This window comes from Nyctibius grandis, chromosome 26, assembly GCF_013368605.1.
Source record: "Nyctibius grandis isolate bNycGra1 chromosome 26, bNycGra1.pri, whole genome shotgun sequence".
Lineage (NCBI taxonomy): Eukaryota > Metazoa > Chordata > Aves > Nyctibiiformes > Nyctibiidae > Nyctibius > Nyctibius grandis.
Genome location: NC_090683.1, coordinates 488,177 through 1,051,773, shown reverse-complemented (window position 1 = coordinate 1,051,773; position 563,597 = coordinate 488,177). Strand labels below are relative to the sequence as shown.

Genomic DNA, 563,597 nt, shown 5'->3' with positions numbered 1-563,597 from the left:
ATTCCGACCAGGGGGGTGATCTACATGCCCTCTGGAGGTCCCTTCTCACTTGCATTCTGACTGTGATCCCCCACCACCCCGGCCCTCCCTGACCCCTGCACGCCCATGGGCACATCTGTCCTCACACGCCCTTTGCAACAACAAGACTTTATGGCATTATGCTCTGAGTGCAGAGGCAGCTGAAGGGAGGCTCTCAGCCTCCTCACTCCCACCCACTGCAAATCCCTGGCTGCTGTTTGCAGCCCCTGAGCTGGGACACAGCTCTGGGAAGATGCTCCATCTGCTGGCTCAAGGCCCTGCAGCTGTCCCAGGCTGCAGCGGGCACTGTGCAGGCTGCTTCTGGCTGGGGAGTCCTTGCTGGAGGCCGGGGAGAGTCCAGGTGCCAGGAGACAACCTTGTGCCCGTGCAGAGCCACCGGGCAGTGTGAGGCCGGGCGAGAGCCCGAGCGGCGCGGCGCAGGGCTGAGCCCCGGGGCGGAGCTGTCGGGATGCGGCGGAGAGGAGAGGAGGCGGCGGAGAGGAGAGGAGGCGGCGCGGGCGGAGCAGAGAGCCGGGGCTGGCGGGGGGCAGCGAGGCGCGGGCGGCGGAGCGGCGGGATGCGGCGGTGCCGGGGCGCAGGGCTGGCGGGGCTGGCCGCGGTGCTGCTGGGTGCGCGGGGCTGGCGGGGGTGCGTGGGGGCCGGCACGGAGGCTGCGTGCCTCCGGCCCTCCTGCTCCTTCTCGAACTTTATTCCACCTCTGTCGTCCTTTCTGCAGGCATCCCTTCTACCCTCAGTGCCGTCATTCCCTCCCACCTTGCCTGTCTCACTCTGTTACTCCATTTCTTTATCCATTCATCCATCCATCCGTACCTCCCAGCCAATCTCCTTTCCCCCTCCCGTCTCTTCTTCTTCACTCTGACTGCCCTTCCAAACATCCCTCATACATTCTTCTCTCCAACCAACCACTCTCAGAGAAATTGTCACTCCGTATTTGTCCTCAGAACATATCCCTGTTATCTGTGAACTGTCTTCTTCCCTCTCCTGCTGCACGACATTTTCTGCTGAAGCAAAGTGATTCTTCTTTGTCTCCTCGGCAGTGGCTGCGGGCAGAGCCCAGGTGCAGCAGGAACCATTAGCAGAGACCACCGAGGGCACCGGCATCACCATCAACTGCTCACACCCCAACATACAGATCGGCGAGGTCATCTCCTGGTACCGTCAGCTCCCGGGCCGAGGCCCCGCATTCATCGCACTCGCTCTTAGAGGGTCCAAAGAAGTGGCGGAGCCGTCGGGGCGGCTGTCGGTGGCGGCAGACCGCCGCTCCAGCGCCCTGTGGCTCGGCCGGCCCCGGCGCGGGGACGCGGCGGTGTATTACTGCGCCCTGGGAGACACGGGGAGAGGAGCCGGGGCTGCGGCCGGGCACGAACCGCCGCGGGCGGGGCCGGGCGTGTGTGTGGGCGGCGGGGGCACAGCGCCGGCCGGGCCCGCCAGGGGGCGCTGCCGCTCCGCCCGCCGGGGCCGCCTCGCCCCGCCCGGCCCCGCCCGGCCCCGCCCGGCCCCGCGCCCCGGGCCGCTTCCCCCGCTCCACCGGCACCGGCCCCGCCGAGGCCCCGCAGCCCCCGCACCCCGCAGCCCCGGGAGCTGCCCCCGACGCGGAGCCGGAGCCGCCCACCGGCCACAAACCTTCTCCCGCCGCTCAGCCCCGCTCCCCCCCGCGCTCCCCCCGGGACGCAGACAGAAATCCCCGCGACACGGGCCACAGCGGGACAGGAATGGCGAGCGGAGCGGTGTCGGTGTCCGGCGGTGCCCGGCAAGGAGCGGTTGCAGCTGGTGCTAAAAGAAGCCGTTGCTTTGGAAGCACAACCAGAAGCGGTTTCTTGCTGCTGTAAACAGGCTCAGATACACAATTACACACTGCATCCTCCAGCTCCACACGCCGCTTCTGCCGTGCTCCTGTTGGTGTTGGAAACGCATCCTGTAGAGCCAGCAGTTCTACCTCAGCACCAACAGGAGAGGGAGATCCTGATTGTCACAGACGCCTTCAAGTGCGTCGCACAGGGGCTAGTGATTGGGACATGGAGCTTGTTGCACAAAACTCCTCTTAACCTCAGACTGAGAGCCTTTGGTGTTGAAGTCCAGGAGATAGGAGAGAACCCTGAGCTGGGCACTTGTTGAAAGACACATCTGAGACTCCTCAGGAGTGAGCCACAGAGAGATCTGCTGAGTTGCCATATGGGGCTGAAGGTGTGAGGTGAGTGAGAGCTGGAAAGAGGCATCTGGGTGTTATAGACGCTCGTGATAAATCGGGAAAGCCAATCTATATTAATAATAAGAAATTTTATTAACATGAATTTAGCAAGCGATAAATGAGCAAAGACACCGCTGGGGGACTGGGGGAGTAACAGCTCTGCCAACGGCTCGCTCCGAATCTTAGGAGAAACATCAATTTATTAGATAAAGCATACATATTCATTAATATGGGTTGGGTTATTATAATTCACAATCGTGGTAGGCTGGCCCCAAGGAAAATACACTATACAGCCAGAGCTGTAAATCACAGCAATTAAGGCACAGGCCCCAGAGTTGTAAACCACAGCAATTAAGGCACAGCGGGGGTGTTGTTTTTGGTTTTTTTTTTGGTTCCCAAGGCTCAGTCATCCATTTGTCTTCTGGCGCCTCCTTCTCTATGCATTTGCCATTTGTCAGTTGTGTTGCAGTAAAACCTTTACATCTACGTGCGATTTCATGAACAAAGTTAACCCGTCTATTACATGGGCATGGGGTCCTGGGCCCAGCCAGTCCCCAGTGAGGTCTGTGTGGCTGCAGGAGCTGACACAGCTGTGGAAGTCCATGTTCACAGGCTTCAGAGGCAGAGAGGAAAGGCTCAGCCCTCTTCCCTGCCTCAGCGGGGGACTCTTGTGGCAGCTCTAGTTGTATTCCAAGGGAACTCCTGGCAGGTTTGCAGTCATTGGAGAGAAAAGGCCAACGCACTGTCCCTGAGTTCTGCCATGACCTCTACTGAACGAGAGGACCCTGAAGGCCTTGTGAGAGCAGGGTTATGAATGGGGGCTGCTGTGCTAACAACCTGCTTCCTGCAGTCCCTGCCAACTGTGTGAGCAAAGGGCCCTGGGTGAGAAGTGGCAGAGGAGCCCTGCTCCAGGCAGCAGACAGCAGAAGACATTAAAACCAAGTAGCCCTTTTGCTTGCCTGGGTATTGGAGTTCTGGGCCCAGGGTGGGCCAAGCAGCTGGAGGTGGTGGGTAATGTGGGTAGGTGAAGGGACACAGAGGGACTGCCTGTGCAGCAGAGCTGTGTTGCCATGTTCTCTCCCTGCCAGAGTGAGGGAATGTGTCTGTCCCTGTGCGGCTGGTTTCTGCAGCAGATGCTCCTTACAGAGATGTTTCTCTTCAGATTCCTCCTCTATGGCCAGAGGTGAAGGGAGAGAGTGTGTGACAGCTGGGTCCAGGCACTTCAGTGTGTGCCTGGTCCTCTCCCCATGCAGACAATCCCAGGGACAGGGTGGACATGGGTGGGTGCAGGGCTGCCTTCTCCATCTCCTGCAGAGCTGGGTGCAGACCTGTGCAGCTGGCTAGGTGGTTGGTGTCAGGAGAAGTTCCCAAGGGATGCCTGTCCCTTTGGTGGACAGCACTGAAACCCTGAGTCTGTTATCTCTCTGAAGAGCCTTCTTGTGGTAGAGGCTGGGGGACAGCCCCAAAGAGGCCTGCCTGGAGCAGCAGGGAGAGAGTTTTGCTCCACCCTCTGGGCTGTGCTTTGGAGGCCGCTTTGATGTGGCAGAGGCAGAAGAAGAGGTGAAGTTGCAAGCACCAAGTCCCTCATGCTGGCAGGTCCCTGGGCACCCCATGAAGGAAGAGCGTGACATGGTCCTGATTTTCCTGGCAGCACTGGTGGGACTGGCAGACTTTGGTAAGATGCAACTTTCAGGTTGGTGAGAATGAGGCAAGAGTTTGCAGAGCTGGTGGTGGAAGGGAGGAGGAAACATAAGTCCTGAGTCCCTGTGGGACCTGGGAGTGTTTCTGTAGGGAGAGCAGGGGCTGTGATGTGTACAGCAAATGATGCCAGAGATGTCAGGAATAATGGGCATCAAAGGAGGAATAAGACCTCACCTTACATTTACACATACGGAACATTCCTGAATGTGCTGCTAATACATATGAAGGCTGAAAGAGAGAAAGATGCTATGGAACAAAGTGTTGCACCATATAGGAACTATTCTCATTTTTGGGACAAACAGAGAAGGCTGACTTGATGCAAGAAGAGCTGCAATGCCATACAAGGACAGGGCAAGGGCAGAGGATGTGATGTGTCCTATGGAGGAATTGTTCTAGCATGAAGAAGTGGTCAGAGGTGGGAGAGGAACAGCTCATGTCTTCTGCTGCTGAAGGAGACCCCCCTACTGTTAACATAGCTCAGAGGCAGATACGGAGAGAATCAGTGGCCTGAAAGACCAGTGAGTATGGCTGAAAAGCGGGATGATCTGGGGGAGTGAGGAGTGGAAAGAACCTGCAGAAAGAAGTGTGCAGGGAAAACCAGCTTTTCACAGGCTTGGAAAAGCTGATGAATTGATAGACGGACAGGTACACAGGCAGGTAAATCTGAAAGTCTTTTCTGGCTTTACAGGTCATGCCCAAAAGGACTCTGTGCTCCAGTTCCCAGCAGAAACGACCATCCAGGTGGGACACAGCACAACTCTGCACTGCAATTTCTCCACCAGTGATTCCAATCCCTACATCTTCTGGTACCAGCAGCGCCAGACCCAGTCCCCTCAGATGCTGTTCTGGGTGAGCAAGTACAAAGCTCGTGTGGATTCAGGCAGGTTCTCCTCCGTGCTGTCCGTGGAGACCTCCCAGGTGCTTCTGCATGTGAGAGATGCCGAGCTCCAGGACAGCGCTGCCTATTTCTGTGCGCTGAGCCCACACTGGTGCCCACAGCTTGCAGCACTGCACAGAAATGTGGGGGTGCTCTGAGAAGCAGTTCCCTCCCTGCCACTGCTTGCATGTAGCTCTGAGCTCAGCCTGCCCAGCAGCAGCACCTGTGGGCTGTGGTGGGGCTGGGCCTCTGCCTCCCCAGCCTGTGCTGCTGTGAAGCACATGCCAGTGTGACACTTACAGCTGTGTCTAGATCCAGAGTGTTTGATGATGGAAAGGGTCCAAGAAACCTGACTTGGAGGCTACACCATAAAGAAGCCAAACGAGTCTTGTAAATGCCAACTGCTTAAACTCACTGGTACACTGGAGTGAGTACTGAGGGCAAGTAACCTGTCAGCTCGTCTTCTTGTTCCCTTTCCCTGTGCCTCCACTGATGGCCACAGCTGCAGAATGAAGCTTGTGGTAGGAGGCACAACTGCCCTTATGGTTTTGCCACGTGGCCATAGTAGCCCAAGGAGGGAGGAGCCCTCCCTTGTCCTGCATGTGGGCATCAGCAAGTGAAACAGACCCATCAGCCAGACACTGGGCAAGATTCTCTGCTCAAACCTTTTCTGTACTCATCCACTGCCAGAGAATGGTCCCACTCATTCTCATGTCCCTTCTCATTCTCAGGGAACTCACCAGTGCTCAGCTGGAAGGAACCCCTATGGCCCTGAGTCCTTGCTGATTTCTCTGTCCAACAGCTGGTAATCACATCTCGGTGATCTTGTTTCCTCCCGTAGGCAACAGGAATGGTTCTGGGGACCTGTTCTCAGGCAACCCCACCCCAGCACTGCATGTGGAAGCTCAGCTGGAGGGTGCTGGCTTTCCAGCTGGATCCCACCCTGTGCATTGGGGTCTGTTGCTCATGAAGCACCATCCAGTTCACCTGAGAAAGCCTGGAGTGCTTGATTGTTGTCCTGCTGCTGTCCCAGGATGGCCTGCCTGTCACAAGTGATGTGGGTCTGCTCTGCCAGCGCTGGTGGAGGCTTTGCATGCCCCTATTTATCTCAGTGGGCTCTAGACAGTGTTGATGGGGAATTGATGGCAGCCCTCAGTGTCCTGCACTCCACTGTGTCTAGGGTCCCTTGGGAATTTCAGGTCCTGCTTTTGGTTGCTCTCCAGGGCTGCAGAGGGCTGCAACGCTGCCCAGGCACAATTCTCCCCCCAACGCAATGAGTGACAAACAGTGGTGGCTACCTGAGGACGGATCCAGGCTCAGGCTCTTTCTCCAGCCTCAGTGGGCTGTCCCAGGGGTTTTCCCAAATGGCCTTGAGAAAGAGAGCACAGCTGACAAGTGTGGGTATCAGAAGAATCACCTCCAGATGCATCACTGTTTCCAGAAGGGATTCTCCAGTGCTGCAGCCCCAAAAAGTAAAAGAAAAAACATCCTGCAGTGTTAGAATCTCCCACCTGACCTTAAGTGATCTCCTCAAGGGTCTGGGGCCAGCCCCTGCCCTTGCAAAGGGAGTGGTGCCACAGTGACACACTCATGTGGCAGCAGAAGGGTGTGTGTCTGGGACAAGCCAGACTCCCCTCAGGCTACAGACACTGAGGCTGGGACATCAGAAGTGATGTAGCAGTGAACCTGTCTCTAGACTCACTTTAAGGCAAATACCCTCTCTTCAAAAGGCAGAGAAATGCAGAAGCAACATTAATTTACAGAGCAGCTGAAAGAATAGTTTGGCTACCCTGTGAATATTCACGCATTCTTTTTATCTGTTTCCCAGTTATAATTGCTGTGCTGGCCTATTTCTTCCTGTGTTTTGCATGTAGGTGCAGGTGGTGTAATTGCCTGTGGTGAGAGGGAGCTGCCTGCAGCCTCCTCTGTTAACCTTGAGCTGGCTGCAGCCAAGGTTCCGATATGCAAAAGAGATTCTGCACAGAATAATACAAGAGTAAGGACAAGGTATGTGGTTAACCTGGGAAGGAATTAGTAGTGAAGGGGCTGCAGGGATGGCTTCTGTGAGAAGACTCCAGAAGCTGCCCCCATGTTGGACAGAGCCAGTAACAGCCAGCTCCAAGAGGGACCTGCTGCTGGCCAAAGCTGAGCCAATCAGCAACGTTGGTAGTGCCTCTGTGATAACATATTTAAGAAAGGGTGATAGGCGGTGTGCAGAATCCAGGAGAGAAGAGTGAGAAAAGGAGAGAAAAATAACTCTGCAGACACCAAGGTGAGTGAAGCAGGAGGGGGAGGAGGTGCTGCAGGCACCTGGCAGCCAGACAAGGTCAACCCACCACAGACAGACAAAGCAAAGAGAGCAAGCACAGAACAGCAGTGATGTTATGGCTGGAAGCAGCAGACGTGTCCTGTCCCCCTATTCACATGCCCAATAAAACAGTGGTGGTGCAGAGATGGCTAAACAGGCCCGTGCCCTGTGTGTTGGAGAAGACAAGGAGGAGCTTTGGTGTGGCTGGAGGGCAGGGGGAGTCCAGCCCTTCATGCTTGTTGCTGCATGGCATGCAGTGAGGGGAAGCAGTCATGTGGGGCTCCACATACTCGTTCTGCATGAGATAAACCAAAGGAATGATTTTCATGGGCAGCTTGGAAGTGGGGGTGTCTCCTCTAGTACCCTGAATACAGCCATTAGCTCTGCATGCTCACTGCTGTCCCACCCATCTTGCTGAGCTGGAGGAAAGGTTGCAGCCTCCCACCACCTCCCTCCCTTAACATATCTGGCAGGTCTAGGTCTGTGAAGTAGGCACAGTGTGGCTTCTCAGGGCTGGGATGTTAGTGTGGTGGGGCTTTCTGAGCCCAGGCAGTGCTTGACAGCTCCACGTGAGGGTTGGTCACGTCCGTCAAGCCTATTTGGTGTGTTTTTCCTGCACTGATTTTGTGGGGACATGGCTTTGCCTGCAGGGAATATACCATTCCCATTTGGCAGCTGTTCTTTCTACAGACTCATTCCCCAGCTCTGCTCTCGTGTAGTGTCTGCAACATTTCCCCAGTGCCTCCTCAACATCCTGCTGGGTAGGTGCAGTCAGCAGGTTGTCACCAGCGTAAGGGGACAGCTCACACCTTGGGGACAGGCTGCACTCCTCCCAGTGCTGGGTCACAGTCCCCTGGGAAGGCAGGGGGCTGTGCCCGTACCCCTCAGGCAGCACAGCAGACGCACATCAGGGACAGCCGTGCCCAAAGGCCAGGAACCTACAGTCCTACACCAGGACCCAGCCGCTTTCTTTACAGGCCAGCCAGGGTTCTTGAAAGGCAAATGTGTCCGCTGGAACAAGCCCAGCTTCTAACAACATTTTACTACTTGCAGAGGTGTCAGCGTGCCCTGGGGCAGCCAGTCCTGCTCTGAGGCAACAGTCCTGGAGAGAGGGACGTGCACAATGTGGGGGGCACAATCCTCCCCACTGAGAGCTGAGCAGATATGGAAGGAATATTTCCCCCCCTGGATATTAAAAGACTTTCCTGCTAACGGCTCATGGCCTGTGTTATGTGTTGGGGTACTCTCGAGGCCCACCCCAAGCACTCCTACAAGCAGAACATAAGGGCTGTGTTCATTCCCACCCGTGCCCATCCCTGTTCCCGTGCTGAAGAGGGACCATCCCTTCCCTGGGCTTGTTTGCAGAGAAGGGGGGATGCCACCCCCTGTGCCCCCTGCCCCATGGCCCCACCCCAACATTTCCTGCCCAGACCCCTTTGAGATGCTGCGCCTGCATCTCACGTGAGGCTGATGCTTCAACTCCAAACATCCCCATGTCCACTTCAAGCACAGTAGTAACAACCAAACACAGCACAAGTTTTCCTTGCCTTTTCCTTGCCCTACCCTGTGTTTCTTGAAACACGTTAATACTTCAGGTGGGCTGGGACATTCAGCTAGTTCCTCCTCATTTTCCCAATTCACCAGGAAAACCACCTAGGCAAATTGCCTTGTGACGGCCCCCGTGGCTGTGTGCAGGCCCAGTCAGGCATTCGGTCTGTCTCTTCTTCACTATCCTCTCTCTACAAAGGCATTTCCCACTGAGACCTGCTGACTACAACAAATGTTTTGCACTGGGAGCAACTGGTTTGTTTTGACCCCCATCAGAAAGACACCCAGACTCTGTAAAGTATGATTTAAAATGCCTTTTCTTAGACTAAACTAAGACTATGAAGCAAGAGAAGGCAGTAGAGATGATCCTACATCCTTCAGATGCTAGGAGCCCTATGCTATGTCCTGTCAAATGGGCAGTTCCAATCAGGGCACAGGACGCCACAAAGATCTTGTCCATGAAAGGGTCACCTCATTTTGGTCAGTCAAGTTTTAGAGGATTTTCATAGAATCAAACAGCTCTGTTCATCATTTCTGCTGTCAAACAGAAAGAATGTTCACATGAGAACCTCTTCCTGCACTTCTAGATCCAGGCAAGTGCACCCAGGTAGTGCAATCACTGGCATCGAGCAGGAGCTGCCTACAGGCTCATCGGTTACAATCGAGTGGCTGAGTTTGTCCTCTGGCCAAGGGATCTGTGCAGCACAACACGGGCCTGAAGGCCAAGCTCTGCATGTAGCACAGCACAGCAGAGGCCAGGGCCTCCTCAGCTTACATGGATCACTAACTCCTTGATGTATGTTGATCTTTGGGTGAGGGTGATGGCACCCTGCCCGTTGTTTCCTTCATGTGGACAAATACCATCTCCTGAACCTGCTCAGAGCAGCTTTCACATCCTTGTAAATCAAGGGGTTGAGCAGGGGAGTAAGAACGATGTCAAGAACAGTCACTGCTCTGCCTAGTGACCCTTTTGAGGGGGCTCCCATGTAGGTGAAGACACCTGGGCCATAGAAACAGGCCACAGCAGTGAACTGGGAAGCACAGGCTGAGACAGCTCAGTGCCTGCCTTTCGCAAAGCGGAGCCACAGCATGATTTGAATCACCATTAAGAAACAAACCATCCTCAGGTCACAATGCCCTTAGGTTGTAGTGTAAAACGGTCAGGGATCCTGTGCCCCTTTCTACCTTTCCAAGATCTTCTCAGTTATGCAGCAAAACTAGAGGTCATGTCAAGAGCCAGTAGCAGTGCTCTGACAGTGCTTTGGCAAAAGGGCTTACTCGTCTGTCAGAAGAAATGCCATCCCTCCCTCTACTGCAAGGACAATTGCAGATGCTGTCATCATTGTGAAGGACCTGCGGTACCTTCTGCGTATTACAAGATTTAATACAGTAGGGTTAGGAAGTCCAACTGTGCTGCTGTTGATGATGATCATTAAGAATATGACAAGGGAAAAATTATTTCAGACAGGCAAGTGAAATGCCCTTATAAAGCTTTTGGCCTTCAGTCATTCTGAGCTATGCTTCATGAGCCATAATTCCCTCTTGACGCAGGACATGGGTGTGGGCATTTCCATCCTTTCACTTGTACAATTTTGTCAAGACATCTGAATTTTCATGTAGGAAATAGGATATATGAGACTGTAGTAGCTGCCAGGAGACATTTCCACCAATCAGAAGGGATGAGATTTACATGTAAAAATATCCTCTTCCCCCGGAGTTTCAGCCAGTTCCTGAGCACAAGCTCTCTGGAGGGAACAATGAAGCAGTCAAGAGCTCTGTGCTTGCTTGCAGCTCTCTTGGGAAGTGCACCCAGGACCCTTGTCCTTGCTGATCCTCATGTTCTCCTGCATGCCCTGTGTCAGAGCACTTTGATCTCCCTCAGAAATACACTGTTTCACTCTCCCCATTTCTGTGCCGACTGCCCTCAGCTCTCACGTGCTCAGCTCCAATTTCCAGCCTCGACGCATTCAGCAGCATGGGAGACTTTTCCCTGCCACTCCTGCCCATGCGTGCTGGCCATGGCCCCTAGATTGGGTGTTGGAGGGGAGAGGAAGCTGGAGCAGCAGCTATGGGCCATCCCAAGGGCTGTTCCCTGCATTACCACTCTTGCCATTCTGCAAAGCAAAGAACCTTCTGGAGTCCCAGACTGATCCCCTGACACCCCAGCACAGCTTCAGCCATAGCAAGAGGAACACCCTTCCTCAAGAGCTCATGGGGCTGCTGAGCCCTCAGGGTCTCCTGCCTTTCTGGGCAATTGTGAGCAGAGACACAACAAGGCAAGGCCTGATGGTCACTTGAAGAAGAGCAGCCAGGAATGACTGCCTCATCTGCAAGGGATGGTGCCCAAAACAGGAGCCAGTGCAGGGTGTCTCAAACTCCCATTTCTCTGTGAATTGAGCAAGTTCTCCTTGTGCCCTCACCCCCTTCCACCCTTCTCCTTTGGCATCTTGGGGAATGTTCACAGAGGGAAGGACCACGTGTAGGTCGGGCTCAAATGAAGCAGAACTTTAATGAATTAAAAGAGGGAAACAAAGTCACTCCAAGTGGAGGCCAGCAGTGCAGGAATCCCAGAGGCAGCCAAGAGTCTGCAGTCCTTGGCTCAGAGAAGTTCCTGCATGATGTTTGTGTGGCTGCCTCATAGAGGGAGAAGAGGCAGATGGTCCCCACCAGGCTGGCCTTGGGGGAACCTTGTTGCCAAGGGGAACCGAAGCAAACAAAGAAAAGGGAAAGAAAGGCAAAGCCATTCAGCTATGCTGAAAACACATCCAGAATCTTGATCCTTTGCCCAGCACCATGTTCTGAGTTCCTCGAGGTGTCTCCCTGGGGCTTTCCCAGCACGTTTTTCAGGGGAGGTACCTTCTGCCATAGTAGCGGCTGGAAATGCCAGAGAGGTCACAGCACCCAGAGTTGATGGGCACTCCATCACAGCTGAGGATGCGGCCAACAGCAGCAGAGGTGGAGGAGCCCACAACAGTGTTCTGTGGGAAGGAGCTGAGGATGGGGCCAGGCAGGGTCACCACCACAGGGGAGGGCTCGATGACAACAGTGGAGTTCTGGCACTGCCTGACACAGGGCTCATTGCAGCTGTTGGCCAGTGGGGTCGGGCCGCAGGGCCGGCATGGCAGGCACTGGTCGTAGCAGGACATGGCTCAAGGGTGGAGGTGAACCTGGGAGAGAAGCAGGGAGGAAACAGAGCACAAGGGTAAGTGAGGAGCAGCCTGGTTACCCTGTCACAAAGGAGCCAAGAGCCCTACTGATTGGGCAGATGGAGGCTCTGCCAGGACACACACCATTGTCATCACCCATTAAAGAGCAGCCTGGCCCAGAGAGACCCTCTCTTAATTCATAAACCAAAAGCCCTCTCAGCCACATCCCAGCCTCTCTCTAAGCAGACCTTCTCACCGCTTCTCTGTCCTGTGTCAAGATGCTCCAAGACCCAGCACAAGACACAGCCAGTATCACCTCAGAAGGCCATCAGGGAGATAAGTGACTTTGGAAGAGAAGGAGACGGGGCTTCACACTCACCTGGTTCCCAACGAGAAGGAGGCAAGAGAAGGGGATGAGAGAGCAGAGACTTGGGCTGCCTTTTATACCTCCCTTCATGGCCGCAGGACCAGAGGCACCCTTTGCAGAGGTAACAATTTTCTGACAAGCTCATCTTGAATGCAAACCATCACAGCTAATGATATGGGCCGTGCTTTTCTTTCCAACACTGCTGCCTTTTCATTTCCAGGTTTGGGCCATGCCCATTCCCCAATGAAGGCTTCTTCTGAACACTGGGATGAAAGGCCCCAGGATTTCCAGGACAGGAATGCAGCAGTGCTGGCAGAAGACTCAGCTCAAGTGCTGGACGTGATCAGAGCAGGCAAGTGACATCAGCCTGGGTCACTATTTGGGGCTGTTTGAAGTGTTGTTCTCAGGAAGAAGCTCCAGCAATCCTCAGCTGGACACCATGGGCTGCTGTGCATGAGGATGTGCCATGTTCTTCTCTTTCCCTCCCTCCTCAGCTCACCCCTATGGTCACTTGTTGTTGCCTCCCCAGGTGTATGCGTTGTGCTCCTAGGTTTTGACTCCATCCTGCCTAACACTGCCCAGTCCCCAGGAGAGCTCAGCAGAGTCCATGGTCTGTTGTGTTCCTATGTGTGTTCTTGTCTCGTGTGTACTTGTAAGCAGCCAGGTTTGTGTGGATGCACGTGCGAGCACAGATTTGTGTATAATTCCATGCCAGTGTGCATGAGCCTCTCTCTCGGTGTCCTTGTGTGTCCCTCATCGGGGGGAATGTGCTGCTCATGGCAGGGACACTCTCCACTGCTCTCTCCATGAGCACCACAGAGCAGCAAATTCCCAGGGTCAGAAGGAGCCTGAGTGCAGCTGAGTGGTCACGGCACCAGCCTCCTAGAGATCTTTCCAGGGAAGAGGCACTGAAATGCAGCTCCTGCCTCCTGAGACCTCCTATTCCTGCCCCTCCAGGAAAGCCAAAGAACTGAGGACTCCTTTGGACTTGAGCCCACAAGGACCTTCATGCCCCACTGTTGAACCTCAGTCTGAGTGTCCAGCAACTGCCTCTGGGAGGAAAGGTCCACTGGAATCGAGACCGCATCCACCCTCCACAGCCTGCTGCTCTCCTGCAGTCATGTCCAGAACAGACCCTCTTTCTGACAAGGGCTGTGCACAGTGGGTAAATGCCATTTGCCCTCCGGAAGCTCTGTCTGCCTGGGCTCAGGTCCAGTTTGGAGACAGTGCAGCTGTCGAGGGCTTTACCCCTTCCCTTTAGTGACCTCAGGGAGATCAGTGCCAGGGAGCTGTGCTGGGAGAGCTCAGCCAGGGCTGGTTCCCCTCTCTGTGGAGCTGCTTCTGAGCTGAGGCTCTAGTGTAGCCGAGGGCCAAGCTCATTGCTTTCTCATGAGGTGATGGGCACTGTGGAGAAGGGAAGGGCAGGGGAGGTGTGCACCTAGAATTTAGCAAGACCTTTGACAGCCTCTATTGTACTTCCTTTATGACCAAATCAGTGATAAATGGGTTCAGTGATAAGGTGGGTGGAAAATTGTCTGGACTACCAGGCTAAGAGAGTTGTGATCTTGGTGCAAAGCCCAGATGGCTGATACTTATTAGTGGGGTCTAGCAGTAGGGATCAGCAGCAGGACCAACACTGTTTAATGTTTTCATGAAGGCCATGAGCAGGTGGAAGTGGGGAACTGCCAGCAAGTCTGTGGATAACACCCAGCGAGGGGAATGGGCCATTAACTCTGTCAGACACGGCTCCTGTTCAGAGGACCTGGACAGGCTGACTGGCACCTCATGAAGGTCAGAAAGAGCAAGGGCAAGGTTTTGCATGTGATGGAGGAACCAGCCCATGCAGTCATGCAGGCTGGGGACTGACTGCCTAGGAAGCAGATCCACAGAAAAGGATGTGGGGTTTTAGGAGACACCCAGCTGAACATGGGACCAGAGTGTGCCCTTGCAGCAAACAGGATGAAAGCCATCCTGAGCTGTGTTAGTCAAAGCATTACCAGCAGGTCCAGGAAAGTGACCCTGCCCCTCTGGCCCACTATGGGACCACGTCTGGAGTACTGTGTCCAGGTTGGGGCTCCCTGCTCCAAGAAGAATATCGACATAGTGAAGTGCATTCAACAAAGGCCACCAAGCCTATTAGGGGGCTGACAAACATGACACGTTAGGAGAGTCTGAGAGAACTGGGCCTGCTCGTCTTGGAAAAGAGATGTCTCAGGGGAGACCTTCTTGCTTTCTACAACTACTTAATCAGAGAAGACAGAGTGGACTTTGGTCCACCTAAGAGCTAGTCGCTTCTTGGAGTAGAGGCAATGGAAGGCAGCCGAGACATGGAGGAATCTGATGAAGCAATAGGCTAACAGAAATAAGGAGAGCTGGAATGGGTTTCCCAGGGAGGTTGTGCAATCTCCATCCTGGGAGGTGTTCAAGGCTGGACTGAATGTGATCTTGAGCAACGTGATCTAATGGGATCTCTTCGGGATGGGGGTTAATGCTCACACCCCTTTGCCACCACACAACTTTATGGCATTATGCTCTGAGTGCAGAGGCAGCTGAAGGGAGGCTCTCAGCCTCCTCACTCCCACCCACTGCAAATCCCTGGCTGCTGTTTGCAGCCCCTGAGCTGGGACACAGCTCTGGGAAGATGCTCCATCTGCTGGCTCAAGGCCCTGCAGCTGTCCCAGGCTGCAGCGGGCACTGTGCAGGCTTCTTCTGGCTGGGGAGTCCTTGCTGGAGGCCGGGGAGAGTCCAGGTGCCAGGAGACAACCTTGTGCCCGTGCAGAGCCACCGGGCAGTGTGAGGCCGGGCGAGAGCCCGAGCGGCGGCGGCGCAGGGCTGAGCCCCGGGGCGGAGCTGTCGGGATGCGGCGGAGAGGAGCGGAGGCGGCGGAGAGGAGAGGAGGCGGCGCGGGCGGAGCAGAGAGCCGGGGCTGGCGGGGGGCAGCGAGGCGCGGGCGGCGGAGCGGCGGGATGCGGCGGTGCCGGGGCGCAGGGTTGGCGGGGCTGGCCGCGGTGCTGCTGGGTGCGCGGGGGCCGGGACAGGGGCTGCGAGGGGCCGGGGCTGAGTCTGGGGCGCCCCTGCACGTGTCTCGGGGCTGTCGTCCCCTCGGGCTTCTTCACGGACCTCTGGCCCCGAACCATCCTCCCGTCCATTCCTCCCTCTGCTCCATCCCACATTCCCTCAGAAAACCCATCGCTCTGTTCTTTGTCCAGCCCTCCCTGTTTCCTTCCTTTCCTCTCTGTCTTTCCGTATAACTTATGCAGTCATTCTTTCTCCCTTGCTACTTTCTTTCTTTCCTTATCCCTCTTGTATTCTTCATGACTCCACCCTTCCGCCCATCCTTCATGCATTCATCTCTCCACCGACTATTAATGCACACGTCTGCTAGTGAACATGTTAACACCCTCTGGAAACTCTTCTCCTCATAATCTCTGTATGTTCCTCACTGCTTCTGCGGGATTTGTTCTGGGAAACAGCAGCGGCAGAAAGAATTTTTGAGGTTTTTTTCTTCTTTGTCTCCTCAGCAGTGGCTGCAGGCAGAGCCCAGGTGCAGCAGGAACCGTCAGCAGAGACCACCGAGGGCACCGGCATCACCATCAACTGCTCACACCCCAACATACAGTTCACTGACTTCATCCACTGGTACCGTCAGCTCCCGGGCCGAGGCCCCGCATTCATCGCACTGGCTCTTAAAGGGTCCAAAGAGGTGGCGGAGCCGTCGGGGCGGCTGTCGGTGGCGGCAGACCGCCGCTCCAGCGCCCTGTGGCTCGGCCGGCCCCGGCGCGGGGACGCGGCGGTGTATTACTGCGCCCTGCGAGACACGGGGAGAGGAGCCGGGGCTGCGGCCGGGCACGAACCGCCGCGGGCGGGGCCGGGCGTGTGTGTGGGCGGCGGGGGCACAGCGCCGGCCGGGCCCGCCAGGGGGCGCTGCCGCTCCGCCCGCCGGGGCCGCCTCGCCCCGCCCGGCCCCGCCCGGCCCCGCGCCCCGGGCCGCTTCCCCCGCTCCACCGGCACCGGCATCGGACCCATCAAGGCCCCGCACCCGCTGCCACCCGCATTCTTGATCCTTCCCTTTCCTTCTCTCGGCGCCTTCCCCCAAACATCTCGTGTCTTCATAACCCCAAAGCACTTTCTCACTGCATGTGCCGTAAGGAGTCTGATCTCCCTGGAGGCAGAAACACCCCAGCGTTTATAAGTTGATCTCCTCACCCTTCTGGGACGTGTCATCCCCAGACAAGGGATCGCTCATAATACCCTAAGGGTTAGTGAGAAGATTGTGACAAAGAGGGTTGTGCTGGATGGATGTCCTCCCGCTAAAGAGAAGCCGTCTGTCTGCCTCTGGTAGGGGTGTTTACAGCAGATGCTGTTCAAAGAGACATTTTCCTTGAAGAGCTTCATCCATGGCATGGAGAAGGGAGGTCTATGCACCCTCTGTGCACACGTGTCTTGTTGTATTAAGTCTGATTTGCAAAGCAAAGAGCTGGCCCTGGAAAGCATCTGTGCTGGAACCTGACACAAGCAGCCACAGTGGAGTGATGTCAGCTCAGTAGGCCATGACAGCAGCTGTTGGCACTGTGGCCTGAGGTGACAAAGAAACCTGAGTCTCTGTCCTTGGAGAAAAATGTCTCTGTGAGGTACTGGAAGGTGGATGAGAAGCCCCATTCCCACATGGGTGGGTAAGAAATCTCTGGTTTGGATCCCACCTGGAGGTGTTGTTCAGGTCTGTCCTCATGCTCAGCTGTACACAAACATCTGTGAGGGTGGATTCAGGATCCTGAAACAAACAGAGGACATCTTGGGAGGGCAAACAATAAATATGTTGGAATATGGGCATGTAAAAAAACTCCTTCCAGAATGAAGTTATGTGACCTGAGTGCTTTTTTATCTGAAACTCGTTTGTCTTTTGGCCAGTTTGCCCTTTTTCTTCTTTTTTGTAACACTTTGTGCTTCCTCGAAAGTGAATGCCATGGCTTAGCATTGCTGCAGGTGTTGCAGGGAGACACTTCAAAGACTGAGCTCAACATGGGGTTTCCCCCAGAGCCCTGACTCAAGAGACTCATTTTTTTTCTGTGGACAGGAGCCTTTCAGCACCTTGAGGAACTCACACACCTGAGCAAGTTCTGCAGAGGCCACTGTCAGGGCATGTGGGAGGTGAGAGCAGCTGTTCACTAAGGCTGTCAGATCAAGTCCCTTTTCCTTTCAAAGGGAAGAGGAAGTAGAAAGGAAAGTGATAAACAAAGCACACAATGACACTAATCTCTAAGGAAATGATAAGGAAGACAAGGAGGGAGACCAGAGCTCTTCAGCCTCTGATTGATGGGCCATTAGGAAAGTATTGTTGTGGCTCTAAAGTGGGCCAGGCTGAGCTTTGTAAGTGACAAGAGGCACATGAGGATTACGGGTGTTTGAGGGGGGTCTTGTGGGACAAGGCAACACTTCTTAAGGAATGCTTAGGGGAAGGGTCAAAGGTGGGGGGAAAGAGGGGACTGAGGAGGAGCAAGGGGAGGCACCAGAGAGGAGGAAGGTTAAAAGGAGGTACCTGCAGCTAAGCAGGGGGCTGGTCAGCACACTTGTGGGGATGAGCCCTGTGCCTGATCACCACAGCCTTCTTATTAAACCCTTTCTTAACCATCCTTCTGTGTATCTTCACTCCCTTTCCCATGTGTGAGGGCTGCAAGGTCTGAGTGCCAGTAACTGGAGAGACTGGTGTGAAAGAGAGGTCTGGGTGCCAGTAACTGGGCAAACAATGGCCACAGGGATTGTAGGCCTGGGTGCCAGCAACTGGATGGACCTGGGGCTGTGTGCAGCAAGGGCTAAGTGCCAGCAGCTGGAGAAGAGTCTTATGGTCACAAGACCTGTTGGTGTCTGTGGCAGCACCTGAAGTGACTGGGGTGTAAGCAAGGTCTGGATGGCAGCAAGTGGAGAGGGAAGAACATGTCACAGGGCTCATACGTCTCCCTGTCAGCAACTGGAGGGATCACATTGCACGTGTATGTGTGAGAGGTCAAAGGACCAGTGACTGCAGGGACCTCAGTGTGTTTTTCCCTCAGTGAACTGAACCCAATGTACATGGGTGTGTATGTGGCATTTGGTAGCATATTCAAGCTGGCCTAGGTGGTGAGTGGGAGGAAAAGCTGCATCTGAAGTGTGAGGCAGAGGTGGGTAAGGGAGCCCAAGGCCAGCACATGGCTATTAGACAGGCTGATATTACCAAGCTGTGGTAATATTTGAGGGATCTGCACTTGTGAGGGTGATTGTGAGAGGAGTGGGTGATTGCATGCATCTGTTTGCTGGAGAAAGTCAGTCTGGCCTAGTTAGAGAGAAGGAGGAGACCCAGTGCTGGGTAAGAGGGTGCAGGCTCCAGGCAGGGCTGTTAGGTGGGCTGAGGGCCTGTGACAATATCTGAGCGATGCATGAATATGGGTGTGCTTGTGAGTCCTGAGGGTGAGGGGGTGTGTGTAATCATGAAGTGAAAGGCCACTTCAATGACGAAGAGACCAGAGCATCTCTGATATGGTGACAGGCTGAGAAAACTGGGACTGTTCAGCACAGAGAAAAGAAGTCTCAGGGGAAATCTCATCCCTATGTACAAATACCTGAGGGAGGCTGTGAAGAAGGTGGAGCCAGGCTCTTCTCCATGGTGTCCAGTGACAGGACAAGAGGCATTTGGCACAAACTGAAACAAAGAGGGCTCTGTCTGAACACCCAGAAACCCTCTTTCACTGTGAGGGTGAGGGAGCACTGGCACAGGATGTCCAGAGACATTGTGGAGTCTCCATCCTTGGAGGTACTCAAAATCCATCTGGACATGGTCCTTTGTAACCAGTTTTAGGTCAGACTTCCTGAGGGGGGATTTGGACCCTATGACCTCCAGAAGTCCCTTCCAAATTTATCAGTTCTTTGTTTTGAAGAGGGAGATTTTTTGATGCTTCCAACACCTGACTGGAGCATGAAAAGCGAGATGAAGCCAAACTCTTTTTGAGCACAGCAATACAATGAAAGGCAATGGACACAGTCTGGAACAGGGAAAATTCCTACTACAAATTTGGAACTGTACTTTTTTTAACGATGAGGATGGAGCACAGGTGTAGATAGATCCCAGTAAGAATGGGACTCAGGCTCCACAGTGTGTTGCTTAAAATACCATTAATTGGAGATAAGCCAAGAAGGTGAAAGGGGATAGCATGGGTGATGTTATGCCCCTTCAGATGCTGGGAACCCTGCGTTATGGAGCATGAGGTGGAGCTCGAGCTGGGATTTAACACATAGTGCAAATCCTGCCCATACTGCGATTCACTGGCATTGTCGTCTTTCAAATTTTCATGGTATTTTTCTTAGAAATAAAATACACCACTGCTGTTCTCTACTGTTGAGCAAAAGGACATTTATATGACAGCACGGTGCTTCACTCCTAGATGAAGATAAGGACATGCACATTGAAACGTTGCCAAACTTACCAAGTGATATACACAGCTCAGCACAGCTCAGCACAGGTTTGTGCCTCCTCAGGTCAGGTTAACCTAACAATAATGAACAGTTTGTTACCTCTGCCATGATGGTGCATGGGATCACTCTGGAGTTAGTGTGGAAAGGGCATGGGAGTAGGAGTTCCCCACCTGCAGCACCCCCACCCCTTCACATGCCCTTTCAACTCTGGGGTGCAGGGCTACCCTAGCCCCACCGCTGCCAGGGCAGCACTCCAATGGGTGCCCCATGAGCTCCCAGAGCCCCAGGCCCCCTCATTGTGGAAACACTCCCCATTGGCTGGGGGAGCCACAGGTGTTGCTGCTGGAGGAGGGAGAAACCCAGAAGGAGCATTTCACACACAGGAAGAACAGATCATTTCTTTGCTTCCCCAACAGAGTCACTTCCAGCAGCTCTGTTATCTTGCAGCTGGGAGGCCGTTTTCTGACTCACTCAGCAAACAGACAGGCTGGTCTCGACATGCACCTCGGATATCTCATCCTCACTGCTTTCCTGGGGCAACTGCTGGGTAAGTCCTGGCTTTCTGTAAACACATACTACTACTTCTCCCAAGGAAACCCTTGCCAAACTTATCAGGCTCATGCAGAGAACTACTCTTACAGGAAATCTCCGGAAATATCAGCTCACACTTTAATTTTGCACCAGTTCTCTCAAGATGCTCTTGCTTTTGGAAATGGAAAGAGAAGAGAGATGAGTCAGACCCTTTCTCCTGCTTTCCTCTCTCCTTCAATCCATCTCTCTCTGCCTCTCTCTTCTCATCCACCTGCTGTCACCACAGCAGTTCTCAGCTCTCTCTGCACTCCAACATTTCTCCCTTCCAATGCAAATTAGCAGATCTTGTCAGAGCTGCCCCAGGGACTATAAAGCTCTCATCCCACTCCCATTAATAGGGTGTCTCATTCTGCCTCCTGGCTGGCGCATACCTGCCTCGGTTTCCAGTTTTCTCCTGGTTGTTGACACAGCCAGGGATCCCCCTTTCTACCCTTCAGCTCAGCATGACAGAATCACAGAATTACAGAATGGTTACGGTTGGAAGGGACATCTGGAGATCACCTCCATGGACGCCACAACATGCTGGCAGGGTGCTGGTCCCAGCACACAAAGGTCAGGCATGACAGGCTGTTCCCTGGTTGTCTGGGCTGTGGGAGAAGGAGCAGGGAGGAGGAGCAGGGACACAGCACAGCTCTCCTCAGGGTCCATGCTGGGCTGAGAGCTCTGAGCTTCTGCCAAACCTACTCTCCACCTGGCTGTCCCCCGGGCTCAAGATTTTCCTGCAGGACAAGGGACAGGGAGCCTTCTCTACCTGGGTTTTGCATCCACTTCTGGTTTGCTTCCAGAAGATTTTCCCTGCCAAGCTGCTGACCTTCACTTTCTTCCAGGCACCATGGGGCAAACCACCATCACCCAGCAAGAAGGACAAGTCACAGTGAAGCAGGGAGACACCTTCCAAACAACCTGCACATACCAGACCTCTAACTTTTATGGCTTGCTCTGGTACGAGCAGAAGAAAGACCAAGCCCCACAGCTTCTCTCATATCAGGCAGCATCTGGCCCCAAGCACAGCGGCCGTCTCACCACCTTGCTGAACACCACAAGGAAATACAGCCTGCTGCAGCTGGAGGGAGTCGAGGTCTCTGACAGTGCCTTGTACCTCTGTGCTGTGCGTGACACCGTGGTGCAGGGAGCTTCCTTGGCTGTGCAGTAAGGCAGGGGAGGGAGGGGATGTGTCTGTACAAGGCTGAGCTTGGGGAAGGGGCCCTCAGCCTCTCAGCTCTCCCCTGGCAGCGCTGCTTCCCCTGTGCACCCAGGGATCTGCAGGCCAAGATCCTCTTTCTGACAGGGGCCAGTGTCCATGTCTGTGCAGACAGCTGACCCTGACCCTAGGGCAGAGCCTGCTGGGAACCAGGATGCCAGGGGCTTGCTCTCAGCCCCTCAGACCCAGTGTTAGGACATTCCTGCAAGCCATTGACTGATTAGGTACCTCAAGCACCTGCCACCCCCTCCCAGAGGCCCCTAGAGCACATTCTGACAGAGAATTGTGGCCTTGTTTGCTCTCTTCAATAAGTAAAGAATTCAACTGGATTTGAGTCAAGCCATCAGGTTATCTCGAGATGTTCCGCCAGTCTAAGTGCAATGTCTGTGCCCGAGGGGCAGAGCAAACCACACAGAACATCCCTGACTGCCAAAGGCCCAAATCTCTCCATGTTTGTAACCAATAAGCAAAGAAGCCAACTTATAAATGGAGCCTTGCAAGCCCCTGGGTTCCTTGCAGTTTCCTTAGGGGAGATAGAGGGGTCTGTGATCGTCTGCAGCTCACATACAGGGAGGCTGCTGTAGGGGAAGTTTTATGTTACTCCTTGAGGCGAATTAAACACGTTTGTGCTTAAATAATTAAAATATAATTAATGAACAATGCACTGGGCAGAATCCTATTGCCATGAGTGTTTCTACAAGGGATTTGCAAAGATGCATCACAAGCAGATTCCTTATACGCACTTGCATCAGCACCGATCCTGTGAGCAGTTGCATGGGGCACCTTTCCCTGGCCATGGATCCATCCCTCAATCCAGCTCTCCTGCCCAAAGACACCTCCTGAGCAGTCCCATCCCAGGATGGCTGCAAGACAATGCTGGGGCTGTTTCTTATCTCATCACCAAGGGAAACTTTAATCCCTTACAGAGAATCCTTCTGTCTCTGGCATCCCTGCTTCCAGCAACTTTAACCCCTTGTGTAGTTGGGTCTTCTTGCCCTCCATGACAGATCATTCCTTGGTCACAAATTACCATTGCTGAGCAGTTAATATTTGAATTTCCCCTTCACTGCAAATGCTGACGCTGAGCATGAGAAATGAGGCTGTGCTCATGAAGCTTCCTCCCTCTCACAATCTGGATTCTGTGCAGTCTTTCGGTCTCCCCAGGCTTGAGGAAACTCTCCTATCCGTGATGTCATGTTTCCAGTTCATTCCAGACATCAGTTTATGCAGACAGGGTCTTAACTTTTCTCATAGCCCACTACATGAAGGTGCAATCTTCTTATTGTCAGTGATGTAAACATGCAGGGAAAGCTCTGCTGTCTGCTAAAGTACAAGCTGCACATACCTGAGCCACTGCATTTACATATTAGCGATTTGTTCATCTTGACCACTATTAAGAACAAGAGGCACATCCATCTTCCCCAACAGCAACTGGGTTTGTCTTGTTTCAAGACAGAGACACCTTAAAACTTGTCCCATTATGTAACTTCCCTCTTAAACTTCAACCGTGGCAGCTGATGTAAAGAGCTGCTGTACCTTTTCCTTCTCCTACCTGCATGACTAATGATAAAACAAATGCATGCAAAGAAAAGCTCGACCCAGGCAGCTCCCAGCATGGGGCATCCATGGGCCCTCTTCCCCCTGTGCTCTCTGGGGCCACAGCCCCAGCCTCATATCAGCAGGTGTCTCATCCACCTCACCGGCAGAAACAGAGAATGCACGGCAATCTCCCTGGTGGTCTTTGTGATCTCCTTCAGGGAGACCTGGGGGTCTGGAACCAGCCTTCGCAGCTCCTATGCAAGAAGCAGTGCCACAGCAGAGGATTGCGTGTCTGCTACCTGTCCAGCTTCCTGCAGGCTGCAGATGCTGAGGTCTGCACGCAGAAATGAGGTTGAACTAATGAAGTTGCTCCCAGGTTTATTTATAGGTAAATACATTCTCTTCAAAAGCCAGAAAAAAAAGCAAAACCCTAAATAGCAGCTGAGAGGAAAAGGAGATTTTGTATCAGTGTCTCATTTCACATGTCTGTGTTGAACTACTTGCCTCTCCTCTCAGTAGCTTTTCCTTCGTCCCCTCTTGGGCTTTGCTTGTGAGGAGCTTGAAGATGTGTGGGGACAGAGAGTTGGCAGAGTTTCTGTTGCCAAACTAACCCTTGAGCAAGGCCTTGGGCTGAGGCATTTCAGCAAGCCCAGCAGCTTCCTGCAGCAGTTCAGTATGTCCCCTTCCACAGAGGGAGGACACTCTCCAACTCCTCTGTGGGTAGAAGCAGTAATTTGGAAAGCTTCTGGCCACCGTTGGGACACATAAGCAGCAGCCCCAGCCTCTCTTCCAGCTCTGCCTCTCTCCTGCTTCCCTCTAGCCTCTGCACAGGGAATTGTGCTAGCCTTCAAGGGCGTCTTCTGCCAAGCTACATCCCAGCAGAGCTCCATGCAGACTGGGAGGAAAATCCATCCCCAAGAGGAGGCTGCGAGCCTGTCACTGGCCTGCTGCTGTCCCCAGGCTGCTCACTCGAGGACACCGCTGATGCGGCTCCCCAACCACACGACATGCTCAGGAGGGCATTTCTAGAGAGAGACAAAGCAAGGCAGGCCGCTGGCTCTGGAGCAGCCTTCCTCAGTTCCCAGGAACTGTGCCTTACAAGGACCCACAGCACTGCGTCCAACACTCCCCGTACTCTGCAAACAGCGAAGAATCCCCTTTTGCCTCCACTCTGATCACCCTGGACTAACACTTTGCTCACTGAACTCTTGCAAGAGTGTCTGCAGAGGCAAGGACAACACAGAGAAAGAGTCTGGGATGCAGCAGAACTTTCATGACACAAAGGTTGAAAGTCACTCCAAGCGGAGTGCCACTGTGAAGAGAGCACCAGGGACAGTTGAGATCTGTTGCCCTTTGGCTGTAGCAGAGTTCCTGTGGGGCATCCCTCGACTTGCACTGAGGAGGGAGGGGTGCTGTAATTTCCCCCCAGGCTGTTCTGTGTGGACCAAAGGGGATCAGAAGCCAACAAGGAGAGGAGAGGGAAAGGAGACAGCAGAAGGAGAGAAAGGCAAATACAGACCACGCTTTCAGGCTGATGCCGTCCAGGCAGGGAGAGACAGAGATGCTCAATCTCTCTGAAAGAGAATGACCAGGAGCTCTATCCTCCCTTCACTCACACGTCAGCACACATAAAAGCATATGAGCGTTGACACCCAGTTACAGAGCAACCCCTGTGCATGCACACACATTTACCCCTGAGACTTGTCATCAAAGAAGTGTTCACACGTGTTTATGTGCATTTGCGCGCTCACACTTGCATGTAGATAAATATGCAGGTTTGTGTACAAACACAGGTATATACATGTGCTCCTCTGCACACACATATGCCCACACACATACACACACATGCACACTGACACCACACACACTTCCTTGGTCACCTGCTGTCCTGCTTTTCGCTGGGATAGAGCTAACTTTCTTCTTAGTAGCTCTGCTAGTGCTATGGTTTGGATTTAGTATGGTATTTGGTCCGAGAAGAATGTTGATAATATCCTGATGGTTTTAGTTGTTACTAAGAAATCAAGGACTCTTCAGCTTCCCATGCTTTGCTAGCGTGCAGGTGCACAAGAAGCTGGGAGGGAGCACAGCCAGAGCAATGGATCCAAGCTGGCCAATGGAATAGTCCATATCATGCAATGTCATAGTATATAGATGAGGGCTGGCCAGAAAGCTCACTCTGTCTTCCGGGATTGCGGTTTCAGGATTTATCTCCTCAGGGATTACTAGCCAGGGATGGGCTGGGCATTGGTCAGCAAGTGATGAGCATTTGCACGGTGCATCACTTGTTAATATATAGTTATTTATTATTATTATCTTAATTTAATTTAATTTAAATTATTAAACCCACAAGTCTCTTTACCTTTACCTTTCTGATTCTCTCCCCCATTCTCCAGGGGGGCGGGGGAGAGTGAGCGAGTGACTCTGTGGTATTTAGCTGACTGCCAGGTTACACCTACGACATCTGCAAAAATGTGTGTGTACACAAGCACATTCACAGACACACACACATATGCACTTGTTCACACACACACACACACTGGCAGACACTCACTCTCACATGTGCATTTGCAAATGAACATACAAATGCAAACACACAGGCACAAATATGCCCACAGGCACAGACAGAGGCACATGCACACGAGGAAGCACAGCCTCTCCCCATACTCTGAGAACCAAGACTCTACCAGCCAGTTCTCTGCCTCTGTGCCCCTGACAACTTTAGGCAAGTCTGCGTGTGAGAGACAAAGCCAAAGCTAGAGACAATCCCTATTGCTGCACCTCCAGGTCTCCTCCGCTTTACAATTCAAAATAATCCCAGTTTTACAAGCTCTGGCCCAGCCCTGGTGATCGCTGTAGGGCAGTTGTGGAAGTCTGGGACCTGTTCCAGCTTCAGTGCAGGGAGAGATGCTGCCCTGACATGCTCACATGGCAGCAAAGGGTTGTCTGTCTGGGGTGAGACAGATGGCCTGCAAATGCTGAGGCTGGGGCACGAGAAAGGAAGCTGGCCTGATGCAGTTGCCTTGAGATAAATACCCTCTCTTCAAAAGCCAAACTAATATTAATGAGGAGGTGGTATCAGGAGGAGATTTCACTGCCTGAGCCAAGCCCTGGCATCTGTCACTTAACCTGGCTCATTAGAGATCATGGAGCTGCACTGCTGAGAAATCTGTCTCCTCCTCTGCCTTTAGCACTGGGGCAGTCTCCAGAGCCACAGCAGTGGTGGCAGGAGGCTGTGGCCAGCACTGCACAGGCACCATGAGGACAAATCTCGTGCCCTGAGAGCCTCCCAGCAGGGCTGGCATTTTCCCAGGGTCCTCACCTGGCCTGGAAATCTCTTATTCAGGTCCCCCCAACTGTGACCTGCCTCCCTCGGAAGGAGTCCAGCTCCTAGGTGTGCTCTGCAAATCCAGCATCAGGAAGTAAGGTACCAGTCAGATGGGTTTGTTAGAAATCTTCTCAGCAAGCAGCTGCAGCATTGCTCAGGCTAAATCAGCTGCTGCCACTGTTAGCCCCTGGGCAGCCAGAAGAGAAGTGTACCATGTGTGTGAAAACACACCTGTGTCAGGATTGTCCATTGCTGGCTGATGAGCTTGGCAGGTGCTGCTCTGGTGGACCATTACCCCTTGTCCTGTCACTACAGGCCCTGGTAAAAAGTATTTCTCCACCTTTCTTATGAGCCGCCTTTATATATTGAAAGAGCACAATGAGGTCTCCCTGGAGCCTTGTCTTCAGTGTCTCTGGCTGAACAACCCCAACCCAAATCTCTCAGCCTTTCTTCATAAGAGGGATGTTCCAGTCCTTGGATCATTGCCGTGGCCATCCCCTGGAGGGCCCACTTTGACAGGTTCCATGTCTTTCTTTATTGGGGACCCCAGAACTGGGTGCAATACTCCAGGGGGAGTCTCATCAGAGTGGAGTAGAGGGAGAGAATCACCTCCCTCGACCTGCTGGCCACGCATCTTTTGATGTAGCTCAGGGTGTAGCTCAGGCTTTCTGGTCGGTGTGTGCACATTGTTTACTCATGTCCAGTTTTTTTGTCCACGAGTATTCCCAGGTCTGTCTCTGCAGGGCTGCTCTCAATCAATTCATCCCGCAAGCTGTATTGATACTGGGGATTGCCCCAGGCAGGTGCACCCACCTTGGTCTTGTTGAACTGCATCAGGTTCCTATGGTCCCACTCCTCAAGCCTCTCAAGGTCCCTCTGGATGGCATCCCTTCCCTCAAGAGTACCAACTGCACCTCTCAGCTTGGTGTCATCTGCAAACTTGCTGAGACTGCACTCAGCCCTGCTGTCTATGTTATTAATGAAGATATCAAATGCTATTGGTCCCAGTACAAACAGGACAATGGGTAAGGGCTTTAAACTGGAAGAGGACAGATTTAGGTTGGACATGAGGCATTTTTTGTAAGGGTGGTGAGACAGTGGAATGCGTTGCCCAGAGCAATCGTGGGTTCCCCATCATTGGAAGTGTTCAAGGTCAGGTTGGATGGGGCTTTGGGCAACCTGATCTAGTGAGACATGGACTAGATGATCTTTCAAGGTCCCTTCCAAGCCAAACCGTTCTAAGATTCTACGACAGCCCCGGCCATGCCCGCCGGGGGACGCTGCTGCTCTACTCGCCAGGGTCACCTTGCCCTACCCAGCCCCGCCCGGCCACCGGACCAGGACGGTTCCCTGCCGCCAGGCATGGTCATCAGCATCAGCACTGCCATCGGCATCAGGTATCGGCATCAGAATCAGCATCGGGCTCCTTCCAAGCTCCTCCATCTTTTCCCCCCACGGGATCTCTTCTGGTACTCGGAAGCCATCCCGCAGAGTCAGGAGTTTGAGCTCAACACACACATGAGAAAATGATGTAGAGGTGACTGAAACCTTCAGGCTTTCTCCATAGCTTCCAGATCTATGCTACTAGGCTGTTGTGGAGGATTTCCCTCTACAACAAATGTAGAACCTTTTGGTGTGCACGTGAAGTCCCAGAGATAGGACGAAAACTTGGACACGCCTTGTAAAGACACTTTTGGGGCTCCAGGGTTGCCAAAGTCATGTCTCAGAGGCAGTCAGAAGGAGAATTGCTGGATTGCCTAAGGGGTTGAAAGTCTGAGGTTTGCTGAAGGCAAAAGCTGTCCACTGACCAGAGAGTTTTTTTGTCCAGCTGGTCCCCAGGGAAGCCCGCATGGCTGTAGTAGATCACTCAAGTGTTCAAAGTCCAATTTCTTGGGCTCCAGAAGCACAGAGGGAAACCTAATTTCTGCAACAGCAGAGGCCCTTGTCTTTGAACCAGCAAAGGATCCCTTCTCCAGGCATTCCTGGGATGGGCTTCCAACAGGCCAGACAGCCTGATTGCCTCAATGGTGGTGTCTTGGAGCTCAGGGCATCACAAGCAGCCAGGGGTTCTGAATGCGGGTACAGTACTTGAAGGGATGGATGGAGCCTGTCTGTAAAGCAGAGGGTAACATCATGCTGTGGGTTGTGGTTAGGCTGGGTCTGTGGCTCCCTAGCCTCTGTGCCAGTGAGCAAAGCTGTTGGGACATACATGGGTGTGACTTTTTCAGCCACACCCAGGCCCAGGGACTTGGGACACAGGAGTGGGAACTCAGCAGAAAAATCCTACCTACTTGTCTTGCTCTTATGCTTCCCTCAGCACCCACCAATGGTTACTGTTGGAGACAACAGCTATTGGCAGGAGACATGATTGCTCCTGTGATTTATTTTCCGGCCAAATTAGCCCAAAGAGGGAAAATCCCTTTCTTGCCTTGAAGCTAGGGATTGGCTGAACCTTGAGCCGGCAATATCAGACTGTTCAGATACATGGATCAGCCTTTGGTAGCTTATAGAAAGTGAGGCAGAGAATGAGCTCGAGGAGAAAGCTGATGAAGTGATAGATGGATACGGAGACAGGCAAAGCTGAAATACCTTTCTGGCTTTACAGATCACGTGCAGAAGGAATTTGTGCTCTATTTCACACCACAAGCAACTATCCAGGTAGAACTCAACAAACTGGGATTTTTCTCCCAAGACCTGAGTCAAGACCAACCAGTTCCTCTGGGGACAGACACCTTTCAGCTTCTTGATGTAGTTTGGACCATGCTGTGGACAGAGGTTATAGGACAGACAACTGGGAAGGCAGGGGATGCCTGGTGGCCAATGGCTGAAGGTGAGTCAGCAGTGTGTCCTTGTGGCAAAGCAGACCTACTGCACTCTGAGATGTCTTAGCAAAAGTGCTGCCAACAGACCCAGGAAAGAGATCCTTCTCCTCTATTTGGCACTCATGAGACCATGCCTGGGGCCCTGTGTTCAGTTTGGGGCTCCTTGGTGTGTAGGAAAGGGACTGACATGTGGGAGCGAGTCCAGCAGAAGCCCCCAAGGCAGTCAGGGAGCTTGAGGACATGATGCACTAAGAAAGCCTGAGGGAACGGGGCCTTAGGAAAGAAGGCTCAAGGGTGTTCTTCTGGGTGTCTACAACTACATGCTCCGACGATGTGGGAAAGATGGATCCAGGCTCTTCTCAAGGTGCTCAGTGGAAGGACAAGAGGCAACAAACACAATTTGGAACCTGGAAAATTCTGTTTAGATATCAGAAACTCTTTATTTTTAAATGTTTGCTGACCTGAAAACTCTCAAGTACTGGCATGCATTGTCCACAGATGCTGTGCAAGCTCTGGCCTTGGAAATTTTCAAGACTTGACCGGGTGCAGCCCTAACCAGCCCTGACCAACCTGTATTATGCTACGGAAGGAGTAAAAATAGTTCGGTTGTTTGTTTCTTAAAGGCTAGAAGTAAGGAGAGGACAACTACAAATCCAACTGGTTTTGAAGAAACTGAAAATGGAAGGGTTATGGTCAAGTGGAAAGGCAGTTTGTTGTTTTTTTGTTGTTTGGGTTTTTTTCCCATAACGAGCCTTTCAGAAGCTGATTTATAAGATCGAACGGGCAGTGTGTCAGGAAGCTTCATGTATTGGTTCCTCAGATACCTTCTTTTGGCTAGAGGGAGAAAGTCCACAATGCCTGGAGGGGCTGAGTGGGACACTTGATGTCTGCAGGGTTTCAGGGTGTGCTGAGGTGAGCTTGGGACTAGACACCATGCAGGAGCCAGGAGAGGCCAACCCAGCCAAGGTCATAAGGCTGATGAAAGAGGAGGATCCACAAGGCATCAAGGAAGGAGAGATTCCCAAGATGCTGAGCAGGACAATATGGCACAGAGGTTGATCACCAGGTGCAGATCCTGGTGAACCTTATATCCCTCTCTTCTTGGAATGGCAGAAGGTGTTGGCTGCAGGAGTAACAAGTGTCACTGCTGGAGGAGAGAAGACCACAGCAGAGGCATTTCAGGTGTGTTAAGAACAAGCATTTTCTCCTCCCCATTTCATTCTTTGTTCCCCTTGCAGAGTCATTTCCGGCAGCTCTGCTCTCTCAGGGCTCTTGGTGGCAACCTGTGGGTTTTCTGAGTCTCTCTCACACGTGCAGGAGGATCGGTCTCAGCATGCACCTCGGGTATCTCATCCTCGCTGCCTTCCTGAGGCAACCACTGGGTAAGCATTGCCTTTGACTGATGGCACGATTCCTCTTCTTCCCAGGAGATCCTCACCCCTCCACAGTTCACTGCAGGGAGCTGCTCTTGAATTAGGGGCAAATGTTGGGAAACATCAGATCACAAGCGTGTTTCTGCACCTGTTTTCTCAAGATGCTGCTACTGCTGGGAAGCAAAAGATGAGACCAAGAAGAAACACCTCCTCTCCTGATCATCTTAGACCCCTTGCCTTCCTTTTCTCTTGCCAACCGTCCACCTCTCTCTGCCTCTCTCTTCTGACCTGTCTGGGCCCAGTGTTTCACAGACACATCATTGCAGAAGCTCTTCTCTGTCTCGACAGTACAGATTTTCTGACCTTGCAACAGAAATGTACAGGACTTTTGAAAGCTGATGCAGGGGCATGGAGGGTCCCTCATTGCACTCACATTCTTAGGGTGTCCCAGTCTCTCTCCCGGCTGGCACATATCGTGCAGCATGCCCTGGCTACCCGTTCCTCCCGCATGTCCACAATGCCAGGGCTTCCTTTTCCCTCCCTTGATCTTGGAGCCTTCCGAGAGGACAGGGAATGGGGAGCAGAATGAAGCATCTTTGCAGCAGTTCCCAGGTCCCTCACCCTGCTGGAGGTGTCCCGGAGCCAGCACAGGAGGGCCAGGCTCTACACCCTTTTCCCTGGAGACTTCAAGCAGCACGAGAGTGGGGACTGAAGACCTGGGCAAAAGCACAGCTCTCCTCTGGGGTATCCCTGTGGGAGGTAATTGGCATTACTGTGCTGTGGGATCCACGCTGAGCTGAGGTCTCAGACCTCCTGCCCAAAGACACTCACTGCCTTGCTCTTCCCATCGATGTGGTTCTTGCTACAGATCAAGGCACAGGGAGCCTTCTCCTGCGACACTTTGCATCCCCTCTTCTTTTGCATGTCAGAGCCTTTCCCTGCACAGCCGCTGACCCTCACTTTCTTCCAGGCACCATGGGGCAGACCACCATCACCCAGAAAGATGGAGAAGTCACAGTGAAGCAGAGAGACACCTTCCAAACAACATGCACGTACCAGGTCTCTGGCTTTGACGCCTTGCTCTGGTACCAGCAGAAGAAAGACCAAGCCCCACAGCTTCTCTCGTATCAGGCAGTAGCTGGCCCCAAGCACAGCGGCCGTCTCACCACCTTGCTGAACACCACAAGGAAATACAGCCTGCTGCAGCTGGAGGGAGTCGAGGTCTCTGACAGTGCCTTGTACCTCTGTGCTGTGCGTGACACCGTGGTGCAGGGAGCTTCCTTGGCTGTACAACACGTCAGGGGAGGGAGGGGATGTGCCTGTACAAGGCTGAGCTTGGGGAAAGGGGCTCTCAGCTCTCCCCTGATTCTGCTACTTCCCGTGTGCACCCAGGGATCTGCAGGCTGAGAGTCTTTTCCAGGAGAGGAGAGTGGCAGTGGCTTGAGGGGAAGAAGAATGTGGTGAAAGGGCCTCAGCTTCCCTTGTTTTCATCATGGGCTATGTGGTTATTCTGACCAATTGCTCTGGTGACCTGATGAGCAATGCAGGGGTCTGGGTCTGCTGGTGCAATGGTTCCTTGTTGCTGCTTTTTGCTTTCTTGATTTCGCTGCTGCACATTGCTGCTTCAGGCTTTCCTGTGGGCCTGACTCTTACAGTACCTGCTCTGCAATATGTCCCTCAGAGGTCAGAGTTCAAAGCAAGATGAAAAACATCAATAACATGCCATCTGGCAGTGTTCCTTCCTGGAATTACATGATTACAACAAATTTGGAAAATACTCAGACCTACTCTGTGAACCCTCCAGTTGCTACATGGCCGTGTGCTGGGATGTGGAGGACCTGCTCTCCCCAGTGCACTCTGCCTGTCCTTGGAGCCCTCCTCATTCCCTGCCTCATGGACTTCCCCCAGCCCTGCCTCATTTCTTCTGCAGTGGGACCAGGCTGTACACCTTTATCCAGAGCACAATGGGGGAGCAGACCACCAGGCAGAGGTGGGCAACAGGCCCTGCCAGGAGAAGAGCCAGCTTTGGGGAAAGCTGCTTCATGCCTGAGGGAAGGCCAGGCACGACAGAGCAGCTATGGGGGCTTGGGCACTGGCTGCTGTCCTCGTGGCTCCCTGTGTGGTGGGAGGTGGGAGGGTGGGAGAGACATGAGGGTCCCGGTATGTGGGCTGGCCGGCCTGATTTCTACATCAACCTGTGAGTCACCTTAGCCCTGCACATCTGTGTAACCACTGGGCTGTGCAGGGAACTGTTCAGGGGGTGGAAGGTGGAGAGATGACCTGCCCTTGCTATCCTTGTCTTTGGATGCAGGCCATGCTCTCTCATCCTGGAGATACGTAGGAGAATGAGGAGGAAAAGGTGATGAAAAGTCCACTTGTTCCCTCACCTTGCCCCCTGCCACCCAAGGCAATGCCTTTCTTCCTTGACAAGTCAAGACAATGTCTACCAAGACAAGGATTATGTGGAGGCAGAGGCTGGGATGCAGAAAACTTTAATGACTCTGAGGTGGGAAATGAGTTCACCTGTAGAGGAGACAGCCAAGGCTGGGAGAGCAGCACCAGGTGCAGAAAGTTTGTGGCCATCACCCACAGTACAGATTCCACAGGGCATCCATTTGCCTGCCCCACAGAAGGAGAGGGGTCACAGATGCTGCAGGTGAGCCCTTTTGGCACAGAACAACAGAAGACAAGAAAGAGATGGAAGAGAGAGTAAGGCAGGGAAGTTAGACTTTGGCCATGGTTTCAGAGAGCCCCAGATGCCCTCCTTGGGAAGGACACCACTGGATGCTCAGCCTCTGAAATCAATGTCCAGGAGCTCTGTCCTCAGTCCAGCATCATCTTTTGGGTTCCTGGGGATCGTTGTCCGGGCTGTCACCAGTGGCTTTAGCAGGGGGGGCACCTTCTGCCACAGTAGCGGTTGCCAAAGCAGGAGAGGTCACAGCACCCGGAGTCGATGGGCACTCCATCACAGCTGAGGATGCTGCCAACAGCAGCAGAGGTGGAAGATCCCACAATGGTGTTCTGTGGGAAGGAGCTGAGGATGGGGCCAGGTAGGCCCACCACCACAGGGGAGGGCTGGATGATGACAGTGGAGTTCTGGCACTGCCTGACACAGGGCTCGTTGCAGCTGTTGGCCAGCGGGGTCGGGCCGCAGGGCTGGCATGGCCGGCACTGGTCGTAGCAGGACATGTCTCTGGGCTGCAGGTGCACCTGGGAGAGAGGGTAGGGAGAGATCAGAGCACAGGGATATGTGAAGAGTAGCCCACCACAAGTCTGTCACCCTGCCATGAGTTTTTCAAAGGCACTTTCTGAGCCAGGAGGTAGAGAGTGGGCAGGAAGGCAAAGGCTTTCTAGGCTTCATCCTGACACAGTACTGCAAAGTGTTGCCAGGCCCAAGGAGGCTGCTGTCTAGCTCTTAGAAGAAAAGCCCCCTCAGCCATATTCCAGACACTTCCTGAGTCAGACCTTCACCCTTCTTCCCCCTCTCAAGCAGCACCAAGACCCAGCACAGGATGGAGGAGCACACATCTGCATGACCAGGAAAAGGATGTGAGGAAAGGTCTTCAGACCCACCTGGTTCTCAAGGAGAAGGCGGTGAGAGAAGGGGATGAGAGAACGAGGATTTGAGCTGGCTTTTATGGTGGCCCTGACCTGCCCCAGGCCCAGACGTAGCTTCTGCGGAAGTGACAATTTTCTAAGGTGCTCATGATGAACGGAAAACATCTCAGGTAATGATACGGGCTGGGTGGTTGTTTCCCTGATGCCTCCTTTTCATTTCCTGGCTTATTCCATACCCATTCCCTCACTGAGGCTTCCTCTTAGTGCTGGGATTGAGAGGCCCCAGGATTTGTGGTGCAGGAATGCGTCAGTGCCTGTAGAAGACTCATCTTCTACAGTGCCGGATGGGTGTAGTGTAGGCGAGGGATGTTGGCCTGGGGCACATTGGTGGGTTTTCCTGTGGCCACGTTGACAGGAAGGGGCCCTACAATCCTTGGCTGGCTACTCAAGGGCTTCCTTGCGTGAGGACATGCCATGTCTTTCTCTCCCTCTCCCTCCCAACAGGGTCGCTCCAATGATATCTGGTAGGGGGCAGGTGGGCTGCACTGCTGGGTTTCAGAGACTCTTAATCTTTTACCCATGAAACTAAGCAGCCTTCCCCAAGCCTTGGATATTGAGGGCTGCAAAGCTTATTTCCCTCATTTTTTAAACTGCTCAAAATCAAAATTATGTGGGTCGTCTTCTACCACCGGCATATTATGGGGTGGACAGCATGATGCCTGAAGAGATAAATCCCTTCTTGACATGGCACACAGATAATCAGGGGAATCACAGATAGAATCACAGAATCATAGAATGTTAGGGGTTGGAAGGGACCTCTTGAGATCATCAAGTCCAACCCCCCTGCCAGAGCAGGACCAATCTAGGGCAGGTTACACAGGAACGCATCCAGACGGTCTTGAAAGTCTCCAGAGAAGGAGACTCTACAACCTCTCTGGGAAGCCTGTTCCAGTGCTCTTTAACCCGTACAGTAAAGAAGTTCTTTCTCATGTTGAGGTTGAACTTTCTGTGCTCTAGCTTGCATCCATTGTCCCTTGTCCTATTGCAGGGCACAAGTGAAAAGAGGTTGCGCCTTACCTCTTGACACCCAGCCTTCATACATTTATACACATTAATCAGATCCCTTCTCGGGTTTCTCTTCTCCAGACTCAAAAGCCCCAGGTCTCTCAACCTCTCCTCATAAGGCAGGTGTTCCAGTCCCTTAATCATGTTCATAGCCCTCGACTGGACTCTCTCCATTAGATCTCTGTCCCTCTTGAACTGGGGAGCCCAGAATTGAACGCAATAGTCCAGGTGAGGTCTCACCAGGGTAGAGTAGAGCGGGAGGAGGACCTCCCTTGATGTGCTGGACACACTCTTCTTAATGCACCCAAGGATACCATTGGCCTTCTTGGCCACAAGGGCACATTACTGTCCCATAGATAACTTGTTGTCCACCAGGACTCCAAGGTCCTTCTCCACGGAAGACTTTTGCCTTGCCAAACCTCTCAGTTGCCACTGCCTACAGGATGAAAAAGAGATGTCCCAGGGGAGATCTTCTTGCTTTCTACAACTACTTAATCAGAGGAGACAGAAGATGGATGTACAATCTGGTCCAGCTGACAGGGAGTCACTTCTTGGAGTAGAGGCAATGGAAGGCAGCCGAGACATGGAGGAATCTGATGAAGCAATAGGCTAACAGGAATAAGGAGAGCTGGAATGGGTTTCCCAGGAAGCTTGTGCAATCTCCATGCTGGGAGGTGTTCAAGGCTGGACTGAATGTGATCTTGAGCAACGTGATCTCATGGGATCTGTTCTGAGTGGGGGTTAATGCTCACACCCCTTTGCCACCACACAACTTTATGGCATTATGCTCTGAGTGCAGAGGCAGCTGAAGAGAGGCTCTCAGCCTCCTCACTCCCACCCACTGCAAATCCCTGGCTGCTGTTTGCAGCCCCTGAGCTGGGACACAGCTGTGGGAAGATGCTCCATCTGCTGGCTCAAGGCCCTGCAGCTGTCCCAGGCTGCAGCGGGCACTGTGCAGGCTTCTTCTGGCTGGGGAGTCCTTGCTGGAGGCCGGGGAGAGTCCAGGTGCCAGGAGACAACCTTGTGCCCGTGCAGAGCCACCGGGCAGTGTGAGGCCGGGCGAGAGCCCGAGCGGCGGCGGCGCAGGGCTGAGCCCCGGGGCGGAGCTGTCGGGATGCGGCGGAGAGGAGAGGAGGCGGCGGAGAGGAGGCGGCGCGGGCGGAGCAGAGAGCCGGGGCTGGCGGGGGGCAGCGAGGCGCGGGCGGCGGAGCGGCGGGATGCGGCGGTGCCGGGGCGCAGGGCTGGCGGGGCTGGCCGCGGTGCTGCTGGGTGCGCGGGGCTGGCGGGGGTGCGTGGGGGCCGAGGGGCTGTGCCCGGGCTCTTCCCCAGGGAGCCCAGGGCCAAGTCTACCCTCTCCTTCTTCAACATGTCTTTCTCCCCCTCCCTGCCTCTCTGCCATCTCTCAGACCCCTTTCCAAACCCTCTGACTCCTCTCTTCCTATTCTCCCTATTTCTCCACCATCTCTGTCGGTACGAGCCTGCTTTTCCATGGAACCTCTCCTTCCCCTGTGCATTCAGCAGTTCTTATTGCCCTGGATATTACCCTCTGTCCTTCACTGTAACAACCCCTCTCCCTGTCTACTCTTCATCTCTTCATCCACCCTGTCACCCACCCATCTTTTGACCCATCTCTCCGTGCATCTATCATCCCCAGTCCCTCTTCCTACTCTCTAAGACCTCTCTCTCATCTCTCCCTCTGCTTCCTTCGTGTCTGTAGGCACAAGTATTTTTTCCTGCACTGCACCAGACATCCACTCTTCCCCTGGTGCATTCAGCATTTATTCTTCTGAATTCAGCCCTCCATTCTTCACTGTTACCACACCCAACTCTCTTGTCCCCTCTCCCTCTCTCCATTCATCCATCCATGCACCTGACTTTCATTCTGTCTTTGCATGCACCGATTTCAAATTCCCTCCCATACTTCTCCCCTTGCTCCACACATCCACACCAAGATCACTCTCCTTCCCTGTCAATGGGCACATGTCCCCATCTGTTCCAGTCTGGCTCTGTCTCACTGCCTCTGTTCCTAACTGTTTCTCTGAAAAAAAAGGGCCATCAGAGCTGGGTGACCTTTGACAGTCTTTCGCCTTTTCTTCTCCTTTTTACTACTGGCTCTATCTCACTGCCACTCTTTCTAACGATTTCTCTGGGAAAAGAGACATCAGATACGGGTGACCTTGATGATTTTTGGTCTTTTCTTCTCCTTTCTCGGCAGTGGCTGCAGGCAGAGCCCAGGTGCAGCAGGAAACGTCAGCAGAGACCACCGAGGGCACCGGCATCACCATCAACTGCTCACACCCCAACATACGGACCGGCGAGGTCATCCACTGGTACCGTCAGCTCCCGGGCCGAGGCCCCGCATTCATCGCACTCGCTCTTAAAGGGTCCAAAGAGGTGGCGGAGCCGTCGGGGCGGCTGTCGGTGGCGGCAGACCGCCGCTCCAGCGCCCTGTGGCTCGGCCGGCCCCGGCGCGGGGACGCGGCGGTGTATTACTGCGCCCTGGGAGACACGGGGAGAGGAGCCGGGGCTGCGGCCGGGCACGAACCGCCGCGGGCGGGGCCGGGCGTGTGTGTGGGCGGCGGGGGCACAGCGCCGGCCGGGCCCGCCAGGGGGCGCTGCCGCTCCGCCCGCCGGGGCCGCCTCGCCCCGCCCGGCCCCGCCCGGCCCCGGCCCCGCGTCCCGGGCCGCTTCCCCCGCTCCACCGGCACCGGCATCGGACGCATCAAGGCCCCGCACCCGCTGCCACCCGCATTCTTGATCCTTCCCTTTCCTTCTCTCGGCGCCTTCCCCCAAACATCTCGTGTCTTCATAACCCCAAAGCACTTTCTCACTGCATGTGCCGTAAGGAGTCTGATCTCCCTGGAGGCAGAAACACCCCAGCGTTTATAAGTTGATCTCCTCACCCTTCTGGGACGTGTCATCCCCAGACAAGGGATCGCTCATAATACCCTAAGGGTTAGTGAGAAGATTGTGACAAAGAGGGTTGTGCTGGATGGATGTCCTCCCGCTAAAGAGAAGCCGTCTGTCTGCCTCTGGTAGGGGTGTTTACAGCAGATGCTGTTCAAACAGACATTTTCCTTGAAGAGCTTCATCCATGGCCTGGGAGAAGGGAGGTCTATGCACCCTCTGTGCACATGTGCCTTGTTGTATTAAGTCTGATTTGCAAAGCAAAGAGCTGGCCCTGGAAAGCATCTGTGCTGGAACCTGACACAAGCAGCCACAGTGGAGTGATGTCAGCTCAGTAGGCCATGACAGCAGCTGTTGGCACTGTGGCCTGAGGTGACAAAGAAACCTGAGTCTCTGTCCTTGGAGAAAAAAGTCTCTGTGAGGTACTGGAAGGTGGATGAGAAGCCCCATTCCCACCTGGGTGGGTAAGAAATCTGTGGTTTGGATCCCACCTGGAGGTGTTGTTCAGGTCTGTCCTCATGCTCAGCTGTACACAAACATCTGTGAGGGTGGATTCAGGATCCTGAAACAAACAGAGGACATCTTGGGAGGGCAAACAATAAATATGTTGGAATATGGGCATGTAAAAAAACTCCTTCCAGAATGAAGTTATGTGACCTGAGTGCTTTTTTATCTGAAACTCGTTTGTCTTTTGGCCAATTTTCCCTTTTTCTTCTTTTTTGTAACACTTTGTGCTTCCTCGAAAGTGAATGCCATGGCTTAGCATTGCTGCAGGGGTTGCAGGGAGACACTTCAAAGACTGAGCTCAACATGGGGTTTCCCCCAAAGCCCTGACTCAAGAGACTCATTTTTTTTCTGTGGACAGGAGCCTTTCAGCACCTTGAGGAACTCACACACCTGAGCAAGTTCTGCAGAGGCCACTGCCAGGGCATGTGGGAGGTGAGAGCAGCTGGTTCACTAAGGCTGTCAGATCAAGTCCCTTTTCCTTTCAAAGGGAAGAGGAAGTAGAAAGGAAAGTGATAAACAAAGCACACAATGACACTAATCTCTAAGGAAATGATAAGGAAGACAAGGAGGGAGACCAGAGCTCTTCAGCCTCTGATTGATGGGCCATTAGGAAAGTATTGTTGTGGCTCTAAAGTGGGCCAGGCTGAGCTTTGTAAGTGACAAGAGGCACATGAGGATTACGGGTGTTTGAGGGGGGGTCTTGTGGGACAAGGCAACACTTCTTAAGGAATGCTTAGGGGAAGGGTCAAAGGTGGGGGGAAAGAGGGGACTGAGGAGGAGCAAGGGGAGGCACCAGAGAGGAGGAAGGTTAAAAGGAGGTACCTGCAGCTAAGCAGGGGGCTGGTCAGCACACTTGTGGGGATGAGCCCTGTGCCTGATCACCACAGCCTTCTTATTAAACCCTTTCTTAACCATCCTTCTGTGTATCTTCACTCCCTTTCCCATGTGTGAGGGCTGCAAGGTCTGAGTGCCAGTAACTGGAGAGACTGGTGTGAAAGAGAGGTCTGTGTGCCAGTAACTGGGCAAACAATGGCCACAGGGATTGTAGGCCTGGGTGCCAGCAACTGGATGGACCTGGGGGTGTGTGCAGCAAGGGCTAAGTGCCAGCAGCTGGAGAAGAGTCTTATGGTCACAAGACCTGTTGGTGTCTGTGGCAGCACCTGAAGTCACTGGGGTGTAAGCAAGGTCTGGATGGCAGCAAGTGGAGAGGGAAGAACGTGTCACAGGGCTCATACGTCTCCCTGTCAGCAACTGGAGGGATCACATTGCACGTGTATGTGTGAGAGGTCAAAGGACCAGTGACTGCAGGGACCTCAGTGTGTTTTTCCCTCAGTGAACTGAACCCAATGTGCATGGGTGTGTATGTGGCATTTGGTAGCATATTCAAGCTGGCCTAGGTGGTGAGTGGGAGGAAAATCTGCATCTGAAGTGTGAGGCAGAGGTGGGTAAGGGAGCCCAAGGCCAGCACATGGCTATTAGACAGGCTGATATTACCAAGCTGTGGTAATATTTGAGGGATCTGCACTTGTGAGGGTGATTGTGAGAGGAGTGGGTGATTGCATGCATCTGTTTGCTGGAGAAAGTCAGTCTGGCCTAGCTAGAGAGAAGGAGGAGACCCAGTGCTGGGTAAGAGGGTGCAGGCTCCAGGCAGGGCTGTTAGGTGGGCTGAGGGCCTGTGACAATATCTGAGCGATGCATGAATATGGGTGTTCTTGTGAGTCCTGAGGGTGAGGGGGTGTGTGTAATCATGAAGTGAAAGGCCACTTCAATGACAAAGAGACCAGAGCATCTCTGATATGGTGACAGGCTGAGAAAACTGGGACTGTTCAGCACAGAGAAAAGAAGTCTCAGGGGAAATCTCATCCCTATGTACAAATACCTGAGGGAGGCTGTGAAGAAGGTGGAGCCAGGCTCTTCTCCATGGTGTCCAGTGACAGGACAAGAGGCATTTGGCACAAACTGAAACAAAGAGGGCTCTGTCTGAACACCCAGAAACCCTCTTTCACTGTGAGGGTGAGGGAGTACTGGCACAGGGTGTCCAGAGATGTTGTGGAGTCTCCATCCTTGGAGGTACTCAAAATCCGTCTGGACATGGTCCTTTGCAACCAGCTTTAGGTCAGACTTCCTGAGGGGGGATTTGGACCCTATGACCTCCAGAGGTCCCTTCCAAATTTATCAGTTCTTTGTTTCTGTAACACAAGACATGAAGACACACGAAGAGAACTGGCCTTCTTCAAACTTCAAAAGAGAAGCTGAAGAGGGAGATTTTTGGTGCTTCTAACGCTTGACTGGAGCATGAAGAGCGAGATGGAGCCAAACTGTTTTTGAGCACAGCAATACAATGAAAGGCAATGGACACAGTCTGGAACAGGAAAAACTCCTACTACAAATTTGGAACTGTATTTTTTTTGACGATGAGGATGGAGCACAGGTGTAGATAGATCCCAGTAAGAATGGGACTCAGGCTCCACAGAGTGTTGCTTAAAATAGCATTAATTGGAGATAAGCCAAGAAGGTGAAAGGGGATAGCATGGGTGATGTTATGCCCCTTCAGATGCTGGGAACCCTGCGTTATGGAGCATGAGGTGGAGCTCGAGCTGGGATTTAACACATAGTGCAAATCCTGCCCATACTGCGATTCACTGGCATTGTCGTCTTTCAAATTTTCATGGTATTTTTCTTAGAAATAAAATACACCACTGCTGTTCTCTACTGTTGAGCAAAAGGACATTTATATGACAGCACGGTGCTTCACTCCTAGATGAAGATAAGGACATGCACATTGAAACGTTGCCAAACTTACAAAGTGATATACACAGCTCAGCTCAGCACAGGTTTGTGCCTCCTCAGGTCAGGTTAATGTTACCTCTGCCATTATGGTGCATGGGATCACTCTGGAGTTAGTGTGGAAAGGGCGTGGGAGTAGGAGTTCCCCACCTGCAGCACCCCCACCCCTTCACATGCCCTTTCAACTCTGGGGTGCAGGGCTACCCTAGCCCCACCGCTGCCAGGGCAGCACTCCAATGGGTGCCCCATGAGCTCCCAGAGCCCCAGGCCCCCTCATTGTGGAAACGCTCCCCATTGGCTGGGGGAGCCACAGGTGTTGCTGCTGGAGGAGGGAGAAACCCAGAAGGAGCATTTCAGGCACAGGAAGAACAGATCATTTCTTTGCTTCCCCCACAGAGTCATTTCCAGCAGCTCTGTTATCTTGCAGCTGGGAGGCTGTTTTCTGACTCTCTCACTCAGCAAACAGACAGGTTGGTCTCGACATGCAACTGGGATATCTCATCCTCACTGCTTTCCTGGGGCAACTGCTGGGTAAGTCCTGGCTTTCTGTAAACACATACTACTTCTTCTCCTAAGGAAACCCTTGCCAAACTTATCAGGTTCATGCAGAGAACTACTCTTACAGGAGATCTCTGGAAATATCAGCTCACACTTTAATTTTGCACCAGTTCTCTCAAGATGCTCTTGCTTTTGGAAATGGAAAGAGAGATGAGTCAGACCCTTTCTCCTGCTTTCCTCTCTCCTTCAATCCATCTCTCTCTGCCTCTCTCTTCTCATCCACCTGCTGTCACCACAGCAGTTCTCAGCTCTCTCTGCACTCCAACATTTCTCCCTTTCCAATGCAAATTAGCAGATCTTGTCAGAGCTGCCCCAGGGACTATAAAGCTCTCATCCCACTCCCATTAATAGGGTGTCCCATTCTGCCTCCTGGCTGGCGCATACCTGCTGTGGCTTCCAGTTTTCTCCTGGTTGTCAGCATAGACAGGGATCCCTCTTTCTACTCTTCAGCTCAGCATTGCATATAGTCAGGGAGCCAGGAGCCCTCAGACATGGCAGGGATGGGGAAACAGGATTAATCTTTTTGCCATAGCTCCATGGACGCCAAAACATGCTGGCAGGGTGCTGGTCCCAGCACACAAAGGTCAGGCATGACAGGCTGTTCCCTCGTTGTCTGGGCTGTAGGAGAAGCAGCAGGGAGGAGGAGCAGGGACACAGCACAGCTCTCCTCAGGGTCCATGCTGGGCTGAGAACTCCAAGCTCCTGCCCAAAACAGCTCTCAACCTGGCTGTACCAAGGATTTTCCTGCAGGACAAGGGACAGGGAGCCTTCTCTACCTGGGTTTTGAATCCGCTGCTGGTTTGCTTCCCAGAGCCCTTCCCTGCAGAGCTGCTGACCTTCACTTTCTTCCAGGCACCATGGGGCAAACCACCGTCACCCAGAAGGAAGGACAAGTCACAGTGAAGCAGAGAGACACCTTCCAAACAACATGCACATACCAGACCTCCTACTTTCAAGGTTTACTCTGGTACCAGCAGAAGAAAGGCCAAGCCCCACAGCTTCTCTCATATCAGGCAGTAGCTGGCCCCAAGCACAGCGGCCGTCTCACCACCTTGCTGAACACCACAGGGAAATACAGCCTGCTGCAGCTGGAGGAAGTCGAGGTCTCTGACAGTGCCTTGTACCTCTGTGCTGTGCAAGACACCGTGGTGCAGGGAGCTTCCTTGGCTGAGCAACAAGGCAGGGGAGGGAGGGGATGTGCCTGTACAAGGCTGAGCTTGGGGAAAGGGGCTCTCAGCTCTCCCCTGACACTGCTACTTCCCCTGTACACCCAGGGATCTGCAGGCTGAGAGTCTTTTCCAGGAGAGGAGAGTGGCTGTGGCTTGAGGGGAAGAAGAATGTGGTGAAAGGGCCTCAGGTTCCCTTGTTTTCATCATGGGTTATGTGGTTATTCTTACCAATTGCTCTGGTGACCTGATGAGCAATGCAGGGTTCTGGGACTGCTGGTGCAATGGTTCCTTGTTGCTGCTTTTTGCTTTCGTCATTTAGCTGCTGCACGTTGCTTCTTCGGGTATTCCTGCAGGCCTGTCTGTTAGAGTACCTGCTCCGGGATGTTTTTCTCAGAGGTCAGAGTTCAAAGTAAGATGAAAAACATGAATAACATGCCATCTGGCAGTGCTCCTTCCTGGAATTACACAATTACAACAAATTTGGAAAATACTCAGACCTACTCTGTGAACCCTCCAGTTACTGCATGGCTGTGTGCTGGGATGTGGAGGACCTGCTCTCCCCCAGTGCACTCTGCCTGTCCTTGGAGCCCTCCTCATGCCCTACCTCACGGGCTTCCCCCAGCCCTGCCTCATTTCTTCTGCAGTGGGAGCAGGCTGTACAACTCTATCCAGAGCACAATGGGGGAGCAGACCACCAGGCAGAGGTGGGCAACAGGCCCTGCCAGGAGAAGAGCCGGCTTTGGGGAAAGCTGCTTCATGCCTGAGGGAAGGCCAGGCATGACAGAGCAGCTATGGGGGCTTGGGCACTGGCTGCTGTCCTTGTGGGTCCCTGTCTGGTGGGAGGTGGGGGTGTGTGAGAGACATGAGGGTCCCGGTATGTGGGCTGGCCGGCCTGATTTCTACATCAGCCTGTGAGTCACCTTAGCCCTGCAAATCTGTGTAACCACTGGGCTGTGCAGGGAGCTGTTTGGGGCTGGAGGGTGTATAGGGTATATAGGTTCTGCAGAATTCCATTCTGCACCATCTTGTCATCTGTTGACCTCTCAGAGCCTGCAGCAGTGCTGGGCTCCTCACTGGGGAATAGCAGCACTATGCTCCATATCTGCAGGACATGCTCTGAGGCCAAGGAGTCATATCTGAACAGAGATGGCAGAATGCAGGGCCTGATCTCCACTGGCTGTGGAGGAACTGAGTTTGTCTTCCTCAGCTCCAAGAGACAGAGACTGCAAGGGACCCATTGCCTTGTCTCTCACCCTTCTCTTCCTCTGGGAATGATGAAAAGTACACTTGCATCCTGACCTTCTCCCCACACCTCCCAAGGCAGTGCCTTTCACCGTGGAAACATGAGACAATGTCCACCAAGAAAAGAAATATGTGGAGGCAGAGGCTGTGATGCAGAAAATTTAAAGACTCTTAGGTGGGAAACAAGTTCACTTGTCGAGGAGGCTGTTGGTTCAAGGAGAGCAAGAGCAGCTGCTGAAAGTCTGTGCCCATTGCCCACAGTGGAGATCTCACAGGGCATCCATGTGACTGCCCCACAGAGGGAGAGGGGTCAGCAAATGCCCCATGTTGGTTCTGAGGGTCTTAAGGACCAGAAGAACAGAAGACAAGAAAGAGATGGAAGAGAGAGAAAGGCAGGGAAGTTAGACTTTGGCCATGTTTTCAGAGAGCCCCATCTGCCCTCCTTTGAAAGAGCAGCCCTGGACGTTCAGCTTCTCTGAAATCAATGGCCGGAACCTTTGTTCTCAGTTTAGCATAAGCTTCTGGGCTCCAGGTGGTCCTTGTCCAGGCTGTCACCAATGGCTTCAGCAGGGGGGGCACCTTCTGCCACAGTAGCGGCTGGAAATGCCAGAGAGGTCACAGCACCCAGAGTTGATGGGCACTCCATCACAGCTGAGGATGCTGCCAACAGCAGCAGAGGTGGAGGATCCCACAACAGTGTTCTGTGGGAAGGAGCTGAGGATGGGGCCAGGCAGGGCCACCAGTACGGGAGGAGGTTCAATGACAACGGTGGAGTTCTCTAAGGTGCTCATGATGAATGAAAACATCCCAGGTAATGACATGGGCTGGGTGGTTGTTTTCCCCGATGACGCCTTTTCATTTCCTGGCTTATGCTATACCCTTTCCTCACAGAGGCTTCTTCTGAGTGCTGGGATTGAGAGGCCCCAGGATATTCAGGGCAGGAATGTGACAGTGCCAGCAGAAGACTCATCTCAAGTGCTGGATGAGTGTAGTACAGGCAACTGTTGTTGTCTTGGGGCACACTGGTGGGGTTGCCTATGGCTGTGTTGACAGGAAGGGTCCCAGCTGCTCCCAGCCCTGCAATCCTTGGCTTGTCACCCAAGGGCTTCCCTGTGTGAGGACGTGACACGTCTTTCTTTTGTCCCCCCACTCCCTCCCAACTTGCTCCAATGATCACTTGTGATCAGCTTCCCAGGCAGCTGGGCTGCACTGCTGGGTTTCAATTCTCTTCCTCCTAAACCTGCCATCTGGAGAAATTTGTTGACCTCTTTTGGCATGTTCCTGGCAGGGGATTACAGGGATCACAAGGGCCCTAATGCAAACTGGTTTTCTGAACGTGATGGGCCCATGAACACATCTCCCATGATGACAGAAGAGGACCACTTGGAAGGCACTTCGCAGTTACTGCAATCCCTCACAGTGCAAGAGGTGATTGAACACAATGAGGTTGTCTCCCTGCAGAGGCTGCCTGCTGCACTCCCAAGTCCTGAAGGAGCATTTGAGAGTCCATTTTGGTCCCCCCCCTCAATTGCAGCAGGAGTTGAAGAAGGCAGAAGTCCACCCCACAACTTCCATGGAGCACGTTAGGCAGTGGGACTGGCTGATCCAGAGATTTGGAGCTAGACCAATTTATTAAGTTCCATCAGACATCACTCACTACATGAAGCTTATGGCAAATTTGTTTGGGGCATAGAGCAAATTTGTCATCATTTGCACCAGCTGTTTGAACCTGGTGATTATGCTCAGCTCCATCTTGAAGCTGTCAGCACGCATGACTATTCTCCTGCTCTCCTGTTCTCATGTGAACACTGTGACATTCTTAGACTGGGTCAGAAGTCTCCAACAGAGTAAGAGTGCGCTGTGTTTTGATCAGACTTTCCACCTGGCTGTCATTATTGTGAAAACTTTTGGGTGTGGGGTACGCAGAACCTGCAGTCCATCCCCCATTCCAAAATCAGAGACAAAACCCAGTGCTATTTCATTGGTCTAAATAGCAGCAACAAATCCTCTCTGTTTTGCTGGGAGTCTCACAGCACTTCCAGCTGCAAGAGACCTGTCAGGTACAGAATTGTTATGCAGAACAGAAGAGCTACAAGACAAACTGGAGTGGTCTGTGCACAGGAAGGTCATGCCGAGGGATACCGCCCTGTTTGCGGACACGTAAATACATGCACCACCCTCCTGGTGGAGCGGAAAAAGGACTGGGGGCAGTTTTAAACCAAGTGACAGCCTCAGATATTCCAAGACCTGTTTCCTCCTTTTACATCTTTATTATGGTGCTAAGGAAGTCAGGAAGGTGTTTGGATTGACAAACTCTGAGAGCTCTGTCATACATCCTATAACCATGGCCATAGCTGTAAATTTTATTGATGTCTCTGCTTGTCTCGTGACTGTACATTTAACCTGGGGACAAGAAAAAGGTGCCCCAGTTTCTGGCTGTTGTGTAGGTCTGGGGAATGCTTACAGAGGTGCAAGGCTACGCCTGTTAAAAAAGAAGTTGATTGTTTGTCTATGATGTTCTGTGAGAAGTTTAAGGCCTAGGCAGAAAAACAGCGTGAATGTAAAGCTGGAAGTGTGGGATGTGCTATAAACAGATCCGTAGTGTAAACCAGCACAAGTGTTTCACACCTGTGAAGAAAAATCCAGAAGAAGGGCAGGGCTATGTTATCTAGGACAGGGAGTGTGTGCAGGGAACTGGGACACATGGCCCAAATTCCATTTTTCCTATGGAGTTAACATCAAGTGGATTTCTGTCTGTGCAGTTTGCTGATAGTATTCCCTGACCAGATCCTCTTCCGACACAGATACATCTCCATGTTGCAGACTTTCCCCCTGCTCTCAGGGACGTAGGATTGTGAAGGCTGATCTTGCTAGTAAAGACTGAGGCAAAGAAGGCATGCAGCACCTAAGCCTTTTCAATATCTCCTGTGTCCTTATACAAGTCCTCCTTGTTGCCATTGACATCCCTCACCAGGTTCAGTTCCAGTTGGGCTTTGACTTTCCTAACCTCATCCCTGCATGCTCGGACAGTTTCTCTGTATTCCTCCCAGGTTACCCATCCTTACTTCCTCCCTCTGTGTGCTTCCTGCTTGTGTTCTGGTTTTGCCAGGAGCTCCTTGTTCATTCATGTAGGCCTCCTGGAATGCTTGCCTGACTTCCTCCCCATTGGGATGGACAGCTCTTGAGCTTGGAGGAGGTGATCCTTGAATATTAAGCAGCTTTCTTGAGCCCCTCTTGCCTTCAAGGCCGTGTCCCTGGGGACTTTTAGAGGAAGACCTTTAAGGAGACTGAAGAATACTCTCCTGAAGTCTTGGGTTTTGAGCTTACTATTAACCCTCCTCTTTCCTCTCAGGATCCTGAACTCCACCATCTCATTGTGACTGCAGCCCAAGCTGTCTTTGGTCTTCACATCCCCAATAAGCCCTTCCTGCTTGGTGCATATGATGTCCAGCAGAACACCTGTCCTCGTTGGATCCTCTATCACTTTTGTGATGAAGTTGTCATTCATGCACTCCTGGAACCTCCTGGCTTGCTTACGTCCTGCTGTGTTGTCCCTCCAGCAGATACTGGGCTGGTTGAAGTCCCCTATGAGGACCAGGGCCTGTGAAAGTGAGGCTGCTCCTATCTGCCTGTAGAAGGCCTCATCTGCTGGTTGTTCCTGGTCAGGTGGCCTATAGTAGACACCCACTATACTGTCTTCTACACCCACTACCTGTCTTCTCCTTAACCCTTACCTGGGTGAGAGCTTGTAACCTCTCACTTGGCTCATCTTCCATCCCCAGGCAGAACTCCATGCACTCCAACTGCTCGCTCACAAAAAAGACAGCTCCCAGTTCCTGTGTTCCCAGCCTCCATCATGATATGCCAGTCATGGGAGCCATCCCACCCTGTCTCTGTGATCCCAATGCGATTGTAGGCCTGCAACTATACACAGATCTCAGTCTGTAATAATACTGATAGACCTTGGGCTGCCTGGTGCTCTGAGTTGGAGGACCACGACTGTGGGAACAGTGAATTTCCATTTGTGGACACTGAAATTGGAAGGGATTCAGTTGTATCAGCTGAATGTTCCTAAGTCCCTGGGGCCAGATGGGATTCATGCCAGAGTACTGAAACAGCTGGTGGATGTTAGGGAAGGACCCCTCTAGATCATCTACCAAAGGTCTTGGGAGTCTGGGGAGGGCCCTGCTGACTGGAAGCTACCCAATGTTGTTCCAATTTACAAGAAGGGTGCGAGGGAAGACCCAGGAAACTACAGACCTGTTAAACTAGCCTCTCTCCGTGGAAAAGTTATGGAGAAGATCATATTGAGTGCTACTGAAAGACATTTAATGAAGAATGCAACCATCAGGCACAGTCAACATGGGTTCACAAAGGGAAAAAGCTGTTGAACTAATCAGGCATCCTTCTATGATAGGGTCACCTGCCCAGTGAATGAAGGGCAGACAGTGAATGTAGTTTTTCTGGATTTTAGTCAGGCTTTTGATAGTGTCCCTCACAGCATCCTTCTGGACAAGTTGTCCAATTGTGAGATGAGCAGGAACACGGTGCAGTGGGTGATGAACTGGGTGAATGACGTGGCTCAAAGGGCTGTGGTTAATGGGCCTGCAACCGGCTGGCAACTGGTCACCAGTGGTGTTCCTCAGGGCTCAATTCTAGGGCTGGCTCTGCTCAGTACCTTTATCAATGATCTGGATGCAGGAGTTGAATGCACCATTAGCAAGTTTGCTGATGATACTGTTGGGGGATATTGTTGCAGCTAACAGAAAGAATCAAGAGCTAAAGTCAACAAGCTCTCCAAGCAAGGCCACAGGCCTATCTCCTGTGTGCTTCCCACAGAGCCTCTGCAAGACTTAGCACCTGCAAGGCCACAGACCAATCTCCTGTGTGCTTCCCACGGAGCCTCTGCACACTTGACAGTAAACATCACTGTGAACAGTGCTGGACTTGGCACCTGCAGGACCATGTTACAACACAGGGGGATGGTGAAAGGACTGACCAGTGGGAGGTTGCAGGGGGGGCGTGTGGACAGCGTGTGGCAGAAGCGGGGCGACCAATCGGGTTTTGCATGGACAGTGCCTGGCTGCATGTACGGAAGCAAATATGTTATAAAAAGGGGTTTTTTTTTGTAATAAATGGCTTAGGCTTATGCTTGATTCACATTGGATCGTGTGCTGAGTCCTTTTCTCCATGATACCGTCATGGCATTTGGACAAGGCCCTTAATACCATGGTTTAACTTTTGGTCAGCCCTCAATTAGTCAGGCAGTGGGACTAGGTGATCATTGTCAGTCCCTTCCATCTGTAAATATTCTTTTCTTTGCCCTTGTATTCTACTCTAACCTTCACATTGTTGAGAAGTTGAACTTACTTACCTTAATACTAGGGGTAGACCCAGCCTGCTGCTCCACGGCATTCAGGGTCTGGGCTCATCAAGCTGCCAGAGAAAATGTTGTGTGTCTCCCTTTCACCTGCTCTGGTGCTGCACAGCCAGCTCCCGTGCAACTGCTTGTCAATTAATGAATGCCAACGGCTTCCTGTCTGTTATGCCTGAGAATATTCTGTGCTGTTACACTTGCTGGCACCTGCTGTATCAGGAAGTGCTCTGGAAATATCACACTATCAAATTGGTGGAGGACTTGAGTTTTGCTCTTCTGCTCATTACAGGGCTTTTGTTGAAGCAGGGATGGACTATGTGAAAAAAATGTATCTGGTGCCTGCAAATCAGCTGGAGCAGCTCTGGGTGCTCCCATTACCCAGGGAAGACATGAAGGCTGATACAATCTGCTCTTTGCATGCTGAAGAAACCAGACTTGGTTGCCTACTCCAAGGCTAAGGGGTGTACAGCCACTCTTCAAAAGTACTTATCCCACGATAGGCACAGCGATCAGAAAAGGGGGAAAATAACTCCTGTTTTCCCAGTGGAAAACAAAACAAAGGTGGAAAAGCCCCGGGAGACTCCTGAGGACTCCAGTCCTGTTATAGGGCTCTGGTGAGAATGAACAAGAGAGCTGGTCCATCTCAGACTTCTCTCTTAGACAGGAGCTAATTCTACCCCAGAAGCATCTATTAATTATTGACATAACCCAGTCAACAGATGCGTAGGAGGTCTCAGTACCAGGGTCAGAGTTGGTGCTGGGGCCCAGGCCAAGACCAGACTCAAGAGAGTCTCAGTCAAGAGGTGAAGGCAACTGCTGTGGACTGCCTCGGAGACTGGCCAGGCCAGACACAGGCACAGACAGGGCAGATCTGGGGCAGGCCTGTGCTAGTTCTGAGCTCTCACAGAGACCCTGGACCAGGGACTAAGCCTGAGCTGGGACCCATGATTGCACTGGGTCTAGGTGGGCTTGGTCCTGATGCTCATTGTCCCTGTGTTACTGCCTGACTCCTCACTGACTCCCAGAGAACCTGGCCTGGGGAGAGGTGCCCTAGTCCTCAGCCCATGCAGGAATCACTCTGTCCTGCATCCTTGTCCTGTGATGCTGGCGGTGTGTGGGGTCTGTGTGAGGGCAAAGCCTGCACCATAGGGAGCAGTGTCACAGCAAGGCAAGGATGGATGGCCATTGGCTGTGGAGTAACTAGAGTTGTCTTCCTCATCTTCAAGAGGCAGTGCCTGAAAGAGGTCTCTCTGCAGTGTGTCCCATCCTCCAATGCCTCTAGCAGTGATGAAGGATCCCCTGTGCCCCCACCTAATTCCCCTCCAAAGCAATGGATTTCTCCCTCAGCAGTCAGTGTGCAGATGAATGACAACCTAAGGGACACAGGCGGGTTGCAGCAAATTTTTAATGAGTCTAAAGAGAGAAATGAGGTCACTCCAAGTAGAGGCCCCCAGTGCAGGGAGGAGCAGGAGCAGCCAAGAATGTGTTTCCCATTTCCTGTGGCAGAGTTCCCACAGGGCATCTGTTGAGCTGCCCGGCAAAGGGAGACAGGCTAGCAGGTGCCTCCAGGCTGGTTTGTGGGGTCCTCACAGCGGGCGTTGAGGGGAGCACAGGACAGCAAAGAAAAGAGAGAAAAAGGGTGAGTGAAAGAGAGAAAAGGGAGACATTTGTTATGTGTTCAGAGAGCCCAGGTTGGCCACTTCCAGTCTGTCTTTACAGGGCAAACCAGGGATGACCAGCTAGTCTGAAAACAATGGCATGAAGTTAGATCCTCTGTCCAACAGCGTGTTCTGACTTCCTGGGGATCCTTGTCTGAGGCCATTGCCAGCATCTTTAGCAGGGGGGGCATCTTCTGCCACAGTAGCGGCTGGAAATGCAGGAGAGGTCACAGCACCCAGAGTTGATGGGCACTCCATCACAGCTGAGGATGCTGCCAACAGCAGCAGAGGTGGAAGATCCCACAATGGTGTTCTGTGGGAAGGAGCTGAGGATGGGGCCAGGCAAGGTCACCACCACAGGAGAGGGCTGGATGATGACGGTGGAGTTCTGGCACTGCCTGACACAGGGCTCATTGCAGCTGTTGGCCAGCGGGGTCGGGCCACAGGGCTGGCATGGAAAGCATGGCCGGCACTGGTCGTAGCAGGACATGTCTTGGGTCTGGAGGTGCACCTTGGACAGAGGGCATGGAGGAAGTAAGACATGAGAATGCACGAGGAGCAACTTGTCACCACACCATGGGGAGCCAAAGAATATGCAGGGCCGGGAGCTGGAGGCTGTGCAGAGATGTATGAGGGCTTCTTGGCCTCATTCTACCAGGGCCTCAAAAGAGCCACCAGTTGTTCTATGGCTACTTGGTAGCCCCCAAGTCCAGAAGCCGCCTCAGTACAGTCCCAGCTTCCCTCCATTTCTAACCTTCTCCTTACTTCCCTCTCCCATGACAAGCAGCCCCAAGATCTGGCATAGAAGAGAGCTGGTATCAGCTGAGAGGTCCATTGAAGTGAGACCTCTTTTTCAGGAACGCGATGAAGGAGAAGGGTTTTCAGACTCACCTGACTCCCAAGGAGAAGGAGGCAAGAGAAGTGGATGAGAGAGCGAGGAGCTGGGCTGCCTTTTATTGTGGACCTTTACTGCCCCAGGCTGCCAGAGGCACCCCTTGTAGAGGTGATTATTTTCTGACAAGCTCATCTTGAATGCAAAACATCCCGGCTAATGCTGGGCTGTGTTCTGGCTTCCTCAACTGCTGTCTTTTCATTTCCTGCTTTGTGCCAGGCACATTCCCCAGTGAAGGCATCTTTTGCGTGAGAGGATGAGAGGCCCAAGCATTTCCAGAGCAAAACACGTCAGCGTGAGCAGAGGACTCATCTCATGTGCTGGAAGATTCCAGTAGAGGACTCTCAGGATAGACTAAAGAGCTGGCTTAGAAAACACACGTACACACACAAATCTAGACCTCTTGTTATCTAGAGTTAATTGAGAAGACTCAAGACACCCAAAGAGGAGCTGTCTACACTGTCCAGGGTCACCTCACAGGTCTTGGACTTGGTAGAGTCTGCAAGTTCTGTTTCCAAGGATTCGGAGCGGCTGAGGGAACACTGACCCGTGCTTGGTGAGAGCAGGAGATGCAGCTGATGAGAGTAAAGTGCCCAGCTTGAGCCCATTCACCCACACAAAAGCCCTCTCCCTGCTCTCTGTCTGTCCCTGAGTGCTGTGGACATGGATATGAGCTTTAGCCGTGGGATGAAGGTGCTTGTAGGCTTTGGTGGGACAGTCTGTGGGTTCATTTCTGATCGCATGATGAAGCAGGCCATGCACACGTGACCAGGTAGGCAGGTCCTGCTATGAGCTTATGCTAGCTGGGGAGTTCAGAGACCATGACTGGTCAATTGCAGGATCAATGTCTCCAGAAAGATGGTTTGTCCCATTTAACATGTCCATCTGCTTCAAGATGGGATAAGTCCTGTGTGTGAGCTGATGTCTCTTCACTGACTGTGGGAAGAGTCTGTAGAGTCTGTCAGAGTGGGTCCAGAGGAGGGCCAGGAGAATGATCAGAGGGATGGAACACATCTCCTATGAAGAAAGACTGATAGAGGTGGGATTGTTCAGCCTGGAGAGGAGAAGGGTCTGGGAACACCTTCTTGCAGCCTTCCAATACTTAAAGGAGGCTTATAAGAAAGAGAGAGGAAGATGTTTTATGATGGCCTGTAGTGAAAGGACAAGAGGCAACGGCTTTAAACTGGAAGATGGTAGCTTTAGATTGGACATGAGGAAGAAATTTTTACGAGAGTGGTGAGACACTGGAAGACGTTGCCCAGACACATTGTAGATGTCCCATCACTGCAAGTGTTCAAGGCCGTGTTCGATGGGGTTTTGAGACACCTGATGTAGTGACAGATGTCCCTGCCTGTGGCAGGAGATCATTAGACTAGATGGTCTTTCAAAGCCCCTTCCAACCCTAACCATTCCATGATTCTATGATTCTATGAATGATGCTGGTAACAAAGAAGGCTCTGTGAGGTCCTTCCCTCCAGGGCAGTGAGTTTGGGCTGAAAGGACCTCTACACAAGGGTGTATTTGGAATCTGAGTTGGTCCCCCAGGGCTGGAAGGACATATGCCCTGAAGGGATCTTCATCCATTTCAATCACAACCCCTTCATTACCTGTATTTACTAAGACTGAGATGCAAAGCATGACATAGAGGTCAGAAGAGAATATTTTCCCTTGAGAGCTCTTTTGGGTAGTGTGCATGGCAGGAGTTGGGTGCAGCTTTGGCTTCTGTTCCCACAGGAGCCTCTTGGTAAAAGAGGAGTACTGGTCAGGGATGGAATGTGTTTGGCAAGGTGAGGCAAGAGTGTCTGTGCAAACACCTGCTAAACCGGGAAGGAGGAGTTTAAAGTAGGTATGAAGGGAGAGGTGTACCATAGACTGAAGAGCAGGGATGTCACAAGGGGTAGAAGAGGTATGCATGGGGGACAGGATGGCAGGGGAGGCTCTCACGCTTTCCCTGTGGCACAGGAGATGCTGTAGTTACGTGTCTGCTACACACCTGCTCAAGAAGCAAAGACAGGTGTAGCCTTCTTCAGGCAGTTGGGGAAAGCCTCACAGTCACAGGCCCTGGTGCTCATGGGTGACTTTTACCAGCTCAGTATCTGTTGCAGGAGGAAAATGGCTGAGCACAAGAAAAACAGGACATGTCTGGGGCCTATGGAAGACATATTTTTGATGCAGGCAATCCATGAAGGGACTAGGGGAGTGTCTCTGTTAGACCTGCCACTCACAAATGAGGAAGAACTGTTGGATGATGTAGAGTTCAAGGGCAGCCTTGCCTGCAGTGACCAGGAGACTGTGGAGTTCATGTTCCTCAGAGGACTGACCAAGACTTCAGAAGAGCACATCTGAGTCTCATCAGGGACCTACTTGCTTGACAGGATGCCATGGGAAATTGCTCTGGGTTGCAGAGGGTGCATGGAGAGCTGTCTAACCTTCAAGGACAGACTCCTCAGAGCACAAGGATGGTCACCTGCAATGTGCAGAAAGGTGAGTCAAGAAAAGTCAAAGCACAGCTGGAGTGGAAACTTGAGAGGGGAGTGTGAAGGGAATCAGGAAAGGTATCTCCGAGCCCATTGGCAGCAAAAGGAAGGCTGACTAGAGCTGGGCTCATTGCTCAATGAGGAAGAGGACCTGGTGACAATTGACAGGGAAATGGCTGATGCCCTCGCTGCCTGTTTCTCCTCAGTTTTTACTGGTATGGCTTCTCCTCAGGCCTACCACATCCCTGAGCCTCCCTGCAGGCTCTCTGGGAATGAAGCAGCACCCACAGTACAAGAAGAAAGAACTCAGGAGCTCTTACTACCATTTGGAAATACACAACTCCATGGGATCTCTTGGGATACATCCAAGAGCGTTCAAGGAGCCAGCTGGACAGGCTCTACTCAGTTCCTTGAAGGAAGATGGAGTAAATCCTCTCAGAAGCCTTTTCTAAACTCATGAAAGGCAAGAAGGAGGTTGGGAGCAGCTCATGTGAGTTTACTGAGGGCAAATCATGCCTCACCAGCCTCATTGCTTTCTATGAGGAAGGGAGTGGCACTGTGGGGAAGGGCGCTGGCTGTGATGTACCTTGATTTTAGCAAGACGTTTGACATCCCCTCATGGGTGCACACACACAGAGCTATACACACTCACAGGCATGCACACACAGAGATATGTGTCATATGTGTGCACTTACAAAGAGGTGTGTGCACACACAACGCCAAAGGATCCCATGTGCAGATGGTGGTAGAACCACTCCTCCATACCAACGTGTAAGCACAGATATTCAAACACACATGCTTACACATGTGCATGCTCCTGCACGCATGTATTTGCATGCAGATATACATGCATGGTCATGTGCAGAGATGTACACACATAGAACAACGTATGCACACACATCTATGCCCACACACTTATATGCAGACCAATGTCACACCTGTCCATGCTCGCCTGCACGAAGGCACATGCATGTGATGAAACACATACACACCCATGAACAGGCGTGACCAAACACACTTGCGCACAACATTTGTGCACACTCATGCTTGCATGTGTAGTACCTCAGGGACACACGGACACACGTGTGTGCAAATGCACCCACGAGTACAGCCAGAGGAACATGCGTGTGAACATGAACATGCACACACACCACTGCAAATCAGGACGCCCAGTGCCAACTCTCAGGCTCTCAGGATGACTCTAGGCAAGTCCTTCAGACCCCACAGTTAAGCCAATGAATGAGGTACAATCAGCTTTAGTGAGTTCAAGAGGTTGACAGTGGTTCAGTCAACTGTTTTCTCACTAGAAGAGAGAGAGAAACCACAGCGGAGTCAAAGCTGCCATGGCCTTTCCAGACATTGAGCCTCTCTGTGTCCCAAGTCTGTGGGTCATGGATAACACAAAAACTCGAGAAGATCCATATTGCTGCAGCCACAAAGAATTCCCACATTACAACTGAGAAAGCTCCTCCAGCCTTAGATGCTTCCAGCTGTCCTTAGTGATCTCCTTAAGGGAGATGTGGGGGAGCAGGACCAGCCCCACCTCTGCAAAGGGAGTGGTGCCCCACTGATGTATTCACAGACCAGGAGAGCGTGGTGTGCCTGGAACAAGCCAGACTCCCCGCAAACTGCAAAAACGGAGGCTGGGGCACCAGAAATTACACTGACTGATCCCGGTAAGGAAGGCACTCAGCCTCTTCAAAGCATTGCTTTAAACGCCGTTTATTAGTGCTAGGAGTGGAAAGAAAGAGAGGATATTATAGGTGATCTTGCATCTCTTCAGATACTTGGAACCGTGAGCTGATCTACATCATCTGCTCTCACAGAATGAGAAAATCACAGAATGTTTGAGGTTGGAAGGGACCTCTGGAGGTCACCTGGTCCAATCCCCCTGCTCAAGCAGGGCCACCTAAAGCCAGTTGCCCAGGACTGTGTCGAGGGGGTTTTTGAACATCTCTAAAGAGGGAAACTCAGCAAACTCCCTGGGCAACCCATGCCAGTGCTCAGTCACTCCCACAGCACACTGAAAAATGTTGCCCCCTCGCCAGGGCGCAGGACACTGTACTGATCCCATCCACAGAAGGGTTAGCTCATCTTGATCAGTCGAGCTTTAAAGCATTTTCTTCAAAGGAAACAGCTTTAGTCATCATTTCAACTACCAAACGCTACAGCCCTGCCAGCTGTTTATTGCACATGAACAAATACCAGTAGCTTTCACATCCTTGTTTCTTAGGGTTTACATCAAGGGGTTCAGCAGGCAAGAGCGGTGTAAAGAACAGCCACCACTCTGTCTAGTGACCCTTGTGAGGTCACTTCCCATGTAGGTGAAAGACACACAGGTCATAGAAACAGGCCAGAGCAGTGAAATGGGAAGCAGAGGTTGAGACAGCTCAGTGCCTGCCTTCTGCACAGCAGAGCCACAGGATGGCACCCACTCTGTACCTGTAAGAAGTGAAGATCAAGAGGAAGCAGTCCAGGGTCACATCCCCAATATTGAACATGATCACAGCCTCGTTGGCAGATGTGCCAGCACAAGCCATGGCCAGGACAGCTGGCAGATCAGCGAAGAAGTGGCAGATGTGCCTGGGCCCACAGTAAACCAACAGGGAGGTGATTATTTTATGCAGAGCAGGAGGCAGGAAACAGGCCGGCCATGTCCCTGCCACCAGCCAGACACATACAGCCTGACGCATGATGGTCCCATAACACAGAAGATTGCAGGTAGCCAAACAGTGGCTATAGGGCATGGGAGTGCAGAGGAAACATTGGTCCCTGCCCAGGAGCTGGGAGGAGTAAAGCTGGGCCATGCAGCTGTGCAATGAGATGGGTAAGTCCCCTGGTGTGAGGAAGCCCTCCAGCATATTTGGAAGGAAGACACTGGAGAAGAGATTCTGAAGTTTCTGGCCTTCTGTCATTCTGTGATATCCTTCATTAGCCAAAATTCCCTCTTGGTGGAGGACATTGGTGTGGGGATTTCAAGCTCTCTTGGGAAGTGCACCAAGTACCCTCATCCATGCTGATCTTCACGTTCTCCTGCATGCTCTGTATCAGAGCACTTTGATCTCCCTCAGAAATACACCGTTTCAGCAGACTGCCCTCAGCTCCAACATGCTTAGCTCCAATTTCCAGCCTCAACGCGTTCAGCAGCATGGGCAACTCTTCCCTGCTACTTCTACCCATGCCAGCTGGCCATGGCCCCTAGACTAGGTGATGGAGGGGAGAGGAAGGTGGAGCAGCAGCTACAGGCCATCCCAAGGGCTGTTCCTTGCATTACCACTCTTTCAATTCTGCAAAGCAAAGCATCTTCTGGAGCCCCACACCCACTCCCTGCCACCCCAGCACAGCTTCAGCCATAGCAAGAGGAAACACCATTGCTCAAGAGCTCATGGGGCTGCTGAGCCCTCAGGGCCACCTGCCTTTCTGGGTCTTTGTGGGCAGAGACACAGCAAGACAAGGCCTGACGGTCACTGGCAGCAAAGGAGCCAGGGATGACTTCCTCATCTGCAAGGGATGGTGCCCGAAAGAGGTGCTACTGCAGGGTGTAAAAACCTCCCAATCCTCTGTGAATGGAGCAGGGCCTCCTTGTGCCCTCACCCCTTCCACCCCAGAGCAACACCTTTCTCCTTTGGCATCTTGGAGAGTGTTCACAGAGGGAAGGATGACATGGAGGCCAGGCTTGAATGCAGCTGAACTTTAATGAGTCAAAAGAGGGAAACAAAGTCACTCCAAGTGGAAGGCAGGAATGCAGGGAGCCCCAGAGAAAGCCAAGAGTCCTTGGCCTTGGAGAAGTTCCTGCATGCTGTCTGGCTGGCTGCCTCATAGAGGGAGGGAGAGAAATCCCCCCAAGGTGGCCTTGGTAGGACCTTGCTGCTAGGGGCAAACAAAGCAAATAAAGCAAATGGAGACAAAAGCAAGAATAGTCAGCTCTGCTGAAAACAAAATCCAGATTGATCCTTTGCCCAGCACCATGTTCTGAGTTGCTCAGGGTGTCGCCCTCGGGCTTTCCCAGCATCTTTAGCAAGGGAGGCACCTCCTGCCACAGTAGCGGCTGGAAATGCCAGAGACGTCACAGCACCCAGAGTTGATGGGCACTCCATCACAGCTGAGGATGCGGCCAACAGCAGCAGATGTGGAGGAGCCTACAACAGTGTTCTGTGGGAAGGAGCTGAGGATGGGGCCAGGCAGAGTCACCACCACAGCTGGAGGCTCGATGACAACGGTGGAGTTCTGGCACTGCCTGACACAGGGCTCATTGCAGCTGTTGGCCAGTGGGGTCGGGCCGCAGGGCCGGCATGGCAGGCACTGGTCGTAGCAGGACATGGCTCAAGGGTGGAGGTGAACCTGGGAGAGAAGCAGGGAGGAAACAGAGCACAAGGGTAAGTGAGGAGCAGCCTGGTTACCCTGTCACAAAGGAGCCAAGAGCCCTACTGATTTGGCAGATGGAGGTTTGGCCAGGACACACACCATTGTCATCACCCTATAAAGAGCAGCCTGGCTCAGAGAGACCCTCTCTTAATTCATAAACCAAAAGCCCTCTCAGCCACATCCCAGCCTCTCTCTAAGCAGACCTTCTCACTGCTTCTCTCTCCTGTGGCAAGATGCTCCAAGACCCACCACAGGACATAGTCAATATCACCTGAGATGTCCACCGAGTAGAGACCCCACTTTGAAAGGGCAAAAGAAGGGGCTTCAGACTCACCTGGTTCCCAACAAGAAGAAGGCAAGAGAAGGGGATGAGAGAGCAGGGACTGGGGCTGGCTTTTATACTTCCCCTTCATTGCCACAGGACCAGAGGCACCCTTTGCAGAGCTAAAAATTTTCTGACAAGCTCATCTTGAATGCAAACCATCACAGCTAATGATATGGGCCGTGCTTTTCTTTCCAACACTGCTGCCTTTTCATTTCCAGGTTTGGGCCATGCCCATTCCCCAATGAAGGCTTCTTCTGAACACTGGGATGAAAACCCAGGACTTCCAGAGCAGGAATGCAGCAGTGCTGGCAGAAGACTCAGCTCGAGTGCTGGATGGGTCCAGAGCAGGCAAGTGACATCAGCCTGGGTCACTTTTTGGGGCTGTTTGAAGTGTTGTTCTCAGGAAGAAGCTCCAGCAATAATCAGCTGGACACCATGGGCTGCTGTGCATGAGGACACGCCATGTTCTTCTCTTTCCCTCCCTCCTCAGCTCACCCCTATGGTCACTTGTTGTTGCCTCCCCAGGTGTATGCGTTGTGCTCTTAGGTTTTGACTCCATCCTGCCTAACACTGCCCAGTCCCCAGGAGAGCTCAGCAGAGTCCATGGTCTGTTGTGTTCCTATGTGTGTTCTTGTCTCGTGTGTACTTGTAAGCAGCCAGGTTTGTGTGGATGCACGTGCGAGCACAAATTTGTGTCTAATTCCATGCCAGTGTGCATGAGCCTCTCTCTGGGTGTCCTTGTGTGTCCCTCATCAGGGGGGAATGTGCTGCTCATGGCAGGGACACTCTCCACTGCTCTCTCCATGAGCAGAGGGCCAACCTCATTGCTTTCTCACGAGGTAATGGGCACTGTGGAGAAGGGACAGGCAGGGGAGGTGTGCACCTAGAATTTAGCAAGAGCTTTGACAGCCTCTCCCATACTTCCTTTATAACCAAATCAGTGACAAATGGGTTCAGTGATAAGGTGGGTGGAAAATTGTCTGGACTACCAGGCTCAGACAGTTGTGATCTGGGCAAAGCCCAGATGTCTGACACTTATTAGTGGGGTCTAGCAGTAGGGATCAGCAGTAGGACCAACACTGTTTAATGTTTTCACGAATGCCATGAGCAGTGGGAAGTGAGGAACTGCCAGCAAGTCTGTGGATAACACCCAGCGAGGGGAACGGGCTGTAAGTGTCGGACATGGCTTATGTTCAGAGGACCTGGACAGGCTGATTGGAACCTCATGAAGGTCAAAAAGAGCAAGGGCAAGGTTTTGCATGCGATGGAGCAACCAGCCCATGCAGTCATGCAGGCTGCAGGCTGGCTGCCTAGGAAGCAGATGCACAGAAAAGTGTGTGTGGCTTTAGGAGACACCCAGCTGAACATGGGACCAGAGTGTGAACCAATGGCATCCTGAGCTGTGTTAGTCAAAGTGTTGCCAGCAGGTCTGGGAAAGTGACCCTGTCCCTCTGGCCCATTATGAGAACACTTGTGGAGTACTGTGTTCAGGTTGGGGCTCTCTGGTCCAAGAAGAACGTCAACATACTGAAGTGTGTTCAAAAAAGGCCACCAAGACTATTAGGCGGCTGTCAAACATGACATGCGAGGAGAGTCTGAGAGAACTGGGCCTGCCCATCTTGGAGAAGAGATGTCCCAGGGGAGAGCTTCTTGCTTTCTACAACTACTTAATCAAAGGAGACAGAGAAGATGGACAGGGACGCTGGTCCAGCTGAGAGGGAGTCGCTTCTTGGAGTAGAGGCGATGGAAGGCAGCTGAGACATGGAGGAATCTGATGAAGCAATAGGCTAACAGAAATAAGGAGAGCTGGAATGGGTTTCCCAGGGAGCTTGTGCAATCTCCATTGTGGGAGGTGTTCAAGGCTGGACTGAGTGTGATCTTGAGCAACGTGATCTAATGGGATCTGTTGTGAGTGGGGGTTAATGCTCAGAACCCTTTGCCACCACACAACTTTTGTTTGCAAACAAGAGGTCCAGTGGGGCAGCTTCCCTAGTTGACTCATTCACCAGCTGTGTCAGGAAGTTGTCTTCCACACACTCTAGGAACTTCTGAGACTGTTTCCTCTCTGCTGTATTGTATTTCCAGCAGACATCTGGTAACTTGAAGTCCCCCACGAGAACAAGGGTTACTGATCACGAGACTCCTCCCAGCTGCTTATAGAATATTTCATCTACCTCTTCATCCTGGTTGAGTGGTCTATAGCAGACTCCCACCATGATATCTGCCTTGTTGGCCTTCCCTCTGATCCTCACCCATAAACACTCAAGCCTATCGTCACCATCCTCAAGCTCTAGACTGTCAAACACACCCTAAAAATGAGAAGGTGGTGAAAGAGTCTCAGGTTCCCTTGCTTTCTCCATGGGTTATGTGGTTATTTGGCCCAGTGCCTCTGGTGAGGGGGCAGGCAATGCAGGAGGTTGGGTCTCTTTATGCAATGGTTCCTTGTTGCTCCTCTTTACTTTCTGGATTTTCCTGCAGCACATTGCTGCTTCAGGCTTTCCTGTGGGCCTGACTCTTACAGTACCTGCTCTGCAATATGTCCCTCAGAGGTCAGAGTTCAAAGTAAGATGAAAACCATAAATAACATGCCATTTGGCAGTGTTCCTTCCTGGAATTACATGATTACAACAATTTTGGAAAATACTCAGACCTACTCTGTGAACCCTCCAGTTGCTGCATGGCCGTGTGCTGGGATGTGGAGGACCTGCTCTCCCCAGAGCACTCTGCCTGTCCTTGGAGCCCTCCTCATGCCCTACCTCATGGACTTCCCCCAGCCCTGCCTCATTTCTTCTGCAGTGGGACCAGGCAGTACAACTCTATCCAGAGCACAATGGGGGAGCAGACCACCAGGCAGAGGTGGGCAACAGGCCCTGCCAGGAGAAGAGCCGGCTTTGGGGAAAGCTGATTCATGCCTGGGGGAAGGCCAGGCATGACAGAGCAGCTATGGGGGCTTGGGCACTGGCTGCTGTCCTTGTGGCTCCCTGTCTGGTGGGAGGTGGGGGTGTGTGAGAGACATGAGGGTCCCAGTATGTGGGCTGGCCGGCCTGAGTTCTACATCAACCTGTGAGTCACCTTAGCCCTGCACATCTGTGTAACCACCGGGCTGTGCAGGGAACTGTTTGGGGGGTGGAAGGTGGAGAGATGAGCTGCCCTTGCTATCCTTGTCTTTGGATGCAGGCCATGCTCTCTCATCCTGGAGATACGTAGGAGAATGAGGAGGAAAAGGTGATGAAAAGTCCACTTGTTCCCTCACCTTGCCCCCTGCCACCCAAGGCAATGCCTTTCTTCCTTGACAACTCAAAACAATGTCTACCAAGACAAGGATTATGTGGAGGCAGAGGCTGGGATGCAGAAAACTTTAATGACTCTGAGGTGGGAAATGAGTTCACCTGTAGGGGAGGCAGCCAAGGCTGGGAGAGCAGCACCAGGTGGGTTCCTGGGGATCGTTGTCCGGGCTGTCACCAGTGGCTTTAGCAGGGGGGGCACCTTCTGCCACAGTAGCGGCTGGAAATGCAGGAGAGGTCACAGCACCCAGAGTTGATGGGCACTCCATCACAGCTGAGGATGCTGCCAACAGCAGCAGAGGTGGAAGATCCCACAATGGTGTTCTGTGGGAAGGAGCTGAGGATGGGGCCAGGGAGGGCCACCACCACAGGGGAGGGCTGGATGATGACGGTGGAGTTCTGGCACTGCCTGACACAGGGCTCGTTGCAGCTGTTGGCCAGCGGGGTCGGGCCGCAGGGCTGGCATGGCAGGCACTGGTCGTAGCAGGACATGTCTCTGAGCTGCAGGTGCACCTGGGAGAGAGGGTTGGGAGGAATCAGAGCACAGGGATATGTGAAGAGTAGCCCACCACAAGTCTGTCACCCTGCCATGAGTTTTTCAAAGGCACTTTCTGAGCCAGGAGGTAGAGAGTGGGCAGGGAGGCAAAAGGGTTTCTAGGCTTCATCCTGACACAGTACTGCAAAGTGTTGCCAGGCCCAAGGAGGCTGCTGTCTAGCTCTTAGAAGAAAAGCCCCCTCAGCCATTTCCAGACACTTCCTGAGTCAGACCTTCACCCTTCTTCCCCCTCTCAAGCAGCACCAAGACCCAGCACAGGATGGAGGAGCACACATCTGCATGACCAGGAAAAGGATGTGAGGAAAGGTCTTCAGACTCACCTGGTTCTCAAGGAGAAGGCAGTGAGAGAAGTGGATGAGAGAACGAGGATTTGAGCTGGCTTTTATGGTGGCCCTGACCTGCCCCAGGCCCAGACGTAGCTTCTGCAGAAGTGACAATTTTCTAAGGTGCTCATGATGAACGGAAAACATCTCAGGTAATGACACGGGCTGGGTGGTTGTTTCCCTGATGCCTCCTTTTCATTTCCTGGCTTATTCCATACCCATTCCCTCACTGAGGCTTCTTCTTAGTGCTGGGATTGAGAGGCCCCAGGATTTGTGGTGCAGGAATGAGTCAGTGCCTGTAGAAGACTCATCTCAAGTGCCTGATGGGTGTAGTGTAGGCAAGGGATGTTGGCCTGGGGCACATTGGTGGGTTTTCCTGTGGCCACGTTGACAGGAAGGGGCCCTACAATTCTTGGCTGGCCACGCAAGTGCTTCCTTGCGTGAGGACATGCCATGTCTTTCTCTCCCTCTCCCTCCCAACAGGGTCGCTCCAACGATCACTGGTAGGGGGCAGGTGGGCTGCACTGCTGGGTTTCAGAGACTCTTAATCTTTTACCTATGAAACTGAGCAGCCTTCCCCAAGCTTTGGATATTGAGGGCTGCAAATGTTATTTCCCTCATTTTCTAAACTGTTCAAAATCAAAATTATGTGGGTCGTCTCCTACCACCGGCATATTATGGGTCGGACAGCATGATGCCTGAAGAGAAAAATCCCTTCTTGACATGGCACACAGATAATCAGGGGAATCATAGAATCATAGAATCATAGAATGTTAGGGGTTGGAAGGGACCTCTGGAGATCATCAAGTCCAACCCCCCTGCCAGAGCAGGACCAATCTAGGGCAGGTTACACAGGAACGCATCCAGACGGTCTTGAAAGTCTCCAGAGAAGGAGACTCCACAACCTCTGTGGGGAGCCTGTTCCAGTGCTCTTTAACCCATAGAGTAAAGAAGTTCTTCCTCATGTTGAGGTTGAACTTTCTGTGCTCTAGCTTGCATCCATTGCCCCTTGTCCTATTGCAGGGCACAAGTGAAAAGAGGTTGTGCCTTTCCTCTTGACACCCAGCCTTCATACATTTATACACATTAATCAGATCCCTTCTCAGGCTTCTCTGCTCCAGACTCAAAAGCCCCAGGTCTCTCAACCTTTCCTCATAAGGCAGGTGTTCCAGTCCCTTAATCATCCTCATAGCCTTCGATTGGACTCTCTCCAATAGACCTCTGTCCCTCTTGAACTCGGGGGGGGATTCTAAACCCCAGAATTGAACGCAATACTCCAGGTGAGGTCTCACCAGGGTAGAGTAGAGGGGGAGGAGGACCTCCCTCGATCTGCTGGATACACTCTTCTTAATGCACCCAAGGATGCCATTGGCCTTCTTGGCCACAAGGGAACATTGCTGTCCCATAGATAACTTGTTGTCCACCAGGACTCCAAGGTCCTTCTCCACAGAAGGCTTTTGCCTTGCCAAACCCCTCAGTTGCCATTGCCTACAGGATGGAAAAGAGATGTGTCAGGGGAGACCTTCTTGCTTTCTGCAACTACTTAATCAGAGGAGACAGAAGATGGATGTACAATCTGGTCCAGCTGACAGGGAGTCACTTCTTGGAGTAGAGGCAATGGAAGGCAGCTGAGACATGGAGGAATCTGATGAAGCAATAGGCTAACAGGAATAAGGAGGGCTGGAATGGGTTTCCCAGGGAGCTTGTGCAATCTCCATTGTGGGAGGTGTTCAAGGCTGGACTGAATGTGATCTTGAGCAACCTGATCTAATGGGATCTGTTCTGAGTGGGGGTTAATGCTCACACCCCTGTGCCACCACACAACTTTATGGCATTATGCTCTGAGTGCAGAGGCAGCTGAAGGGAGGCTCTCAGCCTCCTCACTCCCACCCACTGCAAATCCCTGGCTGCTGTTTGCAGCCCCTGAGCTGGGACACAGCTCTGGGAAGATGCTCCATCTCGTGGCTCAAGGCCCTGCAGCTGTCCCAGGCTGCAGCGGGCACTGTGCAGGCTTCTTCTGGCTGGGGAGTCCTTGCTGGAGGCCGGGGAGAGTCCAGGTGCCAGGAGACAACCTTGTGCCCGTGCAGAGCCACCGGGCAGTGTGAGGCCGGGCGAGAGCCCGAGCGGCGGCGGCGCAGGGCTGAGCCCCGGGGCGGAGCTGTCGGGATGCGGCGGAGAGGAGCGGAGGCGGCGGAGAGGAGGCGGCGCGGGCGGAGCAGAGAGCCGGGGCTGGCGGGGGGCAGCGAGGCGCGGGCGGCGGAGCGGCGGGATGCGGCGGTGCCGGGGCGCAGGGCTGGCGGGGCTGGCCGCGGTGCTGCTGGGTGCGCGGGGCTGGCGGGGGTGCGTGGGGGCTGGCACGGGGGCTGCGTGCCTCTGGCCCTGCTGCTCCTTCTCGAAATTCATTCCACCTCTGTCCTCCCTTCTGCAGGCATCCCTTCTACCCTCAGTGCCGTCATTCCCTCCCAGCTTGCCTGTCTCACTCTGTTACTCCATTTCTTTATCCATCCATCCATCCATTCCTCCTAGACAATCTCTTTCCCCCCTCCCGTCTCTTCTTCTTCATTTCCAAACATCCCTCATACATTCTTCTCTCCAACCAACCACTCTCAGAGAAATTGCCTCTCCGTATTTGTCCTCAGAACATGTCCCCATCATCTGTGAACTGTCTTCTTCCCTCTCCTGCTGCAAGACATTTTCTGCTGAAGCAAAGTGATTCTTCTTTGTCTTCTCGGCAGTGGCTGCGGGCAGAGCCCAGGTGCAGCAGGAACCGTCGGCAGAGACCACCGAGGGCACCGGCATCACCATCAACTGCTCACACCCCAACCTAAATTCCTACGACTACATCCACTGGTACCGTCAGCTCCCGGGCCGAGGACCCGCATTCATCGCACTGGCTCTTAAAGGGTCCAAAGAGGTGGCGGAGCCGTCGGGGCGGCTGTCGGTGGCGGCAGACCGCCGCTCCAGCGCCCTGTGGCTCGGCCGGCCCCGGCGCGGGGACGCGGCGGTGTATTACTGCGCCCTGGGAGACACGGGGAGAGGAGCCGGGGCTGCGGCCGGGCACGAACCGCCGCGGGCGGGGCCGGGCGTGTGTGTCGGCGGCGGGGGCACAGCGCCGGCCGGGCCCGCCAGGGGGCGCTGCCGCTCCGCCCGCCGGGGCCGCCTCGCCCCGCCCGGCCCCGCCCGGCCCCGCGCCCCGGGCCGCTTCCCCCGCTCCACCGGCACCGGCCCCGCCGAGGCCCCGCAGCCCCCGCACCCCGCAGCCCCGGGAGCTCCCCCGACGCGGAGCCGGAGCCGCCCACCGGCCACAAACCTTCTCCCGCCGCTCAGCCCCGCTCCCCCCCGCGCTTCCCCCGGGACGCAGACAGAAATCCCCGCGACACGGGCCACAGCGGGACAGGAATGGCGAGCGGAGCGGTGTCGGTGTCCGGCGGTGCCCGGCAAGGAGCGGTTGCAGCCGCCGGCCCCGCGGGCTCCCGGCGAGGAGCAGCGCCTTTGTGCTGTGCCCGGGGAGGCGGGCAGCAGAGATCCTCCTGCCCACGGGCAGCCGGGCAGCCCTCGCTCCTGCCGCAGGGACCCGCCGCTGCTCACATGCAACACCCGGCGCCTCTTCTCGGGCTTCTGACTTTCCCCACCAGGACAGCCCAGGAACCCTGAGCAGGTGCTTTCCTCTGCCCTGTACACACAGGGAGTCGGTGCTGAGTTGCTAAGGCAAAACTTGACTTCGAAAAGCACAGCCAGAAGGGGTTTCACATGTTGTTGTTTTGTAAAAGCACAGATATACAATTTAAAACTGCATCCTCCAGCTACAGGCTTTCAGGGAGCTTTCACAATGTTGTTGCTAGTCTTACAAAGTCATTTCATGGAGTCAGGAGTTCAAGCTCCACACCGACAGGAGAAGGGGAAGTCAGGGTCACAGGCACCTTCCAGCGCTCCCCGCAGTGGCTCAGTGTTGAGACCACGAGATTGTTTGACAGGATTCAGAACCTTTAGAGTTGAGGCCCAGGAGACAGGGGAAAAGCCTGGACAGGGCTCACTGACCACAGCCTCAAGGGATGCCAGGTTCCGACTTGATGAGTGAGTTAGAAACAGATTTGCTGAGTTGCCCTCAGGGGCTGGAGGTCTGAGGTGAGTGAGAGCTGTCAGGAAGCCTCTGGGAAGAGACTCCAGTCTCCATCCAGTCTATGGGGAACCTTGTGTGGCTCGAGTAGCTGACACAGCTGTCCAAAGCCCATGGTCAGAGGCTCCTGAGGCACAGGGTGAAGGATCAGCCCTGCTCCCTGTCCCAGCAGGACTTCATAACTGCGTTTCCAGCGACCTACTGGCAGGTGGACAAACAAGGCAGAGCAACAGGCACGGCCAGGCCAGCACACAGATCAGTCACATGTTCACATGGGATTGGGTGCTCTCATTCCTGCCTTCATCTGTCTTCCCATGCTTGCTCCAGGGTAAACTGCCTGGATCCTTCCCTTTCCTTGTCTCTGCTCCTTCTCTAAACATCCCATGTCTTGTACAATCCCAAAATGCTTTTGCACTACATGCCATAATGATACACTTATATTCAGAAACACCGCTGAGTTTATAAGGTGCTCCTCTCTTCTCACCCTTCTGGTGGGTGTTATTCCCAGACAAGGGGCTGCATGAGGACACCTGAAGGGATGGGGATAGGGTGTTGGCAAAGAGGATTGTGCGTCCTCCTGTCAGAGAGAAGCAGTGTGTCTGACTCTGGGTGGGATGTTTACCGCAAGTGCTGTTCCCAGAGACATTTGAGAAGGGAGAGAAAACTGCTGTGGGGAGAGGGAGCCAGATGCCTGCCTCTAGCTGTTCCTGGTTCTACCTCTTTTCAGACACTTCCAAGGGACAAGGAGCACATGAGTGCCTGCAACGGGGCCTGTCCCCATCCTGAGTGAGGATGGAGGCTCTCTTCCCTGGCTGGGCACTGGATGGCAGGAGAATTCACCATGAACACTCGTCCCTTGGTGGGCACTTGTTGGCATTGCTGGGATCTCCAGGAGGAGCAAGGAGCTTTAATTGCTCTCTCCACAAAGTCTCCTCGTGGCAGAGGTGTGGAGTCCCAAGGATGAGAAGATTCATTTCTTTTTTCCCTCCCATCAGCTATTTACACACATCATAAGATCCCCCCTCCCAAGCCTTCTCCTCCCCAGGCAGAACACTGCCAGCCCTCTCAGGCTGTCCTCATAGGAAAGATGCTCCAGTCCCCTCACCATTTTGCTGGGCTCACTCCAATATCTTTCTTGTCCTGGGGAGCCCAGAACTGGACCCAGCACTTTGGAGGTGACCTCATCAGCATAGAGTAGAGAGGAAGGATCAGGTCCCTTTTCCAGCTGGCAACGCTCTCCCTGCTACAGCCCAGGATGCTCTTGGCCTTCCTTGCCATGAGGGTGCATTGCCACAGCAGACTCAGGAACACCTCTGACCTGCTGAAACTGAGTGGGACACAGCAGTGAGTATTCAGGAGAAGCATCACAGCTGCTTGTTCAGCTAACTTTGCCCTCAGCATTCACCAATGACCACTGTCAAAGAAGAGGTGTCTTGGTAGGAGATATGACTGCTCCTGTGGTTTAACCTCCTTGCCAAAAAAAAATTGCAGAGGGAAAACATCCTCCTAACCCTGCATCTGGGGATCAGTGAAAGCCTCAACATGTGAAGAAGACTCATCAGCCAGATGCTGGACAAGATTCTGTGTTCAACCCCTTGAGCTGTCCCCTTGCTTTTCATGTCTCTCCACTAGCTCCGTGGACTCACCAGGTCTTGGCTGGGAGGAGTCCTTGTGTCCCTGTGGGTTCTCTGCCCAACAGAAAACTGCTGAGGACTGCATATCTGGGATGTGCATTTCTGGAATCTAGTTTGTCCCTCTGTTCATGTCTCTTGTTATGCTTTGGAAAGCAGGGCGCTGCCCCTGGAGAGCATCCATGAAGGAAGCTGTCAAAAGCAGCCGTGGTGGCATGGTGAGAATGGTTTGGATTTGAAGTGACCTTAAACATCACGTAGTTCCAACCCCCCTGCCATCAGCAGGGACAGCTTCCACTAGACCAAGTTGCTCAAGGCTCCATCCAACCTGGCCTTAAACACTTCCAGGGAGGGAGCATCCACAACTTCTCTGGGCAACCTGTTCCAGTGTCTCACCACCCTCACAGGAAATATTTTCTTCCTAATATATAATCTGAACCTACTTTTAGTTTCAAACTGTTACCCCTCATCATACCACTACAGGCCCTTGTAAGAAGTCCGTTTCCAGCTTTCTTGTAGGCCCCCTTCAGGTACTGGAAGGCTGCTATAAGGTCTCCCCAGAGCCTTCTCTTCTCCAGGCTGAGCAAGCCCAGCTCTCTCAGTCTTTCTTCATAGGAGAGGTTCTGCATCCCTCTGATCATCTTCGTGGCCTCCTCTGGACTCGCTCCAACAGCTCCGTGTCCTTCTTCTGTTGGGGGCCCCAGCTGCAGGGGGGGTCTCACGAGAGCAGAGTAGAGGGTCAGAATCCCCTCCCTCCACCTACTGGTCACGCTTCTTTGGATGCAGCCCAGGAGATACGGTTGGCTTTCTGGGCTGAAAGCCACATTACCGACTCATGTTCAGCTTCTCATCAACCATCTCTTGATTTCTACTGTTCAGCAAAAGGACATTTAGATGACAGCACAGTTCTTCAGTCCTAGATCAATACAAGTACGTGCTCATGGCAACATTGCCAAGTTTGCCACGTGGAATATACAGCTCAGCACAGCACAGGTTTGTGCCTCCTCAGGTCAGGTTAATGTTACCTCTGCCATGACTGGTGCATGGGATCACTCTGGAGTTAGTGTGGAAAGGGTGTGGGAGTAGGAGTCCCCCACCTGCAGCACCCCCACCCCTTCACATGCCCTTTCAACTCTGGGGTGCAGGGCTACCCTAGCCCCACTGCTGCCAGTGCAGTGCTCCAATGGGTGCCCCATGAGCTCCCAGAGCCCCAGGCCCCCTCATTGTGGAAACGCTCCCCATTGGCTGGGGGAGCCACAGGTGTTGCTGCTGGAGGAGGGAGAAACCCAGAAGGAGCATTTCACACACAGGAAGAACAGATCATTTCTCTTCTCTGCTTCTTCCTTTGCTCCCCCCACAGAGTTGTTTCTGGCAGCTCTGTTATCTTGCAGCTGGGAGGCCGTTTTCTGACTCTCACTCAACAAACAGACAGGCTGGTCTCGACATGCACCTGGGATATCTCATCCTCACTGCTTTCCTGGGGCAACTGCTGGGTAAGTCCTGGCATTCTGTAAACACATACTACTACTTCTCCCAAGGAAACCCTTGCCAAACTTATCAGGCTCATGCAGAGAACTACTCTTACAGGAAATCTCCGGAAATATCAGCTCACACTTTAATTTTGCACCAGTTCTCTCAAGATGCTCTTGCTTTTGGAAATGGAAAGAGAAGAGAGATGAGTCAGACCCTTTCTCCTGCTTTCCTCTCTCCTTCAATCCATCTCTCTCTGCCTCTCTCTTCTCATCCACCTGCTGTCACCACAGCAGTTCTCAGCTGTCTCTGCACTCCAACATTTCTCCCTTCCAATGCAAATTAGCAGATCTTGTCAGAGCTGCCCCAGGGACTATAAAGCTCTCATCCCACTCCCATTAATAGGGTGTCCCATTCTGCCTCCTGGCTGGCGCATACCTGCCTCGGTTTCCAGTTTTCTCCTGGTTGTTGACACAGCCAGGGATCCCCCTTTCTACCCTTCAGCTCAGCATTACAGAATCACAGAATTACAGAATGGTTACAGTTGGAAGGGACATCTGGAGATCACCTCCATGGACGCCACAACATGCTGGCAGGGTGCTGGTCCCAGCACACAAAGGTCAGGCATGACAGGCTGTTCCCTGGTTGTCTGTGCTGTTGGAGAAGGAGCAGGGAGGAGGAGCAGGGACACAGCACAGTTCTCCTCAGGGTCCATGCTGGGCTGAGAGCTCTGAGCTTCTGCCAAACCTACTCTCCACCTGGCTGTCCCTAGGGCTCAAGATTTTCCTGCAGGACAAGGGACAGGGAGCCTTCTCTACCTGGGTTTTGCATCCACTTCTGCTTTGCTTCCCAGAGCCCTTCCCTGCCAAGCTGCTGACCTTCACTTTCTTCCAGGCACCATGGGGCAAACCACCGTCACCCAGCAAGAAGGACAAGTCACAGTGAAGCAGAGAGGCACCTTCCAAACAACCTGCACATACCAGACCTCTAACTTTTATGGCTTGCTCTGGTACGAGCAGAAGAAAGGCCAAGCCCCACAGCTTCTCTCATATCAGGCAGTAGCTGGCCCCAAGCACAGCGGCCGTCTCACCACCTTGCTGAACACCACAGGGAAATACAGCCTGCTGCAGCTGGAGGAAGTCGAGGTCTCTGACAGTGCCTTGTACCTCTGTGCTGTGCAAGACACCGTGGTGCAGGGAGCTTCCTTGGCTGTGCAGCAAGGCAGGGGAGGGAGGGGATGTGTCTGTACAAGGCTGAGCTTGGGGAAGGGGCCCTCAGCCCCTCAGCTCTCCCCTGGCAGCGCTGCTTCCCCTGTGCACCCAGGGATCTGCAGGCCAAGATCCTCTTTCTGACAAGGGCCAGTGTCCATGTCTGTGCAGACGGCTGACCCTGACCCTAGGGCAGAGCCTGCTGGGAACCAGGATGCCAGGGGCTTGCTCTCAGCCCCTCAGACTCAGTGTTAGGACATTCCTGCAAGCCATTGACTGATTAGGTACCTCAAGCACCTGCCACCCCCTCCCAGAGGCCCCTAGAGCACATTCTGACAGAGATTTGTGGCCTTGTTTGCTCTCTTCAATAAGTAAAGAATTCAACTGGATTTGAGTCAAGCCATCAGGTTATCTCGAGATGTTCCACCAGTCTAAGTGCAAAGTCTGTGCCCGAGGGGCAGAGCAAACCACACAGAACAGCCCTGACTGCCAAAGGCCCAAGAGCTCTCCATGTTTGTAACCAATAAGCAAAGAAGCCAACTTATAAATGGAGCCTTGCAAGCCCCTGGGTTCCTTGCAGTTTCCTTAGGGGCGATAGAGGGGTCTGTGATCATCTGCAGCTCACATACAGGGAGTAGTATCGTGGTGACGAGCTCCCACAGCAGCAGGGGACTGTGCGCCTCGGACAAGCCAGACTAGCAGCAGGATGCTGTAGGGGAAATTTTATGTTACTCCTTGAGGCGAATTAAACACGTTTGTGCTTAAATAATTAAAATATAATTAATGAACAATGCACTGGGCAGAATCCTATTGCCATGAGTGTTTCTACAAGGGATTTGCAAAGATGCATCACAAGCAGATTCCTTATACGCACTTGCATTAGCACCAGTCCTGTGAGTGGTTGCATGGGGCACCTTTCCCTGGCCATGGATCCATCCCTCAATCCAGCTCTCCTGCCCAAAGATACCTCCTGAGCAGTCCCATTCCAGGATGGCTGCAAGACAATGCTGGGGCTGTTTCTTATCTCATCACCAAGGGAAACTTTAATCCCTTACAGAGAATCCTTCTGTCTCTGGCATCCCTGCTTCCAGCCACTTTAACCCCTTGTGAAATTAGGCCTTCTTGCCCTCCACGACAGATCATTCCTTGGTCACAAATTACCATTGCTGAGCAGTTAATATTTGAATTTCCCCTTCTCTGCAAATGCTGACGCTGGGCATGAGAAATGAGGCTGTGCTCATGAAGCTTCCTCCCTCTCACAATCTGGATTCTGTGTGGTGTTTTGGTCTCCTCAGGCTTGAGGAAACTCTCCTATCCGTGATGTCATGTTTCCAGTTCATTCCAGACATCAGTTTATGCAGACAGGGTCTTAACTCTTCTCATAGCCCACTACATGAAGGTGCAATCTTCTTATTGTCAGTGATGTAAACATGCAGGGAAAGCTCTGCTGTCTGCTAAAGTACAAGCTGCACATACGTGAGCCACTGCATTTACATATTAGCGATTTGTTCATCTTGACCAGTTAAGAACAGGAGGCACATCCATCCTCCCCAACAGCAACTGGGTTTGTCTTGTTTCAAGACAGAGACACCTTAAAACTTGTCCCATTATGTAACTTCCCTCTTAAACTTCAACCGTGGCAGCTGATGTAAAGAGCTGCTGTACCTTTTCCTTCTCCTACCTGCATGACTAATGATAAAACAAATGCATGCAAAGAAAAGCTCGACCAGGCAGCTCCCTGCATGGGGCATCCATGGGCCCTCTTCCCCCTGTGCTCTCTGGGGCCACAGCCCCAGCCTCATATCAGCAGGTGTCTCATCCACCTCACCGGCAGAAACAGAGAATGCACGGCAATCTCCCTGGTGGTCTTTGTGATCTCCTTCAGGGAGACCTGGGGGTCTGGAACCAGCCTTCGCAGCTCCTATGCAAGAAGCAGTGCCACAGCAGAGGATTGCGTGTCTGCTACCTGTCCAGCTTCCTGCAGGCTGCAGATGCTGAGGTCTGCACACAGAAATGAGATTAAACATGTCTGTTTAATGAATGAAGTTGCTCCCAGGTTTATTTGCAGGTAAATGCATTGTCTTCAAAAGCCAACACCCCCACCCTCCCCCAAATAGCAGCTGAGAGGAAAAGGAGATTTCATATCAGCGTATCAGAGTTTCATTTCACATGTCTGTGTTGAACTACTTGCCTCCCCTCTCAGCAGTTTTTCCTCCCTCCCCTCTTGGGCTTTGCTTGTGAGGAGTTTGGAGATGTGCAGGGTCACATGGTTGGTGGAGTCTTTGCTGCCAAACCAACCCTTGAGCAAGGCCTTGGGCTGAGACATTTCAGTGGGCCCAACACTTTCTTGCAGCAATTCAGTAGTCCCCTTCCAGAGAGGGAGGACCCTCTCCAACACCTCTGTGGGTAAAAACAGTAATTTGGAAAGCTTCTGGCCACCCCTGGGACACAGAGGCAGCAGTCCCAGCCTCTCTTCCAGCTATGCCTCTCTCCTGCTTCCCTCTAGCCTCTGCATTTGTGGAAATTGTGCTGGCCTTCAAGGGCGTCTTCTGCTGAGGTGCCTCCAGTACAGCCCCATACAGACTGGGAGGAACATCCATCCACAAGAGCTGTGGGGCTGATGAGGTTGCCAGCTTCCCACGGGCCTACAGCTGTGGTGTAGGTTACTCACTCGAGGACACCACTGATGAGGCTCCCCAACCACAGGAAATGCTCAAGAGAGCATTTCTAGGGAGAGACAAAGCAAGGCAGGCCACTGGCTCTGGAGCAGCCTTCCTCAGCTTCTAGGATCAGTGCTGGAAAGGGGCCCATGGCACAGTGTCCCACCCTCCCCTTCCTCTGGGAAAGGGGAAGGGTCCCCTTTTACCTCCACTCTGATCATTCTAGACCAACAGCTTGCTCAGTGAGCGCATGAGACAATGTCCACAGAGGGAAGGACAACACAAAGAAACAGACTGGGAGAGGGAAAGGAGAGAGCAGAAGGAGGCAGAGGCAGATGTGGGCCATGCTTTCAGGCTATTCCCTTCTGGTCCTACTTTACAAGGAGAGCCTGTGATGCTCAATCTCTCTGAAAAAAGAATGTCCAGGAGCTCCATCCTCCCTCCATGGTTTACTTCTGGGTTCCTGGAGGCACTTGTCTGGGCTGTCACCAGTGGCTTTATCAGGGGAGGTACCTTCTGCCACAGTAGTGGCTGGAAGTGCCAGAGAGGCCACAGCACCCCGAGGTGATGGGCACTCCATCAGAGCTGAGGATGCTGCCAACAGCAGTGGAGGCAGAGGATTGCACAATGGTGTTCTGCAGGAAGGAGCTGAGGATGGGGCCAGGCAGGGTCACCACCACTGCAGGGGGTTTAATGGCACTGGTTGTAGCAGGACATGTCTCAATGTTGGAGGTGCAACTGGGGGAGAAGCAGAGTATGGGGATGGGTGAGGAAGCAGCCTTGCACCCCACAACAAAGAAGACAAGCTACCTTCTGGGTGGCCAGGGGAGGCTGTGCAGAGAGACACTAGGTCTTCTTCCACTTGGACCCAAGGGCTCTTAAAAGAGCAGTGATGCCTAGAGACGTTTCTGCCAAATCTGTAGCGCAGAAGCCACCTCAGCCAATCCCTTACATCTCTCTAAGCCAAACACTCTTCCCATTTCAATGTCCCATAAGAAGGAGCTCCAAGCCCAACAGTACAGCAGAGTGGATATCAGCTGAGATGGCCATTGAGGCAAGACCTCATCCTGGAGCAGGAGGAGAAGAGCAAGTGAGGAGTTATCCTTGCTTTCATCAGAGTTCTGCACTTGCCAAAGTCTACAGGCACCCTTTGTGGAGGTAATATTCTTCTGACACGCTCAACCCTTAATCAAAATGTCCCAGCTAATGACGTAGGCTGTGTTTTGATTTTCCTCAGTGCTACCTTTTCATTTTAACCTTTTTAGTGTGCCCATTCATTAATGGAGTGCTGGGATGATGAGCCCAAGGATTTCCAGGACTGAAATGCACCAGTGCAGGCAGCAGATGCAGACCAAAAGCCAGAGGGTCCTTGTGCAGGCAGTTAATGTAAGGCTGTGGCACTCTGGTGGAGTGTTTTGTGTCCCTGTTTGCAGGGAGGGGCTTGGCTTCTTGCAGTCCTGCAGTCCTCAGCCCCACACCCCCAGGTTCCCATCCATGCAGATATCACACCCTTCTCTCTCCCTCCCTCCTTTCCTTCCTCCCTACCTCTTCCTCCCTGGAGACTGATGACTCCATTTCTCCCCACACCTCCTTCACCTTGCAAAGGTCTCAGACATTGTCTTTCGGCTGCAGAGAGGCACCTGGAGGGAGACTCTCATCCTCTCCTTTCCTATCCCCAGGAAGTTAGTGGACACTCTCTCCAGCCCTTGAGCTCTGCGACTGGGATGCCTCCCACCTCCAGGTGCCATGGCTGCTCAGTTCTCCCAGGCTAGGGATGTAGCTGTACAGACTTAGTCTTGCTGGCAGCTCTCCAGATGGGCTTCCACTTTCTCCTACTCTGCTGACAGAGAGGTTTTAGCCTTTTGCCACCTCTCCTTCTTTTGCTTTTGTCTCCTGGGCTGGGCTGAAAGAAGGGAAGCCTCCATTTCCCAAGTGTCAGCACTCCTGCTCTCTAGCAAACATGACTGCAAGTACAGGGGCTGCTTCCCAGATAACATCTAGCAGGGGTGGTGCAGCAGTGCCGGACAAACCTGGACATTCAGGCAACATGCCCCCGTGGGACGTCTGAGACAGCCCAAAGTTTCACTGCAGGTTTCATTTGGACTCTTGTTCTCATTTTGGTCTCACTTGTTGAAATCACAAGTGAATGGAAGGAACTGCACAGCCACATACATGCAGATGCATGTGAAAAAAATGCTCACATCCACACACACAGGGTGCACACACGTGTCCATCCCTAGGGTCACACAGGTGTGTGCAGTCACAAGCATGCATGTACACAAATGCACATAGGCCCTTGTATACATGTAGCAGTGGAAGCACACACACGTGCCTGCACAAACACAAACATTTGATCACATGTGAGCACACATGAAAACACGTGTGCATGCACACCTAGTTACACAGGAACCCCTGCGGACGCACACACATTCACCCTCCAGGACATGTCATCACATAAATGTTCACATGTGCTTATATGCACTTGCACACTCACACTTGCATGTAGATAGATATGCAAGTTCATGTACAAACACAGATATATATGTGCTCGTCTACACACGCATGCCATACACATGCGCACTGACAACACGTGTACTTACTTGCTCACCTGCAAATATGTGCATGTGCACAAACACCTGCACAGACACACACACAAGTGCACTTGCTCACACACACACACACACGCAGACACTCTCACATGTGCATTTGCAAATGAACATACAAATGCAAACACACAGGCACAAATATGCCCACAGGCACAGACAGATGCACATGCACATGAGGAAGCACAGCCTCTCCCCATACTCTGAGAACCAAGACTCTACCAGCCAGTTCTCTGCCTCTGTGCCCCTGACAACTTTAGGCAAGTCTGCGTGTGAGAGACAAAGCCAAAGCTAGAGACAATCCCTGTTGCTGCACCTCCAGGTCTCCTCCGCTTTACAATTCAAAATAATCCCAGTTTTACAAGCTCTGGCCCAGCCCTGGTGATCGCTGTAGGGCAGTTGTGGAAGTCTGGGACCTGTTCCAGCTTCAGTGCAGGGAGAGATGCTGCCCTGACATGCTCACATGGCAGCAAAGGGTTGTCTGTCTGGGGTGAGACAGATGGCCTGCAAATGCTGAGGCTGGGGCACGAGAAAGGAAGCTGGCCTGATGCAGTTGCCTTGAGATAAATACCCTCTCTTCAAAAGCCAAACTAATATTAATGAGGAGGTGGTATCAGGAGGAGATTTCACTGCCTGAGCCAAGCCCTGGCATCTCTCACTTAACCTGGCTCATTAGAGATCATGGAGCTGCACTGCTGAGAAATCTGTCTCCTCCTCTGCCTTTAGCACTGGGGCAGTCTCCAGAGCCACAGCAGTGGTGGCAGGAGGCTGTGGCCAGCACTGCACAGGCACCATGAGGACAAATCTCGTGCCCTGAGAGCCTCCCAGCAGGGCTGGCATTTTCCCAGGGTCCTCACCTGGCCTGGAAATCTCTTATTCAGGTCCCCCCAACTGTGACCTGCCTCCCTTGGAAGGAGTCCAGCTCCTAGGTGTGCTCTGCAAATCCAGCATCAGGAAGTAAGGTACCAGTCAGATGGGTTTGTTAGAAATCTTCTCAGCAAGCAGCTGCAGCATTGCTCAGGCTAAATCAGCTGCTGCCACTGTTAGCCCCTGGGCAGCCAGAAGAGAAGTGTACCATGTGTGTGAAAACACACCTGTGTCAGGATTGTCCATTGCTGGCTGATGAGCTTGGCAGGTGCTGCTCTGGTGGACCATTACCCCTTGTCCTGTCACTACAGGCCCTGGTAAAAAGTATTTCTCCACCTTTCTTATGAGCCGCCTTTATATATTGAAAGAGCACAATGAGGTCTCCCTGGAGCCTTGTCTTCAGTGTCTCTGGCTGAACAACCCCAACCCAAATCTCTCAGCCTTTCTTCATAAGAGGGATGTTCCAGTCCTTGGATCATTGCCATGGCCATCCCCTGGAGGGCCCACTTTGACAGGTTCCATGTCTTTCTTTATTGGGGACCCCAGAACTGGGTGCAATACTCCAGGTGGAGTCTCATCAGAGTGGAGTAGAGGGAGAGAATCACCTCCCTCGACCTGCTGGCCACGCATCTTTTGATGTAGCTCAGGCTTTCTGGTCGGTGTGTGCACATTGTTTACTCATGTCCAGTTTTTTTGTCCACGAGTATTCCCAGGTCTGTCTCTGCAGGGCTGCTCTCAATCAATTCATCCCGCAAGCTGTATTGATACTGGGGATTGCCCCAGGCAGGTGCACCCACCTTGGTCTTGTTGAACTGCATCAGGTTCCTATGGGCCCACTCCTCAAGCCTCTCAAGGTCCCTCTGGATGGCATCCCTTCCCTCAAGAGTACCAACTGCACCTCTCAGCTTGGTGTCATCTGCAAACTTGCTGAGACTGCACTCAGCCCTGCTGTCTATGTTATTAATGAAGATATCAAATGCTATTGGTCCCAGTACAAACAGGACAATGGGTAAGGGCTTTAAACTGGAAGAGGACAGATTTAGGTTGGACATGAGGCATTTTTTGTAAGGGTGGTGAGACAGTGGAATGCGTTGCCCAGAGCAATCGTGGGTTCCCCATCATTGGAAGTGTTCAAGGTCAGGTTGGATGGGGCTTTGGGCAACCTGATCTAGTGAGACATGGACTAGATGATCTTTCAAGGTCCCTTCCAAGCCAAACCATTCTAAGAGTCTACGACAGCCCCGGCCATGCCCGCCGGGGGACGCTGCTGCTCTACTCGCCAGGGTCACCTTGCCCTACCCAGCCCCGCCCGGCCACCGGACCAGGACGGTTCCCTGCCGCCAGGCATGGTCATCAGCATCAGCACTGCCATCGGCATCAGGTATCGGCATCGGAATCAGCATCGGGCTCCTTCCAAGCTCCTCCATCTTTTCCCCCCAGGGGATCTCTTCTGGTACTCGGAAGCCATCCCGCAGAGTCAGGAGTTTGAGCTCAACACACACATGAGAAAATGATGTAGAGGTGACTGAAACCTTCAGGCTTTCTCCATAGCTTCCAGATCTATGCTACTAGGCTGTTGTGGAGGATTTCCCTCTACAACAAATGTAGAACCTTTTGGTGTGCACGTGAAGTCCCAGAGATAGGACGAAAACTTGGACACGCCTTGTAAAGACACTTTTGGGGCTCCAGGGTTGCCAAAGTCATGTCTCAGAGGCAGTCAGAAGGAGAATTGCTGGATTGCCTAAGGGGTTGAAAGTCTGAGGTTTGCTGAAGGCAAAAGCTGTCCACTGACCAGAGAGTTTTTTTGTCCAGCTGGTCCCCAGGGAAGCCCGCATGGCTGTAGTAGATCACTCAAGTGTTCAAAGTCCACTTTCTTGGGCTCCAGAAGCACAGAGGGAAACCTAATTTCTGCAACAGCAGAGCCCCTTGTCTTTGAACCAGCAAAGGATCCCTTCTCCAGGCATTCCTGGGATGGGCTTCCAACAGGCCAGACAGCCTGATTGCCTCAATGGTGGTGTCTTGGAGCTCAGGGCATCACAAGCAGCCAGGGGTTCTGAATGCGGGTACAGTACTTGAAGGGATGGATGGAGCCTGTCTGTAAAGCAGAGGGTAACATCATGCTGTGGGTTGTGGTTAGGCTGGGTCTGTGCCTCCCTAGCCTGTGTGCCGGTGAGGAAAGCTGTTGGGACATACATGGGTGTGACTTTTTCAGCCACACCCAGGCCCAGGGACTTGGGACACAGGAGTGGGTACTCAGCAGAAAAATCCTACCTACTTGTCTTGCTCTTATGCTTCCCTCAGCACCCACCAATGGTTACTGTTGGAGACAACAGCTATTGGCAGGAGACATGATTGCTCCTGTGATTTATTTTCCGGCCAAATTAGCCCAAAGAGGGAAAATCCCTTTCTTGCCTTGAAGCTAGGGATTGGCTGAACCTTGAGCCGGCAATATCAGACTGTTCAGATACATGGATCAGCCTTTGGTAGCTTATAGAAAGTGAGGCAGAGAATGAGCTCGAGGAGAAAGCTGATGAAGTGATAGATAGATACGGAGACAGGCAAAGCTGAAATACCTTTCTGGCTTTACAGATCACGTGCAGAAGGAATTTGTGCTCTATTTCACACCACAAGCAACTATCCAGGTAGAACTCAACAAACTGGGATTTTTCTCCCAAGACCTGAGTCAAGACCAACCAGTTCCTCTGGGGACAGACACCTTTCAGCTTCTTGATGTAGTTTGGACCATGCTGTGGACAGAGGTTATAGGACAGACAACTGGGAAGGCAGGGGATGCCTGGTGGCCAATGGCTGAAGGTGAGTCAGCAGTGTGTCCTTGTGGCAAAGCAGACCTACTGCACTCTGAGATGTCTTAGCAAAAGTGCTGCCAACAGACCCAGGAAAGAGATCCTTCTCCTCTATTTGGCACTCATGAGACCATGCCTGGGGCCCTGTGTTCAGTTTGGGGCTCCTTGGTGTGTAGGAAAGGGACTGACATGTGGGAGCGAGTCCAGCAGAAGCCCCCAAGGCAGTCAGGGAGCTTGAGGACATGATGCACTAAGAGAGCCTGAGGGAACGGGGCCTTAGGAAAGAAGGCTCAAGGGTGTTCTTCTGGGTGTCTACAACTACATGCTCCGACGATGTGGGAAAGATGGATCCAGGCTCTTCTCAAGGTGCTCAGTGGAAGGACAAGAGGCAACAAACACAATTTGGAACCTGGAAAATTCTGTTTAGATATCAGAAACTCTTTATTTTTAAATGTTTGCTGACCTGAAAACTCTCAAGTACTGGAATGCATTGTCCACAGATGCTGTGCAAGCTCTGGCCTTGGAAATTTTCAAGACTTGACCGGGCGCAGCCCTAACCAGCCCTGACCAACCTGTATTATGCTACGGAAGGAGTAAAAATAGTTCGGTTGTTTGTTTCTTAAAGGCTAGAAGTAAGGAGAGGACAACTACAAATCCAACTGGTTTTGAAGAAACTGAAAATGGAAGGGTTATGGTCAAGTGGAAAGGCTGTTTGTTGTTTTTTTGTTGTTTGGTTTTTTTTCCCATAACGAGCCTTTCAGAAGCTGATTTATAAGATTGAACGGGCAGTGTGTCAGGAAGATTCATGTATTGGTTCCTCAGATACCTTCTTTTGGCTAGAGGGAGAAAGTCCACAATGCCTGGAGGGGCTGAGTGGGACACTTGATGTCTGCAGGGTTTCAGGGTGTGCTGAGGTGAGCTTGGGATTGGACACCATGCAGGAGCCAGGAGAGGCCAACCCAGCCAAGGTCATAAGGCTGATGAAAGAGGAGGATCCACAAGGCATCAAGGAAGGAGAGATTCCCAAGATGCTGAGCAGGACAATATGGCACAGAGGTTGATCACCAGGTGCAGATCCTGGTGAACCTTATATCCCTCTCATCTTGGAATGGCAGAAGGTGTTGGCTGCAGGAGTAACAAGTGTCACTGCTGGAGGAGAGAAGACCACAGCAGAGGCATTTCAGGTGTGTTAAGAACAAGCATTTTCTCCTCCCCATTTCATTCTTTGTTCCCCTTGCAGAGTCATTTCCGGCAGCTCTGCTCTCTCAGGGCTCTTGGTGGCAACCTGTGGGTTTTCTGAGTCTCTCTCACACGTGCAGGAGGATCGGTCTCAGCATGCACCTCGGGTATCTCATCCTCGCTGCCTTCCTGAGGCAACCACTGGGTAAGCATTGCCTTTGACTGATGGCACGATTCCTCTTCTTCCCAGGAGATCCTCACCCCTCCACAGTTCACTGCAGGGAGCTGCTCTTGAATTAGGGGCAAATGTTGGGAAACATCAGATCACAAGCGTGTTTCTGCACCTGTTTTCTCAAGATGCTCTTACTGCTGGGAAGCAAAAGATGAGACCAAGAAGAAACACCTCCTCTCCTGATCATCTTAGACCCCTTGCCTTCCTTTTCTCTTGCCAACCGTCCACCTCTCTCTGCCTCTCTCTTCTGACCTGTCTGGGCCCAGTGTTTCACAGACACATCATTGCAGAAGCTCTTCTCTGTCTCGACAGTACAGATTTTCTGACCTTGCAACAGAAATGTACAGGACTTTTGAAAGCTGATGCAGGGGCATGGAGGGTCCCTCATTGCACTCACATTCTTAGGGTGTCCCAGTCTCTCTCCCGGCTGGCACATATCGTGCAGCATGCCCTGGCTACCCGTTCCTCCTGCATGTCCACAATGCCAGGGCTTCCTTTTCCCTCCCTTGATCTTGGAGGCTTCCGAGAGGACAGGGAATGGGGAGCAGGATGAAGCATCTTTGCAGCAGTTCCTAGGTCCCTCACCCTGCTGGAGGTGTCCCGGAGCCAGCACAGGAGGGCCAGGCTCTACACCCTTTTCCCTGGAGACTTCAAGCAGCACGAGAGTGGGGACTGAAGACCTGGGCAAAAGCACAGCTCTCCTCTGGGGTATCCCTGTGGGAGGTAATTGGCATTACTGTGCTGTGGGATCCATGCTGAGCTGAGGTCTCAGACCTCCTGCCCAAAGACACTCACTGCCTTGCTCTTCCCATCGATGTGGCTCTTGCTACAGATCAAGGCACAGGGAGCCTTCTCCTGCGACACTTTGCATCCCCTCTTCTTTTGCATGTCAGAGCCTTTCCCTGCACAGCCGCTGACCCTCACTTTCTTCCAGGCACCATGGGGCAGACCACCATCACCCAGAAAGATGGAGAAGTCACAGTGAAGCAGAGAGGCACCTTCCAAACAACATGCACGTACCAGGTCTCTGGCTTTGACGCCTTGCTCTGGTACCAGCAGAAGAAAGACCAAGCCCCACAGCTTCTCTCGTATCAGGCAGTAGCTGGCCCCAAGCACAGCGGCCGTCTCACCACCTTGCTGAACACCACAAGGAAATACAGCCTGCTGCAGCTGGAGGGAGTCGAGGTCTCTGACAGTGCCTTGTACCTCTGTGCTGTGCGTGACACCGTGGTGCAGGGAGCTTCCTTGGCTGTACAACAAGGCAGGGGAGGGAGGGGATGTGCCTGTGCAAGGCTGAGCTTGGGGAAAGGGGCTCTCAGCTCTCCCCTGATTCTGCTACTTCCCCTGTACACCCAGGGATCTGCAGGCTGAGAGTCTTTTCCAGGAGAGGAGAGTGGCAGTGGCTTGAGGGGAAGAAGAATGTGGTGAAAGGTCCTCAGCTTCCCTTGTTTTCATCATGGGCTGTGTGTTTATTCTGACCAATTGCTCTGGTGAACTGATGAGCAATGCAGGAGGCTGGGTCTGCTGGTGCAATGGTTCCTTGTTGCTGCATTTTGCTTTCTTGATTTCGCTGCTGCACATTGCTGCTTCAGGCTTTCCTGTGGGCCTGACTCTTAGAGTACCTGCTCTGCAATATGTCCCTCAGAGGTCAGAGTTCAAAGTAAGACGAAAAACATCAATAACATGCCATCTGGCAGTGTTCCTTCCTGGAATTACATGATTACAACAATTTTGGAAAATACTCAGACCTACTCTGTGAACCCTCCAGTTACTGCATGGCCGTGTGCTGGGATCTGGAGGACCTGCTCTCCCCCAGGCATGACAGAGCAGCTATGGGGGCTTGGGCACTGGCTGCTGTCCTTGTGGGTCCCTGTCTGGTGGGAGGTGGGGGTGTGTGAGAGACATGAGGGTCCCGGTGTGTGGGCTGGCCGGCCTGATTTCTACATCAACCTGTGAGTCACCTTAGCCCTGCACATCTGTGTAACCACTGGGCTGTGCAGGGAACTGTTCAGGGGGTGGAAGGTGGAGAGATGACCTGCCCTTGCTATCCTTGTCTCTGTGTGCAGGCCATGCTCTCTCATCCTGGAGATACGTAGGAGAATGAGGAGGAAAAGGTGATGAAAAGTCCACTTGTTCCCTCACCTTGCCCCCTGCCACCCAAGGCAATGCCTTTCTTCCTTGACAACTCAAGACAATGTCTACCAAGACAAGGATTATGTGGAGGCAGAGGCTGGGATGCAGAAAACTTTAATGACTCTGAGGTGGGAAATGAGTTCACCTGTAGAGGAGACAGCCAAGGCTGGGAGAGCAGCACCAGGTGCAGAAAGTTTGTGCCCATCACCCACAGTACAGATTCAACAGGGCATCCATCTGCCTGCCCCACAGAGGGAGAGGGGTCACAGATGCTGCAGGTGAGCCCTTATGGCACAGAACAACAGAAGACAAGAAAGAGATGGAAGAGAGAGTAAGGCAGGGAAGTTAGACTTTGGCCATGGTTTCAGAGAGCCCCAGATGCCCTCCTTGGGAAGGGCAGCACTGGATGCTCAGCCTCTGAAATCAATGTCCAGGAGCTCTGTCCTCAGTCCAGCATCATCTTTTGGGTTCCTGGGGATCGTTGTCCGGGCTGTCACCAGTGGCTTTAGCAGGGGGGGCACCTTCTGCCACAGTAGCGGCTGGAAATGCAGGAGAGGTCACAGCACCCGGAGTCGATGGGCACTCCATCACAGCTGAGGATGCTGCCAACAGCAGCAGAGGTGGAAGATCCCACAATGGTGTTCTGTGGGAAGGAGCTGAGGATGGGGCCAGGGAGGGCCACCACCACAGGGGAGGGCTGGATGACGACGGTGGAGTTCTGGCACTGCCTGACACAGGGCTCGTTGCAGCTGTTGGCCAGCGGGGTCGGGCCGCAGGGCTGGCATGGCTGGCACTGGTCGTAGCAGGACATGTCTCTGAGCTGCAGGTGCACCTGGGAGAGAGGGCAGGGAGAGATCAGAGCACAGGGATATGTGAAGAGTAGCCCACCACAAGTCTGTCACCCTGCCATGAGTTTTTCAAAGGCACCTCCTGAGCCAGGAGGTAGAGAGTGGGCAGGGAGGCAAAAGGGTTTCTAGGCTTCATCCTGACACAGTACTGCAAAGTGTTGCCAGGCCCAAGGAGGCTGCTGTCTAGCTCTTAGAAGAAAAGCCCCCTCAGCCATATTCCAGACACTTCCTGAGTCAGACCTTCACCCTTCTTCCCCCTCTCAAGCAGCACCAAGACCCAGCACAGGATGGAGGAGCACACATCTGCATGACCAGGAAAAGGATGTGAGGAAAGGTCTTCAGACCCACCTGGTTCTCAAGGAGAAGGCGGTGAGAGAAGGGGATGAGAGAACGAGGATTTGAGCTGGCTTTTATGGTGGCCCTGACCTGCCCCAGGCCCAGACGTAGCTTCTGCGGAAGTGACAATTTTCTAAGGTGCTCACGATGAACGGAAAACATCTCAGGTAATGACACGGGCTGGGTGGTTGTTTCCCTGATGCCTCCTTTTCATTTCCTGGCTAATTCCATACCCATTCCCTCACCGAGGCTTCTTCTTAGTGCTGGGATTGAGAGGCCCCAGGATTTCTGGGGCAAGAATGCGTCAGTGCCTGTAGAAGACTCATCTCAAGTGCCTGATGGGTGTAGTGTAGGCAAGGGATGTTGGCCTGGGGCACATTGGTGGGTTTTCCTGTGGCCACGTTGACAGGAAGGGGCCCTACAATCCTTGGCTGGCTACTCAAGGGCTTCCTTGCGTGAGGACATGCCATGTCTTTCTCTTGCTTTCCCTCTCCCTCCCAACAGGGTCGCTCCAGTGATATCTGGTAGGGGGCAGGTGGGCTGCACTGCTGGGTTTCAGAGACTCTTAATCTTCTACCCATGAAACTAAGCAGCCTTCCCCAAGCTTTGGATATTGAGGGCTGCAAAGCTTATTTCCCTCATTTTTTAAACTGCTCAAAATCAAAATTATGTGGGTCGTCTCCTACCATCAGCATATTATGGGGTGGACAGCATGATGCCTGAAGAGAAAAATCCCTTCTTGACATGGCACACAGATAATCAGGGGAATCACAGATAGAATCACAGAATCATAGAATGTTAGGGGTTGGAAGGGACCTCTGGAGATCATCAAGTCCAACCCCCCTGCCAGAGCAGGACCAATCTAGGGCAGGTTACACAGGAACGCATCCAGACGGTCTTGAAAGTCTCCAGAGAAGGAGACTCTACAACCTCTCTGGGAAGCCTGTTCCAGTGCTCTTTAACCCGTACAGTAAAGAAGTTCTTCCTCATGTTGAGGTTGAACTTTCTGTGCTCTAGCTTGCATCCATTGTCCCTTGTCCTATTGCAGGGCACAAGTGAAAAGAGGTTGCGCCTTACCTCTTGACACCCAGCCTTCATACATTTATAGACATTAATCAGATCCCTTCTCGGGTTTCTCTTCTCCAGACTCAAAAGCCCCAGGTCTCTCAACCTTTCCTCATAAAGCAGGTGTTCCAGTCCCTTAATCATGCTCATAGCCCTCGACTGGACTCTCTCCAGTAGATCTCTGTCCCTCTTGAAATGGAGAGCCCAGAACTGAGCGCAATAGTCCAGGTGAGGTCTCACCAGGGTAGAGTAGAGGGGGAGGAGGACCTCCCTTGATCTGCTGGATACACTCTTCTTAATGCACCCAAGGATACCATTGGCCTTCTTGGCCACAAGGGCACATTGCTGTCCCATAGATAACTTGTTGTCCACCAGGACTCCAAGGTCCTTCTCCACGGAAGACTTTTTCCTTGCCAAACCCCTCAGTTGCCATTGCTTACAGGATGAAAAAGAGATGTGTCAGGGGAGATCTTCTTGCTTTCTACAAATGCCTAATCAGAGGAGACAGAAGATGGACGTACAATCCGGTCCAGCTGAGAGGGAGTCACTTCTTGGAGTAGAGGCAATGGAAGGCAGCTGAGACATGGCGAAATCTGATGAAGCAATAGGCTAACAGAAATAAGGAGAGCTGGAATGGGTTTCCCAGGGAGGTTGTGCAATCTCCATCCTGGAGAGGATGGACTGAATGTGATCTTGAGCAATGTGATCTAATGAGATCTGTTCTGAGTGGGGGTTAATGCTCACACCCCTGTGACACCACACAACTTTATGGCATTATGCTCTGAGTGCAGAGGCAGCTGAAGGGAGGCTCTCAGCCTCCTCACTCCCACCCACTGCAAATCCCTGGCTGCTGTTTGCAGCCCCTGAGCTGGGACACAGCTCTGGGAAGATGCTCCATCTGCTGGCTCAAGGCCCTGCAGCTGTCCCAGGCTGCAGCGGGCACTGTGCAGGCTTCTTCTGGCTGGGGAGTCCTTGCTGGAGGCCGGGGAGAGTCCAGGTGCCAGGAGACAACCTCGTGCCCGTGCAGAGCCACCGGGCAGTGTGAGGCCGGGCGAGAGCCCGAGCGGCGGCGGCGCAGGGCTGAGCCCCGGGGCGGAGCTGTCGGGATGCGGCGGAGAGGAGCGGAGGCGGCGGAGAGGAGGCGGCGCGGGCGGAGCAGAGAGCCGGGGCTGGCGGGGGGCAGCGAGGCGCGGGCGGCGGAGCGGCGGGATGCGGCGGTGCCGGGGCGCAGGGCTGGCGGGGCTGGCCGCGGTGCTGCTGGGTGCGCGGGGCTGGCGGGGGTGCGTGGGGGCCGAGGGGCTGTGCCCGGGCTCTTCCCCAGGGAGCCCAGCGCCAGCTCTTCCCTCTCCTTCTTCAACGTGTCTTTCCCCCTCCCTGCCTCTCTGCCATCTCTCAGACCCCTTTCCAAACCCTCTGACTCCTCTCTTCCTATTCTCCCTATTTCTCCACCATCTCTGTCGGTACGAGCCTGCTTTTCCATGGAACCTCTCCTTCCCCTGTGCATTCAGCAGTTCTTATTGCCCTGGATATAGCCCTCTGTCCTTCACTGTAACAACCCCTCTCCCTGTCTACTCTTCATCTCTTCATCCACCCTGTCACCCACCCATCTTTTGACCCATCTCTCCGTGCATCTATCATCCCCAGTCCCTCTTCCTACTCTCTAAGACCTCTCTCTCATCTCTCCCTCTGCTTCCTTCGTGTCTGTAGGCACAAGTATTTTTTCCTGCACTGCACCAGACATCCACTCTTCCCCTGGTGCATTCAGCATTTATTCTTCTGAATTCAGCCCTCCATTCTTCACTGTTAACACACCCAACTCTCTTGTCCCCTCTCCCTCTCTCCATTCATCCATCCATGCACCTGACTTTCATTCTGTCTTTGCGTGGACACACATCCACACCAAGATCACTCTCCTTCCCTGTCAATGGGCACATGTCCCCATCTGTTCCAGTCTGGCTCTGTCTCACTGCCTCTGTTCCTAACTGTTTCTCTGAAAAAAAAGGGCCATCAGAGCTGGGTGACCTTTGACAGTCTTTCGCCTTTCCTTCTTCTTTTTACTACTGGCTCTATCTCACTGCCACTCTTTCTAACGATTTCTCTGGGAAAAGAGACATCAGATACGGGTGACCTTGATGATTTTTGGTCTTTTCTTCTCCTTTCTCAGCAGTGGCTGCAGGCAGAGCCCAGGTGCAGCAGGAACCGTCAGCAGAGACCACCGAGGGCACCGGCATCACCATCAACTGCTCACACCCCAACATAAATTCTTACGACTACATCCACTGGTACCGTCAGCTCCCGGGCCGAGGCCCCGCATTCATCGCGTTCGGTCACAAAGGGTCCAAAGAGGTGGCGGAGCCGTCGGGGCGGCTGTCGGTGGCGGCAGACCGCCGCTCCAGCGCCCTGTGGCTCGGCCGGCCCCGGCGCGGGGACGCGGCGGTGTATTACTGCGCCCTGGGAGACACGGGGAGAGGAGCCGGGGCTGCGGCCGGGCACGAACCGCCGCGGGCGGGGCCGGGCGTGTGTGTCGGCGGCGGGGGCACAGCGCCGGCCGGGCCCGCCAGGGGGCGCTGCCGCTCCGCCCGCCGGGGCCGCCTCGCCCCGCCCGGCCCCGCCGAGGCCCCGCAGCCCCGGGAGCTCCCCCCGACGCGGAGCCGGAGCCGCCCACCGGCCACAAATCTTCTCCCGCCGCTCAGCCCCGCTGCCCCCCGCGCTCCCCCCGGGCCGCAGACAGAAATCCCCGCGACACGGGCCACAGCGGGACAGGAATGGCGAGCGGAGCGGTGTCGGTGTCCGGCGGTGCCCGGCAAGGAGCGGTTGCAGCCGCCGGCCCCGCGGGCTCCCGGCGAGGAGCAGCGCCTTTGTGCTGTGCCCGGGGAGGCGGGCAGCAGAGATCCTCCTGCCCACGGGCAGCCGGGCAGCCCTCGCTCCTGCCGCAGGGACCGGCCATTGCTGCCGCCCAACGGGCAGGGGCTGGGCATCTCCTGCACCCCACTGACATCGCCAGGCCCTGGTAGAACACAAAGACCCAACTGATTCGGTGCTAATAGAAGCCGTTGCTTTGAAACCACAACCAGAAGCGGTTTCTTGCTGGTGTAAACAGGCTCAGATACACAATTACACACTGCATCCTCCAGCTCCACACGCCGCTTCTGCCGTGCTCCTGTTGGTGTTGGAAACGCATCCTGTAGAGCCAGCAGTTCTACCTCAGCACCAACATGAGAGGGAGATCCTGATTGTCACAGACGCCTTCAAGTGTTTCCCACAGTGGCTGGTGTTTGGGACATGGAGCTTGTTGCACAAAACTCCCCTTAACCTCAGACTGAGAGCCTTTGGTGTTGAAGTCCAGGAGATAGGAGAGAGCCTTGAGCTGGGCACTTGTTGAAAGACACATCTGAGACTCCTCAGGAGTGAGCCACAAAGAGATCTGCTAAGTTGCTGTATGGGGCTGAAGGTGTGAGGTGAGTGAGAGGTGGAAAGAGGCCTGTGGGCATGGGGTCCTAGGCCCAGCCAGTCCCCCGTGGGGCCTGTGTGGCTACAGGAGCTTGTGCCCAGGGTGCCACAAGCAGCTGGAGGTGGTGGGTAATGTGGGTAGGTGAAGGGACACAGAGGGACTGCCTGTGCAGAAGAGCTGTGTTGCCATGTCCTCTCCCTGCCAGAGTGAGGGAATGTGTCTGTCCCTGTGCAGCTGGTTTCTGCAGCAGATGCTCCTTACAGAGATGTTTCTCTTCAGATTCCTCCTCTATGGCCAGAGGTGAAGGGAGAGAGTGTGTGACAGCTGGGTCCAGGCACTTCAGTGTGTGCCTGGTCCTCTCCCCATGCAGACAGTCCCAGGGACAGGGTGGACATGGGTGGGTGCAGGGCTGCCTTCTCCATCTCCTGCAGAGCTGGGTGCAGACCTGTGCAGCTGGCTAGGTGGTTGGTGTCAGGAGAAGTTCCCAAGGGATGCCTGTCCCTTTGATGGACAGCACTGAAACCCTGAGTCTGTTATCTCTCTGAAGAGCCTTCTTGTGGTAGAGGCTGGGGGACAGACCCAAAGAGGCCTGCCTGGAGCAGCAGGGAGAGGGTTTTGCTCCACCCTCTGGGCTGTGCCTTGGAGGCCGCTTTGATGTGGCAGAGGCAGAAGAAGAGGTGAAGTTGCAAGTACCAGGTCCCTTATGCTGGCAGGTCCCTGGGCACCCCATGAAGGAAGAGCGTGACATGGTCCTGATTTTCCTGGCAGCACTGGTGGGACTGGCAGAATTTGGTGAGATGCAACTTTCAGGTTGGTGAGAATGAGGCAAGAGTTTGCAGAGCTGGTGGTGGAAGGGAGGAGGAAACAGAAGTCCTGAGTCCCTGGAGAACCTGGGAGTGTTTCTGTAGGGAGAGCAGGGGCTGTGATGGGTACAGCAAATGATGCCAGAGATGTCAGGAATAATGGACATCAAAGGAGGAATAAGACCTCACCTTACATTTACACATACGGAATATTCCTGAATGAGCTGCTAATGCATATGAAGCCTGAAAGACAGAAAGATGCTGGGGAACGGAGTGATGCACCATATAGGAGCTTCTCTCCTAGATGTGTTGGGTACAAGACTACCAATCTCTGTAGGGCTGGTCGTAAACCTTGGGGGACAAACAGAGAAGGCTGACTTGATGCAAGAAGAGCTGAAATGCCATGCAAGGACAGGGCAAGGGCAGAGGATGTGGTGTGTCATATGGAGGAACTGTTCTAGCATGAAGAAGTGGTCAGAGGTGGGAGAGGAACAGCTCATGTCTTCTGCTGCTGAAGGAGACCCCCCTACAGTTAACATAGCTCAGAGGCAGATACGGAGAGAACCAGTGGCCTGAAAGACCAGTGAGTATGGCTGAAAAGTGGGATGATCTGGGGGAGTGAGGAGTGGAAAGAACCTGCCGAAAGAAGTGTGCAGGGAAAAACAGCTTTTCACAGGCTTGGAAAAGCTGATGAATTGATAGACGAACAGGTACACAGGCAGGCAATGCTGAAAGTCTTTTCTGGCTTTACAGGTCACGCCCAAAAGGACTCTGTGCTCCAGTTCCCAGCAGAAACGACCACCCAGGTGGGACACAGCACAACTCTGCGCTGCAATTTCTCCACCAGTGATTCCAATCCCTATATCTTCTGGTACCAGCAGCTCTCAAACCAGTCCCCTCAGATGCTGTTCTGGGTGAGCAAGTACAAAGCTCGTGTGGATTCAGGCAGGTTCTCCTCCGTGCTGTCTGTGGAGACCTCCCAGGTGCTTCTGCATGTGAGAGATGCCGAGCTCCAGGACAGCGCTGCCTGTTTCTGTGCACTGAGCCCACACTGGTGCCCACAGCTTGCAGCACTGCACAGAAATGTGGGGGTGCTCTGAGAAGCAGTTCCCTCCCTGCCACTGCTTGCATGTAGCTCTGAGCTCAGCCTGCCCAGCAGCAACACCTGTGGGCTGTGGTGGGGCTGGGCCTCTGCCTCCCCAGCCTGTGCTGCTGTGAAGCACCTGCCAGTGTGACACTTACAGCTGTGTCTAGATCCAGAGTGTTTGATGATGGAAAGGGTCCAAGAAACCTGACTTGGAGGCTACACCATAAACAAGCTTTGTCACATGGCCATAGTAGCCCAAGGAGGGAAGAGCCCCTCCTTGCCCTGCATCTGGGCATCAGCAAGTGCAAAGGACCCATTAGCCAGACACTGGGCAAGATTCTCTGTTCAAACCCTTCCTGTGCTCATCCACTGCCAGAGAGTGCTCTGCTTGCATGCCCCTATTTATCTCAGCAGGCTCTAGGCAGCATTTATGGGGGACGGATGGCAGCCCTCAGTGTCCTGCACTCCACTGTGTCTTCGGTCCCTTGGACATTTCAGGTCCTGCTTTTGGTTGCTCTCTAGGGCTGCAGAGGTCTTCATCACTCCACAGACACAATTCTCCTCACAACACAAGGAATGACAGGCAATGATGGCTACCTGAGGATGGATCGAGGCTCAGGCTCTTTCTCCAGCCTCAGTGGGCTGTCCCAGGGGTTTTCCCACATGTCACTAAGAGAGAGAGCACAGCTGACAAGGGTAGGCATCAGGAGAATCACCTCCAAAAGCACCACTGCTTCCAGAAGGGATTCTCCAGTGCTGCAGCCCCCCAAGGAATTCCCATATTATAAATAAAAAGAAAAAAATTCCTGCAGCATCAGAACCTCCCACCTGACCTTAGTGATCTCTTCAAAGGTCTGGGGACAGCCCCTGCCCTTGCAAAGGGAGCGGTGCCACAGTGACACACTCATGGGGCAGCAGAAGGGTGTGTGTCTGGGACAAGCCAGACTCCCCTCAGGCTACAGACACTGAGGCTGGGACATCAGAAGTGATGTAGCAGTGAACCTGTCTCTAGACTCACTTTAAGGCAAATACCCTCTCTTCAAAAGGCAGAGAAATGCAGAAGCAACATTAATTTACAGAGCAGCTGAAAGAATAGTTTGGCTGCCCTGTGAATATTCATGCATTCTTTTTATTTTTTTCCCAGTTATAATTGCTGTGCTGGCCTATTTCTTCTTGTGTTTTGCATGCAGGTGCAGGTGGTGTAATTGCCTGTGGTGAGAGGGAGCTGCCTGCAGCCTCCTCTGTTAACCTTGAGCTGGCTGCAGCCAAGGTTCCGATATGCAAAAGAGATTCTGCACAGAATAATACAAGAGTAAGGACAAGGTATGTGGTTAACCTGGGAAGGAATTGGTAGTGAAGGGGCTGCAGGGATGGCTTCTGTGAGAAGACTCCAGAAGCTGCCCCTATGTCGGACAGAGCCAGTAACAGCCAGCTCCAAGAGGGACCCACTGCTGGCCAAAGCTGAGCCAATCAGCAACGTTGGTAGTGCCTCTGTGATAACATATTTAAGAAAGGGTGATAGGTGGTGTGCAGAATCCAGGAGAGAAGAGTGAGAAAAGGAGAGAGAAATAACTCTGCAGACACCAAGGTGAGTGAAGCAGGAGGGGGAGGAGGTGCTGCAGGCACCTGGCAGCCAGACAAGGTCAACCCACCACAGACAGACAAAGCAAAGAGAGCAAGCACAGAACAGCAGTGATGTTATGGCTGGAAGCAGCAGATGTGTCCTGTCCCCCTATTCACATGCCCGATAAAACAGTGGTGGTGCAGAGATGGCTAAACAGTCCCGTGCCCTGTGTGTTGGAGAAGACAAGGAGGAGCTTTGGTGTGGCTGGAGGGCAGGGGGAGTCCAGCCCTTCATGCTTGTTGCTGCATGGCATGCAGTGAGGGGAAGCAGTCATGTTGGGCTCCACATACTGGTTCTTCATGAGATAAAACAAAGGAATGATTTTCATGGACCACTTGCAAGTGGGGGTGTGTCCTCCAATATCACAGAATATCACAGAATCAACTAGGTTGGAAGAGCCCTCTGGGATCATTGAGTCCAACCATTGCCGTGACACCACCATGTCAACTAGACCATGGTACTAAGTGCCATATTCAGTCTTTTCTTAAACACATCCAGAGATGGTGACTCCACCACCTCCCTGGGCAGCCCATTCCAATGTCTAATGACCCTTTCCGAAAAGAAATGCTTCCTAATGTCCAACCTGAACCTACCCTGGCAAAACTTGAGGCTGTGTCCTCTTGTCCTATCACTAGTTGCCCGGGAGAAGAGGCCGACTCCCACTCCACTACAACCTCCCTTCAGGTAGTTGTAGACTGCAATAAGGTCACCTCTGAGCCTCCTCTTCTCCAGGCTAAACAACCCCAGCTCCCTCAGCCGTTCCTCATAGGTCAGACCCTCCAGACCCTTCACCAGCTTGGTCGCCCTCCTCTGGACTCGCTCCAACACCTCAACACCTTTCTTGAAGTGCGTGGCCCAGAACTGGACACAGCATTCAAGGCGCGGCCTCACCAGTGCCGCGTACAGAGGGACGATCACTTCTCTAGACCAGCTGGCTACACTATTCCTAATAGAGGCCAGGATGCCATTGGCCTTCTTGACCACCTGGGCACACTGCTGGCTCATGTTTAGCCGGCTGTCGATCAGCACCCCCAGGTCTCTTTCCACCGGGCCGCTTTCTAACCACTCTTCCCCCAGCCTGTAGCGCTGCAGGGGGTTGTTGTGGCCGAAGCGTAAGACCCGGCACTTGTTCTTGTTGAACCTCATGCCGTTGGTCTTGGCCCATCTATCTAACCTGTCCAGATCTCTCTGTAGGACCTTCCTACCCTCCAGCAGATCGACACTCCCATCCAGCTTGGTGTCATCTGCAAATTTACTGAGGGTGCACTCAATCCCTACGTCTAGATCATCTATAAAGATATTGAACAGCACTGGCCCCAGAACTGAGCCCTGGGGAACACCGCTAGTGACCGGCCGCCAGTTGGACTTTGCCCCATTCACCACCGCTCTCTGGGCTCGGCCATCCAGATAGTTTTTAACCCATTGAAGAGTCCACCCCAAGCACTCTTAGAAGCAGAACATAAGGGCTGCGTTCATTCCCACCCGTGCCCGTCCATGTCCCCATCCCTGTCCCCGTGCTGAAGAGGGAACATCCCTTCCCTGGGCTTGTTTGCAGAGAAGCGGGGATGCCACCCCCTGTGCCCCTGCCCCATGGCCCCACCCCACCATTTCCTGCCCAGACCCCTTTGAGCTGCTGTGCCTGCATCTCACGTGGGGCCACTGCTTCATCTCCAAACATCCCCATGTCCACTTCAAGCACAGTAGTAACAACCAAACACAGCACAAGTTTCCCTTGCCTTTTCCTTGCCCTACCCTGTGTTTCTTGAATCACGTTAATACTTCAGGTGGGCTGGGTTTTTGACCCCCATAAGAAAGGCACCAGACTCTATAAAGTATCATTTAAAATGCCATTTCTTAGACTAGACTAAGACTACGAAGGAAGAGAAGGCAGTAGAGATGATCCTACATCCTTCAGGTGCTAGGAGCCCTATGCTATGTCCTGTCAAATGGGCGGCTCCAATCAGGACACAGGACGCCACAAAGATCCTGTCCATGAAAGGGTCACCCCATTTTAGTCAGTCAAGTTTTAGAGGATTTTCATAAAATCAAACATCTCTATTCATCATTTCTGCTGTCAAACACAAAGGAAGTTCACATGAGAACCTCTTCCTGCACTTCTAGATCCAGGCACGTGCACCCAGGTAGTGCAATCACTGGCACCGAGCAGGAGCTGCCTACAGGCTCATCGGTTACAATCGAGTGGCTGAGTTTGTCCTCTGGCCAAGGGATCTGTGCAGCACAACACGGGCCTGAAGGCCAAGCTCTGCATGTAGCACAGCACAGCAGAGGCCAGGGCCTCCTCAGTTTACATGGATCACTAACTCCTTGATGTACAATGATGTTTGGGTGAGGGTGACAGCACAGAGACACAACAAGGCAAGGCCTGATGGTCACTTGCAGCAAAGCAGCCAGGGATGACTGCCTCAGATCCAAGGGACGGTGCCCAAAACATGAGCCATTGCAGGGTGTCTCAAACTCCCATTTCTCTTTGAACTGAGCAAGTTCTCCTTGTGCCCTCACCCCCTTCCACCCTTCTCCTTTGGCATCTTGGGGAGTGTTCACAGAGGGAAGGACCACATGGAGGCGAGGCTCAAATGAAGCAGAACTTTAATGAATTAAAAGAGGGAAACAAAGTCACTCCAAGTGGAGGCCAGCAGTGCAGCCTCCCCCACAGGAAGCCAAGTGCCTGCAGTCCTTGGCTCAGAAGAAGTTCCTGCATGATGTTTGCCTGTCTGCCTCATAGAGGGAGAAGAGACAGATGCTCCCCACCAGGCTGGCCTTGGGGGAACCTTGTTGCCAAGGGGAACCGAAGCAAAAAAAGAAAAGGGAAAGAAAGGCAAAGCCATTCAGCTATGCTGAAAACACATCCAGAATCTTGATCCTTTGACCAGCACCATGTTCTGAGTTCCATGAGATGTCTCCCTGGGGGTTTGCCAGCATGTTTTTCAGGGGAGGTACCTTCTGCCATAGTAGCGGCTGGAAATGCCAGAGAGGTCACAGCACCCAGAGTTGATGGGCACTCCATCACAGCTGAGGATGCGGCCAACAGTAGCAGATGTGGAGGAGCCTACAACAGTGTTCTGTGGGAAGGAGCTGAGGATGGGGCCAGGCAGAGTCACCACCACAGGAGAGGGCTCGATGACAACAGTGGAGTTCTGGCACTGCCTGACACAGGGCTCATTGCAGCTGTTGGCCAGTGGGGTCGGGCCGCAGGGCCGGCATGGCAGGCACTGGTCGTAGCAGGACATGGCTCAAGGGTGGAGGTGAACCTGGGAGAGAAGCAGGGAGGAAACAGAGCACAAGGGTAAGTGAGGAGCAGCCTGGTTACCCTGTCACAAAGAAGCCAAGAGCCCTACTGATTTGGCAGATGGAGGTTTGGCCAGGACACACACCATTGTCATCACCCTATAAAGAGCAGTCCTGACCCAGAGAGACCCTCTCTTAATTCATAAACCAAAAGCCCTCTCAGCCACATCCCAGCCTCTCTCTAAGCAGACCTTGTCACCGCTTCTCTCTCCTGTGACAAGATGCTCCAAGACTAGCACAAGACAGAGCCAGTATCACCTGAGAAGTCCATCATGGAGAGATCTCACTTTGGAAGAGAAGGAGATGGGGCTTCACACTCACCCGGTTCCCAACGAGAAGGAGGCAAGAGAAGTGGATGAGAGAGCAGCGACTTGGGCTGCCTTTTATACCTCCCTTCATTGCCGCAGGACCAGGGACACCCTTTGCAGACCTCACAATTTTCTGACAAGCTCATCTCGAATGCAAACCATCACAGCTAATGATATGGGCCGTGCTTTTCTTTCCAACACTGCTGCCTTTTCATTTCCAGGTTTGGGCCATGCCCATTCCCCAATGAAGGCTTCTTCTGAACACTGGGATGAAAGGCCCCAGGATTTCCAGGGCAGGAATGAAGCAGTGCTGGCAGAAGACTGAGAGCAGGCAAGTGACATCAGCCTGGATAGCTTTTTGGGGCTGTTTGAAGTTTAATTATCAGGAAGAAGCTCCAGCAATCCTCAGCTGAACACCATGGGCTGCTGTGCATAAGGACACGCCATGTTCTTCTCTTTCCCTCCCTCCTCAGCTCACCCCTATGGTCACTTGTTGTTGCCTCCCCAGGTGTATGCGTTGTGCTTCTTGGTTTTGACTCCATCCTGCCTAACACTGCCCAGTCCCCAGGAGAGCTCAGCAGAGTCCATGGTCTGTTGTGTTCCTATGTGTGTTCTTGTCTCGTGTGTACTTGTAAGCAGCCAGGTTTGTGTGGATGCACGTGCGAGCACAAATTTGTGTCTAATTCCATGCCAGTGTGCATGAGCCTCTCTCTGGGTGTCCCTCATCGGGGGGAATGTGCTGTCCATGGCAGGGACACTCTCCACTGCGCTCTCCATGAGTCGAGTGCCAACCTCATTGCTTCGTCATGAGGTAATGGGCACTGTGGAGAAGGGACAGGCAGGGGAGGTGTGCACCTAGAATTTAGCAAGAGCTTTGACAGCCTCTCCCATACTTCCTTTATAACCAAATCAGTGACAAATGGGTTCAGTGATAAGGTGGGTGGAAAATTGTCTGGACTACCAGGCTCAGACAGTTGTGATCTGGGCAAAGCCCAGATAGCTGTCACTTTTTAGTAGGGTATAATAGTAAGGATCAGTAGTAGGACCAACACTGTTTATTTTTTTCACGAATGCCATGAACAGTGGGAAGTGGGGATCTGCCAGCAAGTCTGTGGGTAACACCCAGCGAGGGGAACGGGCTGTAAGTGTCGGACATGGCTTATGTTCAAAGGACCTGGAGAGGCTGACTGGAACCTCACGAAGTCAAAAAGGGCAAAAGCAATGTTTTGCATGCGATGGAGCAACCAGCCCATACAGTCATGCAGGCTGCAGGCTGTCTGCCTAGGAAGCAGATCCACACAAAAGGGTGTGTGGCTTTAGGAGACACACAGCTGAACATGGGACAAGAGTGTGCCCTTGCAGCAAACAGGACCAAAGGCATCCTGAGCTGTGTTAGTCAAAGTGTTGCCAGCAGGTCTGGAAAGTGACCCTGTCCCTCTGGCCCATTATGAGAACACTTGTGGAGTACTGTGTTCAGGTTGGGGCTCCCTGGTCCAAGAAAAATATCAACATACTGAAGTGTGTTCAAAGAAGGCCACCAAGGTGGATAGGGGGCTGTCAAACATGACATGCGAGGAGACTCTGAGAGAACTGGGCCTGCCCATCTTGGAGAAGAGATGTCCCAGGGGAGAGCTTCTTGCTTTCTACAACTACTTAATCAGAGGAGACAGAGAAGATGGACAGGGACGCTGGTCCAGCTGAGAGGGAGTCACTTCTTGGAGTAGAGGCAATGGAAGGCAGCTGAGACATGGAGGAATCTGATGAAGCAATAGGCTAACAGAAATAAGGAGAGCTGGAATGGGTTTCCCAGGGAGCTTGTGCAATCTCCATTGTGGGAGGTGTTGAAGGCTGGACTGAGTGTGATCTTGAGCAACGTGATCTAATGGGATCTGTTGTGAGTGGGGGTTAATGCTCAGAACCCTTTGCCACCACACAACTTTTGTTTGCAAACAAGAGGTCCAGCGGGACAGCTTCCCTAGTTGACTCATTCACCAGCTGTGTCAGGAAGTTGTCTTCCACACACTTCAGGAAATTCCAAGACTGTTTCCTCTCTGCTGTATTGTATTTCCAGCAGACATCTGGTAACTTGAAGTCCCCCACGAGAACAAGGGCTACTGATCACGAGACTCCTCCCAGCTGCTTATAGAATATTTCATCTACCTCTTCATCCTGGTTGAGTGGTCTATAGCAGACTCCCACCATGATATCTGCCTTGTTGGCCTTCCCTCTGATCCTCACCCATAAACAATCAACCCTATCATCACCATCCTCAAGCTCTAGACTGTCAAACACACCCTAAAAATGAGAAGGTGGTGAAAGAGTCTCAGGTTCCCTTGCTTTCTCCATGGGTTATGTGGTTATTTGGCCCATTGCCTCTGGAGAGGGGGCAGGCAATGCAGGAGGTTGGGTCTCTTTATGCAGTGGTTCCTTGTTGCTCCTCTTTACTTTCTGGATTGTCCTGCAGCACATTGCTGCTTCAGGCTTTCCTGTGGGCCTGACTCTTACAGTACCTGCTCTGCAATATGTCCCTCAGAGGTCAGAGTTCAAAGTAAGATGAAAAACATCAACAACATGCCATTTGGCAGTGTTCCTTCCTGGAATTACATGATTACAACAAATTTGGAAAATACTCAGACCTACTCTGTGAACCCTCCAGTTACTGCATGGCCGTGTGCTGGGATGTGGAGGACCTGCTCTCCCCAGTGCACTCTGTCTGTCCTTGGAGCCCTCCTCATGCCCTACCTCACGGGCTTCCCCCAGCCCTGCCTCATTTCTTCTGCAGTGGGACCAGGCTGTACAACTCTATCCAGAGCACAATGGGGGAGCAGACCACAAGGCAGAGGTGAGCAACAGGCCCTGCCAGGAGAAGAGCCGGCTTTGGGGAAAGCTGCTTCATGCCTGGGGGAAGGCCAGGCATGACAGAGAAGCTATGGGGGCTTGGGCACTGGCTGCTGTCCTTGTGGCTCCCTGTCTGGTGGTATGTGGGGGTGTGTGAGAGACATGAGGGTCCCGGTATGTGGGCTCGCCGGCCTGTTTTCTACATCAACCTGTGAGTCACCTTAGCCCTGCACATCTGTGTAACCACCGGGCTGTGCAGGGAACTGTTTAGGGGTTGGAAGGTGGAGAGATGAGCTGTCCTTGCTATCCTTGTCTCTGTGTGCAGGCCATGCTCTCTCATCCTGGAGATACGTAGGAGAATGAGGAGGAAAAGGTGATGAAAAGTCCACTTGTTCCCTCACCTTGCCCCCTGCCACCCAAGGCAATGCCTTTCTTCCTTGACAACTCAAGACAATGTCTACCAAGACAAGGATCATGTGGAGGCAGAGGCTGGGATGCAGAAAACTTTAATGACTCTGAGGTGGGAAATGAGTTCACCTGTAGGGGAGGCAGCCAAGGCTGGGAGAGCAGCACCAGGTGCAGAAAGTTTGTGCCCATCACCCACAGTAGAGATTCAACAGGGCATCCATCTGCCTGCCCCACAGAGGGAGAGGGGTCATAGATGCTGCAGATGAGCCCTGGGGGTCTTATGGCACAGAACAACAGAAGACAAGAAAGAAATGGGAGAGAGAGTAAGGCAGGGAAGTTAGACTTTGGCCATGGTTTCAGAGAGCCCCAGATGCCCTGCTTGGGAAGGACACCACTGGATGCTCAGCCTCTCTGAAATCAATGTCCAGGAGCTCTGTCCTCAGTCCAGCATCATCTTTTGGGTTCCTGGGGATCGTTGTCCGGGCTGTCACCAGTGGCTTTAGCAGGGGGGGCACCTTCTGCCACAGTAGCGTCTGGAAATGCAGGAGAGGTCACAGCACCCAGAGTCGATGGGCACTCCATCACAGCTGAGGATGCTGCCAACAGCAGCAGAGGTGGAAGATCCCACAATGGTGTTCTGTGGGAAGGAGCTGAGGATGGGGCCAGGCAGAGTCACCACCACAGGGGAGGGCTGGATGACAACAGTGGAGTTCTGGCACTGCCTGACACAGGGCTCATTGCAGCTGTTGGCCAGCGGGGTCGGGCCGCAGGGCTGGCATGGCTGGCACTGGTCGTAGCAGGACATGTCTCTGAGCTGCAGGTGCACCTGGGAGAGAGGGTTGGGAGGAATCAGAGCACAGGGATATGTGAAGAGTAGCCCACCACAAGTCTGTCACCCTGCCATGAGTTTTTCAAAGGCACCTCCTGAGCCAGGAGGTAGAGAGTGGGCAGGGAGGCAAAAGGGTTTCTAGGCTTCATCCTGACACAGTACTGCAAAGTGTTGCCAGGCCCAAGGAGGCTGCTGTCTAGCTCTTAGAAGAAAAGCCCCCTCAGCCGTATTCTGGACACTTCCTGAGTCAGACCTTCACCCTTCTTCCCCCTCTCAAGCAGCACCAAGACCCAGCACAGGATGGAGGAGCACACATCTGCATGACCAGGAAAAGGATGTGAGGAAAGGTCTTCAGACCCACCTGGTTCTCAAGGAGAAGGCGGTGAGAGAAGGGGATGAGAGAACGAGGATTTGAACTGGCTTTTATGGTGGCCCTGACCTGCCCCAGGCCCAGACGTAGCTTCTGCGGAAGTGACAATTTTCTAAGGTGCTCATGATGAACGGAAAACATCTCAGGTAATGACACGGGCTGGGTGGTTGTTTCCCTGATGCCTCCTTTTCATTTCCTGGCTTATACCATACCCATTCCCTCACCGAGGCTTCTTCTTAGTGCTGGGATTGAGAGGCCCCAGGATTTCTGGGGCAAGAATGCGTCAGTGCCTGTAGAAGACTCATCTCAAGTGCTGGATGGGTGTAGTGTAGGCAAGGGATGTTGGCCTGGGGCACATTGGTGGGTTTTCCTGTGGCCACGTTGACAGCAAGGGGCCCTACAATCCTTGGCTGGCTACTCAAGGGCTTCCTTGCGTGAGGACATGCCATGTCTTTCTCTTGCTCTCCCTCTCCCTCCCAACAGGGTCGCTCCAACGATCACTGGTAGGTGGCAGGTGGGCTGCACTGCTGGGTTTCAGAGACTCTTAATCTTTTACCCATGAAACTAAGCAGCCTTCCCCAAGCTTTGGATATTGAGGGCTGCAAACGTTATTTCCCTCATTTTTTAAACTCTACTCAAAATCAAAATTATGTGGGTCGTCTCCTACCACCGGCATATTACAGGGTGGACAGTATGATGCCTGAAGAGAAAAATCCCTTCTTGACATGGCACACAGATAATCAGGGGAAGACTTTTGCCTTGTCAAACCCCTGAGTTACCATTCCTACAGGATGTAAAAATTTGGAGGGGTGTCTCCACTTTGCTTAAGTATTGCCTACCTGATCCTCTCCCTGCAAGAATACATCTCCCTTGCTCTAGACTTCCTCCGTGCTCATTCAGCAGTGGGACCACTTTACCCCTAGCCTTCCTTTTGTCACCTCTTCTTACAGAAGCCCTGCATGTTGCCATTGACATCTGTTGCCACACTCAGTTCCCATTGGGCTTTGGCTTTCCTAACCTCATGCCTGTGTGCTTGGACAGTGTCTCTGTATTCCTTCCAGTTAACTCATCTTTACTTCCACCTTCTGTATGCTTCCTGCTTGTGTTTTGGTTTTGCCAGGAGCTCCTTCTTCATTCATGTAGGCGTTCTGGCATGCTTGCCTGACTTCCTCCTCATTGGGATGGACTGCTCTTGAGCTTGGAGGAGGTTGTCCTTGAATATCACCCAGGTTTCTTGGACCCCTCTTGCATCTAGGGCCATATCCAGGTGGGTGTTCGAAGCATATCTTTAAAGAGCCTGAAGTATACTCTACTGAAGTCCTGGGTTTTGAGCTTGTTTTTAGCTCTCCTCTCTCCTCTCAGGGTCCTGAAGCCCACCATCTCATTGTCACTGCAGCCAAGGCTGCCTTTGATCTTCACAGCCCCAACAAGCCCTTCCTGCTTGGTGCATATGATGTCCAGCAGAACACCTGTCCTTGTTGGCTCTTCTATCACTTGTGTGATGAAGTTGTCATTCATGCACTCCAGAAAACTCCTGGCTTGCTTATATCATGTTATGCTGTCCCTCCAGCAGATACCACGGTGCTTGCAGCTCTTCCAAAAGAGTCTGTATCCCTTCACTGCAATACTCCAGACTGTAGGTAGATTAGGGTACGGCGACCAGAAAATCTCGGGCTGTAACGGAAGGTAGGCGTGGCGAAAGGAGCAGGATGTGTCATTATCGTGCGAGTTCGTACGGGACAAGACGACTATATAAGGCTGTTGCGCAGTTAAATAAACACCATTTGTTGCATCCTCACATAGGTGTCAGTGCTCAATGGCCCTGGGGTGCGGATAGCCTCAGGCCAGCCAGCAACCGAACGGAGCTTGCTGCAGACAAGCGGCAACACAGACACGGGAGCCATCCCACCCCTCCTGAGCAGATACTGAGCTGCAAACAGGGTCTCATAGTCGTAGCACCTAAAACCCTGTTGACAACTCCAGTTCCACAGCTAATTATTGACCTGCATTATCAATGCCCTCTTCCTCACACCCTTTCCACTCACCAGCAGTTTTGAGGACAATACCACCTGTGACCCCATGCCCTTGACCACTGCCCACAGACCACTGTAATCACCTTTGATAGTGTCCAGGGTTCCACTAGCAGTATCATTTGTGCCCAGAAGGAATAACAGGGAGCCAAGCGAGCTTTGGCAATCCCTCCACAACTTCCTGGATCTGGGGCCCTGGCAGGCAACAAACCTCTCTAGTTGATAGGCCAGGTTGGCAGATTGGTGCCTCTGTCCCCTGCAGCAGAGTCACCCATAAGTCACCACTTTAACCTGATGGTCTTGCATGGTTTAGGGTCAGGTGGACCAGATCCTTGGCTTCAAGGCACATCTGGCTCCTCTTTAACTTTGAGGACAGTGAACCTCTTTTATAGTTGTAAGCCCTTAGGTGGGGCAGCAGCCTTCCGCTTGGTGCCAGAACTCACCAGTTTCCATCCTGGGATTGATCGCTGGGAATCTGCTTTTGAGGGTGTGGGAATCCATGGGTAGTTTTTAAGAACCACCTTTTAAAAGCACAGAGGCAGGCAATTCCATTGTGTCATAAGTTAAGCGAGCAGGGCAGAAGACCAGCTTGGCTGAACAGGGAACTCGTTGTGGAACTCAAGAGGAAAAAGAAGTTGTATGATCTCTGGAAAGAAGGTCAGGATTTGCAGCAAGATTACAGACCTGTGCGTCTCATATGCAGGTGTTGTCGCTTGTCTGCGGCAAGCTCCATTCGGTTGCTGGCTGGCCTGAGGCTATTCGCACCCCAGGGCTATTGAACACTGACACCAATGTGAGGATGCAACAAATGGCGTTTATTTAACTGCGCAACAGCCTTATATAGTCGTCTTGTCCCGTACGAACTTGCACGATACTTGCACATCCTGCTCCTTTCGCTATGCCTACCTTCCGTTACAGCCCGAGATTTTCCGGTCGCCGTACCCTAATCTACCTACATTTCCCCCTCCCCATGCTTCAAGTCATGCAAAGTAAAGCGTATCGCTGATTCTGTTTAAAGGTAACACAGATCAGGCCTTTTAGAGCCTACTCTGAGGCCTACTCTTGCTAAACCGTTGCTAAACCATCCAGTATCAATTTCCCCCTTTGGAAGTAGTTAGATTTATTATCTCACTACTTCCATATACTATTCTCAATGATTGTCTTAACAGAACCCACGCAGATCCCTATGATAACTATAATCACAACTACATAAACTATTCCCTCTAATAATGTGGCTAACCATCCTTTTAGAGACAATCCACCGTACTCCTGCGCCTGTAGAGACAGAAGCATAACCTCGACCTATTAGTAATAGTTCCCCTGGTCCTAACCCCTCGTTAGTACCTGGTTCCCTATACCACACTTTGCCTTTGTTTTGCACATAGCTTGCTCCCTGTCGAACTGCCTCCCAATGTATTACAATTGGGGGTCGCTCCTTATCTCCTGCTAAAGTTAAATGGTTGAGTCCATAAACAGCTTTTGCAAGTCTTTCAGAAGGTTCAGTCACCTCTCCCCCTTTTTGTTTTTGCAGAAGCTGTTTCAATGTACTATGAGCACGTTCCACAATCGCCTGACCCGTAGGCAAATGAGGAATCCCGGTGACATGTGTAATACCCCATAGTTGACAAAATTGACGAAAAATCTATGAACAGTATGCTGGTCCATTATCAGTCTTAAGTTGTTGTGGAACCCCAAGACTTGTAAAGCAAGCAAGTAAATGTCGTTTGACATGACGACCTGTTTCCCCAGTTTGTGCTGTTGCCCATATTATATGTGAAAACGTATCAACAGATACATGAACATATTTGAGCCTTCCAAATTCTGCAATGTGAGTAACATCCATTTGCCACAGTTGCAACGCACTCAATCCTCGAGGATTTACACCTATTCCAATTCCCATGCCAATTTTCTGACAACTAGGACAAGCACTAACTAATTCACGTGCTTGTGTCATGGTGAGGTGAAATTGTTTTGCTAACGTTTTCGCTGATTGATGAAAGAATTGATGGGATAGGTGTATTTGTTCAAATAAATTTGGTGATATTTGCGTATAGAACACAAGTGTGTCTGCTTTATTATTTCCAGTGCTCAAACCTTGATCAAATTGATGACTACGAATGTGGGTAACAAAATAAGGTACCTCTCTGAGGTTTATTGCTTGATGCAACTGTAGCAAAATGGTGTAAAATCGCGTATTTCTTATTGGTCATATAAAAGCTCTTTCAATTCGATTTACAATGCCTGCTGCATAAAGATAGTCTGTTACAATATTGACAGGTAAATCCTTCCATTTTACAAAAACCTGATATATCGCAAAAAATTCAAGTGTCTGCAATGAGTCCTCAGTAAATTCCTGAGAATTTACAATGTTTCCATTGTCCATCCTCTTGCCAGGTAATAACTGCTGAATGTGATCGCTTTCCTGCATCAGTAAAAACAGCCAGTCCAGTCACAGGTATCTCTGATCTGATAGGTTTTTCTTCCCAATCCTGTTTGCAAATAAACTGTAGCTTTTTATCTTTTGGCAAATGTGTTAACAATTGTCCAGTAAAGTCCTATAAGGCCATTTGAAAAAGAGTTGACTGATTTGTTAACCACTGTAGATATTCCTTTCTGATAGGTAAATAGATAGGATCCGAGTCTAGTCCGGTAATGTCTGTAATCCTTTTATGCACTTTGACAAGCAATTGTGCTATTGCTTCCACTCTGGTACAAATTGTTGTTTTAGGATGAAAAACCAAAGAGTCCACTCGAGCATTGCCTTCTGCAATAAACCCAGGTAAATTAGTATGATTTCTTACATGTAAAACATAAAACAATGCAGTTCGGATTTGAATTTCTTGCCACAGAGCTCGCAGCAATTCAAAAACACACTGATTACATATATGCTCTATAACAGATCTATCCAATTGCTTTATAATGCCAGCTACGTATGCTGAATCAACAATCAAATTAAAGGGAATGGGAAAATTCTGAAATATTTTTAATACAGCTCGTAATTCTACCACCTGAGGTGAACCCTTTTGTTGTACTACCATAGATTCCCACTTGCCGTCAGAATACCAGACAAGGCCCGCCTTGCCTGTGTTCCCAGATCCATCCGTAAAAATGGTAGTTCCATCCACAGGAGTGTCTGCGCACCACACTCCTGTGGCAATTGGAAGTTCCACACTCAATTTTATAACAGGATGGGAGGGTAAGTGGTAAACAACCTGTCCCGAGAAATTCTCCATAGCTGTTTGCAAAGCAAAGCTATTAGCCATACACCACTCAAAATATTGAGCTGCAATAGGAACGGTTAGTGATGCAGGGATCTCTGGCCACAAGCTCCCGACATCGCATCCGTCCTTTGATGAATAATCTGTGCCAATAGCTCTGTAACGAATCTGATCATTCTGAATTCCATTGACCAATTATTGCATACGGAATTTGCCTATCAAACAAAGTGATAATTTGTATTTCCTGATTCAAATCAATACGATGTATAAATTTGGAATGTAGCCTGCTTCCTATTTCTGTAATCAGTTGCTGTACCTCTGAAGTAGTGTGTCGTGGTGCTGTTAAAGTTGTGTCCCCTGCTAACAATTGGAATAGAGGCTGCAATTGTGACGACGTAAGCCCCAAGTACGGCCGCAGCCATAACTTGAGCCTTATGTTCCACAGTACCCACTTTTGCACATGCCTTTATCATAGCATTCAAATCTGTTTTTCCAGGTAAAGCTTCAATGATCTTTTGACAATCAGCATTAGCATTATCCCTGTTTGCCACAGGTCCAAGGGTTGGCAGCCGCACAGGTTAACCCCGCTTGGAAACACCAGTCCTGCGCTCCCTGCGGTTCGGGCTACGAGTTAACTGCTTAGGCCTGGAACTGGTTGGGAAGATTCATTTGTCTCAGCATGCAGTTCCCCCCCCGCGTTCTTTCTCCAGTTTCCCTGTATTCTGCAGCTGGTTGTTATCAGCTGACTTTGAGCATTATACTGAGACCTGCACAGCTTCACAAAATGCCCCAGCTTCCCACAGCAATGACACATCAAAACAGAGTTCTCTCTCCCACTCAGCTTCAACTTCTTAAGGCAGTTTTTCTTAAAGTGACCTTCCTGTTCGCATGTATAACAACGATGAACTACCTTAATTGCCGCCGCAAAAGTTTTTGCTAAATACTCCATCTGAAATGTGGTGGTTCCTACTTTCTCACAAGCATCCATTAGCTCAGTTAAGGTGGCATTACGATTTGCCATCCCTGCAACAACTTTTCTGCAGTCCTCACCTGTGTTGTCTTTCACTAACTATAGTGGTAATGCTTCTTTTACAATTTTCCAATCTAACAGTTGCCAAATATTTCCTCCCTCAGGACCCGCATCCACAATCACCGGATATGCTTGTGGAATTATAACTCCTTCTAATAACGCATCTCGAATGATCCCTTTCCATTTCACTCCTCCCTCACCTCCCCCCCCTTCCCCTGTATACGCGGGCGGACGCTGACCCTCTCCCTCACCTCCCACATTACCAGATGGATGCAAACCTCCCCCCCCGCCCTGATCTAAAGGTGGAGTAGGGAGTTGTAAAGGAGGTTGAGGTGGCCCTAATACGTGTCCCGAACACAGAGGGGGTTTTGGGGGAGACATAGTCACGTGTCCCGAGGCGTTGGCTGAACGATGCTGCTGCAATTCCGTCTTTAATTCTTCCAGTCGTCTACCAAGCTCTGTCATGTCAAGTTCGTGTCCATTTCGTGATGGTAACGGTCCTTTAAGTCCTTGTGACTCTGGTACTGCTGACTCCGTAAATGGCGAATCCGGTAAAGGTGGGTACAAAGCATGTTTACCCTCCTTCTTGTCCTCCTGCTCAGCCTCATCCGTAGAGAGATCAATGAGAGGAGGGGGTTTCGGAGGGGGTTTCTGCCAAGTCTCCTGTTCAGCATCTGAATCAATTAGTTCAAATCAAGTTCGTGTTTTAGGGCGCACTACCGGTTCTAATGGATCTGTATCTATTTTTCTCGCTCCCCGCTCCTCAGCTTTTTTCGGAGCCGTCCGTACCCACGATGATAAAGTAGCTGCCACCGGTACAGCCACCGGGGCCGTGGGAGGTGTTGGTCCCGCAAACAGTGAGGGGGTAGTAGGCGCCTGTGGTCCTAAAGCCATAAAAGCTGTATGTGTGACTTCTCTCTCTGCTTTTATTCCTTTTAACGCTTCGCTAACCAGCCTCCATGTAGCAGACAATTTAAAGGCTTCCTTATCACCACTTGACACCGCGTTCCAGAGAGAGTCACCAATCTTCTCCCATAAAGGCACTTCAAAGACATCATTAAAGGTTGTAAAATGTCCTTTATCTTTTGCCCAAAACAGTAACTGCTTTAACGCAGCTTCGTCATATTTAATTCCTCTCTCAGAGAGTATATGTTGGAGGAGTTTCACCACTGTCACTTCTGTCTTGGTCAGGGTAGACCCCATGTAAACACGTCCGAGCCGCATCCCATGTCGCCCAGTCCTCCCGCGCAGCCCGTAGCAGCCACAAGATAACTCCCCATGTTTTTAATTCTTTGGCAGAACCCGCTGCCATAGCTCGCTCAGCGAGCTTCATCGAGCACCGCTCCCATGTATTCGGCTGTAAACAATCAGCCGGTCCTGCCACCGCCCCCCCCTTTAACGAGACGGTCCACACACTGGGCTACGTCTTTTGATTTCACAGAAATCTTAAATTCCCCGCCCAGTAACGAAATCACCTTTATCAAGGTTTCCATGGCTCGCGAACCCACTCCGACCGCCCGCGGTCCGCCAGCCCAGCAATCACGTCGGGGTCACCATTTGTTGCCGCTTGTCTGCGGCAAGCTCCGTTCGGTTGCTGGCTGGCCTGAGGCTATTCGCACCCCAGGGCCATTGAGCACTGACACCAATGTGAGGATGCAACAAATGGCGTTTATTTAACTGCGCAACAGCCTTATATAGTCGTCTTGTCCCGTACGAACTCGCACTATACTTGCACTTCCTGCTCCTTTTGCCACGCCTACCTTCCGTTACAGCCCGAGATTTTCCGGTCGCCGTACCCTAATCTACCTACAGCAGGGAGAAGACAAGGCAGGCCAAAGCCCTATTAGAGTTGAAATGGACCAGCATTGTGTCAGAGAACAAGAACGGCTTTTTTAAGTGTGTTCTAAAGTGGAGGTCTAAAGGAAACATTGGACTGATACTTGTTGAAGATGGTCACCTGAGTAATAGGGATGAAGAAAAAGCGGAGGCATTCAATGCTTTTTTTGCCTCAATGTTTAATAATACTGATAGACCTTGGGCTGCCTGGTGCTCTGAGTCAGAAGACCACGACTGTGGGAACAGTGAATTTCCATTTGTGGACACTGAAATTGGAAGGGACCTGTTGTATCAGCTGAATGTTCATAAGTCCCTGGGGCCAGATGGGATTCATGCCAGAGTACTGAAACAGCTGGTGGATGTTAGGGAAGGATGCCTCTAGATCATCTACCAAAGGTCTTGGGACTCTGGGGAGGGCCCTGCTAACTGGAAGCTACCCAATGTTGTTCCAATTCACAAGAAGGGTGCGAGGGAAGACCCAGGAAACTACAGACCTGTTAGTCTAACCTCAGTCCATGGAAAGTTATGGAGAAGATCATATTGAGTGCTACTGAAAGACATTTAAAGAAGAATGCAACCATCAGGCACAGTCAACTTGTGTTCACAAAGGGGAAGTCCTGTTGAACTAATCAGGTATCCTTCTATGATAGGGTCACCTGCCTAGTGGGTGAAGGGAAGGCGATGAATGTAGTTTTTCTGGATTTTAGTCAGGCTTTTGATAGTGTCCCTCACACCATCCTTCTGGACAAGTTGTCCAACTGTTAGATGAGCAGGTACATGGTGTACTGGGTGAAGAACTGGCTGAATGACAGGGCTCAAAGGGCTGAAGTGAATGGGGATACATCTGGCTGGCGACCAGTCACCAGCGGTGTTCCTCAGGGCTCAATCCTAGGGCCAGTTCTGTTCAGTATGTTTATCAATGATCTGGATGCAGGAGTTGAATGCACCATGAGCAAGTTTGCTGATGATGCCAAACTGGGAGGAGCTGTTGAGTGTCCTGAGGGAAAAGAGTCCTTGCAGAGGGATCTAGATAAATTGGAGCACTGGGCAATCATTAGTGGTATGAAACTGAACAATTCCAAATGCCAAATTTTGCACCTGGAATGGAGTAACGCTGAACACAAGTGTAAATTGGGAGAGGAGTGGCTTGAGAGCAGTCCTGCAGAAAGGGATCTGTGGGGTGCTGGTTGACAGCAGGCTCAAGAGGAGTCAGCAGCGTGCCCTGGCAGCCAAGAGGGCAAACCGCATCCTGGGCTGTATCAAACACAGCATAACGAGCTGGTCAAGAGAGGTGATTATCCTGTTGTATTCAGCATTGATGCGGCCTCACCTTGAGTACTGTGTGTAGTTCTGGGCCCCACAGTTTAAAAAGGGCATTAAGGTACTTGAAAGTGTGCAGAGGACGGCAACAAAGCTGGTGAAAGGAATGTCCTTGAGGAGTGGGTGAGAACTTTGGCTTTGTCTAGTTTGGAGAAAAGAGGCTGAGGGGTGACCTCATTACTCCCTACAGCTTCCTGAGGAGGGGGAGAGGGAGGCACTGACCTCTTCTCCCTGGGATCCGGTCATAGGTTGTGTGGGAATGGTTCAAAGCTGTGTCAAGGGAGGTTCAAACTTGACATTAAGAAACATTTCTTTAACAAGGAAGTGGTCAAACACTGGAACAGGCTTCCTAGAAAGGTGGTTGATGCCCCATGCCTGTTGGTGTTTCAGAGGCATTTGGACAATACCCTTAATACCATGGTTTAAATTTTGTTCAGCCCTGAAGTGGTCAGGCAGTGGGACCAGATAATAGTTATAGGTCCCTTCCAACTATAACATTCTTTATCCTATTCTATTCTATTCTATTCTATTCTATTCTATTCTATCTTATCCTTCACCTTGCCCAGAGGCTGTACTTACCTCAATACTACTGGCAGACACTGCTTGCTTCTCCACTGCATTTTCGATCTGGGGCTCATCAAGCTGCCTGAGAAATTCCTGTCCATCTCCCTTTCACCTGCTCTGATGCTATGCAGACTGCTCATATGCAACTACTTGCCAGCTGACGAATGTCGACCGCTTCCTGTCTGTTATGTCTGAGAATATTTTGTGCTGTTACACTTCCTGGCACCTGCTGTATCAGGAAGTGCTCTGGAAATATGACTCGATCAAATTGGTGGAGGACTTGAGTTTTGCTCTTCTGCTTATTACAGGGCTTTTGTTAAAGCACGGATGGACGATGTGGAAAAAATGGCTATGGGTGCTGCCATTACCCGTGGAAGACACGAGAGCTGACAGAGTCTACTTGTTGGGTGCTGAAATGAGGGACATTCTCCAGAAACAGATTTGGTGGCCTATGAGAAAGCTAAGGGGTGTACAGTCGTTCTTCAAAAGTACTTATCCCACAAGAAGCAGAGAGAGCAGAAAAGGAGGAAAATAACTCCTTTTTTTCCAGTGAAAAACAAGACAGAGGTGGAAAAGCCGTGGGAGACCCCTGAGGACTCCAGCCCTGTTGTTCAGGAAGCGCCTGATAATGTGCATCCACGGTATGGGAAGAATGCGCAAGTTCTCCTAGGTAAAGTAGGGCAGCACAAGCATATTTCTTCTTGGGAAAACCAGGCAAGTTTTGTGTACAAAGGAGATGGCATGAAGAGGTCCAGCCTGCTTGATTTAGTCCAATGTGTCCTTCAGACTTGTGGCCCATTTGAGAAGACCTGAAGGCAGCAATGTTTTTATGAAAGCCATGGCTGCGATGAATATCTTGTCTTCTGTCATGGGTCATACAACATCCAGGGGCTCTGGGAACAACTAAAAGTGACTGAGGAGGGCCAAGAAGCACCACACACAACACCTAGGAAGAGGAAGATCCCTACAACCCAGTGGGGCACCTTGTAAAATTTACTGTTGAAACAAAAATATTCATAGAATCATGGAATCATAAGATAGGTTAGGTTGGAAAGGACCTTTAAAAGGTCATCTAGTCCAACCTCCCCCCACCATGGGGGGTTTCTATTCATGCAATCTTTAACCTTTGATGCCTGTGGTGTCCACTTAAAAAACATGTTTGGGTGGGGTTGGGTGTGCTGAGCTTCAAGAGCACACACTCAGCCTTGCAGTTGGGTTGTAAGTTTTAGTTACAGAATACATTTATTAAAATTGGTGCAAGAGAGAGTGATCTGGGTCTCAGAAACATATTTTGAGTAGCTGTGGCCATGAGGAAAGCTTCATCTTCATATTTTAAAAAACACATCAGTATCTGATCATTTTGTACTAGATTGTGAGAATACAGTTTTAAAATCTGTTCAGAAGGTAATCCCTTGTTATGGTGATGTAGGAAGAAGACACAGTGGTATCCGCAGGCCATGGAGGTGGGGATATTGCAGTTGTTGCTTCCTCTGGAAAGCATTATCCATAACATTGTGATTTAAAAAGGCCATGATGCTTTCAGGAAAGAGAGTGCTCTCTGGAGGGAAACCACATGAGTCAAAACATTCTGTGTGATTCTGATGTGCCAAGAAAAGTGCTAGCCGGTGCTCTCCAGGCTGGTTATGTGGGTGCATATTCGCCACCACACTCACTGATCTCAGGGAAACATGGGCCCTGGGGAGCTCGGATAAGCACCTAGAAATGTTTCCCTGGTATAGGGCTGTGCTGAGAAAAAAACAAGAGAACTGGTCCATCTCAGACTTCTATCTTAGAGAGGAGATAACTATACCCTAGAAGCATCTATTGATTATTGCTGTAATCTAGGCAACAGATGTATAGGAGGTCTCAGTGCCAGGGTCAGAGCTGGTGCTGGGGCCCAGGCCAAGGCCAGATTCAGGAGAGGATGAGGTGAAGGCTCTATCCAGAAACTGCCATGGATTACCTAGCAGCCTGGCCAGGCCAGGAGGACAACAGTAGCCCAGGCGGCACACAGGCACAGATAGGGCGGATCTGGGACAGGCCTGTGCTAGTTCTGAGCTCTCACAGAGACCCTGGGCCAGGGGCTAAGCCAGAGCTGGGACCCATGATTGCATGGGTCTAGGTGGGCTTGGTCTTGATGCTCATTGTCCCTGTGTTACTGCCTGACTCAGCACTGACTCCCAGAGAACCTGGCCTAGGGAGAGGTGCCCCTAGTCCTCAGCCCATGCAGGAGTCACTCTGTACTCCATCCTGGTCCTGTGGTGCTGGCGGTGTGTGGAATGTGCGTGAGGGCAAAGCCCCACACCACAGGCTCCCAGAGTCTGCAGCTGTGGGATGAACTTGACCTGTGTGTGGGGAGCAGCAGAGCCGCACAGCGCACAAAGGCCACTTCAGCCTCAGGGCTCTGGAATGCTGAAGGAGCTTGGTGCCTGGGGGAAGGCACTCCAACCTGTGCTCTGTGGTTGGGCTGGTGCATACCCTGTACAATTCAGGGACAACTCACGGATCCTGCTGAGTGCAGAATGAAATTCCACTGTCACTGCCATGTCACCACAAAGCCAGGAGCATCTTCTCTCACACAGCACCTTCCTGGACCAGAACTGGGTTGTGGCACTTGTGGGGCCATAGAGTTCCTGGGGCTCAGGAAAGCTGTGCTTGAGGAAGACAAGGCAGCACAGAGCAGTGTTGTGTGTTTGGGCACTAGTCACTGTCCTGGGCCTGCCTTCACCCAAGGGGGTGTTGGGTTCACAGGGACAGGGAACTCCTATGTGTGGCCTGCTGCAGCTGATACCAATACTAACTTGTGAACACCTCAGCCAACAGGTTGGCAACAGGTGGGCCATGCCAAGTGCTGCACTGAAGGGTGATAGGGCTGCACGGGGAAGATGTCCCTGCTGCCCATGCCCAGGCATGCTGGTCTTGGCCCCTAGATCAGGTTATTGAGGGAAGAGGCAGGTGGAGTAGGGACTATGGGCCGTCCCCAAGGCTATTTACCCATTCCCAACTCCAACCATCCTTTGGCAACGTCTTCTTGCAAACCTCCTTGCCCAGCACAGCTCCACCCAAAGCAAGAGGAACACTCTTTCCCCAGAATCTGCGGGACTCCTGACCTCCTCAGGGCCTCCCACTTCCCACATTTCCTCTCTGAAGGACAGCAGTTGTCAGGATTCCTGTTCACGTGATGTGCTCCAGGGTCAAGCAGAGTTGCAGCAAGGCAAGGACTGATGGCCATTGGCTGTGGAGTAACTAGAGTTGTCTTCCTCATCTTCAAGAGGCAGTGCCTGAAAGAGGTCTCTCTGCAGTGTGTCAAACCCTCCAACGCCTCTAGCAGTGATGAAGGATCCCCTGTGCCCCCACCTTATTCCCCTCCAAAGCAATGGATTTCTCCCTCAGCAGTCAGTGTGCAGATGAATGACAACCTAAGGGACACAGGCGGGTTGCAGCAAATTTTTAATGAGTCTAAAGAGAGAAATGAGGTCACTCCAAGTAGAGGCCCCCAGTGCAGGGAGGAGCAGGAGCAGCCAAGAATGTGTTTCCCATTTCCTGTGGCAGAGTTCCCACAGGGCATCTGTTGAGCTGCCCGGCAAAGGGAGACAGGCTAGCAGGTGCCTCCAGGCTGGTTTGTGGGGTCCTCACAGCGGGCGTTGAGGGGAGCACAGGACAGCAAAGAAAAGAGAGAAAAAGGGTGAGTGGAAGAGAGGAAAGGGAGACATTGGCCATGTTTTCATAGAGCGCAGATTGGCCTCTTCCAGAGTGCCCTTACAGGGCAAACCAGGGATGACCAGCTAGTCTGAAAACAATGGCATGAAGTTAGATCCTCTGTCCAACAGCATGTTCTGAGTTCCTGGGGATCCTTGTCTGAGGCCATTGCCAGCATCTTTAGCAGGGGGGGCATCTTCTGCCACAGTAGCGGCTGGAAATGCAGGAGAGGTCACAGCACCCAGAGTTGATGGGCACTCCATCACAGCTGAGGATGCTGCCAACAGCAGCAGAAGTGGAGGATCCCACAACAGTGTTCTGTGGGAAGGAGCTGAGGATGGGGCCGGGCAGGGTCACCACCACAGGAGAGGGCTGGATGACGACGGTGGAGTTCTGGCACTGCCTGACACAGGGCTCATTGCAGCTGTTGGCCAGCGGGGTCGGGCCGCAGGGCTGGCATGGAAAGCATGGCCGGCACTGCTTGTAGCAAGACATGTCTTGGGGCCTGAGGTGCACCTGGGAGAGAGGGCATGGAGGAAGAAAACATGGGAATGAGTAAGGAGCAGCCTGTCACCACAGCATGAGGGAGCCAAAGAACATTCACGGCCATGAGGTGGAGGCTGTGCAGAGGTGTATGAGGGCTTCTTGGCCTCATCCTTCCAGAGCCCAAAAGAGCCACCAGCTGTTCTATGGCTACTTCGTAGCCCCCAAGTCCAGAAGCCACCTCAGTACAGTCCCAGCTTCCCTCAATGTCTAACCTTCTTCCCACTTCCCTCTTGAGTGACATCTGGCCCCATGACCTGGCATAGAAAAAAGCTGGTGTCAGCTGAGAGGTCCATTGAAGTGAGACCTCCTCTTTGAGAAAGCAGAGAAGGAGAAGGGGCTTCAAACTCACCTGACTCCCAAGGAGAAGGAGGCAAGAGAAGTGGATGGGAGAGCGAGGAGCTGGGCTGGCTTTTATCATGGACCTTTACTGCTCCAGGCTGCTAGAGTCATCCCTTGTAGAGGTGATTATTTTCTGACAAGCTCATCTTGAATGCAAAACATCCCGGCTAATGCTGGGCTGTGTTCTGGCTTCCTCAATTGCTGTCTTTTCATTTCCTGCTTTATGCCAGGCACATTCCCCAGTGAAGGCATCTTTTGCATGAGAGGATGAGAGGCCCAAGCATTTCCGGAGCAAAACACATCAGCATGGGCAGAGGACTCATCTCACATGCTGGAAGAGTCCAGTAGAAGACACTCAAGATAGACTAAAGAGCTGGCTCAGACAACACACAGACACACACACCCCACACACCTCCCCTAAACCTTTAGTCATCTAGAGTTATTTGAGAAGACTCAAGATAACCAAAGAGGAGTTGTCTACACTGTCCAGGGCCACCACACAAGTCGTGGACTTGACAGGAACATCTGCTGCAAGTTCTGTTTCCAAGGATTCAGCATGGCTGAGGGAACACTGACCTATGCTTGGTGAGAGCAGGAGGTGCAGCTGATGACAGCAGCTCATTCATCACAGCTTGAGCTCATTCATCCACACAAAAGCCCTTTCCCTGCTCTCTGTCTGTCCCTGAGTACCGTGGACACAGATATGGGCTTTAGCCATGGGATTGAGGTGCTTGTAGGCTCTGGTGGGACAGCCTGTGGGTTCTCCTCTGATCATATGGTGAAGCAAGCCATGCACACGTGACCATGTAGGCAGGCCCTGCTGTGAGCTTATGCTAGCTGGGGGGTTCAGAGGCCAGGATCGGTCAGTTGCAGGAACAGTGTGTCCAGAAAGATGATTCATCCACTTCACCATGCACATCTGCTTTGGGATGGGATAAGTCCTGTGTGTGAGCTGATGTCTCTTCACTGACTGTGGGAAGAGTGTGTGGAGTCTGTTAGAGTGGGTACAGAGACGGTGACTGAAATTATAGGGGGGTTGGAACATGTCTCCTATGAAGAAAGAGTGATAGAGGTGCGGTTGTTCAGCCTGGAGAGGAGAAGGCCCTGGACAGACCTTCTTGCAGCCTTTCCATACTTAAAGGGGACTTATAAGAAAGTGAAGGAGAGAGATTTGACCAGGACCTGTAGTGAGAGGACAAGGGGTGATGGCTTCAAACTGAAAGAGGGTAGATTTAGATTGCTATAAGGAAAAAATTCTTTACGATGAGAGTGATGAGACACTGGAAGAGGTTGCTCAGATATGTTGTGGATGCCCCATCATTGGAAGTGCTCAAGGTCAGGTTAGATGGGACTTTGAGCAACCTGATGTAGTGAGAGGTGTCCTTTCCCATGGCAGGAGGGGTTGCACTAGATATTCTTTCAAGGTTGCTTCCAACACAAACCATTCTATGATTCTATTATTCTATGAATTATGTTGGTAATAAAGATGGTTCTGTGAGGTCCTTCCTTCCACAGCAGTGAGTTTGGGCTGAAAGAGCCAAAGGATGTCTTTGGAATCTGAGTTGGTCCCCCGGGGCTGGAAGGGATCTTCATCCATTTTACTCACAACCTCTTCACTACCTGTATTTACTAAGACTGAGATGCAAAGCATGACACAGAAGTCAGAAGAGGATCCTTCTCCCTTGAGAGCTCGTTTGGGCACTGTGCATGGCAGGAGCAGGGTGAGGTAGCACTCAGCAGCTTTGGCTTCTGTCCCCATGGGACCTTCTTGGAAGAGTGAGGAGTACTGGTCAGGGATGGAATGTGTTTGGCAAGGTGAGGCAAGAGTGTCTTTGCAAATACCTGCTAAACCGGGAAGGAGGAGTTTAAAGTAGGTATGGAGGGGGAGGTCTACCATAGATTGAAGAGCAGGGATGTCACAAGGGGTAGAAGAGGTATGCATGGGGGACAGGATGGCAGGGGAGGCTCTCACACTTCCCCTGTGGCACAAGTGGTGGTGAAGTTACATGTCTGCTGCACACCTCCTGCTCAAGAACTGAAGGCAGATGAAGCCTTCTTCAGACAGCTGGGGAAAGCCTCACAGTCACAGGCCCTGGTACTCATGGGTGACTTTTACCGTCTCAGTATCTGTTGCAGGAGGAAAATGGCTGGGCACAAGAAAAACAAGACATGTCTGGGGCCTATGGAAGACAAACTTTTGATGCAGGCAATCCATGAAGGGACTAGGGGAGAGGCTGTGTTGGTCCTGCTACTCACAAATGAGGAAGAACTGTTGGATGATGTAGAGTTCAAGGGCAGCCTTGCCTGCAGTGACCAGGAGACTACAGAGCTTAAGACCCTCAGAAAACTAACCAAGACAAACAGGACGACTACTGCCCTAGACTTCAGAAGAGCACATCTGAGTCTCATCAGGGACCTACCTGCTTGGCAGGATGCCATGGGAAACTGCCCTGGAGCACAGAAGGTGCATGGAGAGCTATCCAACCTTCAAGGACAGACTCCTCAGAGCACAAGGATGGTCCTCTGCAATGTGCAGAAAGGTGAGTCAGGAAAAGAAAAATCACAGCTGGAGTGGAAACTTGAGAGGGGGGTGAAGGGAATCAGGAAAAGTATCTCTGATCCTATTGGCAGCAAAAGGAAGGCTAGGTAGATCTGGGCTCTTTGTTGGGTGAGGAAGGCCATCTAGTGACAAATGGCAGGGAAAAGGCTGATGCACTCGCTGCCTATTTCTCCTCAGTTTTTACTGGTATGGGTTCTCCTCAGGCCTACCACATCCCTGAGCCTCCCTGCAGGCTCTCTGGGAATGCAGCAGCACCCACAGAACAAGAAGAAAGAGCTAAAGCACTCTTACTACCATTTGGACATACACAAGTTCAAGAAATCAACTTGGATGCATCCAAGGGTGTTCAAGGAGCTGACTGCACAGTCTCTACTCAGTCTCTGGAAGGAAGACAACAAATCCTCTCGGAAGCCTTTTCTAAACTCATGAAAGGCAAGGAGATGGCTGGGAGCAGCTGACATGAGATTACTGAGAGCAAATCATGCCTGACCAACCTCATTGCTTTCTATGAGGAGGTGACTGGCACTGTGGGGAAGGGGAGGGGCACTGACTGTGGTGGACCTTGACTGTAGCAAGACCTTCGACATACCTTCATGGGTGCACACACATGCACACCTATACGCACACAGAGGTACGCACACTCACAGGCATGCACACAGACATATGTGTGCTGTTGGCAAATTTTTATTGTACCCCTAGAGTCAAATTAAACACATGTTTTTGCTTAGATATAAAAAAAAAGAAACCCACTAAATGATCAATGAATTGGACAGAGTGCAACCACCATAGGAGTATTTCTATAAGGAATCTGCAAAGTTGCTCCAGGAGGTGATCCCTTATGTACGCTGGCACCAGCACCAATCCTGTGAGCAGTTGCATGTGGCATCTCAGCATGGCATTGGGTCTAGCCACCAGCACTAGCTTTGCTGCCCAAAGGTGGCCACTGAGCATTCACATTCCAGGATTGCTACAAGACAAAGCTGTTGCTGTTTCTTATCTCATCACCAAGGGAAACTGCACTCTCTTACAGGGACTCCTTCTGTCTCTGACATTCCTCCTGACAGACACTTTAACCCCTTCTGCATTTGGTTCTTCTTGCCCTCCATGGCAGATCCCACCTTGGTCACAAATTACCACTGCTGAGCAGGTACAATTTGAACTTCCCCTTCAGTGCACACACAAATTCACACACATGGACACAACCAAACACGTGAGTTTACATGCACCCAAAGAGCAGCTCATAAGTGTGCACTTATCAAGAGGTGTGTACAAGAGCAAATGCAAGGTCCTACACGTGGGTTGGGGCAAACCCAAGCACAAATGCAGGCTGGGCAGAGAAGGGATTGAGAGCAGACCTGGGGAGAAGGACTTGGGAGTGATGGTTGGTGAGAAGCTCAACATGAGCTGGCAATGTGTGCTTGCAGCACAGAAAGCCAACTGTATCCTGGACTCCATCGAAAGCAGCATGACCAGCAGGTCAAGGGAGGTGATTCTCCCTCTCTGCTCTCATGAGACCCCACCCAGAGTACCGCATCCAGCTCTGGGACCCCCAACAGAAGAAGGACATGGAGCTGTTGGAACGAGTCCAGAGGAGGCCACGAAAATGATCAGAGGGCTGGAGCATCTCTCTTATGAAGACAGGCTGAGAGGGTTGGGGCTGTTCAGCCTGAAGAAGAGAAGGCTCTGGGGACACCTTCTAGCAGCCTTGCAGTACCTGAAGGGGACCTGCAGTAAAGCTGGAGAGGGACTTTTTACAAGGGCAAGTAGTGATAGGATGAGGGATGATGGTTTTAAACAGAAAGAAGGGAGATTTAGATTAGATACTAGGAAGAAATTCTTTCCTGTGAGGGTGGTGAGACACTGGACTGGGTTGCCCAGAGAAGTTGTGGATGCTCCCTCCCTGGCAGTGTTCAAGGCCAGGTTGGATGGGGCTTGGAGCAGCCTGGTCTAGTGGAAGATGTCCCTGTCCATGGCACGGGGGGTTGGAACTAGATGAGCCTTAAGGTCCCTTACAACCCAAACCATTCTATGATTCTATGAAACATCTTTCCAGAGAAACCCATGTCCATACCAACATGCACAGCCACCCCCCCATACCAGCATGTACATACAGATTTGTAAAGACAAATGCTGACACACATGCATGGTCCTGTACGCATGCACTTGCATACAGATATACGTGCATGCTCCTCTACACAGATGTACACACATAGGAGCACACATCTGCACACACTTATGCCCACATGATTACGTATATGCAGACCAGTCACACACATTCACGCTCTCCTGCATGAAGGCATGCGTGTGCTAAAACACATGGACACAATTGCCCAAACACACACACAGAGAATATTTGTGCACACCCATGTTTCCATGTGCTTTACCACAGGCACACACATGTACATGTGAATGGACACATGAACGCAGCCAGATGAACGTGTACATGAGCATGATCATGTATACACACCACTGAGAGCCAGAACTCCCGATACCAGCTCCCAGCCCCTCTAGGCAAGTTCTTCAGACCCTACAGTCATGGCAATGAATCAGTCACTGGCCAGCCCCATCAGCTTTAGTGAACTCAAGGGTTTGGCAGTGGTTCAATAAGCTCTTTTCTCACTGTAAGACAGAGACAAACCACAGTGGAGTCAAAGCTGTCATGGCCTTTCCAGACATTGAGCCTCTCCACATCTCAAGTCTGTGTGTGAAGGGTAATATAAAAACTAGAGAACATCTGCATTGTCACAGCCCCGCAAAAAAATTCCCCTATTACAAGGAAAAGGAAAACAATCCTGCAGCTCCTGCCTGATCTTGTTGATCTCCTCAAGGGTCTGGGGCCAGCCCCTGCCCTTGCAAAGGGAGCGGTGCCACAGTGACACACTCATGGGGCAGCAGAAGGGTGTGTGTCTGGGACAAGCCAGACTCCCCTCAGGCTACAGACACTGAGGCTGGGACATCAGAAGTGATGTAGCAGTGAACCTGTCTCTAGACTCACTTTAAGGCAAATACCCTCTCTTCAAAAGGCAGAGAAATGCAGAAGCAACATTAATTTACAGAGCAGCTGAAAGAATAGTTTGGCTGCCCTGTGAATATTCACGCATTCTTTTTATTTATTTCCCAGTTATAATTGCTGTGCTGGCCTATTTCTTCTTGTGTTTTGCATGCAGGTGCAGGTGGTGTAATTGCCTGTGGTGAGAGGGAGCTGCCTGCAGCCTCCTCTGTTAACCTTGAGCTGGCTGCAGCCAAGGTTCCGATATGCAAAAGAGATTCTGCACAGAATAATACAAGAGTAAGGACAAGGTATGTGGTTAACCTGGGAAGGAATTGGTAGTGAAGGGGCTGCAGGGATGGCTTCTGTGAGAAGACTCCAGAAGCTGCCCCTATGTCGGACAGAGCCAGTAACAGCCAGCTCCAAGAGGGACCTGCTGCTGGCCAAAGCTGAGCCAATCAGCAGCATTGGTAGTGCCTCTGTGATAACATATTTAAGAAAGGGTGATAGCCGGTGTGCAGAATCCAGGAGAGAAGAGTGAGAAAAGGAGAAATAACTCTGCAGACACCAAGGTGAGTGAAGCAGGAGGGGGAGGAGGTGTTCCAGATATTGGAGCAGATATTCCCCTGCAGCCATGGAGAAGACAATGGTGATGCAGCTTGTTCCCTTGCAGCTCGTGAAGGTCCACGATGGAGCAGACATACACCCTGCAGCCCATGAAGGACCTCATGCCACAGTAGGTGGAGATGCTCTGAAGGAAGCTGCAGCCCACAGAGAACTCACACTGGAGCAGGCTCCTGAGAGACACTGTGGCCCATGGAGAGCAGCCTAAGCTGGAGCAGGTTTTCTAGCAGGAGCTGTGGTCATGTGGAGGACTCACAGTGGAGCAGTCCATTCCTGAAGGACTGCAGCCCATGGAAAGGACCTATGCTGGAGGAGTTCATGAAGAACTGTGGGAAAGACCCCACACTGAAGCAGGGGAAAAGCATGAACAGGAAGGAGCAGTAGAGAAAATATATTATGAACTGACTGCAATCCCTACTCCCGGTCCCTTTGTGCTACTCGGATGTAGGAGGTAGAGAAGTTGGGAGTGAAGCTGAGCCCAAGAAGAAAAGAGCGCTGGGGGGAAGGCTGCTCCAGTCAGGATACAACATTCCATGCAGATCCTGCCCATGAAAGGGTTACCCCGCTTTGATCAGTCAAGATTTTAGAGGATTTTCTTAAAATCAAACGGCTCTGTTCATCACTTCTGCTGTCAAACACAAAGGATGTTCACATGAGAACCTCTTCCTGCACTTCTAGATCCAGGCACGTGCACCCAGGTAGTGCAGTCACTGGCACCGAGCAGGAGCTGCCTACAGGCTCATAAGTTACAATCGAGTGGCTGAGTTTGTCCTCTGGCCAAGGGATCTGTGCAGCACAACACGGGCCTGAAGGCCAAGCTCTGCATGTAGCACAGCACAGCAGAGGCCAGGGCCTCCTCAGCTTACATGGATCACTAACTCCTTGATATATGTTGATCTTTGGGTGAGGGTGACGGCACCCTGCCCGTTGTTTCCTTCATGTGGACAAATACCATCTCCTGAACCTGCTCAGAGCAGCTTTCACATCCTTGTAAATCAAGGGGTTGAGCAGGGGAGTAAGAACGATGTCAAGAACAGTCACTGCTCTGCCTAGTGACCCTTTTGAGGGGGCTCCCATGTAGGTGAAGACACCTGGGCCATAGAAACAGGCCACAGCAGTGAACTGGGAAGCACAGGCTGAGACAGCTCAGTGCCTGCCTTCTGCAAAGCAGAGCCACATCATGATTTGAATCACCATTAAGAAACAAACCATCCTCTGGTCACAATGCCCTTAGGTTGTAGTGTAAAACGGGCAGGGATCCTGTGCCCCTTTCTACCTTTCCAAGATCTCCTCAGTTGAGCAGCCAAACTAGAGGTCATGCCAAGAGCCAGTAGCAGTGCTCTGACAGTGCTTTGGCAAAAGGGCTTACTTGTCTGTCAGAAGAAATGCCATCCCTCCCTCTACTGCAAGGACAATTGCAGATGCTGTCATCATTGTGAAGGACCTGCGGTACCTTCTGCGTATTATTACAAGATTTAATGCTGTAGGGTTAGGAAGTCCAACTGTGCTGCTGTTGATGATGATCATTACGAATATGACAAGGGAAAATTATTTCAGACAGGCAAGTGAAATGCCCTTATAAAGCTTTTGGCCTTCAGTCATTCTGAGCTATGCTTCATGAGCCATAATTCCCTCTCGATGCAGGACATGGGTGTGGGGATTTCCATCCTTTCACTTGTACAATTTTGTCAAGACATCTGAATTTTCATGCAGGAAATAGGATATGAGACTGTAGTAGCTGCCAAGAGACATTTCCACCGATCAGAAGGGATGAGATTTACATGTAAAAATATCCTCTTCCCCCGGAGTTTCAGCCAGTTCCTGAGCACAAGCTCTCTGGAGGGAACAATGAAGCAGTCAAGAGCTCTGTGCTCGCTTGCAGCTCTCTTGGGAAGTGCACCCAGGACCCTTGTCCTTGCTGATCCTCATGTTCTCCTGCATGCCCTGTGTCAGAGCACTTTGATCTCCCTCAGAAATACACTGTTTCACTCTCCCCATTTCTGTGCCGACTGCCCTCAGCTCTCACATGCTCAGCTCCAATTTCCAGCCTCGACACATTCAGCAGCATGGGAGACTTTTCCCTGCCACTCCTGCCCGTGCCTGCTGGCCATGGCCCCTAGATTGGGTGTTGGAGGGGAGAGGAAGGTGGAGCAGCAGCTACAGGCCATCCCAGGGGCTGTTCCCTGCATTACCACTCTTGCCATTCTGCAATGAAAAGCACCTTCTGGAGCCCCAGACCCATCCCCTGTCACCCCAACACGGCCTCAGCCATAGCAAGAGGAACACCCTTCCTCAAGAGCTCATGGGGCTGCTGAGCCCTCAGGGTCTCCTGCTTTCTGGCCATTTGTGAGCAGGGACACAACATGGTCACTTCCAGCAAAGCAGCCAGGGATGCTGCCTCAGCTCCAAGGGATGGTGCCCAAAACAAGAGCCAGTGCAGGGTGTCTCAAACTCCCATTTCTCTGTGAATTGAGAGAGGTCTCCTTGTGCCCTCACCCCCTTCCACCCTTCTCCTCTGGCATCTTGGGGAGTGTTCACAGAGAGAAGGACCACATGGAGGCGAGGCTCAAATGAAGCAGAACTTTAATGAAATAAAAGAGGGAAACAAAGTCACTCCAAGTGGAGGCCAGCAGTGCAGGAATCCCCAGAGGCAGCCAAGAGTCTGCAGTCCTTGGCTCAGAAGAAGTTGCTGCATGATGTTTGTGTGGCTGCCTCCTAGAGGGAGAAGAGGCAGATGGTCCCCACCAGGCTGGCCTTGGGGGAACCTTGTTGCCACAGGGGACCGAAGCAAACAATGAAAAGGGAAAGAAAGGCAAAGCCATTCAGCTATGCTGAAAACACATCCAGAATCTTGATCCTTTGACCAGCACCATGTTCTGAGTTCCTCATGGTGTCTTCCTGGCGCTTTCCCAGCATGTTTTTCAGGGAAGGTACCTTCAGCCATAGTAGCGGCTGGAAATGCCAGAGAGGTCACAGCACCCAGAGTTGATGGGCACTCCATCACAGCTGAGGATGCGGCCAACAGCTGCAGAGGTGGAGGAGCCCACAACAGTGTTCTGTGGGAAGGAGCTGAGGATGGGGCCAGGCAGGGTCACCACCACAGGAGAGGGCTCGATGACAACGGTGGAGTTCTGGCACTGCCTGACACAGGGCTCATTGCAGCTGTTGGCCAGTGGGGTCGGGCCACAGGGCCGGCATGGCAGGCACTGGTTGTAGCAGGACATGGCTCAAGGGTGGAGGTACACCTGGGAGAGAAGCAGGGAGGAAAAAGAGCACAAGGGTGTGTGAGGAGCAGCCTGGTTACCCTGTCACAAAGGAGCCAAGAGCCCTACTGATTTGACAGATGGAGGCTCTGCCAGGACACACACCATTGTCATCACCCATTAAAGAGCAGTCCGACCCAGAGAGACCCTCTCTTAATTCATGAACCAAAAGCCCTCTCAGCCACATCCCAGCCTCTCTCTAAGCAGACCTTGTCACCGCTTCTCTCTCCTGTGGCAAGATGCTCCAAGACCCAGTACAAGACAGAGCCAGTATCACCTCAGAAGGCCATCATGAAGGGATCTCACTTTGGAAGAGAAGGAGATGGGGCTTCACACTCACCTGGTTCCCAATGAGAAGGAGCCTCTCTCTGGGTGTCCTTGTGTGTCCCTCATCAGGGGGGAATGTGCTGCTCATGGCAGGGACACTTTCCACTGCTCTCTCCATGAGCACCACAAAACAGCAAATTCCCCGGGTCAGAAGGAGCCTGAGTGCAGCTGAGTGGTCACGGCACCAGCCTCCTAGAGATCTTTCCAGGGAAGAGGCACTGAAATGCAGCTCCTCCCTCCTGAGACCTCCTATTCCTGCCCCTCCAGGAAAGCCAAAGAACTGAGGACTCCTTTGGACTTGAGCCCACAAGGACCTTCATGCCCCACACTGGAATCTCAGTCTGAGTGTCCAGCAACTGCCTCTGGGAGGAAAGGTACACTGGAATCGAGACCGCATCCACCCTCCACAGCCTGCTGCTCTCCTGCAGTCATGCCCAGAACAGACCCTCTTTCTGACAAGGGCTGTGCACAGAGGGTAAATGCCATTTGCCCTCCGGAAGCTCTGTCTGCCTGGGCTTAGGTCCAGCTTGGAGACAGTGCAGCTGTCGAGGGCTTTACCCCTTCCCTTTAGTGACCTCAGGGAGATCAGTGCCAGGGAGCTGTGCTGGGAGAGCTCAGCCAGGGCTGGTTCCCCGCTCTGTGGAGCTGCTTCTGAGCTGAGGCTCTAGTGTAGCCGAGGGCCAAGCTCATTGCTTCCTCATGAGGTGATGGGCACTGTGGAGAAGGGAAGGGCAGGGGAGGTGTGCACCTAGAATTTAGCAAGACCTTTGACAGCTTCTCAAATACTTCCTTTATGACCAAATCAGTGATAAATGGGTTCAGTGATAAGGTGGGTGGAAAATTGTCTGGACTACCAGGCTCAGAGAGTTGTGATCTTGGTTCAAAGCCCAGATGGCTGACACTTATTAGTGGGGTCTAGCAGTAGGGATCAGCAGTAGGACCAACACTGTTTAATGTTTTCATGAAGGCCATGAGCAGGTGGAAGTGAGGAACTACCAGCAAGTCTGTAGATAACACCCAGCGAGGGGAATGGGCCGTTAACTGTCAGACACGGCTCCTGTTCAGAGGACCTGGACAGGCTGACTGGAACCTCATGAAGGTCAAAAAGAGTAAGGGCAAGGTTTTGCATGTGACGGAGGAACCAACCTTGCAGCTGGCAAGGCTGAGGACTGACTGCCTAGGAATCAGATCCACAGAAAAGGATGTGGGGTTTTAGGAGACACACAGCTGAACATGGGACCAGAGTGTGCCCTTGCAGCAAACAGGATGAAAGCCATCCTGAGCTGTGTTAGTCAAAGCATTACCAGCAGGTCCAGGAAAGTGACCCTGCCCCTCTGGCCCACTATGGGACCACGTCTGGAGTACTGTGTCCAGGTTGGGGCTCCCTGGTCCAAGAAGAATTTCGACATAGTGAAGTGCATTCAACAAAGGCCACCAAGCCTATTAGGGGGCTGATAAACATGAAGTGTGAGGAGAGTGTGAGAGAACTGGGCCTGCTCGTCTTAGAGAAGAGATGTCTCAGAGGAGACCTTCTTGCTTTCTACAAGTGCCTAATCAGAGGAGACAGAAGATGGACGTACAATCTGGTCCAGCTGAGAGGGAGTCACTTCTTGAAGCAGAGGCAATGGAAGGCAGCTGAAACATGGAGGAATCTGATGAAGCAATAGGCTAACAGAAATAAGGAGAGCTGGAATGGGTTTCCCAGGGAGCTTGTGCAATCTCCATTGTGGGAGGTGTTGAAGGCTGGACTGAGTGTGATCTTGAGCAACGTGATCTAATGGGATCTGTTGTGAGTGGGGGTTAATGCTCACACCCCTTTGCCACCACACAACTTTATGGCATTATGCTCTGAGTGCAGAGGCAGCTGAAGGGAGGCTCTCAGCCTCCTCACTCCCACCCACTGCAAATCCCTGGCTGCTGTTTGCAGCCCCTGAGCTGGGACACAGCTCTGGGAAGATGCTCCATCTGCTGGCTCAAGGCCCTGCAGCTGTCCCAGGCTGCAGCGGGCACTGTGCAGGCTTCTTCTGGCTGGGGAGTCCTTGCTGGAGGCCGGGGAGAGTCCAGGTGCCAGGAGACAACCTCGTGCCCGTGCAGAGCCACCGGGCAGTGTGAGGCCGGGCGAGAGCCCGAGCGGCGGCGGCGCAGGGCTGAGCCCCGGGGCGGAGCTGTCGGGATGCGGCGGAGAGGAGCGGAGGCGGCGGAGAGGAGGCGGCGCGGGCGGAGCAGAGAGCCGGGGCTGGCGGGGGGCAGCGAGGCGCGGGCGGCGGAGCGGCGGGATGCGGCGGTGCCGGGGCGCAGGGCTGGCGGGGCTGGCCGCGGTGCTGCTGGGTGCGCGGGGCTGGCGGGGGTGCGTGGGGGCTGGCACGGGGGCTGCGAGGGGTCGGGGCTGAGCCTGGGGGGGCCCTGCACGTGTCTCGGGGCTGCCGTCCCCTCGGGCTTCTTCACGGACCTCTGGCCCCGAACCATCCTCCCGTCCATTCCTCCCTCTGCTCCATCCCACATTCCCTCAGAAAACCCATCGCTCTGTTCTTTGTCCAGCCCTCCCTGTTTCCTTCCTTTCCTCTCTGTCTTTCCGTATAACTTATGCAGTCATTCTTTCTCCCTTGCTACATTCTTTATTTCCTTATCCCACTTTTTTCTTCATGACTCCACCCTTCCACCCATCCTTCATGCATTCATCTCTCCACCGACTATTAATGGACACGTCTGCTAGTGAACGTGTTAACACCCTCTGGAAACTCTTCTGCTCATAATCTCTGTATGTTCCTCAGTGCTTCTGCGGGATTTGTTCTGGGAAACAGCAGCGGCAGAAAGAATTTTTGAGGTTTTTTTTCTTCTTTGTCTTCTCGGCAGTGGCTGCGGGCAGAGCCCAGGTGCAGCAGGAACCGTCGGCAGAGACCACCGAGGGCACCGGCATCACCATCAACTGCTCACACCCCAACCTACAGATCAGCGACTACATCTCCTGGTACCGTCAGCTCCCGGGACGAGGCCCCGCATTCATCGCGTTCGGTCACAAAGGGTCCAAAGAGGTGGCGGAGCCGTCGGGGCGGCTGTCGGTGGCGGCAGACCGCCGCTCCAGCGCCCTGTGGCTCGGCCGGCCCCGGCGCGGGGACGCGGCGGTGTATTACTGCGCCCTGGGAGACACGGGGAGAGGAGCCGGGGCTGCGGCCGGGCACGAACCGCCGCGGGCGGGGCCGGACGTGTGTGTCGGCGGCGGGGGCACAGCGCCGGCCGGGCCCGCCAGGGGGCGCTGCCGCTCCGCCCGCCGGGGCCGCCTCGCCCCGCCCGGCCCCGCCCGGCCCCGCGCCCCGGGCCGCTTCCCCCGCTCCACCGGCACCGGCCCCGACGAGGCCCCGCAGCCCCCGCACCCCGCAGCCCCGGGAGCTGCCCCCGACGCGGCGCCGGAGCCGCCCACCGGCCACAAACCTTCTCCCGCCGCTCAGCCCCGCTCCCCCCCGCGCTCCCCCCGGGCCGCAGACAGAAATCCCCGCGACACGGGCCACAGCGGGACAGGAATGGCGAGCGGAGCGGTGTCGGTGTCCGGCGGTGCCCGGCAAGGAGCGGTTGCAGCCGCCGGCCCCGCGGGCTCCCGGCGAGGAGCAGCGCCTTTGTGCTGTGCCCGGGGAGGCGGGCAGCAGAGATCCTCCTGCCCACGGGCAGCCGGGCAGCCCTCGCTCCTGCCGCAGGGACCGGCCATTGCTGCCGCCCAACGGGCAGGGGCTGGGCATCTCCTGCACCCCACTGACATCGCCAGGCCCTGGTAGAACAGAGACCCAACTGATTCGGTGCTAATAGAAGCCGTTGCTTTGAAAGCACAACCAGAAGCGGTTTCTTGCTGGTGTAAACAGGCTCAGATACACAATTACACACTGAGTCCTCCAGCTCCACACGCCGCTTCTGCCGTGCTCCTGTTGGTGTTGGAAACGCATCCTGTAGAGCCAGCAGTTCTACCTCAGCACCAACATGAGAGGGAGATCCTGATTGTCACAGACGCCTTCAAGTGTTTCCCACAGTGGCTGGTGTTTGGGACATGGAGCTTGTTGCACAAAACTCCCCTTAACCTCAGACTGAGAGCCTTTGGTGTTGAAGTCCAGGAGACAGGAGAGAGCCTTGAGCTGGGCACTTGTTGAAAGACGCATCTGAGACTCCTCAGGAGTGAGCCACAAAGAGATCTGCTAAGTTGCCGTATGGGTCTGAAGGTATGAGGTGAGAGCTGGAAGGGGGCATCTTGGCGTGGGGTCCTGGGCCCAGCCAGTCCCCAGTGGGGCCTGTGTGGCTGCAGGAGCTGACACAACTGTGAAAGTCCATGTTCACAGGCTTCAGAGGCAGAGAGGAAAGGCTCAGCCCTCTTCCCTGCCTCAGCTGGGGACTCTTATGGCAGCTCTAGTTGTATTCCAAGGGAATGTCCTGGCAGGTTTGCAGTCACTGAAGAGCAATGGCCAACCTACTGTCCTTCTGCCATGACCTCAACTGAACAAGAGGACCCTGAAGGCCTTGTGGGAGGAGGGTTATGAATGGGGGCTGCTGTGCTAACAACCTGCTTCCTGCAGTCCCTGCCAACTGTGAGAGCAAAGGGCCCTGGGTGTGAAGTGGCAGAGGAGCCCTGCTCCAGGCAGCAGACAGCAGAAGACATTAAAACCAAGTAGCCCTTTTGCTTGCCTGGGTATTGGGGTTCTGGGCCCAGGGTGGCACAAGCAGCTGGAGGTGGTGGGTAATGTGAGTAGGTGAAGGGACACAGAGGGACTGCCTGTGCAGCAGAGAGCTGTGTTGCCATGTCCTCTCCCTGCCAGAGTGAGGGAATGTGTCTGTCCCTGTGCAGCTGGTTTCTGCAGCAGATGCTCCTTACAGAGACGTTTCTCTTCAGATTCCTCCTCTATGGCCAGAGGTGAAGGGAGAGAGTGTGTGACAGCTGGGTCCAGGCACTTCAGTGTGTGCCTGGTCCTCTCCCCATGCAGACAGTCCCAGGGACAGGGTGGACATGGGTGGGTGCAGCGCTGCCTTCTCCATCTCCTGCAGAGCTGGGTGCAGACCTGTGCAGCTGGCTAGGTGGTTGGTGTCAGGAGAAGTTCCCAAGGGATGCCTGTCCCTTTGATGGACAGTACTGAAACCCTGAGTCTGTTATCTCTCTGAAGAGCCTTCTTGTGGTAGAGGCTGGGGGACAGACCCAAAGAGGCCTGCCTGGAGCAGCAGGGAGAGAGTTTTGCTCCACCCTCTGGGCTGTGCTTTGGAGGCCGCTTTGATGTGGCAGAGGCAGAAGAAGAGGTGAAGTTGCAAGCATCAAGTCCCTCATGCTGGCAGGTCCCTGGGCACCCCATGAAGGAAGAGCGTGACATGGTCCTGATTTTTCTGGCAGCACTGGTGGGACTGGCAGAATTTGGTGAGATGAAACTTTCAGGTTGGGGAGAATGAGGCAAGAGTTTGCAGAGCTGGTGGTGGAAGGGAGGAGGAGGGGCGAGTCCTGAGTCCCTGGGGGACCTGGGAGTGTTTCTGTAGGGAGAGCAGGGGCTGTGATGGGTGCAGCAAATGATGTCGGAGATGTCAGGAATAATGGACATCAAAGGAGGAATAAGGCCTCACCTTACATTTACACATACGGAATATTCCTGAATGAGCTGCTAATGCATATGAAGCCTGAAACACAGAAAGATGCTATGGAACAAAGTGTTGCACCATATAGAGCTTCTCTCCTAGATGTGTTGGGTACAACACTACCAGTCTCTGTAGGGCTGGTCATAAACCTTGTGGGACAAACAGAGAAGGCTGACTTGATGCAAGAAGAGCTGAAATGCCATGCAAGGACAGGGCAAGGGCAGAGGATGTGGTGTGTCATATGGAGGAACTGTTCTAGCATGAAGAAGTGGTCAGAGGTGGGAGAGGAACAGCTCATGTCTTCTGCTGTTGAAGGAGACCCCCCTACAGTTAACATAGCTCAGAGGCAGATACGGAGAGAATCAGTGGCCTGAAAGACCAGTGAGTATGGCTGAAAAGTGGGATGATCTGGGGGAGTGAGGAGTGGAAAGAACCTGCAGAAAGAAGTGTGCAGGGAAAAACAGCTTTTCACAGGCTTGGAAAAGCTGATGAATTCATAGACGGACAGGTACACAGGCAGGCAAAGCTGAAAGTCTTTTCTGGCTTTACAGGTCATGCCCAAAAGGACTCTGTGCTCCAGTTCCCAGCAGAAACGACCACCCAGGTGGGACACAGCACAACTCTGCGCTGCAATTTCTCCACCAGCTATTCCATGTCCTACATCTTCTGGTACCAGCAGCGCCAGACACAGTCCCCTCAAATGCTACTGAGGGTGGACAAATGGAAACCTCAAGTGGATTCAGGCAGGTTCTCCTCCGTGCTGTCTGTGGAGACCTCCCAGGTGCTTCTGCATGTAAGAGATGCCGAGCTCCAGGACAGTGCTGCCTATTTCTGTGCACTGAGCCCACACTGGTGCCCACAGCTTGCAGCACTGCACAGAAATGTGGGGGTGCTCTGAGAAGCAGTTCCCTCCCTGCCACTGCTTGCATGTAGCTCTGAGCTCAGCCTGCCCAGCAGCAGCACCTGTGGGCTGTGGTGGGGCTGGGCCTCTGCCTCCCCAGCCTGTGCTGCTGTGAAGCACCTGCCAGTGTGACACTTACAGCTGTGTCTAGATCCAGAGTGTTTGATGATGGAAAGGGTCCAAGAAACCTGACTTGGAGGCTACACCATAAAGAAGCCAAACGAGGCTTGGAAATGCCCACTGCTTAAACTCACTGGTACACCGGAGTGAGTACTGAAGAAAAGTAACCTGTCAGCTCGTCTTCTTGTTCCCTTTCCCTGTGCCTCCACTGATGGTCACAGCTGGAGAACGAAGCTTGTGGTAGGAGGCACAATTGCCCTTATGGTTTTGCCACGTGGCCATAGTAGCCCAAGGAGGGAAGAGCCCTTCCTTGTCCTGCATGTGGGCATCAGCACGAGAAAAAGACCCATCAGCCAGACACTGGGCGAGATTCTCTGCTCAAATTCTTCCTGTACTTATCCACTGCCAGAGAATGGTCCCACTCTTTTTCATGTGTTTTCTCCTTCTCAGGAAAATCACCAGTGCTCGGCTGGGAGGAACCCCTATGGCCCTGAGTCCATGCTGGTTTCTCTGTCCAACAGCTGGTAATCACATCTCAGTGATCTTGTTTCCTCCCTTAGGCAACAGGAATGGTTCTGGGGACCTGTTCTCAGGCAACCCCACCACAGCACTGGATCTGGAAGCTCAGCTGGAGGGTGCTGACTTTCCAGCTGGATCCCACCCTGTGCTTTGGGGTCTGTTGCTCATGAAGCACCATCCAGTTCACCTGAGAAAGCCTAGAGTGCTTGATTGTTGTCCTGCTGCTGTCCCAGGATGGCCTGCCTCTTGCAAGTGACGTGGGTCTGCTCTGCCAGCGCTGGTGGAGTCTTTGCACGCCCCTATTTATCTCAGCGGGCTCTAGGCAGCGTTGATGGGGAACTGATGGCAGCCCTCAGTGTCCTGCACTCCACTGTGTCTAGGGTCCCTTGGGCATTTCATGTCCTGCTTTTGGTTGCTCTGCAGGGCTGCAGAGGGCTTCAACACTGCCCAGGCACAATTCTCCCCACATCACAAGGAATGACAAGCAGTGGTGGCTACCTGAGGACGGATCCAGGCTCAGGCTCTTTCTCCAGCCTCAGTGGGCTGTCCCAGGGGTTTTCCCAAATGGCCTTGAGAAAGAGAGCACAGCTGACAAGGGTGGGCATCAGGAGGAACACCACTGCTTCCAGAAGAGACTCTCCATTGCTGAAGCCCCAAAAAGAGTTCCCATATTATGAGTAAAAAGAAATAAAATCCTGCAGCAACAGAAGCTCCCACCTGACCTCATTGATCTCAAGGGACTGGGGCCAGCTCCTGCCCTTGCAAAGGGAGCGGTGCCACAGTGACACACTCATGGGGCAGCAGAAGGGTGTGTGTCTGGGACAAGCCAGACTCCCCTCAGGCTACAGACACTGAGGCTGGGACATCAGAAGTGATGTAGCAGTGAACCTGTCTCTAGACTCACTTTAAGGCAAATACCCTCTCTTCAAAAGGCAGAGAAATGCAGAAGCAACATTAATTTACAGAGCAGCTGAAAGAATAGTTTGGCTGCCCTGTGAATATTCATACATTCTTTTTATTTATTTCCCAGTTATAATTGCTGTGCTGGCCTGTTTCTTCTTGTGTTTTGCATGCAGGTGCAGGTGGTGTAATTGCCTGTGGTGAGAGGGAGCTGCCTGCAGCCTCCTCTGTTAACCTTGAGCTGGCTGCAGCCAAGGTTCCGATATGCAAAAGAGATTCTGCACAGAATAATACAAGAGTAAGGACAAGGTATGTGGTTAACCTGGGAAGGAATTGGTAGTGAAGGGGCTGCAGGGATGGCTTCTGTGAGAAGACTCCAGAAGCTGCCCCCATGTCAGACAGTAACAACCAGCTCCAAGATGGACCCACTGCTGGCCAAAGCTGAGCCAATCAGCAGCATTGGTAGTGCCTCTGTGATAACATATTTAAGGAAGGGTGATAGGCGGTGTGCAGAATCCAGGAGAGAAGAGTGAGAGAAAGTGAGAGAAATAACTCTGCAGACACCAAGGTGAGTGAAGCAGGAGGGGGAGGAGGTGCTGCAGGCACCTGGCAGCCAGACAATGTCAACCCACCACAGACAGACAAAGCAAAGAGAGCAAGCACAGAACAGCAGTGATGTTATGGCTGGAAGCAGCAGACGTGTCCTGTCCCCCTATTCACATGCCCGATAAAACAGTGGTGGTGCAGAGATGGCTAAACAGGCCCATGCCCTGTGTGTTGCAGAACACAAGGAGGAGCTTTGGTGTGGCTGGAGGGCAGGGGGAGTCCAGCCCTTCATGCTTGTTGCTGCATGGCATGCAGTGAGGGGAAGCAGTCATGTTGGGCTCCACATACTCTTTCTGCATGAGATAAAACAAAGGAATGATTTTCATGGGCAACTTGGAAGTGGGGGTGTCTCCTCTAGTACCCTGAATACAGCCATTAGCTCTGCATGCTCACTGCTGTCCCACCCATCTTGCTGAGCTGGAGGAAAGGTTGCAGCCTCCCACCACCTCCCTCCCTTAACATATCTGGCAGGTCTAGGTCTGTGAAGTAGGCACAGAGTGGCTGCTCAGCGCTGGGATGTTAGTGTGGTGGGGCTTTCTGAGCCCAGACACTGCTTGACAGCTCCAGGTGAGGGTTCGTTGTGTCCGTCAAGCCTATTTGGGCTGTTTTTCTACACTGATTTTGTGGGGACATGGCTTTGCCTGCATGGAAATATATCATTCCCATTTGGCAGCTGTTCTTTCTACAGACTCATTTCCCAGCTGTGGTCTCGTGTAGTCTCCCCAACATTTCCCCAGTGCCTCCTCAACATCCTGCTGGGTAGGTGCAGTCAGCAGGTTGTCACCAGCGTAAGGGGACAGCTCACACCTTGGGGACAGGCTGCACTCCTCCCAGTGCTGGGTCACAGTCCCCTGGGAAGGCAGGGGGCTGTGCCCATACCCCTCAGGCAGCACAGCAGACGCACATCAGGGACAGCCGTGCCCAAAGGCCAGGAACCTACAGTCCTACAGCAGGACCCAGCCGCTTTCTTTACAGGCCAACCTGGGTTCTTGAAAGGCAAATGTGTCCGCTGGAACAAGCCCAGCTTCTAACAACATTTTACTACTTGCAGAGGCGTCAGCGTGCCCTGGGGCAGCCAGTCCTGCTCTGAGGCAACAGTCCTGGAGAGAGGGACGTGCATAATGTGGGGGGCACAATCCTCCCCACTGAGAGCTGAGCAGACATGGAAGGAATAGTTCCCCCCCCCTGGATATTAAAAGACTTTCCTGCTAATGGCTCATGGCCTGTGTTATGTATTGGTGTACTCTCGAAGCCCACCCCAAGCACTCCTACAAGCAGAACATAAGGGCTGTGTTCATTCCCACCCGTGCCCGTCCCTGTCCCCATCCCTGTCCCCGTGCTGAAGAGGGAACATCCCTTCCCTGGGCTTGTTTGCAGAGAAGGGGGGATGCCACCCCCTGTGCCCCTGCCCCATGGCCCCACCCCACCATTTCCTGCCCAGACCCCTTTGAGCTGCTGCGCCTGCGTCTCACATGGGGCCACTGCTTCATCTCCAAACATCCCCATGTCCACTTCAAGCACAGTAGTAACAACCAAACACAGCATGAGTTTTCCTTGCCTTTTCCTTGCCCTACCCTGTGTTTCTTGAAACACGTTAATACTTCAGGTGGGCTGGGTTTTTGACCCCCATAAGAAAGGCACCAGACTCTGTAAAGTATCATTTAAAATGACATTTCTTAGACTAGACTAAGACTATGAAGGAAGAGAAGGCAGTAGAGATGATCCTACATTCTTCAGATGCTAGGAGCCCCATGCTATGTCCTGTCAAATGGGCGGCTCCAATAAGGGCACAGGATGCCACAAAGATCCTGTCCATGAAAGGGTCACCCCATTTTGGTCAGTCAAATTTTTAGAGGATTTTCATAGAACAAAACAGCTCTATTCATCACTTCTGCCATTAAACACGAAGGAAGTTCACATGAGAACTTCTTCCTGCACTTCTAGATCCAGGCAAGTGCACCCAGGTAGTGCAATCACTGGCACCGAGCAGGAGCTGCCTACAGGCTCATCGGTTACAATCGAGTGGCTGAGTTTGTCCTCTGGCCAAGGGATCTGTACAGCACAACACGGGCCTGAAGGCCAAGCTCTGCATGTAGCACAGCACAGCAGAGGCCAGGGCCTCCTCAGCTTACATGGATCACTAACTCCTTGATGTACAATGATGTTTGGGTGAGGGTGATGGCACCCTGCTCATTGTTTCCTTCATGTGGACAAATACCATCTCCTGAACCTGCTCAGAGCAGCTTTCACATCCTTGTAAATCAAGGGGTAGAGCAGGGGAGTAAGAACGATGTCAAGAACAGTCACTGCTCTGCCTAGTGACCCTTTTGAGGGGGCTCCCATGTAGGTGAAGACACCTGGGCCATAGAAACAGGCCACAGCAGTGAACTGGGAAGCACAGGCTGAGACAGCTCAGTGCCTGCCTTTCGCAAAGCGGAGCCACAGCATGATTTGAATCACCATTAAGAAACAAACCATCCTCAGGTCACAATGCCCTTAGGTTGTAGTGTAAAACGGGCAGGGATCCTGTGCCCCTTTCTACCTTTCCAAGATTGCCTCAGCTGAGCAGCCAAACTAGAGGTCATGTCAAGAGCCAGGAGCAGTGCTCTGACAGTGCTTTGGCAAAAGGGCTTATTTGACTGTCAGAAGAAATGCCATCCCTCCCTCTACTGCAAGGACAATTGCAGATGCTGTCATCATTGTGAAGGACCTGCGGTACCTTCTGCGTATTACAAGATTTAATAGAGTAGGGTTAGGAAGTCCAACTGTGCTGCTGTTGATGATGATAATTAACAATATGACAAGGGAAAAATTATTTCAGACAGGCAAGTGAAATGCCCTTATAAAGCTTTTGGCCTTCAGTCATTCTGAGCTATGCTTCATGAGCCATAATTCCCTCTCGATGCAGGACATGGGTGTGGGGATTTCCATCCTTTCACTTGTACAATTTTGTCAAGACATCTGAATTTTCATGCAGGAAATAGGATATGAGACTGTAGTAGCTGCCAAGAGACATTTCCACCAATCAGAAGGGATGAGATTTACATGTAAAAATATCCTCTTCCCCCGGAGTTTCAGCCAGTTCCTGAGCACAAGCTCTCTGGAGGGAACAATGAAGCAGTCAAGAGCTCGTGCTCGCTTGCAGCTCTCTTGGGAAGTGCACCCAGGACCCTTGTCCTTGCTGATCCTCATGTTCTCCTGCATGCCCTGTGTCAGAGCACTTTGATCTCCCTCAGAAATACACTGTTTCACTCTCCCCATTTCTGTGCCGACTGCCCTCAGCTCTCACGTGCTCAGCTCCAATTTCCAGCCTCGACGCATTCAGCAGCATGGGAGACTTTTCCCTGCCACTCCTGCCCGCGCCTGCTGGCCATGGGCCCTAGATTGGGTGGTTGAGGGGAGAGGAAGGTGGAGCCACCCCAAGGGTTGTTCCCTGCATTACCACTCTTGCCACCCCAACACTGCTTCAGCCATAGCAAGAGGAACATCCTTCCTCAAGAGCTCATGGGGCTGCTGAGCCCTCAGGGTCTCCTGCCTTTCTGGGCATTTGTGAGCAGAGACACAACAAGGCAAGGCCTGATGGTCACTTGCAGCAAAGCAGCCAGGGATGACTGCCTCAGCTCCAAGGGATGGTGCCCAAACCAGGAGCCACTGCAGGGTCTTTCAAACTCCCATTTCTCTGTGAATTGAGCAAGTTCTCCTTGTGTCCTCACCCCCTTCCACCCTTCTCCTCTGGCATCTTGGGGAGTGTTCACAGAGAGAAGGACCACATGGAGGCCAGGCTCAAATGAAGCAGAACTTTAATGAAATAAAAGAGGGAAACAAAGTCACTCCAAGTGGAGGCCAGCAGTGCAGGAATCCCCAGAGGCAGCCAAGAATCCGCAGTCCTTGACTCAGAAGAAGTTGCTGCATGATGTTTGTGTGGCTGCCTCCTAGAGGGAGAAGAGGCAGATGGTCCCCACCAGGCTGGCCTTGGGGGAACCTTGTTGCCAAGGGGAACTGAAGCAAAAAAAGAAAAGGGAAAGAAAGGCAAAGCCATTCAGCTATGCTGAAAACACATCCAGAATCTTGATCCTTTGCCCAGCACCATGTTCTGAGTTCCTCGTGGTGTTTCCCTGGGGCTTTCCCAGCATGTTTTTCAGGGAAGGTACCTTCTGCCATAGTAGCGGCTGGAAATGCCAGAGAGGTCACAGCACCCAGAGTTGATGGGCACTCCATCACAGCTGAGGATGCGGCCAACAGCTGCAGAGGTGGAGGAGCCCACAACAGTGTTCTGTGGGAAGGAGCTGAGGATGGGGCCAGGCAGAGTCACCACCACAGGAGAGGGCTCGATGACAACGGTGGAGTTCTGGCACTGCCTGACACAGGGCTCGTTGCAGCTGTTGGCCAGTGGGGTCGGGCCACAGGGCCGGCATGGCAGGCACTGGTCGTAGCAGGACATGGCTCAAGGGTGGAGGTGAACCTGGGAGAGAAGCAGGGAGGAAACAGAGCACAAGGGTGTGAGGAGCAGCCTGGTTACCCTGTCACAAAGGAGCCAAGAGCCCTACTGATTTGGCAGATGGAGGCTCTGCCAGGACACACACCATTGTCATCACCCTATAAAGAGCAGCCTGTCCTAGAGAGACCCTCTCTTAATTCATAAACCAAAAGCCCTCTCAGCCACATCCCAGCCGCTCTCTAAGCAGACCTTCTCACCGCGTCTCTCTACCGTGGCAAGATGCTCCAAGACCCAGCACAAGACAGAGCCAGTATCACCTCAGAAGGCCATCATGGAGAGATCTCACTTTGGAAGAGGTGGAGACGGGGCTTCACACTCACCTGGTTCCCAATGAGAAGGAGGCAAGAGAAAGGGATGAGAGAGCAGGGACTGGGGCTGCCTTTTATACCTCCCCTTCATGGCCGCAGGACCAGAGTCACCCTTTGCAGAGGTAGCAATTTTCTGACAAGCTCATCTCGAATGCAAACCATCACAGCTAATGATATGGGCCATGCTTTTCTTTCCAACACTGCTGCCTTTTCATTTCCAGGTTTGGGCCATGCCCATTCCCCAAAGAAGGCTTCTTCTGAACACTGGGATGAAAGGCCCCAGGATTTCCAGGGCAGGAATGCAGCAGTGCTGGCAGAAGACTCAGCTCAAGCGCTGGACGTGACCAGAGCAGGCAAGTGACATCAGCCTGGGTCACTTTTTGGGGCTGTTTGAAGTGTTGTTCTCAGGAAGAAGCTCCAGCAATCCTCAGCTGGATGTCATGGGCTACTGTGCATTAGGACGTGCCATGTTCTTCCCTTTCCCACCCTCCTCAGCTCACCCCTATGGTCACTTGTTGTTGCCTCCCCAGGTGTATGCGTTGTGCTCCTAGGTTTTGACTCCATCCTGCCTAACACTGCCCAGTCCCCACGAGAGCTCAGCAGAGTCCATGGTCTGTTGTGTTCCTATGTGTGTTCTTGTCTCGTGTGTACTTGTAAGCAGCCAGGTTTGTGTGGATGCACGTGCGAGCACAGATTTGTGTATAATTCCATGCCAGTGTGCATGAGCCTCTGTGTGTGTGTCCCTCATCGGGGGGAATGTGCTGCTCATGGCAGGGACACTCTCCACTGCTCTCTCTCTGAGCACCACAGAGCAGCAAATTCCCCAGGTCAGAAGGAGCCTGAGTGCAGCTGAGTGGTCACGGCACCAGCCTCCTAGAGATCTTTCCAGGGAAGAGGCACTGAAATGCAGCTCCTGCCTCCTGAGACCTCCTATTCCTGCCCCTCCAGGAAAGCCAAAGAACTGATGACTCCTTTGGACTTGAGCCCACAAGGACCTTCATGCCCCACACTGGAATATCAGTCTGAGTGTCCAGCAACTGCCTCTGGGAGGAAAGGTACACTGGAATCGAGACCGCATCCACCCTCCACAGCCTGCTGCTCTCCTGCAGTCATGCCCAGAACAGACCCTCTTTCTGACAAGGGCTGTGCACAGAGGGTAAATGCCATTTGCCCTCCGGAAGGTCTGTCTGCCTGGGCTCAGGTCCAGCTTAGAGACAGTGCAGCTGTCGAGGGCTTTACCCCTTCCCTTTAGTGACCTCAGGGAGATCAGTGCCACGGAGCTGTGCTGGGAGAGCTCAGCCAGGGCTGGTTCCCCGCTCTGTGGAGCTGCTTCTGAGCTGAGGCTCTAGTGTAGCCGAGGGCCAAGCTCATTGCTTTCTCATGAGGTGATGGGCACTGTGGAGAAGGGAAGGGCAGGGGAGGTGTGCACCTAGAACTTAGCAAGACCTTTCACAGCCTCTATTGTACTTCCTTTATGACCAAATCAGTGATAAATGGGTTCAGTGATAAGGTGGGTGGAAAATTGTCTGGACTACCAGGCTCAGAGAGTTGTGATCTTGGTTCAAAGCCCAGATGAATAACACTTATTAGTGGGGTCTAGCAGTAGGGATTAGCAGTAGGACCAACACTGTTTAATGTTTTCATGAAGGCCATGAGCAGTGGGAAGTGGGGATCTGCCAGCAAGTCTGTGGATAACACCCAGCGAGGGGAAGGGGCCGTTAACTCTGTCAGACACGGCTCCTGTTCAGAGGACCTGGACAGGCTGACTGGAACCTCATGAAGGTCAAAAAGAGTAAGGGCAAGGTTTTGCATGTGATGGAGCAACCAGCCCATGCAGTCATGTGGGCTGGGGGCTGGCTCCCTAAGGAGGTGCACAGAAAAGTGTGTGCATCTCTGGTCCAGCTGACAGGGAGTCACTTCTTGGAGTAGAGGCAATGGATGACAGCTGAGACATGGAGGAATTTGATGAAGCAACAGACTAACAGAAATAAGGAGAGCTGGAATGGGTTTCCCAGGGAGCTTGTGCAATCTCCATGCTGGGAGGTGTTAAAGGTGGCACAAAATGTGACCTTGAGCAAATGGGATCTCTTATGAGTGGAGGGTTCATATCAATGCCCTCTGGAGGTTCCTTCTAAACTACATTCTGACTCTGTGATTCCCCACCACCCCGGCCCTCCCTGACCCCTGCACGCCCGTGGGCACATCTGTCCTCACACTGCCTTTGCAACAACAAGACTTTATGGCATTATGCTCTGAGTGCAGAGGCAGCTGAAGGGAGGCTCTCAGCCTCCTCACTCCCACCCACTGCAAATCCCTGGCTGCTGTTTGCAGCCCCTGAGCTGGGACACAGCTCTGGGAAGATGCTCCATCTCGTGGCTCAAGGCCCTGCAGCTGTCCCAGGCTGCAGCGGGCACTGTGCAGGCTTCTTCTGGCTGGGGAGTCCTTGCTGGAGGCCGGGGAGAGTCCAGGTGCCAGGAGACAACCTTGTGCCCGTGCAGAGCCACCGGGCAGTGTGAGGCCGGGCGAGAGCCCGAGCGGCGGCGGCGCAGGGCTGAGCCCCGGGGCGGAGCTGTCGGGATGCGGCGGAGAGGAGCGGAGGCGGCGGAGAGGAGGCGGCGCGGGCGGAGCAGAGAGCCGGGGCTGGCGGGGGGCAGCGAGGCGCGGGCGGCGGAGCGGCGGGATGCGGCGGTGCCGGGGCGCAGGGCTGGCGGGGCTGGCCGCGGTGCTGCTGGGTGCGCGGGGCTGGCGGGGGTGCCCGGGGGCCGGGCCGGGGCTGCGAGGGGTCGGGGCTGAGCCTGGGTGGGCCCTGCACGTGTCTCGGGGCTGCCGTCCCCTCGGGCTTCTTCACGGACCTCTGGCCCCGAACCATCCTCCCGTCCATTCCTCCCTCTGCTCCATCCCACATTCCCTCAGAAAACCCATCGCTCTGTTCTTTGTCCAGCCCTCCCTGTTTCCTTCCTTTCTTCTCTGTCTTTCCATATAACTTATGCAGTCATTCTTTCTCCCTTGCTACATTCTTTCTTTCCTTATCCCACTTTTTTCTTCATGGCTCCACCCTTCCACCCATCCTTCATGCATTCATCTCTCCATCGACTATTAATGGACACGTCTGCTAGTGAACATGTTAACACCCTCTGGAAACTCTTCTCCTCATAATCTCTGTATGTTCCTCACTGCTTCTGCGGGATTTCTTCTGGGAAACAGCAGCGGCAGAAAGTATTTTTGAGGGTTTTTCTTCTTTGTCTCCTCGGCAGTGGCTGCAGGCAGAGCCCAGGTGCAGCAGGAACCGTCGGCAGAGACCACGGAGGGCACCGGCATCAGCATCAACTGCTCACACCCCAACGTTCAGGGGAACATGAATGTCCAGTGGTATCGTCAGCTTCCAGACCAGGCACCGCGTCACATTGTAACAGGTTTCACTGGAGATAAAGCAGTGCCGGATCCGTCGGGGCGGCTGTCGGTGGCGGCAGACCGCCGCTCCAGCGCCCTGTGGCTCGGCCGGCCCCGGCGCGGGGACGCGGCGGTGTATTACTGCGCCCTGGGAGACACGGAGAGAGGAACCGGGGCTGCGGCCGGGCACGAACCGCCGCGGGCGGGGCCGGGCGTGTGTGTGGGCGGCGGGGGCGCAGCGCCGGCCGGGCCCGCCAGGGGGCGCTGCCGCTCCGCCCGCCGGGGCCGCCTCGCCCCGCCCGGCCCCGCCCGGCCCCGCGCCCCGGGCCGCTTCCCCCGCTCCACCGGCACCGGCCCCGCCGAGGCCCCGCAGCCCCCGCACCCCGCAGCCCCGGGAGCTGCCCCCGACGCGGCGCCGGAGCCGCCCACCGGCCACAAACCTTCTCCCGCCGCTCAGCCCCGCTCCCCCCCGCGCTCCCCCCGGGCCGCAGACAGAAATCCCCGCGACACGGGCCACAGCGGGACAGGAATGGCGAGCGGAGCGGTGTCGGTGTCCGGCGGTGCCCGGCAAGGAGCGGTTGCAGCCGCCGGCCCCGCGGGCTCCCGGCGAGGAGCAGCGCCTTTGTGCTGTGCCCGGGGAGGCGGGCAGCAGAGATCCTCCTGCCCACGGGCAGCCGGGCAGCCCTCGCTCCTGCCGCAGGGACCCGCCGCTGCTCACATGCAACACCCGGCGCCTCTTCTCGGGCTTCTGACTTTCCCCACCAGGACAGCCCAGGAACCCTGAGCAGGTGCTTTCCTCTGCCCTGTACACACAGGGAGTCGGTGCTGAGTTGCTAAGGCAAAACTTGACTTAGGAAAGCACAGCCAGAAGGGGTTTCACATGTTGTTGTTTTGTAAAAGCACAGATATACAATTTAAAACTGCATCCTCCAGCTACAGGCTTTCAGGGAGCTTTCAAAATGTTCCTGCTAATGTTATAAAGTCATCACAGAATCACAGAATGGTTGAGGTTGGAAGGGACCTCTGGAGATCATCCAGTCCAACCCCCTGTCAAAGCAGGTTCCCCTAGAGCACCTTGCACAGAGTTGCATCCAGGTGGGTTTTGAGTATCTCCAGAGAACGAGACTCTCCACCCTCCCTGGGCAGCCTGTTCTTGTGCTCTGTTACCCTCAAAGTACAAAAAGTTTTTCCTCATTTTCAGATGGAACTTCCCGTGTTTCCTTTTGTGCCTGTTGCCCCTTGTCCTGTCACTGGGCACCACTGAGAAGAGTCTGGCCCCATCCTCTTGACCCCTGCCCCTAAGTCCTTATCTTTCTTGAACTGTAGGGCCCAGAACTGGACACAGTACTCCAGATGTGGCCTCACTAGGGCAGGGTAGAGGGGGACCATAACCTCCCTTGACCTGCTGGCCACACTCTTCCTAATGCACCCCAGGATACCATTGGTTTTCTTGGCCACAAGGGCACACTGTTGGCTCATGGTGAACTTGTTGTGTACCAGAATTCCCAGGTCCTTCTCCACAGAGCTGCTTTCCAGTAGGTCAACCCTCAGCCTGTACTGGTGGATGGGGTTGTTCCTCCCTAGGTGCAGGACCCTACACTTGCCTTTGTTGAACTTCATTAACTTCCTCTCCATCCAACTCTCTCTCCTGTCCAGGTCTCACTGAACGGCAGCACAGCTTTCTGGTGTATCGGCCACTTCTCCCAGTGTTGTGTCATCAGCAAACTTGCTGGGTGTACACCCTGTCCCTTCATCCAGGTCACTGATGAATAAGTTAAACAGAACTGGACCCAGTACTGACCCCTGGGGAACACCGCTAGCTACAGGCCTTCAACTACACTCCACACCACTGATCACAACCCTCTGCCATACAGCCAGTTCTCAATCCACCAAAGTGGATCTCAATCACATGGAGTCAGGAGTTCAAGCTCCACATCAACAGGGGAAGGGGAAGTCAAGGTCACAGGTACATTCAAGCGCTCCCCACAGTGGCACAGTGTTGAGACCACAAGCTTGTTTGATGGGATTCAGAACTTTGGAGTTGAGGCCCCAGAGACAGTGTAAAAGCTTGGACTGGGATCACTGACCACAGCCTCAAGGGATGCCAGGTTCCTACTTGATGAGTGTCTAAGGGGCTGGAGGTCTGAGGTGAGTGAGAGCTGTCAGGAAGCCTCTGGGAAGACATTGCGGGCTCCAGCCAGTCCCTGGGGAACCCTGTGTGGCTCCAGTAGCTGACACAGCTGTCCAACACCCACGGTCAGAGGCTTTGGAGGCACAGGGTGAAGGATAAGCCCTAAGCCCTGTCCCAGCTGGACTTCATAACTGTGTTTCCAGCGAACTAATGGCAGGTGGACAAACAAGGCAGAGCAACAGGCACGGCCGGGTCAGCACACAGATCAGTCACATGTTCACATGGGATCAGCTCCTCTTGTTCCTGCCTCCATCTGTCTTCCCATGCTTGCTCCAGGACAAACTGCCTTGATCCTTCCCTTTCCTTGTCTCTGCTCCTTCCCCTAATCATCCCATGTCTTGCACAATCTCAAAATACTTTCTCACTGCATCTCATAATGAGTCCTATACCCTTGTACGCAGAAACACCTCTGAGTTTATAGGATGATCCTCTTTTTTCACCCTTTTGGGAGTTGTCATCTGCAGACAAGGCATCAGTTGTAATGCCTGAACAGTTAGTGAGAAGATTTTTGTAAACAGGGCTGTTTTCGATGTCCTCCTGCCAGAGAGAAGCAACGTGTCTGACTCTGGGTGGGATGTTTACAGCAAGTGCTGTTCCCAGAGACGTTTCCTTTGAAGGGCCTCATCTGTCATCTGGGGAGAAGGAAGAGAAAACTGCTCTGGGGAGAAGGAGTCATACTCCTGCTTCCTGGTGCCTTTGGCTGTTCCTGGTTCTACCTCCTTTCAGACACGACTGAGGGACAAGGACCACATAAGTGGCTCCAAAGGAGCCTGTCTCCAATTCCATGAGAGGTGGGTGCAGGCCCCTGTCTCTGACTGGGCATTGGATGGCAGAAGTTCACCATGGACACTGCTCCCTTGCTGGGGGCTGATTGGACTGGTTGTGATCTCCAAGAGAAACAAAAAGCAGGAAATCAGCCTGCAGCCTCCTATTGCCTGACAGCAAACTGCTTGATCTCTACCTTCAGGCTCCTACCTGAATTTTCAGGTGCCCCAGGCCCCTTTGGCAATGTGACCTGGAGATGAGAGGCAACGCTTCTACACTAGGGTATGTCTGCCTGAGAGGATGCTCAAGCACCTTCTGACTTGGAGGGCTGTCAGAAGCCCAACTGTGGCCTGACTGCCCGAACATGAACCTTCCAATGCTGAAAAATGTCCCTCTGGCCCTTGAAAATCTGGAACATGGTAAGGGTCGCAGTCTGGTTTCTTTCCTTGGGCTGAGCACTTTAACAACTATAATTTATCTCTCTACAGACCCTCCTCGTGTCAGAGGTGTGAAGTCCCAAGGATGCCTGACTGAGAAGACTCTCTTCTTCATTCCCTCACATCAGCTATTTACACACATCACCAAGATCAGCCCCCACCTCCTGAGCCTTCTCTTCCCCAGGCTGAACACTGCCAGCCCTCTCAGCCTGTCCTCACAGGGTAGATGCTCCAGTCCCTGCACCATTTTGCTGGGCTTGTTCCGACATCTTTCTTGTCCTGGGGAGCCCAGAACAGGTTCCAACACTTCAGACGTGGCCTCAGCAGCAGTGAGTAGAGGGGAAGGATCACGTCCCTTGTCCTGCTAACATCGCTCTTCCTACTGCAGCCCAGGATGCTGTCGGCCTTCCTTGCCACGAGGGTGCATTGCCACAGCAGACTCAGGAACACCTCTGACCTGCTGAAACTGGGTGGGACACAGCAGTGAGTATTCAGGAGAAGTATTGCAGATGCTTGTCCAGCTCTTACACTTTCCTCAGCATCCACCAGTGACCACTGTTGGCGAAGGGAGCTCTTGGTAAGAGATACAACGGCTCCTGTGGTTTAACCTCCTTGCCAAAGAAGCCCAAGGAAGGAAAATGTCCTCCTAGCTCTGCATGTGGTGATCAGTGAAAGCCTCAACATGTGAGCAACACCCATCAGCCAGACACTGGACAAAATTCCATGTTCAACCCCTGAGCTGTCCCCTTGCTTTTCATATATCTCCTCCAGCTCTGGGCACTCACCAGTGCTTTGCTGGGGGGAGCCCCTGTGGGTTCTCTGCCCAAAAGAATCCTGCTGATGGCTGCAGTTTTGGGATCTTTTTTGCCTCTGTGTACACATCTCTTATTACGCTAAGTCCGTTTTGGAAAGCAAAGAGCTGGCCCTGGAGGGCATCTGTGGGGGAAGCTGACAAAAACAGCCATGGTGGCAGGTCAACATAGTCTAGTTACTGGAGTGATGTCAGTTCAGTAGGCCATGACAGCAGCTGTTGTCAGTGAGGCCTTCTGAGGTGACAAAGAAAGCTGAGTCTCTGTCCCTGGAGAAAAATGTCTCTGTGAGGTACTGGAAGGTGGATGAGAAGCCCCATCCCCACCTGGTTGAGTAAGAAATCTCTGGTTCGGATCCCACCTGGAGGTATAATTCAGGTCTATCCTCATGCTCATCTGTACACAAACATTTGTGAGGTGGATTCAGGATCTTGCAGGAAATGCAGGACATCTTGGGAGGGCAAAAAATAAATACGTTGGAATATGAAGGCACAAACTAACTCCTTCCAGAATGACATTTCAAGCAACCTGAGTGCTTTTTTACACTCACCTTACATCTGAAACTTGTTGGTCTTTTGGCCAATCTTCCCCTTTTCTTTCATGTATGTAACTTCTCACGCATCCTGAAGATGACTGCCACAGCTTAGCATTGCTGCAGATGTTGCAGCATCTTCAAAGTGTGAGCTCAACATGGGTTTTCCCCCCAGAGCCTTGACTCAAGAGTCTCGGTTTTCTCTGGGGACAGGATCCTTTCAGCATCTTAAGGAACTCGCTCACCTGAGGAACAGAGGTCACTGTAAAGGCATGTGGAAGGTGAGAGCAGCTGGTTCACTAAGGCTGTCAGATCAAGTCCTTTTTCCTTTCAAAGGGAAGAAGTAAAGGGGAAAGTGATAAACAAAGCACACAATGACACTAATCTCTAAGGAAGTGATAAGGGAGACAAGGAGGGAGACCAGAGCTCTTCAGCCTCTAATTGATGGGCCATTGGGAAACTGCAAGTGTAGCTTTGAAGTGGGTCAGGCTGAGCTTTGTAAGTGACAAGAAGTGACAAGAGGAACATGAGGATTATGGATGTTTGAGGGGAGGCCTGCGGGACAAGGCAGCACTTCTTAAGGAATGCTTAGGGGAAGGGTCAAAGGTGAGGGGAAAGGAGGGAGTGGGGAGGAGCAAGGGGAAGCAATAGAGAGGAGGAAGCTAAAAAGGAGCCAGCTGCATCTAAGCAGGGGCTGGTCAGTGCACTTGTTGGGATGCACCCTGCACCTGATCACTACAGTTCCCCCTGCCTTCTTATTACACCCTTTCTTAACCATCCTTTTGTGTATCTTCACTCCTTTTCCCATGTGTGAGTGCCAGTAACTGGAGAGACTGGTGTGAAAGAGGTGTTAAGGGAGAAACTGCTCCCCAAGTATTTGCACACCATTCAAGGAGTCACACATACACCACCTGATACTTTAACTGCTAGGACCAGAGTCCCTTCACAACCGGCAGCTTCAATGAGATTGGGCCCTTCCTCTTCCTTCAGGCTCAACCCTAGGTTTCCCATAGCAGAGTCTCAGGCATCGAACCTTATATATAAAAAAATTAATTTATTCAGATGGTACAGTGGAAAAACATCTCAAGCTGGGTACCTCTGGAGAGGGACCGCGGACAAAGAGATCCCTGGGCAATTCTATCCTTATACACCTGCCCCTCACATGTCTTTCACGTGCCTTTTTGGTCCAATAGTGATTTCTGGTCTGGGGTATCTTAACACCTTATTGGATTCTTTCTCTGTCTGAAGGCAGGCTGCTAACTGTTCTTATCTTGGCAAGTTGCAGCTTCTGCTGAACTTGAACAGTTGTAGCCTCCTTATCTTCTGTTTTGTGCTTCTTGTGCACCTGCTTACTGGCAGAGCATGGGAAACTAAAAAGTCCTAAACTTAGAATAAACATTACTTAGCAAGAACTAAAACGTCACTGTGTTATCAACATTATTCTCATACTAAATCCAAAACACAGCACTGTACCGGCTACTAGGAAAATTACTAAGAATATTAACTCTATTCCAGCTGAAAGCATACCTAGGTGAAATTCCAGAGCTTGCAGCAAAAGGCTTCAGCAAATTTAGCTACTAATACTAAGCAAGGCTATTAATCCTAGCAATTCTTAACAGCGAGATCTGGGTGCCAGTAACTGGGCAAACAATGGCCATAGGGATTGTAGGCCTGGATGGCAGCAACTGGATGGACCTGGGAGTGTGTGTGGCAAAGTCTAAGTGCCAGCAGCTGGAGAACAGGCCTCTGGTCACAAGACCTGTTGGTCTCTGTGCCAGCACCTGAGGTGACTGGGGTGTAAGCAAGGTCTGGATGGCAGCAAGTGGAGAGGGAAGAACATGTCACAGGGCTCATACATCTCCCTGTCAGCAACTGGAGGGACCACATTGCACGTGTATGTGTGAGAGGTCAAAGGACCAGTGACTGCTCTTCTCCATGGTGTCCAGTGACAGGACAAGAGGCACTTGGCATAAACTGAAAAAAAGGAGGTTCTGTCTGAACATCAGGAAGCCCTTTTTCACTGTGAAGGTGAGGGAGCACTGGCACAGGGTGCCCAGAGAGGTTGTGGAGTCTCCATCCTTGGAGGTTCTCAAAATCCCTCTGGACATGATCCTTTGCAATCAGCTCTAACTCACTCTTCCTGAGACAGAGTTTGGACCCTATGACCTCCAGAGGTCCCTTCCAGATTTACCCATCCTGTGTTTCTGTACACAAGACATGAGGAGAGTTTGAGAGAAGTGATCTTCTTCAGCCGTCAAGAGAAGCTTGAGAGAGAGCTTTTTGATGCTTCTAACACATGAGTGGAGCATGAAGAGTCAGATGGAATGCTCTTCTTGAGCACAGGTGAAGGACACATTCTGGAACAGGGGAAATTCCTGTTAAAAATTTGGAATTGTGGTGTTTTTTTAACAATAAGGGTGGAGCATGGGTGTAGATAGATCCCAGATAGATCAAGAATGGGGCTTTGGCTCCATGGAGTGTTGCTTAAAATACCATTAACTGCAGATAAGACAAGAAGATGAAAGGGGATAGCACGGGCAACGTTATGTCCCTACAGGTGCTGGGAACCCTGCCTTATGGAGCATGAGGTGGAGCTCGAGTTGTTGCTTAGCACGTAGTTCAAATCCTGCTCACACTGAGATTCACTGGCATTGTCATCTTTTAAGTTTTCATGGGATTTTTCTTAGAAATAAAATAAACCACTCCTAATTTCTACTGCTGAGCAAAAGGACATTTATATGAAAACAGAGTGCTTCACTCTTAGATCAAGACAAGGACGTGTTTGTGGCAACGTTGCCAAGTTTGCCAACTGATGTACACAGTTCAGCACAGCACAGGTCTGTGACTACTCAGGTCAGGTTAATTTAATGATAATGAACTGTTTGTTACCTCTGCCATGACGGTGCATGGGATCACTCTGGAGTTAGTGTGGAAAGGGCATGGGAGTAGGGCACCCCACCTGCAGCACCCCCACCCCTTCACATGCCCTTTCAGCTCTGGGGTGCAGGGCTACCCTAGCCCCACTCCTTACAGTGCAGCACTCCAATGGGTGCCCCATGTGCTCCCTGGGAGCAGAGGGTGACCCCCCGATCCCTCATGCTGACCCTTTTCCCTAGAGTAGGAGTAGGTTGTCCTTGTCATCTCTGCATTTGTGTCATCTAACAGCAGTGGTGGAGCCAGGTTTCTCTCTCACACTGTGAGTTATCACACCAGAACAGGACACAACCAGAGACTCTGGGCTGCTGCAATAGCAGATGAACATCCCCAGTTCATCTGCTGTTTCTGGGGATTTGGAAGAGAGGAGTTTTTCCCACACAGCTGAGGAAAGAAAGGGGAGAAGTGACAGAAACAGAAGAGATTTGTTCCCAGGAGAAATAGCAGTTTCCCCAGTGAGCTCAGGACCCCAGAGAAGATATGATACCTCAGTGGGGAACAAACTGATGACTCTCAAATGCCCCAGCGGTGGATGTACAGAAGAGCAGATGATTCTACCTGGGGAGGCGAGGACACCACTGCACACTGACCGGGAGCAGCCTCTTCCCAAGACTGGGGTAATCAGGGCCCTTCATTGTGCAAATGTTGAAAATGCCGTTGGCTGAGGGAGCCACAGGTGTTGCTGCTGGAGGAGGGAGAAACCCAGAAGGAGCATTTCAGGCACAGGAAGAACAGATCATTCTTCCTTTGCTCCCCCAACAGAATCGTTTCCGGCAGCTCTGTTATCTTGCAGCTGGGAGGCCGGTTTCTGACTCTCTCACTCAGCAAACAGACAGGCTGGTCTTGGCATGCACCTGGGATATCTCATCCTCACTGCTTTCCTGGGGCAACTGCTGGGTAAGTCCTGGCTTTCTATAAACACATATTTCTTCCCCCCCAGGAAACCCTTTCCAGTCTTATCAGGTCCATGCAGGGAAATACCCTTGAATAGCAGGAAAGTGCTGGGAAATGTCAGCTAATACTTACAGTTTTGAACGTGTTCTCTCAAGCAGCTCTTACTTTTTGAAAGGAAAAGAGGAGAGAACAGATACCTCAGACCCCTTCTCCTGCTTTTCTCTCCCCTTTGATCCATTTCTTTCTGCCTCTCTCTTCTTATCCACCTGCTGTCACCATAGGAGATCTCAGTTGTCTCTGTACTCCCACATTTCTCTCTTTCTACCACAAATTAGCAGACCCTGTCAAAGCTATTACAGGGACTTTAAAAGTCTCATCCCACTGACATTAATAGGGTGCCCCAGGCTGTGCCCTTCTGGCTGACACATACCTGCCATGGCTTCCAGTTTTCTTCTGGTTGTCAACACAGCCAGGGCTCCCTGTTTCCAAGCTTAGCTTTGCAGGTACTCAGGGAGATAGGAGCCCTCAGAGATGACAGGGATAGGGAAGCAGGATTAATCTTTTTGCTGTAGCTCCACGGGCCCCTCAGCCTGCTGAGGAGTGCTGGTCCCACCACACAAAGCTCAGGCATAACAGGCTGTTCCCTGGTCCTCTGGGCATTAGGAGCAGGAGCAGGGAGGAGGAGCAGGGACACAGCACAGCTCTCCTCAGGGTCCACACTGGGCTGACAGCTCCAAGTTCCTGCCCAAAATCACTCTCTATCTGACTGTCTGCAGGTCTCAGGATTTTCCTCTAGGGACAGGGAGCCTTCTCAACTAGGGTTTTGCATCCACTTCGGTTTTGCTTCCCATAGCCTTTCCCTGACAAGCTGCTCACCTTCACTTTCTTCCAGGTGCCATGGGGCAAACCACCGTCACCCAGCAAGAAGGACAAGTCACAGTGAAGCAGAAAGACATCTTCCAAACCACCTGCACCTACCAAATCTCCATCTTTTATACCTTGTTTTGGTACAAGCAGAAGAAAGACCAAGCCCCACATCTTCTCTCATATCAGGCAGTAGCTGGTCCCAAGCACAGCGGCCGTCTCACCACCTTGCTGAACACCACAGGGAAATACAGCCTGCTGCAGCTGGAGGGAGTCGAGGTCTCTGACAGTGCCTTGTACCTCTGTGCTGTGCGTGACACTGTGGTGCAGGGAGCTTCCTTGGCTGTGCAACAAGGGGATGTGTCTGTGCAAGGCTGAGCTCGGATGAAGGGGGCCTCAGGTGTCCCCTGGCAGTGCTGCTTCCCCTGCACTCCAAGATCCTCTTCCAGGAGGAGCCAGTGTCTGTGGCTTGAGAGGAAGGAGAAGGTGCTGAAAGAGTCTCAGGTTCCCTTGTTTTCACCATGGGTTATGTGGTTATTCTGACCAATGGCTTTGGAGAGGTAATGGGCAATGAAGGAGGTTGGGACCACTTGTACAATGGTTCCTTGCTGCTGCTCTTTGCTTTATGGTCTTTTCTACTGCACATTGTTTCTTCAGGTATTCCTGCAGGCCTGTCTCTTAGAGTACCTGCTCTGGGACGTGTCCCCCAGAGGTCAGAGTTCAAAGTAAGGTGAAAAACATAAATAACACGCCATGTCACAACGCTCCTTCTTGAATTACATGATTCCAACAATTTTGGAAAATACTCAGAACTACTTTGTGAACCCTCCAGTTGCTGCGTGACTGTGTTCTGGGATCTGGAGGACCTGCTCTCCCCAGTGCACTCTACCCATGCTTGGAGCCCTTTTCATGCCCTACCTCATGGGCTTCCGCCAGTCCTGCCTCATTTCTTCTGCAGTGGGACCAGGCTGTACAACTCTATTCAAGATCTCAGTGGGAGAGCAGACCACAAGGTAGAGGTGGGCAACAGGCCCTGCCAAGAGAAGAGCTGGCCTTGGGGAAAGCTGCCTCATGCCTGGGGGAAGGCCAGTCATGTCTGGTGGGAGGTAGGGGTGTATGAGAGTCTGTTTTGAAGGCTTTTTCTCACGCCATCATCACTCCTGCAACCTTTGAGGCCGTCTTCTGACTGAGCTTCTTTTCCCAGCACAGGACTATCCAAAGCAGAAGGAATTCTCTTCTTCACAGGCTTGTGAGCTGCTGACCTCTCAGAGCCTCCAGCAGCACTGGGCTCCACACTAGGGGATAGCAGTGGTCAACTCCCCATCTGCAGGACATGCTCTGAGGCCAAGAGTCCATATCTGAGCAGAGATACCAGAATACAGGGCTTGATTGACACTGGTGCTCCAAGGAACAGTGACTAGAAGGGCCCCACTGCCCTGTGTCCCACCCTCCCATTCCTCTTCCACTTGTTCCTTCACCTTACCCCCCACCACCCAAGGCAATGCCTTTCTTCCTTGACAACTTGAGACAATGTCCACCAATAAAAGGATTATGTGGAGGCAGAGGCTGGGATGCAGAAAACTTTAAGGACTTTTAGGTGGGAAACTTCTAGAGGAGGCTGCCAATGTAGGGAGAGCAACAGCAGCTGCCAAAAGTAGTCTGTGCCCTTTTCCTACAGTGAAGATCCCTCAGGGCATCCATCTCCCTGCCCCATAGAAGGAGAGAGACCAACAGATGCCCCAGGTTGTCTCTGGGGGACTTGCAGCACAGAATAACAGAAGACAAGAAAGAGATGGAAGAGAGAGTAAGGCAGGGAAGTTAGACTTTGGCCCTGTTTTCAGAGAGCCTCAGCTGCCGTCCTTTGGAAGAGCAGCACTGGATGTTCAGCCTGTTTGAAATTGATGGCCAGGAGCTCTGTCCTCATTTCAGCATGAGCTTTTTGTCCAGGGCAGTACTTGTCCAGGCTGTCACCTGTAGATTTAGCATGGGGAGCACCTTCTGCCACCGTAGCAGCTGGAAATGCCAGAGAGGTCACAGCACCCAGAGTCGATGGGCACTCCATCACAGCTGAGGATGCTGCCAACAGCAGCAGAGGTGGAGGAGCCCACAACAGTGTTCTGTGGGAAGGAGCTGAGGATGGGGCCAGGTGGGGTCACCACCACAGGAGGGGGCTAGATGACGGTGGAGTTCTGGCACTGCCTGACACAGGGCTCATTGCAGCTATTGGCCAGTGAGGTTGGGCCACAGGGCTGGCATGGCAGGCACTGGTCGTAGCAGGACATGTCTTGGGTCTGGAGGTGCATGTGGAAGAGAGGACAGGGAGGAAGAAAAACATGGGGATGCATGAGGAGCAGCCTGTCACCACATCATTGGGGAGCCAAAGAACATGCACGGACAGGAGGTGGAGGCTGTACAGAGATGTATGAGGGCTTATTGGCCTCGTCCTGCCAGGGCCCAAAAAGAGCCACCAGCTCCTACGCGTCTACTGCCTAGCCAATAGCCCAGAAGCCACCTCAGTAGTGTCCCAGCTTCCCTCCATGTCTAACCTTCTTCCCACTTCCCTCTCCCATGACAAGCAGCCCCAAGATCTGGCATAGAACAAAGCCAGTGTCAGCTGAGAGGTCCATTGAGGTGAGACCTCCTTTTCAAGAAAGCAGAGAAGGCGAAGGGGCTGAAGACTCACCTAGTTCCCACAGAGGAGGCAAGAGAAGTGGATGAGGGATTGAGGAGCTGGGCTGGCTTTTAACATGGAGCTTTGCTGCCCCAGGCTGCCAGAAGCACCCCTTGTAGAGGTGATTATTTTCTGACAAGACCATCTTGAACACAAAACATCCCGGCTAATGCTGGGATGTGTTTTGGTTTCCTCAATTGCTGTCTTTTTATTTCCTGCTTTATGCCAGGCACATTCCCCAGTGAAGGAGACTTTTGTGTGACAGGATGAGAGGCCCAAGCATTTCCAGAGTAAACCATGTCAGCGTGGGCAGAGAACTATGCTCGTATGCTGGAAGACTCAAGTAAATGATGTCAGTGTGGGTTGCACCTTTGAGTCTTTTTATGGTTCTGTTGACAAGAAGTGGCCCATCTCCTGGGTTTGACCCTATTCCACCTAACACTGCTCCCAGGAAAATTCTGCTGGCCTGTTTTGCCTCCTCCTGTTCTGCACAGGGATGGAGTCATGGGGAGAGATGTTGTGCAGGCTCCTTTCCACATCTCAGAAAGAAAAGCCTGACAACAAATGGCATAATAAAATGTCTGGTTTTCTCAGGTAGAATAGAAAGAGGAATATAGATTAAAAGTAAACCTAACATCCCTTCAGATGGTGGGAACCCTGGCTTCGTGTAGCATTTTACATACCCAGGTGGATTCTCCCAAGACATGCTGCTCAGATCTCATCCAGAAAGAGCTTCTAGTTCACTCCCATGCTGTGGTGCCTTTTACTTTGTGTAGTAAAAAAAAATTGTACATCTGCTCCTTACACACTGGAAGGTTATTTGTGCCATAACACCCACCAGCGTGCTGCACTGGCTGGCACAGGGCTCGCCAGCAGATTCCCTTGCAGCAGCTACTCATGCTAATATATGGGCTTCTCAAGCCTTTAGTGCAAAGCCAAATAGAGCAGATGTCTTGCCCGAGATCACTGACCTCTCAAATACTATGTCTTCCGCAAGGCTCCCAATACACCTCCCCTCTCTCTGCAAGTCTCACTGGGTACCCAGACAACACCATTATCATGTTTAGGTCCTTGTCCTTCCCCAGAATGCTCCCCAGAAACCCTGCTATGACTGTCCTCAGGATTTCCCTAGTTGAGTGCACAGTTGGTTATATTTATGCATGTGCTTTCTTGTTTGCACTTGTCTGTATGATGGATTTGTGCAAGTGTTTGTCAGTGCAGATTTTTGCATGATTATACACTGGTGTGCATGAACATGTGCATGTTTGTGTGACCTTATGTGTCACTCATGATGAGGGAATTTGCCCATCACGGCAGGGCACTCTCCACTACTCTGTCCATGAGCTCCACAGAGCAGCCAGAGCCAGAAGGAGCCTGAGTGCAGCTGAACAGCAACAGAACTAACCTGACAGAGAACTGCCCACAACACAGGCACTGAAATGTAACCTCCTGTATCTTCAGTCGTCCTTTTCCTGCCCCTGGAAAACTCACATTCCACTGCTGCTGATTTCAGGCCTCAACGAGGATAGTTTGACACCAGTTTAGATTCTTAGTTTAATTCAGTATGACAGTATTTAGAGTGCCTCAGAATAGCTGGAAGTCACCTCTCTGTTCATCATCAGCCCAAGACACAGCTGTTGTCCCAAGTGCTAGAGAGTACAAAAGGATGGGGTTTGCTATATGTGCTCCTTCCTTGAGGCAAGGACATATTACTGGTTCATTGTCAACCTGGTGTCCAGCAGGATCACCCAGATCATTTTCTGCAAATCTGCTTTCCAGCTGGGTGGCCCCCAGCACATACTGGTGCATGGAGTTGTTCCTCCCAGGTGCAGAACTTTGCTCTTTGTGTTCAAAGGGGGAAGCATGGGTGCCTTGTTGCCCTCCCACAGGTGCTGCACCAAACCAGCTCCTTCCCATTGTGGGTCTCAAGGTGTTCACATCAGTTGGGTAGTCTGTCGCAGTCACCTGCACCATCACCTCTTTGCACCGAAATCCCTCCTTTTTCTGGTACTGGTCATCCAGGAGCAGTGAGCCCAGGTACCTCCTGGGCACTGCTAGGTCCTCCAAGAGTGGTGGCTGCTTTGTACAGGGCACATCCATCACCTGGGCAGATTTCAGCTGAGGGTCTATGATTTACAGGGCCAGCCTCACCTTGCAGCCATGGCTGAGAGAGTGTATTACTGCAGAATTAGTTACACAACAGTGAAGGCTCCTTCTCCAGTGTATGCAAAGTACCCACCAAAATGAGAAACACAGCAAAGCTGTGGCTTTGCCAGGAGTCTGGAAAGAGAGAAAGGTGCTGCCCAGGAGAAGTTGTTCCCAGTGCCGGAGCTGTTACATGGTGCCTCTCTGCTCACTGGCTCCAAACACCAGGTGTAGAGAGGCTATTTAATTGAGCTGCCAAGAGTGCCTTGTTCTGTAGTGTGCTGTGAGTCTCCCAAGGGACAGGGATTCTGGAGCGGGGAAAAATGATCTTCACCATGGCTGTGCCAGCATGCGTCCTGCTAATCCAGTCAGGTGGGTGTATTCGTGCACTTCCTATTGTCTCCCACAGTTTTTAGTAGGCTACACGGAGGTCTGGGCTGACAAGATGAATAGGTCAGGGAGAAATGCAGAGGGGTGATGGAAGTAGATATCTGAACTTTCCTTTTTTTTGGAAAAACAGAAAAGTTTGGGGCAAACTCGGATATAAACACAGAGCAAGTGAAAGAAGGAAGCAAGCTGCTCCGCAGACACATTTCTGCCTGTGTAGCAGGTCTTGTTGGAGGCGACTCCCAGAAGCAATTATTCTCTGAAGTACTCACCCCAGAGTAACGAAGGAACTGGCAAATGAACTTGTCAAACCACTCTCTATTATCTACCAGCAGTCCTGGTTAACTGGAGAAGTTCCAGCTGACTGGAAATTAGCAAATGTAACTGTTCGCAGGTTAGCCGAGACACTCAGCATTCCTCACTTCCTCACACAGAAACCAGCACTCCTCAAGGAAATGATCAACACCCCTGGACATAACCTCCAGTTGCAGCATCAGTTCCTACCCACCCTTGGTTCTTCCGGTAGCTGACACTGCAGAACCCAGTGCTGCTAGGGTGACAACGTCCTGCTCAAGGTCTTGACCCAGCTATGGGTAGAGCCAGGGGATCCATGCCTCTGCTTTGCTCCTGACCAACCCTAGCCCTCGACACAGCTACTTAATGGACCACAGACCCTCATCTTGCTCCTCTTTGCACAGCAGCCGAGCAGGAAAGCAGCTTTTACCTTAAAGCCTCAGCACTGGGCAGGGTATCCTTCTCTGTGCTGCGTATGGTTAAATGATGACATTCTCCCACATCCCTCTCAGCATAAAGTCAACTTCTTTGGAAAAAAACTAATAAAGAGAAAAGCTAAAGAATGTAATAAGACTAAAAAATACCTAATCAACCAATAGCGTTGCAGCCCATGGGGCAAGAGGCTTTACGTATTAATAAATGGTACCCCCTAACAGTGCCCTGAGATCATCAAATAATGATTATTGATAAAGATGAAGATGAGTAAGAAGATGAGACGACGGGGTTCCCCCAGAGTTGTGCTCACAGTTTGGTAGCACTGGGGATCCAAAGACAATTTGGTCTGGGCAGCCCAGAGCCCAGGCAGGACTCAGCTTGGCCTGTTCTCCTCATAGAACAGGACAGGAAGCCTCCTGCAGCCACATAGGTCCTGTTTCCCACAACAGGTTTTCCCACCAGGACAATCATAACTGCAGTAAATTGGGGATCACCACACTGGATCTGAAGGACACCTTCTTGTATCCTGCCAAGAATGACATGAAAAGACACCCGAGGGTGCCTTGGCAATTCCAACTACTTTACCACCTCTCAGGTTTTCGGTTCAGGGTTGGCACAGACCAGACCAGTGTCAAGGGAGTAACAGGGCTATGACAGGAGCATAGAGTGGGGTGAAGGTGGGGCAGGCAGGGGACACAAGGGTACAGGCAAGGCAAATGTGGGGAAAGGGGAGGGCAGCTAGGATGGAGCAGTTCTGGCTATGTGGTCTTCCATGTTCATGGGATTATTTCCTATCCCAGGAAGAATGACAAGGAGACTTGGTTCCTGAGGGCCTGAGCAGGTCCTGCTGCAGCCCCAGCACCTCCCTATCAGCATATCTCACTGCCCACCTATGCTGTTGCCTCAACGTGGAAGGCACAGCAGACATAAATGATGTCAGTGGTCACACCAAGGACAGCCATACAGCTCAGCAGGAAACAGGGGCAAGAAGATGTGGGAAGGATAATCCTGGGGCTTACAGGGCTGGAGTGGCCGTGGGGAAGGGGGAGTTCTGCGGTGTGGAAAAGAGATGTGTGGGGAAAGACGACAAGAGTGTGGGGGTGGTTTCGCACTGTGTGTCTTGGTGCCCGCGGGCAGGGGCCGGGAGTGAGGGCAGGGCGGGCTGGGGGTGCGGGGCACGGGGAGGGTCGTGCGAGGGGACGCTGCGGGCCGACAGCCCGTCCCTGGCGCTGGGCCGGGCCGGGCTGGGCTGGGCTGGGGCTGGGTCCGGCCCCAGCTGCGCCTGGCCGAGGCGCCGACCCCGTTCCGCAGGGCTCGGCAGGGCGACAAGCCGGGACAGCGCCGGAGCCGCGCCGGCAGCCACGGGCCAGGAGCCTTGGTGTGCCGGGGCGCCGCGCTCCTCCTGTGGCCGAGGCCCTGCCCCGCGTCCCTCCCCGCGCCCGCCCTTCTCCTGCCGCCAAGGGGCCGCGGCACCGGGGGGCCGGGCCGGGCCGGGCCGGGGCGGGCGGGGCGGGTGTGCTGGGGGCGGGCAGAGGCGTGGGCGCTGCCCCGGCGAGGGGCCGAGGCGGCGGGGCGGGCAGGAGCGGGCCCGAGCGCGGCTCCGCTCGGCTCGTGTGCGGCTCCCGCCGGGCGGTGCGGGCCCGGCCGGCCCCGGCGCGGCAGGGCACGATGGCGGGCGGGCTGGGGCCGTGGCTGCTGGCCTTGTCCTTGGCCGCGGGGCCGGCAGGTGAGAGGCGGGCGGGGAGGGCAGCGAGGCCGGGGCTGGGCCCGGGGCTGGGGCTGCCCGCGGGCGGCCCTGCCCGTGCCGGGGCCCCGGGGCTGCGGCTGCTGCCGCGCCGGGCGCGCTGTCGCCTGTCGCTCGCCTTCGTTATCGGGGAAGGGGGGAGCGGGGGGGGACAGGGAGAGGGAGGAGGAGAGGGAGATGGAGATGGAGGGAGAGGGGGAGGCAGAGAGGGTCGTAGAGACGGAGCCGGAGAGGCAGAGAAGAGGGGGAGAGGGAGAGCGGGAGAGGACGGGGCGAGGGAGGGGGAGGCTTTGGGCGAGCGGGTCGGGGCCGGGGTGCCGGGAGCAGGCGCGGCTGAGCCCCGAGGAGGGCAGGCGGGGCATTGGCCCGGGCGCGGGGCTTTGCCGGGAGAGAGGGGGGCGGCGGCTGTGGCTGTGTCGGGGCGGGGGGCGCCGGGGCGGCGGGTGACCGTGGCCGGGCCGTGGGCGCGCCCTGCCCGGCTGCCTGCGCTCTCCGTCCGCAGGGGTGTGGGCGCAGCCGAGGCTGGTGGAGGCCGGCGGAGGGCTGCGAGCGCCCGGGGACTCCGTGCTCCTCTCCTGCCGCGGGGCCGGCTTCGACTTCGACCGTTATGAAGTTCTGTGGTACCGTCAGGCACCCGGTGGCAGACTCGAGTGGGTGTCCTACATCAGCAGTTACAGTGCTAGTACAAAGCAGTACGTGACAGCAGTGGAGGGTCAAGGCACAGTGTCCCGGGACAACTCCCTGTCAGAGTCATCTCTGTCCCTGCGTGCCCTGCACCCCCGGGACTCTGCTCGCTACTTCTGTGCTGTTGCCACGGCGACAGGAAATCCAGCTGAGCTTTAACACAAACCTGCTGGGGCCCAGCACAGGGTGCGAGAGCTGTGGGGCAGGTGTATGCTGGGGCAGCTCAGGACCGTTCCCAGGGAGAGAGTGGCCATCACTGTGCATCGCCTTTCAGCAAGAACTTCTTTTCCTGCGCTGCCCCTTTCCTTCTCCTTAGCCGCAAAAGCAGTGCTTTATTATGCGAGGATGTTCAGCGTATTCCTTGTCACTCAACAAGCCTGGACACTCTGCCTGCCTGCAGCCACCCTCTGCCTTCCCTTGGTCCCCTTCTCCCTGGGGCACCAAAAAAGCTTGGGATTTAGCATCATCATTTCCTGCGTCTATGAACTGCTTGTGGCCATATATGTGTGCCAGTCAGAACAAAGTGGTGAGCAGGGTACTTGGAGACCTTGCGATGCACTTACAGCTCCAACACCTCCTATATTTATGTGGCCTGGTATTGGCAGTGTCCTGGTGGACCCCTGCAGTACTTGGTGCAGAGCAAGGGCCGGGGAGGCTCCTAGAGCCACACAGCCCCTTTTGTCCACCAGAGGTTTTCCTGGCAGGCTGACAAGAGCTCTGGGCCCCTGATCATCACTGGGCTGGAGCTGGGGGACAGTGCGCTCTATTACTGCGCCGTGCAGGGACCACAGCGAGAGTCACTTGGGGCATGCCTGATCAACACCAGCTTCCTCCTCTCCTGCTCTCCCCTCCTGCATGTTCACGGGGGTCATAGACCATGTCAGGGGTGAGTCAGTGAATGGGCTGTGGCTGGGGTCAGAGAGAGACAGGTCTCTGTGGCTGGGTGCTGTCAGTGGTCCAGTGATGTGGGAAACCTGAGCAGAGCAGATGTATGGGCAGATAGGAACTGGGGACAGGTGAGCAGAGGCTGCTCTGGCCATGTGAGATCACGTGTGCTCAGGGTCATTGCCCATCCCAGCTAAATGGATGGGGTGTTACAGGAATGTGAGGGTGCCCCAAAGAAGAAATTAGCATGCTCTTACAAGCTGGATTTTCACAGAATGGTTGAGGTTGGAAGGGCCCTCCAGATGTGATCTGGTGCAATGCCCCTGCTCAAGCAGGGCCACCTAGCGCCAGTTGCCCAGTGCCATGTCTGGACAGTTTTGAATATCTCCAACATGGAGACTCCACAAGCTGCCTGGGCAACCTGCACCAGTGCTCAGTCATTTTCACACTGTGACGTTCAGAGGGACCCATCTCTGTTTTTGTGCCCATTGCCCCCTGTCCTGTCTGTGGCAAACACTGAGAAGAGCCTGGCCCAGTCTTCTTTGCACCTTCTCTTCAGGTATTTCTCTACATTTATGAGATCCTCCATGGGCCTTCGTTTCTCCAGGGTAAACTGCCCCAGCTCTCTCAACCTTTTTTTCAGGAGAGCTGCTCCAGTCCCTTCGTCATCTTTGTGTCCCTTTGCCAGATTCTCCCAAGTATGTCAGCCTGACCTATTGCTGCCTGTTCACCCTTGTCTCACGAGGTTGAAGGTGTCCTTTCTCAGGTGCAGAGAGGCCACAGGCCCCACGGTAGGGAAGGTCTCAGTCTCACACGCTCACCTGCCATATCTCTGGTGTACCCATCAGCGACAGCAGCTACGCTTGGGACTGGATCCATCAGACTCCTGGCAGAGAGCTGCAGCATATGGTGTTGCAGTGTCCTTTCATGGAACTGCAGCAGATTCCTTCTGTTGCCACTGTTGGCATGCTTGCAGTAGAAGACTGTGAAGGGAAGTGTGGTTGAAGGTCTGAGACCATTTATGGTCCAAGAGGACCTATTGTGGGAACTTCAGTGGCTGTATGGTGAAGTGCAGGTTATTACACATTGCCAGGGCTCCTGTCCAACATGGCCCCATTTTTCCTCCATGGCTTGGTTGTAGAGCTCTGGGATCACGGAGATGCAGTGTGGTAGCCTACAGGAGTACTGTAGTGGATGGAGCCAGGCTGTTTAGGAAAGACAGATCAGCAACGGTGACACTGTGGTGTGTGGCTACTAGAGTTCACGTGATCAGGAAGAAGAAGTAGAGAAGGTGTAGTGGGTTGACCTTGGCTGGACACCATGTGCCCACCAGGCCACTCTATCAGTCCCCCCGCCTCAAATGGACATGGGAAAAAATTTCAATGAAAGGCTCATGGGCCAAGATAAGGAACAGGAGATGAGCCAGCAATTATTGTCACAGGCAAAACAGACTCAGCTTGGGGATATTAATGTAATGTATTGCCAATGAAATCAGAGTAGCATAATGAGAAATAAGAACAAATCTAAAAACACCTTCCCCTGACTTCTTGCTCTTTCGGATGGACTACTCTTGAGCTCAGCACTGGAGAGACTGTGGACTGCTGCATCCACTCCTGGGTTCCCCAGCAAAGGAAAGACTATGAAGGGTCGTGAAGATGAGGAAGGGAGCATCTGACATACAAGGAGAGGCTGAGAGAGTGAGGTTGATTTAGTGTAGAGAAGAAAATGCTATTGGGGATTTGTCACTGTGTGTAAGTACCTGAGGCTGTGTAGTCTCCATTCTTGGAGATACTCAAAACTGAACAGGACAAGGTTGTGTGCAGCCTACTGTCCCTTACCCTGCTAGGCAGCTAAGCCCTACACAGCTGCTTGATTTGTCACCCACAGTAGGATGGGGGAAACAATCAGAAGGGTAAAAGTGAGCAGACTTGTGTATTGAGATGGAGTTTAATAAGCAAAGCAAAAGCTGCACGCACAAACCCAGCAAAATAATAAATTCATTCTCTACTGCCTGTCAGCAAGCCATTTCCAGGAAAGCAGGCCTTCATCATGCATAACGGTTACTTGGGAAATACAAACGTCACAACTCCCAGTATCTCCCTTTCCTCCTTCTTTCCCCCACATTTTATTGCTTCTCATGACATCACGTGGCATGGAATATCCCTTTGGCCAGTTCTGGTGAGCTGTACAGCTGGTACAGCAGAAGATTGCAAACAGAGAAGGCCTTGGCACTGCATAAGCACTGTTCAGCAATAGCTAAAACCTCAGTGTGTTATCAACATGGTTTTGGGCAAAAAACTTTGCAGCTGCCCATACAGGCTGCTATGAAGAAAATTAACTCCATCCTAGCTGCACCCGGTACACCTACTCAACACCAGTTGACCCTGCTTGGAGCAGGAGGGTTAAAGTCTTTTCCAGACGTCCATTACAGCCTCAACATCCTGTGAGCAGAACTGGCTCCTCTTCTGCTCCTTTTTCTAACGGCCCTTCTGGGGAGCCTGAAAGGACAGCATCAGGCCTGATGGCAGGCAGAAATTTTAAGAGGCAGCTTTGGGGTCTGGAAATGGTTTGGGAGTACTCTTGCGTCCTTGTGCTTCTGACTGGAGGGAAGAATTCTAGTCCTTCCTCCTGACCTCATGCGCTGCCAACATGCCACCATGTACCCCCAGCAATCCTCCAGCGGTGGCCTCTGGGTGTGATTGAATTCCCTCCTTTCCCCTCTGCCCAGGAGCCCTGGCTCCAGCAACAAGCTGTGGCCAGCAGTAGGTCCCTCAGGCTCCAGGGAGCAGCCAGTCAACTGGTCAAATGGGGATGCATGTTATTCCCCATCCTTCCATAGCCAGGCTCTGGGTTTGTGTACGTGGTTGTACAACCCTGTCACTTGTGCGTGTACGTGTGTCTGCAGCTTTACAGAACAACACAGCATAGGATCTAGCAGAAGGCCACACACCATAAAAACAGGAGATGCCAGAAATACAACAAACGTAAGCACGCTGAATAGCTCTCCTGACTGCTCTGGGTGCTACTTTTTAACTGCCTGTATTACTTTTGTATCACTTCCATATTTCTCTCTTGTTCCAGCTTGGAAACATGTAGCCAAAAGAGGGGAGTCAGTTTTCCTCAACACTCCTGTAAAAAAACGCTGTTTCTGGAATTCATCAGGGGAGAACCTGTGAAAGGGAAGATGCTAACTGCAGTATGAGTTGCTTAGAAGAATGAAGAGTACCTGAGACTATGAGCTTTTACCTCAGGGTTGATGTGACCTGAAGACCCAATCGAACCCGCCTCATCCGGACTCAGAATAGCCCACACCAACAACAAAACAGTAGAAGATTCAGCCCTCGGTGGAACCAGGCATATAACCTTGGCCAGAACTGCAATCACCCAGAATAAAGGCCAAAGCCCCCCACCTACCCAAGACATGGGTTTAGAAGAACAAAGATTAATACAGCACTGACCATTTATCAGTACCACCTGCATGGGACAAGTGTGTACTGATCCTGCATAGGACAAGTACATACCGATTATGCGAGTACCCCTCACTGACAAGCCGCATATGTGAATCCTGCTTTCCTCTCTGTCAGGGTCCTTCTCTGCATTAGGCGGGGGTAGGGCTATGCGCACAGCTAAAGTGTAAAAGAATGAATTCCCTTGGTAATTCTGTGCTCAGGGTCCTTGCCTCCCTCCTTGGATGGCAAAGAACTGACATTCCATAGCCAAGTCTGAGCTTCAGTTTTCCCCTTTGCCCTGGCACATGTCACCTGCCAAACCGTGAATGTGCGTGTGAGTCTTTCAGAGCACCACAGGAAGGCTGAGGTTGGAAGGCATCTCAGAAGGTCACCTAGTCCAAGAACCCTGCTCCAGCCATACCACCTACAGCCAGTTACCCAGGACCATCTCCAGACAGCTTGTGAATACCTCCAAGCACAGAGACTCCACAGCCTCTCTGGGGCAACCTGTGCCAGTGCTTGGTCACCCTGACAGTGAAAAAGTGTCACGTTAGGCTGCACATTGCCTCTTGATCTGTCACTGAGCACCACTGAAAAAAGCTTGGCCCTGCCTTCTCTGCACCCTCCTTCGTATGTTTCTCAACATTGATAAGATTCCCCCTGAGCCTTCTCTTCTCCGGGCTAAACAGTCCCAGGTCTCTCAGCCTTTTGACACGCAAGACATGCTCCAGTACATGAACAAGTTCTTGGCCTTCACTGGTCTCTCCCTGTATGATCAAGTCTCTCTTGTACTGGGGAGCCAAGAAGCAGAGCCAGTACTCCAGGTGTGACCTCAGTAGTGCTGAGAAGATGCGAAGGATCACCTCCCTGTCCTGCTGGCAACATTCCCCTTGGTGCAGCCCAGGAGACCATTAGCAAGTTGTTGTCCACCAGAGACCTTGGGTGCTTTTCTGAGAATGTCATTTCCATCAGACTGGCCCCCAGCCTGCCCTGGTGCCTGGGGTTGTTCCTCCCCAGCTGCAGGACTTTGCTCTTGCCCTTGTTGGACTGCATGAGGTTCGTGCCAGCGCACTTCTGCAGGCTGTCGAGGTCCCTCTGGATGGCAGCACAGCCCTCTGTGTGTCTTGGTGCCCGCGGGCAGGGGCCGGGAGTGAGGGCAGGGCGGGCTGGGGGTGCGGGGCACGGGGAGGGTCGTGCGAGGGGACGCTGCGGGCCGACAGCCCGTCCCTGGCGCTGGGGCCGGGGCCGGGGCTGGGGCTGGGTCCGGCCCCAGCTGCGCCTGGCCGAGGCGCCGACCCCGTTCCGCAGGGCTCGGCAGGGCGACAAGCCGGGACAGCGCCGGAGCCGCGCCGGCAGCCACGGGCCAGGAGCCTTGGTGTGCCGGGGCGCCGCGCTCCTCCTGTGGCCGAGGCCCTGCCCCGCGTCCCTCCCCGCGCCCGCCCTTCTCCTGCCGCCAAGGGGCCGCGGCACCGGGGGGCCGGGCCGGGCCGGGGCGGGGCGGGTGTGCTGGGGGCGGGCAGAGGCGTGGGCGCTGCCCCGGCGAGGGGCCGAGGCGGCGGGGCGGGCAGGAGCGGGCCCGAGCGCGGCTCCGCTCGGCTCGTGTGCGGCTCCCGCCGGGCGGTGCGGGCCCGGCCGGCCCCGGCGCGGCAGGGCACGATGGCGGGCGGGCTGGGGCCGTGGCTGCTGGCCTTGTCCTTGGCCGCGGCGCCGGCAGGTGAGAGGCGGGCGGGGAGGGCAGCGAGGCCGGGGCTGGGCCCGGGGCTGGGGCTGCCCGCGGGCGGCCCTGCCCGTGCCGGGGCCCCGGGGCTGCGGCTGCTGCCGCGCCGGGCGCGCTGTCGCCTGTCGCTCGCCTTCGTTATCGGGGAAGGGGGGAGCGGGGGGGGACAGGGAGAGGGAGAGGGAGGAGGAGAGGGAGAGAAGAGGGGGAGAGGGAGAGCGGGAGAGGACGGGGCGAGGGAGGGGGAGGCTTTGGGTGAGCGGGTCGGGGCCGGGGTGCCGGGAGCAGGCGCGGCTGAGCCCCGAGGAGGGCAGGCGGGGCATTGGCCCGGGCGCGGGGCTTTGCCGGGAGAGAGGGGGGCGGCGGCTGTGGCTGTGTCGGGGCGGGGGGCGCCGGGGCGGCGGGTGACCGTGGCCGGGCCGTGGGCGCGCCCTGCCCGGCTGCCTGCGCTCTCCGTCCGCAGGGGTGTGGGCGCAGCCGAGGCTGGTGGAGGCCGGCGGAGGGCTGCGAGCGCCCGGGGACTCCGTGCTCCTCTCCTGCCGCGGGGCCGGCTTCGTCTTCGGGGATTATTTCATTCGGTGGTACCGTCAGGCACCCGATGGCAGACTCGAGTGGGTGTCCGTTATCACCAACTACGAGGGTGGGACAAAGAAGTACGGGGCAGCAGTGGAGGGTCGAGCCACGGTGTCCCGGGACAACTCCCTGTCAGAGTCATCTCTGTCCCTGCGTGCCCTGCACCCCCGGGACTCTGCTCGCTACTTCTGTGCAGTTCGCACGGCGACAGGAAATCCAGCTGAGCTTTAACACAAACCTCCTGCCAGGGTCTCAGCTCTGGGCCTCGAAGATGGAAGGTAGGTGTGTCCCATAGATGTTCAGGGTTGCTCCCAGAGAGTCATGTAGTGATAGCATGCAGTTTCATTCTGAGAGGGGCGAGATACATTTTTCCTTTCCCCAAATAATTTCTCCCCCTTCCATTTGCCTTCTTCCCATTTCTCAACCCAAATCTCACTCCTCTCACACCCAAAAAATATTTCAATTTTAGAAACAAGTTTTACTACTTCCATCGTTTCCCTGTAGTACAGGTACCCAGTCATGGCCCGACTGGTGAGGTGTGTGAATAGCCCTGCTGTGCTTTTGGGCATGGCTCAGGCTGACTCAGTCCAGCCCATGAGTTTTACTCCCTGAGGTGCGAGCAGAGGAAATGGGGAATGTACACAAGAGGGTCATTTGCTCTCCCAGCACTGAGACTGTAATGGGAGCAACAGCTTGTGAGCGTGTTTGCAGCTGCTGGTTCCTGGAGATCAGAAGCAGAAGCTCGGGGAAGTGGTAGAGAAGGTGAAGCAATTACTTGAGCTATTCCTGCCTGTTTGTCCTTGTCTCCCGGTGTTGCACATGCGTGTTCTCAGTTGCAGGACAGAGGCCTCAGGCCCCGTGGTAGGGAAGGTCTCAGAGACTCACGCTCACCTGCCACATCTCTGCTGTACCCATCAGTGACAGCAGCTACTCTTAGGACTGGACCCATCAGAGTCCTGGCAGAGAGCTGCAGCATACAGTGTTGCAGTATCCGTTCATGGGACTGCAGCACATTGCTTCAGCCTTCGAGACCCAAGTCACCAGCTCTGCAGACCCCTTCAGGAACCAGCTGTCGCTGGAAGTGCTCTCACCATTAGCTGCAGGCATGGCCACCTATTTCTGCAGCAGCAGAGAGCTGGAAAAGGGCACAGTGCCTGAAACACAGGCAGGGCCAGGGCAGAACTGGACGTGGAGGGTTTAATTCCATCCTGTTTTTTTGTGGTTGGCTTCAAGGCAAGTCTCTTGCCAGACTTACCAGGTCTAGTCTGGTATGGCTTTTCCCAGAAATAGGAACAGAGGTGCAGCAGCAGCAGCAGAGTGTCCCACAAGCACACACAAAACCATGAACATGTTGTTAACCTTCTTCCTTCCTTGTCAGTTTCCCCGAAAGGCAGAAAGCGACAGGGAAAGAGGTTTGCCTAGGAGCAAACACAGCGAGCACTGAAGAACCAAACTTTGAACATGGAAAGCCAGAGCTGAATTGAGTTTTGAAGCCTCATGTTGTTTAGGGAGCCCCGGAGTAGTGCAAGAGCAGGAGCTGAGCTGCATAGCATCTTTTCCTCTGGACATGATGAATAGTTAAGATGGGTGACTCTGCGTCAAGGCTAAGCAGGTGTCCCATGCTGTGGTCGTAGGGGGAGCTCTGGGTTCCTGCTGAGTAGGAAGAGCATGGAGAAAAGTGTGTTCCTGCTCTGCTGAGCATCGCCAGCAGCCTGGTCCGTGCTGAGTCCTGTACACATAAATTTTAGGAGTTGAACTGTAAGTCTTGATCCTGCACATCTACCCCAAAGCTTCAGTGCTAAGCATATCTTGGATCTTACCTGCCCAGAGCCCTGTAGGTCCTTTGATTCTTGGGGCATCTGGGAAGGCTTTGACAGGAAGAGGCAGCAGGAGAAGTGTCAGCACGAGGAGTGAGTGGAGAAGTAGGATGTCGGGCCAGAGCTGTTGCCGCTTGTCTGCGGCAAGCTCCGTTCGGTTGCTGGCTGGCCTGAGGCTATCCGCACCCCAGGGCCATTGAGCACTGACACCAATGTGAGGATGCAACAAATGGCGTTTATTTAACTGCGCAACAGCCTTATATAGTTGTCTTGTCCCGTACGAACTTGCATGATACTTGCACATCCTGCTCCTTTCGCCACGCCTACCTTCCGTTACAGCCCAAGATTTTCCGATAGCCGTACCCTAATGTACCTACATTTCCCCCTCCCCATGCTTCAAGTCATGCAAAGTAAAGCGTATCGCTGATTCTGGAGCCTTGCGTCAAAGCGTAAGCGTAGCTGGCGGATACAACATCCCGAGCCCAGGTTCTCCAGTAAGATTCCCCTGCAACTCCTGAGATGCAAAGCAAAAGCAAGCTAATCATGAGCGCATTGTTCAAAGCTTTTGTTTCACTCAGCAACGGTCGCTGTTCCTCATCTTTCTTGGCGCCCCGCCGCTTTACCAGACTCTCTGTACTGTCATGACTCCTCACGTCTGAAGGTCGAGGCTGGTGCTGTTTCGGCTTCCCCCACAGGTACTCCTGCAAAACATAAAGCTCGGACAGCGTACATATTACTTCGGGTTAGGATCTTGTTTTAAATCAGGGCGCAAACAGCGTGTAGGGACCCACTGTATAACATCATCCCGTTTGATGGCGGCATACCCCCTCCCGTGGTGTAGCAGCTCCCAACCTGTTTCCCACTCCGCTGTCCCAGGGAACCGAACCTTGACTGGGGGGCCCACTTCTGGCACCCCTGGACCCCAATGTCGCCCAATTGGGGCACGCTCTTGGTCTCCCCGGGCAAAATGATTTAAAGAATAAAGAGGGCGATGTAAAATGTGAGATTGGTAGTTGACAGGAGTTACGTCTGGGAATCCTTCCCCCTCCCCAAGAATCTTAATTCTGTGTTTTAGCGTCTGATTAGCACGCTCTACAATGGCCTGCCCGGTAGAATTATACGGAATGCCGTGTTTGAGCGTGATACCCCACCGCTGACACCACTGACGTGTGGTATGAGCAATAAAACAGGGGCCATTATCAGTTTTGATCTCGACAGGTAGGCCTAGCCAAGCGATTGCAAGATTCCAATGTAGCTGAATGGAGCGTGCTGTTTGTTTCCGATGCGGGGTGGCCACAATCATCATACTGTAAGTGTCCACGCGCCTCTATATTAGTTCTGATTGGCTTATGCTTAAAAGCTATATCTTGCAGGTGCAGCATTCTTTCTTATTTTTCAACTTCCCCCATATCTTGTTGGTCTCATAGCCAAGGCCCTTGTTCTGTATTATGATTAGCTAGTTCATCACCACCCCATTACCACCCACTGAACATGCCTGGACATAGCTCGTTCAGTAGCTCGTTCCCACCATTGTCCCGTGGGAACCCCACAATTCCCCCTTTTTGTTTTTGAACGAGCTATGTCCTATCTCGTCCTTTTTGTTTTTGTTTCTTACTCAAACCCGGTTCCCTGTGTCTCACAGAGCCCAGTCAGAGAATCCCAGCCTTGATTACCCATAAATCCTGCTCTCTGTTGTTGTGCCAAAAAGGCTGTATTGACCATTCGTTGCACAGTTTTCTGCAAACATGCAAACAAACAGGGTAACACAAGTAGGATAATGCCTATTATAAACATTCCCATAAGCAGACTCTATCTACAAAACATGCAGTTTACTTCAGAACATACTGTTATTCTCTATTATTCTAGCTGAAAGGAAAATTACTGACAGGAAAGCTGATTCTGTTTAAAGGTAACACAGATCAGGCCTTTTAGAGCCTACTCTGAGGCCTACTCTTGCTAAACCATTGCTAAACCATCCGGTATCAATTTCCCCTTTTGGAAGTAGTTAGATTTATTATCTCACTACTTCCATATACTCTACTCAATGATTGTCTCAGCACAACCCATGCAGATCCCTATGATAACTATAATCACAACTACATAAACTATTCCCTCTAATAATGTGGCTAACCATCCTTTTAGAGACAATCCACCGTACTCCTGCGCCTGTAGAGACAGAAGCATAACCTCGACCCATTAGTAATAGTTCCCCTGGTCCTAACCACTCGTTAGTACCTGGTTCCCTATACCACACTTTGCCTTTGTTTTTCACATAGCTTGCTCCCTGTCAAACTGCCTCCCAATGTATTACAATTGGGGGTCGCTCCTTATCTCCTGCTAAAGTTAAATGGTTAAGTACATAAACAGCTTTTGCAAGTCTCTCAGAAGGTTCAGTCACCTCTCCCCCTTTTTGTTTTTGCAGAAGCTGTTTCAATGTACTATGAGCACGTTCCACAATCGCCTGACCTGTAGGCGAATGAGGAATCCTGGTGACATGTGTAATACCCCATAGTTGACAAAATTGACGAAAAATCTGTGAACAGTATGCTGGTCCATTATCAGTATTAAGTTGTTGTTTTAGGATGAAAAGGTGGAAAAACCCATTCTATGATTTGCTGTTTAATGTCCGGTACCTGCACAGTCATTGCAGTAGAATTTGTAAGGTCAGAAACCAAAGAGTCCACTCGAGCATTGCCTTCTGCAATAAACCCAGGCAAATTAGTATGATTTCTTACATATAAAACATAAAACAATGCTGTTCGGATTTGAATTTCTTGTCACAAAGCTCGCAGCAATTCAAAAACACACTGATTACATATATGCTCTATAACAGATCTATCCAATTGCTTTATAATGCCAGCTACATATGCTGAATCAGTAATCAAATTAAAGGGAATGGGAAAATTCTGAAATATTTCTAATACAGCTCGTAATTCTACCACCTGAGGTGAACCCTTTTGTTGTACTACCATAGATTCCCACTTGCCATCAGAATACCAGACAAGGCCCGCCTTGCCTGTTTTCCCAGATCCATCCATAAAAATGGTAATTCCATCCACAGGAGTGTCTGCGCACCACACTCCTGTGGCAATTGGAAGTTCCACACTCAATTTTATAACAGGATGGGAGGGCAAGTGGTAAACAACCTGTCCCGATAAATTCTCCATAGCTGTTTGCAAAGCAAAGCTATTAGCCATACACCACTCAAAATATTGAGCTGCAATAGGAACGGTTAGTGATGCAGGGATCTCTGGCCACAAGCTCCCGACATCGCATCCGTCCTTTGATGATAATCTGTGCCAATAGCTCTGTAACGAATCTGATCATTCTGAATTCCATTGACCAATTATTGCATACGGAATTTGCCTATCAAACAAAGTGATAATTTGTATTTCCTGATTCAAATCAATACGATGTACAAATTTGGAATGTAGCCTGCTTTCTATTTCTGTAATCAGTTGCTGTACCTCTGAAGTAGTGTGTCGTGGTGCTGTTAAAGTTGTGTCCCCTGCTAACAATTGGAATAGAGGCTGCAATTGTGACAACGTAAGCCCCAAGTACGGCCGCAGCCATAACTTGAGCCTTATGTTCCACAGTACCCACTTTTGCACATGCCTTTATCATAGCATTCAAATCTGTTTTTTCAGGTAAAGCTTCAATGATCTTTTGACAATCAGCATTAGCATTATCCCTGTTTGCCACAGGTCCAAGGCTTGGCAGCCGCACAGGTTAACCCTGCGTGGAAACACCAGTCCTGCGCTCCCTGCAGTTTGGGCTGCGAGTTGACTGCTTAGGCCTGGAACTGGTTGGGAAGATTCATTTGTGTCAGCATACACTTCCCCCCCCACGTTCTTTCTCCAGTTTCCCTGCACTCTGCAGCTGGTTGTTATCAGCTGACCTTGAGCATTATACTGAGACCTGCACAGCTTCACAAAATGCCCCAGCTTCCCACAGCAATGATACATCAAAACAGAGTTCTCTCTCCCACTCAGCTTCAACTTCTTAAGGCAGTTTTTCTTAAAGTAACCTTCCTGTTCGCATGTATAACAACGATGAACTACCTTAATTGCCGCCGCAAAAGTTTTTGCTAAATACTCCATCTCAAATGTGGTGGTTCCTACCTTCCTGCAAGCATCCATTAGCTCAGTTAAGGTGGGGTCATGATTTGCCATCCCCGCAACAACCCCTCTGCAGTCCTCACCTGTGTTGTCCCTCGCCAACTATAGTGGCAATGCTTCTCCCACAACCCTCCAGTCCAACAGTTGCCAAATATTTCCTCCCTCAGGACCCGCACCCACAATCACCGGATATGCTTGTGGAATTATAACTCCTTCTAATAACGCATCACGAATAATTCCTTTCCATTTCACTCCTCCCTCACCTCCCCCCCCTTCCCCTGTATACGCGGGCGGACGCTGACCCTCTCCCTCACCTCCCACATTACCAGATGGACGCAAACCTGCCCCCCCGCCCTGATCTAAAGGTGGAGTAGGGATTTGCAAAGGAGGTTGAGGTGGCCCTAATACTTGTCCCAAACACAGAGGGGGGTTTTGGGGGAGACATAGTCACGTGTCCCAAGGCGTTGGCTGAACGATGCTGCTGCAATTCCGTCTTTAATTCTTCCAGTCGTCTACCAAGCTCTGTCATGTCAAGTTCGTGTCCATTTCGTGATGGTAACAGTCCTTTAAGTCCTTGTGACTCTGGTACTGCTGACTCCGTAAACAACGAATCCGGTAAAGGTGGATACGAAGCATGTTTACCCTCCTTCTTGTCCTCCTGCTCAGCCTCATCCGTAGAGAGATCAATGAGAGGGAGGGGGTTTCGGCCAAGTCTCCTGTTCAGCGTCTGAATCAATTAGTTCAAATCGAGTTCGTGTTTTAGGACGCACTATCGGTTCTGATGGATCTGTATCTATTTCGCTCACTCCCCGCTCCTCAGCTTTTTTCGGAGCCGTCCGTACCCACGGTGATAAAGGAGCTGCCACCGGTACAGCCACCGGGGCCGTGGGAGGTTTTGATCCCGCAAACCGTGAGTGGGTAGTAGACGTCTGCGGTCCTAAAGCCATAAAAGCTGAATGTGTGACTTCTCTCTCTGCTTTTATTCCTTTTAACGCTTCGCTAACCAGCTTCCATGTAGCAGACAATTTAAAGGCTTCCTTATCACCACTTGACACTGCATTCCAGAGAGAGTCACCAATCTTCTCCCATAAAGGCACTTCAAAGACATCATTAAAGGTAGTAAAATGTCCTTTATCTTTTGCCCAGAACAGTAACTGCTTTAACGCAGCTTCATCGTATTTAATTCCTCTCTCAGAGAGTATATGTTGGAGGAGTTTCACCACTGCCACTTCTGTCTTGGTCAGGGTAGACCCCATGTAAACACGTCCGAGCCGCATCCCATGTCGCCCAGTCCTCCCGCGCAGCCCGTAGCAGCCACAAGATAACTCCCCATGTTTTTAATTCTTTGGCAGAACCCGCTGCCATAGCTCGCTCAGCGAGCTGCATCGAGCACCGCTCCCAGGTATTCGGCTGTAAACAATCAGCCGGTCCTGCCACCGCCCCCCCCTTTAACGAGACGGTCCACACACTGGGCTACGTCTTTCGATTTCACAGAAATCTTAAATTCCCCGCCCAGTAACGAAATCACCTTTATCAAGGTTTCCATGGTTCGCGAACCCACTCCGACCGCCTGCGGTCCGCCAGCCCAGAAATCACGTCGGGGTCACCATTTGTTGCCGCTTGTCTGCGGCAAGCTCCATTCGGTTGCTGGCTGGCCTGAGGCTATTCGCACCCCAGGGCCATTGAACACTGACACCAATGTGAGGATGCAACAAATGGCGTTTATTTAACTGCGCAACAGCCTTATATAGTTGTCTTGTCCCGTATGAACTCGCACGATACTTGCACTTCCTGCTCCTTTCGCCACGCCTACCTTCCGTTACAGCCCGAGATTTTCCAGTCGCCGTACCCTAATCTACCTACACCTACTTTTGTCTCTGTCAGGGTCCTCCTATGCTTTAGGCGAGGGCACAGCTATGCGCACTGCTAAAATATAAAAGAATGAATTCCCTTGGTAATTCTATGCTCAAGGTCCTTGCCTCCGTCCCCAGGTGGCGAAGAACTGACTTTCCATAGCCAAGTCTGATCTTCAGTTTTCCCCTTTGCCCTGGCACATGTCACCTGCAAAACCGTGAATGCGCCTGTGAGTCGTTCACAGAATCACAGGAAGGTTGAGGTTTGAAAGCACCTCAGGAGGTCATCTGGTCCATCTCACCTGCTCAAGGCAGGCCACCTACAGCCAGTTGCCCAGGACCATCTCCAGACAGCTTGTGAATACCTCCAAGCATGGAGATTCCACAACCTCTCTGGGCAACCTGTGCCTGTGCTCGGTCACCGTGACAATTAAATGTCTTTCCTGATATTCAGAAAGATCCCTCTGTGTTTCTGTTTGTGCCCATTGCCTCTTGACCTGTCACTGAGCACCACTGAATGGAGTCTGGCCCTGTCTTCTCCGAACCCTTCTTCAGATGTCAAGATTGGAAGCAGCCTGAGCTGCAGCGATCATACACTCGTGGAGTTCGCAGTCCTGAGGGATATGGGACAGCAAAGAGTCAAGTCAGGACCCTGAATTTTAGGAAAGCAAACTTCCAGCTGATCAGAGAGTTAGCCAATGAGACCCCCAAGAAAACTGTCCTTAGGGACAAGGGAGCAGGAGAGAGCTGGCAGATCTTTAAGGCTGCTTTCCATAGAGCATAAGAGCTCTTGATACCCCTTTGTAAGCAATCAGGAAAGGAAGGCAAGAGACCAGCATGGCTGAGTCAAGACCTCCTGGTCAAACTAAAGGGCAAGAAGGAAATGCACAGGCAGTGGAAGCAGGGACAGGTGTCCTAGGAAGAATAGAGAGATGTTGCTCATTTGTGTAGGGACGGATTCAGGAAGGCCAAGGCACAGCTGGAGGTGAACTTTGCAAGGGATGCAAAGAATATTAAGAAGAGCTTCTGTAGGTATGTCAGTCAGTAAAGGAAGGTCAAAGAAAGTGTACCCTCCTTGATGAACATGACAGGCAAACTGGTATCAATGGCCAAGGATAAGTCTGAGGTACTCAACACCTTCTTTGCCTCAGTCTTCACTGGCAATCTCTCTTCCCACAGCTCTCAAGTGGATGGATCTCAAGGCAGGGACTGGGGGAGCAAAGCCCCTCCACCTGCAAGAGAAGATCAGGTTTGAGAGCACCTGAGGAACCTGAATGTACATAGGTCTATGGGACCTGATGAGATGCATCCCAGAGTCCTGAGGGAATTGGCTGATGTAGTTGCCAAGCCACTCTCCATGATATTTGAAAAGTCACAGCAGTCAGGTGAAGTCCCTGGTAACTGCAAAAAGAGAAACATTGCACCCCTGTGTAAAAAGGAGGACCCTGGGAACCACCGACATGTCAGCCTTACCTCTTAACCTAGGAATATTATGGAACAGATCCTCCTAGAAGCTATGTTCAGGCACATGAAGGACAGGGAGGTGATTTGAGACAGCCAGCATGGCTTCATCAAGGGCAAGTCTTGCCTGACCAACCTAGTGACCTTCTATGATGGCGTGACTACATCAGTGGACAAGGGAAGAGCTACTGATGTGTCCCCATTTAGCCTGCACCCAGGGCTAAACAATAACCAGTTGTTCTAGCACCCAAGACCCTTCCCCAGCTGAGAAAGGTAATTGAGAAAAGGAGGGAGACCCATGGGTTGAAATTTAAATAGATTTAATGAAATATGGAAACCAGTATCAATACTAATACAAAAGACACAAAGTTATGCTCAGCCCATAGAGTGGTGCCAAGTTCCTCCAGAGATCAAGACCATTGAGAAGAGAGGAGAAAGAGAAGAAAAGAAAGCAGAGCAAAGAGCCCCATATCCCCCCCAAGCTTTCCCATTTATAGTGAACATGATGTTAATGTTATAGAATACACCTGTGGACCAGCCTGGCTCAGCTGCCCTGGATTTAACTACTAATGTCCTAGATCACCATACCAAAGCTGGCCACAAACTGAAAAAAAATGTAAAAGAAAATTGATTCTATAAATTTTATACCTGCAAAACCAGGACACAATGTCACCTGTCTGTACTTCCCTAAGGCCTTTGACACAGTCCCCCACAACATCCTTGTCTGTAAATTGGAGAGATATGGATATGATAGATAGAATATTCCGTGGAGAAGGAACTGGCTGGAAGAACAAGGTCAGACTGGACAGGGCTCTGAGCAAGCTGATCTAGTTGAAGATGCCCCAGCCTATGGCAGGAGGGTTGGACTAGACGACCGTTAAAGTTCCCTTCCAACCTAAATGATTGTATGATTCTAAAATTCTATATGTTGACGAGACACCCCCTCCGAGCCTTCTCTTCCCAGTGTAAACAGTCCCAGCTCCCTCAGCCTTTCCTCATGGAAGAGATGCTCCATTCCATAATCATCTTTGTGGCCCTTCACTGGCCTCTGTCCAATATATCCAGCTATTTCTTGCCCTGGGGAGCCAAGATGTGTGACCTCACCAGTGCTGAGCAGAGGGGAAGGATCACCTCCCTGACCTGCTGGCAACACTGCTCCTGGTGCAGCCCAGATACCATTAGCCCTCTTTGCTGCCACACTACATTGCTGGCTCATGGTCGAGTTGTTGTCCACCAGAGACCTTGGGTGCTTTCCTCTGAAGGTGATTTGCATCTGAGTGGCCCCCAGCCTGCCCTGGTGCCTGGGGTTGTTCCTCCCCAGCTGCAGGACTTTGCTCTTGCCCTTGTTGGACTGCATGAGGTTCGTGCCAGCGCACTTCTGCAGGCTGTCGAGGTCCCTCTGGATGGCAGCACAGCCCTCTGTGTGTCTTGGTGCCCGCGGGCAGGGGCCGGGAGTGAGGGCAGGGCGGGCTGGGGGTGCGGGGCACGGGGAGGGTCGTGCGAGGGGACGCTGCGGGCCGACAGCCCGTCCCTGGCGCTGGGGCCGGGGCCGGGGCTGGGGCTGGGTCCGGCCCCAGCTGCGCCTGGCCGAGGCGCCGACCCCGTTCCGCAGGGCTCGGCAGGGCGACAAGCCGGGACAGCGCCGGAGCCGCGCCGGCAGCCACGGGCCAGGAGCCTTGGTGTGCCGGGGCGCCGCGCTCCTCCTGTGGCCGAGGCCCTGCCCCGCGTCCCTCCCCGCGCCCGCCCTTCTCCTGCCGCCAAGGGGCCGTGGCACCGGGGGGCCGGGCCGGGGCGGGGCGGGTGCGCTGGGGGCGGGCAGAGGCGTGGGCGCTGCCCCGGCGAGGGGCCGAGGCGGCGGGGCGGGCAGGAGCGGGCCCGAGCGCGGCTCCGCTCGGCTCGTGTGCGGCTCCCGCCGGGCGGTGCGGGCCCGGCCGGCCCCGGCGCGGCAGGGCACGATGGCGGGCGGGCTGGGGCCGTGGCTGCTGGCCTTGTCCTTGGCCGCGGGGCCGGCAGGTGAGAGGCGGGCGGGGAGGGCAGCGAGGCCGGGGCTGGGCCCGGGGCTGGGGCTGCCCGCGGGCGGCCCTGCCCGTGCCGGGGCCCCGGGGCTGCGGCTGCTGCCGCGCCGGGCGCGCTGTCGCCTGTCGCTCGCCTTCGTTATCGGGGAAGGGGGGAGCGGGGGGGGACAGGGAGAGGGAGGAGGAGAGGGAGAAGGAGGAGGGTGATGGAGGGAGAGATGGGGGGAGAGAGGGTCGGCGAGATGGAGCCGGAGAGGCAGAGAAGAGGGGGAGAGGGAGAGCGGGAGAGGACGGGGCGAGGGAGGGGGAGGCTTTGGGCGAGCGGGTCGGGGCCGGGGTGCCGGGAGCAGGCGCGGCTGAGCCCCGAGGAGGGCAGGCGGGGCATTGGCCCGGGCGCGGGGCTTTGCCGGGAGAGAGGGGGGCGGCGGCTGTGGCTGTGTCGGGGCGGGGGGCGCCGGGGCGGCGGGTGACCGTGGCCGGGCCGTGGGCGCGCCCTGCCCGGCTGCCTGCGCTCTCCGTCCGCAGGGGTGTGGGCGCAGCCGAGGCTGGTGGAGGCCGGCGGAGGGCTGCGAGCGCCCGGGGACTCCGTGCTCCTCTCCTGCCGCGGGGCCGGCTTCGTCTTCGTCAGGTACTGGATGTGGTGGTACCGTCAGGCACCCGGTGGCAGACCCGAGTGGGTGTCCTACATCAGCCCTGATTCCTCACACATTCTATACGGGCAGTCAGTGGAGGGTCGAGCCACGGTGTCCCGGGACAATTCCCGGTCCGAGTCATCTCTGTCCCTGCATGTCCTGAACCCCTGGGACTCTGCTCGCTACTTCTGTGCAGTTCACACGGCGACAGGAAATCCAGCTGAGCTTTAACACAAACCTGCTGAGCCCAGCACAGGGTGCAAGATCTGTTGGGCAGCTGGGTGCTGCGGTGTGGGTGAGATAGGGCTCAGGGCTGTTCCCAGGAACTGAGGGGCCATCACTGTGCACTGCAGGTGTTCCTGTCCTTTCCTGCAAAATGAAGGATATGTAATTGATCCCCTACTAAAATAGAATATGATTGTGATAAGCGGTATAAAAACAGAGCAAAACCTGACATAATCTTGTCCCCACTCCTTCTCCCCGCTTCCCAGGTTCAACTTCAAACCTGACTCATCTACCTCCTCTCTCCATGTGGCACAGGGACAATGGGGAATGGAGTGTGGGGTCAGTTCATAGCTGTTGATGCCTACTCTTCCTTCCTGCCTCCCATGGTCTGCAGACCTTCACAAACATCTCCAGGGTGGTTCCTTCCCAAGAACTGCAGTCCTTCAGGATAAACCTGCTCCAGTGTGGGCTCTCCATAGTCCCCAGTTCCTGTCACGGTCTTCTCATGTGCTCTGCACAGGATCCCTTCACTGGCTACAGGAAAATACCTGTTCTACCATGGTCTCTTCCACAGGTTGCAGGGCAATCTCTGCTGTGGCACCTGGAGCACCTTCTCCCACTCCTCCTTCACTGAACTTGGTGTCTGCAGGGTTGTTTCTCACACTTTCTTTCCTCACTTCTCCCACAGCTGCACCCTCTTTTGACTTCTCTTCAATATCTTGCTCTGTAGGTGTTACCAGCTTTGCTGATGGGCTCAGCTTTGTCCTGCAGGCGGTCTGATGCCAAGCTGGCTGGAACTGGCTGTGTGTGGCATGGAGCAGTCCCTGGCTTCTTCCCATGGAGGCCACCACTCCACTACAGCCCCCTGCTACCAAATCTTTGCAATGGACAGCTAATACATGGGTGTCACAGACCATCTCAGTGCTGAGTGAATGAGTGGGCTGTGCCTGGGGAACAGATTGTGGACTGCTCATGGCCAGGTGGTATCACAGGTCCAGAAACCTGAGCAGAGCAGGTCTGTGAGCAGAGAGGAGCTGGGGAGAGGTGAGCAGGAGATGCTGTGGCCATGTGGGATTTTGCGTGCACGGGGTCATGGCCTGTCGCAGCTAGCGTGGATGGGGTGGTGGAGCTGAGTGTTGAGCTGCAGGTGGTGCCAGAGGTGCTGGTAACACTCCTCGTGGTGCCACCCAGGATACAAGTGGCCACCTTTGCAGCTCTGGAGGGATAACCTTCTGGGTGCCAGATGCTTACCCAGCCACTCTCTGACTCCCCTTCCTCAATGAGACGGGGAGAAAATAAAGATTTGTGAGTCAAAATAAAGACAGGTAGATTGCTTAACAACCACAGGTAAAACAGACTTGGGAAAAATTAACGTATTGCCACTCAAAAGTAGAGGAGGAAAATGAGAAACAATGTCAAAATTCAGAACACCTTCCCAGGTTCAACTTCACCCCTTCGTTCCTGATTCTTCTGCCTCCTCCACACCCCAAACAGTGCAGGGAGATGGAGAAGGGGGGTTGGTGTCAGTAGCAGAGGGCTACAAAGATGGTTAGAGGACTGGAGCATCTCTCTTATGAGGAAAGGCTGTGGGAGCTGGGTCTGTTTAGCCTGGAGGAGAGAAGTCTGAGAAGGGTTCTTATCAATACTTACAAATAGCTTCGGGGCAGGTGTCAAGAGGATGGGGCCAGGCTCTTCTCAGTGGTACCTAGTGACAAGACAAGGGGCAATGGGCACAAACTGAAACATGGGAAGTTCCATCTGAATATGAGGAAAAACATTTTTACTTTGAGGGTGACAGAGCACAAGAACAGGCTGCCCAGGGAGGGTGGGGAGTCTCCTCTGGAGATACTCAAAACCTGCCTGGATGTGACCCTGTGCAACGTGCTCTGGGTGAAGCTGCTTTAGCAGGGGCTTGGACTAGATGATCTCCAGAGGTGCCTTCCAACCCCAAGCATTCTGTGATAACGCTTCATCTCTACCACTCATTCCTTCTCAGCCTTTTCCCCTGCTCTGGTGTGGGGTCCCTCCCATGGCGTACAGTCCTTCATGAATTGCTCCAGTGTGGAGCCTGTCCCCAGAGTGCATTCCTTCAGGAATAGACTGCTCCGGCCTGGACCCCCCCATGGGTCCCAGTTCCTTCCTGAAAACCTGCTTCTGCCTGGGCTCTCCATGAGCACCAGCTTCCCTCAGGGCACATCTAACTGCTGTGGCATGGGGTCCTGCATGGGCTTGCAGTGTGGCTCTGACATAGGCCTCCATGGGCTGCAGCAGGACAAGCTGTTTCACCATGGTCTTCTCCACAGGCTGCAGGTGAATCTCTCCTCCAGCACCTGGAGCATCTCCTCCCCCTCTGTCTTCACTGCCCTTGGTGTCTGCAGGGGGTTTTATCTCACAGGTTTTCTTACTTTTCTCTCTCACAGCTGCTGTGCAGCATTTTTACCTTGTTGTAAATATGTTATCACAGAGGCACCACTAGTTTAGCTGATTGGCTCAGCTTTGGCCAGTGGTGTGGTCCTGTGGAGCTCGCTGGATTTGGCCATGTCTGACACAGGGACAGCCCTGATCTCCTCGCACAGAGGCTGCCCATGCAGCCTGTCCCGCATCCAAAACTTGCCACATAAACCCAATATAGACAACAAGGTCACATTGCTGGCTCATGTTCAACAGGGTGTCCAGAAGGCGCCTTCAGGCTTTAGGGCCTTTCCATCTGGATGGCGCCCAGCCCATACTGGTGTGTGGGGTTGTTCCTCCCCAGGTGCAGGACTTTGCACTTTCCCTTGTGTTTTGGGTTAACCCCCAGAGGCAGCCAAGCACCGTACAGCCGCTCACTCACCGCCTCCTCGGCAGGATGGGGGACAGAATTGGAAACACCCAAGAGAGAAAACTCATAGGTTAAGATCAAGAAAGTGTAATAGGTGACGAAAATGGTGTGTGAGTAGCGGAGGAACAACACGCAGACAACTCATTATGAGTGATAAAGCATGCGTCACTTTATTAGCCCAGACAGCATCTATTTATACAGTGGATTTTAATTATGCCTACTAGTCAACTATTGATTGGCTGAAGCTCTACAAGTTACTTTTGCATATCCCTCCTACTTGCGGTTAGCCAGCTGTGCTTCTTTCTCAGTCTCACGGCTCTCACTCCCCCTTTAGTTAGTTGTTTACGATCCCTGTCAAGGTCTCAGTATCCTTGCCGTTCTGCTATCATCAGCATGAACTGCAGTTTCGGCCAGGGCCTGAAGCCTAGTCTTGCTCGCCTCAGAATCTGCTCTGCTCGTACAGTTGTTCCAATGAGCCATGACCTTTGTCATGCAGCCAATCCCCAACAATTCCCCCTTTTTCTTTTTGTACGAGCAGGGCTTGATTCATTATGCGATCTAAACCCTTACGAAGGCAAGAGAATAAGCAAGAGAATAGCATGATTATTACAAGTATTACAATAATAACAAGTATAATACTTTGGAGCAAGCTTTTTAGCCATCCGGATAGCCCAAGCCAATTTGTCAGACTTTCGAGACCAAAAAATCCTTTATCCTCCCTAATACGGTCAGTATGATCCATCAGCCTTTTTATTTGTTTATGGATGGATTGGGATTGATCTTCGAGGTCCATGCAACAGAGCCCTTCAAAGTCCTCACAGCCATGACCATGGGCCAAAAGTAAGAAGTCTATGGCCATACGATTTTGTAGTACAGCATGTTGTGTACGTGAGAGATCATTAGCCATTTCTCCCAATATTCTACTAGTCATATTTGCTTGTTTCACTACCCAACAAGAAAGTGCCTCCAGGTTTTTATGGGCCCGGGCTGCTGCGAGTGCTGGGATGAATAGGGAGGAAAAGAATACCTCCCATTTGCTCCACAACTTTACCTCATCATCACAGGTATTGTCAAGTTGTTGTGTGAGGTCCCTTCTCCATCTGGTTGGCTGTCCTCTTTTTGGATGATGATGGGGTAAAGCTAGGCTTAATTGGCCAATTGTGCATGGACCCCCAGTAGGTTAGGAAGGAATACCATTCCAAGCTCTATCGCCACAAATGAGAAACAACCCGGGTGGTAGATGTCTTGGATATGTGGTACCTGGGTTGGGATCGGTTTTATCTCTTGTTACCTGGTTACACCATCTTGCCCAATCGGATTCCTTTCCTGTTGGGTAGACAGGGGTTTCTATGGTAGCATAGCATTGTAAATCATGTCCTTCATTGCAAGGTCTTTTAGAGGCATTTAGGAAAAAAACAAAAGGAAGCATTTAGTGAATCTATAAGTTCAATTTCTTGAGGCTCTGGACCTATGGGAAGACAATCATCCCAGAAATCATATTGTCCGAGCCACCGACTCATGTTTTTTGCTTGTGCATGGTAATAGCTGGTTCTACTTCTGTTTGATCCTGGTCTCCAAAGTTTCTCATAATCTAGCAATGTCTTATTTAACATGTCCCAATCAGAGTCGTTTAACGGTACCCCAACCAGACAAGTAATAAAGGGGACGCTGGGGGATGCTAAGCTAGCACAAAAAGTGGTGGTACTAAGCTCTCTACTTAGGGTTACCCAGACATTTTGCTTAGGATCAAAAGCAGTCCTTGGGATAAAACAGTTTGTTAACATTATCATGTTCATTAATATGATCACACCAACGTAGCAACTAATCCATTTGTTCCGCCGTTGAAGAAGCGGTCTGATGGCGGCCTGGTGTGGAAGGCTGATCGTTGTTGACGGCAGGAGCAGCCTTGGTCCATCACGATGGTACCCATTGTGGTCCTGTGGGAGTGATGACACACATATATCCTTTGCCAATGTATCTAACTTCCGCAGGCCCTTTCCATTCCCCTGTGCTTAAGTCTCTATAATAAACTTGCATTTGCATTGAGGTTTGTTTAGTATTGCCCGAATGTAACCTTATAGGTGGGGATTCTTCATCCCCAAATATACACAGAAAATTCATGACAAACAATGTCTTGGAAACTCTTTCTTGAACACCTTTGATCTCTTGAAATTTGTATAAATATCTTTTTAACGTTTGATTTGCCCTTTCAACAATGGCCTGTCCTGTTGGTGAATGGGGAATACCCGTGAAATGCGTAACTCCCCACCTCTGACAGAACTTTCTAATTTTTTCACTAGTGTAAGCAGGTCCATTGTCTGTTTTTAACTTCTCAGGAACCCCCATTACAGCAAGACAGCTTGTCAAATGACGCATTACATGGAGGGCCTTTTCCCCTGCTTGCGGGGTGGCCCACACAAACCTACCAAAGGTATCTATTGTTACATGTACATATTTGAGCCGACCAAATTCTGCAATGTGAGTAACGTCAATTTGCCACAGTTGCAACGCACTCAATCCTCGAGGATTTACCCCTATTCCAATTCCCATGCCAATTTTCTGACAACTAGGACAAGCACTAACTAATTCACGTGCTTGTGCCATGGTGAGGTGAAATTGTTTCGCTAACATTTTCGCCGATTGATGAAAGAACTGATGGGATAGGTGTATTTGTTCAAATAAATTTGGTGATACTTGCGTACAGGACACAAGTGTGTCTGCTTTATTATTTCCAATGCTCAAATCTTGATCAAATTGATGACTACAAATGTGGGTGACAAAATAAGGTATCTCTCTGAGGTTTATTGCTTGATGCAACTGTAGCAAAATGGTGTAAAGTCGCATATTTCTTATTGGTCGTATAAAAGCTCTTTCAATTCAATTTACAATGCCTGCTGCATAAAGAGAGTCTGTTACAATATTTACAGGCAGATCCTTCCATTTTACAAAAAAATGATATATCGCAAAAAATTCAAGTGTCTGCAATGAGTCCTCAGTAAATTCCTGAGAATTTACAATGTTTCCATTGTCCATCCTTTTGTCAGGTAATAACTGCTGAATGTGATCGCTTTCCTGCATCAGTAAAAACAGCCAGTCCAGTCACAGGTATCTCTGATCTGATAGGTTTCTCTTCCCAATCCTGTTTGCAAATAAACTGTAGCTTTTTATCTTTTGGCAAATGTGTCAACAATTGTCCAGTAAAGTCCCGTAAGGTCATTTGAAAAAGAGCTGACCGATCCGCCAACCACTGTAGATATTCCTTTCTGATAGGTAAATAGATAGCATCTGAGTCTAGTCCGGTAATGTCTGTAATTCTTTTATGCACTTTGACAAGCAATTGTGCTATTGCTTCCACTCTGGTACAAATTGTTGTTTTAGGATGAAAAACCAAAAAGAGTCCACTCGAGCGTTGCCTTCTGCAATAAACCCAGGCAAATTAGTATGATTTCTTACATGTAAAACATAAAACAATGCAGTTCAGATTTGAATTTCTTGCCACAAAGCTCGCAGCAATTCAAAACCACACTGATTATGTGTGTGCTCTATAACAGATCTAACCAATTGCTTTATAATGCCAGCTACATATGCTGAATCAGTAATCAAATTAAAGGGAATGGGAAAATTCTGAAATATTTTTAATACAGCTCGTAATTCTACCACCTGAGGTGAACCCTTTTGTTGTACTACCATAGATTCCCACTTACCATCAGAATACCAGACAAGGCCTGCCTTGCCTGTGTTCCCAGATCCATCCATAAAAATGGTAATTCCATCCACAGGAGTGTCTGCGCATCACACTCCTGTGGCAATTGGAAGTTCCACACTCAATTTTATAACAGGATGGGAGGGCAAGTGGTAAACAACCTGTCCCGAGAAATTCTCCATAGCTGTTTGCAAAGCAAAGCTATTAGCCATACACCACTCAAAATATTGAACTGCAATAGGAACGGTTAGTGATGGAGGGATCTCTGGCCACAAGCTCCCGACATCGCATCCGACCTTTGATGATAATCTGTGCCAATAGCTCTGTAACGAATCTGATCATTCTGAATTCCATTGACCAATTATTGCATACGGAATTTGCCTATCAAACAAAGTGATAATTTGTATTTCCTGATTCAAATCAATACGATGTACAAATTTGGAACGTAGCCTGCTTTCTATTTCTGTAATCAGTTGCTGTATCTCTGAAGTAGTGTGTCGTGGCGCTGTTAAAGTTGTGTCCCCTGTTAATAATTGGAATAGAGGCTGCAATTGTGACGACGTAAGCCCCAAGTACGGCCGCAGCCATAACTTGAGCCTTATGTTCCACAGTACCCACTTTTGCACATGCCTTTATCATAGCATTCAAATCTGTTTTTCCAGGTAAAGCTTCAATGATCTTTTGACAATCAGCATTAGCATTATCCCTGTTTGCCACAGGTCCAAGGCTTGGCAGCCGCACAGGTTAACCCTGCGTGGAAACACCAGTCCTGCGCTCCCTGCGGTTCGGGCTGCGAGTTAACTGCATAGGCCTGGAACTGGTTGGGAAGATTCATTTGTCTCAGCACGCAGTTCCCCCCCCGCGTTCTTTCTCCAGTTTCCCTGCATTCTGCAGCTGGTTGTTATCAGCTGACCTTGAGCATTATACTGAGACCTGCACAACTTCACAAAATGCCCCAGCTTCCCACAGCAATGACACATCAAAACAGAGTTATCTCTCCCACTCAGCTTCAACCTCTTAAGGCAGTTTTTCTTAAAGTGACCTTCCTGTTCGCATGTATAACAACGATGAACTACCTTAATTGCCGCCGCAAAAGTTTTTGCTAAATACTCCATCTCAAATGTGGTGGTTCCTACTTTCTCACAAGCATCCATTGGCTCAGTTAAGGTGGCATTACTATTTGCCATCCCTGCAACAACTTTTCTGCAGTCCTCACCTGTGTTGTCTTTCGCTAACTATAGTGGTAATGCTTCTTTTACAATTTTCCAATCTAACAGTTGCCAAATATTTCTCCCCTCAGGACCCGCACCCACAATCACCGGATATGCTTGTGGAATTATAACTCCTTCTAATAACGCATCTCGAATGATCCCTTTCCATTTCACTCCTCCCTCACCTCCCCCCCCCCTTCCCCTGTATACGCGGGCGGACGCTGACCCTCTCCCTCACCTCCCACATTACCAGATGGATGCAAACCTCCCCCCCGCCCTGATCTAAAGGTGGAGTAGGGAGTTGTAAAGGAGGTTGAGGTGGCCCTAATACTTGTCCCGAACACAGAGGGGGGTTTTGGGGGAGACATAGTCACGTGTCCCGAGGCGTTGGCTGAACGATGCTGCTGCAATTCCGTCTTTAATTCTTCCAGTCGTCTACCAAGCTCTGTCATGTCAAGTTCGTGTCCATTTTGTGATGGTAACAGTCCTTTAAGTCCTTGTGACTCTGGTACTGCTGACTCCGTAAATGGCGAATCCGGTAAAGGTGGGTACAAAGCATGTTTACCCTCCTTCTTGTCCTCCTGCTCAGCCTCATCCGTAGAGAGATCAATGAGAGGGAGGGGGTTTCGGAGGGGGTTTCTGCCAAGTCTCCTGTTCAGCGTCTGAATCAATTAGTTCAAATCGAGCTCGTGTTTTAGGGCGCACTACCGGTTCTGATGGATCTGTATCTATTTTACTCGCTCCCCGCTCCTCAGCTTTTTTCGGAGCCGTCCGTACCCACGGTGATAAAGGAGCTGCCACCGGTACAGCCACCGGGGTCGTGGGAGGTTTTGGTCCCACAAGATATCACCGAATTTTCGCCATTCCTCTACTTCAAACACTGAGTCGGGTTGTTGAAAACAGCCTTTAACAGCCTTAACATAGGCAACTATTCCTGACAATTGTTTGATACAATCTACTCCCCGCTTTTCTAAAAAGCGCTGCAATAATTCTTGGGCTACCTCGAAATCCATATTGCCAGCGATCTCTCCGTGCTCCTTGGTTAAGGCACTCGTGCTCCTTGGTTAAGGCACTCCATTGTAGGACAAATCGTTGGTGCAGCCTTCCCGGCAGCCCTCACAGACGGCGAACCCCTTTTGGACGGTTCAGGCTCCGCTGGTCGACACGCTGCGCCGGTCAGCGTTGAGTCGATCTTGGCCCCCCGGTCGCTGCTACCGGTGCTTCTCTGTGTCCGCTACTCCCGTTCATTCCATTTCAGGCCCCTGTTCGGTGGCCATTGCGAGTCGCGGAGGAACAACACGCAGACAACTCATTATGAGTGATAAAGCATGCGTCACTTTATTAGCCCAGACAGCATCTATTTATACAGTGGATTTTAATTATGCCTACTAGTCAACTATTGATTGGCTGAAGCTCTACAAGTTACTTTTGCATATCCCTCCTACTTGCGGTTAGCCAGCTGTGCTTCTTTCTCAGTCTCACGGCTCTCACTCCCCCTTTAGTTAGTTGTTTACGATCCCTGTCAAGGTCTCAGTATCCTTGCCGTTCTGCTATCATCAGCATGAACTGCAGTTTCGGCCAGGGCCTGAAGCCTAGTCTTGCTCGCCTCAGAATCTGCTCTGCTCGTACAGTTGTTCCAATGAGCCATGACCTTTGTCATACAGCCAATCCCCAACAACGGTGCATGCACGAGCCAAGCAAAATAAGGAATTCATTCCCTACTTCCCACTGACAGGCAGCTGTTTAGCCATTTCCAGGGAAACAGGCCTTTCTCACGCATAATGGTTACTTGGGAAGACAAATGCCATAACTCCAAACATTCCCCTTCCCTCCTTCTTCCCCTGAGTTTTATTGCTGAGTATCATGTCCTATGGTACGGAATATTCCTTTAGTGAGCTGTGATCAGCTGTCCTGCCGTGTACCCTCTCAGCACCTTGTGCACCCCCAGCCTAGCCACTGTTGTGGCACCATACAAACCAGAAAAGGCCTGGATGATGTGTAGGCACCGTTCAGCAAGAGATTAAACATCCCTGTGCCATCGACACTGTTTTACTCACAAATTCAAAGCACAACACCATGCAAGCTGCTATGAAGAAAACGAACTCCATCCCAGCGATAACCAGTACCCCTTGTAGAACTGCCTGGGTTTCCCATCAGCCCATTTCTCCAGCCTGCCGAGGTCCCTCTGGGTGGCAGCACAACCCTCTGGTGTAGCAGCCCCTCCTCCCCAAAAGAACTTTGCTGGGCTTCCTCTTTATTCCATCCTCCAGATCATGGATGAAGGTGTTAAAGAGGACTGGACCCAGTATTGACCCCTGAGGTGCAGTGCTAGATGCTGGCCTCCAACTAGACTTCATGCCACTGGTCACCACACTCAAGGACCGTCCGTGTGTCCACTATTCAGTCCAGCTCACTGTCTGCTCATTCAGATGAGACTTCGTTAGCTTCTCTCTGAGGATCTTGTGTTAGAGGAGAGTGTTAAAAGCCTTCCTGATATCAAGGTAGACAATATGCACTGTTCTCTTCCCTATAAAACCAGCCATTTCATGACAGAAATTGTTTATCAGTTGGTCAAGCACAAGTTCCATTTGGTGAATCCTGCTGACATTCCTGGGAGGGAATATTAGGAGTTGAGGGCAGGGAGGGGGACAGGTAGCTCTGCAGTGTGGAGAGGAGTAGCATGGCACAGGCGGGTATGAGTGGGGGGTTGTTTCCACTCCCTTGCACATATCATTCGCAAGGCCGTGAGTGTGCCTGTGAGTCCTTTGCAGAACCACAGAGGGGTTGAAGTTGGAAGGTACCTAAGGAGGTCATCTGGTCCATCCTGTGTGCTTAAGCAGCCGAGTTCCCAAGACCATGTCCAGACTGTTTTCAAATATCTGCAAGCAAGGAGACTCTGCAAACTCTCTGGGCAACCTGTGCCAGTCCTTGGTCAGAAACAGAGTGTAAATGTGCTTCCTGATGTTCAGCAGAAGCATCCTGTGTTTCTATTTGTGTGCATTGACTCTTGACCTGTCACTGAGCACCACTGAAAAGAGCCTGGCCCCGTCTTCTTTGGACTCTCTCTTCACTTGTTTCTGTACATTGACGAGGCGACCACTGAGCCTTCCCTTCTCCAGGGTAAAGAGTCTTCGACCGTAGCTGCCTTTCGTCATGTGCAGCACAGCCCTCTGTGTGTCTTGGTGCCCGCGGGCAGGGGCCGGGAGTGAGGGCAGGGCGGGCTGGGGGTGCGGGGCACGGGGAGGGTCGTGCGAGGGGACGCTGCGGGCCGACAGCCCGTCCCTGGCGCTGGGGCCGGGGCCGGGGCCGGGGCTGGGGCTGGGGCTGGGTCCGGCCCCAGCTGCGCCTGGCCGAGGCGCCGACCCCGTTCCGCAGGGCTCGGCAGGGCGACAAGCCGGGACAGCGCCGGAGCCGCGCCGGCAGCCACGGGCCAGGAGCCTTGGTGTGCCGGGGCGCCGCGCTCCTCCTGTGGCCGAGGCCCTGCCCCGCGTCCCTCCCCGCGCCCGCCCTTCTCCTGCCGCCAAGGGGCCGCGGCACCGGGGGGCCGGGCCGGGCCGGGCCGGGGCGGGTGTGCTGGGGGCGGGCAGAGGCGTGGGCGCTGCCCCGGCGAGGGGCCGAGGCGGCGGGGCGGGCAGGAGCGGGCCCGAGCGCGGCTCCGCTCGGCTCGTGTGCGGCTCCCGCCGGGCGGTGCGGGCCCGGCCGGCCCCGGCGCGGCAGGGCACGATGGCGGGCGGGCTGGGGCCGTGGCTGCTGGCCTTGTCCTTGGCCGCGGGGCCGGCAGGTGAGAGGCGGGCGGGGAGGGCAGCGAGGCCGGGGCTGGGCCCGGGGCTGGGGCTGCCCGCGGGCGGCCCTGCCCGTGCCGGGGCCCCGGGGCTGCGGCTGCTGCCGCGCCGGGCGCGCTGTCGCCTGTCGCTCGCCTTCGTTATCGGGGAAGGAGGGAGCGGGGGGGGGGACAGGGAGAGGGAGGAGGAGAGGGAGGGAGAGGGGGAGGCAGAGGGGGTCGGCGAGATGGAGCCGGAGAGGCAGAGAAGAGGGGAGAGGGAGAGCGGGAGAGGACGGGGCGAGGGAGGGGGAGGCTTTGGGCGAGCGGGTCGGGGCCGGGGTGCCGGGAGCAGGCGCGGCTGAGCCCCGAGGAGGGCAGGCGGGGCATTGGCCCGGGCGCGGGGCTTTGCCGGGAGAGAGGGGGGCGGCGGCTGTGGCTGTGTCGGGGCGGGGGGCGCCGGGGCGGCGGGTGACCGTGGCCGGGCCGTGGGCGCGCCCTGCCCGGCTGCCTGCGCTCTCCGTCCGCAGGGGTGTGGGCGCAGCCGAGGCTGGTGGAGGCCGGCGGAGGGCTGCGAGCGCCCGGGGACTCCGTGCTCCTCTCCTGCCGCGGGGCCGGCTTCGACTTTGACAGTCTCGGGATTCGGTGGTACCGTCAGGCACCCGGTGGCAGACCCGAGTGGGTGTCCTACATCAGCCCTGATTCCTTACGCATTCAATTCGGGCAGTCGGTGGAGGGTCGAGCCACGGTGTCCCGGGACAATTCCCGGTCCGAGTCATCTCTGTCCCTGCGTGCCCTGCACCCCCGGGACTCTGCTCGCTACTTCTGTGCTGTTCGCACAGGGACAGGAAATCCAGCTGAGCTTTAACACAAACCTGCTGGGCCCAGCACAAGTTGCCCGAGTTTTTCTGGGGTAGCTCAGGACACTTCCCAGTGAGAGAGGGGCCATAACTTCACACCACAGATGGTCCTGGCCTTTCTGCCGGAGCTCCTTTCCTTCCACTGCCAATTGCCATCTCCTGAGTCCCAAATGCAGGGTTTTATTCTGTGTAGGTGTTCCAATGTGTTTCACCCAAGCAGCCTGGCCACTCTGCCTGCCTGCAGCCCCTCTCTTCCTTCCCTTGGTCCCCTTCTTCCCTGGGGGAACCAATAAAGTTTGGGCTTTGGCTAAAACAATGTCTCGTGGGCAATTTCCTTGCGCCAGTGACAGCAAATCAGTGGGGGAACAGCCTCGGTTTTGTTTTAGGTGCATTTCAGGGTGATGAGATCCAAGCAACGAGGTCTGCAGTGTGGTGGCGAGCCGGGAATACTGGGACCTTGCGATGCACTTACAGCTCCAACGCCTCCTATATTTACATGGCCTGGTATCGGCAGCGTCATGGTGAACCCCTGCAGTACTTGGTGCAGAGCAAGGGCCGGGGAGGCTCCTACAGCCACACAGCCCCTTTTGCCCGCCAGAGATTTTCCTGCCGGGCTGACAAGAGCTCTGGGACCCTGATCATCACTGGGCTGGAGCTGGGGGACAGTGCGCTCTATTACTGCGCCCTGAAGGGACCACAGTGAGAGACACTTGGGGCATGCCTGAACAACATCAGCTTCCTCCCCTCCTGCTCTCTTCTCCTGGATGTTCGTGGGGGTCCCAGCCCATGTCAGGGGCGAGTCAGTGTGTGGGCTGTGGCTGGGGTCAGAGAGAGGCCAGTCTCATCTTGGCTGGGTGCTTTCAGTCATCGAGATTTATGGGAAACCTGAGCGTTTGTGTGTGAGTGGAGAAGAGCTGGGAAGAGGTGAGCAGGAGCTGCTCTGACCATGTGTAACACCCTGTGCATGCTGTTGTGGAAGACCCTCAGCCTGCAAAGAGCTGTGCTTTACTTGGGGAGCATAAGATTTGCTTGGGAACACTGCACTGAGAATAGTGTTTGCTTGCTTCTAAGATAAAGGAGCCGAGACCCGTTCACAGGGCTTTTTGAGGCATGAAAGAAGTAACCATGTGTTGAAGGTCAGCTCTGAACACAGAGCTGAAAACAGGGAATGGTTGTTGATGTTTTGAGTCCAGAACACTGGCTCTTCCCAGGATGGGTGATGAGTGCTTAGCGTGTGAATGTTGATGTTATCTTGAACTGCCTAGTCTGGCTCCTCATTGTAGCAGTTAAATAGGGTAGTAGCATAACAATAAAAAGCCTTAGGCCTTTCGGCTTCAGGCCCTTGCATCCTCTGTGGGGTTCCCACGGGACAATGGTGGGAACGAGGTACTGAACGAGCTATGTCCAGGCATGTCCAGGGGGTGGTAATGGGGTGGTAATGAACTAGCCAATCATAATAAAGAACAAGGACTTTGGCTATGAGAAAAATAAGATATGGGGAAGTTGAAAAATAAGAAAGAATGCTGCACCTGCAAGATATAACTTTTTAGCATAAACCAATCAGAACTAATATAGAGGCGTGTGAACAAAGCATACTAACCAATCATAATAGAAATGACATGTACACAGAGTGTGTACAAAACCAGAATAGTATAAATGTACCCTCAGATACGTAAATAAACGAGATCTGCTTAACGATCATATTGATCTGCGTGCATTTACTCCGTGCCCTCTCAACAAGTGGCGCCCGAACAGGGACTTTCCCCCGGAGCAGGGGCCTTCGGCCGGAGACTGCGGAGAAGCAGCGGACAACGGCACGAAAGGAAAGGGTGAGAGGAAGCCAGCTGTAGAGTGCTGCCCCGGCACTGGATTTTCGCACTGGCAGGAACGGATGCGGTAAGCCTGAGTGTTGCTAGCAAAGGAAAACCTGGGTAGGGCTTCCCAGGCAGCTGGGGGAGGAATGGGGTCTACCCTGACCAAGACAGAAGTGGCAGTGGTGAAACTCCTCCAACATATACTCTCTGAGAGAGGAATTAAATATGACGAAGCTGCGTTAAAGCAGTTACTCCTTTGGGCAAAAGACAAAGGACATTTTACAACCTTTAATGATGTCTTTGAAGTGCCTTTATGGGAGAAGATTGGTGACTCTCTCTGGAATGCGGTGTCAAGTGGTGATAAGGAAGCCTTTAAATTGTCTGCTACATGGAAGCTGGTTAGTGAAGCGTTAAAGGGAATAAAAGAGAGAGAAGTCACACATTCAGCTTTTATGGCTTTAGGACTGCAGACGTCTACTACCCCCTCACTGTTTGCGGGACCAACACCTCCCACGGCCCCGGTGGCTGTACCGGTGGCAGCTCCTTTATCACCGTGGGTACGGACGGCTCCGAAAAAAGCTGAGGAGCGGGGAGCGAGTAAAATAGATACAGATCCATCAGAACCGATAGTGCGCCCTAAAACACGAGCTCGATTTGAACTAATTGATTCAGACGCTGAACAGGAGACTTGGCAGAAACCCCCTCCGAAACCCCCTCCTCTCATTGATCTCTCTACGGATGAGGCTGAGCAGGAGGACAAGAAGGAGGGTAAACATGCTTTGTACCCACCTTTACCGGATTCGCCATTTACGGAGTCAGCAGTACCAGAGTCACAAGGACTTAAAGGACCGTTACCATCACGAAATGGACACGAACTTGACATGACAGAGCTTGGTAGACGACTGGAAGAATTAAAGACGGAATTGCAGCAGCATCGTTCAGCCAACGCCTCGGGACACGTGACTATGTCTCCCCCAAAACCCCCCTCTGTGTTCGGGACAAGTATTAGGGCCACCTCAACCTCCTTTGCAAATCCCTACTCCACCTTTAGATCAGGGCGGGGGGGAGGTTTGCGTCCATCTGGTAATGTGGGAGGTGAGGGAGAGGGTCAGCGTCCGCCCGCGTATACAGGGGAAGCGGGGGGGGGAAGTGAAATGGAAAGGGATCATTTGAGATGTGTTATTAGGAGTTATAATTCCACAAGCATATCCGGTGATTGTGGGTGCGGGTCCTGAGGGAAGAAATATTTGGCAACCCTTAGATTGGAAAATTGTAAAAGAAGCATTGTTACTATAGTTGGCGAGGGACAACACAGGTGAGGACTGCAGAGGGGTTGTTGCAGGGATGGCAAATCGTAACCCCACCTTAACTGAGCCAATGGATGCTTGTGAGAAAGTAGGAACCACCACATTTCAGAAGGAGCATTTAGCAAAAACTTTTGCAGCGGCAATTAAGGTAGTTCATCGTTGTTATACATGCGAACAGGAAGGTCACTTTAAGAAAAACTGCCTTAAGAAGTTGAAGCTGAGTGGGAGAGATAACTGTTTTGATGTGTCATTGCTGTGGGAAGCTAGGGCAGTTTGTGAAGCTGTGCAGGTCTCAGTATAATGCTCAAGGTCAGCTGATAACAACCAGCTGCAGATTGCAGGGCGGGGGAACCGTATGCTGACACAAATGAATCTTCCCAACCAGTTCCAGGCCTATGCAGTTAACTCGCAGCCCAAACCGCAGGGAGCGCAGGACTGGTGTTTCCACACGGGGTTAACCTGTGCGGCTGCCAAGCCTTGGACCTGTGGCAAACAGGGATAATGCTAATGCTGATTGTCAAAAGATCATTGAAGCTTTACCTGGAAAAACAGATTTGAATGCTATGATAAAGGCATGTGCAAAAGTGGGTACTGTGGAACATAAGGCTCAAGTTATGGCTGCGGCCGTACTTGGGGCTTACGTCGTCACAATTGCAGCCTATATTCCAATTGTTAGCAGGGGACACAACTTTAACAGCGCAGAGGTACAGCAACTGCTTACAGAAATAGAAAGCAGGCTACATTCCAAATTTGTACATCGTATTGATTTGAATCAGGAAATACAAATTATCACTTTGTTTGATAGGCAAATTCCGTATGCAATAATTGGTCAATGGAATTCAGAATGATCAAATTCGTTACATGTATTGGAATGGTTGTTTCTACCTTTAAGAACAAAGAAAACTGTTCCCCTGATTGCAGAGCTATTGGCACAGATTATCATCAAAGGTCGGATGCGATGTCGGGAGCTTGTGGCCAGAGATCCCTCCATCACTAACCGTTCCTATTGCAGCTCAATATTTTGAGTGGTGTATGGCTAATAGCTTTGCTTTGCAAACAGCCATGGAGAATTTCTCGGGACAGGTTGTTTACCACTTGCCCTCCCATCCTGTTATAAAATTGAGTGTGGAACTTCCAGTTGCCACAGGAGTGTTGTGCGCAGACACTCCTGTGGATGGAACTACCATTTTTACGGATGGATCTGGGAACACAGGCAAGGCGGGCCTTGTCTGGTATTCTGATGGCAAGTGGGAATCTATGGTAGTACAACAAAAGGGTTCACCTCAGGTGGTAGAATTACGAGCTGTATTAAAAATATTTCAGAATTTTCCCATTCCCTTTAATTTGATTGCTGATTCAGCATATGTAGCTGGCATTATAAAGCAATTGGATAGATCTGTTATAGAGCATATATGAAATCAGTGTGTTTTTGAATTGCTGCGAGCTTTGTGGCAAGAAATTCAAATCCGAACTGCATTGTTTTATGTTTTACATGTAAGAAATCATACTAATTTGCCTGGGTTTATTGCAGAAGGCAATGCTCGAGTGGACTCTTTTTGGTTTTTCATCCTAAAACAACAATTTGTACCAGAGTGGAAGCAATAGCACAATTGCTTATCAAAGTACATAAAAGGATTACAGACATTACCGGACTAGACTCAGATGCTATCTATTTATCTATCAAGAAGGAATATCTACAGTGGTTAACAAATCAGTCAACTATTTTCCAAATAGCCTTACAGGACTTTACTGGACAATTGTTAACACATTTACCAAAAGATAAAAAGCTACAGTTTATTTGCAAACAGGATTGGGAAGAAAAACCTATCAGATCAGAGATACCTGTGACTGGACTGGCTGTTTTTACTGATGCAGGAAAGCGATCACATTCAGCAGTTATTACCTGGCAAGAGGATGGACAATGGAAACATTGCAAATTCTCAGGACAAACTGAGGATTCATTGCAGACACTTGAACTTTTTGCAATATACCAGGTCTTTATAAAATGGAAGGACTTACCTGTAAATATTGTAACAGACTCTCTTTATGCAGCAGGCATTGTAAATCGAATTGAAAGAGCTTTTATACGACCAGTGAAGAATATGCAACTTTACACCATTTTGCTGCAGTTGCATCAGGCAATAAACCTCAGAGAGGTACCTTATTTTGTTACTCACATTCGTAGTCATCAATTTGATCAAGGTTTGAGCATTGGCAATAATAAAGCAGACACACTTGTGTCCTATACGCAAATATCACCAAATTTATTTGAACAAGCTCGCCTATCCCATCAATTCTTTCATCAATCAGCGAAAATGTTAGCGAAACAATTTCACCTCACCATGGCACAAGCACGTGAATTAGTTAGTGCTTGTCCTAATTGTCAGAAAATTGGCATGGGAATTGGAATAGGGATAAATCCTCGAGGACTGAGTGCGTTACAACTGTGGTAAATGGACGTTACTCACATTGCAGAATTTGGAAGGCTCAAATATGTTCATGTATCTGTTGATACGTTTTCACATGTAATATGGGCAACAGCACAGACTGGGGAAACAGGTCGTCATGTCAAACGACGTTTACTTGCTTGCTTTGCAAGTCTTGGGGTTCCACAACAACTTAAGACTGATAATGGACCAGCATATTGTTCACAGATTTTTCGTCAATTTTGTCAACTATGGGGTATTACACTTGTCACTGGGATTCCTCATTCGCCTACGGGTCAGGCGATTGTGGAACGTGCTCATAGTACATTGAAACAGCTTCTGCAAAAACAAAAAGGGGGAGAGGAGACTGAACCTTCCGAGAGACTTGCAAAAGCTGTTTATGTACTCAATCATCTAACTTTAGCAGGAGATAAGGAGCGACCCCCAATTGTAATACATTGGGAGGCAGATCGACAGGGAGCAAGCTATGTGCAAAACAAAGGCAAAGTGTGGTATAGGGAACCAGGTACTAACGAGTGGTTAGGACCAGGGGAACTATTACTAATGGGTCGAGGTTATGCTTCTGTCTCTACAGGCACAGGAGTATGATGGTTTCCAATCAAATGTATTAAACCATATGTGGAGGTGGAATCCAGATCCGGAGATCTGACAGAGTAGCAGAAGACAGCAGGGCAATCAGGGATGCAGCAGGAAATAATTGGCTCAAGAAAATCCTTCAAGAATTAGGTGGATTGTCTCTAAAAAGATGGTTAGCCACATTATTAGAGGGAATAGTTTATATAGTTGTGATTATAATTATCATAGGGATCTGCGTGGGTTGTGTTGAGGCAATCATTGAGAATAGTATATGGAAGTAGTGAGATAATAAATCTAACTACTTCCAAAGGGGGAAATTGATACCGGATGGTTTAGCAACGGTTTAGCAAGAGTAGGCCTCAGAGTAGGCTCTAAAAGGCCTGATCTGTGTTACCTTTATACAGAATCAGCTTTCCTGTCAGTAACTTTCCTTTCAGCTAGAATAATAGAGAATAACAGTATGTTCTGAAGTAAACTGCATGTTTTGTAGATAGAGTCTGCTTATGGGAATGTTTCTAATAGGCATTATCCTACTTGTGTTACCCTGTTTGTTTGCATGTTTGCAGAGAACTGTACAAAGAATGGTCAATACAGCCTTTTTGGCACAACAACAGAGAGCAGGATTTATGGGTAACCAAGGCTGGGATTCTCTGACCGGGCTCTGCGAGACGCAGGGAACCAGGTTGAAGTAAGAAACAAAGACAAAAAGGACGAGATAGGACATAGCTCGTTCAAAAATAAAAAGGGGGATTTGTGGGGTTCCCACGGGACAATGGTGGGAACGAGCTACTGAACGAGCTATGTCCAGGCATGTTCAGGGGGTGGTAATGGGGTGGTAATGAACTAGCCAATCATAATAAAGAACAAGGACTTTGGCTATGAGAAAAATAAGATATGGGGAAGTTGAAAAATAAGAAAGAATGCTGCACCTGCAAGATATAGCTTTTTAGCATAAACCAATCAGAACTAATATAGAGGCGTGTGAACAAAGCATACTAACCAATCATAATAGAAATGACATGTACACAGAGTGTGTACAAAACCAGAATAGTATAAATGTACCCTCAGATACGTAAATAAACGAGATCTGCTTAACGATCATATTTATCTGCGTGCATTTACTCCGTGCCCTCTCAACAATCCTTGATCTCAGAGTCTGTGCCTTCCTTGCCGCCCGCTGCAAATGGCGCCCGAACAAGGTTGAAGATTAACGAAGAAGCGGCGGCGACTCTGATCGATCAATTGTCAGGGGCTAGCGCGCGCCAGGACCGGAGAGTCCCCAGGACCTGAGAGTGAGTCCCCAGGACCGAAGAGTCCCCAGGACCGGAGAGTCCCCAGGATCAGTGAGTTCCGCGATCGCAATAAACATGGGACAGGCTAGTTCCCAAGAGCATAAGCTCTACACTGAGGTATTACAGTGTATATTACGTGAACAGGGCTATAAGGTCCAATTAGCGAAACTGGTGCAGTTATTAGTGTGGATCAAAGACAACTGTACCTGTTTCCCTGTATCAGGGACTTACGATGCAAAGATTTGGGCGAAAGTGGGAGTAGAAATACAAAAACGGAACACGTTGCAGTCTGATATTCTAAAGGATTTAGAAGCAACGATGAGGGTTGTTTTTACAGCACTCTCTGCACTCCAGCCTGTAGAGGAGTATTTGCAATCTCTGGCATCCCCTCCTATTAACACCTTAGTGGATGTGAAGGAGCAACAGGAGCCTATATATGAAACAGTCTCCGGAGAATCAGACGATCCTTACGATCTTGATTTCACAGACCCAGACATACAGTCCAATTTATACCCACCATTAACATCGGTAAAAGAAACGGCTGCAGCCGTCCCTTCGGTGCGGGGGGTCTCGCAGCCGGCAGCAGCAGCGGCAGCGGTTACGGCCAGAGCACAGTTAACACCAACAGCTCCTCCGTATCCTGCGTCTGCCGAGCCACCTATTGGCTTTGCTGAAAAGGCACCAGAGTCTCGTGTAACGAAATACAAAACACTGGCAGAAAATTGTAGAGAGGAAGCTGCTCGTAAAGGAGATTTTGCCATGCTGACGGCGATGCCGGTAATCTGTCGCCGAAATCATTCTCCTGAGTATCACTACCTTAGTTATGAAATGATTAAGGAAGTACGGGCCGCGGTGAGAGACTATGGTTTGCACAGTAACTATACTTCAAATTTGGTAACAGTCATTGGGGAATCCTATACTATGACTCCACATGATTGGAAGTCACTTTTGCGGATGATTTTAACACCTGCACAGTATTCAGTGTGGCAGAGTACCAGGAGGCTGCTTCTGCAGACACTTTGGAAAATAGGCAAGAATATTTGGGAATTAATCAGTATGCGACACCAGAGGTACAGGCACGGCTACCTCGTCAGCGTTTACAACAGATCTCTGCATTGGCTTTAAAGTGCCTGAAACGCGTTCCAGAGGCAGGGAAATGCCAGCCCTCTTTTGCGGCAGTCAGGCAAGGAGCTCAAGAACCCTATGTTACATTTATTGATCATTTACAAACAGCGTTGAGCAGGCAGATTGATGATGAAAATACAGTAGAAACGCTGTTATTACAATTGGCTTATGAAAATGCAAATGCAGATTGTGAAAGAATTTTGGGCCCTCTAAAAAACTCTTACAAAAGTATAGCAGAATTTATTAAAGCCTGTCAGAATGTGTGTTCTGAAGAGCATAAAGCTACTTTACTTGCAAGTGCCTTGGCTCAGCAACTTGTTGTGGGACGAGCAGAAATGAAATGTTTTGAGTGTAATCAAATGGGGCATATTAAAAAGAACTGCCCAAAGCCGACAGTAAAGAAAAAAGATGAGCAGAAAGGATGGTTCTCCCACAGGGCATGATGAACAGTCCCACAATTTGTCAGTTAGTGGTCTCTGCTGCAATAGAGCCGACTCGAAGTATTTTTAAACAGTCTCTTATTTACCATTATATGGATGACATTCTCATTGCAGCTTTGACACAGACAGAACTGATGAAAACTGTAAATCATCTAAAAGACTCTTTACAACAATTTGGGCTTCATATTTCCCCAGAAAAAATACAGACAGAACCGCCCTGGAAGTATTTGGGATGGGTACTGTTTACCAGACCCTTACGACCACAAAAACTTCGTTTGGTAAACAACATCTCTACATTAAATGATTTGCAGCAACTACTAGGGACAATTAATTGGATTTGTCTTGTGCTGGGTATTTCTTCTGAAGAGTTGAGTACCCTGTTTAACACCTTGAAGGGGGATTCAGATTTAACTTCGCCTCGAATCCTTTCTGACAAAGCAAAACAGGAATTGGCATTGGTAATTCAAAAACTTACAACTTCTCAAGCAGGACGTATAATCTTACATTTGCCTCTTCTATTTTTTGTGATTCACACGAAATTCCAGCCTTATGGGCTATTTGCTCAATTGACAGAATCACAGCAATTAGTTAGCCTGGAATGGATTTTCTTATCACACACCTTTACAAAAACAATTACGACTCCTTTGGAGATGGTCATTATGGTGATTCAGAAAGGACGGTTCAGGATACAGCAGCTGACGGGTCGAGACCCTGACATTATTTACCTACCCTTTCATAAGGAAACGCACATTACTCTGATGAGGGACAGCCTTGAATTTCAGGCTGCTCTGGCTGATTACTTGAATGATATCGATTTTACTTTGCCACAGAATAAAATCTTGCAAGCCTTACCTTCCCTCTGCTTACAACCACAGAGAGTGATGGTGCCTCACCCTATACCAAATGCAAAAACGGCTTTTACAGACGGCTCAGGTAAAACAAAGGCGGCCGTAGTGGCCTGGAAAGAAAAGGCACAATGGCAACACACATCAATTACTGTGGAAGCGTCCACTCAGATTGTTGAATTGTCTGCAATACATTTAGCTCTGACATTGTTTGCAAGCGAACCTATTAATATTGTATCAGATTCACTATATGCTGTTGGCGCTATTAACCGCTTAGAAGCTGCATTTATCAAAGCAATTAGCAATCAAGGGCTGTATAAACTTTTCCTTGCTATTGCAACTCTGCTTCAGCAACGACAGCATCCTTGCTTTATTGTTCATATTAGGTCTCACACTCGCTTGCCAGGACCTCTGGCAGAAGGGAATGCAGTAGCTGATAAGTACACTGTTTTGCCCATAACATCATCCTCCCTTACTCAACGATTTCAACATGCACAATTATCTCACTCCTTTTTCCATCAAAATGCTCGCAGTTTACAGAAAGAATTTGCTCTGACAAAAACGCAGGCTCGTGATATTATTCAGGCATGTAACGATTGTCAACTATATAATACTGCAACTTATCATGATGGTGTAAATGTCAGGGGACTGAAGGCTAATGAAATTTGGCAAACAGATGTTACACATTATCCACCTTTTGGCAGGCAAAAGTATGTTCATGTTACTGTGGATACCTTTTCTGGTTATGTTGTTTCTTCTGCAGCTACAGGGGAACGGACTCAGGATGTTAAGAAACATTGGACAAGGTGCTTTGCACTTATGGGCCTCCCTAAACAAATAAAAACAGACAATGGACCCGCCTATGTATCTCGAGCAGCGGCCTTATTCCTACAACAGTGGGGTGTGTCTCACGTTACAGGTATCCCGCACACCCCCACCGGACAAGCCATAATTGAACGGACACATCAAAACTTGAAACACATGTTGCAAAAACAAAAAAGGGGGAGTGTAGCCACAGCTCCTCAAGAACAATTAGATATGGCTGTGTTCATTTTAAATTTTCTAAATCGGTCATCTTCTCGATTAGATACCACGGCAGTGGAACGACATTTTCAGGCTAAAGTTCCCTTTACACAAAATCCTAAGGTTTGGTATAAAGATCTGCCAGGCCCAACTGATTGGCGTGGACCAGTAGAATTGTTGACATGGGGGAGGGGATATGCTTGTGTTTTACTCCCAACAGGTCCTCGTTGGCTACCTGCGAGATGCGTGAAGCCATACCATGAGCTGGAGAAACCACAACCAGAACCCGATACCAGAAATGCAGACGCTGAAAGCACAGGGACCACGCAAGCGATGTAGAACAGTCAACCTGACACCCAGCATTACTTGGGGAATGCTGAAATGACTGGATGAGTACGCAAGTAGCATGCTGCGAGGGGTCTTGGGTGGTCTCTGGTGGTCGTGGTCCCCCCATAGTTGTGCTGTCTGCTGTGTGACTTCGCTTCCGCGCGGGCGTGGTTAGGGCCTTTCTGTTGGCACATGCAGGTGGCTCTGAGGAGAAGATACTGTTTTGATTCTCACAGCAGTTATCTCTTCTAGAGCGTGTGAATCAAGTAAATTTGGACACTACAGGGATGTTGTTCACAGTCTTGTTTATCTTTGACCTTTCTTCGTAATTAGTGATGCTACAGCATTGTTGTATAGATATCTATGTTTATTCCTTTTTCTATATGTATTTATTGCATGCCTCTGTATATTGCTCTGCTCTACACCCCGCAAGCCAAATGTGCACGTCCAGCTTTGCACTCCCCAGGAGAAGCAGTCTCTTGAGCGAGGGGGTAGAATGTGGGAATATAACGGAAGATGGGCGAGGAGGATTGTAAACACACTCAAGTGACTTGCACCTGGGGTGTCAAAAAACACGTATATCATACTACTAACTGTTATTTAGTCTTGTGTGCTGGACAAGTAGAGCATCTGCATTCAGATAACATAGGCCTGTGATAAGGCTCAGGGGCACCTGATGGTTTATGCCTGGGATTCCTGCCCTGCTGTGGGGGGGATCGGGGCGCAGTGGAGGGCTGCCGCCTGCCAGAGATCCCTGGTGTGCAGGCGAGGGCGGCGGGCCCGGAATCTCTCTCGCTCTCTCTATAGCAGGAACTGAACTCCGCGGTGCCTGCGTCCCTGCTTGTGTGCCTTTACCCCGGGTGCTGCTTCAGAGATCTCTCGGTTTGCAAGTTCTTCACTTTACCTGGTCTGCAATCAGAGGACTCTGAAAAGCCGAAGCCCACATCATGACCACCCTTGTCATCAAATAAACAAAAAAGGGGGAAATGTGGAAGACCCTCAGCATGCAAAGAGCTGTGCTTTACTTGGGGAGCATAAGATTTGCTTGGGAACACTGCACTGAGAATAGTTTTTGCTTGCTTCTGAGATAAAGGAGCCGAGACCAGTTCACAGGGCTCTTTGAGGCATGTAACAAGTAAACATGTGTTGAAGGTCAGTTCTGAACACAGAGCTGAAAACAGGAATGGTTGTTGATGTTTTGAGCCCAGGACACTGTGGCTCTTCCCAGGATGGGTGATGAGTGCTTAGCGTGTGAATGTTGATGTTATCTTGAACTGCCTAGTCTGGCTCCTGCATTGTAGCAGTTAAATAGAGTAGTAGCATAACAATAAAAAGCCTTAGGCCTTTCGGCTTCAGGCCCTTGCATCCTCGATCTCAGAGTCTGTGCCTTCTTTGCGGCCCGCCGCAGAGATATGGATATGATGGATAGAATATTCTGTGGAGAAGGAACTGGCTGGAAGAACAAGGTCAGACTGGACAGGGCTCTGAGCAAGCTGATCTAGTTGAAGATGCCCCAGTCTATGGCAGGAGGGTTGGACTAGACGACTGTTAAAGTTCCCTTCCAACCTAAATGATTGTATGATTCTAAAATTCTATATGTTGACGAGACACCCCCTCTGAGCCTTCTCTTCCCAGCGTGAACAGTCCCAGCTCCCTCAGCCTTTCCTCATGGAAGAGATGCTCCATTCCATAATCATCTTTGTGGCCCTTCACTGGCCTCTGTCCAATATATCCAGCTATTTCTTGCCCTGGGGAGCCAAGAAGTGAAGCCACTCCACCAGGTGTGACCTCACCAGTGCTGAGCAGAGGGGAAGGATCACCTCCCTGACCTGCTGGCAACACTGCTCCTGGGGCAGCCCAGATACCATTAGCCCTCTTTGCTGCAACACTACTTTGCTGGCTCATGGTCGAGTTGTTGTCCACCAGAGCCCTTGGGTGCTTTCCTCGGAAGGTGATTTGCATCTGAGTGGCCCCCAGCCTGCCCTGGTGCCTGGGGTTGTTCCTCCCCAGCTGCAGGACTTTGCTCTTGCCCTTGTTGAACTGCATGAGGTTCGTGCCAGCGCACTTCTGCAGGCTGTCGAGGTCCCTCTGGATGGCAGCACAGCCCTCTGTGTGTCTTGGTGCCCGCGGGCAGGGGCCGGGAGTGAGGGCAGGGCGGGCTGGGGGTGCGGGGCACGGGGAGGGTCGTGCGAGGGGACGCTGCGGGCCGACAGCCCGTCCCTGGCGCTGGGGCCGGGGCCGGGGCTGGGGCTGGGTCCGGCCCCAGCTGCGCCTGGCCGAGGCGCCGACCCCGTTCCGCAGGGCTCGGCAGGGCGACAAGCCGGGACAGCGCCGGAGCCGCGCCGGCAGCCACGGGCCAGGAGCCTTGGTGTGCCGGGGCGCCGCGCTCCTCCTGTGGCCGAGGCCCTGCCCCGCGTCCCTCCCCGCGCCCGCCCTTCTCCTGCCGCCAAGGGGCCGCGGCACCGGGGGGCCCGGCCGGGCCGGGGCGGGGCGGGTGTGCTGGGGGCGGGCAGAGGCGTGGGCGCTGCCCCGGCGAGGGGCCGAGGCGGCGGGGCGGGCAGGAGCGGGCCCGAGCGCGGCTCCGCTCGGCTCGTGTGCGGCTCCCGCCGGGCGGTGCGGGCCCGGCCGGCCCCGGCGCGGCAGGGCACGATGGCGGGCGGGCTGGGGCCGTGGCTGCTGGCCTTGTCCTTGGCCGCGGGGCCGGCAGGTGAGAGGCGGGCGGGGAGGGCAGCGAGGCCGGGGCTGGGCCCGGGGCTGGGGCTGCCCGCGGGCGGCCCTGCCCGTGCCGGGGCCCCGGGGCTGCGGCTGCTGCCGCGCCGGGCGCGCTGTCGCCTGTCGCTCGCCTTCGTTATCGGGGAAGGGGGGAGCGGGGGGGGACAGGGAGAGGGAGAGGAAGGAGGAGAGGGAGAAGGAGGAGGGTGATGGAGGGAGAGATGGGGGGAGAGAGGGTCGGCGAGATGGAGCCGGAGAGGGAGAGCGGGAGAGGACGGGGCGAGGGAGGGGGAGGCTTTGGGCGAGCGGGTCGGGGCCGGGGTGCCGGGAGCAGGCGCGGCTGAGCCCCGAGGAGGGCAGGCGGGGCATTGGCCCGGGCGCGGGGCTTTGCCGGGAGAGAGGGGGGCGGCGGCTGTGGCTGTGTCGGGGCGGGGGGCGCCGGGGCGGCGGGTGACCGTGGCCGGGCCGTGGGCGCGCCCTGCCCGGCTGCCTGCGCTCTCCGTCCGCAGGGGTGTGGGCGCAGCCGAGGCTGGTGGAGGCCGGCGGAGGGCTGCGAGCGCCCGGGGACTCCGTGCTCCTCTCCTGCCGCGGGGCCGGCTTCGACTTCGACCGTTATTCGATTCGGTGGTACCGTCAGGCACCCGGTGGCAGACCCGAGAGGGTGTCCCTTATCAGTTATGATTCCTCACGCATTCTATACGGGCAGTCAGTGGAGGGTCGAGCCACGGTGTCCCGGGACAATTCCCGGTCCGAGTCATCTCTGTCCCTGCGTGCCCTGCACCCCCGGGACTCTGCTCGCTACTTCTGTGCAGTTCGCACGGCGACAGGAAATCCAGCTGAGCTTTAACACAAACCTGCTGGGCCCAGCACAGGGTGCAAGAGCTGTGGGGCAGGTGAGTGCTGCGGTGTGGGTGAGATAGGGCTCAGGGCTGTTCCCAGGAACTGAGGGGCCATCACTGCACTGCAGGTGTTCCTGGCCTTTCCTGCAAAATGAAGGAAATGTAATTGATCCCCTACTAAAATAAAATATGATTGTGATAAGCGGTATAAAACCAGAGCAAAACCTGACATAATCTTGTCCCCACTCCTTCTCCCCGCTTCCCAGGTTCAACTTCAAACCTGACTCATCTACCTCCTCTCTCCATGTGGCACAGGGACAATGGGGAATGGGGTGTGGGGTCAGTTCATAGCTGTTGATGCCTACTCTTCCTTCCTGCCTCCCATGGTCTGCAGACCTTCACAAACATCTCCAGGGTGGTTCCTTCCCAAGAACTGCAGTCCTTCAGGATAAACCTGCTCCAGTGTGGGCTCTCCATAGTCCCCAATTCCTGTCACGGTCTTCTCATGTGCTCTCCACAGGATCCCTTCACTGGCTACAGGAAAATACCTGTTCTACCATGGTCTCTTCCCCAGGTTGCAGGGCAATCTCTGCTGTGGCACCTGGAGCACCTCCTCCCACTCCTCCTTCACTGAACTTGGTGTCTGCAGGGTTGTTTCTCACACTTTCTTTCCTCACTTCTCCCACAGCCGCACCCTCTTTTGACTTCTCTTCAATATCTTGCTCTGTAGGTGTTACCAGCTTTGCTGATGGGCTCAGCTTTGCCCTGCAGGTGATCTGATGCCAAGCTGGCTGGAACTGGCTGTGTGTGGCATGGAGCGGTCCCTGGCTTCTTCCCACAGAGGCCACCACTCCACTACAGCCCCCTGCTACCAAATCTTTGCAATGGACAGCTAATACATGGGTGTCACAGACCATCTCAGTGCTGAGTGAATGAGTGGGCTGTGCCTGGGGAACAGATTGTGGACTGCTCATGGCCAGGTGGTATCACAGGTCCAGAAACCTGAGCAGAGCAGGTCTGTGAGCAGAGAGGAGCTGGGGAGAGGTGAGCAGGAGATGCTGTGGCCATGTGGGATTTTGCGTGCACGGGGTCATGGCCTGTTGCAGCTAGCGTGGATGGGGTGGTGGAGCTGAGTGTTGAGCTGGAGGTGGTGCCAGAGTTGCTGGTAACACTCCTCGTGGTGCCACCCAGGATACAAGTGGCCACCTTTGCAGCTCTGGAGGGATAACCTTCTGGGTGCCAGATGCTTACCAAGCCACTCTCTGACTCCCCTTCCTCAATGAGACGGGGAGAAAATAAAGATTTGTGAGTCAAAATAAAGACAGGTAGATTGCTTAACAACCACAGGTAAAACAGACTTGGGAAAAATTAACGTATTGCGGCTCAAAAATAGAGGAGGAAAATGAGAAACAATGTCAAAATTCAGAACACCTTCCCAGGTTCAACTTCACCCTTTCGTTCCTGATTCTTCTGCCTCCTCCACACCCCAAACAGTGCAGGGAGATGGAGAAGGGGGGTTGGTGTCAGTAGCAGAGGGCTACAAAGATGGTTAGAGGACTGGAGCATCTCTCTTATGAGGAAAGGCTGTGGGAGCTGGGTCTGTTTAGCCTGGAGAAGAGAAGACTGAGAAGGGATCTTATCAATACTTACAAATACCTTCGGAGCAGGTGTCAAGAGGATGGGGCCAGGCTCTTCTCAGTGGTACCTAGTGACAAGACAAGGGGCAATGGGCACAATCTGAAACATGGGAAGTTCCATCTGAATATGAGGGAAAAACATTTTTACTTTGAGGGTGCCAGAGTCCTGGCACAGGCTGCCCAGGGAGGGTGGGGAGTCTCCTTCTCTGGAGATACTCAAAACCTGCCTGGATGTGACCCTGTGCAATGTGCTCTGGGTGAACCAGCTTTGGCAGGGGCTTGGACTAGATGATCTCCAGAGGTGCCTTCCAACCCCAAGCATTCTGTGATAACGCTTCATCTCTACCACTCATTCCTTCTCAGCCTTTTCCCGTGCTCTGGTGTGGGGTCCCTCCCATGGCGTACAGTCCTTCATGAATTGCTCCAGTGTGGGGCCTGTCCCCAGAGTGCATTCCTTCAGGAATAGACTGCTCCGGCCTGGACCCCCCCATGGGTCCCAGTTCGTTCCTGAAAACCTGCTTCTGCCTGGGCTCTCCATGAGCACCAGCTTCCCTCAGGGCACATCTAACTGCTGTGGCATGGGGTCCTGCATGGGTTTGCAGTGTGGCTCTGACAGAGGCCTCCATGGGCTGCAGCAGGACAAGCTGTTTCACCATTGTCTTCTCCACAGGCTGCAGGTGAATCTCTCCTCCAGCACCTGGAGCATCTCCTCCCCCTCTGTCTTCATTGCCCTTGGTGTCTGCAGGGGGTTTTATCTCACAGGTTTTCTTACTTTTCTCTCTCACAGCTGCTGTGCAGCATTTTTACCTTGTTGTAAATATGTTATCACAGAGGCACCACTAGTTTAGCTGATTGGCTCAGCTTTGGCCAGTGGTGTGGTCCTGTGGAGCTCGCTGGATTTGGCCATGTCTGACACAGGGACAGCCCTGATCTCCTTGCACAGAGGCTGCCCATGCAGCCTGTCCTGCATCCAAACCTTGCCACATAAACCCAATATAGACAACAAGGTCACATTGCTGGCTCATGTTCAACAGGGCGTCCAGAAGGAGCCTTCAGGCTTTAGGGCCTTTCCATCTGGATGGCGCCCAGCCCATACTGGTGTGTGGGGTTGTTCCTCCCCAGGTGCAGGACTTTGCACTTTCCCTTGTGTTTTGGGTTAACCCCCAGAGGCAGCCGAGCACCGTACAGCCGCTCACTCGCCGCCTCCTCGGCAGGATGGGGGACAGAATTGGAAGCACCCAAGAGAGAAAACTCATAGGTTAAGATCAAGAAAGTGTAATAGGTGACGAAAAAGGTGCATGCACGAGCCAAGCAAAATAAGGAATTCATTCCCTACTTCCCACTGACAGGCAGGTGTTTAGCCATTTCCAGGAAAACAGGCCTTTCTCACGCATAACGGTTACTTGGGAAGACAAATGCCATAACTCCAAACGTTCCCCTTCCCTCCTTCTTCCCCTGAGTTTTATTGCTGAGTATCATGTCCTATGGTACGGAATATTCCTTTGGTACGTTGTGATCAGCTGTCCTGCCGTGTACCCTCTCAGCACCTTGTGCACCCCCAGCCTAGCCACTGTTGTGGCACCATACAAACCAGAAAAGGCCTTGATGATGTGTAGGCACCTTTCAGCAAGAGGTTAAACATCCCTGTGCCATCGACACTTTTTTACTCACAAATTCAAAGCACAACACCATGCAAGTTACTATGAAGAAAATGAACTCCATCCCAGCGATAACCAGTACCCCTTGTAGAACTGCCTGGGTTTCCCATCAGCCCATTTCTCCAGCCTGCTGAGGTCCCTCTGGGTGGCAGCACAACCCTCTGGTGTAGCAGCCCCTCCTCCCCAAAAGAACTTTGCTGGGCTTCCTCTTTATTCCATCCTCCAGATCATGGATGAAGGTGTTAAAGAGGACTGGACCCAGTATTGACCCCTGCGGTACGTTGCTAGATGCTGGCCTCCAACTAGACTTGATGCCACTGGTCACCACACTCGAGGACCGTCCATGTGTCCACTATTCAGTCCAGCTCACTGTCTGCTCATTCAGACGAGACTTCGTTAGCTTCTCTCTGAGGATCTTGTGTTAAGAGGATAGTGATGAAAGCCTTCCTGAAGTCAAGGTAGACAATATGCACTGTTCTCTTCCCTATAAAACCAGACATTTCATGACAGAAATTGGTTATCAAGTTGGTCAAGCATAAGTTCCATTTGGTGAATCCTCCTGATATTCCTGGGAGGGAATATTAGGAGTTGAGGGCAGGGAGGGGGACAGGTAGCTCTGCAGTGTGGAGAGGAGTAGCATGGCACAGGCGGGTATGAGTGGGGGGTTGTTTCCACTCCCTTGCACATATCATTCGCAAGGTCGTGAGTGTGCCTGTGAGTCCTTTGCAGAACCACAGAGAGGTTGAAGGTGGAAGGTACCTAAGGAGGTCATCTGGTCCATCCTGCCTGCTTAAGCAGCCGAGTTCCCAAGACCATGTCCAGACTGTTTTCAAATATCTGCAAGCAAGGAGACTCTGCAAACTCTCTGGGTAGCCTGTGCCAGTCCTTGGTCAGAAACAGAGTGTAAATGTGCTTCCTGATGTTCAGCAGAAGCATCCTGTGTTTCTATTTGTGTGCATTGACTCTTGACCTGTCACTGAGCACCACTGAAAAGAGCCTGGCCCCGTCTTCTTTGGACTCTCTCTTCACTTGTTTCTGTACATTGACGAGGCGACCACTGAGCCTTCCCTTCTCCAGGGTAAAGAGTCTTCGACCGTAGCTGCCTTTCTTCATGTGCAGCACAGCCCTCTGTGTGTCTTGGTGCCCGCGGGCAGGGGCCGGGAGTGAGGGCAGGGCGGGCTGGGGGTGCGGGGCACGGGGAGGGTCGTGCGAGGGGACGCTGCGGGCCGACAGCCCGTCCCTGGCGCTGGGGTCGGGGCCGGGGCTGGGGCTGGGTCCGGCCCCAGCTGCGCCTGGCCGAGGCGCCGACCCCGTTCCGCAGGGCTCGGCAGGGCGACAAGCCGGGACAGCGCCGGAGCCGCGCCGGCAGCCACGGGCCAGGAGCCTTGGTGTGCCGGGGCGCCGCGCTCCTCCTGTGGCCGAGGCCCTGCCCCGCGTCCCTCCCCGCGCCCGCCCTTCTCCTGCCGCCAAGGGGCCGCGGCACCGGGGGGGCCGGGCCGGGCCGGGGGGCGGGGCGGGTGTGCTGGGGGCGGGCAGAGGCGTGGGCGCTGCCCCGGCGAGGGGCCGAGGCGGCGGGGCGGGCAGGAGCGGGCCCGAGCGCGGCTCCGCTCGGCTCGTGTGCGGCTCCCGCCGGGCGGTGCGGGCCCGGCCGGCCCCGGCGCGGCAGGGCACGATGGCGGGCGGGCTGGGGCCGTGGCTGCTGGCCTTGTCCTTGGCCGCGGGGCCGGCAGGTGAGAGGCGGGCGGGGAGGGCAGCGAGGCCGGGGCTGGGCCCGGGGCTGGGGCTGCCCGCGGGCGGCCCTGCCCGTGCCGGGGCCCCGGGGCTGCGGCTGCTGCCGCGCCGGGCGCGCTGTCGCCTGTCGCTCGCCTTCGTTATCGGGGAAGGGGGGAGCGGGGGGGGACAGGGAGATGGAGGAGGAGAGGGAGAAGGAGGAGGGTGATGGAGGGAGAGAGGGTCGGCGAGATGGAGCCGGAGAGGGAGAGTGGGAGAGGACGGGGCGAGGGAGGGGGAGGCTTTGGGCGAGCGGGTCGGGGCCGGGGTGCCGGGAGCAGGCGCGGCTGAGCCCCGAGGAGGGCAGGCGGGGCATTGGCCCGGGCGCGGGGCTTTGCCGGGAGAGAGGGGGGCGGCGGCTGTGGCTGTGTCGGGGCGGGGGGCGCCGGGGCGGCGGGTGACCGTGGCCGGGCCGTGGGCGCGCCCTGCCCGGCTGCCTGCGCTCTCCGTCCGCAGGGGTGTGGGCGCAGCCGAGGCTGGTGGAGGCCGGCGGAGGGCTGCGAGCGCCCGGGGACTCCGTGCTCCTCTCCTGCCGCGGGGCCGGCTTCGACTTCGACCGTTATTCGATTTGGTGGTACCGTCAGGCACCCGGTGGCAGACTCGAGTGGGTGTCCCTTATCAACCATGATTCCTCACGCATTCAATTCGGGCAGTCAGTGGAGGGTCGAGCCACGGTGTCCCGGGACAACTCCCTGTCAGAGTCATCTCTGTCCCTGCGTGCCCTGCACCCCCGGGACTCTGCTCGCTACTTCTGTGCAGTTCGCACGGCGACAGGAAATCCATCTGAGCTTTAACACAAACCTCCTGCCAGGGTCTCAGCTCTGGGCCTCGAAGATGGAAGGGAGGTGTGTCCCATAGATGTTCAAGGTTGCTCCCAGGGACTCATGTAGTGACAGCATGCAGTTTCATTCTGAGAGGGGCGAGATACATTTTTCCTTTCCCCAAATAATTTCTCCCCCTTCCATTTGCCTTCTTCCCATTTCTCAACCCAAATCTCACTCCTCTCACACCCAGAAAATATTTCAATTTTAAAAACAAGTTTTACTACTTCCATCGTTTCCCTGTAGTACAGGTACCCAGTCATGACCCGACTGGTGAGGTGTGTGAATAGCCCTGCTGTGCTTTTGGGCATGGCTCAGGCTGACTCAGTCCAGCCCATGAGTTTTACTCCCTGAGGTGCGAGCAGAGGAAATGGGGAATGTACACAAGAGGGTCATTTGCTCTCCCAGCACCGAGACTGTAATGGAAGCAACAGCTTGTGAGCATGTTTGCAGCTGCTGGTTCCTGGAGATCACAAGCAGAAGCTCGGGGAAGTGGTAGAGAAGGTGAAGCAATTACTTGAGCTGTTCCTGCCTGTTTGTCCTTGTCTCCCAGTGTTGCACATGCGTGTTCTCAGTTGCAGGACAGAGGCCTCAGGCCCCGTGGTAGGGAAGGTCTCAGAGTCTCACGCTCACCTGCCACATCTAGTGGCAGGCAAGTCTATGGCCGTGGCAAAAGGCGAGTGCCCTCCTTGCCTACCTTGCCTCCACAGGTGCCTCTGAGCAATAGATATGAAGCCCTAGTGGAATACAGCCGGTCCAATGGGGATGTGGTGGAGAGGCAACCTATATCAGAGGTCCCACCACAGTCAGAAAAACCTGACAGGCGTATAGCTACCTCCTCCACAAGGAAGAAGAGAAGAGTTTTAGTGGTTGGAGACTCCTTCCTAAAGGGATCTGAGGGCCCAATATGCAGAGCTGACCCCCATCACAGGGAGGTCTGCAGCCTGCCTGGAGCCTGAATCAGGGATATCACCAGGAAACTCCCCAACCTGGTGAAGGCCACAGACTACTACCCCCTGCTGATCTTCCAGACAGGTGGGGAAGAAGCTGCATCCCGTAGTCTGAGGGGGATGAAGAAAGACTACAAGGCCCTAGGACGGTTGGTGAAAGAGTCTGGGGCACAAGTTGTTTTCTCATCCCTCCTTCCATTTTCAGGTGATGACATGGGATGGAATAGTAGGATTCTCTCTATTAATGCCTGGCTACGAGACTGGTGCTACAGGCAGGGCTTTGGGTTCTTTGATAATGGCTGGTTTTATAAGACACCAGGCGTGACCGTAATACATGGGAAAGGTTTATGTCGTAGGGGCAAAAGGGTTCTGGGACAGGAATTAGCAGGGCTCATTCAGAGAGCTTTAAACTAGATTCGAAGGGGGATGGGGTAGTAGCTGGGCTTGCACCACTGGGGCAACGCTCTAGTGTTGAGGTAGACCAGGAGGCCCCCCATCCCCCTGGGGTGAAATCGGTGTGCTCAGCTCGCTCCCTGAAATGCCTGTACACCAATGCACGCAGCATGGGGAATAAACAGGAGGAGTTGGAAATCCGTGTTCGGTCGGGGGGCTATGATCTAGTGGCAATCACAGAGACTTGGTGGGACGCCTCGCATGACTGGAATGTGGTCATGGATGGCTATGTCCTGTTCAGGAAAGACAGGCCAGTAAGGAGAGGTGGTGGAGTTGCTCTTTATGTGAGTGAGCAGCTAGAATGTATTGAGTTCTGTCCAGGGGTGGATCAGGAGCGAGTTGAGAGTTTGTGGGTGCGAATTAAGGGGCAGGCTGGCAGGGGTGATACTGTTGTGGGTGTCTATTACAGGCCACTGGATCAGGATGAGGAGGGTGATGAGGCCTTCTACAGGCAGCTGAGAGCAGTCTCGCAATTACAGGGCCTGGTTGTTGTGGGGGATTTCAACTACCCTGATATTTGCTGGGAGGCCTACTCAGCCAGCCATCCTCAGTCCAGGAGGTTCCTCCAGTGCATTGATGATAACTTTCTGATGCAAATGGTGGATGAGCCAACTAGGAGAGGAGCGCTGCTGGATCTTATCCTTACTAACAAGGAGGGTCTGGTTGAAGAGGTGAAGGTTGAGGGCAGCCTTGGTTGTAGCGACCATGATATGGTAGAGTTCAGGATCTCATGTGGCAGGACCAGAATAGCTAGCAGAATCGCAACCCTGGACTTCAGGAGGGCCAACTTTGGCCTTTTCAAGCAATTGCTAGGGGAAATCCCATGGGACAGGGTACTAGAAGGTAAGGGGGCCCAAGACAGTTGGTTAGCATTCAAGGACTGCTTCTTCCGAGCTCAAGATCAGAGCATCCCAGCAGGTAGGAAGTCAAGGAAGGGTACCAGGAGACCTGCATGGTTAAACAGGGAACTGCTGGGCAAACTCAAGTGGAAGAAGAGAGTGTCCAGATCATGGAAGGAGGGGCTGGCCACTTGGGAGGAATATAAGTCTGTTGTCAGAGGATGTAGGGAGGCAACTAGGAAAGCTAAGGCCTCCTTGGAATTAAACCTTGCAAGAGAGGTCAAGGACAACAGAAAGGGCTTCTTCAAATACATTGCAGGTAAAGCCAACACTAGAGGCAATGGAGGCCCACTGATGAATGAGGTGGGGGCCCTGGAGACAGAGGATAAAAAGAAGGCGGAGTTACTGAATGCCTTCTTTGCCTCTGTCTATACTGCTGGAGGCTGTCCTGAGGAGCCCCGGACCCCTGAGGCCCCAGAAGAAGTCAGGATAGAGGAGGAATCTGTCTTGGTAGATGAGGGCTGGGTCAGGGACCAATTAAGCAATCTGGACGTCCATAAATCCATGGGCCCTGATGGGATGCACCCGCGGGTGCTGAGGGAGCTGGCGGAAGTCATTGCTAGGCCACTCTCCATCATCTTTGCTAAGTCGTGGGCAACGGGAGAGGTGCCTGAGGACTGGAGGAAAGCGAATGTCACTCCAGTCTTCAAAAAGGGCAAGAAGGAGGACCCGGGTAACTATAGACCGGTCAGCCTCACCTCCATCCCCGGAAAGGTGATGGAACAACTTGACCTTGGTGCTGTCTCTACGCACATCAAGGATAGGGGGATCATTAGGGACACTCAGCATGGCTTCACCAAGGGGAAGTCATGCCTAACCAACTTGATAGCCTTTTATGAGGACGTAACCCGGTGGATAGATGATGGTAAAGCTGTGCATGTGGTCTCTCTCGATTTCAGTAAAGCGTTTGACACGGTCTCCCACAGCATCCTCGCAGCTAAACTGAGGAAGTGTGGTCTGGATGATCGGGTAGTGAGGTGGATTGTGAACTGGCTGAAGGAAAGAAGCCAGAGAGTGGTGGTCAATGGGACTGAGTCCAGTTGGAGGCCTGTGTCTAGCGGAGTCCCTCAAGGGTCGGTACTGGGACCAGTACTATTCAATATATTCATTAATGACTTGGATGAGGGAATAGAGTGCACTGTCAGCAAGTTCGCTGATGACACAAAACTGGGAGGAGTGGCTGACACAACGGAAGGCTGCGCAGCCATTCAGAGAGACCTGGACAGGCTGGAGAGTTGGGCGGGGAGAAATTTAATGAAATATAAGAAGGGCAAGTGTAGAGTCCTGCATCTGGGCAAGAACAACCCCATGTACCAGTACAAGTTGGGGACAGACCTGTTGGAGACCAGCGCAGGGGAAAGGGACCTGGGGGTCCTAGTGGACAACAGGATGACCATGAGCCAGCAATGTGCCCTTGTGGCCAAGAAGGCCAATGGCATCCTGAGGTGTATTAGAAGGGGTGTGGTTAGCAGGTCGAGAGAGGTTCTCCTCCCCCTCTACTCTGCCCTGGTGAGGCCGCATCTGGAATATTGTGTCCAGTTCTGGGCCCCTCAGTTCAAGAAGGACAGGGAACTGCTAGAGAGAGTCCAGCGCAGAGCCACGAAGATGATTAAGGGAGTGGAACATCTCCCTTATGAGGAGAGTCTGAGGGAGCTGGGTCTCTTTAGCTTAGAGAAGAGGAGACTGAGGGGTGACCTCATTAATGTTTATAAATATGTAAAGGGCAAGTGTCATGAGGATGGAGCCAGGCTCTTCTCAGTGACATCCCTTGACAGGACAAGGGGCAATGGGTGCAAGCTGGAACGCAGGAGGTTCCACATAAATGTGAGGAAAAACTTCTTTACGGTGAGGGTGACCGAACACTGGCACAGGCTGCCCAGAGAGGTTGTGGAGTCTCCTTCTCTGGAGACATTCAAAACCCGCCTGGACGCGTTCCTGTGTGATATGGTCTAGGCAATCCTGCTCCGGCAGGGGGATTGGACTAGATGATCTTTCGAGGTCCCTTCCAATCCCTAACATTCTGTGATTCTGTGATTCTGTGATTCTGTGATTCTGTGATCTCTGTTGTACCCATCAGTGACAGCAGCTACGCTTGGGACTGGATCCATCAGACTCCCAGCAGAGAGCTGCAGCATACAGTGTTGCAGTATCCTTTCATGGGACTGCAGCACATTGCTTCAGCCTTCGAGACCCGAGTCACCAGCTGTGCAGACCCCCTTCAGGAACCAGCTGTCGCTGGAAGTGCTCTCACCATTAGCTGCAGGCATGGCCACCTATTTCTGCAGCACCAGAGAGCTGGAAAAGGGCACAGTGCCTGAAACACAGGCAGGGCTGGGGCAGAACTGGACGTGGAGGGTTTAATTCCATCCTGTTTTTTTGTGGTTGGCTTCAAGGCAAGTCTCTTGCCAGACTTACCAGGTCTAGTCTGGTATGGCTTTTCCCAGAAACAGGAACAGAGGTGCAGCAGCAGAGTGTCCCACAAGCACACACAAAACCATGAACATGTTGTTAACCTTTTTCCTTCCTTCTCAGTTTCCCCCAAAGGCAGAAAGCGACAGGGAAAGAGGTTTGCCTAGGAGCAAACACAGCGAGCACTGAAGAACCAAACTTTGAACATGGAAAGCCAGAGCTGAATTGAGTTTTGAAGCCTCATGTTGTTTAGGGAGCCCCGGAGTAGTGCAAGAGCAGGAGCTGAGCTGCATAGCATCTTTTCCTCTGGACATGATGAATAGTTAAGATGGGTGACTCTGCGTCAAGGCTAAGCAGGTGTCCCATGCTGTGGTCGTAGGGGGAGCTCTGGGTTCCTGCTGAGTAGGAAGAGCATGGAGAAAAGTGTGTTCCTGCTCTGCTGAGCAGCCTGGTCTGTGCTGAGTCCTGTACACATAAATTTTAGGAGTTGAACAGTAAGTCTTGAACCTGCACATCTACCCCAAAGCTTCAGTGCTAAGCATATCTTGGATCTTGCCTGCCCGGAGCCCTGTAGGTCCTTTGATTCTTGGGGCATCTGGCAAGGCTTTGACAGGAAGAGGCAGCTGGAGAAGTGTCAGCATGAGGAGTGAGTGGAGAAGTAGGTTGTTGGGCCAGAGTGGAGGGAGCAGGCTATGGAACATGTCTCCTGAGGGGTGCCCTGTCCAAGCAGAGCTGAGCTCGGGGACTCTCATGTGGCAGCAGCACAGAAGCACTGGGACAGGGGCCCCCTGGCAGGACAACCTGCCACCCCCCAGGGCCAGCTCCAAGTTCCCAGCAGAAAGACCCCACTGACTATACATCTGTACCACCTACACAGGACAAGCAAATACTGATCCTGCACAGGGCTAGTACATCTCAATTATGCGAGCAGTAATCACTGATCAGCCACATCTAGGAACCCTACTTTGATCTCTACCAGGGTCCTCCTAAGCGTTAGGCTGGGGTAGGGCTGTGCGCACTGCTAAAATATAGAAGAATGAATTCCCTTGGTAATTCTGTGCTCAGGGTCCTTGCTCCCTCCTTGGATGGCAAAGAACTGACATTCCATAGCCAAGTCTGAGCTTCAGTTTTCCCCTTTGCCCTGGCACATGTCACCTGCCAAACCGTGAATGTGCCTGTGAGTCTTTCAGAGCACCACAGGAAGGTTGAGGTTGGAAAGCACCTCAGGAGGTCATCTGGTCCATCTCACCTGCTCAAGCCAGGCCACCTAGAGCCAGTTGCCCAGGACCATCTCCAGACAGCTTGTGAATACCTCCACACATGGAGACTCCACAGCCTCTCTGTGTAACCTGTGCCAGTGCTTGGTCGCCCTAACAATGAAAAAGTGTTTCCTGATGTTCAGAAGGATCCCTCAGTGTTTCACTTTAATTGCATTGCCTCTTGACCTGTCAGGAAGGGGTCAGGAAGGCCAAGGCCCAGCTGGAGCTGAACTTGGCAAGGGGCACAAAGAATAGTAAGAACAACTTCTGTAGGTATGTCAGCCAGAAAAGGAAGGTCAAGGAAAGTGTATGCCCCGAAGGAACTCAGCTGGCAAACTGGTAACAACGGAGGAGGGGAAGGCTGAGGTACTCAACAACTTCTTTGCCTCAGTCTTCACTGGCAATCTCTCTTCCCACAGCTCTCAAGTGGATAGACGTCAAGGCAGGGACTGAGGGAGCAAAGTCCCTCCCCCTGTAAGGTAAGATCAGGTTCAAGACCACCTGAGGAACATGAACATACATAAGTCTATGTGACCTGATGCAATGCATCCCAGAGTCCTGAGGGAAACTGGCTGATGTAGTTGCCAAGGCACTGTCCATGATATTTGAAAAGTCATCGCAGTCAGGTGAAGTCCCTGGTGACTGGAAAAAAGGGAAATATTGCACCCGTTTTAAAAAAGGGTAGAAAGGAGGACCCCGGGAACCACTGATGTGTCCGCCTCACCTCTGTGCCTGGGAATATTATGGAACAGATCTTTTCAGAATCCATGTTCCAGCACATGGAGGACAGGGAGGTGATTCGAGACAGCCATCATGGCGTGACCAAGGGCAAGTCTTGCCTGACCAACCTAGTGTCCTTCTATGATGGAGTGACTACATCATTGGACAAGGGAAGAGCTATGGATGTCATCTGTCTGGAATTCTGTAAGGCCTTTGACCCGGTCCCACAACATCCTTCTCTGTAAATTGAAGAGTTATGGATTTGATGGATAGACTATTCATTGGATAAGGAACTGGCTGGATGGTCACATCCCGAGAGTAGTGGTTGATGGCTCAATGTCTGGATGGAGATCAATGACAAGTGGTGTCCTTCAGGGGTCCGTATTGGGCCAGTACTGTTTAATATCTTCATCAGTGACATAGACAGTGGGATCGAGTGCACCCTCATTGAATCTGCAGATGTCAGCAAGCTGAGTGGTGTGGTTGACACACCTGAGGAACAGGATGCCATCCAGAGGGACCTGGAGAAGCCTGAGAAGTTTACCTATGCTTACCTCAGGACGTTCTACATGGCCAGGTGTAAGGTCCTGCACCTGGGTTGGGGCAACTCCTGGTATCTATACAAGCTGGGGGATGAAGGGATTGAGAGCAGCCCTGCAGAGAAGGACTTGGGGGTACTGGTAGATGAAAAGCTGGACATGAGCCGGCAATGTGCGCTTGCAGCCCAGAAACCCAACCTGGTCTGCGTCCAAAGAACCATAGCCAGCAGGTTGAGGGAAGAGATTGTGCCCCTCTACTGCGCTCTGGTGAGATCTCACCTGGAGTCCTGTGTCCAGCTCTGGAGTCCTCAGAACAGGAAAGACACAGGCCTGCTTGAGCAGGTGCAGAGTGCCACAAAATTCATCAGAGGGATGGAACATCTCTTCTATAAGGAAAGGCTGAAAGAGTTGGTGGTGTTTAGCCCGGAAAAGAGAAAGCTCTGCGGAGACCTTATTGCGGCCGTTCAATATATAAAAGGAGCTTACATGAAAGATGGGGACAGACTTTTTAATAGGGCTGTAGTGACAGGAGAGAGGGTAATGGTTGTAAGTAAAAGAGGGCAGATTCAGACTAGAGAGACAGAAGAAATTTTTTACAATGAGGGTGGTGAAACACTGGAACAGGTTGCCCAGAGACATTGTAGATGTCTCGTTTCTGGAAACGTTTAAGATCAGACTGGACAGGGCTCTGAGCAAGCTGATCTAGTTGAAGATGCCCCAGCTCATTGCAGGAGGGTTGTACTAGATGACCTTTAAAGCTTCCTTCCAACCCAAATGAGTCTATCATTCTAAAATTCTACAAGTTTCTATACATTGATGAGACAATCCCTGTGAGCCTGTAGTTCTGCACGGCAAACAGTTACAGTTCCCTCAGCCTTTCCTCATGTAAGAACTGCTCCATCCCACAATCATCTTTGTGGCCCTTCACTGGCCTCTGTCCAATATATCCAGCTATTTCTTGTCCTGGGGAGCCAGGAAGTGAAGCCACTCCACCAGGTGTGACCTCACCAGTGCTGAGCAGAGGGGAAGGATCACCTCCCTGTCCTGCTGGCAACACTGCTCCTGCTGCAGCCCAGGAGAGCATTAGCAAGTTGTTGTCCACCAGAGCATTTGGGTGCTTTTCTGAGAATGTCATTTCCATCTGACTGGCCCCAGCCTGCCCTGGTGCCTGGGGTTGTTCCTCCCCAGCTGCAGGACTTTGCTCTTGCCCTTGTTGGACTGCATGAGGTTCGTGCCAGCGCACTTCTGCAGGCTGTCGAGGTCCCTCTGGATGGCAGCACAGCCCTCTGTGTGTCTTGGTGCCCGCGGGCAGGGGCCGGGAGCGAGGGCAGGGCGGGCTGGGGGTGCGGGGCACGGGGAGGGTCGTGCGAGGGGACGCTGCGGGCCGACAGCCCGTCCCTGGCGCTGGGGCCGGGGCTGGGGCTGGATCCGGCCCCAGCTGCGCCTGGCCGAGGCGCCGACCCCGTTCCGCAGGGCTCGGCAGGGCGACAAGCCGGGACAGCGCCGGAGCCGCGCCGGCAGCCACGGGCCAGGAGCCTCGGTGTGCCGGGGCGCCGCGCTCCTCCTGTGGCCGAGGCCCTGCCCCGCGTCCCTCCCTGCGCCCGCCCTTCTCCTGCCGCCAAGGGGCCGCGGCACCGGGGGGCCGGGGCGGGGCGGGGCGGGTGTGCTGGGGGTGGGCAGAGGCGTGGGCGCTGCCCCGGCGAGGGGCCGAGGCGGCGGGGCGGGCAGGAGCGGGCCCGAGCGCGGCTCCGCTCGGCTCGTGTGCGGCTCCCGCCGGGCGGTGCGGGCCCGGCCGGCCCCGGCGCGGCAGGGCACGATGGCGGGCGGGCTGGGGCCGTGGCTGCTGGCCTTGTCCTTGGCCGCGGGGCCGGCAGGTGAGAGGCGGGCGGGGAGGGCAGCGAGGCCGGGGCTGGGCCCGGGGCTGGGGCTGCCCGCGGGCGGCCCTGCCCGTGCCGGGGCCCCGGGGCTGCGGCTGCTGCCGCGCCGGGCGCGCTGTCGCCTGTCGCTCGCCTTCGTTATCGGGGAAGGGGGGAGCGGGGGGGGACAGGGAGAGGGAGAGGAAGGAGGAGAGGGAGAAGGAGGGAGAGGGGGAGGCAGAGAGGGTCGGCGAGATGGAGCCGGAGAGGCAGAGAAGAGGGGGAGAGGGAGAGCGGGAGAGGACGGGGCGAGGGAGGGGGAGGCTTTGGGTGAGCGGGTCGGGGCCGGGGTGCGGGAGCAGGCGCGGCTGAGCCCCGAGGAGGGCAGGCGGGGCATTGGCCCGGGCGCGGGGCTTTGCCGGGAGAGAGGGGGGCGGCGGCTGTGGCTGTGTCGGGGCGGGGGGCGCCGGGGCGGCGGGTGACCGTGGCCGGGCCGTGGGCGCGCCCTGCCCGGCTGCCTGCGCTCTCCGTCCGCAGGGGTGTGGGCGCAGCCGAGGCTGGTGGAGGCCGGCGGAGGGCTGCGAGCGCCCGGGGACTCCGTGCTCCTCTCCTGCCGCGGGGCCAGCTTCGACTTCAACGGTTTCGCGATTTGGTGGTACCGTCAGGCACCCGGTGGCAGACTCGAGTGGGTGTCCTTTATCAGCGATAATTCCTTATTCTTTCAATTCGGGCAGTCAGTGGAGGGTCGAGCCACGGTGTCCCGGGACAATTCCCGGTCCGAGTCATCTCTGTCCCTGCGTGCCCTGCACGCCCGGGACTCTGCTCGCTACTTCTGTGCAGTTCGCACAGGGACAGGAAATCCAGCTGAGCTTTAACACAAACCTTCTGGGGCCCAGCACAGGGTGCAAGAGCTGTGGAGCAGGTGAGTGCTGGGGCAGCTCAGGACTGTTCCCAGGCAAACAGGGGACATCCCTGTGGACCGCCTTTCAGCAGGAGCTTCTTTCCCTGCACTGCCCCTTTCCTCCTCCTGAGTCCCAAAAGCAGTGCTTCAATTTGCGTGCATGTTCAGTGTGTTCCTTTTCACTCAACCAGCCTGGACACTCTGCCTTCCTTTGGACCACTTCTTCCCTGGGGCACCAAAAAAGCTTGGGATTTAGCAACATCATTGCCAGTGTGCCATCATTTCTGTGTGCCAGTCAGAACAAAGTGGTGAGCAGGGAATACCGGGACCTTGCGATGCACTTACAGCTCCAACGCCTCCTATATTTACGTGGCCTGGTATTGGCAGTGTGCTGGTGGACCCCTGCAGTACTTGGTGCAGAGCAAGGGCCGGGGAGGCTCCTACAGCCACACAGCCCCTTTTGCCCGCCAGAGATTTTCCTGCCAGGCTGACAAGAGCTCTGGGACCCTGATCATCACTGGGCTGGAGCTGGCGGACAGTGCCATCACTGCATCCAGCTGGGACCACAGCGAGAGACACTTGGGGCATGCCTGATCAACATCAGCTTCCTCCCCTCCTGCTCTCCCCTCCTGCATGTTCACGGGGGTCCCAGCCCATGTCAGGGGCGATTCAGTGAGTGGGCTGTGGCTGGAGTCAGAGAGAGAGGGGGTCTCATTGTGGCTGGGTGCTGTCAGTGGTCCAGAGATGTGGGAAACCTGAGCAGAGCACATGTGTGGGCATATAGGAACTGGGCAGAAGTGAGCAGGAGCTGCTCTGGCCATGTGGAATCACGTGTGCATGAGGTCATTGCCTGTCCCAGCTAAATGGATGTGGTGGTGGAGGAATATGAGCGTGCCCTGAAGGAGAACTTAGCGTGCTCTTACAAGCCTGATTTTCACCAAACAACTCAGGTTGGAAGGGCCCTTCAGATGTGATCTTGTGCAACGCCCCTGCTCAAGCAGGGCCAGCTAGAGCCAGTTGCCCAGTGCCATGTCCAGACAGCTTTTGACTATCCTCAGTCATGGAGACTCTACAAGCTTCCTGGGCAACCTGCACCACTGCTTGCTCACCCTCACACTGAGAAAGTGTTTTGTGACGTTCAGAGGGACCCTCCTGTGTTTTTCTTTGTGCCCATTGCCCCCTGTCCTGTCTGTGGCAAACACTGAGAAGAGCCTGGCCCAGTCGACTTTGGACCTTCTCTTCAGGTATTTCTGTACATTTCTGAGATCCTCCGCGAGACTTCGTTTCTCCAGGGTAAGCTGCCCCAGCTCTCACAGCCTTTTTTTTCAGGAGAGCTGCTCCAGTCCCTTCGTCATCTTTGTGTCCCTTTCCTGGATTCTCCCAAGTATGTCAGCCTGAGCTATTGCTGCCTGTTCATCCTTGTCTCGCGGTGTTGCACGTGCCCATTCCCAGGTGCAGACAGAGGCCTCAGGCCCTGCGGTAGGGAAGGTTATTCTGGGAGTTATGGAAAAACATTTGAGAGACAATGAGTCATTGGTCATAGACAGCCCAGGTTCGTGGGGGGAAAGTCCTTAAGAGTTATAGGCTTAAAGAGTTATAGTAAATGGGGCCACACGTGGGGTTCCCCAGGGCTCAATTTTAGAGTGAGTGCTCTTTAATGTATTTATATGTGATCTGGATGCAGGAATTGAATGTACATGAAGTAAGTTTGCCGATGATGCTAAACTAGGAAGAGCTGTGGACTCCCTCGAGGGTAAAGAGGCCTTGCAGAGAGATCTGGATAGACAAGAGAGCTGGGCAGTCACCAACCATATGAAATGTAACATGAGCAAGTGCCGGATTCTCCACCTGGGACAGGGTGATCCTGGATATATGTAGAAATTGGGGAACAAGAGGCTGGAGAGGAGCCTTGCAGAAAGAGATGTGGGGGTTTGGGTTGATGGCAAGTTGAATGGGAGTCAACAGTGTGCCCTGGTAGATGAAAGGGCCAACCGTGTCCTGGGTTGCATCAGGCAGGGCATAGCTAGCCAGTCAAGGGAGGTGATTGTCCCACCCTACACTGCACTGGTGCAGCCCCACCTCAAATGCTGTGTGCAGTTTTGGACATCTCAATAGAAGAAGGACATTGAATTACTGGAGTGTGTTTAGAGGATGGCGACAAATCCATATTGGCCTCGAGGGCAAGACTTGTTAGGAGTGGGTGAGGTCGCTTGGTTTGTTCAGCATGGAGAAGAGAAGGCTGAAGGGTGACCTCATCGCACTCTACAGCTTCCTCAAGGAGGGCAGCGGAGAGTGAGGTGCTGATCTCCTTCCTCTGGTGACCAGCAACAGGACACAAGGAAATGGAATGAAGCTGTATCAGGGGAAGTTCAGACTGGACATTAGGAAAAGGTTCTTCACTGAGAGGGTGTTTGGTCACTGGAACAGGCTCCCCAGGGAAGCGGCCAGGGCACCAAGGGTGCCAGGGTTTAAGGAGCATCTGGACGATGCTCTGTGTCATATGGTTTAGTTTTAGGCAGTTGGACTCAGTGGTTCTTATGGTCCGTTCCAGCTTGAGATGTTCTATGGTTCTACAATTCTAATGGTTCTATTATTCTATTAATGGTACTATTCTCTGAATATGTAATGGTTCTGTTGTGGTCACACAAGGTCACTGTGTGTGATATGAGTGAAGTCCTGCTATGTTTAGACGAACATTACTATCACAGAGTCACAGAATCACAGAATGTTAGGGATTGGAAGGGACCTCGAAAGATCATCTAGTCCAATCCCCCTGCCGGAGCAGGATTGCCTAGACCATATCACACAGGAACGCGTCCAGGCGGGTTTTGAATGTCTCCAGAGAAGGAGACTCCACAACCTCTCTGGGCAGCCTGTTCCAGTGTTCGGTCACCCTCACCGTAAAGAAGTTTTTCCTCATATTTATGTGGAACCTCCTGTGTTCCAGCTTGCACCCATTGCCCCTTGTCCTGTCAAGGGATGTCACTGAGAAGAGCCTGGCTCCATCCTCATGACACTTGCTCTTTACATATTTAAAAACATTAATGAGGTCACCCCTCAGTCTCCTCTTCTCCAAGCTAAAGAGACCCAGCTCCCTCAGCCTCTCCTCATAAGGGAGATGTTCCACTCCCTTAATCATCTTTGTGGCCCTGCGCTGGACTCTCTCTAGCAGTTCCCTGTCCTTCTTGAACTGAGGGGCCCAGAACTGGACACAATATTCCAGATGCGGCCTCACCAGGGCAGAGTAGAGGGGGAGGAGAACCTGTCTTGACCTGCTAACCACACCCCTTCTAATACACCCCAGGATGCCATTGGCCTTCTTGGCCACAAGGGCACACTGCTGGCTCATGGTCATCCTGTTGTCCGCTAGGACCCCCAGGTCCCTTTCCCCTGCGCTGGTCTCCAACAGGTCTGTCCCCAACTTGTACTGGTACATGGGGTTGTTCTTGCCCAGATGCAGGACTCTACACTTGCCCTTGTTATATTTCATTAAATTTCTCCCCGCCCAACTCTCCAGCCTGTCCAGGTCTCTCTGAATGGCTGTGCAGCCTTCCGTTGTGTCAGCCACTCCTCCCAGTTTTGTGTCATCAGCGAACTTGCTGACAGTGCACTCTATTCCCTCATCCAAGTCATTAATGAATATATTGAATAGTACTGGTCCCAGTACCGACCCTTGAGGGACTGCGCTAGACACAGGCCTCCAACTGGACTCAGTCCCATTGACCACCACTCTCTGGCTTCTTTCCTTCAGCCAGTTCACAATCCACCTCACTACCCGATCATCCAGACCACACTTCCTCAGTTTAGCTGCAAGGATGCTGTGGGAGACAGTGTCAAACGCTTTACTGAAATCGAGATAGACCACATGCACAGCTTTACCATCATCTATCCACCGGGTTACGTCCTCATAAAAGGCTATCAAGTTGGTTAGGCATGACTTCCCCTTGGTGAAGCCATGCTGAGTGTCCCTAATGATCCCCCTATCCTTGATGTGCCTAGAGACAGCACCAAGGACAAGTTGTTCCATCACCTTTCCGGGGATGGAGGTGAGGCTGACCGGTCTATAGTTACCCGGGTCCTCCTTCTTGCCCTTTTTGAAGACTGGAGTGACATTCGCTTTCCTCCAGTCCTCAGGCACCTCTCCCGTTGCCCACGACTTAGCAAAGATGATGGAGAGTGGCCTAGCAATGACTTCCGCCAGCTCCCTCAGCACCCGCGGGTGCATCCCATCAGGGCCCATGGATTTATGGACGTCCAGATTGCTTAATTGGTCCCTGACCCAGCCCTCATCTACCAAGACAGATTCCTCCTCTATCCTGACTTCTTCTGGGGCCTCAGGGGTCCGGGGCTCCTCAGGACAGCCTCCAACAGTACAGACAGAGGCAAAGAAGGCATTCAGTAACTCCGCCTTCTTTTTATCCTCTGTCTCCAGGGCCCCCACCTCATTCATCAGTGGGCCTCCATTGCCTCTAGTGTTGGCTTTACCTGCAATGTATTTGAAGAAGCCCTTTCTGTTGTCCTTGACCTCTCTTGCAAGGTTTAATTCCAAGGAGGCCTTAGCTTTCCTAATTGCCTCCCTACATCCTCTGACAACAGACTTATATTCCTCCCAAGTGGCCAGCCCCTCCTTCCATGATCTGTACACATGAGGTTCATGGACTGTTGGTAGACTCCAAGAGCAGTTTTGGCACTTTGTGGGATGTTGCTTCATCCTGTGGGGCTTTTAAGGTCCATGTCTGCTAATGTGCAGAGGGCAAAAGAGGCTCAGGGTATGCATGGGATTTTCATGGTGGTTTGTGGGAAAACACTCATACAGCCACAGCGCATTCCCGACATTGTTTAATGTTAACAGTGTAAGTAGATGTAGAGGGGTCTAGTTGTGGAATAATTAATGCACGTGCCCAAAGTATTCATGATAGTGTCACCTGGAGGACAATTGCTCACCCATACTGTGTGTCCATGGAACCTTGTCAGTCCCTTGGACTCCCAGTATTGCAGTTGTGCTGGCTGAAAGCCTTGGGCTAGCAGGGCATGGCCTCCAGATGTGGCTGGTATTTTCCAAATCCTGGAGAGAAGGGGCAGTTGTGACATGCACAACTTCGCCATTCTTGTTTCATAGCAGCCAGTTGCATACTTTGATGTCAGGAGGCTGTGTACTATTATTTAGTGCCAGCCCAGCATCGTGTGGTCTACCCACTGGTCATTGCTGCTATGGCAGCCGTTTGCAGTCTGACAGCTGCAGGTGCCAATGTGTGGATCTGCTTTGCCATCAGGGAACTTACCAGCTGTGAGCGAGCTTTCAGAATTTGACTGTCCAGAGGGACAGTCCCTAGAAGGTTCCCCTTCCAGTCGTAGCACTCCAGACACTTCTTACTTCATGCAGTGCTTGCATACTCCGAGTGAACTGCTAGGTGTAATTCTTAACTGTTTGGAGTGTATGGGGAATTAAGGCAAGGTACTCTGCAATCACAAGTAGGGTGATATTCAGTTCCTTTCCAAGGACTTTCCTGTGTGAACTGGGCAGCCATAGCATGATCAGGCACTACAGGAGGCGTACAAGTAGTCTGATTCTGGGGACTACGTGGACTCTCCCGTACCTACTGCTATGCTGTGTCATCAGTCAGATCTCTCTCTGCTGAGCAGTGACACAGGAGTGTCCCATCCTTCTCCCATGTCCAGTTTCAGGCTCTCCTTCTAGGCTGCGTGAGAGGGGAAAGAATAACAACAGTTCAATTAGCCAGCTGATGCAGCAACATAACAGTTACCCAGCACCTGGAGCTGTAGAAAGAGAAGAACATGCATCAGGGCTGAGACCACATGTGCGAGGGGAAGGATCACCTCTCTTGGCATGCTGGCAACTCTTTGGCTAATGCAGCCCAAGACACCATTAGCCTTCTTTGCCACAAGGACACATTGCTGGCTTATGGCCAACTTGGTGTCTGCCACAACCTTGAGGCCTTTTTCTGCAAAGCTGCTTTCCAGCTGGGTGACCATAGCCTGTCCTGGTGCTTAGGGTTGTTCTTCTCCAGGTGCAGCAATTTGCCTTACTGCTCGTTGAGCTCTATGAGGTGACTGGCAGCCCATTTTCTAGCCTGTGGATGTCCCTGTGGATGGCAGCACAACCCCCTGCTGTACTAGCCACTCCTCCCAGGCTGGTGTCATCTGTACATTTGCTGAGGGCACACTCTGTCCAAGCCTCCAGATCATTAATGATGGTGTTGAACAGGGCTGGAGCCAGTACTGACCCCTGGGGTACACTGCTAGTTGCTGGTCTCCAATTAGATTTTGTGCCACTGATCACCACCATCTAGTGCCAGGCATTCAGACAGATTTGATCCACCTCACAGCCTGCTCATCCAGCCCAGACTTCATCAGCTTCTCTAGGAGGATGTTAAGTGACACAGTGTTGAAAGCGCTCCTGAAGTAAAAGTAACCAATATCTACTGCTCTTTCCTCATCTAAAAAACCAATCATTTCCTTACAGAAGATTATCCTCTTGCTCAAGCATGACTAGCCCCTTGTTAATCCCGATGACATTCTTGTCCTTCAAGTTCCTGGAAATGGTTTCCAGGAATAGTTGCTCCATCACCTTCCCATGGCTCCAGGTGAGCTTGAGCAGTCTGTAGTTCCCTGGTTGAGAATAGAGAAGTGTTTTATGTACATCCCAGGAAAGGTGGAAGGAAGTTACAAAATCTTACATCTGTTCTGATGCTGGGAACCCCATGCTGATGCAGCATCAGGTGAGCCACCGCTCATGGCACGTTGCATGGCACATTGCATGGATCCCCCACCCGAGTGATGTTTGCCACTATTGTTGTCTTCAGAGACTGCGGAAATCTCGTACAAGTACAGTCTTGTAGAGGGAAAGCATGTTGCTTCATCTGAAAAGAAAGCCAAAGCTATTCCAATGCCGTCATTGCTGCTGCCAGGTGGTCGATGCCTTCAGGCTCTTCTGTTATAATTAGCTGGCTAAGTTCTTCCTTGTTGTGGGTTAACCCTGGCAGACCGCTAAGCCCCACAAGCTGCTCAGTCACTAGCTCCTCAGCAGCATGGGGGTTGAGGATTGGACAGACAGAAGTGAGAAAACCCATGGATTGACATAAGGGTATTTTAATGGGTGCAGTAAAGCTGCATGTTCAAGCCAAGCAGAATAAGGAATTAATTTACCACTTCCTGTGGGCTGGAAGGTGTTTAGCCCTTTCCAAGAAACTAGGCCTTCATCACACTGAATGCTTATCAGGGAGGACAAACACTGTAAATCTCAACACCTCCCCCCTTCCTTCTTCTTTTCGCCAGCTTTTATTGGTAATTATGATGCCCTATGGTATGGAATATCCCTTCAGTTATTTTGGGTCGGCTGTCCTGGCAGTGTTCCCTTCCAGCTTCTTGCCCACCCCCACTCTACTTGCTTCCTGAAGCCAGAAGGGTCCCAGCTGCACCTGGACAAGGTGCTGACCCCCTTCCTCAGGGCTCGGCTCCTCATGGTGTGCTGTGGACCTCCATGGACTGCAGAGGAACAATCTGCGTCACCATGATCTTCACCACAGGCTGCAGGGGAATCTCTGCTCTGGAGCCTGGAGCCCATCCTCCTTCTCCTGCCTCACTGACAGTCAGCATGTGTTTGTGAACTGGAAATCGTTCTTAACCAAATTTAAAGCCTTCTAGAATACGACGATGGGTCTTGGTGGACGTAGTGCATTCTGAATGTAGGTACTCTTTCAGCACTGACTTCTCTGGAAACATTGTAGACAAAGCTATTTATTATGGACTAGGTAAGTGATCAGTGACATGGACTGTGAAGGGGTACATGTTCTTTGCTCCAGCCTTTCCCCCTTGACTCTGGGACCTGGGATTCCAGAAGGTTTTGCTAGGACAGGCTGAGGCGAATAAGGCATTCAGTACCTCGCCCTTTTCCACAGGTCCCCACCCCATTCAGCAGTGGGGCCTGCATTTTCCCTAGCCTTGTTTATCCATGCAGGCCTCCTGGCATTTTTACGTGACTCCTTGCTCCTTGGTATGGACTGATCTTGAGCTCAGCACTGGAGAGACTGGGGACTACTGCATCCACTCGTTGGCTCGACAGCACACGGAACACACGGACATAGCTGAGCCAATGCAGTGAATGGCCATGAAGATAAGGAAGGGAGCATCTGACATACAAGGAGAGGCTGAGAGAACAGGGCTGGTTTAGTGTAGAGAAGAAAATGCTATGGGGGGATTTGCCACTGTGTGTAAGTACCTGAGGCTGTGTAGTCTCCATTCTTGGAGATTTTCAAAACTGAACAAGACAAGGTTGTGGGCAGCCTAGCATTCCTTACCCCAGTAGGCAGCTAAGCCCCACACAGCTGCTCGCTTAGTCATCCACAGTGGATGGGGGAGAGAATCGGGAGGGTAAAAGTGAGCAGACTTGTGTGTTGAGATAAAGAGAGTTGAATAAGCAAAGCAAAAGCTGCATGCACAAACCCAGCATAATAATACATTCATTCTCTACTTCCCGTCGGCAGGCTGATGTTTAGCCATTTCCAGGAAAGCAGGCCTTCATCATGGATAACAGTCACTTGGGAAAGACAAACGCCATAACCCCCAATATCCCCCTTTCCTCCTTCTTTCCCGCACCTTTCATTGCTGCACAGGACGTCATGCTGTATGGAAGATCCCTTTGGCGGGTTGTGGTGAGCTGTAGAGCTGGTGCGTAACATGAGAAACAGAGATGGCCTTGACGTTGTGTAAGCACTGTTCAGCAATAGCTAAAAAATCCATGTGTTACCAACATGGCTTTGGGCAAAAAACATTGCAGCTGCCCATACAGACTGCTGGTGCTGGGGCTGGGGCTGGGGCTGGGGCTGGGGCTGGGTCCGGCCCCAGCTGCGCCTGGCCGAGGCGCCGACCCCGTTCCGCAGGGCTCGGCAGGGCGACAAGCCGGGACAGCGCCGGAGCCGCGCCGGCAGCCACGGGCCAGGAGCCTTGGTGTGCCGGGGCGCCGCGCTCCTCCTGTGGCCGAGGCCCTGCCCCGCGTCCCTCCCCGCGCCCGCCCTTCTCCTGCCGCCAAGGGGCCGCGGCACCGGGGGGCCGGGCCGGGGCGGGGCGGGTGTGCTGGGGGCGGGCAGAGGCGTGGGCGCTGCCCCGGCGAGGGGCCGAGGCGGCGGGGCGGGCAGGAGCGGGCCCGAGCGCGGCTCCGCTCGGCTCGTGTGCGGCTCCCGCCGGGCGGTGCGGGCCCGGCCGGCCCCGTCGCGGCAGGGCACGATGGCGGGCGGGCTGGGGCCGTGGCTGCTGGCCTTGTCCTTGGCCGCGGGGCCGGCAGGTGAGAGGCGGGCGGGGAGGGCAGCGAGGCCGGGGCTGGGCCCGGGGCTGGGGCTGCCCGCGGGCGGCCCTGCCCGTGCCGGGGCCCCGGGGCTGCGGCTGCTGCCGCGCCGGGCGCGCTGTCGCCTGTCGCTCGCCTTCGTTATCGGGGAAGGGGGGAGCGGGGGGGGACAGGGAGAGGGAGGAGGAGAGGGAGAGGAGATGGAGGGAGGCAGAGAGGGTCGGCGAGATGGAGCCGGAGAGGCAGAGAAGAGGGGGAGAGGGAGAGCGGGAGAGGACGGGGCGAGGGAGGGGGAGGCTTTGGGTGAGCGGGTCGGGGCCGGGGTGCCGGGAGCAGGCGCGGCTGAGCCCCGAGGAGGGCAGGCGGGGCATTGGCCCGGGCGCGGGGCTTTGCCGGGAGAGAGGGGGGCGGCGGCTGTGGCTGTGTCGGGGCGGGGGGCGCCGGGGCGGCGGGTGACCGTGGCCGGGCCGTGGGCGCGCCCTGCCCGGCTGCCTGCGCTCTCCGTCCGCAGGGGTGTGGGCGCAGCCGAGGCTGGTGGAGGCCGGCGGAGGGCTGCGAGCGCCCGGGGACTCCGTGCTCCTCTCCTGCCGCGGGGCCGGCTTCGACGGTTACGCGATTTGGTGGTACCGTCAGGCACCCGGTGGCAGACTCGAGTGGGTGTCCCTCATCACCAACTACGAGGTTAAGACAAAGTACGGGGCAGCAGTGGAGGGTCGAGCCACAGTGTCTCGGGACAACTCCCTGTCAGAGTCATCTCTGTCCCTGCGTGCCCTGCACCCCCGGGACTCTGCTCGCTACTTCTGTGCCGTTCTCACGGAGGCAGGAAATCCATCTGAGCTTTAACACAAACCTCCTGCCAGGGTCTCAGCTCTGGGCCTCGGAGATGGAAGGGAGGTGTGTCCCATAGATGTTCAGGGTTGCTCCCAGGGACTCATGTAGTGACAGCATGCAGTTTCATTCTGAGAGGGACGAGATACATTTTTCTATCCCCAAATAAGTTCTCCCCCTTCCGTTTGCCTTCTTCCCATTTCTCAATCCAAACCTCACTCCTCTCACACATGAAAAATATTTCAACTGTAGAAACAAGTTTTACTACTTCCATCGTTTCCCTGTAGTACAGGTACCCAGTCATGACCCGACTGGTGAGGTGTGTGAATAGCCCTGCTGTGCTTTTGGGCATGGCTCAGGCTGACTCAGTCCAGCCCATGAGTTTTACTCCCTGAGGTGCGAGCAGAGGAAATGGGGAATGTACACAAGAGGTCATTTGCTCTCCCAGCACTGAGACTGTAATGGGAGCAACAGCTTGTGAGCGTGTGTGTTTGCAGCTGCTGGATCCCAGAGATCACAAGCAGAAGCCCGGGGAAGTGGTAGAGAAGGTGAAGCAATTACTTGAGCTGTTCCTGCCTGTTTGTCCTTGTCTCCCGGTGTTGCACATGCGTGTTCTCAGTTGCAGGACAGAGGCCTCAGGCCCCGTGGTAGGGAAGGTCTCAGAGTCTCACGCTCACCTGCCACATCTCTGCTGTACCCATCAGTGACAGCAGCTACTCTTGGGACTGGACCCATCAGAGTCCTGGCAGAGAGCTGCAGCATACAGTGTTGCAGTATCCGTTCATGGGACTGCAGCACATTGCTTCAGCCTTCGAGACCCGAGTCACCAGCTCTGCAGACCCCTTCAGGAACCAGCTGTCGCTGGAAGTGCTCTCACCATCAGCTGCAGGCATGGCCACCTATTTCTGCAGCAGCAGAGAGCTGGAAAAGGGCACAGTGCCTGAAACACAGGCAGGGCTGGGGTAGAACTGGACGTGGAGGGTTTAATTCCATCCTGTTTTTTTGTGGTTGGCTTCAAGGCAAGTCTCTTGCCAGACTTATCAGGTCTAGTCTGGTATGGCTTTTCCCAGAAACAGGAACAGAGGTGCAGCAGCAGAGTGTCCCACAAGCACACACAAAACCACGAACATGTTGTTAACCTTTTTCCTTCCTTCTCAGTTTCCCCGAAAGGCAGAAAGCGACAGGGAAAGAGGTTTGCCTAAGAGCAAACACAGCGAGCACTGAAGAACCAAACTTTGGACATGGAAAGCCAGAGCTGAATTGAGTTTTGAAGCCTCATGTTGTTTAGCGAGCCCTGGAGTAGTGCAAGAGCAGGAGCTGAGCTGCAAAGCATCTTTTCCTCTGGACATGATGAATAGTTAAGATGGGTGACACTGCGTCAAGGCTAAGCAGGTGTCCCATGCTGTGGTCGTAGGGGGAGCTCTGGGTTCCTGCTGAGTAGGAAGAGCATGGAGAAAAGTGTGTTCCTGCTCTGCTGAGCATCGCCAACAGCCTGGTCCGTGCTGAGTCCTGTACACATAAATTTTAGGAGTTGAACTGTAAGTCTTGAACCTGCACATCTACCCCAAAGCTTCAGTGCTAAGCATATCTTGGATCTTGCCTGCCCGGAGCCCTGTAGGTCCTTTGATTCTTGGGGCATCTGGCAAGGCTTTGACAGGAAGAGGCAGCTGGAGAAGTGTCAGCATGAGGAGTGAGTGGAGAAGTAGGTTGTTGGGCCGGAGTGGAGGGAGCAGGCTATGGAACATGTCTCCTGAGGGGTGCCCTGTCCAAGCAGAGCTGAGCTCGGGGACTCTCATGTGGCAGCAGCACAGAAGCACTGGGACAGGGGCCCCCTGGCAGGACAACCTGCCACCCCCCAGGGCCAGCTCCAAGTTCCCAGCAGAAAGACCCCACTGACTATACATCTGTACCACCTACACAGGACAAGCAGATACTGATCCTGCACAGGGCTAGTACATCTCAATTATGCGAGCAGTAGTCACTGATCAGCTACATCTAGGAACCCTGCTTTGAACTCTATCAGGGTCCTCCTAAGCGTTAGGCGGGGGTAGGGCTGTGCGCACTGCTAAAATATAGAAGAATGAATTCCCTTGGTAATTCTATGCTGAGCGTCCTTGCTCCCTCCTTGGATGGCAAAGAACTGACATTCCATAGCCAAGTCTGAGCTTCAGTTTTCCCCTTTGCCCTGGCACATGTCACCTGCCAAACCGTGAATGTGCCTGTGAGTCTTTTAGAGCACCACAGGAAGGTTGAGGTTGGAAAGCATCTCAGGAGGTCATCTTGTCCAAGAACCCTGCTCAAGCCAGGCCGCCTAGAGCCAGTTACCCAGGACCATCTCCAGACAGCTTGTGAATACCTCCAAGCATAGAGACTCCACAGCCTCTCTGGGGCAACCTGTGCCTGTGCTTGGTCACCCTAAGAATGAAAAAGTGTTTCCTGATGTTCAGAAGGATCCCTCAGTGTTTCACTTTAATTGCATTGCCTCTTGACCTGTCAGGAAGGGGTCAGGAAGGCCAAGGCCCAGCTGGAGCTGAACTTGGCAAGGGGCACAAAGAATAGTAAGAACAACTTCTGTAGGTATGTCAGCCAGAAAAGGAAGGTCAAGGAAAGTGTATGCCCCGAAGGAACTCAGCTGGCAAACTGGTAACAACGGAGGAGGGGAAGGCTGAGGTACTCAACAACTTCTTTGCCTCAGTCTTCACTGGCAATCTCTCTTCCCACAGCTCTCAAGTGGATAGACATCAAGGCAGGGACTGAGGGAGCAAAGTCCCTCCCCCTGTAAGGTAAGATCAGTTACAAGACCACCTGAGGAACATGAACATACATAAGTCTATGGGACCTGATGCAATGCATCCCAGAGTCCTGAGGGAAACTGGCTGATGTAGTTGCCAAGGCACTGTCCATGATATTTGAAAAGTCATCGCAGTCAGGTGAAGTCCCTGGTGACTGCAAAAAGGGAAATATTGCACCCGTTTTAAAAAAGGGTAGAAAGGAGGACCCCGGGAACCACTGATGTGTCCGCCTCACCTCTGTGCCTGGGAATATTATGGAACAGATCTTTTCAGAATCCATGTTCCAGCACATGGAGGACAGGGAGGTGATTCGAGACAGCCATCATGGCGTGACCAAGGGCAAGTCTTGCCTGACCAACCTAGTGTCCTTCTATGATGGAGTGACTACATCATTGGACAAGGGAAGAGCTACAGATGTCATCTGTCTGGAATTCTGTAAGGCCTTTGACACAGTCCCACAACATCCTTCTCTGTAAATTGGAGAGCTATGGATTTGATGGATAGACTATTCATTGGATAAGGAACTGGCTGGATGGTCACATCCCGAGAGTAGTGGTTGATGGCTCAATGTCTGGATGGAGATCAGTGACAAGTAGTGTCCTTCAGGGGTCCGTATTGGACCAGTACTGTTTAATATCTTCATCAGTGACATAGACAGTGGGATCGAGTGCACCCTCATTGAATCTGCAGATGTCAGCAAGCTGAGTGGTGTGGTTGACACACCTGAGGAACAGGATGCCATCCAGAGGGACCTGGAGAAGCCTGAGAAGTTTACCTATGCTTACTTCAGGACATTCTACAAGGCCAAGTGTAAGGTCCTGCACCTGGGTTGGGGCAACTCCTGGTATCAATACAGGGTGGGGGATGAAGGGATTGAGAGCAGCCCTGCAGAGAAGGACTTGGGGGTACTGGTAGATGAAAAGCTGGACATGAGCCGGCAATGTGCGCTTGCAGCCCAGAAACCCAACCTGGTCTGCGTCCAAAGAACCATAGCCAGCAGGTTGAGGGAAGAGATTGTGCCCCTCTACTGCACTCTGGTGAGATCTCACCTGGAGTCCTGTGTCCAGCTCTGGAGTCCTCAGGACAGGAAAGACACAGGCCTGCTTGAGCAGGTGCAGAGTGCCACAAAATTCATCAGAGGGATGGAACATCTCTTCTATAAGGAAAGGCTGAGAGAGTTGGTGGTGTTTATCCTGGAAAAGAGAAAGCTCTGGGGAGACCTTATTGCGGCCATTCAATATATAAAAGGAGCTTACATGAAAGATGGGGACAGACTTTCTAATAGGGCCTGTAGCAACAGGACAGGGGGTAATTGTTGTAAGTAAAAGAGAGTAATTCAGACTAGAGAGATGGAAGAAATTTTTTACAATGAGGGTGGTGAAACACTGGAACAGGTTGCCCAGAGACATTGTAGATGTCTTGTTTCTGGAAACGTTTAAGATCAGGCTGGACAGGGCTCTGAGCAAGCTGATCTAGTTGAAGATGCCCCAGCTCATTGCAAGAGGGTTGGACTAGACGACCTTTAAATATTCCTTCCAACTCAAATGATTATATGGTTCTAAAATTCTACATGTTTCTATACATTGATGAGACAATCCCTGTGAGCCTTTTCTTCTGCATGGCAAACAGTTACAGTTCCCTCAGCCTTTCCTCATGTAAGAACTGCTCCATCCCATAATCATCTTTGTGGCCCTTCACTGGCCTCTGTCCAATATATCCATCTCTGTCTTGTCCTGGGGAGCCAAGAAGTGAAGCCACTCCACCAGGTGTGACCTCACCAGTGCTGAGCAGAGGGGAAGGATCACCTCCCTGACCTGCTGGCAACACTGCTCCTGGGGCAGCCCAGATACCATTAGCCCTCTTTGCTGCAACACTACATTGCTGGCTCATGGTCAGGTTGTTGTCCATCAGAGATCTCGGGTGCTTTCCTTGGAAGGTGATTTGCATTTGACTTACCCCCAGCCTGCCCTGGTGCCTGGGGTTGTTCCTCCCCAGCTGCAGGACTTTGCTCTTGCCCTTGTTGGACTGCATGAGGTTCGTGCCAGCGCACTTCTGCAGGCTGTCGAGGTCCCTCTGGATGGCAGCACAGCCGTCTGTGTGTCTTGGTGCCCGCGGGCAGGGGCCGGGAGTGAGGGCAGGGCGGGCTGGGGGTGCGGGGCACGGGGAGGGTCGTGCGAGGGGACGCTGCGGGCCGACAGCCCGTCCCTGGCGCTGGGCGGGCCGGGCGGGCTGGGGCTGGGTCCGGCCCCAGCTGCGCCTGGCCGAGGCGCCGACCCCGTTCCGCAGGGCTCGGCAGGGCGACAAGCCGGGACAGCGCCGGAGTCCGCGCCGGCAGCCACGGGCCAGGAGCCTTGGTGTGCCGGGGCGCCGCGCTCCTCCTGTGGCCGAGGCCCTGCCCCGCGTCCCTCCCCGCGCCCGCCCTTCTCCTGCCGCCAAGGGGCCGCGGCACCGGGGGGCCGGGCCGGGGCGGGGCGGGGCGGGGCGGGTGTGCTGGGGGCGGGCAGAGGCGTGGGCGCTGCCCCGGCGAGGGGCCGAGGCGGCGGGGCGGGCAGGAGCGGGCCCGAGCGCGGCTCCGCTCGGCTCGTGTGCGGCTCCCGCCGGGCGGTGCGGGCCCGGCCGGCCCCGGCGCGGCAGGGCACGATGGCGGGCGGGCTGGGGCCGTGGCTGCTGGCCTTGTCCTTGGCCGCGGGGCCGGCAGGTGAGAGGCGGGCGGGGAGGGCAGCGAGGCCGGGGCTGGGCCCGGGGCTGGGGCTGCCCGCGGGCGGCCCTGCCCGTGCCGGGGCCCCGGGGCTGCGGCTGCTGCCGCGCCGGGCGCGCTGTCGCCTGTCGCTCGCCTTCGTTATCGGGGAAGGGGGGAGCGGGGGGGGACAGGGAGAGGGAGAGGGAGGAGGAGAGGGAGAAGGAGGGAGAGGGGGAGGCAGAGAGGGTCGGCGAGATGGAGCCGGAGAGGCAGAGAAGAGGGGGAGAGGGAGAGCGGGAGAGGACGGGGCGAGGGAGGGGGAGGCTTTGGGCGAGCGGGTCGGGGCCGGGGTGCCGGGAGCAGGCGCGGCTGAGCCCCGAGGAGGGCAGGCGGGGCATTGGCCCGGGCGCGGGGCTTTGCCGGGAGAGAGGGGGGCGGCGGCTGTGGCTGTGTCGGGGCGGGGGGCGCCGGGGCGGCGGGTGACCGTGGCCGGGCCGTGGGCGCGCCCTGCCCGGCTGCCTGCGCTCTCCGTCCGCAGGGGTGTGGGCGCAGCCGAGGCTGGTGGAGGTCGGCGGAGGGCTGCGAGCGCCCGGGGACTCCGTGCTCCTCTCCTGCCGCGGGGCCGGCTTCGTCTTCGTCAGGTACTGGATTTGGTGGTACCGTCAGGCACCCGGTGGCAGACCCGAGTGGGTGTCCTACATCAGCGATGATTCCTCGCTCATTCAATTTGGGCAGTCAGTGGAGGGTCAAGGCACAGTGTCCCGGGACAATTCCCGGTCCGAGTCATCTCTGTCCCTGCGTGCCCTGCACCCCTGGGACTCTGCTCGCCCAGGAACTGAGGCGCCATCACTGTGCACTGCAGGTGTTCCTGGCCTTTCCTGCAAAGTGAAGGAAATGTAATTGATCCCCTAGTAAAATAGAATATGATTGTGATAAGCAGTATAAAACCAGAGCAAAACCTGACATAATCTTGTCCCCACTCCTTCTCCCCGCTTCCCAGGTTCAACTTCAAACCTGACTCATCTACCTCCTCTCTCCATGTGGCACAGGGACAATGGGGAATGGGGTGTGGGGTCAGTTCATAGCTGTTGATGTCTACTCTTCCTTCCTGCCTCCCATGGTCTGCAGACCTTCACAAACATCTCCAGGGTGGTTCCTTCCCAAGAACTGCAGTCCTTCAGGATACACCTGCTCCAGTGTGGGCTCTCCATAGTCCCCAGTTCCTGTCACGGTCTTCTCATGTGCTCTCCACAGGATCCCTTCACTGGCTACAGGAAAATACCTGTTCTACCATGGTCTCTTCCACAGGTTGCAGGGCAATCTCTGCTGTGGCACCTGGAGCACCTCCTCCCACTCCTCCTTCACTGAACTTGGTGTCTGCAGGGTTGTTTCTCACACTTTCTTTCCTCACTTCTCCCACAGCTGCACCCTCTTTTGACTTCTCTTCAATATCTTGCTCTGTAGGGGTTACCAGCTTTGCTGATGGGCTCAGCTTTGCCCTGAAGGTGATCTGATGCCAAGCTGGCTGGAACTGGCTGTGTGTGGCATGGAGCAGTCCCTGGCTTCTTCCCACAGAGGCCACCACTCCACTACAGCCCCCTGCTACCAAATCTTTGCAATGGACAGCTAATACATGGGTGTCACAGACCATCTCAGTGCTGAGTGAATGAGTGGGCTGTGCCTGGGGAACAGATTGTGGACTGCTCATGGCCAGGTGGTGTCACAGGTCCAGAAACCTGAGCAGAGCAGGTCTGTGAGCAGAGAGGAGCTGGGGAGAGGTGAGCAGGAGATGCTGTGGCCATGTGGGATTTTGCATGCACGGGGTCATGGCCTGTTGCAGCTAGCGTGGACGGGGTGGTGGAGCTGAGTGTTGAGCTGGAGGTGGTGCCAGAGGTGCTGATAACACTCCTCGTGGTGCCACCCAGGATACAAGTGGCCACCTTTGCAACTCTAGAGGGATAACCTTCTGGGTGCCAGATGCTTACCCAGCCCCTCTCTGACTCCCCTTCCTCAATGAGACAGGGAGAAAATAAAGATTTGTGAGTCAAAATAAAGACAGGTAGATTGCTTAACAACCACAGGTAAAACAGACTTGGGAAAAATTACCATATTGCCACTCAAAAATAGAGGAGGAAAATGAGAAACAATGTCAAAATTAAGAACACCTTCCCAGGTTCAACTTCACCCCTTTATTCCTGATTCTTCTGCCTCCTCCACACCCCAAACAGTGCAGGGAGATGGAGAAGGGGGGTTGGTGTCAGTAGTAGAGGGCTACAAAGATGGTTAGAGGACTGGAGCATCTCTCTTATGAGGAAAGGCTGTGGGAGCTGGGTCTGTTTAGCCTGGAGAAGAGAAGTCTGAGAAGGGATCTCATCAATACTTATAAATAGCTTCGGGGCAGGTGTCAAGAGGATGGGGCCAGGCTCTTCTCAGTGGTACCCAGTGACAGGACAAGGGGCAATGGGCACAATCTGAAACATGGGAAGTTCCATCTGAATATGAGGAAAAACTTCTTCACTGTGAGGGTGAAGGAGCACTAGAACAGGCTGCCCAGTGAGGGTGGGGAGTCTCCCTCTGTGGAGATACTCAAAACCCACCTGGATGTGACCCTGTGCAACGTGCTCTGGGTGAAGCTGCTTTAGCAGGGGCTTGGACTAGATGATCTCCAGAGGTGCCTTCCAACCCCAAGCATTCTGTGATAACGCTTCATCTCTACCACTCATTCCTTCTCAGCCTTTTCCCGTGCTCTGGTGTGGGGTCCCTCCCATGGCGTACAGTCCTTCATGAATTGCTCCAGTGTGGGGCCTGTCCCCAGAGTGCATTCCTTCAGGAATAGACTGCTCCGGCCTGGACCCCCCCATGGGTCCCAGTTCCTTCCTGAAAACCTGCTTCTGCCTGGGCTCTCCATGAGCACCAGCTTCCTTCAGGGCACATCTAACTGCTGTGGCATGTGGTCCTGCATGGGCTTGCAGTGTGGCTCTGACATAGGCCTCCATGGGCTGCAGCAGGACAAGCTGTTTCACCATTGTCTTCTCCACAGGCTGCAGGTGAATCTCTCCTCCAGCACCTGGAGCATCTCCTCCCCCTCTGTCTTCACTGCCCTTGGTGTCTGCAGGGGGTTTTATCTCACAGGTTTTCTTTTCTCTCTCACAGCTGCTGTGCAGCATTTTTTACCTTGTTGTAAATATGTTATCACAGAGGCACCACTAGTTTAGCTGATTGGCTCAGCTTTGGCCAGTGGTGTGGTCCTCTGGAGCTGTCTGGATTTGGCCATGTCTGACACAGGGACAGCCCTGATCTCCTCGCACAGAGGCTGCCCATGCAGCCTGTCCCGCATCCAAAAGTTGCCACATAAACCCAACGTAGACACAAGGTCACATTGCGGGCTCATGTTGAACAGGGTGTCCAGAAGGTGCCTTCAGGCTTTAGGGCCTTTCCATCCGGATGGCCCCCAGCCCATACTGATGTGTGTGGGGTTGTTCCTCCCCAGGTGCAGGACTTTGCACTTTCCCTTGTGTTTTGGGTTAACCCCCAGAGGCAGCCGAGCACCGTACAGCCGCTCACTCACCGCCTCCTCGGCAGGATGGGGGACGGAATTGGAAACATCCAAGAGAGAAAACTCACAAGTTAAGATCAAGAAAGTGTAACAGGTGAAGAAAACGGTGCATGCACGAGCCAAGCAAAATAAGGAATTCATTCCCTACTTCCCACTGACAGGCAGGTGTTTAGCCATTTCCAGGAAAACAGGCCTTTCTCACGCATAACGGTTACTTGGGAAGACAAATGCCATAACTCCAAACGTTCCCCTTCCCTCCTTCTTCCCCTGAGTTTTATTGCTGAGTATGATGTCCTATGGTACGGAATATTCCTTTGGTACGTTGTGATCAGCTGTCCTGCTGTGTACCCTCTCAGCACCTTGTGCACCCCCAGCCTAGCCACTGTTGGGGCACCATACAAACCAGAAAAGACCTTGATGATGTGTAGGCACCGTTCAGCAAGAGGTTAAACATCCCTGTGCCATCGACACTGTTTTACTCACAAATTCAAAGCACAACACCATGCAAGCTGCTATGAAGAAAATGAACTCCATCCCAGCGATAACCAGTACCCCTTGCAGAACTGCCTGGGTTTCCCATCAGCCCATTTCTCCAGCCTGCCGAGGTCCCTCTGGGTGGCAGCACAACCCTCTGGTGTAGCAGCCCCTCCTCCCCAAAAGAACTTTGCTGGGCTTCCTCTTTATTCCATCCTCCAGATCATGGATGAAGGTGTTAAAGAGGACTGGACCCAGTATTGACCCCTGAGGTGCAGTGCTAGATGCTGGCCTCCAACTAGACTTCATGCCACTGGTCACCACACTCAAGGACCGTCCGTGTGTCCACTATTCAGTCCAGCTCACTGTCTGCTCATTCAGACGAGACTTCGTTAGCTTCTCTCTGAGGATCTTGTGTTAGAGTGTTGAAAGCCTTCCTGAAGTCAAGGTAGACAATATGCACTGTTCTCTTCTCTATAAAACCAGCCATTTCATGACAGAAATTGCTTATCAGTTGGTCAAGCATAAGTTCCATTTGGTGAATCCTGCTGACATTCCTGGGAGGGAATATTAGGAGTTGAGGGCAGGGAGGGGGACAGGTAGCTCTGCAGTGTGGAGAGGAGTAGCATGGCACAGGCGGGTATGAGTGGGGGGTTGTTTCCACACCCTTGCACATATCACTCGCAAGGGTGTGAGTGTGCCTGTGAGTCCTTTGCAGAACCACAGAGAGGTTGAAGGTGGAAGGTACCTAAGGAGGTCATCTGGTCCATCCTGCCTGCTTAAGCAGCCGAGTTCCCAAGACCATGTCCAGACTGTTTTCAAATATCTGCAAGCAAGGAGACTCTGCAAACTCTCTGGGCAGTCTGTGCCAGTCCTTGGTCAGAAACAGAGTGTAAATGTGCTTCCTGATGTTCAGCAGAAGCATCCTGTGTTTCTATTTGTGTGCATTGACTCTTGACCTGTCACTGAGCACCACTGAAAAGAGCCTGGCCCCATCTTCTTTGGACTCTCTCTTCACTTGTTTCTGTACATTGACGAGGCGACCACTGAGACTTCCCTTCTCCAGGGTAAAGAGTCTTCGACCGTAGCTGCCTTTCTTCATGTGCAGCACAGCCCTCTGTGTGTCTTGGTGCCCGCGGGCAGGGGCCGGGAGTGAGGGCAGGGCGGGCTGGGGGTGCGGGGCACGGGGAGGGTCGTGCGAGGGGACGCTGCGGGCCGACAGCCCGTCCCTGGCGCTGGGGCCGGGGCCGGGGCTGGGGCTGGGTCCGGCCCCAGCTGCGCCTGGCCGAGGCGCCGACCCCGTTCCGCAGGGCTCGGCAGGGCGACAAGCCGGGACAGCGCCGGAGTCGCGCCGGCAGCCACGGGCCAGGAGCCTTGGTGTGCCGGGGCGCCGCGCTCCTCCTGTGGCCGAGGCCCTGCCCCGCGTCCCTCCCCGCGCCCGCCCTTCTCCTGCCGCCAAGGGGCCGCGGCACCGGGGGGCCGGGCCGGGCCGGGGCGGGGCGGGTGTGCTGGGGGCGGGCAGAGGCGTGGGCGCTGCCCCGGCGAGGGGCCGAGGCGGCGGGGTGGGCAGGAGCGGGCCCGAGCGCGGCTCCGCTCGGCTCGTGTGCGGCTCCCGCCGGGCGGTGCGGGCCCGGCCGGCCCCGGCGCGGCAGGGCACGATGGCGGGCGGGCTGGGGCCGTGGCTGCTGGCCTTGTCCTTGGCCGCGGGGCCGGCAGGTGAGAGGCGGGCGGGGAGGGCAGCGAGGCCGGGGCTGGGCCCGGGGCTGGGGCTGCCCGCGGGCGGCCCTGCCCGTGCCGGGGCCCCGGGGCTGCGGCTGCTGCCGCGCCGGGCGCGCTGTCGCCTGTCGCTCGCCTTCGTTATCGGGGAAGGGGGGAGCGGGGGGGGACAGGGAGAGGGAGAGGGAGGAGGAGAGGGAGAGGGTGATGGAGGGAGAGGGGGAGGGAGAGAGGGTCGGCGAGATGGAGCCGGAGAGGCAGAGAAGAGGGGGAGAGGGAGAGCGGGAGAGGACGGGGCGAGGGAGGGGGAGGCTTTGGGTGAGCGGGTCGGGGCCGGGGTGCCGGGAGCAGGCGCGGCTGAGCCCCGAGGAGGGCAGGCGGGGCATTGGCCCGGGCGCGGGGCTTTGCCGGGAGAGAGGGGGGCGGCGGCTGTGGCTGTGTCGGGGCGGGGGGCGCCGGGGCGGCGGGTGACCGTGGCCGGGCCGTGGGCGCGCCCTGCCCGGCTGCCTGCGCTCTCCGTCCGCAGGGGTGTGGGCGCAGCCGAGGCTGGTGGAGGCCGGCGGAGGGCTGCGAGCGCCCGGGGACTCCGTGCTCCTCTCCTGCCGCGGGGCCGGCTTCGACGTCGAGGGTTACAGCGTTCGGTGGTACCGTCAGGCACCCGGTGGCAGACTCGAGTGGGTGTCCTTCATGGGCGGATTGTCGGGTAGTAGAAGGGACTACGGGGCAACAGTGGAGGGTCGAGCCACGGTGTCCCAGGACAACTCCCTGTCAGAGTCATCTCTGTCCCTGCGTGCCCTGCACCCCCGGGACTCTGCTCGCTACTTCTGTGCCGTTCTCACGGAGGCAGGAAATCCAGTTGAGCTTTAACACAAACCTCCTGCCAGGGTCCCAGCTCTGGGCCTCAGAACTGGAAGGGAGGTGTGTCCCATAGATGTTCAAGGTTCCTTCCTGGGACTCATGTAGTGACAGCACGCCCTTTGATTGTGACAGGGACGTGATACCTTTTTGTTTCCCCAAATGATCTCTAACTGTTCTGCTTGCCTTCTTCCCATGTCTCAAGGGAAACCTCACTCCTCTCACACTCCAAAGCTGCTTCAACTTCAGAAACGAGTTTTGCAGTTTGCATCATTTCCCTGTAGGGCAGGTACCCAGCTATGGCCCGACTGGTGAGGTGTTTGAATAGCCCTGCTGTGCTGTGAATAGCCCTGGGCATGGCTCAGGTTGACTCAGTCCAGCCCATGAGTTTTACTCCTTGGGAAGGAAGTAGAGGAAATGGGGAGAGTACAGAGGGTCATTTGGGAGGTGACTGGGTGAATGGCCCATGGTAGGGAAGGTCTCAGAGTCTCACGCTCACCTACCACATCTCTGCTATACCCATCAGTGACAGCAGCTACGCTTGGGACTGGATCCATCAGAGTCCTGGCAGAGAACTGCAGCATACGGTGTTGCAGTATCCTTTCATGGGACTCCAGCACATTGCGTCATCCTTCCAGACCTGAGTCACCAGCTTTGCAGACCCCTCCAGGAACCAGCTGGAACATGGAAAGCCAGAACTGAATTGAGTTTTGAAACCTCATGTTGTTTAGGGAGCCCCAGAGTAGTGCCACAGCAGAAGCTGAGCTTCTTTTCCTCTGGACATGGTTAATACTCTCTTGGCTTTGTGGTTAGGGTTGGCTCTATGTGCATGTATGCTCATGGGTGTACAGTGAGGGACAACATGGATTTTTGTAGGGGAACCCCAACAAGGAGGATTTGGAGGGTGCCCTGCACCAGAACAAAACTCCAGCACTCCATGGGCTTGGGGCTGTAGGGAAGCCCATATGTCCAACCATGCTGGGGTAGCTCCAAATGTCCCAGTGCACCTTAGGCCTCCATGGCCCTGCATCTCCTGCTTTTCCCTGCTTCTTTTCCCAGCCTCAAGCCTCCAGTTTCAATGGGTAACTCTACCCTCTGCAATTGCCCTTCCCACCCCTGTCCTGGGGATCCCCTCCCCAGGGGTCCATGTTGGAGCACCCATGAAAAGAGAGGGGAGAGGAAGGATTCAGACAGTCTGTGGAGGGGCAGTGTGGGCATCCACTGTGGAGTGAGCACCCCAAAATGGTGGTACCTGTCAAGACGGGTGATACTGTGTAAGGGCTCAGTAGGTGTCCCATGCTGTGGTTGTAGGGGGAGCTCTGTGTTCCTGCTGAGTAGGATGAGCATGGAGAAATGTGTGTTCCTGCTCTGCTGAGCTTCGCCAACAGCCTGGTCCCTGCTGAATCCTGTGCACATGAGGTCTGAGGGATGAGCTGTGGGGCTTGAACATGCACATCTGCCACAGAGCTTCAGCGTCAAGGACACCCCAAATCTCACCTATCCTTTGCTGCCTTTGCTGCTTGGGGGTCTGGGAGGGTTTTGACAGGAAGAGGTAGAGGGAGAAGTGTCAGCATGGGGGAGCGAGTAGGGTGCTGGTCCAGAGTGGAGAGAACAGTGGGAGAAGCACTTCTGCCTACGAGTGCCCTGTCCAAGAGGAGCTGGTCTCAGGGTGCTTCCAGCTGGTAGGAGCAGCTCAGCAGCACCAAGGTCCAGTGGGCCAGTGGGAGGACAACCTGCCACCCCCAGGGCCAGCTCCAGAGTCCCAGCAGCACCCTGCAGTCCTTCCTCAGAGGAAGGCTGAGGGTGACTCTAGAGCAACACGTCTCCTTTTGCCCACCAGAGGTTTTCCTGCCAAATGAGCCCTCTGGTATTGCACCTGAGAGACACCCAGGAGTGTGCCAACAGCTTCAACTTCTTCTGCTCCTTCAGCCCCCACTTCTCACCTTCACTGTTGTCATACTGTGAGGGAGAGACTAGGAGGGGTAGGACTGAGTGCAGTCACAGCTGCACAGGCAGGGAAGATGTGGGCAGAGCTGTTCTGCAGGCAGAGAGAAGCTGGAGAGAGGCGAGACAGAGGGGGCCTGGCCATGTGTCCTGCCATGTGCATGGGATTATTGCCCGTTGCAGGTAAGTGAACAGAAAGGGTGATGCGCCTGAGCCCCGGGAACGGAGCATGCCCCTGTGCTCTGCACAGCTCTGTGGAGCTGTGCTGACCGCTTGCAGCCTGACCTATCCCCTGCCTCTACCACCCCACCCATCCCTGTGGAGTGCGGTGTGAACACCCTTCCTCCACCTCTAACCATGAGTTAGGCATCTTCATCCAGCCGCCTCCTCTGCAGTGTGGGGACATGCAGGGCACCTACCTGCTACCTCTCCATCTTTGGGCCTAATGCTTTGCACTTGGGCTGGACACTCTGCTCATGGGGCACTGCAACCCACCTTGCAAAGAGCAGGTTGAGGATGGCAGCTTAGGGCCCAAGTGCCGCTTGCCTGTGAAAGATCCTTTTCCCTCCTGTGCTCATTCAGAGCAGTTTCAGGGAGATGAGAGTCGGTTCCTCGCCATCCCAGCTTGACAAAGACAGATTTGCCTCCCATGGTGCAAAAACTCCTTACTTCAAATGGGAAAAACAGAAAAAGTTCCCTGTCAGACAGGGAAAATGAGGGAGTGAAAGGTGATGTTTCCCTCCTTGTGAGCCCTGATTCCTGGTACTAGGTCTATTCCTCTGCCCATCTTGGTCAGCTGGATTCAAAGAGAATGATTTACTCCTCCTGCTGGTCCAGAACCATTGCAATGCACTCACCAGCATTGTCCTGACCTTTGCTAAATCTTGGCATGACCTTGGCTTGTTCTTCCTCTCTGCAGCAGTCACTGGCCAGGTGACCTCGGAGCAACACATCAGGGAAGTGGCTGTGCGAGATGACAATGGAGTCACCTTCCAGCGCTGCATGAGTGGAGACAGTTTGAGCAGGTACTTCATGTTCTGGTACCAGCAGGGGCCATGCAACACTCTGGACTGGATTTACATGGAGAGTGATGCGTATGGAGAAGGTTTCCAGGATGGCTTGAGGGGATCAGTGGAGAGCTCCCAGAAGAGATTCACACTGCAGATTCAGGCAGTAAAGTAAGGGGATGAAGCAGTGGCTAATCTCACCCTGGAGCAGCTCTGCAGCAGAGTCGACCAAGAACCGATTGATAGAAAATACAGACTTCTCCATTTCTTTCTAGCAGCTCCTAACCAGAGGTTAGCATGTTAACAGGTGGCAGAAACAGACTGTTGGTGTGCTTGCAGTACAAAGCTATGAAGGAAGGTGTGGTTGAAGGTCTGAGACCGCTTATGGTCCAAGAGGATCTATTGTGGGAACTTCAGAGGCAGTATGGTGAAGTGCAGGTTATTGCACATTGCCAGGGCTCCTGTCCAACATGGTCCAGTTTTTCCTCCGTGGCTTGGTTGTAGAGCTCTGGGATCATGGAGATGCAGTGTGGTAGCCTACAGGAGTACTGTAGTGGATGGAGCCAGGCTGTTTAGGAAAGACAGATCAGCAAGGGTGACATTGTGGTGTGTGGTTACTAGAGATCACCTGATCAGGAAGAAGTAGAGAAGGTGTGGTGGGTTGACCTTGGCTGGCCACCAGGTGCCCACCGAGCCAACCTCCTCAACTGTACAGGGGAAGAAATACGCTGAAAGGGTCGTGGGTTAAGGACAGGAAGATGACCCAGCAATTACTGTCACAGGCCAAACAGGCTTGACTTTCAGTTATTAATTTAATGTATTACCAGTGAAATCAAAGTAGGATAATGAGAAATAAGAACAAATCTAAAAACACCTTCCCTTGACTACTTGCTCGATGGGATGGACTACTCTTGAGTTCTGCACTGGAGAGACTGGACTACTGCGTCCACTCCTGTGCTCCCGAGCACAGGAAAGGCATGGACATACCAGAACAAATGCAATGAAGGGCTATGAGGATGAGGAATGGAGCATCTGACGTACAAGGAGAGGCTGAGAGAACAGGGTTTGTTTAGCGTAGAGAAGAAAACGCTATGGGGGGATTTGTCACTGCGTTTAAATACATGAGGCTGTGTAGTCTCCATTCTTGCAGATACTCAAAACTGAACAGGACAAGGTTGTGAGCAACCTGCTGTCCCTTACCCCAGTAGGCAGCTAAGACCCACACAGCTGCCTGATTTGTCACCCAGAGTGGGATGGGGGAAAGAATCAGAAGGGTAAAAGTGAGCAGACTTGTGTGTTGTGGTAAAGAGAGTTGAATAAGTAAAGCAAAACCTGCACACACAAACCCAGCAAAATAATAACTTCATTCTCTACTGCCCATCAGCAGGCTGATGTTTAGCCATTTCCAGGAAAGCAGGCCTTCATCACGCATAATGGTTACTTGGGAAAGACAAATGCCATAACTCCCAGTATCTCCCTTTCCTCCTTCTTTCCTCCACCTTTCATTGCTGCACAGGACATCATGCCGTATAGAATATCCCTTTGGCCAGTTGTGGTGAGCTGTACAGCTGGTACAGCTGAAGATTGCAAACAGAGAAGGCCTTGGCACTGCATAAGCACTGTTCAGCAATAGCTAAAACCTCGGTGTGTTATCAACATGGTTTTGGGCAAAAAACATTGCAGCTGCCCATACAGGCTGCTATGAAGAAAATTAACTCCGTCCCAGCTGCACCCGGTACACCTACTCAACACCAGTTGACCCTGCTTGGAGCAGGAGGGTTAAAGTAGACCTTTTCCAGAGGTGTGTTGCAGCCTCCACATTCTGTGAGCAGAACTGGCTCCTCTTCTGCTCCTTTTTCTAATGGCCCTTCTGGGGAGCCTGAAAGGACAGCATCAGGCCTGATGGCAGGCAGAAATTTTAAGAAGCAGCTTTGGGGTCTGGAAATGGTTTGGGAGTACTCTTGCGTCCTTGTGCTTCTGACTGGAGGGAAGAATTCTAGTCCTTCCTCCTGACCTCATACGCTGCCAACATGCCACCATGTACCCCCTGCCAACATGCCACCATGTATCCCCAGCAATCCTCCAGCAGTGGCCTCTGGGTGTGATTGAATTCCCTCCCTTCCCCTCTGCCCAGGAGCCCTGGCTCCAGCAACAAGCTGTGGCCAGCAGTAGGCCCCTCAGGCTCCAGGGAGCAGCCAGACAACTGGTCAAATGGGGATGCATGTTATTCCCCATCCTTCCAAAACCAGGCTCTGGGTCTGTGTACGTGGTTGTACAACCCTGTCACTTGTGCGTATACGTGTGTCTGCAACTTTACAGAACAACACAGCATAGGATCTAGCAGAAGACCACACACCATAAAAACAGGAGATGCCAGAAATACAACAAACGTAACCAGCTGAATAGCTCTCCTCACTGCTCTGGGTGCTACTTTTTAACTGCCTGTATTACTTTTGTATCACTTCCATATTTCTCTCTTGTGTTCCACCTTGGAAACATGTAGCCAAAAGAGGGGAGTCAGTTTTTCTCACACTCCTGTAAAAAAAAGCTGTTTCTGGAATTCATCAGGGGAGAACCTGTGAAAGGGAAGATGCTAACTGCAGTATGAGTTGCTTAGAAGAATGAACAGTGCCTGAGACTATGAGCTTTTACCTCAGGGTTGATGTGACCTGAAGACCCAATCGAACCCACCTCATCCTGACTCAGAACAGCCCACACCAACAACAAAACAGTAGAAGATTCATCCCTCGGTGGAACCAGGCATATAACCTTGGCCAGAACTGCAATCACCCAGAATAAAGGATAAAGCCCCCCAGCTGCCCAGGAGATGGGTTTAGAAGAACAAAGATTAATACACCACTGATCTGTACTACCTGCACGGGACAAGTGTGTACTGATCCTGCATAGGACAAGTACACATTGATTATGCGAGTAACACTCACTGACAAGCCGCATATGTGAATCCTGCTTTCCTCTCTGTCAGGGTCCTTCTCTGCATTAGGCGGGGGTAGGGCTATGCGCACAGCTAAAGTGTAAAAGAATGAATTCCCTTGGTAATTCTGTGCTCAGGGTCCTTGCCTCCCTCCTTGGATGGCAAAGAACTGACATTCCATAGCCAAGTCTGAGCTTCAGTTTTCCCCTTTGCCCTGGCACGTGTCACCTGCCAAACCGTGAATGTGCGTGTGAGTCTTTCAGAGCACCACAGGAAGGCTGAGGTTGGAAGGCATCTCAGAAGGTCACCTAGTCCAAGAACCCTGCTCCAGCCATACCACCTACAGCCAGTTACCCAGGACCATCTCCAGACAGCTTGTGAATACCTCCAAGCACAGAGACTCCACAGCCTCTCTGGGGCAACCTGTGCCAGTGCTTGGTCACCCTGACAGTGAAAAAGTGTCATGTTAGGCTGCACATTGCCTCTTGATCTGTCACTGAGCACCACTGAAAAAAGCTTGGCCCTGCCTTCTCTGCACCCTCCTTCGTATGTTTCTCAACATTGATAAGATTCCCCCTGAGCCTTCTCTTCTCCGGGCTAAACAGTCCCAGGTCTCTCAGCCTTTTGACACGCAAGACATGCTCCAGTACATGAACAAGTTCTTGGCCTTCACTGGTCTCTCCCTGTATGATCAAGTCTCTCTTGTACTGGGGAGCCAAGAAGGAGAGCCAGTACTCCAGGTTTGACCTCAGTAGTGCTGAGAAGATGCGAAGGATCACCTCCCTGTCCTGCTGGCAACATTCCCCTTGGTGCAGCCCCGGAGACCATTCGCAAGTTGTTGTCCACCAGAGACCTTGGGTGCTTTTCTGAGAATGTCATTTCCATCAGACTGGCCCCCAGCTTGCCCTGGTGCCTGGGGTTGTTCCTCCCCAGCTGCAGGACTTTGCTCTTGCCCTTGTTGGACTGCATGAGGTTCGTGCCAGCGCACTTCTGCAGGCTGTCGAGGTCCCTCTGGATGGCAGCACAGCCCTCTGTGTGTCTTGGTGCCCGCGGGCAGGGGCCGGGAGTGAGGGCAGGGCGGGCTGGGGGTGCGGGGCACGGGGAGGGTCGTGCGAGGGGACGCTGCGGGCCGACAGCCCGTCCCTGGCGCTGGGGCCGGGGCCGGGGCTGGGGCTGGGGCTGGGTCCGGCCCCAGCTGCGCCTGGCCGAGGCGCCGACCCCGTTCCGCAGGGCTCGGCAGGGCGACAAGCCGGGACAGCGCCGGAGCCGCGCCGGCAGCCACGGGCCAGGAGCCTTGGTGTGCCGGGGCGCCGCGCTCCTCCTGTGGCCGAGGCCCTGCCCCGCGTCCCTCCCCGCGCCCGCCCTTCTCCTGCCGCCAAGGGGCCGCGGCACCGGGGGGCCGGGCCGGGCCGGGCCGGGCCGGGCCGGGCCGGGGCGGGGCGGGGCGGGTGTGCTGGGGGCGGGCAGAGGCGTGGGCGCTGCCCCGGCGAGGGGCCGAGGCGGCGGGGCGGGCAGGAGCGGGCCCGAGCGCGGCTCCGCTCGGCTCGTGTGCGGCTCCCGCCGGGCGGTGCGGGCCCGGCCGGCCCCGGCGCGGCAGGGCACGATGGCGGGCGGGCTGGGGCCGTGGCTGCTGGCCTTGTCCTTGGCCGCGGGGCCGGCAGGTGAGAGGCGGGCGGGGAGGGCAGCGAGGCCGGGGCTGGGCCCGGGGCTGGGGCTGCCCGCGGGCGGCCCTGCCCGTGCCGGGGCCCCGGGGCTGCGGCTGCTGCCGCGCCGGGCGCGCTGTCGCCTGTCGCTCGCCTTCGTTATCGGGGAAGGAGGGAGCGGGGGGGGACAGGGAGAGGGAGAGGGAGGAGGAGAGGGAGATGGAGGGGGAGGGAGAGGGAGAGGGAGATGGAGGGAGAGGGGGAGGCAGAGAGGGTCGGCGAGATGGAGCCGGAGAGGCAGAGAAGAGGGGGAGAGGGAGAGCGGGAGAGGACGGGGCGAGGGAGGGGGAGGCTTTGGGTGAGCGGGTCGGGGCCGGGGTGCCGGGAGCAGGCGCGGCTGAGCCCCGAGGAGGGCAGGCGGGGCATTGGCCCGGGCGCGGGGCTTTGCCGGGAGAGAGGGGGGCGGCGGCTGTGGCTGTGTCGGGGCGGGGGGCGCCGGGGCGGCGGGTGACCGTGGCCGGGCCGTGGGCGCGCCCTGCCCGGCTGCCTGCGCTCTCCGTCCGCAGGGGTGTGGGCGCAGCCGAGGCTGGTGGAGGCCGGCGGAGGGCTGCGAGCGCCCGGGGACTCCGTGCTCCTCTCCTGCCGCGGGGCCGGCTTCGACTTTGACATTTACTGGATTTGGTGGTACCGTCAGGCACCCGGTGGCAGACCCGAGTGGGTGTCCTACATCAGCGATGATTCCTCACGCATTCTATACGGGCAGTCAGTGGAGGGTCGAGCCACGGTGTCCCGGGACAATTCCCGGTCCGAGTCATCTCTGTCCCTGCGTGCCCTGCACCCCCGGGACTCTGCTCGCTACTTCTGTGCAGTTCACACGGCGACAGGAAATCCAGCTGAGCTTTAACACAAACCTGCTGGGGCCCAGCACAGGGTGCAAGAGCTGTGGGGCAGGTGTATGCTGGGGCAGCTCAGGACCGTTCCCAGGGAGAGAGTGGCCATCACTGTGCATCGCCTTTCAGCAAGAGCTTCTTTTCCTGCGCTGCCCCTTTCCTTCTCCTTAGCCGCAAAAGCAGTGCTTTATTATGCGAGGATGTTCAGCGTATTCCTTGTCACTCAACAAGCCTGGACACTCTGCCTGCCTGCAGCCACCCTCTGCCTTCCCTTGGTCCCCTTCTCCCTGGGGCACCAAAATACTTGGGATTTAGCATCATCATTTCCTGCGTCTATGAACTGCTTGTGGCCATATATGTGTGCCAGTCAGAACAAAGTGGTGAGCAGGGTACTTGGAGACCTTGCGATGCACTTACAGCTCCAACACCTCCTATATTTATGTGGCCTGGTATTGGCAGTGTCCTGGTGGACCCCTGCAGTACTTGGTGCACCAGAGCTTTTCCTGGCAGGCTGACAAGAGCTCTGGGCCCCTGATCATCACTGGGCTGGAGCTGGCGGACAGTGCGCTCTATTCCTGCGCCGTGCAGGGACCACAGCGAGAGTCACTTGGGGCATGCCTGATCAACACCAGCTTCCTCCTCTCCTGCTCTCCCCTCCTGCATGTTCACGGGGGTCATAGACCATGTCAGGGGCGAGTCAGTGAATGGGCTGTGGCTGGGGTCAGAGAGAGGGGGTCTCATTGTGGCTGGGTGCTGTCAGTGGTCCAGTGATGTGGGAAACCTGAGCAGAGCAGATGTGTCAGCAGAGAGGAGCTGGGGACAGGTGAGCGGAGGCTGCTCTGGCCATGTGAGACCATGTGTGCTCAGGGTCATTGCCCATCCCAGCTAAATGGATGGGGTGTTACAGGAATGTGAGGGTGCCCCAAAGAAGAAATTAGCATGCTCTTACAAGCTGGATTTTCACAGAATGGTTGAGGTTGGAAGGGCCCTCCAGATGTGATCTGGTGCAATGCCCCTGCTCAAGCAGGGCCACCTAGCGCCAGTTGCCCAGTGCCATGTCTGGACAGTTTTGAATATGTCCAACATGGAGACTCCACAAGCTGCCTGGGCAACCTGCACCAGTGCTCAGTCATTTTCACACTGTGACGTTCAGAGGGACCCATCTCTGTTTTTGTGCCCATTGCCCCCTGTCCTGTCTGTGGCAAACGCTGAGAAGAGCCTGGCCCAGTCTTCTTTGCACCTTCTCTTCAGGTATTTCTCTACATTTATGAGATCCTTCATGGGCCTTCGTTTCTCCAGGGTAAACTGCCCCAGCTCTCTCAGCCTTTTTTTCAGGAAAGCTGCTCCAGTCCCTTCGTCATCTTTGTGTCCCTTTGCCAGATTCTCCCAAGTATGTCAGCCTGAGCTATTGCTGCCTGTTCACCCCTGTCTCATGAGGTTGAAGGTGTCCTTTCTCAGGTATAGACAGAGGCCACAGGCCCCACGGTAGGGAAGGTCTCAGTCTCACACGCTCACCTGCCATATCTCTGGTGTACCCATCAGCGACAGCAGCTACGCTTGGGACTGGATCCGTCAGACTCCTGGCAGAGAGCTGCAGCATATGGTGTTGCAGTGTCCTTTCATGGGACTGCAGCACATTCCTTCTGTTGCCACTGTTGGCACACTTACGGTAGAAGACTGTGAAGAGAAGTGTGGTTGAAGGTCTGAGACCATTTATGGTCCAAGAGGATCTATTGTGGGAACTTCAGTGGCTGTATGGTGAAGTGCAGGGTATTGTACATTGCCAGGGCTCCTGTCCAACATGGGCCAGTTTTTCCTCCATGGCTTGGTTGTAGAGCTCTGGGATCGTGGAGATGCAGTGTGGTAGCCTACAGGAGTACGGTAGTGGATGGAGCCAGGCTGTTTAGGAAAGACAGATCAGCAACGGTGACATTGTGGATGGCTACTAGAGACCACCCTATCAGGAAGAAGTAGAGAAGGTGTGGTGGCTTGAACTTGGCTGGACACCATGTGCCCACCAGGCCACTCTATCAGTCCCCCCGCCTCAAATGGACATGGGAAAAAATTACAATGAAAGGCTCATGGGCCAAGATAAGGGACAGGGAGATGAGCCAGCAATTATTGTCACAGGCAAAACAGACTCAGCTTGGGGATATTAATGTAATGTATTGCCAATGAAATCAGAGTAGCATAATGAGAAATAAGAACAAATCTAAAAACACCTTCCCGTGAGTCCTTGCTCGTTGGGATGGACTACTCTTGAGCTCAGCACTGGAGAGACTGTGGACTGCTGCGTCCAGTTCTGAGCTCCCCAGCAAAGGAAAGACTATGAAGGGTCGTGAAGATGAGGAAGGGAGCATCTGACATACAAGGAGAGGCTGAGAGAGTGAGGTTGATTTAGTGTAGAGAAGAAAATGCTATTGGGGATTTGTCACTGTGTGTAAGTACCTGAGGCTGTGTAGTCTCCATTCTTGGAGATAGTCAAAACTGAACAGGACAAGGTTGTGTGCAGCCTACTGTCCCTTACCCTGCTAGGCAGCTAAGACCCACACAGCTGCTTGATTTGTCACCCACAGTAGGATGGGGGAAACAATCAGAAGGGTAAAAGTGAGCAGACTTGTGTGTTGAGATGGAGTTTAATAAGCAAAGCAAAAGCTGCACGCACAAAGCAAGCAAAAAGGTACAGCTGAATACTGCAAACAGAGAAGGCCTTGGAGCTGTGCAAGCACTGTTCAGCAATAGCTAAAACCTCGGTGTGTTATCAACATGGTTTTGGGCAAAAAACATTGCAGCTGCCCATACAGGCTGCTATGAAGAAAATTAACTCCGTCCCAGCTGCACCCAGTACACCTACTCAACACCAGTTGACCCTGCTTGGAGCAGGAGGGTTAAAGTAGACCTTTTTCAGAGGTCTTTTGCAGCCTCAACATCCTGTGAGCAGAACTGGCTCCTCTTCTGCTCCTTTTTCTAATGGCCCTTCTGGGGAGCCTGAAAGGACAGCATCAGGCCTGATGGCCAGGCAGAACTTTTAAGAGGCAGCTTTGGGGTCTGGAAATGGTTTGGGAGTACTCTTGCGTCCTTATACTTCTGACTGGAGGGAAGAATTCTAGTCCTTCCTCCTGACCTCATGCGCTGCCAACATGCCACCATGTACCCCCAGCAATCCTCCAGCAGTGGCCTCTGGGTGTGATTGAATTCCCTCCCTTCCCCTCTGCCCAGGAGCCCTGGCTCCAGCAACAAGCTGTGGCCAGCAGTAGGTCCCTCAGGCTCCAGGGAGCAGCCAGTCAACTGGTCAAATGGGGATGCATGTTATTCCCCATCCTTCCATAGCCAGGCTCTGGGTTTGTGTACGTGGTTGTACAACCCTGTCACTTGTGCGTGTACGTGTGTCTGCAGCTTTACAGAACAACACAGCATAGGATCTAGCAGAAGACCACACACCATAAAAACAGGAGATGCCAGAAATACAACAAACATAAGCACGCTGAATAGCTCTCCTCACTGCTCTGGGTGCTACTTTTTAACTGCCTGTATTACTTTTGTATCACTTCCATATTTCTCTCTTGTTCCAGCTTGGAAACATGTAGCCAAAAGAGGGGAGTCAGTTTTCCTCAACACTCCTGTAAAAAAAACGCTGTTTCTGGAATTCATCAGGGGAGAACCTGTGAAAGGGAAGATGCTAACTGCAGTATGAGTTGCTTAGAAGAATGAAGAGTACCTGAGACTATGAGCTTTTACCTCAGGGTTGATGTGACCTGAAGACCCAATCGAACCCGCCTCATCCGGACTCAGAACAGCCCACACCAACAACAAAACAGTAGAAGATTCAGCCCTCGGTGGAACCAGGCATATAACCTTGGCCAGAACTGCAATCACCCAGAATAAAGGATAAAGCCCCCCAGCTGCCCAGGAGATGGGTTTAGAAGAACAAAGATTAATACACCACTGATCTGTACCACCTGCACGGGACAAGTGTGTACTGATCCTGCACAGGACAAGTACACATTGATTATGCGAGTAACACTCACTGATAAGCCACATATGTAAACCCTGCTTTCCTCTCTGTCAGGGTCCTCCTCTGCATTAGGCGGGGGTAGGGCTATGCGCACAGCTAAAGTGTAAAAGAATGAATTCCCTTGGTAATTCTGTGCTCAGGGTCCTTGCCTCCCTCCTTGGATGGCAAAGAACTGACATTCCATAGCCAAGTCTGAGCTTCAGTTTTCCCCTTTGCCCTGGCACATGTCACCTGCCAAACCGTGAATGTGCGTGTGAGTCTTTCAGAGCACCACAGGAAGGCTGAGGTTGGAAGGCATCTCAGAAGGTCACCTAGTCCAAGAACCCTGCTCCAGCCATACCACCTACAGCCAGTTACCCAGGACCATCTCCAGACAGCTTGTGAATACCTCCAAGCACAGAGACTCCACAGCCTCTCTGGGGCAACCTGTGCCAGTGCTTGGTCACCCTGGCAGTGAAAAAGTGTCCCATTAGGCTGCACATTGCCTCTTGATCTGTCACTGAGCAGCACAGAAAAAAGCTTGGCCCTGCCTTCTCTGTACCCTCCTTCGTATGTTTCTCTGCATTGATGAGATTCCCCCTGAGCCTTCTCTTCTCCAGGCTAAAGACTCCCAGGTCTCTCAGCCTTTCCTCACGTAAGACATGCTCCAGTACATGAACAAGTTCTTGGCCTTCACTGGTCTCTCCCTGTATGATCAAGTCTCTCTCGTACTGGGGAGCCAAGAAGGAGAGCCAGTACTCCAGACTTGATTGACCTCAGTAGCGCTGAGAAGATGCGAAGGATCACCTCCCTGTCCTGCTGCCAGCATTCCTCTTGGTGCAGCCCAGGAGACCATTAGCAAGTTGTTGTCCACCAGAGACCTTGGGTGCTTTTCTGAGAATGTCATTTCCATCAGACTGGCCCCCAGCCTGCCCTGGTGCCTGGGGTTGTTCCTCCCCAGCTGCAGGACTTTGCTCTTGCCCTTGTTGGACTGCATGAGGTTCGTGCCAGCGCACTTCTGCAGGCTGTCGAGGTCCCTCTGGATGGCAGCACAGCCCTCTGTGTGTCTTGGTGCCCGCGGGCAGGGGCCGGGAGTGAGGGCAGGGCGGGCTGGGGGTGCGGGGCACGGGGAGGGTCGTGCGAGGGGACGCTGCGGGCCGACAGCCCGTCCCTGGCGCTGGGGCCGGGGCTGGGGCTGGGTCCGGCCCCAGCTGCGCCTGGCCGAGGCGCCGACCCCGTTCCGCAGGGCTCGGCAGGGCGACAAGCCGGGACAGCGCCGGAGCCGCGCCGGCAGCCACGGGCCAGGAGCCTTGGTGTGCCGGGGCGCCGCGCTCCTCCTGTGCCCGAGGCCCTGCCCCGCGTCCCTCCCCGCGCCCGCCCTTCTCCTGCCGCCAAGGGGCCGCGGCACCGGGGGGCCGGGCCGGGCCGGGCCGGGGCGGGTGTGCTGGGGGCGGGCAGAGGCGTGGGCGCTGCCCCGGCGAGGGGCCGAGGCGGCGGGGCGGGCAGGAGCGGGCCCGAGCGCGGCTCCGCTCGGCTCGTGTGCGGCTCCCGCCGGGCGGTGCGGGCCCGGCCGGCCCCGGCGCGGCAGGGCACGATGGCGGGCGGGCTGGGGCCGTGGCTGCTGGCCTTGTCCTTGGCCGCGGCGCCGGCAGGTGAGAGGCGGGCGGGGAGGGCAGCGAGGCCGGGGCTGGGCCCGGGGCTGGGGCTGCCCGCGGGCGGCCCTGCCCGTGCCGGGGCCCCGGGGCTGCGGCTGCTGCCGCGCCGGGCGCGCTGTCGCCTGTCGCTCGCCTTCGTTATCGGGGAAGGGGGGAGCGGGGGGGGACAGGGAGAGGGAGAGGGAGGAGGAGAAGGAGAGGGAGAGGGGGAGGGAGATGAAGGAGGAGGGAGAGGGAGGGAGAGAGGGAGGGAGAGGGGGAGGCAGAGAGGGTCGGCGAGATGGAGCCGGAGAGGCAGAGAAGAGGGGGAGAGGGAGAGCGGGAGAGGACGGGGCGAGGGAGGGGGAGGCTTTGGGCGAGCGGGTCGGGGCCGGGGTGCCGGGAGCAGGCGCGGCTGAGCCCCGAGGAGGGCAGGCGGGGCATTGGCCCGGGCGCGGGGCTTTGCCGGGAGAGAGGGGGGCGGCGGCTGTGGCTGTGTCGGGGCGGGGGGCGCCGGGGCGGCGGGTGACCGTGGCCGGGCCGTGGGCGCGCCCTGCCCGGCTGCCTGCGCTCTCCGTCCGCAGGGGTGTGGGCGCAGCCGAGGCTGGTGGAGGCCGGCGGAGGGCTGCGAGCGCCCGGGGACTCCGTGCTCCTCTCCTGCCGCGGGGCCAGCTTCGACTTCGACGGTTACGCGATTTGGTGGTACCGTCAGGCACCCGGTGGCAGACTCGAGTGGGTGTCCCTCATCAACAGCTACGAGGGTAGGACAGAGAAGTACGGGGCAGCAGTGGAGGGTCGAGCCACGGTGTCCTGGGACAACTCCCTGTCAGAGTCATCTCTGTCCCTGCGTGCCCTGCACCTCCGGGACTCCGCTCGCTACTTCTGTGCCGTTCTCACGGAGGCAGGAAATCCATCTGAGCTTTAACACAAACCTCCTGCCAGGGTCTCAGCTCTGGACCTCGGAGATGGAAGGGAGGTATGTCCTATAGATGTTCAGGGTTACTCCCAGGGACTCATGTAGTGACAGAATACAGTTTCATTCTGAGAGGGACGAGATACATTTTTCTATCCCCAAATAAGTTCTCCGCCTTCCGTTTGCCTTCTTCCCATTTCTCAATCCAAACGTCACTCCTCTCACACACGAGAAATATTTCAACTGTAGAAACAAGTTTTACTACTTCCATTGTTTCCCTGTAGTACAGGTACCCAGTCATGACCCGACTGGTGAGGTGTGTGAATAGCCCTGCTGTGCTTTTGGGCATGGCTCAGGTTGACTCAGTCCAGCTCATGAGTTTTACTCCCTGAGGTGCGAGCAGAGGAAATGGGGAATGTACACAAGAGGTCATTTGCTCTCCCAGCACTGAGACTGTAATGGGAGCAACAGCTTGTGAGCATGTTTGCAGCTGCTGGATCCCAGAGATCACAAGCAGTAGCTCGGGGAAGTGGTAGAGAAGGTGAAGCAATTACTTGAGCTGTTCCTGCCTGTTTGTCCTTGTCTCCCAGTGTTGCAGGTGCCCGTTCTCAGTTGCAGAAGAACTTTAATTTATTACCATTTAAAATAGAGTTGAATGGTGAGAATGAAAAAAAACCCCAACCCTATAGACACCTTCCTTCCTGTCTTTCCTCCTTCTTCCCAGGCTCCACTTCCCTCCTTCATTCCCTTTCTCTCCCCAGGAAGCACAGGGGACAATTGGAAAGGGAGTTTGAGGTCAGTTCATAACATTTCACCTGCATTGCTCCAGCTGGATGCACATAACTCTGTGGGGCCCACTGGGATTCATCCCAGGGTACTGAGAGAGCTGGCCAATATTATGACAGGACCTCTCTCCATTATTTTTCAGTGGTCTTGGGAGTCTGGAGAGGTCCCAGAAAACTGGAAGCTGGCAATGGTTGTCCCCATTTTCAAGAAAGGAAGAAGGAAGATCTTGGTAATTAGAAGCCTGTCAGTGTCACTTCCGTTCCTGGTAATGTTATGGAGAAGGTTATTCTGGGAGTTATTGAAAAACATTTGAGAGACAATGAGTCATTGGTCATAGCCAGCCCAGGTTCGTGGGGGGAAAGTCCTTAAGAGTTATAGGCTTAAAGAGTTATAGTAAATGGGGTGACACCCCCACCCATGGGGTTCCCCAGGGCTCAATTTTAGAGTGAGTGCTCTTTAATGTATTTATATGTGATCTGGATGCAGGAATTGAATGTACATGAAGTAAGTTTGCCGATGATGCTAAACTAGGAAGATCTGTGGACTCCCTCGAGGGTAAAGAGGCCATGCCGAGAGATCTGGATAGACAAGAGAGCTGGGCAGTCACCAACCATATGAAATGTAACACGAGCAAGTGCCGGATTCTCCACCTGGGACAGGGTGATCCTGGATATATGTAGAAATTGGGGAACAAGAGGCTGGAGAGGAGCCTTGCAGAAAGAGATGTGGGGGTTTGGGTTGATGGCAAGTTGAATGGGAGTCAACAGTGTGCCCTGGTAGACAAAAGGGCCAACCGTGTCCTGGGTTGCATCAGGCAGGGCATAGCTAGCCAGTCAAGGGAGGTGATTGTCCCACCCTACACTGCACTGGTGCAGCCCCACCTCAAATGCTGTGTGCAGTTTTGGACATCTCAATAGAAGAAGGACATTGAATTACTGGAGTGTGTTTAGAGGATGGCGACCAATCCATATTGGCCTCGAGGGCAAGACTTGTTAGGAGTGGGTGAGGTCGCTTGGTTTGCTCAGCATGGAGAAGAGAAGGCTGAAGGGTGACCTCATCGCAGTCTACAGCTTGCTCAAGGAGGGCAGCGGAGAGGGAGGTGCTGATCTCCTTCCTCTGGTGACCAGCAACAGGACACAAGGAAATGGAATGAAGCTGTATCAGGGGAAGTTCAGACTGGACATTAGGAAAAGGTTCTTCACTGAGAGTGTGTTTGGTCACTGGAACAGGTTCCCCAGGGAAGCGGCCAGGGCACCAAGGGTGCCAGGGTTCAAGGAGCATCTGGACGATGCTCTGTGTCATATGGTTTAGTTTTAGGCAGTTGGACTCAGTGATTCTTATGGTCCGTTCCAGCTTGAGATGTTTTATGGTTCTACAATTCTAATGGTTCTATTATTCTATTAATGGTACTATTCTCTGAATATGTAATGGTTCTGTTGTGGTCACACAAGGTCACTGTGTGTGATATGTGTGAAGTCCTGCTATGTTTAGATGAACATTACTATGAGGTTCATGGACTGCTGGTAGACTCGAAGAGCAGTTTTGGCACTTTGTGGGATGTTGCTTCATCCTGTGGGGCTTTTAAGGTCCATGTCTGCTAATGTGCAGAGGGCAAAAGAGGCTCAGGGTGTGCATGGGATTTCCATGGCGGTTTGTGGGAAAACACCCATACAGCCACAGTGCATTCCCGACATTGTTTAATGTTAACAGTGTAAGTAGATGTAGAGGGGTCTAGTTGTGGAATAATTAATGCACGTGCCCAAAGTATTCATGATAGTGTCACCTGGAGGACAATTGCTCACCCATACTGTGTGTCCATGGAACCTTGTCAGTCCCTTGGACTCCCAGTATTGCAGTTGTGCTGGCTGAAAGCCTTGGGCTAGCAGGGCATGGCCTCCAGATGTGGCTGGTATTTTCCAAATCCTGGAGAGAAGGGGCAGTTGTGACTTTCACAACTTGGCCATTCTTGTTTCATAGCAGCCAGTGCATACTTTGATGTCAGGAGGCTGTGTACTATTATTTAGTGCCAGCCCAGCATCGTGTGGTCTACCCACTGGTCATTGCTGCTATGGCAGCCGTTTGCAGTCTGACAGCTGCAGGTGCCAATGTGTGGATCTGCTTTGCCATCAGGGAACTTACCAGCTGTGAGCGAGCTTTCAGAATTTGACTGTCCAGAGGGACAGTCCCTAGAAGGTTCCCCTTCCAGTCGTAGCACTCCAGACACTTCTTACTTCATGCAGTGCTTGCATACTCCGAGTGAACTGCTAGGTGTAATTCTTAACTGTTTGGAGTGTATGGGGAATTAAGGCAAGGTACTCTGCAATCACAAGTAGGGTGATATTCAGTTCCTTTCCAAGGACTTTCCTGTGTGAACTGGGCAGCCATAGCATGATCAGGCACTACAGGAGGTGTACAAGTAGTCTGATTCTGGGGACTATGTGGACTCTCCCGTACCTACTGCTATGCTGTGTCATCAGTCAGATCTCTCTCTGCTGAGCAGTGACACAGGAGTGTCCCATCCTTCTCCCATGTCCAGTTTCAGGCTCTCCTTCTAGGCCGAGCGAGAGGGGAAAGAATAACAACAGTTCAATTAGCCAGCTGATGCAGCAACATAACAGTTACCCAGCACCTGGAGCTGTAGAAAGAGAAGAACATGCATCAGGGCTGAGACCACACGTGCGAGGGGAAGGATCACCTCTCTTGGCATGCTGGCAACTCTTTGGCTAATGCAGCCCAAGACACCATTAGCCTTCTTTGCCACAAGGACACATTGCTGGCTTATGGCCAACTTGGTGTCTGCCACAACCTTGAGGCCTTTTTCTGCAAAGCTGCTTTCCAGCTGGGTGACCATAGCCTGTCCTGGTGCTTAGGGTTGTTCTTCTCCGGGTGCAGCAATTTGCCTTACTGCTTGTTGAGCTCTGTGAGGTTCCTGGCAGCCCATTTTCTAGCCCGTGGATGTCCCTGTGGATGGCAGCACAACCCCCTGCTGTACTAGCCACTCCTCCCAGGCTGGTGTCATCTGTACATTTGCTGAGGGCACACTCTGTCCAAGCCTCCAGATCATTAATGATGGTGTTGAACAGGGCTGGAGCCAGTACTGACCCCTGGGGTACACTGCTAGTTGCTGGTCTCCAATTAGATTTTGTGCCACTGATCACCACCATCTAGTGCCAGGCATTCAGACAGATTTGATCCACCTCACAGCCTGCTCATCCAGCCCAGACTTCATCAGCTTCTCTAGGAGGATGTTAAGTGACAGTGTTGAAAGCGCTCCTGAAGTAAAAGTAACCAATATCTACTGCTCTTTCCTCATCTAAAAAAACAATCATTTCCTTACAGAAGATTATCCTCTTGCTCAAGCATGACTAGCCCCTTGTTAATCCCGATGACATTCTTGTCCTTCAAGTTCCTGGAAATGGTTTCCAGGAATAGTTGCTCCATCACCTTCTCATGGCTCCAGGTGAGCTTGAGCAGTCTGTAGTTCCCTGGTTGAGAATAGAGAAGTGTTTTATATACATCCCAGGAAAGGTGGAAGGAAGTTACAAAATCTTACATCTGTTCTGATGCTGGGAACCCCATGCTGATGCAGCATCAGGTGAGCCACCACTCATGGCACGTTGCATGGCACATTGCACGGATCCCCCACCCGAGTGATGTTTGCCACTATTGTTGTCTTCAGAGACTGCGGAAATCTCGTACAAGTACAGTCTTGTAGAGGGAAAGCATGTTGCTTCATCTGAAAAGAAAGCCAAAGCTATTCCAATGCCGTCATTGCTGCTGCCAGGTGGTCGATGCCTTCAGGCTCTTCTGTTATAATTAGCTGGCTAAGTTCTTCCTTGTTGTGGGTTAACCCTGGCAGACCGCTAAGCCCCACAAGCTGCTCAGTCACTAGCTCCTCAGCAGCATGGGGGTTGAGGATTGGACAGACAGAAGTGAGAAAACCCATGGATTGACATAAGGGTATTTTAATGGGTGCAGTAAAGCTGCATGTTCAAGCCAAGCAGAATAAGGAATTAATTTACCACTTCCTGTGGGCTGGAAGGTGTTTAGCCCTTTCCAAGAAACTAGGGCTTCATCACACTGAATGCTTATCAGGGAGGACAAACACTGTAAATCTCAACACCTCCCCCCTTCCTTCTTCTTTTCGCCAGCTTTTATTGGTAATTATGATGCCCTATGGTATGGAATATCCCTTCAGTTATTTTGGGTCGGCTGTCCTGGCAGTGTTCCCTTCCAGCTTCTTGCCCACCCCCACTCTACTTGCTTCCTGAAGCCAGAAGGGTCCCAGCTGCACCTGGACAAGGTGCTGACCCCCTTCCTCAGGGCTCGGCTCCTCATGGTGTGCTGTGGACCTCCATGGACTGCAGAGGAACAATCTGCGTCACCATGATCTTCACCACAGGCTGCAGGGGAATCTCTGCTCTGGAGCCTGGAGCCCATCCTCCTTCTCCTCCCTCACTGACAGTCAGCATGTGTTTGTGAACTGGAAATCGTTCTTAACCAAATTTAAAGCCTTCTAGAATACGACGATGGGTCTTGGTGGACGTAGTGCATTCTGAATGTAGGTACTCTTTCAGCACTGACTTCTCTGGAAACATTGTAGACAAAGCTATTTATTATGGACTAGGTAAGTGATCAGTGACATGGACTGTGAAGGGGTACATGTTCTTTGCTCCAGCCTTTCCCCCTTGACTCTGGGACCTGGGATTCCAGAAGGTTTTGCTAGGACAGGCTGAGGCGAATAAGGCATTCAGTACCTCACCCTTTTCCACAGGTCCCCACCCCATTCAGCAGTGGGGCCTGCATTTTCCCTAGCCTTGTTTATCCATGCAGGCCTCCTGGCCTTTTTATGTGACTCCTTGCTCCTTGGTATGGACTGATCTTGAGCTCAGCACTGGAGAGACTGGGGACTACTGCATCCACTCGTTGGCTCGACAGCACACGGAACACACGGACATAGCTGAGCCAATGCAGTGAATGGCCATGAAGATAAGGAAGGGAGCATCTGACATACGAGGAGAGGCTGAGAGAACAGGGCTGGTTTAGTGTAGAGAAGAAAATGCTATGGGGGGATTTGCCACTGTGTGTAAGTACCTGAGGCTGTGTAGTCTCCATTCTTGGAGATTTTCAAAACTGAACAAAACAAGGTTGTGGGCAGCCTAGCATTCCTTACCCCAGTAGGCAGCTAAGCCCTACACAGCTGCTCGCTTAGTCATCCACAGTGGATGGGGGAGAGAATCGGGAGGGTAAAAGTGAGCAGACTTGTGTGTTGAGATAAAGAGAGTTGAATAAGCAAAGCAAAAGCTGCATGCACAAACCCAGCATAATAATACATTCATTCTCTACTTCCCATCGGCAGGCTGATGTTTAGCCATTTCCAGGAAAGCAGGCCTTCATCACGGATAACAGTCACTTGGGAAAGACAAACGCCATAACCCCCAATATCCCCCTTTCCTCCTTCTTTCCCGCACCTTTCATTGCTGCACAGGACGTCATGCTGTATGGAAGATCCCTTTGGCTGGTTGTGGTGAGCTGTAGAGCTGGTGCGTAACATGAGAAACAGAGATGGCCTTGACGTTGTGTAAGCACTGTTCAGCAATAGCTAAAAAATCCATGTGTTACCAACATGGCTTTGGGCAAAAAACATTGCAGCTGCCCATACAGACTGCTGGTGCTGGGGCTGGGGCCGGGGCTGGGGCTGGTGCTGGGTCCGGGGCTGGGGCTGGGTCCGGCCCCAGCTGCGCCTGGCCGAGGCGCCGACCCCGTTCCGCAGGGCTCGGCAGGGAGACAAGCCGGGACAGCGCCGGAGCCGCGCCGGCAGCCACGGGCCAGGAGCCTTGGTGTGCCGGGGCGCCGCGCTCCTCCTGTGGCCGAGGCCCTGCCCCGCGTCCCTCCCCGCGCCCGCCCTTCTCCTGCCGCCAAGGGGCCGCGGCACCGGGGGGCCGGGCCGGGCCGGGCCGGGGCGGGGCGGGGCGGGTGTGCTGGGGGTGGGCAGAGGCGTGGGCGCTGCCCCGGCGAGGGGCCGAGGCGGCGGGGCGGGCAGGAGCGGGCCCGAGCGCGGCTCCGCTCGGCTCGTGTGCGGCTCCCGCCGGGCGGTGCGGGCCCGGCCGGCCCCGGCGCGGCAGGGCACGATGGCGGGCGGGCTGGGGCCGTGGCTGCTGGCCTTGTCCTTGGCCGCGGGGCCGGCAGGTGAGAGGCGGGCGGGGAGGGCAGCGAGGCCGGGGCTGGGCCCGGGGCTGGGGCTGCCCGCGGGCGGCCCTGCCCGTGCCGGGGCCCCGGGGCTGCGGCTGCTGCCGCGCCGGGCGCGCTGTCGCCTGTCGCTCGCCTTCGTTATCGGGGAAGGGGGGAGCGGGGGGGGACAGGGAGAGGGAGAGGGAGGAGGAGAGGGGGAGGCAGAGAGGGTCGGCGAGATGGAGCCGGAGAGGCAGAGAAGAGGGGGAGAGGGAGAGCGGGAGAGGACGGGGCGAGGGAGGGGGAGGCTTTGGGCGAGCGGGTCGGGGCCGGGGTGCCGGGAGCAGGCGCGGCTGAGCCCCGAGGAGGGCAGGCGGGGCATTGGCCCGGGCGCGGGGCTTTGCCGGGAGAGAGGGGGGCGGCGGCTGTGGCTGTGTCGGGGCGGGGGGCGCCGGGGCGGCGGGTGACCGTGGCCGGGCCGTGGGCGCGCCCTGCCCGGCTGCCTGCGCTCTCCGTCCGCAGGGGTGTGGGCGCAGCCGAGGCTGGTGGAGGCCGGCGGAGGGCTGCGAGCGCCCGGGGACTCCGTGCTCCTCTCCTGCCGCGGGGCCGGCTTCGACTTTGACAGTCTCGGGATTCGGTGGTACCGTCAGACACCCGGTGGCAGACCCGAGTGGGTGTCCTACATCAGCCCTGATTCCTTACGCATTCAATTCGGGCAGTCGGTGGAGGGTCGAGCCACGGTGTCCCGGGACAATTCCCGGTCCGAGTCATCTCTGTCCCTGCGTGCCCTGCACCCCCGGGACTCTGCTCGCTACTTCTGTGCTGTTCGCACAGGGACAGGAAATCCAGCTGAGCTTTAACACAAACCTGCTGGGGCCCAGCACAAGTTGCCCGAGTTTTTCTGGGGTAGCTCAGGACACTTCCCAGTGAGAGAGGGGCCATAACTTCACACCACAGATGGTCCTGGCCTTTCTGCCGGAGCTCCTTTCCTTCCACTGCCAATTGCCATCTCCTGAGTCCCAAATGCAGGGTTTTATTCTGTGTAGGTGTTCCAATGTGTTTCACCCAAGCAGCCTGGCCACTCTGCCTGCCTGCAGCCCCTCTCTTCCTTCCCTTGGTCCCCTTCTTCCCTGGGGGAACCAATAAAGTTTGGGCTTTGGCTAAAACAATGTCTCGTGGGCAATTTCCTTGCGCCAGTGACAGCAAATCAGTGGGGGAACAGCCTCGGTTTTGTTTTAGGTGCATTTCAGGGTGATGAGATCCAAGCAACGAGGTCTGCAGTGTGGTGGCGAGCCGGGAATACTGGGACCTTGCGATGCACTTACAGCTCCAACGCCTCCTATATTTACGTGGCCTGGTATCGGCAGCGTCATGGTGAACCCCTGCAGTACTTGGTGCAGAGCAAGGGCCGGGGAGGCTCCTACAGCCACACAGCCCCTTTTGCCCGCCAGAGATTTTCCTGCCGGGCTGACAAGAGCTCTGGGACCCTGATCATCACTGGGCTGGAGCTGGGGGACAGTGCGCTCTATTACTGCGCCCTGCAGGGACCACAGTGAGAGACACTTGGGGCATGCCTGAACAACATCATCTTCCTCCCCTCCTGCTCTCTTCTCCTGGATGTTCGCGGGGGTCCCAGCCCATGTCAGGGGCGAGTCAGTGTGTGGGCTGTGGCTGGGGTCAGAGAGAGGCCAGTCTCATCTTGGCTGGGTGCTTTCAGTCATCGAGATTTATGGGAAACCTGAGCGTTTGTGTGTGAGTGGAGAAGAGCTGGGAAGAGGTGAGCAGGAGCTGCTCTGACCATGTGTAACACCCTGTGCATGCTGTTGTGGAAGACCCTCAGCCTGCAAAGAGCTGTGCTTTACTTGGGGAGCATAAGATTTGCTTGGGAACACTGCACTGAGAATAGTGTTTGCTTGCTTCTAAGATAAAGGAGCCGAGACCAGTTCAGAGGGCTTTTTGAGGCATGAAAGAAGTAACATGTGTTGAAGGTCAGCTCTGAACACAGAGCTGAAAACAGGGAATGGTTGTTGATGTTTTGAGCCCAGGACACTGTGGCTCTTCCCAGGATGGGTGATGAGTGCTTAGCGTGTGAATGTTGATGTTATCTTGAACTGCCTAGTCTGGCTCCTGCATTGTAGCAGTTAAATAGGGTAGTAGCATAACAATAAAAAGCCTTAGGCCTTTCGGCTTCAGGCCCTTGCATCCTCGATCTCAGAGTCTGTGCCTTCCTTGCCGCCCGCCGCATGCTGTGATTGCCCATCCTTGCTAATGAGACAGTGTTAGAGCAGGAGTGTGAGGTTTCCCCACAAAAACTTAGCACATGCTATCATGACTTTCATGCATTGTATAAATTGAGGTGATGATCCTTCCCCTCTACTCACAGACTGATAGAACGACTGAGGTTGGAAGGGACCTCTAGACGTCATTTGGCATAACCCTTCTTCTCAAGCAGGGCCACCTAGAGCCAGTTGCCAAGGACCATGTCCAGACATCTTCTGAATACCTCCAAGCATGGAGACTCCGCAGCGTCTCTGGGCAACTGTACCAGTCCTTGGTAGCTCTCACAGTAAGAAAGTGTTTCCTGAGGTTCAGATGGAGCCTACTCTCCTTCAGCTTGTTCCCATTGCCTCTTGTTGTGTCCCTGGGCACCACTGAGATGAGCCTGGCCCTGTCTTCTTTGCACCCTGCCTTCAGCTATTTCCATATATTGATGAGGTGCCACTGCAACCTTCTCTTCTCCAGGCTATACGTTCCCAGCTCTCTCAGCCTTTCCTAATGTGAGAGGTGCTCTAGACCCTTAATCATCTTTGTGGCCTTGCACTGGACTCTCCCCAGTATATCCCTCTCTCTCTTGTGCTGGGGAGTCCAGAACTGGAAGCAGTACTCCAGGTGTGACCTCACCAGTGCTGAGGAGACAGGAAGGATCACCTGCCTCAACCTGCTGGCAATATTTTGTCTAATGCAGCCCAGAATACCATCAGCGTTCCTTGCCCCAAGGACACATTGCTGGCTCATGGCCAGCTTGGTGTCTACCACAACCCCAAGATCATTGTAGAAAGCTGCTTTCCAGCTGGGTGAGTGTAGCCTGTCCTGGTGCCCGGCATTGTTCCTCTCCAGGTGCAGGACTTTCACGTCCCCTTGCTGAATTGCATGAGCTTTGTGTCAGCCCATTTCTCCAGCCTGTTGAGGTCCATCTGGATGGCAGCACAACCCTCTGCTGTATCAGCCACTCCTCCCAGGTTGGTGTGACGTGCACCTTTGCTGAGGGCACACTCTGTACAAGCCTCCAGATCATTAATGAAGATGTTGAACAGGACTGGAGCCAGCATTGACCCCTGGGATGCACTGCCAGTTTCTGCCCTCCAACTAGACTTTATGCCACTGATCACCACCATCTGGTCCCAGCCATTCAGACAGTTCTTGATACACCTCATGGTCTCATCCAGCCCAGACTTCAGTTTCTCTCTGAGGATAGAGACAGTGTTGAAAGTGTGCCTGAAGTCAAAGTAGACAGTATCCACTGCTCTCTCCTCGTCTACAAAGCCAGTTATTTCATTACAGAAGTTTTTCATTTTGGTCTTGTGTGACTTCTCCTAGGTGAATACTGATGACATTCTTGTTCTTCATGTGCCTGGAAATGCTGTTCAGGACCAGTTGCTTCCCAGGGCTCAGGGTGAAGCTGAGCAGCCTGTAGTCCCCTGGTTGAGAACAGAGAAGTATTGTATGGACATCCCAGGAAAGGTGGAAGGAAATTATAAAATCTGACATCTGTTCTGACGCTGGGAACCCCACGCTGCTGCAGCACCTCGCGAGCCACCACTCAGCACATGGCACAGATTGCGAAACCTGGCGATGTTTGCTCCTGTCATAGTCTTCAGAGAGTTGACAGGAATCTCTTAGACATAGTGTGTTGTGGAAGAAACACCTGTTGCTTCATTTGAAGAGAAGGCCAAGGCTATTCCAATGCCATCATTGCTGCTGCCAGGTGGTTGCTGCCTCCAGGCTCTTCTGTTATGACCTGCTGGCTAAATTCTTCCTTGTGGTGGATTAACCCTGGCAGGCAGGTAAGCACCACACAGTTGCTGAATCACAAGCCCCTCAAGAGGATGGGGGTGAGAATGAGAAGGGCAAAAGCAAGAAAAGTCATGGGTTGAGATAGAGACAGTTTAACAGGTTAAGAAAAAGCTGTGCAAGCCTGTTACGACCTGGTCGCAACTAGTTCATAAATCCCTTGGAGTAAATTAAGGTGAAATGACACCAAATAACTGGTATGAAATTAAGAACAATTTATTAATACAGGGAAAGTTGCATGGTTGTAAGTGTCTTGGGTTTCTAAAGGCATTGAGAAAAGAGAGAAAAGGAAAAGGGAAAAGAGAAAGAGAATAGAGACTATGAGAGAGGGAAAGAGAGATCACCACCCTTGGATCCAGCGATGTAAGTTGTCTGTAGATTTGGTAAGTTGCTTGCAGAGTTGCTCCTCCGGTAAATCGCTTGCAGGATCGGTCCTCAGGTGGCAGGCGGGCGGGAGCGCGCACCAGCATCCCAAATGAGAAGGTCTAAATACTTTAGGTCATTTGCATGCGAGATAGGAGAGGGTGGTAACATCCCTCTTGTCTCCCCCCCTCTGCTCGCTTCCCATGCTAAGTGGGACGCCTGCGCTTTGTAGTCTTAGATTGTTCTCGAAATGAGTCGGTGGTCCCCCAAGGGGTGTCTGGTGGTCGTGATCCCCTAGTTGTGGTGTCCGCTGTATGACCCCGCTTCTGCACAAGCGTGGTTGAGGCCTTGCAAAGTTGTTGCACATGTAGGCTGGTCCCAAGGAAAAGATACCATCCGGCCTCCGCAGGACTTATCTCTTCCTCCAGCCAGAGTTGTAAATCACCACAATTAAGGCACAGCAGGGGTATTGTTCTGTTCCCAAGGCCCTTATCTCTTGCCAGACATGCAGGCCTCTGTAGTACACATACCCTCCTCCAGCCAGAGCTGTCAAACAAGTTGTTTAAGACATACAAACTCTGTCCCTCACAAAGCCTAGCAGCACAAGGAATTCATTTCCTATTCCCCAATGACACCCCGGTTTTTAGCCCTTTCCAGGAAAGCAGGGCTTCATCACACATAGTGGTTACCTGGGAAGACAAATGCCATAGCTCCAAATGCCCTCCCCTCTTCCTTCTTCTTTACTGCAGCTTTATTGCTGAGCAAGACGCATGTGCTACAGAATATCCCTTTGGTCAGTTGGGATCAGTTGTCCTGGCTGTGTCCCCTCTCAGCTTCTTGCCCACACGCCAGCGTACTTGCTGGCCTGGTAATGTGAGAACCACAGTTTAATTGAGAGGGTGTGTAGTCCTGTAGATTTGAGAGATCCGAACATATCGTGCCATGCCGCTGCAGCGTGGACTTATCCATGGGCCACAGTCCATTAAGGGGAGAATGTGGTTTGACACGGCCCTAAACACAGACCGCAGTTCCTTCAGGGGTGTACCTGTTCTGGGATGGCCTTATCCACAGGTCACAGTCGCTGCCACTCAAGCTCACAGTGGAGTTCCAGCAGGTCCAGTACGTCAGCACAGGAACAGCAGCAATGCCCTCACCATCTGCCAGCTTGGGCATGTAGCCATTGCTGTTGGCAAAATGGGCACAGCAGAGTGAGATGATGAGCACTACAGCAAACAGGAAAAGCAAAACGCAGCCACTGGAGCCTGCGAATTCACAGCTAAACAGCTGGAGGGCTATAAATTTGGTCTAGCACACTGCACTCAAACTAGGTGTTACATTGAACTGCTGGTGCCCTGTGTTGAGCACGAAAAAGGACTGCTGTGGGTTAAGCCTTGGCGGCAGCTAAGCCCCACACAGCTTCTCTCTCACAGCCCCCTTGGCAGGATGGGGAGAGAATGAGAAGGGCAGAGAGAAGGGAACATGTGGGTCGAGACAGAGACAGTGTAATAGGTGAAGCAAAGAGCGTGTGTGTAAGACACGGGCCAGGAGCCTTGGTGTGCCGGGGCGCCGCGCTCCTCCTGTGCCCGAGGCCCTGCCCCGCGTCCCTCCCCGCGCCCGCCCTTCTCCTGCCGCCAAGGGGCCGCGGCACCGGGGAGCCGGGCCGGGGCGGGGCGGGTGTGCTGGGGGCGGGCAGAGGCGTGGGCGCTGCCCCGGCGAGGGGCCGAGGCGGCGGGGCGGGCAGGAGCGGGCCCGAGCGCGGCTCCGCTCGGCTCGTGTGCGGCTCCCGCCGGGCGGTGCGGGCCCGGCCGGGCCCGAGCGCGGCAGGGCACGATGGCGGGCGGGCTGGGGCCGTGGCTGCTGGCCTTGTCCTTGGCCGCGGCGCCGGCAGGTGAGAGGCGGGCGGGGAGGGCAGCGAGGCCGGGGCTGGGCCCGGGGCTGGGGCTGCCCGCGGGCGGCCCTGCCCGTGCCGGGGCCCCGGGGCTGCGGCTGCTGCCGCGCCGGGCGCGCTGTCGCCTGTCGCTCGCCTTCGTTATCGGGGAAGGAGGGAGCGGGGGGGGACAGGGAGAGGGAGGAGGAGAGGGAGAAGGAGGGAGAGGGGGAGGCAGAGAGGGTCGGCGAGATGGAGCCGGAGAGGCAGAGAAGAGGGGGAGAGGGAGAGCGGGAGAGGACGGGGCGAGGGAGGGGGAGGCTTTGGGTGAGCGGGTCGGGGCCGGGGTGCCGGGAGCAGGCGCGGCTGAGCCCCGAGGAGGGCAGGCGGGGCATTGGCCCGGGCGCGGGGCTTTGCCGGGAGAGAGGGGGGCGGCGGCTGTGGCTGTGTCGGGGCGGGGGGCGCCGGGGCGGCGGGTGACCGTGGCCGGGCCGTGGGCGCGCCCTGCCCGGCTGCCTGCGCTCTCCGTCCGCAGGGGTGTGGGCGCAGCCGAGGCTGGTGGAGGCCGGCGGAGGGCTGCGAGCGCCCGGGGACTCCGTGCTCCTCTCCTGCCGCGGGGCCGGCTTCGACTTCGACGGTTACGCGATTTGGTGGTACCGTCAGACACCCGGTGGCAGACTCGAGTGGGTGTCCCTTATCACCAACTACGAGGGTAGGACAAAGGATTACGCAGCAGCAGTGGAGGGTCGAGCCACGGTGTCCCGGGACAACTCCCTGTCAGAGTCATCTCTGTCCCTGCGTGCCCTGCACCCCCGGGACTCTGCTCGCTACTTCTGTGCCGTTCTCACGGAGGCAGGAAATCCATCTGAGCTTTAACACAAACCTCCTGCCAGGGTCTCAGCTCTGGGCCTCGGAGATGGAAGGGAGGTGTGTCCCATAGATGTTCAGGGTTGCTCCCAGGGACTCATGTAGTGACAGCATGCAGTTTCATTCTGAGAGGGACGAGATACATTTTTCTATCCCCAAATAAGTTCTCCCCCTTCCGTTTGCCTTCTTCCCATTTCTCAATCCAAACCTCACTCCTCTCACACATGAAAAATATTTCAACTGTAGAAACAACTTTTACTACTTCCATCGTTTCCTTGTAGTACAGGTACCCAGTCATGACCCGACTGGTGAGGTGTGTGAATAGCCCTGCTGTGCTTTTGGGCATGGCTCAGGCTGACTCAGTCCAGCCCATGAGTTTTACTCCCTGAGGTGCGAGCAGAAGAAATGGGGAATGTACACAAGAGGGTCATTTGATCTCCCAGCACCGAGACTGTAATGGGAGCAAGAGCTTGTGAGCGTGTGTGTTTGCAGCTGCTGGATCCCAGAGATCACAAGCAGAAGCCCGGGGAAGTGGTAGAGAAGGTGAAGCAATTACTTGAGCTGTTCCTGCCTGTTTGTCCTTGTCTCCCGGTGTTGCACATGCGTGTTCTCAGTTGCAGGACAGAGGCCTCAGGCCCCGTGGTAGGGAAGGTCTCAGGGCCTCACGCTCACCTGCCACATCTCTGCTGTACCCATCAGTGACAGCAGCTACTCTTGGGACTGGACCCATCAGAGTCCTGGCAGAGAGCTGCAGCATACAGTGTTGCAGTATCCGTTCATGGGACTGCAGCACATTGCTTCAGCCTTCGAGACCCGAGTCACCAGCTCTGCAGACCCCTTCAGGAACCAGCTGTCACTGGAAGTGCTCTCACCATCAGCTGCAGACATGGCCACCTATTTCTGCAGCACCAGAGAGCTGGAAAAGGGCACAGTGCTTGAAACACAGGCAGGGCTGGGGTAGAACTGGACGTGGAGGGTTTAATTCCATCCTGTGTTTTTGTGGTTGGCTTCAAGGCAAGTCTCTTGCCAGACTTATCAGGTCTAGTCTGGTATGGCTTTTCCCAGAAACAGGAACAGAAGTGCAGCAGCAGAGTGTCCCACAAGCACACACAAAACCACGAACATGTTGTTAACCTTTTTCCTTCCTTCTCAGTTTCCCCGAAAGGCAGAAAGCGACAGGGAAAGAGGTTTGCCTAAGAGCAAACACAGCGAGCACTGAAGAACCAAACTTTGGACATGGAAAGCCAGAGCTGAATTGAGTTTTGAAGCCTCATGTTGTTTAGCGAGCCCTGGAGTAGTGCAAGAGCAGGAGCTGAGCTGCAAAGCATCTTTTCCTCTGGACATGATGAATAGTTAAGATGGGTGACACTGCGTCAAGGCTAAGCAGGTGTCCCATGCTGTGGTCGTAGGGGGAGCTCTGGGTTCCTGCTGAGTAGGAAGAGCATGGAGAAAAGTGTGTTCCTGCTCTGCTGAGCATCGCCAGCAGCCTGGTCTGTGCTGAGTCCTGTACACATAAATTTTAGGAGTTGAACTGTAAGTCTTGAACCTGCACATCTACCCCAAAGCTTCAGTGCTAAGCATATCTTGGATCTTGCCTGCCCAGAGCCCTGTAGGTCCTTTGATTCTTGGGGCATCTGGCAAGGCTTTGACAGGAAGAGGCAGCTGGAGAAGTGTCAGCATGAGGAGTGAGTGGAGAAGTAGGTTGTTGGGCCGGAGCGGAGGGAGCAGGCTATGGAACATGTCTCCTGAGGGGTGCCCTGTCCAAGCAGAGCTGAGCTCGGGGACTCTCATGTGGCAGCAGCACAGAAGCACTGGGACAGGGGCCCCCTGGCAGGACAACCTGCCACCCCCCAGGGCCAGCTCCAAGTTCCCAGCAGAAAGACCCCACTGACTATACATCTGTACCACCTACAGAGGTCAAGCAGATACTGATCCTGCACAGGGCTAGTACATCTCAATTATGCGAGCAGTAGTCACTGATCAGCTACATCTAGGAACCCTGCTTTGAACTCTATCAGGGTCCTCCTAAGCGTTAGGCGGGGGTAGGGCTGTGCGCACTGCTAAAATATAGAAGAATGAATTCCCTTGGTAATTCTATGCTGAGCGTCCTTGCTCCCTCCTTGGATGGCAAAGAACTGACATTCCATAGCCAAGTCTGAGCTTCAGTTTTCCCCTTTGCCCTGGCACATGTCACCTGCCAAACCGTGAATGTGCCTGTGAGTCTTTTAGAGCACCACAGGAAGGTTGAGGTTGGAAAGCATCTCAGGAGGTCATCTTGTCCAAGAACCCTGCTCAAGCCAGGCCGCCTAGAGCCAGTTACCCAGGACCATCTCCAGACAGCTTGTGAATACCTCCAAGCATAGAGACTCCACAGCCTCTCTGGGGCAACCTGTGCCTGTGCTTGGTCACCCTAAGAATGAAAAAGTGTTTCCTGATGTTCAGAAGGATCCCTCAGTGTTTCACTTTAATTGCATTGCCTCTTGACTTGTCAGGAAGGGGTCAGGAAGGCCAAGGCCCAGCTGGAGCTGAACTTGGCAAGGGGCACAAAGAATAGTAAGAGCAACTTCTGTAGGTATGTCAGCCAGAAAAGGAAGGTCAAGGAAAGTGTATGCCCCGAAGGAACTCCCCTGGCAAACTGGTAACAACGGAGGAGGGGAAGGCTGAGGTACTCAACAACTTCTTTGCCTCAGTCTTCACTGACAATCTCTCTTCCCACAGCTTTCAAGTGGATAGACATCAAGGCAGGGACTGAGGGAGCAAAGTCTCTCCCCCTGTAAGGTAAGATCAGTTACAAGAGCACCTGAGGAACATGAACATACATAAGTCTATGGGACCTGATGCAATGCATCCCAGAGTCCTGAGGGAAACTGGCTGATGTAGTTGCCAAGGCACTGTCCATGATATTTGAAAAGTCATCGCAGTCAGGTGAAGTCCCTGGTGACTGGAAAAAAGGGAAATATTGCACCCGTTTTAAAAAAGGGTAGAAAGGAGGACCGAGGGAACCACTGATGTGTCCGCCTCACCTCTGTACCTGGGAATATTATGGAACAGATCTTTTCAGAATCCATGTTCCAGCACATGGAGGACAGGGAGGTGATTCGAGACAGCCATCATGGCTTCACCAAGGGCAAGTCTTGCCTGACCAACCTAGTGTCCTTCTATGATGGAGTGACTACATCAGTGGACAAGGGAAGAGCTACAGATGTCATCTGTCTGGAATTCTGTAAGGCCTTTGACACGGTCCCACAACATCCTTCTCTGTAAATTGGAGAGCTATGGATTTGATGGATAGACTATTCATTGGATAAGGAACTGGCTGGATGGTCACATCCCGAGAGTAGTGGTTGATGGCTCAATGTCTGGATGGAGATCAGTGACAAGTAGTGTCCTTCAGGGGTCCGTATTGGACCAGTACTGTTTAATATCTTCATCAGTGACATAGACAGTGGGATCGAGTGCACCCTCATTGAATCTGCAGATGTCAGCAAGCTGAGTGGTGTGGTTGACACACCTGAGGAACAGGATGCCATCCAGAGGGACCTGGAGAAGCCTGAGAAGTTTACCTATGCTTACTTCAGGACATTCTACAAGGCCAAGTGTAAGGTCCTGCACCTGGGTTGGGGCAACTCCTGGTATCAATACAGGCTGGGGGATGAAGGGATTGAGAGCAGCCCTGCAGAGAAGGACTTGGGGGTACTGGTAGATGAAAAGCTGGACATGAGCCGGCAATGTGCGCTTGCAGCCCAGAAACCCAACCTGGTCTGCGTCCAAAGAACCATAGCCAGCAGGTTGAGGGAAGAGATTGTGCCCCTCTACTGCACTCTGGTGAGATCTCACCTGGAGTCCTGTGTCCAGCTCTGGAGTCCTCAGGACAGGAAAGACACAGGCCTGCTTGAGCAGGTGCAGAGTGCCACAAAATTCATCAGAGGGATGGAACATCTCTTCTATAAGGAAAGGCTGAGAGAGTTGGTGGTGTTTATCCTGGAAAAGAGAAAGCTCTGGGGAGACCTTATTGCGGCCGTTCAATATATAAAAGGAGCTTACATGAAAGATGGGGACAGACTTTCTAATAGGGCCTGTAGCAACAGGACAGGGGGTAATTGTTGTAAGTAAAAGAGAGTAATTCAGACTAGAGAGATGGAAGAAATTTTTTACAATGAGGGTGGTGAAACACTGGAACAGGTTGCCCAGAGACATTGTAGATGTCTTGTTTCTGGAAACGTTTAAGATCAGGCTGGACAGGGCTCTGAGCAAGCTGATCTAGTTGAAGATGCCCCAGCTCATTGCAAGAGGGTTGGACTAGACGACCTTTAAATATTCCTTCCAACTCAAATGATTATATGGTTCTAAAATTCTACATGTTTCTATACATTGATGAGACAATCCCTGTGAGCCTTTTCTTCTGCATGGGAAACAGTTACAGTTCCCTCAGCCTTTCCTCATGTAAGAACTGCTCCATCCCATAATCATCTTTGTGGCCCTTCACTGGCCTCTGTGCAATATATCCATCTCTGTCTTGTCCTGGGGAGCCAAGAAGTGAAGCCACTCCACCAGGTGTGACCTCACCAGTGCTGAGCAGAGGGGAAGGATCACCTCCCTGACCTGCTGGCAACACTGCTCCTGGGGCAGCCCAGATACCATTAGCCCTCTTTGCTGCAACACTACATTGCTGGCTCATGGTCAGGTTGTTGTCCATCAGAGATCTCGGGTGCTTTCCTCGGAAGGTGATTTGCATCTGAGTGGCCCCCAGCCTGCCCTGGTGCCTGGGGTTGTTCCTCCCCAGCTGCAGGACTTTGCTCTTGCCCTTGTTGGACTGCATGAGGTTCGTGTCAGCGCACTTCTGCAGGCTGTCGAGGTCCCTCTGGATGGCAGCACAGCCCTCTGTGTGTCTTGGTGCCCGCGGGCAGGGGCCGGGAGTGAGGGCAGGGCGGGCTGGGGGAAGTGTGTCCCATAGATGTTCAGGGTTGCTCCCAGAGAGTCATGTAGTGACAGCACACAGTTTCATTCTGACAGGGACGTGATACCTTTTCCTGTCCCCAAATAAGTTCTCCCCCTTCCGTTTGCCTTCTTCCCATGTCTCACGCCAATCCTCACTCCTCTCACACTCCAAAACTGCTTCAACTTTAGAAACAAGTTTTGCTGTTTGCATCATTTCCCTGTAGGGCAGTTACCCAGTCATGGCCCAACTGGTGAGGTGTGTGAATAGCCCTCCTGTGCTTTTGGGCATGGCTCAGGTCAACTCAGTCCAGCCCAAGAGTTTTGCTCCCTGGGGACTGAGAAGAGGATATGGGGAAAGTGCAGAGGGTCATTTGGGAGCACACTGGAGAAAGGCTGTCTGTGCTTCTCTCCCAGCTCTGAGACTGTAATGGGAGCAACAGCTTGTGAGCATGTGTGTTTGCAGCTGCGGGATCCCAGAGATCACAAGCAGAAGCCCAGCAACATGGTGGAGTAGATGAAGCAATGGCTTGAGCTGTTCCTGCCTGTTTGTCCTTATGTCCTGGGGTTGCAGGTACCCTTTGTCACATACAGCCAGAGGGCTCTGGCCCTGCGGTAGGGAAGGTCTCAGAGTCTCTCACGCTCACCTGCCACATCTCTGCTGTACCCATCAGTGACAGCAGCTACACTTGGGACTGGATCCATCAGACTCCTGGCAGAGAGCTGCAGCATACAGTGTTGCAGTATCCTTTCATGGGACTGCAGCACATTCCTTCATCCTTCGAGACCCAAGTCACCAGCTCTGCAGACCCCTCGAGGAACCAGCTGTTGCTGGAAGTGCTCTCACCGTCAGCTGCAGACATGGCCACCTATTTCTGCAGCACCAGAGAGCTGGAAAAGGGCACAGTGCTTGAAACACAGGCAGGACTGGGGCAGAACTTGAAGGAGGGACTTTCATCCATCAAGGTCTTTTGTGCCTGGCTGCAAGATGGCTTCTCTGGAATAGTCTGGTCCGGCTTTTCCCAGAAACAGGCACAGAGGTGCTTCAGCAGCAGCAGCAGGGTCTCTCACAAGAACACATAAAACCTATGAACATGTTGTTAACCTTCTTCCTTCCTTCTCAGTCCCTACATAAGGCAGAAAGTGACAGAGAAAGAGTTTTGTTTAAGAAGCAGCTCAACAAGCACTGGAGAACTAAAATTTGAACATGGAAATCCAGAGTTGAATTGAGTTTTGAAACCTCAGTTTGTTTAGGGAGCCCCAGAGTAGTGCTACAGCAGGAGCTGAGTTTCAGACTGTCTTTTCCCCTGAACATGATGAATACTCTCTTTGCTTTGTGGTTAGTGTTGGCTCCATGTGCATGTATGCTCATGGCTGTACAGTGAGGGACAGCATGGATTTTTGTTGGGGCCCCCAACAAGGAGGATATGGAGGGTGCCCTGCACCAGAACATTCCAGCGCTCCATGTTTTTTGGGGGCCATAGGGAACCCAGTATGTCCTACCACGTAGGATCTAGCTAGCCCCAAGTGTCCCAGTGCACCTTAGGCCTCCTTGGCCCTGCATTCTCCTGCTTCTTTTCCCAGCCTCAAGCCTCCAGTTTCAATAGGTTCCTCTATGCTCTCCAAGTTTCTTTCCCATGCCTCTCCTCTGGATATCCACCCCAAGGGGCCATGTTGAAGCACCCATGTAAAGAGAGGGGAGGGGAAGGATTCAGACAGTCTGTGGAGGGGCAGCGTGGACGTCCACTGTGGAGTGGGCAATGCTCCCGAAAATGGTGGTACCTGTCAAGATGGTGACACTGTGTCAGGGCTCAGTAGGTGTCCCATCCTGTGGCTGCAAAGATCCTAGGGAGGGCTCTGGGTTTCTGCTGAGTAGGATGAGAACAGAGAAAGGAGTGTTCCTGCTTTGCTGAGCAGCCCCAACAGCCTGGTTCCTGCTGAGTCCTGTGCACATAAATTTTAGAGGGTGAGCTGTAACACTTGAACCTGCACATCTACCCCAAAGGTTCAGTGCTAAGCATATCCTGGATCTCACCTGCCCAGAGCCCTGTAGGTCCTTTGCTGCTTGGCGGGGCTGGGAGTCCCTTGCCAAGGAAGAAGCATCTGGAGAAGTGTCAACATGAGGGAGCAAGTGGAGGAGTAGGATGCTGGGCCAGAGTGGAGGGAGCAGGGTGAGGAGCACATCTGTCTAGAGGTGCCCTGTCCAAGTAGAGCTGGGCTCAGTGGGGTCCCATCCAGAAGCAGCAGCTCAGCAGCACCAAGGGATTTGGAGCCACTGGCTGGACAACCTGCCACCCCCAGGGCCAGCTCCAGAGTCCCAGCAGCACCCTGCAGTCCTTCCTCAGAGGAAGGCTGAGGGTGACTCTAGAGCAACACGTCTCCTTTTGCCCACCAGAGGTTTTCCTGCCAAATGAGCCCTCTGGTATTGCACCCTGCAGGGTGAGAGACACCTGGGAGTGCATCAACACCTTCAACTTCTCCTGCTCCTTCAGCCCTCACATCTTGCCTTCACTGTTGTCATACAGTGAGGGAGGGAGTAGGACTGAGTACAGTCACAGAGGCACAGACAGGTAGGATGCAGGCAGAGCTGTTCTGCAGGCAGAGAGAAGCTGGAGAGAGGTGAGACAGAGGGGGCCTGGCCATGTGGACTGCCATGTGCGTGGGGTTATTGCCCATTGCAGGTAAGTGAAAGGAAGGGGTGATGCTCCCCCAGTCCCCAGAACTGAGCATGCCCCTGTGCTCTGCAAGGCTCTGTGGAGCTGGGCTGACCGCTTGCAGCCTGACCTGCCCATGCCTCAACGTCTCCACCCATCCCTGTGGAGCACAATGGAAACAGCCTTACTCCTCTCCCAGCCGTGAGTCAGGTATCTATCTCCATCCAGCCTGCCTCCTCTGCAGTGTGGGGATATGCAGGGCACCTGCCTGCTGCACTCACATCTTGGGGCCTAATGCTTTGCACTTGGACCGGCATTCTGGTCATGGGGTAATGCATCTTGCAAAGAGCAGCTTGAGGATGGCAGTGTAGGGCCCAGTTGCCACTTGCCTGTGAGAGGTCCTTGTCCCTCCTCTCCTCATTCAGAGCAGTTTCAGGGAGATGAGAATGGGTTCCAGCTTGGCAAAGACAAAGGGATTTGTCCCCAATGGTGCAAAACCTTCCTGCTTCACATGGGAAAAATCAGATAAAGTTCCCTGTCAGACAGGGGAAAGGAGGGAGGGAAACATGGTGCCTCCCTCCTCATGAGCCCTGATTCCTGGTACCAGCTCTATTCCTCTGCCCATCTTGGTCAGATGGGTTCAAAGAGAATGATTTAGTCCTCCTGCTAATCCAGTGCCATTGCAATGCCCCCACCAACTTTACCCTGACCTTCACCGAATCTTGGAATGACCATGGCTTGTTCTCGCTTACTGCAGCAGACACTGGCCAGGTGGCTTTGGAACAACATGTCAGGGAACTGGCTGTGCGAGACGGAGATGGAGTCACCTTCCAGTGCAGCATGAGTGGAGACCGTATGAACAGATACTCCATGTTCTGTTACCGGCAGGGATGACGTGACACTCTGGACGGGAAGGTGGTGCCTACAGAGAAGGTTTCCAGGATGGCTTTAAGGGGTCAGTGGAGAGCTCCCAGAACAGATTCCCACTGCAGCTCTAGCCAGCAAAGCAAGGGAATGAAGCAGGGTATTGCTGTGGTTCTGGGCTCACCCTGGAGCAGCTCTGCAGCAGGGTGGACCGAAAACCGACTGATAGGGAATACAGACTTCTCGGCATTTCTTTCTAGCAGCTGCTAACCAGAGGTTGGTGTCATGCAATGGCAGGTGCAGGAAACAGACCTTTGGCATGCTTGCAGTAAAGGGTGGCGAAGGGAGGTGCGGTTGAATGACTGAGAGCATTTATGATCCAATAGGAGCTTTCACACCTGCGCAAGGTGTGCTCTGGTGGAGTCACACAGGCAGCAGGTGGAGGAGCTGCAGAAGGAAGTTAGCAGGCTGTGTTGAATTATGGTGGGTGAACAGGAAATAGAGTATTATTTGAGACTTTGGAAGATGAAATACTAGACCCCCATGGCACTGACATCCAAGGACTCCAGTGTGAACTTGAGTTGACAGACTGTGACCTGTGGATGAGTTCATGCAGGAGCAGGCCACCCTGAAGCATCTGTGGCTGTCGATAAGTCCATGCCAGAACATTTCTCTTTCCTTGTAAGAGAGCCACTCCAGTCCTCTGATCATCTTTGTAGCCCTCCGCTGGACTGTCTCCAGTAGTTCCTTGGCTTTCTTGAGCTGGAGGGCTCAGAACTGCACACAGAACTCCAGATGTGGCCCCACTAGGGCAGTGTAGAGGGGAAGGATAACTTCCCTTGACCTGCTGGCCACAGTCTTCCTAATGCACCCAGGATACCATTGGCCTTCATGGCCACAAGGGCATATTGTTGGCTCATGGTGAACTTCTTGTCCACCAGAACTCCCAGGTCTTTCTCCACAGAGCTGCTTTCCAGCAAGTCAGCCCCCAGCCTGTACTGGTAAATGGTGTTATTCCTCCTAGGTGCAGGACCCTAAACTTGTCTTTGTTGAACTTCATTAGGTTCCTCTCTTCCCAGCTCTCTAGCCTGTCCAGGTCTCGCTGGAGCAGATATATCTTTGAAGGCATTGTGGCCCATGGAGAAGGCCATGCTGGAACAGGTGCACCTCAAAGTAACTGTGGCTGTGGATAAGCCTATGCTGCAGCAGATATACCCCTGAAGAGGCCGTGGCTTGTAGATAAGGCTCCACTTGGAGCAGGTACACCCCTAAGGGACTGCAGTCTGTCGGTAAGTCCAAGCCAGAGCAGGGGCAAGGGGAGGAGTTCATCACAATGTCAAACCCTGTGGTCTGGTCCAAAAGGACCAGGGGTGGAGATTGTAATGGAAATACCTTTAATTTGTTGTAACACATTAATTGAGTTGAATGTTATAGGAATTACTGTAGCAGGAACCATCTGAACCAATGGAGGACAAGCTTTACAAGAAGCAGTGCAAGTGCAGCAGTGACCCAACCTGAGCTGGCTTTGGTGCCAAATAACTCCATGCAACACACCACCTCTCCTGTCCTGAGTGACCACCATAACAGATGGAGTCTAAAGTAATGGACTAAATTAACTCAATGGGCATTTTGTGGTCATTTGTGGACATTTCATGGACATTTTAAAGGGGTGGTCCATAGGCTAAGGTAATGTTATCTGTGTATTATATCAAAGGATGGTAAGGTTAGTGGTGGTTAATGGGGTTGTATTGGCTTCTGTGGGACCTGAGCATGACGTAAGTGGTATGGAATAAGGAGTGGAGAATGAGCTGGTTTTGGCTGGGATAGGGTTAATTTTCTTTGTAGTAGCTAGTATGGGGCTATGTTTTGGATTTGTGCTGGAAACAATGTTGATAATAGAGGGATGTTTTAGTTATTGCTTCGCAGTGCTTACACAGTGTCAAGGCCTTTTCTGCTTCTCACACCACCCCACCACTGAGTAAGCTGGGGGTGCCCAAGAAGCTGGGAGGAGACACAGCTAGGACAGCTGGCCTCAACTGATGAAAGGGGTATTCTATACCATATGACATTATGCTCAGCAGCAAAAAGCTGGGGGAAAAAGGAAGTGGAGGACATTTGGAGTTATGGCATTTTGTCTTCCCAAGTAACCATTACATGTGATGGAGCCCTGCTTTCCTGAAGATGGCTGAACACTTGCCTGCTGATGGGAAGTAGTGAATGAATTCCTTATTTTGCTCTGCTTGTGTGTGTGGTTTTTGCTTTACCTCTTAAACTGTCTTTACCTCAACCCATGAGTTTTCTCACTTCTACCCTTGCGATTCTATCCCCTATCCCTGAGTGAGCGGCTGTGTGGTGCTTAGCTGCTGGCTGGGTTTAAACCACGATAGCTTTGCCTGACATCATGCAGTACGGAATACTACTTTTCCCAGTTGTAGTCGACTGTGTAGTTGGTGGGGCAATATGAGAAACAGAGAAGGCCTTGATGCTGTATAAGCACTGTTCATCAATAGCTAAAACATAGTTTTGGTCACAAAACATAGCAGATGGCCATACAGGCTGCTATGAAGAAAGTTAGCTCCATACCCTACACCTACTCTAGTTGATGATGCTTGGAGCAGGAGGGTTAAAACAGACCTTTTCCAGAAGTCCATAAGCTTCAACTCTTCTACCATCCTGTGAGCAAAACTGACTCCTCTCGTGCTCCCCTTTCTAACGTTCTTTCTGGGGAGCCTGAAAGGACAACATCAGGCCTGATGGCCAACCAGAGCTTTTAAGAGGTAGCTTTGGGGTCTGGAGATGCTTTGGGAGTAGTCTTGCATCCTTGGGTTTCTGATTCTAGAGGACCTCTGGTCTTTCCTCCTGATCTCATGCACTGCCAACATGCCGCCATGTATCCCCTGCCATCCTCCAGCAGTGGCCTTTGGGTCGCTGTGAGTGGGAAAGGGAGAGCCTCTACCAGTCATTTACTGATTTAATTCCTTCCCCTCTCCTCCACTGTCTCCAGGAACCCTGGCTCCAGCAACAAGCTGTGGCCAGCAGTAGGCCTCTCAGGCTCCAAGAAGTCAACAGGTCAAATGGGAATGAGTTCCACATCCTTCCAAAGCCATGCTCTTTGTTTGTGTAAGTAGTTGTGCAATCTCATCGCATAAGAATGTACCTGTGTCTGAAATTTACAGAAGAATACGTCATAAGACCTAATAAAGGACCATGCACCATAAATACAGCAGATCCCAAAAATACAGCAACCAACCGTGCTGAATAGCTTTCCTGTTCCTCTGTGTGCTGCGTTTTTACCCACCCATATTACAAACTTCGGGCGTTATCAGTCCTGGAGGCAGACACTGTCTGCAAACATGCAGTTAGTTTCAGAAAGTGCAGTTACTTAGAGGAGACTTAGCTGAAAGCAAAAATCACTGAAAGGAAAATCGGCCTGGTTTAGGCCAAACCAGGACAGGAGCCTAGAACTGGAGTCAGTGCTCTAGTTGTGGCCTCGCTGGTGCTGAGTAGAGGGGAAGGATTATTCCTTTGACCAGCTGACAACACTCCTCCTAATGGAGCCCGGGAAACCATTAGTCTTCTCTTCCACAAAGGCACATGCCGGCTAACTCCATGTCCACCAGAACCCTCAGGCTGTTTCCTGAACTGTTGCTTCCCAGCCAGAAATCCTCCAGCCTATATTGGTGTGTGGAATTTTTCCTCCTGAGGTGTAGGTCTCTGCATTAGAAAGCAAAGCCACTTTCCAGCCAGTCTGCCTTCCTTTATCCCATAGTCAAGTTCTGAGTTGTTTGTTTCTTTTTGTGTGCTTCTCTGCCACCTCTGAGACTGTAATGGGAGCAATAGCTTGTGAGCATGTGTGTTTGCAGCTGCTGGATCCCAGAGATCACAAGCAGAAGCCCGGGGAAGTGGTAGAGAAGGTGAAGCAATTACTTGAGCTGTTCCTGCCTGTTTGTCCTTTTCTCCCAGTGTTGCATGTGCCCGTTCTCAGTTGCAGGACAGAGGCCTCAGGCCCCGTGGTAGGGAAGGTCTCAGAGTCTCACGCTCACCTGCCACATCTCTGCTGTACCCATCAGTGACAGCAGCTACGCTTGGGACTGGATCCATCAGACTCCCAGCAGAGAGCTGCAGCATACGGTATTGCAGTATCCTTTCATGGGACTGCAGCACATTGCTTCATCGTTCGAGACCCGAGTCACCAGCTCTGCAGACCCCTCCAGGAACCAGCTGATTGACTGAAATGACACTAATCATTGTGAATAAACACACATGTTCTTATTCTGAGGACTGAGCATTCATTTCTGTATTTGGAAGTGTAGATTTTCATGGAAGTGTATTTGCATATATGTCTCCATATGAAAAATGCATCCGTATGCTTGTGTGCATGCATACATTGCACAAGAGCTAGAGATACATGGGAGGTCAGTTATCCCCCAACTCTGCCCTGATTACCACATTTGGCTCTATGGCATAATCACTGCAGTGAATTAATCTAAGAGCCATTCAACAGCAGACTGCCTGTCAGACCAATGTTAGCTGTCTTGCAAAGACTGTAAGTACAAAGCAAATGCTACTTTATTTCTACTGTCACAACCCTCCTTTCTTGCAGGTTTCAGCAGCTCAGGAACTTCCCCAAGCAGATATTACAGATCTCTTTTTAAACCACTACTTTTAACTGTTCTCTCCATAGTGAAAGTTGTGACTTACTGTTTGGTCTTAAATACCTAGTTTCCTAAGATCAGCTATAGTGTCTCCAGGGAATCCATGACCAGTAACATTTCTGTCTTCGTAGAAGGGTTGAATGGGATGGTTCTGGCCACTGAAGAACACAATGCCCACCACATCTTTTAAGAGAAAAGTCACCTTCTTGACAGATGTATCCCAGCACCACCTCTCCTTGCCAATAAAAGCCATGGACACAGCCTCTTATAAATGTGTGATGAAATCAGGTGGATATGCTAGAAGCTAGGCTCAGAGTAAGCTGTTCCCACAAAAAAGGAAATTGTGTTAAAGTACAAATGGAGATTTTTCAGGGATGAAGAAAAATTATACTGGAAGGGCTAGGATAGTTTCCTCTGGAAAGACACAGTGTAGACCATTCAGCAAGGGCTGAAGGAATTCAACCAACCATGCATGCACAGACCACCTGCTAGTTCCCCTCTAAAATGTATCTTCATCTGCCTAGGACACTTTTCTAGAGGAAACTGGGACGCCCTCTCCTCTGGTTTCCTCTGAAACAGACCTCAAGGAGAGGTCTGCAGTATCACCTCGTGGAACACAGAGAAGTCTAAACGTGCTCTCTAATATCTCACTGGCAGTATTGGAGCGCCTCCTGCAATTTTTTGGAGGGAATGCACTAAGACAGAGAAGAAAAACAAAAGACAGAACTCAACTTTTAAACGGAACAAATCCAAGCGTGTGGCTTGCGGGAGGCTGTGAAGACAGGTGTGTTTCTGTGGCCAGCCAAATGGAAAAAAAAGCCTGTTTAACTGCATCTGAGATCTGGGTGACAAGCAGGGTGCGGTCTCACTGCTCTGGGAAGACGTGGCAGCAAGCGAAGGGTGTGGGAGAGGCACCTGCATGTACCCAGGCCTGTGGCAGAAGGTATTTAGAGCTTGTTCTCTTTGTCCTGCCAACAGTTCAAGAGACTGAAAGTCATCCGCCGACTTGACAACTTTCCTGGAGGAGTGAGGCAATAAGGAGGAGAAAACAATTTGACACGATAAAGGGAACAGCAGATGAACATGCCTATGTTAACAATGGAAAATAAAGCAGCACTGGTATTAAAAATGGTGATGAAAAATGAGAAATACACCTTTGTACTTGGTAACAACAATAATGCAAATAAACGTATTGAGTAATACAGCATGGAACAAGGCAGAGTTGTTTACAGGATGAAACGATACTTTTGTGTCTTAGAAATGAATTTGAGGATTCAGAAACTGTTCCACAATTCCAGGTAATCATTAATCAAAATCATTACAGTAAGATAAAAATCAAATTAAAAGCCAACTTTAGTCAACCATAACTAAATGTTCCTCACCTTCAGCTAAAAGCACATATAAATAAATCAAAAGTCCAAAGCATAGCCAACTCGATGGTCAAATAATCTAGTACACAAGATCAAAGAAACTGAGAAAAAAAAATGGTGCAAATAATTAGAAAAAAATGCCAAGACCCTTATAAAAATTGCATTCAAACAAGAAATATTAAAAAATCAAATACCTGAGTAAATAAGCAACTTAAGCACATCAAGACAAACAGAGTCCATTAAACACCATCAGCTAAACAAAAATAATTTTTGAACAATTCATAAACATGGACTCATTTTCTATTTGACATGAAAATAGGCTTTGAGAACATAAATACTTGAAGGTCCAGAAAGAGTTAGAAAATGTAGAATGGAACTAAACTGAAAATTAATGAGACTGGGCAGCTGGTCCCCAGATATTCTTTAAAATATTTCACCCTAACTCTCTTGATGTTTGTTAAAAGACAAACCTGTAATGGGTACTTTAATTGAGAACAGCTCTAACAACTCAAAAGGAACAATATTGCTTTTTGACAACTATAGGCAATATTTTAGTGAGAGATTAATAATACCTTATCTGCCAAAAATCCAATGTGATAATATTGTTTTTAGTGTATAGCAACCTCTCTGGAACAGTATTAGATTGTTCAGAAGTAGAACAGTATAGAGGAAGAGGAAAATAGAATCCAGCTATTCAAAGGACATGAAAGAGGAAACGTCATCTGGCACTGAAAAAAACCAGATGTTTTTGTAGAACTGTCTACCACTGTGGGAACTACGTACCACAGTGACTGAGAAAGACTGAACCACCGTGCACAAATTGTCTCGCTCACTAACTTCTCTTGAAGGTGGAAACATGGTGCCCTGCATAGTCCCTTTTTCCTCAGACAACTCTATGCACACACTCAAATTCGATTCCCAGAATGACTCAGACAGAAGGAAGATCTCTCTATGCAAGGCCACTTTCCCCAACATTCAACATCAGATCTTGGATCTTGCAAGGGATGTCATTTTAGACATCTGACCATCATCTCAAGTTGAGCAAGTGGGGATTAACTGACTGTATTTTAGATATTTCTGTTTAAGCTTAGCATTATGTTCTTCTCTTTGTCTCAGAGCACAGAGGAGGTAAGATTTGTTCACACTTTATTGGTAAGAACAAAGTTCTTTTTAGCTTCATATCCAACAGTGGCCAGCAGCAGATGCATGAAGAACAGGAGCAGGAGACTAGAAAGGATACTTCCCACTAGTAATCTCCCAGTTACTAGACATTAGAACAAGGACTTTGTATCACATATGGTTCCTTTGGATTCACCTGGGAATTCTGAAGGTTGGACTTACCTGTAAAGACTGAGTCAAAGAAGGCACCAAGTGCCTCAGCTTTTTCAGGATCTTTGGTCTCCAGATCCCCTACCCCAGTCACTAGTGGGCCCACATTTTCCCTGGTCCTTCTTTGGCTGATAATGTACCTCTAGAACCCTTTTTGTTGCGCTTCAGGTCTCTTGCCAGATTAAATTCCAGATGCACTTTGACTTCCCTAACCCAATCCTTTCATGATTGGACAGGGTCTCTATAACGCTCCCAGATCATCTTCCCCTGCTTCCACCTCTTGCACATTTCCTTTTTATTTATGAGTTTATTCAAGAGCCACTTGTTCATCATTTTGGCCTCCTGCCACCTTTGCTTAACTTACTGCTTTGTCAAGATGAACCATTCTTGAGCTTGAAGGAGGTGATCTCTGAAAATCAAGCAGCTCTCCTAGACTCCTCCTCTGTCCAGGACCATAACCCATGGGATTCTTCCAAGCAGATCCCTGAAGAGCCTAAATTCTTCTCTCCTGAAATCCAAGGCTGCAGTCCTGCTCTTTGCATTGCTCCCTCCTCTCTGAATCCTGAGCTCAAACACTGCATCACCACTGAAGCCAAGGCTGCCCATGACGTTCACATCCACCACCAATGCTTCCTCATTTGCTAGTAGGAGGTCCAGATCCTCAACCACTTGTGTCAGGAAGTTTTCATCAGTACACTCCAGAAAACTGCCTGAATGCTTGTGCCCTGCTGTGCTGTCCCACCGGCAGACATTTGGCATGGTTCATGCCTGGTTTCATGAGGACCAGAGCTAGAGGACATTAGGCTTCTTCCAGTTGTCTGAAGAAGGCCTTATCTACTTCTTCTTTGTGATCAGGTGATCTCTAGTAGTCACCCACCACAATGTCACCCATGCTGATCCACCCTCTAATGCTGACCCATGCACTGGCTCACTGTACATCCCAAAGCAGAGCTCCATGCATTCCAGCTGCTCTCTGACAGAAAGTGCTATTGCCCCTCCTCACTTTCCCAGCCTGTCTTTCCTAAGCAGCCTGGCTCCATCCACTACAGTACTTATTTAAACTACTTCACTGCACGTCCATGTTCCCATAGCTTTGCAACCAGGCCGTGGAGGAAAAAATGGGCCATGCTGGAGAAGAGCCCAGGCAATGTGCACTAACCTGCACTTCACCATGCATTTCAGTTCTTGGGTCATGTGAGCTACCCCACCACATCTCTCTGTTGTGGATGAGATCACAGCCCTGCAACTACTAGCAAAGCTATGATTTCTCTTGTTCCCCATATTCCATGTGTTTGTGCACATGCACTTTAAAGAGTCACCCAGTCGTGCTGATTTCCCAGAAACCATATAAAGGCTTTCTTTTTCCCATAGGTTCATCTTTATTTATGTACACACACTTGAAGCTCACTGCTTTCAGGCCCCCTTTTTTTCTTACTATGAGGTCTGCCTGTTCATATCATTCCTCATATATCTTGTACCAATCCTTCCCACCACTTTCTCACTTGATTATTGATCATCCGCTTTCTCTCCTGTTGTTCCTAGGTCAAAGCTCTTCTTATCAGGTCAGCCAGCCTATTGGCAAAAATGTTTTTGTCCCATTTAGTCAGGTGGATCCTATCTTTTCCAAACAGTTCTCAATCCTCAAAAAGAGTCCCGTGGTCACAGAAACCAAGTCCCTTTTGCCAATGCCAGGTGTGCAACCAACTGTGATCAGCGGGATCCATCCACTCGTCCTTCTCACTGCCCTCCTCCTCACCAGCAGGATCAGAGAAACCCACTTGGGCCCATATGCCCTTGACAATCACCCCCAGAGTCTGCTTGCTACTTTCCAGGACTCCCCTGGCAGTATCATTGATACTCACATGGAAGAGCAAGCAGGGGTTAGTAGTCTGTAGGTGTAATAAGTTTTGCAAATCTTTTAACAATGTCCCCAATCCAAGTCCTTGGCAAGGAGTAAACCTACCTAGACAGGTCCAGCTGTCAGAGGGGGCTTCTGTTCCCTGCAGCAGGGAGCCGTCCACTACTAACACTCACCACTTTTGCTATTGTTCCTATGTGTCTCATCGTCAATGGTCTCAGACATCTTGTTTGACAGAGCTTCCAGCCCCTGGTTTGCTATGACAGCACTGAATCTATTCTGTAGTTGCAAATCTTCAGGTGAAGTAGGAGCCTTCCTCTTGGTGTCAGAAGTCACAAGCCCTCAGCATTCATCATCATGGGAATCTCCATTTCCCTTCTTGATGGGCACAGACTCAACCTGCCTTTCCTTTGTTATGAAAGAGAGGAGTGGGCTTTAGAAGTTGCAGGGTCTCAGAGATTGAGTCCATCTCTTGCCATCAAGGTCCAGATAGCGCTAATGATGCAGAAATTGATCATCATGAAGGATTTGATCAATCTGCAACAATTCCTTTACTCTTTAATAGCCACTTCCATGGGTACTGTGCCTCTGCCTAAGAAAGAACAATCATTTTGCCTACTTTCTCATCTTACCTAAAACAGTGTAAAGACTTCCTAAGGCACCAAATGACCCCCAGGCACTGACTCTAAGAGCCCAGATCAGGCACATTCCTCATTCTCCTGAGCATTGAAACCAAATTCAAGGTGGAAAAGTAGACAGCTTCCTGTAGCACAGAAGGATTTTCACAAATGTTTTCAAATAGCACTAAAAGCACTGATTTGTTTTTTTTTCCCAGCTTTCTATCCAGCTTAACTCCATGAGACTTTTCAGAGTTGTCATGTAATCCCAAAGTTTTGACCTATAATTCAACATTTTTGGTCTTATTTTAGATCATTCTTTGAAAGCCTTATCATGTTTCTTCATGTGGTATGTTGGGACAGAAACCACTTGAGAAGTCATGTGACTGCCTGTATAATCCAAAAGTCTGTGTAGTGAAAAGGAAGAGACAGTTTTTGTAATGGACTATATCACTGTGTTGGGGGACTGGAGTACCACAATGATAGAAACAACATAGGGCCCTGTACAAAAACCCAAAGATAGAAAAAAGGCAGTATATTTTGGAGAAGAAAGGATATGGGTGACTGAAATGATTAAGGAGAAAAATGCAACATTCTTTTCATATTTCTATTTATCCTGGAAATATAGAGATCACAGGGTTTCTAAAAGATGGAAGAAAGGGAAAACCTGGAAATTCTATATTCAATCAAGCTATATGAAATCATTGAACTATTAAATTATTGTTTTTTCCCTTTCCAGTTTTGGAAGAAAACGTGGCTCTGGATACCCTCATGGGATTGCACACATGGATAATTAGGACAAATATCTGGCTTTTAATCTCCTCTTTCTACAACGCTTTTGAATACTATGAGGAAAGAGTTCTTTATTGGACTAAGTATTAGCAGTGTGAGGACAGATAAGCTTATATTTGGAAGTGGGACCACTCTCACAGTTGAACCAAGTAAGTACCATTATTTTACTTCTAAAAATTATGTTAAAATTAAGGACAAAGGAATCTAATGGTTTGGGTTCACTGTAAGAATTTTCTGCTGCAATAATCCCTAGAGTGCACTCTCTCCAGTCAGAGTTTCAAGCTGAATCCTCGGGTTGTATCTGCTTAGGAAGGCTGTAGAGGAACAACTGGGCTACTTCTTTATATCGGTGTTGCTCCATGATCCCCAAACACCTGCTGTGCACTACTTGACTTTAGCATCTTATAATTTATTCCCAGTCTGGATAGCACTCTGGCCCAAATTTACTGTGATCCTCCAGTGGATTTTCTCTGCCTCATTTTGAACAGGAATACACAGCTCAGTGAAGAGCTGACAGTGGAGAGAAGTTTTGAGACAGATCTTTAGCCCTCTGGTATGAGAAGTTATTTTTTGACACTAGCACCACACTCACAGTGTCACCAGTTAAGTAATTACACTGGCATGGAGACAGAGGAGGAAGGAGGTTAAATATCCTTGGGATTTAATTTTCACAGCTGCCTCATATCCAAGACCACTTTGAATGAATCAAAATTTGCTACCAAGTTGCCTAGGCTTTGAAAATGCAGATGTGGTGAGTAGGGATTATAACAAGCCTTAGTTCTTCCTATCTTTACTTGGAATTTCATGATGTACAAAAAAGGTGGATGTCACCCCAAGTTTTTCTGTGGGAGTGTGAATGTTGGGGCAGCAGGGAAGTTTGTTAGGTTGATCTTTGTTATCGTAAACGTCCAGGTGCATACCTTCAGACTTGTTATGATGCTTTTGGAGATCTGCATATCTTTAAAGTGCTACGAAAATATCCCATGTAATTTTACATACCTAAAACATCCTGCTCTCATTCCAAAAGGGCATGAGGCTGCCCTAGGTGCTGCCTAATACTGTTCAGGTCTGTAGGATATCTTGCATGCAAATAAATGTCTGTTTTGGAACAATTTAAGTCCACCCCCAATTCCAAAGAGACAAAGGGATATCATTCTGAAGAAAGATCTGTTCTTTCCAATCAGCGAATCCTCAGTTGTAAATGTAGCACCAGAGGAAACTGCCAGATTCCATTATTTCAACATCAGTCAACACTGATTTGAAGATATTTGTCAAAAAAAAAAAGAGGTAAAATATCCCATAGCGAATACTAGAACTTGGCAAGAAAAAACAAGCAACAAAACACAGTCTAAGAGCTGGCAGGTGGAAGACTGAGCAATGGTATTGCCATTTCAAACATTTACAGAAATCGTAGTATGATACTCTTGTTTCTCATATAAAGTGTCTTATGTTTTTTTAAAAAAGTTTAGCATGTTGTTTCTTCTGCTGACAAGAAAATATTTGTTTCTAATGCTGATTGGAAAGGTACATGTGGCTCATTGACTGCAATAAGGTATTATTGGTTTAAGGAAAATTTTACATTACATTACTCAAATTTCTAAAACTTGTTCACTGGGTTTCTCACAATTTGGGTTAGAAAACAATTCATTTGGCAAAAGAAAGGTATTAGCCTTGTCTTCTTCTCTGCCCTGAAACACTTTAAATCATTCTTTTTCTGTTTTTCCTGCCTGTCTATCCTCTCTGACATCCTGATGCAAAACTACATGAAACTTCAGCTGAGTGAAGCTTCCATGTTGTTCAATGATTTCTCTTCTTCTAGCTAAGGATAAGATGATATTTTCAAAGATGCACAAAGGCTTTAGGACTATGTTTGACAGTAAAAGATAAGAGGCCTTCAGCATCCAAGTCACTTAGTGTCTGTTGAAATACTTGATAAGTTGAAGCCAAAAGTTTCAGAATTTGCACAACCTGACCCTTTTGTTGCGAAATTTGGATTTCTTTGGGAGAAACTAATATGCATTTTAAGATGCTTAGAACAGATGTACTTTACTACCTGAATCTTTTGAGAATCCTCAAACACAAAATGGTGTCGAAAACATGCATTAGTAGTTACTATAGGATATTTAAGGTATATTCTCCTCTTGAGGGCTCAGTTAAGGACAGATAAGTTTTTTGTTTTGGTTTGTTGGCATTTTTTTCTAGATAAAACTTTCATTAAGAAAACTAAGCCCCATAACATTATGGAATATATAGCTCTTCCCAAGACTTTGTAAGATTAAAGCAAAAAAGAAGTACAACTTTGTGTGCTAATAAAGTGCTACTGCCAGAATGTAATATAAAAATCCCTCCCAAAAGCAAGCAGTGGTAGGAACTCATGGCTTTATTTTCAGGTAATGCAAAATAGTGGGACTCAGTTGAGGCTTCTGGGATCTCATAAAGAAATAATTCTGCTTTATTAACTACAATTGCACAGTGTACATGTGTTCTTGCTGAGGATCTTACCCAGTGAGTTATGCCAGAGAAGCAGTTTGCTAGTATACTGGCTGTTTGGAAATACTGAAGATCAGAACACATGAAAAGCCTTTAAAGATCTTCTCAGATAACAAAGAATGCACAGGACTAACAGGCTCTGGCAAAACCGTGTTACAGCACCTGGAAAGGAAACGTATGTAGGAGGAACAGCAAAATGAGCCTTTTTTGATTTATGGGTTTTAACTGTGTGTGACTGCTCCGCTCATCTTTGGGAAGGGGACTCAACTGACCGTGGAGCCAAGTAGGTGTTCTTTATGCTTTAACCTCTTCTGAGTTGTTATTTTTTGGGATTTTAACTTTTTTCCCTTTTCTTCCTGCTAAAATTCAGGCAGACACTTCCCCATGCTTTAAAGTCACTAACTAAACTTTAGGCTTTCTCTGCATAACCTTTTGATGTGCAATTAGACAAAATAAGTATAAAAAAAACATGCTGATTGCACTTCTTGTGAGTTGCCAAAGTATTTGGGCTCCACAAGGGCAAGTCCTGCCTGCTATCATGCTGAATTTCTTTGGGACCTAAGATCTATCCACTTACTGAGGCATCCAAATGAGCTTTTCATAGTAATCGTTAGGTTTCAAAGCCATGCTTGGACAGTCTGAAGGGAACTAAGTTCCTGTGGAGGTTACATTTAAGTTCCTAAGAATTTCTATTCTGTCAAAGTTAGAAAGACAACACTGAGGGGAGAGAAGGATAATATACAAAAGCATTAAATGAAATATTATGCAATATGTCTGTACTAGTTTAATCTTACTAAATTGTTCAGAATTTGAGTTAAACTGAATAGGACAAATGAAGTCGATGAATGTTTGATTCCTGTTTAGTATCTGTTTGCCGTAGGTGTTGACAAGCATGGAGTTGTGCCTGTTTTATTAGTAGAGCCAACCCATGAAGTTATGGTAGAGCACTGCTTGGCTTTCACCTCAGTTCCTCAGTATTGGGTTGTGGATGAAAAAGAGTAAAATCAGAGCCCCTTGAACAGAACTTGAAAAAGTGCCCTGTGATGAACAAAATGTTAGACCTGACGGATCTCTTGACCAGACTGCAAGGCAGATGCCATGCAAAATTCAAGGCCTAATGCACCTTTCTTTAGCAAAGAGACCCATCAGGATGCTCCTGTCAAATTGGACATGTAAATCTTTTTTGATATGTCTTATAGCCTTTACTAAGCTGAGCCCTTTTTTGCAAGGAAGCACACTAGATAATTCCTTTCAGTTTCATGCTTTTATTATAATTCATGTTGCTAATCTTGTTCTGACACTGGTATGTGGAATCACCTGAGGGCAAAGATATTTTGTTTTTAAAAAATCATTCTATCATAATGATTTGTTGGCTACTAAATTATTTTGAGACCAACTGTTTCCTGAAAAGACATCCTCTTCAAGTTTAAGCAATCTTGCTTAATTGTATGTCTTACAAGAAATACTCAGAGAAGGTTGCTGCTATATAGTTGAAATTCAGGCTTTTGCAGTTGACAAGCCTTTGTCATTCATGTATGTTTCTTGGAATTGGGAATTCAAATTAAAATTATTTCAAAACAGAAAAAATACATCTGAAAGTTTCAGAGCAACTCTTCTGAAAGATGCATGAGAGAGAAAGGATACCAAATCCTGTGAAAACTTGTCAGCATCTTTTAGGTTCTTTCAAAACTCCAGTTCTAGGGCACGTTTTTCATGCCTTGATGTTTGTTGGTATCTTGACCCTAAAGAACTACCACTGAAGGTTATTACACTAATCTAACGAAGATTGTAAGAAGATTTGTCCATGGACATAAAGTTCATAGGCTTCAGAGTGTTCTTCCCTTCAAATCAGTTTATTATACAAATTCTGCATTATAGTTCTAACTGCTCCTGGAGTGGTGGGACTAACAATATGGCACAGCACATGGATGAGAAAGCTCACACTTTTTGGAATAGGCACAAGATTTTTTGTTGAACCAAGTACCAATCCTATTCTCTTTTCATTGTCTCCAGACTGGCTTGGAATGTCTTACACCATGTGCAATATCTAGTGGGGAAAACTTCCCCCACAATTGAAAGTTCTTGACCTTATCAGAAACTCCTGGAGAAGTGGAGATACACAATTCACAGAGTTCTGATTTCTTCTCTCCTACTTTCCCATCTTAGAGACACAAATCCTTCTTGCATCTGAGCATTTGTTATTGAAAAGAACAACCTTGTCCCCCACTCCAGCAGCAGTATTTCATTTCTGCAAGTAATGTCATTCATTGGCATAACCTTGCACAACAGCGAAGCAACAAACTGACTTCTCTTTGCTCTACTTCTCTTGCTATGGTTAGAGCTTCTAGCCACATCAGAAGAAGATTTGGGGGAGGGGACGGGGAGTAAAGAAAAAACAGTTATTCCCTCATGTCTCATGAATATGCAAGACAGTCCTTGATAGAAGTGTTATTTTTAGGAATTAAATTGTTGAGAAAGCAGAATAATTTGACTCTTGGAGTGGCATGCATAAAAGTTCTCATTTGCAGGTCCCTTACTTGTAAAATAAAGAATTCACATATAGGCATGAGCTTTGGCAAAAAGAAGCTTAGAATCCTGTGGAATTAAAGAATCACAGAATCACAGCTTTTATAGCTGAAGAACAGTTTTTATAGCTCCTATAAAAACCTACTCTCATACACCCTTTCTGTCTTTGATCTGATCTTTTGGAAGCAGTAGCAAGAAATAATGACAGAAGAGGCAGTTAGTCACTGATAATGCTAGGAATTAGTCACAGCTGGAGTATACATGAACTTTAGGTGACTTAGCACTCAGGCAAGCTTGCAATAAAATCAAATCATGCCCAAACACTGCTTTTCTTTTTTTTACAGACAATCAAAACAGTTCTGTCCCAGAAGTCATTGTGATGAAATCAAAGAAACTGGAAGAAGATGCCAGCATTGGGAAAGCAGCTTGTTTGGCAAGGAATTTCTATACGAAGAACATCACCTTGGAGATGTCCTCTGATGAGGTTGTATACGACCAGAGTACATCCATTTTGACATCAGAGGGGTTGTACAGTACTATTAAGGTGCTCAATGTGACAAAAGGCACAGAGGTGACCTGCACGGCCAAATTCGACGGCAAAAGTATTACAGCCAACACAACATTGCCAGGTACAATTTTGTGATACAGCTGTGACTTATTTCTGGCAGCAGTGTTTTCTAGCATTTGCTATTTCTCCTGCTATTAAGCATTGCCCTGGGTAACCAGCAGAAATGGGAAAGACATCTGGTACTTAAGCAGGGAGAGATGGAAGATATTTAAAGGTATCTAAAGTAAATGGTCTTAATTGTTTAACAACTTGGAGTTACTTTTTTTTTGGGAAAAAAAAAGACACTATCTTTTTTTAAAATGTACATTTACTTATGACTAAATACTTCACCACATAGCAGCAAACCTCCTGGAGCACAGCCTGAAATAGCCTTTCTAAAAACAACAAAATTTAAAATGGTGGTGGTTTTTTTTTTCCTAAACCACTTTTTATATTTTGAGGGATTGTTTTGATCATCATGAAGCTCATTCAAATAGTAAAAACAACACAACTCAGGTATTCTTTTGTTTCCTGCAATTGCATGGAGAAATTTTCTCCTCAAATTAATGTTAGAATTCATGACCGATCATGTGAGCCTAAGATATGCCCACATGTTCCTACGGAAAGGGTCATACAAACATTTTGTTTAATACTTTTTAAAATTTGGACATAGTTTATAATGCCTTTTCTTTATCATGCTACAGAAAAGGAAGCTAAAGAACGAGTAACACGGAAGGTTTGCAACACTGCAGACAGCTCTGCACAAGGTAAGTTACCTAAATAGATTGTGAAATTACATTACTATGTTGGGGATAAATGCATGGAAATATATTTTCTCAGGGGTAGACGAATCAGAATACAGCATATTTCTCAAACACAACCTGCTTTTTCAAGGCAGCTAATTTAGTAACAGACAAGCAACAGGAAGCAGAATCCAATCTAGACAGAGGTCCTCCTCCCCTGTCGTTGCCATGTTTCTCTATCATCTTTTCCTTTGCTGCTGTTTCTTTCCCTGAAACTATTACCCATGTTTTATTCCATTTTCTGCCAATATCACAATATCCAAATCTAGACTATGATCTCTTCCATCTTTTCTCATCTATGCAGATACCAAAGTGGAGAAAGCGAACATGCTCTCTATGGCTGTTTTGGGTTTGAGAGTCCTGCTGGCAAAAAGTATCGCCTTCAATACACTCATGAGTATAAAGTTGTTTCTTTTCTGAGGTAAGGAAGCACATAGCTTGATCTGTAGAAATACTGGAAGCACATGCCAAGAATGACCGTCTGTCTTTGTGTACTTCTCCAACCCCACAATCGATGATACCTGTTCATCTGCTTCTGCTTCCTTTAAATAACTCTTGTAGGTTTCTGGGGAAAAAAACCTCAACAACAACAACCCCCCAAAAACAACCCCAAAAAAGAACCACCACCCCTTCCTTCCAAACCACAAAGAAAACAGCCCCTTTCTGTATCCAAAGCTCAGTTCTTGCTGGCTTGTCCCAAATTTTGTATGCAGCAAACTTGCTTTGCCAGAGCAACTCAAGTATTACCAGAAGTGCCTAAGAGATATCTCATTGACTACTTCAAATGGCAGAGCATAAAGCCTGGAGAAAAATCAAGACAAATAAGGAGTCAAAAGCAAGGCTCCCAAAACAGAAACATATGAAGTAGTGGGAGGAAAGAGGGGTGGGGAGGATTTTTACATTAAGGTATCCAAAGAGCCACAAAATATCATCCAGCCTAAGTTTTGTGAATCTACTTGTCTTGATCTGACAGCTATCAAACAGTGGCACATAGGCCCAGTTGCATTAAATGTCATTTAAAATACACTTTGCTCTTCCAGAGAGGGGGGGAAGCAAGGCAACAGCAATCTGAAGAGCAGCAGAAGAGAGCGTGCACCAGCAGCACGACGGGTTGAACAGCCAACGTCAAATCTGCTGACAATAACCATCCGGAACACAACACAGCACCTTCCCCTTAAGATATTTTATACTGTTGAATCCTGCCTAGCTAGTTTATTTAGTTTTAAGAGTTGTAACTGCTTTTGCTATTTCTTTTTCTCTGTGAACTGAGGAGAGTGTATTTTTCCTTATCCCCCTGCTAAGTAGAAATTGATCTCCCCACTCTTCTAGCCTTTGCATAAAAGCATCTAACCTGCTTCAATAGTTTTGCAAAATCCAAACCCCAATACAGATATACGACCCTTTTAAAACTCCTTTTACAGGTGCAATGCAACATTGTTGTCTGTAGAACTGACGTATTACTGCTGAGCGAATTCAGACACAATAGATGCTATTTGTAGCTTTAATGTTTTTTAGATAGCTTTAATAGCAATAATTTTCTAGTGCAGATGAGAAGACCTGTGTTTGATCTGAAGCAATTCATTTCAACCAGATAATGTTCAACCAGAGAAGCATTTCTTTATTAAACCTGTATTTCTTCTGCAAAGTGTATGGCACATGCATTTTAGGCTACTGTAGTAGTGACCAAAATAAAGTTTTACTAAGCCAAAATGCTGTGTTTTGTTCTGTGCTTTTTCTTCTGAATTTGGGATGGAGATTGCTGAAATCCAACTGTCCTAATGATCAGTGAGATTAGAAATACAGCTTGGATAACCTAGATTTCCTGTTGGATGAATTTGTGTTTTCTAGACTTTATACAGGGGAGTGAAGATTCTCTTTGGCACATGAAAAAGCCTTAGTAGGGCCATGAATTCTAGACTTAGGGGATTTGAATGACGTCTGGTCTTTCAGATCACTTTGAAGAGACCCCAGCAAGATATTTTGCATCATAGCAAAAAGAGGCACATGTCTAAGGAGAAATCAGTTAAGAGACAGCTTGATATGAGCATAAGGAAGGAAAATACACATATCAGAAGAGAAGAAAACATGCTCTTTTTTCCACTCACTGATACTGGGAAGAGGACAACAGGAAATAATGTATGGAGGTTTGATGGAGTGATAATTTCCATAGCAACTTGGTCATTAGTCAAAAAGACCCCAACACACACATTCCCCAACTCATCTTTCTCTCACAGGCAACAGGCAGGATGCTGTGGTTAGCATTTATGACTAAGTTACACCATGCAATATTAACTCCCCCTTGTTTTGAAAAACAAGTTAACCACATCCTGAAGGGGAAATAAGTTTTTTCACATACTGACTGAGTTATTGCTGGCTTCAAGACAGCCTCTACAGAGTGCATAGTAAGGACCGTTTAATTAAGCTTTATCAGGTTAATCCCTCAGACCCTGCAGACACCTAGAGGAAGACCCCTATGCAGAAGTGAAATTTGCATGGTAAATCCAAAAACAGTAAAATGCTTATTTAGTGCATTCTACCACCACAATGTAAATCGGGAGGAGCTGTTCACTAGTATTCTTATCCTGATTTTCTGATGACACTCTGAACCTTTTTATTTTGCACTCCACACTTTTTCCCAATCTCTCAGGCAAGACTCAGACTGGGAGTACCATTTCTGTGTCTCTGCGCAAATCGAGGAATGACATTTTCCTGAGTAGTCCTTGGTTGTGCCTGAGAGCTTTGGTAGAATTAAAATCCTGCAACACTGCACAAGCAAAAAGAGGGATCTACAAATGTGTGACTACTGAGGAGTAGCATTGACTCATACAGAAATTTATCAGCCAGATAAAGACATCAGTCTCTATTATTTCAAACAGCCATCCACATTGGTGTAGGACATCAGAGCCCTCATTTTCATCACGAAGAGATTCATGACCTGAGTGATACCTCCATGGTCAAGTTTTTCAGACTTCCCTGTACACCACTGGGAAACCAGTCTGTGTGGCAACATCTATGCCCTCACTAACCCTCTAAAATGTCAGTCACCCAAGTCTCTGTTATCTATGTCTCAGTCAAAAAAAGAGAAACTTGTGTCTTTGAGAAGATAGTTTGAAGTCTTCAGCTTTGTGGATCATGACAAGGAGGGAATACTCATCCATCAGTCTCTTACCACGGTATATTACTCACCCACATTGAGCAGAATTAGTCCCCATTGGAGTGTACTAGCCTGGTGGCCAGGCCTGTGGCTCCCTTAAGACTTTATTTCAGGTCGGAGTATGTGAAATAAGAGGTTTGTGTCACAGCTGGCCAAAATAATGTTTCTGAGACATGATGCCAAGAATGGATACTGAAGACAGCCCAGGCATCTTCATACTGTAGCCAAACTGGGTGCAGTCAGTTTTGCTCACTTTATCTGTAGAAAACTACTTTGTTGGCTGTCTGAATGCCTTCTGGAAGGAAAGGATTACCTTCCTGTGGCAAGAAGCAACCTATGCTGGCTTAGACTAACTGGGGATAAGAGAGGAAGAGGGAACAAACTGCATAAATACACCCTGGGAGAGAAGACATGTATCTGTACCCAGTGAGGAATTTTGGCATCTAGGCAGCTCAGCTGATGTCTAGAGAAGGGAGGTTAATGGGAAAGTCAATACCATAATAGACAAGATCCAGCTCGAAGAAGTAGATACATGTGCAGAGACAGAATCCCCTTCCAGCTCTTAAACTTCTAGACAGATTGTGCTGGATTTTTCATCAGAACTATTTCCCCTGTCAGGAGCTATCTAGGTCTAAATATTTTATTTTGAGTTAGGAAAGAGCCTGTAGCCTCTCTGTCCTATTTTCTGTCATTGTGACTTCCTGATTGTCTCCCACTAGCAGTGGCTTTTCACTTTACAGTTGCAAATCTACAATTTTGAGACAAAGCAGAACACACAACTTAAGAAAACAGGAGAATATCACTGTTTGCAGATGAAAATCCGTAACAGGGAGCTTTTGTACAGTCCAATATTAAGATTGTGTTGGTGTGGCTAATTCCACAGAAGAGGGCAGAGTCTGCGGCTCTCCCAGCTGATATGAGCTAAGGGAAAGTTTTCGTAGAGAAATTGTAAAATATCCTCTGTTAAAATCAGCACCTGGGATTTAGAATTAACTCTAAATAGGAAAAAAACCATTTTCCTCTAAGAGATCTGATGATACTAGAATAACTGAGGATGATGATAAGCAGAACGCTTTAGTACAAAACATTTCAATAGTACTATCCATGTTTTCCTACAGGTTTAATTATGTCCATATTTGATTGTGTTCAGACAGCCTTTGAATATCACAGTCAAAGAAAACACAGTCAAATAAAGCACAACAAAATAAGTAAGTAATGAGATACTTAACAAAAGATGAACAGTATAGGACTTGAGAAGACAGTGATAGCAGTAACACTTAGCACAAGGGCTTGAATACTTTTCTTTGCCATCTCTCAGAATGAGAGATGGAGAAGAACTGAACCTCAAACATTTTCAGTATTGCTGGTGTGAGGCAGGTTGTAGAGAGTTGAAACCCACAGCTCATGAGTGAAGTCCATTCCAAGCAAGTCCAGGGCAGATGTTGCAGATAGTCAGCAGAAACTCATCTAATGTGGCAATTCAAGCTTTCAGAGCCTGAACACAATCCAAAATTTCTTGAAGACAGTGTCAGGCGAGCAATGGTTTATTAGACAGACAAATAGGTGGGGTACCTTTGAAGCATATAAAAATATTCAGGCTTCAAGGCCTCTTGGCATGATTACAAAAAGCAGTACTGCTACTTCTACACCAAGGGCACTATATTACACCATATCACCTCTGTTATCCATCAACTTCATTTTCTCATGGATGTGCATATGGGAAAATAAGATCTGTCCAGTTTAGGGCTAGTAGTTATTCAAAGGTAGAAATGAGCATTTTTATAGCACAGAAAATTATTCTAAAATCACTAGTAATGGCTGTGCTTTGACCTTTCCCTCCTGTCCATCTGTTTACACTGGTTTTGTTTAAGGCAGTACTCTTCAAACTTAAGTCTGGCCTAGGGTTAAGAAACAGTTCCCAACACTGTTGTTATTTTCAGAATAAGAACAGCCTCCAGAGATCCATTGACCCAAAGCAGAAGCTTGCTTTTAAGTCCGCCCAAACAGTATTCTCTCTCCACCCAGTGTCAGAGCCTGGAAACAACTGATGTGAACATCTGTCTCCATATGCAAGTGCATATATCCAAGCTGCAGAGTCTGTGGACTTCTGTGTTTCTTTCCTTGACATTAATGCTCATGGCTCTTTGCAATGATGCATTCCTCTCCATTCTCACCTCTGGTCCTAAGGATCTATCAAGTAGGTCTGGGTCATGCTAAGTCACACAACAAATGCACCTGCCTCGTGGGGCTATGAAATTTTCGTCTTTGTAGGTAAAGGTCATACGTTGTATCAGACTAGGGGTCTGAATGCCTTGAAGTTGTTCATTGTGAGTATCTCCTCACCTCTTCTGTGCAATCGCTGCTGTGTTGTGGGTTTTTTTGTTTGTTTGTTTTAAGTTTCTGATTCACACCCTTTCTCCTTTTAATACAGACCTACGAAACTCAAATTGTAAAAGAAGATGTTCATCTGATACATATCACTCAAAAGCATGCCCATAACCCCTAAAGCTATAATTGAAGTCTACTAGAAGTTATAGACAGTTGTCGCAGTGAAAATGACAAAGTGCATGGCTCTAGATAAGGTTAAAAGTACTTGGGAAGGATCCCATTAATAGATCATCAAAAATGATCGCCCAAGCAATGAGAATCAACAAGGCAAGTCCTTCACTAGTGAAATTCTGCAAGATTTGCTCAGAATGACTGCTCAAAGGTGTCTTCCGTCCTTCTCTGGCATGTGTCAGCAAGGGATTTTAGCTTCCCCTCCCTGTTACATTGCTTTATGAAACCTTCTGCCTGCCACCTGCAGAAAAAGTTGCAGCTTTTTTTCTCTAGCGAAGAGTACGAAAAAGTCTGATGTTCACGTGCTTATCATTCTTATCCAAAGCAAGCTGATTGCCTGCGCTTCTCCCTCTGCCTCCTACTTTCCAATACCAAGAGACAGGACGGCACTTTTAGAAAACAGCTGAAATTTCAGAATAGAAATTCCCCAGGAGTCCAAATCAGATGCAAAGAGAAGCCATAACAGATGAATCACAGCATCTCTGAGGGACTGTGCCCTGCCCTGTGCAGGACTGCCGCAGATGTCTAGAGTGACACAGAAGACATACAGAGCCTGTATCTAGATTGTCATCTTGGAAGACGACTCACCTGAAGAATATTCTTCCTTCTGTGTACCTTGTTGATCCTAGATGTTCAACCATAAGATGTGAAAAGGAGTGAAGGGCTTAAAATGCCCTCGAGGTCTGGTATAATGGGGCAGCTAAAGTTCTTGGTAGCTTTTAAGTTCAAGATCCTTTCCATCCTCAGGGAGTCAGTGCAAAAACTTTTTAGAGTACTTGGCCCAACATGTTGAATAATTCAGCTCTTTTCTTTAAAGGATTCCAACAAGCAAGTCAGATGGTTCAGGAGGAAGAGCATATAATGCACCCTTCCCTACTAAATATGTGGAAGAATATATGACTTTCTTTACTAACACAAAGTTTTATTGCTTTAGTTTTCCCAAGTATTTCTGAGTCTTACTACATCTGCTGCAATACAATCCCATTTTGAATAAAGAGCTTAAGGAACCAATTTCACCATCAGCACTTTTATTTACACAGAATGGCACTATTTACAATACTTAATCAAATGATGTCATATATGAGAGCTTTCTGTAAATTTAAGCCATTTGGTTGCAGGTTTCAAATGGTTGTACAGGCTTGTATTGTATTTTTTTATTATATTTCAAGGACTCTCATTTTTGTCTAGACATCATCATGGTCATTTCTCTGTTAGATTTATTTTAACAGCAGAATAACTTCTATAGCCTAGCTGTTCAGAAAACTACTTTGCTTTTCTGTGGAAGAGTTCATTAAAACGATGATGATGTCTAGATTTCAAGTGAAAATCTAAACTATTTTGCTAACTCCTGAAAATCTCTTCACCTGGATGCTACTTAAAGAGAATATCATGTTTTAGATAAGAAGAGCTGTTTTACATTCCTTTCCCAATAGTACTTCAAGTACTGTTCAATTTTGTCAACATTAGGAAATTTTAGAGTTATGTTTCTGCTTGGTATAATTTTATGGCTGTTCTACTCTATTTTAATTCTTTTTTTTGCATTGTTTTCTTGTTTTAAGGACACACATGGTAGGCTTAGCCATCATTTTACCCATTGGTAGTCCTTACCTCACATCCTGGGTCAGGAAGGCTTCAGATCTTTTTGAACTGTATGAAGCATTAAATCCCTGTTGCTAACAATGTCTTATCCCAGTTTAAGTCTGCAATTCTTTTCTGACTGCTGCAGAGCCTCATGGGCATTCTCTGGCAAAAGTTTACAGCTCATTCTATGTAAAAGTTACACCTTCACTTTTCTATTGGGCATCTGCTGCTTGTCATTTTGATAGCTTCTCCTACAAGTTGCAAATGCTTCTAAGCAGCCAGTTGTCTTTAACTGCATGCTATAGGCAGGATGGGAATGCAGAGAAGTTCACAGAGCCCAATATCACTCAGAAGGTGCAACATGTGCATTTCTACTGACTAATGATACCTGCAATCATTCAGATACAAGAGCTTCACTCATCACTGATAGAAAGCAGATCTCTGCCTGATAAAAGTAAGGTGTTGCATGCCATGCACTTTTACAGACTCTTCTGGTTTTAAAGAGGGTGAAACTACTGTAGCAACCAGGAACTTTGAGACCTGACTGTCAAAAGATTGCACCTCCAAACGCCTTCTCAGTCCTTTTGCTGCCAGCATGTCATAGCACAGTATGTATTGTGGCTTCTCACTATAAAAGGACACACGCCACCCACAATGAGAACTTAAATAAAACCTTTTAAGTACTTTCAGGCAAATGTTAGAATCACAGAATCGTTTTGGTTGGAAAGGACCTTTAAGATCATCAAATCCACTGTTAACCTAACACTACCAACCCCACCACTAACCCATGTCCCTCAGCACCACACCTACTGTCCTTTAAATACCTCCAGGGATGGTGACTCCACCACTGCCCTGGACAGCCTGTTCCACTGCTTGATACCCCTTTCCATGAAGAAATTTTTCCTGCTATCCAATCTAAACCTCTCCTGGTGCAACTTGAGGCTGTTTCCTCTTGTCTTATCACTTGTTCACCTCGAGCTTAATCTTATTTCCCCTTGGTGGGCCTCACAGATAGAGTATGCTAACACCTGTGTGTCCCTTCTTGCTGAGCAAGTCAAAATGGTGATAGCTCTCTCCTGTGGCAGAAAAGTTTAAAAGCACCCCAAGTGAATAAACATCTTTCCAAAAGGGTAAATGGAAAAGTGTCATGAAGAACAAGGAATACTGAATAGCAGGGAGAATATTTTGCATTTTCTTTCACATTTTTATTTATATATGTGGAGAGGAGTGTTTAGGCTTCCAGCCTATACATTTCTTACTTCTGCAGAAATGTATGGGAATGCCCCAAGCAAGATTAAACAGTTCTAAGGTTTCAGTGCCCAGCCCCCCCACAATACACAAAGGATGGCAAAGCTTCATAGCCAGAAAGGCTCTGGCAGCCCAAGGCAGGACTCCCAGTCTCGTTCCTTTAGTGTCTTGGCTTTCCCAGAGCCAGTCAGAACGTCTCAGGAAAGAAGAAGTTCAGGGACAGTATCAGCATCTCTGTATGTAGCCTGCCAAAGAAAAGTGCTTAGACCAGCCTCAAATAACACACAGGATTTTGTATCCTCTGGCCAACTGTTACAACACAAACAAACATTTAGTCCAATCATATGTTAAAAAAAAGAAAAGGAACAGCTCTCCAAACCCATTTCCAACTCAGTCCCATGAACATGCACATATCAAAGCCTCAGTCTTACCCTTGCAGAAAACCTTGTTTCTTACTCTTTTTCATGTGATGTCCCACTTTCTTCTAGGGCTAGAATACCTCCTCACCTTCAAATCTTTAAGTTGCTTATGTGCATAGCACATCAACCTGACTTGGGGTTTATTTAGTACTTTCTTGCCAAAGGAGAGTAGGGAAGTTTGCTGTAAATTGCTTTTAAAATGAGTCTGGATGTAATGTGGCTAATGATGTTTTTTTTTTTTACTACTGTAAAACCCATCTGGGTGTAAGATCTATGTCTGTGATTATTATTGCATGTGCTGCTATCCTCTTGTGCAAGGGTTGCATTTGGAATGAAGAGCATGCATATACTTAAAAGGGCACTCAAAGCAAAACCCAGAATTTCTAGGAGTTTTAACTTGGCAAAAGTAATTAAAATACATGAAAATGAGGTGAAAAATACCAATTGTTTATTTAAATCAAATTCCATCAGTGTATTCTTTTCAATTTAAACTTTATAATTGAGATGGTAAACCAGACTTTATTTCGTTTTCTGGTCATACAAACTTTTATAGATATTTTAAGAAGATAAACTGATCATCCTCGTGTTATTACTTTAAAAAAATACCAAACTGCATGAAAATGGTAAATATTAAATAGCTTTTTGGACAGCTGAATCCTTCTGTTGTCTTATACAGCATTAAAAATACAGTATAAGAAAGATATTCCTACATTCTGCTGGGCATAGTCTGACCTGTCTGTTCTGTTTCCCCAAAATACTAAAAAGTTCCTGATAAAATCAGATATGTTGATGTAAACTGAATTTCTTTCCTTGATCTCTCCTGCTACCTGCTGGTCAAAGTGTTTATTGTTCTCACAACATTTTTGATTTGATGAAATCCAGTAAATAGGTCAAATGGGAAAAAAAAACAAACACCCAAACCCCATAATAAGTGTTGTCTCTGCACATGCCACAAATTAAACCTCTTTGCTCTTTGTTTGCGTTCTTGCCTTGCCAGCAGGTGCAGACAAAAACCCTTGCTATGTGATATATAGGCTTTAGAAAGTCCAGTACCAGAAGTGCACAGGTGAAAGAAGATTAATAGCTGAACTAAGATTCAAAGAAGATTTATTCAAAGATACAAGCTAAAACAGTTGTGGAGTTGTAAGTAATTTTTAACAGAAGAAATGTAGTAAAATGTAGGGAACACTTGCAGCACTGCTTTTGAAATTCATCAGTATTTCTAAGGGAGCTTTAAACTCTTATTTAAGAAACTCAGTTTCTTAATGTCCTAGGCTGGAGGAAAGTTGTCTTGCTGGGATTAAGGGATGTGTTTGTGCCCTTAAAAGCTATTATGTCTAGAGCAGGCTAAGGTCTTCCAAAAGTATAGATGTCTTGCTAAACAAGGAGGAAGTCTGAAACAGCAAGGAGTGCAGTACAAAATTTCTGGCTACAGGCAATGAAGAGGCTGGTAAGAAGATGGATGAATACAAGTGCCGAACTGTCTGGTGCCCGACAAGAAATTGTAGGGCAAGTTGTTGCATCTAGGAAGGCTACAGATGAGATGTACTCAAGAGCTGTGTTCTTCTGGTGAGGCTCTCTGCTCCTTTGAACTGAGAGGTTTTCTGCAGAGGGCTTTCTTACTGTGGAAGGACCAAGCCACGTCAGTTCCACCAAGTCCAGTCAGTTCCAACAGTCCAAGGACCTGGCTGTTTCTGGAAAGAGGTAAGTTTTTTTGCTGTTGGCTAGGAATTTTGCATGCCACAAACCTGTGTGTATAATACTTCTTTAATTTCATCAAACTGGGATGCCATGCATTGGAATCCTTCTCTTCATTAGGTATACTGCAGTCATAATAATGACTGTACTGAGTGTGCTCTTGAACAGACATAATCAGGTTTAGTGGTGCAGTCAATCAAGGGGAGGGTGGATGTTAAAGGGACTGGCCTTAGAGATGGTCACTTCCTATAAGACTCAGGTAAAATGACTTATCCTTTGGTGTCCACTGTATGTGAAACAGGAGAGAGAAATTAAATTCCTTAAAACTTCTTATGTACCGAAATGCTGCAGGGACTCGGAGAGGATGGAATGACTTAAACAGAAAAACAGACTTGGTCTGTTCTTGCTTTTAGTTCTGTTCCATTTATATATTTTTATAGTACCGTCAATGAGAGAGATTCCATTTATTATACAAGTTTGTGTGTTTGGAACTCTGGGTGAGATGTTTAAAACTGTTGAGTGATTTGATCTGCTGCTTTTCACCCTGTAATGAACTGGGCAGATTTTGCTCCCCACATCTCAGCCAGCTTTTAGGTGAAAATCTTTGACTTTAGTAGGGATTGCACAAAAAGCAGCTTGCAAATCTGATTTTGTACATAAATCATTTTTGCGTGGGCAGACACAAAGGTTTCCCACCACTAAACTTATAATTTGAACAATAGGAATTTCTTCCTCCCTCCCTTGCTTCCTCTCTCACTCCCTTCTTTACTTCCTTCCCTCCTTCCTTTCCTCCTTCCTCACTATGTTGTATAGTACTTCTGGAACACGAGAATGGCACTCAAAGAAAAATTCCAAATCCAAATTGTGTCTCACACATAAAAATTGATCTGGACATGGTAAGAAAGGAATTTTGTGAAGTGGTGTTGCACTGCGATGCTAGGAGCTGGAAGGGAACTTACTGCTGCACAGGAACCACATAAACTCTTCAATTCAACCACTGTAACTCTGAGTAAAAACATAATTCCTGCTGTGCTTGCTACCCAAGGAAAAAATCAGATCAACTGCTGTTTCTAAATTTTTTATACTTTCATTTGCTGCAAGTAAATGTGCTTGAGACTGCTTGACTGGAATGGAACTGATTGGCTAAGCTATTCTGGAAGAGATGCCCAGAATTTTTTTCAGCTGATCCTGAATACCCATTCAAAATGTTTTTCTTCTCTATGCAGTGTGACACAGAAAGAAAGATTGCGTTCACGAGAAAAATAAAAGTTTTAGAATAAATGTTCTTTTTGCTGTAAAGAAAATCTGCACATATTCAGTTATTTTAGAAGAGTTACTGTGAAATTATTTATTTCATCACAATTATGTCTGTTACCTTTTCTCAGCAGGCAAAGGCATGGCTGTTTTTTGAGATGCTGTTCATTTTAATGGATTTTTCATTGGATATTTAATCCCTATGTATAATTGTCAAGTTGCTTTAAAATAAAAATTATCAATACTTCTATGTTTAAGAACAGTTAAAATTCATAATGGAATAGTTAAAATCCATAATGTGCAATGAAAGCATCTTAAATTTCAGGAGAGGATGGAAGTCTTTTTTGTAAAGGGCTGAGCTGCTGTGGGCATAACGATTGAGACATTCGTATTTGTGCGTGGAATCCATCTAACAGTGCATGCAGGTAAGATGCTCATTTTTAGCTAGAGAAATATGAGGATGATATTTCCAAGACCCTCCCTCCCATTTAAAATTCCCAAACATGAAAAAATTCACAGGAGCACAAATCACTTCCCTGCCAACTATAGCAGCCAGTTCTGTGGAGATAATGAGTAAAATCATGCTTAGAGAAGGTTCTTTCAAAGCTGTTGTCTAATACAGCGATGAAGCAGCTTCCCAGAGGTGACATTCAAAACAGAAAGTGCAGCCAGGTAAGAAAGATTCGGAAAAAAACACTGCAAACAGATGGATATGCACAAAAATAGATCATATTATTTCCCGTGCATTTAAATGAACTTAAATTAAAATAATATTAAATTCGCCAGCTGTGTGTATTACTTTTCAAGACCAGTACCAACTGAGATCCTTGCTACTAAATCATGTGTTTTCATTTTGATGTCACTCTGTAAATTCGGGCCTGCTTTCTAACTGCACAAACTGATTGTGATTGCCAGTCCAGTCTGAGATTAGACAGGGTTTGAAAGCTACTGCCTGTCTATAGACAGAAACACAGTGCAGGGTAGTTGTACTCTGGGGAAGGATTTGAAGTTATATTTGACAAAGGAAAAATTTGGATTAAAATCCTACAATGCTGCTGTTCTGTACATCAGCAATTTGAAAAATCTAGAACTAGTGCATGAGATTAAAAAATAGAGAGATGCTCAAGTCCGCTCTGGTTTTGGGTTTTTTTTTGTTTCTTTTTTTAACTCGAATGAGTTTTTTCAAAACTTTCTATACTAGTAAAAACACTTGTGGCAAATACCAACTTAGATTTTGTCAAGGGGGTATGTCTGACATTAAACCCCACTCAGAGTAAGAATTTCTGACCAGTTTTTTCCCTGTTTCTATTTTTTTGCCTAAAAGATAAGTTATTTCTTCTTAAATATGAGAAATATGAGTAACTCTATAAGCTCAGTTATGTAAATCCATCTTTTCTAGCATACCCATCTTAAAGATAACTCTACAGATATCTATATATTGTAGTGTAGAAACACTAATAGAGTTCTTATGTACTTCAGGGTTTTTTATCCTTATTTATTATATCTGACATTTTTATTTTCTTCTTGGATATCTTATAAAATTAGTTCCTGCAAAATCCCTGAAAACTATTACTTAAAAACATGATTTTTACTGAGAGTCATAAGTTCTAGGCCACTGTTTCTGACAGCACTGTTTGTAAAATACTTTGGGTGTTAATAATGCAAACATTATTTAGAATGAAATGAGAATAAAGTACTCAAACCCCAGTAAAGTAAATGCTAATGTTGTAAGAGAAGTGACTGACTTTTGCGAGCAAATAAAAGGAGCTCACAGGGGAGATCTCTAGAGGGTTTATGTTAGCTTTTCTTTAGCAACACAAAGAGGTTATTGGCTATATTTTTCAGTAGAAAATCACAATGAATAAGAAAGATCATTGAGTGCTAGGTAATGGCCTTCACCTGTAATTTACAACCCCAGCTACTTGAAAGCTTTGCACTTAACTCAGAGCAAGGTCAAAGAACAGAAATCTGTCCTCAGTGCTCTATCATGAGGTGAGTCTACCTGTCTAAATTAACTATTCATGAGTTAAGCAGAATTATATTGAGAGCTGAATCTTGAGAAACTATAGTTAGAGAAGTGTACCCAGTCAAGAAGGATGACTCCAGTGAAGCCAAATAAGGCTTGTCATTTATCCTAGCTGAGAAGAGCACTCAATAGTTTTGTGATGGGACACAGCCCCATAACTTAACGTAAAGTTCTCAGCTACTGGGTAGTACTGGTGTAGCCAACTGAAAGCGAGTCTTTCAGAAGGGGATATGTCTGAAATTCAGTGCAAGTAGGTCTCAAAGCAGAAAAGGTTATTTGCGAAAATGTATGCAATATCTCAAAGTATATCATTTTAGAAATCTCTCTGCACTATAATACTAGCCCTTGAGTAATTTGGAGGACGCCATTAGAAACCACAAAATGCAAGCAAAATGATGCCTAGGGACAGGATGAGAAGCAATGGGCACAAACTGAAATACAGGAGGCTGTATCTGAAAATTAGAAAACGCTTTATCACTGTGAGGGTGACCAAGCACTGGCACAGGCTGCCCAGAGAGGTTGTGAGGTCTCCCTTGTTAAAAAGCTGTCTAGATATGTTCCTGGGCAACTGGCTCTAGCGGGGCGGGGAAAGGCATTAGCCTTGTAGGGTGTTACAAGTTCTTGTAAAGCTGTTAGCTAGTGTGTGAACAAGGATAACTGGATAATAACACTTGGGACTGGAACTAGGCTGAAAGTAAATCCCGGTAAGAACAGACGATACAGAGGTAGGGGTGGATGTGAAAGGCCATTCTAACAGTTAAAAAGTGAGGTCTTGAAAAGAATGAGACTGAGGGTGAAAGGTCAGTTTCCCTCAGCAAAAACTTAACTATTTTGGAACAGATCAAGCTCCTTCGGCCAACACCTAATAGAGACAATATGTTACCGACAACAGTACTTTCTTTCGCAAAATGTCTGTCTTTAAGAGCATGCTCAATTACTGTAATTAAACCCTGTAAGGGCATGATTCTATAGAATCAGTGCAGATTTGCTTCAGCTTCTCTGTTCTACTGATGAAGAGAAAAGCTGTAGAAGGGAACCATAAAAAGATTTTGTAATGGTTTCCTTTCACTTCCATAACCTTTCCTAGTGTCTAGGAGAGCTGAATTCGCATTCAGGGATGGGACAGGTTTGAATAAATCCTACTGTTTACCTAGAGTCAGCTGTTCTGAATTCATGATGAAAAGAGGAAACCCCATTGTTGTGGGGATCATACAGCTGTCCATATATCAGGAGTGGACCTGTGATAAATGACTGCTTCTGTGCCTGTGGAAAAGGGGTTTTGGTCTACAGGGTGGAGACACCATGTGCAGAATCTGGCTTGGAGGTCAACCAGTCTGGAATCTAAGCCACTTAATTAGAATTATTATTAAGACACAGCTGTATAGGAAAGGAAAAATTGTAGACCAAACTTTGGTCAAAGAGTAATGCTTTCAAGATATTAAGCAGAAATATTTACTATAGGATTGCAATAAGCCTCTGGTGGTTTTGAAGACACCTTAGCAAAATTGATGAAGTTTGGGAGTAGATTTGTAGTATCCCACAACTAACAAAGGAGAATTTTAGACCATCTCCTGGAACCTTCTTTAGTATTGAATAGTTAAACTAGTGTATCAGGTGCAAGCTGGCTGTTTTGTAAATTTTTTCATGGTCGCACAGCATTGAACAGTTCGTATCAAGACACATATTTGGAAGTGGATATATTTGCATGTGCTTTCAAGTAAGTCTAAATGGGGGAAAAACATCTCCATGAAGTCTGTTGGTTTACAGCTAAACTAGACAAACAGGATCAAATCTGTATTTGTTCTCAGTAATTCAGCAGCTCTGATCCAGTATCCTGCTAATTCAAAGTGAACACTTAAGACTGCTTTTATCATACTTTAGTGTTTTAATTCTCAACATCACTATAGCAGACTGTACAGCTCTATAGAGTACCCATCATAGTAGAAAATTATGTGATTTTTCTAGTTTTACAGTGATTTCTAGGTTGAGATCTTGGAAGTAATACTCTGAATTTGCCTTAAAGAACAGGGCATGTTTTGCACCAGGCTGAAACAGGTAATTATCCTTGCTTAAGTTGTGAGAACTCATCAAGTTTTAAGTTCAGAATTTTGTAAAACTTCTTAGGTTTTTGTAAAGTTTCTTACAGTCGTGATACATCAGTGTTGAGAAAATAATCTTTGGTCAAGGAACAGCTTAAGAATAAACTCAAGTAAGTCTGAAGAGCACTTAAGAACCTCATCATTCCAGAGTAACTAGTGAGCAGCAGTATCAGGTTACCTGCAATTGGGTGGCTTCCACAGGTTTTTAAATCTGAGTTCTGAGTGGCATTTTGAGGTGGTTTGCTAATAACTTCCATGGCAGTGGGAATGCTAGAAGTGGCAATGCACTTAGGTTTGGGACAAGGACTCTTCGGAAGGTAAATCCAAGTGAGTATAATGGAAGAAGAAAAAAATCACGTTGGAATAAAGAATTATCTGAGTATATTCCACTGTTACGCTTGCATGTAAGTTTTCAAGCTTACTGATGTGTAGCTAGTCATGTGCAGACAAGAAAGAAATAATACTGAATTTTGGGGCTGCTATGCCCGTTTCTAGGAATCTCTGTGCATCTCTTGGCATGAAAATAGAGGCAGAAAGCGGGACTGAGTTGCTCTGTAGAGTGTCTGTCTATAATTTTATTTATACAGGAAGATTATGGAAGTGTTTATGGGTTGGTTTGTTTTTTTTTCCCCAAAACTGAGAATGTGAGAACAGAGGCAAATTCATATCTTAGAGAGGAATAAATCCTTAAGGCTTGGTCATCACTTTGGTGCTGTTTGGGGATGGGGGGCATTTGCAAAAAAAAAACCAAAATGAAGAAATATTGTTGTTGTGTTTAGGCTGTATTGGATGAGAAGTTTAGAGAGTTTTGATGTGAGTTGCCTCAGTGTTGCAGGCTGGTGTAAGCTGGGGTAAGATAAGCAGTAACTGATGTGGACGGAGGAAGAGCTATAGAAAATTTTCCACTCCTGGCTTGCTTTTTCTTATCCATCTTAATGTTTACAGTTAATTATTCTGACTTCTACAGTTGCTGTTATCATAGAGGGATGCAACTACAATCTGCTCTGTGATATATATGAGCTGGGCTGGTAAGATAGGATCCCACAGCAGTGGTATTCACAGTAGCGAATTGTCATGAGAATTTTTACTAGGATTTTGATCTAGGAAGCTTGAGAAGAAACACCCCAGGAGATCTATGTATATACATAGATCTATGTATATACATTGGAGTCTCCTTCTCTGGAGACATTCAAAACCCGCCTGGACGCGTTCCTGTGTGATATGGTCTAGGTAATCCTGCTCCGGCAGGGGGATTGGACTAGATGATCTTTCGAGGTCCCTTCCAATCCCTAACATTCTGTGATTCTGTGATTCTGTGATACATCAAAGTTAAAAAACTCCTTTGAGTCAAAAGCTACTGCTAGCATTTTTGGTAAAGCTCTTTGTCACAGTGGAACTCCAGAGCTGCCAATGAAAAGCTCACTTTTGGAAAGGGGACAAGGCTGTCTGTTCATCCAAGTAAGTGCCAGAAAAAAACATCTCGTAAGCTGAGCTTGATGATATTGTGATGAGCTTTGATATTTAGGGGTTTAAAGGTAATTTTTTTCCCTAATGAGGAACTTTCCAACTATTTGTGTTTCCACAGTTAGTGGATGTGTCACATTTCAGATAAAGAATAAGCGAATGTTCATTTTGAAGTTGTCAGACTTGTCAGTCCTGGTTTACTACCTTTAATACAAAGAATTCAAGGTCAAATCTGCTAGCCCAAGGTGATTTTCTTCTATCTTCATCATTTTTTTTTGAGTTTTTTTTTTTTTTAGAGTTAATCTCTTCAAGATGAGAACTGTGCTTGAAAAATGCCTGTGTTTTTCTACTGATTATAGAGGCACACTAGGACATCTGTACTAAGTGTAGATAACTCAGATATGTAGGATATGTTTCTGGTCTGTCTCAAGACATTTAATTTCCTTGAACATGTAGTCCAGAGTCTCAGTTTCTTTGCACCATGTGAAGGCTAAAAAAAAAAAAAGACTTTTCAAATAAAGGTTTTTACTAGTTTCACAGTTAGAAGTTGAAAGACCATTTAATAAGTAGGGAGAAAGTCTGTCACGGATCAAAACTTTCCATGGCCAGGATTTTGTAAAGCAGTGCTGTGGTGTAACTTTGGAGGTGGCATTCAAGAGCTTAAATTTGGAAGAGGAATGCACCTAAAAGTAAAGCCACATAAACCGAAAAGAAATGTGAAAGGCTTTAGAAAAGAAGTGCCTATGTTTATGAGGACTGCATGCATAGAGATGTGGGCCACAGATGTCCAGTACTAGTTCCCCTTAGAGTTTAACTGATGATTTAGGTCATTGTTTTATTCTGAGATTCCAGAATGGAAATGGAGAATGTCATGTGAGTACTTACATTTCAATATTCCAAGAAATTTGCCTTTTAGTTTACGTATAACTTAGGTTTTACAAGGACTGGAATATCAAAGGTTGTTAAGATTAATGTGCTTTCTTGGGGCTCCTGATCACTGAAATCTGTTGAAGAAAAATATTTTTGGGTGTCTTTAGCTTCCAACAATTATTTCTCTTAGAGTTCTGGCAATCAGCTTTTTCAGTTTTCCGAAAATATCAATATGCACGGATTTTTGTCCCAAGGCAGACAATCAGATCTTCGATAGGAGCAGGTAAGTACTTAGCGTTTTCTAGAGTTACCTACTTTCATTTATTTCCAGATGACTTCCAAAAGTCAGGCAAAAAGCAGGTTTCATCTCAGCTATAGTAGCACAGTAGTTTGGATGAGTGAGACAATTCCTGCCTGTGTGATTGGATATGACACAATCCTTAAACAGAAGTAGAAGCAATTTGCTGCAGCATGTTTTGTCAATGTTCACAGGGAGCAACTACCTCTGGATTTTAAGTCAGAGCTGATCATACGTTGGCCAGCAAATGAGATACCAGTAGAAACTAAGTTAATTAAAGCTTTTGTTACTGCATATACCATTGTTTTGAGTTCTCCCTGCAACTGGTAATTCACCTTCAGGAATGGAAATAAACTGATGGTAAAACCAGGTATTTTTTCCTAGTGAAAAAATGCATTGTAAATATTTTTATGGTTGAAAGTAGATGCACAGATAAGATGGAGTGATAATTACTCCTTGGTGAAAGAAATCAGTCTCCAATTTAAAGTGGAAAGAAAAGAAAGGGACATATACTTCTACAAGAAATATGTTATTATTGTTATTTATATCTAAAAAAATTATATATAACAGGTTGAGGGTAATGTCTTTAGTTAAGCTATGAGTCTCAATTGCATTTAGAGAATTAACTTCTCTTCTAGGAGAGGAGGAGTTAAGAAGGCAAATACATCTCTCTGGATGGTTGTTGTAAAGCACTTGCTGGCTGTGTGAATACAGGAAACTTTAGGAAATTAACATTTGGACAAGGAACAAGAATTGTTGTAATACCAAGTAAGTGAGAAGTGAAGAATTTCATACATAAACATTAACAACTTAACTTCTGTTTCCAAGGTTCAGCTTCTTATATCAGCCCAATTTTACTAATTACGCTTTCATGTGCTTTTTTTTTAAAGTATTTAATTTGTTTGAAGGTTTAGGAAATCTTGTCTCTGTTCTAGTGAGTATCCACAAGACTGAAAAATCTTCCAATATTGATTTTTCTTATGCCAACACCATAGCCTTCCCAAATGTACTGTCTTATGAGGTCAGTGGTGTGGAATGGTTCAAAGTTTTTTATTCTTTTAAAATTAATATGTTGGCAAAATAATGGTTATAGAGAAATGTTGCAATGCTAAATACTGTCCTCTTTTTGTATCCGCGCTTCATCTGGAATATCTTAAATGAAAAAAATAGTGAAATGTAAAAATTGATTGCTTTTAAGACCCAAAATATATACTGATGTGCATGGTGAAGTATTAATTGAGGCCATTTGTGATAAGATTTGGTTTAAAAAAATTTCAACCATCAAAAGTAAATTTCTGTCGATACAGTTATCAGCACAGCAAGACACTTTGCTTCGTACTGGCTCCTAAAGGTTTTGGAAAGGCAATGAATTTGGCAATCACCACTCTATCATTCAGTGGTGATTGGGAATCTGTTAAATTCTTCCTGTAATGGTTTATGTAAAGCATCTTGTCACAGTGTGATCAGTGGTTATGAAAAGTTCACTTTTGGTGGAGGAACTCACCTGTTTGTGCTTCCAAGTAAGTCTTCCAGTAAAAATAGTGATCTCAGACCATAGTGTTTCAGCACATCCCAGATCCAAAGAGAGTCCACTCCCGTGTTCTCAGCAGAGCTGAATGTAGAAATGTTCTTGTGATTTGGTCGTAGAGATCTTCTCCCAGAGCATGTGCACAATGGGCAGCCGTATAAATCAGACAGGCTAACTTCAAATTTCTGTTAAATTCTGTTCTGCCCTTGCAATTTCAATGAGGTACTTTTATAAAGGAGTTTGTATTCAAGCCCTTCAGCAACAAGTTTTCATTTCCAAGCTAATATCTGATACAGTGCATAGATTTTTTACAGGCTATGAGACAATTGGTTACCAATAGCCTACCTATTTTGAGACTCTAGCAATGCTAGTTCAAAACTGCTGCATTGTCCATGCAAGCTAAGCAATTAAGAAGGTTGATAAGTATTCTTCTGGAAGCTGGTCAAAGGCCAGGAGGCCTAGATGCAGTAGCATAAGGTGATCAAATTTACTGAAGGACATGAAAATACAGTTTGAAGGGCCAGTTTCACTTGCTCTGAATTAAAGCAAAACATACCTGAAGTTTTCCAAAGCTATTTTGGAAACGTATCCAGCTCAAGTCATTGGTCCATAATGACAATCTGTAGAGTGTCATTCTTCTACTGTCATGACATTCTCAAATACTGCAGGAATCTTACACTCAGTTTCCTGCCTGTGTTAAGTAGAGGTCAGGCTAAATAATGTTAGTAAGTCCTGATTCTTGATTTATAATCAGAATTGTATTTCTGTCAGAGTTTGCCTTAGACTTACAGGTGAGAAATTGTGGTTCTGCTGAATTCTGTGACAAGCATTTCTCTTTTCCAAAGGGCAGAAAATACTAGGGGCGGGGGGGAATGCTGGCAATGAAAAGTGGTATGTAGAAAATAATAGGAGGAAACTCAAGGTTTTCTAGTAAGTGGGCACCACAATGTGTGGGTTAATTCAGCTACAGACTTGACTTGATGCAGATCCTATTCAAAATGCAGTGAGTGATTTATGCCCCGGTGAGGTGCGAAAAGGAGAACTGCATGGGGTTGCATTAATGACATCTTCATTGCTGTATTTCTAAAACCCTTACATAATGAAGTCATTGACTTAAATATATGTGGGACCACACAGCATATGCAATAAATAGCTGAAATGTGCATATCCATCACAGAAGTTCATTAGGAGCATAGTTAATAATTTGACTGCAAGGACAAGTTCTCTTTCTCTCTCTCTCCCCCTTACATTTTTGTCTGCATATAAGATCTGAACTCTTAATGAGGAACAAAGAGTGAAGGCTTGTAGTGAGGGTGTAAAAATTTTCCTGTCCAGAGAGCTTATAGGATGGAAACATTTTTAATGAGATTTCAAATATATGCCTAGATTTTCTTTGCCAGGTTGGGAAAGTCTGAGATGGGGTCATCTTGGCTCATTCCTGTCCAGAAATCATCGCAGATCAGACGTTTCCTTGTTTTGTGTACTACTGCAGAACACAAAAGGTTTTTGCAAAGGAATTAGATGATGTGTGAATTCAGGAACCAGAAATGATAAGTTGCAGTTTGGCAAAGGAACAAGGCTCAACGTTAAACCAAGTAAGTGTATGATCTGAACAAAAGTATCTTGAGAAGTACTAGGGAACATGATGCTTGGAATTGGTAGTACTTAATGATCCTGGGAAGGGAATCTCCTTCCATATCTACTGCTTCTAGGGCTGAAATGAAAGTGTGGCTGGAACATTTATTGTAAAGGTAGCAGCAAGAAAAAGTCTGTTTTTTTTTGAAAGGTGTGATAGTAATACCTTTTTGAAAAGAATCTGTTATTTGAGAGGAGTCCTTCTTACAGTAATTACAGTGGAAAGTTTCTACTCATACAAAGGGAGCAAGGACTAGATTCCCAGGAAAATGAAAACAGTGTAAATCAGCATGGAATGCCGGAGCGCTGTGACAAATCTTTCCCCAAATTACTGAATTGTCTCATTTCTCAAGCTGCTTGAGCTTCATAGTATTCCTTGGTAAAAAGAGCCATTGAAGAGTGTGTAAAATAATGGATTTTCCTTGTGCTTTTCACATTTGTTCCTTTTGAACAGTACCTCAAGGGCTACCTATGTGTGGAATTACATGAGAAAGAAACAGAGAGAGGAGGAGATGATGGCTCTTCAGAGACTCAGGAAGTCTCTGCCCTAGAAAAAAAAAAGTTATTTAATATGTTTTAACAGAGACAGAAGAGTCTGTGAAAGTTCTCCTGTGAAATACTGGACCAGGTATCCCATCCTGACTGCTCAGTTACATCTTCCCCTGCAAAACTATTCAGGACGGGGGAGTGAAGTGCTTCTGGTAATGTTTCTCTCTCTTTACCAAGGCACAGCTTTGAAAATAAATGTTAACTGTATGATTTCTGTACAGACAGTCTTAGTTTATTCCTGGCTATGCCAAAGTGTGCCATGTTCAGGGTGCTTCATCTTTCTTGACCTGTAAAAAGTATTGACATGAAACCTGCTAGGAGAGACAGAAGAGATAACCCAGCCTTCCTTTTGTGGGGATATCTAACAGACATTTTGTACACATAGTTTTATTTCGATGACCAGAGTCTCCTGCCATGTAACCTGAAATGTGCAGGAGAGCATAAGGGTTTTTTTGTAAGGGGTCTTTTGACAGTGTGTATTCAGGAAATACAGCCAGACTCATCTTAGGAAGAGGAACTAGGCTGCTGATAAAGCTCAGTAAGTATCTCTTCACCCATATGGTTAGGAAAGACAGAGTGCTTTAGGTCTTTTGTCAGATCTTCCTTAAAATACAGATGGAAGAGCTGCTTTAAAATAGGAAGGAAAGAGGGCATGAGGAAGAAGAGCACATTCTAAACAATTCACTTTTAACTTCTCTGTCATGTTGATGTGAGTGGAACAGATCAGGAATTGCTATTGTTCTGCTAAAATCAGTGAGTGACTTTTGTGTTGTGCGAGCACCGTGTTAGTGAAGAGGAACCCTACAGGGGAATATTTTTGAGGTTAGTGTTCGTGAATAAGTTTTGCTTACTCAAAAGATTAGGTGAAACTGGCTTCTGGGTGTTAGGTTTGGATCCCTTACTGCCAACTGAATAAACAAGGAAAATCAGGACTTGAAATTGTTTTTCTCTGGGAGCTTATATCTGTTCATTCTTTCTTGGCTTCTTTCTCTTATGGGTCTGGTCCTTTGCTTAGCTTCTGAGATTGACTAGCTGGCTGATCTGTCTAAACTCCTTCTTTAGACCATGAGAAGTTTTAGAAGCAGCTATGTTAGTTTTTTTTTAAAATGGTGGAAATGTCATCCCACTTCAATATGTCTAACAGTGTGTTCTGGCTTTTAAAGGCTGAGGCTTCTCTCCTTTACAGTTTTTGTATAGAGGCTTATTACTGTGGGAAATCTGAGTCTTCCTGGAAACTCACCTTTGGGATAGGCACAAAACTAATTATGAAATCAGGTACATCTTAAAACAAATAGTTGTTTAGCATTATAAAAGCAAGGCTGACATTCTCCTGTCCTCCTAACTATAGCAAAAATTTTTCTACTTAAAAACTGTCCAAGGAACTTCAACTGCATTTTGCTAACAGGGTAATGGGCTTGATTTTCTACTTCATGCATTTCAAAATTGTTTCTATCTGCATTTCTATGGAAAGATCAGAGGCATGCAACTAGAAAGACATCCTAACTTGAGTCAAAGGCATGTGACAAGGGAGACATCTGTTTTCCCCCTTGATCTCTTTTGAAAAATGCATATACTTGTCTGGACCAAAAGTTGTGTGTGGTTTTTGTTAGTGGATGTGTCACTGTGCAAAAGCAGCATCCAACTGGAAAATCACCTTTGGAAGTGGGACACAACTGGTGGTGAAACCAGGTAGGTAGAAACCCTGAAGTAAAGATAGGAAAGCCTAATTCCCTTTTCTGTGAAACAGCCATTAAAATTACATTGTTCTTTCCTTCTGTGGACAATTGAAGGTCAAGGTTGACCTTGCATCAGGGAAAAAAAGTCATTATAAAGCTAAACAGCTATTTTGAGGATGGTGAGACACTGGAACAGGTTGCCCAGAGAAGTTGTGGCTGCCCCCTCACTGGCCGTGTTTAAGGACAGGTTGGATGAGGCTTTGAGCAACCCGGTCTAGAAGAAAGGTGTCCCTCCCTGTGGCAGGGGGGTTGGAACTAGATGATCTTTAAGGTCCCTTCCAACACAAACCAGTCTGTGATTCTGTGATTCTATGATTGGAGGACTGAACTCTCCTGTATGCGCCACTGAGAGTTAAATGCTTTATTTAATTTGTAAATGTTCAAAATGAGTTTAATGCAGGTTCTGGAGCAATGACTATAGCAATAATTTTGTGGGCAGCCTCTATTGATGTCATTTGTCTTCATGAGAGGACACAGAGAGAGCGTCCATCCCAATGGACTGTATGCCAGAAAAAATAACCAAATAACTCGGTTATAGCTTTCTACACCTGGAGGAGAGAGGAGTCCTACCCCAAATACTCCTTTTCTTCACTACTACATGTTCCCAGAAATCTCCCAGACCTGCATGGACATTCACTGTCCTTTTATTTCCATTGCCCAGAACCTTGTCCTCATTAATTCTCAGAAGCTGCAGTGCTTGTCTTTGCTGGGAAAACTGTCTTAACTTTTGCTCTACTGCTTCTGCTTCTGGCTACAGACAGGTTTCCATCCAGGTTTTCACACCTTGACAAAAAAAAGCTGGGTTGTCTTGAAAAGAGATCTGAACAATCAGGGCAATGTTTTTTGGGGAATTGAGAAAGGTAGTTTGAAGATTTGCACTATGTGTAGGAAGGTCCAGGGGGGATCTCTGCTTTTAGTGTTGATCTAATGCTGAAAGAGGAATTTTGCTGTTAATCCCTGCAGCATTTCCTCGAAAGAATGAAGGACAAAACTTGCAGTCAGTGGTCATGTCTGTCAAAACTGAAAGAGACCATCAACTAGGAAAATCTTTAAAGAAAATCTAAGTTAAAGTTGCCAAGGAATTTGCTTGGCTAGACTAAGATAAAAGAAATGCCGAGCAGGAGCTAATAAGTGACTGGAGGAAAAAAAAAGGTTTTTATTTTGAAGACAAATGCTGTGTAAATAGCTATGGAAACAAATTCACCTTTGGAAGTAGAATGCAACTAAGAGTAAAACCATTTTAAAACATTTGTACAAAAAAAGAAAGATACAAAAAAAAATCACACTAGTGGTATATTGCATGAGTTGAAGAAAGGTCTACTATGTCCTCAATTATTCAACGCTGTGAGGAATCTACTACCTTCCTTTCACATAAGCAGTGTGAGGTCCTGAATCCACTTGCTCAGGGACAGATATTTTGTGCCATAGCCATGCGAGCACAGGTTGTCTTTCTCTCTAAGGATGTGGATGAGCTTGTGTTCTTGTTGAGGTGAAAACCACTGTGTGAACTATGACAAGCTCACACTTGGCAAAGGAACACGACTTCAGGTTTTGCCTAGTAAGTGCCACCACTTTCTTGTAGTCTCCTTCCATGTGGGGCAAAGCTACCCACAGCACAGCAAGCTTTCCAGGGCTTGTGGGTCTTCAGCTGTGGGGTTGCACGCTGCATGCTTCCCTCCAAGACAGGCTTTGACTCAGGGCAGAAGCAACAGTCCACCCAAATGGGGTTTGTATCCACAGGTCCAATGGTGGTCTTGATATCACAGACAGACTGGTAGGGGTCTTCAGTTCAGGACATAGATGACTCTCAGTGACATTCAGCATTGCCTAGTTGGGTTGCAGATGCCCAGCTTTGCCAAGTGGTTGGGAAGGCTTTTGTTGAGAGAGGAAGTACTGTGTGACCATGGAAAGTGGTGCGTATAAACCTGTCTTTGGTTCTGGAACAAGACTTGCTGTTAGGCCATGTAAGTCCAACACTGCTCCTATGCTTTCTGTTTTCTTTGAGGCCTTTCGTGGAGTTATTTGAGAGCAGCAGCGTGGCTGGGTGTTTGGTCATTTACGTGTGAGTATACATAGTGATGGACTTGCCTTTAGGGGAACGTGCCCGCTGGATCCAGAACAACCCTTCTTGGTCTCAGTTTGCCTGGGATGGACAAAGTGGCCACATGCCTGCTCCCAAATGTCCCAGCTGCCCTGTGGGGAGGCTGTCCTATGCCAATGCATCCCAGTGGGGTTTGTGCTGCAGTGGGAAGCACTGTCACCCTTCTACTGCCCCTTCTTGCCTAGGCATGGCTGGGCAAAGGATTGGGGAGAGGTTCTGCTTCTGAAATAGCTTGATGGACTTTTTGTTATGGAAGGAAATGCTGTGTGATTACGACTCCAGCTACGGAGGTCCCAGTCCCAGTGAATGCCTGCTGTTTTCCAAGCAGCCTGAGAAAGTCATCCCCAAGCTTTTTTCTTTCCCTCCTCTCAGTGTTGCAGTTCCCAAGGTAAATAAGAGCCCCTGTGGAAGGGGCTCGTCCCTCTCCTCATGAAAGGAGACCAGAGGAGATGAGAGACCAGAGTGAGCCTTAGGTTCTTGTAAGAGTGTATAGCATTGTGTGAATACCGACAGAGTAAATGTCCAGTTTGGTCCAGGGACGAAGCTACGAGTTCTGCCAAGTATGTTTTCTTCTCTTGCTTTTCCAATTCATGCTGTCTCCTCTTGCTGCATTCCCACTTTTAGGCAGCTTCCCAAGCCTTGGCATGGCTGGGCAAATGCTTGGGGAGGTGCTGCTTCTGAAACGGCTTGCTGGACTTTTTGTTATGGAAGGAAATGCTGTGTGCATATGGCTCCAACTATGGCAAGCAGACCTTTGGCTCAGGGACCAGACTGTCCATCCAACCCAGTGAGTGTGCAGATTTCCTGTGTGTCGTTGAGTGTAAACCGTAGTGCCCTGTAGACATAATTGTTGTATCTGGGTCATACTACAGGTGGGAAGTATATCACGGGTATCATGGGCGCTCTTTCATTTAATGCAGAGAATGTAAGGCTTCAGGGGAATCTCTGAGATAGTGGACAAGTAAAAAACCTCCCACTTGGAAGAGCAACTCTACCTGAAACATGGTCTTGGGAACAGATTTCCCAATGTTCTGGGTAGCAGCACTGCCTTTGAGCCTCTTGCATCAGAGCGCTTTGCAATAGCTTTTTGTACAGGGTCATTTGCAGGGCTTACAGGGACATTTTTGTAATTAAATGTGTCAGAATGTGTATGGTGCAGAGAAAGTCACTTTTGGAAAGGGAGCTGTGCTTTCAGTTGCAGTCTGTAAGTAGCCAATTGCACTGGAAACTGGAACTGCTTCATTTTTCTCTTCTTCCTTATTGTTTAGCTGGGCAAAGTTTGGGAACTGAATAACAAAACAGAGGCATCCCTCATCATCCTCCACATTCCTCCATGTCAAGGCTCCCATTATTCCTGTCTTTAAACAGTTGCTTCTGTGGCATTGAGATGGTCCCTGACGAGTTGTCTCACACGAGCCTTTGAAACGCACAGACACCCAAACCTGATCTATTGCCATGGGTTCTCTGCACATAAGCAGGATTTTCAGGCACATGGTCACCCTGGTTCTGGGAAAGCCGTTCCAAGGTTGGGAGTTGTCACTCATGGGTCTTACAGCTTAGGAGAGGCAAAGGGAAACACTTCTCTGGCAAGTGCAAGTGAGCTGGGGAATAGATTTTCCCTCGTTCCAGGTAATGACACTGGAGTCGAGCCTGTTGTGTCAGGGAGCTTTGCTGTGGCCTGAATGCAGGCGCTTTGTGTTTGAGATTATGTAGGGCTGACAGAGACGTTTTTGTAATGACGTGTGTCAGAGTGTAAATGCTGCAGGCAAAGTCACTTTTGGAAAGGGAACGGTGCTTTCAGTGATACCAGGTAAGCAGCAACTTGTCCTGGAAACTGGAATTGCTTCATTTTTGCCTTGCTCTCAGTTGTTTTGCGGGGAACATTTTTGAAATTCGAACTGTGGAGTTGTCCGGGTGTCCCTAGGACTTGGTTTTCCTGCGTGTCTTATTGTCTTGTGCCCTCTGTGGTACGTTACACTTCTTTGCATGCCTGTTCCTGTTCCTCCCTTCACTCTGAGTGTACATGGATGTGTGTGACATAGAGCACTGACACTCCACACAGCTTTGGCCACCTGGTCCCATTCATACTGAAGTTGTTCCAATGGTCCTTTGGCTCTCCTGTGTCACTGTGTCCCAGCGGGGTTTGTGTTGCAGTGGGAAGCAGTGTGTGAGCAATGGTGCTTACCACAAAGGCACCTTTGGGAGTGGGACAAGGCTCCTTGTGACACCCAGTGAGTGATGCTGACCAAGGCAGGAGAGCCTGATGCTTTGAAAGCTGAGCTCCAGGGAAAATGCACCACCAGACTGGCTTTCTCTCACCTTGTCAGAGTTTTCCCACTCTAACAGCAACCCAGGGGACAGCCTAGAGGCACTATAGGGACAGGAGGAGGAGTTTGGGGGGTGCCCCTTAGTTCTGGCCCCAGCCCAGCCTCATCCCACACAGGCAGACTGTCAAATTCCACTCCTGCCCAGGATTCTTCTGCCTTGTGTCACCCTTCTGCTGCCCCTTCTAGCCTTGGCATGGCTGGGCAAGGCTTGGGAAGAAGTGCCGCTTCTGAAGTGGCTTCTTGGACTTTTTGTTATGGGAGGAAATGCTGTGTGAGTATGGCTCCAGCTATGGCAAGCAGACCTTTGGCTCAGGGACCAGACTGTCCATCCAGCCCAGTGAGTGTGCAGCTTTCCTGTGTGTCCTTTGTCAAAAGTCCTTGAGTGTCCACCAGAGCAGCTTGTAGACATAGTGGTTCTATCTGGGGCACATATGAGAGGGGAAGGAGGACATAGGCGATACGTTCTAGAGTAACTGGCATGAGAGCTGATAGGTTTTGCTGGGCTGTGAGGGACTGCGTGATCGGAGCGAACTACAAACTGATGCTGGGGACAGGGACACACGTGGTTGTCAAGCCCAGTGAGTACAACTGCTGCCCAGCTGGGGGTATTTCTTGTGCTTTGTTACCCCGATCCTCCCTTTCCAACTCCCTGAGCACTTACCTTTGTCTGAACTGAGCAGGGTCGTTCCTGACTCTGACAGAGCCCGGGATGACCAGGGACTTTCCTGAGCTGGGCTCTCCTGGGCCCTTCTTTTACTCAGCAAGAGCATCGGGCCTAGTCTGGCAGTGGAGTGCTCTAGTGGACGGTGGTTTACTGCAGCGTACAGCGTTTCTGGATGTCTGCTGAAACTTTTTGGCTTCTGGGGAACAAAGCTGAGAGCTCTGGCTCCTAAGAGCCACGGTTGCCTTTCTCACTAAGGAAGTGGATGAGCTTGTGTTCTTGTTGAGATGAAAATCACTGTGTGAACTACGCCAAGTTCACACTTGGCAAAGGAACACGACTTCTCGTTTTGCCTAGTAAGTGCCACCACTTTCTTGTGGTCTCCTTCCATACATGGCAAAGCTACCCTCTGCCCAACAGGCTGTAAGCTTTCCAGCATCTCTCTTCCTGGGCTTGTGGCTCTTCGTCTGTGGGGTTACATGCTGCCTGCTTCCCTCCAGGACAGGCTTTGGCTTAAGGCAGAAGCAACAGTCCTCCCAAAAGGGGTTTGTTTCCACAGGTCCAACAGTGCTCTTGATCTCACAGACAGATTGGGGGGGTCTTCACTTCAGGATGTAGCTGACTTGGAGTGAGAGTCAGCACTGTCTAGTGGAGTAGATGGCCAGCTTTGACAAGAGGTTTGGAAGGTTTTTGTAGAGAGGGGAAATGCTGTGTGACCACGGGAGCTGGTGCATATAAACCTGTCTTCGGCTCTGGAACGGGACTCACTGTTCGGCCATGTAAGTCCAACACTGCTCCTATGCTTTCTGTTTCATTTGAGGCCTTTCTTGGGGGGTTTGAGAGCAGCAGTGTAGCTGGGTGTTTGGTCATTTACATGTGACCATATGTAGCGATGTGGCCACATGCCTGCTCACAAACGTCTCAGCTGCTTTGTGGGGAGGCCACTGGATCCCAGTGGGGTTTGTGCTGCATTGGGAAGCACTGTCACCCTTCTGCTGTCCTTTCTAGCCTTGTCATGGCTGGGCAAAGACTTGGGGAGAGGTGCTGCTTCTGAAATGGCTTGCTGGAATTTTTGTTATGGAAGGAAATGTTGTGTGATTATGGCACTGGCTACGACAAGGTGACCTTTGGCTCCGGGACCAGACTGTCCATCCAACCTAGTGAGTGTGTAGCTTTCCTATGTGTCCTTTGTCCAAAGTCCTTGAGTGTCCACCAGAGCGCCCTGTTGGTGTACCCTTTAAGTCCATGTCACCTTTCATAGGGCAAGGAGAATATAGGTACTATTTCAAGGTGCTCTCGTGCTTGAAAGTTTCCATGTGGAGGATTTCTGCTATTTAGAGAAACGTGCTATGGTTACGGCATTCCAGAGTGCTGTTATTACATCAGCGAGCAGAAAGAGAAGCATAGTTTAGGGCAGACGGACAGATTGACGGGGACAGTTCCTGAGTATAGCCCTGGAAGGCCACGGAGAATATGCAAAGGCGGCTTCAGTTCCGTACCTTACCTTGAGATTTTCAGGTAACTTGGGCAAGGCTCAGATTGTGCTTGGTACAAATGTTTCCTGATAGTGATGTCAAATAGCTCTAGGTATGCAGATTGTTTTTCTGAGCATAACCAGAGAGAGAAAAGCTGGGGATCATTACGATACTTGATTTCAGCCTGGATAAGGTGTGGATAGTGAAAGAAGGAACCTAATGTGGGTGAGCAGACAGGCAGAAGTGGAAGGACCCTCAAAGAAGTCAAGCAAGTGAAATTGCCCACCACTGACCCACCCTGCAGGGTGTAAGTGAAGAGGCTGCCAGTACAGCCCCACTGGTGGAGATGTCGCCAGCTGGGAGCTAGCCCTCTGGGTTTCTGTAAAGTACTCTGCTGTTGTGACAACAGCCTCAAATACACCTTTGGCTCAGGGACACAACTCACCATCTGGCCAAGTAAGTGGGTTAATGCCTGAGTGTTGCAATGTCACCCTACAATTATGTCCTAAGGCTGTACTGTGGCTCGACAAGAAAAGGAATTGGTGAGTTGAAATGCATTGTGCTTAGTTAAATACTGTAATGGTTCTTGCATTGGAAAAAAATCCACCTGTAGATGGAAATCTGGACTGATAGAAAGATTGATTTCTTCAGTTACTCTGACCTTAGACCATGTTCATGTTGTTCCCATCTTTTTTTGCCATTCCAGCACAACAAGGCTCACGTCTGCAAACCACTTTGCAGGCCATATTGTGCCAGGTTTGACTGTAAAGTCAATAGAATCATTTTTCTTCTAATGAGGATCTTAAGCAGCTTCTGTACTAAGGGGCCATTTGCATAGTTAAAGTACTGTACTGAATCTCCATAACCACCCCTATACATGCTCTTAGCCAGAAAAGTGAGGTTTTTTGAAGTTCAGCATTCATTGTATCAGAAAATCACAGAGGTTGGAAGGGACGTTTGGAGATCATCTAGTCCAAACTCCTTGCTCAAAGCAGTGTCAACTGAAAGAAGTTGCTCAGGACTTTGTCCAGTTGGATTTTAAACACCTCCAAGGATATTCCTTCTGAACTAAGTGATTCTGTGACTCTGTGGGCTAAGGTAAATTCTCATGGTTTTGATGGAAAAGCTTTGAAAAAATGCCCACATTATCAATCATGTCTAAGGTGAGAGGAAAAAAAAAGAAGATTCTGTGCAGTCTTTTTTCTGAGCTGCCTGATGTGTACCTGAAACCTTAAATGAGGGGCAAGCAAGGTTGGAATTTGTGAAAAACAATGTCTATGAACACATTTTTTTCTGAGCAAAGAAACAGTGATCACTGGCTCCAGATTCATACTTGAGAGGAGCTAAGGCTGTTTTTCAAATGAAGATGCTAAGCAGAGTGTGCATGCATGTTTTGATTACCTTCTGGATTTAGAATTGTCCATAGGAGAAGCTGAGCAATTGGCAAGATTCGCTGTTGTGATAGTGAATGTGTCATTGAAAGAAGACAGAAATACAGTTGTCTTCTTCACTTATCTTGATAGTTGGACGGTTACCTTTGTACTGTAAGTCAGTGCCTGATTGTGCTAGCTCTGGCTAAATACTGTCTGAGCTCTTGATCTGGTGGGGAATGCTGCATCACAGGCAAAATGACAACCAAACAATGACGAATAATAGAGTCCTTAATCATGAAAATCCTCTGTAAATGAAGAGTTCACTCAGCCGGTGCCTGTGAAAATTGACCTGATAGGAGAAGATTAGTGGATTTCCACCCCTCGTGTTTTTTTCAAAATACCAGTGTTAGTAGCCATTTGCATTTACTTAGGAAAACTGGGGACAAAATGATCATTGTCTTGGAGATTGAGAAGGTAAAGAATGTTTTGGCTTGGAAAGAAATTTTTTTTTTTTAATAAGCTCTGCATCATAGTGTGAATTATTGGTCAGTAAATAAGTACCTCTTTGGCAAAGGAACAAAATGGTCAGTAAAACCCCAGTAAGTATTCAGGCCATTGCATGGGAAAACGATGAAGGTGGGGCTGAGGAACTGGTATAATTCCATTAGTTACTGAAAAATATAGTTCCTTATAAGGGCATGTTTTGAAAATGCATCTGAATACTTCTCAGGGATTCAGTGACCCAGCAGAAACATATTTTCTTGGCTTTCTACTTGGGATTCAGTTTGCCACAGCCCTTGTTAATAGCCAGGTAATCATCATGCTATAATGAAAGTACTGAATGCTCTTCAGCAATCAGATATCAGACAATGAGGAAAGAAAGCAGGCTTAGTGGGAAGAGACTCAGTCTGGGAAACCACCTGCAATGACTAATTGTAGGCACCACATTTTGGACATAACAACACAAGCTACATAAAGTGATCCCTACTAACTAAGGAGTAGATTCTTTCAGTCTCTGATACATGAGATGACAGTAATCAAATCTAGTTATTCCCATGAATTTGAACATGGAAAAAGGCATTTGGCAAAAAGAGGCTAGAGGAGATCCATGGAAACCTGTATGGGTATTTATAGCTTCTCTCAGACACAGATCCATGACTGAATGTATCCAAGGTCTCCAGCACCCACTGAGGTGGCTGAATGAAGAGGCCCATTTTGTAAAGACCTGTCACACGGTGCTAGTAGTGAAGGATGGCAAAAACTCACATGGGGGAGTGGAACCAAACTTCTCGTTGCCCCAGGTGAGCTGTCTCTTCTCTGAATCAAGGTGGAATCAAAATAGACGATACTGTACTCTAGCTTCAAAAACAAGAGTGTAGTGGCTCTGTGGAGCAATTTGGCATGGTTTCAGTATTCCCTGGAAAGAAGTGTTAGACTTTCTATTTAACCAATGCTCACTAGAAATGCACCCATCCTGGGGAAAGAAGCAAGTGAAAAGAGAAAACAAGTGAAATACAAGAAGAGAGATGTGAAAAACGTCTAATCGTCTTTAGTGAGTGGTGCAGGTTTTGATTTGTCAAGAATGGAGGTGGAAAGGGAATTGCCTTGTGGCTCTTCCTGGTGGTATTAATGAGACTGTAGTGTGGGGAAGAATAATAAGAAATGGACATGGAGGTAAGATGTAATGCATTGCAAGTGTGTGCATGGGGAAACCAAATTATTCCCTTGAGGAAAGTTATTCAGGTGGATTGGGGTGGAAAGGAGTGTACAAAGGTTTTTGCTATGGCAAACAACACAGTGTCTATGAATACCTACCAACTTACACTTGGACGTGGAACCAGGCTCGTGGTAAAACCAAGTAAGATTTCTGAGATTTGAAACATTGAGTTGTTCAGTGGAAAAATTCGATCCACCTAAAATAAAGTAAATGTTTGCTAAGAGAGTAGCAAAATGCAGTTCAGAAGCAGGCTGTTGCCAAAAAGTAAGAACAGTGATCTCTTGGTTACTATAGTATCTGCTGGATATTGTAGAAGAGGAGAGGTGGTCTGCAGAGCGGTGATGTAAATTACACAAGCTGTAGAGCTTTTCTGTGAGAGAACCCTTAAAAACTGGCAACTTCCGTAGGTGCATGCAACTTATTTTCACACTGTGAGTAGTTTCACGCTTGCAACATTGTCTAAGTAAGTTTTGCGTCATCATTTCCCTTCCAGAAGTGTTAGCAAACTCCTATTTGGAGTAGGAACTGACCTTCTTTCTCCAGGTATGTGAACTTTGCAAGTTAGGTAAACACCCAACTATAGGTTAGGTACACTCAGGTTTGAAAAATAGTCGCAGAAAACTGTATAGTCTATTTCTTCCCTTCATCTGGGATAAAATTATGAGTAAGAAAATTGGTCCTTAACTACAAACAAAGGGGGAATTCCTGATAGCTGCCTGGATTTGAAGATATACAATGCAACAATACTGAAGGAAGTTTAAAAATATTAATTCTTTCCTCCTTTGAAAATTGTGAGTATATACTCACACCTAAGAAACTTTCCTGAGCATTTGAATCAGAAACACCAAGTAAAATTTTTCACTACTTCAGTAATTAAATCTCAAGTAAATTTTCAGACAGAATTGTAGACTCTTGAGGAGATTTTTGGCTTTCATAAAAGAAAAAATAGCTAAGAAAAGCAAAGTGCTCTTAGAAGACTGTCAAAACAACTTTTTTTTCCCCATTGGAACAGTGTGAAAGGAATTGTAAATACTTCACCTGTGGCTTAGATGTTATCTCTGCTTTCTCAGAAATCAAATCCCATTTTCTCTTTGGGATGGAGAGAAAACTGAATTGCGGTCTAGGTTTTGCAGAAAGAATGAGACAGAGGTGTCACTGATGCTGGGATTCTGTTTGCTCCTTAACTAATGATTGAACCATGATCTCATTCTCCATTTAATCTACAAGCTCTTCAGGGACACGGGTCTTTTATGAGTTGACTTTAAGGTAGGATGCTGGGCTTGACAGTAGCCAGTGAGTGAGGTTTTGTTGCACTGCGCCCCGATCTTATTTTTTGTGTATATGCATCTTTCCAGTTATGTATGTCTTGGTTTACAGGGATTCCATCATGTTAAGTCAGTTTTTATCATGCAAAACTAGTTAGTTGTGCAAATTGGGAGGATGTGTTTGGACACTCTTGGCTAAACTAGCCAGGTTTGTCTCCACCTGGTTTCTTATTGTGGTTTGGTTGTGGGGTTTTTTTTGGTGGGGTATTTGTTGTTAGTTTTGTTTTTCCATTTACTAGCTCAGATGCAAACATCTGTGAATGCATGGCTTGAATTCAGGTTCTGATCTTTCATGGAGTTTGTGCTTTTTTTTCTTTTGCACAGCAAACCAAGACCAAGCCATTTGACACTCTGTCCTCAAAAGTCCTGGTGCCAGTGAATGACTAGTATTTTCCAAGCAGCCTGAGAAGGCAATCCCTGAGTTTTATCTTTCCCTCCTCTCAGTGTTGCAGCTCCCAAGGCAAATGCCATCGCCTGTGCAAGGGGCTCGACCCTCTCCTCACAAAAGGAGACCAGAGGGAATGAGAGTCAGGATGAGCTCACTGAGAGTTGGGTTCTTGTAAGAGTGTATAGCACTGTGTGAACACCAACACAGGAAAACTACAGTTTGGTCCAGGGACGAAGCTACATGTTCTGCCAAGTATGTTTTCTTCTCCTGCTTCTCCACTTCATGCTGTCTCATCTTGCTGCATTCCTACTTTTAAGCAGCTTAAGATCATAAAGAGAAGTCAGAGGCACAGGCGAAAGAGACAGAGGATTTGTTTTTCCCTAGGCTTGGCACAGTTGAGTAAATGCTTGGGGAGGTGCTGCTTCTGAAATGGCTTGCTGAACTTTTTGTTATGGAAGGAAATACTGTGTGCATATGGCTCCAACTATGGCAAGCAGATCTTTGGCTCAGGGACCAGACTGTCAGTCCAACCTAGTAAGTGTGCAGCTTGCCGTTGGTCTTCCTTATGTCTCTCTTTTCATAGGGGTGTTTTTATATTCATCCATTTATTTTACCTTTGCACATGTGAAATGCCTTCTCTCCCAACATAGGCTCAGAGAATGCCTTCTGCACAGTCTTTAATGAGGCTGTGACTGAGGAAACCTCAACTTGAGGTCTCTATGATTTTTGGAAAAGTGTCACCTATGTCTTACTGGGGAGGTCATTGTCAGCTGCACTAATGGCTTGCTTGCTATGTGGAGACAAGAGTGTGCAATGGCTTTTGCTGCTGTGAGTGCTGGTGGGAACAGGTGCCCCTTTGGAGCTGGGACAAAGCTAAGCCTGAAGCCTTGTGAGTACTATCAAAGCTACTTTTTAGCCCTGCAGGGCAATGTAGAAATGGCCAAGGTTATAATGTCAGGGTGTAAATTTGGGGAATCCTTCCTGTGAGCACAGACAACCCTGTGCCCTCTCTCTGGGAATGGAAAAGCTGTGAGCTGCTGTGGGAGGAGGGGGGTAGAAGGTTTGTCTTTGGGAAGGGGAGAAAATTCTTCACAAAGGCATGTATGTGCCATGAGGAAGAGCAGCAGTATGTTAGCCTGGTGTGTGTGGAAGGATGCTGTCGTAGCTCAGGAATAGGTGATTTCCCTTGTCTTTCACCCTTTTTTCCACGCTCTGCCTAGAAAGACAAATGTCAGCCTCTTCTGCAGGTGATGGTGTTTCCTTTCTGCTAGCTGCGGGGTTGTTGTAAAGCTGGCCATGGCTGTGGCAATTTGCTGGGGCAGGTCTTGGCAAGCTCACCTTTGGGCACGGAAGCAGACTTTCTGTGAAACCCAGTAAGTAGCTCTGTGTTAGCTGGCTTTCCGTGTGCCCTGAAGGAGCATCTTGTTTTCCCTCCTTGATCTCTGTGGGAAATCTTGTACTGTTTTCTGCAGTTCTGCGGGTTTTGTTAGTGGATGTGTCACTGAGTGATTTCAGCATCCACCTGGAAAGTGGCCTTTGGGGGCAGGATACAACTGATGGTGAAGCCTGGTAGGTAGAAACCCAGCCTGAAGGAGTAAGGATAGGAAAATCGCATCCCTTACTTGGAAAAGAACCCAGCTGAGTTGTGTTAGAAACCGTCTGCACGGGGATGATGTTTGCTTGTGTGTGTGAGATACAGAGCCAGAAACAAGAAAGAGTTTTTGAAGGTGTGCAGGAGGGTCCAGGGGAAGATCTCTGCTTTTAGGGCCAGTCTCTTCGGGATGAGAGAGGAGTTGTGATCATAATACTGCATATTTTCTCTACATGGGACAAGGATGCGCTCAGGGGTCATCTCTGTCACAGATGAAAGGGATGGCCAGCTGCGACTGCTGTAAAGAAGTGCCCAGCCGGCAATGCAAAGCTTTGGAAGGAATAAGCTAGTGCAGGGCAGACGTGACTTACGGGGTTTTTGTTGTGAAGGCAAACACTGTGTGACTGATTATGGCAACCAAGTCATCTTTGGAGGTGGAACTCAGCTAAGGATAAATCCCAGTAAGTTTTAAAGCCTCTTCCAGCTCCACGTGGTGGAACAGTTTTGTGGTCATGAGCTAGTGTAACTGAAGTGGAGGGAGAGTGGTTCAATCTGTGGGGCTTTTCGCTCTGCTTTCTCTGGTAGCAGCAGAGACCTTGATTCAACAAGGCTGTGAATTTACTTCTTCACCTTTCTCCTGACAGCCCCTGCTCTCTGCCTTTCACATAAGCAGACCAGGGGCCTGAGTCCTCTTGCTCAGGGATAGATATTTTGTGCCAAGGTGATCCATACCTGTGAAAATTGGGGTGGGCTGCTGATGGCTCTGTGTAGCACAGCCTGGGTGGTTGTCCTTTGCTCTGATGAAGAAATGACAAATTAATAATACTCATGTTTGCACCAGAATCCCAGTTGTAATCCCTCCTGTAGATGAGATTCCCAAGAGATTTCTTATCAAAGTTACAGTTATTCCTGGCTTCAAATGCTTGGTGTTGGTGGGAAGGAGCAGATCTCCTGGCAATTATCTGTAGAGAAACTGGCACGAGAGTTATGGTTTTTGCTGGGGTGTGAAGGGCTGTGTGAATACAGGGAACTACAAAATGATGCTGGGGTCAGGGACACGCTTGGTTGTGAAGCCCAGTGAGTACAACTGCTGCCCAGCTTGGGGTATTTCTTGTGCTTTGTTATCCCAATCCTCCCTTTCCAAATCCCTGAGCACTTACCTTTATCTGATTGGCTCAGGCTTGTTCCAGGCCCAGTGGGCAGAAGGCTGTCTGGCATCTCTCGGCTTGGGCTTGTGGCTCTTCAGCTGTGGGGTTACATGCCACCTGCTTTCCTCCAGGATAGGCTTTGGCTCAGGAGAAGCAGCAGTCCTCACAAATGGGTTTTGTACTCATAGGTCCAATGGTGATCCTGCCAGGTTGGTCCAAAACAACCATTCTTGGTCTCAGTTGGACTGGGATAGACAAAGTGGCCACACGCCTGCTCCCTAATATCCCTGCTGGCTCATGGGGAAGCTGTCCCCATGCGAATGCATCCCAGAGGGGATGTGCTGCAGTGGGAAGCACCATCACCCTTCTGCTGCCCCTCCTAGCCTAGGCATGGATGGGCAAAGGCTTGGGGAGAGGTGCTGCTTCTGAAGTGGCTTGCTGGAATTTTTGTTATGGAAGGAAATGTGTGAATACAACTCCGGCTATAAGAAGCTGACCTTTGGCTCAGGGACCAGACTGTCCATCCAACCCAGTGAGTGTGCAGCTTGCCAGTGGTCTTCCATGAGTCTCTCTTGAAATAGGGGTGTTTTTATATTCATCCTTTTATGTCACCTTTGCACACCTGAAATGCCTTTTCTCCCATCAGAGGCTCCAAGAATGCCTTCAATGTAGTGTTTAATGAGGCTGTGGTTGGACAGAGTAAACCTCAATGCGAGGTCTGCATGATTTTTGGAAAAAACTCACCTGTGCCTGAGTGTTGTAATCTCACCCAGCAATTTTATCTTACGGCTGTGCTCCAGCAACAGCACAGGACAAGCAGACAGGAGAGGAAAAGTTAACAGAACTCTCAGGGAAATCTTATGTTGTTGCTAAACTATAAAACTGATGACAAGAGTGTGCTTTTTTCTTTTGCACTGCAGACCAAGACCAAGCCATTTTGGCACTCTGTTCTGCAAAGACCCAGTGCCAGTGAATGTCTGCTATTTTCTAAGCAGCCTGAGAAAGTCATCCCTGAGCTTTATTCTTTCCCTCCTCTCAGTGCTGCAGTTCCCAAGGCAAATGCCATCTCCTGTGCAAGGGGCTCGTCCCTCTCCTCACAAAATGAGACCTGAAGGAATGAGAGTCAGGCTGAGCCTTGGGTTCTTGTTGGGGTGTGTAGCACTGTGTGATCAACAATGCAGAAAATCTCCGGTTTGGTCCAGGGACGAAGCTACATGTTCTGCCAAGTATGTTTTCTTCTCCTGCTTCTCCAATTTATGCTGCATTTCCGCTTTTTGGCAACTTAAGATCAAAAAGAGAAGTCAGAGGCACGGGAGAAAGACACGGATGGTTTTTTTTTCCGTAGCCTTGGCATGTCTGGGCAAAGGCTTGGGGAGAGGTGCTGCTTCTGAAGTGGCTTGCTGGAATTTTTGTTATGGAAGGAAATGTTGTGTGATATTGGCTCTGGCTACAACAAGCTGACCTTTGGATCAGGGAAAAGACTGTCTGTCCAGCCCAGTGAGTGTGCAGCTTTCCTGTGTGTCCTTTGTCCAAAGTCCTTGAGTGCCCATCATAGTGCCCTGTAGATTTACCCTTCGAGTCCGTGTCACCTTTCATAGGGGAAGGAGAATATAGGTACTATTTCAAGCTGCTCTTGTGTTTGAAAGTATTTCCAGGTGGAAGATTTCTGCTGTTTAGAGAAACGTGCTATGGTCATGGCACTCCAGAGTGCTGTTATTACATCAGTGAGCAGAAATAGAAGTGTAGTTTAGGACAGACGGACAGATTGACGAGAACAGTGCCTGAGTATAGCCCTGGAAGGCCATTGGGGATATGTAAAGGGGCCTCTGTTCTTTTAATTACCTTGAGACTTTCAGGTAATTTGGGTAAGGCTCAGACTGTGCTTGGTGCAAATGTTTCCTGATAGTGATGTCAAATAGCTCTAGACACGTAGATTGTTTTTCTGAAAATAACTAGAGAGAGAAAAGCTGGGGATCATTACGATACTTGATTTCAGCCTGGCCAAGGTGTGGATAGTGAAAGAAGGAACCTGATGTGGGTGAGCAGACAGGCAGAAGTGGAAGGACCCTCAAAGAAGTCAAGCAAGTGAAATTGCCCACCACTGACCCACTCTGTAGAAATGAAGCAGTTTTCCACTTTAGAGTCAGCATTCCACTTGTCCAGGGTGTAAGTGAAGAGGCTGCCAGTACAGCCCCACTGGTGGAGGTGTCACCAGCTGGGAGCTAACCCTCTGGGTTTGTGTAAAGTGCTCTGCTGTTGTGACAACAGCCTCAAATACACCTTTGGCTCAGGGACACAACTCACCATCTGGCCAAGTAAGTGGGTTAATGCCTGAGTGTTGCAATGTCACCCGACAATTATGTCTTAAGGCTGTGCTCCAGCAACAGCACAGGACAAGAACACAGGAGAGGAAAATTAAACAGAACTCTGAGGGAAAGCTTATGTTGTTGATAAACTAGAAAACTGATGACAAGAGTGTGCTTTTTTTCTTTTGCACTGCAGACCAAGACCAAGCCATTTTGGCACTCTGTCCTGAAAGACCCAGTGCCAGTGAATGGCTGCTATTTTCCAAGCAGCCTGAGAAAGTCATCCCTGAGTTTTTACCTTCCCTCCTCTTGGTGTTGCAGTTCCTAAGGCAAATGTCTCTTGTGCAAGGGGCTCATTCCTCTCCTCACAAAAGGAGACCAGAGGAGGTGAGAATCAGCCTGAGTCTTGGCTTCTTGTAAGTGTGTATAGCACTGTGTGAACAGTAACACAGGAAAAACCCAGCTTGGGCCAGGGATGAAACTACACGTTCTGCCAAGTATGTTTTCTTCTCCTCATTCTCCACTTCATGCTGTCTCCTCTTGCTGCGTTTCCACTTTTAGACAGCTTAAGGCCAAAAAGAGAAGTCAGAGGCACAGGAGAAAGACACGGAGGATTTGTTTTTCCGTAGCCTTGGCATGTCTGGGCAAAGGCTTGGGGAGAGGTGCTGCTTCTAAATTTGCTTACTAGACTTTTTGTTATGGAAGGAAACGCTGTGTTATATTGGCTCTGGCTACGACAAGCTGACCTTTGGCTCAGGGACCAGACTGTCCATCCAGCCCAGTGAGTGCGCAGCTTGCCATTGCTCTTCCATGTTTCCCTTGCAACAGACGTTTTTTTATATTCATCCTTTTGATTTACCTTTCCACACCTAAAATGTCTTCTCTCCCATCACAGGGTCTGATAATGCCTTCAGCACAGTCTTTAATGAGGTTGTGGCTGGACAGAGCAAACCTCAACTTGAGGTCTCTATGATTTTTGGAAAAATTCAGCTGCGCCTGACTGGGAAGGTGCCTGTCAGCCCCACTAATGGCGTCCTTGCTATGGGGAGATGAGACTGTGTGTGTTCTTGCTTTTGTTGCTGTGAGTGCTGGTGGGAACAGGTGCCCCTTTGGAGCTGGGACAAAGCTAAGCCTGAAGCCTTGTGAGTACTGTCAAAGCAACTTTTTAGCCCTGTAGGGCAATGCAGAAATGGCCAAGGCAATAATGTCAGGGTATAAATTTTGGGAATCCTTCCTGTGAGCACAGACAACCCTGTGCCCTCTCTCTGGGAATGGAAAAGCTGTGAGCTGCTGTGGGAGGAGGGAGGGCTGGGTAGAAGGTTTGGCTCAGGGACCAGACTGTCCGTCCAACCCAGTGAGTGTGCAGCTTGCCATTGGTCTTCCATGTGTCTCTCTTGGAATAGGGGTGTTTTTATATTCATCCTTTTATGTCACCTTTGCATACCTGAAATGCCTTCTCTCCCATCACAGGCTCCAAGAATGCCTTCAGTGCAGTCTTTAATGAGGCTGTGGTTGGACAGAGTAAACCTCAGCGTGAGGTCTGCATGATTTTTGGAAAAATGTCACCTGTGCCTGAGTGTTGTAATCTCACCCAGCAATTTTGTCTTAAGGCTGTGCTCCAGCAACAGCACAGGACAAGCAGATAGGAGAGAAACTGTAAACAGAACTCTCAGGGAAATCTTGTTGCTAAACTATAAAACTGATGACAAGAGTGTGCCTTTTTTTTTTGCACTGCAGACCAAGACCAAGCCATTTTAGCACTCTGTTCTGCCAAGTCCCAGTGCCAGTGAACGTCTGCTATTTTCCAAGCAGCTTGAGAAAGTCACCCCTGAGCTTTTTTCTTTCCCTTCTCTTGGTGTTGCCAAGGCAAATGCCATCTCCTGTCCAAGGGGCTTGTCCCTCTCCTCACAAAAAGGAGACTGGAGGGAGTGAGAGTCAGTCTGAGATTTAGGTTCTTGTAGGAGTGTATAGCATTGTGTGAATAGCAACAGAGGAAATATCCAGTTTGGTCCAGGGACGAACCTACATGTTTTTCCAAGTAAGTTTTCTTGTCCTGCTTCTCCACTTTATGCTGTCTCCTCTTGCTGCATCCCCACTGGTGCAGGTGAAAGACATGGAGGATTCGTTTTTCCCTAGTGTTATGGATGGGACAAGGCTTGCAGAGAGGTGCTGCTTCTAAAGTTGCTTGCTAGAGTTTTTGTTATGGAAGCAAATGCTGTGTGATATTGGCTCCAGCTACAACAAGCTGTCCTTTGGCTCAGGGACCAGACTGTCTGTCCAACCCTGTAAGTAAGCCGCTTGCCATTGGTCTTCCGTATGTCTCTCTTGTAATAGGGGTGCTTTTATATTCATCTTTCTTCTTAACTTTGCACACCTGAAATGCCTTCTCTCCCATCACAGGCTCCAAGAATGCCTTCAGTGCAGCCTTTAATGAGGCTGTGGTTGGACATAGTAAACCCCAACACGAGGTCTGCATGATTTTTGGAAAAATGTCACCTGTGCCTGAGTGTTGTAATCTCACCCAAGAATTTTATCTTACGGCTGTGCTCTAGCAACAGCACAGGACAAGCAGACAGGAGAAGAAAAGTTAACAGAACTCTCAGGGAAATCTTATGTTGTTGCTAAACCAGAAAAACTGATGACAAGAGTGTGCCTTTTTTCTTTTGCACTGCAGAGCAAGACCAAGCCATTTTGGCACTCTGTTCTGCCAAGTCCCAGTGCCAGTGAATGTCTGCTATTTTCCAAGCAGCCTGAGAAAGTCATCCCCAAGCTTTTTTCTTTCCCTTCTCTCAGTGTTGCAGTTCCCAAGGTAAATAAGAGCCCCTGTGGAAGGGACTCCTGTCTCTCCTCACAAAAGGAGACCAGAGGAGGTGAGAGACCAGAGTGAGCCTCGGGTTCTTGTAAGAGTGTATAGCATTGTGTGAATACCGACAGAGTAAACGTCCAGTTTGGTCCAGGGACGAAGTTACGAGTTCTGCCAAGTATGTTTTCTTCTCTTGCTTTTCCAATTCATGCTGTCTCCTCTTGCTGCATTCCCACTTTTAGGCAGCTTCCCAAGCCTTGGCATGGCTGGGCAAATGCTTCGGGAGCTGCTGCTTCTGAAACGGCTTGCTGGACTTTTCGTTATGGAAGGAAATGCTGTGTGCATATGGCTCCAACTATGGCAAGCAGACCTTTGGCTCAGGGACCAGACTGTCCATCCAACCCAGTGAGTGTGCAGATTTCCTGTGTGTCCTTTGTCCAAAGTCGTTGAGTGTAAACCGTAGTGCCCTGTAGACATAATTGTTGTATCTGGGTGATACTACAGGTGGGAAGGATATCATGGGTACTATGGGTGCTCTTTCATTTAATGCAGAGAATGTAAGGCTTCAGGGGAATCCCTGAGATAGTGGACAAGTAAAAAACCTCCCTCTTGTATGAGCAACTCTACCTGAAACATGGTCTTTGGAACAAATTTCCCAATGTTCTGGGTAGCAGCACTGCCTTTGAGCCTCTTGCATCAGAGTGCTTTGCAATCGCTTTTTGTACAGGGTCATTTGCAGGGCTTACAGGGACATTTTTGTAATTAAATGTGTCAGAATGTGTATGGTGCAGAGAAAGTCACTTTTGGAAAGGGAGCTGTGCTTTCAGTTGCAGCCTGTAAGTAGCCAATTGCACGGGAAACTGGATTTGCTTCATTTTTCTCTTCTTCCTTATTGTTTAGCTGGGCAAAGTTTGGGAACTGAATAGCAAAACAGAGGAATCCCTTGTCTTCTTCCACATTCCTCCATGTCAAGGCTCCCATTATTCCTGTCTTTAAACAGTTGCTTCTATGGCATTGAGGTGGTCCCGGACTGGTCGTCTCACATGAGCCTTTGAAACGCACAGACACCCAAACCTGATCGATTGCCATGGGTTCCCCTCACATGAGCAGGATTTTCAGGCACATGGTCACCCTGGTTCTGGGAAAGACTTTCCAAGGTTGGGAGTTGTCGCTCATGGATCTTACAGCTTAGGAGAGGCAAAGGGAAACACTTCTCTGGCAAGTGCAAGTGAGCTGGGGAATAGACTTTCCCTCGTTCCAGGTAATGACACTGGAGTCGAGCCTGTTGTGTCAGGGAGCTTTGCTGTGGCCTGAATGCAGGCGCTTTGTGTTTGAGATTATGTAGGGCTGACAGAGACGTTTTTGTAATGACGTGTGTCAGAGTGTGAATATTGCAAACAAAGTCACTTTTGGAAAGGGAACGGTGCTTTCAGTGATACCAGGTAAGCAGCAACTTGTCCTGGAAACTGGAATTGCTTCATTTTTGCCTTGCTCTCAGTTGTTTTGCGGGGAACATTTTTGAAATTCGAACTGTGGAGTTGTCCGGGTGTCCCTAGGACTTGGTTTTCCTGCGTGTCTCATTGTCTTGTGCCCTGTGTGGTACGTTACACTTCTTTGCATGCCTGTTCCTGTTCCTCCCTTCACTCTGAGTGTACATGGATGTGTGTGTCATAGAGCACTGACACTCCAGACAGCTTTGGCCACCTGCTCCCATCCATAATGAAGTTGTTCCAATGGTCCTTTGGCTCTCCTGTGTCACTGTGTCCCAGCGGGGTTTGTGTTGCAGTGGGAAGCAGTGTGTGAGCAATGGTGCTTACCACAAAGGCACATTTGGGAGTGGGACAAGGCTCCTTGTGACACCCAGTGAGTGATGCTGACCAAGGCAGGAGAGCCTGATGCTTTGAAAGCTGAGCTCCAGGGAAAATGCACCACCAGACTGGCTTTCTCTCACCTTGTCAGAGTTTTCCCACTCTAACAGTAACCCAGGGGAGAGCCTGGAGGCACTACGGGGACAGGAGGAGGAGTTTGGGGGGTGCCCCTTAGTTCTGGCCCCAGCCCAGCCTCATCCCACACAGGCAGACTGTCAAATTCCACTCCTGCCCAGAATTCTCCGGCCTTGTGTCACCCTTCTGCTGCCCCTTCTAGCCTTGGCATGGCTGGGCAAAGGCTTGGGGAGAGTTGGCGCTTCTGAAGTGGCTTGTTGGGCTTTTTGTTATGGGAGGAAATGCTGTGTGAGTATGGCTCCAGCTATGGCAAGCAGACCTTTGGCTCAGGGACCAGACTGTCCGTCCAGCCCAGTGAGTGTGCAACTTTCCTGTGTGTCCTTTGTCAAAAGTCCTTGAGTGTCCACCAGAGCAGCTTGTAGACATGTTGATTCTATTCGGGACACATATGAGAGGGGAAGGAGGACATAGGCGATATGTTCTAGAGTAACTGGCATGAGAGCTGTGTGAATGTAGGGAACTACAGACTGATGCTGGGGACAGGGACACACGTGGTTGTCAAGCCCAGTGAGAACAACTGCTGCCCAGCTGGGGGTATTTCTTGCGCTTTGTTACCCCGATCCTCCCTTTCCAACTCCCTGAGCACTTACCTTTATCTGATCTGAGCAGGCTCGTTCCTGACTCTGACAGAGCCCAGGATGACCACAGACTTTCCCGAGCTGGGCTCTCCTGTGCCCTTCTTTCCCAATCTACCCTTCTTTTACTCAGCAAGAGGATCAGGCCCAGTCTGGCAGAAGAGTGTGCCAGTGGATGGTGGTTTACTGCAGCGTTCAGCGTTTCTAGATGTCTGCTGAAATTTTTCTGCTTCTGGGGAACAAAGCTGGGAGCTTGGGCTCCCGAGAGCCAGGGTGGCCTTTCTCACTAAGGACGTGGATGAGCTTGTGTTCTTGTTGAGGTGAAAACCACTGTGTGAACTACGCCAAGTTCACACTTGGCAAAGGAACACGACTTCTCGTTTTGCCTAGTAAGTGCCACCACTTTCTTGTGGTCTCCTTCCATACATAGCAAAGCTACCCACTGCCCAACGAGTTTTCCAGCATCTCTCTTCCTGGGCTTGTGGCTCTTCGTCTGTGGGGTTACATGCTGCCTGCTTCCCTCCAGGACAGGCTTTGGCTTAAGGCAGAAGCAACAGTCTTCCCAAAAGGGGTTTGTTTCCACAGGTCCAACAGTGCTCTTGATCTCACAGACAGTTTGGGGGGGGTCTTCACTTCAGGATGTAGCTGACTTGGAGTGAGAGTCAGCACTGTCTAGTTGAGTTGATGGCGCCCAGCTTTGACAAGAAGTTTGGAAGGTTTTTGTAGAGAGAGGAAATGCTGTGTGACCACGGGAGCTGGTGCATATAAACCTGTCTTCGGCTCTGGAACGGGACTCACTGTTCGGCCATGTAAGTCCAACACTGCTCCTATGCTTTCTGTTTTGTTTGAGGCCTTTCTTGGGGGTTTGAGAGCAGCAGTGTAGCTGGGTGTTTGGTCATTTACGTGTGACCATATGTAGTGATGTGGCCACATGCCTGCTCCCAAATGTCTCAGGTGCTCTGTGGGGAGGCCACTGGATCCCAGTGGGGTTTGTGCTGCATTGGGAAGCACTGTCACCCTTCTGCTGCCCTTTCTAGCCTTGTCATGGCTGGGCAAAGACTTGGGGAGAGGTGCTGCTTCTCAAATGGCTTGCTGGACTTTTTGTTATGGAAGGAAATGATGTGTGATTATGGCACTGGCCTCAGCAAGGTGACCTTTGGCTCCGGGACCAGACTGTCCATCCAACCTAGTGAGTGTGTAGCTTTCCTATGTGTCCTTTGTCCAAAGTCCTTGAGTGTCCACCAGAGCGCCCTGTAGGTGTACCCTTTGAGTCCGTGTCACCTTTCATAGGGCAAGGAGAATATAGGTACTATTTCAAGGTGCTCTCATGCTTGAAAGTTTCCAGGTGGAGGATTTCTGCTATTTAGAGAAACGTGCTATGGTTACGGCATTCCAGAGCGCTGATATTCCATCAGCGAGAAGAAAGAGAAGCATAGTTTAGGACAGACGGACGGATTGGCGAGGACACTTCCTGAGTATAGCCCTGGAAGGCCACGGAGAATATGCAAAGGCGGCTTCAGTTCCGTACCTTACCTTGAGATTTTCAGGTAACTTGGGCAAGGCTCAGATTGTGCTTGGTACAAATATTTCCTGATAGTGATGTCAAATAGCTCTAGACACGTAGATTGTTTTTCTGAGCATAACCAGAGAGAGAAAAGCTGGGGATCATTACGATACTTACTTTCAGCCTGGATAAGGTGTGGATAGTGAAAGAAGGAACCTAATGTGGGTGAGCAGACAGCCAGAAGTGGAAGGACCCTCAAAGAAGTCAAGCAAGTGAAATTGCCCACCACTGACCCACCCTGCAGGGTGTAAGTGAAGAGGCTGCCAGTATAGCCTCACTGGTGGAGGTGTCGCCAGCTGGGAGCTAGCCCTCTGGGTTTCTGTAAAGTGCTCTGCTGTTGTGACAACAGCCGCAAATTCACCTTTGGCTCAGGGACACAACTCACCATCTGGCCAAGTAAGTGGGTTAATGCCTGAGTGTTGCAATGTCACCCTACAATTATGTCCTAAGGCTGTACTTTGGCTCGACAAGAAAAGGAATTGGTGAGTTGAAATGCATTGTGCTTAGTTAAATACTGTAATGGTTCTTGCATTGGAAAAAAATCCACCTGTAGATGGAAATCTGGACTGATAGAAAGATTGATTTCTTCAGTTACTCTGACCTTAGACCATGTTCATGTTGTTCCCATCTTTTTTTGCCATTCCAGCACAACAAGGCTCACGTCTGCAAACCACTTTGCAGGCCATATTGTGCCAGGTTTGATTGTAAAGTCAATAGAATCATTTTTCTTCTAATGAGGATCTTAAGCAGCTTCTGTACTAAGGGGCCATTTGCATAGTTAAAGTACTGTACTGAATCTCCATAACCACCCCTATACATGCTCTTAGCCAGCAAAGTGAGGTTTTTTGAAGTTCAGCATTCATTGTATCAGAAAATCACAGAGGTTGGAAGGGACGTTTGGAGATCATCTAGTCCAAACTCCTTGCTCAAAGCAGTGTCAACTGAAAGAAGTTGCTCAGGACTTTGTCCAGTTGGATTTTAAACACCTCCAAGGATATTCCTTCTGAACTAAGTGATTCTGTGACTCTGGGGGCTAAGGTAAATTCTCATGGTTTTGATGGAAAAGCCTTGAAAAAATGCCCACATTATCAATCATGTCTAAGGTGAGAGGAAAAAAAAAGAAGATTCTGTGCAGTCTTTTTTCTGAGTTGCCTGATGCGTACCTGAAACCTTAAATGAGGGGTAAGCAAGGCTGGAATTTGTGAAAAACAATGTCTATGAACACATTTTTTTCTGAGCAAAGAAACAGTGATCACTGGCTCCAGATTCATACTTGAGAGGAGCTAAGGCTGTTTTTCAAATGAAGATGCTAAGCAGAGTGTGCATGCATGTTTTGATTACCTTCTGGATTTAGAATTGTCCATAGGAGAAGCTGAGCAATTGGCAAGATTCGCTGTTGTGATAGTGAACGTGTCATTGAAAGAAGACAGAAATACAGTTGTCTTCTTCACTTATCTTGATAGTTGGACGGTTACCTTTGTACTGTAAGTCAGTGCCTGATTGTGCTAGAACTGGCTAAATACTGTCTGAGCTCTTGATCTGGTGGGGAATGCTGCATCACAGGCAAAATGACAACCAAACAATGACGAATAATAGAGTCCTTAATCATGAAAATCCTCTGTAAAAGAAGAGTTCACTCAGCCGGTGCCTGTGAAAATTGACCTGATAGGAGAAGATTAGTGGATTTCCACCCCTCGTGTTTTTTTCAAAATACCAGTGTTAGTAGCCATTTGCATTTACTTAGGAAAACTGGGGACAAAATGATCATTGTCTTGGAGACTGAGAAGGTAAAGAATATTTTGGCTTGAAAAGAAAATTTATTTTTTTTTAATAAGCTCTGCATCATAGTGTGAATTATTGGTCAGTAAATAAGTACATCTTTGGCAAAGGAACAAAATGGTCAGTAAAACCCCAGTAAGTATTCAGGCCATTGCATGGGAAAACGATGAAGGTGGGGCTGAGGAACTGGTATAATTCCATTAGTTACTGAAAAATATAGCCCCTTATAAGGGCATGTTTTGCAAATGCATCTGAATACTTCTCAGGGATTCAGTGACCCAGCAGAAACATATTTTCTTGGCTTTCTACTTGGGATTCAGTTTGCCACAGCTCTTGTTAATAGCCAGGTAATCATCATGCTATAATGAAAGTACTGAATGCTCTTCAGCAATCAGATATCAGACAATGAGGAAAGAAAGCAGGCTTAGTGGGAAGAGACTCAGTCTGGGAAACCACCTGCAATGACTAATTGTAGGCACCACATTTTGGACATAACAACACAAGCTACATAAAGTGATCCCTACTAACTAAGGAGTAGATTCTTTCAGTCTCTGATACATGAGATGACAGTAATCAAATCTAGTTATTCCCATGAATTTGAACATGGAAAAAGGCATTTGGCAAAAAGAGGCTAGAGGAGATCCATGGAAACCTGTATGGGTATTTATAGCTTCTCTCAGACACAGATCCATGACTGAATGTATACAAGGTCTCCAGCACCCATTGAGGTGGCTGAATGAAGAGGCCCATTTTGTAAAGACCTGTCACACGGTGCTAGTAGTGAAGGATGGGGAAAACTCACATGGGGGAGTGGAACCAAACTTCTCGTTGCCCCAGGTGAGCTGTCTCTTCTCTGAATCAAGGTGAACTCAATATAGAAGATACTGTACTCTAGCTTCAAAAACAAGAGTGTAGTGACTCTGTGGAGCAATTTGGGATGGTTTTAGTATTCCCTGGAAAGAAGTGTTAGACTTTCTATTTAACCAATGCTCACTAGAAATGCACCCATCCTGGGGAAAGGAAGCAAGTGAAAAGAGAAAACAAGTGAAATACAAGAAGAGAGATGTGAAAAACGTCTAATGGTTTTTAGTGAGTGGTGCAGGTTTTGATTTGTCAAGGATGGAGGTGGAAAGGGAATTGCCTTGTGGCTCTTCCTGGTGGTATTAATGAGACTGTATTGTGGGGAAGAATAATAAGAAATGGACATGGAGGTAAGATGTAATGCATTGCAAGTGTGTGCATGGGGAAACCAAATTATTCCCTTGAGGAAAGTTATTCAGGTGGATTGGGGTGGAAAGGAGTGTACAAAGGTTTTTGCTATGGCAAACAACACAGTGTCTATGAATACCTACCAACTTACACTTGGACGTGGAACCAGGCTCGTGGTAAAACCAAGTAAGATTTCTGAGATTTGAAACATTGAGTTGTTCAGTGGAAAAATTCGATCCACCTAAAATAAAGTAAATGTTTGCTAAGAGAGTAGCAAAATGCAGTTCAGAAGCAGGCTGTTGCCAAAAAGTAAGAACAGTGATCTCTTGGTTACTATAGTATCTGCTGGATATTGTAGAAGAGGAGAGGTGGTCTGCAGAGCGGTGATGTAAATTACACAAGCTGTAGAGCTTTTCTGTGAGAGAACCCTTAAAAACTGGCAACTTCCGTAGGTGCATGCAACTTATTTTCACACTGTGAGTAGTTTCACGCTTGCAACATTGTCTAAGTAAGCTTTGTGTCATCATTTCCCTTCCAGAAGTGTTAGCAAACTCCTATTTGGAGTAGGAACTGACCTTCTTTCTCCAGGTATGTGAACTTTGCAAGTTAGGTAAACACCCAACTATAGGTTAGGTACACTCAGGTTTGAAAAATATTCGCAGAAAACTGTGTAGTCTATTCCTTCCCTTCATCTGGAATAAAATTATGAGTAAGAAAATTGGTCCTTAACTACAAACAAAGGGGTATTTCCTGATAGCTGCCTGGATTTGAAGATATACAATGCAACAATACTGAAGGAAGTTTAAAAATATTAATTCTTTCCTCCTTTGAAGATTGTGAGTATATGCTCACACCTAAGAAACTTTCCTGAGCATTTGAATCAGAAACACCAAGTAAAATTTTTCACTACTTCAGTAATTAAATCTCAAGAAATTTTTCAGACAGAATTGTAGACTCTTGAGGAGAATTTTGACTTTCATAAAAGAAAAAATAGCTAAGAAAAGCAAAGTGCTCTTAGAAGACTGCCAAAACAACTTTTTTTTTCCCATTGGAACAGTGTGGAAGGAATTGTAAATACTTCACCTGTGGCTGAGATGATAACTTTGCTTTCTCAGAAATCAAATCCCATTTTCTCTTTGGGATGGAGAGAAAACTGAATTGCAGTCTAGGTTTTGCAGAAAGAATGAGACAGAGGTGTCACTGGTGCTGGGATTCTGTTTGCTCCTTAACTAATGATTGAACCATGATCTCATTCTCCATTTAATCTACAAGCTCTCAGCGACAGGGGTCTTTTATGGGTTGACTTTAAGGTAGGATGCTGGGCTTGACAGTAGCCAGTAAGTGAGGTTTTGTTGCACTGTGCCCCGATCTCCATTTTTGTGTATATGCATCTTTCCAGTTATGTATGTCTTGGTTTACAGGGCTTCCATCATGCTAAGCCAGTTTTTATCATGCAAAACTAGTTAGTTGTGCAAATTGGGAAGATGTGTTTGGACACTCTTGGCTAAACTAGCCAGGTTTGTCTCCACCTGGTTTCTTATTGTGGTTTGGTTGTGGGTTTTTTTTGGTGGGGTATTTGTTGTTGGGGTTTTTTTTCCATTTACTAGCTCAGATGCAAACTTCTGCGAATGCATGGCTTGAATTCAGGTTCTGATCTTTCATGGAGTTTGTGCTTTTTTTCTTTTGCACAGCAAACCAAGACCAAGCCATTTGACACTCTGTCCTCAAAAGTCCTGGTGCCAGTGAATGACTAGTATTTTCCAAGCAGCCTGAGAAGGCAATCCCTGAGTTTTATCTTTCCCTCCTCTCAGTGTTGCAGCTCCCAAGGCAAATGCCATCGCCTGTGCAAGGGTCTCGACCCTCTCCTCACAAAAGGAGACCAGAGGGAATGAGAGTTAGGATGAGCTCACTGAGAGTTGGGTTCTTGTAAGAGTGTATAGCATTGTGTGAACACCAACACAGGAAAACTCCAGTTTGGGCCAGGGACGAAGCTACATGTTCTGCCAAGTATGTTTTCTTCTCCTGCTTCTCCACTTCATGCTGTCTCATCTTGCTGCATTCCCACTTTTAAGCAGCTTAAGATCATAAAGAGAAGTCAGAGGCACAGGAGAAAGAGACAGAGGATTTGGTTTTCCCTAGGCTTGGCACAGCTGAGCAAATGCTTGGGGAGGTAATGCTTCTGGACTTTTTGTTATGGAAGGAAATGCTATGTGCATATGGCTCCAACTATGGCAAGCAGACCTTTGGCTCAGGGACCAGACTGTCAGTCCAACCCAGTGAGAGTGCAGCTTGCTATTGGTCTTCCTTATGTCTCTCTTTTCATAGGGGTGTTTTTATATTCATCCATTTATTTTACCTTTGCACATGTGAAATGCCTTCTCTCCCAACATAGGCTCAGAGAATGCCTTCTGCACAGTCTTTAATGAGGCTGTGACTGAGGAAACCTCAACTTGAGGTCTGCATGATTTTTGGAAAAGTGTCACCTATGTCTTACTGGGAAGGTACCTGTCCGCCACGCTAATGGCTTGCTTGCTATGGGGAGACGAGAGTGTGTAATGGCTTTTGCTGCTGTGAGTGCTGGTGGGAACACGTGCCCCTTTGGAGCTGGGACAAAGCTAACCCTGAAGCCTTGTGAGTACTATCAAAGCTACTTTTTAGCCCTGCAGGGCAATGCAGAAATGGCCAAGGCTATAATGTCAGGGTGTAAATTTGGGGAATCCTTCCTGTGAGCACAGACAACCCTGTGCCCTCTCTCTGGGAATGGAAATGCTGTGAGCTGCTGTGGGAGGAATGGGGGCTGGGTAGAAGGTTTGTCTTTGGGAAGGGGAGAAAATTCTTCACAAAGGCATGTATGTGCCATGAGGAAGAGCAGCGGTATGTTAGCCTGGTGTGTGTGGAAGGATGCTGTCGTAGCTCAGGAATAGGTGATTTTCCTTGTCTTTCACCCTTTTTCCACGCTCTGCCTAGAAAGACAAATGTCAGCCTCTTCTGCAGGTGATGGTGTTTCCTTTCTGCTAGCTGCGGGGTTGTTGTAAAGCTGGCCATGGCTGTGGCAATTTGCTGGGGCAGGTCTTGGCAAGCTCACCTTTGGGCACGGAAGCAGACTTTCTGTGAAACCCAGTAAGTAGCTCTGTGTTAGCTGGCTTTCCGTGTGCCCTGAAGGAGCATCTTGTTTTCCCTCCTTGATCTCTGTGGGAAATCTTGTACTGTTTTCTGCAGTTCTGCGGGTTTTGTTAGTGGATGTGTCACTGAGTGATTTCAGCATCCACCTGGAAAGTGGCCTTTGGGGGCAGGATACAGCTGATGGTGAAGCCTGGTAGGTAGAAACCCAGCCTGAAGGAGTAAGGATAGGAAAATCGCATCCCTTACTTGGAAAAGAACCCAGCTGAGTTGTGTTAGAAACCGTCTGCACGGGGATGATGTTTGCTTGTGTGTGTGAGACACAGAGCCAGAAACAAGAAAGAGTTTTTGAAGGTGTGCAGGAGGGTCCAGGGGAAGATCTCTGCTTTTAGGGCCAGTCTCTTCGGGATGAGAGAGGAGTTGTGATCATAATACTGCATATTTTCTCTACATGGGACAAGGATGCACTCAGGGGTCATCTCTGTCACAGATGAAAGGGATGGCCAGCTGCGACTGCTGTAAAGAAGTGCCCAGCCAGCAATGCAAAGCTTTGGAAGGAATAAGCTAGTGCAGGGCAGACGTGACTTACGGGGTTTTTGTTGTGAAGGCAAACACTGTGTGACTGATTATGGCAACCAAGTCATCTTTGGAGGTGGAACTCAGCTAAGGATAAATCCCAGTAAGTTTTAAAGCCTTTTCCAGCTCCACGTGGTGGAACAGTTTTGTGGTCATGAGCTAGTGTAACTGAAGTGGAGGGAGAGTGGTTCAATCTGTGGGGCTTTTCGCTCTGCTTTCTCTGGTAGCAGCAGAGACCTTGATTCAACAAGGCTGTGAATTTACTTCTTCACCTTTCTCCTGACAGCCCCTGCTCTCTGCCTTTCACATAAGCAGACCAGGGGCCTGAGTCCTCTTGCTCAGGGATAGATATTTTGTGCCAAGGTGATCCATACCTGTGAAAACTGGGGTGGGCTGCTGATGGCTCTGTGTAGCACAGCCCTGGGTGGTTGTCCTTTGCTCTGATGAAGAAAGGACGAATTAATAATACTCATGTTTGCACCAGAATCCCAGTTGTAATCCCTCCTGTAGATGAGATTCCCAAGAGATTTCTTATCTAAGCTACAGTTATTCCTGGCTTCAAATGCTTGGTGTTGGTGGGAAGGAGCAGATCTCCCGGTGATTATCTGTAGAGAAACTGGCACGAGAGTTATGGTTTTTGCTGGGGCGTGAAGGGCTGTGTGAACACAGGAAACTACAAAATGACGCTGGGGTCAGGGACACGCTTGGTTGTGAAGCCCAGTGAGTACAACTGCTGCCCAGCTTGGGGTATTTCTTGTGCTTTGTTATCCCAATCCTCCCTTTCCAAATCCCTGAGCACTTACCTTTATCTGATTGGCTCAGGCTTGTTCCAGGCCCAGTGGGCAGAAGGCTGTCTGGCATCTCTCGGCTTGGGCTTGTGGCTCTTCAGCTGTGGGGTTACATGCCACCTGCTTTCCTCCAGGATAGGCTTTGGCTCAGGAGAAGCAGCAGTCCTCACAAATGGGTTTTGTACTCATAGGTCCAATGGTGATCCTGCCAGGTTGGTCCAAAACAACCGTTCTTGGTCTCAGTTGGACTGGGATAGACAAAATGGCCACACACCTGCTCCCTAATATCCCTGCTGGCTCATGGGGAAGCTGTCCTATGCGAATGCATCCCAGAGGGGATGGCGCTGCAGTGGGAAGCACCATCACCCTTCTGCTGCCCCTCTTAGCCTAGGCATGGATGGGCAAAGGCTTGGGTAGAAGTGCTGCTTCTGAAATGGCTTGCTGGAATTTTTGTTATGGAAGGAAATGTGTGAATACAACTCCGGCTACAAGAAGCTGACCTTTGGCTCAGGGACCAGACTGTCCATCCAACCCAGTGAGTGTGCAGCTTGCCAGTGGTCTTCCATGAGTCTCTCTTGAAATAGGGGTGTTTTTATATACATCCTTTTATGGCACCTTTGAATACCTGAAATGCCTTCTCTCCCATCACAGGCTCCAAGAATGCCTTCAGTGCAGTCTTTAATGAGGCTGTGGTTGGACAGAGTAAACCTCAACGCGAGGTCTGCATGATTTTTGGAAAAGTATCACCTGTGCCTGAGTGTTGTAATCTCACCCAGCAATTTTGTCTTAAGGCTGTGCTCCAGCAACAGCACAGGAAAAGCAGATAGGAGAGGAAAAGTTAACAGAACTCTCAGGGAAATCTTATGTTGTTGATAAACCTGAAAAACTGATGACAAGAGTGTGCCTTTTTTCTTTTGCACTGCAGAGCAAGACCAAGCCATTTTGGCACTCTGTTATGCAAAGCCCCAGTGCCAGTGAATGCCTGCTATTTTCCAAGCAGCTTGAGAAAGTCATCCCTGAACTTTTTTCTTTCCCTCCTCTCGGTGTTGCCAAGGAAAATGCCATCTTCTGTCCAAGGGTCTTGTACCTCTCCTCACAAAAAGGAGACTGGAGGGAGTGAAAGTCAGTCTGAGGTTTGGGTTCTTGTAGGAGTGTATAGCATTGTGTGACCATGAACACAGGAAATCTCCAGTTTGGTCCAGGGACGAAGCTAAATGTTTTTCCAAGTAAGTTTTCTTCTCCTGCTTCTCCACTTTATGCTATCTCCTCTTGCTGCATCCCCACTGGTGCAGGTGAAAGACATGGAGGATTCGTTTTTCCCTAGTGTTGGCATGGATGGGAAAAGGCTTGCAGAGAGGCACTGCTTCTAAAGTTGCTTGCTAGAGTTTTTGTTATGGAAGCAAATGCTGTGTGATATTGGCTCCAGCTACAACAAGCTGTCCTTTGGCTCAGGGACCAGACTGTCTGTCCAACCCTGTAAGAAAACCGGTTGCCATTGGTCTTCCGTATGTCTCTCTTGTAATATGGGTGCTTTTATATTCATCTTTCTTCTTAACTTTGCATACCTGAAATGCCTTCTCTCCCATCACAGGCTCCAAGAATGCCTTCAGTGCAGTCTTTAATTAGGCTTTGGTTGGACAGAGTAAATCGCAACGTGAAGTTTGCATGATTTTTGGAAAAATGTCACCTGTGCCTGAGAGTTGTAATCTCACCCGAGAATTTTATCTTACGGCTGTGCTCCAGCAACAGCACAGGACAAGCAGATAGGAGAGGAAAAGTTAACAGAACTCTCAGGGAAATCTTATGTTGTTGCTAAACTAGAAAACTGATGACAAGAGTGTGCCTTTTTTCTTTTGCACTGCAGAGCAAGACCAAGCCATTTTGGCACTCTGTTCTGCCAAGTCCCAGTGCCAGTGAATGTCTGCTATTTTCCAAGCAGCCTGAGAAAGTCATCCCCGAGCTTTTTTCTTTCCTTCCGCTCAGTGTTGCAGTTCCCAAGGTAAATAAGAGCCCCTGTGGAAGGGGCTCGTCCCTCTCCTCATGAAAGGAGACCAGAGGATGTGAGAGACCAAACTGAGCCTCGGGTTCTTGTAAGAGTGTATAGCATTGTGCGAACATCAATGCAGGAAATCTCAAGTTTGGTCCAGGGACGAAGCTACATGTTTTTCCAAGTAAGTTTTCTTCTCCTGCTTCTCCACTTCATGCTGTCTCCTCTTGCTGCATTCCTACTTTCAAGGAGCTTAAGATCATAAAGAGAAGTCAGAGGCACAGGAGAAAGAGACAGAGGATTTGGTTTTCCCTAGGCTTGGCACAGCTGAGCAAATGCTTGGGGAGGTGCTGCTTCTGAAGTGGCTTGCTTGGTTGTTTGTTATGAAAAGAAATGCTGTGTGATTATGGCAACTGGTATGTCAAACTGACCTTCGGCTCAGGGACCAGACTGTCTGTCCAACCCAGTGAGTGTGCAGCTCTCCTATGAATCCTTTCTCCAAAGTCCTTGAGTGACAACTGGAGTGCCTTGTAGACATACTTGTATCTGAGTGAGGTTAGAGAGGGGAAGGAGAACACAGGGGCAATTGTATTTAAGGCAGACCATGGAGAGGACTCTCTGAGACGGTGAATTTGCATGAAATCCCCACTCGTGTAACTCATGGCAGAAGCAACATCCTCAGAATCATGCATTTTACTCGTAGGTTCAGTGGTGCTCTTGATCCCACAGACAGATCGCAGGGGTCTTCACTTGATGCACAAGGAAATGCTGTGAGCTTATGGCTACAGCTAGGGCAAGCTGACCTTTGGCTCGGGGACCAGACTGTCCGTCCAGCCCAGTGAGTGTGCAGCTTTCCTGTGCATCCTTTGTCAAAAGTCCTTGAGTGTCCACTGGAGTGCCCTCCAGACATACTTGTATCTAGGTCACTTTTCATCGGGATAGGAGAACATAGGCTCTAATTAATTTAAGCAACACATTTAAGAGGAGTCTCTGAGATAGTGAACTTGCAGGAAATTCCAGCGGTGCTCTTGATCGCACAAACAGATTGGGAGGGTCTTCAGGATGTAGCTGACTTGGAGTGACAGTCAGCACTGTCTAGTGGAGCTGATGGTGCCCAGCTTTCCCAAGTGGCTGGGAAGCTTTTTGTTGAGACAGGAAATGCTGTGTGACCGGAGAGGTGCTGTGTATAAACCTGTCTTCGGCTCTGGAACAAGACTCACTGTTAGGCCATGTAAGTCCAACACTGCTCCTATGCTTTCTGTTTTCTTTGAGGCCTTTCTTGCAGTGATCTGAGAGCAGAAGCGTGTCTGGTTGTTTGGTGATTTGTGTGTGACCATATCTAGTGATGGACTTTGCTTTAGGGGAACGTACCCTCTTGGTTGACTGGGATGGACAAAGTGGCCACATGCCTGCTCGCAAATATCCCAGCTGCCTTGTGGGGATCACTTTTTGCAATCACTTTTTGTACAGGGTCATTTGCAGGGCTGACAAGGACATTTTTGTAATTAAATGTGTCAGAATGTGTATGGTGCAGAGAAAGTCACTTTTGGAAAGGGAGCTGTGCTTTCAGTTGCAGTCTGTAAGTAGCCAATTGCACGGGAAACTGGATTTGCTTCATTTTTCTCTTCTTCCTTATTGTTTAGCTGGAGAAAGTTTGGGAACTGAACAGCAAAACAGAGGAATCCCTCATCATCCTCCACATTCCTCCATGTCAAGGCTCCCATTATTCCTGTCTTTAAACAGTTCCTTGTATGGCATTGAGGTGATCCCGGACTGGTCGTCTCACATGAGCCCTTGAAACGCACAGACACCCAAACCTGATCTATTGCCATGGGTTCTCTGCACATAAGCAGGATTTTCAGACACATGGTCACCCTGGTTCTGGGAAAGCCTTTCCATGGGTGGGAGTTGTCACTCATGGGTCTTACAGCTTAGGAGAGGCAAAGGGAAACACTTCTCTGGCAAGTGCAAGTGAGCTGGGGAATAGACTTTCCCTCGTTCCAGGTAATGACACTGGAGTCGAGCCTGTTGTGTCAGGGAGCTTTGCTGTGGCCTGAATGCAGGCGCTTTGTGTTTGTCATCATCTGCAAGGCTGACAGGGACATTTTTGTAATGACTTGTGTCAGAGTGCGAATATTCCAAGCAAAGTCACTTTTGGAAAGGGAACGGTGCTTACAGTGACGCCAGGTAAGCAGCAACTTGTCCTAGAAACTGGAATTGCTTCATTTTTGCCTTTCTTTTAGTTCTTTTGAGGGAAATACTTTTTAAGAACCCCATTTTTGGGACACCTGCAATTCATAGCATCATAGAATGGTTTCTGTTGGGTGGGACCTTAAAAATCATCTAGTTCCAACCCCCCCTGCCACAGGCAGGGACACCTTTCCACTAGACCAGGTTGCTCAAAGCCCCATCCAACCTGGCCTTAAACACTGCCAGGGAGGGGGCAGCCACAACTTCCCTGGGCAACCTGTTCCAGTGTCTCACCACCCTCACAGTCAGGAATTTCTTCCTAATATCTAATCTCAATCTCCCTTCTTTCAGTTTAAAACCATTCCCCCTCATCCTGTCACTACTTGCCCTTGTAAAAATCCCTCTCCCACTTTCCTGTAGGGCCCTTCACCTACTGGAAGGTACTAGAAGGTCTCCCTGGAGCCTTCTCTTCTCCAGGCTGAACAGCCCCAACTGTCTCAGCCAGTCTTCATAGGAGAGGTGCTCCAGCCCTCTGATCATCTTCGTGGTCCTCCTCTGGACTCGTTCTAACAGCTCCATGTCCTTCTTAAGTTGGGGGCTCCAGAGCTGGATGCAGCACTGCAGGTGGGGTCTCACGAGAGTGGACTAGAAGGCGATGGACTTGGCTTTACGGAATCGTGCGCACCTGCTCCAAAACAACCCTTCTTATTCTCAGTTTGACTGCTATGGACAAAGTGGCCATACACCTTCTCCCAAGTGTCCCAGCTGCCTTGTGTGGAACCTGTCCTATGCCAGTGCATCCCAGTGGGGTTTGTGCTGCAGTGGGAAGCACTGTCACCCTTCTCTTGCCCCTTCTAGCCTTGGCATGGATGGGCAAAGGCTTGCAGAGAGGTCCTTGTTCTGAAGTGGCTTGCTGGACTTTTTGTTATGGAAGGAAATGCTGTGTGATTATGACTCGAGCTATGGCAAGCTGATCTTTGGTTCAGGGACCAGACTGTCTGTTCAACCCAGTAAGTGTGCAGCTTTCCTGTGTGTCCTCTGTTAAATATCCTTGAGTGTGCACTGGAGCTCCCTGTAGACATGCTTGTTTGTACCTGGGTCACCTTTAATAGGGGAAAGAGAACATGGGCACCCTTTCATTTAATGCAGATAATGCAAGTTGTCAGAGTCTCTGAACCAGAGAACTTACATGAAATTCCCACTACTGTGAATGATCATAGCTGAAAAATGCAGCTTCCAGGTGGAGGACTTCTGCTATTTAGACAAACGTGCCACGGACATGGTACTCCAGGATGCTGATAGTCTTGCAGCTAACAGGAATAGAGGCATGGTTTAGGACAGACAGAGAGATTGACCAACTTGTGCTCAGTATGTGCGTATGGCACGGGAAAGCCATGGGGGATACGTAAAGGGGCTTCAGTTCTATTCCTTACCTTAGGACTTTTGGGTACCTCGGGCAAGGCTCAGATTAGTGCTCGGCGCAAATGTTTCCTCATTGTCATGTCAAATAGCTCTAGGCATGTAATTTGTTTTTCTGAGCTTAACCAGAGAGTGAAAAGCTGCAGATCATTATGATCCTTGTTTTATGCCTGGATAAGATGTGGACAGTGAAAGGGAGAACCTTCTGGCAGACAGACAGAAATGGAAGGACCCTCAAAGAAACCAAGGAAGTGAAATTGCCCACCACTGGCCCACTCTGCAGAAATGCAGCAGGTTTCCACTTTAGAGCGAGCATCCCGCTTGCCCAGGGTGTAAGTGAAGAGGCTGCCAGTACAGCCCCACTGGTGGAGGTGTCACCAGCTGGGAGCTAACCCTCTGGGTTTGTGTAAAGTGCTCTGCTGTTGTGACATCAACTTCAAATTTTCCTTTGGCTCAGGGACTAAAGTCACCGTCTGGCCAAGTAAGTGGGTTAATACCTGAATGCTTTTATGTCACCTGACAATTTTGTTGTAAGGCTGTGTTCCAGCAACAGCACAGGACAAGAATACAGGAGAGGAAGATTAAACAACTCTCAGGAAAAACTTTTGTTGCTAAACTAGAAAACTGATGTACATTGCAAGGAAACAGAGCAGAAATGTAACACAGACTGGTTAGAGTAAATTAGAAAACCAATGGCAAGAGTGTGCTTTGTTTCTTTTGTACAACAAACCAAGACCAAGCCATTTTGGCACCCTATCCTGAAAAGTCCAGGTGCCAGTGAATGACTCCAATTTTCCAAGCAGCCTGATAAAGTCATCCCTGAGTTTTTATCTTTTCCTCCTCTCGGTGTTGCAGTTCCCAAGGCAAATGCCATCTCCTTTCTGAAGGTCTTGTCCCTCTCCTCAAAAGAAGACCAGAAGGTGTGAGAACCAGGCTAAGCCTTGGGTTCTTGTAGGAGTGTATAGCATTGTGTGACCATGAACACAGGAAATCTCCAGTTTGGTCCAGGGACGAAGCTACATGTTTTTCCAAGTATGTTTTCTTGTCCTGCTTCTCCACTTTATGCTGTCTCCTCTTTCTGAATTCCCATTTTTAGGCAGCTTAAGATCATCAAGTGAAGTCAGAGGCGCATGAGAAAGACACAGAGGATTTGTGTTTTCCTAGCCTTGGCATGGCTGGGCAAAGGTTTGGGGAGAGGTGCTCTTTTTGAAGTGGCTTGCTGGACTTTTTGTTATGGAATGAAATGTTGTGTGGTTATGGCTACGGCTATGGCAAGCAGACATTTGGCTCAGGGACCAGACTGTCCGTCCAGCCCAGTGAGTGTCCAGCTTTCCTGTGTGTCCTCTGTCAAAAATCCTTGAGTGTCCACTGGAACACCCCGTAGACATACCTGTTTTATCTGAGTCACATAACAGATAGGAAGGTGCTCTTTCATTTAATGCAGATGACGTAAATCATCAGGGGAGTTTCTGAGATGGTGGACATGCATGAAGACTCCCAGTTTGAGGAGCGTCTGTACCTGAAATATGGTTTCAGGAACAGATTTTCCCGTATTCTGAGTAGCAGAACTGCCTTTGAGCCTGTTGCATCAGAAATCTTTTCAACAGCTTTTTGCGCAAGGCCATTCACAGGGCTGACAGGGACACTTTTGTAACTAAAGGTGTCAGAGTTTGCATGGTGCAGAGAAAGTAATTTTTGGAAAGGGAGCTGTGCTTTCAGTTGCAGTCTGTAAGTAGCCAGTTGCACTGGAAACTGGAATTGCTTCATTTTTCTTTTCTTCCTTATTGTTTAGCTGAGAAAACCCTGTGAACTGAAGGATGAAATTCTTCAAATGCCCCAAGGTCTTGTCTTAGGTGTTTCACATTGCTTTGGTTTCCTCTGAGGTATTTTACAGTGTCTAGTAACCTAACCTAAATGAGGGATTCTCCCTTCATTCTATACTTGGGGGCATGTGCTGCAGGCAATGACATTCCAGATCAATTTACAAGCCTCTTTCTGTCTCTGCTTAAGCAGCTCTGGAATCTGCAGTGATGCTATGGGGTAGCATTCTCATAACGGGTCTGGGAGAGCTAAGGTGCCTACATCTACAATGTCTCAAAGATGCTTCAGTATCTGCCTTCTGTTAAGTAGTGAATAAGCTTCCTGCATTTAAATTGAATGGTTGCAATCTGCATTTTTCCTTCTCTTGATACCTTTGGTGTTTTAGATGCCTAAATATTTTAAACATCATTTTCCAATGGTTCAAAAGCACGCCAGTTCTTTGGAGACAGTGTGTCTTCCTTAGTATCCTTCGTGCTGCTTCTGCAGGCCTTGCTGCAGCCACTACTGCCCACCTCTCTGGATAAATACCTTACCAGTACTGATCCTTCATGTTCCAGGATGACCAACATGGTGGCTGCTGTCCCAGGGCCCAAGAAGTTGCTGGAAAAGGGAGGAAGGGCTGCTAGTTTTGCTGCCTCCTAGATTGAGGGGAATGTTTCCTCCCTCTCTATGAATGAATCTCAAGAGTTGTGGAGGGGACGACTGGATCTGTGCTCAGTGAGATTTTGACAGGGTTTGTTGCACTGGGTGTATGATGCTGGAGGAAAGGTTCTCTTTGGGACTGGAACGAGGTTTTCAGTGCTACCTTGTAAGTACACAATGCTTGGGGGTAGGGTCATGAATGAGCCTGAAGGACAAAATGTGCTACCGAATTCAAGGGAAGGGATGCAGATAGTTTCTGCTTGGTATATAAAATTATCTTTGTCATGATATAATACACGTATGACAGGGAGTTCCATCTTTAAGCTTAACCTATACTCTTCATATATCCAAACATTCTGGTAAACCAAACAGTTCTGTAAAAATTATAAGTGGATCAACATCCTCTTCATGCTTTCTTATCAATATACTTCTAGTTTCTGTTTTCGAGAGGTCTGCTACTGACCAACCTGGAGAAAATTCAAGGGTCTGTTTTCTTTTGAGAAAGGGATAGAAAAAAAAAAAAGAGAGTTTTAAAAGACCAGTATGTCTTTTCACCATTCTAATCTAGCCTATACTTGTAAAAGCCAGCAATCACCCTGTCCTTAAATATTTTGTTTTGCCCATATTTCGTGTAAGTAAGATCTCCCAGGTTATTCAAGTAGGACATGCTGGTAATGTGGCCAGTTGCCATGTGACACATGAGGTTCTGATGCCAAGCTGTTCTTTGGAAGTGGAGATAAACTGGAAGTTGATCTAGTAGAGTAGACACAAACCTTTAATTTGAACCCACGTAAGTCTGGAACGGCTAGGAAATGCTGTACTTTGGCAATGAATTAAGTAGCTTCTGTTTCATTTAACTCTGAATCACAGCCACATTGCTGTGTAACCCATTCAAATAGGAAAAATCAAAATGTCTGTTTAAAAACAAGTCCAAAGAAAGTTGCCAAATTATTGCTGAATTTTGTGTGTGATCAGCATAAATCTACAGATGCAGAACAGATAAATTATTCAAACATGGAGTGGGGAAGGATAGGAGGGAGTAAGAAGGAGGTAGGTCCATGTATCAATCTTCATGAAACCAAGAGCTGGACTTGATAAAATGTCTTAACTCTATTGAAACAATGGGCATAAAAGAATTTTTTTACATGATATGCAGTAGCAAATTTAAAGAATCAAGGACCAGAAGTTTAGACATGGAGATTCAAATGAAAAATAATGTTAGCTAAACACATTTAAAAAGGGATGAAATATGAAGAGTAGTATGTGTGTGTGTGTGTGTTGGAAAACCTTTTGGAAAGTTTATGCTTTAAATGTATGCAAACAATTGGGGAAACCTAGAGGACACTGAATATCACTTCCTTGCTTTAAAAGCTTGGTAATTTACCCTTTTTTTTCCTCTTTTTTTCTTAATCCTTCAATGACTTTAGGTCATTATTACATAAGAGCAGTGCTGTGATGTAATGACTTCTAGATAGGCTCGAAAGAGTGACTTGTTTCTCTTATCTTCCTTTGAAAATCCTGGACTGCAGAGAGTCTCAAGGAGGAGTAGAAGCTGGATTAGGCATTAGCCATAGCCTCACCTTTCCATGAAGGAAGTGCTATATTTTTTGTTAAATTGTCAGTGACTGGATCAGACAACCCATATTTGTGGATGTGCAAGTGATGGCTTCAAGGATGGTTTTTGTTGGCTCATTTCTCACTGTGTGAACGCTGCATATAAAGTCTTCTTTGGAAAAGGGACAAAGCTTCTTGTGAAACCAAGTAAGAAACATGTTTATATGTATTTGCCTTGTTTATTGCGGATATAGATTTGAACAGCAGAGGGGCTTTTAGCACCATGACTTGGTAATAAAAGGAACTGGCCAGTTGTAATGCATAGTACTGATTTAAATTACTGTAATAGTTTTGGATTGCCTGCCCATCTGGTGTATCGTGGAAAATGGAAAAAAACACACCTGTAGATGGAAATCTGAACCAACTGAAAGTTGGACTTCATCAGTTACTCTGACCCTAAACCACATTCATCTTGTTGTTCCCATCCCTTTTTGCCATTCCAGCACAAAAAGGCTTTGGGGCAGGGATCATGTCTGCAAATGTTTCTGCAAGACCTGTTGTTCCAGGTCTAACTGTAAAGTCAATAGACTTATTTTCTTCTAAAGAGGATCTTAAGCAGCTTCAATCCTAAGGGTCTATTTGCATAATTTCATATAATGCAGACAGTGTAAGCCATCAGAGCAGTCTCTGATATGGTGAACTTGCATGAAATCCCCACACAAGAGAGCGATCACTGCTGAAAGAGGATGCTGTGCTTAGAAAAGTTTCTAGATGGAGGACTTCTGCCATTTAGTGAATATGATGCTCCAGCATCAATAGTCCATCAGTGAGCAGGAATAGAGGCACGCTTGGTAGAGTTGTTCGTGGTTTTTGTTAGTGGATGTGTCACTGTGTGACTTCAGCATCCACCCGGAAAGTTACCTTTGAAAGAGGGACACAACTGATGGTGCATCCTGGTAGGTATAAACCCAGCCTGAAGGAGTGAGGATAGGAAAGTCACATCCCCTACTCTGATAAATCCTCCTGGGCTGTGTTGGAAACTGGTATGCACAGGGATGGAGTCTCTGTGTGTGTGTGTGTGTTTATGCACCGCGGAGATATAGTAGACAGAACCAAGAAAGGCATTTTGAAGGCATGCACTGTGGGCAGGAGGGTCCAGGAGAAGAGCTTTGCTTTTAGGGTTCATCTAGGGCTGGAAGGGGAGTTGTGATGAGAAAACTGTAGCCACAAACTAGTGTAATTAAAGTGGAGGGCAAGTGGTTCAATCTGTGGGGCTTTTTGCTCTGCTTTCTCTGGTAGCAGCAGAGACCTTGATTCAACAAGGCCGTGAATTTACTCATTCAGCTTCCTCCTGACAGCCCCTGCTCTCTGACTTTCACATAAGCAGACCAGGGGCCTGAGCCCTCTTGCTCAGGGATAGATATTTTGTGCCAAGGTGATCCATACCTGTGAAAATTGGGGTGGGCTGCTGATGGCTCTGTGTAGCACAGCCCTGGGTGGTTGTCCTTTGCTCTGATGAAGAAATGACAAATTAATAATGCTCTTGTTTACACCAGAATCGCAGTTGTAATCCCTCCTGTAGATAGGATTCCCAAAAGATTTCTTATCAAAGCTACAGTCTTCAAATGCCTGGTGTTGACGGGAAGGAGCAGATCTCCTGGAGATTATCTGTAGAGTAACTGGCGTGAGAGTTATGGTTTTTGCTGGGGTGTGAAGGGCTGTGTGAATACAGGGAACTACAAAATGATGCTGGAGTCAGGGACTCGCTTGGTTGTCAAGCCCAGTGAGTACAACTGCTGCCCAGCTCGGGGTATTTCTTGTGCTTTGTTATCCCAATCCTCCCTTTCCACCTTCCTGAGCACTTACTTTTCTCTGATCAGGGCAGGCAACCCATGGATTGAATAGGCTCCCCTAAGCTGGGTCCTTCTTTCCCAACCTACTCTCCTCTTCCTCAACAATTGGATCTAGCCTTGGTGTGGAAGAAGTGTGCACCATTTGATGGTCACTGATTGGTCATCCTACAGCAGCCTTTGAAACCCACAGACACCCAAACCTGATCTATTGCCATGGGTTCTCTGCACATAAGCAGGATTTTCAGACGCATGGTCACCCTGGTTCTGGGAAAGCCTTTCGATGGGTGGGAGTTGTCACTCATGGGTCTTACAGCTTAGGAGAGGCAAAGGGAAACACTTCTCTGGCAAGTGCAAGTGAGCTGGGGAATAGACTTTCCCTCGTTCCAGGTAATGACACTGGAGTCGAGCCTGTTGTGTCATGGAGCTTTGCTGTGGCCTGAATGTGGGTGCTTTGTGTTTGAGATCATGTGCAGGGCTGACAGAGACATTTTTGTAATGACGTGTTAGAGTGTAAATGCTGCAGGCAAAGTCACTTTTGGAAAGGGAACGGTGCTTTCAGTGATACCAGGTAAGCAGCAACTTGTCCTGGAAACTGGAATTACTCCATTTTTGCCTTGCTCTCAGTTGTTTTGAGGGGGATAATTTTTGGGAACCTCAATTTTGGGACACCTGCAATTCTCCAGGTCTCCCTAGAACTTGGTTTTCCTCCATGTCTCATTGTCTTGTGCTCCTGTGTGGTATGTTACAGCGTCAAAGCTTCTTTGCATGCCTGTTCCCATTCCTCCCTTCACTCTGAGCATAGATGGATGTGTGTGACATAGAGCACTGACACTCCAGACAGATTTGGCGGCCTGCTCCCATCCATAATGAAGTTGTTCCAATGGTCCTTTGGCTCTCCTGTGCCACTGTGTCCCAGTGGGGTTTGTGTTGCAGTGGGAAGCAGTGTGTGAGCAATGGTGCTTACCACAAAGGCACATTTGGGAGTGGGACAAGGCTCCTTGTGACACCCAGTGAGTGATGCTGACCAAGGCAGGAGTGCCTGATGCTTTGAAAGCTCTCTGAGCTCCAGGGAACATGCACCACCAGACTGGCTTTCTCTCACCTTGTCAGAGTTTTCCCACTCTAACAGCAACCCAGGGGACAGCCTAGAGGCACTATAGGGATGTGAGGAGGAGTTTTGTGGGGGGGTGCCCCTTATTTCTGGCCCCAGCTCTGGTCTTTTACCACACAGGCAGACTGTCAACCTCTGCTTCTGACCAGGATTCTCCTGCCCTGTGTCACTCTTCTGATGCCCCTTCTAGCCTAGGCATGGCTAGGCAAAGGCTTGAGGAGAGGTGCAGCTTCTGAAGTGCCTTCTTGGGCTTTTTGTTCTGGGAGGAAATGCTGTGTGAGTATGGCACCAGCTACGGCAAGCTGACCTTTGGCTCAGGGACCAGACTGTCCGTCCAGCCCAGTGAGTGTGCGGCTTTCCTGTGTGTCCTTTGTCAAAAGTCCTTGAGCGTCCACTGGAGTGCCCTCTAGACATACTTCTTGTATCTAGGTCACTTTTCATAGGGGTAGGAGAACACAGGCTCTAATTCATTTAAGGAACACAATGAAGAGGAGTCTCTGAGACAGTGAACTTGCAGGAAATTCCCACTCACATGGCTCATGGCAGATGCTGCAGTCCCTCAAAATGAAGTTTGTACGCATAGGTCCAATGGTGATCTTGATCCCACAGACAGATTGAGGGGGTCTTCAGGATGTAGCTGACTTGGAGTGACAGTCAGCACTGTCTAGTGGAGCTGATGGTGCCCAGCTTTCCCAAGTGGCTGGGAAGGTTTTTGTTGAGACAGGAAATGCTGTGTGACCGGGGAGGTGCTGTGTATAAACCTGTCTTCGGCTCTGGAACAAGACTCACTGTTAGGCCATGTAAGTCCAACACTGCTCCTATGCTTTCTGTTTTCTTTGAGGCCTTTCTTGCAGTGATTTGAGAGCAGCAGCGTGGCTGGGTGTTTGGTGATTTGTGTGTGACCATATCTAGTGATGAACTTGGCTTTACAGGAATGTTTCATCTTGGTCCAAAGCAACCCTTCTTGCTCTCTGTTTGACTGCAATGGACAAAGTGGCCACACGCCTGCTCCCAAGTGTCCCAGCTGCCTCATGGGGAACCTGTCCTATGCCAAGGCATCCCAGTGGGGTTTGTGTTGCAGTGGGAAGCACTGACACCCTTCTGCTGCCCCTTCTAGCCTAGGCATGGCTGGGCAAAGACTTGGGGAGAGTTTCTGCTTCTGAAATGGCTTGCTGGACTTTCTGTTATGGAAGGAAATGCTGTGTGATACTGGCTCTAGCTACGGCAAGCTGACTTTCGGTTCAGGGACCAGACTGTCTGTTCAACCCAGTAAGTGTGCAGCTTTCCTGTGTGTCCTCTGTTAAATAACCTTGAATGTCTACCAGAGCTCCCTATTTGTTTGTACCTGGGTCACCTTTGATAGGGGAAAGACAATATGGGCACCCTTTCATTTAATGCAGATAATGCAAGTTGTCAGTCTCTGAACCAGAGAACTTACATGAAATTCCCACTACTGTGAATGATCATAGCTGAAAAATGCAGCTTCCAGGTGGAGGACTTCTGCTATTTAGACAAACGTGCCACGGACATGGTACTCCAGGATGCTGATAGTCTTGCAGCTAACAGGAATAGAGGCATGGTTTAGGACAGACAAAGAGATTGACCAACTTGTGCTCAGTACGTGCGTATGGCACGGGAAAGCCATGGGGGATACGTAAAGGGGCTTCAGTTCTATTCCTTACCTTAGGACTTTCGCGTACCTCGGGCAAGGCTCAGATTAGTGCTCGGTGCAAATGTTTCCCCATTGTCATGTCAAATAGCTCTAGGCATATAATTTGTTTTTCTGAGCTTAACCAGAGAGTGAAAAGCTGCAGATCATTATGATCCTTGTTTTATGCCTGGATAAGATGTGGACAGTGAAAGGGAGAACCTTCTGGCAGACAGCCAGAAATGGAAGGACCCTCAAAGAAACCAAGGAAGTGAAATTGCCCACCACTGGCCCACTCTACAGAAATGCAGCAGGTTTCCACTTTAGAGCGAGCATCCCGCTTGCCCAGGGTGTAAGTGAAGAGGCTGCCAGTACAGCCCCACTGGTGGAGGTGTCGCCAGCTGGGAGCTAACCCTCTGGGTTTGTGTAAAGTGCTCTGCTGTTGTGACATCAACTTCAAATTTTCCTTTGGCTCAGGGACTAAAGTCACCGTCTGGCCAAGTAAGTGGGTTAATGCCTGAATGCTTTTATGTTACCTGACAATTTTGTCTTAAGGCTGTGCTGTGACTTGACAAGAGAAGGAATTGGTGAGTTGAAATGCTTTGTGCTTATTTAAATAGTGTAATAGTTCTTGCATTGCAAAAAAACCCACTGGTAGATGGACATCTGAAACGATAGGAAGATGGACTTCATCAGTTACTCTAGACTGGGTATATGTTGTTATTTCCACCTCTTTTTGCCATTCCAGCACAAGTCGTCTTTGGGGCAGGGATCATAAACTGTTCCGTGCTAACTACGGAGTAGGTTCTTCCCATCTCTGATAACTGAGATGTTTATAATCAAATCTAGTTATTCCCATGCATGTGTACACAGGTATTTGGCAAAGAGAGGGTAGAAGAGATTTGTGGAAACCTGTATGGGTATTTATAGCTTCTCTCAGACACAGATCCATGACTGAATGTATCCAAGGTCTCCAACACCCACTGAGGTGGCTGAATGAAGAGGCCCATTTTGTAAAGACCTGTCACATGGTGCTAGTAGTGGAGGATGGGGAAAACTCACATGGGGGAGTGGAACCAAACTTCTCGTTGCCCCAGGTGAGTTGTCTCTTCTCTGAATCAAGGCGGAATCAATATAGAAGATACTATATTCTAGCTTCAAAAACAAGAGTGTAGTGGCTCTGTGGAGCAATTTGGGATGGTTTTAGTATTCCCTGGAAAGAAGTGTTAGACTTTCTATTTAACCAATGCTCACTAGAAATGCACCCATCCTGGGGAAAGGAAGCAAGTGAAAAGAGAAAACAAGTAAGTGAAATACAACAACAGAGATGTGAAAAAAAATCTAATGGTTTTTAGTGAGTGGTGCAGGTTTTGATTTGTCAAGGATGGAGGTGGAAAGGGAATTGCCTTGTGGCTCTTCCTGGTGGTATTAATGAGACTGTATTGTGGGGAAGAATAATAAGAAATGGACATGGAGGTAAGATGTAATGCATTGCAAGTGTGTGCATGGGGAAACCAAATTATTCCCTTGAGGAAAGTTATTCAGGTGGATTGGGGTGGAAAGGAGTGTACAAAGGTTTTTGCTATGGCAAACAACACAGTGTCTATGAATACCTACCAACTTACGTTTGGACATGGAACGAGGCTCGTGGTAAAACCAAGTAAGATTTCTGAGATTTGAGACATTGAGTTGTTCAGTAGAAAAATTCAATCCACCTGTCAGAAGTAAAATTGATCGTGGTTTTCCTTCCAGAAGTGTTAATAAACTCCTATTTGGAGTAGGAACTAATCTTCTTCTTTCTCCAGGTATGTGAACTTTGCAAGTTAGGTAAACGCCCAAGGTTAGGTACACTCAGGTTTGAAAAATGTTCCCAGAAAACTGTGTAGTCTATTTCTTCCCTTCATCTGAAATAAAATTATGAATAAGAAAATTGACCCCTAACTATAAACAAGGGGGGATATCCTGATAGCTGCCTGTATTTGGAGATATACAATGCAACAATACTGAAGGAAGTTTAAAAGTATTAATTCTTTCCTCCTTTGAAAATTGTGAGTATATACTCACACCTAAGAAACTTTCCTGAGCATTTGAATCAGAAACACCAAGTAAAATTTTTCACTACTTCAGTAATTAAATCTCAAGTAAATTTTCAGACAGAATTGTAGACTCTTGAGGAGATTTTTGGCTTTCATAAAAGAAAAAATAGCTAAGAAAAGCAAAGTGCTCTTAGAAGACTGCCAAAACAACTTTTTTTTTCCCATTGGAACATTGTGGAAGGAATTGTAAATACTTCACCTGTGGCTTAGATGTTATCTCTGCTTTCTCAGAAATCAAATCCCATTTTCTCTTTGGGATGGAGAAAAAACTGAATTGTGGTCTAGGTTTTGTAGAAAGAATGAGACAGAGGTGTCACTGGTGCTGGGATTCTGTTTGCTCCTTAATTAATGATTGAACCATGATCTCATTCTCCATTTAATCTACAAGCTCTCAGCGACACGGGTCTTTTATGGTTGACTTCAAGGTAGGATGCTGGGCTTTACAGTAGCCAGTGAGTGAGGTTTTGTTGCACTGTGCCCGGATCTCCGTTTTTGTGTAAATGCGTTTTTCCAGTTATGTATGTCTTGGTTTACAGGGCTTCCATCATGCTAAGCCAGTTTTTATCATGCAAAACTAGTTAGTTGTGCAAATTGGGAGGATGTGTTTGGACACTCTTGGCTAAATTATCCAAGTTTGTCTCCACCTGGTTTCTTATTGTGGTTTGGTTGTGGTTTTTTTTTGGTGGGGTATTTGTTGTTAGTTTTTTTTTTCCATTTACTAGCTCAGATGCAAACTTCTGTGAATGCATGGCTTGAATTCAGTTTCTGATATTTGATGTTTCTGCATTATTCTTTTCAGCCCTTCTCACAATAATCATACTATTCAGGTTATTCTGCTATTTAGGGCAACTCAGGTTCTCTGTGGCTCTGGATAATGGAAAATTAACTATATATTGCATTTACAGAGTGCTTGCTTGTGTTTGTGCATCTGTATAAACATCACTGCTGAACCTGAGCTGCTGTGGAAGTCCTGCTTCTGGAGAGGTTGTGAGATCTCTTTAGCTTAGAGAAGAGGAGACTGAGGGGTGACCTCATTAATGTTTATAAATATGTAAAGGGCAAGTGTCAAGAGGATGGAGCCAGGCTCTTCTCAGTGACATCCCTTGACAGGACAAGGGGCAATGGGTGCAAGCTGGAGCACAGGAGGTTCCACTTAAATTTGAGGAAAAACTTCTTTACTGTAAGGGTGACTGAACACTGGAACAGGCTGCCCAGAGAGGTTGTGGAGTCTCCTTCTCTGGAGACATTCAAAACCCGCCTGGACGCGTTCCTGTGTGATATGGTCTAGGCAATCCTGCTCCGGCAGGGGGATTGGACTAGATGATCTTTCGAGGTCCCTTCCAATCCCTAACATTCTGTGATTCTGTGATTCTGTGATTCTGTGATCTCTGTTGTGCGCTGAACCACTGTGCACACTTTGGGGCGTGATACAAGCTCATGTTTGGTAGTAGCACTCCCTCTCAGAGTGGAACCCAGGAAGTATTAATTAATACTACATGAAGCGCAGCCTGCAAAGGAGGGTGGACATTGCAAGAGAACAGAGCAGAAAGGTAACACAGACTGGTGTGACTCAACAGAAGCAGTCACAAAGCTTCTAAGCACTGTCTGGATAGTTGTATATGCACGCACTGATTGACTGCTATTGTGTGCAGACAGAGGAAAGAATAATGACTAACTAGGTGGTGGACAATGGCTAGACTAGTGAGTGTCAGGAATGATTAAGCAGGCAGAGGAATGTGGCTAAAGGAAGTGTTTATTTCACTATATGTGCTGAGGAGGTGGCCAGTAACATTGGTTAGATTATTCCAATAAGAATCTTGCATTGCCATGTTCTCAAGTCTTAATCCAGGAAATGTGCATACCAGTGCACCATTTTGCAAAGCAGAGTGTCACAGTGTAATACTGTGAGCTACAGCAAACTTACATTTGGAGGTGGAACCAAACTCACGGTTTCTCCAGGTATATCTCTGTTCTCAGGTGTGATTCCTCTTGGAAGTGCTTTTTTCACTTCGCAAGTTATTTTGCCAGTATGGGCCAGCAAAATGCAGAGTGGTGAGACTAGTGTCATAAAGCTATAGCAGGTAAAAAGGACTTTTCTAGTATGTGGATCCTAATACTTTAACATAACAAGATGTCTAATTGTAGGCGGATGCAAAATATAAGCACATATGGGGTCTTTGCTTTGGAGATCCTTGATAAAGCTGTAATGATAGTGGGTGGCTGTCTGTCATATTGTGAAGCATTATATAAATACTAGAAGCTCAGGAAGCAAGATTGTCCTCGAGAATGATACCAAGTTTGTAATCACAGCCAACTAGTGTTGAGTACTGTGAAACTACTTTGGCCTTCAACATCCACATGAAGCTTGGAGCACATTAGAAGTGAGGCTCTGAAACTGTTGGACCACATTGTGGCAAGTCTCAAAAGCTAGAGGTGGAATAGATACCCAGACAGAGGGTAAAGAGGTCAAGAAGTAAAGTTCATTACTAAATGACTTTTGTGGAAAGATGGAAAGTGACCCTGACCACAAAATAATTTTCTCTGAACAAAAAAGTATGAAAAAAATAGAGCTTTGGCAGTTGCAGCTATAAGGCAGTCACCCAAAATGTCTGAAAAAAAATCCCCCCCCCCAAACTCCACACCTCTTCTCTTGTCTAAAACTCTTCGGAAAAGGAAAAGAAAGGAAGGCAGATCCTGAGACACTAATATTTTTTTGTAAATGTATCAATTTTTCCAGATTTCTTAAGAATACTTTTAGGAGCATTTAATATCTAAATGCTTTGGGTTTACTCTTGAAAAATAATGTTTCCATTTCTTAAAATGGTGGTGATTTTAAAGATAATTTCAAAATAATTTTATTCTGAAAGTTAAAAACCACAGCAATGTAAAGAATCCCTTCTGAAAAGCTCTGGGGAAATTCCTCATATTTCAAACGACCATCTTGACCCCGTTCAAAAACACCTGAGAAAAATAAGAATCTCACATTTATACGGAGCTATCAGCAAGCTAAAGGAGCTACAAATCAAGGCTCTGCCTGAGTTCTTTCACATGTTCCGTCTGTATGTAATTGCTCCAGATCTCACTCTGGTCACACTGTAGAACCTAAGAGCTTCCTGAATGCATACTGAAACCTCAGTGTTTAATGGCAGAATACACAATGGTCTCCTTGCTGCAAAGAAATTGCATAGCAAAAAGTGTGATTTCTACTTAAAAGCTAAATGGCAAATTTGCTCTGGAATCACTCTTGACTAATTCAGATGATAGCAAATCTGAGAGAATGGGATGATGAAGTTCATACTAAGCCATCGATCATTAGGTGAGCTGTGAAGTAACAGCAAATAAACTAATTTTTGAGAGAGGAATCTGACTGTCAGACTAAATAAATGAGGAATGAGAAGAAGAATAGAACTTGGGATGCAGGTGGCTTTCTGGAAGCAATGGGATAAACATAATGGAGAGGAATATTAAGGAATAGGTGTTTGGGAATTCGAAAGATGCAAAATACCACACGAAAAGAAAGTTAGAGGGAAGAAAAGTCCTAGATAGACGGATCTGCCTACTCATAGAGATAAATAGGATTTATTTTGGTGGAGTATTTCATTGTTGAAGGTTCCATTCAAAACCACTTTGGATATTGTAGACGTCTGTGCTATGGTGTGACTATGGAAGTAGTTACAAACTCACATTTGGATCTGGGACAAGGCTTCTGGTTTCCCCAGGTACATTTATGCTGACTTTTTGCCTAATTTGCAAATTGTTGTGGATACACACCAAGATCTGGGAAATGGCAGCTGAAATACAAGAATGGCTATAATATTTAGAAAATATCCACCTATATTGATTATCACCATTTTATTTGGTCTTCGCTTGTAGCAGAATCCCACCAAGGAACAGTATACTCTTAACATTTTAATATTAGTGAGGGACTGGGGATTGGACTGTCTTTTACCTGTTTTTTCTGATGTACAGATACCGTATTATCCACAAATATTGAAAGTGTGTTCTGTTTGCAACTGCGACTTGAATCCAGATTTGCTGAGCTTATCTAAGTAAGTGAGAGTGCGTGGATCCTGAAGTAATAGAATTAGAAGGTTCAGATTGCCTTTGCAACTCCCTGTGAAGCTCCAAGATCTAGAAAGGGTCACAGTGTGCCACTGAAACCTGTAAGATGGCTGTAACCAGGCTCAAAGGGGTTCTTGCAAAGGTTTCCTGGGTCGTGTGAATTATGGGGGTGGAGAAGGATACAAGCTGACGTTAGGAAAAGGAACGTTGCTGGTGATCAAGCCAGGTGGGTAGTAAATGGTGAAACATTCAGGAGAAAACTTGGACTGAAAGGCAGTGGTCCTAACTACATGGCACACTGAACAGGAATTTTAGGTGATGTTACAGATGTGAAAACACAGTCTGTTCCCAGAATTGCCCCAAAAAGGTGTAATATACAATTGCAACCAGCGAATAAATGAACTTCTTTTATTTGATCTCCCTGTTTCTGATCCTGACAATTTTCTAGCAGATTTCTTTGGTACTTTGATGGTGACTGAAATCAATATGTTTCATCATTGCTCCCTTAAGTTATTTCCTGCTCTGGAATGTCTGTTGACCTGGTTGTCAGTATGAGTTTGGAAAAACTGTCTACATTTTTGTAGAGGTTGACACCAGTGTGCTAATCAGGGATATGTGAAACTCACTTTCGGAACTGGGACCCAGCTTCTTGTTACCCCATGTAAGTTTGAGCTTTCTGTTCCATATTAACACCAGTACAGGCAAATGTTCATTGGATAGATGCACTAAGGACTTTCGTGGAAGCATGTTCCAACCTCTTTTCAGCTTCCCTTGACAAAAACTACTTGGAATTGAGATGCTGTCTTGAAATCCAGGGAGTGTTTGGCTATGGTGCAGCAGTGACCCACTGAAGAAAAGAACAGCTAGAGAAGATGGTAATGCACACACAGGTTTAGTAGTCATGGCATGATGCAGTCATGCATAGAGTGCTGCAAGCAGCTCACATGTGGCCGACTGCTACATAAAAAGTTTAGCAGAGTTTCTGGCTATTAAAGTTTTCAGACTTGATTTTTGCATCTTTAAAATAATAATTATACAATGTCTGGAGGTTATTGTGACTAATGGCTTAGAGATTGGATTTTCTAACTCTTAGCCTAAGAGAATATGTCATGATTTTTTGGTTTTAAAATCCAAAATTAAAGAAGTCCTCTTCTGTATTTGTAAAAACTGATGTTACAGTGTGAGCAGTCAGGAACTAGAAAAATAGTATTTGGAAGGGGAACCAAAATTGTTGTGATGCATGGTAAGTCTCTTTCCTTTCCTCAGTTATATTTTAAAATGCTTTAGAAGCCTGAAAAGATGGAATGAAATTTCAAATATCTTTGTGTGTCATCCTCTGGTAGACAGCTTTCCCACATATTTTGGATGAGGAGCCATTGAAATATGCAGCTAGTAGGTGGGAATTTGTTTCAAAGGCTTCTCATTGAGTGGGAAACTGAAAGATACAATAAATTTGTGTTTGGAAGAGGGACTAGATTTAAAGTCAGCCCAGGTGAGTAAGATTTGGAGAAGGACAGGCCATGAAGGCATGAAGGTGGGAGCAGTGTCCGCTGGTTAGTGTTTCTGAATAGGTCTAACTTTATGGAGAATGAACATAAACTCTAGATGAAGAGTGGAGGGAGGAGTGAAGGCTGAAAGAAAATGAACCCAGGATTACTTCTCAAGAGGATGCTTGTGAAGATGGAGCAGGGAGACTGGGAATAGTGGGAAATGAGACAGCATCATCAATTTCTTAGGTTAATGATCTTGGCATATCATTAACATTTACTTGAGTCCAGCCAGACAGTAACAATGTTTGTAGAGTAATTATAACTAGGAAAATATTAGCCTGGGCAGAGCTAACTTTATTTTACAGACACCAGAGTCTGCATTTTTGCTTTAGATTGAGGGGAAAAAAAATTCAGAGATACCTCTGGGTTTATGTTTGAGTCACAATTTCACACTGCATTGGGAAGAAATTTCCCAGGTGACTCACGCTATGGTATTTGCAATGATTCAAACTGGGGTGCGTGGGATACTGGAGCTAGGAGAGTAACTTTTGGAAATGACAAAAGGCTATCTGTGATCCCAAATAAGTTATCTGATTAAATATACCCATTAAATAGACTGATCAGGAAAGGTTATCATTTTGGTGTGAAATAGACATCTACATCTGAGACAATTCCACAAATGTAAGATCAAAAGTTCTTCTGACTTTTTGCCATCAACATAAAAATTATCTTCTTCCACCTGTTTTTAGAAAGGGATTTTATGTTGATACTTTTGAATGGTTTTTTTCTTACTCATTAAACAAATGGGATTTTTTTTTTGCTGGCACTGCATAAATAGTTAATCTCTAATTCAGAAAGTTTCTTTTTTGAAGTTGAAATTATTTGAATGAGGGTTGAAATTATTTGAATTGAAAGTTGGACTAGATGACCTTCAAAGGTCCCTTTCAACCCAAACTATTCTACGGTTCTATGAATTTTTTTCTAGAAGCTAAATCTCTGGCATATAAAATTGAAAATGGGTTCTGACAATTAAAACCCACTCTGATTTTGGAAGAAAAAGCATGCAAAAGTATTTTGTGAAAATGACCGAGGTTCATTAGCAGCCACTTCAAGTCTTTTTGTTTCCAGACAATTGTTACATGGATGGCTTAAGCCATCTCATTCACCTGTGAGCTTTAAAGAGTGGATTAGATAAGCAGAATTGCTCCTTCTGACCCCCAAAAATCTTTCCTTAACATTGTTGAAAGGAGCAGCAGAGGAGATCATAGTAAACCTCCCCTGCAGTTTAGGTGATGCATGAATAAGTCCATACATGAACGCAAATAGGGTATTGCTTCCCAATATGAAATTTAAGAGAACTTAATCTAAAATTTTCCTTAATGTGAACACATGCTATAAGCCCAGGATTTATCCTGTATTGGTACTAGAGAACTATTTAGCCCATTGAACACTTGATTTCTCCTTATATACTGGGTATCTTCCTCTATTAATTCACCTTTAGTTTTGGCTCAGCTAGAAATCTTACCCTTTAAAGGTTTATGAGAAAGATCTCATGTGGTTTTGGTAGTTTGACTTCCCCGGGTGTAATTACAGAAGCAATTTCAAACACATTTTTGGGATGGAGACTAGAATTATGCCTGAACCTTGTAAGTGAAGCAGCATATTTGCATTTGCAAATACTGAATCTCTGCACAGAGTCCTTGTACTTTGGATGACTTGGCTGATGCTGGACTAGGACCTGGCTTCTTTTATCTGACTGCCTCCAGACACAAGCACTGGAAGTCTAGAGTAGGGTTCAGGTATTAAATGTGGACATCTAGTCTTGCTGTAGACATCCTAGCATCCATGCAGGGCTGGCAGATTTCACCAAGGATTGCTGGTAGACCTTTTGGCACCTTGATTGGAGGACAGCCAACACACATCACTAAAGTGCTTGTTAAGTCTCTGGAGTTTCTCCTTGGGGGTCAAGACTAGCCTGTATGAATGTGTGAGGGGCTATATTTTTCCTCTGAGTTCGGGGATAGCTCCAGGTTGACTCTAGAGGTGGAATATCATGTCTCAGGCTGAGGAATGGTAAGAGGATCAAAGACACATCACATCAATTGATGATTTCACATCATGTGAAATATCACATCAATTCCAGTCTGACCAGAGATTCAGAGAGTTTGCTTTGGAGGGAAAGGAGAATTAGATAAATCTCTGTAAAATACCAGCTGTGTGTTAAACCAGTTCAGGATTTCTACTGCAGCTTGTTTGGAAAAAAAAAGACATAGGTCTCAGTCTGATGTTGAAACAGGCTTCTACTGCACTCTCCCTGAAATCAGCCTCTAGAGTTGGCTTTCTCTGTAGACTGATCAGGAATAGCATTCAGACAGCTCCTGTTCTTCCACCTGGAAGATAGGCCTTCAGTAAAGATTAAATTAGGTAGGATGGACAGCTCAGAGTATCATGATTTACTTCTCAATCTTTCCTGCAAATACAGGTCATAAATATCAATGCAGCATCTGCAGCACATCCACCAACTCATTAAGACAGAATAACAGGAAACGTAGGTCACGGTGCTGTGGTTGTAATAGCTGACATTTACCAAGACTGCTATCTGCAAACTTTCATAACAGTGTGAAAATATGCAAAGGAACTTATCGGAAAAAGACTCTAATACCAGAACAAAGCCAGCAGCCACTCTGAGTAAGACTGAGAAATGAGTATTTTGCAAAACAGGTGCTGGTGAAGCTGCCTGCAAAAACCAGACCGTATTTTTTTATCTGCTCAAGATAAAAGCATTGCACAGATTGAAAGGGAGAAAAACACCCTAATTTGGAGAGGTGGATATGTAGCTCTTCAGAAAGCATAGTACTCATTATGAGAGAGAAGCAGAACAACTCGATCAACTCCTCCTCTTTCGTATCCACGTACACCATGATAATGATGTACCCTGAGTCATCTGTATTTTATACAGGGATCTACCGTCAAGCTTTTTATCTGCTCCTGCCTTCCTCTCCCTAACAAACAGCCACTAAAATCTATTTCCAAAAAAACCCTGGGAGTATGGGATGTGGGGAGTAGGATTGGGGGAGTCAGAACGTTTATTAGACTGTATTCTGCGCAGTTGGGAAAGAGACAGTCTCATCAGGTTTTTCAAAGCCAAGGCAAAGCTGGGACAAATGAACTGTAATTCAGGACAAGGGACAGAGAATGAACCATTAGGCTTTGTGGATTAGTTTTTTTCTGAGATCATAGTAATAAAGAAATATGGCTGTTTCTCTAAGGTGCTGACAACTAGCAACTGAACCGGATGAAAAGCATTTATCTCAGTGATAGAACTAGGGCCTGCCCTTGAATAAGATTTTGAGACGGTTTCTAAAAGCCAACATTTAGACCAAACTTCCCCCATGAGAAGAAATTAAAACTTCTTTCTCTGGGAGCTAAGCTGTCTTTAGTATTTCTACATTATTTATCAGCATGGTGTGTGAAGAGGGACAAAGCAAATATTAATCTAAACTCTCAACCCTACACGGTAACACTTTTTCAGTTTATAAATGTGAACTGAAGCTTCGGTTCAAACCTGTGATTGTGAAGTCCAACAGAAAATGCAGCCAGAGGGTTGCTGAGAGCCCCCAGTCTGCATCTTGGCTACAGTATGTCTGTACTGATATTTCATCTGTTCATCATTAGAGCATTGTAATGCCCATAACATTTTACTATTACACAGGAACAAAGATTTAGCAAAGCACCTTCTCAAAAAATCAGGCTTCAAGACCTGGACAAGATGAAACGTGTGCTTAGCAGACAAGTTTACAAAGCTAAATGTGCAAAAAAGAGTTTAACCACAGGTAGTGTTTTGATATGTGTGGAAAATCCTAGTCTAACTGACTTGCTAGCAGAATTTGAAGAAAGAAAACAGAAATAAACCCCAGGTGTCTTATATCTGCAGCCTTTAGTTCCTCAAACCCCTCTTTTGCAGGGTAAAATTTAGTAAAAAAAAACTTGCCCTGCACTGTCAGGTGGTGGAACATAATGAAACATTCATTTGCTTCATCTTTCTTTCCCTGAATGCAACCATGCGTTCTTATTTTGCAGTGGCTTTCCTAGCTTTCTCCTATAGGAACACAATTAGCTAGACTGGTGGTAAATGTGGATACCCTTAAGCCTTGGTAGTTTATTCACTGTCCCTCAGGATTGTGGGATTGTGAACGTCAGTGGTGGATTTGACTACACTTTTGCAGAAAAGGCATAATGCCCCTGGGCTGCTCAGTTCTCTCCAGACACATTACATCTCTTAGCAGTGAAGTAAGAAGCCCTCTCCGCCTGCTATACACATTCCCGAATGCATTCACACCAAGATCCAAAAGGAAGCCGAGGCTGCAGAGTAGAGTTGAATGAGTTGTTACGGAGAGGAATGACTAGGTTGGACATGGGCATCTAGGACGTGGATGCGCACATGAGTATCATTTGAGATGCTCTGGGGCTCCTGCCTGACCATTCTGTTTCTCCCACACAACGTAAGTCATCATAAGTCTCATGTAGCTCCTGCACCATCTACTGTGGATGCCTTCATTCTCTAAAGATGTCCTAGCACAAGATCCCTACAATCAGGCAACTTCCCAACGGAATCATGGAAAAACCTCCGTACCTAAGTGCCTGTGTGTTAAGACTGAAGGAACTATGACTGTGTACTCTCGTCTAATGTCTCTTATCTTCTCCATTTCCAGATGTTACTCCATCTCCTTCAGTCTACAGGCTGACCTCTAAAGATGATGAGGATTTGGAAATGTGCCTTATCACAGATTACTCCCCTGAAAAGCTTACTCTTAACTCGGCTGATAAGCAGACAAATACTGTTGTGGAGGTGGCAACATCTGAGAACAAACAGGAAGCGAGCTACCTGTCAACCTACTGGGCCAAGAAAGATGAAATGCAATGTGGTGCAACTCACGAAGGCTTTGGAGAACTGGAGGGCGAGGATCCTGAAAGTGGTAATGGCATTGTTGGATGTGTGTACAGGGCTAGAGGTACTCTGGTCTCTGTGCTATTAGTGTGAGCAGGACTTGTTCACATCTCCCATGTTTGGTTGCCTGTTTTCTTTTGCCTTCCTGCTTAGTGGAAAGAAGATTAAGGGTCAGTAGACTGGTACAGTCACAGCAAAGAGATCTTAAAATCACACTGTGGGGGATATAAATCTTGAAATCCCTTTGTCCGATGGGACACTAAAGTTTAATTAGATCATATTTTATGCTTGCCCTGAAAACAGCAGGGAAGCGTGTTTATGGGAGGGTTTACTGGCCAGAAACTCTAATTCAGCCCTTCTAAATAGAGACATCTTTATGAACTTCTGAAGAAGTAGATTTCTGTTATTAATTAAATTTATTGTTACTATCTGCAGGTACTAGCCCCATCTGTGTTACAGGGGTGTCTCTACACTTTAGGACAGGTATGTACACAGCATTTTAGGAGTAAAGATTGGTTTCCCAAGTTTTTGCTAATGTTGTCTGTTTGCAGAATTCGTGTTGAACCAAAAGCTCAGACTGGAAATTTCCAAAAGGGCCTCACAGACTGGAAGTCATTGGGTTAATGTAGCCTTCCAGATCTGAGCTGGCAATTTTATGTAACCAGTGTAGCCAGTGCCTACATGCTCTTGCTAGGATTAGCCAAACAACCACTCCTCCCTATCACAAAATGATTTAAGGTACTGATATGAGTCAGCCTTACTGGATGTTTGTCTGCATTTCAGACTTCAAAAGAGTTGTTTTTATTTTTGGGTGCACAAACACCTAATGAACCAAAAGATAAGCAGGTGGTTTCTGCAGTGTGTGCTCAGATGCTGGGTTGCACTAAAAATATGCTGCATGTAAGCAAGATTTGCTTCAGCTCATGGCTGTGGGTGTACACTAGCCAGTGCTGGAGCCCAAGCAACTGCTGTTCCTGCTAGTTCAAAGGAGCTGAGCCTGCCTCTGTTTGCAGAATAGCTGTACTTTTGCAAACGTGCAGCCTTGTTTCCAAAACACCACTTCAGAAAAATACTCATCGGTAAACTTGGCTGATTTGATCAGTCCTTTCAGAGAGAGGTTTTCAAAGAAAAACATAAAATGACTTTTTGATGACAGCTCACTGCTTCCTCAATATAGATCAACGTATTTTCAAACGAAAATAGCTTTGTAACTTAAGATTAATAGCAAATCCAAATAGACTTTGTGTTCTTTGAATAAAATTTGTTTTCCCCCTGCCCATCTTAAAAAAATTTAGGTAGGGGAAGGAGGGATGTCTCCAGCATCCTGGGTTCATAATACACTGTATTTAAAAACAGCTAGATGGTCGGTAGACTTGCATATTGGATAATTAAGTGGTTATTGATTATCAGTCCTGCTCACTGTCTCGTTACCTATCCTATGAGCTGACATGAGGATGTCTCAGTGCTCTTGTGACTTTCATTCTCTGTTACTTCTACAGACGAAAACCTGAACATGCTGTCTTTATCACAGCTGGGCCTGAAAATAATTTTAATGAAAGGAATAATTGTTAATGTGCTGATGACGATGCTTATGTGGAAAAAAAAGTGAGTATGCGTAGGGGGTGGTAAGGCCTCTGACAGAAAACATCTGGATCAGTTCATTAGCTATGAATGTTCCTTCTCTCTGTAATAACTGTTTATGCAGTCTATCCATACACCTTTTGTTTACCAACAGTAAAATCCCTCCACTCCTTTGGCCATATCATTGTTTCCACCCACCCCCTCAAGTCTATTTACTTTTCCTTATCCACATGCAAATTTAACTTTTTCTTCTTTCTAGACGTCTCTCCCTTCTGTTTCTACATCCATCCCTTCCCTTGTCTGCATTCATCCATCAGATTCATCCCCTGACCACTCTCCAGCTGGGAAAGTTTGATGCTTATTGACTTTAAGACCTCAGACTCAGACAAGTCTGATGAGGAGCGGCTGAGGGAACTGGGGTTGTTTAGTCTAAAGAAAAGGAGGCTGAGGGGAGACCTTATTGCTGTCTACTACTACCTGAAAGGAGGTTGTAGTGAGGAAGGCGTTAGTCTCTTCTCCCAGGTAACAAGCGATGGGATGAGAGGAGACGGCCTCAAGTTGTGCCAGGGGAGGTTTAGATTGGATAGCAGGAAAAATGTCTTCCCCAAAAGGGTTGTCAAGCACTGGAACAGGCTGCCCAGGGCAGTGGTGGAGTCACCATCCCTGGAGGGATTTAAAAGTAGATGTGGTGCTTAGGGACATGGTTTAGTGATGGAGTTGGTAGTGTTAGGTTAATGGTTGGACTCTGTGATCTTAAAGGTCCTTCCCAACCAAAATGATTCTATGATGCTGTTATATTAGTTTCGGCCCAATGACTCTTTTCCTCTTTCTATTACCTAGACACTTCAGGTCTACAATTGTGTAGGTGTGCCTGTATCCCAAATAATCATTTAACTTACCTTTATTTTTGTTACAGGAATGAAAGTAACTAGATGGTGTCATCCTGAAGTACCAAAAAAATCTGCTGAGGAATCTTTACCAGAGCATCAGTGCAAGAGGGAATACATGCATTCCTGTTGCGCGGGATATCGCTTGCTGTTTCTGTATATCACGCCAGCCATTATAGTCTAAATTGCTTTATTTGCAGTTATAACTCTACTAAAAAATAAGCTTAAAATTCTCAGCATTCTGCTCCTCCACATGCCTGATTCATTTAGCATGACAATGTCTCTTTTTGCATGAAACATATTTTGCTATAACTATAAATTGCCAAACATCACTATCACTTGTGTTAAAATAACACACAATTTCTACTTGGGGCAGTGTTGTTGAAAACTGCAAGCTAAATATCACTTGACTGTGAATTTTTTTGTAGTTTGATAGCTTCCACATCTTAGAGTACACCCCCACAGACACCATTTCAGTTGCAAATGAAACACTCTGAAAAGCAAAGGACTCTTATTCAAGGTGCTTTGTACCCTGTCCTGCTATTTTTTGCTAGATCAGAGCAAGGTGTCTTTTTTTTTTTCCCCTAAAATATACACTGCTAGGCCTCCCAGAAGCCCCGAATTCAGTGAAATTCTCACTTCATTATCACAGAAGAAAAGAAATTTTTTACTATTTTTAAAGTCTATCTGGCCTTAACATTTTCTGAATTTAAACCAGCTTAAGATTTGGCTTTGCCTTTAGTAAAAATACAAACTACTTTTGCTCTTTTTGTTCAGTTCTAACAACCTTAGATTTCCCAATTTCTTTTTATAATCATTGCATCAAACTATACTGAAATATGTATGCGCTCCTTGGAAGCAGTGCATGCATGTGAAACTCACATGCTGCCAATACTTGAATTGTACTGGCAACCACCCTGATGTCTTGGCATTTCTTTGGCTACTATTAAACAATTCTTATCAAAAATAAGAAACTTGTCTGTCTTTTGTATCTGTAGTTTGAGGAACTTCTTTTGCCCTTCGGATGAGCTTTAGGAATGAGCCTGGCCTTTGGGGTGGAGGAGGGAAGGGGTGTCTGGACTCTCTTCTTCAGCTGACTTGGCCACCAGGTGCTGTTTGCAGTAACTGGATGGATCCACGGTGTGGGGGAGATAGCTACAAAATCCCTTTCCAGGACATCCTTGCTGTGTCTGGGTGAGGACAGCGTGGCTGGCTTGGAGGGAGGGGAATGGAGGAGAGCTCATCTCCTCCAAGACTAGACTCTGCTATGTGAAGACAATGGTGAAATATGGCTTGCCCAGAGCGAGAGAACAAGGAAGCTGTCCAGGTTCTTGAAGGTAGATGTCTACTGCTATGGGGATATAGCAGCCTGAAGGTCCTGCCTCTAAATGTCCCCCACTCCCAAGCGTCACTGGAGAACAAGGTGCCTGCTTTGCATTAATGACACCAAGCAACAGGCCTGTGCCTCCAGGTTCAGTTTGTCACTGGCAAGACTGGAAAGGAAACTTTTTCCTTTTGTGACATTGGTTTCTCCATCTTCTTCTGAAGCACCAGAGATTCCTCTGGAGGAAGAAATGAGAAGGGTGCTCTGAAGGAAACACACCCTCCCTGCAAAGCTTGAGCCTTGCTTGTACCTCACACCAGTGCCCAGACTAAGTGGCTGGTGAGAGTGATTCCCTCTCACAGGATATTTCTCACCCTGCTGCATTCACAGCCATTGCAAGGAACGGCGATTGTGGAAAGGCTCACGCTTCAAAGGCTTTTAGCCAAAAGCTCTGGTGTTTCATGTGGGAGAGGGTCCCTGTGTGAAGACCATGCCAGCATCCCTGCCACAGGATCTGACTCCACAGAGCAGCAACAGAACAGTCTCCCTGGTCTCCTGCCACGGTACTGCCACCTGACCATTTAGCAGGTGGCCTGTCACAGGGTGACAGTGTTACTGACCCCTCCTGCCAAGCAACAGCTTCAAATTTTCCGTGTCTATTACCCTGATTATTTTATAGTAGAGATGTGCAGGGACTCACTCTCTTGTCTCTCCCTTGACACAACAGTCACTCTCATTTCTCTCCAACTGTAGAAAGCCCACGTCTCTTTAAATGCTGGATTCCAGGCAGCTCTTGAAGCTTACATTTCACTCATGATAAGGTCTGCCATGGCACAGGGAAACAGCCTGATGAAGTTGCCTAAACTCTATTTGAATTACAAAGCAAGTCATTGCATTTCACAGATTTCCAACTGATTAACCTAATTCCAGAAACCTTCAGGGAAGTGGAAGCAAAGTTTCCACGCTCATTTACCTTTAGCATCACTTTTTAAAATTAATATCCATCTTAAATCTTCTGTGTTGCACTTCAGACCCACTCCCAGCTGCATGGTCAAGGAGGAAGGACAGTGTGCTGCCTGTTTCCACATCTCAGTATTTTCTTGTCCAGGTTAAACGACCCCAGTGATAAGATTTGCCAAGTGAGGGGATGAGTGTACAGATAAAGTTAAATGTTTTGACTAAAGTGACTCTTAGCATGTGATCTGCAAAACACTGAATTTGTAGGTCTAGTTCAAAGATACTTTCAGATATTAGGCTTTCAACCTCTCTCCCACCACCACAATGTGCCCCCCCATTACCACTTTGTGCTTTCTTGTTTATTTCGAGAAAGAAAAACCACAGTGCAAAGCAAAGGCAGGAAATAACACAGTCGGACAAGACCTGGAAGGGGACTCACAGCCCAGGTGGGGCAGGAAGAGGATGCACCACCAGTTCCATGACGCCACAATCGAGATCTGGGTCACCTTTTGATGCTCTTCTACACTCTACCACAGAAACCGCTTCCTCTGGAAAGTGGAGCACAAAACAGGGGGTGGGGGGAGCAGGGCTGGTGCGGCACGTGGCGGGGAGGAGAAGAAGCGTGGGGAAAAAAACAGCAGACGTTAAGACCACAAGCCAAAGTCGAAGGAGGTTAAGGCACCCTCCCTTCCTGCCCCCTCACCGCAGCCTGCTCTTGGGTCTGGGGGGAGTTGTTTTGGGTACAGCAGGAAAGATTGAGCTATGTATAGCATAGGCAGGGGAAAGGAGGGTAGAAAATACATTATAAAGTGTGGTGGATGGCAGGGAGAGATCTTAGAAGTGTGTAAAATTTCTGAATTTGCTGATAGACCTCTGCACCCTGTTATACAGGCAGTGAATCTGAGCAGAAAAATCCTTCCACTTCTGACCCAAAAGAGAAGGGAGGAAGATGGGGCAGGCCAGGGAGTCCTCTCACATTGGCAGGGAAGGAGCTGTTGCCCTGGTCCATCTCTAGCATCCCCTCCCCTATGCTAGCTCCTGTTCCCTAATACCTACCTATGGGTGGGAGATGCATTTGAATTTTTCATGTTTTCTAGGGCTTTTGTTGGAGAAAATACCCTGCTTGACGTTTGTCGTCTCTCATTAAACATGGCCCTGTACATGAAACAACCTCTCTTCTTGCCCTCTTCTACAGCATGAACAGGGACCCAAGCATGGTCTTTATAAGGAGCAGAGCTTGAAGATATCTACAGACGTGAAGCTTATTGAGATGTGGGAGTAGCTCTAAAAGGACCTGAATTCAAGTGCTGAGTTTATGGCAATTGGAGGCGTTGCAAACTGGTAAAGAACAGGAAAAAAAAGGAAACCCACAGAAAACCCACGGTTTTTCCTTTTCCCCAGGCTCCCGTGCAGTTCTTCGAAGCGGCCACAGGAGGGTCCCTGCCTGGAGCCCTCTAAAGCCAAAGGGTGGGGAGGCCCCGACATACAGCCGCAGGGAGGCACTCGCAGCTTGCAAACAGCAGCAGCTGCAGCGGCAAAGGGGAGACCCTGAGCTGTTCCTCCTCCTGCGAACATGCAGGCTCCCTCTGCCATGGGCCTGGCTCAGAGAGGGCCTTCTTAAGGGAGAGAAGAGCTCGGTGGCTCGTTTACAAATCCCTGCCTGCTCCCCATCAATGCAAAGCTGGTGCCACTGTAAACAAACGCACCTCAGCACCTGGAGCGGGGTGGTGGTGTCAGAGCTGGCGTGAGTTCTCTATTCCTACCACAGATCCAGACAGCATCCTCTGAGGCAGTAAAGACCTTGCTCCCTCACACCTCACTCTTCAGAGCCTATGGTAGGCAAGAGGCTGAGAAGCCCCAGGTTTTACACTTCCATAGGTTTAATGGCTACAGCACAGCTGGAAATGCTAAAAGGAAAAAAGTGGTAAACAGGAGCCGTAATCCAACGCTGAGAGGCTGATGGATCAGAGCTCATGTTTTATCTTGAAGGCTCCGGGAAGACCTTCTAGCGGTCTTCTAGTATCTGAAGGGGCCTACAGGAAAGCTGGAGAGGGACTTTTTACAAGGGCATGGAGTGGTAGGACGAGGGGTAACGGTTTTAAATTGAAAGAGGGGAGATTTAGATTAGATATTAGGAAGAAATTCCTGACTGTGAGGGTGGTGAGACCCTGGCCCAGGTTGCCCAGAGAAGCTGTGGCTGCTCCCTCCCTGGCAGTGTTCAAGACCAGGCTGGATGGGGCTTTGATAAACCTGGTCTAGTGGAAGGTGTCCCTGCCTGTGGCAGGGGGGTTGGAACTAGATTGTCCTTAAGGTCGCTTCCAACCCAAACCATTCTGTGGTTCTATGATCTCCTGAGCGCCAGCAGACAAGCATTGCTTTGTCACATAGCCTCAATGCGCATTTTACCTATCCAGTGTTTCAGCTGCAGAGCAAACCAGACAAATGTGAAGCAGGATCAGTACAAGGTCGGAGCCTCATGCATGAAGGTAAACAGGTAAATTCTGCAGCCAAAGGTGTGGAGGGGCTAGCTGGAGTTGGTATCTCATTCTGTGCCCATAATCTGATCACCACAGGGCTCTCATTTTCCATCATGACAAAGAAGCATTTGACCTCAAGGAGGAGCTAGCTTGGGCTTGAGGAGGCAACGGCCAAGGGCCGAAGCCAAGCCAAGGGCTGAAGCCATTTCACAATGCTTTAGTGGGAAAAGGATTTTCAATGAGGTTGTCTGAGAGGTGACCTTCACCATGAACCCAGAACAGCTCAAGCACAGCTCCATCTGAGGCAGTGACACAGCTCAGCAGCCCCTTCCAACATCCTTGGAAGCACATCAGACTGAAGAAAAGCTAATGCTGTGGTAGGGTGGCTGTACCACTACCAGGCCTCAGTGAGCCTGTAAGTCCAGCTGGGGCATCCAGCTGTGCCCCACATGCCTTTGAGGGATACAGGAGGGCCTGTGGGAAGATGGGTACACCTGGGGATGTGCTGGAGGACACCACCCGCCTCCTTCCGTTCATGACCGTTAACCACAGCCTAACCCAAATTTTCCATGCTTTGAAGCCTGAGAGCACGTTGGCAATATAGTTTCCATAAGATAAAGAAGCAGAAAACAGGGAGATGAAAAGGGTGGATGACAATTGAGTTTCCATGGCAACTTGTTTCCTTCTTCCCTCTGAAACTGGAGCACAGAAAAAAAGCCCACTGGTTAGAAAGCAAGGGAGGGAGGGAGGGGCGTAAAAACATGGCAGTCATGCCTGAGAGGGGACTTGGATGTCAGAACCTCTGTTTTTGTCACCAGAAGGGAAAAGACTGCAGTATTATAAAGGGTTTTATTGACGGAAAGGATTACAGTAACTGTAATGAGGCAGCAGACCCCTCCATAGGACAGTCTGTGGAGAAAAGTCTTAAGCCCTGCTTCGCCTTCCTCCACCAAGGAAGGAGGTAAGAGTCTGCTGGGGAACAGCACTTCCCAGTGTCAGGCTTTGGCATCAGAGCTCAAGAGCAATTCAAGACCTGGAAAGACAGAAAGGCAACATGAGCAATGTTTCTACAAAGGGAAAGGAAATACCCCACAAGCTCCAATGCTTGCAACAGTAACAACAGGGCATGTCCTCCACTTTCCAGCACCAAACTCTACCTGTCCCAAACTTCCTCCTCTCATCTACTGAGAAACTCCAGACTTGGACACCAGCCATACCATGGCCTCCAAATAGAGCCCAGGAGTTCCAGCTCCCAAAGCCCCTCTTATAATACAGAAATGTCGCTAGGTTTCTGTAAGTCCTAGTTAAACTGCCTTTTAAATGATAAATGCCAAAAAATACAAGCACAAAACCAGAAAGTCATAAATCCTAACCCTGTATCAACCTAGAGGACAACAGCTTAACTGTATTTGGCCAAGATGAAGCCAGGAGCTAGAACTCCTGGATTCACTATCTGTCTAGTTCTCTCCCAACTCTACAAAAGTACTGAAGTACGGATCAGTACCTCACAGTCTCTTCTAGAGCTCAGCCAACAAAATTGACGACGACGAGATGGAGGATGGTGTTGGCAAAGAGGAAATCGGCAAATGCCCGCTCCGGTGAAATGCCTTGGAACTCCCCTTTGTTCTGGGGGTTGATCTGGATCCGGAGGCAAACTGCAGAGCAGAGAAAGAATGAGAGATTAGGGATCACCAAAGGAAGTCATGGTAGGAAGCACAGTCTTCCTGGGGCAGCCCACCCCAGTCTGGATCACTATTCCACCAGGGTGCCACAAGAGAAGGTAACTCTGTCTTTATTGTAAGATGAGCAGGACTCTGGCAGGGGATTTGCACAGGGCTTTTATGCAATCAGCTATCCCATAGCCTTACACTATTAGGGGTGGCCGAGTCCTGAGGGGAATAGGCTTATAACAACATGGGACTTGAATAGAAATGGGGTATTTCTACGGTCTCTATTGAGTGTGTTGGGGAGGTCGCACAGATGATCTTAAAGGCCTTTTCCAATCTGAATGGTTCTATGTTTCTAAGGTGGTTTTGGGGGGGGTTATGGGAGAGGAACACCCTGAAGCAGCCATTGCTAGAGCTTGGGTTTCACCATGGGATGGCTGCTAAAGAAGGACACCAATAAAGGATGGTAAAAGAGAGGGCTCCTTGACTGCCAGGGAGAAGCAAGTACACCCCAGGGCTGATAAGGAGCCAGGTTCTGTGATGCATATGGGCAGGAGCCCTGCAGGTTCACAGCCACTGTGGAGCATCCTGCTGCGGGGTAGGAGCGTGGGGGTTTCTGGGAGCAGAACTGGGTGTTATGGGGGAAGGGGGGTGCTGGAGGTTGCCATGGGGACTCCGTGGCTGCGAGGGTAGGTTTGAGGGCTGCTGTGGGTGACTCTCTCGGGCTTTCGGGGAAGGTCTGCGGCTAGTAAAGGAATGCTGCGGTTACTACAAGAGATCTGGGCATTTCCAGGGCAACTCGATGACGGCCGGGGGCCTCTGGGCGTTGCTGAGGGAGGCTCAGGCTTTGCTGCGGAGAGTGGGCGGTTGCGAAGGGGGCTGCAGGGGAAACCGCGCGGGGCCGGGGCGGGCATGGCGCGGCACTGACCGCCGAGGATGAAGCTGCCGACGGCGGAGATGAAGCCGCTGAGGAAGGAGTTGAAGGGGAAGGTGCCGACGCCGAGGCAGTAGCCGAACTGCAGCGCCCCGGTGAGCAGCACGTAGAGCAGGTAGGCGTCCAGCACCTTGAGGCGGCTCGGCGTGCCGCTGCCGTACTCCGCCAGGAAGCGCCGCACCACCGAGCCCACCGAGCCCGCGGCCGCCGCGCCGGAGCCCGCCGCGCCCGACATGCTGCCGCCGCCCAGGCTGAGGTGGCCGGAAGCAGCGCGAGCAAAGCGCTTCCGGGGCACTGCGGGGCCGCGCAGGCGCACGCCCGACTCGCTGCAGGGTCAGTGAATGCTGCGCAGGCGCAGTTCCTTTGCCCGCGAAAGGGCGGAACTGGGAGGTGCCGCCTGCTGCTGTATGCATGCGCCTGCGGAGGGGGGCGGTGTGTGCGTGTTCTCAGTTAGCGCATGCGCTGAAGGCTTTATTGAGTCCGCGCCCCCGAAGCTTTCCAAGAGCCAATGAGAGCCAAGCGGCGGCTGTTGCTAGGCAGATTAGAGAGCGGCTCCCTGAGGCGGCCGCGTCCCCCGCCGCGGCCCAGCACGGAGCCCCCGGGGGTCGGGAGCCGCAGCGCCGGGTCTCGCTGCCCGCGGGCGGTGCTCGCCCTGCAGCGGCTGGCGGGGTCCCGGTCCCTGCTTTCGGGGCGCGGTGCTGCAGTGCGGTGGGGCCCGTGGAGCGGGTGGCGTGGGGGGGTGTTGAGGGCGGCGCTCGCCCCCTTCTCGGAGCTGGGGAAAGGCAGACGGTTGTTTTCCTTGTTTGTGATTAAAAACTCTCATGACGATGAGCCCGAAATGAGAGCAAAATGACTTTTGCTTCTTTTAGGGTTTTTTTGGGGGGGGAAAAAAGAGACTTCTCAGGAGACCAGAAGCAGAGATTTTCTACCCAAATCTTCATTCTGTTTAAATCATTCCAGCCTTCCCGTCACTCCCAAACCAGGGACGCTCTTGATGTGGACAACTGATACTCCTGAACAGGCTCTGAACTGAAGGTGGGGCATATTCCTATCCCCACTCCTCTTGACAGAAGTGATATTTGTGTGTCACTTGGAATCAGACTGGTTTGGGTTGGAAGGGACCTTAAAGACCATCTAGTTCCAACTCCCCCTGCCACGGGCAGGGTCACCTTCCGCCAGACCAGGTTGCTCCAAGCCCCATCCAACCTGGCCTTGAACACTGCCAGCGAGGGGGCAGCCACAGCTTCTCTGGGCAACCTGTGCCAGTGTCTCGCCACCCTCACAGCAAAGAATTTCTTCCCAATATCTCATCTAAATCTCCCCTCTTTCAATTTAAAACCGTTCCCACTCATCCTGTTACTACTTGCCCTTGTAAAAAGCCCCTCTCCCGCTTTCCTGTAGCCCCTTCAGATACTGGAAGGCTGCTATGAGGTCTCCCCGGAGCCTTCTCTTCTCCAGGCTGAACAGCCCCAAATCTCTCAGCCTGTCTTCATAGCAGAGGGACTCCAGCCCTCTGATCACCTTCGTGGCCTCCTCTGAACTTTCTCCAACAGCTCCATGTCTTTCTTATATTGGGGCACCCAGAGCTGGACGCAGCACTGCAGGGAGGGTCTCACGAGAGTGGAGTAAAGGGGCAGAATCACCTCCCTCAACCTGCTGGCCACACTGCTGGGGATGCAGCCCAGGATATGGTTGGCTTTCTGGGTTGTGAGTGCACATTGCCAGCTCATGTTGAGCTTCTCATCACCCGTCACCCCCAAGTCCTTCTCCTCAGTGCTGCTCTCAATCCATTCTCCTCCCAGCCTGGGCTTGGGATTGCCCTGACCCACGTGCAGGACCTTGCACTTGGCCTTGTTGAACTTCATGCTGTTCGCATGGGCCCACTTCTCAAGCCTGTCAAGGTCCCTCTGTATGGCATCCCTTCCCCCCAGCGCGTCGACCGCACCACACAGCTTGGTGTCATCGGCAAACTTACTGAGGGCGCACTCAATCCAACTGTCCATGTTGCCGACAAAGATGTTAAACAGGACCAGTCCCACTACCAACCCCTGAGGAACACCACTTGTCACTGGTCTCCACTCTCTCCGTGGCATCAGTCCTGTAGCCTGAATCTTTGGAGACCTTATCCCTTCTAACTCAGGTGCTTGCTCCCTGTTGATGCCTTCTGCTTATCTGTCCTTGGGATAGGGATAGAAACACCCCCAAGAAACAACACTTGTGTTTATGTGGTAGGGAATGCACCCATCTGGGGGTTGGACAGGGGAAGTGTGTACACATTCCTTTCTTTGGTTTCAACTTATGCAGACCATTTCCCTTTTGAAATCCGTGTCTGTAATTGGTAGGGCTGAGCTGGGATGTTTACAGGTGCCCCATCCTCTGGTCATGCCTCCAGTGCCTCCTGAAAGAGCCTTGTCCGGTAGAAGAGACCTTCTATATTTCTAAGCTCAGTTTGTGTGGCTAGGAGATGGGGTTAACAGCATGAGTTTGCTAGGACACAGTCTGGGGGGTTACCTGTCTTCCTTCTACAGCTTCTGATATCCTGATGTGTTAAAGTCTCACCAGCCATTGAGGAAATTGGGGCTTGAGCATGCATATTCCCCCAGGGTTTCTCTGCAGTGCCCATAAAGGGACTGGGACCTTTTTCCCTTGGTCAGTTGCCCATTTTTGTGGCATCTCTGGGAATAATCATTTGGCTGCGTCCCCTATGTTGTCTGGCACAGGAGCAAAGGCCTGTGTGGGAATGGGTCCACAGCCATGTCCCTTGCTTCTTCCCCAAAATGCTAGCAAATGCTGCTCTTGTGGAGGTCCTGTGCATATTCACATCTACAGAGAAGCATCAAACCCAGCTTCTCAAACCCAGATAGCTCTGTGACACCATGTCCTGGTGAAGATGGTGGCTGCAGTTCTGGGGCACTCCATCAATTTTGGTGGTGCTCAGGATGGCTGGGACCTGTGGGAACCTACCATGCTAATATGTGAAGAAAGACAGCCAGTCTTGGAAAGTCATCTCCGTTCACAAGTGAATGTCTGCATTTGATGTTCTCTGCACGGCCCTGAAGAAAAATGTTTTGGAGGAGAGATGACAATTGCTACGCCAGAGCTAGGGTGCACATAACATACTGGTGAGTTATGGAACGGAGAGGTGAATTATAAAGTGGTGGACCTCCAAGTTCAAAAGGTGATAATCACTAATGCAAAGTCCAACTGTCAGGAGGTTACTAGTGGAATCCTTTGGGAATCAATACTATCTTTATTAAACAGCCTGGATGATGGGACAGCGCTCACTCTCATCTAGGTTGTGGACAATACCAAGTTGGAAGGAGCAATCGATATACTGGAGGGCAATGCTACTACTGAGACTGCCCTTGACAGGCCAAGAAATGTATCAAAAGAAACACCACCAAGTTCAATGGAGTTCAGAGCAAAGTCCTGGTCCTGACGTGGGATAACCTCATGGAACGGAAGTGTCTTGGGGCTGGTTGGCTGGAAAGCAACTTTGCAGAAAGAGACCTGAAGTTCCTGTGAACAAGTGAACATGAGTCAGTCAAGAAAGCATATTATGGACCATCTTAAAAAGAGCATAGGTAGCAGGTCAAGGAAGGTGATTCTTCCCCCCTGCTCAGCACTTGTGAAACCCTTTCTTCAGTAGTAGGTCTAGTTTGGGACTCCTCAGAACATGGTAGACATTGGCATACCAGAGCAAGTCGAGGAAAAGTGGGTCTGGAGCACAAGACATGATGCTGAGACAACTGGGTTTGTTCTGTCTCAAGAAGAGAAGACTCAGGTGGCATCTTAGGTGACATGCAGCTACCTTTTAGTGGGGTATATAAAAGGCAGAGCTAGATTCTTCCTGCAGGTGCACAGAGAGGATGAGAACCAATGGACACAACACGAGAAATTTCAGTTAGACATTCAGAAAAGATTTTTCACAATGTAGTTAAACACTGGAACAGGGACCCTGAAAAATTCTTGAATACCTTGTAGATTTTCAGAACTGCACTGGACAAGGCCTTGAGCAACTGCTCCAGTTTGGGCCTGATTTGAGTGGGAATTGAACCAGAGGTCTCCAGAGGTCTCTTCTGAACTATATTACTCCGTGATTTATGATCATCTAATGATTCTATAAATGATTATTTTAAAAACACCCTACAAGGACCCTGTAGCCAGATATTCCCATTTTCTACACTTCTAGCACCCTTGCAACTCCCACAGAGATTCTCTGCCCATTTTTCTGCAGCACCAATGCCTTTTGCTCCCCTTAAGCATCTCGTTGGTCTTTGCCTCTGTCCTGCATTGTTCTTCTCTGTCTAGAACCAACTTGAGATTTAGTATCTAATATACTTTTAATTCCTCGTGACTAAGACTGAAAAAAAACCCCTCAGACTACGCAACTGATTCTATCATTTGCAAGGCCTTTGAGAAGAAAGCAATGGCCATTACACCACCTAAAAACCTGTAATGAATGCTCAAGGATTATTTGTTGCATGAGATTTCTTTTTGGACTGACAAGTGAAAGTTCTTAGGCTTTTGCTAACCCAATGCTATCCAAAATCCATCTCTTCTGCTGCAACCATGCTAACTTGAAAACATCTGAAGCTTTTTACTTGTGCTGATCCTTTCCCCAATGTAGAAGTAAAATAGCTAACACCTCATAAGCAAAGGTTTGCAGACTTCTGTAGTTAGGAGGTATCTGCAGCATGACCTGATAGCCTCACTGAGTCAGCACGACCCGACTGTTGGAGGACTGAATTGTTTGTGTCTAGACACTCCCTATCTGAAGTAATCCATGCTCTGGGGTGTTTTACCATGTCCTGCTTGTCTGACACAGATTGGTTAAGGATGAATCTTATAACACAAAGGTGTATAAACTCTGTAACTGCCCCATTTGGGCAGAGTTCACATCAGCAGTCTGTCACTGCTGCTCTCTGCTCTCCCCAATGGTTGTAGCAATAACCTGCTTCTGCCCTGACCTGATTGCATCCTGGTTATTCTGTGACACCAAGCACAGTGGAAGTTGCAGATCTTGTAGAGACACTGTTCGGTGTTGCGCTAAACTCTGGGGGAAATCTGGATCGTAGAGGCAGCACGTGAAAGTGCCACGGTTTACAGTCAAATGTGTAATTGCTCCTGTCTCTCTGCTGTAAGGTAGGATCACCTGTAGGGTCATTCTATTTTATTTTCTTAAGTGCATTTTCTCATGGAGTTACGCTAGCCTTAGACCTCTCTGTCCTCCTGCTAATATCAATGTGTTTCCTTTACTGGATTTTTGTCACTGTAACTTTTCTTGTCCTCCATGCTGGGAGTGTGAGGAAATACATACAACTCATAAAGGTCTCCCTTTGCAGGCAACAACGACACTTACCTGTGCTGGTAGTCTGTCTTCTTTTAGAATTCTTCTGTGGGGTGGCAGTCACCTCATCGTGGGTGTAGTTGAGTGTATGTCACATGAGTATCACCCCGTTGCCTTGATCACAAGTTGAGTAGCTGAGCGTAACGAGGCATGGTCAGCAGGACAATGTGAATAAGAACTGTGTGTGATGAGCCTTCACAGAGGCCACCAATGAACAAGTGACAGAACAGTACTTAAAACTGCTAGAAAGGAATACCATGCTATTTCTGGGGACTGACTGGACTGACAACTTGTGCTGACATTTGTTCATACAACCTCCAGTAACAGAGATATGAGGGGAACCCTGGTATGCAGACATGGTAGACACAGAGGACGTGAGGCGGAAAGGTTACGTGTTGGTGCCAAGCTGTTACTAGCCCCCAAAAAGCAAGAGGTAAGAGCATTTGTCACAACGGCATGGCCCTTCCAAAGTTCACCAAAGTTTAGCCAGCCCTTCAGGGTAGGTGCTAATTTGTTGTTGCTTGTCAGTTGTGAGACTGCATCTGGAGAACTGTGTACAGTATAGGTGTCCTTGCCCCAGTAAAAAAACCCAAAGATGTTACCAAAATGGTGTGTCCAATGGAGGATGAGCAAGCTGATCAGAGGACTGGGGCACATGACACATGAACAGAAGCAGAGGGAGAAGACAAAGTTTAGAGGAGGGATCTAGCTGTACTGTCTGCTCTCTGAAGGATTTATAGAGAAGTCAGAGCCACACCTCTCAGAAGTGCTAAGTAGGCGTGGGTCATGGCTTAAACAAGTAAATCTCCACTGGACACAGGGAAATAACTCTTCACAATGAAAATGGTGAAGCATGAGGCGGTGCCCAGGGAAGCTGCAGAAACCCCATGCTTGGAGATATCCAGACTTACCTAGAGAAGGTCATGAGCAACCTTGTCCAGCTGTGAAGTTAGCCTTGCTTTTAGCAAGGGATTGGGCCTCCAGAGGTCCTTTCCAATCTCATTTTCTCTATGGTTTGATTATATTCCCGCTGTTCTTGAAACTTTCACAAATATTTTCCCGGAAGGTGTTTGGCAGATTTCAATACCTAATTGGTCCCTGAGGTTTGACTCAGTGAGGAAGTACAAGAGTGTAATATGCGCCCACTACTATAAAAAGGAGCCGAAAAGAGAGGAAATTTATTTGACAAAAATCAAATGTCAAACTAAATGAAGGTGAAACATCAGACTGAGATTCCTTTTTGAAGCACCCTGGATTGTTGTGGATATACTGCAAACTATTTGGACCATTTCTTAGAGTTTGGATGTGATTTTTCAGAGACTAGGAAAGATTAAAGGGACAATGGCTTGGATAACTGAAGTTTTAGTCTTCAAACTAAAGTAAAAACTTTTAGTTGTTATTGAGGGAGTTTCTTGTTTTAAGGGGCCACTCTCAGCTTCCAGATAATATCTATCCATCTGTGGCATTAAAAAGTATGTTCTATATTTTATATGTTTTGTGAGAAGGGGGTTGTTTTGTTTTGGTGTTTTTTGAGAAACAATCGTGAGATAATGCTAATAAAACCCTGTGTTTTGCTGGAAAAAGGGCACAAAAGGGGAAAGATTTGATGCGAATAATGTGATAAGAAGGGTTGTAGCATCCTAGTTCGTATCTACCCTTTTGTTGAGCATTATGGAAGGAGCATTTGAGAGGGAAAATTGTGTGGTATGTTTGGTATGGGCTATGAGCTATCTAAGATGTGCTTGCTTTCCCTGGAAACTCATTGTGTTAGTGTTTATTTCAATCATTCAGAAATACTTGAAATGAGACTTAAATGAGTCTAAAACCAGATTCAACTATCCAGACACAACAGATAAAACCTGGAAGATCTGAGTGCAAAATGAGCTGTATGCCTCTTTTTAGGGCAAGGAGGGCTGGTGTCCGGGAGAAAAAGGAGGTAGAATGCAGTTGAAACCCCATAGATGGGACTTTGCAAGCCTGTGATTGAAGTGCATCAGCCAGGGTTTTCAGGTTCCACTTCACTTCCACAAGGTAATGGCAACCACAATGGTGACTATTGTAGTACTATAGTACAGTAGTGCAATAGACACAGTGCAGTGGACAATGTATGTGTCTGAGTTTGGGGTAGGATATAGGGTGAAGGGATACTTGGGGACTTCTGAAGAAGGAAAAATGACCGTCAGCATCAGAGTTGATCCACTGGAGCTGTAGAGCTGAGGGTAAATGAAAAGTAAACAGAAAATTTCCCCATACTTTTCCCCCTTCCCCCTCTTATACTCTTGCTTAGTGTAGCATCCACCCGTTTCTTCTCTCAGTGGTAACCAGCCATCCTTCTCTTTGTAGCTTTGCTATCTTTCTGTCTGGCCTTCTGTAAAGTCTCTCCTTCTGTCTTTTTCTTTTTATCTCCTTTTAACTGCAGTGTTTCTCTTTCGCAATGCTGTATCCATCAACTAGTCTAATCTGCTTCAGTGTCAGTCTACAGTGTGATTGCATTCCTCTGCAGCACTGCTTTTGAATTCATTTCAACTAGTAGGTCTTTAGGCACTTAGTGAACGTACTCACTGTGTGTATTTGGCTTTTTTTCTATATATGGTGGAGGGTGAATGTTGTCAGACCATTCAGAGATCAGAGATTCATTTGTCCTAGGGTCTGTAACAGTTTCTGCATGTGCACCTCTCTCAACTATACTACGAGGGAACTGCATGAATCATTTTAACTGGGGTGAGGACTCAATGTTACAAATGGAGCTTGGGACTCCATTTCTGTGCACAAGATTGTTAATATGTGGTTACTCTGGCTGCTCCAGTCTTTTATAAGGGGTTCATTACTGGTACTGGCTTTTAATATTAGCAAAGCTGAACTGACTTGCGCTTTGTTGTTTTCCACTAGTTCTCAAAATGGGCCTTTTTTTCTTTTTTTGCTAGCAATGAAGCCTCAATGAACCACACAACAGTAGTGGAGTTTGTCCTCTTGGGGCTAACCAACAGCCCCAATTTGGAGACCGTGCTCTTTCTGTTCCTTGTGATTGCCTACTTCTTGATCCTGCTTGGAAACATTACTGTCATCAGCATCACTCTTGTGAATAATTTCCTTCAGACCCCAATGTACTACTTGCTCAGAAATTTTGCCCTTTTGGAAATCACTTTCACCTCCACATTCATTCCCAGCACCCTCTACAGCCTTCTGACAGAGAAGAAGATTATTTCCCTGCCTGGTTGTTTCCTTCAGATGCTGCTTTTCTTTTACTTGGGTACCTGCACATTTTTCCATGTGGCGACAATGTCCTTTGATCGGTATGTTGCCATTTGCCACCCTTTGCATTACTCAACAATTATGAACAACAGATTTTGCCTCCAGCTGGTCCTGGCTTGCTGGGCAGTGAGTTTTCTCTTGATGTTTCCTCCTACCATTATGATTGCCCAGTTGCCATTCTGTGGTCCCAATGTCATGAACCACTTTTACTGTGATGCTTCCTTGTTGTTGCAACTGTCCTGCACAGACACAGGGTTCATCGAAGGACTGCTGCTTATCGTATCAATTATCATCATACCTGGTACCTTAATAGTAACTGCTGTTTCTTATGGCTGCATTATTATCACCATCTTGCATATACCGTCTTCCACCGGTAGGAAGAAGGCATTTTCCACTTGCTCAGCTCACCTCATGGTGGTAACGATATTTTACAGCACATCTATTTACAGGTATATCCGCCCAGCACAGCGAGGTGGGCAGGACTCTGACAAAGTTCTTTCTTTCTTCTTCTCTGTGGTGACTCAGATGCTTAACCCGTACATCTACTCACTCAGGAACAATCAAGTCAGACAAGCCTTGAAGGAGAGCATCTTGAAGGCATTTTCTAGCTCCCTAAGGCAGTTGTGAATGCTGGAGTAGCCCATCCAAGTGACTGAATTGTGGCCCAGATACAACGTCAGCATTGCGTAGCTGTGAATTAAAGATGCTGATTTCAAAAGGTTTGTGCTTTCTACATGTTATGTAGTTTTTTCCTCTGTTAGCAACCAGAATATGCCAACGCAGAAAGGATCTTCTAGTCTTCAAGTACCTAGATGCAGCTTTGCCTCCTTGCTGTGATGGGTGAGCCTTGGCTAACAACTAATTTCCCACCCAGCTGCTCACTCACGCACACCATAGTGGGACAGAGCAGAGTCAGAAAACAGGAAAAACAGAAACAAGAAATCCTGTGGGTTGAGATAAACACAGAGAGATGGTTTACGAATTGCTGCTGGGAGTGAAACAGATTGGATTTGAGGAAAATTAATTTGATTTATTGCCTATTAAAATTTTAGTTTGTAAAAACCAAAGACAAATACTAAACCAACACCTTTATTCCCCGCTTTACCATGCTCAATTTTATTCATTCATTCCAGACTCCTCTACCACTGCCCCAAGCAGCGCAGGGGGAGTGAGGGGGGTTATGGTCAATAGACAGTGGTTTCACTCTGCTGCTCCTTTCCTCTCACACTTTTACTTCGCTCCAGTGTGGGTTCTCCACAGGCTGCAGTGGATATCTGCTCAGCCATGGAGCATTTCCTCCTCCTTCTCTAACCTTGCTATTTCCTCTGTTGTTTCTCACTCTATTTATTCCCTCCTCCTTTCTCTAGCTGGCATTTTCTGCCCTTTCCTGAAGATGTTTTCCCAGAGGTACCACCAGCTTTTCTCCAGGGCTTAGCTTTGGCCTGTGGTGGGTCCATTTTGGAGCCATCTAGAAGTGGCTGTGTCCAGCATGGAGCAACCCCTTGTCTCTTCTCACAGAGGTTACTCCTGCAGGCCCCTTGTTACCAAAACCTTGCCATGTACACCTGTGGTAGGTTAACCTTGTCTGGCTGCCAGATGCCCACCACTGCCCCTCCTGAACAGCACAGGAGGAGCAAATAAGATAGATGAAAGAGCTCATGGACTGAGATAAAGACAGGGAGATCACTTACCAATTAGCATCACGGGCAAAGCAGACTCGACTTGTGGACGATTAAGTTAGTTTATTGCCAATTAAAAATGGAGTAGGATAGTAAGAAACAAACAAAAAACTAAAACACCTTCCCCCTACACCCCTTCTTCTCAGGCTCATCTTCACTCCTTCATTCCCATTACTTTCACTCCTCCCTGCTGAGCAGGGGATGGGGAATGGAGGTTGTGGTCAGTTCATAACACACTGTCTCTGCTGCTCCTTCCTCTTCATGCTATTCCCCTGCTCCAGCGTGGGGTCCATCCCACAGAATACAGTCCTTCACAAACTGCTCCAGCGTGGGGTCCATCCTACAGAATACAGTCCTTCACAAACTGCTCCAGCGTGGGTGCTCTCCCTGGGCTACAGTCCTTCAGGAATAGACTGCTCCAGTGTGGGTCACCTGTGGGCCACAGTTCCTGCCAGAAAACCTGCTCCTGCCTGGGCTTCTCTCCACAGGCTGCAGCTTCCTTCAAGGCATCTCTGCCTGCTGTGGTGTGGATAACTCCTCTGATGTAGTCCTCCATGGGCTGCAGGGGACAACCTGCTTCACCATGGTCTTCTCCATGGGCTGCAGAGTAATCTCTGCTCTGGTGCCTGGAGCACCTCCTCCCCTTCCTTCTTCACTGGCCTTTCTGTCTGCAGGGTTGTTTCTTTCATACTTTTCTCCTTTCTCTCACTGCTGCTGTGCAGCATTTCTGCCATTTCTTAAATATGTTACCATAGAGATGCCACCAGCATCGCTGATAGGTTCTGCTTTGGCCAGTGACAGGTCTGTTTTTGAGCCATCTGGAACCATCTGTGTCCCACATGGAGGGGGAGCCCCTGGTCTCTTATCATAGAGGCCACCTCTTCAGCCCTCAGCTACAAAAACCAAGCCCAGTACAACACCCAATACATCCCCTTTGAGAAAATTATGCAATAGCTTTGGAAACAAACTGGAGCAGCTCAAGAGTTTATAGTCCCAAGCTGTTTGCTTCTGACCTCCACTTTGAGCTTACTGTTTCCTGAACAGTCATTCAGGTCGATCATCTGATCGCGCCATAAGCTACTGTATTGGGTTTGCATGGCAAGGTTTTGGTAGTGGGAGGGCTACAAGGGTGGCTTCTGTGAGAAGATGCCAGAAGCTTCCCCCATGTCTGACAGAACCAATGCCAACTGGCTCCAAGACGGACCCGCCGCTGGCCAAAGCTGAGCCAATCAATAAGTGATGGTGGTGGCGCCTCTGTGATAACATAACGTGTTTAAGAAGGGGAAAAAACTGCTGCACAACAGCAGCTAGAGAAAGGAGTGAGAATATGAGAGAGAAACAAATCTGCAGACACCAAGGTCAGTGAAGAAGGAGGAGGAGCAGGTACTCCAGGCACCAGAACAGAGATTCCCCTGCAGCCTGTGGTGAAGACCATGGTGATGCAGGCTGTCCCCCTGTAGCCCGTGGAGGTTAATGGTGGAGCAGATATACATCTGCAGCCTGTGGAGGACCCCACACTGGAGCAGGTGGATGCACCCGAAGGAGGCTGTGACCCCATGGAGAGTTCACGCTGGAGCAGGCTCCTGGCAGGAGCTGTGACCCCATGGAGAGAGGAGCCCACGCTGGAGCAGGTGTGCTGGCAAGACTTGTGACGCTGTGGGGGATCCACACGGGCCCAGTCCATTCCTGAAGGACTGCACCCTGTGGAAGGGACCCATGCTGGGGTAATTTGCGAAGAACTGCAGACCAAGGGACGGGCTCACGTTGGAGAAGTTCATGGAGGACTGTCTCCCATGGGAGGGACCCCATGCTGGAGCAGGGGAAGAGCATGAGGAGGAAGGAGTGTCAGAGACAACGTGTTAAGAACTGACTGCAACCCCCATTTCTCATCCATCTGCGCTGCTTGGAGGGAGGAGGTAGAGAATTTGGGAGTGAAGTGGAGCCCAGGAAGAAGGGAGGCGTGGGTAGAAGATGTTTTAAGATTTGTTTTTATTTCTCATTAATCCTACTCTGATTTGATTGGTAATAAATTAAATTAATTTCCCCAAGTCGAGTCTGTTTTGCCTGTGACGGTAATTGGTGAGTGATCTCTCCCTGTTCTTATTTCGACTCATGAGCCTTTCGTTCTATTTTCTCTCTTCTGTCCAGCTGAGGAGGGGGAGTGATAGAGCGGCTCGGTGGGCACCTGGCGTCCAGCCAAGGTCAACCCACTGTCCTAGTTTGGGCTAGGACAGAATCAATTTTCCTTTCAGTGATTTTTCCTTTCAGTTAAGTTTCTTCTGAGTAACTGCACTTTCTGAAGCTAACTACGTTTTGCAGACAGTGTCCACTTCTAGGACTGATAACGCTCAAAGTTTATAGCTATTACTAAGGTAACGGTAGGAATGTTATGCAGAAAGGCTCTTGCTTAGACTTATTCCTAGAGAAACCAAGGTCACTGCTAAATTCCTCACTATCTACAAGAGAAAAGCTGTAGAAGAGTCGCAGCTCCAGGGAGGAGCAGACAGGACAGGTGACCCAAAACTGACCAATGAGGTATTCCATCCCATACACGTCATTCTCAGTTTAAAGCGGGGGGATCACGAGGGTCGCTCTCTCTTCTTCTATGGCCACTGTCTGAAGAGGACTCTGCCCGTTTTTCTCCTGCCCTGGATCCCAATCTGTGTATCCCTGAATCTGGTTCCCATCTGTTGTTGGCTCCAGTCTGGGACTTACTGGAGCCAGCCCTGCAGCACCAGTGGTGACGTGATTGTTCTTGAGGGAGCTCGATCTTGGTTTTGTATATATTTGTATATATTTAATTATTTCTATTATTATTATTATTATACTCTTTTTCATTGTTATTGTTTATTAAAACTGTTTTAAGTTTCCAACCTATAAGTCTCTCTCCCTTTTCTCTTTTTCTTCCCCTTCTGGGTGAAGGAAAGTGTTGCTAGAGAGCATCTGCAATCAATCAGTTTAATAGCCAGCCCAGCTTTAAACCGTGACACCCACCACAGCCACATCTGCACAAAGTCTGTATGAGCTCTCTGCGACAGGCTGAGTTTAAAAAGGCCAACTTTGACTCAGAAGAAAGTGGCAACCTTTCGTTGCCACGCAAATCTTCAGTGTGGCTCTGTTACGAATCACTCTTTACAGCACCCATTTCTAAGGCTTTTCCTGTGTTTGTCTGTTCCAAGAGCTCTTTGAGGAAACTTGCAAGTTCATGAACTGTTGAGATCCTGATATTTTTAGAAAAAGAGCATGACCTCAAACATTAAAAGATCAAATAAACAATGTGATCAAAACTACTATATTAAGCTTGCTCCAGTTTGTCCCCTGGCAAGAGTGCCTGCAAAGGAAGTGCCCTCTCTCTTTTGTTAATGACCAATTTAATTACTTGTTCCTTGTCTAGGATCTAATGAAGGAACTGTATGTGACCAGTTTGGTTCATTGGATTCCTCTTAACAGATTTTTTTTCCAACTACCAACAACTACAGGCAACCAGCCCTATATGTTTCCCACAAATTGCCTGATGACATGTTTTTTCCCCAAGCAGGGTTGGTTAATAGATTAAGAAAAGAAACTGGATTGTAGACAAGAGCTTTGTTTTGGAGTAACACAGAAAACAAGGAACAGCACTTGAGCCATGCAAGTGTGAGGTCCGATATCTGCTGCTAACCCACCACTGGGAAGGAGTTTGGGAATGATCACAGCAGAGTGTAATCACTGTGCTGTAACATATATATGAGTTGGCACAGTCTGTGGTTTGTATGGTTTTTTAATGTTTTTGTGTTTTTCTGCCTGTCTGGTTCTTTAAATACAGTTGTGTTAGAAGAGAGATTTGTGTTTGCCCCAACAAGAGACCAGTCCCTTTGCACTGGTAACATAGAATCACAGAATCATAGAATGGTTTGGGTTGGAAGGGACCTTAAAGATTATCTAGTTCCAACCCCCCTGCCACAGGCAGGGACACCTTCCACTAGACCAGGTTGTTCAAAGCCTCGTCCAATCTGGCCTTAAACACTGCCAGGGAAGAGGCATCCACAACTTCCCTGGGCAACCTGTTCCAGTGTCTCACCACCCTCACAGTCAAGAGTTTCTTCCTAATATCTAATCTAAATCTACCCTCTTTCAGTTTAAAACCATTACCCCTCATCCTGTCACTACGTGCCCTTGTAAAAAGTCCCTCTCCATTTTTCCTGTAGCCCCTTCAGGTACTGGAATGCTGCTAGAAGGTCTCCCCAGAACCTTCTCTTCTCCAGGCTGAACAGCTCCAACTCTCTCAGCCTCTCTCCGTAGCAGAGGTGCTCCAGCCCTCTGAGCATCTTCGTGGCCTCCTCTGGACTCGCTCCAACAGCTCTGTGTCCTTCTTATGTTGGGGGCCCCAGAGCTGAACGCAGCACTGCAGGTGGGGTCTCACAAGAGCAGAGCAGAGGGGCAGAATCACCTCCCTCGACCTGCTGACCACACTTCTTTTGATGCAGCCCAGGATACGGTTGGCTTTCTGCGCTGCAAGCACACGCTGCTGGCTCATATTGAGCTTCTCATCACCCATCACCCCCAAGTCCTTCTCCTCAGTGCTGCTCTTAATCCATTCTCCGCCCGCCTGTATTTGTGCTTGGGATTGCCCCGACCCACGTGCAGGACCTTGCACTTGGCCTTGTTGAACTTCATGCGGTTCACACAGGCCCAGCTCTCAAGCCTGTCAAGGTCCTTCTGGATGGCATCCCTTCCCTCCAGCATGTCGACATCACCACCCAGCTCGGTGTTGTCCCCAAACTTACTGAGGGCGCACTCAATCCCACTGTCCATGTCGCTGACAAAGATGTTAAACAGGACTGGTCCCAATACTGACCCCTGAGGAACGCCACTCGTCACTGGTGTCCGCTTGGACATCTAGCCGTTGACTGTAACTCTTTGAGTGCGACCATCCAGCCAATTCCTTATCCACCGAGTGGTCCATCCGTCAAATCCACGTCTCTCCAATTTAGAGACAAGGATGTCATGTGGGACAGTGTCAAATGCTTTGGGTGAAGAGGCAGCTATCACAGGATATGGAGATCACAGTGAGCTGAGAGGTGCAGGTGCAGAAGGCATTTTGCCTTTCCTGAAGCCGAATATGATACGGTAATGATGATGTTAATATAAGACACAAAAGTGATGGTGAGTGTATCCAGGATGAAAAACCACTTCTGTCAAGAAACTCAGGTAGTTCAGGAGCTCTGTGTCTCTGCAAGGAAGTCTGAGTAATAGTGAGTTATCATCATTGGTTAATGGCTAGAAAAAGTTAATGGCATCTGGGATGCAGAAGGACATCTGGAAAAGTACAGTCGCTGGGCCAAAAATAAGGAGGAAGTGCCCTGGCCAAGATAAAATAAGCAGAGCGCATTCTTCCATGTTTGTTGTGCTTACATAGTGTAGTGACCTACAGAGCATCACATATCTTTTTCTCAAGAAATAGGTATTATTTTGGATAGGCAACATTGGTTCCTTTTAAATTCCCTCAAGCAATATGGGTCTGCTTTCCACTCAGCTCTCCACGTGTAAGATAATTTAGCTCTCGGTGAGCAATTCAATCAGTTATTCGTGTTGATTTCTTTCCAGTCCTCTCCTTATTGCAGCAATATTTGAGGTGCCCTCCTTAGTGGTCACTGGGCAAAAGTAAAATATTAACCCCTGTATTTCTTATTTTGTATATTATTTGTCATAAAATTTGTATCAGAGAAGGAACATAATCAATTTAGAGGTACTCAGTAAAGCTGGCATTTTATTTTTATGTATGCCTTTTTAATTTGGACCTACAAGATCACAGAATCACAGAATGGTAAGGGTTGGAAGGGACCTCTGGAGATCATTGCAGGTTCTCCTAGAGCATGTTGCACAGTGTCACATCCAGGCGGGTTTTGAATATCTCCAGAGAAGGAGACTCCCCACCCTCCCTGGGCAGCCTGTGCCAGGGCTCTGGCACCCTCAAAGTAAAGAATTTTTTTCTCATATTCAGATGGAACTTCCCGTGTTTCAGTTTGTGCCTGTTGCCCCTTGTCCTGTCACTGGGTACCACTGAGAAGAGTCTGTCTCCATCCTCTTGACACCCGCCCCTAAGGTATTTGTAAGCATTGATAAGATCCCCCCTTAGTCTTCTCCAAGCTAAACAGACCCAGCTCCCTCAGCCTTTCCTCATAAGAGAGATGCTCCAGTCCTCTAATCATCTTTGTAACTGATGATGAAGATGCAGAGTTTTAACTGAAACCAAATCTTCTCTTAATTCTGCAAGTTATGATGACTCACATATATTGAGCGAATAGAGCCATTCCTTGTGTCTTTATGACTTGGCTTGTTTCTGTCTTCTTTGAATACTTATTTACATGTAGTTATTTATCTTTTTTCTTGTCCTTTATCTCTCCTGCTTCTCTCCATTTCTTGAAAGACTCATCTGCTCTCCTGGAGTTTTAAACAGATATGGCCAGCCTTTCTATAACCCAGAATAATTAACTGTCACATGCCTTGAGAACAGTTTATAGACATAGCGAAATGCCTGATTTCTAAACTGCTGATCTGTGTAGCCAGCTAGCCCCTGGTGAGGATGTCTCTTCATCCCAGCAATGGTGTATCACATATGAAAATCAACTTTGTTGCCTGCTCTTTTTGGCACGTGAAAAGGGGAGCAAGGGGTATTGCTACTACAAGTCTCAGCATGGGGATAAGGTGGTGTTGGGTCACTGCTTGCGTATTTCTGTCCGCCCCTCTCTTCTCGGATTGCATTTGAAAATTATTTTCAGTTCTGTGGTACTTTTATACCATTTTAAACATCATCTAGCACTTCATGAGCAAATACTCAGTCTTTTGTGTCTATTGACTTTTAAAAGAATGTACCATTGTTTATCCATGGACATTGAAAGCAACTGGTATAAGGAGCTTCTCACTGAAAGATGAGTTACTGAAGACTGGGTTAGGAATTGTGTGTGTTAATAACCCTAAACTTTACCACTTAATTGTTTCCAGGTAAAAGAAGTCTTCTAGGACTCCTACATGATATATTTTTAGTAGCAGAATCACTATACTACTAAACAGTTCCATTTTAATTGAGCAGATCTAATATTTTACTGTGTCTTTGACATGTACAAAGTATCCTGCGTGGAACATGCACAATATCCAAGTTTAAACATTTTTTTATTCACTGGAAGGAATTTCCTATAAGAATGGAACATGAGGAGAAAAATTGTGCACACAGGAACACTGCTTCTTGCAAACTTCCGTACAGAGCCTGTCTGACATGAGCTGCAGTTTACGTAGAAAGTCAGGAATGTGGAGATGTTGAGAATGCCCTTATTATCCACTCAATTTACAGTTCACTCTGAAAGCCTACTTAGAATGTGGGAGGCAGTGTCCCTCAGAGCATCCCTGACCTGCTGGTTCCTCAAAGTGTAGATGAAAGGATTAAGCAAGTGAGTGAAAACAGCTGTCTGCAGGGTGACTGCCTTCTTGAGGCTGAAGGAAAACTCCTTGTTTGGCACTATGTACATGAAGATGGCACTGCCATAGAATATGGAAGCGACAGTGATGTGGGAGGCACAAGTGGAGAAGGCCTTTTTCCAGACTGAGGATGAGGGGATATGGAGAATAGTGATGATGATCGACAGATATGAGAGAATGGTAAATAGCAGAGAGCATAGGAGCACCACAGTGGACTGTGTAAACTTCACCAGCTCTAGGACATGGGTATCTGCACAAGAGAGCTTGATCAATGGCTCAATGTCACAAAAGAAGTGATCAATAACATTTGGCCCACAGAAGGGGAGCCAGGAGACAATGATCACGGGAGAGAGGACAGAGAAGAAGCCCCCAGCCCAAGAAACCAACGCTAGTTGTAAGGACATCTGGGTGTTCATGATGGCAGAGTATCTGAGTGGGATGCAGATGGCCACATAACGATCAAGTGACATGACAGCCAAGAGAATGACTTCAGTAGTCCCAAAAAAGAAGTAGAAATAGCATTGTGAGATGCATCCAGGCACAGAGACAGTCTTTTCCAAAGAGATAAAGTCTTTCATCATTTTTGGAACAATGGCTGTTGCTGCCATGATATCCAGGAAAGAGAGATTGCAAAGGAAGAAATACATGGGGCTGTGGAGTCGACGATCAGCCAGTGTGACTGAGATGATGGTCACATTCCCAGAGACTGTCAGTACATAGATAATGAGAAATACGATGAAGAAGAGGACATCCATTTCCCAGACCACGGGAAAACCCAGAAGTATGAATTCAGTTACCACAGAGCTGTGGTTAAACATCAGCTTGGCAGGCATCTGTGACTTCAGCTTGGCAAGAGGGTCTTAATAATGAAACAGTAAAATGTACTTCAATGCAAATGTTTTCTCAGTCGTGGTAGGTATCATTAACTGAACTCTGGGAGGGGGGTACTTCTAACACAGAATATCTCTTTCCTTCTAAATATAGATTTTATTGACAGGATTATTTCCACTGTCTCATTAACATGGGGTAGAAGCTTGTACCTGGAATCTAAAAACTGTCATAACTTAGTTTGGAAGGAACTTTTGGAGGTCTTGTCCTGCTCTTTGCTCCGGTTAGGGCTAACTGCAAAATTAGGTCATATTACTTAGGGTCTTGCCTACTAAATTTGTGACCATGTCAAAAGATGGATATCCCACAACCTCTGTGAGTATCTGATCCAGTCTTAACAATGCTCAAAGGAATTTCTTTTTCTCCTATCTAGTTAGAATTTCCCATGCTGCAATTTTATCAGATTGAGGAAAGTGTGACTCTATCTTCTCTATAACCTCCCTTAAAGAGTTGAGAACTTATGCTAGATACCAGGAACTGACCCTCCTTCCCCCTCCCCCTTTTGCCTTCTCTTTTCTAGTCAAAATAGATTCAGTTCTCACTGTCTCTCTCCTCATATACTCAGTTTTCTAGCACCCTAACTCTCTGATGGTCTCTTCTGATGTTCCTTCAATTTCCTCCACATTAATCTTGTACTGGGCAGCGGTGAGGGTGAGTCAAACATTGTTTTCCCGTTTCTGGCCCCATTACTTCCAATTAGAGGGGAACAACAATTTCCACTTACCCGCTAGATGCTCTCTTGCTAATGCAGCCTGGTGGGTGGCCAGCCTTCATCAATGCAAGGGCACAGTGCTGACTCTTGACCACTAGAACTCCCACATCATTTTCTGGACAGCTGTTCCTTAGTCAGCCAGTCTACTGTCACTCATCCATTTTTTCAGTACCTAAAATACCCAAATTCAGTTTTCATACACAAATCTCCCCCAAAATTCTTTACCATCTCTATTGCTATATATGCAGTGCCCGACAAATGCTGCTTGAAGGTACACTGGAGCAGGCAAGTAAAATACCAAGAAAGAACAGAGTTCCAGGAGTGCAAATAATAGAGGTTTAGAGTCTTTATGGTAGCCTTAATGGTTATCACCTGAAATAAGAAATTATCATTGTGCTGCCACTGTCTTTCCTGTAACTGTTTAGGTAGACTGATGTTTGTAATAATAAGTGTACATGATGACAGAGGAACAACTGCCAGAATCAACTGTACGTGAAAAATGTACAGTTTTGAGAAACAACTCTATGTGTTGATACAGAGAAACATCACATAAGAAGACATTCTTCACATCTAATGTAGTTTCCTATGCCTCTCTTTATGGTAAATGCAGACTACACAAATTGTGAACCTACAAATTAGTGTCCTAGAAGTGGTTTATATAATGTATTTTTGTTGACCAGGCAGAGATGAATTACACCTTGGTCTCTACTGCCTATATCTGAATATTTTAAGGAGATTTGGGAGTGATGAATGTATGTTAGGTACCTCCATGTAGTCAGAGGACTCCAACCTGTAAGCTTCTACTTTTGAGAAGATAGATGAAATGAGAGAAGCCAAGAAGGAAAAAAATTACCCGAAAGAAAAAAGTTCCATAATCAAAGCTTGTACATACCTTTGGAGCAATTTCTTCTAGCCTGTTTTGCAGAGAGAACAGAACCCAGCTGGATGGATATCTCATTTCATTTAGGATGGTGGCTGCTATTATGGCTGTCCACCCAATCTAGTGGCTTTGAAATAACAACACTGGAATTATGGATATATCTAAAAATTTCCCTGTGATCTAGAACAGAGGAATCAAAGCAAAGACTTACTAGGCGGGTGAATGAATCATGGAATAAAAGTATACTATGGAGGAAGGAAAGAGGTGGAGTCTCTCTTTAAGCATCATTAATGCATTTATTAAGAAAAATAGGTAGTGACTTTACTTTTATTCCTTGGAACAAAAGGAGGAGGAGCTGGACAGAATAATTTAACCCTTTCAGCTATCAATACCCAGTAGACCCACCTATGAATGTGCTGGAGAAAGCATCCCATATGACCATGGTAAAACAAAAAGAACAGAATTTTTCTTGTGCTCCCCAGTTGAACACATTAAAATTGAAATAGTGGATTGAACAGGCCATCTCATGGCATTGAGGATCAGTAAAATACAGAAGTAAGGAGGGGTCTGGAATGCTGTCAACATCTAAATTAAATGAAAATTTCTGTAGGATTTCTATTAACTGTGTTATGCTTCATTAGACCTTACCCTTTCAGTTTGCATATATACCATGCATTGTAGATTTATGTGGTTTATACTCAACATAAGCGGCAGACATATCTTAGCATTGTGAACTTCAGTTTCAGACAATGATACAAATTTTGCATGCTGCAGTGCTGAATACTACAGTGCCTAAATGCCTTTTTACAAGGTCCAATAATCTTTCTCTCTCTAACTTTACCAGAAATCAATAGGAAGGAATGTAGTAGGCCTTACACTTCTATGCAGTAGAAGACATCTACAGATCATGTCCTCTTTTAACTATAAAGGGTAATTATATTGTTGGTGGCTGAAACTAGCTGTCATTTAGCACCTTGCTGCACAAGACATGCAGAAGGAGCATCGTGCTTTCAGGACAGTGAAGGGCCTGTCCAAAAGAATTGTAGTCATATTGCATACCATAGAATAACTAATGGAGCAATCAATATGGCATTCATGTGAGATGAGGGACAGCATGAACCTTGCTCTTCTGCATCTCAGGTAAATTTACATTAGATTATACTGGTCCTCCTCCCATCTCTCTGGATGTTTACTAATTTACACCAATAGGAAAGTTCTTACAGGAAAGTTTGAGAACAATAGGAAATTCCAAATGTTTGTTTGAATGGAATGGCAATCAGCTGTAAGGCATTGTTTTAAAGTAGGCAGGAAAGGATTTGCACCTCCTTACAGGCCTTCAGTAAACACTGGGCATCTAGCATTCTGAAGATGGGCCTCGTAGCTCTCTTTTATTATTTTTGAGGTCTTGGTGTTATTCCCAGGTAACGGTAATTCTTAAAACTTGAAATGTATTTGTGGAACAGCAATATTTGCTTTGGTTTGCTTCTTGTAAGACAGGAAAAAAATCTACCAGATTGTTATTGTTACTATCTATCTATGACTAGTTAGAGATTTAGACAATAGAAGTTTAAATCAGTTGGACACGTACTCCAGTGCAACTGCAATTGGGTGCAAAACTTGTCCACTTGTAAAGGGGGAGTTTCCTTTCTTAAAAGTAAATGATTCATGGTAAACTGTCAATCTCTTACAATAATAGTGTACTATACGAGTATACTACTAATGATCAATAGTAACTTTGGAGTTAAGCTCTCATTGGGCTTGGCACTGCATATATATAGAACAAATCCATTTTTAATTGATTGCTACAAAACACTTACAGTCTAAATATATGGCAACAGACAAACTTTTTCCTTGAATAAAGAAGTACAAAGAGTTGTTGTTTGGTCTCAATATGCCAACAGTTTAGTGATCCAGATTAACAAAGGTATTTGAAATCAGAGAGTTGTAGACTTCTAATATTCTTTTGTAGATCTGGACCACAGGGACCTAACTCCTTTATGAATTCTTTTAAGAATAAACTTTTGTTTCCAGCCTAAAAATCTTTGCACAGAAGTTCTTATTTTACCCTCATTCCATGTGAAAAAAAACTGGCTTTAATGTTATAGACCTGGGCTCAAGGTACTAACCAGATCAGTGTGCAACTCGTTTGAATTAACGTCACGTAGCCACCGTCTCACCTGGAGCTTCTGGGGAACTAATGCCTAACCTTTCTTTTAGGGGAGGCATCATGACAGAAGTATATATGGGTCTAATGCCACAGAGCCCCTGTCATAGCTCTGCAGAGAAGGACCTTGGAGTTCTGGTGGACAAGTAGTTCACTATGAGCCAACAGTGTGCCCTTGTGGCCAAGAAAGCCAATGGTGTCCTGGGGTGCATTAGGAAGAGTGTGGCCAGCAGGTCAAGGGAAGTTATCCTCCCCCTCTACACTGCCCTAGTGAGGCCACACATGGAGTAACTGTGTCCAGTTCTGGGCCCCCCAGTTCAAGAAAGACAAGGAACTACTGGAGAGAGTCCGGCGGAGGGCTGCGAAGATGATGAGAGGACTGGAGCATCTCTCTTATGAGGAAAGGCTGAGGGAGCTGGGGCTGTTTAGCCTGGAGAAGAGAAGACTGAGGGGGGATCTTATCAATACGTACAAATAGCTTAAGGGCGGGTGTCAGGGGGATGGAGCCAGACTATTCTCAGTGGTGCCAAGTGACAGGACAAGGGGCAATGGGCACAAACTAAAACAGTGAAAGTTCCATCTAAATATAAGGAAAAACTTCTTTAACGTCAGGGTGACAGAGCACTTGAACAGGCTGCCCAGAGAGGTTGTGGAGTCTCCTTCTCTGGAGACATTGAAAACCCGCCTGGACGTGACCCTGTGCAACATACTCTAGGGGAACCTGCTTTGGCAGGGGGTTGGACTAGATGATCTCCAGAGGTCCCTTCCAACCCCAACCATTCTGTGATTCTGTCATTGAGCACCAAGGGAAGTTGGTGAGGCATGTATGAATACAGCAGCCAATCCAATGTTGCTGTTCATTGGTATCCAAAGGAATGAGCCCAAAGGCCTTGAGTTATGTGTGTGTCATCTTGTCAGCTGCACTGAAGAATGAGTTGCATTGTCACTTGTGCCTAATCAGCCTCCACAGAACTCTCTGTGTAATCCAGGAAAGTGATTTGGCTTGTTTGCAGAAATCTGTAAATTAGATGTAAGCTACTTTACAATCATTACGTACAATCAATCAGCACTTCCTGAGAATGGTGCACCTTCCTAATGGAGGTGTCTAAACTAACTGGGCTGAGTTGCCACCTGGAGGTGCTTGTGAACTTGTGAACTGCTACATGCAAACAGGTTTCTGTTCTAGAATTCTACCTATTAGATGGTAATAACAGATGGTGTCACTGACATAATCTGCTCCAGTGATTTGCAGTGAAGAAACCGAAGTTTCTGAAGAATCAGGCAACTGCTTTCACTGAATAGACTTAATGGTCAACACTAGGATTATTACCTTGTGTGGCATTGTCTTTTATCATGTTCTGTGGAAATGGTTTAACAGGGAGAAGAAGAACAATTAAAATACAGATGGTGAAGATTGTAAAGACATTTTACAGAGGACAGGACAGAGGAGAAAATAGCTCTTGGATATTTGAAAGAGCTATAGTAGCCTAAAAAGGTTTATATTTTACAGTGTGACTGAATTTGAGAAAAGATCAATCTGGGAAGCAAGCTCCGCATTTTTGATTGTTCATTTAGTCAATGTAATAAAGTTGATACCAGACGGTTTAGTAAAAGTAAGTCTCAAAACAGGCCCTAAAAGGCCTACTCTGCGTAATCTTTAGACAGAATCAACTTTTCTTTCAGCAATTTTCCTTTCAGCTAAAATAACAGTATTTTCTGAAGCTAACGGCATGTTTTGAAGACAGGGTCTGCTTCTGGAACTGATAACACTTAGAGTTATAGTCATCACTGTTTCTTGCTTGCGCTTGGTTTTAGAGAATCCAAAGTCTCTGTTAAATTCCTCACTAATTACAAAGAAGGGCCAGAGATAAGCAAGACTGTGAACAACATCTCTGTAGTGTCTTAACTGACTTGATTCACAGCTCTGGTGCCAAGAGTAGAAATAAATCCTGTAAGAATCAGAACAATATCTTTTCCTTGGAGCCACCTGCACGTGTCAACAGAAAGGCATCAACCACGCTTGCGCAGAAGCGGGGTTATACAGCGGACTGCACAACTATGAGGGGTTATGACCACTAGAGACCCCCAGAGACCACCCAAGACCCCTTCCCCAATTTAGTAAGCATGCACAAAAACAATTACATAATGTATTAGCATATGCATAAGTTTCTTTGAATAGGTGGGCTTTACTTGGAATTGTATGAATATTCATTTTTCTATAATGTATATAACGAGTGCGCTTTTGTCCCTAGGTGTGCATGCTGGGAGGAGAGATCCCCCATGCACCCACTGCTGCAATAAACCAGTGTTGGCTTTCTAAACCATCATTTGGTTTAGAGAGTTTTCTTGGTTACTATTTTCCGGTAACAAAGTGAGTCATCATTATCAAAAGTTTGTTGCAAAAAGGCTTCTTCTCCTTCCTTTTCCCATAATATCTTTTTTTCTGCATTTTCATCCTTTATTGTCTTTAACTAGAAACCACCTATTTCTCTTAATCTTTTAAATAATTAAAGAGGAGCTATATTGCAACAGTGATAATAAAACATTCCATATAACATATTTATTTAGCTGATATCAAAAGGTTCAGATTGGTGTTAGTAAAACTGGTCAGCATTTAGCTAGCTAATGCCTGTAAACTAGTATTGAATACCAAGGCCCCACATGTATTGGTTTCTGAAGAATGGGAACCACTCTGCTACCTAAAATTTTTTATATATTCCCATTCACCAGAGAATGAAACCATACTTTTAGAGAGACCTACTGTTCATCTTCCTGCATGAACGCATTGACACTGATCACAGTCTAGAAAGAACAGTGATTAGAGACTTTAAGGTGCTAATCCAGTGGTGGTGTTTACATTTATAAGACTCCATGCTGTCCCAGGGTAGATGTCTTCCCTCCCTCTTGTTCTTTGTCAGTTACTTAAAAGCCTTCATCATTTGATGTGCGAGAATATGCCTGGAGAAGAGAAACCGAGCTCAGCCTTAGCTAGTGCATTGGAACAGCAGGAGTATGAAACATCTTAGACTTAAATCCTGACTTTGATCTTGTTACAAAGGTAACCAACTTACTATTCATGTGAAAATTTTTGAAAACAGGCTCCTAGGAAAGTGAATTTATTTTCTTGCAACACTTCTAGTTTCAAATACATCATGACGTTTAGAAGCCTCAACAAATATAGGATTTCTTCTTGTCCTTTAAACTTTGTCATGGTTTTCTTAGATCGGAAAGAAATTGGAAGAGATTAGTAGAAACTGGCTTCAGTAACATGTTTTTCTTTTGAAATCTTACTTCAGTCCTCTCAGCCTTCTTTTTGAAGATTGGTTTTGGCTGTACAGTGGTATTATGAACGACAGCAGCTGTATAATTTTCCATCTTTAGGAATCAGGAATAAGCAAAAAGCTAGTACTGATGGAAAAGAAAACAAAAGTATTGAGTAGTTTATTGACAGCGTGCCTTCATGTTAGAGAGTCATTTCCCTTTTAATTCTCTGCTGATTCATGTTTCATATACATTTAAATTCAAAATATAGCATTGAATTCTCCCTCTTCTCTCCCCCTTAGTTATTCACAGCACGAGACACGTAAGTAAATGTTGCAATGGAAAAAGGAACCATGGTCAAGAATTTCATCCTTGTGGGTTTCACAGCTGGCAGGAGGTTGCAAGTCCTTATCTTTGTGGTTCTCCTTGTCATCTACATCTCAATAATAATTGGAAACTTAGTGATTGTCACCATCAGCATCGTGGACCGTGGGTTCCATGGGCCCATGTATTACTTTATTTGGAACTTTTCACTCTTGGAAATTGGTTTCACTTCCTCTGTCATTCCTAAGGTCTTGCTCAACCTAGCATCAGAGAAAAGACAACAGTTCTCTGAATAGTGAAAAGTCAGAAATGGAAAGAATATATTCACTTTTTTGAACAAGCCATCAATGTTAAAATCATCATCCCAAGTAACAAATATATTCCAAGGAGGAAAGGGAGATAAATATCTGTCAGCAATGTCTGTACTCAGCATATAATTAAACCTCTCCACATGCTATTGTTAAGCAGAGTGGCTCCAGACTGAGGGAAGATAGCCAGGTAGCTCCATCGCACAATTCACAGGCATTTAATAAAGCCCATTACTGTGCAAAGACCAGTAGCTGGGAAGGAGCAATTAACTCAGCTCATCCAACATGAAATCTTTAGGGGAAAAATGGGTCACTTAAAAGGCATAAAGGGTCTGCAGAACTTTAAAAAACAGCCTAATTGATAAATCAGCGTGGAAAACCAGAGTATGTTAACTAGTAACAAAAGTTAAAATCTTGTGAAGAGCCCCAAATTCTCAAACAGACCTGATGAATCAGCTGTTGCAGAGTGTCAGCTCTACAGATTCAATGAATATAAGGATCTATGTTTTGTTTCCCTGCGATTCTTTTGATTTTGGGTGGTAAAGATGATTGAAATTTCTGAGCAAGTCTACACTGGGTCAGATAGCTTTGGTAACAACTGCTCACAAGATAGTAGAGTGAGTGCAAAAGGGTTGTGGGAACAGAATACCCAAAACTGCCTGTTCTGAGAATTCTTTTTGAAGTGTACTGCCACACCATAATGGCAGCTTCATTCCTGAATTAACAAACTTCAGGCTGTTATTATCACAAATGAAGCTCTCTGTCCCACCTGCCTCTATCTTACCTTAACTCTCACAAAGGAAGTCCTTTGACAAGGAAGCAGCATGGGACCTGAATGGGAGGGCAGGGGTGATGGGCTCTGTAAATGTTCTGAAACTGGTTTGACACCTGAGTTGAAAGCTTCCACTGGAAGTTCAAAAAATATATTCCTTAACTGCTAACAGGAGGAAAATAATGGCTATATTGTTACTGGGGAAAAGTGGAGCTTGAGGGGTGATTACAAACAGACAACACAGCTCAGGAGCAGACAGGATGGGCCAGGAGTGTGTTTTGTGTACATAACTGCACAGATAAGCAGAAACAAAGGAAGATATCTGCATATACACACATGCAAAGGAGGGGAGCATTAATGATTTGATAAAGATCGAATTAGCCTTCCAGTGCTCATTAAGGAAACCACAAACGTTCACAACAAAAAGCAGCAGCTTGTTTTGATTCAGCATAGAACTAGGGATTTTTGTTACAGCAGAATGATCCTGGTTCAAACTGAAATGAAAGCTTTCATGTAGAAGTTTTTCTCATTTTGATTTTGCTCTACCTCAGCTACAGCAGCTTCCGTCTGAAGTTCCAAACATTTCCATCTGCAAGAACAGAACTCCAAAGAGTTTTGGCTCCTGCAAGTTTTTCCTTCCCATCCCCAACCCTGCTCCCATTAATTTTGTTGTCAAAGATTTTCATAAACCATTACTCATTTTTTTCTCAGGTATTTGTCTCACCACCCTTACGTCACATGCTTGAAATCCTTTTTTCCTATCCCAAACACCCAGGTATTTAAAGCAGTATCTTTGTCTTCTTCACACAGGAGAAAGCCCGCAGCTCTGACCACAGTCAGCCCACCGCAGAGAGACAGCCCTCAAAAACACCAACAGAGACTCAACATTTACCTCAGACCCAGACAAAGGGTTGGGTGATGAACCCCTACTCCTACTGTTACCGGAAAATAGTAACCAAGAAAACTCTCCAAACCAAATGATAGTTTAGAAAGCCGACATTGGTTTATTGCAGCGCTGGGTGCATGGGGGATATCTCCTGCTAGCATGCACATCTAAGAACAAAAGCTTGCCCCTTATATACAATTCCAAGGGAAAAACCCACCGAATTAAAAAAACAACTTATACATAACACATTATGTAATGCATTACGTAATGTCTTTACACATGCGTACTAAATTGGGGAAGGGGTCTTGGGTGGTCTCTGGGGGTCGCTAGTGGTCCCAATCCCCCTTAAATCGTGCTTGTGCGCAAGCGTGGTTGAGGCCTTCTTGTTTACAAGTACATGTGTTCTCAAGAAGAAGATATCGTTTTGGACTTATCTCTCCTCTGACACAAGAGTTTATGAATCAAATTAATTTAGACATCACAAAGTTGTTCTTTACAGTTTTGTTTTGTCTTTTGGCCTTATATAATTAGCAGAGACCTTTGTTTATCTAAGAGTAAGCGTAAACAGCATGAATCTTTGTTTACTAGAACCTTGTTATCAATCCCATAAATAAACTTTATCTACAAAACATGTAGATACTTCAGAACCTATTATTATTATTATATATTATTCTTAGCTAAAAGGAAAATTATTGACAGGAAAGTTTGTTCTGTGTAAAGGTAACACAGAGCAAGCCTTTAGAGCCTACTCTGAGGCCTCCTCTTGCTAAACTGTTGCTAAATTGAACTGTCTGGTATCACTACCAGCTGCATTTATGTTAAGGATGCTGCTTTTTCTCTCTTCTTCATATGCAAGATGCATACAGGCAATCATAGCCTGACAGACATTTTTCACAAGTACTGTTATTAGTACCAGGAAAAATGACCAGCTGATATTTGGATTGTCAACAGAACCCGTAAGCACTCTGGGAGGATTAATCAGCCTTTTTGTTCCTCTCTGTTGCTCCCACTAATGGTTTAGTTTCAGTCAGGTGTCAGACTGAAATAGATCCATTATCAGCACTTTTCCCATCCATGGGAACATGTCAATAAAACAACGAATGTGTAAGACAGCAGAAGAGTGAAAAATGCAGCATCCCCTTCCCACCTCAAGGACCTTTACAGCACTGTGTTATCTGTATCGGAATGACTTAGGTGCCCTTCCAGTACTTGATACTCTTGAAAGTTCAACAGGCTAGACAGGGAGTTGGCATTTGAGAAGACCCATCACCAGTTCTGCCTCCAGCTTCCTCTTCCTGCGAGCCAGCTCAGAGGGACATTGTTACCCTGGGTGTCAGTTTTTTCCAGTGCTTCTCAGAAGACCCTGGTCTCCTGGAAGGTGAGCCCTGTCCCATTTCTCTGGGCCCTCAGGGCATTCGGTTTTTCAACAGGAACATGATCTGAAATTTGGTTTGTCCCATCTGAAGTGGAAGCAAAAAGGCCCATGCATGAATTATCCCATAGCACTGGGGTTAGCAGCCTCCTGGGAATCAGCTGCAGTGGGTTGCATGCATCGCGGTGGATAATTGAAAAAGGATGCCAGAGTGAATAAAAATGGCAAGACTACATCTGGGATGGATGTTACAGCAGCCCGGTGTCACTACAGGAGAGCTCCAGAAAAGAGATCAAATCACAGAAGTGGTCAGTTGGGCTGGGGCCACAAAACTTCTGTTGGCTTGAGAAGTACGTGATGATTGTGGAACTCATCATTCCACCAAGCCAAGAGCCAGCTGCCAGCTGGAAAAACACCTTCCAGTGTATCATGCGTGTATAGACCATGGGGTGACATATGGCCAGGTACTGATGGTAGGACTTGATGGCCAGCAAGTAACACTCGGACGCTGCAAGAGATCCACAGAAATAGAGCTGAGCCATACAGTCCTGAGCAGAGGTGGTCCTGTCCCCAGTCAGGAAGTTTTCCAGCAGCCTGGGCAGGTTGATGGCAGTGTAACAGATCTCCAAGCTTGTCAAATTCACTGGAAATAAATACATTCCCCTTTCTCCATGCAGTGTTCTTGGGCTTTCTTTTCCCCTCTTGTCAGAAAGGGCACCTGTGAGAGAGGCAATGTTTGTGAAAGAAAATATTACCAGAGAGAGCAGTGTTTTGCACACATCAGGCTGTATTCATGCTCCCTTTAGGGGCTCCACGCTTAGTGCGAGAAAAGGAACAGGTTCTTGGAGAGAGCTCGTCCTAGGAGCACTCCCTTCCACCAAACAGACGAGTTACCCCGTGAAGGTACTTTTTACTCGCTATGGAATGAAAAGGGAACTGGCATTGGCTCAGACTTCAACAGCCCAATTGCTATGCTTGAAGTTATTCCCAGTACGCTCTTCACAGGTGTAAAGGACAGAGTTGCTTTTGCTGTCAGCAGGAGAAAGACAACTTAGTGTGTAAGAAGAGATTTAAATCTCAGGCCCACAGTAAATGAAAGAGGGACCAGCACAAATACACTTAGGTTTGTATATGGTGAGACAGAAGCTAATGTCGCTTGCTGAACTGCTGCAGGAGTGTATCTGGCTAATTATTAACGTCCCAGGAAGGACACTGCAGTAACATCACGGATAGAACAACTGCAGAACAAGGGCAAAGTGGCCGATTGCCTCTGGGTCCGTCTCAGAGCTTCTTCAGGAAGACAGAACTGACCTAACAGGGACAGTGAATAGCAACGTGTCTGGAGAGACGGAGGAAGCACAGAAAGCCACAGACCATTGACATGAGAAGGGATAAAAGGCCAGCTCAAAGGTCATGGGGTGAGACCATCAGGAAAATCATCAGTGAAGACCCCTGCATCTAATAAAGTGCTGTGGCGGTGCAGCGATCCTGAACGAAGCCCATCGCATGTCGAGGAGTTAGTGGTCCATGTAACAGCTCACCTGAGGAGGCTCAGGCTTGACCCATGCAATCCTGTGCTGAGCCGTGCCATGCCGGGCCGTGCTGTGCAGAGCCATGCTGGGCTGGGCCAAGCCGTGCTGGGCCGAGCCGTGCCACACACAGCCCGTGTCCCTCAGCCTGGCGGTGCCGCACGCAGCCCCGGCCGCAGAACAACCTCCGCAGCTCCTGGTACCGGAGCAGCCTGCGGGCAGCGCGTGCTTGGTGCTGGTGATGGCAGCACCGGCCTGTCCTGCCCGGGTCTGACAGAGCAGCCACAAGTTCCCGTGTCAACACGTGAACACCCTTTCTGTCTGACAGTGGAAATGGTGAATGCAGTTGTTTCCCCTCAAGAAAATCCTCCGGCAGCTCGAGCAACCCTTCCTCACACGGGGTCTGTGCAGGGGCTGCACCTGGGCTGGAGATCCAGCTGGGGCTGCACAGCTTGGCCTTCCCAGCATCTGAAGGGACATACAATTTTCTATGTTATCCTCTCTTTCTTTATAGAGTTATCTGTAATAAATAGCAATTTAAATGATAGTTTACAGGGTCTGAGTGCTTTTCTTACTGGGATCGCAGCAAACCAGCACCTCCTGGTGCAGAACAGGAGGCAAAGGTCTTCTCCAGGCCACCTCGACATGTCGGGTGGGATGATCTTGAAGCCCCAGGGCCCTGAGTGTGGACTCTAAGAGCCAGTACACAGGTCTTGTGGACCTCAGCAGGTTGTTAGCTCTCAGAGATCTGACAGTGCCTGCGTAACTATGACACTGTACTGCTAATGGTGACCCTGACTGCGTGACTAAGTTTTTGATAGGTATCCACTGCTGATTGTCAGGGCTAATCATATCACAGCGATATTGTAGACACACACTGGCAATATACGAACATAACTGATGTAAATGCATCTGCTGTTGCTGTGATTGTCATAACCACAGGCCACAGTCTGTGTAAGGTATTACAGATCTCTACACGTATACTTTTTACAGTCGCAGTTTCTTTCCTCACTGCCTAATACTGCTTTACACTTTCCTCCCCAATAACCGAGGAAAACACACAACTGATGTGATGTCATATCAGATGCCCTTTCTCCTGTCAGTAGAAGAATTGGCGCTGCAGGTGTTGAGTACCTCTGAGCTTTCAGCTGTGGTTTGGGGCTCTGTGCTGAGTAAGAGGCTGAGTGAACAGAGGCGGGAAGGAGCATCACCTAGTGCATGCTGGTGGTAAATACCCATTGTGAGCCTGAGTGCGTGCTCAGGGAAAGTCCATGCTTGAGGAACAGAACCATCTGCCAAGACTGCATTTCCACTGGTTTCTTAAGCCTGCGTGGGTCCAGCAGATTTGCATGTGGAGGGCCCTGTAAGGGAGCAGCAAAGGCCAGCTGCTCCACAGGGAAGGGGAGTTGGGAGCCAAATGCAACAGTAAGGTGGGTGGGAGCAGTGACCTCACCAACAAGGAGCCAGGATGCTGAGAGGTAAGTCAGGGTCAGGACTGGGTCCAGAGACAGTGGTCAGGGTCAGGCACAGTCAATGGTCACCCAGCAAGATGGGTAAGAGGGGGAACAGGCCCTTGCTTCTTGCTTTCTTCACTACAGCTCTTATCAGCAAAGGAGCTGACCTTGGACTCAGCCATCTAAACTGCTTAACTTGGCCAGCTGAACCCCAGCAGGGACACACGCTCCAGGCCTTGAGTGTTCACAGCCTGTGGACTGGCGTACAGTACAAGCTCTGTATTCTCGTGCTACTTTTGTGATCAAGCTCATGTTTGAACTTGTGCCATCCAACCAGATCTATTCTGGTGTGAATAAGCTTCCAGATGTGCTTCTCTCCCTCAGCTAGAGGCAGAGGGTATCTGGAGTAGGCTCATTTTCTTTAAGAAGTCCCACTTCCAAATTTTTGGAAGCTTTAGGAGTGTAAGAGTTTCCATTCAAATGGATAAGGAAAGGGAAGAAGGCAACCTAGGGAGAACTGATTTCCACTTCTCTCTCCCTTCCAGGCAAGATCACTCTGGCAGTAGGAAAATACAGCTGGAAGCAAGCCTCCTGGGGCCTTCCTGCAGGTTAAATAGATTCTACAGTGGAGCAAATCCCACTGAGGCTTACTGATTTGAAAGGACTTTATGCTCACCGCAATGCATTGCTGCACCATATCTTAGGGCAGGCCCTCTTCCCTGCTCCCTCATGCTTCCCATGCCTTGTTCAAGGACTCTAGCTTGCAGACATACAGGTTTAACAATTGCAGGGTTTGTATTAGGGAAGAAAACCTCCCTCCAAACACCCCCATCTCACATCTTCCTTCGGGCCTCTTACTCCTTGTCCTGGTCACTGTGGCATCTATTCATTACTACAGCCTGCTGCCTGCAGCCCTTTCATCTCTATTTATGTCAATTTGACTGAGGTGTAGTGAACATGTGCAGGACTCAGCCCAACAAAGGAAAGAAACTGTGGCACTCAGCTCTACATGACCTCAGGGACACAAAGCAGTTGCTTAATCTTGCTTATCATCTGGTGACTTTTGGTGCTGAGGGTGACTTTCCAGACAGCTGATCCAGCTAGAGATATGTACATTCTGATATGTAACAGGTAGGTGGTGCTGGTGGAGCTCAGAAAACCTGGCAGGCCTTTGAGAATCGCATCCTCCCCAGCACAAGAACAGTTCATCCTGACACTCTGGAAAACCATCAGGCCTACCAGGAGATTGGCTTGCCTATGGAGGGAGCTCATGACAGAACTCCAATGCAAAAAGGTGGCACACAGGCTACAAAATAAGGTTTAGAAACATTGCCAGGGTGTGTAGAGATGGTGGTAGGAAAGCCAGGGCATGTAGGGACGGTGTTAGGAAAGCCAGTGCTCACCTCAAGTTCAGCTTTGCAAGGGATGTGAAGGGCACAAGAAGAACTTATATTGCTACATCAGTTGTAAACGGATGAACAAGGAAAATGGGGGAAACTGTGAAAAAAGTGAACAAATGCTGATTCAGTGATGGTGGCAGGGGATCATGTGTGAGTGTTCTCCGAGAGTGGAAGGGAGCAGAACTTGGGAAGCAGAGGGGCAGTGCCAAGGTATCCTTTGTTCAGTCTGTTTTATCTCCTTTGTAACAGTGAACATTGCTGGAATTTGTTCTTACATCAGTCATAAGGTGAACTACTATAGTTCCTTACTTGGAGCATTATCAGAGCTCTGGCAAGAGGTAGTGGGATACATGACATCAAAAAATGCCACTAAGCCCATGGTTTTGATCTCACGGAGCAGAGAAGGTGTTCAAGGTCTAACGTAACAGAGGATGGGGGCTGAGGTACAACATTTAAGCCTGTGTGTGAATCCAGAGATGACCCAGATCGGGGTGGAAGGAGGGAGCTGGGAGTTAGGATGGGTTGCGGTTCATGAATGTGTCAGCTGTGTGTGTTGCAGTCACAGTGTCCTGGCTGATCATTATAACTGAAGCCTAGAGAGCAGGACCTGTGCATCTGCCAGTGTCTTGGAAGAGCAGGCTTGGAGAGGTGGGTCCACGCCATTTCCTTTCCACATGCCGTGTGTGGGGATTGCTGACTGAAAGGACCACCTTCACAGCACGAGGGGATTGCTGTTTGACTTCTGTAAGGGAACTTCGATACAGGAGAAGTCTATGGCTTTCTGTGCTGCTTGTAATCAAACTCTGTGAGCTTCTGCTCTAATGAGCCCTGGTGGGAACACATTGTCCAACCACGTTTCTGGCCTCGCATCTCACGCTGGGCTCCATTAAAACTCCAAGTAACTTTTCTTTCTGCTTGTCATTCCTTCAAGGCAACTTGCCAGGTTTTGCCACAGCTACAAAGTAAGAGGCAGGTAGCACCACATTCCTCAAGGGGCTCAATAAAATCCTGACAGCCATAATGAGCTCTGCGTTTGGCTTTCTGCCACCCCCCATAGAACTGTAAGCATTATGTGGCTAATTAGGGAGCTCCCAGATGTGTTTCAATGAATACGTACAGCATAATTTTCATTTGTCATTTGTTTTAATTGTGGGTTACAAGAAGAATAGAAATGAAGAAACTTTGAAAGGAAATTAGTCTGGCTTATATCCTGGTGGGAATCAGGCAGAGAGAGGAAAAGTATCTTTGTGATCAAGCAGCAAGTGGCCAGAGTCAAACTTTGATTAATGTGCTGGGAATAAGACAGTTGTTATTACAGTCTATTCTCTTGTTACTGCAGCACACAGCAGTGTCAAAGGCCTTATTTGCAAAGCTTTTGTCTGCTCTAATTAGCACTGTCTTTACTTGTTGTGCTAACTATGCACAGAAACAGAAGGAATGTTCATCACCATTGCAAAAGAATTACAAGGCTTTTTTAATGAAAGAAAGAAAAAATCTTAATTAAAAAAAGTCGTATCTTTTACTCTGGTCCCACTGAACTCCAGTTTCCCCAGGACATTAAAGATTTGGCTCAATGGAGAGATGGGCAGATGATAGAAATTTACAGGGGCAATTAGACTAAGAAATGTTTAAACAGTGGAATGAACAGAAATAAATTAAGAAAAATTGAATGCACATGCAGAAGAGAATGTCATTGTCTTGCCAGATAATTTAGCAGATGGACAGGACAACTGCGTATAAGTTTGGCTGGTTCAGGAGTTACAGAGTTAATGAGGCACAGCTATGGACAGGAGCATTTGCTTGGGATGTTTTTTTTTCTCTGAAGTTAACATTTTTCAACATGTCCATGATGGGAACATGGGAAGTTATAACAAAGAAATTTCAAATGTGAAAAATGTATTCAACTGGAACAGAGGGATGATTTTTTTTTTTGAAATGTCGAACTAATTGTTGGAACTGTTCATTTAAAAGTCATATACTATTTATAGCCAAAAGAACCATTGTCAGCAAAACAAAACAAAAATATAATAATGAGCAAAACAATAGACAGGTAGGAAAGAGGTAAATAGCAACATTTCTTACAGTTAAAAATGTATGGGTTGTAAAAAAAACCTTTTGGCAGAGTGAAGTAGTATTTCCTTCTGAATTTTATTTCTTGATTCTTGCTTTTGTTATTAAAGCGTTCATAACATTTCATTTTTGGGTATCACTGTTTATTTCAGGCACGGACTAAAGTAGCTTTCTTCTCCAATGTTCTGACCTTTCTAGAAAAGTTCACAAGACTCCGGTTGATGTTCTCAGCAGACTGACTTTTGAGAGAGCCTACACCGGCAGCTTGGACTTGAGGGTGTATTTTGAGTGAACTTAGTGGATTGAGCTGAAATCCAACTTATAGTGTTTACGTAATACAAGAGCCTGTTGTAATTGCAGTATAGCTAGGCCTGCACCTGGGACAAAATAAGCCCCTTCCAGAGGACAGGCTGGGGGCCTGGTGGACAAGGTGTTGAACCTGTCTCAGCAGCGTGCACTTCAGGTGATGAAAGCAGACTGTATATTGTGCAAAATAATTAGAAACTGTTTGCTTTATGCTGAAATGCCTTTTGTCAATTGTTGGGGGAGAACCAGTGAAGTTGTATTTTCCATTTTCTGGGTTCATTCTCTGGTTTTGTTTTGGACCCAAGGTTTTATTCTCAAGGCCTACACTGATGTCTTTGACAGGCACAATGTTTACACTGCATTTGGGGACCTACAGCATTTTTTAAAGTTCAGAAAGGGTGGAATTCATCACATTAGAACTTCAAGGGTAGGATTTACTTCAGTATTAAAAATCTACATTAAGGCATCTATAAGAACATTTCCCAATAGTCATTGGAGGTCCAGCCAATACAGCCATCTGAGTTCCAGGCATGGTTTGTCTGACTGGCAGGTAGATGACATCTAGGTCCTACACGAGGTTTCAGTTTCCTACAGAGAGGTGCCTGATACCCTTTGCGATGTGTCAGGATACCTGAAGTCAACCCAGTGGGACTGGACCAGAAGGAGCAGAAAGATGACTTTTTGTCTTTCTGGAGTGACACATAGAGGCCCACTTGGCTATACCAAGGGAAGTCCAGTGGCCATAAATACCTAAATTTTGTCACCTGACTCATTCTCCTAGTGCAACCCTGATTCCTATCTTGTCAATGGCCAGAATGGTTAATAACAATACTTTTCTTGTTGTGCAGGAAACCAGGTGGTGTTTATGCAGCTGAAGAAGCAGAGAAACTTCAGCTCCAACATCTCTGTTGCACTCACTTTTTCCAGTGTTCCCTCAGCCTCATTTCTGTCTTTGTAAATAGAAAAGATGCTTGGTCACATTCTTTTCCCTGAAAATCAATGACTAAAGATAATCTATGGTGGTGGACTAATCCCAGCACAGACAGCAGAAGTGTCTACCTGACTGGTTTGCTTTGGGGTAGGAGTGTAATTCAGAAGAGAATCTCTAAATTATCCTCTCTAATTATATTATTTCATCTTATGGAACAGCTTGGGTGGGCATGAACTGTTTGACTTTGTATGAACCCTTTGTACATTCACTTTGTACAGTGGAATGTACTCTCTTAGTAGCTGAGCACACAGTTTTTTGACCTACCCACCTACTCCTATTGTATGAAATGGGCTCTCCTTGTAGCAGAGCTAATAACTTCTTCAAACTGATAGAATAGTTCCCAGGCGGGAATGACTTCCACTGCCTAAGACATGGATGATGGGACATCCCACCACTGTGTAGCTCCTGCTTGAGCATCTACTCTGGATATCACATAGTGCATCTGTGACCCTAAATTTATGTGTGTACCTGTGTAGGGCATTTTTTTTACCGTGTTCAAAAATCCTAAACTGTTGTGAGTGCTATGCTTAGTCACCAAAAATACCAAAACCAAACCAAACAAAACCAGGTGAGGAAAAAAAAAGTGTAAGAAACAATCCTGTGAACACCAAAGTCAGAGAAGAAGGAGAGGGAGGTGCTCCAGGTGCAGATCGGATATTCCCCTGCTATCCATTGGAGAGACCACGGTGGAGCAGGTATTTCAATGCAGTCTGTGGAGAGGACCATGCTGGAACAGATATCCACACTGCAGCCTGTGGATGAGACCACGATAGAGCAGGTGAATAGGCCCTGAAGGAACTGTGGCCTGTAGAGAGCTCATGCTGCAGGGGAACAACCTGCTTCACCGTGGTCTTCACCATGGGCTGCAGGGGAATCTCTGCTCCAGCGCTTGGAGCATCCCCTCTCCCTCCTTTGTCACTGACCTTGGTGTCTGCATTGTTGTTCCTCTCTCATATTCTTATATATTTCCTGCTCTCCCCCTACCCAGTCTTGAATCTAGGGGCAGAATTCACCCAATCAAAGAGTAGGTGCTTAAGTAAGGAAATGAAGTTAGTCATCTCAGGCTTATGATCAGTGAAAGAGCTCCGTCATCTTTGAGGTAGGGTCTGCCCTCTAACAGTGACAGGTTCCTTCCTCCCATTACATCGTCTTCCACATCATCCCACTGATGATGTTAAGGGAGCTATTGCCTTTAGGTCCAGCCAGCCCTTTATTTGAGCATCATGGATTCCCTGGAAAAAAAAGAGCTTTATGCATAGAAAGAAAAGACAAAGGGGGAAGAGGCAATGAGGCAGAACCAGGAGAGGTTGCCCCATTGAGTGGAGGGACCAGTGGGAAGAAAAGCTTGGACAGTCTAGCATAAAGGATGTGGCAGGTGTGATCTCAGCTGCAGGGCAGCAGATGGAACTGGAGAGAAAGGAGTTTTGAGGTGACATTTTGGGAGTTGGGTCCTTGTATGAACAATAGGCTCTGTCACAGGTCCCTAATGTGATTGGCATGGGATTGCTCATAGAAGTCTTTCTGCATGGCTTTGGCAGAGAGTCTCAAGTCAGGAGCTCTGGCAGGGATGTGAAACTGTTCAATATTTAAGGTGGGAACACAGGTATACAACATTCCTTTTACCTGCAAGAAGTAAAGACTGCTGATCAAAATCAACATGCCATTTAAAATAAAGTGTATTTATTTGCTTTAGGATTGGGTACGTGTTACAAATATGTGTACGAACAAGGTGTAGGGACAAACCCTACAGGCTCTGAGGAAATGACAGCTAGGTATCTCCTACCCTTCCCTAAAGTGGCTGATTCTGAACTAAATTTACTTTATCTGACTGTCTCCAGGATTGTTTCCCATAGGAAACAAAAGAATGTAGATGATGAGGTCAGAGGAAGCTCTCTTCACTGGTAGTTTCTCAAGTTTATTGAGGTCAGTGCCCTCCTTACAGCAGGCAAAGTGATTTCTTCTATCAGATGATTCTTAATGCATAAAAAACCCCACCAAAATACTCCAAAAAGTGTTGTATATCCCCTAGAAGATAAACTATCTGAAACCTTAAGCAAAATGCAAAGGCAATAAGGAGAAGATTTAATTTTTTTAAAATGTTTCTTTTAAGATGGTTAAGTCCCTCAGTCTTCTTTCCTTCCCTCCTTCCTTCCTTCTATTATGGCAATAAATGGTAAAATAACCAATAAAGCAGTAGGAGTAATCATCAACTTCCTGAAAGTGAACCCACATGCCCTAAAATTTCTTTCCCAAAGTGTTAAGTAGTTTTGTTAATATTTTTTTCACTTTGTTGAACAAGATAGAGTTCCACAAACTGTGAGGAGGATTTAGAATCCATCTCAGGTGGACAAATATCTGCAACCACATGAGGACAGGACATTGGGGCATACAGTATATCCTTCAGAAGGCAATTATGGACAGGATTTTACAAACTGTCTGAAAATCCAAGGGCACACAAATAGTCATAGATTAATAACTTAAAAATAATGTATTTCTAGCACATTATTGTTACCTACTTAGGCTATCTCTTTTTATTGTTTTCTTTTTCAGTGTCTTAAAGGAAGTAAATCTAGGGAAGAATGAAGGAAAATCATTACCAATAGCCTGAGACTGAGCACACAGAATCATAAAATAGTTTGGACTGGAAGGGACCTGTAAAGGTCACCTAGTCTAACTCCCCCTGCAATGAGCAGGGACAATCATGGTGGTTTGTTTCTCATAATGTTAATCGATGATTTGATTAATGATTCCTGTGTTCTTAAATAAGGATCTGATTTTACATTAAAAGCCATTAAAAACATAAATATTGTATAGTTTAGCAATAGGTGGGCGGAGGTACCTGTAGGACGGCATTCTCTTTTACAACAGGGAGAAACAGACCTTTAAGGTACAATTACAAAAGCAGAGGGAGGTCTGGAATATTCAGGTTAATTCCATCCTTAAAGTGCCTTTTCCTCTCTGCTGACCGAAAAGGGAGATTGACTTAAGAGAACATTGGTATTTGCATTCCATCACATGACTACAGAAAAGAAATCTATGGATGCTAACAAACTCTAGTCTCAGCTGATATAAATAAGTATAAATACTTGATGAAAGCTACCATACAGTCATCTCCATTGAGTTTGAGCTCTTACTTCCCTTTCTAGAGGGTTTAGAGTAACAAACACTTCTAAGGTACACTTCACCTCACCCTGCTCTACGTATCCTCAGTTCAGATAATTTCTCCTTAAGAACTACTGTTGTTGCGATCACAAGAACTTCAGTGAAAGCAATGTCACCCTTATTAGCAGCAAAGGTTGACACAACGCTGCAACTGCTCATGAGTGTGGACCATGCAGAACAGGGCTGAGAAGTATGCGCACGTGGTTATGTGTATTAATATGTCTTGTGAAATGGTACAATTTTCCAGAACGCCTCTTTGATCACTTTGTTGCGCAGGCTGTAGATCAGAGGGTTCATAGTGGGAGTCACCAGAGCGTAAATAATGCTCACTGTTTTGTTTTTCTTCTCTAATAGAGTGCTAATTGGCTGGATATAGGTGTAGATGACGGTGGAGTAGAACAAGCCAACAATAGCAAGGTGTGAGGAGCAGGTGGAGAAGGCTTTCCACTTCCCTGCTGAGCCCTGGATTTTCAGGATGGTGGTGATGATGAGGCAATAAGAGAGGATGACCAGCAGGAAGTTTCCTATGCCTAAGATGATGTCTGCCATGTAAACCATGATTTCACTGAGAGAGGTTGAGCTGCAGGACAGGGCAAGGACTGGGAGTATCTCACACAAGAAATCTTGGACTAAATTGGGCCCACAAAAGTCCAGCTGTGCCACAAGAAGGGTGTTTATGAGGGAATTGATGGTACCAACTCCCCAGACACCAGCCATTAAAAAGATGCAGGTCCTCTTGCTCATCATGGTTATGTAGTGAAGGGGCTGGCAGATGGCCAGGTACCGGTCATAAGACATGACTGTTAACAGTATAAGCTCTGTTGAGCCTGAGAAAGTGAAGGTGTAAAGCTGTACTACACAACCTTCAAAGGAGATGATGTTCTTGCCCAGGATCAGGTTCTCCAACATCTTGGGCAGTACTGAGGAGATACATACCAAGTCAAGGATGGCCAGGTTGGAGATGAAAAAGTACATAGGAATGTGAAGTGGTGGGTGGACAACGGTTGCTATAATGACAAATGAGTTGCTGAGGATAGCAGTGAGGTAGAGACACAAAGATACTGCAATGTAGAGACCTTGGAGGTGAGGGTTGTCAAAAACACCCTCAAGGATGAATTCAGAGACCTTGGTGAGATTCTGTGGATGCATTTGCCTTGGTGTCCCCTACATAGGAATAAAAATAAAGACATTACTGCATCATGGCCAGAACATATTCAATCCAATGTTAAAAAAAGAAAGACAAAGAGAGAGACAAGTGTGTTTCCAAAGGCAAAAAAATCCCCAAAATCCAAACCAAACCCAAACTTTGCAACAGAGAAATAAGGGAGAAAATATTTCAGTGTTCAAGGAAAATCACATCAATACTTGAACAGAATGATAGATATTACAACAACAATAATAACAGAGAAATAAGATCAATTAATCTATGGATGCAATTCTTAAAAGTATTAAAAGGACTTCTTTTTTAATCTTTTTTTTTTTTTTCCTGAAATAGTATCAGAGACATTTTAAAGAAATCACATTGCATAGTGGATCTTCCCTGGCTGTGGTATGGACTTCAACTTCTACATATGAACACCAAAACACAGACACTGAGACCTAATTTCCACTAGGGCTGTTTGGGTACAAAATGAACTGGGTACTGAGCTAAAAACAAGACCTTTCAGAAGTGAAAGCAAGGAAAGGAAAAGAGAATAGTGTATCATTGTATCACAGAGTGGTAGGTAGACAGAAGAGAACAGAGATATTAATTTAGTGATTTATAAACAAATATGCAATTTAAATAATTACTTTTCTAAAATAATTTTAAAGTTACTTGAGGAATAGAGAAACAATGTTTGGCAGCTGTGCATCATGCACCCTACACATTTTATCCAACTATGACTGATCAGGGCTATGAAGGGATCTCAGCTACTGAAGGTGCAAGCCTATTAATTGCAAGCAGAGAAGGGTGACATTTCTGACCCTTTCTGGTGATTGTCCTCCAGGAATCTGGCTGATAACAGAGAGCTCAGAGACTGTCTGCATGAGGATTTACTCAACAATGTAAGGCTGAAGCTGTTGCTGGGCTTGCGTTTCACCAAGAAAGCATGCTGCTAGCTGCAACTGGAGAGCTTCCCAAATATGGTCATTTCCAGCAAACTTTAAATAGTTCTGTCTGGTCCACCCAATTTTGACCATCCAAAATTCTCCCTGGAATTCCATTCCAAATGGCCAATAAGAGGCTCTGATACTCAGCTACAACAAACAGAGTTACAATTTCTGCCTTGGCGTCTAATGGCACAGGATTAGATCTTCAGTAGAATTCTCTTTATCTCATTGCACTTCCAGGTGATTTGCAAACAGACTCTGCTGGTGGTTTCGCCTTCCACAAGTGTCAACGGAAAGACTGACTCTTCTATAGCATCAGTCAACTCTTCATGAAGATACAAGTCTAAGATGGTTTACCTGAATCACCATGCAGAGGCACCAGCCTTTCCTCTCCTGTGTTGATTAAAACTTAACTTAGAATTAGGTGACTAACATGGGGTTGAATGAATTTCCAATTATCATGTTTTTCATACAATATTAAGGCATTATGGGGATCAATAAGTGTGGAGATCTGTTCTGTTCATTTTCCATGAAATTGAAGATGGTGATATAAACTTTCATGACATTAAAATATTAATTTATAACTGTAACAGTTCTGTTTACCTATGACACTGAAAAAGTCAGGCAAATATAGAACACGGAATATAACTCATTTCATTATTAGACCCAGTGAAGAACATACAAAAGAGAAAACAGCAAAGAAGACAGAAAAGGGGCCAGCAACAAGGGATTAATATTCTCACCTTTCATCAGAGGCACAAACAGTGTTCTCAAGCCTTTCTGAAACAGTATCTTAAAATATGCCACATCTATCAAGACAGCTTCTTTTGGAGATTTCTCCTCCCTCATGAATGTAGCCTAGAATGAGCTCAAAAGCATGCCCCAAGAGGAGGAGACAAATGGTGGTAACTTAGTTCAGCACTGAAGTCGTGACCTGCAATAACTTAACCGAACACCCAGTGGAGTGGGACCCAAGCGGGTTTGGTAGCTAATTTGACTCTAGGGGAGAAGTTTTTCCTCATTTTGCCTCCTCGACAACATTGGTATCAGTAAAGCTGATTTCTGCTCAAAACTTCTGTTTGTGATTCTTGGGCTTGAAAACTAATGGTGTACTGAGCTGTATCATAAGGAGCCTAGCCAGCAGGGTATGGAAGAAAGTGTTTATTCCCTCTTACCCAGCACCGGTTAGACAGAATCTGGAATAGTGCATCCAGTCTGAGGTCCTCCAGTATAAGATGTTCATAAGCTTGAGTGAGTCTGGTGCAGATGACAAAGGTGGCCCAGGTACTGGAAGAACACATTGTATTTGGTGAGACTCAGGGAACTAAGTTTCTTGATCCTGGGGAACAGAAATCTTAATGGGACCTTATGATAGCTTTCCGGTACCAATGGAGAGGCTACTGAGAGGACAAACACAGGTCCTTTATAGAGGTACATGACAGGAGGACTAGACAATGATTACCAATTGAAAAAGTGGAGGCTCTAAGGGAATTTAATGAAAAAAAAAATTGCTCTGACAATAATTATCCACTGAAAGTGGTCTGTGGAATTCCATCTTTAGAGGCTTGCAAGATGTGACTGGGCTAAGCGCTAAGCAGCCTGGTCTGAACTGAGTGTTGATCTTGAATTGATCATGACGTTGTAATAATTGACTGCTAAGGCCCCTTCATGCCTGGATGATACTGGAATTCCATGGTTTCTCTTATGTTTTGCAGACAAGTCTTTTGAAGAGCAAAGTCATATGCACCAGGGTCCTATGAAAAGAAGTTTCCCGGCTGTAATGAAATGCTCAGATGTCTAGCTCATCTGATGTGGAAGATGGTTGAGGCCCAGTCTATACTATCTTTGTGAACCACTCCAGGGGTTACTCTTCCCCTTTGTCCGAGAGTAGTAGGCATCCCCGCTGCTTTCATTACAGCAGTGTGGCACATAAGCCCTGCAGAGCACTACATAGCTCAATGCCTCTCCATCTTCTTTGCTGGGAGGATGAATCTTCAGGAGTGATCTCTGGTCCCCAGAGTAAGTGGTAGAGAATAGCATGTGCCTGCTCTTTTCAGGGAGCTCTCCTTCAGCTACACTGGGCTTGAGCTCTAAGGCAGCTTGGTGCTTTTTCTGGTATTGTTTCAATGGAAAGTGCTTGAAGTGGCATGTGAGCTGAGTAGTTGCCCAAGGATGCTGTTTGTTTGTAATAATCTGTTGAATGTGCTGCATCTTGTCGTGAAGATGGTATGGAGTGTTCAAGACCTGCTGGGATGGCACTGGAGACCTGGCCTGACCTCATCTGTGTTAGATTAGAAGAGTGATCCCTGGTGTGAATTCTCCCTAAAACCATGTGTAAATGCTGTCTAAAAAGGAATTAGTTAGTACCTTCCAAGGAGAGTTGAAAATGACCCTCCAGGCAGTACGAAGCGTGAGGGAACCATGGCCAGAGTGATCTGAGGTGGAAAGTATTTGTATGCATTTGACATGGTCACAGAACTTTATGTGCGTAGGCAACTAGAACTCTCTCCACAAGACTATCACAAGGCACTAGTCCTTCATGACGGTCCCATGACCTTGTCTGTTTTAATTGGTGGGCCTGTAGGTTGGAGACTGTTTGAAGCTTTGTTTGTTTCTAGTGCTGCTGTTTGGGTTTGTATTTGAGATCTGCACAAATCTGCAGGTCGACGCTTAGACAGAATGTAAAGATTACAATTGTATTTAGGCAGCTGAGGATGCAGAAACATGGGTGTCAGACTGTGAGGTCACCTAGGGTATCGAAGGCACATGGCACACCTCAGTGCTTCTAGGAGCATGACTGGCACCTCTCAACACCTCCTATTCCTGTAAAGGTCCCTGCACCTAACCAACACTGTGCTATCAATGTACTGTAGTGGGTCAAAGCAGAGTATCTTCAAAAAGGGCAAGAAGGAGGACCCGGGTAACTATAGACTGGTCAGCCTCACCTCCATCCCCGGAAAGGTGATGGAACAACGTGTCCTTGGTGCTGTCTCTAGGCACATCAAGGACAGGGGGATCATTAAGGGCAGTCAACATGGCTTCACCAAGGGGAAGTCATGCTTAACCAACTTGATAGCCTTTTATGAGGACATAACCCGGTGGATAGATGATGGTAAAGCTGTGGATGTGGTCTATCTCGATTTCAGTAAAGCGTTTGACACAGTCTCCCACAGCGTCCTCGCAGCTAAACTGAGGAAGTGTGGTCTGGATGATCGGGTAGTGAGGTGGATTGTGAACTGGCTGAAGGAAAGAAGCCAGAGAGTGGTGGTCAATGGGACAGAGTTCAGTTGGAGGCCTGTGTCTAGCGGAGTCCCTCAAGGGTCGGTACTGGGTCCAGTTCTATTCAATATATTCATTAATGACTTGGATGAGGGATTAGAGTGCACTGTCAGCAAGTTCGCTGATGACACAAAACTGGGAGGAGTGGCTGACACACTGGAAGGCTGCGCAGCCATTCAGAGGGACCTGGACAGGCTGGAGAGTTGTGTGGGGAGAAATTTAATGAAATATAACAAGGGCAAGTGTAGAGTCCTGCATCTGGGCAAGAACAACCCCATGTACGAGTACAAGTTGGGAGCAGACCTGTTGGAGAGCAGCGTAGGGGAAAAGGACCTGGGGGTCCTAGTGGACAGCAGGATGACCATAAGCCAGCAATGTGCCCTTGTGGCCAAGAAGGCCAATGGCATCCTGGGGTGTATTAGAAGGGGTGTGGTCAGCAGGTCAAGAGAGGTTCTCCTCCCCCTCTACTCTGCCCTGGTGAGGCCACATCTGGAATATTGTGTCCAGTTCTGGGCCCCTCAGTTCAAGAAGGACAGGGAACTGCTAGAGAGAGTCCAGCGCAGAGCCATGAAGATGATTAAGGGAGTGGAACATCTCTCTTATGAGGAGAGGCTGAGGGAGCTGGGTCTCTTTAGCTTGGAGAAGAGGAGACTGAGGGGTGACCTCATTAATGTTTATAAATATGTAAAGGGCAAGTGTCATGAGGATGGAGCCAGGCTCTTCTCAGTGACATCCCTTGACAGGACAAGGGGCAATGGGTGCAAGCTGGAACACAGGAGGTTCCACATAAGTATGAGGAAAAACTTCTTTACAGTGAGGGTAACTGAACACTGGAACAGGCTGCCCAGAGAGGTTGTGGAGTCTCCTTCTCTGGAGACACTCAAAACCTGCCTGGATGCGTTCCTGTGTGATATGATCCAGGTAATCCTGCTTGTTAAAGAAAATTGGCAGAGTCCGGGTCTCTAGGTTTGCTGGTTTTATTAAACAACTCAGAGTTGGACCACCACCGCAGTGAATGGTACCTGACTCAAATTCACTATCGGTTTATATAGAAACTAATAATCAATTACATCATAAATATTTCATAAGCTTCTGTTAATAATCCACTAACTATTTCAATTCCTCTTTCTTCCTTCATCAAGAGTCCACAAAAGTCCATTCTTTTCCATTGGTCAGCTGATCTTTATGTTCTTGTTCTGCTCCGACTCCGGTCGACACCCCGTCCTCGATGTTCTTGCTGTGATCGGCGTCCTTAATGTTCTTGCCATGATCAGCGTCCCATCCTGATCCAGGTTGACCAGAGTCCGGTTCCCACCGCCAGTGTCTCCTAAACATTCAACCTTAAAAACAACTAAAGTTATATTTAAAACCTTATCTATACTAATTTTTATTTCTAAGTGTCCTATATTTCTTTTAAGGTAAAGAAAAGGTTAACCATACATCCCCTTTACTAAAATCATCAGAAGGTAATACTTCTAGGCCTACTCCTGCTGAGCTACTCATTAAGCTTTGATTGATGATTTGTTCAGTCCTAGGTCAGGATTACACAAGGAGCTTTGAGAACAATATTCATGGATTGTGAAAGCCCACCTGTGTTTATTCAGATAGACTTATATTAATTATTCTCTTCTTCATTCTATTTCACCCTTATTGATCCTCGTCTCCCTAACTCATAAGAACTTTTACATTAATTATGTGAAAATTTCTATAACATGCTCTGGCAGGGGGATTGACTAGGTGATCTTTCGAGGTCCCTTCCAATCCCTAACATTCTGTGATTATGTGATCAAATAGGCAGTTTCTAATTTTGCATACTATAAATACAGGAGAGTTTTCCTCTGGGCATGTACTTGTGAGTGGAGCAAGGCTCCAGGTATTGGATCCTACAAGGCCTTTGAGGTATGAATAAACTTGGATCCCACAAGGCCTTAGACTGAGGTATGAATAAACTGTTGCCTTTTGGCTCATGCCTCTTCTAGCCAAGGGAATCCAAGATGAACTTAAAAAAGAAATCCAGACCAAGGTCACTTAAATAAGTCCAGGCTTCCAAGGAAGGAAGGAGAAAATGAAGATACCTGCATTCCTGTGTAGGTCACACAATAGGATGGGAAAAGAAAGTCAGACTGACTGAGAGCAGTCCTGAATACTAGTGCCACCTGGGAATCACAGAGAAAGCCACGGAGCTGGTGGTATGGCACAGATACCATGAGGCATCTGACCCTTTCTAGAGCAGTGGCTGAATGCGAGGAGAGTAACCCAATGCATCGCCAGTAGCACTGTGTCTCTCTGTTAAGGTAACCAAAGCAAATCCCAGTCAATAGTTACTTGAAAGAAAACAGAGAATCAAATACCAATAAAATGTAAGTATCCGATCTAGTGGAAACAAATGAACCTCAGCTTCACAGGTTATAACAACAAGTTCCCCACAGACGATGGAAAGAGCCTGGCCAAGCAGCTTTCATGGAGCTACTGGTATTGCAGACACCTATGGTGGGTCTTAGTCATCTCAATCTAGGTGACTTCTAACAGGGAGCCTGGAGAACATCCTCATTCTAAACATGTTACCTAGTCAGGTAGCTGAAGGGGGATGTGATGTGTTCTACCCAGTGCTAAGAAATAAGGACAGAACATTCAGGACAGTTGAGAAAGTGAACATTTTGCTGCATGGACAGATAGTGGTGTCAGAGATGATCGCCTCTTAGTGTTCTTGTGTGATTTTGACCTTTGCAGCCGCCTTAAGGGCAGCATCTCCCTCGACCTGCTTGACTTGCTTATTCCAAGGGGGGTATGCAAAAAGATTAAGAAGCTTGGCCAAACTCTGCTTTTGAATAGTAGCGGGGTCTTAACTCTTTCTTCTACTAAGCACAATGTTGTGTGCTTAACCACACCTCTGATAAAGGGAGGGATCTGACACCCATTGTCTGTCAGAACTGGTGTCTTCCTGGGGGAACTACTTCTTTCACAGAGAAGATTCAGGTGAGAAGCAGAATTTGTGTAAAATAGCAGCTCAGATCCACCTTTTCCTTTTTCTTCCAGCCAACAAGAAATGCATCTCTCCCTTGCATGTGTGGTCAGGGTTGTCTCTCTGCAGTACTGCTTTTTCCTTTGCTGTCTTTGAATTTTTCTGCCCTGTTACCGCCCATGCAAGGGCACCTCTTGGCCCAGTCACCTCCTGCCCAGATGATCCAATATGAGAAAATCTCCAGATTTCAGTGCTCAGACATTTTACAGCTACAAAGCAAATGCTTCATATAAGGTTCAAGAGGACAGAAAGGAGAGAAAGGATGTGAATTAGAAAGGCTGGTGTCTTTACAATACAGTTTGTTTGGACTCCAGCTGCTCTATGCCACCACCTGCACACTGAAACCAGTCCTCCCATGCTTTGAACCTGTGGTCCTTCTGTTTTGCCTTTAGAAACCCCAGGTATCCAGCATGCCGTTTTCCCCATCCATAGCTCTAATCTCTAGACTTTCCTGCCTTCACAGGTCTGTGGACACCTTGCGGCCCATTGTGGGGTGGGACTTGTGAACTGGGGCAAAGCAGAGGGCTGAGAAAGGGAATGGAGTAGAGCACAGTCCTAGCTTGTAAATAGGGGAACTTGAAGTGAGGTTTTCATAACTACAGGAAGGGTGTGGGGCAAGTGCTGTCTCTGTGTTCTTTTCTGTCCTCTCTAAGTGGCTAACATGGTCTCTTCTTCTCTGTGCAGGTCTTGCTGCCCCTTGCCTCATGCAAAGATGATGCTATGTAGCCTTCTGACAAAATGCAGCAAGCTCAGCAAGCTGAGAGGGGAGATGAGAAGAGTGACCTATCTCTGGGGAATACAATCCCACTTTCCTGTCCACAGTTCCCACAGCCCCTGTACTAGGAAGTGGATGCTCAGGCATTTCATCCTGTTCCCAAGAAGGCTGCACACACAAGCAAGTTTGAACATGCTTTTATTGGTGGCCAGAAAGCAGAGCAGGAGGTAGCACTGTTGGGCAGCAGTGGGAGGAATGGAATAATGTGAAACTGTGTGTGATTGGGACCTGAGTTTTCAGCTTGCCATGGGGATATTCCTTGGTGCAGAAGCCTGTGTCTATGCCATGAGGGCATCTCTGACTCCATTTCAGCTGCCTCTGGAAGTCTCTGAGCATCAGCAGATGTTTGATGCATTGTAGAAATGGGGCACTGAGCATTTTACTTGGGGGAGGGAGAGTCAGGTAGGTCTTGGAGTGCAAACTTCCTCAGCTCTTCATGTATCCAGGGTTCAAAATAGGAGACTCTGGTAAATACTTCAGAGAAGATGCAATATTCATGTTTAGAAGAAACAATGCCGTGAGCCTTCCCATTGCAGACTAACGGGCCACCAGAATGACCCTGTGAAGTAAAAGGAGTGGGACTAGTCAGATATGTCAGAGCACAGCTCCCTCTGCCCTAAGGAAGAAAGGCTCTCTTGCCTCCCTCTGTGTGAAGAACCTCCTCTTTCAACCATGTCCCTCCAGGCTCAGCTCCACAGGGCTTGTAGCTGCCTTACTACTCCTCTAAGCCAATCTGTGAAGCAATTCCGGCTTGGAACCCATCTGAGATTCAGAAACTGCCTGCACAATCCTGAAGAGAAGAATCTAGTCCTACTTTAGACACGTAGCAATATCCAAGCCATCTCGCTGTGTCAGGAGGAAATGGCAAAGGATTTACATGAGATCTGCAGCCTGCCGGAGCAGTGGCTAGGCTGGGTAGAATAAAGGTATGTAAAAAGGCAGACGATGCTGACAGTTGGGGCAACTGCACCCTGGTTCAGGGAGCAATCAGTTTCAGACCTCCTGTGAGGAGCCTCTGCACATTATTTTGAAGAATCTAGTTCATTTTAATCCCCTTTGTCCTTCACCTGAGAACCAAACTGACTGTCTAATCCCAACCTCATCCCAAGCTCAGAGCCCAAAACAAAACATGGAATGTTGTTTTTTTGCCATTCTCATCACCAGCACAGATCGTGGGCACAGGCTGATAGTGTTTGAAAGGCATCTCACACATTTCCTCACACTGCACCTTCAGATCCCTCTCCATCAGCACATTACTTGTTTCCCCTGTTATCGGTGCCTCGCCCCAACCAGCCACTTTGCATACAGTTCCTCATTGTGATAGGGCAAGGGGATAAAACTCACTTTCTTATTCAGCTTCTTATTCAGGCTGCACCTGCCAAGCAGAGAGAGCATAGGGAGTGGGAACAAGTTCATGGGGCTGGGGAAGTGAGTAGGGGGAGATCCCTGACGTGCCAAGGGTGTGTGGGGGTATACCTTCAGCAGCAAGATGTGTCATTTACAAGGATATTTCCTGAATAGTTGGGGTGGATGACCCAGCGGCCAACGTGGAACTTCTGCTGACTCAACTCTTTCCTCTTTACATTGTGGTCTCCCAGGATCAGAGTGATATTCACTTTCCTGCCAGGAAACACCAACATGTTCCACCTGCACTAACCACAGTGACACAGCCCCCATGACAGGTGGTTTGAGGGAGGTGGTGATGGGATATGCCTCCCCAGAGATCAGTTCTCAGCAAGTTGCCCTCTGTAGCCTGGGTTCCTTCCACATTCAACTGAAGGTCCCTTACCTCATGCTGACGTAGGTCTAAGGTGTCCCATTCTGAAGACAAAAGGGAAGCAGGGAATGGGAGACACTGGTCTCTCTTCTCTAATAGCAGCTGTGACCCGTGGTAGGAACCAGCAGACGACTGCTGAGGAGTCCCGTCACCAGAGGCACACAGCCCCTGGCAGACAATTCCTGCAACTCACAGGGGATGGCTGGGCTCACAGAGAGCCCTGTTGTGCCTGAAGAGACGCAGAGTACTCTTTCACCTCAGACCAGGACTTGTGGCTCTTCATGACTGTGTGAGATACGAAAAAACCCATGTGCAAGAAAGACAGGGCCTTATATTATTCCAGCCACACAGGGAGCTGCTGAGAGCACTGCATCTTGGTGAATCAGGAATCCTCCACACGCAGATTCATCTGACACATTTTGAATTAATAAGCGAGCCATACAGGTCCAAGAGTGGGCCTTAGCTTCTGATCCACCAGTGATCCTTCCTGGAAGAGAAATGAGAAGTGCTAATATCACATATGCTGCTATTCCCCATCAAGTTCAGAGGTGGATGAGGAGAGAGGGTCCTCCTCTGAGGTTGTACTCCAATGATGCTAATAACTCTCTTTCCCTGGGTTGTCCAAAGCATTGGTTATGAACAACAGAGAGAAAACCAAGCAACACTTCCTGAGGATGACTGACCACACCTGGCTCTGGAGGTCTAAAATGCTATCAAAGGGCACTACACTAGTGCCTGTAATGCACCACTGGTTTCAGGCACAGTCTGAGCTGAGAAATATAAGTAGAGGAGAGAGCAGAGACATGAGAAAGGACAAGGCAGGTACCAGACAGATTTCCTCCTCAGTGCCCATTTCTGCCCTTGCATGTCCTCATCTAAATCCCTTCTCTGTGTATTCGCCAGCCCCAGCCCATGAAACAAGGAGAAAAGCACTTATGAGCAGCAAAAGCAGCATCATCTTCTACCTCTGTCCTGAAGAGCCAAAACAGTTGTTACAGGCAGGTGTTGCGAAACACCACCCTGAGATCCTGGCGCCAATTCATCTCGGAGGAGTGTTTAGATAAAAGTGCAGCTTAACAGAGTTTGATTGCAAGGTTGACCCTATTACATACTACATGGAGGAAACATACACTGGAAGCTCTGTTTTGACTAAGTAGGTACACGTTTAGTAAACCTAAGTGGAAATTTACAGCTTGTAGCCGAAGGCTTCAGCAAATCCAGCTGCTCATGCTAAGTAAAGCTGAGCAAACAGCACACTAAATCACACAACATTATAACTGTAAGTGATTCATTCTATTGAAAACTTATTTAAGCTAAACAGCTAATATCTCTTAACATTGAGAGGCATCCCTGCTAAAGGGGAGAGTTGTCTGGCGTTCAGTCCAGTTGCCGACCAAGGAGAACTCAAATTGGGCCCATTCAGTGATCTGTAGTTGGTAAAAGATCTCATTGCTTCGAGGAGCAGCCTTGAGAGGCATCCCAGCTCAAGGAGAGGTCATCACCACGCAGCCACGGTGCCTGGCAGGGCCAGCTCAAAGAAGGCTCACTCAGGCTGTCATATTTATGGGATAAAGTGGTTAGCTCATAGTCAAATTGCACAAAATGGGAGAGGGATGCATGAAACTCCTTGTACCCACAACATACCAGTGTTCACTGTGTTGCTCTGCTTCTTTGTGGGTTTCCTAGAGGAGTTCTTGGCCTGGCCATGGCTCAGGCCTTCACCTCCTTTGGAGCCTGTACCAAACTGCTGCTGGTTTGGTTAAGGGGGTGTCAAGTGCATCCATCACACTCCACCCCATGACTACAGTCAATCCACTTCATCAACTCATAGAGTGGTAGTACAGTTACCTCTTGCCTCTGTGTCATAAACATGTGCCATATTGCAGATCAGGGGTAAGAGCCCAATTATTTGATAAACTCTTTGGTTTAAGTGTCAAATTAATGTTATTTATATACTATGTTGACACATTTGCATATCCACGGTAAGCAAACAGGTTTTAGTAGTATAAAATATTACTGTTAATTACATTATTGGGGGATTCCTCATGATGATTCCTCCAAGCAGGAGACAGGTACAGAATGGCAATCTATATATATAAAGTTTGGAGCTGAAACAGGAAACCCCAGCCTGCTATCTGCTTGTGTTGTTTACTGCTTCTGTTCTTAAGAACCCCAGGCTGTGGTTTGGTGAGGGGTTCGTGTCACAATCATGCCACCAAAACATGGTGACATGTTTTTGTCATCATCTCCTGCAAAAGCTGGAGAGATCTGGACTAGTTTAGAGTACCCAGTTCCCAGGCAGCAGTGAGAGGAGTGGGGTATCTCCAGTCGAGTGCTTATCTCATTGAAGGCCCTTGGCAAGAGCCTCCTTGGATCCTAGATATGGGTTGAGTTGTTGTGTTTTTTTTTTTTTTAATTTTTCTTTTTTTTCTGTGTTCCCTGATAGGAACACTGAGAGCTGAATAGGGCCAGGCAGAGGTCCTGGTTCTCATCAGAGGGGCTGACTGCCATCAGAGGTGCCCTTGGGATATCAGAAATCACATATCAGAGTAGTTAAGGCACAGGACATACTGGAGACTCACAGCCTTGAGCAATAGTGTTCTAGATGATCAGACAAGTCCATAGTGATGAAGAAAGTCTGAGGTTAAGCTGAGAAGTTGGTCCATGGGCCCAGGTCCAGAAGGGCAGGTTACATGACCAGGCGCAGACATGGCTGAGACATAGATGGAGCTGGAGCTCAGGTCGGGACCAGAGTCAGAGTCTCCTCTTCAAAGCAGCTCCCATGAGAAGGGGAGAAGCCCTGGCTGAGGCCTCTCTGAAGTCCTGCCTGGGAGCACTGGCTCCAGTGTTACTAGATGGAAGGGACACAGCCCTCAGTTGCACTGACTCTAATTTGGCTGTGAGCCTAGACAGCCAACCCTCCAGGATGGGGAACGTACATAAGGCACTGACACTGGAGTCTCCTTCTCTGGAGACATTCAAAACCCGCCTGGATGCGTTCCTGTGTGATATGGTCTAGGCTATCCTGCCCCGGCAGGGGGATTGGACTAGATGATCTTTCGAGGTCCCTTCCAATCCCTAACATTCTGTGATTCTGTGATTCTGTGTGATTCTGTGAGGATGGAGAGTAGACAGCCTCTCTGGGCAACTGACTCCAATGCTTCACTGTCCTCATGGTGAAAACATTTTTTCTTACACATAGCCTGAACCTCTTTTATTTATTTATCTTGCAATGTCTACCCATTATCTTTATCTCTTATGCTCCCACCATTTGCTGCTGTGAAGAGCCTGGTTCCATCTTCCGGATGGTTGCTTTCAGGTATTGGAAAGCTGCTGTTAGGTCCCCCCAAGCCCTGCTCTTCTGTCTGAACAAATCCAGCTCCCTCAACCCCTCCTCAGGGTAGACCCCTATGGTACACCACTTGTTACAGGCCTCTGGGTAGAGTACGGCCTGTTAAGTACCATGACAACTCTCTGAGCCTGATCATCCAACCTGTTTTTACTCATCCAGTTGTCCACTCAGATCATAACATCCTAACCTAGATAGAAGAACATGCTGGGAGACAATGTCAAAAGCCTTGCTGAAATCAAGGTAAATGACACTCACTGCTCCCCCCACATCCATAATTCCAGTCATTTTATTATAGAAGCAATCCTGTTGGTCAGACCTGGTTTACACTTGGTAAATGCATGCTAGCTGTTCTGATCCCTTCCCTCTTTTTCATATGCCCTAACGGGCATTATGAGAGGACTTGCTCCATGATTTTTCCAGACTTCTTAGAAAATGTCTGCTTCTCCTGTTTGCTAGATTTCACCTTTCTCATTTTTATTCTTCCAGAGCCTGTCAGCACGATATCTAATCTAGGTTAATCTGCTTCCTGGAAACTTTTTAACCAATTTCCGTCCTGCTGAGAGATAAAGCAGAAAGCTGCAAACCACTTTGCTTTCTGTGATGTGTGAGATTGTGTTATCGGAGGAGCACAGACCAGAACTGAGGAGACATTTCAGATAACACCAAGTTGTAGAACTAAATGATAATAAACACTTGAGCAAACTTCCACCCCTCCTCAGTATTCTGATGTTTCCAGGAAAGGGTTGATGTTCTCAGCAATTCCTCTCTTGGCTGGTAACTCAAACAACTGTAAAGTAAGAGAATCTGTCTCCTCTGTGCCCATGAGGAGCTTTTCTGAACATAAGACAAAGTAATTCTCTTACGTCCCCTCCAGCACAGCATTGCATCCTAGAATTCTTGGGAAATACCTGAAATCACAAGCCCAAGTTTCCCTTCTCTGGACGCTTGGAAAAATCTCAAATACTGGTGAGAAAGTATCAACACAAAGGTGTTGGAAGCAAACAGTGACAAACATACAGAACTGTGAGACAAGGGATCATGAGCCAAACCTCAGGGTGATGCACGAGGAAATCACAGCCTTTAGTATCACTGACAATAAAAACAAACATCCCAAACCAGAAGATACGGTGCAAGGCTTGTGTCCTCTTCAATGGGCCTGTGCAACCCCACTACTGAGCACATGGGTTGATACATGTCCAGGCCCTACATGGTGGTGCCATTATAGAATTATTGTTCTGTGCACACATGTATTTTTCTGTTCAAAATATTGGAAGGGTCAGAGTGGACAAGCTTGTGTTGCAGCTTACCAGGGTAATGTGTTTGAAAGTGAGCACCGAGAATGTGTACTGCCTCTCTTGGGATGTGTCAGGAGATGTATGGGAGGTGATTGAGACCTCAAAACCCACTCAGACAATCACAGAGGACTGTAAAAAGCAGAGAGACACAAACCTGAGCCGTCTCATTCACACCAAGTACCTGGAGGCATCTCTGGAACTGACTGCTCTGAGAATCACAGGTGTTGTGGTTTAACTCCAGCTGGCAACTAAGCACCACACAGCTGCTCACTCACTCCCCACCTCTCCATGGGTCAGGAGGAGAATCAGAAAGGTAAAAGTGAGAAAGAAACAGAGATAAAAATAGTTTAATAATTAAAAAGAAACAATAATAAAATATAAAATTATAAGGAAAAGTGAGAAAAAAATAACAAAGAGAGAGGAAAATAAAACCCAAGAAAGACAAGTGATGCAAATAAAAACAATTGCTCACCACCAACCAACCATTGCTCAGCAGTCCTTGAGCAGCAGCCTCCCTGCCAGCCTCTCCCCTCCAGTTTTACTGAGCATGACATCGTATAGTATGAAATATCCCTTTGGTCAGTTAGGGTCAGCTGTCCCAGCTGTGTCCCCTCCCAACATTTTGTGCACCTCCAACCTACTCACTGGTCGGGTGGTCTGAGGAGCAGAAAATTCTTGGCGCTCTGTAAGCACTGTTCAGCAATAACTAAAACATCAGTGTGCTATCAACACCACATTCAGCACAAATCCAAACCATAGTCCCATACAAGCTGAAGAAATTTAACTCTATCCCATCCAAAATGCGTACAACAGTGAAATCTCAGCTTGCAGGTACCTGATTGAGTTGCTGTAAATCACAGACCGAGCGTACATCCATGCTTTGCAGATGCTCAGAGGAATATAAGCTGGGCATGAACTGGAGGTTAACTTTCATGAAAATGAAGACACATCGTCTGTCCCTTGCCATAAGTGGAGTAGAGTGTACCAGAGGCTTTTAAAAGACTGAATTTCAGCAAGGTAAATCCAGGCACATCCTTCCACTGCCCCAAATGAACTGAAAGGCAAATGGTCATCAGAAGTACTTACTGAGGACAGGACACCTTTGAAGAGCTGAGGCAGTGCAGCTGAAGATACACAGCAGAGGCAGAGACTTCCTCCTCTGGTTGTGATCAGAAGGGAAAGTTTGACTCCTAATGCCTGTGAGTGTCGGAGCAGTGAGTAGCTTTGTCAGAGGTTAGAGGTGAGAGACTAAGACAGAGCTCTGAATTGGATTCCAGGTCCTGCTGCCCTTGGGCAAGTACCCTCCTACTCTTGCTCCTTTCCCCAGATGATAGTGGCTGCTGCTTCTGAGACAGACAAGAGGGTTGTTCTGCAACTTCATTTTCTGATCAAAAAAATAGAGCCAAGCTCAATGTTGATTTTAATGTTTGTTCCTGCCTGGGTGTGAAACCAAGGAGGCACAAATTCACTGTGAAACCTCAAGTATGATCATTCCTACAGGGCACAAGGGGAAGAATATGCTGGTGCAATCTCAACAACCAAAAGAAGGTTGAAAGGATACAAAGATGTGGAAGGGCTGGATCAACCTGCAAAGGGTGGAAAAAACTCCTTTCCCCTAATTTTGTGTCTCTTTCATACAATCTTTGATTCCTTCCAAGAAAGACAGAAGCTTTGTTTGACAACTTCATTTCCTAGTGACAAATTGCAAAACCTGAGAACTCCTCCAGACATAACATGAGGCTTAGAATGAGAATAGAAATACCTGACTTATCTTTAAGATAAAGGCTTCACAGACAGCTGTTTGCTTTGCCAGTGCCTTTTTACCCTGTCCTGGTTGACACACAGTGCACTTTAATCATTGAAACCCTACAGGAAAACCACACTGCTCAGAGGTGGAAGATTGTGAACATATTCTAGAAAAGTCCATTACTTGCCTGTGATGGAAAAAGTATAGAGGCAGATTTGTTCCCTTTTGGAGGCACAGTTGGACGCCACAGCAGACATCCTAGGATGTATCGGGTGGCAACAGATATGTATGTGTGGGTGACTGAATTTAGCAAGCACTTGGCAAGCACAGAAATATTGGACACACCTATGCTATTTCTCTCCTATAAGGATGTTTGGTTTATTGTAGCAATGTTTGCACACTAATTAGTCCAAGGCCAGAAATTGCCTTAACAGCCCAGCAGCTGGAGCACTCATTTCCATGACTGTCTCAGGACGTTGGAAACTTTGTCTCCTTTCCAGGGAAGAAGACTAACTTAGGTTCAAATGAAAAGTTTTCATAAGGCTGCTATTTCAGTTTCACTTAATAATTGACAAGAGCTTGTTCATGCCTTATCAAAAAACCTGTGTTTGTTCACAGCTGTTCTCAAAGCCTTCTTTACATTGTTATTTCTTAAACCGTGGGTGAGGGGATTGACCAGTGGAGTCAGAACTGTGTAGCAGACAGAGAACACTTTGTTGAGGCCTCCCAGTATGTGTGATTTTGGTACCAAGTACACAACAATCAAGGTCCCATAGAAAAGTGTCACTACAGTGAGGTGGGAAGAACAGGTAGGAAAAGCCTTATGCCTTCCTGTGGAGGATGGGATCCTGAGGACAGTGTTGCCGATGTACACATAAGAGATGAGTGTCAAGAGAAAAGGGAGGCCAAGATGAATGTTACAAGCTCAATCCAGTGAGTATCACTGCAGGAGAGCTTTACCACCAGCATGAATCACAGAAGAAATGATGAATTTCATTTGGGCCACAGAAAGTTAGCTGTGGCATCAGAGAGGTGACTATGGCACTAACCAAGAACCCATTTAGCCAAGATCCACCTGCTAACTCAAGGCAGTGCCTGCCATTCATTATGGTTGTGTAATGCAATGGTTTGCATATCGCAACGTACCAGTCATGACATGACAGTCAGGAGGCAACATTCTGCACCTGCTAGCCCAGTGAAGAAAAAGTACTGCAGAAAACAACCATTAAGTGAAATAACATATTTGTTTGTTAGGAAACTTGCCAGCATTCTGGGCAGGATGGTGGAAGTGTAACAGGTCTCCAAGAATGGCAGATTCCCCAGGAAAAAGAACATGGGGTTGTGAAGGTCACAACCAGCACCATGATCAGGAGGTTCCCTGATACAGTTGTAATGAAGGTCACTAGAAACATGAAGAAGAGCATAAACTCTTCTTCTGGAGTATTTTGGAAACCCAGATGATGAATTCTACAACAGCTGTTTCATTCCCCTGCTTTGCTCTTCTCATGACTGTAATGGTTATAGTAAATTCAATGAAAATATTAGTGCAGGTATGTTTGTTAGTTAACACAGAAAGAGGAATCATCAATATGAAATTCCCCAGAAAGGTTGCAAATAAAACCCCTGTTTTCCCAAGAGGGCATTTATGCCAGCTAACTTAATGTCTGTGAGACTATTCTCCATCACGTTCCCTATCAGGGTCAAGATTCACCCATTCCCCTTTCAGAAGTTATCAAGACCACACAAAATACATGTCTAAAATCAGAAGTACCATACAGAGTTCCATACTTTGAACAGAAAGTTTTAGCCTGCTTTTAAACTATTATTCAGATGTTAAAAAATATTTTTTTTTTTTTTTAAAAAAAGAAAACTGGTTTACAGCCTTCATTTCAGATAAGAAAAATCTGTGCCTGGTACTACACACTCTCAGTGAACATTGGGGACCTAACTTTCTGTGATGCTTAGGAAAAGCCAAGTTGCAGTGATTGTGCAGGTGACAGAAATTCTTCAGTTACAGGTGTTTGTTTTGAAGTTCAACCAAAGATTTCATTATGTGCAATGGAAATATATAATATTCTTGCGCTTTTCAGTTCCATTTCTTGAGATATCATCTTCCTGTAAGAGTCAAATATTGATTTACTCCAGCTTATTGTAACTTTCTGAGCATCAGGCAACCATGTTAGATGGCCAAGTAGCTAGTAACAAATAACAAAGTTATTTCTCCTGTTATCAGCTTGCAAAGATAAGGGTATTTAGTGTTCAGCTTTTACTTTATTTTCGGGTATATACAGCTATTTTTAAAGATGTTCAGTGGGCAGACTTATGTCCTGCTAATTATCTACGTATATCTTAAACAAAATGCCTTTTCTGATCAGAGATCCTCTGAGAGATTATCTGTTTGTAAGAAAAGAAAAAAAAAATAATTGTATTACATAACTTACAATAATTGTTGTTTTCAACTTAAGTCTTAAACTAGCTGAAAAACTTTAAAAGTTTTTAAAATAGAAGCTTGGTCTACCTGGATGTCATGTTTTTGTATCTCGACATACTAGTGACTGGGAACTATAAAATTAGAACAATCGACAGTCAGAAAGTCATTGTGTCTTCCTGAAGTCTTCCATACTCCCGGTGAAACTGTCACTGACTCCAGGATTAATTTTATCTAACTAAAGACATTGGCAAAGTTGATATTTACAGCAGAATTAGTATTCAAAACTTCCTTTTTTGTTGGAAATAGACTGTTAGCAGTGATTCGTCTCAGTTTACATGTCTCTTTCCAGACATAGTGTCTCTTGCCCTGAAAGTCCAGTGACTCTATTGGCTTAGTCTCCACTAACTGTAAGAAAGCAAGTAATAATTAGCTCAAAGGTAGGTGATGATGTTGCAGAGGTCTGTGGTTAGTCTTTTTTATTCAACCTGTCCAGCAAACATAAATTTTAGATTCCTAGCTGAGGTCCAAAGGAATCGGACAACTCAATTGTGACTAGAAAATGCTCAAATCTGAACATAAATTTGGAATTACAATCCCTTGTTTTCTTCTAAGTACAAAAATCATCTGTGATGATTTAGACTTCTAAGTCAGAGAGGTTGGCACAGGAAACAAAAAAACCCTCACCTGCAATAAGGTGTTATTCAGTGTTTACATGTTTCATTTTCATGTTCCTTGGCATAACACAATAACAGTGCTACAGAGAGCAGCAAGAATGATGTTTCTCCATGAGAGAGGACTATTCAGGAGACAAGGGTATCCAAACCATAGGCAGAGGCAGTGACAGGGTGCAGTCCTGCAGCACACACAAAAGGTGAGCAGAACAGGGCCAGTGACATTAACGGGTTCCTCTGAAGGCCAGTGATCATCTGATAAACACAAGGTGAGATGTCCGGTCCAAGGTCAATCCAGGAAGCCTAGAAACAAGTCAGGAAGAGCAGGTGACAGGGCTAGGCACAGGACTACTTACAACACAACTCATGCAAGTGGGAGGGGAGGTAGGGGGGAGAACACCCAGGCCTGAGCTTATGTGGAGCTGCTGGAGCTACGGGCAGAGGATGAAGGTCCCGGATGAGGCTGGTCATGGCATCTGTGCTCGCTTGATGCCCTGATAAATTCCCGATTTAAATTTCTGAAGGAATTCAACCTGCTTAATGTAGGGTAGGATTCAGTCTGAAACCAGATGTTTAAATGTAGGCACCTAAACTCAAAATACACATATATACATATGTATGCATGTTTGTGTATAAATCTATATACATATGTAGTCTCTATTTATACATATGAGTATGAATCATGTCTTTGTATCTTAAAGTTGGTGTGCACTTTCTTTATGATGGAAATGCATTTCTGATTTCTTTGCCATTGCCAAAGAAATCAGAAAGCAAAAAATTCTGAGTTTGTGAACTTCATCTGTTAGATATTTAAATCTAATCCAGTCACTCTGGATGGATTACTGTAACCAGAAATTAACATCTCTGATAGCTATATTAGACTTCTTTCTTAAGTCAATGATGAGAAATAGACACTCCTAAAGAATGATTCCTCAGTTTATCTTTGACAGATAACTTACAGAAGGATTGCCCTCCAGAAGTGACTGTTTCTTCCCATTTTTCATAAAGGGATCATTCTTTGATTGACTTAGACTTGAAGGTCAAATTTTAGGCAGTTAAAATTCAGTAGGAGTTATCTCGTGGAGATGACTCAGCCCAGCTAACATCTGCAAATTATGAGAATAACATCTGCGAAGCAGATGAGAATCCCAAAAGAGGCTGTACATGATTATGTTTATTTTTTTCTTTCCTGCCTTTTTATTTCACAGTGGTAAAAATATTACAAAGGAAATAATAATGATTGTTTTTTGTTTTTTAAAACCTGGAAAATCTGGAAATTTATGAAGAAGTTGAATAAATAAAAACATACTGGACTTACGCATAGGCAGACACACTTTTGCAAGATTTGGGATGTTTATTCATCTGTCATTTAATTGAAGACAATACTAATTGTGTTTAACTTTACAGATCGTCTGAAACTTCTGCAATTGCTACTGGAAAAATGATAAAGTTCTGAGTCTTTCTGATAAAATCTTTCTGCTGAAAGCTCTCTGTAGTGCTTCCCGTACATCACTGTTCCTGAGACTGTAGATGATGGGATTGAGCATGGGTGTAATGACTGTGTAGGAAAGAGACACCAGCTTTTTGTTATTTGCTGAGAGGCTTGACTTGGGGTGTAAATGAATTAAGCAGGTTGTACAGTAAAAGAGAGTAACAACCATGAGATGAGCAGCACATGTGGAGAACACCCTTTGCCTGCTTTCAGCCATGGGCATCTGCACAATGGTATAGATGATGTAGATGTAGGAGATGGTGATTAGGATAAATGGCAGCACCATAATAAGCAGAGTGGCAATGAACACCAGAAGCTCGAATATGTTGGTATCCGAGCACACCAATTTCAGTACAGGTGAGATGTCACAGAAGAAATGGTTGACTTCATTTGACTTGCAGAAAGGCATGCTGAATAGCCAACCAGTGAGCCCAACTGCTACAGGGAATCCAGAAAGCCAAGCTACTGCTGACATTTGCCTGCACGTCTTTTTGGTCATGATGATAGCATAGCGTAATGGGTGGCAAATGGCTACGTATCGGTCATAAGCCATGATCGCTAACAAGAAACACTCAGATGAGATAAAGAGTACAATCAAGTTCAATTGCAAAGCACACGCTGTGAAAGAAGAGGTCTTCCTTTCTGACAACAAATTTATCAGCATTTTTGGCACAATATCTAAGCTGTAGCAGATCTCCATCAAAGACAAATTCTTAAGAAAATAGTACATGGGCGTATGAAGGGCAGGGTCAACAGTTGCAATGAGGACAATAAGAATGTTTTCCGTCATAGTGACTATGAAGACCAAGAGAACTACCATAAAGAGTAAGCGCTGGAGTTGGGCAAGATGAGTGAAACCCAGCAGGATGAAGTGAGTTACTCTTGTGATGTTTCCCAAATTCAGATTTTCCTCATTCTCCATCTGAAGAAAAAATGAATCCAGCAGTTTAACACACTGTGATGATGTTGCAGATTAGTATCTTCAGAAATTGACAGTAGAATGATAAAAGAAAGATGGGCTGATTGTAGTTCAAATAGCTTTATAAGCCACCTGAACAGACTTGGGGAAATACCAGTATTTTTCAATTTGAAGGTCTAGATATTAATCTACAACCTGATACATAAACATATTCAGAAGCACACCCCCAAATACCCTTCCACATTTAAACCACTCACATAAACAATCACTCAGAGAAACAGGCATGCAGTTATATATACACACATGCAATCACACAGAAACACAAGTGTGTTTATGCATCTGGATGCAGAATCCACTCTCTGTTCCATCCCCTCATGCTTACACCTAGAGGTGCATCAACGCACTCACTCGCAAGAATTACAGAAGCAGATACATAACCCCTTTATGTTCATATCTATAGGAACAACCAAAGCTATCTATTGCTCAGCATGGGGAATACCTTTCCCCTTAAGTAGTCCTAATGAAGATAGCTTGGTTGTAATCAGTACAGGATGTGGGAAGAAAATATCTAAATTGTCTTTTGCTTCCACTTTACTTTTAGCCCCAAACAACACCCCATCTTTCATTATGCTGAAGCTGCCAGTACTGAATAATGTTTTTCAGATAAAGGTCTGAACCTCACAATGAGATCAAAGGATATTTTGAGCTTGAGGAGGAAAGACAGAGAGATGGAGATCTCCACTGCCGGTATCTGCAAGACACCCTGATTTAAGCCACACCGTGAGGATATGCTAATCTTTACTACAAAACGTGGTGGGGTTATTTTTTTGGCCAATATTTTATTATCATCAAAATAATGATTCCTTTTTTTTTAATTTCCACTGCCATTAAACTCAACTGGGCATTTTTTGGATTTTTATACTTATTTTTAAAATAAAAAAGAAAAGGCTTTTAAGTTACTTGAAAATGGTTTATAATGTCTTTTTACCCTTTTTTTTCCTTTCTCATAAGTTGTATGAGGGAAGGGGAAAAATTGAAATTAAATATTTTTTTCTTTGCATAACTCAGTTGAAAATGAAAGATGTTTTTATGTTTAAAACAGAATGTTTTCTTAAAGAAGGAAACTAAGAAAAGGCAAAGACCATGTACAGAAATGTTGTAAATGCAGAAACATAAAATGACATTTCACACTCCTATTTTCCAATAAAACCACAAGACAGCTTTCCTCATTAATTTTTGGTCTTGAAAGAACTTACCGTGTTAATTCATTTACCACTTCTTGGTGGATGAGTGGTTAGTGTAGAACATCATCAGACCTTCACTGTGTCATACTCAAATATGAAATTGTATGTGAGTTTCCATGTTCATCTTTTATACATCCCTTGTTGCATTTCCACCTTCTCAGTAAATAACCCTGACTACACCTGAAAAGCTCTAGATTGTCTCATGATTCATGTCATTTCTCTCTTGGGAAAAAAACCTGGCATCTCCCTTCATCTAGCTGCTCTTAACCATCTGCAAAATAACTCCCTTCACGCTTTTCCTAGAGGCATTTAAAACTGTGTTTGTGGGAGGATCTTAAGAGTAATGTTTATTTTTAGACAATAAGGAAGTTGTATAAGGCCAAAGAGCTATCTTGAGAGTAGAATATTAAGGAGAGAAAACACGTCTAACTTCCATTTGTTTGCCACTTATTTGCTGCTCCAGAATGGTGAACATCTCATATAGGTCCTGTGTCTTATCTACCAAACCTGTTCAATTGTCCCAGATGTCATAATGTGTCTAAACTGGCAATAGATGCCTTTGTTAGGAAAATGAAACTTGCTGTACCTATCTAGATCCTATTTAGAGGCAATAGAGTCACAATACAGGACACTTCCTTGGATGACTGAGCAGGCATATAAATATATCCTATAGGCACTACTCAAAGTACATGTCTCAGTGTGTGATTCAACTCCATAGAAAATGCCTCATGTTACCTATTTTCTGTATAGTATAGATATCTATGCCAGTACATATAGCTCTAAGAACTCTCTTTCAGGTTTCTTGAGGAGTGTTTCAGGCCATCATGGTTAGCATAAACTAACAACTCCACACAAGTCAGCGTGCAAGACAGATAAAATGAGGATGAGCCTGTTCTCTAGGACCAGACAGCTACACACAGCCTCTCTGAATGTGGTGACTCCTTGAGTAACAAACCCTTCCTGTAAAGACATGCCACCATAGAACAAGTAGAAGGATTTGACATCCCATGAGACAGAGCAGGAAAGAGAAGGTAAGAAGAGGTGGAGAAGAGAAAAGGAAGAGCAGTAAATGGAAGGCTACAGGGAGAAATGTCAGGGGAAACCATGACTGCACATCATCATCCTCCTTTGCTCTTCCCTAGTTTTGAAGTCCAGACAGGTAAAGGACATGGCTATGGCATAAGTTTGGGAATGTTGTAGCAGTTTCCTTCCTCAGCATCCCCAGGAGCATTAGGGATGTTCTGGACCACTCAGGTAGGGAAAAGCAATGGTTCTATGCAATCATGCTTTGTTTACACTCAACATTTACACCATAAGCCAGGGATAATATCCTGTCTTGGGGCATGGTGACAGCAGCCAAGTCCAATGACCTCACTGTCACCTGGAAAAACAGGCTTATAAGCAAACCAAATTACCCTCGTACCTCTTTTCAAGGGTGCTAAGAGATGTCTTTGAAAGGACAATATTGTCTTTGAAAGATAGTATCAATGAGAAGAATTCCCAAATCAGTGGAAAAAGAAAAAATTCACACCCATTTTCCACATGGACAAGAAGGAGAATACAGGAAACTACCTCATTCTCCAGCAAGATTATGGAGCAAATATTCCTGTAATCCCTGTCTAGGCACAGAAATGACAAGAAAGTGATTGGGAACAACCAGCATGGATCATACAAAGGAAAATCATGCCTGAGTAGCCAGGTTTGCTAAGAAAACACTCTGGGATTTCTTAAATTAGCTGTTTTGTTTTGAAAATGAAAAAAAAAAAACATCAAAAAAACAAACCCCCAAACCCAACAAAACTAAACAAAAAGAAAACCTACGGTTTCTTTGTGACCCTCACATGGAAACAGGCCACAGCTTCTAGTTCAGAATGGCTCATATCCATCTTACCTGTATCATGAGGATTCTTAAGTTTTCTTAAGTGGCAGCTATTTAGCCCTCTCCAAATGGAAAATCAAGATAGAAATAGCATCTAGACAGCTAACCTGATGAAGCAGCTAAGCACCACACAGTCGCTTGCTCACTTTTCCCCCTCAGAGGAATGGGGGAGATAATTGGAAGAGTAAAAGTGAGAAAAATCATGGCTTGAGATAAAGACAGTTTAATAGCTAAAGCAAAAGCTTCCTGTGCAAGCAAAGCAAAATAAGGAATTAATTCACTATTTCCCATCAACAAACAGTTGTTTAGCCATTTCCAGGAAGGCAGGGCTTCATCACACCTAGCAGTTACTTGGGAAGACAAACTCCATAACTCTGAACAGCGAGACCTGGACAGGCTGGAGAGCTGAGCGGAGAGGAACCTCATGAAGTTCAACAAAGACAAGTGTAGAGTCCTGCACCTTGGGAGTTATAACTCCATGCACCGGTACAGGTTGGGGGCTGATCTACTGGAGAGCAGCTCTGCAGAGAAGGACCTGGGTGTTCTGGTGGACAACAAGTTCACCATGAGCCAGCAATGGGCCCTTGTGGCCAGGAAGGCCAATGGTATCCTGGGGTGCATGAGGAAGAGTGTGGCCAACAGGTCAAGGGAGGTTATCCTGCCCCTCTACACGGCCCTGATGAGGCCACACCTGGAGTACTGTGTGCAGTTCTGGGCCCCCCAGTTCAAGAAAGATAAGGAATTACTGGAGAGAGTCCAGCGAAGGGCTACAAAGATGATCAGAGGACTGGAGCATCCCTCTTATGAGGAGAGGCTGAGAGAGCTGGGTCTGTTCAGCTTGGAGAAGAGAAGACTGAGGGGGGATCTTATCAACACTTACAAATACCTTAGGGGTGGGTGTCAAGAGGAGGGGGCCAGACTCTTCTCAGTGGTGCACAGTGACAGGACAAGGAGCAATGGGCACAAGCTGAAACAGGAAGTACCATCTGAATATGAAGAGGAATTTCTTTACTTTGAGGGTGACAGAGCCCTGGCACAGGCTGCCCAGGGAGGGTGGGGAGTCTCCTTCTCTGGAGATATTCAAAACCCGCCTGGACTCGACCCTGTGCAACGTGCTCTGGGTGACCCTGCTTTGGCAGGGGGTTGGACTAGATGATCTCCAGAGGTCCCTTCCAACCCTTAACCATTCTGTGATTTTGTGATTCTATTCCTTCTTCTTTCCCCCAGTTTTTATTGCTGAGCATGATGTCAAATGGTATGGGATATCCCTTTGGTCAGTTGGGGTCAGTTGTCCTGGTTGTGTACCCTCCCAACTTTCTCTGCACCCTCAGCTTACTTGCTGTTGGAACAGCATGAGAAACAGAAAAGACCTTGACACTGTGTAAGCACTGCTCAACAATAATTAAAACATTGGTGTGTTGTGAACACTGGTTTGGTCACAAATCCAAAACAGAGCACCATATGAGCTACTATGAAGAAAACTAACTCTATCCCAGTCAAAAACAATATTACAGTGCTTACAATCAGAGAAGCAGTGCCCTCAAACAAAACAACTGGCAGTTTGGGCAAGTTCTGAGAACTCCTTTGCTTTGAGAGCTATTTTATTAAATCCACATAAGAGACAGAGTGAGATCCATCACGTTAACAGTGCATATGATCACAGTGATTATCTGCTACACGATGATTGATTTTCTGGTTGTACATAGGAACATAATGGCATGTAAAGACAAGGAATCACCCCACTAAAGTCTTTATATGGTCATTTCAGTAACTTTCCAGACTCCATTAACTATTTACCTTGGGGAGACAAATTTATCTACCTTGACTGCCTAGTGCCTCTTAAATGACCCGTAATGTATCCTTTGGCTTCCAACTGCTGCTCCAGAAAGACCTGATTCTTCTGTAAGTCCTATGTATGACAAATCAGGTTGGAAAGGACCTCTGGTGTTCACTGATACATTCCCACTTGGAGCATGGCCAACTTAGGTCAGATTGCTTAAGGCCTTGTCCAACCTATCATGGAGATTCTATCACCATATCTGCTAGCTTTGGACTGCTAAATTGATCTATGTGATGGAATGAAGTACAGAAAAAAAAAACGATTTGTAGGTTAAGGGACCAAAGTGGGCACCCATATGTTGGTGTCTATGTGTAGGATAGATATTGAAAGTCCTGTTATTGTCATTGGTGTTCTTAGGTTGGATTCAGTTGACTAAACTTAGGGGCCTAATGACATTTCTGGGTCTGTGGGATTATCGATATGACTCAGAACATTTCGGCTTCTTCAGAAGGTTGAAGATTTCCCATAACCCCTGTGTAATATCTGATAGACGTGTCAGATACCCAAGGTCAACCAAAAAGACACTGTACACTGCTTTCTAGACACCTGGCTTCTTCCAGTAAGGTAAGGAGAAAAAAAATGCCAACCTTGAAAGCAGCTATATCATACTGTTATTTCTTCACTTTAAATTATTGTAAGTTATTCAAAAACATTTTCCTCAAAAGACAAAAAAAAGATGTTGTTCTGCTTGCCACAAGCTTTAATAAAATATACACAGAACAAAGTGGTTTTAGTTAATTTATTATGTATTTATTTCAAAATCAGCAGCATCAAAACTAACTGACCAGGCAAGGCAGGAGAAAAATGAGCCAGCATCATTGAACAAACTCACAAATAATGTATGAACCTTATTAGGAAAATGAACAGATATTTGCCTTATACTGTCTGCTACAAAAAAAAAACCAAAAAATAAAAACTGTCAAGGTGACAATCGACAATTGCAATAGCAATAGAAGTAATATAATTGCTGGTCTGAGTGCTCAGCAACAAAACGTGAAAGAGGAAAGAGAAAATAGAATAAAAGAGGCAAGTTTAAGGATATGGAATCCACTAGGAGTCATTTCAGCTTACAGTGATAACTGATCAGAAGTGTTTTTGAAGCAATAACTTATATTATTGTATCTCACTCTGATTTTAACAAAAGATTTGGTTCTTCTTTCTTCATACTCCTCTGTTAGGTTCTTGTAGAAAGAAATAAGGTCCTCTTGAGCCTTCTTTCCTAGGACTGAACAAATCCAGTGATGGAGCAGCCATAAAGGCAACCCAGAAATAATGGAAAAATACTGACAGAGAAGGGTACCTACTTGACTGGGAGGCTGGGACAGCCTTGATATGCACAGCTTGGAGCCTGAGATAAGCACAGAGCAAAGAAACCACAACAACAAACTGACCTTCTAGGAAAGCAGAAGTCTGCAACAACTGTTCTGGGAACTGGTGTCCCAATTATGTATCTACAGCATTTATGCCCATTTATGTGTCTACGCCAAAGACATAAAAGTAACTCACTGTCTACCCAAAGCAAACTTCTCTGTGTGAGATCTCCCAGACAGACTGGACCCTCATCTGGGACACCTGGCTGACTCTGGACTCCATGACACAGATCACCTTCGAAGTGAGACTTTTCTGTTGTTGATTGGCTCCACTCCTGGGAGTTGTTTGGTGAGTGCCGTACCACTAACACCTCAAAAAATATATATAAGTGCGCATATAGGTAAATGACTGTAAGTTTCTACTTGATTTACTAGTGGTAATTTTGTAGTAATTTACAACATATACTTGCTTTACTAGTAGTAGTTTGTAATAAAGTAACTAATAGAAACAAAGCTTCCTCGCCCTTGTGTATTACAGAATCTCACGAACCCACAGTCACAATCTTTACACACCTGCGGGTCAGATAACCCTCATAGGTTTTGACTGTGACATTAACTGATGTCAGAAGTGGGATTCTGTAAATACGCAGGTCATGGAGAAGGCTGTAGGAGAACAGCTAAAATGCATGAGAATATGGGATGGAAAACACTGAGGTGGGACAGGAAAGTGATCACTGAAAATTGTCTTGATGGGGAGACGCTGTGAACAGAATTTCAGAAGTGGCAGGAAATTTCCAAACATAAAGCAAAGGAAGGCAAGGGACCCTTCATTGAGCTCCTCACAGTGACATTAATGGACACAGGTATTTTGTTAAAAGGTGCTGAGCAGTGAGTTCAAGATGCTGAACAGCGAGCTAAGGATGCAGAGGCATGAGCAGCTGCCTTTGAATCTCATAGTCGTGGAAAGAGCCAACAACTTCAATGGTTAGGAAGTAATCTTAAGCCTCTGGCTTTGCAAACCCCAGGGCAGGGGCTGGACAGAACAACTTTTCTCTATTACCTTCAATAATACATGATCTCATGCAACTGCAAGGACCACGAGGTTATAACCCTTGCCCTCCTTAGAATGCTCCTGACAGACTAGCTAAGGGGATACTGGTGCTGGCTGCCCAGGATGTCCTTAATGAGCAAGGTGCTATACCCCAGAATTCAAAACTATTGCAAAATGCAGCACCTGGGGGACCTGGCCTTAATGTTACACAGTGAAACACATGACTGGGACACCACGATGGCTCAAAGGCTGCAGAATTGGACAGCCCTTATGGGAACCCCTGAGAACATGGTATGTGAAAAGGAGGGGCAGGTAAGGATGGTCCGGATGTCAAAGGGAAGTCAGAACAATAAGAATGGGGACAAAATATCCTAAGACTCCCATTAAAAGGGGGGGGTCCTTTTTACACAAAAGGGGGGTGTGCTTTTTACACAAAAAAAAACCCTGACAGACAAGAGTGAGATCCAGAACCGAGACATTTATGGGCCTCCCCCCAGGGAACAGGGTTTATGACAGGCCAGCTAGACAGATTCCCTATACCCACTTTACAGAAACTATAGGATGATCGTGAGAGGAACTGCACCTGTGGCTTCAGTGTTGGGAAGGTGCTAGACAAAATTGCTGCATCTGCTGCCCCATCCCCACCTTCGCGAAAGTAATGGAAGAACTCCCAAATTCCAGCCCAGGGAGTTTTGATGACCTGTCTGAAGTGGCTGAAATTTTTGGAATTAATATTAGCAAAAGTCCTCATATGCCTTTGGTGGTAAATGTCATCTCATTGTCCTTCCTAGATATCTGTTTTGGTTACTTGTTCATTAAGTGTGTTACCCCAAGAAAATGATTTTGTTCACATAGAATCATTGAGATATTTATGTTCCTTACACAATAAGGGAGGAAAACAAGCATGTTTTCATTTAAGATCTCCCAAAGGAAAACTCACTTTATCTGAATTATGCATCTGTTGTTTTCCACTTATTATAGTTATTGATTGTGCCAAGCAGTGAGCTGGGCACTCAGGATTCAGCCTGCATAGGCGTTTTCTGAGACTGTGGGTTTAAAACAGGAGAGACCTGCATAACTGTCTAGTGCTTCAGACTATACGACTGGGAAGAAGTTGTGTCCTAAGCTCACCTCTAATGGTGGAAGGAGGAATTAGGTGGATGTTGTTTTACACTGTTGCCATCCCAGGAGTTGTCTGTGACCAACAGAATATGATATATAATGACTGGCAAAGTATTCCATCTCTGTTACTAAGGAGGGCCCATACTTGCAGTTCAGAAAATGAGTCGGGATACCAGGAAAAAATGAATATTGAAGCATGGCCATACTGGGACTAAACCTCTATTGGATTCCAGTAGTGGCCTTTTAAATTCTGATCAGGAGACATTAGAGGAACTGGGCAGGCATATAATGAATATTGCACTTAGCATCAGCACTTACAGCCTTTTTCTTTTTAATATACACAAACACACACATGTAAGACCACTCTTTAACTGTTTCTTGAGGTTAGGTTGTTAACAGCTGGGTGTTAGGCCAAAGGGATATTCAACCTGTATCAGGAATCTTCCATTCTCCCCTTGGGAAACAGAATGCTGGAAACTTGAAATAGCTTTTTCATCTATGTTATCAAATCAGATTGAATCAAATAAGCAGTAATGGCCAATGGTAGTGTAACTGTTTAGGCTAATGATGGTAATTTGATTGCCTTTGGATATACATAATATTTACTAATTCTTCTGGCATCAAACATCTTATACTCATATGCTAGCATTCCGTGGAAATTATGGCAATATTGGCAATATTGACAAGGTGGAGCAGTAAAAGTCCTCAGGCTGCAAATCATTAATCCTAGGTAACAAATAGTAAGATGCAATATGATAATTATTCAATCCTTCTTTTCAACACTGTGGGGTTTTTTTTTGTTTTCTTTTTTTACCTTGGAAGAGGGTACTAGGAAAATAAATTCAGCTCCTTTGCAGTTTGAAAGTTACTCTGAGCTAAGACATTGCTGTGCATTCTCTTTTCGCTAGGTGTCCAGGAAGCAAAGACAGACATCTCAATGGCTACCAAGGTATGCTCTTTCTACCCTGGGTTTCCCCTCTATTCCTAATTCCTTTGCTGGCTGCTTCATTGTCTGCATTCTATGATACCTGTGTCATGCTTTTTTTTTTAAATGGATGTTCTATGTACTTCATGGTAATATTACTCTGCAAAGTATTTGTAAGGACTAACTTCAATTATTTGAGCCTTCCTCTAGACGATAGCTAAAGAGGATCCTGCAGGACATGAATCAGAACAAGGGTAGGATTCATCTCACCTGACTTTAAACATCTGCATTATAGATTTCTACGTATGAGCTAGTCATGAATGCATTTCATAGTCAAGTGGAGTTATACGGGCATCTCTGGGGTGTCTGAAATATGGTTTAGGAGTGGCACTCTAGAAGCGCTTCTTGCTCTCCACTGAAGTTTAAGGATGTTCAGAGGACTGTAGATTTCAGACTGAAGTTGAAGGATAAATGAGTTGAATACTGCCACAGGCACATACCTGAACTATCATACAAACCTAGGAAAGTTGTATTCTTTAGGCTACTGTGAACATTAGTTTAAGTTAGACATTTGCTTTTAACTGAAAAATACACCATTGGCTCAAGGAAATCAACTAGCAAATTTCACTGCATTTGAGAAATCCCTTCAACAAGAAAAAATATTTCAGATTTGTGGTTACTATTGTGAAAAAATGCTAACAAGCAAAACAACATTTCCTTTTAGAAAATGAACTGTTTTGTTCAGTCAGGAGTTTAAGGACTCTTTAATCTGGAAGAACTGAAATTTTTGTTTGTGTTCTTTCCTCTTCACTTTGTTCCTAAATACTGCCTTTTTCATCCTGTATTTAAAAAGTAATACAAACATGAGTTCCCTGACATTCTTTACAATGCTGTTAGATATTGACTCAGAATGAACACTGGCCAGTCTGTAGAAAGCTGGGTTGTCTGTATGGATCCTATATATTGATTTTCTTACAGTGAGAAATAGTCTTACCCTGAATGTATTTCACTTTGTATGCCAGAATGACGAAGTCCGTCTGTCTCCTGATCTCTCAGAAGGTGAGATAAAAGCCACTCAGAAGAGAAGAGAAAAAGTACTGATGTGTCTGAAAAACCTTGAGATTCCTTGTGACCAGGTAAGCACTGACAGTCCTATTAAGGAAAGAAGGATAACACATAACACTCGGGTGATCTGAGTGGAGTACAGAGTGACCTTTGAAGTGAGTTCCAGTCCCTAGGAAGCGTCCGTCATCTGTCATCACAAGTTTTCCAGTGCAAGCTTTCTGTCCACTTCTGGGAAAAGGATTCAGGCTGGGAATTCTTCAGGGAGAAAAAACAGAACAGGACACTGAATTTTCAGTGGAATTTCCAGCTGCAGTCCCCATATCTATCAGCTTAATTAATGAATTAATAACTTGCTCTTGTGCATATTTCTATACATGCATATTTTTATAAATATATATGTATGAATGTATCTATATGTATGAATATTTATGCACCATTTGGAACACACATGCAGTTAACCATCTGAATGTGTTTGTATCTTAAAAAGTGTGGACACACACACACATCTCTAATCTCTTGTGCATTCTTGTGCACAGATTCACCTCTACACTTGAACCCTTTCATTCTCAGACGCACACCACCAGATACAATGATACAGGACCACCGTCCCCTATGCTTTTTCATATGCTGTGAGCACAGGCAGACAATATAACTGCACACATCTTGTTTGACTCCATGCTCACTTTATCCTCATGGCATGCGTGGTGGGTTGACTCTATTCAACTGCCAAACACTCACACAGCTGCTTGCTCGCTCCCTTTTCCCATGGGACAGGGATAAAATACAAGGAGGGTGAGAAGAGTAATGGATCAAAATAAAGACAGTTTAACAGGGAAAGGAAAAGTTGCAAAGATGTGTGCACAGGCAAGGGGATTTATTCACTGCTTCCCACTGCCAGGGAGATAGCCACTTTCTGGAAAGCAGGACCTCAGCATGCATAACTTGGGAAGACAAATGCCATAACCACAAACATCCTGATTTCATCCTTTCCCTGAGCTGTTGTTGCTGAGCATGCTGTTATGTGGTACAGAATATCCCTTCAGTCAGTTTGGGTCAGCTGTCCCATCCCAGTGGTGCCCTCTCCCAACCTCCTGCCCACCCCAAGCCTACTTACCAAGGGTGGAGTGCAGTGTGAAAGAGAGAGCCTTGATGTTGTGGAAGACTGCTCAGCAAATCAAAACATTGGTGTGGTATCAATATCTTTTTAGCCACAAATCCAAACCACAGCACCATATGGGCTGCTGTGAAGAAAGTTGACTGTTCTAGCCAGATCCAGTACAATATGTTTCTTGAGAAATTTCTGTGGCTGCCTGTAATAGTTCTACTTTCATTTTTTGGGAGAAAAAACATAGTTCTTGATGACCAAAAGGGAACAGAGGTGACATCTAGAGAAACACAATGAGTACTGCTCAAGTTTTATTTGTATTTTGAAGCTTCAGCACAGAAACACAGCCACAACAAATGTCAGTACCAGGAAGACAAGTGATAACACAATACAAAGGAGAACCCGTTCTGTGACTGTAATGTAAACGAAAAAGAGAAATAGGGGAAAAGAGGCACATTATGGAATATGTCTTAAAGCAAGGAGGCAGGTCAGGTGAGAATTACAATAGCCTTTATGTCTGTTTGTTAAGCCTTTGCTCTGAAAGAAATGTGTTTTCTGTCTTCTGCTCCCCAGAATAACGTGCCTAATATTGTCGTTCTGGGATCAGGTGGAGGCCTGCGTGCCATGATAGCCCTGCTAGGAACCTTGGTGGAGCTGAAGAAACAGAATTTCTTGGATGCTGTCATGTATCTGTGTGGGGTGTCAGGATCCACTTGGTAGGTGCCTGTTGTCTGGTGTGATGATGAATGTTTTTACTGCTCCATAGATTCAATAGCAATTCGACTTTTTCATCACTGTTCAGAAATCTCTGTTGGGCTCACAACGGACGAATCGAGTTGTAGGTGAGATGTTTACCTGTGCAATGGTGGGAGGCACAGGGAATATTCGTGACATTGACTACAGTCAAGCAAGACTCACCATTCATCCTCAGAGCAGAAGAAATTACCTCCTCTTGTTACCGGAAAATAGTAACCAAGAAAACTCTCCAAACCAAATGATAGTTTAGAAAGCCGACATTGGTTTATTGCAGCGCTGGGTGCATGGGGGATCTCTCCTCCTAGCATGCACACCTAAGAACAAAAGCTTGCTCCTTATATACATAATCCTGAGAAAAGCCCACGCATTCCAGAAAAAAAACCCTTATGCATAATATGTTATGTAATGCATTACATAATGTCTTTACGCATGCGTACTAAATTGGGGAAGGGGTCTTGGGTGGTCTCTGGGGGTCGCTGGTGGTCGCAATCCCCCTTTAATCGTGCTTCTGCGCAAGCGTGGTCGAGGCCTTCTTGTTTACAAGTACGTGTGTTCCCAAGAAGAAGATATCGTTTTGAACTTATCTCTCCTCTGACACAAGAGTTTATGAATCAAATTAATTTAGACATCACAAAGTTGTTCTTTACAGTTTTGTTTTGTCTTTTGGCCTTATATAATTAGCAGAGACCTTTGTTTTTCTAGGACTAAGCGTAAACAGCATGAATCTTTGTTTACTAGAACCTTGTTATCAATCCCATAAACAAACTCTATCTACAAAACATGTAGCTTGCTTCAGAACCTATTGTTATTCTCTATTACTCTAGCTAAAAGGAAAATTATTGACAGGAAAGCTTGTTCTGTGTAAAGATAACACAGAGCAGGCCTTTAGAGCCTACTCTGAGGCCTACTCTTGCTAAACCATTGCTAACTCTGAGGCCTACTCTTGCTAAACTGTTGCTAAATTGAACCGTCAGGTATCACTCTCAATGTAAAGATCTCACATGGCCATTTGATCTTTCCTTCTGGAGGAGACAGTTCCCCCAGTACACAGGCCATGAGGAGCAGCCAGGAATGCATTGAAAACTTCTAGGTAACATACTACTCAGAAGCACAGGAGCTTGTTTAACTAGAGGCTGTGGTATATTTAAGATGGGCTCGTGCCACTAAGCTACATCTCTCAAGTGTATGGGAATGAGTCAGATGCCTAAATGTAAATACCTAGTGCCAGTTCAGGTACTTAGTTTGCTGACCCCCTACCAATCTGGAAGAGCACTGGGACATCACTGTGGTGATGTCACTCATCCTTGTGGCAGGTTAAATGGCATTATATGTGAATGGTTATGGTCTTGAATGCTTATACCTCATTTACTTGTTTAGGCTTACGTTATATGCAATGAAAACAAATGGCATTCAGGAACATGAGCTGTTTACCTTAAAGCCCACGTGCAGCACGCCAATGACATGACAGGATTGTTCGTTACACTGAAGTGACTGTGAAGGGAGTTTAGCTTGTAGGTCACATACAGACATCTTCCCTGTAAGGATAGAACTCTGTCTGAGTCTAGCACTCCTAAATGTAGCCATCTCAGTATGTGTATCTGTATGTGACATACACACCTCTCCTTCCACTTTACTTAAGGGGCTAAGTTTATGTTCTCTAAAGACAGACTTCCCATGACAGTTCAGATGCCCTAGGAGGAAATCCTGTCTGGTTTTCAGCAGCTGGTTCAAGAGGACACAGGTCTTCCACAGATCTTGTGTTATTGTCTATCAAATGAGGGTGGGAAGCCTTAAACATTTTAGGTCATCTCAGCTGTCACTGTCTATGGTTAGGTACCATATATGGTGTCTGCAGTAATCCAGAACATCTCCTTCTTTGCACAGAGTCAAGACACATGCCACTCTAGATGAAGAAGGTAATGCTGTAAACCTTAATTTATACCTGAATTAGGCTGTGGAGTTGGTCTTGGAACAGGGTGAGCCTTTACATCTCTGCAGGTAGCTAGCATGAGCTGAGAGCTGTAAGTTTAGTAGCAGATGATGTCACTCTGCAAGTGTACCAGCTTTATTGGTCCTAAGAACAGACAAAAAATGTCACAGGTCTCTAGTACAAAATGATGACATGATGTAAATCGTTCTATGTGTTTAGGTTTGTTCCGAGATCTTTGATGGATTGTCTGTGTCTTGGCACGTTTCACATCTTTCCCACTAAAGCTTTCTGCAAAATCTGTATTCCTGCAGCAATTTACCCTTAATATATGGCACATAGCCAGCTGGAATCCAGCTTCAGGTCATCTAACTAATTAAATGACATTATCAGTATGCAGCTGGGAAGTAAGTGATCAGGGAACAATAACACCTTTCTGTGATGCAAAGTGCCTTGCTTCTGCAGAAGCCTGGGACTTCTTCCTTCTCCCATACATATTTAAAGACACTCCTGTATCTGCATGCAGATTCACAGAAAAAAGTCAAAGCCCTGGTCACTTTCCCCTGTGCTAAGAGATAGGACTTTCCTTTCTCTTTAAAAGGTGCATGTCCCTCCTGTATGGAGATGGGAAATGGTCAGAAAATTTGACGTCCTTGGAAAAGGAACTGTGTGAAAAACTCAGTGAATCCTCCTACCGTATAATGGAGGCAATAAAATTCTTAAAGGAGTTATCAAAAGATGAACTTTATTCACTCACTGACTTCTGGGCCGCCTGTCTTGTATACAAAATACTGCAGCAGGTAAGAAGCTAACTGCAAACACCTTGGGAGTGTTTTGAAGATCTCAGAGTAATTGCAGCTTAATTTGACCTCGGTGGGTGGGTTTTTTTGAGGAGTTGTATAAATCAAAGCAATATTTCAGAGCATGACATCTTATCTCTAGATATGGCAAGTTAGAAGTGGTTAATCCAACCCCTTGGTTAATGCAGTCTCGTAAGTGGGGGTGTCCTCAGTGCTATAGCAGAGGGGAAGGGCATTTCATGTTCCTTCAGAAGTCCATACTTATCTTCCAGTTTGATGAGAACGAGCTGGCTGACCACACAGAGGCTTCGGAGACTGGACTGAACCCTTACCCGATTTATGCAGCAGTGGATAAGGAAAAATTGAGTGAAAAAGGTCCATACTTCCCAGGTAAAATATGGGCTCCTAATTGACTGTATCTTAAATACCATGCATTGTGTTCCTTTACCTTGATGGCAGGCATTAACTGTGCTGACATCCAATCACTGTTTGTCAGCCTGTGTCTTTGTTTACAGATAATGGAGAAAAACGTGCACTTCCAGGGGCTGAACTACATTCTGTAAAAGGGGTTTTTGTGTTAGAATAAGGTGAGGCATCCCTAGAACAGAATGGGCTAAACAGATTAGCTAAAGCACCCATAAAATAGATCTTCAAACTGTAGAAGCATGAATATAGGCATTTAGGGCCATCATGGGTCTCCTTGGCCTCCATGTGAATTTTCAGCTGGGTAAAGATTTCTTGTAAATGCTCTATCATATCTGTCAGCCCTACGTGGAGCTCCAAAATAATCCAGTGCTTCTAAAACTAACTAGGCAACTATATAATTTTTCAGTAGTTAGGAAGAAGGCCTTCACATGGAGAAGTTTACTTTCAAACAACTGCTTTTACCCTGTCCCATTAAACAGACTTTTCCCTCACTGCAATTTAAAACTCTGTCTGTCTCTCCTATCCCTCCTTGCACAGAGGACAGATCATCTCCTTCCACTTACCAATGGTAGGCTTTGATTTAAGGTGATGGGACTTGGTTCATAAAGCACAAGCTGGCCTGGAATTGTTGGCAATTGGGAAGAAAACTCATCTACATGAAGCAGATAAGCAGGCACTTCTTTATTGCAGTGCTTGGAGACACAAGGGATAGCTCCTCCATACTTGTCCAACCAAACATTAAAATCAATCAGTTTTTATACACTGATTTACATAAAAACGCACAGCATGCTCGCTCTTAAATTTAACCTTTACAACGACTGGTTCCATTACTTATAACCTCATCAATATTCTTATTCTAAAACAATCATTGGTTAGTTCTACTCTACTGATTGGAAACTATCCCTGATATTCAAACCAGGATGGGAAGGGTAAGGGGGTTTCCAAGCAGCATAACTGGTGTCCGTGACAGTTTCCTTAGTTTCTTAAACAAAACATAGAAAACTCCAGTAACTCCGTGGTGAGGTTTCTCTGGTTACCTATTTCAAACCTAACAGTTACCTATTTTAAACTTAATAGTGCCTATAGTTACCTGTTTCAGATCTGACTCTTCTATATGATCAAATCTTGATTATTTTATCAGAGTATTTGCAACATTGTGTTAATCTTGGAAGACCTGAGTGAGAACTGGAAACTTCATTCTGGAAAGGAAATGTGATCAAGGAAGGGATTATGAAATGAAGAGTAGGTGGCTTTGCAGTTTAGGCAGGTGGGTGTGGGCTAACAGTCACAATCAACAAGAAGTTTCACCATTGCTATCAAATTTTATTTGCCTGCTTCATCTACTTTTCTAAAAGAATATGAGTGTTATTTCAGTTCACCATAGGTGAACTAGGAACCATGGGTTCCTAGTTACGTATCTGTAGGTACTTGACTCAAGCCCAGTCTCTTCTCTTCATTGACTCTAAAGAATGTTAGGGCAGGCAGGTTGTGAGAACGGAAGGACTCTGCTGCCTATGCATAAGCATCAGGAGGCCCTTGACATATCTAGCACATCTGAGAGATGTGTGCAGAGCTGTACAATATGACACATGATCTGTGGGAAACCAAGACCTTGCTGGTGTGGCAGCCGGAGGCCAGGGTGAGAAGACTACCCAGAGCATATCAAACAGCAGATGGCAGCATGCTTATGACTTAGTCTGTTCCCCATATGCCAATTCATCTTTGTCAGCTAAAATCAGGGGATTTTAGAAAGGAAGAGAAAAACAGCCAAAATGCTACTTTGGGACAGTGATGTCAGCTGTGCTTCCAAATACTGAGTGACAAAACTATTTGTTTGATTTTTCTCAGGGACCTGGTTTGAATTCACTCCACATGAGGCTGGGTATACTTCCTTGGGTGCTTTTGTGAGTACCAAACACTTTGGAAGTGAATTTGAGGAGGGTAAGATGAAGAAAAAGGGGAAGAAGAAATCCATTTGTTACATGCAAGGTGAATCTTCCTAATTGTGCTTTGTAGAAAAAAACACAGGTTTAGCTATTCTGTGTCTTTCTGTAGGTAACAAGAATGCATCTATTATTCCATGAATGCATGTATAATAGTATACAAATTCTGGAGAGCAGTTTGTCTCACTTTACACGTTTAAACTGGAACATCTGAATGCCTCCCTACACTCCACTGTCTACACTGACCAATTTCCTGTCGTTGTTATGGGCCTACACTGTAGATTACTGAAGTTAATAAAATAGTCCCAATCTGAATGTCTAAATGTTCCATAATCCCAGCATGTTCACTTTACAGAAAAAGATGCTTCCCAAATTAGATACATCCTACTGTGAGGACTGGTAGCTCCTACTTTGCTAATTTGTTTTACTCTGTTTCAGTCCAGGTCCAAAGTTATTTCATGCCCTACCTAAGCGGTATAGCTGCAAATCTCATCTCACTTCTCTATGACACAACTAAACATATCTGGCATCCTTAAACACATCTTGCGTTTAATGACTTCATGCTCCAGTCTCCTCAAAATGCACCCTTGGCATCATGCTATAGGGGAAAAGAAAAAAGAGAAAAAAGCATGTTCTTACTATTTAATTCACTCAGAAGTAAAACAAATAGACACAACACATCCATGGAGAGTACTTATGCCTCCAGGCTCACGTGTGAGGCTGGCCAGGGAAGTGCTCGACCAGGAGTTCTGCAGTGTGAGAGTACACGATGGTTTCCGTGGCATTCTGGCCTTATGTAACATAAAAAGCTGGTCCACAAAAGTGTGTAGACCTAGCAGGAGGAAGAAGGAGTAAATAATGTTTTGAGGTGTATAATCCTTTTAGTAGACAGTAAGGGAAGACTAGGCAAGGAGTTTCGATTTAAACATCGAAGTGCACTACTGAAGGGCAAACTTGGATGGAATTCTTAGTGTATTATAAAGCAAGCACTTTAAGCACATTTTCTATTTTGTTTCAGGCTTATGGGGGAGTGCTCTTGGAAGCATGGAAGAAATTCTAAAGTTTATACGAGGTACTACATTTTTTCTATTGCCGGTATGTTCAAATCAGCTGTTGTACCTGCTGAAATTGAGCACCTACTTCACACTACCCTTGAGTAATCCCTGCAGCCCTCTAGTTCCAAACACAAATACAGCTATACCTAACAGAAGCTACAATGGTACTGCCAAGTGAGACCTGAAGTGTCAAGCATGACTGCATCTGGTTAGGGATGTGAAGCGCAACAAGAAGGGCTTCCATAGGTACATCAGGGGCAAAAGGAAGACTAAGGTAAAATGTGGGACTGCTACTGAATGGGGCAGGAGTCCTGGTGACAAAGGACATGGAAAAGGCTGAGGTACTCAGTGCTGCCTTTGCCTCACTCTTTACTGTTTAGGCTGGCCTTCAGGAACCCCTGGTTGCTGAAACCAGTGGGAAAGTCTGGAGCAAGGAAGTCCCTTATCCTTGGGAACATGTAGCAAGTTGCATCAGGTTAAGGAACATGCAAACAAATTGGACATATGCAAGTCAATGGGATCTGATGGGATACACCCTCAATTGCTGGTGGAGCTGGCTGATGTCATTGCAAGGCCACTCTCAATCATCTTTGAAAATTCATGGCAATAGAGGAAGGTTTCTGATGACTGGAAGAATGATGTCATTCCTATCTTCAGAAAGAGCAGGAAGAAGGATACAGGAAGATTCAGGTCAGCCAGCCACACCTCAGCCCCTTGGAGGGTGATTGTGCAAATGCACCTGGAAGAGCTTTCCGAACACATTAAGGATAAGAAGCCAACGAGGACTAGTCAGCATGGATTTACAAAGGGCAAATCATGCTTAGCCAACATGAAAGCCTTCTACAATGAGATGACTGTCTTAGTGGATGAACAAAGAGCAGTAGGTGGTGTTTACTGTCCTCTCAGTAAGGCTTTTGAGACTGTCTCACATCACATCCTCATGGACAAGCTCAGGAATTATGGTCTAGCTAAGTCGACAGTGGGGTGGATTGAAAGCTGCCTGAACTTGTGGCCCCAGAGAGTTGTGTTCAATGGCATGAAGTTCAGATGGAGGCCAGGCACTAGTGGTGTATTACAGGACTGAATTCTAGGTCTGATGCTTTTAACATCATCATTAATGACTCAGATGGTGGGACACAGTGCACCCGTAGCATGTTTGCAGATGTTACAAAACTGGGAGGACTAGTTGGGTAATCCAGAGGAGTCTTGAGAGGCTGGAGAAATGGACCAACAGGAACTTCATGAAGTCCAACAAAGGGAAATGCGAAGTCCTGCACGTGAAGACGAATAAGCCCAGGCACCCGGACAGGCTGGGGACTGACCAGCTGGAAAGCAACTTTTCAGTCAAGACCTGGTGGTCCTGGTGAACACCAAGTTGAATATGAGCCAGCAGCGTTCCCTTGTGGCAAAGAAGGCTAATGGTATCCTGGGCTGCATTAGGAAGAGCACTACCAGCAGGTCGAGGGTGGTGATCCTTCCCTTCTACTCAGCACTGGCAATGCCACACCTCAAGTACTGTGTCCAGTTCTTCACTTGCCAGTATGAGAAAGATATGGACATACTCAAGGGAGTCCAGAAAGGGGCCATGAAAATGATTCAGGGACTGGAGCATCTTTCATAGGAGGAGAGACTGAGAGAGCAGGAACTGTTCAGCCTGCAGAAGAGAAGGCTCAGGGGTAATCCTGTTAATTTGTATAAAGACCTCATGGGAGGATTCAAAGAAGATGGGATCAGACTCTTGTCAGTAATATCTACTGAAAGGACAAGAGGCAACAAAAACAAATTCAAATACAAGAAATTGCTTTTAAACATAAGAAAAAACACGTTTACTTTGAGGGTGGTTGAACACTGGAACAGGTTTTCCAAAGAGATGGTGGAGTCTACATTCTTGGAGCTATTTAAAACCCAGTGGGATATGGCTTGAGCAACTTGCTGTGTCTGACCCTGCTTTGAGCACAGGAGGTGGACTAGGTGATCTCCAGAGGTCCCTTTCAACCTCAGCTGAATTTCTCTTGAAATGGCCAAAGTAAAACTCTGCTTCTTGCATGTCATTTTAGACATTTACAACATTGTTATGAATGCTTGAGTTACTCACCTTAAGGTCTCTTCATGAGAAAGAAGAACTTCACAGGTGCTCTGCACAGACACATTTAGATGCCTGCTTAAAGATGTGATGAAACTTTGTCTGGAAAGGCTTCTCCATTGAATATAAATCTGTGGCAGCATGAATGTGGACTGTAGGAGTCCAATTTTGGTCAGATGAATCTCTGCCAGTACCACAGGGAAAATTTTAAATATCATGTCAGTGAATGTGGACTGATCTTCTTGACACTAGATTCCTTGTGACGTAGAAGCATCAGAGATGATATCTTAAACTCTGAGGTAGAAGGCTATCAAAACTGCTGGGGGAATAATAGAGGTGACTGAGATGCCACCAGGTATCTGAGACATCAAACACAGAGCTATGAGTGATGAACAGAACCAACAGGAGATTAGTATTCTTCTGGAATGTCAGCCACAGGGCAGGTGAGATCTTCCAAGGTATCTAAAATAGCAGTGTATGTCTATGTTTAGGTGCATGGTGCTTTCCTGATGTCTTTCATTGGCAGGCAATGACTATTTTGTTGGAAGGGGTATTCTTATTTTGATTATCCTTTTATTTCTTCCAAGACAGTCTCGCCTTGTTCCCAGGAAGAAGATTTTACTCATATGGAGGCATGTTCTTATATAGACCTGGTGGGTTATTGTGCTGCTTCATTGTTTTTGTGTTATTATTTTTTTAAATTTAACATTCTTTTCTGCTTGCCCCTTGCTTTTCTTAGGGGACTGACAGGAGTGTCAGCCAGGCACAGGTAAATCCAGACCTCCTTGTCTCTCATATACGTAAAAATTTGTGAGATCTTGAACATGTAAATGAAATAACCACCCTGACAGTTTGGAGGGATTCACACATGTCAGTTGGACTTTACTAATGGGCTTCTGGGAAGGTGGAGTAACCACATTCTCGAGTAGCTGCTGTGGCCAGGATGTACAAGTGAAGCCTGCACCACGCAGATTCAAGGCTCACGCTCACATTCACGACCAAAATTCCTGCTTGTCTACACTGACTGTGAGTTAGCTCTGGCTCTAGATTGCAGTACGCCAGCTGATCTTTCCACCTGGGAAACTCGGGGACAGCAGGGATGGCAGAGCGGGTGAAAGAGCAGATCTAGCTCACCCTAATGTCTGCTGCTACAGGCAGTCTGTATGCCGGTGTCTGTGGCTATCTTGGTGTGAGAATTTAGACCTAAAATTTAGACATACAAATCCAGATCAGAAACGATTCAGCTCCAATTCCTGAAATAAGTGCAAGACAGCACATATGTTCTTCTAAACATAAATTTAGCAGAAGATAAATCATATTGTGCTAAACATCATTGATGGTTGACAATAGACTTTGAGGAAATGAAAGTAAATATTAAATATGGCACCTTTCATGGATCTGTTATTCTCTTCTCTTTCTCCTTTTGTAAAATACAAATTTCCCACAGAATTTTTCTGTTCTTCCATATTGAAATGCTCACCTGGAAAATTTAGATTTTAATGACTGTGAAACACAAAATGCATTCCCACAGTATTGTCTTAGTAATATTGGAACAAATCACACCAGACTTCACTCAAATCATCATTAAATTTCTTATTCCTTTATGTATTTATGTATTTATTTTTAACTTCAAAATGGGAATGACGTATTTGAGGCGCATTAGAAGATTCCCATTGACTCCAAACTCTATTTCTGCTCCTCCTCCTGCTGCTTTCTTTCATGGAAGTTTTCTTCCAAGATGAGCACAAAGACCATCTGAATCCTGGTATGGGTGTGCAGCTGTCCAGATGTGAATGCTCAGTGTCAGGTGTTTTTATTGTCAACAGAGAGAAATACGCACTTTGGCACATGCTTCCTCTCAGCAGCTTAAACACCCTCTTTGGAATCAGAGGAATGAGGTCAGTGTTTCTACAGATTCCACTGAATGCAGGGACTACATCTTCACTAATTCACATGTCAGTTACTGCCTAATGCGATGTTTGGTAAGATAAATTCCACTCTGATGTAACTTTTATCTTATCTTTCTTAGAGAATTATTCAAATACCTTCATGGCCTATCAGCTCGCTCTTCTTCTGCTAGACCTTCAGTTGTGTGCTGTAAGTGGGAGTGATCCTAAGGAAGTCTTCGAGAAATTGCTGAATTTATTGTCAGGCAAGTGAATGATGCTCAGATTTCCAACCACTTGCATTCTTAGAAATCTGGTTTTACAAATGTTGATTCCTCTGTTGTGCATTCTCATATTTTCATTTTCTTCTTTTCTCTCTTTTTAAGAAGGCAAGGAAAAAAGTGCATCCTACCAGCTGTGCGTTGAATTGTATAATACTTGGGCAATGAAAACAACAGAGGAGAGAATGGAGAGCTGTGCTGAACTGAGCAAAGAGATAGAAAAGCAATTTGGAGGCAAGTCTTGCACATTTACGCTTATCATAACAATGATGCCCTCTCCACCCCAGGTAGAAATGTCCACCTGCATTTGTAGTAAAAAGTTGCCCTGTACGTTGCCATGTATCTGTTTCTTGAATGTGATTGGGTTTTGTGCTTTTTCTCCATTTGATCTTGCTCAGTGTTTCTTGGAGAAGAGAGTGGTCTAGGAGGAGGGTTACCATCATCCCATCTACCCATCCTAGGCAAGTTTACCTCATTTTTAATATCTTTGATTACTCTTTGCATTGTATGTGCTTTGAAAAATTTCAGCTTTGCAGTTTTGTGAACTTAAATTCCAGTGTAAATCTTGGATATAGCCACTGTAGGGACATCTGGTGAAAACCATATTGCAGAATATGTCCCAGTGATATTCTTATCCAGGGACTAGTTTCCAATATCCACGAAGCTTCCAGGTCTCATGAAAGCACTTAGAATCTGCCTACCTGAGTAAACAGAATAAGAGGCCTAACCCCAAACAATCACTGTTTCCCATCTATCTTTGCTACTGACTGAGCCTGTGCTGTCAAGACTTCTCAAACATGCCAAACTGATGAAGTGTAGGATCTCGGCCGCTGCAGGTAGTGGATTAGTGAGTGGATTGCTGTTGGACACCTCGGGCGCCCTGATCTCAAGTGTCGTTTGGAACTTCCATCACTAGAGAATAAAAAGTCATGAACCAAGACATCCTAAAGCAAAACTGGGTTTTGTTTAACAGGCCACTCCATTCTTACAGTGTTTTTTTGGTTTTTTTTTTTCAGCTAATCGGCATTTCTGCCCTTTATCTAAACTGAAGCTTGTTTTCAATGAACGGAACTCATTTAGCTTATATCTGAAATATTTAATAGTATTGGTTGTGGGTGAAATGAGGATGATTTGGATTTGCATCAAAGAGAGCAGGAAGAGGTCTAAGCAGTACACAATAAGTTGCAAAGTAAAATTTCACACTGAAATTCCTCAAATACATTTGCAATGTTAAGCTGGTACATCACCTGTTTAGATCCAGGGCTCTGCTAGTTCCATCAGCCACAGTGTATGGGCAGTTTTTGGCCAGTTCCTGCTGGAGTGAACTGGCTGGCGCTCTGAGATTAAATCTGGACATTGCAGACAGGTCTTTTTTCTCTCCAATGTCTGTTCCAAGGAGCGTGTTCACAGATAAGGCCTGGATTGTCTCTGCACAGTACAGTCCTCCAAACTCTTTCACTGGGCTGGTCTCACATTCTCTCACATGCTCCCTTGATGCTCTCATGGCTTTCAGCTGGTATCCCCCACCTCATACAGGCCATTCTACTGGGCTGTATCATGGCTCTCACTTTATTCAGGGCACTTTCATCTGGAAAGAAGATGAAGAGAAATAACAATCCCTCCGAACCACAAGAATGCTGTAAGAGGCCCAGAAAAGATCTCACTGTTGTACAGCACTGGTGTAACCCACCCACTTTAGAGCCTGTGAGCCTCAAGCTTGGTGAATGTGCCAACTGATGTAGGGCCCAAGTCCTGTATAGTTTGTGCCTTGAGTGGCTTATTCAAATCTGTTTCAGCTGTACTAAGATCCCATTGTTTAATGTTAATTATTTGATCTAGTGGAAAGTATGGCTCTTTCTCTTCTGAAGCACTCAGGCCTTGGCCCTCAGGCCGCTTGTACACTATCTGCACATATTTCTTCTACCACCACACATCTCTCCCAGATTTTGTCGCACCAGTCAAAAAGTGAAGTTCTCTAGGTTCAGCTGTGTTCTGAATTGTATTGTCTCTTCCCAGGCTCAGTGCTGGATGTCACTAAGATGGTGTTTAAAACAATCCAATGTGCGTTGACCTGGAAATGGGGAACGACTAATAACTTCCTTTACAACTGCCGTAAGAAAATCCAATTAAATCATGATTTGTTTGTATTCAGAAAATATGGAGTGGTTATGCTATCCAATTAGATCTATGGTGCAGAAGGGATGGGGTTTAGCAGAGCTTTTATGCTGTGTTTGTGTGATGTTAAACCAAGAAAACTGTTTTTGCCATTTACGTTCTTAAAACAGCAAGTTCAATAGCTTTCCTTTCCACGATCCACCCTCTCTTAACAGCACTCCACTACGGGCAGCAAATAAACTAAACAGAAGTATTTGACACTACTGGAATCCAGATCTGCAACATCATTGCAGATATATGAGCTTAATTCTGTCACATAAATGCAGGCATCTAATGTCACACAAACTGCCCTTGAGTACAAGGGACATCAGCATTAAGTCGGAAGACACAAAATAAAACCTATATGACCCCTGTGCCCTTTTGGAGGAGAACGTGGAGGACACAAGAAGTAGCCTAAGGAGTTGGAACTGAACAGCTAAGTTTATGAAATTGAGTTGTGCTCCTGATGTGTGAGCAGTAACATTGGTCTCTAGATTCCATTGCCTGCCCTAGCTGGATGTTCACTTGTGATAATGGAAGCTTTGGTACCAAGTATATAAGTAGACACCTGTATTTAGACAACTGCAGTTAGGTGTCATGATCTCCAGCTGGCTCATGCATTCATTTTTCCACTGAAAGATCTTCTTACCTTAAAACTATGGGTGCATAATTCTAGGGGTGTGATCTCTTGACATTCAAAAAGCCCATCAGGAATTCTGGTCTGCCACTGACCACAGTCAGAGAGGTAGGTCAGAGGGATGTGGATTCCTCTTGGAATACAGTTGGACATCTTGTTGGGCATGAGAGGCAAGGAGAGGCAGGTTTCAATACATTTTTGGGACGCATCATCAGTGAAGTCCAATGTACTCTTTTGGGGCTGATCATGTATATATATATATGTATATATGTATATATGTCTTTATGAAAGAAATCTCATTGTTTTTTTTCATTGGTTTAGCTAACATTCAGCCCTCTTACCTCGCCAAAAACAAAATCATCTCTTTGATTGATGCTGGCCTGGCAATAAATTCTGCCTATCCTCTTGTCCTTCAAGCACAGCGGCGAACAGATCTGATCATTTCCTTTGATTTCAGCTCTGGAGATCCTTTTGAGGTACATGTGTGGCTATGGCTTCAGAGAACCTCCTTTGGGGTCATTGAGTTTGGGAGTGCAGAAATGCATTACAATCATTGTCAATGTAATTTCCAAAGAAATGTCTGAATGGATTCTGGCAGGTTGATATGCTGATCATCACATTGTTTGGGCTTCTCTTCTTGGCATCTGGCAGAAACAGATACTTTTTGAACGTGACCCATTTTGTCTGTCTTGTTCACATGGTATTGTATGGTAACCTACCAAGGCTATCAAGCTGTCAGGCTATCAAGGGCGCATCAGGGCAGCAGGGGGAAAACTCACAAATTTCTTAGCCTCCCTTTTTCCTTAGGGCTGACCAGAGTTTTTCTGTGTGTAAGTGATATTACTCCTTCCTTAAGAACAGTTGATGATGTTCATCAAAGAGAATCTCATCCTGGTGAGGGATCACCAGGAAATGTGGTGTTGACATGGAATTCTTCCATATTGTCAGGGAATTAGGTGGGGGAAGGACCCTACAAAACTACCACCATTCCTTGCTGTAATTTGTGTTCCTTCCAAACATAGTGTTTGATTTGGAATTTCTTTTGGAGGTTGATTCGAGTTGATGAAGTTTAGTGTCTCATAAGAATATAAATGTGCTGGAATACCTCAAATTGCTGCTTCTCTGGGTATTTTCAGCATCATCACTTCAGGGACAGTGGAGGCAGCTGCATCTGGAGGCTCTGGCTCCTTTGGGCATCTTACAGTTGTCACTGAAAATAGATTAACTGACTTCTTCAAGTTCCTCTTTCCATTTGACTGCAAATAAGATTGTCAGCAAGCAGTGAGGGTCAGCTCCTCCCTAAGGCACAGGGAGCCAGGCTCAATAACATCACCAGCAGGGCAGAGGCCTCACCAGCCAGAGTCCAGCCCTGCAGCACCTGAGAGAGACAGGCAGGGCAGGTCCAAGGATTGCAGACAGGGTCAATCGGGAGGCCAGATTATCAGGAAAGTCTGTGGTGAAAAGGTAAATCCAGGGTCAAGCTGGGAAGTCAGTCTATGGGTCATGGATCAATGGTGTCCACGGCCAGACCCATCTGTGGCTGAGCTGAACACTGCTGCTTGTACAACATCAGTGAGGCCCCTGGGCCAATGAGAAGGGTATGGGTGGAGGCCCCAGGACCATTAAGGCCTATTAGTGCATTCAGGATCCTGACAGTAGCCTTCCATCCCAGCCAAGCGTGTCCTCGTGCTTGGCAGGTCTGGGTTCAGAAGGGCCTTGCTGTAGAGTGATTTCATTGCTGTGGTTGTCAGGGCTATGTCAGGGGCCACAGAGACAGGGCAGGGACTGGCAACTGAGAGGCGGACATGGCACGAGAGATTTGGGGTTGGGTAGGGGAGTTCAGGCTGGGATCCAGGCTGGATTGGGAGTAAAGAGGATGGGGCAAGGGATTCTCTGAGCTGTCCCTAGCAAGCCTTGGAGGGTTGGCAGGCTTGAGGAAGACTATTGCTCAGGATCCTGGCAATGGGTATGAGGTTGGCAGCATGGGAATATCAGAGCCCAGGGCCAGGTTTGCCCCTCAAGAGAAGTCACAGTGGCAAGGTCCTGCACAGGTGTGGGCCAGGCTCTGTGGTGCTTGGCACAGGGCTCAGGGAGGCCTGAGCTACGTGCCAAGGGACAGCTGCTCCTAAGGGAAGGGAGCCAGGCATGACAACAGAGCAGGCAGGGCCTTGCCAGCCAGTGCCCAGTTTCACAGGATACAAACCAGACAAGCAGGGCAGTCTTGGAGATGGCAGTCAGGTTCAACCAAGGACTGGAATCATCAAGCAAGTTTGTTGTGATGAGGCAGGTCCAAGATCGGTTCGGGAAGCCAGTATGGATCAGGATTGGTGGCAGGTAAGGATCAGGTTTGCTGTGATCGCCAGGCAGGTCCATAGCGACGACACCATTCCAAGGTCAAGCTGGGAAGTCAGCCTTTGGGTCAGGGCCCAGATCGAGGGGGCTAAGGCACAGGCATGACTGTGGCTGAGCAGGAGACCAGTGCACCCAGGACATTGCTCATGTAGGGGTTGAAGATCCAGGCCTGAGACTAAATGGAGCTCATGGGCCCATGGGAAGGATCTGGTCCTTACCAACTCACACCTCAACAAGAATAAAGGAAAAGGCTTTGGAAAATGTAATTCTTCAGCAAAGAAGAGCTGAAAGCCTTATTAGAGGGAAGAAAAGCCCTTATCAGAAGGCAGAACACTTTTTGACAGATGGTATACACAGCAAAATAGATCTTTTACCTTTGAGGAGACTTCGTATCAGTATCTGCAAGAACTTTGCTCAGTTTCCCTTTGCGTAGGCTTCTTCCTCCTGATATACTCCCTTTCCTTTCTCCTTTTATAAATAAATTTCATTACAAATGAGGGTAAATGTACAATACTATTTCTGTAATTGCTTCCTAGGGTAAATGTACAATACTGTTTCTGTAATTACTGCCTTTTAAACACATATGCCTAGGGGATGAATTTGGGGAGCTTGAGTTAAAAAAGATCTCACTAGGCTTGATTTAAATTGATTGAGCTTGAGTTAAAAAAATTGATTGAGCTTGAGTTAAAAAAGATCTCAAAATGTTATGCTATTTCATACCATTCCAGGAAGATGTTGTGAGAGGTTTGACTGTCTTTTGTGTCTACAAGAGTCATCATGTCTTTAGCTACAACTCCATCTTTTCCCAAAAGGGATTAAGCAAAAGCAATAAATCTGTAGAATCTAACCCCCGCGGCAGCTTGGTGGGGTGACAGAAATACCAAGATGTCAGTAAGTGTCTGTCTATGGGAGAAGCCAGTAGTGTTCTTAGCGCCTAAGGCCCCATCTTTGGTTGTGAAGTGCATTCTTTGTGGAGGGGTTGTTGGAATGAGCTGTGTAAGATGCCAGTTACTCTGGGAAGCTTACATAAAGTGTCTGCTGTTCACAACCCTTGTGCCTTCCAGGGCAGAATATTGCAAACACATTCAGAGAAGAGTGAGAAAGACTCAAAGGTTGTTTCTTCTCCTCAACTCCTGAACAGTTAGGAATAATATTTCTCAGGAAGATGACAGAAAATCTCAGTTTGTGCAAGTTCAGAACACAATGCCTACCCCAGTCAATGCTTTCATGCAAAATCAAGCCAACATTAAAGTTAATGTGTGCCTTGAATCAAGTGGGTTGATGTCTCCCTTTGATGGTCAGATCAACATAAGCAACACATAGCAAGTTTTTAATTTTCTTAGAGTATTAGAGCAACAGGACGGGTTTCTTTGGAAAGTAAAACTTGTCCTGGAAGTCTGTGAACCTGGTGATGTCTTCAAACTGTTTATAGATGTCAAATCCCTTCAATTTTGACATCTTTCAGCATCAGCCACATTGCCTTTCTGGGTATAGCTCTAATTTGTTAAACAAATGTTCTTGCTAGAACTGACCCCAGAAGTAAGTGCTTGATTTTCACTTCTATTCTAGACTTAGTCTGTTCCTCAGAGAATGTTTGAGGAAAACTTAGACTTTTAAATATATTATACGTTACAATTAAGTATAGTCTAAGAAACTAACCACCATTGTTTTGTAGCAACTAATTTTATTACTGGAGACAGGATTGATTTATTCTAGGAGTTCAAAAACAATAAACACACTAAAAAATGCATACAATTTTTCTGTGTCTCAGACTATCAAGAAAACAGCTACATACTGCCAGACAAACGGAATCCCATTTCCCAAGATAGAGGATCAGGAAATGGATGAGAACAACCCTTCTGATTGCTATATCTTCCGAGGAGACAAGTCATGCCCTACAGTCATGCACTTTCCACTCTTCAACAACGTGAATTGTTCTGGTAACATGTACCCTATGCAACTTTGTATATTTACATTTCATATTCTCCGCTTCCAGTGCCATGCATTTCGGAGTCCTGCTGCCATGAATGGACACAGAAGAAAAGGAACAGGGCAGGCTCTATGTATAATGGATAGAAGCTTGCATGGGCATTAATGTACTCCCCCTCTCAGATAGGCGATGTATGTCCTGAGCTAAAAGGATTTTACACACTTCTTAGTTTGTTCTGTAAATCAGTGTAATTAACTTGTGGTCCTTGTACTAAAGAGGAATTGGGGAGGCATGACATTTAGAAGCCAGAATATCCAGGTCTGGGATATTTACTGCTTCTTCCCTTTGTTAAAGAAATGTCTTCACCCTAGGTTTCCCAAAGCAGAGCCTTAGGCACCAATTTCCAGGAAAATAAGTAATATCATTGAACAATGCGGCTGTAAGAACAGCTTGAGCTGGGTGCCTATGAGGAGAGACCTAGAACAAAGAAAGCCCTGGGCATTTATACCCTCACAACCTGTGCACCTGCTGTTCACGTGGTGCTCATGCTCCCTGCATACACCTCTTGGTCCAGTGGTAATTAGGGTCTGGGATCCTTTTGTTTCTTATTGGATTCTTGGTCTCCCAAGCAAGCTGTGAAACTCCTTATCTGCAAGAGTTACAGCTTCTCCTGACTTACAGCTGCTGCTGACTGCTGTAGCCTCTTTACCTTCCAGTTCCCACTGGTCTCAGGGCCTTCCTTCACATGTCCAAGCAACAGTTCAAGATAGGTTCAAAAGTTCACAACAGTTGCGGCCCAGGGCTTCAGCAACTTTAACTACCAATGCTAAGCAAGAATATTCAGACAACAGAATCCAGTTAAAAGCATTCAATTAACTAAAATGGGCAGGTCCAGAGAGGGATTTATCCCCCTCTCTCAGACGACTGATTAAGCAGGTGATGAAAGAGGCACCTTTGACTCTGACTGGTCTCCTCCTCTCACTTCGCTGGCTACAGCAGGATCTTAATGTGGTAAAGAACTTGTACGTGAAACTTGCAGATCTTCAGGCATTAATGTTTTCCTCAAGTCCGTACTTTTCTTGAATGATCCTGTAGTTTTTTGTTTGGCATTTACTTACATATTTTGTCTACCTCTTTTCTAGAAGAAATAGAAGAATACAGAAAAAGGTTTCCCACCTTTCAGATATCCTTCCCCAAAGGAGACATCAAAGACCTCCTTGAGAAAGCAGGGTTGAATGTATCCAACAATAGCGAGAAGATTCTGCAAGAGATAAAACGGCTTGTGCATTCCTCTCATGCAAACAGCTTCTGAATGCGAGGCATTTTTTCCTTCAGTACAAGATAATGAATTTGTGAATCGCTATAAATGGTATACTTTACCCCACTGCACTTTTCGTTTTGGCCATGTGGTGTGTTAGTCTTCATACTGCGCTCTGAACAACTGTAGCGTAGATTTCTCCATCTCAGCTCCTCTCCGGCACTGAACAAGTATATTTGTGATATTAAAAAACCCCAGCGTCCTCAGAGCTGTCCTGGAAATATTTAGCTTGCAAGTGTTCTCTTGTGTCTTCTTGTGTTTAGACTGAATTAAACCCCAGGAAAGTCAATGTAAACACAAGAAAACACTTTTTGTTTTTACTGTGACGGTGGTCGCACACTGAAACAGGTCACCCAGAGAAGCCATGGAGTCTCCATCTGTGGAGATATTCAAATCCCACTTGGACAAGGCCCTGGGCAACCTGTTTCAGCTGACCCTGTGTACTGCTTTTGTCTAGGAGAGGGTTAATTTTCTTCATAGCAGCTTGCATGGTGCTGTTGTAGATTTGTAATCAAAACAGTGTTGATAACACAAGCATGCTTTAATTATCACTGAACAGTCCTTGCACAGAATTAAGAATTGCTTATTTTGCTTTGCTTGTGCACTCAGCTTTTGTTTTAGACTGTTTTATCTCAACCCATGATTTTTGTCACTTTTACCCTTCCGATTCTCTCCCCCATTCTACTGGGGGGAAGCAAGTGAGCGCTGTGTGGTGCTTAGCTGCCTACCAGGGTTAACTCACAACAATAATTTCTGGTGCCCAGTGTTGAGCTCAAAGGGTTCAAGATAATGATGTATTTGATTGGAGCGTGCTAGACTGAATTATGGCTGTTACTCAGCTATTAATTGGCAGGCTGCTGTGCTTGCCACGGGACCTGCTTGCCTTACTGTATATTAGAGGTTAGTGCTTGTTAGTGGATTCTTTTGCTGTTTGCTGTACTGCTTATCACCTTACTCCGCTGTGCCTGGGAACATTTTGCTAACAGCAGTGACCACGTGCCTGGGATGGCCGATCGCCAGGGCGTTGCTGCTGTTCCTGTGCTGCTGGACAGGCTGGAACTCTGGCGTGAACTTGAGTCAAAGGGACTGTGACCTGTGGCTAAGTCCATTTTTGGGCAGGTACACCCCAAAGCATCTGCGGCCATGGATAATCTGTGCCAGAGCAGGTATACCTCAAAACGTCTGTGTCCTGCATGCCACAACAGGTATAGCCCTGAAAGGATTGTGGACTAATGGTAATTCCACACTGGATCAGGTACACCTCGAAGCATCTGTGGCTGTGGATAAGTCCAAGCTGCAGCAGGTACGTCCCCGAAGAGACTGTGGCCCATGTGAAAGGCCATGCTGGAGCAGGTATGCTCCTAAGGGATTGTGTTCGATGGATAAGCCCACGCTGGAGCAGGGGCAGGGGGAGGAGTTCATTGCAATGTTAAACCCTGTGACCTGGTCTAAAGTGAGCAGGGGTGGAGATTGTAACGGATATACCTTTAAATTGTAACCCGTGATTTGAGTTGCACGTTATAGGAAGTGCTATAGTAGGAGCCACCCAAACCAACAGAGGAAGAGCCTCACAAGAAGCAGTGCAAGTGCAGCAGTGACCCAACCTGAGCTGGCTTTGATGCCACACAACGTATCGCCTCCCCTGACCTGAGCAACTGTCATAACGGACAGAACCCAAGTCATGGACTAAACTCGGTGGCCAATTTATGGACATATTACGGACATTTTATAAGTGTGGCCCATAGACTAAGGGAATGAAATCTACGTGTAAATCAAAGGGTGGGAAAGGGGGGAGCGTGGTTTTAAATGAGGATGCATTAGATAATGTGAGTCCTGAACATGATGTAATGGTATGGAATAAGTTGGTCTGGCTGAGATGGAGCTAATTTTTTTCATAGTAGCTGATATGTTGCTGCCTTTTGGATTTGTGACAGAAACAGTGTTGATGACACACCAATGTTTTAGCTATTGCTGAGCAGCGATCACACAGCGTCAAGACTTTTTCTTTTGCTCACAACGTCCTGCCACCGAGTAGGCTGGGAGTGCACAAGAAGCTGGGAGGGGACGCAACCAGGACAGCTGACCCCAACTGACCAAAGGGATATTCCATACTATGTGACATCTTGCTCAGCAATAAAAGCTGGGGAAAATAAGAAGGAATAGGGGGATGTTTGGAGTTGTGGTGTTTGCCTTCCCAAGTAACAGTTAGGTATGATGAAGCCATGTTTCCCTGGAAAGATCTAAACATCTGCCTGCCAATGGGAAGTAGTGAAATCATTCCTTATGTTACTTTGCTTGCACGTGCAGCTTTTGATTTAGCTATTAAACTGCCTTTATCTCAACCCACGAGCTTTCTCACTTTTACCCTTCTGATTGTCTCCTCCATCCCACTGAGGGGGGGGTCATCGAGCAGCTATGTGGTGCTCAGCTGCCTGTTGGGCTTAACCCACAACACCTTGCTTGAGCAGGGGGAGGGTTGGACTAGATGATTGCAAGAGATGATTCAAACCTCCGTGGTTCTGTGTGATTACGGGCTACCAAATTTCTAACTCAGCAATAGCATTATGTGGAAAATGCTATTTCCTTAAACTCACAATAATGCCTTTTGAATGCTGATGCTCATGTTGGAATTCCAGCTGGAATTCAGAGACCTTAGTTGTGGGCAGTGGATGTGCTGAAGCTACTAGTTCATGGACCCTGGGTCTAGCATGTTTGCCATACCTGTGGTGTGGAGTGCCAAAGAACCATGACAAAAATGTTTTCTTGGCAAAGAGCAGTCATTACACACACAGACTGGCAGAGTTGTGCAGCTTGCCACAACAACCAGAGATATTTTGCAAATGTTTTTGCATTTGACAGCTGTCCTACTGAACATCCTTTGTGCTGTTTTCCAAAGGAACTGCATATTCTCTACACGTTCGCTGATTTGTGCTCTACTGCATGTTCACTAACTGTGTTGGGTCAAGAACAAAAGGGGCTGGTACCTCAGCAAGGGCAGCTCAGGACTCAGTCTTTGGGAAGTCCTGCTAAGAAACACCTCCTTTTTTTAAAAAAAAGACCTCCTTTTTTTTTTAAAACACCTTATTTTTTTACCTACAGCGACAATTCAAGGCAACGACACTGTCAGTGTATGAGTCCACATGGCAGGATATCTTCATATGAATTGGTCACAGCAAACAACTAACCAGGGAAAAAAACATTTATTTGCCAATGAAGATGAGAAACTGCTGAGTGCACTGACTTAGACACTTTCCGTGACCAGAGTCTTTACCTTCTTTATAGCTAAATCAGGTGCAAACAAACGTGGTTTAAAAGCAGTTGCGAAGCGTGGGTGTCTAATCTACCACCCTCACACATCCACTCACCAAGTTTTACATTTCCTCTGGGGATTTAAATACCTCTTCACATCTTTTTCAAATATGCGGTGTTTGTCCTCATGGTGTGGGCATCTTGCAAGATGTGCCAGACCCAGACTCCCACATGCTTTGCCTTTTGGGTAGGACCGATTTCATTCCATTTGCCTGCCTAAAATATAGTTGTCACAAACTAGCATTTGTGTTTGCCTGTGGAAGTTTTGATCAAGTTTGTTCTTAAGCTCTTCCATCTAAAGTGTGTGAGCTCAGTTTTTCCATGCAACGTACTGTGGCAGAGTTCAAGTATGAGACTGTTATCAAACTATAAACCACTGGCGTCTGTTTTCTCACTTGGGACACATTTAGAGACACAAAACAGGAGAATCATAGAACAATTTAAACGGAGGATTTGGGCTGAAGGTCGTCTGTCCCTGCTTTGAGAAGGGACACCATGTGAAAGGCCATGGCACACGACATGCAGCTTGGAAGGATGAGTAAGGGTTTTCAGTCTGAGCGTAAGCTGCAGGCTAACAGAACAGCATGGCCATAATCTAAACCTAAGGCAGTACTTTGGCTCCCTGAATCACTATGGAAAACTGGCACCTCCAGGAAGAGACTTATTTTATGACAAGCCTGATGTCGAAGACGCGATGCAGCTGTTCAATGGAGCTGACTGCTCTCAGGAGTAGGTTCCAAAGACAAAAGATGCTGGAGGTGACTGCTGAAGGTCCAACAGCTCTTCCATGAATGGAAATCCAGGCATGAGTTGACTAAAAAAGGAAAGAAAAATTGCCCAGTTCTGGAAATTACCCTTGATGCTGCAGTTTCAGACTACTTGGAAAGAATTTCTTATCAGTGAACTCTTACTAACTTGTTTTACATTAACAAGCCCATTCTTCTACTTCTACCTATATTAGATGACCTTATCTCCCTTTTGCCCTAAGCCTCACAAAAAGGAGTTGGTATGCTTGCAGAGCAACGTCGATGTGTAGGAGCTGCAGGCAGTCACATGAAAACAGCCATTCCAATCTCTTGTATCGGGAATGCCTCGTTAGTCTTGGTAGTGCTGGGCTAGGTTAGTCTGAACTCTTCTTTGTTCCATGTGGTATCCAGCGTGGGTACGGTGGTATCATGAAACGCTTAAGAGCAAATTAGGTATGTGTCATGGTGAATAAGTTGGTAAATACACAGGAGCTGCTCACTAAGCAGATCACAAAGCTGATATAAACGTCACCTTTGGGGCCTGGATGGCTGTTCTGCACCGGAGAGGTGGGGGGTGAGGTGAGAGAGGCCGTGCAGGACTTTGTGGATCTCAATAAGAAAGGCCCAACAAGAAATGGTCTAATAAGATAACTGTTTAAGAAGGCAAAGTAAGAAGAGGAATATAGATAGCAAGTAAATCTCACTACCCTTCAGCAGCTGGGTCCCTGCCCTCACACAGCATCAGACGGAGTTTGGATGGATTTTCCCATGATGCGCTACACAGAGCAGACCCTGTCCATAGAGAGAAGCTCTCCCTTTTGGTCATTCGAGCCATTATGTCATTCCCCAACAAGCAAACAACTCTGTTCCTGAGGGATGTTCCCACAAGAACATCTTGCGTCTCTGTCCAGTACAGGTAGGGACACGCAGGTGGCACAATGGCCGGTGCGGAGCAGGAGCTGCCCGCAGGCTCCTCTGATGCAATGAGCTACGGAGTTTGTCCTGTGGGTAAGGGATTTGTGTGGCACAACACAGATCTGAAGCCACCCCACGACAGCATAGCCCAGCCCGGAGCCTCCTCATGTGAGCCTTTGTGTGGATCAGCAACTCCCAAATGTGCAACACTCTCCCAGTCAGGATCAGTACAATGGTCTGCCTGCAAGGTGGATTTACTCTAGATTTACTCTTTCTCCACACAGTAATGTATTCTGTGTGACTAGTATTGTTTTCGTAGCCATAATCAAGTCCCCTTTTCACTTTTTCCTTCCTTTGTAACAAAACACTCCAGTTGGACCATTTCCCCCCATGCGTACAACTGCAGTTATGATGTCTGCATCAAAGAGCCATCCAGGCTATGCGGCTGTGAGGGGTGGGTCCATGGGGAAGTCAGATGAATGGCTGTAACTGGAAGGGAAATTCAAGGTAAGACGATGAAAACAGAAGAGCTAGAAAAGTGCTGTTATAAGGAAGGGATCGGCCTAGTCATGACAGACAGTAGTGGAACCTTGAAGAGTGTGTCATGAAAGATGAACATAGAGAGCAGAATCATAGAATCATAGACTGGTTTGGGTTGGAAGGGGCCTTAAAGATCATCTAGTTCCAACCCCCCTACCACAGGCAGGGACACCTTTCCACTAGGCCAGGTTGCTCAGAGCCTCATCCAACCTGGCCTTGAACACTGCCAGGGAGGGGGGCATACACAGCTTCTTTGGGCAACCTGTTCCAGGGTCTCACCACCCTCACAGTCAAGAATTTCTTCCTAATATCTCATCTAAATCTCCCCTCTTTCAGTTTAAAACTGTTACCCCTCATACTATCACTCCATACCCTTGTAAAAAGTCCCTCTCCCGCTTTCCTGTAGGCCTCTTCAGGTACTGGAAGGTGCTAGAAGGTCTTCCCGGAGCCTTCTCTTCTCCAGGCTGAACAAGCCCAACTCTCTCAGCCTGTCTTCATAGGAGAGGTGTTCCATCACTCCCTCAGAAGAAACAGGATGGGCCAAGATGGAGCTGTGCTGGTTCAGGTGAAGTTGGTTGCCTGCTTCTGGTACCTGAACTAACTAGCTTATACCAAGGCAGCAGGTTCAAAATGCAGGACAATCAACTTGAGAGAAAAAAATAATGCAGCTGAAAGGGACTAGTGAGCCTTGAGCAACCCACTGTAACTTTGGACTTTACCCTGTGTTAGGTAAAATACAGGACCAGCTGCTCTCCAGAAGTTCCTTTCAAACAAAACTGGGATTACACTGACTGTGCTGGAGCCATGATTCCAATCAACAAAAGCAGTCGTCCCCTTTGGCCCAAGGAAGGGCCAAAGAAAGTTACCTGTTTCCTATACTTAGGTCTGGGTCTCATTTCTAGAATAAAATGCTTGAATTTGACATAAGTGGGAGCTTGGGGTGCAAACTAACCTGCCATTGAATTCAGAAGAGCACTATCATGCAATTCTTTTAGCTAAAGAAGAGGATCTAGTGCCTATGGATGTGCCTTTCAGAGACCTCTCTGAAAATGGCATGAGTCTCCCGTATGGTCTATGTCCTTTTTCTCATGAATTTGTGCATTTCTGAAAGACGCCAGTGCAACTCGAGAGGCATCAGATCTACTTGTTACAGCTACTGGATTGTTCACTAGACTTCGATGCATTGGTTTAGGTGTCTTAATCTTGAGGTGAACTGTGCTGCAGTGTCCTGAATCTGGGGCTGACTCTCCCTCAGATGCCTGACCACATCCTCAGGATCCTAAATACCTCTGTCTCTTTGGACTACACACAACTCAGATTGTGTGGTAGAAACTTAGCTCCCCAGGAAGAAAATTCTGCAATGCCTTTGCTTTGTGGAGTGGCAGCAGGTGGTCACAATGGCCCCTTCATCTTTGCCACCAAAGCAGCATGAAACTCTTGGTACGATGTCTCTGGTTCTGACTTGTGCAAGGCTCCAGGGACAGGATCCCAGCAGATCCCTGAGAGATCCTTCTTGGGAGGAGTCAGCAGTAAATCCACACCTCAATGCTTTGGCCTTGTCATACGTCAGAATTTCTAAGTCAGCTAAACACAGAGCAGGCGGGAACCAGTTTATGGCGTTAGTTGTTGGTTTAACTTAATACTAAGAAGCTCAGGAGAGCAACAGATAACAGAGATCTGTTGCTTTGGTGAACAAAGACAGAGGAAAAGAATTGAGCAGATGTGATAAACAGTTACAACTACAGAATCAAAAGCGCTCCATAAACTAAAGAGTAAAATGTGCAAAGACAAGTGTGGTAAGTCTATTGAGTCAGAGGGAAGCAGCAGACAACTGTTGGGGATGAGGGGAAAGGACAGAGAACAAAGGTTTAGCCTCATCTTTGGATACCTTCACTGAATTGCCTACAGCATATGCAGTTCCAAGGGACCTAGATGTCTGAACTCCCTTTTTCGCCAGTCTAGGGATCTTGGAGAGCTGTAGAGCTGAATTGAAGGAAACATGCTCTTCTGTTGCTTAACAAAAGAATCTAGTGCATGAAGACATGTCAGAGAGCTTGCACATCCAAACACTGTCCCCAGGAAGGGACAGGACCCCAGACATCCTTTGCTATGTCAACCAATTCTGCTTTTGTGTCTAAGTGACACTAGGGCATTGCAGAAAATGCCAGACATTTCTTGACAATCCAGCATCAGACAGAATTTTGAAAACAAACAGAAAATAAATGTAAATTGAGTGGTCTAAGACAAAAAAAAGTCAAAAAGTACCCCAAAACAAACACAAAGAAATTCCCCCAACAATTTCTTTATGATTTAGCCATAAGTTGACAATATCAACATGTCAAGAAGCAATTCTTCCCTGTCTTACAATGACAAGACAGTCAACTCTGATTGCCAGCTGGTGTCCTATGAATCCACACCCTACTGTGTGTGCAGGGATGACTGGATTCCTACTTGAGACTACAGCTGGATTTCCATTCCATGAAAAGCATGCCCTTAGCACGTTGTCCATTTTGACTTTGCAGTTGAAGAATGCACCACGGATTTGCTCTGCATCTGTGCTGCTGAGCTTCCCTGCTGACCTCCAGAGAGCTACTCCCACAAGTCTGGAGAGAGATATTAAGAGACTGTTTCCTCACTGCATTGCTCATATCCCTACAGTGGAGCTGTGAGGCAGGTGTACACAGCTCTTTCTAAGGTAAATTGGTTTGTATCGACTTCTTTAAGTTCATCCGGACACTAAGGAGACTGTGGTGGCTGCATCTTTCATACCTGGACAGCACAGCAGCATTTCTAGTGTGTCAAATGATTAATTCCTGAGTCGTTCACAAAGAATCTCCGTTTGAGAGGAACAGAGGCTTCACGTCTTGGAAAGACATCCAAAAGCAGCAATATGTTAAGTTTGCTATTTCAATTCAAGGTAAAAACAGTAATGCTGTTAGCGTAAAATAGAAGAAATACATGAATTCAGTAAAGTTTGAGCATTTAGCTCTGTATTTATTCCTACTGCAAAACCTTCCATTGAAAAGTTAATTTTGCAGGCACTTTCAACATTTTGGAAAAACTAGTGTGAGACCATAAATCATTCGTCTTTCTGAGAATGAATGTGCACCACAGCACCAAGATGAATCATCTTCTGGAGATGAGTGAATCACTGACTGAGAAGAAAAGTGGGGACCCTAGAAGGAGGTCTAAGTATGGACCTAGCTAACTTAACTTTGAGATCTAAAATTGCCCATTTAAATCCAGACTAACCATGTTTCCCTCCTTTTATTAGCAGAGGAGAGGTTGGGCAATGAGAGGGTTCTGCAGTTCATCCTGAGGCAGGACATTTACAAGAGGTCACAGGAATCCATTCTGGGTTTTTCTTTCCACTAATCAAAGGAGATTGGCCCTTGCTAAAAACATTCTACAGTGGGAGTCAGAAGCTTAAATGTGTGTGTTTAGTGTGTTTTGAGATGCCCTAAACTTGCTGATACGTTTGCATGAGGTTGTAGGTTACCTGCCACTTTCTGAAAAGTGGAGTCCAGGAGGGGAAACACCAGCATGTCCCAATTGGCACCTTCTGACCTGTTTAGGCACCAGGATCTCACTGCCGAAGGCTGATGAGTCACACACCATAAAAGACAATATTAGCAGCTCTAGCTGGGATTAGGAGAAATACTCTGAAAGCTCCATGTTGTACCACCACAGCAGACACATTGGGACTCATGTATCTATCTGGACATATTTGTGGGGAAAAAATATGTTGCACTGGGTTTTCATAATGGGGATTATGGGATTTCATGCCTGTGTAGAAATAGGTATGTATGTATTGTGAGCACGACTATATATTGAAATAATGATACGAATCATGGACAGTGTTTATATAAATATGTATACATATATATAAGCATATAGTATTTAGAATATACATAATATGCACATATAAAACATACGTAGACTGCAGGCATATATATTACATACGTCTACATACCTATGTATAGTGTATACATATGTGCATACACATGTATTTTATATACGGAACTATGATTACTGGGGGATTTGTTTTGAAGTTATAGTTTGGTCCATCATGTGGGGTTCATGCATTTTGACTTCAGAGAGTAAAACATGTTTAGGGCAACTGTGAAATTCAGACAGGGGAGAGACTATGGAGCAGACCATCAAGTCTCAGACAAAATCCTTGACTTTCCCTTCACAGCTTTCACCAACACGCTGGAAAGAAAATGTCCAACCGAAGCACTGTGGCAGAGTATCTTCTCCTGGGATTCTCTGATACTCGAGAACTGCAGATACTGCACTTTGTGTTATTTCTGGGGATTTACCTGGCTGCCGTGGTGGGAAACTTTCTCATCATTGTGGTCATAGCTGTCAGTAACCACCTTCACACCCCCATGTACTTCTTCTTGATGAATTTGTCCATCTTAGACCTTTCAACCATCTCTGTCACCCTCCCTAAGTCCATGGCCAATTTTCTGTTGAATACCACAACCATCTCCTATTCTGGTTGTGCTGCTCAAGTCTTTTTCTTCCATGCCTTTTGTGCTGCTGATCTTGCTTTACTCACTGTCATGGCATACGACCGTTACATTGCCATATGCAAACCTCTTTTCTATAAGACAATCATGAAGGGGACTACTTGCATCTGCATGGCAGCCAGTGCATGGCTCAGCTGCATCCCTTACTCTGCTCTGCACACTGGGAACGTCTTTCGTTTATCCTTCTGCAAGTCCAACATCATTGACCACTTCTTTTGTGAAGTTCCACAGCTTCTCAAGCTTTCCTGCTCTGATTCGTACTTTAGTGAAGTTGGGGTTTTTGCATTTAGTTTCCTTTTAGTCGTCATCTGCTTTGTTTTTATAAGTATGTCCTACATTCAGATTTTCACTGTGGTCTTGAGAATTCCTATCAAGGAAAAACGGCGTAAAGCTTTTTCAACCTGCATCCCTCATCTCATTGTGGTCTCCTTGTTTGTTAGCACTGGTGCTTCTGCCTATCTTAAGCCTGTCTCCACCTCCCCATCAGCTCTGGATCTCACAGCTTCTCTCCTCTATTCTGTGTTGCCACCAGTGATAAATCCAGTCATCTACTCCATGAGGAACAACGACATCAAAGCTGCCATGCGAAAATTAACTGTCTACAGATTATTATGCAGAAATAAGTAATCAGACTTTCTTCATCAGACTTCCTCTGTGCTCTTGCTAATGAGCACTTCATTTTCCAAGAATGGACAATTTATATCATTGGGATCAGAGGAAAATATTTACGTTTTTTGGAGGAAGACTGTTTAAAGATTTCATTGCACATGTAATTTTGACTTTCTGATGGCAGCAGGTTTTGCAGAATGATGTATCAGTCATGGAAGAAATCCAGGGTAATGCTCGCAAACACTTTATATATGCCTGCCTTTATAATTTATAATCAGGCTGCTGTGGAACAGGGATGCATCTAAGAGTGTGTGTGTGTAAGAGACTGCCCAAGAGGTCGGGACATTTATTTGCAAACATGATGAGAAACCCAGAGAGGTGTTTTCGTGGTGTCCATTTGGTTATGTCACCCCTGGAATGTTTGTTGTTCCTTTATTGTGCCAGGCACATCAAGTACTATTGTGACTACAGTGCAAGATGTGCATCTGTTTTATCATCACTTTAAATCTAAATAAATGACTATTCACAAGATCTGCTCTGTAGCTCATCTAAAGTGCCTGTATAATTGCACATCCTGCTTTCTCAAAGTAAATGATCACTCCCTTCCACCTCCTCCCACCTTCACCCAAAACCCTCACAGAAGGGAATCACCATGGCCTAATTTAGAGCAGCTGAATCATTTTAATTTGTCAGAAACCCACAAAGTTTTTTGTGACATTTTTGGAAAATTACTTAAATGACTAATCATAGCTGAAGAGGGGAAATTTACTCTAGTACAGTTTGTCTATAGAAAAGTCCACGAGCTACCAGTGAAAGGTCAGTTCTGACTTTAATGATGAGAACCTGTCCATGAAGGAGGGTAAAGTGATTCCAGCGATGAATAGTAAAGAAAATAAATCTAGTTTGCTTAATGTCAAACTCTTGCCAAGTTGGAGTGAAGTCAGTGTAGCAATTCTTCATGTGTTATAACTGCGTCTCTGTCCTCTAGATCCCTTCTTTGTGCAGACCCAAGGAATACAACTTCTGCGACAGAATTCAGTCCACTGGGATTTTCATTGGAGATGGCTACTGTTGTTGCTCTTTTATCCTGTAGTCGTTTCTGAGAACACTCTTCTCCTTCTTACCATATGTGTGGACTGAAGCCTCCACATCCCCATTTATTTTTTCTTGGGTAATCTTCCCTTCCTTGAGATCTGCTGTACAACCACTATTGTTCCTAGGATGATAACCAATTTCCTCACAGAGAAAATGTCTCTCTTTCAGGGACTGAACTGCACAGTTGTAGTTGGCTCCTTGAGAGGAACTGAACATCTCCTAGCCATAACGCCATGTGATCACTATTTAGCTAGCTGTAATCCTCTTCATTATACAGCTATAATGAACCAGAATAGTTTTCCAGGGCTGGCAGCTCTTTTCTGAGTTACTGGCTTTGCAGTCACCTTGGTGATCACTGTATTGATGCTGAATTTGACTCTCTGTGGTCCCAGCAGGGCTGCAGAAAGCCATTTCTACTCGTTCATCTCCCCTCACTGTGATCACTACTTTCTCCGGGATCCTTGCTATCATGTATTTATCACCACCTGCCAATAATTCCCTACATCTGAAGAAAGTGTTCTCCACCTGCTGTACAATTGTGATCCCAGGAGTCAATCCCCTCATACACAGCTTGAGAAACAAGAAGGTCCAAGAAGCAATTAAGAGGTTCTGGGGTAGAAAATTAACTTTGTGTTAATATTTTGTGAGATTTCTGGGATGTTGTAACCATCCTTGCATATGGGGTAAATTTGGTCTAATCTTAAGTGTGAGATTCAACTGCCTAAAAAAATCACCATAAAAAGTGTAGATGTAGAAAAGTAATCACTGTTAAAACAGGATTAATTTTTCTTAGGGTTTGACCTTGGCTAGCTGGCAGAGGCCCACGCAGCTGCTCTCTCATTCCTCTTCCTCAATAGGACAGAGGGAGAAAAATAAGATGAAAAAGCTCGTGGGTCAACAAAAAGACCAGGAGATTGCTTAGCAATTACCGTCAGAGGCAAAACATACTTGGCTTGGGGAAGAGTAATATAATTTATTGACATTTAAAAATAGACCAGGGTGGTGAGAAACAAAGACAAAAAGTAAAACACCCTCCTTCCATGTCCCCTTATGCCCACACTCAACTTCACCCCTTCACTCCTGACTCCTCCTCTACCCCCTCACCCCCACCATCTGTACAGAGGGGATGGAGGAGAGGGGGCAGTGATCAATTCATAGCAGTTTCTCTCTGGTGCTCGTTCCTCCTCATGCTTTATTCTGCTCCAGCATGGGTCCTTTCCATGGGCTGCGATTACTTTAGGAAACATCCGTCTGCTCCAGCACAGGGTCCTCCATGGGCTGCAGTATGAGTATCTGCTCCACCATGGGCTGCAGGGAAAGACCTCCTCCTCCCCTTCTTACCTTGGTGTTTGCACTGCTGCTCTCACTCTCTTTTTCCCTGCTGCTCTGCCTGTGTGGCATTTTTTACCGTTTCTTAAATAGGTTTTTGCAGGGAAACCACCACCTTTGCTGACTGGCACAGGGCAGTCTTTTCCCACAGAGGTCACCCCTGCAGCCTCCCTACTACCAAAACCTTGCCGTGTAAACCCAATACACTTGAAAATCCTAGAACATCATAAATGCCACTAGACATCCACATGTAGGCAACTGAATCCCATGCCACATGGTATTCCGTTCACTCTCCAGCTGTCGCCTCAGAAAATCAGTCCTTTATATCCTGCCTCCTACCTGGCAGGTGTTTCAGGTACATCAGAACAGCTCAAATGGCACCAGGCACCTACGGTAGGCTCTGTAGTGGTACACTTTGTTTGACAAACCCTTCTTAAAAATAAAAAAGCACAAAAAAGAAAAAAAGTCCTCTAGCTTGTGAGGATGAGTGAATCAATACCTGCAACACTAAATCACATTGATTTTACATTTCTATAAAAAAAAAACAGAAAGAAAGGCACATAGGTAGGGAGGGAGATAGATAGATAGATAGATAGATAGATAGATAGATAGATAGATAGATAGACAGACTGATTCACGAAGGAGGTATTTTTCTGTAGTACCAGAACAGGATTTTTCTCCCTAAGATCTGGTGTTTTGAGCAGATGACTTTTTGGGTAAATGTCAGAGAAAAGCACAATGTGGAAAAATAAAGCAAAGTTTAGTATATCTATTTAGGGCTATTTTTCAGAATCCAGTGGAAACTCTCATATTATGGTAGAGAGCAAATGTGTGAACAAGTCCACTGCCGTGGGCTGGCCTGGGACAGCAACTAAGCACACACCCAGCAACTTCCTCCTTCCCTCCCTCCCTCCCTCCCACAAGGGCATGATGTTAATGGTATGGAGTATCCCTTTGGCCAGTTTGGGGCAGCTGTCCTGGCTGTGTTCCCACACAGCTTCTTGCCCACCCCCAGTAGCGTGGTAAGTTCAAATGCTGAAGATGGGGGGCTCCACAAAGCAGCCTAACAGAGAATTTGCTGCCTCCAGACATTCATCCAGCTGGACCTCTGCAAACAGAGAGAAAAAGTAGATGGGGACCGCAACTCAGTAAGGGAAGACAGTGTGTGTTGACAGTCTCATAGACTGCCGTGCAGAAGCACTGGGAAAGAGGGACATGGGTCAACGGGTGTCAGCTGTGGATTTGGTGGGAAAGGCCCAGAGCCTGACTCTTCCCAGCAAAATCTTCTTACCAGCTTGGTCCCGCAGCCACCTACAAGCTTTGGCCTCCAGAAGCTCTGACCAAGACACCTTCCATTTATACCGGTGCAACCAGACTAAGGCCAAAACTGTGGCCCAGGCAGCTGGCTGCATGTCCTGTGGGGGAAAACAGAACAATCAGGGGTAAGAAAGAAAAAGAAAGATCAGACCTAAACTAGAATGTGGAAAAAGTAACACCTCCACACATCTACGGAAACTCTCTAGGCTTCTGAAATCCTCAAAATTGGAAAGTTCCCAGGTATCTCTGCTGATTCCACCCCACATCCCCAACACCCACCTTCCACAAGCGGGGAGGTTCTGTATCCCGACTGCTTTGGTCTCTTCCTCTCAGTTCAGCTCATACTGGCAACTTGGAGCAGAGGAAGGTTCAGCTCATGACAGCACCCCGCTCCTGCCTCTGATCTGCTTACCTCACTGGGCTTTTGTCCCTCAACATCAGCCTCGCTGAGACCCAAGGCAGAGGCCAGGGCTGCGGTGAGGGCCCACGAGCCATTTGCTTTCTGGAGTGCCACCACTACTCTGAGCCCCGAGAAGTCACACAGTCTTGTTGAAAGTGGTGAAATTGTCCAGTCCCAACTCATGTTGACTGCTGACGGTTCTTCCGTCACCTGCTCTTCAGGAGGAGGCTTCTGCTCTGGAAGACAGAAACATTCACACAGCTCACATGAGATAGGCAACAGCAACCTTAAATTCTGCCTTCTCCCGATATACTTAACTGGCCGCCATCCTCTCTGGCCTTTCCCAGTTTTGCCCAGCTCTCCCCAACCATCCTGATTTTTTTCTACACCTCCCAGAGCATCTTCAGATCTTCCCAGTCCCTCATAAGCATCCTAAAATCTGCCCTATATGCTCTAGTTTATGCAGAACAATTCTCTCTGAACACCCTGAATTCCTCCCATAAGCACCACTAATGTTACTTCTTCCTGTCACTTCCCGCATTATGGCTCATGTTCACCATTGAGGGCCCCACAGGGGTCCTTCTCCATCATGCACTCTTGAACCTACCAACCTCAGCATGAGCTTTTCCTTTCCACATTCCAGACATAAGACTTCTTCGGAGGTACAGCACAACTGGATCACAAGAGAGTGAAGGTGAGAAGGGTCAAGCAGAGCCCATGGGGCATTATAGTCCCAGGCATGGCTCAGTTCTGGAGCAGACCTAAGAGCTTTTATGGGCAGAAAAGGAAGCACTTGGACAGAGTAGTTGGGGCAGAACTAGGGGCTATTTAACGGTGGCCTAAAGGTTTACAGAGGTTGGAAGGGACATCTGGAAGTCATCTTGTCCAGATCCCTACTCAAAACAGGTCTCATTAGAACAGCTCACTCAGGTACCTGTCTAGTCAAGTCTTGAATAGCACTAAGGATGGAGATTCCACCAGTTTTTGATTATCCTTATGATTAAAACCAAAAATTCCTCATACCCATTCAGCATTTCCCATGTTTCAACTTGCATCTGTTGCCTCTTATCCTAATGCTTTCACTTCCAAGAAGAGTCTGCGTCTGGCTTCTTTATGTTTTCTTCCAGTCAGCCAGTTGTAGACAGAAAGAAGCTATCCCATTCTTAAAGATGAGCAAACCCAGCTCTCTCAGCCTATCCTCACACACCATGTGCTTCAGTCCCCTCAGTTTAGTGCCCTCCACTAGATTCATTCCAGTATGTCAAAGCCTTTCTTGTGATGGAAGCAGAAGCTGACTCAATACCCCAGGATACAGGCTAGCAAGAGGTGCTGAAGAGAGAGGAAGGATCACCTCCCTGCGCCTAGTGGCTACACTCTTGCTAATACAGCCCAGGATGAGGTTGGCTTGCTTTGCTGCAGGGGCACGCTGCTGACTCCTGTTCAACTCGTTGTTCTCTAGGACCCCAAGATCCTTTTCCGTAGAGCTGCTTCCTCGAGTGTGTGTGCCCTGGGGCTATATTGTTGCATAGGGTTGTTCCATTCCTGATCCATTCCTGATGCAAGTCTTTGCATTTGTTTTTATTGAATGTCATGCAGTTCCTGTCAGGCCATTTCTCCAGCCTGTCCCTGCCCACCATGCACCTCCTACTCCTAATTTGATGTTGTTCATAAACTTGCTAGGATTGCCTTCTGTCCATTAATGCCCAGGTCATTCATGAAGATGATAAACACTATTGCTACCATGAGACATCCCTCTGGAATTGCACTGGTTATTGGCCACCAATTGGACTCTGAACTGCTGATAACTGCTCTTTGAGCACAGCAGTCTAGCTAATTTTCCACCGGCCTTATTGTTCAATTAAGCCAGCCAATATCTCATCTATCTGGTGTTAAGGAGACTTAGGGAGATGATTGTCAAAGGCAGGGTATACAGAATCCACTGCTCTTCTCTTGCCCACTCTGACAGTTACCTCATTCGAGAAAGCAGTGAGGTTGCTCAGGCATGATTTACTTTTGAGAAACCCATACGGGAGGGTCCTTCTAAAACAATTTTCTCCATATCCTTCCTAAGGACTCAGGGGAGGCTGATTGACCTGCAGTTCTCCGAACACTTCTTCTTCCCCTTCTTGAAGATGGCTGAGATGTCTGCCTGTTTTCCAGTCATCAGGAACCTCTCCCAGTAGTCATGATCTCTTGAAGATGGTAGTCACTGCCTTGCAGTGGCATCAGCCAACTGCTTTGGCACTCTTGAATGCACCTGATCCCATGGACTTGTGGAGGTCTAACGAGCATACATGATTCCTGACTGTCTTCTCCTGTGAGGACTGTTTCACTCATACAGACTCTGCTGGGAGACTCAGAGATAGGGTAGACCTGAGGGAAAACCTTACCAGTTAAAACTGAGCCCCAAAAGTCTGAGGCTATGACAGCCTTTTCCACATCCTTTGTCACTGAGTCCCCTGCATCACTGAGCAAGATGCCCACACTGGCCTTAGGCTTCCTTTTGCTGACAATGTGCTTAGAGATGCCTTTCCTCTTGTCCTTCACCTCCCTTGCAAACTTCAGCTACAGCTGATATTTGGCTTTCATAACTCCATTTCTACCTGTCTGGGCAATGTCTTCGTATGGCTCTCAAGCAGCCTGTCTCCACTTCCCCCTTTGCATACTTCCTTTTTATGTTTGATCTGACTAAGGACCTCTATGTCCATCCATGCTGGCCTTCTGGCACTGTTCTTTGAATTTCTGCCACTGGAATGAACTATTCTTGATCTCAGAGCACTGGGTCCTGGAAGATCAGCCAGCTATGTTGGACCTTTTGACCTCCACATCAGTTTCCCACAGGATCCTGAACAAGGCAAAATCTGTTTTTCTGAAGTCCATGAGTTGTAACTCTGCTCTTTGTCTTGCTCTTTCCTCTCAGGATCATAAACTTCAGTCTCTCGATTGCTGCAGCTAAGGCTGCCCTTGACCTTCACATCTTCAACAAGTTCCTCCTTGTTTGTGAGTAGCAGGTCAAACAGAACATCTCTCCTAGCTGGCTCGTTGCGCACCTGCATCACAAAACAGGCTTCAAGCAGATGATGCAGATGAAATAGGATTCATGCAGATATTTTGTGACAAACTTAGTGTTTGGCTATAGAGTTAAGGATACTTGGAGACAAGGATAAGGTGACTTCAGGGAAGTATTAAGGCATTTGATTCTTCGTTTCCAGCCCAGAGTTGAGATGTAGGAGTTTGCTTTGTCTGTCACTCCATCCATCGCCAGCACAATGACAATCAGGAAGTCTGGCGAGAAGATAAATGCTTGAAAGGGGAGTTCAACCCTAGTCCAACGCGTTTGGAGAATGCCCAGCTGAGAAGTTTCTCCTTACCTTTACAGGATGCTGAAAGTTGGGTGAGTGCCTCAGAGTCAGGGGCTTTGCGACCAAGTGTCTCAAGGCAGAACTGGCACTTCTGGACCATCCAAAACTTGGTGGACTGGAACCACATGGGCCTGAAGCCACGCAACCAGAGCAGCTGGCAGGGAACCAGGTTGCAAGAGGGAGAGAAGAGCATGGAGGAGTCTGGAGGCAAAGCATCTGTGGAGAGAGTCAGGGAGATGGGTGTTAGACTCACGGGTATTGGAGATAGATAGGAAAAAGGGTGGTCAGGCCCACAGGACAGAGGGCTGCAGGTGGTGTGGAGGCACCAGACCAACAAGTCCTGCTTTCCCCTCCCAGTCCTATCCCCACCGTTCCTGGCCTTACCACGGTGCCAGGCATCCCTCTGTTTCGTGCGTAGTGCCACACTGGATGTGAAGGGGGACAGGATCCCCAGGCTGAGGCTGGACTTTACGGAGCTGCGCCAGATGTCCTCTGCCCTGCTTGTCCCCTCCCAGGCCAGTTTCCACAGCAGATGCATCATGGCCATGCGGTGCACGGGCAGCCTGCAGGGGCAGGGAATTAGTCCTTGGTTCCACCTTGGGCAACGGCATGGGACACGTGCAGTAAAGAGGAGGGGGCAGTGGGGCAGTGGTCACCCAGGTCCTCTCCCAAGGTCAGGGCAGGGAGGACAAGAGGGGAGCACTGGATGCCCCAATTCTCGTCCCACCTCTGGCTGCAGTGGGAAGGATGCAAGCAAAGGACACCTGTTGTCCCTCCTCCAGACCTTGCCAATACCACTCTGCCTCATGGGCAAGTGTGTTAGCCTCTCACCTGTCATCTGCTGATGGGGACAGTGAGAACGTGAGTGTGTAATCAAAGGACTGGCTGCCCACGTGGTACTGAAGGGTCACGGCTCCCTCACCCACCTCCAGATCCTGGTGACACAAGGGAAAGAGTCAGACAGAAATGTTCATCTGCAAGGTACAGGCAGCCTGGCTACCTACGTTGCCTCCCTGCTCTACTAAGGTAGCAGATGTCCATGGTTGGAGCAGAAGCAGTGGTGTCTCTGTGGGGGGAAGAAGGGGGTTCACAGAGCCCTGATCGTGGTCTCTCTCAGGTCTAGTGGAGGTGAAGGACTCTCAGTGCTGGGAAGGTGAAAGAGGGAATGGGTCCTTTACCTTCCAGAAAGCCCTGCCCCAGTGCATATGGTTCCTGGATCACTCTCACCTGTGCTTGCCCATGGATCTGGGCATAGATGGAGCTCTGATGTCCCTGGAAGATCGCCTCAGGAGCTTTTCTGATCATTGACACCTCCAGGCCAGGTGGAAGGTTCCAATGGAGTGAGATCCCGCTTGCCAGAGGCTGCAGAGCCCGCTGCAGGCATTTCACTGCCTGGTGAGGGGAAGCAGAAAGCAGAGACCGCTTGGGTTCCCTTCCAATTCTGGGACGGGGGGAAGTTGTAGGGGGTCTCTCAGTTGGAGTGGATGGTGGTATTTGCATTGTCTTGCGTGTCTAGGAGAGCCATGTGAGGTATTGAATAGAGCAGAGGGGCAGTGGGGTCATTACCTCGGATGTCATGTCCATCCTAGAGTGGATGCACACGCATTCCCCTTTGGTCTCCAGGGCCATGGCCTGGGAAAGGTTGAAGCTCTCACATCTGTTAGTAGGAAAACAGAAACACCTGTACAGGAAAAGAGGGAGAGGTGAGAGATGGGACAAAGGTGAGAAGCACGAAGGACAAGAGTGGTACAAAGGACAAAGTGCAGAGAGGTAAGAATGCTGCTAATGATAGAAATGAGACTGCCCCAGAGTTTACTCATTCATTCTGGGGTGAGAGACGTTGCCTGCTGGATAGGGCGATCATGAGAATGGGTTTTGGGCCCGTGGAGCACATTGAGGTATTGCAGGGTGAGGGGGAAGAGGAAAAGGGCTGAGAAGAGCAGGGAAAGATTAGGAGAGGAGGCCTACTGGACGAAGAGTATAGGCAGTGTTAGTGAGGTCAGGGAAGTGTGTGGGGGGGCTGTTGCTGAAGTTCCACTGAGGTAAAGAGAGGATCAGGGCCAGACCAGGATCTGGGAGAATGTTTGAAGGACTCTGACAGTCGGGGGGGAGGAAGGTTGTGAATTAGCATGTTAGGGGACAGGGACAGGGCTCCCCCATTACCGGTGGTGGTCCCGGTAACGGTAGACCTCAGCCATGACAGCTTCCTCTTCACTGGAGATCTTCCTTTGGATGAAGATGAAAAGGTGAGGAAGAGAGGAGGGGAGACAAAGATTGCCAGGGCTAGGCACCCTCGTAGAGGAAAGACACCCTCCTAAAATGCAGGAAGCCTTCCCAGTTTGCTCCCTTACCCTCTCGTGCCCACTGGCCTTGAAACAGGAAAAGAGATTGTGTGTCTCCTTTCATGAAAACCAGCACACAAAGGGCTCCCCACAAGGAAGATCCACCTTCCCCAAGGGCAAGCAAATGCCACAGAAGCCCTCCCATGCTGCCCACCCCAGAGATGGTGTCACTGTCTGCCATGAGGATGCCCCCCACATGCCAACTCCCGGTGCAAACAGCAGCAGAATATCTCACCTTGAGCCCTGAAGTCTACCTTTACCCCATTGTTTACACCCATTCCCCTCCCCATAACCCTTTGTCCCCTGATACCTGACGGGGGTGCCCATGCAGGAGAGGAGTGCTGTAGATAGACCTTAGGAGGCCCAACAGGTCACAGCCCCCCAGATCAGGGCAGATGGAGGAGATGCGTCCCACTGCATTGTCCATGCTTTCCTGCGTGTATTCCACACTCTGCCTGTGGGAGGGCACCCAGAGTGTCAGAGGGGGGAGAACCTGGCCCATGGTCACCCACATAGAGCCAATCCCTTGAAAAGCCCTACCTCACTACAGGTGCTATGGAAGTACCCGGAACAGAGGACGTCACAGCCCCCAACATATCTTGCCCCATAACTGCCCCCCAGCAAGAGCGTGTCCCATAGCTTCACTTAGAAAAGTCATACTCTCCTTACTCCTTGGCCCTGCCCCATCATCGCACCCAACTCACGGATAGAAGGCTTTGAAAGTGGCCCCAAAACTGTAGATGTTGAAGTAACAGCCGAGAGGCAAACTCTTGAGGAGGAAGAGCAGTGTGTTCTGGGGACAGATGGAGGGATGGGCAGAGCTCAGATGGGGAAGCTAGGCAGAACACCTGCCCACTGAAGCAGCTTGCCTCTATCCCCACCAGCTGGGCATGGCCGGTGTGGACAAGCTCCCCTGAAGACGTCCTCCGGTGGTACCTGTGCATCCTGGAAGAGGCTGCGGTCCATGAGAAAGAGGAATTCCCCAAGCTGGCCTGGATTGGGCACCACCTCAGGAATGTTGGGTGTCAGTGTCACCATCACCACAGGGTCTCCCAGCAGAGAGCCTGGAGAGTGTGGGGGGAAACAAGGAAGGGGTTTAGGCTGGAGCCACCTTCCCTGTCTCTTTGCTTTTGTCCTCTACATAGCCCTCAGCTCTGACCTATTGCCCACAAAGCCCCTCAGATCCTCCCAGTCTCCTTGCCATCCTCTCCCGAATGCCCACTTCCATCCTCCTCAACTCACCAGGTGGGGCTTTGGGATCTCTCCTCTCCACCACAGCACTGAGAGCATGAGACCCTTTGTAATACACCAGCACTTTCAGATCACGGCGCAGGAAGGGTGGCAATTTCAAGGAGACCTGAGGACAAGTAGGGTGTGGGGAGGAAAGAGAACCAAATCAAAGGACTGAGGAGTCAGTCCTAAGGAGTGTCAGCAGGCTGTAGACCCTTCCCTGCTCTCCCTCTTTGGGACTCCAGCATCTGGCAGTGCCATACCTCGGCAGATGTCTGATCTGGAGCCGTGTATTGCAGAGGGGTGTAGCTGCTGTTAATGTCTACATGGGACACACCATGGGCTGACTTCAGACAGAGAGTGAACTGAAGGTCTTTGGACACCTCCTCCTTGGAAATCATCCAGTCTGCATGAGAAAGAGGTGTCAGAAGGTCATAGAAGAGACCCTAGGGCTGCCGATAGCTATGGTGGGGCACTGTTGTTGTTGGCAGGGGGAAATGTGGATTGGAGATGTCCCTCACTGTGGTACTTAGTGGGGGACATGGTGGTGGTGAATCTGTAGACTCACACTGTGGTTTGAATAGGAATCTCTGGGGATGTCTTGCTGTGCAATGTATGGGGAGACCTGTGGGGTTCCTGAATGTGAGGTGCAAGGGGGAATATTCAGATTCTCTCACAGAGGCATGTGTGCAGCTATGGGGGTCCCCCCGTGGAGGAATGCTGGGGACTGATGTCTCTGTCCCTGGGGGATGCACCTGTGGAATCACTCACCAATCCATTTTCTCTGGGGGAACAGCTCCTGTGGCCAGCAAAACTGTGCAGCTCCATCAGGCTGCATTCTCAGCTCCTGGACATAGCACAGGCTGATGGCCACCTCCCTGTTCGGAGGCAGGGTCCCCAAGAAACAAACGAACACAGGACCCCAAAGATCCAACTGGTCCTGCAGGTATCTTAAATTCTCCATGCCCGGAGTGGCTTTGCACAGCTGCTGGGCCTGCCACAGAGGGAGAAAACATTTGTCACTGAGGTCTCCACAGGATTCCATTCTCTCACCTCCACCCTTCATCCCAATCTGCAGACCACCTCCCCCTACCCCAGTCCCCGTACCTCCTCCTTCTCCCAGAGCATTGCTTCAATACGAGTGTCCCCCATGGTAACGTAGAAGGTGTGTACAACAGTGTCAGAGTCCACAGGAAAGATGAACATGGTCTGCCCAGAGACTTGCTGCTTACAGCGGAAAAAACAGCTCAGACACCACATCGGCCACAAAGTCCTGGATGGTTACGTTTACTGTCACAGTTTCCAGCTCCACTTCATTATAGGAAGAAAAGAAATATATCCCCCTCTGGAATAAGCCTGAGGAAGATACAACAGCTGTCAGACTCCCCGGTTGCACTAGGAAAATTTACATTTGAGGTGTCTGCTTGTAGCAGGAGACAGTTGTGTGTCCAAACCTGCCACAGAAATGCCATTTGCAGAAGCTGACAAATAGCAGTGAAAGAACCCTGAGGCTGTCAGCATGTTGCCCTTAGACCACAGTTCCCCATCTCTCTAAGCCCCTTTCTGTCCAGTGCACATGGCAGTTATGCCCTCGATTCCCTAAATGTGCCACGCTTCTTTGTTCAGGCCTACCATGGCATTGAGAGGGGTCTGTCTGTCCCCCAGCACGTAGCGTGACAATATCCCAAAATACAGCTCCACGCAAAGGGCAGGAGGCGTCTTGCAGCTCCTCAAGCCTTCAGACCGTATCTCAGAGATAGGAGCAGGTCCCACCACCTGCTTTGAGACTGATGCTCCAAAGAGATGAGCTTGATTTTCAACTTTAGCAGACATACTAGTCATTTTGGACTACTGGAAGGGAACGGGGACCATACCAAGGGCACATAGCATGGCATCAAAGGTAGAGTCACAGGAAGTCACCTCATCTCCTTTTCATTGACAGCAGTGGAGGTGTTTCTCGCTGACCTTCCTTTCTCACCTGTCATATCTGTAGCATATGGTTTCTTTGAGGCCAACAACGTGTAGATCTGAATTTGGTTGGAACATGGCTTGATGACCTCTTTGCCTGCTACGACAGCAGCCCATGGAAAGACAGCCTTTGCCCTTGGTCTGAGATGAAGAGCATCTCGTATTAGGGCAAGGTTTGGCATCAGTGGTGCATCAAACCTGATGGTAAAATGCGTTGGAGTAGTGTCTTAGTCAACAATGGGGTAACACTGTAGTAGGAGTAGAGTGACTGTTAGCAAAGGAAGGTGCAAGACCTTCCTAGGAGTTGTTGTAATGTTTTGGAAGGGGATGGTGTACAGAAGATTGTATAGTTCACCTGGAGGGCATGATGCAACTCACCATTCAAGCGATATACCTAGGTATCACAACACAATTCAGTAGGGAATGCTTTAGCACTACAGTAGTGGTGGTGCAATGTCAGCACTGAGGAGTGTTGCTCCCCATCCCACAGTAGCAGACATCTCTTCTGCATCATCCTCCCACTTTGGGATGGTTTCCCTGGAAAGCCTTCAGCTCTCTGGGTGAGACAAATCTCACTTACAAAAACATCTTTTACCATGCCAGTGAGAAAAAGTGAAGGCTGACTACAGGCCATGCCCCTGAGTTCCTAGAACATGGTGAGATGTGCCTCCCTGTCAACCGTCCAAGAAATCAGTTCCTTCTCACATTGCTCTCCCACCTCAGATCATCCCCACTGCTCAAAGATGCCACCCTTCTGGCCCCAACTCACCCCTATACAGATATCGTTTGGTCAGGATGCCACTTTTCCTCATCATGACTCTGGTGAAGACAGCTTCTGCATGGGAAAGAGCATAAAGTGAGCTATGAGAATCCTATGAAAAAAAAATGGGCACCTCCATCTTCCCTTCCTCCATGATATGGAGCTCTCCCCGCCCCCATATATGGGCCAAGATGACTCTTTGTTTCCTTACATTCCACCTCAGGATCATTTTTGCCCCTCTCTCACCAGCCTAGTAGCAGATGAATAGGACACAGGCTTGGGATGGGAACTGCAGGTGTTAAAAATGCCTATTGCAGGTGTTAAAAATGCATCGTCCAAAGCATTTGACACTGTCCCACACAACATCCTTGTCTCTAAATTGGAAAGACATGGACTTCACAGATGGACCACTTGGTGGATAAGGAATTGGCTGGATGGTCGCACTCAAAGAGTTGTGGTCAATAGCTCGATGTCCAAGTGGAGATCAATGACGAGTGGCGTTCCTCAGGGTTCAGTACTTATATCATCTTTTTTGGCGACATGGACGGTGGGGTTGAGTGCACCCTCAGCAAGTTTGCCAATGACACCAAGCTGTGTGGTGCGGTCAACCCTCTGGAGGGAAGGGATGCTATCCAGAGGGACCTTGACACCCTTGAGAGGTAGGCCCGTGCGAACCGCATGAAGTTCAATAAGGTCAAGAGCAAGGTCCTGCACGTGGGTTGGGGCAATCCCAAGCACAAATACAGGCTGGGTGGAGAATGAATTGAGAGCAGCCCTGAGGAGAAGGACTTGGGGGTTTTGGTTGACATGAAGCTCCACATGAGCCGGCAATGTGCGCTTGCTGACAGCAGCGGCAGCAGAGACAGCGGCGGCAGCGACTTGAGTTTAGTGCTGGGGCGAGGGCGACATCCGGCTTAACCGGGCGGTTTTCGTACTCTGGGCCCCCCCCCCCCCGATCCCCCCGCGAGCATCAGCCCCGAGCTGCTTCCCCTGTTTCCCCCCCGCCCCCGGACCGGGAGGTTCCCAGCAACGAATCAGGAGAGGAGGGGGAGTAGCCGGAGGCACCGCGGGTGATTTAAGCGATTTAAACGCACCACCCCCTGTGGTCGGGTGATAAAAAGCCTCCTGGAGGACAGGGACTAGTCCCTGCCCAGAAGGGAGAGGGAGATTCAGCTGTGACTGGGTGTGTCCCAGGGCAGGAGAGGCCGCAGCAGTTTGCAGCTCGTTGGGGAGGTCGCTGACTCCCTCCCAATGCACAAGGCAAGGAAGGTGCCAAGGAGCTGTGAAGCAGGGGTGTCACCAACAGGTATTTCCCAGTTCAGTGGAAGAACAATGGTATCTACCCGGCGGAAGAAGACCAAAATGGATGTGGGAACCCAGACAGAGCTCCCACGGAAGGAGGCGATGGTGCAGGTTGCAGGCTGCAGGGAATGCTACAGCGTCTCTGTGGTGACAGGGGGCTGTGTGCGCTGTGAGCAAGTAGATGATCTGCTCGGCCGAGCGGCACAGCTGCAAAGCCAGGTTGAAAGGCTTCAAGCCGAAGTGGAAAGGCTTAGGAGCATTCGGGAGGCTGAAATGGAGATAGACTGGTGGAGCCAGGCTCTGCCTTCCCTGCAACAAAAATGGGAGCACCTGCCGGAGAGCTCCCAGGATCGAGGGGCCCCTGTACTCTGCCCTTCTCATGTGGAAAACAATAACTTAGAGGAGAAGAGTGAGTGGAGGCAAGTCTATGGCTGTGGCAAAAGGCGAGTGCCCTCCTTGCCTACCTTGCCTCCACAGGTGCCTCTGAGCAATAGATATGAGGCCCTAGTGGAATACAGCCGGTCCAATGGGGATGTGGTGGAGAGGCAACCTATATCAGAGGTCCCACCACAGTCAGAAAATCCTGACAGGCGTATAGCTACCTCCTCCACAAGGAAGAAGAGAAGAGTTTTAGTGGTTGGAGACTCCTTCCTAAAGGGATCTGAGGGCCCAATATGCAGAGCTGACCCCCATCACAGGGAGGTCTGCAGCCTGCCTGGAGCCCGAATCAGGGATATCACCAGGAAACTCCCCAACCTGGTGAAGGCCACAGACTACTACCCCCTGCTGATCTTCCAGACAGGTGGGGAAGAAGCTGCATCCTGTAGTCTGAGGGGGATGAAGAAAGACTACAAGGCCCTAGGACGGTTGGTGAAAGAGTCTGGGGCACAAGTTGTTTTCTCCTCCCTCCTTCCATTTTCAGGTGATGACGTGGGATGGAATAGTAGGATTCTCTCTATTAATGCCTGGCTACGAGACTGGTGCTACAGGCAGGGCTTTGGGTTCTTTGATAATGGCTGGTTTTATAAGACACCAGGCGTGACCGTAATACATGGGAAAGGTTTATGTCATAGGGGCAAAAGGGTTCTGGGACAGGAATTAGCAGGGCTCATTCGGAGAGCTTTAAACTAGATTCGAAGGGGGATGTGGTAGTAGCTGGGCTTGCACCACTGGGGCAACGCTCTAGTGTTGAGGTAGACCAGGAGGCCTCCCATCCCCCTGGGGTGAAATCGGTGTGCTCAGCTCGCTCCCTGAAATGCCTGTACACCAATGCACGCAGCATGGGGAATAAACAGGAGGAGTTAGAAATCCGTGTTCGGTCGGGGGGCTATGATTTAGTGGCAATCACAGAGACTTGGTGGGACGCCTCGCATGACTGGAATGTGGTCATGGATGGCTATGTCTTGTTCAGGAAAGACAGGCCGCTAAGGAGAGGTGGTGGAGTTGCTCTTTATGTGAGTGAGCAGCTAGAATGTATTGAGTTCTGTCCAGGGGCGGATCAGGAGCGAGTTGAGAGTTTGTGGGTGCGAATTAAGGGGCAGGCTGGCAGGGGTGATACTGTTGTGGGTGTCTATTACAGGCCACTGGATCAGGATGAGGAGGGTGATGAGGCCTTCTACAGGCAGCTGAGAGCAGTCTCGCAATTACAGGGCCTGGTTGTCGTGGGGGATTTCAACTACCCTGATATTTGCTGGGAGGCCTACTCAGCCAGCCATCCTCAGTCCAGGAGGTTCCTCCAGTGCATTGATGATAACTTTCTGATGCAAATGGTGGATGAGCCAACTAGGAGAGGAGCGCTGCTGGATCTTATCCTCACTAACAAGGAGGGTCTGGTTGAAGAGGTGAAGGTTGAGGGCAGCCTTGGTTGTAGTGACCATGAGATGGTAGAGTTCAGGATCTCATGTGGCAGGACCAGAATAGCTAGCAGAATCACAACCCTGGACTTCAGGAGGGCCAACTTTGGCCTTTTCAAGCAATTGCTAGGGGAAATCCCATGGGACAGGGTACTAGAAGGTAAGGGGGCCCAAGATAGTTGGTTAGCATTCAAGGGCTGCTTCTTCCGAGCTCAGGATCAGAGCATCCCAACAAGTAGGAAGTCAAGGAAGGGTACCAGGAGACCTGCATGGTTAAACAGGGAACTGCTGGGCAAACTCAAGTGGAAGAAGAGGGTGTACAGATCATGGAAGGAGGGGCTGGCCACTTGGGAGGAATATAAGTCTGTTGTCAGAGGATGTAGGGAGGCAATTAGGAAAGCTAAGGCCTCCTTGGAATTAAACCTTGCAAGAGAGGTCAAGGACAACAGAAAGGGCTTCTTCAAATACATTGCAGGTAAAGCCAACACTAGAGGCAATGTAGGCCCACAGATGAATGAGGTGGGGGCCCTGGAGACAGAGGATAAAAAGAAGGCGGAGTTACTGAATGCCTTCTTTGCCTCTGTCTATACTGTTGGAGGCTGTCCTGAGGAGCCCCGGACCCCTGAGGCCCCAGAAGAAGTCAGGATAGAGGAGGAATCTGTCTTGGTAGATGAGGGCTGGGTCAGGGACCAATTAAGCAATCTGGACGTCTATAAATCCATGGGCCCTGATGGGATGCAGCGCAGGTGCTGAGGGAGCTGGCGGAAGTCATTGCTAGGCCACTCTCCATCATCTTTGCTAAGTCGTGGGCAACAGGAGAGGTGCCTGAGGACTGGAGGAAAGCGAATGTCACTCCAGTCTTCAAAAAAGGCAAGAAGGAGGACTCGGGGAACTATAGACCGGTCAGCCTCACCTCCATCCCCGGAAAGGTGATGGAGCAACTTGTCCTTGGTGCTGTCTCTAGGCACATCAAGGATAGGGGGATCATTAGGGGCACTCAGCATGGCTTCATCAAGGGGAAGTCATGCTCAACCAACTTGATAGCCTTTTATGAGGACGTAACCCGGTGGACAGATGATGGTAAAGCTGTGGATGTGGTCTATCTCGATTTCGGTAAAGCGTTTGACACAGTCTCCCACAGCATCCTCGCAGCTAAACTGAGGAAGTGTGGTCTGGATGATCGGGTAGTGAGGTGGATTGTGAACTGGCTGAAGGAAAGAAGCCAGAGAGTGGTGGTCAATGGGACAGAGTCCAGTTGGAGGCCTGTGTCTAGCGGAGTCCCTCAAGGGTCGGTACTGGGACCAGTACTATTCAATATATTCATTAATGACTTGGATGAGGGATTAGAGTGTGCTGTCAGCAAGTTCGCTGATGACACAAAACTGGGAGGAGTGGCTGACACAACGGAAGGCTGTGCAGCCATTCAGAGAGACCTGGACAGGCTGGAGAGTTGTGTGGGGAGAAATTTAATGAAATATAACAAGGGCAAGTGTAGAGTCCTGCATCTGGGCAAGAATAACCCCATGTACCAGTATAAGTTCGGGGCAGACCTGTTGGAGAGCAGCGTAGGGGAAAGGGACCTGGGGGTCCTAGTGGACAGCAGGATGACCAGGAGCCAGCAGTGTGTCCTTGTGGCCAAGAAGGCCAATGGCATCCTGGGGTGTATTAGAAGGGGTGTGGTCAGCAGGTCGAGAGAGGTTCTCCTCCCCCTCTACTCTGCCCTGGTGAGGCTGCATCTGGAATATTGTGTCCAGTTCTGGGCCCCTCAGTTCAAGAAGGACAGGGAACTGCTAGAGAGAGTCCAGCGCAGAGCCACGAAGATGATTAAGGGAGTGGAACATCTCCCTTCTGAGGAAAGGCTGAGGGAGCTGGGTCTCTTTAGCTTGGAGAAGAGGAGATTGAGGGGTGACCTCATTAATGTTTATAAATATGTAAAGGGCAAGTGTCATGAGGATGGAGCCAGGCTCTTCTCAGTGACATCCCTTGACAGGACAAGGGGCAACGGGTGCAAGCTGGAACACAGGAGGTTCCACATAAATATGAGGAAAAACTTCTTTACGGTGAGGGTGACTGAACACTGGAACAGGCTGCCCAGAGAGGTTGTGGAGTCTCCTTCTCTGGAGACATTCAAAACCCACCTGGACGCGTTCCTGTGTGATATGGTCTAGGCAATCCTGCTCCAGCAGGGGGATTGGACTAGATGATCTTTTGAGGTCCCTTCCAATCCCTAACATTCTGTGATTCTGTGAAAGCCAACCGTATCCTGGGCTGCATCACAAGCAGCGTGGCCAGCGGGTCGAGGGAGATGATTCTGCCCCTCTATTCCACTCTCATGAGACCCCACCTGGAGTACTGTGTCCAGCTCCGGGGGCCCCAACATAAGAAGGACATGGAGCTGTTGGAGTGAGTCCAGAGGAGGCCACGGAGATGCTCAGAGGGTTGGAGCACCTCTCCTATGAAGACAGGCTGAGAGAGTTGAGACTGTTCAGCCTGGAGAAGAGAAGGCTCTGGGGAGACCTTCTAGCAGCCTTCCAGTGGCTACAGGAAAGCTGGAGAGGGACTTTTGACAAGGGCATGTAGTGATAGGATGAGGGGTAAAGGTTTTATACTGGAAAAGGGGAGATTTAGATGAGATATTAGGAGGAAATTCTTTACCATGAGGGTGGTGAGACACTGGAACAGGTTACCCAGAGAAGCTGTGTATGCCCCCTCCCTGGCAGTGTTCAAGGCCAGGTTGGATGGGGCTTTGAGCAGCCTGGTCTGGTGGAAGGTGTCCCTACCCATGGCAGGGGGTTGGAACTAGGTAATCTTTAAACTCAAACCATTCTATGATTCTGTGATTCTATGATTCTGTTGGTTCAATGGGTAGTGGTGCTTAATTCAGATGAGAGCACAGGGAAGGCGGGAGCAATGATGGCTTCCAGCCTGAGACAGAAGGCAGAGCATGTGTTTGGGCCTGTGCAGTGATAATTGTACCTGGAGGACACTGGTACCAATGTTGACAGGGGAAGAAATGGGCAGTGGGGTGGACAGACAGAGCAGGCGAAGCATGGTGTGGGAGGATGGGTGGAGGAACATATGGGTTTGTGTGAGGAGAGTGGTGTAGCTGGAGAGTTGGAGAGGGCTGTATGTGGTGGCAGGAGGAGTGAATGGCAGAAAAGAGTGACCGTATGGGGAACTGAGGAGGGGAATGGATAAATGAAATGGATTTGCAGCTGGGATGCGTGGATGCACATCCAGGGAACTGGGGGACAGGAGGTTGTTGGAGGAATCGATGAGCAAATGCAGTTGTGTGGAATGTGAGGGAGAGGATGATAAAAAGTGCCTCGTTTGTGATTGATCTGTCAATTAGACACCTAAAACCAGCAGGTCTGTGTACAAGTCAGTGGTCTGAACTCTTCCAATGCTGAATAGAGCCTTAACTCAGTTGTCAAAACATTGGACAGGAGGGTCATTTGCAGCCAGGAGCCCTAGCACAGGTGAGCGGTCTTTGCAAAGATGAGGAAATCCAATCTAGCCGTCTCCCATAGGGCCTGTGCTGTATGTATGGGCATCATGTGTCTATCTTGGAAATGACAGGACATGTAAAATGATACTAGACACCCACGTTTCAACAAGTAAATGTCACCCCTACATTTTAAGTAAGAGGAAGAGTCTCTTCCTCTTAGCATAAGAGTAGGATTCAGGTCAAGATTATTGTGTATAAATGTAGGTATGTAAAAAAGACATATTCAGATTAACTTCTAAACCCCTGCAAGGGGGTTTGCCAGAGGGCACAGAAAGAGCGGGTGAGAATGGGGCAAAGGAATGAATGAGGAGTGAGGGGGATGAGAGGGGGGATAGAATGAGGAAGGGAAAGAGCGATGTGCATTTTCTGATGTAACGATTCTGATGGGGGGACCACTGTACATCGAGGAGTTAGTGACCCACGTCACAGTTAACCTGAGGAGGCACAGGACAGGACTGTGCTCTGCTGCAGGTACCTCTTGGCCTTCAGGCCTCTGCTGGGCTGCAGGCCTCTGCCATGGCCACAGGATAACCTCAGCCAGCAAACTGTAACAGAGCCGTCTCTGGAACATGCGCATTGTCATATGCTGCGTGCTGATTGGAGGCCTGTTTGATGCCGCACAATGCGGAGTTCCCAGCATCTGAGGGGACGTTAGCTTATCTACACTATTCTCTCTTTCTTTATAGTGTCAGCTCTAAGAAATGCCATTTCAAATGATACTTTGCAGAATTGGAGCGTCTTTCTTACTGATACTGTAGTGAACAAGCACCTACCTCCTGGGGCAAAACATTTGGTGCGCTTGACAGGTACCAGTGAAATACCTTTCTGGAAAAAGGATAATGAGGAAGATGCAGACTGAGAGCCTGGCTGGCCCCTGCATACAGCCGTAGGGGGCAGTCCCAAGAAACTCCTGCCCAGGTGGTTTTGCCAGTGAACTGGGAAAGTCAGGAGGAATTCCCCGAATGTCCCAGCCCAGCTGAAATATTAACGTGTCTCAAGAAACACAGGGTAGGGCAAGGAATAGGGGAAGGAAAACTTGTGCTGTGTTTGGCTGGTACTGCCGTGCTTGGAGCGGGCACGGGGACATTTGGAGCCACAGAAGCGGCCCCCAGAGACCACCCAAGACCCCTTCCCCAATTTATTATGCATGCGCAAACACAGATACATAATTAGCATAGGCATCAGATTTCTTGGAGTAGGCGGGCTTTTCTCGGGAATTGTATGAATATTCATTTTTCTATAATGTATATAACGAGTGTGCTTTTGTCCCTCAGTGTGCACGTTAGGAGGAGAGATCCCCCATGCCCCCAGCCCTGCAATAAACCAAGGTCGGCTTTCCAAGCTATTATTTGGTTCGGAGAGTTTTCTTGGTTCCTATTCCCGGTAACGCTGCCGTGCCTCGAGCGGGCGCGGCGGCGTTCGGAGCTGCGGACGCCGCAGCACAAGGGGGTCCCGGGCACCCCTGAGACACGAGCGGCTTGTGAGGGGGGCGCGGGGGTGGGAGAGCTCGGGGACCCCGCGGGGATGGGGCCCGAGCGCAGAGCAGCATCTCTGTGTCTGGAAGGTGGAAGGGAAGCGCCGAGCCCCGGGCACCGGCCCCGGCCGCCGCTCCCAGCTCACGGGGAAGAGCCGCCTTCCTTCATGGCGTCCCCCTCCTGCGAACCGGCCCCGGGAAGGGGCGGCCCCTCTGCAGCGCGGTCGCCGAGGGGCTGGGGGGAACGGCCGCCCTCACGCTCCGCTCGTCCCGCGGCGTGTTCCGGCTCTGCTGTGTGCCGGGGCAGGCGGGACCCTGACCCGTGGGAATCGCTCCGGTACCCCAGCATTAAAACGGTGACCGTTAACAAAACGGGGTGGGGGCGGAAGAGCTGTCTCGAAAGTCTTTCTAACCGAGCAGCCGGGAAGGTGCGATGCACGACTGTGCGGGTCCCGCCCGGGCACGGTAATAACAGCAGCGAGAGAGCTGGGAGGAGCTGCCAGCTCCTGGTGGCCCTGCTCGGGCTGGGATTTCCAAGGAATGGCTCTCGGGAACTTCCCTTTCGTTCCCAGGCCAAGCACCATCTCCCGCTCCCCTGACTCGGCCCACCATTAACACCAGTCTTCTATTCCGTGCCAGCGCTGCCCCAGAGAGACCCTCTGAGCTCATAGTCCCTTTGTCTTAACACATGTAAATCTCAAAAGACTCCACAAGAATCAAGGGAAGGTTTCCTGTAAGTCTGGGGGTCTGCGCAGAGCAAAAGTAGAAAAGTCAAAGGAGAAAAGAAAGGAATGAACGTCAGCGGGTCCAAATCCAGCACCAGGGGCTTGGACTTCACTAACCACCAAACGTAAGGACAGGTATAATTCTCCTGGCTTTACTCACGTAAGAAAGCTCGCTCGCTCGCTCTCTGGTGCTCTCAGAGACGTCTCCCTTTAGTCAGCCATCCTTGCTGCCAGTTTCTTTAAACTGTACTTGGATAATCCTCTGGATTCTAGAGGACCCCTTCGTCAGAGGAATTCCTGGGGAGATAGCCCCTATTTGATGAAACTGTGAGTTGCTAAACGGATAAAAGATTAAAGATAGGCTGTTTTGTTCATAGTAGAAATCCTGGTTTACTGGCAACTGCTTTTAAGGGTCCCAATAACAAAATTCAGATGCTTTCACATCCATGTGCCTGTATTTTATTTTCTGTCACGTAAGAGACTGAACTGAGAAATATCATGATCTGTGCATGTGTCTCATTGTGAATTTGGACCTTAGCCTGCTCTCCTCGACCTCACACATCCCAAATGCGTAGGTATGTTTTGAACTGAGTGGCCTGGCAGGACTGGGTGATATCAATCACCTAGTGCTTATTGTTATTTAGTGCTTATTGATACCTAGTGCTTATTGCTGAGTTAAAAGTTAACCATGGCTTTTGCAGGTGAGCTAACAAGGAAAACAATAAGCAATTGCTAAGGCCAAGAACAGGTATACTGACTTCTGGAATGTCAAATTCAGAAAAAGACAGAAGATTTCTTATGCAGATGGTGAACTTGGGAAAGAAAGCAGGGATTTAAGTATCCTGGGCTGAACTACCTTCAGTATAATACTAAAAATCACACCACAGGTCAAAAAGACCCTCGTCCAGGTGAAGACCCTTCCCCTGAGCATGCGTAGATCCTATGACTAAGCATTTATGATAACTGTAATCAGATATACTAAGCAAAGGAAAGCATGTTATGCAAATAGAGGGATGATTTCATGTCATTCTTTGTGTATAAAAAGGTGCTGGGATTTGCAACAGATGTGCTTGATTTGTGGGTGATTCCACCGAGCACCCTGCACAGAATAAATACAATATTTCTCCTGAGCGTGTGAGATCGGTTCATTGCACACCGGGCGCGAATCCGCTTTTCGGACAACGCGGGCAGCAAACACAGCCGCACAGAAGCCTCCCAGCCTTTGCCAGGGTGCAGCAAGCGCAGACAGACAGATGCACACACGCACGCACAGCAGCTCTGCGATCCCCCCGCGCGGAGGGAAGGGACGATGGATGCACAGACAAACGCACTCACCGGGGACCGGCGGCCGCAGCAGGAGCAGCGAGCAGACAGACGCAGGAGCGGCCCCGGGACTGAGACCTGTCAGCTGCACCATGGAAGGATGCTCACAGGGCGGCGAGGAGGAGGAGGAGGAGGAGGAGGCGGAAGGCTGGTGTTGGCAGGAAGCGGCAGGGAGGGATGGGAGCTGCGGCCACTGCTGCAGTGCCTGGGCGCAGTCCGGGAAAGGGAACGCTGCCAACTGTGCGCTCTGGGCTATATGGTTGGGAACCGGGGGTGCTGCCAGCCCTGCGTGCTGGGGTGAGCTGGGGGCTGGAGATGCTGCCAGCCCTGTGTGCTGGGGTGAGCTGGGGGGGGCTGGAGATGCTGTCAGCCCTACCTGCTGGGGTGGGTGGGAGGCACTGGGTTTAGAGGTGCTCCAGGTCTCTGGGCAGCTCTGGGAGGTCAATGGAGCCGTGAGGAAAGCAGGAGCGATGGGGAACCTGCACGGACGGTGCTTTTTGGGCCTGGATTGAGGAGCCAGGCTGGGGGGAGAGGAGGGGCACTATCAGAGATTGCGCTGTGGGTTGGCCCTGATCTCAGGGCTCTGAGATGGCGGTGCTGCCTGGGTACGGCCTCTTGTGTGTGGCAGGGTCATCTTGGGGGGTGAACTGCAGCAGTACTACACAGGGAGGGGAGGGGGTGCTGCCCCGTACCGCCAGTATCAGTGTATCAACATTTTCCCTCTCTTACAGAGCCCAAAACTGGATGCAGCGTTCTAGATGTGGTCAGATGAGTACTGAGTAACGTGAACTAACCACTTCCCTAGATTTCCTGTCTGCATTCCTGCTGATAGAGCCCAGGATCCTGCCATTAAGGATTCTTGCTGCTGAGGAAATAGTAGGTGGGATCCCATAAGGATCTGCTGTAAAGGGCAAAGGAGCTCAAGAGAGTTCTCAAGTCTTCAAGGGAAATCTCCTTCAAGCTCAAAAATGGTCCATCTGGATACTCAGGAAAGGAGAGGATAGACATATCAGGAGACCAGCTTGGCCAAACAACTGCACTCCCATACAAAACAAAGCATATAAGATAGGTATAAGCAAGAACAGAATACAGAGGAGAAATATAGAAACATTGCCCTGGCATACAGGGATTGTTGTTAGGAAAAAAAAAAGCTCAGACTGAGTTGAGAATTGCAAGAGATGTCAAGGGCAACGAGAGCAGCTTCTACTGGTACATTAACAAGAAAAGAACAAAGATGGGAAATATGGGCTCACTGCTGAATGGGACTTGTGATTTAGAGAGAGCAGATGAAGATAGGGCAGAGGTATCAATGTCTTCTTTGCTTTAGTTTTTGGCATCAGTGCCTGACAGGCCTTTGTGATGCCTCCCAGGGAATCCCTCATTGTAAGGTGGACCCTTAAGAATCCACCAAGAGGACACTTAGTTTTTTTATTAAATTTTTCCAACAGGTTTCTCTTTCTATGCATGTCCTCCTCAACAAAAAAGAACTTTGGGGTTTCCGGGTTCACTAGCATGCCCTGGAGGCAAAGAAAGCTAACAGCAACCTGGGCTGCCTTAGCAGTACTGAATCTTAACTGCTCAGTACTTGTTAGACGACCTCTAGAATTCTGAGACCCAAACCCGAGAAAGATGTTGACAAACGAACCCAGGGGACAGTGAATAGGCCGTTATCTTGTACTCTGACCTTCTGTAGTATATGACTGTGAGGTCAGTCTCAAGCTGTCCTTTGGAACAAAATAGCTAATTCCACGTGAAACTGAACTCAGCATGAATGGTAACAATTAAGTCTACAAATTCTTCCACAAGGCACTATGGAGGAAATTGGCTTGAGTCCCTCTTTCCTAAACAACTTTCTGATACTTCCAGCTCTATGCCAGCATGCATTGTAACCCCAAACATCCCTGCACCACCCACCACAGACTCCACTTGCACGTGATACACAGCCTCAGAATGATGCAAAACAATTCCCACCTTTCCTGCCAGCATCACAGTCTTCTTATTTAAAGCACTTTGAAATGAAAAAAAGTCATTGTGTGTAGAAATTATGGGTGAGAGGGTTACTGTATGATGCTTACAGGAGACCTTGGTAAAATGCTGCACAGAGTGGCCATGGTGGTCTCTAGGGGTTGCTAGGTCAGAGTATGGAGCAAAGCTGCTTGCACACCCTTGGCCTGAGCGCAAGGGATCATTCACTGTGACAGTTTCTCTTAGAACTGTAGATATAGCCTGAATCTGCATTTCTAACCAGAGCACAAGGCAACTCTGCTTTATAAATCCCTTAGCTAATGAACCAAAGTTGAAGTTTTATCTTTTCTATCTTTGTGGAAAGCACCAGGAAGAGTTTTTAGGCCACCAGAGGCAGGCGTATGGCCAGGCCTGTGGTCAGAGCTTGCAGGTGCTGTTGCAGGCCAGCGCTGCACATAGATAGCATCCTGACAAGGTCTTCTCTGAGCGACTCTGAGACAAAATGGTGTTTTCTCTTGCAGGAAATGTCCAGTTTAAAGAGGCTGAAACTAAGACACAGTCGTGTTGCAAGGTACCAGGTTGTCTACTTTTGTCTTTTTTTTTTTTCTTTTTAAGCTCATCACTGAGGGTGTGTGCTGCAGGATTCCAGGGGCGCTGTGAGTGAATGTTCTTAAATGCAGGGACTGCAAGGGCACTGATGGAAACATACTCAGTGCAGTGCAGTGCACTGCACTGTCAGTGCAGTGTCCATGCTGTCTCTCTGCAGTAAAGGGTTTTCCTGATGAATAGAAAAAGGTGGTTCAGTTCAGTAGGGAGTACAGGATAAAATTCATCCATTCGCCCATTCAAGCACTGAACACAGTTTATATCCAGAAGTAGACCATCAAGCTCTCAGTATCCAGCAGAAATCTCAGTGACACTTTGAAAGAATTCTGAGAGTTTTTCAAGGCACATTTTTAACAATCAGCATTACAGAAGAAAATTCCTGAAAAGCAGCACTGATGAAACCCGGCTGATTGAAACACTGCAAGGTAAGGAGAAGAAAATGTCATTGTTCCAGAAGCGAATCAGGATTTGGCCATGTCTGTTACTTCACAGTCATGCACATGGACATCAGGCTACCCCGTAGCTGCTCCTCTGACAAGATCGTGCACAAGCTACCTAGTGCACTTTGGTGACTCCCGCTCTCAACCTAAATAGTCTGTCGGCTGGGGAACAAGGAGATCTCAGTGTCCTCAAGAACATGGGACCCTGTCTTTGGATGCAGGCTTCCAGAGGTCACCCATAGCAGGGCCCCTTCCAGGTCTGGAGCTTTGGCATTCACTTTGCTGCAGGCGTATGACTCTGAGCAAGGTCAGCAATGTCTAGAATAAAGACCCAAGATGCCCATCTCTTCTTCCAAGGTTTCCTTGCTGGTCCAAAATTGGCTTCCTACCTGTATCCTCTTGGACCTGATGAGGCCCACCGGCAAAGGAAAAGCCAGAGTAGGGTGTCAGGCAGGCAGGCTGAAGCGCCTGTGTGGGTGCACTTTGGCTGCAGGAATGGGGTGGCTCCCTGCCCAGCACCCACTTTCGCTTCTGGTGGTGGGGTGCTTCCCATGGGGGGAACACCGGAACCTTCACTCACCCCACATCCCATGCCATGTCCAATCCCGCACGGGGCTGGCGTTACTGGGCAGCACCCCCTCCCCTAACCTCCCTATGCAGTACTGCTGCAGTTCACCGCCCAAGATGCCCCGCCACACACAAAAGGCTGTACCCAGGCAGCACCCCCAGCTCAGAGCCCTGAGATCAGGGCCAACCCACAGCGCAATCTCTGATAGTGCTCCTCCTCTCCCCCCAGCCTGGCTTCTCAATCCAGGCCCAAAAAGCACCGTCCGTGCAGGTTCCCCATCGCTCCTGCTTTCCTCACGGCTCCATTGACCTCCCAGAGCTGCCCAGAGACCTGGAGCACCTCTAAACCCAGTGCCTCCCACCCACCCCGGCAGGTAGGGCTGACAGCATCTCCAGCCCCCCCCAGCTCACCCCAGCACGCAGGGCTGACAGCATCTCCAGCGCCCCAGCTCACCCCAGCACGCAGGGCTGACAGCATCTCCAGCCCCCCCCAGCTCACCCCAGCACACAGGGCTGGCAGCACCCCCGGTTCCCAACCATATAGCCCAGAGCGCACAGTTGGCAGCGTTCCCTTTCCCGGACTGCGCCCAGGCACTGCAGCAGTGGCCGCAGCTCCCATCCCTCCCTGCCGCTTCCTGCCAACACCAGCCTTCCGCCTCCTCCTCCTCCTCCTCCTCCTCGCCGCCCTGTGAGCATCCTTCCATGGTGCAGCTGACAGGTCTCAGTCCCGGGGCCGCTCCTGCGTCTGTCTGCTCGCTGCTCCTGCTGCGGCCGCCGGTCCCCGGTGAGTGCGTTTGTCTGTGCATCCATCGTCCCTTCCCTCCGCGCGGGGGGATCGCAGAGCTGCTGTGCGTGCGTGTGTGCATCTGTCTGTCTGCGCTTGCTGCACCCTGGCAAAGGCTGGGAGGCTTCTGTGCGGCTGTGTTTGCTGCCCGCGTTGTCCGAAAAGCGGATTCGCGCCCGGTGTGCAATGAACCGATCTCACACGCTCAGGAGAGACATTGTATTTATTCTGCGCAGGATGCTCGGTGGAATCACCCACAAATCACAGAATCACAGAATCAACCAGGTTGGAAGAGACCTCTGGGATCATCGAGTCCAACCGTTGCCCTGACACCACCCTGTCAACTAGACCATGGCATTAAGTGCCATGTCCAGTCTTTTCTTAAACACATCCAGAGACGGTGACTCCACCACCTCCCTGGGCAGCCCCTTCCAAAGTCTAATGACCCTTTCTGAGTAGAAATTCTTCCTAATGTCCAACCTGAACCACCCCTGGTGAAGCTTGAGGCTGTGTCCTCTTGTTCTGTCGCTAGTTGCCTGGGAGAAGAGGCCGACTCCCACTGCTCTACCACCTCCCTTCGGGTAGTTGTAGACTGCAATAAGGTCACCTCTGAGCCTCCTCTTCTCCAGGCTAAACACCCCCAGCTCCCTCAGCCATTCCTCGTAGGTCAGACTCTCCAGACCCTTCACCAGCTTGGTCGCCCTCCTCTGGACTCGCTCCAACACCTCAACATCTTTCTTGAAGTGCAGGGCCCAGAACTGGACACAGTATTCAAGGTGCGGCCTCACCAGTGCCGAGTACAGAGGGACGATCACTTCCCTAGACTGGCTGGCTACACTATTCCTAACAGAGGCCAGGATGCCATTGGCCTTCTTGGCCACCTGGGCACACTGTTGGCTCATGTTTAGCTGGCTGTCGATCAGCACCCCCAGGTCTCTTTCCGCCGGGCCGCTTTCTAACCACTCTTCCCCCTGCCTGTAGCACTGCAGGGGATTGTTGTGGCTGAAGTGTAAGACCCGGCACTTGTTCTTGTTGAACCTCATGCCGTTGGTCTTGGCCCATCTATCCAACCTGTCCAGATCTCTCTGTAGGGCCTTCCTACCCTCCAGCAGATCGACACTCCCATCCAGCTTGGTGTCATCTGCAAATTTGCTGAGGGTGCATTCAATCCCTATGTCTAGATCATCTATAAAGATATTGAACAGCACCGGCCCCAGAACTGAGCCCTGGGGAACACCACTAGTGACCGGCCGCCAGTTGGACTTTGCCCCATTCACCACCACTCTCTGGGCTCGGCCATCCAGACAGTTTTTAACCCATTAAAGAGTCTACCCATCCAAGCCCCAGGCAGCCAGTTTGTCTAGGAGGATGCTGTGGGAGACAGCGTCTAATGCCTTACTGAAGTCTAGATAGACTACATCCACAGCCCTGCCCTCATCTACTAAGTGGGTCACTTTGTCATAGAAGGAGACCAGGTTGGTCAAGCAGGACCTGCCTTTCATGAATCCATGTTGGCTGGTCCCGATGCCCCGATTGTCCTGCATGTGCCATGTAATGGCACTCAGGATGATCTGTTCCATCACCTTGCCTGGCACCGAGGTCAGGCTGACAGGCCTATAGTTCCCTGGATGAATCAAGCACACCTGTTGCAAATCCCAGCATGTTTTTATACACAAAGAATGACATGAAATCATCCCTCTGTTTGCATAACATACTTCCCTTTGCTTAGTATATTTGATTACAATTATCATAAATGCTTAGTCATACGATCTACGCATGCTCAGGGGAAGGGTCTTCACCTGGGCAAGGGTCTTTTTGACCTGTGGGTGTGATTTTTAGTATTATACTGAAGGTAGTTCAGCCCAGGATACTTAAATCCCTGCTTGCTTTCTCAAGTTCACCACCTGCATAAGAAATCTTCCAAGACAGATACATGATGCCTATACATATAGCACAGGCCCTATGGGAGACGGCTAGATTGGATTTCCTCATCCTTGCGAAGACTGTTCACCTGTGCTAGGGCTCCTGGCTGCAAATGACCCTCCTGTCCAATGTTTTGACAACTGAGTTAAGGCTCTATTCAGCATTGGAAGAGTTCAGACCACTGACTTGTACACAGACCTGCTGGTTTTAGGTGTCTAATTGACAGATCAATCACAAACGAGGCACTTTTTATCATCCTCTCCCTCACATTCCACACAACTGCATTTGCTCATCGATTCCTCCAACAACCTCCTGTCCCCCAGTTCCCTGGATGTGCATCCACGCATCCCAGCTGCAAATCCATTTCATTTATCCATTCCCCTCCTCAGTTCCCCATACGGTCACTCTTTTCTGCCATTCACTCCTCCTGCCACCACATACAGCCCTCTCCAACTCTCCAACTACAGCAGTCTCCTCACACAAACCCATATGTTCCTCCACCCATCCTCCCACACCATGCTTCGCCTGCTCTGTCTGTCCATCCCTCTGCCCATTTCTTCCCCTGTCAACATTGGTACCAGTGTCCTCCAGGCGCGTTTATCACTGCACAGGCCCAAACAAATGCTCTGCCTTCCGTCTCAGGCTGGAAGCCATCATTGCTCCCGCCTTCCCTGTGCTCTCATCTGAATTAAGCACCACTACCCATTGAACCAACAGAATCATAGAATCACAGAATCATAGAATGGTTTGAGCTTAAAGATTATCTAGTTCCAACCCCCCTGCCATTGGCAGGGACACCTTCCACCAGACCAAGTTGCTCAAAGCCCCATCCAACCTGGCCTTGAACACTGCCAGGGAGGGGGCATACACAGCTTCTCTGGGTAACCTGTTCCAGTGTCTCACCACCCTCATGGTAAAGAATTTCCTCCTAATATCTCATCTAAATCTTCCCTCTTTCAGTTTAAAACCATTACCCCTCATCCTGTCACTACATGCCCTTGTCAAAAGTCCCTCTCCAGCTTTCCTGTAGCCACTTCAGGTACTGGAAGGCTGCTAGAAGGTCTCCCTGGAGCCTTCTCTTCTTCAGGCTGAACAAGCCCAACTCTCTCAGCCTGTCTTCATAGGAGAGGTGCTCCAACCCTCTGAGCATCTTCGTGGCCTCCTCTGGACTCACTCCAACAGCTCCATGTCCTTCTTATGTTGGGGGCCCCGGACCTGGACACAGTACTCCAGGTGGGGTCTCATGAGAGTGGAATAGAGGGGCAGAATCACCTCCCTCAACCTGCTGGCCACGCTGCTTGTGATGCAGCCCAGGATACGGTTGGCTTTCTGGGCTTCAAGCGCACATTGCCGGCTCATGTGGAGCTTCATGTCAACCAAAACCCTCAAGTCCTTCTCCTCAGGGCTGCTCTCAATCCGTTCTCCACCCAGCCTGTATTTGTGCTTGGGATTGCCCCAACTCACGTGCAAGACCTTGCTCTTGACCTTATTGAACTTCATGTGGTTCGCACAGGCCCAGCTCTCTAGCCTGTCCAGGTCCCTCTGGATGGCATCCCTTCACTCCAGAGGGTTGACCGCACCACACAGCTTGGTGTCATCGGCAAACTTGCTGAGGGTGCACTCAACCCCACCGTCCATGTCGCCAAAGGAGATGTTGAACAACATCGGTCCCAATACTGAACCCTGAGGAACGCCACTCGTCACTGATCTCCACTTGGACATCGAGCTATTGACCACAACTCTTTGAGTGTGACCATCCAGCCAATTCCTTATCCACCAAGTGGTCCATCTGTGAAGTCCATGTCTTTCCAATTTAGAGACAAGGATGTTGTGTGGGACAGTGTCAAATGCTTTGGACGATGCATTTTTAACACCTGCAATAGGCATTTTTAACACCTGCAGTTCCCATCCCAAGCCTGTGTCCTATTCATCTGCTACTAGGCTGGTGAGAGAGGGGCAAAAATGATCCTGAGGTGGAATGTAAGGAAACAAAGAGTCATCTTGGCCCATATATGGGGGTGGGGAGAGCTCCATATCATGGAGGAAGGGAAGATGGAGGTGCCCATTTTTTTTTCATAAGATTCTCATAGCTCACTTTATGCTCTTTCCCATGCAGAAGCTGTCTTCAACCAGAGTGTCATGATGAGGAAAAGTGGCATCCTGACCAAACAATATCTGTATAGGGGTGAGTTGGGGCCAGAAGGGTGGCAACTGTGAGCAGTGGGGAAGATTTGAGGTGGGAGAGCAATGTGAGAAGGAACTGATTTCTTGGACGGTTGACAGGGAGGCACATCTCACCATGTTCTGGGAACTCAGGGGCATGGCCTGTAGTCAGCCTTCACTTTTTCTCACTGGCATGGTAAAAGATGTTTTTGTAAGTGAGATTTGTCTCACCCAGAGAGCTGAAGGCTTTCCAGGGAAACCATCCCAAAGTGGGAGGATGATGCAGAAGAGATGTCTGCTACTGTGGGATGGGGAGCAACACTCCTCAGTGCTGACATTGCACCACCACTACTGTAGTGCTAAAGCATTCCCTACTGAATTGTGTTGTGATACCTAGGTATATCGCTTGATTGGTGAGTTGCATCATGCCCTCCAGGTGAACTATACAATCTTCTGTACACCATCCCCTTCCAAAACATTACAACAACCCCTGTGAAGTTCTTGCACCTTCCTTTGCTAACAGTCACTCTACTCCTACTACAGTGTTACCCCATTGTTGACTAAGACACTACTCCAATGCATTTTACCATCAGGTTTGATGCACCACTGATGCCAAACCTTGCCCTAATACGAGATGCTCTTCATCTCAGACCAAGGGCAAAGGTTGCCTTTCCATGGGCTGCTGTCATAGCAGGCAAAGAGATCATCAAGCCATGTTCCAACCAAATTCAGATCTACACATTGTTAGCCTCAAATAAACCATATGCTACAGATATGACAGGTGAGAAAGGAAGGTCAGCGAGAAACACCTCCACTGCTGTCAATGAAAAGGAGATGAGGTGACTTCCTGTGACTCTACCTTTGATGCCATGCTAAGTGCCCTTGGTATGGTCCCCGTTCCCTTCCAGTAGTCCAAAATGACTAGTATGTCTGCTAAAGTTGAAAATCAAGCTCATCTCTTTGGAGCATCAGTCTCAAAGCAGGTGGTGGGACCTGCTCCTATCTCTGAGATACGGTCTGAAGGCTTGAGGAGCTGCAAGACGCCTCCTGCCCTTTGCGTGGAGCTGTATTTTGGGATATTGTCACGCTACGTGCTGGGGGACAGACAGACCCCTCTCAATGCCATGGTAGGCCTGAACAAAGAAGCGTGGCACATTTAGGGAATCGAGGGCATAACTGCCATGTGCACTGGACAGAAAGGGGCTTAGAGAGATGGGGAACTGTGGTCTAAGGGCAACATGCTGACAGCCTCAGGGTTCTTTCACTGCTATTTGTCAGCTTCTGCAAATGGCATTTCTGTGGCAGGTTTGGACACACAACTGTCTCCTGCTACAAGCAGACACCTCAAATGTAAATTTTCCTAGCGCAACCGGGGAGTCTGACAGCTGTTGTATCTTCCTCAGGCTTATTCCAGAGGGGGATATATTTCTTTTCTTCCTATAATGAAGTGGAGCTGGAAACTGTGACAGTAAACGTAACCATCCAGGACTTTGTGGCCGATGTGGTGTCTGAGCTGTTTTTCCGCTGTAAGCAGCAAGTCTCTGGGCAGACCATGTTCATCTTTCCTGTGGACTCTGACACTGTTGTACACACCTTCTACGTTACCATGGGGGACACTCGTATTGAAGCAATGCTCTGGGAGAAGGAGGAGGTACGGGGACTGGGGTAGGGGGAGGTGGTCTGCAGATTGGGATGAAGGGTGGAGGTGAGAGAATGGAATCCTGTGGAGACCTCAGTGACAAATGTTTTCTCCCTCTGTGGCAGGCCCAGCAGCTGTGCAAAGCCACTCCGGGCATGGAGAATTTAAGATACCTGCAGGACCAGTTGGATCTTTGGGGTCCTGTGTTCGTTTGTTTCTTGGGGACCCTGCCTCCGAACAGGGAGGTGGCCATCAGCCTGTGCTATGTCCAGGAGCTGAGAATGCAGCCTGATGGAGCTGCGCAGTTTTGCTGGCCACAGGAGTTGTTCCCCCAGAGAAAATGGATTGGTGAGTGATTCCACAGGTGCATCCCCCGGGGAGGAACACATCACTCCCCAGCATTCCTCCATGGGGGGACCCCCATAGCTGCACACATGCCTCCGTGAGAGAATCTGAATATTCCCCCTTGCACCTCACATTCAGGAACCCCACAGGTCTCCCCATATATCGCACAGCAAGACATCCCCACAGATTCCTATTCAAACCACAGTGTGAGTCTACAGATTCACCACCACCATGTCCCCCACTAAGTACCACAGTGAGGGACATCTCCAATGCCACATTTCCCCCTGCCAACAACAGACAGTGCCCCACCATAGCTGTCTGCGGCCCTAGGGTCTCTTCTTTCACCTTCTGACACCTCTTTCTCATGCAGACTGGATGATTTCCAAGGAGGAGGTGTCCAAAGACCTTCAGTTCACTATCTGTCTGAAGTCAGCCCATGGTGTGTCCCATGTAGACATTAACAGCAGCTACACCCCTCTGCAATACACGGCTCCAGATCAGACATCTGCCGAGGTATGGCACTGCCAGATGCTGGAGTCCCAAAGAGGGAGAGCAGGGAAGGGTCTACAGCCTGCTGACACTCCTTAGGACTGACTCCTCAGTCCTTTGATTTGGTTCTCTTTCCTCCCCACACCCTACTTGTCCTCAGGTCTCCTTGAAATTGCCACCCTTCCTGCGCCGTGATCTGAAAGTGCTGGTGTATTACAAAGGGTCTCATGCTCTCAGTGCTGTGGTGGAGAGGAGAGATCCCAAAGCCCCACCTGGTGAGTTGAGGAGGATGGAAGTGGGCATTCGGGAGAGGATGGCAAGGAGACTGGGAGGATCTGAGGGGCTTTGTGGGCAATAGGTCAGAGCTGAGGGCTATGTAGAGGACAAAAGCAAAGAGACAGGGAAGGTGGCTCCAGCCTAAACCCCTTCCTTGTTTCCCCCCACACTCTCCAGGCTCTCTGCTGGGAGACCCTGTGGTGATGGTGACACTGACACCCAACATTCCTGAGGTGGTGCCCAATCCAGGCCAGCTTGGGGAATTCCTCTTTCTCATGGACCGCAGCCTCTTCCAGGATGCACAGGTACCACCGGAGGACGTCTTCAGGGGAGCTTGTCCACACCGGCCATGCCCAGCTGGTGGGGATAGAGGCAAGCTGCTTCAGTGGGCAGGTGTTCTGCCTAGCTTCCCCATCTGAGCTCTGCCCATCCCTCCATCTGTCCCCAGAACACACTGCTCTTCCTCCTCAAGAGTTTGCCTCTCGGCTGTTACTTCAACATCTACAGTTTTGGGGCCACTTTCAAAGCCTTCTATCCGTGAGTTGGGTGCGATGATGGGGCAGGGCCAAGGAGTAAGGAGAGTATGACTTTTCTAAGTGAAGCTATGGGACACGCTCTTGCTGGGGGGCAGTTATGGGGCAAGATATGTTGGGGGCTGTGACGTCCTCTGTTCCGGGTACTTCCATAGCACCTGTAGTGAGGTAGGGCTTTTCAAGGGATTGGCTCTATGTGGGTGACCATGGGCCAGGTTCTCCCCCCTCTGACACTCTGGGTGCCCTCCCACAGGCAGAGTGTGGAATACACGCAGGAAAGCATGGACAATGCAGTGGGACGCATCTCCTCCATCTGCCCTGATCTGGGGGGCTGTGACCTGTTGGGCCTCCTAAGGTCTATCTACAGCACTCCTCTCCTGCATGGGCACCCCCGTCAGGTATCAGGGGACAAAGGGTTATGGGGAGGGGAATGGGTGTAAACAATGGGGTAAAGGTAGACTTCAGGGCTCAAGGTGAGATATTCTGCTGCTGTTTGCACCGGGAGTTGGCATGTGGGGGGCATCCTCATGGCAGACAGTGACACCATCTCTGGGGTGGGCAGCATGGGAGGGCTTCTGTGGCATTTGCTTGCCCTTGGGGAAGGTGGATCTTCCTTGTGGGGAGCCCTTTGTGTGCTGGTTTTCATGAAAGGAGACACACAATCTCTTTTCCTGTTTCAAGGCCAGTGGGCACGAGAGGGTAAGGGAGCAAACTGGGAAGGCTTCCTGCATTTTAGGAGGGTGTCTTTCCTCTACGGGGGTGCCTAGCCCTGGCAATCTTTGTCTCCCCTCCTCTCTTCCTCAGCTTTTCATCTTCATCCAAAGGAAGATCTCCAGTGAAGAGGAAGCTGTCATGGCTGAGGTCTACCGTTACCGGGACCACCACCGGTAATGGGGGAGCCCTGTCCCTGTCCCCTAACATGCTAATTCACAACCTTCCTCCCCCCCGACTGTCAGAGTCCTTCAAACATTCTCCCAGATCCTGGTCTGGCCCTGATCCTCTCTTTACCTCAGTGGAACTTCAGCAACAGCCCCCCCACACACTTCCCTGACCTCACTAACACTGCCTATACTCTTCGTCCAGTAGGCCTCCTCTCCTAATCTTTCCCTGCTCTTCTCAGCCCTTTTCCTCTTCCCCCTCACCCTGCAATACCTCAATGTGCTCCACGGGCCCAAAACCCATTCTCATGATCGCCCTATCCAGCAGGCAACGTCTCTCACCCCAGAATGAATGAGTAAACTCTGGGGCAGTCTCATTTCTATCATTAGCAGCATTCTTACCTCTCTGCACTTTGTCCTTTGTACCACTCTTGTCCTTCGTGCTTCTCACCTTTGTCCCATCTCTCACCTCTCCCTCTTTTCCTGTACAGGTGTTTCTGTTTTCCTACTAACAGATGTGAGAGCTTCAACCTTTCCCAGGCCATGGCCCTGGAGACCAAAGGGGAATGCGTGTGCATCCACTCTAGGATGGACATGACATCCGAGGTAATGACCCCACTGCCCCTCTGCTCTATTCAATACCTCACATGGCTCTCCTAGACACGCAAGACAATGCAAATACCACCATCCACTCCAACTGAGAGACCCCCTACAACTTCCCCCCGTCCCAGAATTGGAAGGGAACCCAAGCGGTCTCTGCTTTCTGCTTCCCCTCACCAGGCAGTGAAATGCCTGCAGCGGGCTCTGCAGCCTCTGGCAAGTGGGATCTCACTCCATTGGAACCTTCCACCTGGCCTGGAGGTGTCAATGATCAGAAAAGCTCCTGAGGCGATCTTCCAGGGACATCAGAGCTCCATCTATGCCCAGATCCATGGGCAAGCACAGGTGAGAGTGATCCAGGAACCATATGCACTGGGGCAGGGCTTTCTGGAAGGTAAAGGACCCATTCCCTCTTTCACCTTCCCAGCACTGAGAGTCCTTCACCTCCACTAGACCTGAGAGAGACCACGATCAGGGCTCTGTGAACCCCCTTCTTCCCCCCACAGAGACACCACTGCTTCTGCTCCAACCATGGACATCTGCTACCTTAGTAGAGCAGGGAGGCAACGTAGGTAGCCAGGCTGCCTGTACCTTGCAGATGAACATTTCTGTCTGACTCTTTCCCTTGTGTCACCAGGATCTGGAGGTGGGTGAGGGAGCCGTGACCCTTCAGTACCACGTGGGCAGCCAGTCCTTTGATTACACACTCACGTTCTCACTGTCCCCATCAGCAGATGACAGGTGAGAGGCTAACACACTTGCCCATGAGGCAGAGTGGTATTGGCAAGGTCTGGAGGAGGGACAACAGGTGTCCTTTGCTTGCATCCTTCCCACTGCAGCCAGAGGTGGGACGAGAATCGGGGCATCCAGTGCTCCCCTCTTGTCCTCCCTGCCCTGACCTTGGGAGAGGACCTGGGTGACCACTGCCCCACTGCCCCCTCCTCTTTACTGCACGTATCCCATGCCGTTGCCCAAGGTGGAACCAAGGACTAATTCCCTGCCCCTGCAGGCTGCCCGTGCACCGCATGGCCATGATGCATCTGCTGTGGAAACTGGCCTGGGAGGGGACAAGCAGGGCAGAGGACATCTGGCGCAGCTCTGTAAAGTCCAGCCTCAGCCTGGGGATCCTGTCCCCCTTCACATCCAGTGTGGCACTACGCACGAAACAGAGGGATGCCTGGCACCGTGGTAAGGCCAGGAACAGTGGGGATAGGACTGGGAGGGGAAAGCAGGACTTGTTGGTCTGGTGCCTCCACACCACCTGCAGCCCTCTGTCCTGTGGGCCTGACCGCCCTTTTTCCTATCTGTCTCCAATACCCGTGAGTCTAACACCCATCTCCCTGACTCTCTCCACAGATTCTTTGCTTCCAGACTCCTCCAGGCTGTTCTCTCCCTCTTGCAACCTGGTTCCCTGCCAGCTGCTCTGGTTGCGTGGCTTCAGGCCTGTGTGGTTCCAGTCCACCAAGTTTTGGATGGTCCAGAAGTGCCAGTTCTGCCTTGAGACACTTGGTCGCAAAGCCCCTGACTCTGAGGCACTCACCCAACTTTCAGCATCCTGTAAAGGTAAGGAGAAACTTCTCAGTTGGGCATTCTCCAAAGGCATTGGACTAGGGTTGAACTCCCCTTTCAAACATTTATCTTCTCGCCAGACTTCCTGATTGTCATTGTGCTGGGGATGGATGGAGTGACAGACAAAGCAAACTCCTACATCTCAACTCTGGGCTGGAAACGAAGAATCAAATGCCTTAATACTTCCCTGAAGTCACCTTGTCCTTGTCTCCAAGTATACTTAACTCTATAGCCAAACACTAAGTTTGTCACAAAATATCTGCATGAATCTTTTGCTTTATCCTCATACAGTTCAGCAAAAAAGAGCCAGCTAGCAGAGACACAGCCGTTCTCACAGCGGTTTCCAAGCTTCCTTTCCTTCCAGCCTTCTGCTTGTCCAAGGCTCATCTTCTGATCTCCAAGGATCACCTGCTGGGCACTTCTTGTGATTACTGCTGACAAGGAGAGTTAACTCCTTGTGAAAGGAGTTAAAGGATTGAAAGGGAAAGGACTGGTAGAAAGGGACTCATCCTGCAGGTCAACAACCGGCTGCATGGCTGGTGTCGTAGGCAGGACTTTCACTACTGTGACTGCTAGACCCTCTCTGAGGAACAAGGGTTGCTGAAATGGAACAGGATTCACTTGACCACGTGGGACAAAAGTGCCTTTGCAAACAGGCTTGCAAACCTTAGCAAGGAGGGCTGTAAAGTAGGTGTGTTGAGGAAGGGCTACAGTAATCTGAAGAAAAGCGGGGGCACAAGGGTTTGAGCAGACGTGTTTAGGGGACAGGATGACTTGGGGCCCATCTCAAGTGCCTGTACAGGAATGCGTGGAGCACGGGGAGCAGAAAGGAGGAAATCTGCACAGCTGCAGAACCATGATCTCTTTAGAATGATATAGGCCTGGTGGGGTAACTGTCCTCTGGGACAGTTTTAACAAACCCCAATATCTACTTGAAAGACAATTTGGCTGGGTGCAAGAAATCCAGGAGGTTCCTGTTAGGTACTGAAACCTATTTTGTGATGCAGGTGCGCAACGAGCCAGCTAGGAGAGATGTTCTGTTTGACCTGCTACTCACAAACAAGGAGGAACTTGTTGAAGATGTGAAGGTCAAGGGCAGCCTTAGCTGCAGCAATTGAGAGACTGAAGTTTATGATCCTGAGAGGAAAGAGCAAGACAAAGAGCAGAGTTACAACTCATGGACTTCAGAAAAACAGATTTTGCCTTGTTCAGGATCCTGTGGGAAACTGATGTGGAGGTCAAAAGGTCCAACATAGCTGGCTGATCTTCCAGGACCCAGTGCTCTGAGATCAAGAATAGTTCATTCCAGTGGCAGAAATTCAAAGAACAGTGCCAGAAGGCCAGCATGGATGGACATAGAGGTCCTTAGTCAGATCAAACATAAAAAGGAAGTATGCAAAGGGGGAAGTGGAGACAGGCTGCTTGAGAGCCATACGAAGACATTGCCCAGACAGGTAGAAATGGAGTTATGAAAGCCAAATGTCAGCTGTAGCTGAAGTTTGCAAGGTTGGTGAAGGACAAGAGGAAAGGCATCTCTAAGCACATTGTCAGCAAAAGGAAGCCTAAGGCCAGTGTGGGCATCTTGCTCAGTGATGCAGGGGACTCAGTGACAAAGGATGTGGAAAAGGCTGTCATAGCCTCAGACTTTTGGGGCTCAGTTTTAACTGGTAAGGTTTTCCCTCAGGTCTACCCTATCTCTGAGTCTCCCAGCAGAGTCTATGAGTGAAACAGTCCTCACAGGAGAAGACAGTCAGGAATCATGTACGCTCATTAGACCTCCACAAGTCCATAGGATCAGGTGCATCCAAGAGTACCAAAGCAGTTGGCTGATGCCACTGCAAGGCAGTGACTACCATCTTCAAGAGATCATAACTACTGGGAGAGGTTCCTGATGACTGGAAAACAGACAGACATCTCAGCCATCTTCAAGAAGGGGAAGAAGAAGAGTTCGGAGAACTGCAGGCCGATCAGCCTCCCCTGAGTCCTTAGGAAGGATATGGAGCAAATTGTTTTAGAAGGACCCTCCCGTATGGGTTTCTCAAAAGTAAATCATGCCTGAGCAACCTCACTGCTTTCTCGAATGAGGTAACTGTCAGAGTGGGCAAGAGAAGAGCAGTGGATTCTGTATACCCTGCCTTTGACAATCATCTCCCAAAGTCTCCTTAACACTAGATAGATGAGATATTGGCTGACTTAAGTGAACAATAAGGCCGGTGGAAAATTGGCTAGACTGCTGTGCTCAAAGAGCAGTTATTAGCAGTTCAGAGTCCAATTGGTGGCCAATAACCAGTGCAATTCCAGAAGAATTTCTCATGGTAGCAATAGTGTTTATCATCTTCATGAATGACCTGGGCATTAATGGACAGAAGGCACTCCTAGCAAGTTTATGAACAACACCAAATTAGGAGTAGGAGGTGCATGGTGGGCACGGACAGGCTGGAGAAATGGCCTGACAGGAACTGCATGACATTCAATAAAAACAAGTGCAAAGACTTGCATCAGGAATGGAGCAACCCTATGCAACAATATAGCCCCAGGGCACACACACTCGAGGAAGCAGCTCTACGGAAAAGGATCTTGGGGCCCTAGAGAACGAGTTGAACAGGAGTCAGCAGCGTGCCTCCGCAGCAAAGTAAGCCAACCTCATCCTCAGCTGTGTTAGCAAGAGTGTAGCCACTAGGTGCAGGGAGGTGATCCTTCCTCTCTCTTCAGCACCTCTTGCTAGCCTGTATCCTGGGGTATTCAGTCAGCTTCTGCTTCCATCACAAGACATACTGGAATGAACCTAGTGGAGGGCACTAAACTGAGGGGGCTGAAGCACATGGCGTGTGAGGATAGGCTGAGAGAGCTGGGTTTGCTCATCTTTAAGAAGGGGATAGCTTCTTTCTGTCTACAACTGGCTGACTGGAAGAAAACATAAAGAAGCCAGACGCAGACTCTTCTTGGAAGGGCAAAGCATTAGGATAAGAGGCAACAGATGCAAGTTGAAACATGGGAAATGCTGAATGGGTATGAGGAATTTTTGGTTTTAATCATAAGGATAATCAAAAACTGGTGGAATCTCCATCCTTAGTGCTATTCAAGACTTGACTAGACAGGTACCTGAGCGAGCTGTTCTAATGAGACCTGCTTTGAGTAAGGATTTGGACAAGATGACTTCCAGAGGTCCCTTCCAGCCTCTGTAAACCTTTAGGCCACCGTTAAACAACCCCTAGTTCTGCCCCAACTACTCTGTGTCTGAGTGCTTCCTTTTCTACCCATAAAAGCTCTTAGGTCTGCTCCAGAACTGAGCCATGCCTGGGACTATAATGCCCCATGGGCTCTGCTTGACCCTCCTCACCTTCACTCTCTTGTGACCCAATTGTGCTGTACCTCCAGACATAAGAAGTCTTATGTCTGAAATGTGGAAAGGAAAAGCTCATGCTGAGGCTGGTGGGTTCAAGAGTGCATGATGGAGAAGGACCCCTGTGGGGCCCTCAATGGTGAACATGAGCCATAATGCGGGAAGTGACAGGAAGGAGTAACATTAGTGGTGCTTATGGGAGGAGTTTAGGGTGTTCAGAGAGAATAGATCTGCGTGAACTAGAGCATATAGGGCAGATTTTAGGATGCTTATGAGGGACTGGGAAGATCTGAAGATGCTCTGGGAGGTGTGGAAAAAAATCAGGATGGTTGGGGAGAGCTGGGCAAAACTGGGAAAGGCCAGAGAGGATGGCGGCCAGTTAAGTATATCGGGAGAAGGCAGAATTTAAGGTTGCTGTTGCCTATCTCATGTGAGCTGTGTGAATGTTTCTGTCTTCCAGAGCAGAAGCCTCCTCCTGAAGAGCAGGTGACGGAAGAACCGTCAGCAGTCAACATGAGTTGGGACTGGACAATTTCACCACTTTCAACAAGACTATGTGACTTCTCGGGGCTCAGAGTAGTGGTGGCACTCCAGAAAGCAAATGGCTCGTGGGCCCTCACCGCAGCCCTGGCCTCTGCCTTGGGGCTCAGCAAGGCTGATGTTGAGGGACAAAAGCCCAGTGAGGTAAGCAGATCAGGGGCAGGAGCAGGGTGCTGTCATGAGCTGAACCTTCCTCTGCTCCAAGTTGCCAGTATGAGCTGAACTGAGAGGAAGAGATCAAAGCAGTCGGGATACAGAACCTCCCCGCTTGTGGAAGGTGGGTGTTGGGGATGTGGGGTGGAATCAGCAGAGATACCTGGGAACTTTCCAATTTTGAGGATTTCAGAAGCCTAGAGAGTTTCCGTAGATGTGTGGAGGTGTTACTTTTTCCACATTCTAGTTTAGGTCTGATCTTTCTTTTTCTTTCTTACCCCTGATTGTTCTGTTTTCCCCCACAGGACATGCAGCCAGCTGCCTGGGCCACAGTTTTGGCCTTAGTCTGGTTGCACCAGTATAAATGGAAGGTGTCTTGGTCAGAGCTTCTGGAGGCCAAAGCTTGTAGGTGGCTGCGGGACCAAGCTGGTAAGAAGATTTTGCTGGGAAGAGTCAGGCTCTGGGCCTTTCCCACCAAATCCACAGCTGACACCCGTTGACCCATGTCCCTCTTTCCCAGTGCTCCTGCACGGCAGTCTATGAGACTGTCAACACACACTGTCTTCCCTTTCTGAGTTGCGGTCCCCATCTACTTTTTCTCTCTGTTTGCAGAGGTCCAGCTGGATGAATGTCTGGAGGCAGCAAATTCTCTGTTAGGCTGCTTTGTGGAGCCCCCCATCTTCAGCATTTGAACTTACCACGCTACTGGGGGTGGGCAAGAAGCTGTGTGGGAACACAGCCAGGACAGCTGCCCCAAACTGGCCAAAGGGATACTCCATACCATTAACATCATGCCCTTGTGGGAGGGAGGGAGGGGGTGGCTGGGTGGGTGCTTAGTTGCTGTCCCGGGCCAGCCCACCACAGTGGACTTGTTCACACGTTTGCTCTCTACCATAATATGAGTTTCCACTGGATTCTGAAAAATAGCCCTAAATAGATATACTAAACTTTGCTTTATTTATCCACATTGTGCTTTTCTCTGACATTTACCCAAAAAGTCATCTGCTCAAAACACCAGATCTTAGGGAGAAAAATCCTGTTCTGGTACTACAGAAAAATACCTCCTTTGTGAATCAGTCTGTCTGTCTATCTATCGATCTATCTATCTATCTACCTATCTATCAATATAACTATCTCCCTCCCTACCTATGTGCCTTTCTTTCTGTTTTTTTTTTATAGAAATGTAAAATCAATGTGATTTAGTGTTGCAGGTATTGATTCACTCATCCTCACAAGCTAGAGGACTTTTTTTCTTTTTTGTGCTTTTTTATTTTTAAGAAGGGTTTGTCAAACAAAGTGTACCACTACAGAGCCTACCGTAGGTGCCTGGTGCCATTTGAGCTGTTCTGATGTACCTGAAACACCTGCCAGGTAGGAGGCAGGATATAAAGGACTGATTTTCTGAGGCGACAGCTGGAGAGTGAACGGAATACCATGTGGCATGGGATTCAGTTGCCTACATGTGGATGTCTAGTGGCATTTATGATGTTCTAGGATTTTCAAGTGTATTGGGTTTACACAGCAAGGTTTTGGTAGTAGGGAGGCTGCAGGGGTGACCTCTGTGGGAAAAGACTGCCCTGTGCCAGTCAGCAAAGGTGGTGGCTTCCCTGCAAAAACCTATTTAAGAAACGGTAAAAAATGCCACACAGGCAGAGCAGCAGGGAAAAAGAGAGTGAGAGCAGCAGTGCGAACACCAAGGTAAGAAGGGGAGGAGGAGGTCTTTCCCTGCAGCCCATGGTGGAGCAGATACTTATGCTGCAGCCCATGAAGGACCCTGTGCTGGAGCAGATGGATGTTTCCTAAAGTAATCGCAGCCCATGGAAAGGACCCATGCTGGAGCAGAATAAAGCATGAGGAGGAACGAGCACCAGAGAGAAACTGCTATGAATTGATCACTGCCCCCTCTCCTCCATCCCCTCTGTACAGATGGTGGGGGTGAGGGGGTAGAGGAGGAGTCAGGAGTGAAGGGGTGAAGTTGAGTGTGGGCATAAGGGGACATGGAAGGAGGGTGTTTTACTTTTTGTCTTTGTTTCTCACCACCCTGGTCTATTTTTAATTGTCAATAAATTATATTACTCTTCCCCAAGCCAAGTATGTTTTGCCTCTGACGGTAATTGCTAAGCAATCTCCTGGTCTTTTTGTTGACCCACGAGCTTTTTCATCTTATTTTTCTCCCTCTGTCCTATTGAGGAAGAGGAATGAGAGAGCAGCTGCGTGGGCCTCTGCCAGCTAGCCAAGGTCAAACCCTAAGAAAAATTAATCCTGTTTTAACAGTGATTACTTTTCTACATCTACACTTTTTATGGTGATTTTTTTAGGCAGTTGAATCTCACACTTAAGATTAGACCAAATTTACCCCATATGCAAGGATGGTTACATCATCCCAGATATCTCACAAAATATTAACACAAAGTTAATTTTCTACCCCAGAACCTCTTAATTGCTTCTTGGACCTTCTTGTTTCTCAAGCTGTGTATGAGGGGATTGACTCCTGGGATCACAATTGTACAGCAGGTGGAGAACACTTTCTTCAGATGTAGGGAATTATTGGCAGGTGGTGATACATACATGATAGCAAGGATCCCAGAGAAAGTAGTGATCACAGTGAGGGGAGATGAACGAGTAGAAATGGCTTTCTGCAGCCCTGCCAGGACCACAGAGAGTCAAATTCAGCATCAATACAGTGATCACCAAGGTGACTGCAAAGCCAGTAATTCAGAAAAGAGCTGCCAGCCCTGGAAAACTATTCTGGTTCATTATAGCTGTATAATGAAGAGGATTACAGCTAGCTAAATAGTGATCACATGGCGTTATGGCTAGGAGATGTTCAGTTCCTCTCAAGGAGCCAACTACAACTGTGCAGTTCAGTACCTGAAAGAGAGACATTTTCTCTGTGAGGAAATTGGTTATCATCCTAGGAACAATAGTGGTTGTACAGCAGATCTCAAGGAAGGGAAGATTAGCCAAGAAAAGTAAGTAGACCTAGGGAACAATCTTTAGAAACACACATTTAAGTACAGTTCATTTCAGGTAACATCAGTCTTCTGCAAGGTAGGTGTTTGCACCTGAACTAGTCATAGAATTGTAGAATTGTTGAACACCCTGAGCTGGAAGGGACCCATGAGGATCATTGAGTCCAACTCCTGAGTACACACAGGGCAACCTAAAAGTTAAACCATGTATCTTAGAGCATTGTCCCAGTGCTTCTTGAACACTGACAGGCTTGGAGCCATGACCGCTGCCCTGGAGAGATTGTCTCAGTGCTTGGACACCCTCTCAGTGAAGAACTTTCTCCTAATATCCAATCTGAACTTCCCCTGATGCAGCTTTAAGCCATTCCCCCACATCCTATCACCAGATACCAGAGAAAAGAGATCAGCACCACCCTCTCCACTTCCCCTCATGAGGATGTTGTAGGCAGCGATGAGGTCACCTCTCAGTGACGTCTTCTCTAAGCTGAACAAATGTAGTATACTCAGCCACTCCTCATAATTCCTGCCCTCTAGTGCTTTCACCATCTTTGTTGCCCTCTTTGGACATATTCTTATATTTTTATACCCTTCTGATATTGTGAAGCCCAAAACTGCACACAGCACTTGAGGTGCGGCTGCCCCGAGGCTGAATAGAGTCAAGTCACTCCTGCACCTGCGTGGGAATAGCACATAACAGAAAGCCAACAGGAGAGCCACGCTCTTCAGAAACAGCAACTGCAAGCCTAATACAGCACCCTGCAGAATTTAAAACATAGCTGTTCAGTCACTTGAATCACTCCTCCACACTCCCTGCATAGTCAAAGAAGAGAAACAGGCATTTCTTCTCATGGGGTTATGTGACCTGAAAGCAGAAGTGGGATTCAGTGTTTAGAATCACAGACAAAACTTTGCGGATTTCTGACAAATTAAAATGATTCAGCTGCTCTAAATTAGGCCATGGTGATTCCCTTCTGTGAGGGTTTTGGGTGAGGGTGGGAGAAGGTGGAAGGGAGTGATCATTTACTTTGAGAAAGCAGGATGTGCAATTATACAGGCAGTTTAGATGAGCTACAGAGCAGATCTTGTGAACAGTCATTTATTTAGATTCAAAGTGATGATAAAACAGATGCACATCTTGCACTGTAGTCACAATAGTACTTGATGTGCCTGGCACAATAAAGGAACAACAAACATTCCAGGGGTGACATAACCAAATGGACACCACCAAAACACCTCTCTGGGTTTCTCATCATGTTTGCAAATAAATGTCCCGACCTCTTGGGCAGTCTCTTACACACACACACTCTTAGATGCATCCCTATTCACAGCAGCCTGATTATAAATTATATAGGCAGGCATACATAAAGTGTTTGCGAGCATTACCCTGGATTTCTTCCATGACTGATACATCATTCTGCAAAACCTGCTGCCATCAGAAAGTCAAAATTACATGTGCAATAAAATCTTTAAACAGTCTTCCTCAAAAAAAAAGTAAATATTTTCCTCTGATCCCAATGATATAAATTGTCCATTCTTGGAAAATGAAGTGCTCATTAGCAAGAGCACAGAGGAAGTCTAATGAAGAAAGTCTGATTACTTATTTCTGCATAATAATCTGTAGACAGTTAATTTTTGCATGGCAGCTTTGATGTCGTTGTTCCTCATGGAGTAGATGACTGGATTTATCACTGGTGGCAACACAGAATAAAGGAGAGAAGCTGTGAGATCCAGAGCTGATGGGGAGGTGGAGACAGGCTTAAGATAGGCAGAAGCACCAGTGCTAACAAACAAGGAGACCACAATGAGATGAGGGATGCAGGTTGAAAAAGCTTTACGCCGTTTTTCCTTGATAGGAATTCTCAAGACCACAGAGAAAATCTGAATGTAGGACATACTTATAAAAGCAAAGCAGATGACGACTAAAAGGAAACTAAATGCAAAAACCCCAACTTCACTAAAGTACGAATCAGAGCAGGAAAGCTTGAGAAGCTGTGGAACTTCACAAAAGAAGTGGTCAATGATGTTGGACTTGCAGAAGGATAAACGAAAGATGTTCCCAGTGTGCAGAGCAGAGTAAGGGATGCAGCTGAGCCATGCACTGGCTGCCATGCAGATGCAAGTAGTCCCCTTCATGATTGTCTTATAGTAAAGAGGTTTGCATATGGCAATGTAACGGTCGTATGCCATGACAGTGAGTAAAGCAAGATCAGCAGCACCAAAGACATGGAAGAAAAAGACTTGAGCAGCACAACCGGAATAGGAGATGGTTGTGGTATTCAACAGAAAATTGGCCATGGACTTAGGGAGGGTGACAGAGATGGTTGAAAGGTCTAAGATGGACAAATTCATCAAGAAGAAGTACATGGGGGTGTGAAGGTGGTTACTGACAGCTATGACCACAATGATGAGAAAGTTTCCCACCACGGCAGCCAGGTAAATCCCCAGAAATAACACAAAGTGCAGTATCTGCAGTTCTCGAGTATCAGAGAATCCCAGGAGAAAAAACTCTGCCACAGTGCTTCGGTTGGACATTTTCTTTCCAGCGTGTTGGTGAAAGCTGTGAAGGGAAAGTCAAGGATTTTGTCTGAGACTTGATGGTCTGCTCCATAGTCTCTCGCCTGTCTGAATTTCACAGTTGCCCTAAACATGTTTTACTCTCTGAAGTCAAAATGCATGAACCCCACATGATGGACCAAACTATAACTTCAAAACAAATCCCCCAGTAATCATAGTTCCGTATATAAAATACATGTGTATGCACATATGTATACACTATACATAGGTATGTAGACATATGTAATATATATGCCTGCAGTCTACGTATGGTTTATATGTGCATATTATGTATATTCTAAAAACTATATGCTTATATATATGTATACATATTTATATAAACACTGTCCATGATTTTTATAATTATTTCAATATATAGTCGTGCTCACAATACATACATATCTATTTCTATACAGGCATGAAAATCCATAATCCCCATTATGAAAACCCAGTGCAACATATTTTTTCCCCACAAATATGTCCAGATAGAAACATGAGTCCCAACGTGTCTGCTGTGGTACAACATGGAGCTTTCAGAGTATTTCTCCTAATCCCAGCTAGAGCTGCTAATATTGTCTTTCACGGTGTGTGACTCATCAGCCTTCGGTAGTGAGATCCTGGTGCCTAAACAGGTCAGAAGGTGCCAATTGGGACATGCTGGTGTTTCCCCTCCTGGACTCCACTTTTCAGAAAGTGGCAGGTAACCTACAACCTCATGCAAATGTATCAGCAAGTTTAGGGCATCTCAAAACACACTAAAACACACACATTTAAGCATCTGACTCCCACTATAGAATGTTTTTAGCAAGGGCCAATCTCCTTTGATTAGTGGAAAGAAAAACCCAGAATGGATTCCTGTGACCTCTTGTAAATGTCCTGCCTCAGGATGGACTGCAGAACCCTCTCATTGCCCAACCTCTCCTCTGCTAATAAGAGAAACATGGTTAGTCTGGATTTAAATGGGCAATTTTAGATCTCAAAGTTAAGTTAGCTAGGTCCATACTTAGACCTCCTTCTAGGGTCCCCACTTTTCTTCTCAGTCAGTGATTCACTCATCTCCAGAAGATGATTCATCTTGGTGCTGTGGTGCACATTCATTCTCAGAAAGACGAATGATTTATGGTCTCACACTAGTTTTTCCAAAATGTTGAAAGTGCCTGCAAAATTAACTTTTCAATGGAAGGTTTTGCAGTAGGAATAAATACAGAGCTAAATGCTCAAACTTTACTGAATTCATGTATTTCTTCTATTTTACGCTAACAGCATTACTGTTTTTACCTTGAATTGAAATAGCAACCTAACATATTGCTGCTTTTGGATGTCTTTCCAAGACGTGAAGCCTCTGTTCCTCTCAAATGGAGATTCTTTGTGAACGACTCAGGAATTAATCATTTGACACACTAGAAATGCTGCTGTGCTGTCCAGGTATGAAAGATGCAGCCACCACAGTCTCCTTAGTGTCCGGATGAACTTAAAGAAGTCGATACAAACCAATTTACCTTAGAAAGAGCTGTGTACACCTGCCTCACAGCTCCACTGTAGGGATATGAGCAATGCAGTGAGGAAACAGTCTCTTAATATCTCTCTCCAGACTTGTGGGAGTAGCTCTCTGGAGGTCAGCAGGGAAGCTCAGCAGCACAGATGCAGAGCAAATCCGTGGTGCATTCTTCAACTGCAAAGTCAAAATGGACAACGTGCTAAGGGCATGCTTTTCATGGAATGGAAATCCAGCTGTAGTCTCAAGAAGGAATCCAGACATCCCTGCACACACAGTGGGGTGTGGATTCATAGTACACCAGCTGGCAATCAGAGTTGACTGTCTTGTCATTGTAAGACAGGGAAGAATTGCTTCTTGACATGTTGATATTATCAACTTATGGCTAAATCATAAAGAAATTGTTGGGGGGATTTCTTTGGGTTTGTTTTGGGGTACTTTTTGGGTTTTTTTTGTCTTAGACCACTCAATTTACATTTATTTTCTGTTTGTTTTCAAAATTCTGTCTGATGCTGGATTGTCAAGAAATGTCTGGCATTTTCTGCAATGCCCTAGTGTCACTTAGACACAAAACCAGAATTGGTCGACATAGCAAAGGATGTCTGGGGTCCTGTCCTTCCTGGGGACAGTGTTTGGATGTGCAAGCTCTCTGACATGTCTTCATGCACTAGATTCTTTTGTTAAGCAACAGAAGAGCATGTTTCCTTCAATTCAGCTCTACAGCTCTCCAAGATCCCTAGACTGGCAAACAAGGGAGTTCAGACATCTAGGTCCCTTGGAACTGCATATGCTGTAGGCAATTCAGTGAAGGTATCCAAAGATGAGGCTAAACCTTTGTTCTCTGTCCTTTCCCCTCATCCCCAACAGTTGTCTGCTGCTTCCCTCTGACTCAATAGACTTACCACACTTGTCTTGGCACATTTTACTCTTTGGTTTATGGAGCGCTTTTGATTCTGTAGTTGTAACTGTTTATCACATCTGCTCAATTCTTTTCCTCTGTCTTTGTTCACCAAAGCAACAGATCTCTGTTATCTGTTGCTCTCCTGAGCTTCTTAGTATTAAGTTAAACCAACAACTAACGCCATAAACTGGTTCCCGCCTGCTCTGTGTTTAGCTGGCTTAGAAATTCTGACGTATGACAAGGCCAAAGCATTGAGGTGTGGATTTACTGCTGACTCCTCCCAAGAAGGATCTCTCAGGGATCTGCTGGGATCCTGTCCCTGGAGCCTTGCACAAGTCAGAACCAGAGACATCGTACCAAGAGTTTCATGCTGCTTTGGTGGCAAAGATGAAGGGGCCATTGTGACCACCTGCTGCCACTCCACAAAGCAAAGGCATTGCAGAATTTTCTTCCTGGGGAGCTAAGTTTCTACCACACAATCTGAGTTGTGTGTAGTCCAAAGAGACAGAGGTATTTAGGATCCTGAGGATGTGGTCAGGCATCTGAGGGAGAGTCAGCCCCAGATTCAGAACACTGCAGCACAGTTCACCTCAAGATTAAGACACCTAAACCAATGCATCGAAGTCTAGTGAACAAACCAGTAGCTGTAACAAGTAGATCTGATGCCTCTCGAGTGGCACTGGAGTCTTTCAGAAATGCACGAATTCATGAGAAAAAGGACATAGACCATACGGGAGACTCATGCCATTTTCAGAGAGGTCTCTGAAAGGCACATCCATAGGCACTAGATCCTCTTCTTTAGCTAAAAGAATTGCATGATAGTGCTCTTCTGAATTCAATGGCAGGTTAGTTTGCACCCCAAGCTCCCACTTCTGTCAAATTCAAGCATTTTATTCTAGAAATGAGACCCAGACCTAAGTATAGGAAACAGGTAACTTTCTTTGGCCCTTCCTTGGGTCAAAGGGGACGACTGCTTTTCTTGATTGGAATCATGGCTCCAGCACAGTCAGTGTAATCCCAGTTTTGTTTGAAAGGAACTTCTGGAGAGCAGCTGGTCCCATATTTTACCTAACACAGGGTCAAGTCCAAAGTTACAGTAGGTTGCTCAAGGCTCACTAGTCCCTTTCAGCTGCATTATTTTTTTCTCTCAAGTTGATTGTCCTGCATTTTGAACCTGCTGCCTTGGTATAAGCTAGTTAGTTCAGGTACCAGAAGCAGGCAACCAACTTCACCTGAACCAGCACAGCTCCATCTTGGCCCATCCTGTTTCTTCTGAGGGAGTGATGGAACACCTCTCCTGTGAAGACAGGCTGAGAGAGTTGGGCTTGTTCAGCCTGGAGAAGAGAAGGCTCCGGGAAGACCTTCTAGCACCTTCCAGTACCTGAAGTGGCTACAGGAAAGTGGGAGAGGGGCTTTTTACAAGGGCATGTAGTGACAGGACGAGGGGGAACAGTTTTAAACTGAAAGAGGGGAGATTTAGATGAGATATTAGGAAGAAATTCTTGACTGTGAGGGTGGTGAGACCCTGGAACAAGTTGCCCAAAGAAGCTGTGGATGCCCCCTCCCTGGCAGTGTTCAAGGCCAGGTTGGATGAGGCTCTGAGCAACCTGGCCTCGTGGAAAAGTGTCCCTGCCTATGGTAGGGGGGTTGGAACTAGATGATCTTTAAGGCCCCTTCCAACCCAAACCAGTCTATGATTCTATGATTCTACTCTTTATGTTCATCTTTCATGACACACTCCTCAAGGTTCCACTACTGTCTGTCATGACTAGGCCAATCCCTTCCTTATAACAGCACTTTTCTCTCTCTTCTGTTTTCATCATCTTACTTTGAATTTCCCTTCCAGTTACAGCCATTCATCTGACTTCCCCATGGACCCACGCCTCCACAACCCCATAGCCTGGATGGCTCTTTGATGCAGACATCATAACTGCAGTTGTACGCATGGGGGGAAATGGTCCAACTGGAGTGTTTTGTTACAAAGGAAGGAAAAAGTGAAAAGGGGACTTGATTATGGCTACGAAAACAATACTAGTCACACAGAATACATTACTGTGTGGAGAAAGAGTAAATCTAGAGTAAATCCACCTTGCAGGCAGACCATTGTACTGATCCTGACTGGGAGAGCGTTGCACATTTGGGAGTTGCTGATCCACACAAAGGCTCACATGAGGAGGCTCCGGGCTGGGCTATGCTGTCGTGGGGTGGCTTCAGCTCTGTGTTGTGCCACACAAATCCCTTGCCCACAGGACAAACTCCGTAGCTCATTGCATCAGAGGAGCCTGGGGGCAGCTCCCGCTCGGCACAGACAATTGCAGAATCACAGAATCGCAGAATCACAGAATCACAGAATCAGTCGGGTTGGAAGAGACCTCAGGGATCATCGAGTCCAACCATTGCCCTGACACCACCCTGTCAACTAGACCATGCACTAAGTGCCATGTCCAGGCTTTTCTTAAACACATCCAGAGATGGTGACTCCACCACCTCCCTGGGCAGCCCATTCCAATGTCTAATGACCCTTTCTGAGAAGAAATTCTTCCTAATGTCCAACCTGAACCTCCCCTGGTGAAGCTTGAGGCTATGTCCTCTTTTTCTGTCGCTAGTTGCCTGGGAGAAAAGGCCGACTCCCACTGCTCTACAACCTCCCTTCGGGTAGTTGTAGACTGCAATAAGGTCACCTCAGAGCCTCCTCTTCTCCAGGCTAAACAACCCCAGCTCCCTCAGCCGTTCCTCGTAGGTCAGACCCTCCAGACCCTTCACCAGCTTGGTCGCCCTCCTCTGGACTCACTCCAACACCTCAACATCTTTCTTGAAGTGCGGGGCCCAGAACTGGACACAGTATTCAAGGTGCGGCCTCACCAGTGCCGAGTACAGAGGGACGATCACTTCCCTAGACCGGCTGGCTACACTATTCTAAATAGAGGCCAGGATGCCATTGGCCTTCTTGGCCACCTGGGCACACTGCTGGCTCATGTTTAGCCGGCTGTCCATCAGCAGCCCCAGGTCTCTTTCCGCCGGGCCGCTTTCTAACCACTCTTCCCCGAGCCTGTAGCGCTGCAGGGGATTGTTGTGGCCGAAGTGTAAGACCCGGCACTTGTTTTTGTTGAACCTCATGCCGTTGGTCTTGGCCCATCTATCTAACCTGTCCAGATCTCTCTGTAGGGCCTTCCTACCCTCCAGCAGATCGACACTCCCATCCAGCTTGGTGTCATCTGCAAATCTACTGAGGGTGCACTCAATCCCTACGTCTAGATCATCTATAAAGATACTGAACAGCACCGGCCCCAGAACTGAGCCCTGGGGAACACCACTAGTGACCGGCCGCCAGTTGGACTTTGCCCCATTCACCACCACTCTCTGGGCTCGGCCATCCAGACAGTTTTTAACCCATTGAAGAGTCTACCCATCCAAGCCCCGGGCAGCCAGTTTGTCTAGGAGGATGCTGTGGGAGACAGTGTCGAATGCCTTACTGACGTCTAGATAGACTACATCCACAGCCCTGCCCTCATCTACTAAGTGGGTCACTTTGTCATAGAAGGAGACCAGGTTGGTCAAGCAGGACCTGCCTTTCATGAATCCATGTTGGCTGGCCCCAATGCCCCGATTGGCCTGCATGTGCTGTGTAATGGCACTCAGGATGATCTGTTCCATCACCTTGCCTGGCACCGAAGTCAGGCTGACAGGCCTGTAGTTCCCTGGTTGATCCTTCTGGCCCTTCTTGTAGATGGGCGTTACATTTGCTAATTTCCAGTCAGCTGGAACTTCTCCAGTTAACCAGGACTGCCGGTAGATAATCGAGAGTGGTTTGGCAAGTTCATTTGCCAGTTCCTTCATCACTCTGGGGTGAATCCCATGCGGACCCATAGCCTTGTGGGTGTCCAATTGGCACAGCAGGTCACTAACCCTCTCCTCCTGGATTACGGGGGCTTCACACAGCCCCCCCGCCCCTAATTTCAGGCTCTGGGGGCTGAGTCTCCTGAGTACAAGCAGTCCTGACATTAAAGACCGAAGCAAAGAAGGCATTGAGCAGCCATTGTGCCACCTGCGTGTCCCTGCCTGTACTGGACAGAGCCGCAAGAAGTTCTTGTGGGAACATCCCTCGGGAACAGAGTTGTTTGCTTGTTGGGGAATGACATAATGGCTCGAATGACCAAAAGGGAGAGCTTCTCTCTATGGACAGGGTCTGCTCTGTGTAGTGCATCGTGGGAAAATCCATCAAAGCTCCGTCTGATGCTGCATGAGGGCAGGGACCCAGCTGCTGAAGGGCAGTGAGATTTACTTGCTATCTATATTCCTCTTCTTACTTTGCCTTCTTAAACAGTTATCTTATTAGACCATTTCTTGTTGGGCCTTTCTTATTGAGATCCACAAAGTCCTGCACGGCCTCTCTCACCTCACCGCCCACCTCTCCGGTGCAGAACAGCCATCCAGGCCCCAAAGGTGACGTTTATATCAGCTTTGTGATCTGCTTAGTGAGCAGCTCCTGTGTATTTACCAACTTATTCACCATGACACATACCTAATTTGCTCTTAAGCGTTTCATGATACCACCGTACCAACGCTGGATACCACATGGAACAAAGAAGAGTTCAGACTAACCTAGCCCAGCACTACTAAGACTAACGAGGCATTCCTGATACAAGAGATTGGAATGGCTGTTTTCATGTGACTGCCTGCAGCTCCTACACATCGACGTTGCTCTGCAAGCATACCAACTCCTTTTCATGAGGCTTAGGGCAAAAGGGAGATAAGGTCATCTAATATAGGTAGAAGTAGAAGAATGGGCTTGTTAATGTAAAACAAGTTAGTAAAAGTTCACTGATAAGAAATTCTTTCCAAGTAGTCTGAAACTGCAGCATCAAGGGTAATTTCCAGAACTGGGCAATTTTTCTTTCCTTTTTTAGTCAACTCATGCCTGGATTTCCATTCATGGAAGAGCTGTTGGACCTTCAGCAGTCACCTCCAGCATCTTTTGTCTTTAGAACCTACTCCTGAGAGCAGTCAACTCCATTGAACAGCTGCATCGCGTCTTCGACATCAGGCTTGTCATAAAATAAGTCTCTTCCTGGAGGTGCCAGTTTTCCATAGTGATTCAGGGAGCCAAAGTACTACCTTAGTTTTAGATTATGGCCATGCTGTTCTGTTAGCCTGCAGCTTACGCTCAGACTGAAAACCCTTACTCATCCTTCCAAGCTGCATGTCGTGTCCCATGGCCTTTCACATGGTGTCCCTTCTCAAAGCAGGGACAGACGACCTTCAGCCCAAATCCTCCACTTAAATTGTTCTATGATTCTCCTGTTTTGTGTCTCTAAATGTGTCCCAAGTGAGAAAACAGACGCCAGTGGTTTATAGTTTGATAACAGTCTCATACTTGAACTCTGCCACAGTACGTTGCATGGAAAAACTGAGCTCACACACTTTAGATGGAAGAGCTTAAGAACAAACTTGATCAAAACTTCCACAGGCAAACACAAATGCTAGTTTGTGACAACTATATTTTAGGCAGGCAAATGGAATGAAATCGGTCCTACCCAAAAGGCAAAGCATGTGGGAGTCTGGGTCTGGCACATCTTGCAAGATGCCCACACCATGAGGACAAACACCGCATATTTGAAAAAGATGGGAAGAGGTATTTAAATCCCCAGAGGAAATGTAAAACTTGGTGAGTGGATGTGTGAGGGTGGTAGATTAGACACCCACACTTCGCAACGGCTTTTAAACCACATTTGTTTGCACCTGATTTAGCTATAAAGAAGGTAAAGACTCTGGTCACGGAAAGTGTCTAAGTCAGTGCACTCAGCAGTTTCTCATCTTCATTGGCAAATAAATGTTTTTTTCCCTGATTAGTTGTTTGCTGTGACCAATTCATATGAAGATATCCTGCCATGTGGACTCATACACTGACAGTGTCGTTGCCTTGAATTGTCGCTGTAGGTAAAAAAAAAGGTGTTTTTAAAAAAAAAGGAGGTCTTTTTTTAAAAAAAGGAGGTGTTTCTTAGCAGGACTTCCCAAAGATTGAGTCCTGAGCTGCCCTTGCTGAGGTACCAGCCCCTTTTGTTCTTGACCCAACACAATTAGTGAACATGCAGTAGAGCACAAATCAGCGAACGTGTAGTGAATATGCAGTTCCTTTGGAAAACAGTACAAAGGATGTTCAGTAGGAGCTGTCAAATGTAAAAACATTCTCTCTGAATGGCAGCACAGCCTTCTGTGTGTATATATATACATGATCAGCCCCAAAAGAGTACATTGGACTTCACTGATGATGCACCCCAAAAACCTGCCTCTCCTTGCCTCCCATGCCCAACCAGATGTCCAATTGTATTCCAAGAGGAATCCACATCCCTCTGACCTACCTCTCTGACTGTGGTCAGTGACAGACCAGAATTCCTGATGAGCTTTTTGAATGTCAAGAGATCATACCCCTAGAATTATGCACCCATAGTTTTAAGGTAAGAAGATCTTGGAGTGGAAAAATGAATGCATGAGCCAGCTGGAGATCATGACACCTAACTGCAGTTGTCTAAATGCAGGTGTCTACTTATACACTTGGTGCCAAAGCTTCCATTATCGCAAGCGAACATCCAGCTAGGGCAGGCAATGGAATCTAGAGACCAATGTTACTGCTCACACATCAGGAGCACAACTCAATTTCATAAACTTAGCTGTTCAGTTCCAACTCCTTAGGCTACTTCTTGTGTCCTCCACGTTCTCCTCCAAAAGGGCACAGGGGTCATATAGGTTTTATTTTGTGTCTTCTGACTTAATGCTGTTGTTTTAAACACCATCTTACTGAGATCCTGCACTGAGCCTGGGAAGAGACAATACAATTCAGAACACAGCTGAACCTAGAGAACTTCACTTTTTGACTGGTGCGACAAAATCTGGGAGAGATGTGTGGTGGTAGAAGAAATACGTGCAGATAGTGTACAAGCGGCCTGAGGGCCAAGGCCTGAGTGCTTCAGAAGAGAAAGAACCATACTTTCCATAAGTTCAAATAATTAACATTAAACAATGGGATCTTAGTACAGCTGAAACAGATTTGAATAAGCCACTCAAGGCACAAATTATACAGGACTTGGGCCCTACGCCAGCTGGCACATTCACCAAGCTTGAGGCTCACAGGCTCTAAAGTGAGTGGGTTACACCAGTGCTGTACAACAGTGAGACCTGATCTTTTCTGGGCCTCTTACAGCATTCTTGGGGTTCAGAGGGATTGTTATTTCTCTTCATCTTCTTTCCAGATGAAAGTGCCCTGAATAAAGTGAGAGCCATGCTACAGCCCAGTAGAATGGCCTGTATGAGGTGGGGGATACCAGCTGAAAGCCATGAGAGCATCAAGAGAGCATGTGAGAGAATGTGAGGAGACCAGCCCAGTGAAAGTTTGGAGGACTGTACTGTGCAGAGACAATCCAGGCCTTATCTGTGAACACGCTCCTTGGAACAGACATTGGAGAGAAAAAAGACCTGTCTGCAATGTCCAGATTTAATCTCAGAGTGCCAGCCAGTTCACTCCAGCAGGAACTGGCCAAAAACTGCCCATACACTGTGGCTGATGGAACTAGCAGAGCCCTGGATCTAAACAGGTGATGTACCAGCTTAACATTGCAAATGTATTTGAGGAATTTCAGTGTGAAATTTTACTTTGCAACTTATTGTGTACTGCTTAGACCTCTTCCTGCTCTCTTTGATGCAAATCCAAATCATCCTCATTTCACCCACAACCAATACTATTAAATATTTCATATATAAGCTAAATGAGTTCCGTTCATTGAAAACAAGCTTCAGTTTAGATAAAGTGCAGAAATGCCGATTAGCTGCAAAAAAAAAAAAAAACACTGTAAGAATGGAGTGGCCTGTTAAACAAAACCCAGTTTTGCTTTAGGATGTCTTGGTTCATGACTTTTTATTCTCTAGTGATGGAAGTTCCAAATGACACTTGAGATCAGGGCGCCCGAGGTGTCCAACAGCAATCCACTCACTAATCCACTACCTGCAGCTGCCGAGATCCTACACTTCATCAGTTTGGCATGTTTGAGAAGTCTTGACAGCACAGGCTCAGTCAGTAGCAAAGATAGTTGGGAAACAGTGATTGTTTGGGGTTAGGCCTCTTATTCTGTTTACTCAGGTAGGCAGATTCTAAGTGCTTTCATGAGACCTGGAAGCTTCGTGGTTATTGGAAACTAGTCCCTGGATAAGAATATCACTGGGACATATTCTGCAATATGGTTTTCACCAGATGTCCCTACAGTGGCTATATCCAAGATTTACACTGGAATTTAAGTTCACAAAACTGCAAAGCTGAAATTTTTCAAAGCACATACAATGCAAAGAGTAATCAAAGATATTAAAAATGAGGTAAACTTGCCTAGGATGGGTAGATGGGATGATGGTAACCCTCCTCCTAGACCACTCTCTTCTCCAAGAAACACTGAGCAAGATCAAATGGAGAAAAAGCACAAAACCCAATCACATTCAAGAAACAGATACATGGCAACGTACAGGGCAACTTTTTACTACAAATGCAGGTGGACATTTCTACCTGGGGTGGAGAGGGCATCATTGTTATGAAAGGCGTAAATGTGCAAGACTTGCCTCCAAATTGCTTTTCTATCTCTTTGCTCAGTTCAGCACAGCTCTCCATTCTCTCCTCTGTTGTTTTCATTGCCCAAGCATTATACAATTCAACGCACAGCTGGTAGGATGCACTTTTTTCCTTGCCTTCTTAAAAAGAGAGAAAAGAAGAAAATGAAAATATGAGAATGCACAACAGAGGAATCACCATTTGTAAAACCAGATTTCTAAGAATGCAAGTGGTTGGAAATCTGAGCATCATTCACTTGCCTGACAATAAATTCAGCAATTTCTCGAAGACTTCCTTAGGATCACTCCCACTTACAGCACACAACTGAAGGTCTAGCAGAAGAAGAGCGAGCTGATAGGCCATGAAGGTATTTGAATAATTCTCTAAGAAAGATAAGATAAAAGTTACATCAGAGTGGAATTTATCTTACCAAACATCGCATTAGGCAGTAACTGACATGTGAATTAGTGAAGATGTAGTCCCTGCATTCAGTGGAATCTGTAGAAACACTGACCTCATTCCTCTGATTCCAAAGAGGGTGTTTAAGCTGCTGAGAGGAAGCATGTGCCAAAGTGCGTATTTCTCTCTGTTGACAATAAAAACACCTGACACTGAGCATTCACATCTGGACAGCTGCACACCCATACCAGGATTCAGATGGTCTTTATGTTCATCTTGGAAGAAAACTTCCATGAAAGAAAGCAGCAGGAGGAGGAGCAGAAATAGAGTTTGGAGTCAATGGGAATCTTCTAATGCGCCTCAAATACGTCATTCCCATTTGGAATTTAAAAACAAAGAAAGAAAAAAAAAATAAATAATGCAATAAGAAATGAAATGATGATTTGAGTGAAGTCTGGTGTGATTTGTTCCAATATTACCAAGAGAATACTGTGGGAATGCATTTTGTGTTTCACAGTCATTAAAATGTAAATTTTCCAGGTGAGTATTTCAATATGGAAGAAGAACTAAAAAAAAAAACAGAACAAAAAAATTCCGTGGGAAACTTGTATTTTACAAAAGGAGAAAGAGAACAGAATAACAGGGACAGGGTAAAAGCAGTTGTTTGAAAGTAAACTTCTCCATGTGAAGGCCTTCTTCCTAACTACTGAAAAATGATATAGTTGCCTAGTTCAGTTTTAGAAGCAGTGGATTATTTTGGAGCTCCACGTAGGGCTGACAGATATGATAGAGCATTTACAAGAAATCTTCACCCAGCTGAAAATTCACATGGAGGCCAAGGAGACCCATGATGGCCCTAAATGCCTATATTCACGCTTCTACAGTTTGAAGATCTATTTTATGGACGCTTTAGCTCATCTGTTTAGCCCATTCTATTCTAGGGATGCCTCACCTTATTCTAACACAAAAGCCCCTTTTACAGAATGTGATTCAGCCCCTGGAAGTGCACGTTTTTCTCCATTATCTGTAAACAAAGACACAGGCTGAAAAACAGTGATTGGATGTCAGCACAGTTAATGCCTGCCATCAAGGTAAAGGAACACAATGCACGGTATTTAAGATACAGTTCAATTAGGAGCCCATATTTTACCTGGGAAGTATGGACCTTTTTCACTCAGTTTTTCCTTATCCACTGCTGCATAAATCGGGTAAGGGTTCAGTCCAGTCTCCGAAGCCTCTGTGTGGTCAGCCAGCTCGTTCTCATCAAACTGGAAGATAAGTATGGACTTCTGAAGGAACATGAAATGCCCCTCCCCTCTGCTATAGCACTGAGGACACCCCCACTTACGAGACTGCATTAACCAAGGGGTTGGATTAACCACTTCTAACTTGCCATATCTAGAGATAAGATGTCATGCTCTGAAATATTGCTTTGATTTATACAACTCCTCAAAAAAAACCCACCCACCGAGGTCAAATTAAGCTGCAATTACTCTGAGATCTTCAAAACACTCCCAAGGTGTTTTCAGTTAGCTTCTTACCTGCTACAGTATTTTGTATACAAGACAGGAGGCCCAGAAGTCGGTGAGTGAATAAAGTTCATCTTTTGATAACTCCTTTAAGAATTTTATTGCCTCCATTATACGGTAGGAGGATTCACTGAGTTTTTCACACAGTTCCTTTTCCAAGGATGTCAAATTTTCTGACCATTTCCCATCTTCATACAGGAGGGACATGCACCTTTTAAAGAGAAAGGAAAGTCCTATCTCTTAGCACAGGGGAAAGTGACCAGGGCTTTGACTTTTTTCTGTGAATCTGCATGCAGATACAGGAGTGTCTTTAAATATGTATGGGAGGAGGAAGAAGTCCCAGGCTTCTGCAGAAGCAAGGCACTTTGCATCACAGAAAGGTGTCATTGTTCCCTGATCACTTACTTCCCAGCTGCATACTGATAATGTCATTTAATTAGTTAGATGACCTGAAGCTGGATTCCAGCTGGCTATGTGCCATATATTAAGGGTAAATTGCTGCAGGAATACAGATTTTGCAGAAAGCTTTAGTGGGAAAGATGTGAAACGTGCCAAGACACAGACAATCCATCAAAGATCTCGGAACAAACCTAAACACATAGAACGATTTACATCATGTCATCATTTTGTACTAGAGACCTGTGACATTTTTTGTCTGTTCTTAGGACCAATAAAGCTGGTACACTTGCAGAGTGACATCATCTGCTACTAAACTTACAGCTCTCAGCTCATGCTAGCTACCTGCAGATCTGGACATATTAATCGCACAGTTGGTGTTCAAAGTAATTGCAATGAACTATACTGCAAGAGGATTTCTCTCTCTCTCTCTATTGACCACAGACCACTGTCTTAGTTCTGGATAAACATTTTGAAATATCTTTATTTCATTCAGATAAGATTAACTCTTCAAAACAGAATAAAAATTATTCCTGTTTCACAAACCATATTTCAATAGAAGAGATCACAGGAAATATTCCCACTTATGTTGCTGCAGGACAGCTTGCATTTGTGATTGTTACAGGCAGATTGCTGAGGCTATCAGTAGAATATCTGCCCCTCTTCTCCAAAGTATACTGAACAAAAGAGAAATAAAAAAATACCTGACGAAATTTGGTATTCCGTTACACTACAGTGAATATCTAACAGATTGACAGCATGCTTGTTTGTCGACCTAGTCATTCTTCCTGCTGTAATTTTCTTCATATCCTTTGTGCATTAACGTCCATGCTAATATTTTCATCCTGGACCAATCTTGGTGGATAGAAGAGAGTTATTAAATAATCTTTTCTAATTTCATCAAAATTAATCTGATTTACCTCATAGCAATGTGATGTCAGCCTAGCCTGATATTGAAGGGGAAATTCTAACTGTAACTGCTCAGCCGTGGTAATTTGTGACCAAGGAGTGATCTGGCATGGAGGGCAGAAAGGCCCAGCTACAAGAAGGGGTTAAACCGGCTGGCAGAAGGGACGCCAGAACAGACTCCTTGCAAGGGAGTGAAGTGTCCCTTGATGATGAGATAAGAAACAGCCACAGCTTTGTCTTGTAGCCATCCTGGAATGGGAGTGCTCAGGGGCCACCTCTGGGCAGCAGAGCTGGGCTGGGGGGGCGCTGAGGTGCTCCAGGCAGCTTCTCACAGGGTCGGTGCTGGCGCAAGCGGATCTAAGGCATCTGCTTGTGACGCATCTTGGCAGACTCCATGTAGAACTGCGTATTGCGGTAGGACTCCGCCCAGTGCATGGGTCATTAAATTTTTCTTTTATATTTAAGCACAGGCATGTTTAATTCACCTCGAGGGGTACCATAAAAATTCCATAACAATACGATGCACCTCCGCTTGAAGTGCTTTTGCTCTGGAGCTGAATCAGGTCTTCCAGTGCATAAACCTTCTCCAGATGGCTGTGGCTCAGCTCTGCCTGTCTGTGTGCTGCTGAAAGAAGAACCTCCATCTCGAACTGATGTGAGATGGGTCAGCTGTCCCACTGATTATTTTTCCTGCTGGAATAACAAGTGTCCCTTGCCATTACTGCATTTGGGAATTTACCATCAATAACCCACAATACCTCATATGTTTTGCAGATTTTGCAGGCTGTGACACAACTAGAACAGAGTGAAAACAGAATTTTTAGTCTGAAATAAGATCTTTACAAGTAATTTTCCTGTTTATCTTCATAATTTATTTTCTCTGTTACTTTGTTTCCCATTATCAGTTAAAATGGCAGGACACTGCTTATTTTTGTGTGACTATTACTTACATTAAAATGATTTATTTTTCCTAAACTTTGTTCTATAGATGTCTGTGTTTTGACTGTATATATACATGTATTTTACACATTGGCAACTGAATTTTATGTCTTAAACCAGACTGGAACAGGCCAGAGCCTTCAAACTCACATGAATCACCTTTAAACTTTAGTTAATTACTGAAACTCCATGCATGCCCTTACTTTATGAACATTTGTGTCCATTGTTACTGAAAGCAGAAAAAAATAAGAACGGTCATGGATGGAATAACATTATAACAAGAACCTTTCAGAAAGAAAATATGTAGAAATGTTTTTACACATTGCAAAAAAAGGGGACCAAATTTTGATGTTACAACAAGTTCCTCAAACTTTGCTGAAGAAATAAACAACCTTTACTGCTCAAGTACCCCTGAAGATACTGTAGTTCTTGTGATCCAGCTAATCTCAAAAGACCTGTTGGGTCTGTGACGAACGGAGGGCCCTGGAAGGAGTACAAGGAGTACAGCTGAAGTAGTGTTCAAGTGCAGTTACAGGCCAAATGGTGGAGTCACCTCTTGAGGTACAGTTGTTGAAAGATTTGTTGCCAGAGGCATTCCTGTTTCTGACCAGGGACTCAGGATGATCAGTTGAGATGTACTCCGGAATACCAGATGTTGGGGTGATGAGTCCCATCCACTGTATGCTTTAGTTTTGATTGTCCAGGTCTGATGCTAATGCTGAGTTGTTAGAAGAAATTGTATGCTGTGCAGGCTGATATTCTCTGAACTGCAGAGATGTTTTTCTTACCCATTATCCTGCTTCTTTTCTTTCCATTCACACCTCTGGAGTTTGAATGCCTCATCTGTCTTAGGCAGGGATTTAGTCATCTCACATGGTTTTCTAACATCACACTTGGCACTATACGGTACTTCACACAACGTTCAGCTGATGCTACAGAAGGCTTTGCTACCTGCCAAGCTTGTCTGGACAGCTGGGGCATCCCGGGTGGTAAAAAGCACCGAGATTGAGGCAACTGAATTTCGAGGGTGTCACACTGTCAGCACAGCCCTTGGAGTGGTCTTCTCTGAGAACCACAGCAGTCCTGAGAGGCAGATTGAAGGAAGCTGCCCAGGTTTGCTGGAGAAGCGAGAGTTCAGTGCTATGCACACCCCCAGTGAGAGACAGCCAGGGTGTGCTCTGGGACCAACACCTCTGAAGTCAAATGTAATTTGGCCCTTTGAGTGTCTAGAGACCACCAGTGAGGTGGGTTGTCTCAACCAGGGGCTGGCTGCCAGGGAGGTGCGAGCACGGGGCTGGTTCATGTGAGGAAGGTGGAGACAGAGCATCCCAACCCAGCAGATGAGAGGCAACACCCGTGTCAAAAGCAGGTATGTAAGTTTGAGCTTGTCCCCCAGCTCTCCCCATTCCTCAGCTGGACGGTATGTCGGGTTTGCTTCTTTGCAGCCCATCACCCAATTAAGAGCCTGGCACTAACCAGTGTACGGACCTGAGCCCAGCCTCTGAATCTGCAGCCAGCGCTGCAGGCCTGGCAGGGGGACAGGCTGCTGAGGGGACGAGTGCCACCTCCTCGGGCACGCAGCAGACGCTGCCCTGGCAGGGCCCTGGGCAGCCGCTGCCCGTCGCGTCGGCCGGGAGGGGGGAGCGAAGGGCCGGGCGCGGGCGGATTTGGCAGAGCCCCTTTGGCCAGGAGCCGTCCTGCTGAGGGACCCGCGGAGCACCCTGCGGCGGCGAGGGACGCTGCCCCCGCCCGGGACCCCCCGTGCGGGGGGCGCAGCCGCTCCCGGGGCCGCAGCAGCTCCCGGGGCCGCAGCAGCTCCCGCGGCCGCAGCAGCTCCCGCGGGGCCGCGTCCCGCAGCGCGGTTTGGAGACGCTCCCGCCCGCTCGCCCCTTTCGCTTCCGAGGCGGGGAGGGGGTCCGGGGACCCCGGTCAGATCCCCCCACCTGGGTGTCCCCTCTCCTCCCCACCCCACAGCCTCCCCGGCACCCAGGGTGCCGCTGCCCCCACAGCCCCCAGGGAACGGGGCGCAGGAGGGGGTTTGCAGCGATCTCGGCTGCGGGGGGAAGGTGTCTCCGCCCCCGGCCCTGCCTCCCCGCCCCCCCGTCCGTCTGCCCGCCCTCTCCCCGCCTCTCTCTCCATTGCCGCCGTCCCTCTGCTTACGCAGCCCCGCATCTCCCTGCCCGCCCCAACATCTCCTGCTCTGTCTCCATCCCTCCCCGTCTGTCCCTGTGTCTCATCCCTCTGCCCCGTCCTCCCTCTGCCCCTTCCTCTTGCATCTCTCCCTCCGTCCATCTGACTGTCACTCCGACCCTGCTGACTCTGGCCTTGATTCTGGTGAGTGTCTGTTTGTGCTTCCCTTTGTTATTCTGCCCTTATTCTCTGTTCACAGTCCCTGTTCACTGGGGAGAGCTTGCCCCTATTCAGTCCATCCCCCTGTCCATCCCTCACCCCTGCTCCCCCGAGGACTTCCACCCTATTTGCTCTGTCTGTCCACCCTGTCAACACGATGGTGGGGTGGGGATTTTTCTGGTGCTCCCCACCCTGTCACCGCAGAGCAGGAACTGGGGAAATTCAGGCAAATGTGTTGAACTAGAGAGATTTATGTGGATGGGTTTGGGGTGGAGAGCAGCCCCTTTCACCAGGCACTTGGCTGGAAGAAAGCCAGCTATCACTTGAACTACACCCTGCCCCCAGTGCCTTTCTGGGATTTGATCTGCTGTCATGGAATATATGACTCATTTCTCTTTCTATCATGTTCCCCCTTATTATCTGGACTTTCATCCTGCCCTTGCAAGTTCCTCCATGAACATACCCTCACATGTGCTACCTCTTCTGCAGCTACGTTCACACAATACTGTTTGTGATGGGTACCTGCTCATCTCTTCTAAAATGGACCCTTCCACCTGTCTATCCATCCATTTCAACAAAAATTCTGATGTCTCTCTGTTTGCCCACCTACGCATCCATTTGTCCCAAATGGACCTCACCTGCCAGCCTACCCATCCAGTCATGGATGGATAGCCAGGTATTGTTCATCCCAATACAGTCCCATCCATCCATCCATCCATCCACTCTTGCTTTCACACCTTCTTCCCTCCATCATCCCTTGCTATCCCTCAGTTCTCTTCAAAATTCTCCCATGGTGGGAGTGGGGTGCAGACCTCCTCAATACAGAGATACTCCTGGTGATGTCGCAGTGCTCATGAACAGCGATTTCCGAATCCCTGTGTTTGCTCTGGCTGTGCGTGGTGGCTTGGGTCTTCTAGCTATGTGTGTAGGACCGGGGAAATGGCAAGGAATCTTCACCAAACAGGGGCTGCCTGGTGGTCTCTGTGGATCTCCCCTCTTACAGTAGACCCTTCTTTCTGCAGGTCTCCAGAAATGTGGCATCAGAGCTTTGGACTTCTAAAAAAATCCTACATCTGTGACAGTGAGCTGGGGATCTGACAGCTGAGGGACATTTGGGGGATGGGGTGATGCTCCCAAAGGGGGACAAAGAAAGGAGAAAGGCAGCCATAGGGGGGAATATCTGGACTGGATCTTCCCAGAGTGAAACAAGGATGGGAATGGTCAAGAGCTCTACAGGAAATGGGTGGGGAACAGAGGTATGGGGAAAAAGGGAAGCTGGGGGTGTCGTGGGCAGACACTGTTCTGTGGCAGGCTTGTACTAGGCCCTCAGTAATGCTGGTCACCTAGGCTTGGCTTCCAGGGTGGGAACAGGCACAATACCTGAAGCAGGCCCAGCCGCCTTCTCGTGTCACTCATGGACAGACTGCATCTCTCCCAACAGCAACAGGATCCTTTTTCCTGGGGAAGGACCTCTACATACCCTTGTCCACAGTGCCTCTGTGTAGTGCTGTGGTGGATGTTGCCATCCAGGATTATGTGGCTGACGTGGCCTCTGAACTCATCTACCAGAACAAGAGTCAGATCTCCAAAGAAGTCCTCTTTGCTTTCCCCCTGGCCCCCCACATGGCCATCTACTCCTTCCAGGCCTGCAGTGAGGATGCCAAGGTCCAGGCCGTGCTGCAGGATGAGGTACCAGCATCCAGGGAGAAATGGGTGAAGCACCGCAGGGGCACGGGAGGAGCAGCCCATGGCCTGCTTGGGGATCAGCTTTCTGTCCCTCCCCTTCCCACCCAGGCCCAGCAGCTGCACGAGGCCACAGGGGGCTGGGAGAATCTGAAATACCTTCAGCATCAGTCTGAGCATCGAGGCAAAGTGCTTGCCTGCTTCCTGGGCACCCTGTCTCCTGGCAGGGAGCTGGTCGTGACCTTGCGCTATGTCCAAGAGCTGTCACGGGAGCCAGATGGAGCAGCCCGTTTCATGCTGCCGCCCACACTGCATCCCCACAACATGCACTATGGTGAGTGACCCCACAAGGAACCCGCCCTCCCAGTCACACACCCCACAGAAGGGCCACAGACTCCCCATGTACTTTATGAACAGACCCGATGAAACTTCCCTTTGCACCCACAGAGGGATCCACATTTTTCCCCTATGAAGCCCCTGGACAGATCCACGTATCCTTCCTTGTGCCCCATGAGGAGATCCACACCTCTCACACACATTGCCCATAAACAGACTTATGGACCCCTCCGTATGCCTT

At 49.0% G+C, this 563,597-nt stretch overlaps 16 protein-coding genes, 8 pseudogenes and 12 gene segments (V, D, J or C); 19 read left to right on the top strand and 17 right to left on the bottom strand.

Annotated features, from left to right (window-relative positions):
- Nucleotides 1-11,504: 11,504 nt before the first annotated feature.
- Nucleotides 11,505-12,335, bottom strand: LOC137673831 (feather keratin Cos2-3-like; annotated as a pseudogene).
- Nucleotides 12,336-33,351: 21,016 nt separating this feature from the next.
- LOC137673585 (feather keratin Cos2-3-like) lies at nt 33,352-34,175 on the bottom strand (annotated as a pseudogene).
- A 17,296-nt stretch (nt 34,176-51,471) lies between these two features.
- Nucleotides 51,472-52,323, bottom strand: LOC137673677 (feather keratin Cos1-1/Cos1-3/Cos2-1-like; annotated as a pseudogene).
- Nucleotides 52,324-58,679: 6,356 nt separating this feature from the next.
- Nucleotides 58,680-59,498, bottom strand: LOC137673772 (feather keratin Cos2-3-like; annotated as a pseudogene).
- Nucleotides 59,499-62,825: 3,327 nt separating this feature from the next.
- On the bottom strand, nt 62,826-63,649 carry LOC137673676 (feather keratin Cos2-3-like; annotated as a pseudogene).
- Nucleotides 63,650-65,787: 2,138 nt separating this feature from the next.
- LOC137673952 (T cell receptor alpha variable 26-2-like) lies at nt 65,788-74,500 on the top strand. The segment is given in 5 exon segments: nt 65,788-65,839; nt 66,254-66,534; nt 69,786-69,796; nt 70,695-70,759; nt 74,451-74,500. Coding segments are annotated over 5 exon segments (459 nt in total).
- Nucleotides 74,501-84,927: 10,427 nt separating this feature from the next.
- LOC137673635 (feather keratin Cos2-3) lies at nt 84,928-85,233 on the bottom strand. Its single transcript, XM_068418559.1, has one exon. The coding sequence runs from the start codon at nt 85,231-85,233 to the stop codon at nt 84,928-84,930; it is 306 nt and encodes a 101-aa protein (XP_068274660.1).
- An 11,275-nt stretch (nt 85,234-96,508) lies between these two features.
- On the bottom strand, nt 96,509-97,656 carry LOC137673828 (uncharacterized; annotated as a pseudogene).
- Nucleotides 97,657-100,128: 2,472 nt separating this feature from the next.
- On the bottom strand, nt 100,129-103,305 carry LOC137673639 (feather keratin Cos2-3-like; annotated as a pseudogene).
- A 12,267-nt stretch (nt 103,306-115,572) lies between these two features.
- On the bottom strand, nt 115,573-116,423 carry LOC137673673 (feather keratin Cos1-1/Cos1-3/Cos2-1-like). The gene is given in 3 exon segments (XM_068418632.1): nt 115,573-115,908; nt 116,288-116,389; nt 116,391-116,423. Coding segments are annotated over 3 exon segments (471 nt in total).
- A 25,741-nt stretch (nt 116,424-142,164) lies between these two features.
- Nucleotides 142,165-384,244, top strand: LOC137673632 (M1-specific T cell receptor alpha chain-like). Its single transcript, XM_068418557.1, has 7 exons — nt 142,165-142,216; nt 142,739-143,026; nt 340,349-340,414; nt 380,636-380,899; nt 381,307-381,354; nt 382,371-382,476; nt 383,369-384,244. Exons 1-7 carry the CDS (start codon nt 142,165-142,167, stop codon nt 383,382-383,384), a joined length of 840 nt encoding a protein of 279 aa, XP_068274658.1. The 3' UTR covers nt 383,385-384,244.
- LOC137673922 (immunoglobulin heavy variable 3-48-like) lies at nt 159,901-160,819 on the top strand. The segment is given in 2 exon segments: nt 159,901-159,958; nt 160,479-160,819. Coding segments are annotated over 2 exon segments (399 nt in total).
- Nucleotides 166,651-167,515, top strand: LOC137673921 (Ig heavy chain V region 6.96-like). The segment is given in 2 exon segments: nt 166,651-166,708; nt 167,175-167,515. Coding segments are annotated over 2 exon segments (399 nt in total).
- Nucleotides 178,489-179,411, top strand: LOC137673920 (Ig heavy chain V region 6.96-like). The segment is given in 2 exon segments: nt 178,489-178,546; nt 179,074-179,411. Coding segments are annotated over 2 exon segments (396 nt in total).
- On the top strand, nt 190,845-192,024 carry LOC137673634 (immunoglobulin heavy variable 3-48-like). The segment is given in 2 exon segments: nt 190,845-190,921; nt 191,431-192,024. Coding segments are annotated over 2 exon segments (396 nt in total).
- LOC137673915 (immunoglobulin heavy variable 3-30-3-like) lies at nt 205,606-206,515 on the top strand. The segment is given in 2 exon segments: nt 205,606-205,663; nt 206,178-206,515. Coding segments are annotated over 2 exon segments (396 nt in total).
- LOC137673914 (Ig heavy chain V region 3-like) lies at nt 211,475-212,366 on the top strand. The segment is given in 2 exon segments: nt 211,475-211,532; nt 212,029-212,366. Coding segments are annotated over 2 exon segments (396 nt in total).
- Nucleotides 231,612-232,523, top strand: LOC137673913 (Ig heavy chain V region 3-like). The segment is given in 2 exon segments: nt 231,612-231,680; nt 232,192-232,523. Coding segments are annotated over 2 exon segments (390 nt in total).
- LOC137673912 (Ig heavy chain V region 6.96-like) lies at nt 237,941-238,880 on the top strand. The segment is given in 2 exon segments: nt 237,941-237,998; nt 238,519-238,880. Coding segments are annotated over 2 exon segments (420 nt in total).
- On the top strand, nt 252,049-253,011 carry LOC137673911 (Ig heavy chain V region 6.96-like). The segment is given in 2 exon segments: nt 252,049-252,125; nt 252,674-253,011. Coding segments are annotated over 2 exon segments (396 nt in total).
- Nucleotides 258,586-259,550, top strand: LOC137673721 (Ig heavy chain V region C3-like). The segment is given in 2 exon segments: nt 258,586-258,643; nt 259,210-259,550. Coding segments are annotated over 2 exon segments (399 nt in total).
- On the top strand, nt 266,437-267,612 carry LOC137673633 (immunoglobulin heavy variable 3-48-like). The segment is given in 2 exon segments: nt 266,437-266,513; nt 267,018-267,612. Coding segments are annotated over 2 exon segments (396 nt in total).
- LOC137673631 (Ig heavy chain Mem5-like) lies at nt 272,760-300,782 on the top strand. Its single transcript, XM_068418556.1, has 7 exons — nt 272,760-272,817; nt 273,332-273,655; nt 295,454-295,510; nt 298,098-298,382; nt 299,005-299,067; nt 299,408-299,524; nt 300,144-300,782. Exons 1-6 carry the CDS (start codon nt 272,760-272,762, stop codon nt 299,521-299,523), a joined length of 903 nt encoding a protein of 300 aa, XP_068274657.1. The 3' UTR covers nt 299,524; nt 300,144-300,782.
- A 4,683-nt stretch (nt 384,245-388,927) lies between the features above and the next one.
- On the bottom strand, nt 388,928-390,955 carry DAD1 (defender against cell death 1). Its single transcript, XM_068418886.1, has 3 exons — nt 390,693-390,955; nt 389,602-389,752; nt 388,928-389,130 (listed from the first exon to the last, which is right to left on the bottom strand). The coding sequence occupies exons 1-2, from the start codon at nt 390,931-390,933 to the stop codon at nt 389,622-389,624; spliced, it is 372 nt and encodes a 123-aa protein (XP_068274987.1). The 5' UTR covers nt 390,934-390,955; the 3' UTR covers nt 388,928-389,130; nt 389,602-389,621.
- An 8,030-nt stretch (nt 390,956-398,985) lies between these two features.
- LOC137673951 (olfactory receptor 6E1-like) lies at nt 398,986-399,927 on the top strand. Its single transcript, XM_068419017.1, has one exon. The coding sequence runs from the start codon at nt 398,986-398,988 to the stop codon at nt 399,925-399,927; it is 942 nt and encodes a 313-aa protein (XP_068275118.1).
- Nucleotides 399,928-408,310: 8,383 nt separating this feature from the next.
- On the bottom strand, nt 408,311-409,252 carry LOC137673949 (olfactory receptor 6M1-like). The gene has a single exon (XM_068419016.1). The coding sequence runs from the start codon at nt 409,250-409,252 to the stop codon at nt 408,311-408,313; it is 942 nt and encodes a 313-aa protein (XP_068275117.1).
- A 21,874-nt stretch (nt 409,253-431,126) lies between these two features.
- Nucleotides 431,127-432,062, bottom strand: OR13G1 (olfactory receptor family 13 subfamily G member 1). The gene has a single exon (XM_068419015.1). It carries the CDS (start codon nt 432,060-432,062, stop codon nt 431,127-431,129), a length of 936 nt encoding a protein of 311 aa, XP_068275116.1.
- An 8,397-nt stretch (nt 432,063-440,459) lies between these two features.
- On the bottom strand, nt 440,460-442,815 carry LOC137673947 (duodenase-1-like). The gene is made up of 6 exons (XM_068419014.1): nt 442,758-442,815; nt 442,192-442,344; nt 441,583-441,695; nt 441,460-441,526; nt 441,210-441,391; nt 440,460-440,639 (listed from the first exon to the last, which is right to left on the bottom strand). Exons 1-6 carry the CDS (start codon nt 442,813-442,815, stop codon nt 440,460-440,462), a joined length of 753 nt encoding a protein of 250 aa, XP_068275115.1.
- A 6,019-nt stretch (nt 442,816-448,834) lies between these two features.
- On the bottom strand, nt 448,835-449,675 carry LOC137673946 (olfactory receptor 11A1-like; annotated as a pseudogene).
- A 3,108-nt stretch (nt 449,676-452,783) lies between these two features.
- On the bottom strand, nt 452,784-453,767 carry LOC137673945 (olfactory receptor 10A7-like). Its single transcript, XM_068419013.1, has one exon. It carries the CDS (start codon nt 453,765-453,767, stop codon nt 452,784-452,786), a length of 984 nt encoding a protein of 327 aa, XP_068275114.1.
- Nucleotides 453,768-460,271: 6,504 nt separating this feature from the next.
- Nucleotides 460,272-487,081, top strand: PLA2G4C (phospholipase A2 group IVC). The gene is made up of 16 exons (XM_068419012.1): nt 460,272-460,386; nt 463,119-463,159; nt 464,158-464,271; nt 465,879-466,021; nt 468,590-468,788; nt 469,061-469,178; nt 471,063-471,203; nt 472,176-472,229; nt 474,883-474,948; nt 476,325-476,447; nt 476,568-476,696; nt 476,861-476,923; nt 478,479-478,574; nt 479,575-479,729; nt 483,377-483,545; nt 484,678-487,081. The coding sequence occupies exons 2-16, from the start codon at nt 463,148-463,150 to the stop codon at nt 484,845-484,847; spliced, it is 1,752 nt and encodes a 583-aa protein (XP_068275113.1). The 5' UTR covers nt 460,272-460,386; nt 463,119-463,147; the 3' UTR covers nt 484,848-487,081.
- A 7,505-nt stretch (nt 487,082-494,586) lies between these two features.
- LOC137673943 (olfactory receptor 14I1-like) lies at nt 494,587-495,525 on the top strand. Its single transcript, XM_068419011.1, has one exon. The coding sequence runs from the start codon at nt 494,587-494,589 to the stop codon at nt 495,523-495,525; it is 939 nt and encodes a 312-aa protein (XP_068275112.1).
- A 3,498-nt stretch (nt 495,526-499,023) lies between these two features.
- LOC137673942 (von Willebrand factor A domain-containing protein 5A-like) lies at nt 499,024-509,362 on the bottom strand. The gene is given in 18 exon segments (XM_068419009.1): nt 499,024-499,158; nt 499,161-499,346; nt 499,661-499,884; nt 503,020-503,226; nt 503,395-503,573; nt 503,842-503,945; nt 504,238-504,402; nt 504,577-504,691; nt 505,174-505,256; nt 505,663-505,807; nt 506,057-506,145; nt 506,289-506,416; nt 506,595-506,709; nt 506,846-506,988; nt 507,354-507,576; nt 507,690-507,824; nt 507,826-507,938; nt 509,320-509,362. Coding segments are annotated over 18 exon segments (2,532 nt in total).
- Nucleotides 509,363-527,900: 18,538 nt separating this feature from the next.
- Nucleotides 527,901-538,936, top strand: LOC137673941 (von Willebrand factor A domain-containing protein 5A-like). The gene is given in 17 exon segments (XM_068419008.1): nt 527,901-527,965; nt 529,347-529,594; nt 529,708-529,930; nt 530,298-530,440; nt 530,577-530,691; nt 530,870-530,997; nt 531,141-531,229; nt 531,479-531,623; nt 532,030-532,112; nt 532,595-532,709; nt 532,884-533,048; nt 533,341-533,444; nt 533,713-533,891; nt 534,060-534,266; nt 538,076-538,299; nt 538,614-538,805; nt 538,808-538,936. Coding segments are annotated over 17 exon segments (2,535 nt in total). The 5' UTR covers nt 527,901-527,919.
- A 3,937-nt stretch (nt 538,937-542,873) lies between these two features.
- Nucleotides 542,874-543,812, bottom strand: LOC137673940 (olfactory receptor 14I1-like). Its single transcript, XM_068419007.1, has one exon. It carries the CDS (start codon nt 543,810-543,812, stop codon nt 542,874-542,876), a length of 939 nt encoding a protein of 312 aa, XP_068275108.1.
- Nucleotides 543,813-562,369: 18,557 nt separating this feature from the next.
- LOC137673879 (von Willebrand factor A domain-containing protein 5A-like) overlaps nt 562,370-563,597 on the top strand; it is a 7,309-nt gene continuing 6,081 nt past the window's right edge. Inside the window, exons 1-3 of the mRNA XM_068418938.1 lie at nt 562,370-562,418; nt 562,779-563,026; nt 563,132-563,354. Of these exons, the coding sequence (XP_068275039.1) occupies nt 562,370-562,418; nt 562,779-563,026; nt 563,132-563,354 (520 nt within the window). The remainder of the gene's footprint in view (nt 562,419-562,778; nt 563,027-563,131; nt 563,355-563,597) is intronic.

Excerpts from the sequence above, each read along its gene's own strand:
- LOC137673949 (XM_068419016.1), bottom strand. The coding sequence starts at position 409,252 with ATGTTTAACCACAGCTCTGTGGTAACTGAATTCATACTTCTGGGTTTT.
- LOC137673635 (XM_068418559.1), bottom strand. The coding sequence starts at position 85,233 with ATGTCCTGCTACGACCAGTGCCAGCCATGCCAGCCCTGCGGCCCGACC.
- LOC137673631 (XM_068418556.1), top strand. The coding sequence starts at position 272,760 with ATGGCGGGCGGGCTGGGGCCGTGGCTGCTGGCCTTGTCCTTGGCCGCG. Across the intron at positions 273,656-295,453 it reads CGTTCTCACGGAGGCAGGAA|TGTGTGTGACTGCTCCGCTC; the intron begins ATCCATCTGAGC and ends ATGGGTTTTAAC. Across the intron at positions 295,511-298,097 it reads TCAACTGACCGTGGAGCCAA|ACAATCAAAACAGTTCTGTC; the intron begins GTAGGTGTTCTT and ends TTTTTTTTACAG.
- PLA2G4C (XM_068419012.1), top strand. Across the intron at positions 469,179-471,062 it reads AAAAGGTCCATACTTCCCAG|GGACCTGGTTTGAATTCACT; the intron begins GTAAAATATGGG and ends GATTTTTCTCAG. Across the intron at positions 478,575-479,574 it reads TAACTTCCTTTACAACTGCC|CTAACATTCAGCCCTCTTAC; the intron begins GTAAGAAAATCC and ends TCATTGGTTTAG.
- LOC137673632 (XM_068418557.1), top strand. The coding sequence starts at position 142,165 with ATGCGGCGGTGCCGGGGCGCAGGGCTGGCGGGGCTGGCCGCGGTGCTG. Across the intron at positions 143,027-340,348 it reads GGTGTATTACTGCGCCCTGG|GTTATATTGGCTCTGGCTAC; the intron begins GAGACACGGAGA and ends AGGAAACGCTGT. Across the intron at positions 381,355-382,370 it reads GTCTCTACACTTTAGGACAG|ACGAAAACCTGAACATGCTG; the intron begins GTATGTACACAG and ends TTACTTCTACAG.
- LOC137673943 (XM_068419011.1), top strand. The coding sequence starts at position 494,587 with ATGTCCAACCGAAGCACTGTGGCAGAGTATCTTCTCCTGGGATTCTCT.
- LOC137673940 (XM_068419007.1), bottom strand. The coding sequence starts at position 543,812 with ATGTCCAACCGAAGCACTGTGGCAGAGTTTTTTCTCCTGGGATTCTCT.
- LOC137673951 (XM_068419017.1), top strand. The coding sequence starts at position 398,986 with ATGAACCACACAACAGTAGTGGAGTTTGTCCTCTTGGGGCTAACCAAC.
- LOC137673947 (XM_068419014.1), bottom strand. The coding sequence starts at position 442,815 with ATGATGCTGCTTTTGCTGCTCATAAGTGCTTTTCTCCTTGTTTCATGG. Across the intron at positions 441,696-442,191 it reads TCCCTGTGTGGCTGGAATAA|TGAATATCACTCTGATCCTG; the intron begins TATAAGGCCCTG and ends CTGGCAGGAAAG. Across the intron at positions 440,640-441,209 it reads GCAAAAAAACAACATTCCAT|GGTCATTCTGGTGGCCCGTT; the intron begins GTTTTGTTTTGG and ends TTTACTTCACAG.
- DAD1 (XM_068418886.1), bottom strand. The coding sequence starts at position 390,933 with ATGTCGGGCGCGGCGGGCTCCGGCGCGGCGGCCGCGGGCTCGGTGGGC. Across the intron at positions 389,753-390,692 it reads CGGCAGCTTCATCCTCGGCG|TTTGCCTCCGGATCCAGATC; the intron begins GTCAGTGCCGCG and ends TCTGCTCTGCAG.
- OR13G1 (XM_068419015.1), bottom strand. The coding sequence starts at position 432,062 with ATGCATCCACAGAATCTCACCAAGGTCTCTGAATTCATCCTTGAGGGT.
- LOC137673945 (XM_068419013.1), bottom strand. The coding sequence starts at position 453,767 with ATGGAGAATGAGGAAAATCTGAATTTGGGAAACATCACAAGAGTAACT.